At 42.2% G+C, this 487587-nt stretch overlaps 4 protein-coding genes and 1 pseudogene across 7 annotated transcripts; 2 read left to right on the forward strand and 3 right to left on the reverse strand.

Moving 5' to 3' along the window:
• Nucleotides 1-5559: 5559 nt before the first annotated feature.
• On the forward strand, nucleotides 5560-64661 carry LOC121281049 (uncharacterized protein KIAA0232-like). The gene is made up of 7 exons (XM_041193648.1): nucleotides 5560-5619; nucleotides 6218-6300; nucleotides 46858-46941; nucleotides 54169-56791; nucleotides 58675-58765; nucleotides 60721-60800; nucleotides 61774-64661. Exons 4-7 carry the CDS (start codon nucleotides 54431-54433, stop codon nucleotides 61861-61863), a joined length of 2622 nt encoding a protein of 873 aa, XP_041049582.1. The 5' UTR covers nucleotides 5560-5619; nucleotides 6218-6300; nucleotides 46858-46941; nucleotides 54169-54430; the 3' UTR covers nucleotides 61864-64661.
• Nucleotides 64662-87781: 23120 nt separating this feature from the next.
• LOC121281455 lies at nucleotides 87782-90396 on the forward strand (annotated as a pseudogene).
• Nucleotides 90397-114740: 24344 nt separating this feature from the next.
• LOC121280747 (prenylcysteine oxidase-like) lies at nucleotides 114741-165302 on the reverse strand. Its single transcript, XM_041192898.1, has 6 exons — nucleotides 164977-165302; nucleotides 158689-158895; nucleotides 150380-150554; nucleotides 148907-149118; nucleotides 130263-130403; nucleotides 114741-115529 (listed from the first exon to the last, which is right to left on the reverse strand). Exons 1-6 carry the CDS (start codon nucleotides 165065-165067, stop codon nucleotides 114871-114873), a joined length of 1485 nt encoding a protein of 494 aa, XP_041048832.1. The 5' UTR covers nucleotides 165068-165302; the 3' UTR covers nucleotides 114741-114870.
• A 24552-nt stretch (nucleotides 165303-189854) lies between these two features.
• LOC121281334 (grpE protein homolog 2, mitochondrial-like) lies at nucleotides 189855-201003 on the reverse strand. Its single transcript, XM_041194240.1, has 4 exons — nucleotides 200892-201003; nucleotides 195152-195347; nucleotides 192140-192221; nucleotides 189855-191541 (listed from the first exon to the last, which is right to left on the reverse strand). Exons 1-4 carry the CDS (start codon nucleotides 200966-200968, stop codon nucleotides 191162-191164), a joined length of 735 nt encoding a protein of 244 aa, XP_041050174.1. The 5' UTR covers nucleotides 200969-201003; the 3' UTR covers nucleotides 189855-191161.
• Nucleotides 201004-243872: 42869 nt separating this feature from the next.
• afap1l1a (actin filament associated protein 1-like 1a) lies at nucleotides 243873-475596 on the reverse strand. Of its 4 annotated transcripts, XM_041194166.1 has the most exons (22): nucleotides 451475-451555; nucleotides 450877-450958; nucleotides 446076-446189; nucleotides 354361-354489; nucleotides 350460-350543; nucleotides 331395-331489; nucleotides 329765-329876; nucleotides 322464-322562; nucleotides 315841-316052; nucleotides 307482-307661; nucleotides 301820-301903; nucleotides 297372-297465; nucleotides 287484-287633; nucleotides 276685-276896; nucleotides 274368-274513; nucleotides 273834-273915; nucleotides 263806-263917; nucleotides 254714-254878; nucleotides 252276-252329; nucleotides 250865-251055; nucleotides 248424-248540; nucleotides 243873-246414 (listed from the first exon to the last, which is right to left on the reverse strand). In XM_041194166.1, exons 4-22 carry the CDS (start codon nucleotides 354386-354388, stop codon nucleotides 246388-246390), a joined length of 2244 nt encoding a protein of 747 aa, XP_041050100.1. In that variant the 5' UTR covers nucleotides 354389-354489; nucleotides 446076-446189; nucleotides 450877-450958; nucleotides 451475-451555; the 3' UTR covers nucleotides 243873-246387. The 4 variants fall into 4 exon arrangements, with proteins under 4 accessions (XP_041050100.1, XP_041050101.1, XP_041050099.1 ...); XM_041194167.1 differs by lacking the exon at nucleotides 331395-331489 and having other exon boundaries at nucleotides 451475-451548; XM_041194165.1 differs by lacking the exons at nucleotides 446076-446189; nucleotides 450877-450958; nucleotides 451475-451555 and adding an exon at nucleotides 475462-475596.
• Between the last annotated feature and the right edge of the window lie 11991 nt (nucleotides 475597-487587).

The following is a 487587-nucleotide window of genomic DNA, read 5'->3' on the forward strand; positions in this document are numbered from 1 at the left end:
TGTCATGTTGCTACAGTAAAAATCAGATTCTTATTTTCAAGCCAATCCAGGAAGCTCCATTTCCATGTCGTTGTTCCCTGCGTGCCATAATTTAGATTGGAAAATATCAAAGGGGTGTCCTTGCACTACCAGTACTGCACAACAAATTAGATAAATTTGAAGGTGGAAATTTCCGTCCATTTGGTAAAGTTATATGAAGTCATAATGTCACAGTAAAAAGCTCTTTATTCAGTTGGCCAGACTGAGGAAGAATGAATGCTTATAAGATTTCAGGCCTTCATGACAAACAACAATTTATATAGCTTGATTATTTGAAAAACAAATAATCCTCAAACAGGTCAGCTTAGAATGACATTAGTAGAAAGCAAACCACTTTAACAAGTGCATTCTTCTGTTTAATTTCATGTATTTTTCATTGCCTTTTTGCATTGTTGCAAAGCTCGGAAAGGCGGAGCCCCATGAATGGTCAAAAGCAGGCAAGACATGTTACCCGGCACTAGTTTGATTTTTAATGGTTGAGAACATTGCAAGATGATGCATTAGAATCATTTAAAGTTAATAGTACAGTAGACCAGTAGTTCAGTAGTTGTTGTTTAAAGATCTTGACTATTTAGGTTAGCATTTGTACCACTGGATTTAGTGACTGACATACCAGTGTAAGAATGTCTATAAGGTGATTTCTGATGGGCCCAGAAAACAACTGGTCAAATATTCAGCAAGTGCATCATCAAAAGCAAGATTAAAATGTGGGACTAACAATCCCCTTTGGACTTTATAATAGGTGCACCTTGTTTATGAGAGAGATGGGCTATCTTACCTGCACCCAAAATTCACATTCCTCGAATTTGCACAATCTCGAATCTGGTCTCATTACAGTTGAATTTCACAGTCAGCACTTAGGAAACAAAATAGCTATTTTTCCAAGCTAATGCTCACTCTCGGGAAAAAAATTCACTCTCGCTTAAAAATGAGATACAAATCTGAATGCTTGAATTTAATGACCATTTATTTGCACTTTCCAAAGTAATCACTAGATGGGGCACTTTGCAGGCATAATACAATGGAGTGAGCAGAGAGGAGTGCATCTTGTTGGCTGATACTACAAAGGCACTCATGTTGAATAAATCAAAACTTGTCTCAAGGTAGGTATTGGTTATTTTAACATGTATTCATTTATTTTGCCAGAGTAGATAATGATTAACTTTATTTTTTCAACCATATATTTAAAAATGCATTTATTAGACCTTCCTGATTTTTCTCAACCTTTATTTCACAATGGTTAAGGAGATACGCTACTGGTCTCGTCAGTCACCGAGGCCCTAGATGCAACATGGTCCTCACCATACCGTTATCAGCTCATTTGCGGCAAGTTATGAAGCACAAGATTTTTGTGCAGACATATCGTTTTCATATATGTGTTTCCAGAGAGAAGCCTAACTAATCAGCTACTCCGCAAGATGCACTGCTCCATCAAGATCTGGCCCAAAGTTTCCACTATGGTTTTCCATAGAATGTAGATCTCATTTCACGGCTGTTACTAAAGATAATATATGGCTTAGGCATAGAAATGTACAGCACAGAAGGAAGCTGGGGACCTCAGGAGGAGGCCAAGATGGATCATCCACTCAGCACTTCTGGCTGAAGATGGTTGCAAATGCTTCTGTCATGTTTTTTGCACTGATGTGTTGGGGTCCCCTATCATTGAGGATGTGGATATTTGTGGAGCCTTCTCCTCCAGTGAGCTGTTTAATTGTCCACCACCATTCACGCAAGACTTCAGAGCTTAGATCTGATCCGTTGGTTAGATTATACTCTCAGGATAAGGGGTTAACCATATTGGACTGAGGTAAATAGCATAGATGCATTTAAGCAGAAGCAAATAAACACATAATGGCAAAAATGATTAGAAGAGTATTGTTGACAGGGTCATGTGAAGGGTGGGAGGGGACTGGTGTGGAGCATAAACACACACCATAGACCTGTTAGGGTAAATGGCCTGTTTTTGCATTGTATATACTTTGTAGTGTGGTAATGGAATATGCAAGTGCTTGGATTAAACAGCAGTAAGGAAGCAAAGTTCAAATCTTGCAATTATCATGTGTGGGAACGTATGGAAAATAAAACAAATTATCTAAACTCTGTGTATAATCAATCCTATTTACCTAAGTAAGACTGTTATGACAAAAGCTAAATACGATGGATGCTGGATATCTGGGAGGAAAATAGAAAATGTTGAAAATACATAGCAGGTCTGGCAGCACCTGTGGAGAGAGAGAAATAGAATTAATGGCTGGAATCTTCTCACCTTAGTTCCTACTGGAACAGTGGAGCTATTTTTGGGGCTGGAATGAGACTCTGAACAGAGTCCCAGTCTGCTGTTGTCCTTCCTCCCGCTCCCCGGGACAAACCCAAATGTCAGCCCACCTCTGGGCTCCCCAACCAATTAGGAAGGATGGATGGGGCGATACACCCATTCTGTCAGAGACAATTTCTAATTGTAGGGACCACAGCATGCTTCAGAAAATTTCATGAGCACTTGGCATTTTGAGGCTGCAGGAGCCACAGAAACTGAGAGGAAACTTGGGGAAGGGGGCCCAGGTTTCTCGTTCTTATTTGGAGGCTTGCAATAGGATCTGAGGGATTGCAGTGTGGTGAGCTCTCCCAAGGATGAGAGAGGACAACTTCTCCAACCAAACAGGCGATTGGCAAAAGAAGCAACAGCACCGTGAGGACAAGTATTTTTGTGTACTGAACGGTTGGAATCTGGAATGGAGTGCAGAAGAGGCAGATTCAATTGTGACTTTCAAACAAGAATGGGATAAAAAGGGCTATGTGAAAAGGACAGGAGATTGGGACTGGATCTTGCAGCAGAGTTGCTGTTGAAGAGGGTTGGCAAGGACATGACTGGCCGAAAGACCTGCTTCTGTGCTGCAACCATTCTATTATTCTATGACCTTTGGTCAGAGCATCAGTTGAGAAATGTTGGATATTGTTATGCAGACTTCTCAAGCCTTACTTGAGGGAAAGATATTCTTTTCATGAAATGTAACTGCGTTATCCTTCGGTGCAAAAACAAATTTGCAACTCAACTTACATAGAATATGGTTTTAGCAATACTAAACAATTAGATATTTTACCAAAAGTTTATTTATATATAGTATAATTCAATGTCAATATAACCAGTAAAATGTCTTCCACCAAATACAGCATACATATTGTACAATGCTTCATTGTTTTAGAAATGAATGAGACATTTTCAGAGATGTTTGGCTCCGAAATCTGCAAAGATTGGGGATTTGGACGCTGCAGCCTGTCTGTGTCGCTCCCACTGACCCGGCTCTGAGCCGCCCAGCAGCACAAAGCGCTACCGCCCCTCACGCGCCTCGCCCTCTGGAATGTTGACGGGCAGGGGGGAGGGGGTGGATTGGCTGCCGGAGCTCGGCCCCCATTGGCCGAGGAGCGGAGGGCATTGTGACGTGCTGCGCCGGACGATTCCCCCGCCGCGTTCCACAATCACCGGATCCGCGCGCCGCAAACGGACAGCAGCCGGAGCGAGAGAGACAGACAGACAGAGGGTGAGCCAGGGCCAGGGGGAACAATCAGCGGCCCGGCTCCGAGTCAGGCCAGCCGGCGGAGTCCGGACCGCGCTGCGCTGGGCCGGACCAGGCCAGGCCAGGCCAGTACGGCTAACGGTCTCAGGGGCCGGGAAGGTGGGGCCTCCATCCCGACTGGGCCCCGGCTCGCGACGGCAGGGGCGGGGCCGGTCTCGGGGTGGTCTGGAGGGGGAGGAGGAGGAGGAGGGGGGGGTGGTTGAAGCCGCCGCCCGGCTGGGAGTCCCGCCCTTCCCCGGTGTTGGGGGAGAGTTCGAGGCGGCGCCGGAGGCTGCTCACTCACTGCGATGACAGGCAACTTCACCCCCGCCCCTTCCCAACAACAAGAACTTTCAATCAGTTCCCGAGACAACTCCGTGGGAGAGAGCGGGGGCTTTGTCCAGTCACCAAATCCCGGGCCACCCGCCCCACCCCGCGCATCCCTCCCTCCTGCTCCCACAAAGATCCCCCTCTAGCAGACCCCCTACCCCCCGTGACACCCCTTCCACTCCCCCAGGCATATCCCCCCTTCCCGCTCTCACAGGCATATTCCACCCCCCTTCCTGCTCTCCCAGGCAGCCCCCTGGCATCCCCATCTCCAAAGACCCGCGCATTCTCTCTCTCTCCCCCCCCCCACCCGCTCCCCTAGATACCCCACCCTGCTCCTCTCCCCAGGCACACCTCCCCCCTCCCCAAGCACGACCCCCCTTTCTGCTCCCCCAGACATACACCTCCTTCCCGATCCCCCAGACGTATCCCCCTTTCTAGCTCACCCAGGCGTATCCCCTATCCCCCCCCCTTCCGGCTCCCCCAGGTGTATCCCCCCCTTCCGGCTCCCCCAGGTGTATCCCCCCCTTCCGGCTCCCCCAGGTGTATCCCCCCCTTCCGGCTCCCCTAGGTGTATCCCCCCTTTCTGGCTTCCCCAGGCGTATCTCCCCCCCCCCCCCCCTTTCCGGCTCCCCCAGGCGTATCTCTCCTATTCCCCCCCCCCCCCCCCTTTCCGGCTCCCCCAGGCGTATCGCCCCCTTCCGTCTCCCCCGGGCATATCCCCTCCTTCCGTCTCCCCCGGGCATATCCCCCCCTTCCGTCTCCCCCAAGCACATCCCCCCTTCCCACTCTCCCAAGCACATCCTCCCTTCCCGCTCTCCCAGGCATAAACCCACTTCCTGCCCCCTCTCAGTGCATCCTCTCCCTCCGCCCCCCCCTTAGCATCCCTCGGTGTTCCCTGTTCTCCGGCCCCTCACCCCTAGAGTCCTCAGTGCTCCCGTCCACCCCCAGCCTCTGGTGGTTCCGCCAACCTTACTCACCTCTCCCAGACCCCACCCAGCTCCTCAGTGGCCCCAGCCCCCCCAACATTACTGCTCCTACCCCCACCCCCAAAACAGGGCCCACAGGCCTTGGTTGCTCCCCATATGATTCTTGCAGAAGTCTAATTTTTTAAAATACTCTTTTTCATTGGGCTTCTTTATATTTCCCTGCCAGAATTTGCAAGGAAGGAAAGGACATATGTTGCTTCCCTACCCTTTCTGAAACCAGCAGCAACATCTATAGAGGATCAGTTTGACATCCCAATCAATTGTAAATGGTTGGCAGTGTGTGTAGCAAAAGTACCAATCTCATGCATATCTAGATATCTTTGTTGGAAAGATAACTGCTTTAATGCTATTTTGCAAATTACAGAAAATTATACTTGGCTTATAGTGGCTAATAACAGAATCATATTCAAAAAATATGTGGATAAACCAATAAATCATTTTGAAATTTAACAAGTTTATTTTTTAAAAACTAGTTTATTTGGAAGATAACATGCAGTTATACTGACTGGTATGACATGGTATTGAATAAATTCATGTTATGGATTTGAAAGATATTTCATCATCTTGAATTGTCAGGAACTTTGCATTGGTATTCTTGATTTTATCTCAACAGCTTTATAATTGAACTATTCATAATTAGTTTTGAAGCTGAAGAAACCTTCTGGCAGCATGAGTGGCACAATTCAGGACATGCACTTGTGTTAAGGCATGAAGTGAGTTTTCAGTATTCCTCCCTGCCACGCCCCCAGACTCAATGTTTCTTTTACCCTATTTTTGCAATTTGTTTTTTGACAAGAAAGGAAAAATTGACATTTTCCAATGCTTAACTATTACCGTGGTGCTCATAGTGGGCATGCCTGATGGTGCAAAGAAAGGAACTGATCCAAAAAGGCAGGCAAACGTATATCCAAGGAGCAGGTGAGCACCTGCCAGCGAACTTTGGGCGTGTACCTATAAGAAGGCAACTGTTCACTTTTTTTAACTTGAGCACAAACTTCACAATTTACTGTTTAAAACTGGGACCTCTAGCAATATCCTGTCATAGCAGCAGAAAGTCTACCTTTTTCTCCATTGGATGAACTATGCTTGGTCTGTTGTGGATGAAGTAATTGGGTCACTTGGATTTCAATATTTTAGGCCAATGAAATTAGATTTTAGCACATTTCATTGCAGTTTCTAAATTTTAAAAAGATGCTTTTTTGATATTAGGAATTTTGTCAGAATGTTGAAGCATTTACTTTTTAAAATCGGTTTTATTTCTTGTGTGCGACTTATATTCTTTATGCATATTTTTGTGTTCTTTCAATCAAGGAGAAAGAATTACACCTGTGTGGCTTCACGCTTCTGCCACAACAAGCAGGACATTGGGGTGTACTTTTTGGACTGGAGTTACGGTAAGTTAAGCTCAATAAGACCATACATTTAGTGTGATGCCATTAACCTGTTCTAACAGGTTGAGCATATTTTGAATAATAGTGTGATCTTTTTCTGATTATTTTCACTTTTCTAGTTATGCCACACGTAAATTAACTTTTTTTTTATTCAGGGGATGTGGGCGTCGCTGGCTAAGTCAGCATTTATTGCCCATCCCTAATTGCCTTTGAGAAGGTGGTGAGGAGCTGTCTTCTTGAACCGCTGCGACCCATGTGGTGTAGGTGCACCCACAGTGCTGTTAGGAAGGGAGTTCCAGGACTTTGACCCAGCGACAGTGAGGGAACGGCAATATATTTCCAAGCCAGGATGGTGAGTGGCTTGGAGGGGAACTCCCAGGTGGTGGTGTTCCCCCATATGGCTGCTGTCCTTGTCCTTCTGGTAATGGTCATGGGTTTGGAAAGTACTGTCTAAGGAGGCTTAGTGATTTCCTGCAGTGCATCTGTAGATGGTACACACTACTGCCACTGCATTTGGCAGTGGTGGGAGTGAATGTTTGTGGATGATGCGTCAATCAAGCGGGCTGCCTGGATGGTGTCAAGCTTGAGTGATATTGGAGCTACACTCATCCAGGTAAGTGGAGAATATTCCATCACACTCCTGACTTGTGTCTTCTAGATGGCGGACAGGCTTTGGGGAGTCAAGAGGTGATTTACTCACCACAGGATTCCTAGCCCCTGACCTGCTCCTGTAGCCGCTGTATTTATATGGCTAGTCCATTTCAATTTCTGGTCAATGGTAAGCCCCCAGGATGTTGATAGTGGGGAATTTAGTGATGGTAATGTCATTGAATGACAAGGGGCGATGGTTAGATTCTCTCTTGTTGGAGATGGAGATGGACATTGCCTGACACTTGTGTGGTGCAAATGCTATTGCCACTTGTCAGGCCAAGCCTGGATATTGTCCAGGTCCTGCTGCATTTGGACATGGACTGCTTCAGTGTCTGAGGAGTTGCAAATTACGTTGAACATTGTGCAATGATCAGCGGACATCCCCACTTCTGACCTATTGATGAAAGAAAGATCTTTGATGAAGCAGCTGAAGATGGTTATCCCCAGGACACTGCCATGAGGAATCCCTGCAGTGATGTCTTGGAATTGAGATGATTGACCTCCAACAACCACAACCATCTTCCTTTGTGCTAGATATGACTCCAACCAGCAGAGAATTTTTCCCCTGATTCCCATTGACTCCAGTTTTGCTAGAGCTTCTTGATGCCACACTCAGCGAAATGCTGGTGTCAAGGGCAGCCGCTCTCACCTCACCTCTGGAGTTCAGCTCTTTTGTCCATGTTTGGACCAAGGCTGTAATGAGGTCAGGAGCAGAGTTCTCCTGGTGGAACACAAACTGAGTGTCAGTCAGCAGGTTATTGCTAAGCAAGTGCCTCTTGATAGCACTATTGATGACCCCTCCTATCACTTTATTGACGATTGAAAGCAGACTAATGGGGTAGTAATTGGCTGCGTTGGACAGGACATAAAGGGGCAATTTTCTACATTGCCAGGTAGATGCCAGTGTTGTAGCTGTACTGGAACAGCTTGGCTAGAGCTGCAGCAAGTTCCAGAGGACCAATCTTCAGTACTATTTCCTGAATATTGTCAGGACCCATAACCTTTGCAGTACCCACTGTCTTCAGTCATTTCTTGATATCATGTGGAGTGAATCAAATTGACTGAAGACTGGCATTTGTGATGCTGGGGACCCCCAAGGTGGCCGAGGTGGATCATCCAGTTGGCATTTCCGGCTGAAGGTTGCAAATGCTTCAGCTTTATCTTTTGCACTGATGTGCTGGGCCCTCCCATCGTTGAGAATGGGGAATTTGTGGAGCCGCCTCCTTCTGTGAGTTGTTTAATTGTCCCCCACCAATCACAACTGGATGTGGCAGGACTGCAGAGCTTAGAACTGATGTTAGTTATCGAATCTCTTAGCTCTGTCTATTGCATGTTGGATTATGCTATTTGGCATGCACTCAGTCCAGTATCGTAGCTTCACCAGGTTGGAACCTCATTTTTAGGTATGCCTGGTGCTGCTGCTGGTGTGCCCTCTTGCATTCTTCACTGAACCAGGGTTAATCCCCCTGGCCTGGTGGTAATGATAGAGTTGAGGATATCCCGGGCCATGAGGTTATAGATTGTGGTTGAATACAATTCTGCTGCTGCTGATGGCCCACAGCCCCTCGTGGTTGCCCAATCATGAGTTTAGATCTGTTCAGAATCTATCCCACTTAGCACAGTGGTAGTGCCACACAACACGATGGAGGATATCCTCAATGTGAAGACAGGATTTTGATTTTGTCTCTGCAAGGACTGTGCGGTCACTCCTACCAATACTATCTTGGACAGGTGCATCTGCTACAGGTAGATTGGTGAGGATGAGGTCAAGTATGTTTTTCCCTCTTGTCAATTCTCTCAACACCTGCCGCAGAGCCAGTCAAGCAGCTATGTCCTTTAGGAGTCACCAGCTCGTTCAGTAGTGGTGCTACTGAGCCACTCTTCGCAATGGACATCGAAGACCCCCCCAACCAGAGTGCATTCTTTTCCCTAGCCACCCTCAATGCTTCCTCCAAGTGGTGTCTAACATCGAAGTGCACTGATTCATCAGCTGAGGCAGTAGATGGTAATCAGCAGGAGGTTTCCATGACCATATTTGACCTGATGCCATGAGACTTCATATGATCTGGAGTTGATGTTAAGGACTCCCAGGGCAACTCAGCCCCGACTGTATACCACTGCACTGCCACCTCTGTTGGGTAGGACCTGCAGTGGGGACAGGACATACCCAGGGATGGTGATGGTGTCTGGGATATTGTCATACTCACGGAATCATATCTTATAGACAATGTCAGGCTGTTGCTGACTAGTAGTGAGACAGTTCTCCCAATTTTGGCACACTCCCCCCCCCCCCCCCCGGCCAAAAGTAAGGAGGACTTTGCAGGGTCGACAGAGCTGAGTTTGCCGTTGTCGTGTTGATGCCAGGTGCTCTGTCCGGTTTGATATAGCTGAGTGGCTTGCTAGGCCATTTCAGAGTCAACCACTTTGCTGTGGACCTGGAGTCACATGTGGGCCAGACCAGGTAAGATTTCCTCCCCCCTAAAGGACATTAGTCAACAGCAAGACTTCCTTATTCTTGTACTCCTATCCCCTTGCAATAAAAGCTAATATGCCATTTGCTTTCATAAATGCTTGCAGATTCTGTATGCTAACTTTTGTGTTCTTGTACAAGTATACCCATGCATTGCTGAACATCAACATTTAGAAGTGCCACACGTTTTAAAAAGTACTCTTATATTCTTACTACCGAAGTGAATAACCTCGCACTTTCCCACCTGCCACCTTGTTACCCACTCACTTAACTTGTCAATATCTCTGAAACTTTTTGTCCTCCTCACAGCCTACATTCCCACCTAGCTTTGTATCATCAGAAAACTTAGGTACATTACTCTCAAAGTCACTCACCAAGCTGACTTGGAAATATATCACCATTCCTTCACTGTCGCTGGGTCAAGACCCTGGAACCTCCTCCATTACAGCACTGTAGGTGTACCTACACCACATGGACTCCAGCAGTTCAAGAAGGCAGCTCACCAACACCTTCTCAGAGGCAGTTAGGAATGGGCAATAAATGCAGGCCTAGCTGGCCAGGCATGAATAAAAAAAAGTCTTTTTGCATAAGGCATTAATATTGATTGTAAATAGCTGAGACCCAGCACTGACTCTTTCAGCACTCCACTAGTTACAGCCTGCCAACTTGAAAATGCCCCATTTATCCTTACTCTTTGCTTCCTGTGCTATGACATGTCAGGCTAACTCACCTGTAGTTCCCTGTTTTCTCTCTCCCTCTCTTGAATAATGGTGTTACATTTGCTAATTTCCAATCCACTGGGACCATTCTAGAGCCTAGTGAATTTGGAAAATTCTAACCAGTGTATCCACTATCTCTGCAGCTAGCTTTTTTAGAACCTTAGGATGTAGGCCATCAAGACCTGGAGATTTGTTGAATTTAGGACAGAGATGAGAAATTTTTTCTCTGAGGGTTGTGAGACTTTGGAATTCTCTGCGTCAGAAGGCGTTGAAGGTGGGGTCATTGAATATTTTTGAGGCAGAGGTAGATAGATACTTGTTAGGCATGGGAATCAAAGATTATCGTGGTTAGATGGGAATGTGGAAATCAAAACACAAGAAGATCTGCCATGATCTTATTAAATGGAGGAGCAGGCTCGAGGGGCTGAATCGTCTACTCCTGTTCCTTTTTCTTATGTTCTTAACATACAAACATACGAATTAGGAGCAGGAGTAGGCCACTCCGCCACTCAAGCCTGCTCTGCCATTCAATAAGATCATAGCTGATCTGAATGTAACCCCAACCCCACACTCCTGCCTACCCCCGATAACCTTTCACCCCCTTGTTAATCAAGAATTGATCTTCCTTTAAAACATTCAAAGATTCTGAGCTGAGTTTTGCCCTTGACGGGTGGGCCCGACCGACTCGGTGGCAGGCGGGCAGCTGATCGCCGCAGCCAAAACCGGCCCCGCCACTAATTAAGTGACGCCTGACGGGAAGAGCTGGGCCCTTCTTGTGCGGGCGGGGGTGGATTCCCCAACTGCGAGAGTGTGCTCTTTCGCGCATGTGCGCAAAAGGGCACAGGTCTCCCTGAGGCTAAGTGGTGCCTCAGGGAAATCGCTGAAAGGTTGTGAAAGTTTAAAAGTAAAAAAAAATAAAATCATTAACATGTCCCCCTCATGAGAAAATGGCACACGAGATGGGACATGTTAATAAAGTGCACAAAAACTTTATTAAACTTTTTTAAAGCTGAAATTAAATCTCATCCTGTCAGTGGATGAGATTTGTTTAAAAAAAAATCACTTACCCGCCTGCCCATTGGGCCTGTGCGCTGAGCCAAAGTTCGCACGGGCTCCTCAAAATCAGTGTCAGTTGCTGACTTAAGGGTCTTAACAAGGGCCTTTAATTAATGGCGGGCGTGCGTCGCGCTGCATAGCGCACCTGCCGACCGAAACATTGTGCTGACATCGGGACGCTCACGTGACGTCAGCCTGCAACGTTTTAAACGCTGATGTGTGGGCTCCGCCACCCACACATCAGCCAGAAAATTCAGCCCTCTGTTTCTACCACATTTTGAGAAGTAAGTTCCAAAGACACTCAACCCTCTGAGAGAAAAAAATTCCTCCTCATCCCTGTCTTAAATGAGCAAACCCTTATTTTTAAACAGTGACACCTAGTTCTAGATTTTCCCACAAGAGGAAACATCCTCTCCACATCTACCCTGTCAAGACCCCTCAGGATCTTAAAGGTTTCTATTAAGTCACCTCTACTCGTCTAAATTCCAGTGGCTACAAGCCTAACCTGTCCAGTCTTTCCTCATAAGACAACTCACCTGTTCCTGGTATTAGTCCAGTAAACCTTCTCTGAGCTGCTAACGCATTTACATCTTTCTTTAAATAAGGAGACCATTACTGTACACAATACTGCAGATGTGGTCCTACTAATGCCCTGTACAACTGAAGCATAACCTCCCTACTTTTGTAATCAATTTCCCTCACAATAAATGATAACATTCTAGTTGCTTTCCTAATATTCCAGATGTGGTCTCACCAATGCCCTGTACAACTGAAGCATAACCTTCCTACTTTTGCAGTCAATTCCCCTCACAATAAACGATAGCATTCTATTAACTCTAGTACCTGCATACTAACCTTTTGTGGTTCATGCACTAGGACACCCAGATTCCTCTGAATCTCAGAGCTCTGCAATCTTTCACCATTTAGATAATATGCTTCTCTTTTATTCTTCCTGCCAAAATGAATGATTTCACATTTGCCCACATTATACTCCATTTGCCAGACCTTTGCCCACTCACTTAACAAATCTATGTCACTTTGTAGCATCCTTCCATCCTCTTCACTATTTACTTTCCTACCTATCTTTGTGTCATCAGCAAATTTGGCAACCATTCCTTTGGTCCCTTCATCCAAGTCATTTATATAAATTGTAAAAAATTGAGGCCCTAGCACTGATCCCTGTGGCACACCGCTCGTCATACCCTACCAACCAGAGAAAGACCCATTTATGCCAACTCTCTGCTTCCTGTTAGCTAGCCAACCTTCTGTCGGTGCCAATACATTACCCCCTACACCATGAGCTTTTATTTTGTGCAGTAGCCTTTGATGTGGCACTTTGTTTCCCTTTTACAAAACCATGTTGGCTCTGCCTGATTGCCTTGAATTTTTCCAAGTGCCCTGCTATAACATCTTTAATAGTAGCTTCTAACATTCTCCCTATGACAGATGTTAGGCTAACTGGCCTGTAGTTTCCTGCTTTCTGTCACTCTCCCTTTTTGAATAAAGGAGTTACATTTGCTCTTTTCCAAACTAATGGAACCTTCCCTGAATCTAGGGAATTTTGGAAAATTAAAACCAATGCATCAACTATCTCTCAAGCCACTTCTTGAAAGACCTTTCAAGATCTTAGGGTGAAGTCCATCCGGACCTGGGGATTTGTCAGCCCGCAGCCCCAACAATTTGCTTAATAGCACTTCCCTGGTGATTGTAATTTTCCTGACTTCCTCCCTCCCTTCCATTTCCTGATTTACAGCTATTTTTGGGATAAGTTAGCTTATAGTAATCAAGGTGTCTGGGAGCATTGAGAAATGAGATGAGGGAAAGAAATTGTGCCTCATCCTCCATTGGATCCTTTAACAGCCCATCAAAACCCACTGTGGGCCTGAAGTAAGTTTTTAGACCTGTACATGCTTTATAAACACTAACATACAGTTGGTAAATTAGTAAAAGTTGCATCTAGCACGAGAAACCTACTGAGGCTGGGAAAAGTTTTGAGGGAGTCAGAAATGATCAAGAAAGAATGTAGTAGTTGTACGTTTTTGATGATTACCTCATAAAAATGCATAAGAAATAGGAGTAGGAATAGGCCATTCAGCCCTTTGAGCATATCCAGTCATTCAGTACCGCTGATCTTCTACCTCAACCCCACCATCCTATACTTTCTTCATATTCTTTGATTCCCTTAGTATCCAAACATCTATTGATCTGGCACAGCCCTCTGGAGTAGAGTTCCAAAGATCCACAATGCTTTGAGGGAAGACATTTCTCCTCATTTTATCCCTAGATGGCAGACCCCTTATTCTGAGACTGTGGCCCCTAGTTCCAGACCCCAGCCAAGGAAAGTATCCTCCCAGCGTCTACCCTATTAAGGCCCTTTGGAGCCTCCATAGCTTCCTTTTCAACCTAGCATCGGACCTTCCTTTCCACCACCTTCATTAGCAAATTGGGATACATTAGATTTGGTCCCTTTGCCTAAGTCATTAATATAGAATGTAAATAGCTGAGGCCCAAATACTGATCCATACCTCATGAGTTACAACTTGCCAACCCGAAAAGGACCTGATTATTTTTGCAGTCTGTTTTTTTGTCCATTAATGAATGCTCAATCCATGCTAATACATTCTCCCCAATTCCATGAGCCTTAATTTTGTGTAATAATGTCTTGTATCCAAATATACTAATTCCCTCTTATTCACCCTATTAGCTACATCTTCAAAGAACTCTAATAGACTTGTTAAACACTCCTTCCTTTTCATAAATCTGTGTTGACTCTACCTAATCAGATTATGATTTTTCAAGTGCCCTGTTAGCACAACCTTAATAATAGATTCTAGCATTTCCCTGACTATTGATGTCAGGCTAACTGGCTTATAGTTCCATTTCCCCTCTCCTTTCTTGAGTAGGGGTTATGTTTGCTACTATGGGAACCACCCTAGAATTTGGGGAATTGTAGAAGATCAAAACCAATACTTCCACTTTCTCTGCAGTTGCCTCTTTTAAAATTCTTAATTATCTTTAAAATTAAGATTCAGGTTGTCAATCTGGGGATTTCTGGACTTTTAAATCCCATTCATTTCTCCGGTACTATTTCTTTACTATAATGTCATTAAGATCTTCATTTTCACTAGATCTTTGGTTTGCCACTATTTCCAGAATTATTTTTCTGCAATGAAGACAGATACAAAATATTTGTTTTATGATTCTACCATTTCCTTGTTTCCCATTATAGCTCCTGTCTCAGCTTGAAGGGCCCCACGCTTACTTTTGCTTTTTTTACCCTTTGTGCATACCTCTAGAAGCCTTTACAATCTGTTTCTATATTTCTTGCTAGTTTACTTTCATTCTTTTTTCTCTTTCTTTATCAATTTCCTCTCCATCTTTTGCTGAATTCTATTACACCTTGATTTTCCGAGCTAAGGACCTTTCTCTGTACTGCCACTGATATGGGCACAGGAATAACTCGCATCTCACTGCCTAATGCACAAACATTGCCGGTGAAAAATGAGCCCAGGCACCTGACAACCATTAGACCTTGGGGCAAAACCTAGAATTTTTCTGATGGGAGTTGGAAAATGTTGATAATGACATTTTAAGTATTTTACATTATGCCTCATTAGTTATGTTATGAGTTATATTTTTACCTTGCTGTGACTCTTGTTAATTGTATATCAATTGTGTAATTATATGCAAGGGGAGGGTATTAATTATGATTTCACTTGAGCACCTATTAAGAGACTATGGCTAAGGGAGGAAAAAAATTCAGTTTGAGGAATTTGATTGGTTCAGTCTCTTGACTCGCCTTTGATGATTGGTGGTTTTCATGTCTTTATTGATTTTTCATTGGAAGCCTTGTTACGTGCTTTTCTTAAGTTTGATTAGTATGATGCCCAAATATTGGAATTGTGAATACAAAATTTGAGCCAGTGGGCTGAATTTAGTGGAGACCACCAGACCGGACATGATGGCAGAGGTTCTGGGAGAATTGGGCGGGAGTACCCATAGCCAATTCCCGGCATTGGGAAAACTGTCCCCAGTTTAGTTGGGGGTGCTAAGAACCTGACACAGAAATCCTGCCTGTTGGCTGTGGAACTAATTAGATTCTTAAATGAGCCACATAAAGCCAATGAACCTGAGCCTACCAGAAATTAGTGGTAGCTCAGGGATTTAACAAGATTAGCATGGGTGTCTCGTGGCTCCAGAGGCCATCCAGCAAACTCTTTGAGTTTGTCTGTGGCCTCATAAGACAGGTTCCTTATTGACAGGCACTTAGCACCCGATCACAGTATGTATAAATATGATAGCTGTCTCACAATGTATGAAATAGGTGTTTGAGGAACTATGATAAGTATATGCATAGGTAAATCTTTTCTAATATTCCTGATAGATCTCCCATAGAATTGCTAAATTAATCAGAGGATTAACTGTTTTATAACAACAGGAGGCATATGATGAAACTTCAATTTTAATTTATCCATTTTTTAGATGCTGTTTTTAATCTCTGAACAGCGAAAATTATTAAAGGGTTACTCTAGCAGCTGCCTCCAATCGGCACTTGTTTCATTTATTGGCAGATTAAACTAAAATCTAATTTTAAATCATGATTGTTTGATGCCAGAATGGCCAACACTTGTATTAACTGTCTGGAAACATACTTGGGTGCTAGGCTGGCTCAGGGAAACAGACCAGGGACATTTTCAATCATGCTGCTGATTACAATTTGTTTGTTTCTGTCTTTGTGAAAGTCTCTCCTAAATTCCTTCTCTTGTGTGCCTAGCACAGTTTGTGTATCTCTTTACATTTTGTGTGTCTTTCATCATTTGGTACTGTGTCCCTATAGAGAAATTTCTGAATGGATTTCCGTTACCTCTTGCCACACATATACACTCCAACGATAATTCCTCTTTATGCATGCCGTCATTCTCTTTGAAATGCACTGTCCTTGACGCACACGCATTCCCTTTCACCCTCTGGATCTCCTTTGCATCCTGCTTGCTTGATCTGAACACAACATAACTCCTCCTTTCTCTTTGTCCTCACCTCACCATCCTCACAAACATACAACACTTACAGATGCACATGTGCTCAACCTCCCACTTCCTCAGATGCATTCTCTAAGTTGAATTGCTTTTTTAAACTTTTCCAGTAGACTGAACACTTTCATTTGAGCTGAGCATGTCATAGGAATGATCAAATTAAAAGATAATAGTTTTTTTGGTGATATTTGATAGCAGAGTGCAACCAAAGGGTGCAATGAGGTAGCTTGATCTATCATTTGAATGATTAATTATGTTATTGCAGCTAGAAAACAAATTCATTTTGTTGGGAAAAAAGAGCACAAAAGAGAACAAGAGGCTGACTGGTATCAGTTGCTTAACACAATGCCTCAAAATCTATATAAAGAGGTAAGGAGTTTGCATTTATATAGTACTTTTCACAACCTCAGGATACCCAAAAGCACTTACTTTAAAAAGTAATTGATTGGCAGTATGGCCACATGATAGCCTAAGAAATAGGAACAGGAGCACACCACACGGCTAATCAAGCCTGCTCCGTCATTCATGCTCCGTCATTCAATATGATTGTGGCTGACCTTGGGTCTCACATCTATTTTCCCGCCTGCTCACCATATCTCTTAATTCCCTGAGACCCCAAAAATCTATCTATCCTAGTCTTGAATACATTTAATGATGGAGCATCCACAACTCTGGGGGTAGAGAATTCCAAAGTTTCACAACCCTTTGAGTGAAGTAATTTCTCCACATCTCAGTCCTAAATGTTTGGCTCCTTATCCTGAGACTGTGCCCCTGTGTTTTAGATTCCCTGACCAATTGAAACATTTCTCAGCATCCACCCTACCGACCCCCTTCAGAATTTTAGAGGGTTTCAATGAGATCACCTCTCATTCTTCTAAACTCCAGAGAGCATAAGCCCAATTTACTCAGACTCTCATCATAGGACAATTCCCTCATCCCAGGTACCAACTTAGTGAACCTTTGCTGAACCGCCTCCAATGCAAGTATATTTTCTTAAATGCAGAGACCAGAACTGCACACTACTACAGATGCAGTCTCACCAAAATCCTGTGCAACTGTAGCAAGACTTCTTTATTCTTGTACTCCAACCCCTTGCAATAAAGGCCAACAAGCCATTTATCTTCCTAATTGTTTGCTACACCTGCATGCTAACTTTCTGCATTCTTTGTATAAGTACACCAAAGCCTCTTAGAACTTCAACACTTAGAAGTTTCTCACATTTTAAAAAATATCCTACTTTTCTGTTCTTATGACCAAAGTCACTTCCCTTTATTATACTCCATCTGCCATCTTGCTGGCCAATCACCTAACCTGTCCATATCTCTTTACAGCCTATGTGTCGTCCTCACAGCTTACCTTTCCACCGAGCTTGGTATCAGCAAACTTTAGATACATTATCTGTCTCTTCATCTAATTCATTAATATGGATTGTAAATACCTGAGGTACCAGCACTGATCCTTTCAGCACTCCACTATTCACTGCTTGCCAAGTCAATAAAGCCCTGTTTATGACCACTCTCTGTTTTCTATCAATTAACCAACCCACAATCCATGCTAATATAACTACCCGCAACTCCAAAAGCTTTTATCTTAAGCTGCCACATGAAAGGTTAACAGTTATCAAATGCCTTTTGGAAATCCAGGTAAACTACATCTACTGATTTCCCCCCTATCCCTACTAGTTACATCCTCAAAAATACTCTTAAAATGGTGACATGTAAGATGCAGGAAGCACGGTAACCAGTTTATACAGATTATGTTTCTAAATAGATGAGCAGGTCACTGGTTTTATATGTTGTGAGGGGTAAATGTCCACCTTTCGAATAGTGCTGTTAGTTCTTTTTCATCCACTAGAGACTTGCCAAGATTCAACATCTCATCAAAAAGACAGCACTTCCTCAACACCACACTGAAATGTCAGCATAGATTATGTGCTCAAGTCTCTGTAGTGAGGCTTGAGCTTAACCTTCTGATTTGGAGGTGTGAGTGCAACCACTGAGTCATGGTTGGACCTTAAAAGGGTGAATGCTATTTGCAGAACTGCATGTGCCCTTGTGAGGGATGAGAGGATTAATCGATACTCGTTCTTGTTTGCAGTGACACATGGCTACAATTTTGATGCATAATTCCGGTACTGCTGTATCAATTAAGCTCCATTAATGTCTACTTTTAATAGAGCAATGAGACTCATAAGCGTGTCTTTTTTAAGCCCTACAGTTCAAAATATTTGCTTTATTTCCATTTATTCCTCCTCCAAACTGGAGCATTGGACTTAAGAAAGGATTTTTGATCTGTATCTACATGACAGTGATGAATGTCAGATATGGCCAGGCTGCATAAGGACAACACCTAAAAAGCAATGTCTACTTCACAAATCTGGCTGTTTTTTTTTTTAAAGAGTTCAATGGAAAACGGTGCTGTTAAAGGGGGGATCGAGTTCAGAGCTTTATGCTTTGACTCCCAGTAAGTATTGAGTGAAGCACAGTGTATTTCAAGCTTGATCACAATTAAATTCCCAATACAAGGAAATTGTAGCTAATGAAAATTATGGAAAATTAGAGAAAGATACTGAGGGCAGAACAAAAATAAATAAGATGCTTAAAAATAAGGGAGGGGGCAAAAGTTTGAAACAATAATCTGTTAAAATTCTTTTCCTTTCTGCATTGCTTGTAATAATCTTTGCACCTTGTGTCTAATATTTTTCTGTCACTTTTTTTCTACGAATCTATATGCCAAATGGACATGCCAATGTTGGTTTGCAACTCAGCCCAATCAAGCCATGAAGCTCTCACCATTTGCTCAATGTTTTCTAAAATATGGTTTCATATTTCATTTTCTTCAGTAACAAAGATTTCTTAATTTCAAGAACCAGGGTTTACCTAAAATAAAAATTCAAAAAAATAAATATTTAACAATACGATTTTAATTTAACCATTGAATTGTCTTTTGTGTTTTTCATATCTTCATAAAGACTATTTTTAACCTGTGCAGTAATGATATGATCTTAATTTGATAAGCACATAGGAACAAGAGCAGGTTAATTTGCCTCTTGGTGCTGATCTAACTATGATCAGTTAGATCATAGCTGATCTGAATCTCAACTTTGTTTCTCTGTCTTGCTCCATTTTCCATGAAACTCTTATCTAAGAAAAGTCAATCTCTCTCAGCCTTGAAATCTCCAATTATCCTAAGATTTGTGGGGGCAGGGGTGGTGGTGGTGGAAGAAAAGGTTTCAAATTTCTACTACCCTTTGTAGTGAGGGAATGATGGTGTGGTGGGAATGTGAAGAGGACATATTAGGGGCAAGGCAGTTGGCAATAACATCCACTAGCCTAATGGCAGTGGGGGATAACAGAATCTAATGGAATGTGCCAGAAGCACCACCTTTTCCCCTTTAATCTTTCTCTTGAGGTCCCCAGCATCACAGATGTCCGTCTACAACCAATTCGATTCACTCCATGTCACATCAAGAAATGGCTGAAGACACTGAATACAGCAAAGGTAATGGGCCCTGGCAACATTTCAACTGTAGTACTGAAAACTTGTGCTCCAGAATTAGCCGTGCCCCTAGACAAGCGGTTCCAGTACAACTGCAACACTGACATCTACCCAGCAATGTGGTAAATTGCCCAGGTATGTCATGTCTAAAAAGCAGGACAAATTACTGCCCCATCGGTACACTCTCAAGCATCAGCAGAATGATGGAAGATACTGAAGAAGTCTTGTCCATATGCAGCAAGGCCTAGACAATATTCAGGCTTGGATAAGTGGAAAATAACATTCATGCCACACATGCCCAGCAATAATCATCTCCAACAAGAGAGAATCTAACCACCTCCACTTGACACTCAACAGCATTGCCATCGCTGAATACCTATCATCAACATCTTGAGCATTAACAAGAAACTTAACTGGACTAGCAATATAAATACTGTGGCTACAAGAACAGGTCAAAAGTTGGGAATTTTGTGGTAAGTAACTGACTTCTTGACTTCCCAAAGCCTGTTCACCACCTACAAGACAGAGTGTAGTGGAATACTCTCCACTTTCCTGTATGAGTGCAACTGCAGCAACTCTCAAGAAGTCCCTCGCCATCCAGGACTAAGCAGCTCATTTGATCTGCACCCCATTCACCACAGGCTCACGGTGGCAACAGTGTGCACCATCAACAAGATGCACTGCAGCAAGTCGCCAAGGCTCCTTCAGCATCTCCCAAACCCGCAAGCTCTACCACCTTGAAGAACAATGGCAGCAGGTGCATTGGAACACCACCACCTGTGCGTTCCCCTCCAAATCACACACCTGACTTGGAAATGTATGGTTCAAAAACATGGAACACCCTCCTTACAGCATTGTAGATGTACCTACACCACATGGATTAAGTGGTTCACGAAGGTCACTCATCGCCACTTTGTCAAGTTGGTATGGGCAACAAATGCTGGCCTTGCCAGTGATAATCACATCCCATGAGCAATTTTTTTAACATATGTCAGTCAGCTCTTAAATCACCACCTTCCTTAAAATGGTCACCTGACCATTAATTCGCTGTTCTGTCATGCTGCACCTGAGGGCAGATGCTGAGACAGCCCTCATCCTCAACCTGTTTGCTACTTGCCCTTGTTTCCAATCTGTTTATGTCAAAAATGTTTCTTTGCAAATTCAACTTAAGAAAAATATAAAATTTAGTTGAGAAAACACTTGGGCATCCCTCATATTTCCTCCTTTATCCCTCTGTAGAAGCTAAAACCTCTGTCTCACAGGTGTAATTATTAACATTGATATATTCTAACTGTCAAGCAAATACAGGTGGAGAAATAAGCTTCAGAATTTAAGTTTTTCAGGAAGATAAACTCGTATTAAATAAAGAAAGGCTATCACCTCCAAGCAACTTATGGAACCGACCACTTAATCAAGTTTCAAAGTGTGTTAATTTGGTCATTCCTAAGAGATAAATGTTTTGTATCTTGGATCATATGCCAATGTGTTTATGCAATGTCAGTTGACTAAAGTGCAGTGTTTTTGTTCTAATATCTTTTTATAAACCAGTGAATTGATTTTGTGCTGTGAGTCATAGAGGGTTATCTCATTGTTGATTGACCTCTTGTGGACCGTAGGCATGCAGTCTGGGACTGTAGTTTAAATGTTATTTGGTTGCTCTTAGAAAAGTTCCACATGGTGTGGTATGAAGACATATCTCACTAATCTCTCATGCTTAAGACATTATTTCAGTGCAAAAAAGGCCTTGTTTTGTGCATTTTTTAAAAATTGAACTTGAAATTTACAGTACCTTCAGTTCCACAAACATTTCTCATCAAGCAGCAACTAAATTTGATTTGACAAAGTCAGGCTGTGTTACTTTCAGCTATTAGCATGTGGCCCTGAAAGATGAGACTAACTTTGGCAATGAAATAGAGTACGATGTATTGCTTCTGCTGTAAAATAGCACTTCATCCGACTTACTATGATCTAAACTATAAACAATTCACTAAGTTACATTTTACAATAAAAAGAAGTGGAGCTTAATGAATGTAATCATTGGGCATATGGTTAACTTGCAAGTTTTTTTTTCTTTTTTCAATTTTTCTTCCTTTATACCTCCTCACCTGTATGCTGTACCATGATTTCTGTTGGATGTACTTGCTCTCTGATATCTTGCCCAGGTAGCTACTCTTCATAATGAGCCTGGAAAGCAAATGAAGGTGAGTTGTCTGATCATCATAGCTGATTCTGATTCTGTATAATTGCTGTATTTAGTCAGGATCGCTCTCTTTCATTTGTTTGCCATATCGCAATTCATATATGAAATGAGATGTGCATAAATTAGTATTGTTACTATGCCAGCAATAGTTTAATTTTTCGTATTTATCTCGTACTGGAACAATCTCCTCGTGGCAAAATCTGTAACGTGCACTCGCTTTTTGTTCACTTAGTTTTTAATGTAACAAATTTCTAAAGCCTCAGCCGAAATGGAATTTTCAGAGCTACAAAACTGTTTTCCTATGAGCTCATCCAGTTTTATACGACTTTTCAACACCATATTTAAATATGAAGCTTTGGGTTATAGTTATGTGAGTAAGTGAGAAGGTTTTAGCAAATTTGAATTGGTTTATACATTCCTATCTGCATTTCTTCTTTATATGGGTTTTTCTCCATACAGCTCCCAACTCTTTCCAGTAATAACATTAGTTCCTTCCAGGAATTTCTCAGATTCCAATTAAAGTTAGTGAACCAAGTCACAAGGATATTGTGTTCACGAGTACAGGGAGATCAACTTCTGAAGTGTTTGTGTTGAACGCATTGCTTTAATATAAATAACAGGGTTGAAATGTTCCATCTGGATGGCGACATTGTGATGACATCCTGTCTAAAATATCTAACCTGTGGATTATCACAGGCTGAAAACAATAATATGGGTTTAGTGAAGGTGTACGCAGCTGTTAATTCAATAACATTAATTCGCAGGGAAGGGCTGGAGAGTATGGAGGGAAGGGTGTTGGTGTGATAATTGTCAAGTAAAAGCAGCAGTGAAATATCAGATTTATTTGGGGAAGAATGTTGCAATTTATATACTTTAAGAAAATCAAAATTGTTCACAAGTTAGCCGTTAAATGATTGCTATCAATTATGTCATGTGTATTTACTCCTCACTTTATAATCCTTGTCATGTACTGCCCCCGCCAAGCCTACCCTGAGTTTCTTATCAAGATATCCATCCACTTTCCTTCAGCCTCTGCAGCGAAACACTCCCCATTCCTTTTCACTGTTGCCTCCAACAGCAAATGGGACAGACTCGTGGACTCCTTTATCACTGATATTAACGCCATCCGTTCATCTCATTTCAGCCCTTCTCCCCCCCCCCCCCAAACTTTCCCTTGCCTGCCAAGCCTAATGCATGTTTTTTTCCTATTTCATGTCTTCTCCCCGCCCCCCCCCAACGCGGTCTGTCCGCAAGAAAGACCCAAACCTCCCCGTCGCTTGCCATTTCAACACTCCACCCTGCTCTCTTGCCCACATGCCTGTCCTTGGCTTGCTGCATTGTTCCATTGAAGCCCAACGCAAACTGGAGGAACAGCACCTCATCTTCCGACTAGGCACTTTACAGCCTTCCGGACTGAATATTGAATTCAACAAATTTAGATCTTGAACTCCCTCCTCCATTCCCACCCCCTTTCCATTTCTTCCCCCTTCCTTTTGTTTTTTCCAATAATTTATATAGATTTTTCTTTTCCCACCTATTTCCATTATTTTTAAATCTTGTATGCCGGGCTAGTCTTTCCACCACACCCCCAATAGAGCTGTACCTTGAGTGCCCTGCCTTCCATTCTTAATTAGCACATTCGTTTAGATAATATCACCACCTTCAACACTTCTTTGTTCCATTGTCTGTGACATCTTTTGATTATCTGCTCCTATCACTGCTTGCTTGTCACTACAACCACACCCCCCCCCCCCCCCCCCCCCCCCCCCCCCCCACTTCTCTTCTCTCCCACCCACCCACCTTAATCCAGCATATATTTCACCCCTCTTCTAACATTCAATCAGTTCTGTTGAAGGGTCATGAGGACTCGAAACGTCAACTCTTTTCTTCTTCACCGATGCTGCCAGACCTGCTGAGTTTTTCCAGGTAATTCTGTTTTTGTTCCCCATTCATTCCTCTTGCACTCTGCCCCACCCCACCCCAAATAAAATCACCTTGGAATCCTCTGACCTTGGAAAACTTGCTCCAACTGCAACCTGCCTTCCTTTGCAACATTTCATGAATATGTTGTCACCTTCCATATCCATGCCCATCTTTTCCACAACCTGATGTTTGAATCTCTCCAATCAGGTCTATCTCCCTGCGGCAGCCCGAACAACCTTGACCAAAGTCACAGATTAGACCCTTTGTGATGGTGAGTGTGGTACATTAATCCTCCTCAAGCTTTCTGCAATCTTGGCATGGTCGGCCGTATCATCCTTTTCCAGCTGTTGGGGTTTTCCCCCACTTGCTTTCACCGTTGCCCATTCCTTGTAGTCAGATATCTCCTGCAGTGACTCCTGTCCCAGGTCCTTGAGCCCACATGAATATATACTTGGCTTTCTCACAGCTGTATTTTGTCATTTGGTGACCACATCCACAGTTTTGAGATCAGCTTCCCCGTACACACAGATGACAACCAGCTCTACCTTTCCTGCAGTGCAACTGTGTTTTCAAACTGCTTGATTGAGATTCAGCCCTGGATTTCACTCAGTTTTTTTGCAGTTAACCATTGAAACCATCAACTTCGGTCTTTAACGTAAATTCCATAACTCTACCTGGCCACTGCCTCAGGCTGACCTAAACTGTTTGCAATCCTGACATGCTGTTCAACCCTCAACTGAGCCCATGTGAAACAAAATAACTGAATGCAAGATACTGAAAATGCAACAAAGTTACAGCTGAGCAGCTAATAAGGAATAGAGTGAGGGAAAAGGGAACATAAGGGGAACAGTCTGGGAAGAGTGTCCTCTGCAGTCACCGTTGCTGTGAAGCAGTTCGGGAAGAGTGTCCTCTGCAGTCACCGTCGCCATGAAGCAGTCTGAGAAGAGTGTCCTCTGCAGTCACTGTCATCGAGTGGAAAAAAAAAGCGTGACCGTAAGTTCATTGGTTGGTAAGGAACTGCTAGTTTGAACTACCTATACTAAGTTGATTTCAGATTAAAGGTGACTACTGGGGCCCAGGATCGGAGGCCTAACACTTAAAGTTCAACTCAGCAGAGAGAGCGAGTTCCAGTTGCTTTTAAAAAGTGTATTTTGAATCTCTATTCTAACTTGCTTTCAGATTAAAGTTAAATAGAAATATTTTACAGATTGATAAACTAAAGACCAATAGGAAATTTAAAAACAAACTGAAAAACTAATTAAATAAAATAAAGATGCAGGGCCAGGTGATGTGTTGTAGCTACATGATGTGGGAGCTGGTGGACCCCATTGTGGTTCCTAGTGACCACATCTGTAGCAAATGTTGGTTGCTCGAGAAACTCCGGCTCAGAATTGATGAGCTGGAGTCTGAGCTTCGGAAACATCAGGGAGGGGTGGAGTTTCCTGGGCACTATGTTTCAGGGGACAGTCACATCCCTTAGATTAACTACCTTAAATTCGGCCAATGGCCCGGGACAGGAGGGTGTGACTATGAGTGAGGCAGTTAGAGGGATCCAGGAGATAGCACTGCAGGAGCCTCAGCCCTTGCCCTTATCCAACAGGTTCGAGATTCTTGCTCCCTGTGTGGACTGTAGAGAGAATGAGCAAACTGATCATAGCGCCGTGGTACAGGGAGCCATTCAAGTGGGGGGAGAAAAGAAAAATGTAGTTGTAATCAGGGATAGTATAGTTAGGGGAATAGATACTGTTCCCTGTAGCCAGAATCGAGAGTCCCAAAGGCTGTGTTGCCTACCTGGTGCCAGGGTTAAGGATATCTCATCTGGGCTGCAGAGGAACTTGGACCGGGAGGGGAAAGATCCAGTTGTCGTGGTCCACAAAGATACCAATGATATAGGTAGAACAAAGAAAGAGGTTCTGCTGAGGGAATACGAACAGCTACGAACCAAATTAAAAAGCAGTACCAAAAAGGTAATAATCTCTGGATTACTACCTGAGCCGCAAGCTAATTGGCACATGGTCAATAAGATTAAAGAGGTAAATGCATGGCTCAAAGATTGGTGTGGAAGAAATGGGTTTGAATTCATGGGACATTGGCACCAGTACTGGCGAAAGAGGGAGCTATTCCGTTCAGACGGGCTCCACTTAAATCATGCTGAGACCATTGTCCTGGCAAATCGCATAACTAGGGTTGCAGATAGGGCTTTAAACTAAATAGTGGGGGGGAGGGTTCAGTTGCATGGAAATATAAAAAATCAAAGTTTAAGGAGAGGGTAAGAGTGCTGTTTAGTGTCGAGGCTGATTGTGACCAAAAAGTGAAAAGAAGGGCCGAGTGTGTGAACACCATATTGAACCAAAGAATCATATAAGAGTAGGGAAAATTGACAATAGGGCAAACTTTTAAAGGTTTTGTATCTGTGCGTAGCATTCGGAATAAAATTAATGAGTTAACAGCGCAAGTGGAGATAAATAAGTATGATATGGTGGCAATTACTGAGACGTGGTTACAGGGAGCACAGGTTTGGGAGTTGAATATCCAAGGATACTCAGTTTTTCAGAAGGATAGGCAGGAAGGAAAAGGAGGTGGTGCAGCTTTGTTAGTAAAGAAAGAGATCAGTGCTATAGTGAGGAATGATATAGGCACTGGAGAGCAAGACGTAGAGTCAGTCTGGGTAGAAATAAGAATTAACAAGGGAAAGAAGTCCCCAGTGGGAGTAATCTATAGGTCCCCAAACAGTAGTTCAGCAGTAGGGCACAGTATAAACCAGGAAATACTGGGAGCATGTAAAAAAGGCACAGCAATAATCATGGGCGATTTTAATATGCATATAGACTGGACTAATCAAATTGGCAAGGGTAGGCTCAAGGGAGAGTTCATAGAGTGCATTAGAGATTCTTTCTTGGAGCAATATGTTGTGGAACCAACCAGGGATCAGGCTATTCTGGATTTGGTTTTGTGTAATAAAATGGGATTAATTAATGATCTCATAGTAAAGGATCCTCTAGGGAACAGTGATCATAGCAGGCTAGAATTTGAAGTTCAGTTTGAGAGCGAGAAACTTGAGCCCCACACTAGTGTTCTGTAGTTAAAGGTAACTACATAGGCATGAGGACAGATTTGGCCCTAGTGGACTGGGCGGGAAGATTACAGAGTAGGACAGTTTGATGAACAGTGGCAGATATTTAAAAAGATATTCAATTCCTCCCAAGTAAAATATATTCCAAAGAGGAAGAAATATGGTAAGAGGGGGGGAAAGCATCCATGGCTAAGTAAGAAAGTTAAAGATAACATAAAGGCAAAAACTAAGGCATACCAAATTGCAAAGGTCAGTGGCAGGCTGGAAGATTGGGAAACTTGTAAAGATCAACAAAGGGTTGCTAAAAAGTAATAAAAAGAGCAAAGGTAAATTATGAAAGAAAACCAGCGCAAAATGTAAAAACTGATAGCAAGAGCTTCTACAAGTATATAAAGGAAAGAGAGCAGCTAAAGTGCATGTTGGTCCCTTGGAGGATGAGACTGGGGAGTTAATATTGGGGAATGCAGAAATGGCAGAGACCCTTAATCAATATTTTGCCTCAGTTTTCGTGGTGGAGGACACTAGTACCACCCCAATAGTAACAGGTAGTGCAGAGGGTTTAGAGAAGGAGGAACTTAGAACAATCACCATCACTAGAGAATAAGCACTCAGCAAACTATTGGGATTAAAGGGTGACAAGTCCCCAGGACCTGATGGCCTACATCCCAGGGTCTTAAAGGAAGTGGCAGTGGAGATAGTGGATGCATTGGCTATAATATTCCAAAATTCCCTGGATTCTGGAAAAGTTCCAGTGGATTGGAAAAATGTTAATATAACAGCCTAATTCAAAAAAGGGGGGAAGCAGAAAGTAGGAAACTATAGGCCAGTTAGTTTAACGTCTGTCGTTGGGAAATTGTTGGAATCCATTATTAAGGAAGTAGTTAAGGGGCATTTGGAAAGTCAAAATGCAATCCATCAGAATCAGCATGGTTTTATGAAGAGTAAATCATGTTTGACTAATTTGCTAGAGTTCTTTGAAGATGTGACAAGCAAAGTGGATAATGGGGATCCTGTAGATGTAGTATATCTGGACTTCCAGAAGGCCTTTGATAAGGTGCCGCACAAAAGATTAATACACAAAGATAAGATCACATGAATTTAGGGGTAATATATTAGCTTGGATAGAGGATTGGCTAACCAACAGAAAGCAGAGTGTCGGGATAAATGGTCTTTTTCTGGATGGCAAGCTATAACTTGTGGGGTGCCACAGGGTTCGGTCCTTGGGCCCCAACTATTTACAATCTATGTTAATGACTTGGATTCAGAGATAGAAGGTACTATAGCTAAATTTGCAGATGACACCAAAATAGGTGGGAAAGTAAGTTGCAATGAAGAAATAAATTTACAAATGGATATGGACGGGTTAGGTGAATGTGCCAAAATTTGGCAGATGGAGTTTATTGTGGATAAATGTGAAGTTATCCATTTTGGTCGGAAGAATAAAAAGGCGACCTCTTATTTAAATGGAGAGAAACATCAGAATGCTTCAGTGCAGAGGGATCTGGGTGTCCTCGTGCATGAATCGCTGAAAGCTGTATACGGGTACAGCAGGTAATAAGGAAGGCACATGGAATTTTGGCATTTATTGCTAAAGGAATAGAGTATAAAAATAGGGAAGTGTTGCAACTGTACAAGGCATTGTTGAGACCATGCCTGGAGTACTGTGCACAGTTTTGATCCCCTTACTTGAGGGAAGGATGTAATTGCATTGGAGGTGGTTCAGAGGAGGTTCACTAGATTGATTCCAGAGATGTGGGACTTGTCTTATGAGGAGAGATTGAGCAGTTTCGGCCTATACTCGCTAGAGTTTATAAGGATGAGAGGAGATCTAATTGAGGTATATAAGATGCTAAAGGGGATAGACAAAGTAGATATGGAGGGGATGTTTCCCCTTGTGGAGCATTCTCAAACGAGAGGCCATAGCTTTAGGCTAAGGAGCGGTAGATTTAAATCAGAGATGAGGAGGAATTACTTTTCTCAAAGAGTTGTGAATCTGTGGAATTCACTACCTCAGAGTGTAGTGGGTGCCGGGATGCTTAAGCAAGAGATAGACAGATTTTTAATTAGTAACAGGTTGAAACGTTATGGGGAGAAGGTGGGAAATTGGAGTTGAGACTGAAATGAGATCAGCCATGATTGTATTGAGTGGCAGGGCAGGCTCAAGGGGCTGAATTGCCTACTCCTGCTCCTAGTTCTTACGTTCTTAAAAGGTAAAAAAAATAGTGATACTTAAGTGACAGTTGATAATGGTGCAAAACAAAAGAAGGTAAGGTAACAAAAATTGGAAAAATAAAAGACATACAAAAATCAGCTAATGTATGAATAGTTGGAGGAGGTAGCTGAGTTGAAAATCTAGCAAAGGTGGACAGGCTCAAGTACCTCAGGAGTTGGTGGAAGTCATCACCATCTTCTAATTCTAGGATAATATTGTACCCACAAATGTATTTGTTAAATTGAAGAGCATTTTGAATTCTTTGCTGACCTGTGTTGTCTAGGCAGCTATTCTTGGAAGAAGAGTGTTTAGAATATCCTCGTGTTTTTTTTACGTTTTCTTCTCATTTGTGCATTATTTGTTTGCAATTTTTTTCTTGTACCCATCATGTATAAATACTTTGTAATTACAAAATGTCATCACTTCCCTTTTTTATAATCTGAAGGAATGGTCACAACTGGCTGAGATTCTAAGTACTAACTTGAGCCACAGTGCTTATTCTTCTGATTCAGTTAAGGTTCTTCCAACATTTTTAGCAAATTCTTGTTTTTCTCTCCATTAAAAAACCTTTTCAGAAGGTTTGCATTAAAATGATTGAAGCAGAAAAAATAATGAAACAAAACAGTTAATCCTTCAATTTGTTCAGACATGTGAAACATTGGGCAGTCATCCATCTGACTTATGCTGCAGTTTTCAAATATTAAAAGTGCCTTAATGACAGGAATATTAACTTCTATTTTCTTTAGAAAATAGTTGAGCTTAAAGTTATTGGGGAAAAAAATCCAAATTGGAGCCAAGACCCACCACAGAGAATAAGCTTGTGAAGGCATTACTGGAGGCCAGAGCAGACTGCCTGGAACAGGGAAAATCTGGAGTGTGTTTAGAAATAATGAACTTGAACTTGTGTTGTGCAATACAAATAGATGGGTGTTGATGCATTCATTTCAAATTCCCATCCACTATTTGGTGCTAGTATTAATCTGTTTAACATAAATGGGTTAACAACTCTTCTGGTAGCTTACAGCATAATTTCAAGGCCATGGTGTGTCTTGTTGACTTGCCTGAAGAGATAGAAAGGAAAAAAAATGGTGCTTCACATCTACAAAGATTAGCTCATGAGAATTCATCCTCGTTGAAATTGATTAGATGCACCAAATGCTACATGAAAATGCTTTTCCATTCCAATAGTTCCAGAACTTCTGTCTTGAAAATGCTCAGGTTTAATAAAAACAAAGGTTGCAGCAAGGAAATTGGAAAATATTCAATTGATTCAAAAAGGCACGTTCTTTTCTTGGAATTTATTGCCAAGTTTCAGAAACCGTAGTCCAGATTTGATTTATTATGGAGTGTGGCCATTTCCAACCAACTAGCTTCTTGGTCAAACTATAGGAAAGGCAAGAATCTTCAACTCTTCCCAAGAGTCTGGAGTTCTCTAACTACAAATTCTATTTTTTCTTATTCATGGCTATGTTATAATTAGGACTTCTAAAGACTAAATAATACTTATGATTCCTGTAGAGACTGATAATTTTTAAAAAGAGATGAAGGGCAAAAATACACATTTTAAGACTTTTGCTATAACAAATAAACAAAAATCAACAAGGATCAAACATTAAATAACATGCAGCTAATGCATCTTACTAACAAAAAAGGTAAGCTTTGCATTAATGCAAACAAAATATGCTTTATGAAACTCTTTCACTGTATGCTGCACCTATGCCAGATATGAAGCATTACAAGAACAGTCACTCCCAGGTTCCCTTCTCCCCACCAAGCCAGGCCAAAACTTCTTGTGTCATTCGACAATTGTTCCACTTATTCTGAATTTTCCTGGATACACCAGTAAGGCATACCTTGGCAACTTTCTGTTCCTGAAACCTTCAAGAGCCTGGCTTATTCTGTTCCCATTTGAACAGAAATTGAACTCATGCTAGCATCCTGCTTGGTTGGACAAAACCCTGTTTCCCCGTAGCAGTAGCTTCTTTGTCTCTCCGTCTCAAACAACAGCTGTCCTTTTTCTGTGTGATACCATGAAAAGGTGTTAAAACTGGCGTCCATCATTTCAATGAGTTTCTATTTTGAGTTTCATTCCTCATGACAGCAAGATCACATGGGCATGTTTCTGAGCAGAGGTGTTTATCTGGAATTCTCCGTTTACCATATGTTAAAGGGGCATGTTAAAACGTAACCATTTGTAAAGTTCTGTGATCATAACACCTACCCACTAAAAATGAAAAAAAACTACTCTAGCATTTTTTCCATAACACTATCAAAGTACAATTAGAAATGTTAACTGTGATGGGAATAGTTTTGAACTTCAAAAGGACGTAGACATGTTGGTGGAATGGGAAAACAAGTGGCAGATGAAGTTCAATGCAGAGATGTGAGAGATGGTTTGTTTTGGCAGGAAAGATATGGTGAGACAGTAAAAAATAAAGAGAGAGCCTCTAAAGCAAGTTCAGGAACAGAGAGACCTCATTGTATACATACATAGGTCATTGAAGGTGACAGGGATGTTAAGAGAGCGGTTACTAAAGCGTATAATATGTTAGGCTTTATTAATAGGGGCATTGAGTACAAGAGCATGGAAGTCATATTGAATTTTTATAAGACACTAGTTAGGTCTCATCAGGAGCACTGCGTCCATCTCTGGGCACCGTACTTAAGGAAAGATGTGAAGACACTGGAGAGAGTACAGAGGAGATTCTCAAGAATGATTCCCAGGATGAAGAATTGTAGCTATGAGGATAGATTGGAGAGCTTGGGACTGTTTTCCTTGGAGGAAAGAAGGCTGAGAGGAAACTTGGTAGAGGTATTCAAGATCCTGGGGGACATCAATAGGGTAAATAGTGAGAAACTGTTCCCACTCAACAGAAAATCAAGAACTAGAGGGCACAGATTCAACATAATTGGCAAAAGAAGTAAATGTGATGAGTAAAAATTTTTTCACCCAGAGGATGGTTGGAGTCTGGACCAAACTATGAAAGGGTGGTGGAGGCAGGTTCAATTGAGGTATTCAAAAGGGAATTGGATTGTTAGCTGAAAAGAGAGAAGAAGCAAGGTTACAGGGATAAGGCAGGGGAGTGGGACTAGGTGTGATGCTCTTTCAGAGAGCCAGTGCAGGCTTGATGGGCCAAAAGGCCTCTTGCACTGATCCAACAAATTACAACATTGTAAACATTTTAACAAACTTACTACACATGGTACAGATAAAATTCTTTCCCCTTTTGTCATGTTTAACCATTAAAAGTTTTGTCTTAGCAACATTATAAGGTTTAACCTGTAACAGCCAACCGCATGTGACAATCAAGATTGAAAGTCCAGCTTGTATGGGCTCTTGGAGTCCCAACTCTCTTGCAGACAAGAGTTTATTTCACTACTGGTTGATTCACTTTCTTTCAGTCACCTTTTTCATTTTGCAGAATCTTTTCAGCGTTTCAATGCCCTTGATTAAGAATTGCACTTTGATTTTGTATTCATCATAGAATCATAGAACGGTTAAAGCACAGAGGGAGATTCGGTCCACCATGATTCGATGGCCCTCTGAAGGAGCAATTTACCTAGTGACGCTTTTCTCTGTTGTCCTGCAATTTCTTCCTTTTCAGATAAAGTTCCCATCCCCTTTTGAAAGCCTCAATTGACCCTGCTTCAACGCACTATGGCAGTGTGTACCAAATCCTAACCACTCACTACATGGCAAAGTTTTTCATGTCACCCTTACTACTTTTGCCAATTAAATCTGTCTCCTCTGATTATTGATCCTATTGCCAATGGGAACAGCTTCTTCTTATCTACTCTGTCCAGATCTCTCATGATTTTGAATGCCTCTATCAAATTTCCTGTCCACCTTCTTCAAGGAGAACAGTCCTAACTTCTCCAACCTTTCTACGTAACTGAACTTCTTAATCCCTGGAACAATTCTCGTAAATCTTTTCTGCACCCTTTCAAATCCTTCCTAAAATGAGATATCCAGAACTGGACACGATACTGCAGTTGAGGCCAAACCAGTGTTTTACACAGGTTCAACACAACTTGCTTTTATACCCTATGCCCTGATTGATAAAGTTCAGGATGCTGTACGGTTTATTAACCATGCTCTCAACCTGTCCTGCCATTTCAATGATTTATGCACAAATGCACCCAGGTCCTTCTGTTCCTGCACCCTCTTTAAAATTGTACCCTTTAATTTATGCTTTCTCTCTGTGTTCCTTCTCCCAAAATGAGCCACTTCACACTTCTCCCCATTAAACTTCATCTGTCATTTTGTCCACCTGTTCCACCAACCTGCCCATGTCGTTTTGAAGTTTGAAGCTGTCGTCCTCATGATTCGCAGTATTTCCGAGTTTTGTATTATGCACCACTTTTGAAATTGTGTCCTGAGCACCAAGGTCTAGGTCATTAATATATATCAGGAAAGGCAAGAGCCCTAACACTGATCCTAACTCTAATATAACCCTTTCTCTAGTCTAAAAAAATGCTTGAAGACGAGTTGAAGAGGAGGAGGAGGAGATTGAACTTTATCTGAAGAAGAGTCATACGGATTCGAAACATTAACTCTGTTTCTCTCTCTACAGATGCTGCCAGACCTGCTGAGTTTTTCCAGCATTTTCTGTTTTTATTTCAGATTTTGAGCATCCGCAATATTTTGCTTTCACCAAAAAATAGTCATTCACCACTAGTCTGTGTTTCCTGTAACTCAGCCAATTTCATATCATTATTGGTATTGTCACTGTTATTCATTGAGCTCTAACCTTGCTCACAAGTCTGTTGAGTGACACTCTATTAAATACCTTTTGAAAGTTAATTTACACCACATTAACAGCATTACCCAGCTTTTTGTAATCTGCATCGGATTGTGCACAGTCTGAACCCTGGGATAGTATTTTTGATGGACCCAAAGGTTTTATAATTTCTTTGGACTGGTTAACTTTATCAAGAACAACATTGCTGATTGCTGGTAAGCCAACTGGTTTCTTTGTATTGACGACTGTGAATTGTAATTCAAGTAGAAATCCCCTGTCTTATCCTCTGCATTCAGCAATTTCCTTTGTTTTTTAAAGTCAGACACTAAATTGTCACATTTCAAAACAGACTCTCAATCACAATGTTCAATTTTTAATTCCTGATCTCAATTTACTTCTATGTCTGTGTTTTTAATGTCCAAGAAAAAAAGTTTCAACCAACCAAACATCCAAGTTGTCATGAAGGACAATTGAATTCACCTCATCCTGTTTAAATTTGGGATTAGTTTTAACTTTAAATTCCTTTCAGTTTCCTTTTCCAGGAGTTGCAGGTTTAACATTGCCTCCTTTTGTGCAAGCAGCTTATTTTTCTATCTGGTAAAATCCTTTTACCTGCTTTAAGAATGTCATTTTGAGCAGGTAAGGGAGCTTTTTACTAATTTATTATTCATTTCACAAGTAAAACAAATATTTTTGCTTTTTATCTTCCCATTAATTTCAATATTTGTCTAATTCTTTCTAGCAAGAGCAATTGACTTGTCATTTTGAAGTTTTAATTTATATACAAAATCAGATAACCTTCCTCAGCTCTGTAATGTCAGCACTAGATTCAGGTTTTCCATTCTCCTTCAAGCACACTTTTCCTTTATTTCATCATTAGTTTTGAGTATGGTAGTAGTCTGCTCTGTCCCCCTCACCTTACTCATGTTTTTCCTGCATTCATAATTCAGGCAGTTTTGACTCATCTACAGCTGCCAATGACTTTTCCTTTTTAGCCTGATTAATATTAGCAGGCTGAGTTTCTGGCTCTTTGGACACATCTTTAGTGGAATCATTAATTCTCACAGCAAGTTTACAGAAAGTCATTGACTCTTTTAAGTCACTCGGCTTTTTCTGTACAACTTCAGTTTCAACAGGCTTTCCTAAAACCACTGGAGATGACTATACCTTATCACCAGCCAAGTCATTTCCTGTTTATAAATCTACACAGTCAATAGACAAATTAGAAATATAATTAACAATTACAGGACCGGTAAATAAGCCACATTTAAAATTAACTCTCTATAAAGGAATGAGTAAACAGTTTCCATCAATATCCCATATCAATGTCAAAAACAGAATTACCTGGAAAAACTCAGCAGGTCTGGCAGCATCGGCGGAGAAGAAAAGAGTTGACGTTTCGAGTCCTCATGACCCTTCGACAGAACTTGAGTTCGAGTCCAGGAAAGAGCTGAAATATAAGCTGGTTTAAGGTGTGTGTGTGGGGGGCGGAGAGATAGAGAGACAGAGAGGTGGAGGGGGTTGGTGTGGTTGTAGCGACAAACAAGCAGTACCACACCAACCCCCTCCACCTCTCTGTCTCTCTATCTCTCCGCCCCCCACACACACACCTTAAACCAGCTTATATTTCAGCTCTTTCCTGGACTCGAACTCAAGTTCTGTCGAAGGGTCATGAGGACTCGAAACGTCAACTCTTTTCTTCTCCGCCGATGCTGCCAGACCTGCTGAGTTTTTCCAGGTAATTCTGTTTTTGTTTTGGATTTCCAGCATCCGCAGTTTTTTTGTTTTTATCCCATATCAATGTGTTATTTAGCAAACTTTCTGGAGAGAAATTCCTGTCACCTGCCAACATCAGTGATTATGCTAATATTCAATGATTTCCGAACTCACCAGACAAGAATGAAGACACTTCATATTTAAACAGAAAATTTCAATCATTTCCAGCATTCTGATTCTTTCGTAGTTTACACAGGAGAACCTACATCCTTGAAATAAGCTTTGCTCACTGGGACTGTATTTTCTAGAGGAGTACTTTGCAATTGCTGAAGTTTTGCTTTTTACTTTCCAAAATGCAGCCTTCTCGTACCCATTTTTATGAAGGGGATAACATACCGATTCTTTTCAATCAACTTTATCTTCTGGACTGTCTCTCAAGCAGGCCTTTTTCTTCCCCCAGGCCATTTTCCCGACTATAATCAGATTTCTTATCTCTCCAGTTTCCTTTGAGCCCCTAGACAAAGGCCTGTCACTAAATGCATGTGAGATAACTTGTTGTCACCTGTCAATGCTTATATTTTATGTCAATGCCCTTGTCTTAGAAACTTTATGGTCTTCCAGGTGGGACCTTATTCCCAAAGGGACAGTGTTTTTAAGTTCTTCCACCAGAATCATCTCTCTCAAGGTTTTCAAAATCTTGTTCAACCTTCATTAACCTATACCATCTATAAAACACCATATCCTTTTCTCCAGAAAATTCCACAAAATTCTGCTTCCTTAAATTTCTGCCTTTAAACCTCTGGCAGTAACTCCTGGACATTGAGAACAGCAGATTTCACTGTATCATAGTCACCAGACTGATTTATCTGGAAAAGGTGTGTACACCTCCAAAGCTTTCCCTACAAAAACACACTGCAGTAAAATAGTCCAATTTTCACTCGGCCACTGCAGCTTCGTAGCAATTTTCTGAAAAGATATAAAATGCATTTCAATTCTTTTCTCGTTGAATTTAGGCACTAAACAAATATTTCTTGCCAAATTGAAACAAGGGGTTAATTCTGAGTCATCTTCCAGTTTTATCACCACTCAGCGTAATGAAAAGCCTGTCTCTGTCAAGTTCAAATTTTCTCACTTACCTTTCTGGAATTCAAGGTTTTCCTGTACTTTTTCCCTTTCTCCTTCTGCCTGTTTTCTCTGTCTTTCTCGAATTCAAGTTTTTGCCTTCCCCATTGCTTTGCAATTCAAGTTTTGCTCTTTCTGACTCCAGTACAAGTTTTCATTTGTAATTGAAGTCTAGCTAATTCCACCTAAGTACTATTGTGATCATCCTTTCCCCCTCGAGGTTGAAGCACTGAGCCAATACTTAAACAAACTCTGCTTTTTTTGAGCCCTATGTTCAAGTTGACCCCTAATTTCTCTGCCACTGCCCTCAAATTCACCTTTGTTAACGGTTAGAAGGCATTAACAGACAAGTCTTCTCTTTCCAAAAACACCTGAGCCATAGAAGTAGTCATGCTGACTCCTCGCTGAAGACAACAAAAGTCTGAAATCTTGTTTGTTTAAATTCTAGAAAATTAGTGTACCCATTTTACAGCCTTTGGGTTTGATACTGCAAGAACCGCCAATTTGTTATGATCCCCATAGAGACTGATCTCTTTCAAAAAGAGATGAATTTCCCAGCAACTGACACAAAGAACCAAAGGACATGATTTCATGTTTTAAGACTTTTACTGTATCAAACAAACTAAAATCATCAAAGATCAAACTAACAAAAAATATAAGTTTTGCATTAACAGATGCAACTAAAATATGTCTTCCAAAACCTTTTCATTGTGCGCACTGCATTTCTGGCAGATATGCAGCATTACAGGAACAGTCCCACAGTCACTCCCAGTTCTCAAGCAGATTCACTTCTCCCCACCATGCCAGGTTGAAACCTTCAGTTTCTTCAACAATTGTTCCATTCAGCCTCAGTTTTCCCAGATACGATTATCATCAGCAAGGCAAACCTTGACAGCTCTCTGTTCCTGAAATCTTGAGTCCTATCTGTTCTGTTTAATTTCTTTTGAATGGAAACTGAACTCTCAATAAAATCTTGCTTAGTTGGTAGCACAAAACAGTCCACCATTTTCCCCACAACAGTAGCTTCTTTATGTCCCTGTCTCAAACAGCAGCTGCCCTTTTTCTGTGGGATACTGTGGAAAAAGTGTTAAAATTGACACCTGACACTTCAATGGGTCCCTGTTTGAGTTTAAAAACAGAATTACCTGGAAAAACTCAGCAGGTCTGGCAGCATCGGCGGAGAAGAAAAGAGTTGATGTTTCGACTCCTCATGACCCTTCAACAGAACTGATTTGATTACAGTTGTTGAAGGGTCATGAGGACTCGAAACGTCAACTCTTTTCTTCTCCGCCGATGCTGCCAGACCTGCTGAGTTTTTCCAGGTAATTCTGTTTTTGTTTTGGATTTCCAGCATCCGCAGTTTTTTGTTTTTATTTTTGTTTTCATCCCTGTTTGAGTTTCTCTCCCGATGGCAAGGGCATGTCTCCATGTGGAGGTGTGATCTGGAATCCTGTGTTTCACTGAGTTAAAGGTACATTTTCAAAACACAACCATCTTGTAAAGTTCAGCTTTCATGACAGTACTTTAAAATATCCTACGACAAATAAAAGAGGAAAGAGGCTGAAGGCTTTACTTCTCATAAAATGCTTTTAACTAATTAGTGTGCCTTTTACAAATTAACTATGCAATTTAATCCAGAATGAATGCCCATTAAGAAATTTGTGCCTGGATCTAATGTGCTACTTTTTTGGGGACTTAGGTTACTAGCCTGTATGGAGTTTGTGACATCAAGGAAAATTCAGCAAGTGACTTTGGACAGTACAGTGTTGTCTTTGCATGTAATGCATTTTTCCATCATTGTTCTGAATCTGCCCTGCAGTATAAACAGGATGCCTGTAGAGCACCAATAGCCTCGCTGTGGATTGGTTTCATTGCCGTTTGATTTTACAAATCAATTATTAAACAACCTATCAAAGTATCTGACTTGAGGATGAGCATGAATCACGCAAGCAGTTGCAGAAAGAGGCTTCTGAAATCCTCATTAGGCATTCAGTTTAAATAATTTGCCCAAGATCATTGTAGTGTCTACAGGCAAGAGAGGAGATGGAGTAATTTTGGTCAAGGGAAAGCTTCAACCAGGATTCTTCAGTTTTTAGAAATTTACTGCAAGTAAAATTGCCATAATATAATTTTGGCTAAAGGCTCTTCTTGGAGAAGGTGTCACCGTGTCAAAAAAAAAACCAGTGTGCAAAAAATGAATAATGCTCTCTTACTAAGATTACAGTGGAAATTAAATAAATATTTAGTATCTCATGATGCTTGTTCGACTTACACAGATTTTCTGTAGAACCTACCTCACTCTCCATAGATAGTTATAACTGAGCCATGCCAAAGGAAATCACTGTCTGAATTATGGTTAGTTGATGTAGACTTAATTCAGTTTACACTGATGTTGCTGTAGGATTAGAAGTGATGAAGTAGGGTCCGAGGTTCCAAGAACTCATTTTAAACTGTTTCCCATGCTCTCTACGTTGAGCTTTATGTGGGAAGGATTGCTTCCATAGAGTGATTCTGTTTATACTTTGTGTTCTTGCGATGTATAGGCACTTTACAATCTAGCTTGGAAATTAAAAATATCCCTCTGATTTCAGGTGAGAGCATATTTTTTTAACACATCAATTCTTTGTTGTATCTCCCCAACCAGATTTTGTTTTGTATCTACGAACATTTTAGAGTTGAACTTTATTCAGCCACTATGTCATATGGTAGCATTATGCTTTGTGTTAGCCTTGTCTTATTTCCCTGCCATGATACAGCGTCGTTTGACAGTCATTACGACAGTCATAATGTTTTTGTTTCAAACCCAAAACATCTGCATATTGTCCAGTGAAAGTATGAACTACAATCATTTATTTTGTAGTCCTGTGCAGCTGGAATAGCACTGTTGTAGTGGCAGCCATTGCAAGGGTGTATTTCTAACATAAGATGGCCGTCCACTCTGTCCTTCACATCAAAGATCAATTTTTATTATAGGAACAACTTTTCTAACACACACAATTGGCCAGTGATTATAAGTGTATTTAGGTATATGTGTTGACCACTGCTTCTTTAAATGGATATTGGCCTGGAATTTGCAGGATTTTTGATGACTAACAGTATGCCACTATTATCCCTCTGAATTTGACTGCAAATTCTGGATTTAGTGTAAGTGCTGATCAACGCAAAAATCCTGAAGTTGCAGTCTATCATTCACTGCTCCACCAAAGAACATAAAAAATAGGAGCAGGAGTAGGCCATTTGGTCCCTCAAGCCTGCCTGCCATTCAATAAGATCATGGCTGATCTGCTCCAGGCCTCAATTCCTCTTTCGTGCCAGCTCCTCCTCCCCGATATTTCAAAAATCTAACTACCTCTTTAATAAGAGGAGGTTGTGCTATGGATTGCCTCACCACCACCCACCCCCAATCTAGCAATTGACAAAATGAATTGATCTGGTGAGAGCTTCTCCTTTTCTGACCTCTTAACTGATAGAAGCCCCATAAAAAGTTGCGCGTTGTTCAATAAGGGGCCGGTTGGCATCTTTACATCTGCGTGAGTTGATGAAAATGCTGCCTCAAAGCTTTGGTGAGATCAGATGAGATCATCTGCACTTCCTTCAATGGCTGAACAAGCCGATTCTGGAAAGGAAAGATCTGTCACAAGTGCTAACGTGAAGTTGTCCTTTGCCAGAGGTACCAGAGGATCTCTGTTGACACCTTGTTTGCAGGGCTGGCGTCTGCTTATGGAGTTTCTGAAACCATATGCTATATGGTGGTAAATTCCTGCCAGCAGCTGGTGGCACCATTTACATTGATTGTGAGCCAGAGCTTTCCACTTGCAATTGATGAGAGCTTTCATGTCTCTTTTGAAAGCATCCTCAAACCACAACTTTGTTGCCTTGCTGGTCTCTTGGCATGGGCTATCTGTGAAGAGGACGTGAGGTTGCAGATGGATATAGATAGGTTGAGTGAGTGGACAATGATCTGGAAAATGGAGTTTAATGTGAGAAAACGTGAAGTTGTTCACTTTGGCAGGAAGAACAAAAAAGCGTAATATTACTTAAATGGAAAATGGCTGTATAATTCTGAGGTGAAGAGGGATCTAGGTGTTCTAGTACATGAGTTAGAAAAAGTTGGTATGCAGGTACAACAAATACTTAAAAAGGCTAATGGAATGCTAGAGAGGGAGTGAACATAAAAGTAAGTATGTAATGCTTCAGTTATACGGGGCATTGGTGAATCCATACCTTGGATACTGTGTGCAGTTTTGGTCTCCTTATTTAAGGAAGGATGTAAATGCTTTGGAGGCGGTTCAAAGGAGGTTTCCTAGATTAATACCTGGAATGAGTGAGTTGCCTTATGAGGAAAGGTTACACAGACTGGGCTTGTTTCCACTGGAGTTTAGAAGAGTGAGGGGTGATTTGATTGAAGTATAAAAGATCCTTAACAGCCTTGACAAGGTAGATGTCGAAAGGATGTTTCCTCTTGTGGGTGAATCCAGAACCGGGGGCACTGTTTTAAAATTAGGGGTTGCCCTTTTAGGACAGAGATGAGGAGAATTTTTTTCTGAGGGTTGTGCAACTTTGCAATTCTGCCTCAGAAGGCAACGGTGGAGGGGTCATTTGTATATTTTTAAGGCAGAGGTAGGTGGATTCTTGTTAGGCAAGGGAATCAAAGGTTATTAGAGGTAATGTGGATACCGAAACAAGATGATCAGCCATGATCTTGTTGAATGGCGGAGTAGACTCAAGGGGTCAAATGATCTACTCCTGTTCCTATTTCTTATGTTCTTATATCATAACTTGAAAAAAAAATTCTCCTCGTCTGTCCTATATGGGTGACCCCTTATTTTTAAACAATGGCCCCTATTTCTAGATTCTCCCAAAAGAGGAATCATCATTTCCACATCTACCCTGTCAAGACCCCTCAGGATCTTATATTTCAATCAAGTCACCTCTTATTCTTCTAAACTCCAACGGATGCCGGCCTAGCCTGTCCAACCTTTCCTCATAAGACAACTCTCCCATTCCAGGTATAAGTCTAGTAAACCTTCTCTGAACTGCTCCCAACCCATTTACATCCATTATTAAATAAGGAGACCAATACTGTACACACTACTCCAGCTGTCTCATCAATGCCCTGTATAACTGAAGCATAACCTCCCTCCTTTTGTATTTAATTCTTCTTGCAATAAATGATAACATTCTATTAGCTTTCCTAATTACTTGCTGTACCTGCATACCAACCTTTTTGCGATTCATGCACTAGAGCACCCAGATCTTTATGCACCTCAGAGCTCTGCAGTCTTTCACTGTTTAGATAATATGCTTCTTCTTTATTCTTCCTGCCAATTTGGACAATTTCATATTTTCCCACATTATACTCCATTTGCCAGATCTTTGCCCACTCACTTAACCTATCTATATCCCTTTGTAGCCTCACGTCCACTTAACTTCCTTTTCTACCTATCTTTGGATCATCAGCAAGCTTAGCAACCATACCTTTAGTCCCTTCATCAAGGTCATTTATATGAATTGTAAAAAGCTGAGGTCCCAGCACTGATTCCTGTGGCACACCACTCGTTACATCTTGCCAACCAGAAAATAACTCATTTATGCTACTCTTGTTTCCGGTTAGCTAACCAATGTCTATCCACGCAAATTACCCCTTCCACCATGAACTTTTATTTTCACAATAACCTTTGATGACCTTATCAAATGCCTTCTGGAAATCTAAGTACGCTGCATCCACCAGTTCCCCTTCATACACAGCACCTGTTACTTCAGAGAGCTCCAATCAATTGGTTAAACATAATTTCCCCCTCACAAAACCATGTTGACTCTGCCCAATTACCTCAAATTTATCTAAATGCCCTGCTATAACATTTTTAATTACAGTGTCTAACATTTTCCTTATGACAGATGTTAAGCCAACTGGCCTGTAGTTTCCTTCTTTCTGCCTCCATTTTGAATAAAGGACTTGCGTTAGCTATTTCCAATCTAATGGAACCTCCCCAGAATCTTGGGAATTTTGGAAAATTAAAACCAAAGCATCAACTATCTCCCTAGCCACTTCTTTTAAGACCCTGGGATGAAGTCTATCAGGACCAAGGGACTTGTTAGCCTGCAGCTCTGGTGATTATAATTTTCTTGAGTTTTTCCCTCTCTTCCATTTCCTGATTTACAGCTATTTCTGGCTTGTTACTTGTATCCTCTAGAGTGAAGACCGATGCAAAATACCTGTTTGGTTCATCTGTCAGCTCCTTATGTTCCATTATTGATTCCCCAGATTCCCTTTCTATTGGACCAATGCTCACTTTGTTAACCCTTTTTTTATAACTTTAGGTTGCAACCATTTTCCATTCTGTGCACATGCCCAAGCTAGCAAAGCCTTCTTTGCTTGCTTAGTACTAGCATGCTTAGCCTGTTTGCCCTAGGCAGGACTGTTTCATTGGTGGCGACACTGTCTTTCCATGTGATGCCAAGGGTGCTTCATAGACACTGGAGGTCAAAGTTATTGAGTCTGTTTTTTTGGTAGGTGTAAGTTGCCCAGGCTTCGCTGCCATACAGCAATGTGCTGAGAATTCAAGCCTTGTAGATGAGCATCTTGGTCCTGCAGGCCAGTTTGTTGTTGTTCCATGCCCATTTTGTTAGTCAGCCAAAGTTGGTGTCTGCCTTTCCAATGCGTGTGCTGAGCTCTTCGTAAAGACGCAGATTGTCTTTCACCGTGGATCCAAGGTAACAGAATTTGCTGACTGCTTCAAATGGGTGTTATTGAGTCTGATCACGGGCGGAGATACAATAAACACCCTTTTACATGACTACAGTTTTCTTGATACTGATGGTAAGGGGGAACGTGGCACAGGCGTGGAACAGGTGATTCCTGAACCTTTGAAACTGGTCTTCTGTCTGGGCAACTAATGTAACATCATGAGTATACTAAAGTTCTCTGATCAGGACATTGCCTCACTTTTGTCTTGGCTTTCACTCACTAATCCTGTGTGCAGGTATACTCCTTCCATGTTGGTAGGGAAAGTATAGGTCAGAAGGATAGAGAAAAAGATACGAAACAGAGTAGAGGCTATATCGCAGTCCTGGTTTACCCTGTTCTTGTCTCAAACCTGTCAAAAATAAGGCTGTAAAACTGAAAGCTGCCATGCATGTTATCGTAGAAGGACCATATGAAACTCTGAAGCTTGGGGGGAGGGTCAGCTGATTTTCTCTAGTATCCGGTAGAGGCCTGACCTGCTTAAGGTGTCAGATAATTTTGTGAAATCCACAAAAGCAAGTTAGAATGGTGCTTGCTGCTCTCTGCAGTCCTCTTGAAGCTGACATGGGAGAACATCATGTGTACCGTGGATCTTCCTGCTTTGAAGTCTCACTATGCCTCCACACATATTATGTTGGCTCATCGATAGAACCTTATTAGAATGACCCTGGCAATGGCCTTGCTAATGACACTGAGGTGTGATTCGCCCCAGTAGTTGCAATCCCTCGATCGCCTTTGTTCTTTTACAATGTGATGATGTTTGTGTCATGTGTATCCTGTGGGGCAGAGCCTTCTCTTCAACAGTGGTGATGGTAATGAAGATATGGTAGCAGGTGGAGCTTTCAATACTTGAGTAGCTCAGCAGAATTCCATCCTTTCCAGATGCTTTCCTTGCTGCTAGGGAGTCAATGACCTTTTCAAGATCAAGTAATGAGGGTTCTGCATCAAGCTCACGCATAACAAATAGCTACAGAAGATTATCAAGCACAGGCAAAGAGATAATCATCTCACGAGTATAGTGCTCCACCCAATGGGCCAATTGCTTGTCCTCATCAGTGAGCATTTCCCCATTTGTGGATTTCAAAGGAGGAACTTTGGTAATGGTGGGGTCAAGTGCTGTTTTGATACCATCATACATATTGCGGAGGTTACCATTGTCACTAGCAGTAATGACTTGTAACTCCGTTTTAACAGCAATCTGAGCAATAGCTGCTGCAGAACAACTGATCTGGTCCTAAAAGCAAATGCAATTTGTGGAATGTTGCTAAATGTCTTGGTGATTATTAGTTTCTAGCTTTATTTAAACTAGATTTTTTTTAAATAATTAAAAACAAATTTAAAGATTGTTCATGATATTTCAGCTTTTACCTTATCCCCATGTATATGTCCCAATCTTTATTTCACTTTTTTTAAAAAGGGGAATTAATTAATTATTCTTGTTATTTCCTGATTGGCTGCCTGAGAATCCTTTAATGTGATTGGCTGTTCAGATGGCTTGATGACATCACTGCAACTCCATTCTCACTGGGAATTCCCATTAAACTACACTACAATAAATAGCGCTTCAAGAGTTAAAGTTCTCACCACGGAGATTGCTAAATTTCTCAGTGAACTTTCTTCTTTTTTTTGCCACTGACCACAAAATCCGGGCCACTGTAAGCAAGCAGTATAGGTGCCTGAAGGGGTAGTTGACTGATCCGAGTTAAGTGGAGGGGATTGAGGGAGTAGGAACTGGATCTCATAGAAGGCATGAGTGTTTGATAGGTGGGGAGAGATGGGAGAGGAACTATAGAGAGATTGGAGCTAGAGTGGATAGGATGCTGGAAAGTGGTCTGGAGCAAAGGAAGATGGGAATGGGGGAGCAGCAAGTGTAGCTAGATGGATGGTCTCAACCTTAGATACAAAGAAATCTGAACTGTTAACACTTGTAGTTAATATGCCAAAGATGGGAGATGGGTTTGAGGGCTATTAGTTGTGGGGAAAACAATTGTGGGCTATCCTTGCCCTCCAGGATGATTTTAGAGTCATGTGAAAATTTGGCTGAGGGGAGGCATGATGATGCATATTATGGTCAAGCTGGGAACAGCAGTAGAAGCCAGGGTGGACTGAAGTGTTATTTTGAAGGGGAACCAGCTTGGATGACTTGGATGGGATTTGGTGAGAGTGAAGACGTTCAGTGTTTTTAACTACAATGGAAGCAACTGCTAGCGAGTTGGAGTGGGGGGGGGGGGGGTGGCGGTGCCACAGTTGGGCCAACATGTCTAGGCTTGAGCAGCTCCAGAAAATGGGGGCTGAAGGTCAGAAAAACAAGCAAAGCAAGAATGTGAATTCAGAAACCAGCGAAAGGCCCCCACAAAAGCAGCATGCAAGCAGTACATGTTGTGCAACTTGAGTTGTTGACTGCACTTTTTTTCGTCTATACTTGTCCCATGAAAACTTGTCGCTATCACACATTCATTAGTTGTTAGGTACAGTGAAACTCTGATCCACTTGTGTGTTACCTCAGCTACAAGTACACCATTTGAATGCCTCATGACAGATGCAGAGATGTGTATCCTCACATTTGGCACAAACACTGGGAGTTTATTTTTACTTGGGCTGAACGTGCTCATTTGACATTTAATCAGTGCACTATGTCAGCTGACTGTTGCAGTTGATTTTTTTTTAAAAAGCAACCAGAAAAGGTGTCAAGTTTGTGACACCCAAACTTCGTCAGTTTAAATATGGTAAGTAGGTATTTTCTTTTTAAGTTGGTAATAGCTTTTCTTGGCAAAAAGTTCAAAAATAATTCAGCCTTTTTTTGGGAAGTGTATTGTTAGATTTGATTTCATTTTCAAATCTAGGTCAAGTTGTTCATCTGCTTGAAAATAAGCTGAGTTGTACCAGTTCTCAAGGATTGAATTTTTTTTAATGTATATTATTGTGTTTGGCATCCTGATGACAAAAATGAGTGGCACGTTGACTCATCTGAAATGAAAATCTCTTGCAGTTGTTGAACTGAATAGCATGATTATATTTAGCTCCCAGTTAGTTGGTGCTTCCAATTTTCAAGCACCAAAGCTGTTGGTTATGGAAGATGCATATGGTAGGTGAAATGGGCATCTCAATTAAGTTAACCAAGGTAAATCACCTGGTTCTGCTTGTTAAAAATTATACACACTGTTATTCTTAATGGTTTCAATATCTATTGAGTCTCCGCTGCAGTAAACGTACCTTTCTGCATTACGAAAGCCTACAAATTTGAGTATTGTTTGGAAAGTAACATTTTTTTCTTGTGTGCTATTGTTATTTCTTCTACTCTAATACAATTAGCTTTATAATCCAAAATATTCTCAATAAGACTGGGTTAATTATTTTACAAAGAATTATTAAGTTACGAACTTTGAATTTTATCTTATAGAGGAACAAAAAAGACAGTTCCATCAAACATTGTTCAGTCAGGTGAAAACAAAGCTTTTTCGTCAGTCAAAAATCAAGGAGAAAGGTGAGTTTATGTATTTATAATCTAAACAGTTTTGATTCAATTAATGCACTTTGTAACCTAAACTTTTCTAGCTATAAGTCAACTAAAATGACATTTTAGTTTTTCATCAAGAGTATTAATATTGCTTTGACAACTTTTTCAGGCATTTTATTTTCACCTCCAGTTGAAGCAATTTTTTTTGAGGAATAACATTTTTTAAAAATCAGCCAAATGTATTAATGTTGTGAGAAATTTTCCCAAGTTTGTTTTTTTTATAGTTGTACATTCGTATTTCACAAATCATTCTGGCATATTAGTATGCTAATTCTATTCAAATTTTGGTTTGCCATTTGATAAATATATTGACTTTAACAACTTGCATTTATATAGCACCTATAATATAAAATGTTCCAAGCTGCTTCACAGGAGTATTATCAAAAACAAAATTTGACACCAAGCCACATAAGGGGCTATTAGGAAAGGTGACCCAAAGTTCAAAGTGGTAGGCTTTAAAGAGTGCCTTAAACTTTGGAATCAGAAACATTTTTTCCAAATTTGTGGATAGCACCAAATTAGGGAGCTTGACTGTAACAAATTACAAAAGCGTTAATAAACTTGCATAATTGGCGTACAATTAGTAAGTTAATTTCAAGATAGTTGAGTATAAGGTGTTCCAAATTGGTAAGAAAAATAAGGTCACATATTACTTAGAAAACAAGAATCTAAATGGGACAGTGGAGCAAAGGAGGCTCAGAGTGCAGGTAGACAAATTGTTAAAAAGTTGCAATGCGATTTAATAAGACCATGAAAAAGGAAGCTAAGCACTAGAGTTTATTTCTAATGAGATAGAATTGAAAAGTAAAGTTATGTAAAACTTGTATCAAACTTTGGTTAAACTGCATTTGGAGTACTGTGCACAATTCTGGTCACCATATTATGAGAAAGCTGTGGAGGTAGGCACAAGAAAGATACTGTTTTATTCATTCATAGGATGTGAGCAATTATGACAAGGCCAGCACTTGTTGCCTATCCTTAATTGCCCTTGAAAAGGTGATGGTGAGCCCTCTTTTTGAACCACTGCAGTCCATGTGCTGTTGGTACACCTGCAGTGCTGTTAGGAAGGCAATTCCAGGTTTTTGATCTAGTGACAGTGAAGAAAAGGTGATACGGTTCCAAATCAGGATGCTGTTGCATTAGAGGGTATCATTCAGGTGGTGGTGTTTCCGTGTGCTTCCTGCCATTATTCTGTGTCGTAGAGGTCACAGGTTTTGAAGTTGCTGTCAAAGAAGCCTTGGCAAGTTGCTGCAGTACATTTTGTTGATGGTGCACATTGCTACCACTGTGCGCCAGTTGTGAATAGGGTACAGATCAGTCAGGCTGCTGTGTCCTGGATGGCGTCAAGCTTCTTGAGTGTTGCTGGAACTGTGTGCATACAGGAAAATGGAGAGTATTCCGTCACACTCTTGATTTGTGCCTTATTGGTGGCAGACTGGCTTTTGGGAATCAGGAGGTCACAGAATTCCCAGTCTCTAACCTGCTCTTGTAGCTACTGTATTTATATTGCTGGTCCAGGTAAGTTTCTGGTCAATGGTCAGGATGCTGATGGTAGCGATTCAGTGATGTTAATGCTGTTGAATGTCATGGGGAGATGGTTGGATTCTCTCTTGTTGGAGATGGCCATTGCCTGGCACTTATATGGCTTGAATGCTACTTGCCACTTATTAGCCCAAGCCAGAATATTGTTTAGGTCTTGCTGCACACGGACACTGACTGCTTCAGTATCTGAAGAGTAGCGAATTGTATTGAGAACAGTGCAATCATTAACAAACATTCCCACTTTTGACTTTATGGTGGAGGGAGGGTCATTGATGAAACACCTGAAGGTGTTTGGGCGTACAACGCTGCCCTGAGAAATTCTTGCACCAGTGCCATGAGACTGAGATGATTGGCTTGCAGCCATCTTCCTTTGTGCTAGGTATGACTCCAACCGTTGGAGAGTGTTCCCCCTGATTCTGGTTGACTTCAATTTTGTTAAGGCTGATTGGTTTTACACACAATCAAATGCTGTTTTGATGTCAAGGTTAGTCACTGCCACCTCATCTCTGGAATGTAGCTGTTTTGACCATGCTTGGACCATAGTTGTAATGTCAGACGGCTATACTGAGGTTTGGAGCAGAGTGCCCCCAACAAAGATGATACCAGAAATGCAAGGTTATATCTACGAGGAAGAGATGAACATATTGGGAATCTTTCCCTTGAAAAGAAAAGGCTGAGGAGGTAACCTAATAAAGGTTTGTAAAATTATGAAGGATTTTGAAAGAGTAGACACAGAGGAACTGTTACGACCTGTGGGGAAGAGAAACGTCGAGGTCATCAATATAAAGTGGTCACCTAGAAATCAAATAGGGAATTCAGGAGAAACATCTTTACGAAGAGAGCATGTAGAGCTCACTCCCACAGGGATTGGTTGAAGTGAACAGTATTGATATATTTAAGGGTAGACTAGATAAGCCAGTGTGGGAGAAGGGAATAGAGGGTTATGATGATAGAGTTAGATGAGAAAGAAAGGAGTAGGCTTGAGTGCAGCATAAACACTGAAGTGGACTGGTTGAGCTGAATGACCTGTTACAGAATTCCAGAATTTTGGGCCTGAGAACATGAAGGCAAGGCTACCGATGCTGGAGTGAAGTAATTACAATTGGGGATGTGCCAGACTCGGAGTGCAGATATCTCAGAGGGTTGTCGGGTTGCAGGAAGTTACAGAGATAGGATGGGGGGCAAAGTCATGGAGGGGTTGTAAACAAGGATGGGAATTTTAAAATCAAGCTGTTGTTTAACCAGGAGCCAATGTTGTTGAACGAGTGTAAGGGTGATGGGTGAACAGGACTTAGTGTGATTAAGAACACAAGCAGCAGAGGTTTGGATGAGCTTAAGTTTGTGGAAGGTGGAAGATAGAAACATAGGACTTAGGAGGAGGACTAGGCTCTTTGTGCTTCAAACCTGCACTGGTAGGTCTGGTTGTGGCCTCAGTTCCACTTTCCTGTTTGCCTGCCCCCCCCATAACCCTTGACTCCTTTGTCTGCCAAAAATCTATCCAATTCAACCAAGAATAAATTCAACGACCCAGTCTCCACTGCTTCTTGGGGAAGAGCATTCCACAGACCAATGACCCTCCAGAGAAAAGATTTCTCCTCATCTCTGTCTTAAAAGGGAGACCTCTTATTTTTAAACTCTGTTCCCAAGTTCTAGTTTTCACCATGAGAGGAAACATTTTCACTCTATTAAGCCCCCTCAGGATTTTATGTTTCAATAAGATCTAAGATTACCTTTCGTTTTTATAAACTTCAATGGGTAAAGGCCCAACCTGTTCAATCTTTCTTCATAAGATAAGCCCATCATTCCATGAATGGGTAAAGTAAACCTTCTCTGAACTGTTTCCAATGCAATTATATTCTTGATCAAATAAGGAGACAGAACCTTTGTACAGAACTCCAGACGCTGTCTCACCAAGGTTCTGTACAGCAGAAGTAAAACTTCCCTACTTTTATATTCCAGTCCCCTTGCAATAAGCAAAAATATTCTATTTGCCTTTGTAATCACTTGCTGTACCTGCGTACTAACTTTTTGTGATTCATGTGTCAGGACACCCTGATCCCTCTGCACACAGATTTCTGCAATCTCTCCATTTAAATTGTATACTGTTTTTCCATTCTTCCTGCCAAAGTGGACAAGTTCACATTTTCCCACGTTATAGAAGGGAAGGATAAATCAGAAGTGTGCGAGAATCCTCAAGTATAGAGGTAACAAAGGCTTGTGTGAGGCTTTCAGCCACAGATGAGCTGAGGCAGGGTGATGCTGGATAGGTGGAAGCCAGTCTTATTGATGATGCATACACACGTTCAGAAGCTCATCTGTGGGTCAGATATGCCACATAATTTGTGAAAAGTCTGGTAGGGCCACACAATTGCCAGAAAGAGGGATTGAGTTGGTATCTAAAAATTTGAGTTTGTGGCAGGCACTGAATATAATGTCAGATCTTACCAAAATTTGTTAGAGGAAATTTCTAGCATGTCCTAGGCCCAACCAAATTCAGCTGTTTCATCAATGACCTTCCATCATAAGGTCAGATGTGGGGATGTTCGCTGATGACTACACAATGTTTAGCACCATTCGCGACGACTCAGATACTGAAGCAGTCCATGTCCAAATGTAACAAGACCTGGACAATATCCAGGCTTGGGCTGACAAGTGGCAAGTAACATTCGCGCACACAAGTGCCAGGTAATGACCATTTTCAACAAGAGACAATCTAACCCCTTGACATTTAATGGCAAAACCATTGCTGAATCCCCTACTATCAACATCTTGGGGGTTACCATTGACCAGAAACTGAACTGGACTCATCTTATAAATACTGTGGCTACAAGAGTAGATCAGAGACTAGGAGTCCTGTAGTGAGTAACTCACCTCCTGACTCCCCAAAGCCTGTTCACCATCTACAAGGCACAAGTAAGGAGTGTGATGGAATACACCCCACTTGCCTGGATGAGTGCAGCTCCAACAACACTCAAGAAACTTGACACAGCGCAGGTCAAAGCAGTCGGCTTAATTGGCACCCCATCCACAAACATTCACTCCCTCCATTACCATGCACAGTAGCAGCAGTGTGTACCATCTACAAGATACACTGCAGGGATTCACCAAACCTCCTTAGACAGCACCTTCCAAACCCACAGCTGCTACCATCTAGAAGGACAAAGGCAGCAGACACGTGGGAACGCCACCACCTGGAAGTTCCCCTCCAAACCACTCACCATCCTGACATGAAAATATATTGCCATTCCTCCACTATCGTTGGGCCAAAATCCTGGAACTCCCTCCCTAACAGCTCTGTGGGTGTACCTGCACCGCATAGAATGCAGCAGCCCAAGAAGGCAGCTCACCACCATATTCTCAAGGCAATTAGGGATGGGCAATAAATGCTGGCCTAGCCGGTGACACCCACATCCCATCAATGAATTTTTTTTAAATTCTGCTCATCCAGTGCTGATATTGGTCAAGCACTCTTACAATTTAAAGACAGTGGAAGTTTTAAGAAGTGCTTTGAAGGAGGAAAAAGAGGTCAAGAGGCAGAAAAGTTTAGGAAGGCAATTGGAGCTTAAGGTCTCAGCAAAGAGGCTACATCCTCCAATGGTGGAGTGATTACATAAGATTAAAGAGTAGGAGTATGTTACAAGTTAATAGCACATTTAAGTATGAGGATGGGGTCCTAAATGTAAGAGAATCTTTTGCGATTGTGTTGCTGTGTTGAGGCATTTTCCAGTTGTTTGTTTTAAAGTTGTACGGGTCTGGAGAGCGGTGCTTCATCGCAGCTGGATGCTGGCATTCGGTTTGATATGTGTCACTTTGAGTTGTGCCTTACACCTATCATTTAAGAAGAGGAAATTATATTTGGAGAGCTTCACAGTTTTGAGACTAGAGCAGATTACAGCGTATAGCCAAATAATAGTTGTCAATATTATAATGATGAATGATGGCAAATTGATTCAGGTAGTGTAAATGACAGATTGTGAATTTCACCTGAATCTTTTACCTTGTCGCCATGATCTGTGGAATGAGCATCCTCTCATCACTTGGTGAATAAAACCTGCACGATATTTATTTATCTCCCTATCCTTTCCTTTTTTTCTCACCCCTCCATGAAATTGCTGGCCATGACATTTTCATCAAATCAAAATGTGCAGCACAATATTTGCAAAGGGTGCCTTTCATTTTGGAGGTCTGTTGGCCCTTTTCGCTGCAGATTTATTTTATTTTCTAGTGAGAAAGTTGGCCAAATGGGAAATATAAGCAGGGCCTGATGAAAGTTTCCCTTCCAATGTTGTCTATCATGATGGAATGTACTTTATATTATCATTCTTGCTGACTCCTGGCATAAAATTAAGTCCACTGTGCTACAGATACAAACTGACATTTGTATTAATTTTTTTTACATCAAATCTTTGAGTATCCTCTAATTCTCAAGCATTAATCCTTTTATTTGATCACATCTTGAATTTCAGTGTGTGAAATATCACGGTGTATTGAATTATTGACTTAATGCCCTAATTATATTGATCACCATGTTGATAAGCTGAAGAATGTTGCTGCTTCCCCCTGCTCCCACAACCAAACCTGCTCCTGGCCAGGTTTCACTCTGCTGTCAGGGTGCTCCATGAGCTTGCAGTATTTTTCTGAATCTGGCTTGGCTCATGTGGCATAAATACCCATATAATTCAACAGCATCAGACTGCTGGCTTTTTGCTTCCCTCCCTAAGTCCTAAGCAGCACTTTCTATAGGTACATTGGACTTTGAATTTGATGGTTCTAATAGCATAGATAGGAATCACACTTAACACTGAGGGCATAAAGTCAATAATTCAATACATTGTGATATTTCACACACAAGTTCAAGATATGTAAACAACTTGGTATTATATTTCAACTTCAGTATATAGCATAGCTTTATACTTATGTTAACTAACTCAGTGATTCAATCTGGACCGTTTGTGGCCTTCTTGACTTGGGCTGCATTGACTGATTAAATAGGAATGGTAATAAACAGCCATTATTTGTGTATGTACCCTGAACAGTGACCACAATCAAACATAATCCTATTCTTTTCTGGCATTCATCTGTAGACTTTTAGTTGTACTTAGTGGACAGCAATCAGGAGCAGGAGCACTAGCTGATTTATTTTACATTAATCACACTTCTGACACTGGAACACTGAACTTATGACAGTACCTGCCTGCTCCACAAACATACCACAAAGACTGAGGTTAGCTAAATGAGCATTATTGGGAATCAGAGAGACAATTCTTTTTATTGCTTGCAACCACTCTATTTCTGATCTATTTCACTGCAAAATGATCTGAAAAATTATACTAAAAATTTTGCCATGCACTTTAATATTTATTTTTAGGTGTCCTAAAGCCTCTCCACAACTGACTGAGAAAATTTCTACACTGTCGCAAGGAAAAGCAGTTTGGGAAAATCTGACGTCTTCCCTAATATAAGTGCTTGTGTAGATTGTGCACTAGAATTGAACAAATCTCCAAAAAATAGAGTCTACTTTTGTCAACGTAATTAAGTCCTGGTCATTTTTCAAGAAAATATAAAGAAAATGATGCACAGTATCTTTGGTTTAGAGAAAACAAAATCAATGCAGGCACCAACTCATTCAAGTTCTATTTCCTCTGACTCCAGTGAAGCTGAAAATGACTTTTATGAAAATCCTGAGGAAATTAAAACTCCTAAAGTTCCACAAAACCAGTGCAAGAGATGGGTGGCAGAGAGAAACCAAACACCAAAGGAGAGTCAAGTTAGAGCATCTCTGTGCTCTACTGACAAACCATCATTAAGAAAAAGCACTGGCAAAGGTGGTGGGTTGAACAAGCAACGAAATAATAAAAGATGGAAGAGGTCTACAAAAGTTGGAAGTAGAAAAAATGCAGATTTGAACACTGCAATGGATTTGAAGTTTAAAGACAATAGACAGGAGTTCAAAGAAGAACCTCAGTGGTATACTGAGCCACTTTCAGACAATGTAATCTCTAATAATTTAAAAAGTAAGTTAGAAACTGCTTACAAGAGCAGTTTACCTTCATTTGATACCGACCTATTAGAAAAATTGCCAGCATCCATTAGGGATCTGTGTATTGATGACACCTGTCCTACAGATTACCTCTGGACAGGTGCATTTGTCGATGGTCACTTTGTTGATATTCCAGCATTACTTGATAAAGGAAAGTTCAGTGAGATTTTAGATTGTTCTAAAACAAATTCAGATTCGCTGGATAATCTTCAGAAATCAGTAAACCTCATCTGTGAAGGAAATATTAATCAATCTATGGTGGATTCTTGTGCTTTTGATTTGAAACAAGACAGTGGAATCCTTAACCTTATTGGAAGCAAAGATGAAGACCTAACTCAATTTGAAGGGGAATATAATGTAGTATTAGATGGACTACCTTTGAATATATGGGAGGATAGCCCAACAGCTGGCGGAGTGGAAGCCTTAAGTTCTCCACCAGGTAAATCCTACACAAATCAGCTCAGCTCTGATCAAGTCAAACATTGGTTATCATCCACTTCTGATTTGTCTTTAATTGGTAAGACAGGAGCACAACCACTTTGCAAAGATTTGTCAGATAAAGATGTTGGTTGGCAAGATCATTCAGACACCAGTGAAAAAGATTCCTATTTTTCGGTTATAAAAGATCAGAATGATATTGTATTTTCTGGTGAAACGACTAATTGGGAAAGTAATTCACAAGGTGAGAATGTTTCATTAGAACCATCTCGATCTTCTGTGTTAATTGCTACCAAAGAGGAAGACTCTGATGAAAATAAATCCAGTTTTTCAGATATGTTTAGAGAAGACTCTAATTCCTGGTCGTCTTTATGTAAATCTGGTAATTCAAACAATATTGACACAGTAACCTATCCAATTGAGCTGAGTGTAAATGTAGCTTCAGATATCCCAACTGCTTGTTCAGAAGATGACCTACTTAGTTTGCTTCCTGGCAGTGAGTATCTACAGTTGGACGAAAGTTTTTTAATTGAACTGCCAGTCACGGCTTCAAAAGAAAAATTAGACATAACAAAACAGATTCTAACAGATGGGATCAAAGCAGAAAAATGGAATCCAATTTTTGGAATTTGTCAAGAGAGCCTTTCTGAAAAGAAGGATGACTTAAATTCCAGAGTAATTGAAGAGATATGGAAAGCCACACCAGAAGAGGATAAAACAACATTTTCAGAAGATGGGATCGCCAAATGTCATAGCTGTTCTATAGGAACAGAGATATCTATGAAACAAATGGCTCCAGCAAAACTTCAGAAATGTCCTCTCCAAAAGACGGAAAATAATTTCTGGGAGGATCAACTGGGGAAATCTCAAATTTTGGATTCAGTGAACATTGATATGACAAAGCATGGAAGTGAATGGAAAATTGGTTCTGAACAGTCAGATGGTTCAGTTACAAAGTGCATTGAACACTTAATGACTCAAAGTAACAAGAAAGAGCACGAGTTTTCATCTTCAAAGAATACCCTTCTGAAAACTGCATCCACTCATAGTACATCAGAGTCCAGCAACTTTACTGTTTATCCAAAGTCTTTGATAAAGGCTGGTTTGCAACAACATGTGCATGTAGAAGGCATAGAGGAACAAAGTATAATTGATGACATTTCTATAGACCTACCTGAAGATTTGTGGGGGAATTTAACTGATTATCTAAATGACTCCACAGAGCCAAGGGAGTGCTCCTATCTCCCCTTTGAACTCAGTTTTCCTGTTCCACAAATGTGTACCAGTCCAATAGATCCTAACACTGGCGAAATGAACCAGCGGTCCAGGATTATACCAAAACTCAGTTCAGATTTAATAATTCCCCACAGTGACAAATTACTAAGTTCAAAACATCAAGGATGTATGACAATGTCAGCGCAGTCCAACATTTATCCCACCACTGGACAATTATTTACAAAAGAAGTGGTTCTTACAAGATTGGAGGACATTCCTGTTCAAAAAACAGAATGTAATTTCTGCAGTAATCAACAGGGATTATCTGAAATGACATCTGAAAACTCAAACCCTACATTAGATACAGATAAATTTGAATGCCACAGAGTTCCAGAAATCAGTGTGAAGCAAGACATGCAGATTCTTCAAGTGTCTCAACAAACCGCAGATTGTAGGGTTTGTGCTTCCAATACAAGAAAGAAAGACGAAGATGATCAACAGCCATTAGGAAAGGGCAAAGCAGATGAGGATGAGCTTGAATTATGTAAGGAAAGTTGCCCTTCCTGTCACAGACTTCCAGAGGTTTGTAAAAAAAAATTATAGGTAATTTTTTGAATTATCTAATTGAAGTTTAATGCAGTCTACTCAATTTAAAGTTATGTAATTAAAATTAACCTATTTAAATTTATTTTAGCATATATTTTGCTTTGCAATGTTATTTTCATTGTTTAGTTTGAATTATCTGGAACTTACTATATCCACAATGTACTGGTAGTTCATACAGCAGAATTGATGCACAAAAATGAAATATACAATTTAATTCGATTTTTAATTTGATTGTTAAAAATGAGGAAGACCTGTCCTAAGAAATGCAACACATTCCACTTCCATGTTGGCACCAATTACTCCCAAGTCAGATGTTTGCTAGTTGAGTGGAATGTAAGGAACTCTCTATTCTGTCCCAGTTTCAGAAGGGTACCCCTATCTCTGCGAGACGTTTTCCATTTCTTTAAATAAGTTGTCCATTTCTTTCAGTGAGCTCGGTGTCATACACTCTTGAAGACTTGCCCCCATGTTTGTGTCTCCAAACCAAACTCTGATAAATCTACACTGGAAGTTTACCCAACATTGCACAATTTGCCTATCAGAACACAGAACATAAACAGAGGTTGGCAAGGTTAAGGTTTGGAGGCAGCTTGAGCTTGCAGAAAAGGAACAGCCGTTGGCTTTAAACATTGTTTGTAGTTGAGTGGAAAGAATTCTATTTCTTGGGTCTACTCCTGCAGATTCCATTCAAGAGCCAGCCTGGCTGGCCCAGGAGTATTTTGGGGCTTATGTGCCAAAGAGTTTGACTTGCTTCTGACTTCCACTGTCAGGTGAGTCATCTTGAAACAACTTCAAGCACAAAATGACCGTTACCACCTCCAAGAGGACGGTCACTAATTTTGACAAATGTGGTTTTGTGCCCTCACTGAGTAGACAACGGTGCCAGGCACTCCTCACAACCACAGCAACTTACCATAAAGTGTGAGTCCGTTCTCCTGATTTTAGCAGAAATAATGATTCCAGCAGTTTAAGATGCTGAAAAATTCAGCAGTTTCTGCTTGCTTATGCAAATCAGTTATAATTGGCACTGAACTCTGGATATGGAAGCGTTCTTGCATGTAGCCTCCAAATAACACTGTCCAGCAGCTGTTGTCATTTCTATTTGTTGACTATATGAAGGACTGCCAACAGTGTTATGGAAAAATCTGTGCAGGGAAGCTTGTAGTTTGCCAACAGCCTCCATATTCTAGACTTCCCAAATACATTGTCAGGCTTAATTGTCATGAGCAGATTAATCCAGATCCTTATGTAAATGACTTTGGCATGGCCCCTCCAATGTACTCAGTAACGGAATTATAAGTCAAAACCTTCCCTCCCTACACTCCTTTCTCCTTTTCGCCACAAATCTAGTTTGCAGCTTGATTGTGGTTTTCACACTAGATGGAGGAAACCAGCAATACTGAATTGTTCGTCTTCACCATTTATGTTCCACATAATCTGGGCAGAATGTGTAAAAATCAAAATATCCTTTTCCCTCGTCTAGTTATCCCAAAGACAGTCCACACTTGAGTTTGGCATTCATCAGGTTTCTCAGGTACTAATAGAATCAACAATTAGGCCAGATGTCCATTATATCTTCCAAGTGTTATCTTCAAGATTCTTTTTTGAGCTGGGCAAAGTTGGTAATAGTCGAATCAGAGAATATTTCTCTTTTTAAGTTAAAGATAGATAACCATTTGAAGCATAAGATGATACGGAACTGTAGAAGAAACCAGAAAAATAGGATTAGTTATGGATTGTGAAAGGTAGCACAGATTCAATGGGCCAAATGGCCTCTTTCTGTGCTATAAATTGATATGGTTTGGAATGCATTTCATTGAGGTTCTTGATTCTAAGAAGAATAAATTTGCTCTACTCAGGCTCTCCTACCCAATGCAGAAAGCCCCAAGAATTGCCCCAAAGAGACATATTGCGTACTTCTTGACAACTGCCTTTCTTCAAAAAATACAGGTCAGTAAATTTTGCAGGTTGTTGGTCTTTTTTAAAATTAAATATGGAGGATTTGAGGGGTATAGACATGACAATTCTATTGCGCTATTAGTCTCCATTAAAGTTGCTTGTTAAAATTGTAATGATTTTAAATATTACTATTAATGGTAGACATTTGAACAATTGTAGGACCAAACCATAGCATTTCTGTTATAGTATAGGAACAGACCTCTTGTCTTATGCTGTTGTACACTTCTGAAATGACAATTTTATGTTAAACTGCAAAATGGTTTATTTTGTGTAAAGGTATACATAATATGTTTTTAAAATTTAAAAGCCATATTTCAACCAGATCAAATATATGATTTTTCACTTATAAGGAAATATGTATCATCCGGCAAAAGGAAATAAATATTTTGTCACATGGTACTTATGCACAGAGGCTTGTCAAACTTCACCTTTTAGGAAGTTGCTTCAGCATTTGTGGTTGTTACCTAGTTAATATATATTGTAAAATACAGTAAGCAACTTTGATGAAATTCAACTACATTAATCAATTAACCAAATTTGGGTAAAGTTTATTTTGGACTGGATCCTCCAATAGAAAATTGGGACCCAAAGGAAGCTGCAACAAACTTCCACTGGGTGGAGATACGCTGCCTGGACATCTGCATGGATGCCTCCGACACTGACCCTGCCATTGTAAACTTGGGCTGGATAGCCTGATGTTGCCCAGAAATGTACATCATTCTGGCTAGAACTTTTAATCACAGGGGTAAACCAAGGTGGGAGGTGATTTCTGATGGAAGCTACTTCTTGCTGAACAATGGTCACCTACCCACAGCGGTTCCAGTGCAAAAAATGGTAAAGATGCAGTTTTAATGGTGAGCAAGAGAAGTTGGCAGGTGGGAGGGAAACGGTGATGGGAGGGAAATGCAGCAAGCGGCTGGGTCATAGGAGGGAAATGCGGCAAGCGGCTGGGTCATGGGAGGGCAATGCAGAGAGCAGCTGGGCCTGGGGAGCGAAATGCGGAGAGCAGCAACGTTGGGAGGGAAACTGCAGACCTCAAATTGTGCTTAAAATAAAAAGCACTTTAAAGGGTGGATACCTGTAATGCCTTTTGTATCAAGACTGGGTCATGGTTTAAGGTCTCACCCAAAAAATGGCACCTTTGCTGTGGCAGCTCACCACTGCACTGAAGTGTCCACCTTGACCATGAGGTTAGGTGTTATAATCCCGATGGTTAGTTGGTGAAGGAAAAAACCAAAGCCAGTCTTTCCTTGGATTAGATTTATTTAGAATGAAACATTGCAGGTATGGATCTTCTGACTCTACTCTGCTCCTTTATCAGTAAGTGTCTCTTCATATGTGCTCAAGTAACCATCCAATCAATGCCTTCCACCTGTATGTACCTAACCTCAATTGATACAATTAACATCAGGGACTAGGGTGAGGTTTGAACCCATTCCTTCTAACTCGGAACACAGTGCACTACCAACTGAGCCAAGATGACATTAGCTGGCGTAATTTTTCGTTTATTACTTTGTGTCAATAGTTTCTTTCAGTGGCTTAAGTGAAGTGGTGTGGTATTATATTATAAAGACTAGGTCTCTGAATAAATCCCAAGTGTGCTAAATTAGCTGAGTTCAACAAGGGATATGAGATGCTATTTATCATGAGAGAAATACCCACAAAATTGCTATCTTCTTATTTCTGTTTGAAAACAAGTGAGTCTACATATGTGGTTCAGGCTCAACTGCAATGCTCCCCCAATACTCAGTGTACTGGTACTCGCTGCCTGAGTTCTCATCCAAAAAATAGCTACTTAAGTGAGATGCTAAAGGTTTCAATTGGACAGTTCTCATACCCATGAGACTTCATTGCAGCAATAGTTAGCATCTTCAGGAGGAAAGAGTTGGAGGGTTGAGGAAGAGAAAGCAGTACTTCTAAACTGATGTTGTTTTTCTTTAATGTAGATTCCTTATGCTGCAAAAATTCCACAATTCGGGTAACGTCCATAGATGCTCACCCCTCTGCACATGAAGAACAGCAAATGGTAAGCCTGAAGGCTTCTTAAAATATTTTTGCCTTTGAACCTGTGGCTAAAATGTAGATGCCTAGCTTGGATTATAGATCCAATTTATTTTTCAAAATATTTTATTTAGAACTTCTAAAAATGATGAATGCAAATAACATTGGTTTTGAAACCAGTCACATGGGTAAACAATAAAATTTGAACAATGAATCTCCAACAAAAAATGGGGAATTGGGTGTAGTGTTAGACATACCCTTTTATCTAAGTGTCTGTGAATTGCCTGCTCAAACTGTTCACTATAGTGCTTAATAAGTAATCACCCAGGATAATGTCAATCATCTCAGTTCCAGGGTATCACTACAGGAGAAAATTGCAGGAGTCCATGTGGTGTAAGTATACCCACAGTGCTGTGAGGGAAGGTGTTCCAGGATTTTAACACAGTGACAATGAAGGAACAGTAATATAGTTCCAGAAGGAGCTCCTCAGAGCGGTGTCCTAGGCTCAGCCACCTTCAGCTACTTCCTCATAAGGTCAGAAGTGGGGATATTCGCTGATGATTGCACAATGTTCACCATTTGGGATGACTCAGATTTTGAAGCAGTCCATGTTCAAATGCAGCAAAACCTGGGCAATATCCAGGCTTGGGCTGACAAGTGGCAAGTAACATTCACGCCTCCAAGTGCAAAGCAATGACCATCTCCAACAAGAGAGAATCTAACCATCACCCCTTGACGTTCAATGGCATTACCATAGGAAGTGTCCTGGGCAGATGTTGAACTAGAATAGGATTAGACATTCTATCGTGAAATTGCCTTGTTGTTTATACAAAAACATTAAGATGGCAGTGTGTTGAGGATTTGGCCCAGAAACAATGGGCTGAATAGCCTACTTCTGTTCTCTAAGTTTCTATGGCTTGAGAGCTTTAACCTTCTGGTTTTAGGAATGATGAAAAACTGTTTCAATGGAATGTTAATAACCTTTTATTTTCTTCCAGCTTACAAAGCCTAATGAAACAGATATTGGGCCAGAGGACCTGAGAACAGATCAAAAAATGTGCAAAAGTGTGAAGGACTGTAAAACATAGGGCTACTTTAGAAGAAACCCTGGTTGTATAAAGTTACAAATTGGTTTGCTCTTTTCCCCACCAGAAAAAAAAAGCTTCCAATAAAGTGAATGCCTTTTTGGTTCAAGAAAACTGCTTGTATTGTACAGGGTTACTTTGGTTTCTTAGAAAATCTTTAAATGATGCAGTTCTGAACAGTGTGATTATGTATCAGTGAATGAAAAACTGAGTTCACTTTGCTGCATACTGAGGCATTTTTGCTGGACTTGGTGGATCCAGATCAAATTAACAATTCAAAAAAAGGTTTCTCCCCTTTTAAGATAGAGTATGTGCTATAATTTATAAAATCTGTGTCAACTTCTTACAAAACTTCTTCAGGAGCTGAGATTCTGACACTTGTTTTATTTATTAGTGGCTGTACAGGACTTAAAAGTTTAAATTGACTTGGCACTATTAGCTATATCTATGAGAAGTAGATTCATTGAGCTTCTTGATATGGATGTTTGTGATAATTCCACAGTCCAGGAATTTGATCATTAACCCCAGCGAAAATAAATCTGATGGTTAATTATTACTTAACAGTTGCACCACAAGATGCTTCAAATGTATTTAAAAACAAACCCACAGAATATCGCATCTTTCTAAGTGCATTATAAGTGTTCTCAGTTGTGTAAAAGACATCTGTAATTACTCTGGCATGTTGTGATTATGATTTATGAATCTTTCACACTTCCTGCAAAAGCTTTCATGTTGCAATGTCACAAGTATATTATCCTTTTATATATTTCTGTAAGTACTAAATAAAGAGAAAGTGAATTAATTAAATCTTTTAGTCATTTCTAAACAAAAATTTACTTTGTATTAGTGTTTTTAAGTGTGTTGTGACATTTTGTCATTTGCTTCTAGGTTACATTTGAGTAATATTTTTATATTTGTGTTTCAGTAGCTGACAAACATTCTGTGTGACTGGATAAAAACCCTTGATAATGTTGTATCACATCTGTTTCATTTTATTGTAGCTATTTTTAAAACCTTTTTAAACATAATTAAACCGTGAGCCTAACTGTAGTTTGGATTCAGAAGTTTCACAGCACCCTACCTTTGTAATGTTGTTGATACATTGGCATTCAATGTATGACAGGAAGAGTTGGAAATTTTATTAATGGGTACCCTAAATCCCATACCCTTTATACCTGCTTTTGCATGTAATCACAGTGAGTTGCTAATAAAGTTTGTAGCATGTTCTTCACAAACTCATTATTTGGCATTAGTAATCATGCCCCACAAATATATAGTATCTTCCTATTTAATTCAAAACTTGGATCATTTTAATTTTTGAAACTGACATGGTGTGTGTGTGTGTGTCTCAAAAGACAAGTGCCCATACTTGTTTTACTTAACATACTTACAGAGGTGCTTATTTGTCTTCCATCAGGAAAGATGAGCTTCATGCTGAGGACCATTTTCGAGCATGTATAAACCTATAATTCTGTGGTTCAAGTTTATAAAAAGTTTTTTCCTCTTTTTCATTATTATACTTGAACCATATTCGGTAACAATTTCTTAGTGCCTTTTTATTAAATTTTCTTATACTTTATATTTAATCTTTAATTATTACATGTTCCTTATTGTTACTGTGTGGGGAAACTTGTGGGGGAGGAGAGCAATTTATTTTCTTTTCCTTTCCCTGCTGGTTGTGGTAATTAATGTTTGCATACAGTTCCATGAGTACTGGCACTTCAGACACACAGCAGTTCTTCATGTGTCAATATTGATAATAAGTGTCAGCTGGCCTTTTGACCATGGAGGACATTGGCGTTGAATCCAATGCTTCCCTAACCTAACATGCACTTTCCAGCTTTGGTCATTAGGTTAGAGACCTGACCTTTCCCCCCATTTCCTAGTCCTGGGGTGCTAAGTCCATTTGGAGCATCAGTACTGCTAACCTACTGAGGTCAGTACAACCCCAAGATTGAACATAGGACCTTGCTGATCTGTATGATTTGGGTAAATTCCAATTTAACAGAACTGGTATTTTCCTATAATATTTCCAGCTGTTATTTATTTACATATTGTGGCTGTGCTAAAATTAAGTAACATAGAATTTTCAATAATAAAACATGATAAACAACTTGAGTGCTTTATGAAATGACATGGTGAAAGTTGAGAGATTTGCATTTCTATTTATATTGGGTTTCATCACTAACCAATTTTCTGATTAAATTGGCTATAAGACACCTGGAGACAGGTTTTCTCAAGATTTCATTCAATGTGGATCTTAACAGACCTTGCTTTTTATCTTTAAAGGAAAATCAGGAAGTCTGAATATATCCAATTATGAGAGAACTGTGGAGAAAGAGGTTGTATATAGATCCTGGTAAATATAGCCCAAAAACAGTATAGTTGCAGAATGTTTTAGTCCATCTAGAGCTGATTCTGCATATTCTTAGCTGAGAAGAAATGCCTATAGTGTAATAGTCTTTGTAAAGCAACAGTCACTTATAAGAGTGCACGGAAAATTCCTTAATTTGTAGCTGCTTTTGAATGCTCCAACTAAAGAAATTTGTTTGCCAAAAAAAGTTATTTTCTGAATTTAGTTTTATAATTTAGTGCCACAGAGTATAATTAAAACATGCATTATGCATTAAAATAGCACAGTTATTATACATTCACAACATTGTGTGTTTGGCTTTATACCTTTATAAGGAACGTGCTGATTGTATTCTGTGGAATTTTGATTTTAAATGCATTTTTACTGGAAACTGTTTCATTGTCTAAAATTTTTGCATAACCAAATAAAATCAGTGTTAGATAATGTACAATATATCTTGTTTTTATTTGTGGCTTTTAAATAACTAAATTGGACTGCATCTTTAAAAATAGAATCTATGTGTTGGAGACCAAATTCATTTATAGTTAACATCATTCGGCATATATAGCATGTTTTTACCAATGTTCTTGAGCAGAAGTCGCAAGTAAGCCAGTACTTGTTAATGAGATTAGTCATCTCTCAATGCTCCCCCTAGTGCCAGGCCATAACCATCAGCAATTAATCCTTATTTTATATGGTTGACAACACTCGTAAACGTAATCAAAGTCTGGGAAGCATAACCTATAATTGCACAAGTTATTCATAGTTCAAATGGACATAGCATGATTATTTTCCCAGAAATGCATTAACAAAATGTTAAACTAAATTTAAGTTTTAAGATGTTACAAAAGAGTTCCAGCCTCACTAAATTCCCAACTTTTACACACACTTTATTATGCACTCCATTTACCATACACTCCATTCATGACCACTCACAAGGTTGATGCTGGGAGACTGTTTCCATTTGCTGGGGTGTCTAAACCCAGGAGTCACAGTCTCAGAATAAAAGATCACCGTTTATGACTGAGATGAGAGGATTTGTTCACCAACAGGGTTGTGAATCTTGCAAATTCTCTACCCCAGGGAACTATGCATGTTGACTTGAACATAACTAGGAAATTATTAGTCTTTTTGCCATAGGGATTGTGTATCTGGCTTTGAAGATCGCCATGATCTTATTTACTGGCTGAGCAGACACGAAGGACTGAATAGCCTACTTTTACTTTCTTAAGTGAAGTAACCTAATTGTATGAATCTTGGGTCAATCAGTGCAGAGATCTTTACTTATTTCAGATGCTGCCTGTCCCATCTCCAAATTAAGATGGCAGCACGGTGGGGGAGAATCCACCCCAACCCAACTGACTGTAATCTAGTTCCTAGTGACCTAGTAAAACCTGCGACCAGAAGCAAAAATCAACACCACCTTGGAATCCCTTTGCAGAGTTTGCTGTTTATATATTTTTTTTAAGATACCAAGAGTGAGACAGAAGCAACTTGCTGTGACTGCAACCTACCCACTGGCCATGGAGGGCAACAACCCCAACTAACATAACTAACATACAGTTAGTTACATGCAGATTATTGACCCAAGTTTCTGAGTGGAACTTTCAGCAAATGTAATATTTGACCATTGATGCCATAAACCTTATAGTTTTCATATCCTTTTAGAGTTGATATTCATTCATTGATATTCAGCTCTCAGCCACTAAAGATAAAATAACCAAAAGTCTGCAGTTTGTGATCCCAGCTAATGCATTTGGCTTGCACCAGCCAGCGCCCTTGCAGATTGAGTGGATTCTGTGAAGAGAACCTTGTTTGTAGGTGCCCTCAGTACTAAGGCACATGCATGCTCATGCTATCAGAAACTCTGGCACCCTCCATCTATCTAACATAGGGATGCTCATGTTTCCCTTCTCCCCTCCATCCTCCAAAGGTAAAGATTACATTTTGTTCCCCATCTACTGATACGTTTAGTTTGATTTTCCCCACCTCCTGGAGTCCCAGCACTTTCCTGATTTGATTTGAAATAAGACCATTAGACACAGGAGCAGAAATTAGGCTATTCAGCCCATCGAGTCTGCCCTGCCATTCAATCATAGCTGATAAGTTTCTCAACCCCATTCTCCCGCCTTCTCCCCGTAACCTTTGATCCCCTTATCAATCAAAAACCTATCTATCTCGGTCTTAAATACACTCAATGACCTGGCCTCTACAGCCTTCTGTGGCAATGAATTTCATAGATTCACCACTCTCTGACTAAAGAGGTTTCTCCTCCTCTCTGTTCTAAAAGGTCTTCCCTTTACTCTGAGGCTGTGCCCTCGGGTCCTAGTCTCTTCTACTAACGGAAACATCTTCCCCACGTCCATTCTATCCAGGCCTTTCAGTATTCTGTAAGTTTCAATCAGATCCCCCCCTCTTCCTTCTAAACTCCATCAAGTGTAGACCCAGAGTCCTCAAACGTCCCTCATATGTAAAGCCTTTCATTCCTGGGATAATTCTCGTGAACCTCCTCTGGACCTTCTCCAGGGCCAGCACATCCTTCCCGAGATACGGGGCCCAAAATTGCTCACAATATTCTAAATGTGGTCTGACCAGAGCCTTATAAAGCCTCAGCAGCACATCCCTGCTTTTATATTCTAGTTCTCTTGAAATAAGTGCCAACATTGCATTTGCCTTCCTAACTACCAACTCAACCTCCAAGTTAACCTTAAGAGAATCCTGTCTGGAGCTTTACACCAGGACCCCTATGGAAGGAGAATCATAAAAGCTTCCAGTTTAGGAGTCCAGCCCTCACAATTGCTCTCGCTGTTTTTAATGTGACTTGTCTTGTAAGGGATGGGCAAAAGTGTGGCTCCTCACTTTGCAGAGGTAATTTTCTAGATGGCGTCAGGCCAAATCTGCCAGAATGGCCAAGGAAATTGTGCTCCAAAGTCTTAAAATTTGGGGAAATTGGAATATAAACAGAAATTTAAAAGTTTCAGCTGGTCCTTCATATCTGAAGAAGGATTTAGATCAGTGGCCCACAGGGTTCTGAGTGTGACTTGAGAGACCTTTTGTTGACCCGCGGGGTTGCCAGATTCCACTGGGTTCCGTCCACATTTTTTTCCTGCTGGTATTACTAAATTGATACACGTGTAAAGCAAGGACACATGAAGCGAGATGCGTGTTGATTGCACACAACATTGATTATGAGAGCTGTGCGCTCCCTCTGCGTCTAATCAAAGCAATACATGTGAGCAACTTTTTCTGCAATGGGACACATCAAATGCAAGAAGCAGAACAGACTAATGGATGGAAACCTCAGTGCTGAATTGCAAAGCGTCTGCACATCCCTGAGTCCTAATTTAAGAAAGCTTGTGGACGACAGATCCAACCAGGAGTCGCACTGAGTATCATGTAAGTAAGGTAAGCATAAATATTTCCTTTGTTTTTACCATTTGAAGTTGACAGTTCTAATATATGAATGATTAAGCATTTTCTATAATTCATTATGAAATATTTGGCATGTATTAAATATAGTTAATCTTATTCATGGGGTCATGGTTGGTGCACATTTCTGATTTCAATCTTGCAGCCCACTGAGATGAAGGAGAGCTACTGATGCAGCCCACTCACTCGCCTAGGTTGCCCATCACTGATGTAGATTGTTATAGGCTGTGCCTTGCCCATCAGAATTGACTGATGAAGAGTCCTGCCAAAAGCTTGAAATTCCTTCTCTCTTAAACAACGACCTACTGAGCAATTGCGGTTTCCCCTGTTCCTATCATTGCTTTAAACATTTTCTATTGGATGTCTGTTCTGCATATTTGCTGAAAATAGGGGGAATGATTCTTTTACTATCTAGATTTAATGTTTTTATTTGTTTTTTTGTTCTTTGAACAACTTTAAGTTTTGCATTACAAAGATTTAGAGCAATTCCCTCTAGTTCTGTTCTGCATTGACAACAAGTACACTTCTATATGCTTTCTCATAACTTAAACTTTTATCCCTTGAGATCAACTCTTCTAACCATGTTGAAAATGCTGTCCAGTAACTCAAAGTCTGTAAAGTAGAACCTTCTAGAAAATGGTAAGGATCAACTTTCCAGTACCTGTATTATTTTAAAATGCCTTAGACTAAATTCAATGAGAACAAATCCTAGTAAACATGTTTGCACTGTAGTGAGTAAAATGAGCTGAAGGAGCTCTCCCACAAAAGATCCTGAATGTTTTGTAATTCCTCTTTTGCCCAGATGATGGAGATTGTGGACAATGTTTGCTGCTATTTAAAAATTAAAACTATTTCAAAGATCCCGTAGAAAATTGGATAAACAAATGTTTCCTTTTCAGGATACATGACTTGCAAGTAATAAAACTTGTATTTGAATTGATTAGTTATACCATAACAAAGAGGCCAAAATATTGGTAGAATCTTCTTTGTAGAAATAAATAAGGAATTGAATAATGTCAACGTGTACCTCTTAGTGATTGATTACAAATTGGCTTTCACCGATGCCAGATAACAATTCATCTGTCTCCTTGGATATGAAAGAAACAGGTTGAAATTGAGACATTGATTTGAAAGAAACATTTTTTTATTGATTTGATGCAAGATTACTTTATCTTTGATTCATTTTTCTAGTTTCTTTTCCGTCATAGTTACTGCAGTCAGAACCAGGAAGCTAGTGCTTTCGACAAGGGAAAAACAATTTTGATATACCTAACATATACCTGACATAAGTTAGATCATGTGTTGTCCTTATTCCATTACTGCCAAAATGTCTCTTAGCCTCTAACTCCTAAAGAGTTCCCTCCCCATCCCACTTCCTCCACACTTACACCCACACCCCAATCAACCATGGGACTTCAGTTGCATGTATCAATTTATTGAGCTATTAGAGGGAATTGTAGTACCCAACGATGGGTAGGGCAGAGTTGGGTAGGGGGGGCCTAAATTGGTAACTGTGAAGCCTGACCCCGACTTGCTGTGAATGCGCCTACTTCCAGTTTAGCAATGGCAGCTTAGGGGATTCTGTGTAGCTCATTCCTGAGAGGCATGTCCATGACTGTAGTATGTTAATGAGGCTCCATTCCTCAGATTTTGGCAAGCATTTAAAGTTAATATTAGCCATCTGGGTTTCCCTGCGCTCAGGAATTCAACAGCTGGAGGAAGACACAAGCAGCTGAATCCAGCTTTTTGCAGCAGTCTTGTCCAATTGGATTTCAATACCACAAGTTTGACGAGCAATCAGGTCACCTTGTCACATGATACAAAGGATACGCAAAATGGGTTTGAGGTTTTAAAGTATCACCAATCAGGAACAATACACTCACTGCCAGAGCCAAGAGGATAGCTTCAAAAGGGTTTTGCAAATCAAGCCTGTTGTTTACACTCTCAAAGGATGGTTACAATCTATTAGCTGAAGTGTTCTGTATCTGACAGTGTGCTCCAGTTTATTTTTTAAAAAAAACAAATTTCTTCAAGGGTAGTAAACTCTCTATTTTATCAGAATTGATATATAAGGAGACTTGGGAGGTAAAGGGTAGCTTCCACACTTTGAATCTTGCCACACTTACATTCTGTCGCTTGCCATTTCCGAACATAGTTTCCCAACATTTAATAGACTTTTGTCTCATGGTGAACCTGCTGTAATCTCTCCTTTTATGCCAATAGCATCCTATTGCTTGTTTCAACAGAGCTGTTAAGAATGAAGGCTGAACACATTTGGATGTTACCATAACATTCCAGTTTGCCAAAGTTGCACATTGCAACCCTCATTGGCAGCCATGCAGCACCGTCCGTCACTCACACCCATTTCAACTGTTATGCGAAAACTGCCAACTCCTAGCTAAACAAAAGCAAGTTCCTCAGTTAGCATCTATCTGACTGCAGTCCTTCTGAAGGCTAGCCCTGTTTTCACAGAACAGTGCTACAGATCTAAATTTATCGTTATTTGGAGGCACACAGAGATAACAGGAACAGAGAAGGTAACAAACTCCAGACCATTTTTCTTGTTTCATTGAGCAAGTGGCCTTTCAGCTTCTAGGTCACGAGAAATCCAACAACAGAACTATATTCTTATAAACATAGGGTGGAATTTTCCGTGCCTGCTGGCATCGGTCATGGTTGGCGGTGTAAACGGACAATATGGTGAAAAATTGGTTTCACGACATTGTGAAACCAGTTTGCAACTATCTGCTCTGCCCGTCAATGGCGGTCCACATTTCCTGCCATCAGACCATAAGACATAGGAGCAGAAATTAGGCCAATTGGCCCAACGAGTCTGCTCCGCCATTCAATCATTCTCAACCCCATTCTCCCACCTTCTCCCCGTAACCTTTGATCCCCTTACCAATCAAGGACCTATCTATCTCGGTCTTAAATTCACTCAATGACCTGTTTTCCACACCCTTCTGTGGCAATGAATTCCATAGATTCACCACTCTCTGACTAAGAAGTTTCTCCTCATCTTTGTTCTAAAAGGTCTTCCCTTTACTCTGAGGCTGTGCCCTCAGGTCCTAGTCTCTCCTACTAATGGAAACATCTTCCCCACGTCCACTGCATCCAGGCCTTTCAGTATTCTGTAAGTTTCAATCAGATCCCCCCTCATCTTTCTAAACTCCGTCGAGTGTAGACCCAGAGTCCTCAAACGTTCCTCATATGTAAAGCCATTCATTCCTGGGATAATTCTCATGAACCTCCTCTGGACCCTCTCCAGGGCCAGCACATCCTCTCTGAGATTCGGGGCCCAAAATTGCTCACAATATTCTAAATGTGGTCTGACCAGAGCCTTATAAAGCCTCAGCAGCACATCCCTGCTTTTATATTCTAGTTCTCTCGAAATAAATGCCAACATTGCATTTGCCTTCCTAACTACCGACTCAATCTGCAAGTTAACCTTAAGAGAATCCCTTTGCACTCAAGACTTCTGAATTCTCTCCCCATTTAGAAAATAGTCTATGCCTCTATTCTTCCCACCAAAGTGCATGACCTCACACTTCCCCATGTTGTATTCCATCTGCCACTCCTCTGTCCATTCTCCTAACCTGTCCAAATCCAGACGTCAGGAACCTCATTGTAATGCATCAGCATATCATTATAAATCCAACTCACAGGATTCATCCCCAAACACTGGATCATCCAAGTCATCCAACGTGTTTCACAACAGCATATATAAGGGGTGCACTTGGCTGCAGTTCGAGGGATACTCTGAAGTAAGTGCACAGTAACGTTGCGCAGCCCTCGCAAGGGTTGCCTATTGGACTTCAAGTTTGAGGCATCATGCATTCAGGCGGGGGCACAGGCAAGTCGCTTTTCCCTAGCTGGCTGACAGTGCAGTGCCAGGGCAAGGGCTGCCATGCGGTTGAGGCAGCTTGGGCGAGGGTGGGGGGGCATGGGCTGCACTGCAGTTGATGGTAGCGCACAAGCACGTGCGGGATTGGGGGGGGTGGTGGGGGGAAGTGAAGCGACCACGCATTAGGGAAACCTTGAATAAAGTGACCATTTCTCCGCAGCTGAGACAGTTCAGACACAGCCACATTGATATGCATGGAGTCGGGCCTCTAGCTTACCTGCCCACTCAAGCAATGCAGAGATATGAAAGGGGTCACCAAGTGCTCCAAAGCTTTTCATCCCTTGCTAATAAGTTAATGAGCATTCAAGAGGACTGCAGAACAGTTGGACGACTGGGCACATTGTACAATCTCCTTGCTAAATGTGGCCAAGGAACAGTCACTGATGGGGGTGCTTTCAGCCCCTTGCAACATCATCATTCCAGTTTGGACCAGTTTCCCCCACAGCTCAAGCTAACAACGCAGCCTTGCAGTGCAGGTTAGGAGAATGCCTGCACCTGAGCTGAGAGCACAGCATGCAGCCCAATCGGAGAAGGTGCCGCTTATCTTTCAGGTGGAGTGGAGCAGAGGTGGGTGTGGTTCAGACAGCCGTGCAGCGCACTAGACACTGGCCATCCAATTGGTGGCTAGTACTCTCTGGGATGCCTTAAGGGGTCTTCAGACTTAACAAAGAGAAGTTCTTAGAACACCCAAGCTAACCCAAGCACCTTTGTCTTTCATCCTGCAGGAGGAGCACATCAGGAGCATGGAGCCTGGTGACCAATCTGTATGCCTCGTGGCTTACTGAGAGCAGAGACGAAAGAGAGGAGAGCAATGGAGTCGTATGGCTAGGCAAAAAGAGCTTCAAGGAGTAGAGGCAGCTAGGGCTCCCACACACGCCGCTGAATAGCCACAGCGGCCGTCGCTGTTTGCCGTCTAGCTAGAGCCAGGGTCTATAGACGCCAACTTTCATTCCTGCAGATGACCGAGAACCAGTGTCGCCAAACTGGTCGGTCACATCTGCCAGCTATTGCAGGATTTGGTGCCATGGGGACATGGGGCATCCACTGCCAGTGGCAGTGAAAATGACCACGGCATTCAATTTTTACACAAGTGGTTCCTTTCAGGGTTCCATAGGTGGCTTCTGTGAGATATCGCAAGCCTCCACCCACAAATACATCCATGAGAGCGTCATCTTCGCGAGGGCACACAACATTGTGCATTTCACCCGAAACCAGGAAAGCCAGAATGCAAGAGCGATTGGATTTGCCCAGATCTCAGGTTTCCCACAGGTGCAGGGGGCCATCGACTGCACTCACATGGCGCTCAGACCTCCATTGCAACAAGCAGTCAACTATGTCAATCACAAGGGCTTCCATTCGATGAATGTGCAGCTGGAGTGCAACTACCACAAATGCATCCTGCACCCTCTGATTGCTGGGGACTGTTCCAAGGGTCCCAAACTGCAGCTCCCTGCTGCTGGTGTTCCTCCTTGTCCACAAGCCAGGTTGTCCAGTTGGCTGGCAGCCAGGCAAGTGGAAAATGCAAATGAGGCCCTGCCATTAAAGCCAGCAAGACCTTCAGACACCCAGTCTTGCCAGATCCTATGGTTGTTTTTGGTCTCCTCCACACCACTTCCCCTACTGATAGACCATTCTCATAAATACTTTTGGGCGGGGGGAGGCTCAAACATTTTAAAGACAATCATAAAAACTCAGCAGGTCTGACAGCATCTGCGGAGAGGAACACAGTTAATGTTTTGAGTCATACGGACTCGAAACGTTAACTGTGTTCCTCTTTGCAAATGCTGTCAGACCTGCTGAGTTTTTCCAGGTATTTTTGTTTTCGTTTTGGATTTCCAGCATCTGCAGTTTTTTACTTTTATCTTAAAACAGTCATATTTTTAGTGTCTTAAGGCTTTCAGAAACTGTACTACAATTTTTGTATTTGGACTTTTACAAGCTTTTAACAAAGTTCCATCTGAAAGATCTCTAGGCACATGGGATCAGATAAAAGACACTGAAATATTGGTGAATGGTATAATGTCAGACTAGAAGGATGTTTTAAGGAAAATCCCTGTTAGTTCTGCTCTACATAAATTACCTGAGTACCAAATGTAAATTCTACCTCATCAATTTGCTGAAGAGCACAAAATAGGCAAAGCAACTCCAAGGGGCAGGACATAAAGGCTGGGTTGAAAGATTTTCAGGGGAGTGACAATCAGTTATGCAACTAAGCAGACCGATGGCAGAATAAATAAGCAAAGAGAATGTTAATGTTGTGTTTCTTTTTCAATATAAATGTCACCATGAATATATTTAATTGCATTAACGCATGGAGATATAAAAAGGGAATAATACTACACTCATCACATTCCTTACCGGGACAATTTGAATCTAAGTCCTGCAGCATGGAAAGAAATTTGATAAAGGAGATATTCACGGTTTATAAAATATTAAATGAGATATATTCCATATAGACAGAATAACACTGGAAAATAAGTCAAGGAAGTAGAAAGAGAACGTAAATTTATATTGGTGTAATATAAATGTAATACAGGTATTAAGAAAATATTGTTATTCAACATACTAAATGTTTGGGATAATCCACAAGACAGGGTAGTGGATACAAAAATTGCCAGGATGTTCAAAGTGCAGATGTGTGCTGTTGAAGTTAGATACTGGGGGCGTTAATGTACCAGAGATGACCTTTAATAGAATGAAAAGCCTTTTCTCATTATATTTTTATGTTTGATGTGAGAATGTGAAATGTGGTTAATATCACAAAGGTATTTGTCAAGGTGTCCCAACATGATGGTTCAGCTATGGTTTAGCTAACCCTACCGTTTGATTGCCTGCAACACGCACACGTTGAGAGCTGAGAAATTACCAATTTGGAGTGTTAGCTGTAAGTTAATAAGTTTATTGCTTTATCTGTGAATCTTTAAAAAAACGTTTTGCTTGTATAAGTTTTCAGTAGACAAGAAACATCTGTTCTTTAATAAGCAACAAAATTATAGTTTAGAAACGGCCTGGGCTATTTAATTTAATTGCTTTCAGATCTAAAGTTTATCACCTGTTTATAACTATTATATAGAAATATAAAACACAAAATAATTGCATGCTGTATTAAAGGCAATGTTAGCCACGAAAGAAATGAATGTTATACAAAGGTTGCAGTAATCCTGAAAGCATTTGTCAGCACAAGACTACTGTAAATATTGGAGTTTAAAAATTGAATATCCAGTTAGTGATACATTGCTACTCCAAGACAGGGGTGAAACGATTCTGGTTTATACCAGCACTTCCCTGCATGCTGACGTCTGATTTGCAGCCATGCCATGGTTGAAAATCACAAGCAGTGAGACCATGTAATTCTCGCCAGAATGGAAAGGAAAATCAAACAAGTGATATCCCAGGCTGCATACAATCCAAAATGCTGAAGTCTTGGCTAACATTCATCCCACAACCAACCTCCCCCAAAATATTATTGGTTATTTTTTCTTATTGTTGCTTGTGACACTTGCTCCCTACAAATTGTTATATTTTAAGGAAATGTTATTTATTAAAGCAAATTGGTTCTTTCTTACCTTAGGCTTAAATGTGAATATGTAGTCCTGAAAATGTACTAATTTAGTTCAATTAATTTAAATAGTTTACATCTTTCATGTCAAGTGTTACAGTCCATTTGGGATTTCAATAAATAATGTATCAGATTTAGGTAGAAGGCCTTAACCAGCTTATTATAGTTATGTGAGTGACTGGGTCTACCTCAAAGATTAATTTGCAACTTTACACATTTGAAAGTAATGCAGATGCATACAAACATCTCAGAATATTCACTAGTAACATTTAAATTAGACTTGGCCAGAATTTGCTGTAAAAATAACAGCATGTGAATGATGCATGCATTATTATGTGCAAATTGGCCAGCATATTGTAGTGAGGAAGAGATGCTCCATCAATTATGAGTCATCTACAATTTGCTATTAGCTCTATGAAAATAGCATTTCACCCATAACCTCCCTGTGTGCTTCATGAATTTGCTGCATTTTGCACATTATTTGCCCATTAAACGCACCACAGAAAGTTAAATCTAATTACCAATGGTGTAAGAACATTTTTAACAATGTGACAAATCATAATGGCTGCCAATCAACTTCTCTAGCCCAAAACGTTGAAAAAGCAGAAGTGTGGAACCTTATTCGTTTAGGTAGTGAATTGTTGTTGGAGATTTTAATAATAGCAAATTTAATTATTGTTCATGATTTCGTATTTTTCCTTTATCTCTTTTCCTCTCTCTGAATCCAGTATTTGTTTCCCAACTCTTTCTTTCTTTTTATATACCTGATGTGACAATGAATTCACCTACTCTAATTTCTCTGTTGCTCTGACCATCCTGTTACCAGCTGCACTTCCAGCAACTTACAAGGCAAAAAATATTTTGATCTAAAGTGTGCAGGAAGATATCTAACAAGGCATACTACCAGATGCTCTGCTGCAGTAAAATCTTGGCTCATATTATTAAAATATCCAGAAGAAGGAATATCATTCGTCACCTGAGTTTGCCAGCTTGGTATGTACCAGCCAGTAAGAGGAATTGACAGCAACCAACTGGGCACTAAAGACATTATGCCTTAATATATTTTAAAACATTTACAAACATTGCATGAAGGTCTCATTTCTTTGGGGGTAGCCTTTATTCGCCATCCTATCAAAGCTGACACACCTTAAAAATTACATTACCATCATGATGTGACTTGCTGGACATACCCTGGACAAAATGTCCAAGATACTGGAAATGAATTCAGGATCAATAAAGGCCAGCCAACAATTGTTGGTAAAAGTACAAACAAAGCAATAAAGTTCTGTTGCGACCTCCAGTTATCTCTCTCTGGATGCTATTGAGCTTGGTATGTCAAGCTATTGTATTCTGTGCCCTATCAAAGGAGGGGAAAAAAAGACCAGATTGTCGATCCAGAATTAGAGAATGTTGGTTCCTGGAAACCCACCTCCTCATGCTGATCTACTTTGTATTTATTTAGAAAATACCTTGTATAGAGTATTCAAATGATATCAGCTTGGTTCTTATAAAGTAAGTGTAGGAATGCTTGGCAGCAGACATGTGCTGAAGCAAAACAAAAACAGAATTACCTGGAAAAACTCAGCAGGTCTGGCAGCATCGGCGGAGAAGAAAAGAATTGACGTTTCGAGTCCTCATGACCCTTCAACAGAACTGATTTTTCTTTACAAGGAGAGGGGTGAAATATAAGCTGGTTTGAGATTGAGGGCGGGAAGAGAAGTGGAGGGAGGGGTGTTGTTGTAGGAACAAGCAAGCAGTGATAGGAGCAGATCATCAAAAGATGTCACAGACAAAAGAACAAAACACAGAGGTGTTGGAGTTGGTGATATCTAAACGAATGTGCTAATTAAGAATGGAGGGTAGGGCATTCAAGGTATAGTTCTAGTGGGGGTGGGGGGGCATAAAAGATTTAAAACTAATGGAAATAGGTGGGAAAAGAAAAATCTATACAAGTTATTAGAAAAAAACAAAAGGAAGGGGGAAGAAACAGAAAGGGGGTGGGGATGGAGGAGGGTGCTCAAGACCTAAAGTTGTTGAATTCAATATTCAGTCCAGAAGGCTGTAAAGTGCCTAGTCGGAAGATGAGGTGCTGTTCCTCCAGTTTGCATTGGGCTTCACTGGAACAATGCAGCAGGCCAAGGACAGACATGTGGGCAAGAGAGCAGGGTGGAGTGTTAAAATGGCAAGCGACAGGGAGGTTTGGGTCATTCTAGCGGACAGACTGCAGGTGTTCTGCAAAGCGGTTGCCCAGTTTACGTTTGGTCTCTCCAATGTAGAGGAGACCACATTGAGAGCAACGAATACAGTAGACTAAGTTGGGGGAAATGCAAGTGAAATGCTGCTTTACTTGAAAGGAGTGTTTGGGCCCTTGGACGGTGAGGAGAGAGGAAGTGAAGGGGCAGGTGTTACATCTTTTGCGTGGGCATGGGGAGGTGCCATAGGTGGGGGTTAAGGAGTAGGGGGTGATGGAGGAGTGGACCAGGGTGTCCCGGAGGGAATGATCCCTGCGGAATGCCGCCGGTGGGGGGTGAAGGGAAGATGTGTTTGGTGGTGGCATCATGCTGGAGTTGGCGGAAATGGTGGAGGATGCTCCTTTGTATGCAGAGGCTGGTGGGGTGATAAGTGAGGACAAGGGGGACCCTATCATGGTTCTGGGAGAGGAAGGCGTGAGGGCGGATGTGCGGGACCTGGGCCAGACATGGTTGAGGGCTCTGTCAACCATCGTGGGTGGAAAACCTCGGTTAAGGAGGAAGGAAAACATGTCAGAGGAACTGTTTTTGAAAGTGGCATCATCAGAACAGATGCGACAGAGGCGAAGGAACTGAGAGAATGGGATGGAGTCCTTACAGGAAGTGGGGTGTGAGGAGCTGTAGTCAAGGTAGCTGTGGGAGTTGGTAGGCTTGTAATGAATATTGTCTATCACCAGAAATTGAAACAGGGAGGTCAAGGAAGGGAAGGGAAGTGTCAGAGATGAACCATGTGAAAATGATGGAGGGATGGAAATTGGAAGCAAATTTAATAAATTTTTCCAGGTCCAGATGAGAGCACGAAGCAGCACCAAAGCAGTCATCAATGTACCAGAGAAAGAGTTGTGGGAGGGGGTCTGAGTAGGACTGGAACAAGGAATGTTCCACATACCCCATAAAGAGACAGGCATAACTGGGGCCCATGCGGGTACCCATAGCCACACCTTTTATTTGGAGGGAGTGAGAGGAGTTAAAGGAGAAATTGTTCAGTGAGAGACGGAGGAGAGTAGTGGTGGATGGGGATTGTTCAGGTCTCTGTTCGAGGAAGAAGCTGAGAGCCCTCAGACCATCCTGGTGGGGGATGGAGGTGTAGAGGGATTGAGCGTTCAAGGTGAAGAGGCGGTTGGGGCCAGGGAACTGGAAATTGTTGATATGATGTAGGGTGTCTGAGAAATAGCTGATATAGGTGGGAAGAGACTGGACAAGGGGAGAGAGAATGAAGTCAAAATAGCAAGAAATGAGTTCCGTGGGGCAGGAACAGGCTGACACAATCAGTCTGCCGGGACAATCCTGTTTGTGGATTTCGGGTAGGAGGTAGAAGCGGGCAATCCGAGGTTAGGCGACTATCAGGTTGGAAGCTGTGGAGGGAAGATCTCCAGAGGAGATGAGGTCAGTGATAGTCCTAGAAATAATGGCTTGATGTCCAGTGGTGGGGTCCAGGGGAGGTAAGAGGAAGTGTCTGTGAGTTGACACTCAGCCTCTGCAAAGTAGAGGTCAGTGCACCAGACAACAACAGCACCACCCTTGTCAGCAGGTTCGATGACAATATCAGGGTTGGACCTGAGAGAACAGAGTGCAGCAAGTTCAGAGAGAGACAGGTTAGAGTGGGTAAGAGCCCACTATCAGTCCTCTATCCAGCTCTACCTGTCCCTCCCCACTTAAACCAGCTTATATTTCACCTCTTTTCTATTTTTCCTTAGTTCTGGTGAAGAGTCATACGGACTCAAAACGTTAACTGTATTCCTCTCTGCAAGTGCTGTCAGACCTGCTGAGTTTTTCCAGCTATTTTTGTTCTTGTTTCAGATTTCCAGCACCCGCAGTTTTTTGCTTTTATCTGTGGTGAAATATATACTGTTTAAGGGGGGTGGGACAGATGAAGCTGGATAGAAGGCCAGTGATTGATGGAGGCAAAGGAGAGATTGCAAAAGATACCATAAACAAAAGGTCAAGTGTTGCTGATGGCGGTGATATTGGCTAAAGGAGGTGCTAATGGGGACATTATGAGTAAAAGCAGAATGAGCAAGTGACAGATGGCCCTGGTGGGTTGGGAGAAGGGACGGTATGGGAAAAAATATCAAAATAGGCTAAAAGGTGGGGATAAAACAACGAATGGAAATAAATTTTTAAAAACAAATAATAAAAATAGGTGGGAAAAATATATATATGAAATTTTTTTGAATTATATTTGAGAAAAGCGAATCAAAAATGGGTGAGGATGGAGGAGAGAGTTCATGATCTCTCTCCTCCATCCTCACCCCATTTTGATCCCCTTTTTTCAAATATTTATTTTGTACAATTATTGTATACATTTTTTCCCAACTATTTTTAAAATTTATTTTCAATCATTGTTTTATCCCCACCTTTTAGCCTATTTTGATCTCTTTTCCCACACCGTCCCCTCCCCTCCAGGGCCACCTGTCACTTGATCATCCTGCTTTCTATCCTTTATGTCACCATTAGCGCCTCCTTTAGCCAGTATCACCACCATTAACACTCCTTTGACCTTTTGTTTATGACATCTTTTGCAATCTCTCCTTTGTTTCCACCTATTGCTGGCCTTCTGTCCAGCTTCACCTGTCCCACCCCCCCTTAAACAGTATATATTTCATCACATTTTCACTTCTCTTTAGTTGTGAAGAAGAGTCATACGGACTCAAAACATTAACTCTGTCTTTCTCTCCACAGCTGCTGTCAGACCTGCTGAGTTTTTCCAGCAATTTTTATTTCAGATTTCCAGCATCCACGATATTTTGCTTTTATAAATTACCTTCCTTGACCATCAGGTCCTGGGGTCAGACTCAAACCTGGAGTTTCTGGCTCAGAGGCAGGGATAGTACCCACTTTGCCACAAGACCTCCCATATTCTATGCTGTACATATTATGCAGTGTTATATAACTAATGGCCTGATTATATTAATGATAGTACTGTTGTATTGTAAAACAACCAGTACTTCTTTCACAGGTCTCCAATTAGAACATTCTGTTGCACTCTTTATATGTAGAATACAGTGATTGAATAAAGAGTGATGGAGTGGAGGGACTGGGGAACAAGGAAAAGTCTGGTCTGTTAGAAAAGTGAAGGATATCTGTTCGGCATGAGGTAGGAAAAAAATAAGGTGAGGTGAGGCCACAGAGAGATTTGAAAGCAAAGATGTAAATTTTGAAACACTGAAGACGAAGCAATCAAGACTTGACAGGCAGGGGAGGAGGCCAATTAAGGACAGCGGACAGACCTTCCACATGGTGTGGGGCGAGAGGAGCCAGTGAAACTTAAAGATACATGAGTTATGGAATTTTGGAACTGGATATAGACACTTAAACATTTTGAGGGTGAGTCACAGGTACTAATTTTTGCTTGAAGTTCAGATAAAGATCAGAACTGGATTGGGCTTTTTCTTCAGTGGTTTTAACACAATGTAATTGCTTGTTTGCACCTTACCCTCCAGTTTCCTAATTCTGTATTTGTAAACATAAATATAGAGTGAAGTTCAGGTGTTGGATAAAATGCTTTAAAGTAAGGATTTTATTTTGTCTCAAATACCTGAAAAAAACTATTAATAGTGAAACTCTTGACTAAGAACTTACTGTATATATATTTTTTAATTCATTCATGGGATTCTGGACGTCACTGGCTAGGCCAACATTTATTGCCCATCCCTAATTGCCCTTTTTCAGAGGACATTTAAGCGTCAACCACATTGCTGTGGGTCTGGAGTCACATGTAGGCCAGGTCAGGTAAGAACAACAGATTTCCTTCCCTAAAGGACATCAGTGAACCAGATGGGTTTTTACAACAATCGACAATGATTTCATGGTCATCATCAGACTTTTAATTCCAGATTTTTATTGAATGCAAATTTCACTATCTGCTGTGGTGGGATTTGAACCCGGATCTCCAGAGGCATTACACTGGGTCTCTGGAATGCTAGTTCAGTGACAATACCACTAAGAATATCTTATTTTGGGAAAATAGTGTGTTCTTCCTTGGGGGCTTTCCCCCTGTAATTATAAACAACCTTAGCTCGGATGTCCAAAAATCACAAAACAAAGCACAAACTTAGTCCTGATACAAACTGCATGGGCAGAATTTTATGCCTCAGGGTGGGCGTGCGCTCAACCTGATCGGGTGTAAAATTGCGCAAGAAAATGTAACCTTCAGGTTGGCGGCCATGCACGGGTATCGGAACCGCGCCCGCCATCAATTAAAAGTCCACTTAAGGCCAATTGATCCCGATTTTATGTTGTCCATGTGATTTTGCAGTTGTCACATGGGCAGATGGGCAGCCCATATTTTGCAAAACCTCATCCAAGAGCAGGATAAAAAAGGACAGCAGCATTGCCAGTGTGAGTAGTGAGGTGTTTAGGAGATAATTTGCTGCTGGTTGCTTATTTGAACTTGACAGCTTCATCTCAGTTCTGAACTTTATCCTTAGAATTTCCACACTTCATTTCAGGACTCATTGGTGTCTCCAAAGCCCCCAAGGATTTTGACCATGTGGACCCTTCCAGGTATCAGACAGCCTTCTGTTACCCTGGTAATGGGGATTGTGCTTCTTCTTAGGAGGAAGAGAAGGGCAGAAGGGAGAGGAGGCCAGATGTCCCAATGCAATTTCCAAGAGAGTGACTTATGGGAGGAGAGGCACAGACACAAGGGGCATAGGGCCAGCAAGTAGTCCAAGATGGAAGGGGCCGCAGAAGATTCCACTATCCTGCTGCCAGGGTTTACAGGCAGCGATATAGCTACCTCAAACGGTGCAATGCTGAAAGAGGCTTTGCCTCTCCAGGGAGACTGTGGCCTCCATTTGTCAGATGATTAGGCCTGAGATCAGCTCCAACTGTGTGGGTGGAAACCCCATGACAGTGGCTCTGAAGGTCACAGTGGCCCTCAACTTCTATGCCTCCAGCTCTTTCCAGGGGTCAGTGGGGGATCTTTGTGGAGTGTCCACAGTTGCAGCAAGCTGGTGACAGAAGCTCTGTTCAGACAGGGAATGACATTTATTCAATTCTGTATGGACGAGACCAGCCAGGCTTAGAGGGCCAGAAGGTTTGCAGTGAATGCTGGGTTAGCCCGCATCCAGGGTTCAATGGCCTGTACACATGTGGCCATCAAGGTACCAGTGGGTCAGCCAAGTGTCTTTGTCTTCAAGAAGGGCTTTCGCTCGACAAAATAAGGGTGTGACCACAAAACGCAGATTCCGCATTTCTATGCAAGGTACCCTGGCAACTCCCATGATGATTACATCCTGAGACACTGCCAGGTGCCAAGGCTATTCAGTGCTGCAGCCCGGCTGGATGGATGGCTGCTGGGTGCCAAGGGCAGTGAAAAGGTGGCTTATGATGCCTCTCCATCACCCAAGAACAGAGGCAGAGCAGCGTTATAATAGGAGTCATGCCTCCACAAGGATGGTGATAGAGAGGACCATAGGTCTGAAGATGCACTTCCAAAACCTGGATCGTTCAAGGAGAGACTACAATACCCCCCAGAGCGGGTGTCACTGATAGTGGTTTTATGCTGCGCTCTCCACAATCTGACACTGGCAAAGGGGGACCCACTGAAGAAAGAGGATCTTCAGGCAGCTCCACAGGCCACAGAGGATGAATCCAGTAGTGAGTCAGAAGAGGAGCACAGTGAGGAGAACATGACGGTGTGGAGGCAGACCTCTGTATCCTCCAGGGATGCCTTGATCCCAAGCTCCTTCAGCTAGGCTGCCAAAGATCTGCTTCCACCTCATGCCAGGGCTGCCACCTCCATCCAGGATGTCTGAAATGACCCTTTCATTTGAACCCAAAGTCCACTCAGAGTGCAATAAAGTTGAGCCACTCATGTCCAGCATTACATACTGGCGTACCCTGCACCAAAAAATAAAAAGATGAAGCATACTCAGGCCATTATGACAAAAACAAGATTTATGTAAAATTTATGTAAGATTTATGTAATTTTCACAATCAAAACAAATTAACATTACCATCTCTGGCGTTCATTTCCACACCAGTAAACATATAAACAAAATATTACAGAACAGAAGATCACCCATGATGAGTCCCTCTTGTGCTCATTTAGTTACATTTACAAGTGTTATGTCTTAGTGCGCCCCCCACCCCCTCACCCTCACACCGCCCTCGCTGGCAGCAGCATTGGAGACAGCCTGCTGACTCTGGTGTCTTGTCAGCTTTGATGGCCTGGATGGTCATCCTCTACCAGTGGAGCCTGTGCTAGCCCCGCCTGGGACAGAGCAGCCAGTGCCATCGCTGGCATCTCCCCAGTCATTGCAGCCTCCTCAGATGCCACAGTCACTGGCAGAGGGGCAGAGGCGCTGCTGCCATCATCCAGGGTGCCCTGAGAGGAGCTGCAGAGACAACAGGCAGCTCGTGCACCAAAGTGAGGTCACTCTGGACCTCCCTGCTCACCTTTGGTGGATGGGCACCTAGCTAGGATACTGGGTGCCTCATCCAATTCCCACACTGGCACTGACCACCTCAGGTCAGTGCCTGTGTGAGGGCTTGTAGGTTCAATTGCAATCCTAGGAGCCCCTGATTCTGTCCCTGGAGCTGCCTCTCCATGAGACTCACCACTCTCAATGGAGGAGGCAGTGCGCTCGGCCATGATGGTCAACACAGTGCTGATGCTCCGCAGGGACTCCTCCGCAACAGAAACCATGGCACACATATCCTCATGGACCTCCGCCAGATCCTCCTGCACATCCGGCTGGACATCCAGCATCTGCTGCCTAATGGATGACTCCAGAGTCTCATCATCTGTCTTCAACTCAGCATCGTCCTGGTCTCCAGCAGTCCTCTGTCTGCCAGCGCCCTGGGCACTCTCTGCCTCTGCCTGAACCTCAAGCGAGTGTGAAGTTCCCTCACTGCTGTGCACCAACATTCTTGCCAAAGATCTAATGCCCACCAAGGTGCTGGTATCTGTGTTAGTGCCTGGTTCAGAGACCAGGTGTGACGCAGGTGCATGTGAAGCCTGGCGATCCTCTGGCGTCAGGGTGGCTCTTTGGGATCCTGCGATTGAGTGCATGCTGGTGAATCTATGGGAGAACAACAACATGTCATTAGTTTAATTCATCACACTGTCACTGTGCATACCGGGTACCCTGGCGAGACAATGAAGATCTGTATCATGGTGCCATTGTTTTTCAATGATCAATGGGTACTCCAGTTTTGAGGCTCCGATTAATGAAGAGACTACACAAGAATGTTTGCACAAACTGAAACTCTCACCTCCGTGCACTGCACTCTTACCTTTGTCTGGCACCCCAGCTTCTACACGATTGGCTGAATGAGGTACATGACACCTCTCCAGCTCCAAGGCATCCTGCTCAAACCTGGTCAATATTAGGACGTTTGGCGCCCTCCACCTGTCCGTGACCTCTCAATACTGTTATGGGCCGTCTTCTCCTGGAAGGACAGAGGAGTATAGATTAGTCCACTCTCTACCTGCAGCGCCATTACAGCCTGGCCAACCCCACCTGAGGAGCACCTTGCAGGTCACATCCGAGTCGCGGCCCTCGAGCTGCAAGGCACTCAGTCCAAGCAGCCAGGGCTCACCCCCTTGGCCAACTCTGGCGTCATTGACAGTTGGCACTCAGACTCTAACACCCCTGATCTACATGGGGGGTGTGGGGGGAACAGCCAGACCTTAACAATTCTCCACAACGATCCATGCCAACATGGTACTCACCCTTCCCGAGTGCAGCAGGTTGTTGAACCTTTTGCGACACTGCACAAATGTGCGCCGCACAACATTGTGGCTGCTGACTTGTGCTGTCACCTCTTCCAAAGCTTTTTTTGTCAGGTGCGGCGGCCTCCTCCTTCCACCTCTGGGGACGAGGGTGCCCCTCCTGACAGCCACCACCTCCAAGAGCACCGCGAAGCCCTCATCCGAAAACCAGGGGGCCGAGTGCCCACCTGACCTGTCCTCCCACTTGGCATCTCCAGCCACTGTTGAGGCCACAGCTTCACTCTTCAGAATGCAGAAGATAGGTTCTTCTCTGGCAGCCTTCAAGGAGCTGCCAGTGCCGCTTTTAAACCGTCCGCCGGGTCGTCATTATACCTGGAGCCCAGCATGCCCCCTGCCCCCACCCAGCCCTTCCCGACCATTGGGAAGATGCATTTCACGCTGGGTGGGCCTCAGTTAGCCAGCCTGTGTGAAACCTTGGTCTTGGCCCGATTGCGGTAGGGGGTCTGTTTCCCGACAAGTCCTGAGCCCGCTGATGGTGCGCACCCACCAAGGATAAAATTCAGGCCCATATCTCAGTAAATATTTTAATTTGTCTATGCTTAGGGAACTATGATAGAAATCAAATATTTTCTGTGCCATGTGCAACACACCATCCAAAGCATCGATTACCATGTTTCAAAAGTGATAAAATGCTTACAGTTACTTTACCAGATTCAGAATGATTGTCTAAAGTATGGCAATAGTATCACATTTTAAAGCAGAGTTGGCTTGTTCAAGATCTAACTATGACTGCACACCTGCATTGTGAAATTAATGTTTAACATATGCTAAAGCTGTATTTCACCTTATCTTAGGAAGAGCGGCAAATGATACCTTAAAACTCTTTGTTTTGCATGTAATCAAAACACACAATCCTAATGGTGAAAAGTTATTTTGCTACCAGCAAGAAATAAAATTCTGATTCTGATGCTAGATTAATCTGTTGTGGTGCAAATTTGTCCACCTCACTATCTGAACAGTTTCAAGTGCATCTCTACCTACCTCATGCTTTCTAAACATGCTGCTATTTGCACCAGAATTGTAATGTGATACTGCCTAAAACATACCCTGATTTGAAACAAACAGAATGTGTATTCGAAGCTGTGACTGCTTTGACCAGCATATATTGTCCTATAAAACAAATTTCCAAACAGCATAATCTCGCTACACATTTATACACAAACACATATTTAAAAGTTTGAATTGATTGATTGGAAGAAGCTCTATTATCAGAACAGTAACTGGGCACAAACCAAAGAATTAGACATCACAGTCTCAAACTGATTTCACATCTTTCTTTGTTGTTTGCACTTTACTTTTCCTGCTAACGTTTAGCCTAAGCTTTTAGAAAACTTGCACGAAAGTATCACTACAGCATGGTTAAATCCAAATAAAAAGTAATGATTTTGAGTACAGAGCTGGCTGCCTGTTTGAACTTTATTAGGGCAACTGAGTTGCTGCAGCATGACAGATCCCATAAATTCTGCCACATTTAGGGTAACTTGTTGTTCATGTACTGCAATTTTGAATATAAATTGCTGGGGGTACTGAAATTGGTATTATCTGAACAGTTACAAATCAGTTGCTGCAATAAATCGCTTTTCATTTGGTCACCTTACATATGGACTGATAAGCACCAGTAATTTAGAACTATCAGCCTGAAGATAGAATTAATCTAGAAAAATAATAAGGCTACAGCCATTCTATTCTCTAGGATCCATTGAACACTTGCAGCACTTTAAACTATATATAAAGTGCCACTCTAAGACAGCCAGCTTAACTCATGGAAGCATCAGGGGTTTTCAGAAATTAATTGTTAAGAAATTGTGCCCTATTCTTATTGTCTGAACGCTGTAAACAAGGTCATCCGAGGATGTAATTTTCATTATTATCTTCAACCTGCTGAAAAAGCTGGATGAGTACATTGACTATTCTGGTCAGGGGATTTTAACAGTGGGAATACGTATTAATAAGTTACAATTTTATCTACAATAATGACTCTTTAACACTTCTCAGTAAGCCATATAAATGACATCAGTGTTGGAAAATTTGTTCATTTGGCTATGAAATGTGGCTTATTTTTCAAAAATTATCTTGATCACTCAAAAAAGCCAAATTTAGCCACCAGCCCCTGGGTGTGTTTATGAACTGGGTAGTGATGAAATAAAATGTTTCAGTACAAGAGGACGGTCCAAAATATGATTGAGGAATAGCAATTGTGGCAATACACCAGATAACATAAACTCTGGATCTCAATCCATTAATAACAGATAGAGCAGTCATTGATCCTAAATTCTTGATGGCTGCTCTGGATTGCTCATAGCCAGTTGTCCACTTGAGTGGCAGTTATAAACTGAAAGGTGTTGGTCAGAGACTATTTGCAGCCAAGCTGTCATTGTGAAACATAAATTAACAATGCACATTGAAATTAACATTTCTTCAAATTGCTCTGTCACACCTACTCAAAAATGGTGTTTCTTGGATTTCTTTTCAGCTCATTGTGTCAACAATATCCAACCTTCTTGTATCAGTAATGGTAGCAGATCCAAAAAACAAAACCAAAGCACTTAAAAGAAAGGGGAATGGCCAAGTTTATACAAGATCTCTGAATCCTATTGGGGAACCCATTGCTTTCAGCAGAAGCAACCGTAAGATTTCCCTAGACCCCGTGAACATAGTAAATTCATTTACAGATTGAGAATTTATGCTGCAAGTGCACTATGAATAAAACAGGAAAGAGATTGTTAATCAGTTAAAGAAAAACTCAGCACTGACAGGCACTAACTGTGAAGTAAATCTGCATTCCTGGATGTCTAATACAAGAAGTCTATTTCCGTGGGCCTACAGGTAGAATCAAATGTTTGGCTGCATTTTTTTTAAATGACAAAAGCGCATTCTTCTGATAACTCTGAAGATTTATTCAGTGAGTAGATGAAAAATGCAGAACAGGTCCCAGGATGAAGCCAGTCTATGGTGAGATAACTGATCAGAGCAAAAGCAGTAGTTGTGTTGCTATAATACATTTCAGGAAAAGGAAAAGAAATTAGCCAGGGTTTCTGCTGTGGATTGTAGGGTATTGATTACAGTTCGGTATGTCGGAAGAAATCTTCTTAGGCATACGCAGGTTAACTGTAAGTCTTTATTGACTCGTAGAACTATTTCCAAAAATACAGTAAAAGGTACAAATTAGGAGCTGTCTCTAGGCTTGCTGGTACATACGGTTGTGTCCAACACTAGACTGACCCTGGGTGTGAGTCATGTGCTCTCTTACATCACTGTGTGGGTGATACTGTACTCAGTCCCACATTAACCCTATATGTGCCAGACCCTTATACTACAATGCCTACTTGAAAGTGTACAACATGCTATAGGGGGCTGAACAAATGCCTGATATTCACTGTTACAGAATTAAATAGATATTACAGCACAGAAACAAGCTGTTTGATTCAATCAGTCCATGTTGGTGTTTATATCCACACAAGCTGTAATCCCAATCCTTTGCTCCCATATCCCTTTTTTCCACATTTATTCAACCATCTTCCCAACCTAATTTTAAATGTTGATATGATCTCTGCTTTAGTCTTAGTGAATTTAACAGCCTCTCAACTGTATGAATAAAAAAAACTTCCTGCTTTCTGCCCTAAATATTTTGCATTTAATTTTATATTTGTGTCCTCTTCTTCCAAACTCCTCAATGTCTAGCACCAGTCTGTTTCTATGTAGCCTGTCAATCTAACCCTATATCCAAATTGATGTACAAATTGAACATAATTAATCATAGCAGAGACCACCATGAACACTACACCCTATTTCCAACCACTTTGAAGACTGACCTTATTACTGTTGTAATTACTTTCTTTTTTTTCTCACCACATCCACCATATTTGCCACCTCAAAGAACTCCATCAGATTACTCAATCATCCTGTCTGAAATCCATGTTGGCTGCTTCGAATTATTTTCTCATTTTCTAGTAGATCTCACAAATGCCACTTGATTAGGTTCTGGACTGTAATCCAGCAAAAAAAAAAATCAATATTGACAGGAAGGTGTGGGGATGGGAGAAGAACACTTGGAGGGGAGGAATAGAACAAAAAAATCCCCAAATATAAATCTCATGAAAATGTTTCCTAAATTTTGATATGGTATTGTAATATTGCTAAAGAAATTGAATATTTGTGTAATTTCACAATGTCTGAAATGTAACTTGATTACAATTAGCACTTTTATAATAGTTGCCCTGATAATTTAGCTACTTTCAGAGAAGACTCATTGAGCCAATCACACGCACTATCACTGATCCCCACACACACACACACACACAAACACAGTAAAAGGGTGGGTTGCAGATAGAGGAATGGAGTTTTACAGTATGAAGACCACAAAAAAAATGAACATTAGTTCATGTGAGTTCCAGAGTCCAAAGTCAGCGTCCAGAGGGTGTTTCCTGAGTGATGGGGTTCAGTTAATTTGAGCTTCTGGTTGGTTAAACGATATGAACATCCTTGAAATGAACAAGGCTGCTACATGAGGGGCTTTCTGTGTTTTGACTACTTTAGACTTTAAAATCAAGCAGGCTTTGTGGAGTTGAGACTGCTTACCCAGCCTGGCTACTGGAATTCTGTCCAGTTGATGTTAAAACAGCAGTATGGCTATGAGGCTCAAAGCTGCAATATTAAAACTGTCCAAAAGGCCAAAGGCTTGAGTCATGTGGTGTGGCCTATTAATGGTTAACTGCAGCTTAACAATCAGTTTCTGTGCTCCTGGCCAGAATTCTATTGTTCCTCCTTAGGAGAGAGAGAAATTGGTTATGAGTATCTCTTCCAGCATAACAAGTTTTGATTTTTTTTGTGATAGTTCAGGATGGGGAGTCAGTTCATCTGCATTTCCACTGCTTTCATTGATTACAAGGGGTTTGTACAATGAAGTATGAAATTCCAGAAGCTGAAAAAAAGAATTATTTTGTTCTTGAAACTGCTGGGATAGCTCCCAGGCTATCAAATTCCCTGTGATCAGGTGACTTGTAGCAGCTATCTTAATTTTCTTTTTCAGCAGAAAAAGTCCCGTTTAAATAAAAAAAGCAGTAAGGAGAAATATTTGAATACACAGTGCTGGGTTTCTTTTCAGGTCGCAGGAACCCAACAGGGTGTGTCAATTCTTTTATGATGCGAGAAGGCACAACAATGTCTAGTATTTTCATCTACAGCAAATTCCCAGTGGAAAGACTGGTGTGTGAAAGTTAAAAAGCCAATAAAAAGTATGGAAGAAAAAAGAAGAAATGTATCCTGCAATATAAAGCAATGATAGAATATTGCTGTTGAAAGCACCGTATCTTTTAGGCCACTGTTTAATAAGCTGTATTGTTAAAACATGCATGTTTCTACAGGTTACTGAATCTGTGAGGGGGGTGCTGAGGGAAGAAATAATATTAGTATAGACTGAAAAGATTTGAGGTATGGATCAGTGTCAGGAATGAGGACCAAATCTGGAATTCAGACCAATCCAAGTTCACAATCAGAATTCAATTTTTCAGTGACAATGACAAAAAGCCAGGTTTTGAATTTTGTCATTACTCTGGAGATGGGAAGGAGGGTATGGATCCCAATGCTTTATTTGTCCCAGGTCTTTGCTGATCTCATGCGGGCAGCAGGGGATGCTGTATAGTAGGGAGCAATGCTGCTAGGCTAGGGAAGGGAAATACGGCAATGCCCTCAATCCTGATTGCTTTCTGGTGATTTTTGCTGATGTATGGATGTCTGAGGGGTTGAATATTCAACCTGCATCACAGAAGCCTGATCTTGTTCTTAGGCTGTTGTCACACATGCACACTTCCAGCTATCACTGTGATCAGGCGGGGGGATCCGAACTGATTTTGCACCCCTAACCTGGAGCACTGGGATTAATTGCAGCAGCACAGCTGAGATCAACTGACTCAACTCATACCAGCATCAAAACCTGATTCTACTTTTCACTGGGTAAATTCACTGAGCTCTAGAGGAGTGCAATTTTTATTGTATTAGTGATTGCAATAAAAGCGTATTGAAATTTAAACTGACAATAGTATGTCAGCCTCAAGGTCTACCATTGCAATCCTTGCCAATCTGCCTGTCAAACATGACCAGGAATAGCCCCAGCTCTCAGTTAAGTTGGGAAATTCAACAGGAGAAACTATTTTGCAGCTCAAATGGTGTACATGCGTTAGTACCACTTAATGTCAAAACACATGTGGATGTGTTTACCAATGTGTATATAGATATTCTCTTTACCTTATGGTTCATAAAATATTAATCTTATTCTTCATTGAAAAGTTGTTCATTCTCACTTGTAAATTTAAAATAAATCAAGTTCAGAAGAAAAGAAAACATTAAATATTGATAATTATTCATAATTTTCTTTATAAACTACCAGCTGATGCACAGCTTGAGTCCCTCCTAATTCAAGGTAGCCTGTGCTGACCACCTGCCAATTCCTTATCCCCCGAGTAAAACTGGCAATGTTGTGCTCTTCAGAGCAACTGTTTCCTTGCCAATGTATTTGAGCTGCAAAATAGTTTCTCCTGTTGAATTTCCCAACTTAACTGAGAGCTGGGGCTATTCCTGGTCATGTTTGACAGGCAGATTGGCAAGGATTGCAATGGTAGACCTTGAGGCTGACATAAGGAAGAGCTTTTTATGCAGTGAGTGGTTACAATCCGGAATGCACTACCTGAAAGAGTGGTGGAGGGAGATTCATTTGTGGCTTTCAAAAGGGAATTGGATAAATACCTGAAGGGAATAAAAATCAGGGCTACAAGAACGGTCTTGGGAATGCGACTCAGCAGAAAGTCAGCATGGGCTCAACAGGCCAAAAGTCCTCCTTTTCTTTAAACAATCTATAATTCTATGATTCCAGCATATGTTAAAAAGATGTACCTGACATTCATACATTCTTTTGAATCTTGATGTGTGTTTCCAAATGTCAGCAGTTTAAAAGCAGAATTGTTGAATGTTTATGTTCCTCTTATTGTTAATAAGAGACTTTAGCTAGAATCTTCAGGCCACTCGCCGATGCATAAAATGACGCACAGTGACATCGGGCATGCGTCCCGACATCATCGCGCGTCATTCAGATCTTCAGTTTGGCGGGCACGCACTGGAGTCTGCTGCACGCCTGCCGAACTGTCAAAGACTTACTAAGGCCATTTAAATTACAATTAAAGTAATTAACTGAGCTGCCCATTCAACCTTAAGGTTCATTGACATGTCCCAGCTCATGTGACACTATCACATGAGGGGATATGTCTTAAAAATCTTTTTTTTTAACATTATTAAAATTTTTGTGCCTATTGCAGGTTGCAATCCCACCCAACCCCTCCAACAGGGAGAAAACAGCACCTCCTCCCCCCAGCACTGAATTCCCTCACTTCCCAATTTCCTGTAGTTAAACACTCTGTCTTGCAGCACTCAGTTGAGCTGCACCTCCGTGATACTTAATTTCTGTGCTTTATTGCACTTAACGTGGAGTTTGAAATTGCTGCCCAATTTACTGCTAATAGTGGTGAATACTGATAGTTACCCTGATATTCTTACAGCAAATTCTGGGCTATTGCAATTAAAATAGTATATTGTTTTTAATACTTGAATGCAAAGATTAATGTCACCCAGAATGATGAATCAGTTCAGTTACCTTTCTTATTTTTTTTATTATTTGAAATACTTCCATCAACTGATTTACAAACAGGTATTTAACATTAAAGACCTAGGTCATGAAGTTGCTGCATTGTTACATTCAGGATAGTCATTTGCTACCTCCCCCTGGTGGCTATAAATAAGATAGTAAATTGTATCATCTTTCCAGATTTTGTTTTGGCGAGATGATTTTTTAATAGTTTTATCATGCTTCTGGTTAAAAATATTACCCAACTGATATTCTTGCTTTATTTCAGTCTACAGTAATGCAGCTATAAGTGGATCATCCTGAATAAACACATGATTTAAAAAATGTTTCAAATATAAAGTTCTGAAGTACAATTATCTCAGAACAAAATACAGATAAAATATTTACAATAGGTGATTACATTTCATCCATTAGGTGTTTGGAGAAAAGAAACAAAATACAAGTAAAAAGATGAAGCTGCACTTGTCATAAGTGTTTTTTTAACTCTATGAATCAGATTAGACTAAGACTTGCATTTTGAACATTATAATACTTTTAAAAATGTTTTTCCCCAATGTTAGGCATGTTTTTGCATGGGTGAAAGTAGATGCTCAACATGACTTGTCAAGTTAGCTGTAAAAAGGAAATGCTTTTTTCTGTATCATTGATCTCCAATTTGAATGGTACATTTATTAACAAACTTGGTAGTTTGTTAGTGATTTGCATTTTAAATAATCTTTGGTAATGTTCAAATTTAGTAACCAAGCCGGTCATGATATTTGGCTCGAAATCTGTTTCTTTCCAAATAAAACAATTAACTTTGTTTACGTTGCCTGGCAAAATTTAATAAATACATGTGAGGAAAAAAAATAATGTTTGTAAGTCTGAATTTGAACTAGCCTTTAAATTTCTATTTGTAAACAATCATTCCAATAGCTCCCCAGTAGCTGAGCCATGTAGACCAGAACAGACTTGGGCAAATGGTGTGTTAGCTTTTATTACAAAGAGATCAGGTATAAGGTAAAAAAAAGTCTTACTCCTAATTAAAAAAGGGCATTTTTTAAGTGTGAGGCCACACTTGGAGTACTGCAGTTTTGGTCTCCTTACCTGAGGAAAGATGTACTTGCCTCAGAGGGAGTGCAACAAAGACTCACTGGACTGGTTCCTGCGATGAGGGGATCGTCCTACGAGGAGAGATTGAGTAGACTAGAGTTAAGAAGATTGAAAGGTGATAAAATCTTAAGGGGCTTTACAGGTTAGATATTGGGAAAATGTTGCCCCTGGCTGGGGAATCTAGAATATGGGGTCACAATCTCAGAATAAGAGATCAGTCATTTCAAACTGAGAAGTGGAGAAATTTCTTCACTCAAAGTGTTGTGAATCTTTGTAAATCTCTGCCCCCAAAGAACTGTGGGTGCTTATTGAGTTTGATAGATTTTTTTGGTACTAATGGAATTAAGGGATATGGACATAGTGTGGGAAGATAGAAATAGAAAATCAGCCATGATCTTGTTTGTTTAATGGTGGAGCAGGTTTGAAGAGGCAAATGACCTGCTCCTGCTCCTATTTCCCATATTGTTCTCCTGAAGGCAGTGTCTCCCTCCCAAGGAACTGATTCTATGGGTGGCCATCACCTTTTGGTACCACACTGAATCAGCCGTTATTTGGCAGTCTATTTGATTTCGGGGACATCACAGCTGAGTTCAATCCTAATTTTTTCTCCACGTATGTACTCTTCGAATCACCACATAGTAATCAGAAGCAAGAACTCTACTTTACTGAGGCCAATTGTAGCACCCAAAACTGCACTGAGATTAGCTAACTCAGCACAGCCCAGGGATCAATGCTGGAACACTCTTGATAGGAACAGCTCAGGGATAAGAGATTTTACATCTAGACTTTTGCTTTAAGTTTTTTTTTAAAAATAACAGGTTGCAACTTGCGATATGAACTACAATTAGTCCAAGATTAAGAGCATTTAAAAACATCAGTCACGACTGGACTTAAAACCAATTACCTCATTTGAAAAAAAAAATGATTGTCACTGATGATTTCGTAAATTATTATGTGTAAGAAAATAACAGACTACAGCAAGTTGTTTCTTTGAAGTTGCTCCACTGAGAAAACCTGCTGAATAAACAATCTGAAGACAAACTCCTGTTGAAGTTGCATAATGCAGTTTGCTAATGTGGACACGCACTGGGAAAAACAAGACATAACAATCAGCTAGACACAATGTCATAGAATTAAGATAAGCCAAAATATAAGAGAAACAATCTGTGGTATTGATCAGAGCGGCAACTGTTCTACTGGGTTAAAGTTTAAGGACAAGATTTTGGAGAGCATTCAAAACATTTCAGAAATATTCTTGAACAATTTTAATCCAAAGTTATTTTATTCTTAAGGAGACCAAGTGGAGTTGCTGATACGATCTTAATTTGAAAATGAAGCTATATTTGACAAAGGAAGTGAGGTTGCAAGCTCTTATTTTACTCCCTCTTTTTGAATCTTAGAATCATTCTCTTGCAAATAATCATTACTTTCCTGAACTTAGGGCAGATTCCCTCATTGGGCATTCTTGATAAAGAATGATGATCACAGAGAACTTCATCAAAAAATTATGTACCTAGAGACTCTCATCTTCTGTAAATATAAACCAGTGGAATCAAGTATTAAAATGTTAGAGTCTATTATAAAGGATGTCATAGCAGTCAGCATGGCTTCATGAAGGGGAAATCATGCCTGACAACTTTATTAGAATTCTTTGAGGTAACAAGCAGGATAGATAAAGGGGAACCAGTAGAAGTAGTATTTGGATTTCCAAAAGGTGTTCGATAAGGTACTGCACATAAGGCTACTTAATAAGATAAGAGCCCATGGTATTAGGGGTAGTATATTAGCGTGGATAGAGCATTGGCTGACTAATAAAAGACAGAGAGTTGGGATAAGGGTGGGCATTTTCAGGATGGCAACCTGTAACTAGTGGAGTGCCACAGGGATTAGTGCTGGGGCCTCAATTATTTACAATATATATTAATGACTTAAATGAGGGAAGCGAATGTACTATGGTCAAATTTGCAGATTATACTAAAATAGGTGGGAAGGTAAGTGGTGAGGATGACACAAATACTCTAAAGAGGGATATAGACAGGTTAAGTTAGTGGGCAAAAACTTGGCAGATGGAATATAATGTGGGAAAATGTGAGGTTATGCACTTTGGCAGGAAGAAAAGAGAAGCTGAATATTATTTATATGGAGAAAACCTGTGGCACAGAGGGATTTGGGAGCCCTTGTACATGAATCCCAAAAAGCTAACATACAGGTACAACAGGTGATAGGGAAGGCAAATGGAATATTGGCCTTTATTTCAAAGGGAATGGAGTATAAAAATAGGGAAGCCTTGCTAAAACTATACAAGGCACTAGTTAGACCACACCTAGAATACTATGAACGGCTTTGGTCCCCTTATCTAAGGAAAGATATACTGGCATTGGAGGCGGCCCAGAGAAGGTTCACAAGGTTGATTCCAGGTATGGAGGGATTTTCTTATGGGGAGAGGTTAAGTAGGGTCGGCCTGTACTCACTGCAGTTTAGAAGAATGAGAGGTGATCTTGTTGAAACATAGGGCAGGATTTTTCATATGGCAGGCAGGCTTGGCAGGAGCATGTGGGGAAGGGCGCGGAGCCAATTATCGCCTATGATCGGCTCCGCATCACCATTTTACGTGGGCGGGCCAATTAAGGCCCACCCAGTGTAATACACGGCCGGTAACACTGTGCAGGCGAGGGGAGGAGGGAGGGTCAGGGCCAGCGCTCTTTTGCGCATGCATGAGAAAGAGCGCTTCAATCTCCCTGTGGCACGGAGCTGCCTCAGGAAGATTGAATTGATAATAAAATGATGAAATAAAAGGTGTAAAAATTTATTTAAACATGTCCCCTCATGTGACTGTGTCACATGAATTTGAAGTTTTCTTTAGAATTGTCTGCTGTCCACAGTATGATATAAGCAGGCAGGGTTCCCTTTAGTTGAGGAAAAGAGACAAGTAGCTTTTTTGTTGCTTCAGATGTTCCTTCTCCAGACCATTAGGGTTTTGTACCAAAGAACTTTCAAAAATCAAAGTGTTTCGGTCATGTGGCAATTGGCCATTGATACATGGTAGAAAGCCTTCATGTTAACAAAGGAGTTTCCACTCATGATAAAAATGATCAACATACTTGTCATGAAGCTATTAATGTATATAATGGGCAGAATTTTGCCCTAGGTTGGCGAGTGGGCCCCACTGGCTCGGCAGCGGGCGGGCAGCTGACCCCTGCCGCCAAAACGGGGCCCACCACCATTTTGAGTAGGTGGGCCAATTAAGGCCTGCCTAGCAGGCTGCCTGACAGGAAGCGATATGTGCTTCCTGTGCGGGGTTGGGGGAGGGATTCCCCACTGTCAAAGTATGCTCTTTCGCACATACGCACGAAAGATCACACTGCTCCCTAAGACTAAGTGCTGTCTCAGGGAGATTACTGACGGTCTAAAAACTTTAAAAATAGAAAAATAAAAAAATTATTAACATGTCCCCCTCATGTGACAATGACACACAAGATGGGATATGGTAATAAATATTACATAAACTTTATTAAAGATTTTTTAAACAGACATGAAACCTCAACCAGCCAGTGGATGAGGTTTCATGTTTTTTCTCCTTCCCACTGGGGCTCCTGGCCTGCCCATCAGCCTTAAGGTTGGATGGGTAGGGTCTTTAATTATCTTAATTATCCTGTCAATGGCCTCAATTGGTCATTGACAGATTGGCTGGCGGACAGCTGATTTCGCTGTCCGCCCACCTTCCTAAAGATTTAAATGGACTGGGATGACGTTGAGGGTTCTTCCCAACGTCATCCCGCATCATTTTCCTGTTGGCGAGTGGGCCCTGCCCCCAAATCACCAACGGGAAAATTCAGGCTAATGTTATTGGAAATTATTTTTATAAATAGAGGTTTAGTCTGTGGGTGTATCTGTGTGTGTCTTAATTGGTTTAAAGGCAGCCAGTCTAGCTGTTTGATGTATAGTTTTGAGATGTAAACAGAGGTAGAGGTACATTTGCATTTTGTTGAATACAGCATTCAGGGAGGGGAGTGAAATTTGCACCTAGCTAGAAGACACCAAGCAATGTTTATATTACTAATAAAATTGGTACTATGAAAGGGGTTTTATTGTTAGAAAGGAGTTCAAAGGGCCTGGTGATACAATGAGAATTTACATTCAAAGGGCAGGCTGGGTATAACGTGGGAGGAGGTTGTGTGTGAAAGGCAGAGGCATGTAAGATCAAAGCCTGTAAGCCTGCAACTGTCTGCAAAGGAACCAAATTGAAAAGAACCTCATTTTGATTTTGTAAGGTGAAAAATACTTTGCCTGGTGCATGGTTAAGTCTATTGGTTATTGTTGCCTTAGTAGAGATTAATTTGGGAATTTGTTAAAAAGTTATGATAATAGTAATTTGTGGCCATGTGTATGTGTTTAATTTGTTGTAAATTAATAAATGTCTTGTAGTTTGAGTTAAAACCTCTTGAGAACTGGTGGTCGTATTCCTAAATTTAGAGCTGCAACTCAAAACATACTAATTGAAAATATAGGTTATGACAGTTGTTTAAAGTTTCCCTCTGGATTTTAAATAACTTAGCCTTCAAAAACTGCTGTGTCACAACAACTGGGGGCTTTTACTGGTTTAAAATTTATAATTCCTTGATTGGTTTGGAATTGGTGAATCTTTAGGTAATTCAGGAGCTGGTGAGGTATTTTAGAAGTGGTGAGACTGCAAGATGGCTTTGGAAATTGCTAAGACTTGTCTGGGAGTGGAAGATATAACTCTGATTGGGTTGGGGAAAATAACCAAGAGTAAGTTAACAGAGTTGGCAGATAAGTTAAAATTGGGGTTACCTGAGGGTGCTAGGAAATCAGATCTAATCAAATTTTACACAGCATCTACAGTTGGAAGTGAAACCTGACACTAGTGAGTCACAGATGGAGATTGTGAGACTTCAGTTACAAAAGAACATGCTTGAATTTGAACAAGCAAAGGAACTGAAAAAGCTTGCATCAAAAGCAAAGTGCAGAGAAATGGCTTTTAAAAGGGAACAGGCAGAAAGGCAGGAGAGAAAAAAACAGGAAAGGGAATTAGAAATTGTGAAGATAGAGAAGGAGAAAAGAGAAAAAGAGAGAGAATTCCAACTGAAAATGTTGGCGGTTAAAAAAGATGTCAGTAGGTGAGGAAGGACCTATCTGCAGAGTAGAACCCAGTGGGGAGATGTTTAAATTTGTACAAGCTCTTCCAAAGTTTGAGGAAAATGATATTGAAGCATTCTTTATTTAATTTGAGAAGCTAGCTAAACAGATGAAATGGCCACAGGAAAACTGGACGTTATTATTACAGTCTAAGTTGGTGGGTAGGGCACATGAGGTATACACTTCGCTATCAAAAAAAATGTCAGTGAATTATGATGTGGTGAGAAAGGCTATTTTGAGTGCGTATGCGTTGGTTCCTGAAGCATACAGGCAGAAATTTAGGAATATGAAAAAACAGCCTGGGCAAATTTATACTGAGTTTGAAAGACTAAAACAAAGTAATTTTGACTAGTGGATACAGGTGTTAAAAATAGAGACAACCTATGCAGCTCTTAGGGAAATCATCCTTTTGGAAGAATTTAAAGATTCAATACATTCGGTAGTGAGAACTCATGTAAAGGAACAGAGGATTGATTCTGTATGACAAACAGCAGAGATAGCTGATGATTATGAGTTAGTTCATGGAGCTAAACCTTTTATCTGTCACCCTTTCAAATTGGAAAAGGATAAAAATTGGGAAGGCGAGAAGAAGGTATGTAGTCAGGGAAAAGGAGTAGCTGGAAGTTCCCAGGGAGTTTTTTCTCAGAATAAAAAGGAAGGCGCTGAAGGTATAAGTGACATTCAAAAATTTAGGTGTTGTCATTGTAATAAAGTGGGGCACACAAAGTGTTGGAACATGCAGAAAAAATCTGTAGGAATTACTGGGGTACAGAAAAGCTCTAGAAGTAAAAGTATTTTGGGTTCTGAGGATCAGGCATAGGAGAAACCAGTGGTTTGTGTACAGGTGAAACAGGGAGAATCAGTGAAAGGTAAAGAAGTTGGAATGTGTTCACAGTTTACTCAAGAGAATTCTGAGGAGCAGGTTGCAGAAATGTTTAAAGATTTTGTACGTGAAGTGAATGTCTTTCCATGTGTACAGGATGGAGCAGGAAAAGATGTTAACATTTTAAGAGACAAAGGGGCTAGTCAATCCTTAATGTTACGGGATAGTGATATTTGTTGTTCAAAGGGAGCATTGCAGGTGCATGTAATAATAAGTGGGGTTCATGGAGATGCTAAATTTATTCAATTGTAGAAGGTAAATTTAAAGAGCAAATGGAAGGCAGGTGAAGATATAGTTAGAGTGGTGGAAAAATTGCCCATTGCAGAGGTTCAATTTATTCTAGGTAGTGATATAGCTGGATCGCAAATGCATGTGATGCCTATGGAAGTTGAGCACCCTGTAGATGTGTTTTCAACAGAGGAACATCCTGGATTGTTTCCTGGTTGTAACAAGATCAAAGGCACATAGGGAAGAACAAAATAAACAAGAAGGGCAGGCAATTCAAAGGCAAGAAGAAGGTGTCAAAATCTAATTATCTGGCACTGTATTTGATAGCATTGTTCAGGAGGAAAGAATACAGGACAATTCAGCTGAAGTGTTTAACTCAAGGAGGGTTAGTGGAGTTACAGAAAAATGATTTGCAATTAAAACAGTTATATCAGAAAGCTTATTCAGAAACAGAAACAAAATGTATTCCAATATGTTATTACCTTTGGGGAGATATTTTAATGAGAAAGTGGAGGTCAGATCATGTCTCAGTTAATGAAAGATGGAGGGAGGTGCATCATATTGTTATCCCATTAGGATTTAGAAATGAGATTCTGAGGATTGCTCATGATATTCCAATGTGGGAACATTTAGAAATTAGGAAAACACAAGAAAAGATACAGAGGGTTTTTTTTTGGCCTGCATAGGATGTAATCAAATTCTGTAGAACCTGTCATACATGTCAAATAACAGGAAAACCACAAGCAGTGATTAAGCTGGTTTCTTTAATTCCAATACCAGCATTTGATGAACCTTTTACCAAGGTTATGATTGATTGTGTAGGACCCCTTCCTAAGAATAAAAATGGAAATCAGTTTTTACTGAAAATAATGGTGTGCCTACCAGGTTTCCTGAAGCAATACCTTTAAGAAATATTACAACTAAGAAGATTATGGAGAAGTTAATAAAATATTTTACAAGATATGGTTTACCTAAAGAAATACAATCAGATCAGGGGTCAAATTTCATGTCACATCTGTTTAAGGAAGTAATTTTGGGGATAAAACAGTTTAAGTCAATAGCTTATCATTCAGAGTCACAAGGAGCTTTGGAAAGATGGCATCAAACTTTAAAAACTATGGTGAGAGTATACTGTCAGGATTATCCACAGGATTGGGATACAGGAATTCCATTTTTGTTATTTGCTATTAGAGATACTCCTAATGCACCAGCTGATTTTAGCCCTTTTGAACTAGTTTATGCTCATGAGGTAAGTGGACCATTGAAATTGATCCATGAGAAATTTGTGGGTCAGAATTCAAAAACTATTCTCCTGGATTATGTATCAAATTTCTGGGAAAGATTGAACAGAGCATGTGAGTTGGCTAAGGAACATTTAAAGATTTCTCAGCAAATGATGAAAGTGGAGGCAGGTAAGAAAGTTAAAACTCGTAGCTTTGCTTCTGGAGAGAAAGTACTAGTTTTGTTACCAGTACTAGGTGATTCATTAAATGCAAGATTTAGTGGGCCTTACAGGATTGAAAAGAAATTGAATGAAGTAAATTATTTACTGAATACTCCAGATAGAAGAAAGAAGCTGAGGATGTGTCATGTAAATATGCTTTAAAAGTACTTTGATAGGGAAGAGGAACAAAAACAGGTATTAGTGATGATGGATGATGAGAAAGAGGTAGAAGTGCAGGACTCTAAAATTGATTTTCCTCTAATCAAATTAGATAATGCTTGAAAAATTAAATTAAATATTGAGTTACCTTCCAAGCAAGTGCCAATGTGATTTGGAAAAGCTATTGCAGTCACACAAACGTATTTGTGGAAATAAGTTGAAAAAGATACATTTAGCTATACATGATATCTAGGTACAAGTTTTATCTTCAAGAAGGCAACATCCTTATAGATTAAATCTGGCAAATTTATCAAGGTACAAAAAAATTTGATTTCATGCTTCAAAATGATATCTTTGAGTCTAGTTGCATAAACTGGAACAAAAACAAAAACAGAATTACCTGGAAAAACTCAGCAGGTCTGGCAACATCGGCGGAGAAGAAAAGAGTTGACGTTTCGAGTCCTCATGACCCTTCGACAGAACTTGAGTTCGAGTCCAAGAAAGAGTTGAAATATAAGCTGGTTTAAGGTGTGTGTGTGGGGGGCGGAGAGAGAGAGAGAGAGAGAGAGGTGGAGTGGGGGTGTGGTTGTAGGGACAAACAAGCAGTGATAGAAGCAGATCATCAAAAGATGTCAACAACAATAGTACAAAAGAACACATAGGTGTTAAAGTTAAAGTTGGTGATATTATCTAAACGAATGTGCTAATTAAGAATGGATGGTAGGGCACTCAAGGTATAGCTCTAGTGGGGGTGGGGAGAGCATAAAAGATGTAAAAAAAAAATTTTTTTTATATATAATGGAAATAGGTGGGAAAAGGAAAATCTATATAATTTATTGGGAAAAAAAAGGAAAGGAAGGGGGAAACAGAAAGGGGGCGGGGATGGGGGAGGGAGATCACGACCTAAAGTTGTTGAATTCAATATTCAGTCCGGATGGCTGTAAAGTGCCTAGTCGGAAGATGAGGTGTTGTTCCTCCAGTTTGCGTTGGGCTTCACTGGAACAATGCAGCAAGCCAAGGACAGACATGTGGGCAAGAGAGCAGGGTGGAGTGTTAAAATGGCAAGCAACAGGGAGGTTTGGGTCATTCTTGCGGACAGACCACAGGTGTTCTTCATATTGAATTCAACAACTTTAGGTCGTGAGGTCCCTTCCCCATCCCCACCCCCTTTCTGTTTCCCCCTTCCTTTTCTTTTTTTTCCAATAAATTATATAGATTTTCCTTTTCCCACCTATTTCCATTATATAAAAAAAAAGTTTTTTTTTTACATCTTTTATGCTCTCCCCACCCCCACTAGAGCTATACCTTGAGTGCCCTACCATCCATTCTTAATTAGCACATTCGTTTAGATAATATCACCAACTTTAACTTTAACACCTATGTGTTCTTTTGTACTATTGTTGTTGACATCTTTTGATGATCTGCTTCTATCACTGCTTGTTTGTCCCTACAACCACACCCCCACTCCACCTCTCTCTCTCTCTCTCTCTCTCCGCCCCCCACACGCACACCTTAAACCAGCTTATATTTCAACTCTTTCTTGGACTCGAACTCAAGTTCTGTTGAAGGGTCATGAGGACTCGAAACGTCAACTCTTTTCTTCTCCGCCGATGCTGTCAGACCTGCTGAGTTTTTCCAGGTAATTCTGTTTTTGTTTTTGTTTTGCATAAACTGGAGTTTGTCTATTGTACTGGATGGAACAGAAAGACTATTTTCCGGCCCCGTCACAGGCTGGAACCGCTGTGGGTGAGGTAGCGCCCCAGCCAGAAGTCTATTGACTTGCGACGGGACCAGAAGATCCCAGTGGCGGGCAGGTGCGGAAAATCCCGCCCAGTGTGTGGACAATCGAAAAGTGAATGCAGTGACAAAATCAGATTCATATCCTATACCACGATTGGGAGATTACATTGAGAAAGTGGGACAATCAAAATTTATCACAAAGATTGACTTGCTAAAAGGATAGTGGCAGGTACCATTATCTGAGAGGACAAAGGAGATATCAGCTTTTGTAAAGCGAAGTGGACAAATCAGTTTAAAGTCATGCCATTTGGTATGAAGAACGCACCTGCGCGACATTTCAAAAACTGACAAACAAAATAATTGCGGGTCTAAGCAATTGTGTTGTTTATATTAATGATCTAATGGTTTTCAATCTGATGTGGGAGGAGCATTTGCAGCATCTTGAAGAATTATTTACTTGACTACAAGAGGCTAATTAGGTGATGAACTTGGCTAAAAGTGAATTTGCAAAAGCGCAAGTTACGAATCTAGGCCATACTATTGGATATGAAGGTGGCTCTGAGAGATGTGAAAGTCAAGGCTATCATGGATTTGCCAATCCCTACAATGAAATGAGAAGTTTGGAGATTTCTGGGCATTAGTGGGTTTTACTGGGAATTTGTACCGAATTTTAGCGAGTGGTTGCTCCACTGACTGAACTATTAAAAAGGAACAAGAAGTTTCAACGGACACTGGAGTGTCAGAAGTTGTTTAATAGTTTGAAAACTGTATTAACTATGAAGCCAGTGTTGGCAGTACCCAATTATGCCAAGCAGTTTAAGCTGGCCGTTGACACAAGCGATATAGGCATTGGGGCTGTACTGTTACAAGATGATGACATTGGAATTGAAAAACCAACAGAGTATTTTTCACGGAAGCTGAATGTACAACAGAGAAGGTATTCAACGTTGAAAAAAAGACTTTGGGTTTGGTGTTAACATTGCAGCATTTTGAAATTTATGTTGCAAACAATTCACCAGAAACAATTGTTTACACAGACCATAATCCTTTGAAGTTTTTGGACAAATTTTGAGACAAAAGTACAAGACTTTTCAGGTGGAGTTTATTATTACAACCATTTAATCTATGGATTATACATAATGCTGCAAGAGAAAATCTGTTAGCAGATGTGTTATCAAGAGTTTGAAGCTTAAAGGAAAGTTGGACATTTTAAGAAAGCTGGTCACTGAACTCTAGTGATTTCTGTTGATACCAAGATTTTATGTATATTTATTTTTATGTAATGCATGCATCTGGTAATGTAATAGGATAATAAGTATAGGAGATATTGGGAGACGGGTTATGAAAATGAAGCTGTCTTTTAGAATTATGACGGTTCATTTTTTGATAGGAAGAGGGTTGTCATGAAGCTATTAATGTATATAATATTTCTGGAAATTATTTTTTTTAAATAGAGGTTTAGTCTGTGAGTGTGTCTTAGCTGGATTAAAGCCAGCTAGTCTGGGTGCTTTGATGTATAGTAATTTTGAGATGTAAACAGAGGTAGAGGTATATTTGCATTTTGTTGAATAGAGCATTCAAGAAGGGGAGTGAAATCTTGCACCTAGCTAGGAGACACCAAGCAATGTTAATATAACTAAAATTGGTACTGTGGAAGGTGTCTTATTGATGCAAAGCCACTAGGCAGCACTTATACGTTAGACAATATGAGACACTTAACATGCTAGTGCAGTGAAATCTCACAACATAATATACTTGTCTCCTGACATATAGCCTTCCTCTTGTACTATAAATTCTATGAATCCTGATTAATTTTGTAAACAGGATCTGGAGACTGTAGCAGCCAATTATCACAATGCATTCTTCCTGCAGTTAAAGACTGCGCACAGTGTCAGGGAGTGACAGGATACTGGAAGAGGATATGCAGCCATCCATCATTTGATACTACAAGAGGAGGAGGCAAAGGGTTTAATTGGCTTCTACTCTGGCCTGGCATCTGAATGGAAATGTGGTATTCTAACCGCCTCCAGTGGATTCCCAAGGACATATATTTACTGTTTCTATGTATTCCTCAGCCACTTTGCCAACTACCACTTTTCTCAGAAAAAATCCATCAAATAGTTGATTAAGACAGAACGCTGCTCAACCATTCTTAAGTTAATAAAACTGATTCTTTTCTTCCAGTTGCTACAAGCTAGGATTGAGCAAAAAATTTGGTTGAACAGTTACACCTTGGAAGTCCCTATTACCTTTGGTAACAGTAGTGACAGCAAGGCAGTCTATTTATCGGGTATCTAACAAAGATTACTATTATACGTGTTCCTGTTTTACACAGGCTCTCTTAAATCATTTGGGACACCGACCATTAGATGTGTATCACACAAAACGCAACCACAATTTGTGAGATTCTCAGACCAAATTTTAAAGAAATATGAAATGTGGTTCATATGAATAAGGGGTTTGATTTGGTCTACATAATACCGGATCGGCAACCAATAACCCTGGGGAAATCTGGCAGGTTTATTGCTGATTGCTGTCTAATGGCTACTGCGGGGAAAGCGCAAGCATGAAAATTGGGTAAGGGCAGGATCAGGCTGAACTGTGAAGGCCTTCACTCACTACCCAAACTTACCCAGGAGGGTAGGGATTTGGGTGAGGTGCTCGAGAGCTGCAGGTACCCATCGAATTATGACCCATTTCTTTCAATAGGGCAGGGTGAATAATTAGGAGGAAGTAAAATATTTAATAGATTGCGTGGGAGGACTGTTCAGTGCTTTGCTGCTTCATATGTTAAGCCATCACCACATGCAAGTTAGTAATTTAATTTAAGTTGCTGTGAATTGTCAGCTCCCCTTTGGAAGAGGCAGAACATCTGAGTTCCAGTCTGCTGACCACTGTCACAAGAATTAATTAAAGATGAGGAAGGTGCCCATTTGGTACATCTTAATTCACCTGGGCAGAAATGCCCCAATGTTCTCCTACAGTAGCAACCATTGTTTTTAAATGGTTCTAGGTTTTTCCTTCACTATTCTATCTGGGAGTTTACTGCATACACTAATCACTCTTTGTGCAAAGAACTCTCTGTCTCAGTTGTAAAATGGCCTTTTGCTAGTTGAAACTGCATCATCCTCTTCTATACCTGCATTTTGAAGTAATATTCTGGGTTTACGTTTTCCATTCCCACAGAACAAGCTTATACGCTTTCAATATGCTTTCTCGCCAGTCTGCAAAACCTTGCCGAGATTTTCTTCATAACTCACACCCCTGCGACTGGACCAACACTCCAACCACTGCTCTTAAACGTTTCTCATGTTTCTTGGCAACCAGAACTGATTGCAAGATTCAACGTACTGTCTGGCTAGAGCACTGTAGAGCTTGATCACTATCTCCTCTGACTTTGTATTCTATTGTTTTGTATGGAATTCAACAGTTGTTGATTTCTACTCTGTGCTGATTAGGCTTGTTTAGCATAAAGTCTACGTTTCTTTCAGCTTCACCTAGAATTGGTAACCCTCCTGGATTGTCCAGGTATCTCCCAGAATTGAGGGTGGTCCTGAGCACTGCTGCTCGTAACTCGAGAAAAATATCTTATTTGGCCCTTGGTGGTAATGCAGCAGCAAACCCTCCCTCCCCCCAACCCTTCACAAATAGCTGGCAGTATCGACTTAAAGGATGTGAGTTCCTATGCTAGACCCATCCATCCGTCAGAGATACACGTGGCCATGAATATAAAGTTCCAAGTTGAGGTATGAGGAAAACAGTGATAACAATTCAGCTATTTTATTCAGCAGGTCTGGCAACATCGGCGGAGAAGAAAAGAGTTGACGTTTCGAGTCCTCATGACCCTTCAACAGAACTAGGTGAATTCAGAACTTGGATTCACCTAGTTCTGTTGAAGGGTCATGAGGACTCGAAACGTCAACTCTTTTCTTCTCCGCCGATGCTGCCAGACCTGCTGAGTTTTTCCAGGTAATTATATTTTTGTTTTGGATTTCCAGCATCTGCAGTTTTTTATTTTTATTACAGCTATTTTATTAACTCATTTTGAAGACATTGAAGGAGAGAATCACACTGGATCCCAACTATTACAGGTTTGCTGCAGAGACTGTTAAGGTTCTATCTTTCTATCCCCTTCCCCCGCTCTTTCCATTGGTAGATACACCTTCCAATGTGGTTCTAAACCATATAGATTAAAGTGCCTGGATTCGATCCCTGGCCATGTTGAGTTGCCAGATCTGAGCTAGTATCTCACAGTATCTTTACAATGCAGGAGGCCGCCATTCGGTCTATCAAGTCTTCACTAGCTCTCTGAAAGAGCATTCCACCTAGTTCCATTCCCCTGCCTTATCCCCATAACCTTGCATATTCTCTTTTCAGGTAGCAATCCAATTCCCCTTTGAACACCTCAATTGAACCTGCCTCCACCACCCTTTCAGGAAGTTTGTTCCAGACTCCAAACACCCGCTGGGTGAAAACATTTTTCCCCACATCACATTTATTCCTTTTGCCAATTATTTTGAATATGTCCTCTAGTTCTTGATGTTCTCTTCAGTGGGAACAGTTTCTCACTACTTACCCTGTCCATACCCCTCGGGATCTTCAATACCTCTATTAAATCTATGCTCAGCCTTGTTTTCTTCAAGGAAAGCAGTCCCAACCTCTCCAATCTATCCTCATAGCTACAGTTCTTCATCCTGGGAATCATTCTCGTAAATCTCCCCTGTACTCTCTTCAATGCCTTCAAATCCTTCCACCAAGTATGGTTCCAGAACTGGACATAGTACTCTAGATAAGGCCCTAATGGGGGCAATAGTGATGCTACAATTGGTCTCAAAGGCTCCATTTCATCTTATCTCAATACCAAACCTTAACATGGGTTACAGCCTTGCTGCAGGCCCAGAAACTGTCAAGGCCCTTTCTTTCCGCTCACCTTCTGCATCCTCCATTGATGGTACCCCATCCCCAATACCAACTCAACCACAAGGTTAATGAGGGAAAGAAAACCAGTCTCATTTCAACCATGTGGCCAGCTTTCAACTGACTCAAGGTGGCTCTGCTTAGTGGGAAAGAATAGATTGAAAGGAAGGCTGCATTATCTCAGCCCAAGCAACACCAGGCCAACTCACTGATTTTCCCACTTTCAATTAAGTTTCAAAAATTCTAACTCCCTCTATATAACGCTTAAACACTGTGGGCAGAATATTTTTCTCATCGGACAGGCCTGGGCCCAACCTGAATGAGTGTAAAATGACGTGTGATGATGTTGGGCGAGCATCCTGATGTCATCGCATGCTTGCACGATACTTCGGTCTATGGGCACACGTAGGAGTCAGCAGCATGCCCATCGACAACTAAGAGGCCTACTAAGGCCATTAAAGTCAAAACTAAAAGTAATTTTTCACTGCCTAGACAACCTTACAATTGGCGGGTGGGCGAATGGGCCAAGCGGCCTTTGCATATTTTGCAAACACTCATCCACGGGCAGTATGAGGTTTCCATCAGTGATTTTTTTCAGAATTCAAAATTTTCAACCTAATTTCTAACATGTCCCTGATCATGTGACAGAGTCGCATGAGGGGACATGTTTTTAACATTTTAAAATTCTTTATTTTTTTATTTTAAACATCTTCAGCTTCCTGAGGCAGCTCCAGGCTGTTAATTAGCCAGCCAGTGTGAAATCACAGTCGGGGCCCGATCGCGGGCGGCAGTCCATTTTGCAGCCGCTTCCAATCGCCCCCGCAGAGCCTACCCGATGACCAGAAAATCCTGGCCAGTGAGCGGGAACTGAACATAGGAGCAATCTAAAAAGGTTTATCGAGTTAAACCCATAGAAGCCAATGTGTGCAGAGGAACTTGCTCAACCACATTGCAAATGGTCTCCCAACAGAAATCTTCTCCTGGTCTGCAATGTAAGAACTAAAGAAGTGAGAAAACTGAGTATCTAAACATATTTTTGATGTTTAAATAGAACAGGCAGCTGGTAGATGCATGTATATGTGAAGTGTTTTGTGACCTAACCCAGCTGATGCCTTTCAAGGCTGATTTAAAAAGCTATTTGTTTTAAAGAACAAGCACTTTTATTCACACAAAGCACAATGGTTTAATGTATCATGAAATATTCAAATTAAATATTAAGACTTATGTTCAGTTAAGCCTGAAATAGATAACCAGCAGAAACCTTCAAATTTGTTCTAATTATCAGTCCAAAACATTAATAAATATCAGAATTGAGTTGAAAACATAAAATACTGTTGTCCCTTCAAGAGTTGTAGAGGCTAGGCATCTGATGTCCTCAAAAATAAATGCCAGCTTAACTCCTTCAATTTCAGGTTAGCTGAACTCAGCCAGGGCAGCAATAGGTTTTCCAATTGACTTCAGCATCTTTGGTCTAAAGGAAATGTAAAAAAAACTTAGCTAGGTTTCTATTACTGATCACTGTCCTGCAATCGTTGTGGGAAAATAATGTGTGCACAGTCATCAAACGAGGACAGGATCCAATTCAGTTATGCAGGCATTAATTTAGTTTGGTAGTATTAAAACTGAATCCATTGCATTTTGCAACTTGCAATGGCTACTGTCTAAGGCCCTCCCACTATTGTACACCAAGGGGCTGGAGCCTGTGTAAAATCCCTTGGTCTCTTTGTACCAGAAAATGTTTGATATGAATTTTATATGTATCTTATAAATATGACCTGTAGATGTAATGAGACACTTTATATATTGTATTGAAAGAAATTGACCTGTTTTGCATTTTATGTAATGTTAAATTTGAACTGTTGTGTAATATATTTTTACAAATTTTATAAAATATATTTCTTTGAAAAAAAATTAAACCCATTGATGGAATATCCCCTATCATTTTCTAATGAGGCACCCTTAGTCAAAGGTACATTTCACTTCAATCGCAAAATCATTGGGAGAATAATATTAGGGTCCCAATGGTCCATAATAACTTAAAAGTATAACATTCTGACCTGCTTGAAAAGCAAATGGCATAGGAGGCAAAGGATCACCCAACAATAATAGTGAATTTGATTCACAGACTGTCACCCCCAATTCTGAATAATATCTTTGTCAGCACCCTTCATAGACTACTGAAATAGGATTGATTAAATGAATACATTTTAACAATGCATTATTCGTGCATAAAAAATCCATGTGCACACCTTCCACATATTTATATCTAAGCAATGTATTTATATTAAAAAAGATGTGTACCAAAATGTAAAATATAAACACCACTATTCAATAAAAATATCAAATGATGCTCAGTAAAGATCGCTCTTTTGTAGTAAGAACGAGAAATTATTATACTTGCTGAAATTAATTAATTACATTGGTAGCAACATTCTCCACAATCGGTGAGCTTTATTTGAATCACAGTCTTTGAATACAAGAAGTAAAGTCTTTAAAGTCAAATCCCTATTCCGCTTAGTAAAGCCAGTCTTTGAACATTCACAGACTGTTATACAATGGTGAAAAGAACAGAGCACATTTGGAGGCAGGAAGAAATATTTTGCAGTTCTTAATAGAGTTTGCAGGAGATTAAAAATATACTTTTGAGATGTTGTTCTTAGCTATCTATGTTGGCTTATTCAACAATACACTGTAGTACATAAAACAAAATCCTGGCATCAATCCCTGCTTTTCTTCTCGAGTGACCAACTATCTATTTTGATGTTCAGAAAATTGATAAAAATATTTCTGGCTCTTTCTTAGAAAAACAATGGGATTTAATGCAGAATTATCTCTCCAATTCATTAACACATAATGATAGTAAAAAATTGTCACTCTGAAGAAATGTTTACTAAAACACAAATTGCATTGTGTGGTGAAGTGTCTTCTTCCAACACTAGCAATCCTTCCATTTGCCGCAGATACATTATTTCAGTATTGGTTTTACTTTACTTAACAATAGTAGCACCGTTGTGAACGGTGTGTCAGGGTTCAAGTACTTTATAAACAAAATTAGAAACATACAATAGCAGGTTGTACTATCAAAATTCCCAGAGTAATCTGTGTAAATGTACTTGTGCACCAATGTAAAACTAATGTTTGACCATGCAAGTTTTTGGTTGAAAAGTGCTTTCAAGGTGAGAGCTTACCCTTGTGCCTTTTTAATGCATTAGTCATTTTTACTCATCAAAAAGCCTTTTTATTGCCGATTGTAGAGGTTGACCAATTTCTGCAGTTACAGTAGCCACTGTCCGTAAAATATTGATTATTTTGTGGTTCAGACATCCTGGGAAGGCATAGTGACATGTGGACAATTTCTCTCCTTACCCTACCCTTGAAAAACCCTTTATATTTGCTAATTCATTTTTCTTAAGGCTTTTTATTTTCCTTTCTTCCTTTTACAATAGTGAGATATTATTCCACACAAAGTACAAGTCCTCTATTGCCTTCTTTATGTATGAGTATCATCATGGAAGCTAATTGGCCATTGACACATCAGCCAAGGCAGATGCTGCAGTGGCTCCATATATATACATATCATTCCAATAGGAGTCAATGGAAAACGATGACTCTTTCTCTTTTATCACCCAGATACAAAATCAGGCCATCTATACCATCTCCACTGCCAACCACACTAAGATCCCAAGATAGGCAAAAATTAGGAAGGACATCTGCTCTATCCTAGATTATCCAGAAAGAAAAGTCCTTCCAGCACACCAAATGTCACACCATCCCAATTCGGGACAGCAAGGAATCCCCATTCTGGGACTGTCTTGCTCTGTATGGCTCAAGGCCACATATTATGGTATAGAATCTTTCAGAAACAAACCTGCTGCCAATGTTTAATATCCTCTCTCACCTGCTGTCCAGATTTTAAATAAAGCATCTCCCATTCCCACAAACATGGTTCAAAGCTAAGTTTATTTACATCTTACAGAAATATATTGACAAATCAGATCTGATAAAGCAATCTTATTTGCAGGATTAAGCAAAGAAGAAAAAGCTACTATTGATGTAGAATTGTAAATTTTGCTTCTTTCACATTCTACAACATTTGCTCTCATTGTAAACAGTGATGTTGCAATTACTATCTGAAATCTAAAGTTGAAGAAACACTGCAAGTGTTAACACATAGGAGGTATGATTTTACAATCTCAGGAGAGCCAAACAATGCCATAAAACCATAAGACATAGGAGCAGAAATTAGGCCATTTGACCCATCGAGTCTGCTCCACCATTCAATCATGGCTAATAAGTTTCTCAACCCCATTCTCCCGCCTTCGCCCCATAACCTTTGATCCCCTTCCCAATCAAGAACCTATCTATCTCGGCTTTAAGTACACTCAATGACCAGGCCTCCACAGCCTTCTGTGGCAATGAAATCCATAGCTTCACCACTCTGGCTAAAGAAGCTTCTCCTCATCTCTGTTCTAAAAAGGTCTTCCCTTTACTCTGAGGCTGTGCCCTCGGGTCCTAGTCTCTCCTACTAATGGAGAGATCTTCCCCACGTCCACTCTATCCAGGCCTTAATGCAATTAAGTTATAATTTTAACTGAGTAAACTGATGGAAAGAGCGGACTGACAGAACTTTAAAATAAAAAGCATTGGTCAGCACCTTAAAGATGCATCTTCACAAAATTGATAAACTGTCCAAACAGAAATGACTGCACCATTTCCTCATTTGCTTTATAACTGTGACATAAGACAAGTGCTTCAAACAATACTTGTTTTTTATTAATGATTTTTCTCCCCATTTATGGTCCCTTCATAATCTACACTTCTCCTTCAGGTGACCTTTTCTTTCTCCTCCAATGACACAAAAGATCAGGTAAAATAGGCTACCCTTCTTTCAGGGATGTACTTTACCTCCATTGGCCTGACTCATTATTTTATGTAAAATTGTACATAAAATTAGTGTGTTTGGGGGAATCCTAGGGATCAAATCTCAGTGGGGAGTGGTAGCGATATATTGGGGAGGGAAAATCCCTAGGATAGAATATTTGTCCTGATATTCTACATAGTGCAGTGGGTAACAAAGCATAGAATGGTTACAGTACAGAAAAAGGTTATTCAACCCATCATGTCCCTGACAGCTCTCTGCAAGAGCAACTCGCCTATTTTCACTCCTCACCGGTTCCCTGTAGTCCTATTTTTTCTCTTCCATTAGCTAGCCAATTCTCTTTTGAAAGCCTCGATAGAACCTGTCTCCACCACATTCTCAGGCAGTACCTTCCAGGTCCTAATCACTCGCTGCACATAAAAGCTTTTCCTCTTGTTGTCATTGCTTCTTTTGTCAATCACCTTAAATTGGTGTTCACTGGTTGTTTGTTTATAGGTTAAATGAAAAGTTTCTATAATCATCTCCACATTGACTAACAATGGCAAGAAAGTAGGCTCAAGATGATAGTCAAGAAATTTGATTTTTTTCTGAGGTAGGTAATCCCTCTATGCATGATAAAGAAGCAAAAAAACTGCAAATGCATGAAAACAAAAACAAAAATGCTGGGCATACTCAGCAGATCAGGCAGCATCCATGGAGAGAGATCGGTGCAGAGGCTGGGAATTCTGAGGTTAGTAACTCAATTCCTGAGTCCCCAAAGCCTGTTCACCACATACAAGGCACAAACCAGGAGTGGGATGGAATACTCCACTTGCCCATGGTTCCAAAAACACTCGAGAAGCTCGACACCATCCAGGACAAAGCAACCCTCTTGATTAGAGCCCCATCCAGCAATTTAAACATTTACTCCCTCCATCGTTGTGCATACACACTGATAGCAGTGTGCACCATCTACAAGATGCACAGCAGCAACTCTCCAAAGGTCCTTTCAACAACAACTTCCAAACTGGGACCTCTACCACCAAGAAGGACAAGGGCAGCAGATGCACGGGAACGCCACCAGCTACAAGTTCCCTTCTAAGCTACACACCATCCTGACTTGGAACTAAATTGTCGTTCCTTCACTGTCGCTGGATCAAAATCCTGGAACTGTCTCTAACTCCTCACCACCACCATCTCCAGGGCAGTGAGGGATGGGCAACAAATGTTGGCATTGCCATTAAACATCTCAGGAAAGAATATTAAAAAAAGGAACAGAGTTAACATATCTGTCCCCACAGCTGCTGTGTAACATGAATTTTTCCAGCATTTTCTGCTTTTATCTCTGATCATGATATCGTTCATCTAAATGTGCTTCCATCCTCCCCAAAACAATACATTTTGCATTGTGACCTTCTCCTTTTGGAATCACAAAACAGCATCTGAGACAATTTAGTTAAAAAAAAACTAGAATATTTCACAACTTTAAAATAACTAATTTTAAAGGGTTTGAAATCAGCAACAGGGTCTGTTTAATTTAATATTTCTTTAATCAGATTAAAATGATAGAAGCTGCAACAGGTGCATTCAAAGTTCAAATTCAAGTACAGTACACAATCTGTCTGTTTATTCAACATTAGGTTGTTTGTGCCCTTGCTCACTCACAGTTCAGTTTTGATTTTATGTACCAAATCTTTCTGATCAATCTTATCCAGTTGTTGGTGCCACCGATTATACCCTAACAGAGCTATATTTTTGGCAGCAATGGCACTCATTTCCATGCTACTCGCTGTCCATTCTATACCATTCAAATAGTACAGGTTGTCATGTAGAATTATGGGAGGGATTTCTTTCACTGAGGTGTATAGAGGATATGCCAGCCAATCAGTGACTTGGACAGAGTAGTATGAACGAAAGAGTGTCTTCAGTTGTTCTTTGGTGAGGGGGGATGGGGAGAAGACCTTCCATACAGCAGCCTCTTGTGTTGGCTTTCTTCTATAATTATTGGTGATATTCACTGGACAAATACTGGATGTGCTAAACATAAAAAGTTTTGGGCTGTCTGTTGTTACAATTGCTGCAAATGGAAAGAGTTTGGGATCCGGGAATCCAAAATATGAGGAATTGAGGTAACCGTGCACTATAGAAACAATCATATGTTGGTAGTGACCAGGAAAATCTGTGATTGGTGGTGTCAGATCACTGAAGGTGATGTTTGTAGTTTCCTGATGTAAAGGAGTTGCAATGACTACAATGTCATAGAAGTCATAACCACCTTCATCTTCATTTTCAAACTTCACTTGGTAGAGGGAATTATCTCCTATAGAAAGAAAATGTAAAAATTATTTATGGAAATAGTTTAAATTTTGCAAACAAATTTTTCCTGAACCAGTCTCGTAAAGGCCAAGCCTGCTTTCATTTTTTGTTTAAGCATAAAAGGTACCACTGGTAAATATCAATACGAATACCAAGAATGGAGCGAGCAAAGGTCACTCAACCCACCAATCCTGCTTGCTGCTTCTGCTGCCCTATTATCATCTTGTGCCGCTGTCTGTCAACACACAGCTAGAGACAGCCAAATGCAAATTACATGGAATCATTATTTTGACACCCTTCATTTACCTTAAATATAAAGCTGCAGTCCCAAAACATAATAATGTCATAAACCTCACAATTGTTGCAGCCTGGAGACTGGCACACTTAGGTCACTCTCCTAAGACCCCAAAGCAACTTTTCTTTGGATCCTGCTCCACTCTGGAAGGGACAAATTGGTTCCTTCCACCTTCCAGTTTTTGCTGAAGTTTGCTATTTTTAACCCCTGTGTCCTCTAACTCTACATTCTCAGTCCAATTCAAATAACCTGCATATTTCTACATATTTTTTGCTTCTCAGGGACATGACTAAGATTTTACAAAATGCCATTAATCATCCTTCTTCCAAAGAAAATGAGTTCAGCAAATCTCTCCTCTCAATGGAAGAGCCCCAAATCCCAGAATTAGCTGTGTCGCTCTCCTCTGAACCTTCTCCAAAACTGGATTTTGAAGTGAATACCCAAACTGGCATATGTAGTCTCATTAGTAATCTATACAAGGTTAGAATCAATTCTTTCAACTATTGTTAAATGTCCTCAAAAATGGAAAAGCATTGATAGAAAATCTAATCAAGTTTCATATTAACTGGATTATTTCAGCAACAGCTATTAATGATTGTTTTTTAAAGCTACTTCTTGTTTGGAAAGGATTCTTTTCCTTACACCTCCCATCTTGAAGGTTGATATGCAACAAGATTTAATTGCACAAGGATGTAGCTTGTTTATAACTGTTGCACAAATGTATCCTGGCTTTGTGACTCAGGGTATATATAGTTAGAAAGACAATATCAGTACCTCTAATATGCCAAGTGCATGATTACTGGGTTGATGTTCTGAGATTGTCTCAAAAATATTGTTTGCTCTACTGATTTTACTTTCATTTTTTTAAGGAACAGTATGATTTCATTCCAGTATTCCCCTCCTCTCATTTAGGTAAACCATAGCTTAGTCAAGAATTTCTCTCCCTAAGGAAGAAAACTTGCATTTATATTGCATCTTCTCATATTCCTCTGAAACATTCTGAAGCACTTCATCTACAGTCACTTTGAAAATTACGTGGGGCAACACGGTGACTTCACACGCAGCAGGATTCCATAAACAGCATGGCCAGGTTTCTTTTGGTGGGAACTAAAGTCGGAATGCTGGTCAGAATAATGGTAGAGCTCACTGCTGCTCTTTGAATAGTGCCATGGAAGCTTTATCATTTACCAGAAAAGGTAGTCAAGATCTTAATTTAATGTTGGGAAAGTTTCAATGGAGTAAGGCAAGGCTGGATGCCAAGAGTATTACAGGTAAAACGGATGAGTGAAGGGTGAAGATTGACACGTGGAATTGTGATATAGTAGCCATTACTGAGATGTGGTTGAGGGAAGGGCAGGATTGGCAGCTCAACATTCTGGCATATAGAATCTTCAGGTGAGATAGGGGATCGGGTAAAAGAGAAGGCATTGCATTATTAGTTAAGGAGTCTGTTAAGGAGAGATGATATCTTGGAGGGGGCATTGAATGAAGCTTTGTGGGTAGAATTTAGGAGTTAAAAAGGGGCAGCCACATTGTTAGGTGTTTATTATAGACCCCAAAATAGTCAGCAGGAAATTGAGGAACAAATATGTGCACAATTTGTGGAGGTGTGTAAAAACAACAATAGGGTAATTATATTAGATGATTTCAACTTTCCCAACGTTAATTGGGATAGACATAGTGTTAATGGCTTGGATGGAGTGGATTTCTTGAAATGTGTTTCGGAGAACTCCTTAGGTCAATATGTAGAGGTGCCAACAAGGGACGGCACAGTGCTGGACCTAATTCTGGGGAATGAAGCTAGACAGGTGGCTGAGGGTGGGGGTGCATTTTAGTGATAGCGACCACAACATGGTACAGTTTAAATTTGTTATGGACAAAGAAATAGACAAGTTGCAAAAAATTGTTTTGGATCGGGCGAGAGTGGATTTTAGTAAAATAAGGCAGGATCTGGCCAAGGTAGACTGGGAACAGCTACTTGTGGGGAAATCTACAGAGGAGCAATGGGGGGGCGTTCAAAAAGGAAATGGGGAGGGTACGGGCTCAACATGTTCCCTTTAGGGTGATGGGAAGGAGTAACAAGCCTAGAGAACCATGGATGGCCAGAGATATTCAGGTTACAGTGAGAAGGAAAAGAGAGGCTTTTAGCAGGTACAAGGGAAGCAAACCAGTGCAGGCATTAGTGGAGTACAAAAAGTGCAGGGTGGAGCTTAAGAAAGCAATTAGGAGAGCAAAGAGTGGATATGAGAAAGCTCTAACTGGTAAAAGTAGGGAAAATCCCAAGATATTCTATAAGTATATCAATGGGAAGAGGATAACCAGGGAAAGAGTACGGCCCATAAGGGACCAAGGGGGCAATCTATGAGTGGAGCCAGAGGACATCGCTAGAGTGTTAAATGAATACTTCACATCCGCATTCACCCAAGAGAATGAGGGTAAAGGTATCGAACACGGGGAGAGAGACTGCGAGGTTCTTAAGCAAATTGATATAGGGAGTGACAAGGTATTGAAGGTGTTGGCAGGCTTAAAAGTGGACAAATCTCCAGGTCTGGATGACTTGTGTCCCAGACTGCTGAGGGAGGAAAGGGAGGAGATCACAGGGGCTCTGACCCAAATTTTTAATTCCTCTCTGGCCACGGGGGAGCTGCCAGAGGACTGGAGAACAGCTAATGTGGTTCCGCTATTTAAGAAGGGTTGTGAGATAAGCCAGGGAACTACAGGCCAGTGAGTCTCACGTCAGTGGTAGGGAAACTTTTGGAGAAAATTCTGAAGGAGACAATCTATCTCCACTTGGAGAAGCAAGGTTTGATTAGGGATAGTCAGCATGGCTTTGTCAGAGGGAGGTCATGCCTAACAAATCTGATTGAATTTTTTGAGGACGTGACCAAGAGTGTAGATGAGGGTAGTGCAGTTGATGTAGTTTATATGGATTTCAGCAAAGCCTTTGACAAGGTCCCACATGGGAGACTTATAAAGAAGGCAAATGCACATGGTATAAAGGGTAATTTGATAAGGTGGATTCAAAATTGGCTTAGTTGTAGGAGATAGAGGGTGATGACAGAAGGATGCTTTAGTGACTAGAAGCCAGTGTCCAGTGGCATACCACAGGGATCTGTACTGGGTCCCGTATTATTCGTCATTTATATAAACGACATACATAAGTATGTGGGGGGAGTAGGATTAGTAAGTTTGCGGATGACACAAAGATTGGCCAGTTGATTAACAGTGAGGTTGAGTGTCTTGGGCTCCAGGAAGATATAGACGGGTTGGTGAAATGGGCAGATAAGTGGCAGATGGAATCTAACCCTGAAAAGTGTGAGGTGATACACTTTGAAAGGAGTAATTTGACAAGGAAGTATTCAATGAATGGCACGACACTAGGAAGTTCTGAGGAACAAAGGGACCTTAGCGTGTGTGTCCATAGATCTCTGAAGGCGGAGGGGCATTTTTGTGGGGTGGTGAAAAAGGCATATGGGACACTTGCCTTTATCAATCGAGGCATAGATTACAGAAGTAGGGAGGTCATGTTGGAGTTGTATAGAACCTTGGTGAGGCCACAGCTGGAGTACTGTGTGTAGTTCTGGTCACCACATTATAGGAGAGATGTGATTGCACTGGAGGGGGTGCAGAGGAGATTCACCAGGATGTTGCCTGGGGTGAAACATTTAAGTTATGAAGAGAGGCTGGATAAATGGGTTGTTTTCGTTGGAGCAGAGAAGACTGAGGGGCGATCTGATCGAGGTGTACAAGATTATGAGGGGCATGGACAGAATGGATAGGGAGCAGCTGTACCCCTTAGTTGAAGGGTCAATCACAAGGGGACATAAGTTCAAGGTAAGGGGCAGGAGGTTTAAAGGGGACGTGAGGAAAAACCATTTTACCCAGAGGGTGGGGATGGTCTGGAATGCACAGCCTGGGAGGGTGGTGGAGGCGAGTTGCCTCACATCCTTTAAAAAAGTACCTGGATGAGCACTTGGCACGTCATAACATTCAAGGCTATGGGCAAAGTGCTGGTAAATGGGATTAGGGAGGTAGGTCAGGTGTTTCTCATGTGTCAGTGCAGACTCGATGGGCCGAAGGGCCTCTTCTGCACTCTGTGATTCTGTGATTTAATATTTTGTCCAAAGATGCCATATCAACAATGCAATACTCAGTACTGTTTTAGAAATGCCAGTCTTGTTTAATTTGTTCAAGACTTGTGACCATGTGTTGAATCATAACTTCGACTCAAGAAACGAGAACATTATACGTCAGCTTGGCTGAATTGTTAAGTTTTCCTGCTGCACTATTGACAAATGCTTTTGGATCACTTCCAATTCCACCTTAAATTCATTAACGTTGAGATATTGGAGTCAATTCTAGTACCACTAACAAGGCCAGAAATATACTTTAACCTTCTAAAACAAAAATAAAAATACCTGGAAAAACTCAGCAGGTCTGGCAGCATCTGCGGAGAGGAACACAGTTAACGTTTCGAGTCTGTATGACTCTTCAACAGAACTGAGAGTCATACGGACTCGAAACGTTAACTGTGTTCCTCTCCGCAGATGCTGCCAGACCTGCTGAGTTTTTCCAGGTATTTTTATTTTTATTTTTGTTTTGGATTTCCAGCATCCGCAGTTTTTTGCTTTTACTTTAACCTACTGTTCTCTATGGTTTAGTTTTTTTTAAAAAAAAGGAAAGCTCTCTCTGTCCTCCATTTTGAGGTACACTTCACATTTCCTCACCAAAATGATGGGGTTGTGACAATAATACCTTTGGTTTTCAGCCAGTTGCTTAAAAGGTACATGAGAATGTCCCTAGATGACCCTATTATTGTGAAAGATAGGACTTCAGCTAACACCTCTTCTTGATAATGAGGCGAACATGGGGAATTTGTTGTGTGGAAATACTGAAGGTAAACCAACATTCTTCCACCCATTATGGAGATACCTTTGTACAAATGCACTGTTTTATCTCCCCACTCCATTAAGCAAGAAAATGGATAGAACCAAAAGTGTTTTAACTGATAGGGCATTTATGTAAACAGGGTGTGGAAGGGAGAAGTCTTAGAAATTAGAATCAGTCTTTGAAAACCACTCAGGTGATTTAAAAACAGCCATCAGATTTAAAATAGTTGGTCTTTAAAATATACTTTAACCTCTCTAGTCCAGAATGTGCTGAGGTTAGATCATCTGCTGCACTTCTTTTGATGGCTCAACAAATCAACTCTGGAAAGAATTGGTAAATGAATAGCCCTAAAGGAAGCTGTGGTTCACAGTACAGGCACCCTGATAGCCTCAGTGCGTAGTATGACTGAAAAGATCTGAGTCCACACTTGGGTCCATACTAGAGAGGTTGCAGTGTGTGGCCAGCAAAAATGACCATGTCCAAGCAGGTAAAACATCTGCTCTTTCCTTTTAGTTATTTATCTCGATCTCTGGAGTCCATGAATCTACTGAAAGGCTTAGCCACCCTCTCTTTGGTCCACTGTCACTATGTCACACACAAACCATAACTGAGGGGGAAGGTGGGCACTGTTGGCCAATGTTAGTCTTGACTGGTTAAGTTTTAGCAATTCTTTCGTCCTTTCACTGCACTACCCGTTCCCCTCAATGGTGAAGAACAGACACCACTGAGCACTTCCTCTAACAGCATGGCTGAGATAAGGAACTTCTAAGAATTGCAAGGGCTGGATTTTCCTCCTGTCGGGGGGAGAAGTTGAAGGGCAGGAGCACACAGGCGTGCTTCCAATCGGCGCCCCGGCGCTATTTTACATGGGCAGGCCAATTAAGGGCAAGCCAGCGTAACGTCTGTACAGAAGTACTATGCACTTCCCGTGCGGTTGGGGGTGGGGGGAGGAATCCCAAATTGAGAGAGAGCTCTTTCACGCATGCGCATGAAACAGCGCACTCATCTCCCTGAGGCTAAGTTCAGCCTCAGGGAGATCGGCTCAAAATGTAAAAAACCTAAAAATAGAAAAGTAAAATTTCCTTAACATGTCCCCTCATGTGACAATGTCACATGAGTTGGGACATGTCCATAATTTTCACAAAAACTTTATTAACGTTTTTTAAAAAGCTACATGAAACCTCATCCCAACCATGGATGAGCTTTCATGCTTTTTCTAGTTCGCGCCAGGGCTCCTGGCCTGCTCGCTAACCTTAAGGTTGGACGGGCAGGTCCTTTAATTACATAATTGACTCTGTCAATGGCCTCAATTGGCATTTTACGCGTCGGCGTGCGGCACGTAAAATCCTGCGCCAAGTGTGGGTTCAGATCCTTCCAGTCATATTGTGCAATGAGGCTATCAGGGTGCCTGTACTGTGAACCACAACTTCCTTTAGGGCTATTCATTCACCAATTCTTTCCAGAGTTGATTTGTTGAGCCATCTAAAGAAGTGCAGCAGATGATCTGACCTAGGCAAAGTTCTGAGGCTGCAGATGGAAGGATGCCACTCAATCATTCATTAGCTCCCGTGTAGACTCCACTGAGTTCCTCCAATGAATGAATGACCCACATGGACCAAGGAGGCTAGTCTCAGATTTGATTGCTTGTCTGTGATGAGTTGATGGGTTATATCTATGCTGCTGGTAGGGGATTTGTACTGAGGCCAGTTATATCTGGATTCCCACTTTGTTCTCTGCATCCAATGAATTTGTGTGGTGCACAGCATGAAACCAAGAGAGGTGTCAGTTATGATGCTTTTTGGAGTCAAGTAGCTGTCACAGCAATATCAAGACTCCTCTACGAAGGAGAGGCACTTGGGTGAGGTGCCAGAAAGTGTCTGGCGGCAGGCTTTTTTAAAAATTCATTCATGGGATGTGAGCTTCGCTGGCTGAGCCAGCATTTATTGCCCATCCCTAGTTGCCCATGAGAAGGTGGTGGTGAGCTGCCTTCTTGAACCACTGCAGTCCATGTGGTGTAGGAACACCCACAGTGCTGCTGGGACGGGAGTTCCAGGATTTTGACCCAGGTTCTAAAACCCCAAAAAGTTAACTTGTTTCCTGGTAAAAGGGTAAAACTGTAAAGGGACGAAGAAAAGAAAAGTGGCCATGGGCTAAAATTAAGTTTAAATTCCATGCTCTCCTTACACTTGTTAACAAGTCACTCCCTGAACGAGATGTTCATGCCTAAAAATAAAAAAATACATTATTTACACCTGTAGTTAACTAACCAGATGTGTTGCTCAAACTTTACTTGGAAAGTTTGATTTTTTGTTTGTAACTTTAAGAATGTCTTTATTTCCTTCATCCCCCCACTCTCTGTCCTCAAATGAACTCCCTCCATCTGTAGGACTAAAAAATTTAATCCAACTCTGGAGGTCATCAATATCAATTCGGGCTTGGCTTCTACAACATAGATGTTGGACATCCTGGAGAAATAAAGGTGAATAGTCAGTCAAACTTCTTTACATCTTGGAGCAACAGACCTTCCAACATAAACTGGATGGCTTTGATGTGTCGCAAAAAAGAAATCGGGGCTTATTTTCTGCTCCAAGTATCAGGGTATTATCCAAGAGAAATATGTGTGCAAGGGAACAAGTGGTTGGGAAGATATGAATGGTTAATTATAGCAACTTTCATTTATAAATTGCCTTTAAGAAGTAAAAAATCCCAAGGTGCTGCATAGCAGCATTATCAAACAACATTTGATACTGAGCCACATGAAAAGATACTAAAACAGATGACCAAAAGCTTGGTCAAAGAAGTATTTCTTAAGCAATATCTTAAAGGAAAAAAGAGAGTCGAGTGAGGTAATCCCAGGAATTTGGGCCTCAGCAGCTGAAGGCATGGTCAATGGAGGGGCAATTAAAATAGAGGATGTGCAAAAGGCCGCTGTTGGAGGAGCGCAGATATATCAAATTATTTGTTGGGCAGGGGGAGATGACAGAGATAGGAAGGGGTGAGGCCATGGAAGGGTCTGAATTAAAGGGTGAGAATTTTAAAAATCAAGGCATTGCAGAACCAGGAGCCAATGTAGGTCAGTGAGCACAAGGGTGGTGGGTTCACAGGACTTTAGTAGCTGGTGTAATAAAAGGCGCAGACAAATCCATTAACTATTGTATAGAAAGGCAGTGGTCAATAGGAGTACTCTCAAAGGATTCAAAAACAGTTGGGTCAGGAAGATGTGTTTGAGAGAAGTAGCTTCAAGTAAACAGTAACACAGCTGTTCATGAGAATAGATTATTTTCCTAGGTTTCAGGAACAGATACTTCATGAGGGACTTATCTATGACATGCACTTTGAAGTAGGAAAAATATCTAGGACTTGAAAGATAGAACAAGAAACCAGAAGTTATTTTCTGTATATAGCATTGCTTAAGAACCTATTCTGGATATCAATAAGAACTGTCCCTTATGGTCAACCATCAAATGACTTGAAGCTCATCATTGTGAATCATAGAAGAAAGGAGGGTAAATATTCATTACAGCTATGACTCTTTCTCCCTTTGACTGACGCCTTGTCTTATTTTGACACAGTCATTTGCAGATCAACCGGCCAAATAGGTCATGAGTGAGCCTAGCTGGAAATAACTCCAAAGATTTATCACTGAAATTGTGCCAATTGTTTTAAAAAAGAAACAGTGATGCAGTAACAATTAGCTGGCAGCAGGAGGCCTAGGCATTTGTTCTGTCGTATAGTTATTTACGATGTACTCTGGCAATATGGCAGAAGAACCACTGAGCACCAGCCTTCACTTTTCATTATTAGAGTAAAACCAAAAGGATCTATTTCAACATTAGATTCCTCAAATAAACCCTTTCCTTTCCAAGACTCTATTGATCACCACCAGCCCTGGATGAAAAAATTGATCTAAAATTGACCCATACTATTGGAAACCAGTGCTGAAATAAAGCTTTAAGCTTATTGACCTACAATGTCTAGGTGGCATCCTTCTGTGCAGGTAATAGGCAGGTCAAAGGCTCACCCAATAATGGACCTTGTGTGCCATTTACAAAAGTCAAGTGAACTGCACACACCTATCCACTGACTCAGGTGAGGAGCTGTTCAGTTTTGGGTCAACGTGTTGCCCTCAGGTGGATCTAGGAAGACGGATCGGGAAAGGTACGACTGAATCAAGAAATCAAGATGGAGAGGACCAATTTGGGGGCTAGCAATGATCTTCAGCACTCTCATGCAGGTGTGAACATGTGAAAAAGAGTAGGAGCTGGTTCAAGCATGGACCCTTGAATTTCTTTTTCTGCATTTACCATTATAGGGCTGGGAGTGTGGTTGAGAACTTCCGCCATAACAAGCTCTCATTTTATACTGTCAAATTTCTAGGCAATGGAATCTGGCAAACAAACTTCATTTTTAGCCTTTGGATCCTATGGGCAGAATTTTCTGGACGGAGGGGGGTGGTGGGGTGCAGGGAGTGGGCCCAGTCGACGCTCACGATCGGGTCCGCACTGCCATTTTACGCGGGCGGGCCAATTAAGGCCTGCCCAGCGTACTTCACTACCCCAATGCATTGCGGGAGTAGGCGGGCAGTGGCAAACAAGCTCAGTCCACCGGATCCAATGACGAACCGGTGACCTGTATAAATGAAGTCCCTGGCAGCCTCACAATGGCTGGGCGAAGGGCTCAGCAGAGGGGCAATGGAGGTTATGCAAGTCCGGAGGGTAGGCCATCGGGGCAGGCCACATCAGAGGGTAAGCCATCGGGGCAGGCCAGGCTGGAGGATGGGCCATCGGGGCAGGCCACGCTGGAGGGTAGGGCGGGGGGGGCCAGCGTGCCCCTCGTTTTTCCAATGAGTGTCATGTTGTCCTCCTCAAGGAGGTGGCAGCATGGTGGGAGGTGCTGGTTCCCCAGGACGGGAGAAGGCCCCCACACACCATCCCAACCCACCACATGATGAAACGTGCCTGTGAGAAGGTGGTGAGCTCCCATGATGTGGTGCGGTGCACTTGGATCCAGTATCACAATGCTTCAATGGCCTGTTACGCTCTGGAAGGGTGAGGACAATGCTGGCATTGGTCACTTAACCCAGCAGGTCAGCTCTCCCCACTGCTGGCCACCCCCCACTGCCCCCATCCACTCCCCGAGGCAAGTCTGAGTGTAATGGCTGCATTGAATCATTGACAGCATGTGTCCTTTGCTGGGTGAGCCAGCAGATATTGCCCAGGCCGAAGTCAGCCTCAGAGGCTGTTGAAGAGATGGGTCCTGCGCCCGCAGCATGTGTTACACTGAGACACACAAGACTGTTTTGGGCACAACCTGGAGGAGTTGCACCTAGGCGCTCCTGCAGGACATGTCCAAGTCAGGGTGATGACATGCTAGGAGGGGAGCTTCAAGGTGGCGTGGCAGCAAACCAGCTGCTGTCATCTGCATTCAACATGCTTGCACCTCCCTACTGTGGAAGGATATACCGTGTGATGCCCCTAACGTGATGTAGGCAGCATGTGCCCAAGTAGGAGTCGGGGGTTTGGGGTGGGGGGAGCAAGACTAGCATCTTTGTTTAAGTGTTCGGAAGCAGCGGGGTGAGGAGGCACTGGAGCCCTGATATGTCTCACTCTGCTTGGGGTGGGCTGTGCGCGAAGAGAGTCCATGTGGAATTTGCACAAATCAACGCTCTTCTCTCATTTTCAGGAGAAGAATGCTCATAACGTGGCAGAGCGTGCGAGGACTGGCAGCGGCCAGGCTCAGTTAGCCATTCTCAGCCGGTTTGAGCAGGAGGCTCTGGATTTAGAGAGGCGCATGCGCCCGGGTCCACTGGTGTCGGTGAGGCTGGGGTGCCATGGCCAGGTATTTATGCCCAGCAGTGAGGTCAGCATTGTTCTTCCAACAGCCATAGTTGTGCTGAATGTTAAGTGATTTAATTTTGCAACATGGCTTGACTATTGCCTATGGAAGGATGACAGCATAATGATCCGGGGGACAGGGATGCACTTGTTATTGTCTCCATGTTAACTGATCCAATGTCCTTGTTCTTCCTTTCAGCATCATCGGAGCAGAGCCGGGAGATGGAGCAGCAGGGGCCCCCTCTCACACCTGAGGGCCCTGAAGTCTCACCAGCGTCACACCACCTCTGCCAGGCAGGCACCAGCGCAGATACTAGCACCTTGGTGGGAGTTAGAACATCGGCTAGTGTCCCGGGCCACAGAGGTGAGGGCATTTCACAATCGCTGGAGGAGAGTGCCCATGGCGCCAGCAGTCAGAGGACTGCAGGGGTCCAGGCACATGCTCAGTCAGTGCCTGCTGGTGTGCCTCTGGAGCCGTCCGCTATGCAGCAGAGGCATGAAATGCGGCTGGGTGTGCGGGAGCATCTGGGGGAGATACATGAGGTTATGCTTGGCTTGGTCTCCGGGGTGGAGGAGTCTACGTGGACGATCGCCGAAGCAATGAGCCACATGTCCGAGCGCCATGCAACCTCCATGGAGAGAGTGGTGACACTCATGGAGAGGCTCCTCCAGGAGACCCATCAGGGCTTCCTGGTGATGTGCTCTGACCAGCAAGCCCTCACATCCGCATTGACATCAGCTGGTCAGTGCCAGTGTGGGAGATGGTGTGGGCACAAAGTTTCCCCGCTTGATGCCCATCCATCCATGGTGAGCAGGGAGGTCCGAAGCAACCTCACGTTGGCGCAACAGCTACTGTCGTCTCTGCGGGCACCTCTCAGGGCACTCCAGATGAGGGTGGCAGCTCCTCTGCCCCTCTCCTAGTGACCGTAGGATCCAGTGAGGCTGCAATGATTGGGGAGATGCCAGCTGTGGAACTGGCAGCTCCCTCCCAGGCGAGGCCAGCACAGGCTGCACGGGCCAGAGGACGACCGCCAAGGTCATCAAGGCCAACAGGACAGCAGAGTCAGCAGGCTGCCTCAGATGTCATTCTCAGTGGTGGGACAGCACCAAGATGTAGCACCCTGAAACGTAAACATAAGGCACCTTAGGTACACCGCAGGTTTATCACTGGTGTTTTTGTGTTGGCCCGAGCCGAGGTCTTTGCGATTTGCTTTGAATTGGAACACCCTTGTCATTTTGTTTCATTAAGTTTCTTTGCCTGTGACATTAAATTCAGACATGTGACCATGACTGAGGGTGCCTCTTTTCTTCTGCATGCATATGGTTTCCAAAAATGTAACGAGTGCTTTGTTGAACATTCAGCTTTATTAACAAGGCTTTTAGTTACTGTTCCTAACCTGGCAGATTTGGCACATAGGTATCGAGTATGGAGCTTACAGCCCAGGCTTGTCCTGGAGGTCCATCTGTGGTGTGCTGGATAAAGGTTCGTTGGATTAAAGCCTCCCAGGTGTCCCTGCCTCCCTGCAGTATTCCTGGGTCAGCATCTCCCCCCTCAGCATTTCCCTGCGCACGCTCATCCTCGGACTCACTGCTGGACTCTTCGTGTGCAGCCGCAGCCACTGTGTCAACATCTTCATTGTCCACTGTGTCCCCCCTTTCTAGCGCAAGATTATGGAGAGCACAGCATGCAACCACTGTCACGACACACGATCTGTGGGGGGTACTGGAGTGCGCCCCCTGAGCATTCCAAGCATCGGAAGCGCATCTTGAGAACACTGATGGCTCTCTCCACTACAACCCTTGTGGAGGCATGGCTCCTATTGTATCACTGCTCAGTGTCTGTTCTTGGATGGCGGAGAGGCATCATGAGCCACCTTCTGAGGGGATAGCACTTGTTGGCCAGCAGCCATTCATCTAGCCGGGCTGGAGCACTGAAGAGCCCCGGCACCTGGGAGTGTCTGAGGATGTAGGTGTCACGGGAGCTGCCTGGGTACCTTGCACATACTTGTAGAATCAGCATCCTGTGATCGCACACTATCTGCAAGTTCATGGAGTGGAAGCCCTTCCTGTTGGTGAAGGCACTGGGCTCACCTGCTGGTGTCTTGATGGCCACATGTGTGCAGTCTATTGCACCCTGGACACGGGGGAAGCCAGCAATGGCCGCGAAGCCTCTGGCTCGCTGTGTCTGGCTTGCCTGGTCCCAACAGAAGTAGATGAAGGTCAATGCATGCCTGAATAGAGCGTCTGTGACCTGCTCGACACAAGTGTGGACAGCTGACTGGGAGACACCGCAAAAGTCACCCTCTGAGCCCTGGAAGGAGCCAGGGGCATAGAAGTTGAGGGCAGCTGTGACCTTCAGAGCCACTGGCATGGGGCGTCCACCCACACAGTTAGCGGAGATCTCAGGCCCAATCATCTGACAGATATAGTTGACTGTCTCCCTAGAGAGACGGAGCCTCCTTTGGCACTGCATCTCAGTCATATTGAGGTAGCTGCTTCGCTGCCTGTATACCCTAGCAACGGATAGTGGCATCTTCTGCAGTCCCTGCCACCTTGGTCTAACTCTTGGACCTGCGCCTGCCCTCAAAAAGGTGGCTCCTTTGGAGGCTGAACATGCACTCCTGGCCTCCTCCCCCTTCTAGCCCTCCCTTCCTCCTCAGAGGAAGTGCCTCCAGTGGAGAGTTCAGTTCCCATTCCCAGGCTATGGGAAGGCTTCTAGAAACCTACAGGCCCAAAAATGATTCTTCATTGCAGAGTGCTGACTCTGAGGGTTAAGGGTCCAGACAAAGCAGCCGGTATGCATTTTTGAAGTATTGCAGATCACACAGTCAAGTTTCAATAACTTTGAAAAAGCAATACTTGACAAAGCACACTCCCAACCCCACTGAGCCCTCTTATCCCACCTGTGGGTGAGATTTATACAAATGTGTCCTACCCGCCTGCCCCGTGCAAAAATCAGCATCGATTGGTGAGTCAAGGGCCTTAAGTGGCTCGTTAATTAATGGTGGGCGCGCAGCGGAGATCATTGCGCGCCCGCCCAGTGCGATGGCGCACAGTGACGTCGGGACGCTCACCCGATGTCACCGCGTGTGACTTTACGCATGGACGTGCGGGGCCCACTCCCTGCACGCTAACAGGAAAATTCTGCCCTATGTGTTGTCCTTATCAGTGGAGTTAACCTACTCACATGTTGGCTTGATTTTTTTTAAAGATTTTAAGATATATTCTGTCAAATAAGTTAAAACAATCTGTCTGAAATTACCATTTCTAACTCTACATGGAGCATAGCTTCCATAGGGATTTTGTTTAAATGTCGAATTTCTGTAAGGCATCAATTTTGTGTACATTTTCCCTTACCTCTGCACAATGTTTGTTAAAATCCTGGTACTCCTCATCTAAAAAACATGAGGGGAAGAAAGTACCAACATTTTAAACTGTCACCTCAGGTCTTCAGGTTAAATCCATTTCATTCTAGTCAGTAAATGGAGGACACATGTAATAGTTTGTGATACATATACTGATTAGCTTGCTAAAACCCCAGTTAATACTGTAACAGCAGATCTTGTGTTGCTAATATAAAAAAGGTATAGCTGTCTGTTCTCTTGCAGTTGGGTCTTCACTGATGATTGAACAGCTGTTGGATATTTGAATGAGTATTTTCACCCAATGTCTAAGCAACCAAAATGGCTGCATGAAGTACAGGGACTTCCTTTCTTACCTGATGGGTGCAGAGAAATTGAAGTCACTGTGGCATGGATAACATGGGCTTTTGCTGAATCAAGTAACTGGGAACAAATCAGTTTATTTCCTCCTTCCACAGCCCAAAGGCCAGCCTGGACCCCAGCTATTGATACTGCTCCTGCACACAGAAGGGAAAAAGTCATTAGAGTATCCTGTTCAAATACAGTTTACCTTTCCGAAAATGGACAAAGCAATTTTACCAGACAGTCAATGAAGGAAAAATGCTGCAAGCTTTCACTCATAGTGAAAAGAATCAGAATGCCACTTTTACAAGATTCTCAACTAACCTCCAAATGCCCCAAATATTTGCAGAATAAGATGCTCTCTGCTAGATATATGAAGTCATCTACTTGAGTCCACCCTCTCTGTCTGATGAAGGTGATTCATGCTAGGCTTCCTCGCAAGTGGTTGTTGTTTGAGTGAATGTGAATAGTGAGTGTCCGTCGAACTTAATTCAACCCGCAGCCAACAACCACAAACGCACCCTTTCAACAGTAGTCACTGGGTAACATTTTGGAAGATATAAACAGCATGGGTCTTGGGATGAACAGGCATGGTTTAATCTGCAATACAGAGAACTCCATGTAATGGGAATAACTCCCTGCTCTAGTTAAATCTATTCTTCTAGGTTAGTGCATATTTTTGCAGGGGGTTGCCTAATTTTTAAAGATTTTAATCATGCTTGTTCTATTGCATCATGAAAAATCCACCAGCTGTTTCCAGCAGGATAAGCATGTATAACACTATAGACTAAATTCCAACAAGAAATTGCAAATGAAGGAACGTTATTTCCCTAAATTCGGTGTATTTTTCTCATTCAGTTTCATTCTATTTATTTGAGACTCTATGGCTTCAGGCTAAAGAGACCAGCTGGTCTTTGCCTGTCTGACATTTTCTAATGCTGGACAGCTGAAGCAAATTCTTCTTTTAAAACTCAGCAGGATGTAGGACAATTAGGTCATTCGAAAGTATTTCTCCTATTTAGGAGATCGAATTTAAATGTACCTTAAATTACTTTAATAAAACCTGCCGTTGGGAGGAATTTAATGAGGGCTGCGAGCCCGCGGAGGGAGGTGGGGGGAGGTAAAGTGGGCTCAACGTCCGCCACCAAAACTGGAGTCGCTGCCACTGGCCTGATTTCAGGGAACCCCAAGGGGAACAAGTTCCTAATTGGTAGCAGGAACCCTGCCCCTGGAGCTCCCAGTCCACATTGGGCATTTAATTGCTGCACTTCGCCGTGGGGTGGAAATCCCGTCCCCAAGAGCTAGCCAATCAGAGGCTAGCAGTGCTCCATTACCGCCAGTGCCATCAAGAGCGGCGGCTGCTGCTGGTAACAGTTATACCTTCACCAGGGATCATTGTTAGATCTCTGGAGAAGGGTAAGTGAGGGCTGGATGGGGGCCGTGGGGAGGTGACGGCTGGCAAGGTTTGGGGTGGGAGGGTTGGAGAAAAGGGGAGGAGAGTGGCTCTCTGTGGACCCTCCTTTCCAATGTCTGGTTCCCTTGATCAGGCACTGAATGGCTTTGAACGAGGGGACTCCCCACCCCGCCTCTCACTTTGTCAGTTTCCCTGCATGGCGAGTCACCTATGCACTGCTGAATACAAGCAGCCAAGGGATGAGGCACTTAAGTGAGCATTAATTTCACATTTAGGGGTCTCAAGTGACATCCAGGCAGAAAGGCTGCCTGGAAGCCTTTCTGTACCAGACTTAAATCGGGGGAGGCAGGGAGCTGGCAGGGTGCCATCCTCCTGCCCGATCAAATGGTGCTCCACCTCAGAGCTCACCTCCTGGGTTTGGGCTTGGGGTGGTGGTGGTGGTTGGGTGGGGGGGGGGGGGGGGGGTTGTTTATTTCTGCCTGCAAAGTGTGACCAATGTTGAGGAGTGCCTGCCTATAGTGAAAACCCCAATAACATATTGAAGATTAACAGTCTCAAATGGAAAAGGCTTTACTGTACTCAAGGCTCACTCCTCTTGTTCAGTTTATCCCTCAGGCACACTTAATTCCAAAGATAACTTTCAACACTCACATAATATCTCCACAACTAAAAATGGAATTAAAAGTTAGTGTTCTTTCTTTTGGACGAGAACTTAAAGTGAAATAAGTTATATAACCGTGTAGTTCTGAAGCTTTTTTTTTATATCTTACTCTGCTTTATGGATAGTAACTGGGGCGAGGTGTAAAATCAGACTCCCATCCAATTCTGTCAGTGTTCTGTCCGTCTGGTTATTTCAAAAAATGAAATATCCCATAGGTACCGAGGGTTGGATTTTACAGCGCTCCATCCGGGCCTGTTTTTGTGGGGATAGGGGCATGTGAAACACAAGGGGTGGCAAGCCCACCACCATTCCACCCCCCCACTACCAAGCTGTCCCCAGTAACACGGTAATAATTAAGGGTCAATTGACCTGTATAATATGCTGCCCATGCCATAATATCGTTGGCATGGGCAGGTAGGCAGGATTGGGAAAGCTGTTTTTTAAAAAAAGATTTTGTAAAGGTGGGAAGGAAGGATGGGGTGGCACATCATTCAAGGGGTGCCCTTTGTGCATCAGGGGCATCCCTCCCCAGAGCACGTCTCCCATCAGGATGTTCCAGCCCATTTTGTTCCTCCCTGCCTGATCTCCAAAACATGCCCTCCCACCACCCCTTGACTCCTCTCCCTGGGCTGTCCAATTCCTCCCTATCCAAAAGCCACCAACTTACCTGGGTCCAGAAAACATGGCTGCCTTCTGCATGGGCCTACTTGCAGTCCCAGCAGCACCCACTACTCAGTTTTTTGCACTGCTGGGACTGCTGGAGCTGCCAGCCAATCTGATCGGACTTCTTCCCATGGAGTGGCAGAAGTCCCGCTCTCAGCCAGCTCAGCCCACTCGCAGTGCATTATGACTCTGGGGCAGGCTTCTTTTCCATGGGGGCAATCCACAACCCACCCCCCCACCCACCCTTTCCCCATTGTAAAATCCAGCCCTAACTGTGGCAAATATAAAACAAGGATTCAGAAAAGCGTGAGGTGAAATGAAGTTGTATGCTTTTTATTAACTACAAGAAATAAGATGGACAGGTGATCTACTTGTTTGGTAGTTGCCTGATCTACCTGGAGGCCCTCCAGATAGCTCCTATTTTGACAGGACTTTGTTTTGACTGAACAATGTGAAAGAAGAGGAAGTTAATGTGGAGCCACCATTTTACATGAAAAAAAGAAACATTTACTTCCCCTGCAGAGTGTGCTGCTACTCAAATCAGAGACTAAAAGATTACTATTCCAGCCTAGCACATTCCTTCAGGGAAATGCACTTTCCATATTGTAACAGTTGTATAGTGTAGGAAACACCCTATCAAACAGCTTTTTGAATGAAAGAATGACATCAAGATCTCATGATGGAGACAGTGCTGTATTTAATGGTGCATTCTTACTGAAGTACAAGACAGTATCAGTTTCACAGGCAGTGCTGCTTGATTCACATTGTGATTTCCTGCCCACAAAACAAGCACTGATACAAGCACTAACACATATGTGCAAAGATCATGTCTGAAGCTAAAATTTAAACGTCTTTATTTACACTTTAAACATCTCCACTTCTGGTAGATTTTAAAGTGTTGCTACCACACTGGATTTATATTCAACGCTGGGAAACTGAAACAAAAACAGAAAATGTTTCAAACGCACAGTGGATCCACCATTATTTAGATGGCAAAAAAGTTAACAATTCACAGAAATCCCTTTAGTCAGAACTGGGATTGCAAAGTTACTTTTATGTTAATGTTGTTTCATTCTGGATTCTGTGAGCAGCCATGCTGAGCCTCAACAACAACTTGCATTTATAGACTGCCTTTAACATAGTGAAACATCCCAAGGCATGTCATAGATGCATAAGTCAGACAAAAACTGACAGAGAGCCAATAGGGTGATATTAAATCAGGTGATCAAGTATTTCATGAGAGGTAGATTTAAAAGGCAAGTCTTAAAGGAGGAGAGGGAGGAGATTTTAGAGCTTAGGCTCTAGATGGCTGAAAGCACAGAAGGAAATGGGGTTTCATGAGGATTCAGAGTTGCAGGATGGAGAAGTTCTTGGGAGGACTGGAATGCTGGACTAAATACAGCTCTCGTATCTCTGTGAGAAAAGTCCTGAGCAAAGATTTTTGTGGGTGTATGATTTGGTCTCTTTGACAAGTCAGTGTGAGTGGATTTAGTGTAAACTTGGGAGCCAGCTCTCAGAATCTGAACTAAATTGATGGCAGTGGAAAAGCAGCTTGCAATGCCTCCACCAGGAACCTCATATCACTTAGTGAACTCCGGAGTTAGATACAGTATGAGGGCCAATTGAAAATAAGTTGGGTTTCTTTACAGCCACGGACTCTGATTGGTTTTAGTATTACAATATTCACTGTGGCTTAACGATCCAGTATGCTTCACTGCAAACCCAGGAAAACATAGCTTCAAATCCATAGTTCTACTGCAGAAAACCTCTTTTCAATTATGTGAAACTTGTATTTTAAATGTACCCAAAGGAAGATGCAAGGTAGGTTAGTTCAAATTCAAGCCATCTGTTAAGAAGTGCACAAAAGAAAATGCTAGGGTAATTTCTACATTTTCCTAACCTTCCTCTCAGGGAACTATATGATCGTTAGCAGCATCTTGAAGATAGAACGGTCCACATGGAGAATCATGGGTGACAATAGAGACGTATCTCATTTATATGATACATATTGTATACCCTCGTTTATTTCTGAACCACTTCAAGTCTGAGAATTTAATTCTGAAGAAACATTTTAGGAGAACTAGGGATCATGAGATAGAGGGCTGAATTTTGCCATCGACGCGTAAAATGACGCGGGATGTTGTCGGAAGGAACCCCTGATGTCATCTCGCCCCATTTAAATTTTCAGGAAGGCGGGGGCACAACAAAATCATTTGTGTGCCCGCCTACCTATCAGTGGCCAATTGAGACCATTGACAGGATCATTAAAACAATTAAAAGGACCTGTCCATCCAACCTTAAGGTTGGCGGGCAGGCCAGGAGCCCCTGCGGGGAATAGAAAAAACATGAAACCTCATCCACCAGCGGGGTGAGGTTTCATGTTGGGTTTTAAAAAGTTCAGTAAAGTTTTAGTGTAAATTATGAACATGTCCCATCTCATGAGGGGTACATGTTAAGGATTTTTTTTCCTTCTATTTTTAATGTTTTTAGAACTATCAGCGATCTCCCTGAGGCAGCACTTATCCTCAGGGAGATGTGCACTCTTTCATGTGCATACTCGAAAAAGCGCACTCTCGCTTTTAGGGGATCACCCCCCCCCCCCCGCCCGCACAGGAAGCGCATAGCGCTTCCCGGCAGACGTCACGCTGGGTGGGCCTTAATTGGCTCGACCACGTAAAATGGTGGCGGGGCCCACTTCTCTGACGGGGATCAGCTTCCCGCCTGCCTGGAAGGTAGAAAATTCTGCCCAGAGACTAATATTGCAAAATGGAATCGCTTCCCCAATAACCTTCTGAGGAACAAAGGCAAAATGACTGAGGAAGGGCCCTGGTCTAGCTCCGGTCTCTGTGGGGTCTGGTGATCTCAGAGCTACAAATGGGCCCTGCTACTTGGTCTAGGGAGCGGGTCTAAAGGGGAGTGGGGAAAATAAATATCAACCAGGATTGCAGCTCCGTGTCATTATCCAATGAGCCTTACTCTAAAATGCCATGTGTGAAAAGGGCACGAGAATAGGGTTGAGCTTGCTCTGTACTGGAAGAACAGCACCTTAGAGAAGATAGTGGAAGGTGTTTATATAACTCTGCCTCCCCAGTAGTCAACAAAATTAAACTAGTGGCAAGATTCTACATAAAATGTGAAAAGTGGAAAGCACTCATTTTTTCTTAGACACTGTACACCTCACAATTCTAACTTGCTTGCTCAATCCCCCAGGCTAATTTCAAGCCCCAGTGACTCTAATTTATTTCCCCTGACAGCTACCATTGTCATTGTAAATTTAGGCTTCAGTGTTCAGTGGTGATCAAAAGTCGAAGTTTACAAAACTCCCAGTTCCTTTTCCTTCCCCACTTGAACTTTAATCTAGTAAATAAAGCTGCAGCACTTTTTCTAGGATGATAGGGAAAGCTCCACAGAGGTTCCAGAAAAAGCGTTGGCTGAACTCTGTACCTTAGGGTGTTTCACTACATTAACAACACTACATAAATACAAATTGTTGTTGTGTTGACCTTTGAATGAAATGTTATCTCTGCAGCCAGAACATGTAACAAAATTGTAATTCCCTTCTGCTAACTTTGTTCTCTTAACAATTCATGTTGCAATGTCTATTTCACTGATGTGGGCCAGAATTTTACGTCCCACAGGAAGGCACACGCTGACCAATCCGGCTGCGAAATAGCGTGGGGTGATGTCGGGCGACCATCCCAACGTCATCACACACTCGCGTCCATGCATGGCAGTCAGAAGCACACCCGCCGACAATTAAGCCCATTAAGGAGGCGACTGAAATCGATTTTTCATGGCCCATCTACTTTTACAGTTGGCAGGAGAGCCAATCGGCCAGGCGGCCTTTACATTTTTGCTCAAACTTCAATCCAGAGTGGGATGGAATCTCCATGGGGAAATAAAATAAAAAATGATATCTAGGGGCTGTATTTTAATTAGGTATGCTTTCAGCTGCTTGATTGTGCTGCATGAACATATTTTGCAACATTTTTGTTGTTTCATTTATTCTGTGGAGGTCGGCAGCTCTTTGAGGCAGCTGTCTGCCTTCAGGGAGCTCACTGGAAGCGCTCACCAGCACCCACGATGACGTCGGCCCATGCCCTCTTCCTGCCCCCACTGGCAGTGCGGAGCCTTTCTCAGTACGCCTTTTACTCTGGCTGGCCATTAATTGGCCGGCCAGTATGAAACCGCAATCAAGGGCCTGTTTCTGTCTCCTCCCGGGCTCACCGCTTGCACATGCCCGACGAACGAAAAATTAAGGCCAAAGAAAAAACGTACAAAAATAACTAATTTACAACATACAGATTAATAAGTATAAGGAGTGAGTTACAAGGTGATTGAATGCAAGGCTTCTTTCTCCATCTGACCATAATATATTTCTGCAATTTATCTTCATATAGGAATTATTAGCTGGGGAGTCAAATGGAACCAATTCACCCACTGAAACCAATTATGTCTAAAGATTCAGATGGTGTCCATACAAAAGTTTATTCAGAGGCTGCGGAATTAGGCTGCCGGGAGAAACCTTCAGACTTAGTGCTTCAATGTACTGAAATCTCTTCCACAAGCCAAACCAAACCCTGCCAAACCTCCCAGTTGGGACCCAGCCATAAATTTGCAAATAACTGCTATTGACTGTAAGATGCTGGTCAGGATACAGTTCATCCTACTCTCAGGTGATCATCATGTAAAGCACTAGCAGCAGGCACACAGATAATCAGTAATGTTAAGAACCCCAGTTCGGCTTGGTCAGCCAGTCAAGTTCAAATTTTTTTAAGGGTCAACCTTATCTGTGACCTGCAGTGTGATTGGAGGGAATTATGCTCTGATTGTTTTGTATACAGCATTGTCTATTGGAACGGAGCTTGAGGTACTGAATGAATAACACCAGGATATCCAGATGGCAACACTGAGGTTTTGTCACTTGTGACAGGGCTTCTCTTAGTAAATGTTATTAATGCAGAGTCATAAAAGGGAGAATATAAACTGTTCACATTCTGAATCTAATCTGCTGGCCAGGCTCACTGCCCGATGATATTGTTCATATTTGAAAGTTCCTTTTTTCTCTCTACTTTGTCACTGCAAGAGCCAATGTGACCTAGAATACTCCAGATTAATTGTGAACGTTCAATTCATTTATTTTTTGCATCAAAAGCAATTTGTAATTTAACCTGCACAGAGAGATTGGGATTGTTCAGAATAAGCCCAGATCATAATAGTTTTAATTCATTAGTAAAATGCTTGCTTGAAATGGGGAACTTGTCATTCACTACATACACGTACAAAGAAAGTCTCAGTTAACAAGAGGCATTAGCCTGTAAGGAAACTGTTAATTCCTAATCCTTTTTTTAAGCTTTTGCCAGTTAAGTAAGTTTCTGTTAGGGCAGTTTTAAAGAAATTTCAGAGAACTTTAGCTGATAAGTTACTGTATAGACAGAACAACCAGGGACAGACTTTGCTGATAAGAGATTGAGCAAGAGAAATTTTGTTAGTTTTAGCCTTGAAAAAGTACCTACCATAAATGTGCAAATTCAGGAAGTGTGTCAAGTTATTCTTGTTAAAGGAAGTTCAGTTAATTCAGTGAGGTAATATTTTGAAACATGCAGATGCTCACATAGCTAGAGTGAAAAAAAATCTTTAAAAAGAGGGGTATTTATAGATACTTCAGAATTCAACAAGGCTTAGCCAGCTGTTAAACTTACAAGCTTAAAGGCTTGTAACGCGGTGAGCTCTCCAGTCTTACATCGTAAAATGTGACCCTCAGTATAAGTGTAACTATTAATAGTGGTCATTATATGTATCATTCCTATGAAAACCAATAAACGCATTTGAACTCAATTTACTTGAAGAATAATTTACAACCAAAGACAGTTCCTTAACATCTGTCTCTTTCACCAAACATTTGGTCATGTGTCCTTATGTAGCTTTTCCTTATAAGGGCCATCTATAGACCAAGATCAAATGGACAAAACCCCCTTTTGTTAACAGGATGGTGTTCCACTTCTTAAGGGTGATAATGCCATCCTTCAATACTGGAAAGAAAATTTTCAACAACTCAACCTTGAATCCACAGTGGCAACGATAGTCTCTAGGCTATCCCACAGTACCATGTGGTGGAATCCATGAGTAAACCATCCTCAATGAAAGAGCTGCAACAAACAATTAAATGGATGAGAAACAACAAAGCCTGTGGTTCTAATGGTATTCTGGCACATGTATTCAAAGCTGGTGGGCTTTTGCTCACATCTAAACTCCATCCGCTCATCCTACAGATTTGGGAGGAAAAGGAATTCACCCCCACCTTCAGGAATGTGACAACTGTAAATATCAAGAAGGGAGATAAATCATGCTGGGAAAACTATCAAGGTATTTCCCTCTTGTCTATAGCCGGGAAAATCCTGACAAAGGCTCTCCTGAATCTCCTGCTTCCTGTGGATGAGGAAATTCTCCAAGAGAAACAGTATGGTGCTAGGCCTTCCAGAATGCTCTTCCCCAGTGGAGGCAGGGTCATTGAATATATTCAAGGCTGATTCAGGTATAGTTTTAATCAACAACTGAGTCAAAGGGTGAAGGGGTAGACAGGAAAAGTAAATTTGAGGCCACAATCAGGTCAGACATGATCTGATCTAATGGTGGAGCAAGCTCAAGAGGCCAAATGGCATATTCCTGCTCCTGATTTGTTTGTCATACTGAAAGGCCTGGATAGAGTGGACGTGGGGAAGATGCTTCCATTAGTAGGAAAGACTAGGACCCGAGGGCACAGCCTCAGAGTAAAGGGAAGACCTTTTAGAACAGAGATGAGGAGAAACTTCTTTAGCCAGAGAGTGGTAAATCTGTGGAATTCATTGCCACAGAAGGCTGTGCAGGCCAGGTCATTGAGCGTATTTTAAGACCGAGATGGATAGGTTCTTGATTGGTAAGGGGATCAAAGGTTATGGGGAGAAGGCGGGAGAATGGGGTTGAGAAACTTATCAGCCATGACTGAATGGCGGAGCAGACTCGATGGGCCGAATGGCCTAATTTCTGCTCCTATGTCCTATGTTTGTGTAGCGGAATCTCTGACATGGTCTTTGTTGCCAGAAATTAAATCTAAGAAAAATGCCAAGTATAATACCAGGAACTCTTCATTGCATTTATTGACTGGAACAAAGCATTTGACTCAGTAAATCACAAGGTTCTGTGGATTGTGCTCCGAAGATTTGGATGTCCTAGAAACTTCATCACAATCCTGCAACTGCTTCATGATGACATGACTACAACTGGCTTGAGTGGAGATCTGAAATAGGTGCCTTCAAAATCTGGACCAGCCAGGGTCAAGCAAGGCTCTGTGATTTCAATCTATCTGACAGTGGCGACTCATCTCAAAGTTCAACTACCCTCTAGTGTCAGTACTAAGTACCCTCTAGATGGAAAACTCTTTAACCTCAGTTGCCTCCATGTCAAAACTAAACTGACCACCGTAGATATACATGATCTACAGTTTGTGAATAACTGCAGTATTGTTACCCACTCTATATGGGATTTACAAGCCATTCTATCTTTTTTGGAATGGCAATAGCACAGGAAACCATTCAGCCCATCTTGTCTGTGCTGGCTCTCTGAAGAAGCAATTCACCTAGTGCCACTTCCCTGTCTTCTCTCCATAGCCCTGCACATTCTTCCTTTTCAGATAATAATCCAATTCACTCTTGATATCCACAATTGAACCTGCCTCCACCATACTCTCAGGCAGCACAGTCCAGGTCCTAATAACTCACTGCATGAAAAATATTTTCCTCATGTCACCATTTGCTTCTTTTGCCAATAACCAATAATCTATCTCCTCTGGTCCTCAATCCTTCCACCAACGGAAAGAAATTCTCCCCGTCGACTCCACTCAGACCCCTCATGATTTTAAATACCTCTATCAAATTTCCTCTCATCCTTCACTTCTCAAAGGAAAACAGTCCCAACTTCTCCAATCTATCTACATAACTGAAGCTCCTCATCCCTGGAACCATGCTTGTGAATCTTTTCTGCACCCTCTCTAAAACCCTTCCGAAAGTACAGTGCCCATAATTGGACGCAATACTACAGCTGAGGCCAAACCAGTGTTTTGTACAAGTTTAACGTAACTTACTTGCTTTTGTACTCTATAACCTTATTGATAAAGCCTTGGGTGCCGAATACTTTATTAACCGCTCTCTCAACTTGTCCTGCCACCTCAGTGATGTATGCATATATATATATATACCCAGTTCCCTCTGCTCCTCACCCCGCTTAATATTACACCCTTTATTTTATATCATCTCTTCACATTCTTTCCATCAAAATGAATCATTTCCCACTTCTCTGAATAAATTTCATTCCACTAACCTGTCTATGTCCTTTTTGAAGTTCTACACTATCCTCTTAATGGTTCACAATACTTCCAAGTTTCATACCACCACAAATTTTTAAGTTGCACCCTGTACATCAAGGTCTAGGCCATTAATATATATCAGGAAGAGCAGGGGGCCTAACGCTGATCCCTGGGGAACTACATTATAAACTTCCCTCCAGTCCAAACAACAACCATTCACTACTGCTCTCTGTTTCCGGTGAATCAGCCTATTTGTATCCATGTTGCTAATGTCCTTTTATTCCATGACCTCAAATTTTGCTCACAAGTCTGTTGTGTGGCACTTCATCAAATCCCTTTAAAAGTCTATGTACACCACAGCAACAGCATTACCCTCATCAACCTGCTATGTTGCCTCATCAAAGAGAAGCTCAAGCAAATAAATTAAATGCTACCTGCCCATGTAACTATTAATTTTGTCTCGAATTATTGCTTCTATAAGCTTCCCCACCACCGAGGTTAAACTAACTAGCCTGTAGTTGCTGGGCTTATCTGTACACCTTTTTTCGAACCAGATTGCAACATTTGCAATTCTTCAGTCCTCTGGCACCACCCCAGAGTCTAAGGAAGATTAGAAAATTATGGCCAGTGACTCTGCAATTTCCATTCCCACTTCCTTAGGTATTGTTGGCTGCATCTCATATAGTGTGTTATCAACTTCAAGTACAGACGATTTGTCCCACACCTCCTCCTTATCAATTCTAATCCTTCAAGTGGCTGAATTACCTCTTCTTTCACCATGACCTGTGCCGAAAATTCTTCCTTGGTAAAGACGGGAGCAAAATATTCACTTAATACCTCAACCATATGTAAATCCCCTTTTTGACCCAAATCGGCCCCTCTCATCTTACCACTGTTTTACTATTTATATGCCTACTGAAAATTTTTGGATTGCATTTGATGTTAATATGAGAAGAGATTGACAGCTATCTCTTTGCTTCTCTTATTTTCTTTTTTTAATTCCCCTCAGTAACTTCTATGTTCAACCTGGTTCTCAGTTGTATTATCCGTTGGACATCTGATATGAGTATATCTTTTTCTTCTTCATCTTAATCCTTATTTCTGTTGTCATCCAGGGACCTCTGGATTTATTTGCTTTACCTTTCCTCTTTATGGAAATATACCTTGACTACGTCCTCTTTAAAGGCAGCCCATTGTTCAGTTACAGCTTTATCTGCCAACCTGTAGATTCCAATTTATCCGGGTCAGATCCATTCTTACACCACTGAAGTTGGCTTTCCCCAATTAATTTTGCTTACCCTTGATTGCTCCTTGTTTTCCCATAGCTAACCTAAATCTCAAGATACAATGATCATTGTCCCCTAAATGTTCCCTGCTGAGAGCTGATCCACTTGGAGCACCTCATTTCCAAGAACCAGGTCTAGCGAAGCCCCCTTTCTTGTTGGACTGGGCACATACTGCTATAGAAAATTTTCCTGAACACATTCTAAGAACTCTTGCTCCTCTCTGCCCTTAACAATACTGCTACCAGAGTCTTTATTCAGTTAATTAAAGTCCCCTTTATAACTAATCTATAATTCTTGCACCTCTCTATAATATCCTTGCAAATTTATTCCTCTACATCTTTCCCAATAGTTGTAATTGCACCTTTTTTGTTCCTTAGCTCTTCAATTCTGCATACAAAAAACTTGGCCTGACCTTGAATGTTGCCGAAACAAAAACCATATATCAACACACACCTGTCCGGCTAAATATTCCACCTCCCATATATGTTGATGGAGACACTCTGGAGCAAACTGAGCACTTCCCATAGCTTGATAGCCAACCCTCTCAAAGAAATCCATCAGTTTCAAGGAGATCCAATGCCAGATCAGCTGCTCCAGCCCAGCCATCTACATACAAACTACAGCAGCAAGTGCTTTACACTAAAGATCTCCACAAATCAACAAGAGTCCAAGTGTACAGAGCAGTCGTTATCACATTTCTGTACTGCAACGAGACCTGGACTGCGTATCAGTGAACGCTAGAGAAATTCCATCAGCGATGCCTCTGCCACATCCTCTGGATTCAAAGGAAGGGCTATTGAACAAATGCTAGTGTCCTTCTTGAAGCTAGTTCCACAAGCATTCAGGCTAAACTGAAAAATCAACTTTAATGGAATGTACACCGAGTCTGGAAGGCTGAAAAGCATCTCCACCACCAGGCCATTTTCTCAGCTCTCAAATGATCAACGTTCCAGGGCGGAAAAAGACAATGCTTCAAAGACACTCTGAAGCCCTCCTTGAAGTGCAGCAGCATTGACACTAATGACAGGGAGGAGCTTACTACCAATCGTTCAGAATGGCAACAACTTGTCCATCAAGCTACATCACGCTTTGAGTCACAACGTCTTAACGAGTAGGCAGAGTGTTGCAAAGAAGGGAAGAAAAAGAAGCAAATCATGCACTCTGGATCCTACTAACTCACGGGACATCCTGCCCCATGTGCCCAAAGATCTGTGGGTCAAGAATCAGCCTGTTCAGACACATGGCAAAAACTCATGACCTTGAGTCGACATCATCCTCAAACTGAGGGACAGCTGACACAATGTAGCTCTGCTTCAACTTTTCTTTGATAATACTCCCAAAAAGTATCATGTGACTTTTAGTATTTTAAAGGTTCTAGATCAGGTTTGTCCAACATACGGCCCACGGACTACCCAGCCCGCCAGGTCTCTCTATCTGGCCCGAGAATCTCTTGTTTAAAATGTGGGCTAGTGAATTTGAAAATTCTTCAAAGAGCTGCTCCACCAATTACAGGCCGTTTCTCTCCCACGTGTACTATTGATAGGATCACCAGTGAGCCAAACAGCATCAAATGTGGGAGAGAATCAGACTCTGATTTGAGGAGCAGCTTTCTTCAGCCTCAGGCCTGAAATATGGCGTAACTGCAGCGGTGAATCTGCTAGGGACAGAGGGAGGTTTAAAAGGAGGGGGGAAAAGGTCAAAATGGCTGCCAAGTGGAGTCAGAGTGTCTGCCAGGCAGTTAGGCAGGGTGGGGGTGGTGGGTTGGGGGGGTGGAATTGAGGGTGGTGGGGGAAGAGAGAGACCGAAAGCAAGTGTGACTACTGGGCAGAGGGAACAGACTGGCTGTTTGTGGGAGTGGAAAGAAGAAACTAGCTGCTGGGGGAGGCGGAGCAAAGGGAGAGTGTGTGTGTGTGTGTGTGTGTGTGTGTGTGTCAGCATGTGAGTGTGTGAGCTCATGTGCGCATGTCTGTGAGCGAGAGAGTGTATGTCTACATGTGCGAGTGTGTGTGTCTGGGTGTGTGTGTGTGTGTTAGCGAGTGTGTGTGTGTGTATGTTAGCGAGCAAGTGTGTGTGTTAGTGAGCGAGCGTGTGTGTGTTAGTGAGCAAGCGTGTGTGTGTGAGCGAGCAAGCGTGTGTGTGTGAGCGAGCGAGCGTGTGTGTGTGAGCGAGCGAGCGTGTGTGTGAGTGAGCGAGCGTGTGTGTGTGAGCGAGCGAGCGAGCGTGTGTGTGTGAGCGAGCGTGTGTGTGTGAGCAAGCGTGTGTGTGAGCAAGCGTGTGTGTGAGCAAGCGTGCGTGTGAGCAAGCGTGCGTGTGAGCAAGCGTGTGTGTGAGCAAGCGTGTGTGTGAGCAAGCGTGTGTGTGTGAGCAAGCGTGTGTGTGTGAGCAAGCGTGTGTGTGTGAGCAAGCGTGTGTGTAAGCAAGCGTGTGTGTAAGCAAGCGTGTGTGTAAGCAAGCGTGTGTGTGTAAGCAAGCGTGTGTGTGTAAGCAAGCGTGTGTGTGTGTGTGTGTGTGAGCACAAGCGTGTGTGTGTGAGCAAGCATGTGTGTGTAAGCAAGCGTGTGTGTGTAAGCAAGCGTGTGTGTGTGTGTGTGAGCACAAGCGTGTGTGTGTGAGCAAGCATGTGTGTGTAAGCAAGCGTGTGTGTGTAAGCAAGCGTGTGTGTGTAAGCAAGCGTGTGTGTGTAAGCAAGCGTGTGTGTGTAAGCAAGCGTGTGTGTGTAAGCAAGCGTGTGTGTGACTCATGATTTTAAATTATTAATTTATTGCTTTGACATTGCTTTATTTTTGCTTAGTAAGTTGTTTCTTTTCTTCATACATCAACATTTTATTGAAATTCACGTTTAATGTTACGCCAAACCTTATTGTTTTGAAATTTGCTTATTAGCCCCTTGAGTGAGAAAAAAGGCTTGAGAAGGCTGGCCAAGCCTGTGTCAGATAAATGTAAGCTATTGTTGCAAATCTGAAATAATTACAATGCTAAAAAACCTGCTGTGTAAAAAGAATAGCTTAACTCTTATGTGTAAATCCTTTGTCAGAATGGTTCACATCTGAACAATTAAGCTATCATTTCGGCACAAAGGCTGACGGAACAGTTGCACATTTCCAACGTTTTCTGTTCCACTTGAAAGCAGCTTTTAACTCTCCAGAAAAATTGTTTTGACTCAGCCTGCCATTATGTTTATAAATAATTGTATTATTCTCATAATCTAAGAGAAAATAAAGAACTATAGCAATCAAATGCTTTGCTGTTTTCAGGATACCTGTAATCTGTAGAATAGTTATCCCCTCAAAACGTATTTGTATTCATACTTTGTAAAATTGTTAGTAATCAAAGGCCTTTGCAGGTGCAATGTGCTTGAATATTTTCTGAAGAGGAATGCAAAGTACCTGGAACTTTTTTTCTTGGAAATACAGCGGAAGACAACAAACACATCCTGCCTTTCAAACAAATTTGGATTTGACAGGTTCATATGATTTTCCTCTCCCTGAACAGACCTTCCTGCTTCTACGAGGGGGGATAAACAAAGAAAAGTGCATTACATTTTAGTGTGTTAGTATCTCAACAGAATGCATCACCATAAAATGGATATGTTTAATCAGCTCATTCCTTTCTTGACTACACTTTCCTGCTGCAGTAAAGCCCCAGCAGTCACTTTCTCCTGATGTAGTACTATGGATTATGGGAAGATTCAACCCCATAAATCACACAGGCACACACAGTAGGCCCTTTTACTGAGGCACCACAGGGGACCAAAAGGAAAAAGAGCTAAACAATAGTTGCGCGGCGCTGCTGTTACGCACCTTTTGACAGCTGGTTCTCCACCACACTGGAAGGAGTTTGGGGGGCAGGCTAGCTGTCTGCTCTGTTAATCACAGGACATACACTCATAGCCTGGGTACATCAGAGGGGTGGGAAGAGGGGGATCACTGGTTGTAAATTTTTGTTATAAAAAATCCTGCTTCCCAAGAATGCTAAAGGGAACTAAATCACGTTCATTCAAAACAAAAACAGAATTACCTGGAAAAACTCAGCAGGTCTGGCAGCATCGGCGGAGAAGAAAAGAGTTGACGTTTCGAGTCCTCATGAACTGTCGAAGGGTCATGAGGACTCGAAACGTCAACTCTTTTCTTCTCCGCCGATGCTGCCAGACCTGCTGAGTTTTTCCAGGTAATTCTGTTTTTGTTTTGGATTTCCAACATCCACAGCTTTTTGTTTTTATCTCTGATTAGTTAGTACCATTTGAAGTACTAGATAAGCTTGATTGACAGGTCAGTGTGACCCACATGTGACCCTGGAGGGCCAGACAGGCAGGCCATGAAGCATCTCTTTTGAGTTTCCTAGTTTACTGACAGATATATTACTGGGAAAACAAAGGCTGGCTAGACACAAGATCAGCCAGCCCTGACCCTTCGCATTTTGCATTTGATCTTGTGCCGGTGGCAGAACCAAAAATCTGTTAGGTTTCCCCTCAGTTCTAGCGAAGGGGCAAAAACAATGAAAAGGACTGAGAAAAACTAGAATGGATAGCACATCCTGAGAAAAAAATACACTGCTGAGTTCCTTCCCTGTTTAAAATTATACAATAGAAAAAACATGCAGTTCACAAAATAAAAAATGAGAGTACCTCCTCTGGTCCCTGCAGTTGCTCAACAATAGTTTGCCTGTTTATTCTTAAACACTTTCAGACATCTGCTTGTGTACTACGCCTAAAGCAAACCAAGTCAGAAGTATGGGACCATTAGTTTGCTAAATAAATATGCCTGTTCAATATTCCACAAGTAGTTGGTCATAGTTTACTCCAAATTATTGAATCCATATTAAAATCAGGCAAAGATAAAAGATCAAACAAAATCTGAAACTGGCAAATTTGCAGTCCATTGAACAGCATGAAGTGGTGAAAAGAAGAATCTTTCCCAGAGTTTCCAATCTTAATTATACCATGCAGGGAAGCAGAGTGGGAATGGGGTCAGCCATGAGAAGCAGGAAAAGGAAGGGAGGCTGAATTGATGCTCTGGCTAATCAATAGAAGCCATTTGCTTAGCATTGCTGGCAGAAGCCTAGGAATACCTTGCTTGTGAGCCTTTCTCAACAGAAAATAGTACATTTTAGTTTAAAAGTATTCCTTCTTAAAAAATACCATAGATGTTTCAATTGCCTCAAGTAAGCTGAACCAACAGCACAATAACATGAGCTCTATGCCACAGGAGGTACTACTGGCACTGTGACAAATTACAGTTCATGTGTACAAAGATGCAATAGTGATAGCTGTTGTAACCTTAGTTTCCTGTGAGCAATTCTAAACTTCGAAGTAATTTTACATTATAAACTTGTTTGGCATGTCTGTGCCTGCCTTACATAAACATAGATGGCAACAGTCTTCAAATTTTCTTGAACTGCAACATTTCACACCCACCAAATGTGTAGCTTTTTCTTTTTGTTTATCAAGAATAATCTATTTCCTATGTATATGCAAAAAAAGAAGCAATGTTAATAGGCACATGATGTAAAGCTGAATTCAGTCATGAGATAGACTCAAAGATCTTGATGGAACACTGTAATGTGTGTTTATTTTATTTTGGGTGGAGGGGCGCACTACATTTCATCCTTTTCTTCTTTCAATTTAACCGGTAGAAAGGAGAAACTTCAACTGCATGGACACAACTTGGAGAATGGCTCTATAAACTTAAACTATGCTGAACGCAGGAAGACCTGCTAACATTATCTTCCTGGCAGAAGGTTCTGCTGTGAACGTTAAAGAAAACAAGTGCATATCTCAAAGAGGACAAGCATGAATTGCATCTGGCTGTGTCAAACTCAGATGATAAAGAAGAAACTTATTCTTCAAAGCAGGAAAATGTTGCAGCTGATTGTTACGGGCCTAAATCCAAACCCTAAATGCAAATAAATGTATTATAGGACAGGCAAGGTACAAGAATGTTGCCAGTGCTATGCAATAAATAAATTTCATTTTATCAATATCTTCTCTGGTATTACAGGCTGTGCTGTATTTCACAGTGCAGTAGATCCCGTCATACAATTGTACCAGAGTACAAATATGGAAGCCTAACTGTGAAATGGATGCAGGTCTTTCTTCATAAGAAATCTAATATGCAGTAGCTAATGATTTATCATGCAACCAGATTTTTAAAATTAATCCAGCTAGTGGTAATTCTTTAAATGACAACAATATCCAGTGTTTATTTCCCTGTAAATGTGCATATTTTACATATAATCATTTAGTTAGAATGAATACATGTGGATTAATCAGGTGCAAAGATAAAAGAGGTACATACCAACAAATGCAGGGATGGTTACTGACTGACCATAGTTCACTCTTGTAATAGCAGCAACTATTTCATCAATGAAGCGTTGTGAGATTCCCAATTCCTGCAAGGTCTCTGCCACAGGTCGCCGTGTCATGTTAATGAAACGCTCCCCGCCCAATGACTGTAGCATTTCCTCCACTGTACTGAAAGCGTAGCCATGGGACTGGTACTTGTAGATCCTGCCCCACAATGACAACAAAGGGTTAAACATTTCTTTTAAGCACCAATCCTTTTTCACATCTTGAGAAAATTGCAACTTATTGATTGGCAGGCATTAAAGGAACTCATGTAAAAGCATTTAAAATAAATCACTACAATTTTCATTCGTCAGCTGGCAAGAGATGCCCAGCATTTTAAAAATGGACTGACAATAAGTATTTCAGTAGATGCTATCGACTTGCTTTCCTCCAACATGTTTGGCTTACAAATACCCTGCCCTGGATCATCATATCTTGACAACTGCAAAGCCAAGAATTAGCAGTACAGAATTAAAGTTAATTATATTCATGTGAAAAATACAAAAATCTCAGTTCCCTGATGGTTAATGGACTGCTCAATATGCTGCTAAGGTTTCATACCAAGAAGTTTAGCCAGTCTTAGTGACAGCAGCAGTGAGAGTATTACATAATTAACTTTGGAATCCTTGAGCAGCAACAGACAAACAAAATGAACCAAGGGTTGAACTCGCTGTCTGAGTTTCTGCCTATTGGTGGTCAAATGTGAGAGTCATGTTCCCATTTGCTATAGACTCCAAGGCTGCTGACACAAGCTTTTGCAGATGTCCAAGGAAGCAGAATAAAGTCATATTCCAAAACAGAAACATTTTACAACAGATTCCACACTGATCCAGAGCAATATTCTGCTGTAAACATGGTTTGATCACATTCCTGCACCATGGATACTTTGGTTGTCATTGTAATAGGTACCAGCCTTGGCTGTGGTAGAACTTTCACCAGACTCAAAAGATTTTGCGTTCAAGCTCCACTCCAGAGACTTAGAGTGCTGTACTGATAGAGTGCTTCACTACCCAAGCTGCCATCAGATAGGATGAACTGAGCCCCACTATGTCCTCTCAGGTCAATGTGAAAGATCCCAAAGCACTAATAGAAAAACAGGGCAGTGGTGTGCTTGTCAACATTTAGCTCTCAATCAACATCTGAAACAGATGATAGGGGCATTTAATTCACTGCAGTTTATGGGATATTGCTGTACACCAATTGGCTGCTGAGTTTCCCATATTACAATAATCTCTACATTTCAAAAGTACTTCGGGATGGCCTGAGGTCATGAAAGAAGCAACATACATAAATACATTTATAAATTTGCAGTAACAATGGAAGGGATGGATCAGGTTTCAGAGTGTCCCTTAACTGACGATTTGTAGGTTTCTGAGTAAGGGTACATTGAAACACAACATATGAATTGCACAATGTGCAGTACCTCATAAACTTCTCCACTATCTCCTCCACCCACATCTGCAGTCGCAGTAAACTAAAGCCATACCGCCACCACATTTTAAACAGATCTTGAAGGTACCAGTCAGACTCTTCAAACACAAACTGCTCCCCATTGAACAGTGCCACTTTCTCTGGAACGCCTTTTCTGTGCTTCAAACCTGGGACAGAGATAGAAAGAGGTGAATGACTAATAGACAACAAATCATTCCAGTTAGGTGTTTTTAAAATCAATCCTGTTGAACCATACAAGCTATTTTTGGACCTCCAGCAAAGTACATCTTATGATAAAAAGAATTCCTTATGGATCAGATGATTCAGGCAGTGAGTAGCTGTGAACCATACAGGCTAAAAAGATCCCTAGTTTAGTCTCAGCAAGGATGGCAGCAGAGGTTTTACACTTGGCTTCAGCATCATGGATTAGGGTTGGGAGTGGGGGGTAGACCAACCAGGATATCTGGTTCTTATTTCTATTCAGTACCCTGTTGGAAATTATGTGTGGGAAATCCAATAAAGCCTGGTGAAAGATTCACTGTCTAGGCCAACACATAATAAATTGACAGGAGCCAAAGGGGACCTGGCACCTGTAAAAATCAAACATGGGCAAGGAGCCAAGTCTTCCAGGAGAGGAAGTGGAGATGGGTGAAAAATTAATGGGGGAAAAACAAAGCATTTCTGGGGGATGGAGTGTATTATTATATTTTACAATCTTTGCTGACAACCTTTATTGGTTAGTCAAGGAAAAGTAATTTATAAAGTACTGCCTCCATCACTAAAACTCCTTAGTAAACATATCCACCAGGGTTATCACTTGATTTCAACAAAGTATTTTCTGTAAGAATCTAATAAGTGTAGAGTGATTTGAATATGAAAAAGAATAGTTCATACGAAACTAATATTGCAGGTTTATATTAAAAACACTTACACTTGAGAGACTTTGCTATTCAGTGAATATAAAACAGCACCATACAGAACTAAAATTTAAATTTCAAATGGGTTTCTTTGTACCATTGTTGCTAATAAAAACCCCACTTCCTATGCAAATGCAAATTGCTCGTCTGGTATATTGTCCTTTATATATTCACATGAATCACCACATAGACAAAACTTTTGTTCAGATAAAGTGCCTACATTCTTGTACTGTTGTAAATTCTAGCTGATGCTTTAAATCTGCAAATATAAATAGTGCAAATTCATGCAGTCCCATCAAATATCCAAATAAAACCATCGTTATCGTGACTTCAATTTAGATTTGGAATACAAGATTCACAGCAGGTTCAGTATTTCTGCTTTTACCAGTGATAAATTAAAATGTTAGGAAGTCACTTTATATGAGCTTTACCAGTGGCAGTGTTTAATAGACATTAGGAGAGACCACATTATGCTTTTTCACCCTGAGCCATGCTAACCATGGAGTAATAAACGGGGACAATTCCAAGTCGCTATCAAGTTGGGAACAATGGTGGGCACAGCAACATCCCTCCTATTTCTTTACTCATGGCATCAATTAAAATTGGAAAGGTGAGGTTTAAAATTGTTTTTAATATTTCCATATTTTAAGGATGGTGTTTATTTGGCTGTGTCCCAATTAAAGCCAATTGCTGCATGTCATGTTTGTGGATATTTTAAATCAATTTTTCCTCAAAGGAGGAGAAAAAAAGTTACTTTTAATGCTGGGTATTTAAAAACAATGTGTAGTCACACAAGTTAAAAAAGGCATCCAAAGGAAAAGGGGTTCATATGCTAATCAAAGTTGTTTCTCCCAGAGACTAAAGTTAAATAAAACAACCCACTTGTGGTTCAGTAGTACACATTTCTTTTGTGGAATTACATGAATATAAATTACATTAATTAAACTGAGCTGTTCTGACTGTATTTATTGCTCTGTACATTTCACCATACTGTGGAATAAAACAGATTCAAAGTTTACACCTGTGAAAGATACAGATATCCAGTTCAAATGATAACCCTATTGTTTGTTACGATCCTCTTAGAGACTGATAACTTTCAAAAAGAAATTTGAACTTTCAACAATAGCTGAAAGTTTTCACTTTTAAGACAATTACCATGACAAATGACTAAAAACACTATTAACTAAATACCATCTTTGTAGAACAAAAACAAAAATAAAAATACCTGGAAAAACTCAGGTCTGACAGCATCTACGGAGAGGAATACAGTTAACGTTTCGAGTCTGTATGACTCTTCAACATAACTAAGGAAAAATAGAAGAGAGGTGAAATATAAGCTGGTTTAAGGGGGGGTGGGACAGGTAGAGCTGGATAGAGGGTCAGTGATAGGTGGAGTTTGCCAAAAGATGTGACAAGGCAATAGAGAGAGGCGGAAATCTTGTCGGAGAGAAGAGCAATACTTCCTCAAGGTAGGCATTCCTTGAAGAGATGTGGCAATCAATTAAACACGAAGATAAAAGCAAAAAACTGCGGATGCTGGAAATCCAAAACAAAAACAAAAATAAAAATACCTGGAAAAACTCAGGAGGTCTGACAGTATCTGCAGAGAGGAATACAGTTATCGTTTCGAGTCCGTATGACTCTTCAACAGAACTAAGGAAAAACAGAAGAGGTGAAATATAAGCTGGTTTAAGGGGGGCTGGGACAGGTAGAGCTGGATAGAGGGCCAGTGATAACTTATACTTTCAACTGCAGAATGGAATACCACCTCCCCATCTTATTTTTATCCCAATTGAAAAAACACATTTATAGACATACTTTACATTGCCCTTTTACGCATTCAATTTTCCCAGAATCAATCCAAAGTGATTCTTAATTCCCGAGGGTTTATTCCTGTTCTTTTCTTTTCTCAGCCAGGTAACTTGCAATCTTAGAATTGTTTTTCACAGTGAGGTTTTATTTTTCCAGAACCTCTTCCTCTAGCCCAAACTAGGTGACTCTTCCAGCCTCATTTTAACTCCCAATGAATATGATCTTCTTAACCCAAGCTTGAGCTTTCACCTGCATTCCTACACAGGGAACCATAGAGACTTTTTTGGCCCCCAGCTGCTCCCTCTCTCCCTGATCCAATCAGGCTAAAAACACTGTTTGCGATATTCGGTGATATTCTAGTAACTTGATCTCTACAATGGCTTCCTCTGCATCTTTCCCCATGGCAACGTTAATCACACGGGCCTTGTATCTAGGCAGAAGTGCCAATTAGCTATCCTTGACAGCCCAATTCTCTTTAATCTCAGAACTAAATGAACAGGTTAAAGCAGAGCTGTTTACAACCCAACATTCTCAATATTTTTCTAGGACTTTAATCTCCACTGTTAACACACAGACTGCTGCCATTATCTCCAAGTGTAAATACCTTGCACCTTCTTCCCAGTAAAACAATCTGAGCCTTCCTTCAATCTCTGACAATCAAACCACCGAGGCTTAGTGTCACGTAGACTGCAGGACAGGTCACATGACCCCATTCATTTTACCCTAAATTTAACGAGATAGGCCCAAAACATCATAATCTTATAAGCCTCATAATTGTAACATATTACTCTTCTAGGTCCTGCTACCATACAAATCCATGTAGGACTTTGCAAGTCAACTCTCACTAACAAAAGCAAAATATCACAGAAGCTAGAAATCTAAGATAAAGAGAGAAAAATGCAAGAAATCCTCAGCAGGTCAGAAGAATCTGCAGGTCATGATGCTTTTGTTTGAATTGGAAAATATTAAAAGGTATTCTAGTTTTTAAGCAAGTGCAGAGGCAGGGAAAGTGGGGAGAGAATGAAAGAACAAAAGGGAAGTTTTGTGATATGCTGGAAGGCAGGAAAGAGGGTAGAAGGCAGGAGAGATTAAACGACAAAAGGGATGATGGTGAAAGGTGAAAGGGAGTGGTAACAGGACCTGTAAAGAAGCAAAAGGACAGGTCAAGAGGAACTGTGAATGGCAACAGCAGAGCCATGGCCAACAGTTGCTATATGAAAAAAATGGGAGTGGTGCTTATCTAAAATTATTGAACTCAAGTCTCACAGGTTGTAAAGTTCCTGATCAAAAAATGAGGTGCTGTTCATTGGACTTCACTGAATCAGCGTATGAGGCTAAGAACAGAGCGATCAGAGTGGCAGTGCAAAGAAAAACGAAAATGTCAAACAACTGGAAGCACTGCCCCCTTTGCACTTGCTTAAAAACTGGTACATCAGGAAGCTTTTCCAGTTCCAGCAAAAAGATCATCAATCTGAAATACAATTCGGTTTCTCTCTTCACAGACACCAGCTAACCTGCTGGCTACTTTTTTTTCCCTCTACCATACCCGTTTACTCTCTCAGAAAGAAAGTCCTCAATTTTCTCCCCAGTTAACTACTTTTCCAAGGCCACATGTCAACTAGGCAACAAACATCTGCTGTTTTCCATCCCCCTTCTCCCAGCAAACATCTGGATTCCACTTGTCCTTTTTACAGCAACACAGCTGAGATCAGCAAATGAAGTGGTGCGGGATTGCAGGAATGCACAAATCCAATGTGCTACTTTGTCCATAAATTAAAGAGAAGAGAACTGATATAATGGAGCAAAGATAGAGGACCACCAACAGGGAAGTCAGCAGCTGGGCAAACTAAAGAAAAAAGATGGAAGGGGTCTGCTTAAAGGGGGAGAGCAGCTATGATATGGATGAGAAAATCAGATACACAAGAATGTCCTGGTAATGAACTGCAGGTATTCCTCCAGTGCCCTTCTTCCTTTTGCAATACAAGGTGCCAGATCTCCCCCTCAGCATTGGGAACCATGAGTCTGGCCATTTCCAACTTTGCAATCACAACCCTGACATATCCTCCCACTCCCACAGTATTTTTGTCTCCATGAGACGTGGGCAGGCAAGCTTCAGGTCTGCTACCATGGTTGGCAGGCCTGAGGCAGTGACAGAGGTGTGTGGTTGGTGAGGCAGGCTGGTTACAAGGTTTGCCTTGGTTTTCTAGGACATTGGCCCAGTCCTCTCCATGGTTGTTGGGTCCTCTAGCCCTCATCTGCCCAACCCCCATGTCCCCTCATACTTCTATGTCCCTGATATCCCCTCCATATCCCCTTCCATTACACCCATGCATTCCCAATACCAACTCTCCTAGTATCCACATGTGCAGAACCAATAAGCCATTGGCAAGTCTTTGAAATGCTCCTGAAATTGACACAATAAGCAAAGAAGCTTTGAAAATTTCATTTGAAAAAGCTGCTCATCTTACAACCTCTTAAAGTGTCAATCAAGCACAGCCATTCATAGCATCAATGAATAAAATGTTAATCCTTTTAAAACCTCTTAATCCTCTAAAATCAACAAATAGGCATTGAAAAACCACAAAGAAAGAATAACATTCTTGCGACCTCAAACTAACAAAGTTAGCACTCACAATCTGAGCTAAGTCCATTAGCCATTCGAGCTCAGCCATGCATTTATAATGAGGCCATCTGAAAAAATAGATGACGGGCCATCTGTTCAAACTGCTTCTGTTGATACCGTTGCCAGATGGCCATGCTGTGAATGACTGGCTGAATTCCAAGACTAACTAATGGGCTCAGCCCTGTAGGCACTCTGGTTGACATAGTGGGTTAAAACACTGCCCTTTTATCAATATAATTTATGTTTGCATCCAGTCTAGTGCTGTTGGGAGAGAGTGTCCTCTTTTTGATGGCTGTATAAGTTTGAAAAGAAATGATTTGGGAATCATAACATGGTAGAATTTCACGTTCATTTTAAAGGTGGAAAACTTGGGTCTGAAACTAATGTCTTAAACATAAATGAAAGCAATTACAAACATATGGAGACAGAGTTGGCTACAATAGTCTGGGAAAACACATTAAAAGGTAAGATGGTAGGTAAGCAATGACAGACATTTAAGGGGAATTTCATAAATCTCAAAAAAGATATATTCCATTGAGAAAGAAAGGTACACCAGCTGAGGCTAACTAAGGAGTTAAGGATGGTATGAAATGGAAAGAAAATCATACAATGCTGCAAAGATTAGTGGTAGGCCAGAAGATTGGGAAAACTTTCCCAACCAGTAAAGGAGGGCTTCAAAAAAATCAACAGAGGGAGAAATTAAAATCTGAGAGTAAGCTAGAAAAAAATATAAAAACACACAGTAAGAGCTTCTACAAGTATATAAAAGAAAAAGAGCAGCTAAAGTATACACTGGTCCCTAAGAGAGCGAAACTTGGGAATTAATAATGAGAATAAAGGAAATGGCAGGGACTAACAATACATCACAGGAGACACAAAAAGCACCCCAAGAATAATAGAAAATCAAGGGGCAAAAAGGCAAAATAATCACTATCACCAGGGAAAAAGTACCTGGAAACTAATGGGATTAAAGGCTGACAAATCTCCTGGATATAATGGCCTGCATCCTAGGGTCTTAAAAGAAATGATTGCAGAGATAATGGATGCATTGGTTGTCTTCCAGAATTTCCTAGATTCTGGAAAGGTCCCAATGGATTGGAAAACCACAAATGTAACTTTTCAATTCAAGAAAGGGAGGAATCAGAAAGTTGGAAAGTGTCGGCCAGTTAGCCTAACATCTGTCATTGGGAAATTGCTAGAATGTTTTATTGAGGAGGTAGTTGAGAGGCATTTAGTGAATCATAATAAAATCTGGCAAAGTCAACATGGATTTGTGAAAGGGAAATCGTGTTTGACAAATTATTTGTGTTACTTGACAATGTAATAAACAATGTGGATAAAGGGGAGCCAGTAGATGTCGTGCATTTGATTTCCAAGGCATTTGATAAGGTGCCACAAAAAAGGTTAGTACACAAGATAAGGGCTCATTGTGTTGTGAGTGATATATGAGTCAGTCAAACCACTATGCATGCTAACAGGAAGTAAAGACTGGGGGCAAATAGATCATTTTCAACATGGCAAACCATAACTACTGGAGTGCTGCAGGGATCAATGCTGGGGCCTCAACTAGTTGCAATCTATATTCATGACTTGGATGAAGGGACCAAGTGTATTGTAGCTAAGTTTGCTTGAAATGATAAGGTAGGTAGGTGAGCAAGCTGTGAGGAGGGCATAACCTATTTATATCCCTTTGTAGACTCCTTAAGTGAGTGGACAAAAATATGGAAGATTGAGCATACTGTAGGAAAATGTGAGGCTATCCACTTTGGCAGGAAGAACAGAAAAGCAGATTAACATTTAAATCGAGAGACACACTGCAGAATGCTGCTTTTCAGAAGGATCCAGGTATCCTTGTACATGAATCACAAAAATTTAACACGCAGATACAGCAAGGAACTAGGAGCACAAACGGAATGTTGGTCTTTATTGCAAGGGGAATGGAGTATAAAAGTAGGGAAGTCTTGCTTACAACCGTTCAGGGCAGTGGTGAGACCTGGAGCACTGGGTACCATTTTGGTTTCCTTATTTAAGGAGGAAAATACTTGCACTGGAGGCAGTTCAGAGAAGTTTCACCAGGTTGATTTCTGGGATGAAGGGGCTATCTTATGATGAAAGATTGAGTCTGTACTCATTGGAGTTTAGAAAAGAGGTGATCTTATTGAAACAGTTAGAAAGGTTTTTCATCCACAAGGGTGTCAAGGGTTATGGTAGCAAGGCAGGAAAGTGGAGGTGAGGCAACAATCAGATCAGCCATGACCTTATTGAATTGCAGAGAAGGCTTGAGAGGCCAAATAGACTACTCCTGTTCCTCTTTCTTATGTTCTTATGGGAAGGTCACCCCAGGAGAAAGGTGAGAATTACACATCAACACACCTCAACATCATGGCAGCACTTGAGAGAGTATGGCAACAAGGAGCCTAGCAATAATTAAGTCACTGAAGGTCATACCTGACATCCAGGAAAATTCTCATGGTCAGCACCATGTTGCATTGTTAAGACATCACAACAAGAACCTTTAAGGCAGCATGCTCCAACCTACCCTCTTCAGCTGTTTCATCATAAACTTTCCCTCCATCATAAACTTGGCAGTGGGACTATCTACTGATGATTTCATACAATTCAACCCCATGCATTGTTCCTTTTAATAATGAAGCAGCTCATGCCAGCCTACTGCACATAAGTAGTGAATACTCCCCTGTGGTTGGCAAAAGAGCATTCCTGGAAAAAGTCTTTGGAACATAATCTAACTAAACGCGACCTGGAAGTATTGGCAGCACAGTGAGGTGAGTGATTACATATTTTATGCCCAGCATTAATTTCAAGTTACCTCAGAAAGAAAACTATTTCATATTGAATTCAGGTTTATGCAGTTCTCAGCTTTGCTACTTATTATTAAAAAAACTTTAAAACTTAAAACTTTGGCAATTAAATTAATAAACATAACATTACCTAAATGTTTGACGAAGTCTTGCATGTGAAGATTGAGTGGGTGAATGACTGAGCCGCCAATCTCATACTGCTGACCATTTACAGTAACCGTAGCTAGTCGGCCTCCAACAGTGCCCTTCTCATAGACATCAATTTTAACATTGTGACCAAACTCCCGTCTTAGGAAATAGGCAGCTGAAGATCCTCCAATTCCTGCACCTACTATAGCTGTGGAAGACAAAAAAAGTCAATTAAAGAAATTTCAGTGTACTGTAACTAGCTACTTATTTTGGTTACAGTAGTACTTTTAAATGTGTATCGAAACAAACTCACTTTACTCATTAACTGAGGATAGAGAGAGAAAAAAAAGAGTTTGGCAGTTCACCAACTTTACACACTTACCAATGATCGTAAGGTAAGGTTGCAAACAGAACTGGCTTCACTTTGGACTTGGATGAGTCAAAATAAATCAAAATCTCCAGCCAGGAATTCATCCAACATTTATACAGTTGCCATACCAACATCACCCACATACAACTAAGCTTGTCTCCATGGCAACATATCATTTTTGATATCTTTTCAAAGGCCACTGGTGCCGGGCGGCATGGCAGGCGGGGGGGGGGGGGGGGGGGGGAGACCGACAATATGGCAAGGAGGCCAAAAATCGTTTTTACGCCATTATGAAACCAGTTTGCAATCTTCCGCTCCACCCGTCAATGGTGGGCCACATTTCCCACCACCACACGTCGAGATCATCATTTTAATACATTTGCATTTGTTATGAGCCCTGCTCGCCAGAATCAACCCTCCATGTCAAATTTACCGCCCACGTCGGCGTGACCTCAGAACAGCGAGCTTCACGACTGCCTTAAAAACACATGCACCTGATGACCTGAACTTTGAGGGGAACTTGAGGGTGAATGCACGCAACCTTGCGCAGTGCTCACGAGCATCACCTGTAGGACATGAAGGAAGAGGCGCCTGCGCATTCACGTAGTGGGGGGGGGGGTGGGGGGGTGTCAGTGCTGTACCAGGGCAAGGGCTCCAGTGTAGGTCAGGCCAGGGTTGGAGGAGGGGGTAGGGGTGAGGGGCAAGGCAACACAGACTGGCTGAAGGAAATACTCAAGCACATCCCGGGGGAGTGGGTGGGGCGGGGGTGAGGGAAGCAACCACGTATTTGGAAAAGCTTGTCAAAAGTGAACATTCTTCTGCAGCTGAGACCGTTCAGCTGTAGTCCCATTGACATGCTTGGAGTTGGGCCTCTGAAGCTTTTCTACCCTCTCAAGTAACGCCAAAGCATGTAAGTGCCACCGAATATTCCAGAACTTTTCACCCTGGGGCGCGAACTGCAAATTAATGAGCGTTTTAGGGGGCAGCAGAGCAATTGGCTGACTGGGCAAGTTGTAGAATCCCCTTGTGAAAGGTGGCCATGGGGCAGTCACTGGTGGAGGCGCTCACAGCCCCTTGCAATGTCTTTATTAAGGTTTGGGCCAGTATCCATTATGGCTCAAGTTAACAACGCAGCCTTACAGTTAGGGTTAGGAGAATGCCTGCAACTGAGCTGAGAGCACAGCATGCAGTCCAGTGGCTGAAGCTGCTGCCAATTGGTCGTGGAGTGGGGTGGAGGTGGGTGGGGTTTTGGACAGCCAATGAGCACACTACACACTGACCATCCAAGTGATGGCCAGCCCTCTCCTGCATGTGTGAAAGGGCCTTCAGACTTAACCAAGACAGGTTCTTAGTACACCTATGCTAACCCACGCGTCTCTCTCTGATCCTGCAGGAGGCGGTGATGACACAGTATCACTGTCACTGGTCTAGGGTCATGCTCTGGGGACCCGGGTTCAGATGGTGAAATTTCAATTGAATAAAAATCTAGAACCAAAAGTCTGATGATGATTATGAAAGCATTGCCAGATTGTTGTACACACCCATCTGGTTCACTAATTCGGTGTCCACCGGGGAAGGAAATCTGCCGTCCTTACCTGGTCAGGTCTACATGACTCCTAAATGCCCTCTGAACAAGGACAATTAGGACAATAAATTCTGGCCTAGCCAGTGACACCCATCTTCCATGAACGAATAAATAAAAAAATCAAGGAGAAGAACATCATGATCATGGAGCCTGGTGATTTAACAGTATGCCTCATGGCTGACAGAGACCAGAGAAGAAGGAGAGAATAAGGAAGGAGTGTGGCTCGGCAAAGGAAGGAGCACCTCCCTCAAGTTGAAGGGGTGGAAGTGCCCGCTGCAGAACCAGCTGAAGATACAAAGTGAGCCATCGCTCATAGACGCCTTGCTAGACGTGGGGCCATATACGCTGTCAGTCATTTCTGCAGATGACTGAGAACCAGTGCTGCCGAAGATTGCACATGTCTAAGTAACTGGTAGGTCACATGTGCCACCTGCTGCGGGATTTGGCGCCACTAGGATATGAAGGGCATCCACTGCCATTGGCCATGAAAGTGACTGTGGCACTCAATTTTTACGCCAGTGGCTCCTTCGAGCACCCACAGGTGACCTGTGCAGGATCTTGCAAGACTCCAAGTGTATCCAGGAAGTTACGGATGCCATCTTCGTGAAGGCACAGAACATGGTGCATTTCACAAGGGATCAGAAAGCCAGGAAGCCGGAGTGCTGGGATCTGCACAGATCTCAGGTTTTTCACAGATGCAGGGTGCCATTGACTGCACTCACATGGCGCTTAGAACTCCATGGCTACAAGCAGTCAACTACGTCAACTGTAAGGGCTTCCACTCACTGAATGTTCAGCCGGTCTGCAACCACCACAAACACATCCGACAGGTGTGCGCACAATTCCCAGGGAGTGCCCTCGATTCCTACAGCCTTAGCAGGTCTCAGATCCCTGACACCTTCCAGGGTCCACAGAGACTGCAGGGTTGGCTCCTAGGGGACAAGGGCTACCCACAGAGGACATGGCTGATGACGCCTGTGCAGCAGCCTCAGGCTGCAGCAGAGTCACTGTATAACGAGGCTGATGCCACGACAGAGGGTCATCGCACATCATCATAGCATGCAGCATGCTACAAGACTGAGTGCTGCAACGTGGGGAGGACCTGGAGGAGGAGGAGGAGGACCTGGAGGAGGACGAGGACGATGATGATACGCAGTGAGGACAGTCCTGACATCCTCACCTTGTATCTGTGAATGTTTCACTCCTGTGTGGCTGATGGCAGCGTACATACCCTCAGTGCTCAGGGTCATCTCATGCAGACGCAGCGGAGGCCTTAATAGTCACTAGATTCCAGGAGGATGATGAGGACATGGAGTGAGCACACTCCATAGATCTTCACATTCATTCTGTGAATGTCTGGCTCCTCTCTGGCTGAGGGCAGCTCGCTTGCACTCTGATCAGGGTCATATCATGGAGATGCAGCCATGAAACTTTAAACGCACCTGTCCCCTTCAGGAGCACAGCATCACCAGTCACAGATATTAAAGAGATGGGGGCCAGCCCCACCTCAAAAGATGCTGAGAGCACACAGAGAGAATGTGAGAACTCTGTGATGCCTGCCCACTACATTCTGGGAGCAATGACAAGCACCGTCGAGGTGCAGGCATCAGTAATGTGTCCAGGGAATGTGAAGACCATCACTTTGCTCTGAAGGTTACACACTGCACAGGGAAGAGGCCCTGGACTGAGACACCTGCCTTTATCTTCTGCAGGAGCCAAGGTTTCACATCTGAATGACACGAACACTGTTCATCATAACAAGGGGCCATAGGCAGTGAGACAATCTTGGGAGATTATTTACAATAGTGAACATTATGCACAAGGGATCAACACCCATGCCCAGGCTGTGCAACTACATCTTCTTAACCTTCCTAACCCTGCCGCTATATCTTGGTGCTCCTGGGACATCCACAGCAGGGGTGGAGGCAGCCTGCTGACTGTGACGCCCTGTCTGTGATGACCTTGGCAGGCATCCTCTGGAGGGCCCTGGCCTGTTTTCAAGGTCCTGCTGTTTGGCAGTGTTACCCTCCTTGACCAGACACTTTCTGGAGTCACCTGGGTGGATGAGTCTGGGGTGTGCACCTGCTGATCCTCCTCCCTAGGGTGCCCGTGGGCCCCTGGCTGACTCCTTGAGGAGAAAGGGAAGCTGGAGTGAGATCAAGCTATCCCGCATCCCTCTCACGTTGACACTGTTGGGGACCAACTGTGGCGGCAGTGATGGAGTTCAGCCCACGCAGCAGTGCAGGACCAATGCCCTAGACCAAGGTCTCCATGGCGACAGCCATCCTACCAGTGTTGACTTCAGTGTTTTGACATGCCGGTGCTATCACCTCAGATTAAAGGCGGAAGGACTCCTCCATCGTGCCTTGCAATCTGAGGAGTGCAGCAGACATCCCTTCCTGATGTTCCTGTGCTTGTTTTTGCAGCCCCAGCAACTGAGGTAAGACCAAGTCCAGGGGACTCGGATTCAGATTTTTTGGCCTCCAACAATGCTCCAAGCGCTAGAAACCTGTGAGGTCCCTGCCGCTGCCTGATGTGGATCAGACAGTGCGATGTGCTCACCAGATTGTGACCTCGAGGCTACTCTAGAATTAGGTCTCCCCGAGGTGAGTGTCTCACCCACACCCCCCACCAGCGCAGTGATGGGTCTTCAATGAGGGTGTCATCAGATTCTTCTTCCAAGGTGTCTTTGGAGCTTGAGTCAGCTCATGAACCAGCTACTTCCCAGATGTGCTTCCCAGGAGGAGAGATAATTAGCACATGGCAGGGGACTGCAGAACAGGGGAACCGACTCTCAGCATAGTTGTCTGATGGTTGTTGCACTGCTGAATCCTCGTTTGGTAAAGTGCTGCCGACCTCACCATCAGCCACATGAATGGTCCAAAGCGTCGTTGGCCTGCTGGATGACTCTATTTTCAAAGTCTGTGAGGACCTTGATGTCACCGGTCTGCAATTCACCCTCTTGTTGTGCGCCAGCTTGCCCTCCATGAAGGCAGATGGAGAGAGTGTAAGCAGGATGCCTGCCAGGCCAGGTGAGAAGGCCTGGCATGTGTGGATGGTGAGTAGTGCCATGGATGGGATGAGGACATGAACCACAGGACAGATGAAGACGTGCGTGAGAGAGTGAATGGTGATGTCCCTTGAACTGGCAGTGAGTGAGATCCCTGTGGATGTGTGATGGGTTTGTGAGTGCGTGAGTTGAGGGTGATGAGAAGAGTGACTTGCCCTGATGGAACGGAGATGATCATTCATCCTCTTTCGGCACTGGGCGGCTGTCCGCTTTTGCAGGGCACTGGTGCTGACCGACACTGCCATTGCCTCCCATGCTGGATATGTCACCTCACTTGCTGGTCTTTGCCCAGACCGGGGATAGAGAACTTCACAGCGGGCCTCCACTGTGTCCAGTAAGTGCCTGAGGAAGGCATCACTAAATTTGGGGGCAGCTTGATTCCTCCCTTTGGCAGGCATAACTTTGCAGCAGCTTCCGATCCCTTAGAGATCCCTTAGCTAGCTCTGTGCGGGAACGCCATTTAAATATAGCACGTGGATTATTGAAGGCCTGAGGTGAGAGTGAGGCGGGCTGTCCTGCCACCGATCCGGTGTGCTTCCCGGGAACGCATTATTAACGAGGTGGGGCTGGGACGATACAGCGCGAAAACCCACCATTGTAGCCAGTGGGTAGAACGTTCTTTTTCCTGCCTGCTACTGCACTTTGTGCAAATCTGGGATGATTCCGCCCAAAATCTCACTTGGAAATTTCTCTGCCAGCCTTCGATTGTTTTTATATATGAGACAAAGATGATAATGCACTTTTATTACATAATCATCTGACTGCAGCAGAAATCGAAGTACAAGTGTCACAGCTGCCAGTCAGGTCTTGGGATTCATAAACTCATTCAAATTACATCAAAGAGCAGCTTTCAAAATATCATTAAATCAGAAATTTTGATCAATTCCATGTAACATATTCGCCATCCCTTATTCTTAAAAATATGATCGTATACATTATGCCAAGCCAATCTAATCTAAGTGCCGTGATGCATGTTACCCATTTTCTACATCTCTAGTACATTGATTTGGAAATAATAAGACCAGTTTTCATTTTTCTAGGATTCGTGAAAATGAATATTTTTAAAGCAAAATGCGCTTTGGTTTTTGCCAGAGGGACGTTACGTGGATACCAACAAATACCAGGTTTAGGAAATTATAACTCTCGGTATAACTAAAAATTAAAATAACGCAAAATATCATTAATACCAGCCGGAATTGGATGCAGCATTAAGCAATATGTCACAGCTTCAGCAGTAAAATCACTTCCCAAACACAAACCTTACCTATTTTTTTCGGGGGCGCCTCTTCCTGCTGGCAACGGGTGACTGCAATGCCGATTATTAACGTAAGGGTTAGGCCAGCACTACCAGCCATGTTGTACAAAGTGCAAACTCACTGACTCCAGTGCCAGTACGAAGTGAGAGAGGACGGAGTGTCCAAAACTCGGTGACAGTCAGGAGGCGCAGCAATGAGGAGGTTACCGACGGTGCAAGACTGACATTGATAGAACGTCTCAGTGGTGCAGGCAGTACCTCGAAAACCCTGGAACCGGATCACAAACCCAACACGAGCGATCCACCTCTTACAGGCTTGGGCTCCCGTCCGTCACTTATTTACTTTGTTCAAAAGACGAAGGGAAAAAAATGGAAAAGGGATTCATCTCGCCAGATGCCAGAATTGTCGGTGTTCCTTTATCTCAGGCGTACTCGGTCCAGTTCATGAACCCTCTTTGCCGGGCTTTGCAGAATCCCGCACCATTGACAAAGACATGGGACTCGCTGAGAAAGGCCTTCCCCGGGCAGGAATTCCAGCGCTTTCTTATTGAGTCATTCATTTCCAATTAATGTCCAAGGCGCCAAGTGGTTACATGACCCAACAGTTTTCAGATCGACCACCTCCCCCCTTCAGTTTTGGGGATCCGCGACAAACAAACGGGGAAAAGATTTTAATGGGCACGGGCCTTACAGAAGAGAATCACAGCGTTGCTCATGTATTTACATATTCATACAGGAAGACCAAAAACAATGATCCTGCACAACTGTCCCTTAAAATCCCTTAAATTGCATATCAAGAAGTCATAGATCTTCCTTCATAACATCTTTGAAGGAGTTTGCTCTCTCTCAATGAAGAAAGGGGGAAAAAGCAAAGACTTCAAGCCAAACCAAATTTGCACAACAGACCTCAAACAGAGCTCTTGTTCACATGTGCAAATTTAAGACTGAAACAAGAGTTTAAATCTGAAAAATGTAACTGACAAAAATGAAAAATGAGCTTAAAAATATGACAGAATAGGCAATGCAAACATTTAAAGAAATAATTCATAATTTTCATCAAATACACATTTGTTTAAGGGATTAAAAAAACATGAGAAAAGTAATCTAACTGTGGCTAACCGGAGAAGTTGAAGATAGTAGATCCCACCCCCTCAACCAGCTTATATTTCACCTCATTTCTAAATTTCCTTAGTTCTGGTGAAGAGTAATACGGACTCGAAACATTAACTGTATTCCTCTCCACACACCTGCTGAGTTTTTCCAGCTATTTTTGTTTTTGTTTCAGATTTCCAGCATCTGCAGTATTTTGCTTTTATCTTAGTGTTTAATTGACTACCACTTCTCTTCCAGGAATGCCTACCTCGAAGAAGTACTGCTCTTCTCTCCGACAGGATTTCCGCTTGTCTCTTTTGCACTGTTCACCTTCATTGCTTTCTATTTCTCTCCTGGTGTTTGACAAGGTGTTTTCTAAAACTCGCTTTCACAGCCATATTTCTTTCCTCAGTTAAAAGTAAAATACTGCGGATGCTGGAAATCTGAAACAAAAACAAAATTAGCTGGAAAAACTCAGCAGGTCTGACAGCATCTGCGGAGAGGAACACAGTTAACGTTTCGAGTCCATATGACTCATCATCAGAACTAAGGAAAACTAGAAATGAGATGAAATATAAGCTGGTTGAGAGGGGTGGGACAGGTAAAGCTGTATAGAGGGCCAGTGATAGGTGGAGGCAAAGAAGAGATTGCCAAAGATGTCATAGACAAAAGGACAAAGGGGTGTTGACGGTGGTGATATTAGCTATAGAATGTGCTTATGGTGACATTAAGGATAGAAAGCAGAGCAGGTCTCTGTCAGGTGCTCATCCTGCTTTCTAACCTTAATGTCACCCTTAGCACATTCTATAGCTAATATCACCACCGTCAACACCCCTTTGTCCTTTTATCAATGACATCTTTCCTTCCTCAGTGACTGTCTCCGTCTCGGACTTACCCCACGTGGATTCCAACTGAAGTTCTATCCCTCATGTTACATCTCCATGCTCACTTCTTTGGGCTGGAGTCCTCTCCCCATTCAACGGATCCTTTTACCCACCTCCAGTATTCTCCCTCCACCTGGACCCCTCCCTCTGGATTGTTACCTGCTCTTGATCTTTTTATTGAGAACTGTTGGCATGACATCACTTGTCTAAATTTCTCTGCTCCTCTCACCCACTCTAACCTGTCTATTTCTGAACTTGCCACACTCCATTCTCTCAGGTCCAACCCTGACTTTGTCGTCAAACCTGCTGACAAGGGTGGTGCAGAGGCTGAGTGTCAACTCGCAGACACTTCCTCCTACCTCCCTATGGACCATGACCCACCACTGAACATCAAACCATTGTTTCCAGGACTATCACTGACCTCATCTCCTCTGGAGATCTTCCCTCCACAGATTCCAATCTCATAGTCTCCCAACCTTGAATGACTTGCTTCTACCTCCTACCCAAAATCCACAAACAGGATTGTCCCGGCAGACTGATCATGTCAGCCTGTTCCTGCCCCATGGAACTCATTTCTTGCTATCTTGATTCCGTTCTCTTCCCCCTTGTCATGTCTCTTCCCACCTACATCCGTGATTTCTCTGATGTCCTACATCATATCAACAATTTCCAGTTCCCTGGCCCCAACCGCCTCCACTTCACCATGGACGCCCAATCCCTCTATACCTCCATCCCCCACCGGGATGGTCTGAGGGCTCTTCACTTCTTCCTTGAACAGAGGCCCGAACAATCCCCATCCACCACTACTCTCCTCCGTCTGGCTGAACTTGTTCTCTCACTGAACAATTTCTCCTTAGATCGTCTCACTTCCTCCAACTGAAAGGTAAGGGTACCCGCATGAGCCCCAGTTATGCCTGAGTTATGTGGAACATTCCTTGTTCCAGTCCCACTTAGGCCCCCTCCCACAAACTCTTTCTCCAGTACATCAATGGCTGCTTCGGTGCGGCTTCATGCTCCCATCTGGGCCTGGAAAAATTTATTAATTTTGCTTCCAATTTCCACCCCTCCATCATTTTCACATGGTCCATCACTGACACTTCCCTTCCCTTCCTTGACCTCCCTGTCTCAATTTCTGGTGATAGACTGTCCACCAATATTCATTACAAGCCTACCGACTCCCACACTCCATCCCCTTCCATCAGTTCCTTCGCCTCCGTCACATCTGCTCTGATTATGTCATTTTCCGAAATAGTCCCTCTGACATGTCTTCCTTCTTCCTGAACCAAGGTTTTCCACCCATGGTGGTCGACAGAGCCCTCAACCATATATGGCCCATCTCCCGCGCATCCGCCCTCACACATTCCTCTCCCTCCCAGAACCGTGATAGGGCCCCCCTTGTTCTCACTTATCACCCCACCAGCCTCCGCATTCAAAGGATCATCCTCCGCCATTTCCGCCAACCCCAGCATGATGCCACCACCAAATACATCTTCCCTTTCCCCCCCCAGTGGCATTCCACAGGGATCGTTCCCTCCAGGACACCCTGGTCCACTCGTCCATCACCCCCTACACCTCAACCCCTTCCCACACCACCTTCCCATGCAACGGCAGAAGATGTAACTCCTGCCCCTTTATTTCCCCCCTCCTCACGGTCCAAGGGCCCAAACACTCCTTCCAAGTGAAGCAGTACTTTGCTTGCACTTCCCTCAATTTAGTCTACTGCATTCGTTGCTCCCAATGCGGTCTCCTCCACATTGGAGAGACCAAACACAGACTGGGTGACCACTTTGCGGAACACCTTTGGTCTGTCCGCAAGCATGACCCAGATCTCCCTGTCACTTGCCATTTCAACACACCACACTGCTCTCATGCCCACATTTTTAAAATATATTTTTCTTTTCGCACCTATTTCCATTATTTTTAAATTTATTTCCATCCATTGTTTTATCTCCACCTTTTAGCCTATTTCAATCCCTGCCCCCCACCCACCCCCACTAGGACCATTAGTCATTTGCTCGTCCTGCTTTCTACCCTTAATGTTACCATAAGCACATTCTATAGCTAATATCACCAACGTCAACACCCCTTTGTCCTTTTGTCTATGACATCTTTGGCAATCTCTTCTTTGCCTCCACCTATCACTGGCCCTCTATCCAGTGCTACCTGTCCCAGCCCCCTCTACCAGCTTATATTTCACCACATTTCTATATTTCCTTAGTTCTGATGAAGAGTCATACGGACTCGAAACGTTAACTGTATTCCTCTCTGCAGATGCTGTCAGACTTGCTGAGTTTTTCCAGCTATTTTTGTTTTTGTTGTTGAAGTTCAAGATAGTATTTGATTAGGAAGAGGCTTATAATGTCGTCAAAAAGAGTAATAAGCCTGAGGATTGGGAACATTTTAGAATTCAGCAAAGAATGACCAAGAAATTGATAAAGAGAAAATGGAGTGAAAGTAAACTAGCACGCAAGATTGTAAAAGTGAATTTGTAGCAATGCCAACCTTCCAGTGTTGGCCTGGCATCTCCAGGAGTTGAAGATCAATCTCCAGGGCACTGCTGTGGGCAACCCTGGAGAAACATCATCGGGACCTTAAAAAAGGTTGGCTTTTTTGTCATTTTTTTCGAGCATTTCTCCTTACCAGATATAAAAGTATTGAAAATGGAAAAAAACTGTTTGGCTGACAGTCAAACATTATCCAATTGGGTAATGTGTGTTTTTGCTTTCCAATTGGCATAGGAAGGCATTACATCACAAGGATGGATGTGCTGACCGACTAATGGCTAGAATGTGCGGGCAAGTCATGTGATGAAACCTCCAATAACACATTTAATCACAGTTGGCGAATCTAGGTTTTAGGTATGTAACAAGAAAAGACATTAGTAGAAGTAAATCTGGGTCCTTTTGAAACAGAGAGAGAGTAAATTATTATGGGGAATAAGAAAATGACAGAGACATTAAACACTATTTTTGGAGAAACTTTTCCAGGCCATTGGAGGTAGGATTGGGGACAGCCAAGATGGAAAATTCCAGAAAATTCCGCCGGGTCAATTTCAATGTGATCATGCCTCAGAATCAGAAGAATCACAGAATCACAGAGTGCAGAAGAGGCTCTTCGGCCCATCGAATCTGCATCGACACCTGAGAAACACCTGACCTATCTACCAAATCCCATTTACCAGCACTTGGCCCATAGCCTTGAATGTTATGACGTGCCAAGTGCTCATCCAGGTACTTTTTAAAGGATGTGAGGTAACCTGCCTCCACCACCCTCCCAGGCAGTGTATTCCAGACCATCACCACCCTCTGGGTAAAAAAGTTTTTCCTCACATCCCCCCTCAACCTTCTGCCCCTCACCTTGAACTTATGTCCCCTTGTGACTGACCCTTCAACTAAGGGGAACAGCTGTTCCCTATCCACCCTGTCCATGCCCCTCGTAATCTTGTACACCTCGATCAGGTCGTCCCTCAGCCTTCTCTGCTCCAACGAAAATAACCCAAGTCTATCCAACCTCTCTTCATAACTTAAATGTTTCATCCCAGGCAACATCCTTTGGGCTTTTTGAGGGGCTGTGGCAAGAAACTGATTGAGCGACTTAAAAAGTCAATTAAAAGCCATTTTAAGCCTTGACTCTGTTTCCTAACAGCAGGTGGGTTGTACAGTGTGTCTGCAACTCCACAGCTTGGCGACGACAAGGGCACAACGGGAAGTCAATGCAACTGACCTGATGTCAGCACTACAAAGGGTAAAACCAGCTCTAAAATTCTTGTGTTCAAGGTGTTGTTAATGACTGCTGTTGGAGTCTTCTGAGGTAGGGTTTAACATCAACTTTATTCAAAACATAACAAAAAATAAATACATCTAGAATGAGACTTCATCCTTGCCACAAGGCTGCAGGAGAGAACCCAATCATGATAGTCATGTGATCTTACGCCACATCCCCAAGATGATGTAAACTCTCACATTTACGTACTCACATTAAACTTTTACACTAAAGCTTCCCCTAGGTATATGGCTTCATCTCTGATTCACAAAGACAACTATTGGGGCGGTTTCACCAGTTCTACCCAACTGTGTTCTCAGCTTTCTAGGAGGAGATTAAGAATTCAAGCTCTCTATGAATTCTCTCACAATCTATTGGCCAGAATGAGATTTGTCAGAGGATACCAGTTCACCACTCAGGCCATCTTCCAGGTATCCTGAAGAACTGACCAACTCTGTAGAATGTCAACTCCTTGCAGAAACTAGTGCACTCCAGTTCCTTCGCAATATACTGTTTTCAGTCCCTACAAGATAGGATGGTGGATGTGGTGTTTTGTCATGAACTTGGCCTTAATGAGCTTGATCACGAATCCACACTGACTCTCCAGGCCGGAGGTCTGGTACTTGTGGACTCTGTGGCAATTATTATAGTGCCACCTTTGACTGGAATGGTGCTCATTCTTTTCCTTCCTCACCTTGTGCAAATTTTCTACTGTGAGACATGGCACAAGTGTGTGTGGAAGTTGAATCCTCAGCTTCCACCACATTAAAAGTGTGCATGGAGCCAAACCATTCTGGAGCAGGGTAGAATGATAACTTAGCAGTTAATGTTCTTCTTTCAATAAAGCCATGACTGTCCACACTCCCCTTTCAGCCTCAACGATGCAATGACAGCTTCAGGTGTATGACCAAGTCAACATTTTACCTCTATCCACCTTGAATAGTAGTCAACCACTATCAAAAAAGTTTTCTCTCTGAGCTCAAAATGATCCATCCTAGGATGTTCCCACGATCTGGATGGAAATGAGGATGCCATTACCTGCTCCTGCCAATGGGTAGCACTGCAATTGGATATTATCTTGTCCTGTCCAGAAGACAGGAAGGAAAATATATATATCAATGGCCAGCATGTTCTGTTCGGCTTGTAAAATGACACGTGGTGACATCGGGCATGCATCCCGAAGTCACCACACGTCATTTTGACCTTCTGTTCGGTGGGTGTGCACTTGAGTCAGCTGCGCTCCCGCCGAACTGCCAAAAGCCTGTTTAAGGCCATTTACAAACCAATTAAGCAAATTGACAGGGCTGCCCATCCAACCTTAAGGTTGGCGGGCAGGCGAAGAGCCCAGGCAGCCTTCGGATTTTTCATGAAACCTCATCCACAGGCGGAATGAGGTTTCATGAAGGGTTTATTAAATTAATAAATATTTTTCAAACATTTCATAAACATGTCCCAGCTCATATGACACTGTTACATGAAGAGACATGTGTAAATGATTTTTCACTTTCTTTATATTGAAGGTTAATTTTGAACTTAAATCTCCCTGAGGCAGCTCCATGCCTCAGGGAGATTGCTGTGCTCTTTCGCACGAATGCATGAAAGAGCGCAGGTCCCAACTATCCATCTTCCCTTTGCCACCACAGGTAGCTCTGAGCGCTACCAGGCGCGCGTCATGCTGAGCGGGCCTTAATTGGTCCACTCACGTAAAATGGCAGCTTGCAGCCAATTGTAGGTGGCGACTGGCTCTGTGCCTGCTCCTGACTGGCCCATCTGACGGGGAGAAAATTCTCCCCTCTGTAAACCTGGCAACTCAATAAAATTATAATTTTTATATCAAAAATGAACAAGACTTTACCCCAGTAATGGGCAGCCTGCCATCACATGCTGCCCATCAGGGTTCTGAGTGCGACCTGTGAGACATTTTGTTGACCGTTGCCCATGCCAGATTCCACTGGTTTCCATTTGCGTAGTCTTTTTCCTACTGGTATTACTAAAGTGATACACACTTAAAGCAAGGGCACGTGAAATGAGGTGCGTGCTGATTGCACACAACATTGACTGTGAGAGCCGTGCGCTCGCTCTGCGTCCAATCAAAGTGCTGCATGCGAACAACTTTTTCTGTTATGGGACACATCAAATGCAAGAAGCAGAACAGACTAACGGATGGAAATCTCAGTGCTGAATTGCAAAGCATCTGCACATCCCTGAGTCCTAATCTAAGAAAGCTTGTGGACGACAGATCCAGCTAGAAGTCACACTGAGCACGATGTAATGTAAGCGTAAACATTTCTTTTGTTTTTACCATTTGAAGTTGCTGACAATTATATGAATGGTTAAGCATTTTCTACAACTCATTATGAAATATACATTAAATGTATTTAATCTTATTCATGGGGTCATGGTTGGGGCATATGCCCGATTTCAATCTTGTGGCCCACTGGGATGATGGAGAGCCACTCATGCGGCCTACTCACTCGCCTAGGTTGCCCATCAGTGCTTTACCCTGACTAGGCATAACTCATACCAGAGGAATTTCTATCCTACAGAAATTAGCAGGGACCTCGTTATCTTCAAAGAGGTGCTAATGCCCTCTGTAACTGCTGACAATCAAATTGCAAAGAAATGCACCAACCCCCTTTACATTTCTAATGCAGAGCTCCAGTCAATGGAGATGATATGTCTGCAAAGGACAAAAGGGACCCTAAGTCCTCTATTGAACACCTCAAGATTCCAGACCTGAGAAAATACATCCTTTGACCAAGACCCAGGAAGTGGGAGGGGTATGTCACATGACACCCCCCCCCCCTCAAAAAATGCTGGTAGAATCTGTAATATTGCCGTGTGGAACTGAACCCAGTCTACCATTTTATCATCTAACTGTAGGTAGCAGCAGAAAGAGCTCCGTCCAGGTGAAGTGCTTAGCCTTCATCTACACTGTGAACTACTGGAACATTGGAACTTCTGTATATGTGCCTTCAAGACTAATTCATCTCTACATGCCTTCTTCCATCGCGAAAGTCTTCACTTTAGAAAAGTCAGATCACCCTGCAACAGTTTTAGCCTGCTAACCTCTGAGAGAATACGGCACTTAATTTTTCATTCTGGACTCTGGACTCACATGAAACCATAACATTTATTTTTATTGTGGTCTTGCCCTGTACCCCTTTCTTTCTTTTATCCCTCTTTTGTTGTGTGAGTGCAAAAGATGGGTGGATATTGTAAAATCCCTTTCCCAATTTTTGTGTGTAAAATAAACCAACTCTCTTAATTTCCATATCATGAGTTTGCTGTGGGTTTATTAATAGAGGATTGGATCACTGCAAACTGAAGTTTTGGGGAAAACATGCCATCACTTATAAAGGGTGTAAAGAACATATCTTTTTATTTCTGTTGGTCTGTGGATTAAAATTACAATGACTGCAGTTTGAAAGACATGTCTACTGGAACAGTGTGAGGGATATATACAATGTTGTTGTTCTGGAAAAGAGTGTGCCATGAAAAACAGGATGGTGCCAAGGAGGAGTCCGGGCTAACAGGGAAATGCCTGGCAAGAATATTTTAATTGACTCCTAACCAGGTGACCAGGGTTTGTGTGTGAGCAGTGCAGCAGAATAGCTCCTAGCCTGAAAGGAAAAGGACCTAAAACCTCTCTCTCCTGTGTGTGTAAGATTCCAATAATTCTACAATAATAGCTAGCTGGTTTTTTCTCCTCATATCTCTATAACCTGCTCTCTCTCTGAAAGCCCCTGTCAAGAGGCAAAAAGGGAAAGTCAGCATTGGAGACATTGAAAGACAAGTGTTCAACCAGTGAATTAAATACTGAAAGTGTTGGAAGATCACCTCCTGTCATCAACAAAGAACTGAAAGGAATTTTGAACATATCAATCAAAATCAACCTATCGAATCCGGACTTGGTGCTATTGAACTGTTTTATCCCACCCTTAAAATCCATGTTTTTGTGTGTCTTGTATATGTGTGTATAGGGATTTAAGAAGGGATAGATTTTAAGTTATAGAGTTAGAAATTAGCAGCTCATATTTTTTTCTTTTGCCGCTGGTTAAAGACAATTTGTTCAATAAACAGTTATTCACTTATTAAGTTTACAAACCTGGTGCTCGTATTCTGTTAACCTAAATTAAACAATTAGGTGGGTTGATCAAACTTTTCACATTTGTCGTGGCTTGAGGAGCAGTGGGGCTTAATATTGCAGCGCACTATCCCGAGTGAGTTGTGACAAGGGGGGGAGATCAGAAATCAAAAACACCTTTCTGTTTATGGACGAATAGTGAGAGGAGAAATCGAGGCTGTTTAAATTAATCCCCCTCCAGTCCATAACAGAAATTGGGAGCTCAAGTCTGAGAAAACACAATTTGAATTTAGCCAGAGTCCAAAATTTTAAAAATTTAAGAATTGGATACTGAAAAAAACCAATTGGAAGCCAAAGAGCGAAAAGTCAGTGGCAGGAACTAATTTTAAGACAAGTAATTTACCACAACAAATTCCTCATCCTAACACTAAGAAAATGGCAACATTTGATGCCCAAATGTTTGTTCAACAAGATAATCTAAGCAGGGAAAGTTTGGAGACCCTGACCACAAGTGAATTGAAAGATGTAACTAGGGAGATACAGTTCAAATTGCTCAGAAAAATCAAAAGAAAGGAATTAATCTTGGCAAGGTGAAGAGCTCAATCATAACTCCGAATCCCCTCCCCTAGCCAATTTTGAGCTGGAAAAGCTTAAACTGCAGTTGGAATTTAAGGACAGAGAAAGAGAGAAAGAGAAGGGAGCTCAGCAGAGAGAAAGAATGAACTGAAGAGAGAACGGAAGACTGATGACATAGTCTGCAAACTTCTCACAAGCCCAAATAGCAACTAAGGCTTCTTTTTCAATAACTGCATACCTTTGTCCTGTTTTGATCAAAGAATGAGACAGGTGGTACACTGATCTACCTTTACCATCCCTCTGAGTCTTGGAAAATACAACCCCCAACCATGTCGAAGATGCATCTGCGACAACAAAGCGCAGGCAGTTCTGGATTATAATGAGCCAATATGTCCGGTGATATTAACATTTCCTTGATCCTTTCAAACATCTGGGCTTCTTCCCAACACCAACCTGGCCCTGGCTTAGCAGCTGACATATTGGTTCATTCACATTTGCTAAGCTGGGTAAGAACTTCCCCACTAGATTAACCATTCCCATAAACCACTGGAGCTCTATGACGTTTCAAGGAGGTGGAAATTCTTTGATTGTTTTAGTTTTTTGAGGGTCTGCACTGACCCCTGATTCATGTACAATATGCCCTAGGAATTTAATAGATGGTTGCAAGAACTTGCATTTGTTATTAAGGGTAAGTCCTGCTCCTTGTAGACATTGTAGCACTTTGTGGTGGAACCATGGATTAGGGATTCATCCATTCATGTGGCAAATTACTCCCTCCAATCCTTCCAGAATACATGTCATCATTCAGTGAAAAATCTCAGATGTAGATGTGACACCAAAAGGTAATCTGTTAAAGTAATATCTCTCAAATGGTGTAATAAAGGTTTATACAATTTGGATTTCTCGTCTAAGGGTAATTGCCAGAAGCCACAATTCACATCTAGCTTAATGAAAATCTAACTCTTTTCCTAGCTTAGCCAGATGAAATTGGATGTATTTCCCTTTCAATGGCTTTATTCATCTGTGTGAGATCTACACAGATTCTTAGTGATACATTTGATTTCAGTACTGGAACAATACTTGAACACCAACTTGTAGGTTTTGTTACAGGTGAGATTACTCCTAGTAACATTGAGTCAACTTCCTGTTTCATCTGCACCAGAAGTGGGTGAGGAACTTCCCTCAGTGTAAACAAACATACCAGGCTTTGCTTTGGGACATTAGACGATGTGATAAAGCTTTTTTCAGCTTCCCAGGCCCTTTGAAAAATTGTGGTAACTCAGCTCTAAAGTCTTTAGACTGCTCTTGGTTTTCCAATTCCTCCACTTTGTAGATCAATTGTAAATCTATTCAAGCTCTTCTATTTAAAAGTGAACAATCCTGGTTCTGGATTATGTATAAGATTTCGATGACTCTCCTCTCATTATATTGAAGTGTTGCAGTCATCTGTGCTATGACTTTAACTTGTTTGCCTTCTGGTCCATGGAGTTGTCCACTGGATGGCTGAAAAAGGTCTTGGTCCAACGATAGTTCAGTGTCAGAAAGAACCAAAACTCCAGCTTCAGTGTCCAGTTTAAAACATGTTTTATGTCCATTGACTAAAATTTCAGCACTCCAACAACTTCCCGTTGACACTTTAATCTTGCCCAGGAATGGCACCTCTAGATCATTAACATCTTCAATTTGTTGGGTTTTGCTAACCTTTGGGGCTTTTCTTTTTGTTTATGAAATATAAACTCCTTCCTCTGACATACTGCTTTAAACTAACCCATCTTCTTACAAAAATGGCACCCTGCAGCTTTGGCAGGACAATCTCCGCGTCAGTGCTGCCTTTTCCCATCATACCGTTAACAGTTGGTTGTGGCAATTGCTGAGCTCTCCCTATGCTTCCTCTGTTTCTGTACCATGCTGTTTCTATTCTGAAACTTAAACTCATTGAGTCAGTGCTTTTTTGCGAATGAGTCTCCTATTGCCTTGAAGTACTGAACGATTCTGTTTCCTAACCTCATCTTGTCTGGTCAACTGAAGGCCTTGATTAGTATTAAGGCATGCCTCAACTGCAAGAGGTCACAATTTTCTGCCAGCCTGTGTAGATCATTAATAAAGGAATTGACACATGCCCCCGGTTGCTGGGTGTGCTTATTAAACTTCGTCTGTTCAACAATGGCATTTTTCCTGAGACTGAAGTAGATATCAAATGCATTCATTGCTTTGTCATATGAAGCAGTTTCCTTGCCAATCCCTTGTCTGACTAGGATATTGTCTGCACAACCACCCATTGTGTACAGAAGTGTACAGACCTGGTCCTTGCTCAGCTTTGTAGCGAATCCCAAGGTGGTGCAGTACCTTACAAACCTTCAGCGGCAGTTCAGCCACGCTTCAGCTTGGTTTGGACCTGCAACTTGCCCGAAGTACTTTGGTAATGGCAATAACTTCTCTGTTCCATTCTCCTTTTTTAATCTGCTGCTTGTCCATGTGTTATTTGGTCACTGGCTGTTCATTTTCCCGCTGCCACCATTCAATAACTATTACTGGAGTCTTCTGAGGTACGGTTTAACATCAACTTTATTGAAACATAACAAAGAATAACTACATCTAGAATGAGATTTTTATCCTTGTCATGAGGCTGTGAGAGGATCCGATCATGATAGTCATGATACATCACTTCCCGAGATGATGTGAGCTGCCTCATTTGCACGTACACATTAACCCTTAACATTACACCAGCAAGCCTGAGATCAGTCACAGATAGAGGCTTATGCTGACAGAAGCAGTTCCTTCATCCTAAACTGAGTGATTTTGTGTGAGGTCAGCAACTTAGTGCCAATTATTTCAAGTGTCTTGGACACTTCCAAAAGGCAAATTGCCTTATCAGCTGTGATATTGCAGAGTGCCCTGAGACCTAGAGATTCAAGAGTTGGCTGGACCACTGAGGAGGAGGTGCAGAATCCTCCAGCTCAGCAGCCACACTGAGAGGGGCAGCAGCTTCTGTCTTCTCCACATTCACATGCAACTGGACGAATGCGACAAGGTAGTCACAGGGTAGCATCTAGAATGAGATAATACCCTCAGCACAGGCTCTGTAGGCCCAGGATCAGTGTTTCCAACCTCTCTGAGTAGTAGTGTTTCTGAAGTTATTGTGGCCTTGTTGACGACAGCCCTCAGTCTCTTTGCATTCGGCTCATTCCAGGGATTAGCTACAGACATATGTAGGGAATCACGATCTGTAGCACACAGCTGCATCAGTCAGGTTACGGATGTGTTGCTTGCATGACCTTCCAGTTGCATTAACTTTGAGACGGATGGTGCCAGTCAAGACCAAAAAGCTATCAGCTTTGCCTCCATTGCTGGATTTCCAAGGATCCCAAGCATTGTAGACTTTACCCATGTGGCAATTAAGGTGCCATCAAAATAGCTGGGCTTGTTTTCAATCAGAAGGGACTCTACTCCTTCAAAACACAACTGGTGTGGGACCACCACAAGAGGATATAGCAAGCGGGAGCCTTTGACAAGGTGCCACACAGAAGGCTGCTCAGTAAGATAAGAGCTCATGGTGTTAGAGGCAAGGTACTAGCATGGATAGAAGATTGGCTGTCTGGCAGGAGGCAGAGAGTGGGGATAAGGGGCTCCTTCTCAGGATGGCGGCCGGTGACTAGTGGAGTTCCGTAGGGGTCAGCGTTGGGACCACAACTTTTCACTTTATACATCAATGATCTAGATGAAGGAACTGAGGGCATCTTGGCTAAGTTTGTAGATGATACAAAGATAGGTGGAGGGACAGGTAGTATTGAGGAGGCGGGGAGGCTGCAGAAGGATTTGGACAGGTTAGGAGAATGGGCAAAGAAGTGGCAGATGGAATATAACATGGGGAAGTGTGAGGTCATGCACTTTGGTAGGAAGAATAGAGGCATAGGCTATTTTCTAAATGGGGAGAGAATTCAGAAATCTGGAGTGCAAAGGGACTTGGGAGTCCTAGTCCAGGATTCTCTTAAGGTTAACTTGCAGGTTGAGTTGGTAGTTAGGAAGGCAAATGCAATGTTGGCATTTATTTCGACAGGACTAGAATATTAAAGCAGGGATATGCTGCTGAGGCTTTATAAGGCTCTGGTCAGACCACATTTAGAATATTGTGAGCAATTTTGGGCCCCGTATCTCAGAAAGGATGTGCTGGCCCTGGAGTGGGTCCAGAGGAGGTTCATGAGAATGATCCCAGGACTGAAAGGCTTAACATATGAGGAAAGTTTGAGGACTTTGGGTTATATTCGATGGAGTTTAGAAGGATGAGGGGGGGGATCTGATTGAAACTTACAGAATACTGAAAGGCCTGGATAGATTGGACGTGGGGAAGATGTTTCTATGAGTAGGAGAGACTAGGACCCGAGGGCACAACCTCAGAGTAAAGGGAAGACCTTTTAGAACGGAGATGAGGAGAAACTTCTTTAGCCAGAGAGTGGTGAATCTATGGAATTCATTGCCACAGAAGACTGTGGAGGTCAGGTCATTGAGTGTATTTAAGACCGAGATAGATAGGTTCTTGATTGGTAGGGGGATCAAAGGTTACGGGGAGAAGGCGGGAGAATGGAGTTGAGAAACTTATCAGCCATGATTGAATGGCGGAGCAGACTCGATGGGCCGAATGGCCCAATTTCTGCTCCTATGTCTTATGGTCTTATGGGAGCTAAGTATCTAGGGAGCTGTCATGACACACTCATCCTTCAGCAGTCTTAGGTTCTACAGCTCTTCTGTCCACCAGACAGCCTCAGTGAATGGCTCCTGGGGAACAAGGGTTATCTGCTCAAGGCCTGAAAACTGACACTGAACTAGGTAGCCCACCACAGAGACACAACAGAGGTCAACCATGGAAACCTTTCTACCAGGGTCACAATAATGCAAGCCATTGGCTTGCTCAATATGGGATTCCATTGCCTTGACTGATCTGGGGAGCGGCCTTCAATATGGCCTGGCAGCAGCATCGTGGATATTAGTGGTGTGCTGTGCCACGCACAATTTGGCATTTCAGAGAGGAAGGTGGAGAGTGCCTGGCATCCTCTGAGGAAGTGGAGGAGTGGGGAAAGGCATAGGAACATCCTGAAGTGCTGTTGGTGCCTGAAGCCAAAGTTCTGCATGCCTGAGAAGCTCATGATTCTCTCATCCAGGCACACTTCAGCTGAGTTCTGTGTAAATAGCATTGCACTCGCTCCATCACGGTGCCTGTGGAAGCAAGCTCTGCCCACTGCCAACAACAAACCTGCTCGATACAAAGAGGTATCCGCCCATTATATTCTTTCGGAGCTTTACATCCTCATAAATAAGTCTCAAGCCATTCACTGGCACTTACTTGTCATGTGGAGCACAAACAAATTTTAGGAGTTGTTATAGTATTAAGTAATTATAGCCTTATGCATTTGCTTGAAATGTTTTATTTTGTTAATAAATGTTAATCTCATTTTTTTAAATCTCTAAAGGTCTTGTGGACTTATTACTTCTGAATTCAGTGCACACGTTTTGTAAAAAATACAAATTGCAAAACTGTTGTGATAGCATGACCAAGTTTCCCTTGTGTGTTTGGTCTGCCTGGCACCAGAATGCACTGGATATCTTTTATTGGATGGCAAAGAGGTTCTTCTTTCCCCCAACCAGCAGCCCCCCACCTCCTCGCCCAAGGAATGCAAAATATTTTCCATTGATATTACAAGGAATCAGATAATTGTACATGGTACTTATTTGGTAAGTGGCTAGTGAGGATACACGGGGGTATAGAGGCTATATGGGTGACCTGAGGGAGCATGTGGAGAATATATGGGGAGGCATAAAAGTGGCATGGGTGATCTGTGGGGGCCATTAAATCCACTCGGAGCTCGGATACTATGGAGAACCAAGGCCTTCTAACCAGTCAGCTCCCATACCCACACACCTCACACATCCCAGCAAACTACACTTTGAACCCAACCCCAGTGTGAAAAGGCAAAAATGGCATGTGAAGTCACACATGGAAAGATGTGCAGATTGCAAACCACAAAAGCACACAAGTAGTGTTTTCCCAAGCCCAGCGGAAGATTTGGCATTGCATAAACATCCCCACCACAGATGTGCATTTTGAAAGATTATGGCTAAAGAATCTGGAATTTCCCCTCACCTACTTCGCTTCAAACCCTGGTGTCCTCGGGATCTGTCACTCTTAATGGCATTATGTTTTCCTCAATACTGTTTTGCTTATATTAAGTTTAGTGAGTTCCAGTTTTGAGGTTTGGTAGTAATAAGTCTGGCAGAATTATTGTGGCCATTTAGTAAGTGTTTGGCCACATGGCAAGTATTGATAGTGAACCTTTAGATGAAAACCCACCATGTAATTTTATTCTTGAACTCTTAAAATGAAGTATGGCACTAATAAAGTCCATTTGTGTTTAACTGGCACTACAACCAGAATTATACGTGGGAGGCCCATCAAAGCCTGCACCAGCTTTTCAAAGACCCTTCACTCACTTTGAGGACCATGCCATTGTGCTGACTGGTGAGGATGTGGACCTAGCCAACGGCGACAGTGAGGTCAGTGGCGGACACCCACCTGAGGATCTGGCACCACATCATCCCTCCCTCAACGCAACTGTGAGTGCTCTCTCACCTGCTATTGACTCTGCTGCCATGCACTAATGATCTCCACATTCGTTCATAGGGAACTCTGTCAAGAGACCGACACCCTCAGCCAGCCATTCCCTCAGCTCCATCCACGTGCTCACCTCCAGCCAATAGGAAAACCCCTCCATTGAAGAGCTGAAAATAAGCAGCCTGGAAGACCCATCACAGCGTTTACCCACACCATCCACCAGCACAGAGACACACACCTTGGTGGGACCTAGATCTAGAGCAGGCTCGGGTTCACAATCTGGTGGTCACCGCACGAACATGTTTCTGCAGCAGGAGGAAGCAGGTTCAGTTGAACTCCCTGGCATTTGGAGGACTGCTGGAGAGGAGGCATCTGTGAGGTCCGAGCCAGAAGATGAACCTCTGGATTTGGCCTTCCAACTCATCGTGGAGAGTCAGCAGAAGATGAGGGAACATCATGCAGAGCTGTTGAAAGCCCTCAACGGAGTGGCATGCGAGTTGGAGCAGTGCATCTGTCTGTTCTCTGATGCAATGGTGCCCACACGTACACGCATGGAGGTCTCCATGGTGAGGATGGCGGACATCATAGAGAGCCTGGTTTAGCAGAATGCAGAGATGCATGCAGACCTGCACTCCATCATTGAGCCATGGGTGAATTTACTACAATCTTTAGCCAGAAGTGCCAAGCGGATGATCCACCTCGGCCTCCACCGGACTTCTCCAGTATCACAGATGATGGTTGCACAAAGTTCAGCACCATTCACGACATCTCAGATACTGAAGCAGTCCATGTCCAAATGCAGCAAGGCCTGGACAATATCCAGGCTTGGGCTGACAAGTGGCAAGTGATATTCGTGCCACACAAATGTCAGGCAATGACCATCTCCAATAAGAGAGAATCTAACCATTGCCTCTTGACATTCAGTGGCTATATCATCACTGAATCCCCCACTATCAACATCCTGGGGATTACCATTGACCAGAAACTGAACTGGACAAATACTACAAGAGCAGGTCAGAGATTAGGAATCCTGCAATGAGTAACTCACCAACCGACTCCCCAAAGCCTGTCCACCATCTATAAGGCACAAGTCAGGAGTGCATTGGAATACTCTCCACTTGCCTGAATGAATGCAGCTCCCACTATACCCAAGAAGCCTGATACCATCCAGGACAAAGCAAACCACTTGATTGGCACCACATCCACAAACATTCACTTCCTCCACCACTGATGCAGAGTGTACCATCTACAAGATGGTACCAATCTACCAATCTCCTGCACTGCAGGAATTCACCAAGGCTCCTTAGGCAGCACCTTTCGAACCCATGACCACTACCATCTAGAAGGACTAGGGCAGCAGATAGATGGGAACACCACCACCTGGAGTTCCCCTCCAAGCTACTCACCATCTTGACTAGGAAATATATTGCTGTTCCTTCATTGTCACTGGATCAAAATCCTGGGACTCCCTTCCTATCAGTATTGTGGGTGTACTGTAAGGAACATATATTTTTATTTCTGTTGGACTGTTGTAAAGAACATATCTTTTAATTTTCTGTTGGATTGTGGATAAAATTACAATGGCGGCAGGTTGAAAAATATATCCACTGGAACAGGATGAGAGACATATGCAATGTTGCAGTTCTGGAACAGAATGTGCCATGAAAGACAGGATGGTGCCAGAAAGGAGCCCTGGACCAAGGGAGCTACCTGACAACAGCATTTTAATCAGCTCCTGACCAGGTGACCAGGGTTTTATGTGAGGGCAATAGAGATGAATAGTTCCTAGCCTGAAAGGAACAAAACCTAAAACATCTCTCTCCTATGTGTGGAAGATTCCAGTAATTCCACGTAATAGCTTTTTCTTCTCATGTCTCTATAACCCACTCTTTCTCTGAAAACCCCTGTCAAGAGGCAAAAGGGAAAATCACTGTTAGAGGCATTGAAAGGTAAGTGCTCAACCAGTGAACTAAACACTGAAAGTGCTGGAAGACCACCTTGTGTCATCAACAAGAACTTAAAGGAATCAGTCAAAATCAACCCATCGAACCCTGTTCTTGGGAATTGGTGCTATTGAACTGTTTTATCCCACCCTTAAAATCCATGTTTTTGTGTGTCTTATGTGCCTTATATTTGTGGGTATAAGGATTTAAGAAGCGGTAGAGTTTAGGTTTTTGAGTCAGAAATTAGCAGTTCATATTTCTTTCTTTTGCCACTGGTTAATGATAGTTTGTTCAATAAACAGTTATCTTCTTAATACATTTACAAACTTGGTGCTCGTATTCTGTTAACCTAAATTAAACAGTTAGGTAGAATTGGGGCAATCTGGTGATTTGATCAAACTTTTTCACATCTGTCACAGCTCGGGGAACAGTGGGGCTTGATATCACAGCTCACTATCCCCAGTGAGTCGTGACAGTACCTACATCACATGGACTGCAGCGGTTCAAGAAGGCAGCTCACCACCACCTTCTCAAGGGAACTAGGGATGGACAATAAATGCTGGCCCAGCCAGTGAAGCCCACATCCCATAAATGAGTAAAAAAGTTCCTACATTGGCAATATGAGAGGGAAACAGAGCACCTCGACATCCCTCCAGGTGCTCCTTCCCCTCCAGGAGTCAGGCCGGGGCCCCTGAGGTCAGCTCCCCTGTCTTTCCCCTCCCCCACTCATACATTTCCTTTCCCCCATCACAGTTGACCCCTCCTGGCACCACCTTCCGTGACCTGCCAGCTACAACCCTTTTCCTTCAGAGATGTCCATGTGAACATGCACGGTCCCTTCCTTCCTAAAAATCCCACTCCCTTCCACATTCACTTCCGCAACATTCACTTTCCCAACCCCGGGGTCCATGTCTGTCTCTAGGTCCTCACCAACCACACTCACTGTCCCTACTATCATTATCGTCAAAACCTCACCCTCCCACTCTACCGCCTCGCTCTGCCCTTAGTCATTCTCACCCTTCCACCATGGCACGTCCGCCCTCAGTTCGCTGCCCAGGAGGCAGTCATGGACGTGTATGATCCCTCCGATGCACGTTCATCTGCACATCCCCACAAACCTTCCCTCCCCACAGACACCCACACCCTCCCCGCATTCCTTCCCTCCTCCGCCCTACGGTCCTTCCCTTCCTCAGGACACCCTCCCCCTACCTGTACTCCTCTCCCCCTGGACACCCTCCCCCTCCCCGCACTCCTCCCCTCCCTGCACTCCTTCACTCCCTATGGACACCCTCCTCCATCCTGCACTCCTCCCCTCCCCAGTCCTTCACTCCCCCTGGACAACCACCCCTTCCCCACACTCCTCCCCTTCCTGTACTCGTCCCCTCCCCCGGACACCTACCCCCTCCCCCTGCACTCCTCCGCTCCCCTGGACATCCTCCCTCATCCTGCACTCCTCCAAACACCCTCCCCCTTCCATGCTCCTGGACACCTTCCTCCTCCTGCACTTGCCCCTCCTCCCCGGACACCCTTCCCCTCCTTCCCCCTGGACACTCTCCATCCTTCTATTACCTTCATATGGTCCATCTCCGACACTTCCCTTCCCTTCCTTGACTTGTCTCCATTTCTGGTGATAAACTGTGCACCAATATTCATTATAAGCCCAGCGACTCCCACAGCTACCTCAACTACAGCTCCTCACACCCTGCCTCCTGTAAGGACTCCATCCCATTCTCTCAGTTCCTTCGCCTCCGTCGCATCTTTCCAAAATGGTACTTCTGACATGTCTTCCTTCTTCCTTAACCAAGGTTTCCCCACCCCCCGACTATGATTGACAGAGCCCTCAACCGTGTTCAACCCATCTCCTGCACCTCTGCCCTCACACCTTCCCCTCCCTCCCAGGACCATGATAGGGTCCCCCTTGGCCTCACTTATCACCCCACCAGCCTCTGCAGTCAAAGGATCATCCTCCACCATTTCTACCAATTGCAGCATGATGCCACCAGCAAACAACAAAGAACAATAACAAAGAAAAGTACAGCACAGGAACAGGCCCTTCGGCCCTCCAAGCCTGCACCGATCATATTGCCCGTCAACTAAAACATTTTGCACTTCCGGGGTCCGTATCCCTCTATTCCCATCCTATTCATGTATTTGTCAAGCTACCTCTTAAACACAACTATCGTACCTGCTTCCACCACCTCCTCTGGCAGCGAATTCCAGACACACTATCCTCTGCGTAAAAAACTTGCCCCGCACATCTCCTCTATAGTTTTCTCCTCTCACCTTAAATCTATGTCCCCTAGTAATTGACTCTTCCACCCTGGGAAAAAGCATCTGACTATCTACTCTGTCCATGCCACTCATAATTTTGTAAACTTCTATCAATTCGCCCCTCAATCTCCGTCATTCTAGTGAGAACAATCCGAGTTTCTCCAACCTCTCCTCATAGCTAATAACCTCCAGACCAGGCAGCATCCTGGTAAACCTCCTCTGCACCCTCTCCAAAGCCTCCATATCCTTCTGGTAACGTGGCGACCAGAATTGCACGCAATATTCCAAGTGTGGCCTAACCAAGGTTCTATACAGCTACAGCATGACTTCCCAGCTTTTATACTCAATACCCCTGCCAATGAAGGCGAGAATGCCATATGCCTTCCTGACTACCTTATCCACCTGCATTGCCACTTTCAGTGACCTGTGGACCTGTACACCCAGATCCCTCTGCCCGTCAGTGCACTTAAGTGTTCTGCCATTTACTGTATAATTCCTGCCTGTATTAGACCTTCCAAAATGCATTACCTCGCATTTGTCTGGATTAAACTCCATCTGCCATTTCTCCGCCCAAGTCTCCAACCAATCTATATCCCGTTGTATCCTTTGACAATCCTCTTCACCATCTGCAACTCCTCCAACCTTAGTGTCATCTGCAAACTTATTAATTAGCCCAGTTACATTTTCCTCCAAATCATTTATGTATACTACAAACAGCAAAGGTCCCAGCACTGACCCCTGCGGAACTCCATTAGTCACAGCTCTCCATTCAGAAAAGCACCCTTCTACTGCTACCCTCTGTCTTCTATGACCAAGCCAATTCTGTATCCATCTTGCCAGCTCACCTCTGATCCCGTGCGACTTTACCTTCTGTATCAGTTTGCTATGAGGGATCTTGTCAAAGGCCTTACTGAAATCCATGAATCCATGTATATAACATCCACTGCCCTTCCATCATCGATCATCTTTGTCACTTCGTCGAAAAACTCGATCAAGTTAGTGAGACACGCGTCCCCTTCACAAAACCATGCTGCCTCTTACTAATATGCCCATTTGCTTCCAAACACATCTTCCCTTCACACACCACATCCCCCAACCGGCATCAGCATTCCACGAGGATCGCTCTCTCTGGGACACCCTGGTCCACTCCTCCCTTGCCCCCAACACCTCACACGGAATCGCAGAAGGCGCAACACTTGCCTCTTTACCACCTCCATCCTCACTGTCCAAGGGCCCGAACACTCCTTTCAAGTGAAGCAGATCTTCACTTGCATCTCCTTCAATTTAGTCTATTGTATCTGCTGCTCCCAATGTGATCTCTTCTACATCGGTGTGACCAAACGTAGTCCGGGTGGCCACTTTGCAGAACTCCTCCGGTTTGTCTTCAAGCATGACCCAGACCTTCCTGGCACTTGCCACTTCAAAAGCCTATCCTGCTCGTCCTTGGCATGCTGCAATGTTCCAGTGAAGCCCAATGTAAACTGGAGGAACAGCACCACATCTTCTGATTAGGCACTTTACAGCCCTCCAAATTTAACATTGAGTTCAATGACTTCAGGCAATGAATTCTCTCCTCCATCCTCACCCCCTTTCTTCTACATTCATTTTTATTTTTTGTCACTTATGTTTTATTCATTTACACGTGCTTTTATCCCCTTTTTATTCCCCCCCCTTCACCCCAGACACCCTCCCCACATTCCTCCCGCAATCCTCCCCTCCCCCCGGACACCCTTCACCCCCCTCTCACCGCACTTCTCCGCTCAACCTGGACACTTCCCCCTCCCAGGAATCATCCCCTCCTCCCTGCATGATGTCTCTCTTGCCCCCCCGGACACCCAACGCCATATCTCCCCTCTCACCCGACACCCTCCCAGTCCCTGCATGCTTCCCTCCGACCTGTCACCCTCCCAACTCCCACTCTCCTCCCCTGACCACCCTACCCCCAGCTCCTCACACTCTTCGCCCCCAGGCACCCGTCCCCACTATGCCCCTGACCCCCTCACAACCCCTCCTGCTCCTCGCCCCCCACCCAAGACACGCCTCCTGCCCCTTCTACACCAGATGCCACCACCCCCCACAAGGAACACCCCTTCCCCTACTCTCAGACACCCTCATCTCACTGCTTTCCTCCCAATCTCACTCACTCCCCCAACCCCTCATCTCCCAGCTAATCATAGACCTTTCTCTCCCACCCCTTGACCATCATCTTTTGAGAGCATCAATCGTGACTTTCCAACATCCATGCACTGCTTCCCAGCAGAGCAATAGTCATGAGAATGCACCAGATGGCTAATGTGAGCAAGGCCCTGGCAGCTAAGTTGACTGACTTTTACACATCACACTTGTCAAGATGTGTTCTACATGAGCATGTTTTTTTCCATCACCGTGGGAGGATGAATAATGATAGTTATGTATTACAATGAGGATCCCAACATCCGATGGCAAGAAAGACAGCCTGTCATTGATGGCCAGGGCAGACAATTGTAAATTGGTTTCACACTATCATGAAACCAATCTCGCCATCAAACACATCCAATGCTCGTGGGCACAGAAAATCCTGGCCAATAAGAATTCTGATACAGCTAGTTTAAGTTGAGTGATTATCATTATTTTCCACCCCACCCTGGGAACAGCAGGGGAAAGAAATATTTTTTTATAAAAATAAATTCATTCATGGAATGTGGGTGTTGCTAGCTCAGCCAGTATTTATTGCCCATCCCTAATTGCCCTTAAGGGCAATTAAAGAGTCAACCACATTGCTGTGGGTCTGGGCTCACATGTAGGCCAGACCAGGTAAGGATGACAGATTTCCTTCCCTAATGGATATTAGTGAACCAGATGAGTTTTAATGACAATCGGCAATGGTTTCACTGTCATCATTATACTTTTAATTCCAAATTTTTAAAAAAAATTGGATTCAAATTCTACCATCTGCCATGGTGGGATTTGAACCCACTGCCATGGTGGGATTTGAACCCAGAGGCCCCCAGAGCATTACCCCTGGGTTTCCAAATTACTGGTCCAGTGACAATACCACTATGCCATCATTTTCCCCCTCTCCCCTGCACACCCCGGCTCCCCCTCCCGGAAGCTCCAACAATGATTACTCCTCAATAATGATTAACAAAGTGAAGTATCAGGAATATTATGCTCACTAAAAACTAATGATTATTTCTGGACAAGTACCCAATCTAGCAACATGACTCATCCTTTCAGTTGTACAAGCAAGTCTTGCACAATCCAAATAATGGATTGGGCAGGACAAAAACCCAAGTCGAGTTACAATTGGCAAAATGACATGTGCTCAGGGCATGAGTCCCAAGTTATAAATAATTGATCAAAGGAACAGATGACAATTTAAATCTTAAACAACCTTTCTGATCAGAAGATAAATCTAAGGTATAGCCGAATGGATTAAAATTAAATCTATATTGTAGCATTTTCAATAAAAGATCACCTTGCACCAAATTCTGCTCTTAATTTGTGGAAAAAAATCTCTTGGTGCAATGAATGTTGTGTTAAGAGATTAACTAGAAACAGTAAAAAAAAGTATCTTTTTTTCTTACTCAATATATTCAAAAAGGTAGCACAAGTCTTCAAAACAAAGTCCAAAAGGAAAGACAGGAAGCTATAAATGCAGCTTGCAGAAATAACATTAAGAATTAGACTTTTAAAGAATCTTGTGTTTATTCCAAGTAATGTTTTCTGGTCAACAATCTTTTACAAAAACCGTTCACCAGCTCTTCCATTCATTTACAATAATGCACTGATGATATAAAACTGGTTTTTGGCACTTAGATTATTAGTCTGGACAAGAGTAACAAAAAAAAATACAGGAACAAATATATTACAATTTTCACTAGTATACCTGCATTACAAAAAAATAAAATCTTGCATGTCACGGTATGTTATAAATAGATTTACAGTTTGACACTGTAATAAATAACATACTATTTTGTCCACTGAAACAATATAGGCCCATACAAAATAATTTAAAAAAACAAACTGAAGTATTTGCCAAACTAACCAGCTCAGTCTAACATTTCCTCAAAAGGTGACAGGAAGCTATATACAAGGCTCATTTCCCCAGTTTTTGATCAAGCTGCCTTCAGTTAGACCAACAGCACAGGAAGCCAACAGATTATGGAGGAAAGAGTTACATGGAGCAGAACTGATTTGACAATAGGCCCGTTGACCCCAATTTAAAAAAAATGTTTGGAGAAGCAAAAAAGTTTCTTCCACATTTCATGCAAAATTTCCAAGCAGCAACCCTGTCTTAAACAGTTCTGGAAGATCACTAAATGATTCCATGAAATCCATGTCAAAAAGCAGAAGGGCACTAAGAAGTTAAGTATTTTTCCAGTCTCAACAGCTACAGCTCCATAGAGAACCTCCAGCACGATTCTCAATCGAATACTTGTTTGAGCCTTGAATATAATGCCCACATGGTGGAACTGGCTGTTGGTTGAGTACAATCCTATCCCCACAAGGGCACTTCCAGTAGAGGTTGCTGGATAAATCGTCAGGTATGGGCATTTTCACTTTAAGGGGCATTGTGGCAAATTGTAACAACCCTATTAACACTTGGGTATCTCAGCACAGGCCAGAAATCTTTATGGCACAAATACTGACTGGGCCATAGGAGGATCACTCATCTCAATTTTATTTCATCACTCTTCATACTCAGATGAGGACAGCTAGCAGTTCTTTGGCAGTGTCAGGCAAGACAGATCTGTCTCCTTTTGAGTTCAGTACAACAGGTATATCACCTACAATAGCTTTCCTCATGTGTGAAAATGTACTTCACACATTTCCACAGTTCTTCCCCCTTTCAGCAAATTCAAATCTTAGCAGCCATTTAATGCTTGGAAATATTATATCTAAATCATAATGAAAAGGAGGTGTAAGATATCTAAACATACAAAGCATTCATAAATTATGAATTCCTAGATTATAAAGCACATTGACTGTCATGTCAAGATCCAGTTCTATCTTTCCTTAAATGTGGTTGGGCCTCAATAGCCAGCCCAACTTGTGCTGTTCTTAGAATCCTGCCATGTAGTTTATACCCCTCTTGCACAATTTTTACCACAGTACCAGGTAATGCATCCACAGATGGAACACGCAAAACAATTTCATGTTCAGCTGAGTTGTACTTGAGGCCAATGGAATTCATCTTCTCCAACCCATGCTTGGAAAATATTTTGCACAGTTTCTCATCAATCAAGCATAGGCCTTCATAGAGGTTCTTCAAAGTTGGATTGGAATTAGCAAGGTCGTCCTCTGTTACACTCTGGGATGTCTTCTCTAAGATATCTGCCACTGCTAAGACATCTTTGCAAAAACTATGAATACCTAGATGAGAGGGGGGAAAAAAAGGCTTACTAACTTGCATTTGAAAAACATGAAATATTAATTCAACTGAAGTTCCATTTCATATTTAAAATTTCCTCAAGATGCTTTGACTTGTATTCATTACATTCCCAATTGTGACAAGCTCAGATTTCCAACAAGTAATTTCTCACTCAACCCAAAAATCATGCATCAAATCCAACTGCAGGAGCACAAATCCTTTAATTAGGGTATTTACGAAAGGTTAAAGTAGTAGCTGAAAAACAACCTTAAGCTTTAGAAGTTCAAGAGTACACTAATACAATTTGTATACTAAGGGTGCTGGTGGATAATTTAACTCAACTGCAGCTGAAATCACCCAACATAGACTAAGAATCAAACCTTCAAGGCTAGTACTGCACTAAATGATTAAGTGATAAAGAAATGCAATGTTGTTGAAAAATTTGCTGGTTGCCAAGTATGATATAATGAAATTCTTCAGATTGTTTGAAATTGAATTTTTCTATTGAAAAAGTTATCCAGATTAGAGCTTTATTGCATGATGTAGTCCTTATTTGCATTCTCATCTCTGTACCCCAATTACAGTAGAAAATCTGCTCACCATATAGCCTGGCATCTTCAACACACTTTCTCATTCTTCTATTGCCATCTTCAACCCGGGCTACAACTTTCTGATAGTTCTCCTGTAAAATGAAACATGAGGTGAAATAGACACTTTTGAAAATAAATCAGAAGGATCTTTGTACAACTAAAACTGAATAATTATTTGGATTCCAGAACAATTATACTTTTATTCAGGATCTGTGTTAAGCCCATAATAAACATTACAGAATTATTTATCGAGTATATTTTAAAATTCTGCTATTATGTTAATCAATAAATTGGAAATGTGCACAATATATTCTCCAAATAATCCAAATGTAAAATCACTTTGCTGCTAAAAAAGCCCAAATAGATAAATTTATTGAACCATCAAGTGACCAGTGAGTAGCTGAATATAGAACCAAAAAGATCTGAAGTATGAGTCCTTCGCCTGTGCTGATCACAGCTAGGGTAGGGATAAATAGTCTTTGCATCCTGGGTTAAAGAGGTAAAAGGTTAGCCAGGGTGCCTGCTCCAGATCCAGCAGCTTCCTGCTGAATGTTATGCAAGTACAGTACTGGATCATTGCTTCAACCAGTTAAACAAAATGCCAATGGTTAAATTCTAGGTGCAGGTAATGACAAGTGGCCATATGGAAGAGATGCTGAGGCTGAACAGCACCTAAAAGAAAGATCAGGGAAAATATACAAAATGATTCTATCACTTGATTATCATGAGCATTTTGACAAATTTATGCTGTAGTATACAAGCTACTCATTCAAAGGTGAACTTAATTATTCAGTAAAAGATTGCAACCAATTCCCAGTTTGCCACCATTTTTCACATGAAGTTGGCTTGCTTTGTTTAGAATCAAGAGCTTGTTCTCAACAAACTCCTGACAACACACCTTCAACTTCAAGAATCAGAGCCCCTGCTCGCTCATCCACCTTGATGCTGCAAGTCACCTGCAATGAGCATTCGGATGGTCCGGTGCAGAATCCAAACTTCCGATGTTCCATACAGGCCTGAAATTTGGCTTCAGGAATACAATTATTAGAATGCAAGGTTATAATCCAGCACACTTAAATCACTTTAATAACATTTGCTCACACTAGTGTTAAAAAGCACCTATACTTTCTATATTTGGGAGCCAATAGTTAACAGGTTACACACAGTTCCAAATTAATTTTACATTTCAGTTTCTCAATATAAATTCAGACCTGCATATCAAAATTCATCACGTAGCAACTGAATGCCAATAAAGATGCATCAAAAACTATAGCAATAAAAGGGCAAGGTTTTGTGCACTTTGGCTAAGTCTGGGCCACTTCCTTTTTGGTCAAAAACAAAGGAAAATTTGTTAGATTTAAAACTAGCTTTGTGGCTGAGACAAAAGCAAAATACTGCAGATGCTGGAAATTTGAAATGAAAACAGAAAATGCTGGTAAAACTCAGGTCTGACAGCACCTGTGGAGGTAGAAACAGTTAAAAGTCCTTTGACTCTTGAGCTCTGAAGCAGAGTCATATGGATTTAAAGCTTTGATTTTTTTTGTCTCTCTACAGATGCTGCAAGACCTGCTGAGTTTTTCCAGCATTTTCGTTTTTTTATTTGCAGCTAAATTTACTGAATGCTATTATCAGTCAATCTCCTTGGCTGCTTGTATGTGTATCTGATCAAATCAAACATTACCATCCAAAGACCATCTAGGAATTCAATTTCTGTGGTAATGTTGACCAGTTCCATCCTAGCCACCCCTAATGTTGCAAATTCCAGGCTGAGAGAGAAGTATAAGACAATTATTTGTGCCGCATATTTGACCAGCTTTCCAATGCATTGCTTATTTCAGCTTCACCAGTGCCATGATAGAAGTGCTTGCTTATAACAAGCTATTTCTCAGAATCTGCTTGGAGAATGCAATGACTATAGCAACAATTTCACCATTTTCTAGGCTTGTTGGAAGAAACTGTTCTCCATCAATATATTTCTAAAGCACAGATTTTATAATTATTGCATTATTTGTCCGTACAGTCTCAGTACGATTATCAGTTTAGTGCCTAGCGACCTAGTGGAATCATCTCTTCCCACACGTGTCCATCTGCAACTGCTGGGTTACAAGTCCACACTGCAAAACAGACTACAATTTGACAATAAACTGGCAATCATTGATAATAGCCAGAATTGCTAAAATTCCACATGGAAAAACCCAAATGGATCATTCTGCGGCTATCATTTTAGAAGAGCATAGGGTTCTTTGTTTGCATTTTTGACCAGAACATCTATCCTGGAGGGCTCAGCCCTGACAGAGTAGAAGGGGGAAAAAGTTCAATTTTCTAGCACTGATGTTATTAACTTAAAAATTGCAAAATAGTAGGTGCTTATACAGGCAATGCTCAGTCACCTTTTGAGACTGGCCAGGATTTTGCAATTAGTGGTCAAGTGATAAAGAAGCTGCTTACAAAGATCTAGCAATCTCTTTGGCGTGATGCTAATTTAACTTGTTAGCAAAAGGGATATCTGGCATTCAGCAACAGTGATTGCATCGCATAGGCTAAGAATCCAAGTCACATTGAAGAATTCTCAAAAGTGGTTAAAAAAAAAGCAATTATTAATCCTTGACCCCTGATAATTTTAGAGTGAAATAAGAGATTGGTACATACATATGGGATTAAGGCAGAAGCTAAAGTATCAAACTTTAGTTTTATTGTAAAAGGCCTTGAAAGAGCATAAAAATTTAAATTCATGCCAAATCAAGTGATTTTGAAGATAGAAGATTTTTCCAACAACATACCCTTTATAGGAGCAGGGAATCAACTTCAGGAAGTGTGTTTAACTGCACACATGTTGACACCAGACTATCAGTTTCACAACTGCAATAAAAAAGGTTACTGTTGAGCCCTGCATTTTCCACCAGGTGAGCAATTTCTAAGCACTACTGAAAAGCGTGTGCACAAAGGTGACAAACATGGTAGCAAATAGAGGCTTGGCTGCAGATTCTATTTTGATCACAATCACTATCTAAGTGAGACTTGCCTGCAGGGTCTGATGTTCTTTAACTAACTCATTCATTTGGAGTTGCAGCACTTTTTGACTAGCACATGGACTAGAAGGCATCTTGTGTTGCATTGCATTTTCAGCAGTACACTTGCGAGTCTTGGCAGAACCAATTGAATCTTGATTGTCTTCAGTCTTGTGTTGGATAGGATTACCATAGACAGTCAAGAAGCCCCTAGAATTCAAACATATCATTTAACTTGACTAACTTTGAAATAATGTGCACTTATTATGCCTTTCACATCCTTAAATTTTACAGATGCTTGCACCGTTTGACCAGTCTATCAGTTTACTGCCCAACTCTGGCTTGCTGTATATTGTATATTAAGAGTGTCTAAATGAAGAACAATCAAGTTTTATGTTTAAAAATGGAATTAAAATGGTTTAACACTTAACTTCAATATCATAAAATGTACGTAGTATATATTGAAGCACTAATTTGTGAATAGAGTTAGTAGCTGGACTATACAAACCCAGACAGATTCCGATTTCATCCCAGCTGCAAATTAGCTGCAGAAGTTATAGAGGTGCTTGTTAACTCACAAAAACACCGTCAGAAAGGAGAAAATTGGCCAACATCCAATTTCTGACAAATGCCTGTGGATGGAGATTAGGTGAATAACTTCCCCACCCATCAGAAAGAATAACAAAACATACACAGGCCCTTTTATATCCTCATCATAGGCCACAGTGAAACAAAACAGTCAAACTTATCCCGTCGAAACGACTTTGTACAACTTATACCATTAAGCCCCCATTGGTTCTCCTTTCTGTTAGAGGAATCAGACAATCCATTTTTGGGGAATGCTGGCAAGGACACTAACACTACTTTTCTTCAGATAGCACCATGAACAGGAAGATGAAGCAATAGTTAACACCTGATCCTCAAGACAGTAAGCCCAGTCCCCTCAGTACTGCAAAGTCAAAGTCTAATTTGCGCTCAAGCCTGAGAATGTAGGAAAAACACAAAGTGGGCATTTTTACTCCTTGCATTGAGCTTCATAAAAGTGGAGCCTGAAGAAGTTGCTCAATGGAATTCCACACTTTTGTTACCAGAGGCAATTTTTAAAAACCTTGACATCACACTTAAAAAGAGAGAGTGTGGTGGCTCATCTTGCCGAGGATTTTTACTTAAAAAAATTCAGTATCGCTCCAGGAAAGGGAACATGCGTTATAACAGTTGAAAAACTGTTTACCTCCTCTGCTTTTAAGTAAAAAAGAACCAGGGTACTTTCACAGTCTGAGGTACTGAATTACCTTTCTGGAAAACTTAAGAAAACATACCACAGGGAGCTAATATCCTTTAATCACCCACCATTCCTACAATACCAGGGAGTTAAGGAAGGGAAAGTCATTTTAAAAACACTGCCATATTTTCCAGCAACCCATCTGTTCCCTCAAAAGCTCATTAACATTGAAAGCAGCCTCTATTCTTCAGGGTCACCAGAATACAACCAGTATTGTCCGCTGCTCAGTTTGAATAATAAATGCTAATGAAAACAACCCCAGCCTTGGCAAAGCACTAATTTCTAGGATTGCCAAATGTCTTAAGACAGCTGCATCTTCACTGATTTTGTGCATCATCTCATCTTTACTTAATGAAGATACAAACAGTTGCTGATAAATGAAAAATTGTTAAGAGCAACCCTGTATTAATTTTCACACACAAAAACAAGAATAGCTGGAAAAACTCAGCAGGTCTGGCAGCATCTGTGGAGTGGAAAACAGAGTTAATGTTTTGAGTCCATATGACTCCATCAGAACTGGAGAGAAATAGAACTGAGGTGAAATAAGCTGTTTAAGGGGGTGGAACAGGTGGAGCTGGATAGAGGGCCAGTGATAGGTGGAGGCAAAGGAGAGAATGCCAAAGATGTCAGACAAAAGGACAAAGGGGTGTTGACATTAGCTAAAGGATGGGCTAATGGTGACATTAAGGGTAGAATGAGCATGTGACAGATGGCCCTAGTGGGGGTGGGGTGGGGGGAAGGGATCAAAATAGGCTAAAAGGTGGAAATAAAAGATAGATGGAAATAAATTTTAAAATAACAGAAACAGGTGGGAAAATAAAAAAAATTAATATATATTAGAAAAAGGGGGATCGGAAAGGGGTTCGGGATGGAGGCAAGAGTTCATGATCTGAAGTTGTTGAACTCAATGTTAAGTCCAGAAGGCTGTAAAGTGCATAGCTGGAAGATGAGGTGCTGTTCCTCTAGTTTGCACTGAGCTTCACTGGAACATTGCAGCAGGCCAAGGACAGACATGTGGGCATGAGGGCAGGGTGGTGTGTTGAAATGGCAAATGACAGGGAGGTCTGGGTCTTGCTTGCGAACTGACCAAAGGTGTTCCGCAAAGCAGTCACCCAGTCTGTGTTTGGTTTCTCCAATGTAGAGGAGAGGCTGCATTGGGAACAGCGAATGCAGTAGAAGAAATTGAGGGAAGTGCAAGTGAAGTGCTGCTTCACTTGAAAGGAGCGTTTGGGAGGGGGGATTTAATTTTCATTTGAAGAAGCTATTGATCTCCAGATATAATTAACATCCTGAACTTCTTTACACTCTTGCTCAACACCTCATTGCAATGAGTTCTAGCAATTTCTGCATAGGTTCTGACTTCTCACCATAAGTCAATTAGAAACTTCTGTTCTTGTAGGGTTCATTTCAACTTCCTGCTGGCATTAGGGTGAATGCTTTTGGGAGAGCGGAGAGCAAGAGTCAGACAGGCAGAACACCCTAAAGTGGTAGACATTGCTGTAAAGACCCAATTCAGAAAAACATTGCTGCTGTTCATACTCAAAACAAGGTGGTACAGGAAAATCTGAATAGCAGAACAAAAAGACAATTAATGTTCACACCTAAAAATCAGAACTGAATTCATCTGGGATGTCCTGCATTTAAACTTAATGTCGACAACTTCAACAGTTTAAGAGTCATCTGCCAGCTGTGAATTTTAAAGCCATTAACATTACGTGCAAAACAGTACACACATCATGTCTGCCTCCCTGTAATTTTATACCACCAGATACCTTATAAAGTATTAAAAAGGCTAGATTTTGAGTTGTGACTCGACTCAAATAGCTCTCAGATTTTAATGTACTGATAAATCAGTGCCAAATTCACATCCTGGCAGTCTTACTATCAGATAAAATTTACTTAAAAGTACTACACTGATAAGCTTTCACAAGTTTATCCTGGTGAATAATTAAGTTACAGGCTAGGAACATTCTATGCAATTAGGTGAAATTAAATTAGGCTATCTCAGCATGGTGGTGGGGTGGGGGTATCTCCTTCCAACTACATGTGTGCACAACAGCTTGGTAGTGCCCTTGTCTTGAGAGTCAAAGGGTGCAATTTTAACCTCCTCCCCCACCTCCCACCTCATCTCAGCCATTTGAGTGCATAACCTAGACAAACCAGAGCACAGAATGATGCCCAATCACTTTTCTAGATAGATGCAAGAGATCCCATAGCACCACCTGTTTATAGGATATATAGGATATCATTGATATGACTGCTCCTCATCTCTGTAATCCCTCCAGCCCCACAACCCTCATATCGTTCGTCCCTCTAATTATGGCTTTGAGCATCCCGATTTTAATTCTCCACCATTGATGGCCATGCCTTCTGCCACCTAGGCTCAAATTCTGGAATGCCGTCGTCAAATTTTCTCCTTCCCAAGTTTAAGTAAAAATTTAAGAATCAAACTTTTGGCCATGTTGTCCAATTCTCCTTAACCTTGCCATCAAATTTTACTTTGTAACACCTGTCAAGTACTTTAGGAGAATTTTAATCATGCTAAAGGCATTATACAAATTGTCGTCAAATGAATTCATCTCAACTTGGCAACCTTAGTTGCATTAGTTACAAGTGTCCAAGATGCCAGGGGTGGGAGTATGAACACGTTACACACCCAACTTGCCTACTTCCAACCTTTGTGCAAAGAAGTCTATGTATTTTATTGGGATTAGCTCAGGCTTGGCTGCAATGGCTCTCAAAGATCAAGCAGCTCCAGTCATGGTCATTATCCATGGCTACATATGCAGAACAACCACTAGAACAAGATGACAGCAAAGTATTGCAAGGGAACAAATTCCCTTCAGGAGGGGATGCACAAGCATACACAAAAAGTTAAAAACTTCAAAACACTCAGATAAATGAAGAATCATATTGATGCAGCCCAAGAAACAGGAGCTGGAGTATGTCACATGGCTGGCTCATCAAGCCTGCTCTGCCATTCAATAAGATTACGGCTGATTTATCCACCTCACCTACACTTTCTCCTACTATCTCTCAATTCCCTTGATGCCCAAACAATATATATCACAGAACATCTAGATATGGGAATCTGCTTTGTACTGCCTCTCAAACTTCTGATTCCATTCAAGTATGGTTTTGAGGTTTAAGCATAATTTATCCTCTGCAAATATGGGGGGGGGGAGGGGGGGGGGGAAGTATCACCCTAATCTAGAACAGCCTAGCTTTCAAACAAAAGAACACTTGGACTATACAGAAGATTGTTTGCAAGGTCACAAAAATTGAAATAACGGTTCCCAAACAAGCAAAATGATTAATCAAGGTCTTTGGGAGATGACATTCTGTAGCTGCCGACAGAACAAAACTAGACATCAATTTGAAATGTTTCGGGGTATTCACAGAACCCGACAAGGTGCTGTTTAAAATTATTCTAAGCTAAAATCCAGAAAAAGACCCAACAACGCACGAAAAACAACACATCAACCTCCATCCAGCGCCCTCGCCTGTTTGTGACACTTGCCCCAGAAGTAGCTGCGGGAATTCTTATTCGAGTCTGAAGTCGCAAGCATCCGCCTGCTCACTCAAAGGGAATTTCGAGCTGTTGTCGGTTTGACTTAGCTTTTTTGTCTCTCGCCCCATATATTCCGCATAAATAGATACCTTAACGTAGCGAACACGTATTTAGTTCCTTCTCGGTAAATGGCATTCACAATGTTCGAACGCTAAAGGAAACTTGAATTTAGTCAAACTTTCGAAGCACATTTCGTAAAGTTACTGGAGAATAAACTATAAAATACACAATGATGCAGCAATAAAAATAAATAAATTAGGGTTAGGTTTCGTGGAAATATGGTTTCTACTTTGACTTATTGGCTTCAAAGTGTGTTTCCGGCTCAGAGGAGCCCGAAGCGCCTACGTGAGGAGCAGCACGACAGCAAAAGCAGCTGCTCCAGGATCAGTGCCAAAAACCCACTGAAGCGGCTGTGGAGTCAGCGTGGCCACGTTACACGGGCCAACATATTACTCTCACTTTAACTGGATTTGCAAAGGTTCAATTCTCAGAAACTAACACCTAGTCCCCTCCTGGCGCCTGTCAATACCATCCAGACCCAGAGCGCGCGCACACCCTCAAGCAGCCGCTACACAGCCTGCATCCGTCCAATAGAAACACCCCCCCCCACCACAAACCCTCGGGCTCTCCAACCGCCTCCCCCCTCCTCACACAAACACCTCCGACCACCCCCTCCCAACCCCCGACTCTCTAACCATACCCCCCAACCCTCCCCAAACCCCCAGGCTCTCCGAGCTCACACACACACGGCGCTTCTATAACGGTTTCCCCAGAGCCGTTCGCCCAGAGCCGGCCCAGGGAGGCAGCGGTTCACTCCGTGGTCCAGCTCCAGCCTCCACCCATTGCCAGGGCCGGGATCCGGTCCACCCTTGACCCAGCTGACTGATCCACAGAAACTCACCTCCCGCTCCTCCGCGATGCCCAGATCACCGTTTCTTTACAGCTCCGCCTCACCACACACAAACACATAGCCGCCATCTTTACTCTCAACCCAACCGCCGGCTCCTCACTTTAAAACGGCAACTGGCCCCGCCCCGGCAACAGCTCCCGCCCCCGGATACAGGCCCCGCCCCTGGCAACAAACTCCGCCCCGGCAACAGGTTCCGCCCCCGGCAACAGGTCCGCCCTCGGTAAGAGCCCTCCCCCCTCCCGGCAACAGGCCGCCCCTCCCCTGGTAGCAAGCACCCCCAGGCTCCCTACCACACCCCTCCCTCCGGAACTGGTCTTTATTCTCTCAAAAAGATGCTGAATTTTCCCAGCATTTCAGCCTTTTCACATACTCGTTTCCATGGTCCAAAGGCCCAAACATTCCTTCCAGGTGAAACAACAGCAACTCAGTTGTACTCCTTTCAATCTAGTATATAGTACTGTGCTCGAGAGAACAAGCACAGATTTGATCATCATTTTGCTGAGCACTTCTGTTCAATCCGGCTCTGACCTCCCTATCTTCAATCTCATGCACTGTTCCAATAAAGCACAATACAAAAGCTCAACAAACAGCACATCATCTTTCAGTTGGAGACTGCACTCTGGACTGAACATTGAGTTTAACAACTTATGATGATAACCAGCATTCCTTTTTTCTCAGACAGTGATTGCTCGTTACCATTCACACCTTCTGTGGATCCTTATTTTGCTTCTTGATTGTCCATTTGTAACCCACTTTTTTGCCTAGCTCCCTCATCCCTTTTGTTATTTAATCACTTCTGCCTTCCAACATATCACAGGCCTTCTGTTTTTTTCCTTCCCCACCTCATTACCCCCTACTTTTTCCTTGCATGCTTAAAAGCTTAAACTTCTAACTTCTTCCAGTTTTGAAACATTAGGTTGGATTTTCAATCCCTAGTGGGGGCAAGAATTGCTGCGGGCTTGATTTGAAAATCATCTGGAGAGTGTCACTGAAACCCGCTGTCTCTGGAACACACCACAATTTTCAAAGGGAGGGCAGGGGGGTGAAGTGGGGAATCTGCTCACCTCCAAATTGAAAATTGCCAAATCCAACAATCTGATGCACATAAGTGTCGAGTTCAATTCGAGCCGAAGTGAAAGGTATTTTTATGTTGAAAAATTTCATGTGGTGGGTATCTTGTGCTGAATCGTCCCCAGTACCTTTCATTTGGTTGTTTTACACTTTTGTGTGTGTTGACACTGTTAGCTTCTGAAATGTTGCCTCCTCTCTTCTGCAAGGAAGTGGCCCATCATGGCTGGCATCTGCTTTTGTTGTTCGCACTCTTCAGGCAGCTCCCATCTCCTGGTAATGGCTGGTGCCGCTAATTGAATGTCAAGCTCACCTCCAACCCAATTAGGGCATTTACATTTGAAGATTGTATCGCAGGAGCAATGAAGATGTGGCTCAAGATTGGGACCCAGAAATTATCCAGGCATCAGGTTCTCGACCTCAAATTAAAAATCAAGACCATAATTATTTTTCTCTCATGAATGCTGCCTGACCTACTGTGTGTTTCCAGCATTTTCTCTTTTCATTACTTAGTTCCAACATCCACAGTACTTTGCTTTTGTTCAACTAGATCACAACTGAATAGTAAGTATACCCACTCTGAACTAGGGAAGATAGTTCAGTGATGTTACACTGGAGCAGGTTGAAAGTACAGGGAGCTGACAGAGGGTAGGCTAACGACACACTTTCACTGAGCTGTTCATGACATGACAGTGATGTAAGCAAATATCAAAGGTGATAGCTGGGGAAAAGCTAATTTCTATGATTTAAAAAGGGACTTAGCACAGGTGGGGTGGATAGGTGATTGCAGAGTAAAACAGTAACAAAGCAATCATAGATGTCCAGGTTGTCGCATTGTCCACTAACCATTTTCATATTGTTGCTGTTTTTGTACGAGATTTCATGTACAGTTCCAGGCATCCACAAAACTCCCAACGCAAACTGGAGGAACACCTCATCTTCCAACTAGGCACTTTACAGCCTTCCGGACTGAATATTGAATTCAACAACTTTAGGTCTTGACCTCCCTCCTCCATCCCCACCCCTTTTCTGTTTCTTCCCCCTTCCTTTTGTTTTTTTCCAATAAATTATATAGATTTTTCTTTTTACCACCTATTTCCGTTATTTTTAAATATTTTTAAATCTTTTATGCTCCCCCCACCCCCACTAAAGCTATACCTTGAGTGCCCTACCATCCATTCTTAATTAGCATATTCATTTAGATATATATCACCAACTTCAACACCTATGCATTCTTTTGTTCTGTTGTCTGTGACATCTTTTGATGATCTGCTTCTATCACTGCTTGCTTGTCCCTACAACCACAACCCCCCTCCACTTCTCTCCCCCCACCCAACCACCCCCCCCCCCCCACACACACACACACACCTTAAACCAGCTTATATTTCACCCCTTTCCTATTTCTACTTAGTTATGTCGAAGGGTCATGAGGACTCAAAACGTTAACTCTTTTCTTCTCCGCCGATGCTGCCAGACCTGCAGAGTTTTTTCAGGTAATTCTGTTTTTGTTTCACAAAACAAAACCTGGTTTATTGACATTAGCAAACAACTCATAGACCTGCAGTTCAGTATCTTCCCAATTCCACTAATTTATTATTATTCTGTATAATAAAACCAGCTCAACTCAAGAGCAAGGTGGCTCAAGCTGAAGGCATTGCTGCCAATGGTGAAACGATTATAATTGAGGATGCACAAAAGGCCAGAATTGGATCTGTGCAGACATCTGAGTGGTTTAGGGGCTGAAGGACATTACAGAGAGAGGGAGGGGCAAGGCCATAAAGGGATTTGAAAACAAGTATGAGAAATTTAAATACAAGCAAAATACTGCATATGTTGGAAATCTGAAATAAAAACAGAAAGTGCTGGCATTATTCAGCAGGTCTGTCTGGCAGCATCTGTGGAAAGAGAAACAGAGTTAACATTTCCAGCTGAATGACTCTTCTTCAGAACAAACATATAAGAGCTGTCAGACCTGTTGAGTATTTCCAGCAACTGTTTTTATTCAAGAATTTTAAAAATTGAGGCCTTACTTAATGGGAGCTAATGCGGGTCAGTGGAGTGATGGATGAATGTGACTTGGTATAAGCTAGGAAATGTTAGATTGTATGTAAAAGATTTTGCAGTTTTATCTGTGATTCCTTGTAAAACAAGTCAATGGAAAAAAACTTGATTTGTGTTAACAATTCATGCAGTTTGTCACCGAATTTCACATTTTGAAAGGATTACCCCCACACCATCAGCAACCTATTAGTGTTTGTAAAAGCTGAATTGCTGGTGTACTGTCCATTTGAGAAGGACAAATAGTTAGGTACTTGAATCAATTGTCATGTGAAAGTTACATTGTTCTGAACAATTGTTATACCTTCATCAGGCCTTTTGAGACAAATGGGAGCCATCAATGCAGGACATACACCAGTCCTTATTGAGAAAGCCAAATCTTTATAATAAAATATTCAAAAGCAACAAATATTTAAGAGTCTGAAGGGATAAACTGTTGCAAAAGTGGTCTTTGAGGCAAGACAGATTCTAAAAAACAGAAATTTGCACCAAAACTTCTGGATTTGTTTCAACAAAATTGGGTGTGCCCATCACTGCCTAATTAGAGTCAAATCCATTACCAGTCTTCACTGGTGGCCTCATGTACTTATGGATATGGAAGGTTATGGCTGCTGAAGACAGGAATGGCTTGATTTTGATACTCCCATAGTTGAACAGCCTGCTAATGCTTATTGTTTCATCTCAAGATATGAAAATTGGCGATTCCACAAGAGATACAAGAATACCTGTGGAACAGTGCCCCAATACGAGTTACTGTATTCTTGAGCATGAGCTGAAAGGGTTTATGAGAGTTGATTTAATTTTGCATCAGCTAATTAACATTTACTATATAACCATGTGCAATGTTGTACAAGTACATTTAAATAGCAGTGACTGTTCTTAAAAGCAATGCATGGTATACAAAGTGTTTTGAATATTTCTGAGAGAAGTGAGGAGCTATGTAAATGCAAGATGTTTTTCTGTTTGTTATTGATGTCACTAAGTTCAATTTAATATTTGTAAATTTAAAAAAATCTGACCTTGCTATTGTATATTTTTATAATTTCATTGCCAGGGAACAATACTGGATTGTTCTCAAATGCACAAAGAAGCATTCTGTCCTGAAAATACTGGCAGAACACAGGTCTGCTGTAACATTAGAACTTTGATGCTAATTGGTGTCAGCATTGTGCATGATGTGGCTATAATTGTTGAAAATTGACATGCTTCTGAAAGCTGTGAACTGCCATTGCACAACATGCAAGCAAGTACAGAACAACAGGATGATAAGTAGGAACAAGGAAGTCAAGCCTACACTAAAAAGACTAAGCTGTCCTTTCTCTTTTCAGTAGCAGTACAAATGTAGCATTTTCTGTTTTTATTTTGCATTTCCAGTTTCTCTCTTCATCTGAACAAGACAATTTTGTAAAAGTTGCCAAATTGCCCTTCACAAGCCCAGTAACTCACCAGTCCACGATCAACTTGTACTGTACAAGATATTTGAATGATGTCAATTCAGTTTAATTTGGTACTGTATTTTTTCCATTCCTCCCATTTATAGGGTTGTATTGATTTTTTTCTCTGCTAACAAAAATAAGGTTGAATTTCAACAGGGGTTCTTCCAATTCTTTACTGTAATTTTGGCAGAAGATCCCAGGAAATCCCAGGGCAAGAGAATAAATGTTATTTACACCATCTCTCCAGAGTTTCTGTTGATATTCTGCTGACTAATGTTATAGGTGATGATCAAGAAAATTCCTGTGGAAGTTAATGGCAATGGTACTTGTGAATTTATTTCTCCTGCTGCTAGAAATCATGTAAATGCCAATAGCATATTAAACAGTTGTTGTAAAGGCTGAAATGATGATTGGAAGCTTACCTGATTCAATTTAACAGACTGAAAGCAAAATTCACTGCCTCAATAACCCAACAACAACAAAATAAAAATCAGAACACATTACAAAATTGTTTGTGTGCTTAATTCCTATCTAAGATACAAATGTAAAATTGGTGTATGGTCAAATAGGGCTCAGTAGTTTTCCAGTGCATCATGCAGGTGGTAATTCGTCATATTTGAAACTAGATTAGACCTTAAACATGAACATATGAAAAAGGATAGGAAAATACCAACTCTTCTGGTCAAAAAGAAAACTAATACAGATCCCTTTCCCCCTCACAAAATATAAAGAAAAATACAAATAGTAAAGCAAACAAGAATAAGGCTAACAAAAAGCTTGAGTCCTCTTCAGAACCTCCTTCCGCATGCATTTCACCTGATGACGGGGTCAAAGTTTCACCTGAAGACCAAGAACTCTTGAACCTACTCCAGTCTTCATTTAATTGCAGGACATACATTTCAGAATGTGCATGAGTGGTTGGCAAACCCAATCGCAAAATTATATGCAGGAAGTGGGTGACATTGTCAGATATATTTTGGCCCCCATTCAAACTGCAATGAGAAAAGGAAAAATTCCTGCCACCAATCTAAGAGATGGTCCCATGGACCCAGGGTAATAGGAAACAGCTCCAAAATTACTTTCTGGATTAGTGAACTGTTTGGATGCAGAACCTGCTACCTCTATATGTACAGCACCAATTTGTCTAGGGCTAACATGTAGTGTTGTTTCTAACAGGCTGGTCAGATGCAGAATGGTGCACTATAATGTTACAAAATTTTAATCCACTGAAGTCTTTGCCATGAACCTTGATGTATGTTGCCAAAGTATTTAGTGAGACAAAGCATGGCTAGGCTACAGTGTGTGAATTGATTAATGGACTCAATTTTTACCTTTGAGGCACAGCATATATGTTAACACAAAGGAGGCTTTGTATATCCACTCCATCACCAAGACTGCCAAGTTTCATTGGTAATGTAACATTGTCTGTAACATTGCTACTCTTCAAACCTGCCTTGTCCCATCTCTGCTGAAACCCTCATCCATGCCTTGTTACCTTTAGACATGACTTCCAATGCTCTTCAGACCAGTCTTACATCTTCCACCCTGCACAGGCTAGTGCCCATGCAAAACTCAGCTGCCAGTATTCTAACTTGTACTAAGTCTTGTTTACCCATTATCCTTGTGCTTGTTATAGGTCCAAATCGCTCAATTCTAACATCCTCATCTTTGTTTTCAAATCCTTCCTGGCCTTATCCCTACCTACCTCTAATCTCCTCCAGCCCTACAAGACTTCAAGATCTCTGCACTCCCCCAATCTGCCCTCTTGTGCATCCCTGAGTTTAATCACTCCACAATAGCATCTGTGCTTTCAGCTACCTTGGTCCTAAGTTCTGAATTCCCTCTTTCCTATTTTAAGATGCTCCTTAAAACCTACTACTTTGACCAAGCCTTTGGTCATCTATCATGATATGTCTTCTGTGCTTGGTATCAATATTGTTTTTGATCGATAGTGCTTTTGTTAGATGTCTTAAGGTTTTTTGCTACATTAAAGGCACTACATAAATGCAAGTTGGTGTTGTTTGCTGCTCAGTTGTGGTCCAGTTTTAAGTTAACTATCTATTCTTTCATTAAATAAATAAACATTTTTAACCTCTGCTTATGAACATTAAATTTTAATCCCTTTCCACTACTATCTCACCAAGTTTATGCGGTAAAGTGGAGTACCATGTACCTTTAAGAGAATTCAAGTGGACTAACCATGTGACAGTACTGACCAATCAATGTACAGCACAGGCTACTGGTTAACTGTAAAATATAGAGCTGGAGGTGGTTGTGGGAGCATGCAAAGATTTAGTGCTCTGCCTTCTGTTGCAATAAACAATCACAGTTTGTTCTTATGTGGGTCTCTCTCCATTATTGATAGCGAGCATCAACTAACAAGTGAATATGAAGGCGTGCAATTTGAGTTTACTGGGCTGGTGAACTCATAGACCCAACATAGTTTACAACATTAAAATAATTCTTAATTGGAGAGAATGCTATCACATCAGATGCCTCTCCCAAATGGGGTTCATAAGTGTAGATCTTGAAAACCGTTGGATTGCACATACACCTTTGTTTGGATTACACATCTTCTTGCTGTTACACTAGGAGGCAAAATTTCCACTGACAATTGGTGGAAACTCCAGAGAAACAATAAATATTTGTGCAGTTTAATTCAGATTCTTAGGGCGGAATTTTCCTATCTTGCTGGCGGGCAGGAGCAGAAAACTCTGAGTGAGGCCAAAAATCGTATTCCCGCCAGCGGGAAATCAGTTCAACCCCACGGTTGACAGGCAGGCAAAAAGGCCAAATGGCCTTTGGATTTTTTGCAAAACCTCAACCACGGGTGAGATGAGGTTTCCTTTAGTGGTTAAAAAAAACCATTTTCAAACTAATTTCTAACATGCCCCTGCTCGTGTCACATGAGGGGATATGTTATTAACATTTTTATATTCTTTATTTTTTATTTTCAAAAATCTTCAGCTCCCTGAGCAGTTCTGTGAACCAGACAGATTTTACTGCGCGTACTTGCGCGCATGCGCGACCTTCAGTGCTCGTGCTCCTCCCACTCCGACAGTGCTGAGCACTGTATGTGAAATTGCGGTCAGAGCCCGATCGTAGGCAGCAGTCAGGACTGCTCCCGGGCCTGCGCGCTGAAGGTGCCCGACCACCGGAAAATCCTGGCCTATATTTCATAAATTGCAAATTAATGGTTCAGTAAAAGACAAAAGTTGGGTTCCTCTGCTTGTTCAAGGATGTGTAGTCAACTAGTAACGTCATCAGTTGAGGAGGGTAAGGGAGGGAAACTGACAAAAGAAAAAGAAAAGTACCGATATAGATTGACATGGACAAACTTGAAACACAACAAAAACTATTTGCATTTATATAGTGCCTTTAATGTAGTCAAACACCCCAAGGCACTTCACAGGCAAGAAAGGCATAGGTGAGGCTTTTGGGAGTAGATTGAGGCAGGGCTCTAGTTGGGTAATGTTATGGAGGTGGGAATATGTGGTCTTGGTGATGTGATTGAAAGTTCACCCTGGTGTCAAATATGAGATCAAAGTTGCAAATGGTCTGATTCAACCTCAGACATTTAATTACCATGAAGAGGGATGGAGTCAGTGGCTAGGAAATGAAGTTTGTGATAGGGACTGAAGGCAATGACTTCAACCTTCCGATTGTTTAGCTGGAGGGAATTTCTGCTCATCCAGCATAAGATGTCAGAGAACTATTGTGACAAATCAGTGGAGGGGTTGGGAGAGCTGGAGATGTGATAGAGCCAGGTATCCTCAGTGTATATGTGGAACGGTCAAGGGTGGATCTTTGTGGAGTTCCAGAGGTAGTGGTACAGAAGCAGGAACAGAAGCCACTGCTGGTAATTCTCTGGCTATGACTGGATAGATAAGAATGGAACCAGTACCACTGGGTGATGGAGGAGAGGCATTGGAGGAGGATGATGTGGTCAACTAATGAATTCACAAAAACAAAGTCACCAAAACTAGTATTGTTTGGATGATGTAATGATGACTGAGCAAAATGGGCAGGGAAAGAAAAAATAATACTTATTTACATTTCAGAGTTGCTTCCTGAAAATATTTTGCAGTATTTATAATTCCTAAAGTTGAAGCTGCCCAGAGGTCTCCTAAGAGGCAGTTTCTACAACAGTTAAATTCAGTTTTAAAAAGAATGGTATGTAAAGTGTTTTGCGCACTCAGCATTGTTTTAGGCACTATTTGCATTCCAATGTTTTCCTTCTAGATAGGGCTAATCAGATCAAATCTGTATAATAAATAACCTCAACAAGAAACTTTTTCTCTTTCTCTCAAGTGCTAAGGAACGCAAGCTCCAACAACTCATCGACACCAACACCCATCTAGGACCCTCCACCCCTGCCTATCCCTCTGTCCCCACCCCATCTTCCAATCCCAACCCCAGCCATGTATTCATTATACCCCCTGACCTTCCTCTCTCCGATGCTGAACATTCAGTGCTCAGCAAAGGACTTAGTTCCATACCCTTACGCCCTCACCTCAATGAATTTCGGGCTCGGCATGATGCTGAACTCTTCTTCCGCCGTCTTCGTCTCCGGGCTCACTTCTTTGGGCAGGAGTCCTCTCCCAGTTCAACGGATCCTTTTACCCATCTCCAATATTCTCCCTCCACCTGGACCCCTCCCTCTGGATTCTTACCTTCTCTTGATCTTTTCACTGAGAACTGTCGGCGCGACATTAGTCGTCTCAATTTCTCTGCTCCTCTCACCCATTCTAACCTGTCTCTCTCTGAACTTACTGCACTCCATTCTCTCAGGTCCAACCCTGACATTGTCATCAAACCCGCTGACAAGGGTGGTGCTGTTGTTGTCTGGCGCACTGACCTCTACCTCGCGGAGGCTGAGCATCAACTCGCAGACACTTCCTCCTACCTCTCCCTGGACCATGACCCCACCACTGAACATCAAGCCATTCTTCCCAGGACTGTCACTGACCTCATCTCCTCTGGGGATCTCCCTCCCACAGCTTCCAACCTGATAGTCGCCCAACCTCGGACGGCCCGCTTCTATCTCCTACCCAAAATCCACAAACAGAACTGCCCCGGTAGACCGATCGTCTCAGCTTGCTCCTGCCCCACAGACCTCATTTCTCGTTAACTTGACTCCCTTCTCTCTCCCCTTGTCCAGTCCCTTCCCACCTACATCCGTAATTCCTCTGACACCTTACGTCACATCAACAATTTCCAGTTCCCTGGCCCCAACCGCTTCCTCTTCACCATGGACGTCCAATCCCTCTACACCTCCATCCCCCACCAGGATGGTCTGAGGGCCCTTAGCTTCTTCCTCGAACAGAGGCCCGAACAATCCCCATCCACCACTACGCTCCTCCGTCTGGCTGAACTTGTTCTCACGCTGAACAATTTCTCCTTCAATTCCTCTCACTTCCTCCAAATAAAAGGTGTGGCTATGGGTACCCGCATGGGCCCCAGCTATGCCTGTCTCTTTATGGGGTATGTGGAACATTCCTTGTTCCAGTCCTACTCTGGCCCCTTTCCACAACTCTTTCTCCGGTACATCGATGATTACTTCGGTGCCGCTTCATGCTCTCGTCGGGACTTGGAAAAATTAATTAATTTTGCTTCCAATCTCCACCCCTCCATCATTTTCACGTGGTCCATCTCTGACACTTCCCTTCCCTTCCTTGACCTCTCTGTCTCAATCTCTGGTGATAGACTGTCCACCAATATCCATTACAAACCCACCGACTCCCACAGCTATCTCGACTACAGCTCCTCACAACCCGCTTCCTGTAAGGACTCCATCCCATTCTCTCAGTTCCTTCGCCTCCGTCGCATCTGTTCCGATGATGCTACCTTCAAAAACAGTTCCTCTGACATGTCCTCCTTCTTCCTTAACCGAGGTTTTCCACCCACAGTCGTTGACAGGGCCCTCAACCGTGTCCGGCCCATCTCCTGCGCATCCGCCCTCACGCCTTCTCCTCCCTCCCAGAAACATGATAGGGTCCCCCTTGTCCTCACTTATCACCCCACCAGCCTCCGCATTCAAAGGATCATCCTCCGCCATTTCCGCCAACTCCAGCATGATCCCACCACCAAACACATCTTCCCTTCACGCCCCTTATCGGCATTCCGTAGGGATCGCTCCCTCCGGGACACCCTGGTCCACTCCTCCATCACCCACTACTCCTCAACCCCCTCCTATGGCACCACCCCATGCCCACGCAAAAGATGCAACATCTACCCCTTCACTTCCTCTCTCCTCACCGTCTAAGGACCCAAACACTCCTTTCAAGTGAAGCAGCATTTCACTTGCATTTCCCCCAACTTAGTCTACTGCATTCGTTGCTCCCAATGTGGTCTCCTCTACATTGGAGAGACCAAACCTAAACTGGGTGACCGCTTTGCAGAACACCTGCGGTCTGTCCGCAAGAATGACCCAAACCTCCCTGTCGCTTGCCATTTTAACACTCCACCCTGCTCTCTTGCCCACATGTCTGTCCTTGGCTTGCTGCATTGTTCCAGTGAAGCCCAATGCAAACTGGAGGAACAAAACCTCATCTTCCGACTAGGGACTTTACAGCCTTCCGGACTGAATATTGAATTCAACAACTTTAGGTCGTGAGCTCCCTCCCCCATCCCCACCCCCTTTCTGTTTCCCACTTACTTTTTTTTTCCCAATAAATTATATAGATTTTCCTTTTCCCACCTATTTCCATTATTTTTAAAAAAATTTTTAAAAAAAATCTTTTATGCTCTCCCCACCCCCACTAGAGCTATACCTTGAGTGCCCTACCGTCCATTCTTAATTAGCACATTCATTTAGATAATATCACCAACTTTAACTTTAACACCTATGTGTTCTTTTGTTCTATTGTTGTTGACATCTCTTGATGATCTGCTTCTATCACTGCTTGTTTGTCCCTACAACGACACCCCCACTCCACTCTCTCTCTCTCTCTCCGCCCCCCCCCACACACACCTTAAACCAGCTTATATTTCAACTCTTTCTTGGACTCGAACTCAAGTTCTGTCGAAGGGTCATGAGGACTCGAAACGTCAACTCTTTTCTTCTCTGCCGATGCTGCCAGACCTGCTGAGTTTTTCCAGGTAATTCTGTTTTTGTTTTTGTAATAAATAACCTGGTGCCTAAATCCTGATTGAAAGGAGATGCCAGTGACAGCTATTTATCTTTGTCGCATTTTAAGTTTGTCAATATTTTACATCAGAGCATATGTGGGCGCACTTCTCGGCTGTGTAGACAGACCAGCAGTTTGCTTCAGTAATTCGGAATTTCCAGTATTGCAAGACTTCTTCAGTTACCATTCCATCATAGCAATGCCAAATTTTTAATTTGCATCGTGATAGCATGTTTACATGCAAACATCTGGCAAAAGATAGGAAAAGGCAGAAACCAGGCAGACTGGCAGTTAGATCCATTTATGGGACTCAACTGCCAAGATGCTGTACTGACCCTGCAGGCATTCATCTTAACTGGTTCTTCTAAGCATGGGGAGAAGGACACCGGGAAATTGGTTGGGCCTGTTAAATGCACGCATTTATACCAACAGCACCATCAGGATTTGACTGCCAATTTAACTGTGGGCTTTCGTGGGAAATGGCTGTGGTGTTCCCAAGAGGCTAATCTCATCGGAAGATGAGTTGAATCCACAAGAGGTCCAGAGGTTTATCGCTCTTTTTTTCTTTTTTTTAATGGGACTGGGAGGAGCAGCTGAGCTTCTTGAAGCCCCATAAGGAATGTTTTGTTCTTCCCTGTCCCAGGCTCCTTTCCCTCTTGCAAAGCCCTTCAGAACCCCATCCTTATGATTTACCAGAGTGCTGAGGACTGTTCCTTTGGTTCCCAGTGATGGCCACCTGCCAACAAACCTTGTGCTCCTGCCCACTGGCCACCTGCCACTTTCCATTGGTTGTGCGTTGGTAACTGACTGGAAAAATGGTATTAAGATCGCCCAAGCCTTATGATGCCATACTCTGGATAAGATGTTGTTGCAGACCTGGCAGTCACCAAATTTCAGCCCAGAGTTAAAATGGGGGCTCAACTGATTCAACAAACCTGTCTCATCCTGACATGAGAAAACCTATATGCACCATAAGACCATAAGACATAGGAGCAGAAATTAGGCCATTCGGCCCATCGAGTCTGCTTCGCCATTCAATCATGGCTGATGAGTTTCTCAACCCCATTCTCCCACCTTCTCCCCGTAACCTTTGATCCCCTTACCAATCAAGAACCTATATATCTCGGTCTTAAGTATACTCATTGACCTGGCCTCCACAGCCTTTTGTGGCAATGAATTCCATAGATTCACCACTCTCTGGCTAAAGAAGTTTCTCCTCATCTCTGTTCTAAAAGGTCTTCCCTCTACTCTGAGGCTGTGCCCTTAGGTCCTAGTCTCTTCTACTAATGGAAACATCTTCCCCATATCCACTCTATCCAGGCCTTTCAGTATTCTGTAAGTTTCAATCAGATCACCATGAACCCATCTGACATTCGACCTTCGGGGAGAGTCAAAAACACTTAAAATCAACCTAGGGCCAATTTAGCAAAACCTCTGGGAAACTTCTCTTCAACCTTGAAAGGAGAACAAACAACCTCTAGGGCCAGAATTTTTGGCTTCGCGAGTGACGTGAGCTGAGTCAGCTGTGCGCCCGCTAAACTGTCAAAGGCCTAGTAAGGCTATTTAAATATCAATTAAAGTAATTAACTGAGCTGCCCTTCCAACCTTAAGGTTGGCCGGCAGGTGAAGAGCCCAGGCGGCCTTCACATTTTTCATGCTCACGTTCATGTTCTGGCAGCTTATATTGGAGTCTGAGAAAGTACTTCCTAAACCTAATCTAAATCTATGCATTTATAATTTGTACTGATATCCTTCAGCTTACCTTGCCTATCTTACTCAAGTAACCAATTGGCTCTAGATCAAATATAATCCCATCTGTATTTTAAGGACCTAAATCATATTCCCTTGAAGCCTTTATCAGACAAAAAGGCTTCAGTTCCCTATGCCTATCCCGATAACTGAGAACTTTTAAACCTGGTATTAATCAAGTGATCTGTCTCTAGTCTCCGCATCCTTTGCTGTGTGAAGGGTCAAAAGTGGGCAGAGTATTAGAGATGTGGCTGAACCAAGGCCTTAGAGAGGAACCCCAATTTCCAATGCTGATCAGACGAAAAAATTCACACTTGCCTTCCTCCAATTTTTCTGGGCAATTTTCTGATAGACAATCCTTCCAAACTTCTGAAGGGAATCCGCAGAGAAGCCATGTCCCCCTTTTATGGCTTTAGTTTTAGTAAAGAGTTTAAATGTCCCAAAGGTTCTTTGAAAAGCTACAGGGAAAACATAAGTGGATAAGGGGGTAGGGTGGGTAAGGGGATATTGTGGGTAAGGAAGTAAGGTGGATAAGTGGTTAGGGTGGGTAAGGGTTAGGGTAGGTGAGGTTGGGTTGGGGGGTTTGGGCGACTATCTGGAGACCAGATGATCTGAGCCATTTTGTTCAGTATCATTGAAAGACATCTGCCATATACATAAGATAAAAGCAAAAAACTGCAGATGCTGGAAATCTAAAACAAAAATAAAAATAAAAATACCTGGAAAAACTCAGCAGGTCTGGCAGCATCTGCGGAGAGGAACACAGTTGACGTTTCGAGTCATACGGACTCGAAACGTTAACTGTGTTCCTCTCCGCAGATGCTGCCAGACATGCCAAGTTTTTCCAGGTATTTTTATTTTTATTTTTGACCTGCCATATACAGCTGTATACAGACTGTTCTCCTGATGCTGTTAATCAGATCATTAACATAGAGATGATGACAAGCTATGGACCTAAAAATAGGTCTTTGTGGGACTACACTAGTGACTGGTAATCAGACAGATTTGCTCCCATTAATAATTGCCCTTTGTGAATGTAACCAATTCGTTGTGCAACCAAAAATATCTCAAAGATACGCGGGTCGAGAACAGTCCATTCAATCACATGGCAGAAATTTGTGACCCTGAGTTGATGTCACCCACCAATTGCTGATGAGGAATATTAGTATCTGCCCACCAATTCCACAAAATGAAACCTTAAGTAGCTTTTGATGTGGCACTTTCAGCATAACATGTAAACAGTAGGTAACTTGGTAAGAAAAAAAGGCACATTTCAATTAGTTCTTTCATAACCTGTACATTTATATAACAAATTTCACTGAATAAAAGATCCCCCTAAGAGTTTTGAAAAGGCGTTACCTAGCAAAAGAAGGAGATGTTAGGAGATGGGGTCTTTTAAAGGAAGAAGGGGAGTTTGAAGAGTTTAGGGGCAATAATTCCAGTGCTTGGGCAGCTAAAGGCACATCTGTCACCGCTGAATGCACAAGAGCCCCGAGACAGAGCAACAAGTATTCCTGAGCTTGTGGGGAGAAGGTTACAGAGATAGGAATCAAAGACTATCAGGGTTAAATGGCAATGTAGAAATTGAAACACAAGGAGATCAGCCATTATCTTATTGAATGGCAGAGCAGGCTTGAGGGGCCGAATGGTCTACTCCTGTTCTTATTTCTTATGTTCTTATAGATAGGGGTTATAGGGTTGCGCCCATGGAGGAATTTAAATGTAAGGATGAGAATTTTAAACATAAGACATGAGCGACTAGGAATCAACCTAAGTCAGCACAGATAGTGTGATAGGCGCATAAGGTTGATTGGGATAAGATATGAACAGCAGAGATGTGGATGAGTTGAGGTATATGGAAGGTGGAGGATGGGAAGGCTGCCAGGAAATCACTGGAGATTGAGTCTGGTGTTAAAGTATGGGTGATGATTTCAGTGGCAGATGGGTTAAGGTAGGGGAAGAGGCAGGCAATATTCTTAAGATGGAGTAGTAGAATCATAGAATTCTAATAGCATGGAATAAAAGTCCATACAGCCCATTGTGCCTGTGCCAGCTCTTTGATGGTGTTATTCTACTTCACTCCCCACCATATTCCCTCAACCGCAACACCACCGCCCCCCGTCTTTCCCCAAAATGCCACAAATGTTTTCCCTTCAAATGCTTATGCAATTCCCTTTTTAAAATTACTATTGAATCTGCTTTCACTACCCCTTTAAATCATGCCTTCCAGATCACTGATAAACATATTCTTGATCTTGTGTACATAAAACTACAGGTCTCTCAGTTCCTGCGTCCCCTTTGAAAAAGTACCATTTAATTCACATCACCTCTCCCCATTCTTCGTACCAAAATATGTCACTTCACACTTCTCTGCATTAAATTTCACCCATCATCTGTCTGCCCAGTTGTCGGTCTTTTTGATACAGAGCTATGGGGTTAAAAGCTGGGCACAGTGTTGAAATAGATGCCAAGATTGACAAGAGTCTGGTTCAGCCTGAGACAGTGCTTTGGGATTGGAATGGAGTAAATGATGATGTAAAAACAAAAAAACTGCGGATGCTGGAAATCCAAAACAAAAACAGAATTACCTGGAAAAACTCAGCAAGTCTGGCAGCATCGGCGGAGAAGAAAAGAGTTGACGTTTCGAGTCCTCATGACCCTTCGACAGACCTGCTGAGTTTTTCCAGCAATTTTTGTTTTTGTTACACATATTGCAGCATGGCCTACAGGGCTAACCAAAGAATTCACGAAAAAAATAAACTGCTTCCTATTTACCTGAACAAAAACAGAATTACCTGGAAAAACTCAGCAGGTCTGGCAGCATCGGCGGAGAAGAAAAGAGTTGACGTTTCGAGTCCTCATGACCCTTCGACAGAACTATTTACCTGGTTGGATCCATTACCCTTACCAAATCAATTCATTATCACTGCTACGGAGAATAATTTTTTTTCGGTATATTCAGTGAGGGGTGAGCTTTATTTAATTTCTTCGTACTTGACACGTTATTTTCTCATTACTAATTCATCAGCGCAGAGATGTTAGCTGTGATTTATGGCAGATTTATAAAGTGAATGGATTAGAATGGACGTTAATAAAAGTGCTAATACACATAAAGCGTAAAAGCATATGTTAATGGCAATCGTGGCTATAAACAATTAAGCCCGTGCTGAGAGGTGATAACAGTAGAGGAAACACAAACAGAAGATTCGTTTAGCATATGTTTCTGCTATCGCCGTTCCTATTGCTTCACTGTTCCAAGCTGGAAGCCAAAGAATTTGGCACGTTGATGGGATATTTTGAAGGTATGTTGATAAATGATTAGAGATACAGCATAAACTACGTGAGGTACGTGACTCGACCAGTCCACTTTTTTTCCCGTTTAAAGGGAGGGGCATGGTTTTATTTCAAAATTGTAAATATTCCATTCGTCATTGCTATAAAATCTTTTGTGTGCAAATGTTATAGGTTATGCAAAAATTTGTATATTCAATTAATAGTTGTATTCAAAATAAATATAATTGGAAGGTGAGCACTGATTCTATTTAAAATCTATAGTCTTAAAATAAAAACAGAAAACTGCTGGAAAACACTCGAGGCTTGGAAATGACAAGGATTTTGAAGCAATTGCTTAATTTTATAATCCCTGTCTCTGGAGTCCTCAGTATAAAACTTGACTCCCTCCTCCTCCCCGTTCAAACACTGTTCCTGGCTGACATTATGTATAACTGTAGGAATCAGCTTCCATAGTAAAGCTGCAAACACGCAACTCTACCTCACCATTACCTGCCTTAATGTTTCTTTTGCCTCTGTGTTGTCAAACTGTCTAATAAGTAGGATTGGATGAGGTTCAATTTGGTTCAATTAGGCAACATCAAAGGTATTGACATTAAAAAGGATATGGAGTTTGTGGTCATCAATTCCATTCCCTCCCCAACCATTCTGAACTGAACCACTTTGTTCCTAATCTCAGGGTTCTATTCTTTCTGCCCCATTTTCTCTGAATTACAAATACTGCTTATTTCTACCTCTCCCCATTTGCCTTTGTCACCTCTTTAGCAGACCTTCTATCTTCCATTATCCATAAATTTCAGCTCGTCCATCTCTTTCATCCTTGCTGACCCACATTAGCTCCTGGTCTCCCATTGTCCCAGAATTCAAATTCTCACCCTTGTGTTAAAATCACTTCATGGTCATACTCCTCTCTATTTTTCTGATTCCAGCTTTTTTGTGAATCCTGTTATACCTCACCATTGGGAGTGGTATCTTTGGCCTTTTCTGCTTCTCCACCTCCCTCTCGTAGTTTTAAGATGCTCTTTAAAGTCTACCTCTTTCATGCCTTTTGACATCCCGTTCTGACTCTGTGGCTGTTTTTTTGATTATGGCACTCTGAAGAACCTTGGTGTTTTTCTAGGTTAAAGGGGTCATAGCACATGTTGTGTAGATGTTCTCATCATCATGGTCTGATATCCCCACACAAACTGTTTTTATTCTAGCTACCTGAACTGAAATGCTTGACTCCATCAGTCTGCTTTTGGGCTTGAACAATGAGGAACACCTCTCAGGACAGAAGATATTTTAACCATTTTAAATAGTCCTTTTGAAGCCATTTTTCTCAAAAGTTCTTTTTCTTCAGAGTGATGTTTTTCTTAATTTAAGTTGAAGAGAATATATATGTCAGAGCTTCACTGCTCTGTGACAAATGAGTGATGTAGATGCCACGCATGAAATCTTGTCATCATAGGTGTGAGAACAGCTGTAGCTAATCAAATATCTGTTCAGGCTTGCAAATTATCATGCTGGGCCACAGTGCTGAAGTGAACAATGCTGGTTTTAGATTTTAGGTGACGGAATGGTTTCAGCTTTCCCTGAGGCAACATTTATATTTGTAACACCCAAAGAGAATAAATGGAACATCAGCAGGCATAGCTACCAGGTCCAAAAAGTTCAAATAAAAACTTAAAGTTAAGAGATGTTTTAAGCCCTTCTGCAGACTATCACTATATGAATCCTCTATACAAGGGAACTCAATGGTTTGAGTCTTAACCCTTTTCTATTGTCATGGCTAGTCCCACTTCATGGTTGGTTTGCTACAGCGGTGCTACAAGTAGTCAGACTTCAGATTTTCTGTTCTTCCAAAAGTGAAATGGTTAAAAAACTGACTTGTTTTCATACGGTTCCAGTCTTGGACTAACAAAGACAACAAGTCAGGCAATAGTGGTCAATGCAACCTAGTTCTTAGGAAGTAAACACTGAAAACAGTAATGCATGTTTCCATGTCTTGCACAGCTCATTCTATAATTTCCAAGTTTCCTCTCCAATTTTGTATCATCTGTGAATTTGAAAGTTACAGGTTGCTAAGCTTAATTGAAGGCTCAATTGATAAGCTTTGCTGATGAATAGGCGACTTATTATTTTGCCTGTGTTTATGTTTTATAACTGAGTTTAATTCCATCTCACGCTATTTCCGTACTTTCAGACAGTCAAATGTCCAGATACGAACGACTGATTTTAGAATAAAATTTAAAGCATCCAGGCTCCACCAAGTGGCTGTTGTGTAGAACCTTGAGCAAAATGGCAGACAGCTGCTTTTAGCCCTTTAAAACATTTCTCTTGGGTTCTTCCAATCTCTCACTGAAAAATCCCTGTGGAACTTCCACTTGTTAACATTCAGACCATGCACAGTTACACTCATATATAAGCTTTACAGGAGAGGACACTCATCCCTGTAACGTTCCTTTTTATTTAGCAATCCTGGATAAAGCCAATCCCAGCTCAAGGTCATTGCCTGCCGAGTTTGATCTACAGTGGAGAACAGGTCAGTATTGTACTGCATGCTCTAAGCTGACATGCAGCCAAAACCCATCTATGACCATGGCATTGACAGTGGTTGTGTCAAGATCAATAATGCCATTACCTTTTATGCTGCAGCTCCAGGGTAAACACTGTGGACATAAAACATCACAAGTCAATGGCTTGTATGCAGGACAAAACAAATGACCAATGTTCTATCTCTTTGAGCAAAAAACTTCATCTACTTTCTTATGGTCGCCAGACAGATGTGTAATTTTACAGATGCAGGATTCTTGAAGGTTCTGACATTGACAGGACACACTTTATTGCACAAAACTATGATGATTTCACTCTCTGAATGTTCATCTTATTTGCAAGTATAATTATTAGATTGTACAGGTCAATGCTTTTTGTTCAAGCTGCTGTCATAATGCCTTTATTTGAATTCACCACTTTTCTAAATATTTGACCCACTAAAACAAGTCTCAAGATGGCTCCTAGGTGAGAATGGCAGTCCTGCAGTATTCAAGGACACTGTTTCAACTGTTTCAAAACCATTCTTTATATCAAAAATTACTTTTTTTATTGAGTGGGCTGAAACCATCAGGATATGTTTAAAAAATCAACAATAGCATTCTCCAATTGACCTAATAAGCAGCTCTTAAGATGGCCGAACATTCACATAACTTCACCTTGCAAGTTACAAAGCCGTCAGAAAGGAGCCGGGCTGTCTGGAAGGAGCCTACCAGAGACAATTTAAATGGTCCATCTGGACCATTCACAGGCATTCAGACAGATTGTTATTCAGGTGGTTGTGGACCAAGCCATTAGACTCAAAATAATTAATAATAATATAATGGGAAATAATAATAGGGAACCAGTAAATGGCAGAGGAGTTGAATAAATACTTTGCTACAGTCTTCATGGTAGAAGACACTAATAGCATTCCATTACTAAATAATCAAGGGGCACAAGATGGGGAGGAAATAAATACAATAACTATCACAAGAGAAAAAGTACTAGGGAAACTAATGGGGCTAAAGGCCAATGAGTGCACCTGGACGTGATAGGTTGCTTCCTAGGATATTAAAGCAAGTAGCTACGGAGATAGCGTATGCACTGGCAGTAATCTTCCAAGAATCCTTAGGGCAGAATTTTCTGCTTGACGTGCAGGCGACAGGCCCCACACGTCAGCGCTTAAAACGACGCACTGTGACGTCGGGCGAGGGTCCCAAAGTCACCGCGCGCCAACACAATATTTCGCTGGGCAGGTGCGCGATGAAGTTTGACGCATGCCAGCCATTAATTAACAGGCGTATAAGGCCCTTAATTTGTCAATCGACAGCGATTTTCAGGCACCCACATGATCTTTGGGTCAGCATAGGGGTGCAACGGGCGGGTGGGTAACAGACTTTTTAATGAAACTCATCCACGGATGGGATAAAACGGCTCAGTGGGGTTGTGAATTTCTTCTGTGAAGTATTTATTGCAGAAAGTTTTTTAAACTTGCCTGTGTGATCTAAAGCAGTTCAGAATGAATTCCAGCAGCTTTCTCTGTACTTTGAACCTTCATGTCAGCACTCTGCAGTCAGGAATCTTTAATGGGCCTGCAGCTTTTTGGCGGCCTCCCTTTAGCCTGGGTATGGGTTCTGACATGTCCACTGGAGGCAGCTTCTCTGAGGAGGAAGGGAGGGCTAGAATGGGGAGGAGGCCAGGAGTGCACATTCAGCCTCCAGGGGAGCTACCTTTGGGAGTACAGGCACAGGCGCAAGGGACGCAGGACCAAGATGTAGTCCAAGCTGGAAGGAGCCGCAGAAGACGCCACTATCCTGCTGCCAGGGTATACAGGCAGCGAAGCAGCTACCTCAATATGACTGAGGTGCAGTGCCAAAGGAGGCTCTAACTCTTAAGGGAGACAGTCAACTACATTTGTCAGATGATTGGCCCTGATATCTCTCCTAACTGTGTGGGTGGACACCCCATGCCAGCGACTCTGAAGGTCACAGTTACCCTCAACCTCTATGCCTCTGGCTCCTTCCAGGGCTTGGTGGGTGATCATTGCGGTGTCTCCCAATCAGCTATCCACACGTGTCAAGCAGGTCACAGACACTCTGTTCAGACGGGCATTGACCTTCATCCACTTCCGCTGGGACCAGGCAAGTCAGGCACAGCGAGCCAGAGGCTTCGCGGCCATTGCTGGCTTCCCCCATGTCCAGGGTGCAATAGACTGTACAAATGTGGCCATCAAGGCGCCAGCAGGTGAGCCCGGAGCCTTCATCAACAGGAAGGGCTTCCACTCCATGAATGTGCAGATAGTGTGTGGTCACAGGATGCTGATTCTACAAGTTTGTACAAGATACTCAGGCAGCTCCCACGATGCCTACATCCTCAGACACTTCCAGGTGCTCTGGCTCGGCTTGAAGGCTGGCAGCTGGGTGACAAGGGCTATCCCCTCAGAAGGTGGCTCATGACGCCTCTCCGCCATCCAAGAACAGAAGCTGAGCAGCGGTACAATAGGCGTGGGTCTTCACAAGGACTGTGGTGGAGAGAGCCATCGGTATTCTCAAGATGTGCTTCCGATACCTGGACTGCTTAGGGGGCTCACTCCAGTACCCCCCAGATCGTGTGTCAGTGATAGTGGTTGCCTGCTGCGCTCTCCACAATCTGGTGCTGGAAAGGTATGCAGTGAAATCTACGCAGTGGATGATGAAGATGTTGACGCAGTGGCTGCGGCTGCACACGATGAATCCAGCACTGATTCTGAGGATGAAGAAACACAGAGGAATGTTGAGGGGCTAAACACTGGCCTGGGACTACACCACGAAGACAGGGACACCCGAGAGACTTTAATCCAACGAACCTACAGCTAGCTCCACACAAATGGATCAGCAGGACCAGCCTTGCCTGGCGCTTCCATTCTCAGCACTTAAGTGCTAAATCTGCCGGTCATCAGCTGCAACTAAGGACTTTGGACATAAACTTGAATGTTGAAACAAACACTCATGACATTTATCTTAAACGTACACATGCAGAACAAAGGAGCCACCCTCAGCCATGGTAACACATCTGGTTTTAATTTAACCATCAGAAGTTCTCCCAAATCCAAAACAAAACGTTAATCAAGCAGAAAAAAATTATAAGTACCTAATCTCTGGCCAACACAAAAGCATCAGTGAGAAACCCATGGTGTGCCAAAGGTGCCTTATGCTTACGTTTCCTGGTGCTACGTCTTGGTGCTGCCCCATTGCTCGGAGTGGCATCTGAGCCAGTCTGCTGACTCTGCTGTCCTGTTGGCCTTGATGACCTTGGCGGTCGTCCTCTGGCCTGTGGAGCCTGTGCTGGGCCAGCCTGGAAGGGATCTGCCAATTCCACAGTTGATATCTCCCCAGTCATCGCAGCCTCACCCGATGAAGTGGTCACTGGGAGAGGGGCGGAGTAGCTGGTGCCCTCATCCAGAATGCTGTGAGAGGAGCCCGCAAATACGACAGGCAGTTGCTGTGCTCCGGACCTCCCTGCTCACAGTTGATGGATGGGCAATGAGCTGGGAAGCTTGAAGCTCACACCATCTCCCACATTGGCACTGACCAGCTGTGGCCACTGGCGCTGTGAGGGCTTACAGGTCCGAGCGTAACCCCAGGATTGTTCTCCTGGAGATGCTTCTCCATGAGAGTCACCACTCTTTCCACAGAGGAAGCATGACGCTCTGCCATGAGGCTCATTGCATCAATGATGCTCCGCGTGGACTCCATCACCATGGACACCAAGCGAAGCACAGTCTCATGTATCACTCCCAGGTGCTCCCGCACACCCGGCCACATTTCCTGCAGCTGCTGTGTCACGGACAACTCCAGAGGCACATCATTATGCACTGACTGAACATGTGCTTGGCCACCTGCAGACCTCTGACTGCTGGCACCATCAGCTCCTCCAGCAATTGTGAAGTGCCCTCACTGCTGTGGCCTGGGACACTAGCCAATGTTCCAATTCCCACCGAAGTGTTAGTATCTGCACTGGTGCCTCCCTCGCAGAAATGGTGTGACGCAGGTAACCCTTGAGGGCCCTCAGATGCGAGAGGGGGCATCTGCAGTTCCTCCTGGTCGACAGGCTCTGATGATGCTGAAGTGAACAACAAGGATAGTGGATCAGTTAGCGTGCACACAGTGACACACTTCATCCCTTTCCCCCTGGCTCATTATGTGCTCAAACTTCCAGGAACTATGGACACAAATGTTGGTGGGGTGGCAAATAGAGAGGAGGATAGCCTTACATTACAGGCGGATATAGATGGGCTGGTCAGATGGGCTAATGAAAGCCAAATGGAATGGTTTGTGAAAAAGTGTAAGGTGATGCACTTGGGCAGGACAAACAAGGCACAGGAATACACAATGAATGCTAGGATTGTGGAAAGTAAGAAGGATCAGAGGGACCTTGCTGTGCATGTCGACAGGACCATTAAGAAAGCAGGATATAGGTGTTTAAGAAGGTCAATGCCATACTTGCCTTTATTAGCCAAGGAACAGAATATAGGAGCAGGGAGGTCATGTTCCAAGTGCAGAAAATGCTGCCTAGGCCACAGCTATAGTTCTGCGTGCAGTTGTGAAATGTGCTTCATGGGAGGGATGTGATTGGAGTGGAGGGAGTGCAGAGGTCATTGACCAGGCTGCTGGCTGAGCTGGAGAGTTTGACTTATGAGGAGAGATAGCATAGACTGGGGTTATTTCCCCTGGAGCAGAGGAGATTGAGTGGTGACATGATTGAGGTTTTTAAAATTATGAGGGGCATAGATAGGGTTGACAGAAAGGAACTATTCCCCTTGGCAGAGGGATGAGTAACCAGATGGCATAGATTTAAGATAAGGGGCATGAGGTTGACAGGGGATGTGATGAGCAACTTTTGCACACAGTGTGTTGGGAATGTGGAATGTACTGCCTGAAAGGGTGGTGGATGCAGAAACCCTGCAATAAGTATTTGGATGTCAGTTGCGATGCCTTGACATACAAGGCCATGGGCATAGTGCTGGGAAATGGGATTAGGAGACTTAGGAAGGTGTTTGACGCGCACATCTTTGAAGGGCTGAACATGGACTCTGCATGCGCACGCCGCACCCCAACCACAGTGGCCCATATCAGGCCTCCACTGCCGCCTCACCCTGCTACTGCTGATCACTCACACAAAGGTAGTACGCCTGCTCCCAACCCCCCCAGTGGCCATCTTGGACACATTCTGCGTCCATCACTTCAGGAAACACACGGTCTTTGCTCCCATAGCAAGGAGGCGCAATTATGTGCAGCGTCGAGGGCAGCAGATGGCTTTCGGCCACAACACCTTGAGGCTCCTCTTCCACAATATCATCACCGTGAATAGGACGTGTTGGGGTCCTGAGTATGCGCCCAGTTGCATCTCCTGCAGGTTGTCCCCAGACTAGTCACGTGCGACTAAGAGCAACACATGGTGCGGGGGAGAACTCATTTCCTCATGAATTACTCAGGCTGATCTAAGCATGGGCATTATCTGCTTGCCCAGCCAACGTACGAGAAATGCCCAATATGATTCAATGCAATCATGACAGTAAGACTTGGGGGGAGGGCCTCAAAAGCTAAGGCTACCTGCTGGGTTAAATGCTCAATGCCAACATGGTCCTCACCCTTCCAGAGCGCAACAAATAGTTGAAGCGCTTACGGCACTGGTTCCAGTTGCACCACACCATGCTACAGGAGCTCACTACCTCCGCCACCTCCTCCCAGGCATGTTTGGCCATGTTGGGGGGCCTCCTCCTCCCATCCTGGGGGATCAGCACCTCCCGCCATGCTGCCACCTCCTTGAGGAGGGCAGCAAGGCAGTCATCAGAAAAGCGAGGGGCGCATTGGCCCCCCGCTGCCCTACCCTGCCCCTTTGGCAGACCCTGAAGCCTGGTCTGCTCCTCTGCCCTTCTCTCCAGCGTGCCCTGCTCAGCCGACCCCCTGTGGTGTTACCTGGAAGTGGCCATTGTGAGCAGCCTACAGGAGGCTGCCAGGCCTTCCTTTAAACAGACTGCCGGGTCGCCATTGGGCCCAGAGGTCTGTGCACACCCGCTGCAGCCCGTACACTCCTGCTACTCACTCCCACTATTCATGGGAGTCAGCAAATACACTGAGCAGGCCTTAATTGGCCCGCCTGCGCAAAATGGGAGTGCCGATCGGGTCCATGCCCGCTCGCGGATGCTCCAGCACCACCTACCCGACAGGCAGAAAATTCTGCTCTTAAATTCTGGAAAAGTCCCAGAGGATTGGAAAACTGCCAAAGTAACACCCTTATTCAAAAAGGGAGACAGAAAATAGGTAACTATAGGCCAGTTAGCTTAACACCTATCATTAGGAAATTGTTGGAGTCTATTATGGAGCATTTAGAATTACATAATTTAATCAAACAGTATCAGCATGGCTTCATGGAGGGGAAATCATACCTGACAAATTTATCATAATTCTTTGAGGAGGTAACAAGCAGGATAGATAAAGGGGAACAAGTAGATGTAATATATTTAGATTTCCAAAAGGCGTTCGATAAGGTACCACACGTCAGGTTACTTAATAAGATAAGAGCCAATGGTGTTGGGGGTAGTATATTAGCATAGATAGTGAATTGGCTAAATAAGTTGGGATAAGAGCTGGGATAAGGGGGGCATTTTCAGGATGGCAACCTGTAACTAGTGGAGTGCTACAGGGATCAGTGCTGGGGCCACAACTATTTATGATATATATTAATGACTTAGATGAGGGAAGTGAATGTACTATCACCAAACTTGCAGATGATACAAAAATAGGTGGGAAGGTAAGTGGTGAGGATGACACAAGGGACAGGATTTTGCCATCGGCGAGCAGAGGGCGGGGCCCACTTGCCGACGTGTAAAATGATGCGGGATGACATTAGGCGGAACCACCAATGTCATCCCACCCCATTTAAATGGAAGGCAGGGGCACAGCAAAATTAGCTACAGGCCCGCTGACCTATCAATGGTAAATTGAGGCCATTGACAGGATCATTTAAACAATTAAAGGACCTGCCTGTCCAACCTTAAGGTTGGTGGGCAGGCCAGGAGCCCCGGTGGCAAATAGATAAAACATGAAACCTCATCCACTGGCGGGATGAGGTTTCATGCAGGGTTTTAAAAAGTTTAAAGTTATAGTGTAAATTATGAACAGGTCCCATCTCATGTGACATTGTCACATGAGGGGGACATGTTAGGCAATTTTTTTTTCTATTTTTAATCTTTTTCAAAGTGGAAGGGATCTCCCTGAGGCTGCACTTAGCCTCAGGGAGATGTGTGCTCTTTTGTGCGCATGCATTAAAGAGCGCAGTCTCGCTTTTGGGGAATCCCCCCGCCCATACAGGAAGTGCATAGCACTTCACACTGGATGTCACGCTAAATGGCGGTGCGGCCTGCTTCTCTGGTGGGGATCGGCTCCCCGCCCACAGGAGATTGGGTTGGGCCTGCCCTCCCGCCCGACAGGCAGAAAATTCTGCCCAAGGAGTCTACAGAGGGATATAGGTTAAGTAAGTGGGTAAAAAAGTGGCAGATGGAATATAATGTGGGAAAATGTGAGGTTATGCACTTTGGCAGGAAGAATAGAGGAGCTAAATATAACAAACGGAGAAAGGCTGCAGCACAGATATCTTGTGCATGAATCCCAAAAAGCTAACATACAAGTTCAGCAGGTAATAGGGAAGGCAAATGGAATGTTGGCCTTTATTTCAAAGGGAATGGAGTATAAAAATAGGGAAGCCTTGCTAAAACTATATAAGGCACTAGTTAGTACACATCTAGAATACTGTGAACAGTTTGGTCCCCTTATCTAAGGAAAGATATACTGGCGTTGGAGACAGTCCAGAGAAGGTTCACTTGGTTGATTCCGGTTATGGAGGGATTTTCTTATGGGGTGAGGTTGAATAGGGTGGGCCTGTACTCATTGGAGTTTAGAAGAGTGAGAGGCCACCTAATTGAAACAAATAAGATTCGGTGTTTTTTTAAGATTCTTATGGGACTTGACAGGGTAGATGCTGAGGGGTTGTTTCTCCTTGTGGGAGAGTCTGGGACCAGAGGGCATAATCTCAGAGTAAGGTGTCGCCCATTTAAATCAGAGATTAGGAGGAATTTCTCCTCTGAGGGTTGTTAATCTGTGGAGTTCTTTATCGCAGAGGGCTGTAGAGGCTGGGTCATTAAGTATATTTAAGGCTGAGATAGACAGATTTTTAATCAATAAGGGAATCGAGGGTTATGGGGAAAAAGCAGGAAAGTGGAGCTGAGGATTATCAGATCAGCCATGATCTCATTGAATGGCAGAGCAGACTTGATGGGCCAAATGGCCTACTTCTGCTCCTACCTCTTATGGTCTTCTGGTCAATCACTTTGAACAATGCACCCTGCTGTGAAGGGGGCTCCACCAGCCATGTAATCTAATTACAAAATGATCAGAAAGGAGCTGGGCCGCCTGGAAGTAACCTATCAGACACAATTTATACAAGTGTAAATGGCTCACCTGAACCATTCACAGCCATTCAGACATAATCTGTTATTCAGGTGGGGGTGGTCCAAGTACTTTGGGCAATGGACCCCAGCTGAGAAGGGGACTCCCATCAGCCATGTAACCTGAGCACTTTAAATAATGGGCCTGCAGTGAGGGTTCCCAAGCTTGCTGGGTCTAGTCAGTTTGTGCTTGTAGCTCAACTAATGAGCTTCGCTATTGGGGGAAGCTGTGACTAACTTGTCTACGCTGGGCAGCCCAAACTTTATTGCTCATGCAACAAGTCTGGTCATGTGGCGGCCAACTGCAGTGCCGTCCTCTGAAAGAACTGCAAGTACGAGGGGCACCAGACATAGGACTGCAAACAGACTAAGTGCTGCAACCTGTGCGGCGAGGCAGGTCACCTCTACAAGACTTGCCCCAAACGTTGCCTCACTTATGCACAGGCAGCCAAAGCCAATGAGGGGGAAGCAGATGAAATACTTCATATCACTACCACCAAGGACACTTGCAACCCTCCAACCACCAAGGACCCCAATGAGAACAATGAGACAAAGGAGGACATGGAGAGAGACAAGGTGGAGGAAAAGATTGAGGCAGCAGACAGCCATCAACTGCACTGCCCCTTAAACCTCCCACTCCTTAGGAGGGTGAACCAATGGAGGAGGAAGCAGCAGAAAATCAGCAGGGGGAGTGGCAGCTGGTAAAGAGAGCCAAAAGGAAGAACGGGCTAAGAAGGGACCAAGCCACTTCCCAGACAAGTGGCAAGAGGCATCTCCCATCCGACACGGATGACAAGGGCAGCTGCTCTTCAGATGAAGAAGGGCAAGGGCGGCACCTACAGAAGAAGTGGCAAAGCTCTAGGGAGTTGGAGGATGAGACACCCGAGCTCCAGAACATTGGAGACAATGAGGAGAGCAGCGCACCCCAACTTTGCCCACAACCTGAAGAGGCCAGCACACCCCAGCCCTAGGAATCTAGGAGCAGTGAAGCACTCAGCGCACCCCAGCTCCGGGAAGCCGGGAGCAGCAATGCCCCAGAGGGGGAGAGGATCGGAGAGACTTCTCCAACAGAGAACAATTCAAAACTCGTTCCTTGCACGAACCCCCAGATGCCACCTGGGCAGAACATCTCCAGTGGGGTGGTTCAGGACAGTTTCCTCAGCCCATCCAGAGTGAGACAATTTGTGAACACTATGGGTATTCAGGAGCAGACCAAAGGTTTGGAACTCTCAAAGACAACAGATTTGGTAAGCGACAAAATGCTTTAAAATGGTTGTAAAATTTGTATCCATAAATGTGCATAGTATTAAATCTACTACGCGATGTGTTGCAACCTTGGACTACCTTGCCAAGATCAAAGCTGACCTGTTATTTCTGCAGGAGTGTGCAATACCGCACCTCAGCTCTTACAGGCAATGGTCACGATGGTGGTTCCATGGGTCATCGGTCTGTTCGTGAGGAAACGACTCTCATTCCTCCGGCCTGGGTATTCTGCTGCGGGGAGGCAACTTCAACATCTCTGAGGTTAAGGAGGTGGTGGCGGGCACCTCCTCATAGCAGACGTAATGTACAAGAATGTTCCACTCCAGTTAATTAACGTGTAAGCCCTGGCACAAAAGAGCCAGCGGCTGGCAGTTTTTCAGCAGCTCCCACTCCAGGCCAGTCATTCTGGGTGGTGACTTCAACTGCATCATTGATGTGCCTGGACAATCCGATAGGGCCGACAGCAGATTGGGCGCTATGTCCAAATCCCTGATGGTAACAGTAAAGGATGCCAAGCTGCATGATGTCTTCAGCAACCCTGCAGACAGAGCGCAGTGCAGATACACCTGGTCGCAGCCAGATGGGTCCATCTGTTCCAGGATAGATTTCCTGTTTGTGTCCCGTGTGTTTGCAGTCAAATCCACCGATGTCAAGCCGGTGTTCTTCTCTGACCACTGCCTCCTACTGGCTGACTGTCACTTAGAGGAAGATCAGAGGGTTGGCAGGGGGGCATGGAAGCTGAACGTGCAACTGCTGACCCCAGAGAACATTGAGGAGCTCAAGAAGGATTACAAATGTTGGAGAACCGTGAAACCCCTCTTTGAGTCCCTGACACACTGATGGGAAGCGATCAAGGAAAACATCAAGAGGTTTTTCATCCTCAAAGGCATCCAGAAAGCTAGAAAGGAACAGAGGGAAATGTCCCGACTCCAGAAAAACATGCAGAACCTGCTCCGGCTGCAGTCGATGGGGGTCAATGTCAAGGAGGAACTCAAGAGGTGAAGAGCCAGCAAACCTCGTTCTTTGCCTCGGAGGCCTCCAGAATCATCTTCTGTTCAAGTCTGCTCCATGGAGCAGGATGAGACGTGCTCACGATTCTTCTTCCAAAAGGTACACAGAGAGAGCTCTGTGATCAGCAGCCTTAAGGAAGAAGACTGCTCAGTAAAGTCATCGCAGTCTGACATTTTAAGGATCAGCAAATCCTTTTATGCCGGACTGTATGACATGAAGCCCACAGACAGCACAGCCTCCCAGTCTTTCCTGTCCTCTATCACTGAGTTCTTAGAGGACAGTACATGGGAGAGTCTGGACAAAAGACTAACTCCTGATGAACTGACCAAGACCCTTGAGTCCTTCGAGAAGAGTAAGACTCCCGGAAGCGACGGCTTGCCGGCCGAGTTGTATTCGGCTCTGTGGGACTGGATCGACCCGGACCTGCTAGAAGTGTACGAGAGTATGCTGCTGGCTGGCAGCATGTCAGAATCCATGAGGAAAGGCATCATCACCCTCATCTACAAGCACAAGGGGGAAAGGGAGGAAATTAGAAATTGGCGACCCATTTCATTATTGAATGTGGACCAAACAATTCTGTCCAAGGTCATTGCCAATCAGGTCAAGTCTGCCCTGGCGTTGGTGATCCACCCTGACCAGACCTGCACAGTACCCGGCAGGAAGTACTCTGACAGCCTTGTGCTACTCAGGGATACGAATGCCTATGTGCAGGACGGGGGTGTGGATACCTGCCTCATCAGCCTGGATCAGGAGAAGGCCTTTGACAGAATATCGCACACCACATGGTGGATGTGCTCTCCAAAATGGGGTTTGGGGAGGGAATTCGCAACTGGATCCAACTGCTCTTCACTAACATCAGTAGCGCAGTCTCAATCAATGGGTGGGAATCAGATAGCTTTCCTATTAAATTCAGAGTCAGGCAGGGCTGCCCTCTCTCCCCTGTCCTGTTTATGTGTGGCATATAACCCTTTGCTGAGTCCATCAGGAAGGATCCGGGCATAAGAGGAGTGACGATCCCAGGCAGTGGAGGCACTCAGGTCAAAGCCTCCCTGTACATGGACGAGGTCGCCGTGCTCTGCTCGGATTTGCTGTCGGTGCGCAGACTGATCCACATCTGTGACCAGTTCGAACTGGCCTTGGGAGCCAAGGTAAATCGTGGGAAGAGCGAGGCCATGTTCTTTGGGAACTGGGCTGACCGATCCTTTGTCCCCTTCACCGTCAGAGCTGACAGCCTGAAGGTGCTGGGGATATGGTTCGGAGGGACCGAGGCATGCATTAGAAACTGGAAGGAGTGAGTGTCTATGGTGCAAAGAAAACTGGGCATGTGGGAGCGATGCTCCCTTTCCATTACAGGTAAGAACCTGATCATCAGTGGTGAGGCACTCTCGCTGTTGCTGTATGTGGCGCAGGTCTGGCCCATTCCACATTCCTGTGCGATGGCAATCACCCGAGCCATCTTTCGCTTTATCTGGAGGTCGAAAATGGATCGTGTCCACAGGGATGCGATGTACAAGCCTCTAGATGGGGGGGCAAAAACATGCCCTCATACTGATGGCCACCTTTGTGTGCGGCTGCATCAAGCTCGGTACGCAAACACCAAGTGTCACTACGTGCTGAGGTTCTACCTGTCCCCAGTGTTGCAAAGGATGGGTCTGGCCACACTGCTGCGGAATGCTCCAAGTAGTTGGACCGTGCTGTACCACCTGTCCCTCATGGAAAAATTTATCCAGAGAAACACCTTTGACCACAAGTCCATCAGGCAGTGATCGGCACATAATGTCTTAGAGGCCCTGTGGGAAAAGGAGATGGTGGATCCTGTTGGATGGTTCCCCGAGCAGACTGTCAAAGCCATTTGGCAGAATGCCTCATCGCCAGTACTTTCCAACAAGCACCAAGATGTAACTTGGCTGGTGGTGAGAAAGGCCCTCCCTGTTAGATCCTTCCAACACGCTAGAAGTCTCACCCCCTCTGCACATTGCCCTCGAGGTGGCTGTGGTGGGAAAGAGACTGTTGTTCACCTCCTTGTGGATTGTGCCTTTGCAAAGAAGGCCTGGAGAGAGATGAAGTGGTTTCTGTCGAGGTTCATCCCGAGCAGTTCTGTGATACAGGACTCTGTGCTCTATGGGCTGTTCCCAGGGACACACACCGAGACAAACATCAACTGCAGCTGGAAGATCATCAACTGGGTGAAAGACGCTCTTTGGTCTGTCCAAAACTTGTTGGTCTCCCAGTGCAAAGAGTTGTCCCCGACCAAGTGTTGCAGACTGGCACATTCTAAGGTCTAGGACTACGTGCTGAGGGATGCACTAAAGCTTGGGGCAGCCGCCACAAAGGCGCAATGGGGAAAGGCCGCTGTCTAAGACCTTTCTGCCATAGTGCACTGAGAGGCTGGGAATGTTTAGAGCCCCTCGGGTTGTACAGCTCACAATGAATGTATGCATGGAATATTAATTGTATTGAAGCACCTCAGAGCCCAACATGATGTATGTCGATAACTCCTATACCATTGTCTGATTGTCTGTACTGACCATATTGAAATGATTGTAATATTCATTGATTGTATTGAAGCACCTCGTGATCCATGTGTAAGAGTTGAATCTGATTGCACCTTTTGTGATGGCCATTTAGAAATGTTTTGTAATGTTCTTCCAGATATTTTATGAATAAAGTATTTATTTTTTAAATCACTCCACTGACCTGCATTAGCTTCCATTCCAGAGAAGGAAGATTCTGACCTTAATGTATAAGGATCAGTCTGAAGAGGGTGCAGCAAAGAACCAGTTGGGTGGAAGTGCTATTTGTGAAGCTGTAATACAGGAGATTGTCCCTTAACTTTGGAATATGCCTACTGCAGTACAGTTCTGTTAACATCTTTTGCCATGCCCTCCATAAATATTCTTTTAGCTGCAATACCATAGCGCTTCCATTTAGGTCTCAAATTTTCCATTCATAGTATCTGATTATAGCATGCTGTCAACTGTTTTAGAACGAAAGCAAAATATTGCAGATGCTAGAAATCTTAAAAAAACAGGGAAAATGCTGGAAATTTTGAACATGTCTGGCGCATCTATGGAGAGAGAAATAGAGTTAACGTTTCAGGTCTGTGGCCTTTCATCAGAACCAGGTTTAAGGACATTCTCTACATGCACATCATTTTAACAAGCAAACATGCCATGTGTGGGTGCCACCTTTTTTTTGCGGTCCTTTCCCTTGCTAATAATAGACTATATCTCTGCATGGTACCTTAGTAGTGTAAGTATTTGAAATAGCTGGTTGCTGTGTGTGCACTTGAAACTCGAACTGAAGTAGTCTTTGCATCCTTGCAGCTGATCATGAAATGGGGCAGCTCCAGGACTGCATCACTTTCACAACTGGCCTTGCATGTTTTATACAATTTATAGGCATCATCGGCATTGTCTGAAGCATCTAGCGCCGTTATACTTTGTTCTCTTTATGTGAACTAGAAGCCCATCCCAGCAGGGAAAGATAGCCTGTTCCATGGTGACAGAAATCTAGGGCATGAATTTTTGCTACCAGGGCTGGAGTGCAGAGTTGGAGCAATTCCCAGCTCTGCCAATCCGACCTTGTGGAAAGTGCCCTGGAAGGTTAGATTTTTGTTCCGGGGAGGTGGTGGGGGTGAAAATGGCAGCGACCTTGGAAGAATGCAGAGATGGGCTGGATGGAAGGCCTGCATCTGTGCACCGGTGTGGTGTGCAAGTTTAAAACTAAAACGTAAAACCGCCTTCACTCCTCCATATGCTCTTCATGCCAACCTATGTCCCCTACCCATTCTCACAGCCCTTATACCTCCCATGTCAACTCACCCAGCATCCCCCATGGGCAGACCTCAGGATCCATGTTGAGATGAGGTAAAATGAAGTTAAGTATTTATTGCAGCCTTTATTATTTTTAAAAAACACTCATTCATAAAATCCCATTCAGTACATTTATATTCTTTGAATTCCATAATACCATATGAAAACATTTAATTTAAGTGCTTAATTCCTTAAAAACAAAGATTGGAATTAATAGTTCCAGTTCAAAGAGTCTATAACTGCATACAGCTGTCAATCAAACTGTGAAATTGCAGGCACTCAACTGTGATAATGGAAGGTTGTGAGATCAGTCATGCAGCATTAATCCAGAAATGATAACCCTCAGCCTCATGTCAACAGGCACAATGATTTTTTTAACACTCCAAATAGTTTTTTCCCCCAAATATTTAAAGGGAAGGAGTTTTAAATACCTTGGCAGATTGACAGTTCTCTTGACCGTTCCAATGAATTTATGCATTTTTTGCGTACATTCATGTCTTCATTTAACAATCCCAAAGGGCACCCGACCTCCCCCAAAGGTGCCCCAGGACCATATCCAAATGGGTATCCTACCTCTCCAAAAAGGTACACCACCTTTCCAAATGACTCTGTAAAGTTTAGACCTGCTCCTATCAGGTCTAATCTGCACACGTCATGTTCCCCACACCTGGCTAATGAAAATAAAACATGACTGAAGGCAGCTGCTTTTTTATATGGGCAGCTGCCTCGGCAAAATGTGCATGCACAAACCCCAACCCGCCCCCATGAAAATGGTAGGTGCTGTGTTTTGGTGGGGGGCGGGGGGGGGGTGGGGGGAGGGCGCGTAACTTATGGATTTCAGTCTCCTGCACCACTTTTACAACAACAGAAAGGCTCTTTCTACTCGCAAAAATCCAGGCCTGGGTATCTTCTAGGAGAAGCACAGACTGTCCTGACACAACTGGGGAATGGAGGATATTCCAGCGTAGGAGTCCCTGGAGTTGTCAAACATTCCAAGGTGGGCTAGAGTGTTGTGAAATCAATCTTCATATAGCTTTACAAGAATGAAGTCAATGATTCTGTTCCTGTTTGGTTTCTAGTAATTAAATCAGAAAGATATCATAATGCCTGAACTGGCAACAATCCTCCTGCTTATCCTTTCCAGAATAAATCAGACTTTGTCCTTATATGAGGTTAGATGCTAAATATTAGGGGTTTCTCCACTAAGTGTTCTATGTTGTTGTGGACTGTTTTTTCCTGTTAGCAATGTGAGAAGTTCAGATTATCTTCCCTGCCTCTGATTGTACAAACCTTCTCTCCCTAGAAGCTCTTCTGAAATCCTTTGCCTCCCATGAGATTCCTGACACTCCCTCCCTGCAACTGATTTGTGGCCAAAGCCACTCAACCTTCACCTGCTGGTAGCTTTTGTGCATCCTTTCTGCATCCATTCTAGGCAGGAATGGATCAGTGACATTTAAATGAGGCCCAAAAGTTAAAATATCCAGGCCAAAAAATTAGGCAAGCGCATTATCTTCTGGATTAAGTTCAGCCCCGTTTTTATAGAGAAGTTTCTTGACTTCCAGTGTTGCAAATACCATGTCTGCCCTTTTAAACAGTTGCAGGCCCTTAAATCCTGCAGCACAACTTGGTTATTGCATTTTAATAGATTACCAATTGGACCCAATCACTGGTGCTTTCAATGGTTTATAGAGATAGCGCAGCTATTTTGTGATAATAAGGCTTACCTTGGAAATATATATGGGATCAGTGCACTAAAGAGTGACATGCACTAAAGTCTTCCTGCATCACCTCATTTCTGGTTGAGTTTGTGCTATTGAAAACCTTAGATTTGTACTTCTAATAGTTAGTTCTATAATATTTTAAATTACTTGCTTTGTTAGTGATACAGCCCAGTATGCTAGAGGCAGCCTCCTTTGTTACTTTTTAAATCTCTCTTTGACATCATACAGCAGCTATTGAATGTGTCCAGTAGAACATATATTTTATATTACAATACAGTATTAGATCTGTCGTTGGCTGAAGCTATGTGAACGCTAATGAATTTCTGAACTGCAACAGATTTCCCAGCTAGGAAACTTTAATCACTCTTCCCTGAACTCATTTGAACCCTAAATTTTAGAGCTGAGATTAGATCACTGTATCCATCTAAGGACAGCCCAGATCATTGTAACTCTTTCGAGTACAAACCCGTTTCCATCTCTTCCTATTCAGATGAAGTTACATTGTTTCATAGTTTGCCAATGTGAGATTTGAACTCTTGATCTTGGGGTTACAAACCCAGTACCATAACCACTTGGCTATTTAGGCCAAGCCCCAGATCATTGTACACTAACCCAATCGGTTCATGTGTGGTTAAGTAATGTGACAGCTGTATTACATCAAGAATAAAATGCATATAAACAATGTAAAGTTGCTTTTTTTAAGCAATGATGTGGTTGTGGTGACTGTTTACAGTAATGAGTGTGCATCTTATTACATTTTGATTCTGAGAATGCAATTTCAATGTGATAGAACACAGAACATAAGGGACAAGGTACAAAGCTTTATCTCTTCTAACTCTGGATTTTTTTTAAAGGTAAATACCATATTATGAAGGCTCTGAAGGATAGTGAAAAGTACAATGTGGATAATTGCTGGGTGATCTGCAGGAAAATGACAGATGATAAAGGATGTATGCAGTCCACAGAGCTAACTTTATTTGCTGTCCATTCTCTCCCAAAATTCTGTTAATTGCTGTGCTAGGGTACTTTTCTGTAGGCATGGGTTTCCCATTGGTATCTCACCTGAGTAAGAATCCTTCATCTCAAAGTCTAGAGTGAACTTTTGCAGGATGTTTGCCAACAAAGCCTGATGCTGTGGTGTACTGGCATGATCACTTTCCAGCAAGAACAATGGATTTTCTTTTCCTCATAGCTCAAGAGTACTGAGGCTGATTGTAGAATGTTTACCACTATCCCAGCCAAAATAAGCTAACTCAGTAGAGAGAAGAGAGAAAACTTGGTCTTTCATGGATAGCATGACTCAGTTGTACAGTAGGCCCTTGCCAACTGAGAAATATTGGGGAGTTGGCTTTATATTCTCTGTAGTTTGCAATACAAAGGAACAGTAATAGTAAAAGACCCATCCAGAGCAATGTCTCAATACAAATTAAAGAAACTAATCTGAAAAAGCACCATTGCATAAGGTGAGCAGTAAATTACTGATAAATAGTCACCAATAATAGAGATGTTAGCCATTAGAATAAAAATGCAGGAATAACGCAAGAATTATGTCGATGGGGAAAAAAATTTCTGCATCAATGCTTATTTTTATTTGGACCTCTTTTTTCCCTCTCTAATTCCTGATATTAGACCTATTGCAGCTATAGAGGGTGGGGCAGTTACCTGCTCCAAGGTTTCTAGCTGCATTGCTATGAATTGGCCATTAGGAGATACAGAAGTGCAGTCGAAGAACACTTTTTCTTTTGATTCTATACATGGCTACTGATACCTCCTTGCCCTTGCAGCAGGGTAAATAACTGCAAACAGGAGCAATAGTAATTTTCTCCTTGTTGATCGAATAATGAATGCAATAACCCCGCTACTGCCCAGTCAATTTACTATAAATTTGAGATTGAACCTGAGCATTGTAGTCTTCACATTTCTCCCAAAATCCCATAGCACTGCATATCATGTTTAACTGTTATAGAGGGCACCTGCCCACCTTGGAATTGTACTGCAAAGACTCCAGGAAAGAAACAAACTAGAGTGTCTTTCAATCTCAGGATGTCCCCATGTTCTTTATAGCCAATAAACTGCTTTTGAAGTTAAATCACCGTTATAATGAGAAAAATGCATCAGCTCATTTTAGCACAGCAAGTTCCTACAAACAGCAATGTTTTAGTTGATTGCTGGTTGAGGGATAAATATCAACCAGAACACAAGAGAGAACCTCTGCACCACCACCTCATCCCTTACCCAGCTTGTTTGTGCATTAGTTCTATGGGATCTCTCCTCTTTCCTGAGCAAGCCAACAGGGCCTTAGTTTAACATCTTACCTGAAAGATACCAGCTTCAACAATGCAATTCTCCCTGTATTCTGCTGAAATATCATCCTGGATTTTGTGCTCAAATTACTGGAGTGGATCTTGAACCCTCAATCTTTGAACTCAGATGCAAATGTGCTACCAGTAAACCACAGCTGACCAGGATAAGACCAAATGATTGAGAGGACAAGTAGCCACTTCCATTTTCCCATCTTAGGCTATGACGTGTAAGTTAAATGTTTTATTAAAGTATAAAAAAAAGTAATGTAATACTTCCACTGTGCCATTTCAGAGTTATTGCATCAGTAGATTTAACCATTCTTTGAGCCTCACAATGACGTTGCAACAAAATCCATGACGGACTGAAATATGGAACCACATTAGCATATTGTAAATATTGTTGTGCCACTGATGTCAATCTTGCCTCTGAATCAGCAGGTTGTGGGTTCAATACCCACTCCAGAACTTGAATACACAAGTCAAATGCAGTGCAGAATTGAGGGAGTTACACTGAGACATTAAGCCAAGGTCCCATCTGCTCTCTTGTAGATGTAAAATATCCCATATTACGGCACCATTACATTGACTACACTTTGAAACGGTGCTTCATTGCCTGTAAAGCACTTTGGGATGTTCTGTGGATGTTTAAAGGAGCTATATAAATGCAAGTTTTTCTTTTTGATGGGCGCAATATTTGCAAACTTGTAGCTTTAATGTAGAGTTCAAATTCAATTTCATTGGTTAATATACGGTCATTAAAATATTAGTTGGTCTGGAAAGATTTCTAGGGCAAAATTTTCCCCCTGTTGGGTGGGGCGGTGGGGGGAGTGCGGGAGCGGGCGTGGGCGGGTGGCCTTCCAATCGGAGCCCCCAACTGGGGGCGTGCCACCGTTTTTCGTGGGCGGGCTAATTAAGGACCGCCCAGCATGACGTCCGCACGGAAGCGCTATGCACTCCCTGTGCAGGTGGGGGGGTGGGGAAATGGCAAATGTGGAAACGTATGCACGTGAAGGAGCGCTCTGATCTCCCTGAGACTAAGTGCTGCCTCAGGGAGATCAGTTCCCAAAGGGGAAAAGCTTTTGTTCAGAAAATTTCCTTTGCCATCCATGTCCCCTCATGTGAACTTTAAGTAGAAGTGAATGTAAAATTTTAAATTCAGTTGTGAAACCTCATCTCATCCGTGGATGAGGTTTCATGCTTTTTCAGGAGGCCGCTAGCGCTTCCGGCCTGTCCGCCAACTTTAAGGTTGGACGCGCAGGTCCACTAATTGTTTTAATTGATTTTTGAATAGCCTCAATAGGCCTTTGACAGGTCGGCAGGTGCACAGCTGACTCGGCTGCGCTCCCGCTGACCTGAAAGTGCAAATGACGCGTGATGATGTCAGGAGTTCTGCCCGAGGTCATTCCACTTCGGCGAGTAGGCCCCGCTACCGCTCGCCGACGGGAAAATTCTTGCCCAAGTCTAGAAAGGTCATAAATCAACTCTGGCAGTACACTGTATTCTAACAATCAAAAATCTTCACTTGTGATGAATGCATTCACACTTCTTTCCATTTCAAGTAGATTCAGTGCTGAAAAGTAAATCAAATTGAGCTTCATAGGAATCAGGAATTGTTAAAAGTAAAAGGCTTCATGTGAACAGGCAGGATAACTAGAGTCAAAGTAACATTCCGTATTAAATATTGTGCTTATTAATCTCTCACAATTGTGATATGGACATGACAGTACAGAAGATCACTATTTGGTCCATTGTACCTGTGCCAGCTCTGTAAGAGTTAACTAATTTGTCCCACTCTGCTGCTTTTACCTCACAGCTCTGCATTTTTTTCCTTTTCAAGTAGATATCTAATTTCCTTTTGGAAGTTAATATTGAACATGTTTCTATCACCCTTTCATATGGTGCATTCCAGATCATGACAACGTGTATGTTTCTTTTGCTAATCGCCTAATGTCCTCTGGTTACTGGCTCCCCTACCAGTAGAAGGAGAAACTTTCATAATCCATCACAATGTTCAACACCTCCATTATATACCTTAAACTTAGATACAGACTGTTCCTATAGAGTCTAACCAGCGCCCTTTCCAATGATGGAATAATTAAACCTTTGGTCCGGATATTTGTGGGGTCAGGCTGACTCTGAAGACCTTTAAAAATGGCCAGCCAGACCTGATTCCTGCTTCTGTTCCTGATGCTGTTGATTTTTGCTGGCTTGGGATAAGGATGCGAGAAATGAGCCCACGTCCTGCACTCCTAACATCGCCGGTTCCATTGCTGAGGTGGGCAACTTTATACCCTCCACCCCCCCTGCCCCGCAATATTCCTGGAGTCGGGCCAGCTTTTTGAGAACTCATGTTTCATGGCCCCTCAGAGGAGTCGTAAACTATGGTCTGGATTCAGGAACCCTTTGACAAGTATATTTAAAAGGTCTTACCCATGCCCCCTCATCTATTATGCACTATGTACAGAACCAATGAGCCAAATAGTAACTGTCTTGAAATACTCATCAAAAAAAAACTCATTCAGAAATCTTTAAAAGAAAACACTGCTGTGCCACTTCAAGATTGTAAATCAGTCATTCATAGTTTCAATAACAGAAGCTTTACCTCACTTCACACCTCTTAATCTTGTCCAAAGAAAAGTACAGGCGTTGCAAAAACAGATCAAAGAAAATAACATATTATAACCTCTTAAAGATGTCAATCAAAGTTAACACTCCACTTCAGCCTGAGTAAACAGACCTCTGCTGAGTTAATCCTGAGTGACCCTTGAAGCTCAGCCAAACATTCATAATGAGGTCACCTGGAGAAATAGGCATTAGATTATCTGTTTCTGTTGCTGTAATTGCCAGATAATGCCAGAATTATTGGCTGAGTTGTATGACTCTCAGATGCATTAGTTCAGCAGGGGTCTATTTACTCTGGTTGAAGCGGAATGTTAACTTTGATTCCTCAATTTTTTTTTCAATGTCTACATTTATTTAGGCAATATTAAGAGATGTGAAGTGGGGTAAAGATTCTTAATGAAACTATGAATTGCATTAACTGATTGATACTTAGGTTGCAAGAGCAGAATTTTTTTTTTCAAATTAGGATTGTGAATGGGCGTTTTTTTCTCATGAATACTTCAAGTCTTACCATTGTTGTATGGCTTATTAGTTATGAGCATAGTACATACTAGGTGAATGGGCATGGAGCTGATATGGAAGTCATGGAGGGGCAAGCAAAGTGGATGGGTGTGAAGGGGTGTAGGCTAGAGGGCATGACAGCCTTTAATATAATTGGGGGGAAAAGTGTCAGATAACCGAGGTGGGGCAGTTCTCGCCTGCCTCTCTGGCTGCATCTGAATTACCTCCAGGGTTGGTGGGTCTGTCTTGACACTGCTCCCACCTCCCTGGAGCAAACATAATCTGTGCAAGAGCCATTTTATATGGAAATGAGTCTTCCTGCTTCGTTAGTGAAAATCTGGCCATTTGTTTTGATTTCTCAATGTCTAATTTTCATTTTGGTAAATGTATTAGTAGGAATTATATTTAACGGATGGCTCAGCACTGCATTGGCAACAAAGGCATGTGAAACTTGCCATTCACGTCATCATGGCTCCTAGCTTTTCACCCAAAATAGTCCACTGTATTTATTGTTTTCCCATATTCTTTTATATTGTACCTTTTCAAATATCAATCCAATTCCTCTTTAAATGTTCCATTGCTTCTCTCTCTAGTCACTTGTGGTAAAGTACTCCATGTTCTAGCGAGCGGAATTTGATGCCCTTGGAGGCAGGGGCCATTTAATTAGGCTAGAGGGTGCCAGGTCATGACAGCGACACCTACCTGCCGTTGCCCTGATTAAGACCAGGGCAGGAAGGCTCTTGGGTTGTCTTCTCGCACTGAGTTCACTTGAAAGGGGAAGTGGTAGCATAGTGGTATTGTCACTGGACTAATATTCCAGAGACCCAGGGTAATGCTGTGGAACTCGGGTTCTAATCCCAATATGGCAGATGGTGAAATTTGAATTCAATAAAAATCTGGAATTAAAAGTCTGATGATGACCACAAAACCATTGTCAATTGTTGTAAAAACCCATCTGGTTCACTAATGGAAATCTGCCATGCTTACCTGCTCTGGCCTACATGTGATTCCAGACACACAGCAAAGTGGTTGACTCTTAAATGCCTTCTGAACAAGGGCAATTAGGGATGGGCAATGAATTTTGGCTTAGCCAGTGATGTGTGCATCCCATGAACGAATAAAGGGGGGCTATTAATTCCTTTTCAAGGGATTCATCCTGCCTTCACGGGTATTCTACTGTAGTGGGTAGGGGAGTCACCAAGCAGGAAGCCGACTTGTCTAGTTTGCTTGGTGAACTTCCAGGGGAGGCGGGTCCCTCATTATCAGGCATCTGGCAGTGAAGGGGAGGGGTTGCTGCTGAGAACCACCCTGCCACCACCCCCTCCATTCTTTCTTCTGGCCCCCATAGCCAGTGACCCTCTTCTTACCCTCATTCACCTGAGGCCCAGATTCCATGCTGATTTTGGGCCTCCGGTGCGTGCATTGCCAACAGCTGCCACCGTTTCTGATGGTGCTGCCTGCAAGGAAGGGCTACTGCCTGCAGCTCTCAAGGGAAAGGATTTCTGCCCCCTTGGAGAAGGCCTGCTGCTGACCATTGCCCGATTTGCATTCATATGTGGGGCCTTCCCCAAAGGAGGGTGCCAGGAGCTGGCTCTCCAGCTGGCGGCGAGACCCCCCCCCCAACCACACCATCACCTGGATTAAACTCATCCAGTGAGTGGGGGAAAAATAACAGTTCTTAACTTTCCCTGACATTTTCCTATTGATAATGGTTGCTTGTTACTGATTCACTAACCAGTGGGAAAGAAATCTTCCACTGTTTACCCATGTAAACCGTTTCAAAGTTCTGATGACTTCTGTTGTTTGAGTTGTTTGTGACCCAGGAGCCATTTCAAAACATAGTCAAGTGACATGAAATTATCCGGCCAGTATTTTTCCAACAAGCAAAAGTGCAACAAAAGCAGCAGGTCCAACTCTAATCACATTATCAAGTCGTAACATTAATCTGTCATATTACATGTGGAAAAAGGGTCGCAGTCATGTTGTGCACTCAATTACAACAATCTGTGATGCAAAATTTTTATTTTTGAGGGTGGGGGTAGAAAGTATACATAATTAACATTTGGCCACATATCAAGTTAAGAAAACTGTTCATTAGTCCTTAAATATATGCGGAACCTTATCCCTTTAAAGTGCTTACAAATTAAACAGTATTTTGTTGCAAGTTTAAAAACTACTGACGATCAGATTGTACATGATTTCACAACTCAGTCAACTGGAAAGGAAATGTCAGAGCTTGGCCTAAAAATTGTCTACAGCATTAGTCCCTAAATATATACAGGTGCACATGAAAGAATTAACTATAAAATGGAATGAACAAGCAGAAAACTCTAGTTTCCTGTGAATAACATGAGGAAAGTTGAGCTTAGAGTTGGCCGGGAAAACATGGTAATTCTTTTGTTTGAAACATTAAACACAGAAATTGCAAACCCATTCTACATATTTACAAGCTACTTTTAAAATGTGCATTTTTAGAAAACATTTATTCCACACTTCTACACTGAGCTAAATATAGAAAATTAGAAATTTGTTCAGAAAATACTTTAAACATAGAACTGTTCTTTTGGAATGATTTTGTCTTGACTGGTAATATTTTGTGTTAATAGCAATTAATTGTCAAGAGTGATGAAACCTGTTATATTTTTGAAGACTGCAAGATTAACACTCCATTTCGAGCCCTATAGTTTCTCAAAATTGTAAATAAAGGCACTGAGTATGAACAGATGCAACTTGTTCAAAAACCTTTTCTCATGTTAACATTTTTAATCTGTTAAAAAGCATAATGTTGATTCAAAGTGAATCGTGAGTTATTGACTTTTGTTGACTTGTGGATATTAAGTAGAACCTCCTTTCTTTTCCATCTAGCTTTGTACAAAGTGCAGACTTTAGTCCAGTGTTAGAAAGCTCCTTGCCAAATGCTTTTTGAATGCAGTGTTGAAGTCAATGAATGGTATTGGTAGCCCCTCCCTATCTCTGTAATCTCCTCCAGCCCCACAATCCTCCAAGATACCTGCACTCATCTAATTCTGGCTTCTTGAGCAGCCTTGATTTTAATCGCTTCAGTATAGGTGGTTGTGCCTTCGGTTGCCTGGGATCTAAGCTCTGCAATTATCTACCTCGCTTTCTTCCTTTTTATGGTGCTACTTAAAAAAACCCTACCTCTCTGACCAAGTCTTTTGACCATCTCCTTACTTGGCTTGGTGTCAAATGTTGTTTTATAATACTGCTGTGGTTTTTTTTATTATATTAAAGGCACTATAAAAAGATAAGAAATTGTTTTATGACCACTACACAGTACATCATGGCATTTGTGGACTCTATGATATGGCAAGTAGTGATATTTCTAATTATTCACACTCCTACCAAGAACCAATGTTATTTTATTTTGTCATGGTATTGGCAAAATATTATTGGATCATTCCTAGTTTTCATGACCAGGCCCTGGTTGTTCTATACCAATTGAGATATGAACTCAAGCGACTGACTCTATTTTTGTTGGATTGAAGGAGTCTTAGTGGAGACATGATATTTAAAATAATAAATATTATACATACGATGGGGAAAAAGTGTGGCTTAGTGGGCACAGAACTTGATAACATAATATCCACATGCTTTGAAGGGAAATGGATATTAGAAAAATTTTACCTTATGGCATAGCAGTACTGACTACCAGGAAAAGAAGTTTAACTCTGAGTCAGGAGCTGTCAAGAATGGGATTTAAGGTTGCAGATGTTAATCAAACTGTCTGAGTTCAGAGATTTGGGAGGGGGGTGGGGTAGGTTACAAAATGAAATATCACCATGAGATAGTAATGTGTGGGCATGGATTGTGCATTGATGTTTCAATGACTTATAGTCAGTCCAAAATTTTTAAAATATTGTGGGTTTTTTTACTATTAGTTGAGCAGTCTCCTACCCCCAAAGCACTCATAGCTGAAGGAGCTCACAGTTTCTAGAGAAGAGTCACAGTATTTTTGTAATCTTGCTTAAAGCTGAAGCACACAATGCATACACTGGAAAATGTTAAAATATAGTCCAAGTAGGATCAGCCGGTGATCAGAATGAGCCATTATTATGATCAGTTATTTGTTAATTATTCCTGATTTTCTCTCCTAAAGGCATTTATTGTAGCTAACGTATAGTTATAGATAAGAATTTATACATCTTTGAGTAATGCTTGCATGTGTTGGATTTTCATTCCAGTCTTCATTATAATAGTTATTACAAGTTAAAGGAATATGAGTTTTGTGACATACTGGAGACATCTGGAACTTGTAATTTAAAGTAACTTTTGGCCTTGAAGTATAATAATAAGGTAGTTATGGCAAACTCATTACCCCACATCCTATAGCATTTTATCATCTTAACATATTCCTTCCATTTGCAACTTCTGCTTGAGCAGGAATACACTGCATCATTTTCCACATTGTGAAAACTGACAAGCTTTGATAAAGTCTGAAATGTATTACACTCTTTCCATCTTAATAAATAATCCATTGCATCAACCTTCCTCACTCCGTTTCATGTCCCTGTCTTTTTCTCCCATTCCTATAATTAAAAACAAAAAATAAATCTCTTGTTAGTTTTATTTGCCAAATTGTATTGTGAAGAAGCAGCTCCATTTCTTTTGATATGTCCTTATAGCTATTTGAAGTACATTACATTAAATAGTTTTCCGCTGCGTCATATTATTCCCACAAGGGTTTTACTTAGTCAAAGGGTCTGACTTAGTTGTCAGTATAATCACCCAGAGTTTGTGGTTTTAATGATGGGTGTTCACTTCTGAAACAGCCAGCATCTCCTGGTATCTGAACATGTGCAGTTTAAAGCAAAAATCCAGAAGTTGCTGTCAATGATTCCCTGCTCCTCCACAGGGTGTACTGTTGAAGTCCCTGGAGTTGACACTCTTTAGAAATCACTGAACTGATGAAAACTTCCTCTCTTACCCTGTAATCTTGCTATTAAGAAACCCTGAAAAAGTTACACCTTGTTAATGAGATGTAAGTGTTTTTAATGGCATACTAAATCATAGCTAACTCTCTAGCCCTGAAAAACAACTTTTATGTTTGTTAATTTTTTTCCATTATAATTCTATAATCGTAATATAATAAACAGAGTTAAATTAATATCATTTATATTTCAGCTTTTCACATGCATATCTCAGTTTTTATTTTGCTCTCTGTAAAAATTTATAAGAAGTGAAGGATAAACGGTGCATTTTCCTTCTGGAAATCCCCTTGTTTTGGTGTCAGATTCAAATTCAGGTTGGGGAAGGGGGAGATCCGCACAACAGAGATTGTGGTGAGTGTCATTGGTTTGCCACTGACTGTGAAATCTGGACCACTGAATTTGGTACTGAATCTAATAAATAGCTTCTCTATCTTTCAGCCCATGTGAGATACATCACCAAATTACTATTACCTCTTATACATCCACAAACTGGTATGATTAAAAGTGAATGTAATTTGCTTTGTACTACAACACCAACTGTCCACTGTGGACAGTTTTCCCAAACAATGAAACATTTCCTAGAATGCCATCTACTAGCAGAGCCATGTTGCCTTGAGGATCTAAAGGTTTTGAACTTTCGAACCAGATCTTGCATTGAACTAGCAAGGGAAACACTGGGGAGTGGTGGGTGTAAGGTGTGTAGGAGGGCATGGTTTCTGTGCTACGTGAAAATGTTTCCAGGGCATTTGAATTCACTGACATAAATTACTCCCAGATAAGCATCAGTATTGACCCTTAGGACAGAATTTTACAACAGCGGGATTTTACGTTCCTGCTGTTGTCAATGGGATTTATAACAGCCCGCCACATTTTACAGCCCCGTCCCCGTCGAAACACGGCCATAAAATTGTGTCCTTAGAAATAAGATAGAAACACAACGTATTGCATAAATTATTTTCCATTAAATACATACACAATAGGTAAACCCAAAATACAGTTAAAAGGCAGATTTCAGTGTTGCATCTTATATCTGTTATTACCGTAAATCGCAGCATATAAGACAATCCAATTTTTCGGTGCCAAAATACATGTTTAGGGCAATACTTGCATTAGGAGGTGGCCTCAATTTTTCATCTCCAAGATGCATGTTTTTGGTTATACTTACCTTTGTAAGTTGGCGCATGGGATCAAGCAAGTGATTTGGGCCGTGTTGCCAAGAACATGTGTGGGATTTAAGACACACCTCCACAGACCAAACTGCTCCTGGCAAGTGACAAATAAAAATGGGTCCTCCTGTACCAACAGCTGCATTTCATATGTTATGCTCGGCATATATGCTGACCACCATTTTTGGAAGGGTTATTCGAAGCTTCAAAGATAGACTTATATGCCATGATCTACAGCAGACCTGTATGTACACAAACCTTTCCAGTAACCTTCTCACACCAATGGAAAAGTGTCATATTGCTAAGTGAAACTGTCATACTACTGATAACTTGATTGTTAGTACATGACATGACTTACAGTGGCAAACTGGAGCTGAATATTATGTTAATATGACTCCTTGTTTTTTCACTAAGGATAAGATATCTAAACAAAGCTCATACCTTAGCCTTCTGTAAGACGCATCCTTTACTGGAGGATATCATGGTGGGAGCTCTCCTTCTCATTTCTGAAGCACAGTTCACAGGAATGAAATGATGTTCTGTGTAACCATTTTCAGTCTGTGGGAACACAATTCAATATTTTAATAACTGAACCACTCGACCGCACAAGTTGAGGGCAGATATTTTTAATCATAATCATGCATTCAACATTTGCTCATTAACTTCAGGAACTGTAAACTCAGACTAAAGTGTATAACGATATATGAAAAGGAACCTCTACATTATGGTTTGAATTTTACGTGCCCACCATTTTCACTGGGTTGGGGTGGGTGGCATGTAAAATATGGCAGGTGCCAACCCCACCGCTTACCCACCCACCCCCAAAACACGGTAGGTGGGCAGGCACCAAGATCAGCAGTCCGCCTGCCATATTTAAATAAATGATCGAGGGTCAAATTAGCTTGTTACCAAGCCAATTCACCTCAATAATATGCTGCCTATGTCATAATAAAGTTGGCATGGGCAGTCAGGTGGGAGTGGGCAGGCAGCTTTTAAAAAAAACTTTTTTATCTTCGTCCACATTCACAATATATTTGCAACAGTGAACTAAATATTTTCACTTTATCAGGCCCAAATACAACTCCCGTACTCAAAACCTTGCTGCTATTTGTCAACGCTTTCTGTCAAGATGGCATTTTATACTTTCTTTTTCTCCTCCCCTGATGAATCACAGTTGCCTATGGTGCTGAAAGTCTTCCATTACCACAAATCGTAGTTGTGAGACCTGACAATATGTCGGTGGGCTATATTGGAGACGTCGCAGCTAAACCCAAAGCTGTTCTTAACTGTGTTCAGACAAGGAGAGCATCCAAACCAAATCACTGTTTAGTCACTGGACTTGGGTATCTGCCTTGTTTTTCCCTTCCTTAGCCCAGCTGTTTTAACCAACTTTAATACGCCCAGTTGAAATCAGTGCAAGTTTGAGATTACATCTGGGGCCTCCTTCCATCATGTGGCTTGGTTCCATATGGGATAATGCATTTAGCAACAGAGCCATTAGGAAACATCTGATACAAGCCATTGTCTTGTAATTTACAGGGGCAACTTTTCATTTTTGTATTCCCAGCAAGAAGATTTACTTACTATGCTTAGCTTAGAAGAAATTTAGGTGCATGCTGAATCTTTCCTCATTAAACATCCATGAATGGATAGATCAGAATAAATCAATGGACATAAGGGTCATGGGTTCTTGCGGAATTTTTTCCTCTTTAACATAGGGGTGTTGAGGTCAATACTGCAACCCTGATTGGGATCAGCTTACTCAGGAAAGATTCAGCATTGGACCTGGACAGTGGTTTTATTAAATGAGCCATTAGGGCAGCCAGATGGGGCACTTTCATTCCATCATTTTGCATTAGATTGAATTCTGGTAAACAAAAACTCTCCCCTTAAAGTAAACATTTGAATTTTACATGAAAAGTTTCTGGAAATGTTCTTCCACTTACATCCAAAAAGGACTTGCATTTATATGGTACTCTTATATTTCTTACAATGCCGCCATGCACTTAACAAACAATGAGTTGCTACATAATAAGTCACTTCACTTTTATGAAATAGTTTGGGAGCTCTGCATACACCGAGATGAAAGAGGTGTCTGATAAGTTCATTCATTTTTGTTGATGCTAGTTGAAGGAGGAATGCTGGTCAGAATACCAGGAGAACTTCCCGTTCTCTTACAAATAGTGTAATAACATCTTTTACACTCAGCTGAAGAGGCAGTTTGTAGGTTAGTCTAACATGTCTTCTGACAGACCGAAAAAATGCAGTGCTTCCTGAATATTGCACTGGCATCAAATCTAGATAGTGCACTCAAGTACTAGAATGGGCCTTGAACTGACAGCCTTCAAACTGTAAAGAGAATAGGTTTCTATCAACTGAAGAAACAGAGAGTTAGGAGTGGGCCATTGATCCCCTCGAGCCTGCTCCACCATTCAACTAGATAATGGTTGATCTTCTACCTCAACACCATCTTCCTGCACTATCCCGCGTCCCTTGATGTCATTGGTATCTAGAAATCTATTGACCTCTGCTTTGAACATACTCAATGACTGACTACCCACAGCCCTCTGGGGTAGAGAATTCCAAAGATTCACCACCCTCTTACTGAAGAAATTCATCCTCATCTTGGTCTTAAATGGCCCAACTCTTATTCTGAGAGTCTGTCCCCTGGATCTGGACCCCCCAACCAGGGAAAACATCCTTCCTGCAATCTACCCTGTCAAGCCAAAGAATTTTGTACACTTCAATGAGATCACCTCTCTTTCTTCTAAGGTGACAATTACATTTAAATATGTAATACTCAGAAGACATTAAGGTTAATTGTTTCATTTTTTCACAATTTATTTCCAATTCTGTTCCAGCAATAAACATTCTTCAAGTACCTGCAGACCAGAAGAGTCTGATCTGGAGTCAATGGATAAACTAATTTCTGCTCCCCTTGCAATGGCTTTCTTCAGATTCTCCTTTACTTGTGTTAATTTGAGTTCCAACTCCACCCGCTCAGTCTCTTTATCTTTACATTTTTCTTCCACCATCCTTATTTTCTCTTCCAGAGCAATTTGAGATTTTTTACCTGTGAAAAATGTCCACATTAAGTACATTAGCCCAATCACCATGTGCATGGTGCATGTTTCTTCCCATACATACGTATGAGTATATTGCTAAGGTGTAGCTTAATCTGAAACAATTTGAATTCAACCAACAATAATTTACTTAGAAAAATCTAAATGTAACTTGGTTTGGATCAATTAAGATTGGATATACCTGACCTTTGATATAGGTTCATGTGTTGCCTTTTTTTGCTAATTTCCTCAACTCTTCTTCTGAAAGTTTTGACACCTTGTTGCAATACAGTTGTAAGGGTGTCAGTCACCCTTCACTACTACCTCACTCAACAGTCTACTAATCATGAGTCAGCATGGCAATGAAGCTTGGCAGATTATTCAATGGCATAGTCCATCATGCCAATTCTGATCATGGCCAAAAGTTATCCCTCCAACTTGTATACTCATTTTTAATAAATGTAGTTATGATTTTGTTCCTCCTAGCACGCAGAGGAAATTGCCTCTCCCCAGATATCCAAATGCAGACTTTCTCCAGTGAAAACCTGGGATCAAACTTGGCTGAATGATTCAGTTGCTCATCGGATTAATTCAGTGATGTATTGACAAAGCAGGTGTTTATTGATACATTACCATGAAAACAACATAAACAATGATCTGAAGCAGATGTGTCCCTATTCGCTGACAATCTCAATACCATGTTGGTCAGCTGAATTTCTTGCCGATAATTACACCTCTTTTATATGCCTCCCATTCGCGTAAACATATTTTTGAAGGTAGTAAACTCATTCCTTCCCCACTTCTCCCACCCACCCCATCCCACAACCTGTGATGGCATGCTCTAGGGATCTACCTTTACCACTCTTTAGTGGGTTACTAAGAAGTGAGCAACAGGGACATGACGATGATTCTCCACTCCAGTGTGCAGAGGTGCCAAACAAAATAAAAACTAGGAACGTCTTCATAATGATGGAGACTAAGAGCTTTGTGAAATAGGGTATCTAAGAGCTTTGAAATAGGGAGTCGAGCATTTGTTGCTCCATTTCATGGTAGCGTACACTGATGCTCCATTGGACTATATCACTGTGTTACCTCACTCTTTATTCACATCATATGTTTCTTTAACGGGCTCTTTTCTGCTTATATGCACTGAAATTCACTATAAGTAGGTATACATTTTTATAATTTTTTAAAACAAAAATTATTTTCTTTTTAATGTAATTTTCTTAACCTTTTCTTCTTTTTTCCAGTGATGTTGTTGCTGATACCACTGCACCTTCATCAGCTAAAACACAGAAAATAGAATTTTGTAATTAGCTTACTGCTTTGAAGTTGACACAACAAACAAGGAGCAATGTTAGGGGGCTGTGTTGCACTAGCAAAACAATAATGTAAAATAACATCGCTATGGGGCAAATTGGCAAGATTTGGGGAATTCAGAACACGGTCTTGTGTTGTATGATTCATAACATTATTGTGAGTGTGTTCAATGTGATAATTTCTAGCTTATCATGCACATTACAGCAGATCTATAATGATGGGTGTTAGATGTCCATGACTTTTTTCCATCTCTCAAGCCAATATTGTCCCTTTTAAATGCCAAGAGCTTTCAGTCACTGTAATTGTAAGGATTTCACAATTGGTTTATCATCAATATTTTCACAATAATTAAATCAGTGAAATGAGAGATTGTAATTGGAAAGGGCAATCCAAAGTAATCAAGTACATAGCTAATATATCTAAGGCACTTCCACAGATGGTTAGTTAAATACATAATATTTAGAGCTTGTAACTTATGAAACATAACAATTTTTTTCCAAATAAATTCATTTCAGAATTAGTCAAATGATTCAGTGAATCAGTTTGTGGTGCCTTCAGAAGTCTGGAGTGCTTCAAGCACTGGATTAATCATGCCAATTTGAATTAAGGGTTCAAGATGCATAAAATTTTTCCCCATCTTTGAGTTATTAAGATAACTGAAGTAAGAACAGGAAATAATGTGTGTGCATATCATCTTTGAACTTGCAACAATAAGATATGCCTTACTAAAGAGTAGATGTTAGTCAAATTAGTAACATTGCAGTAACAAAACAATAACTTGAAACTTGGTGACATCGATAAGGACCTTTTTATGGGGTGGCTATTCTCTGATGAATTAGTTTGGTTTGCCTCAAATTTCCAATTAACATGGCACTTTACAAAGAGGAGGGAGTTCTGACAATGCCCTAACTTTCTTACCTCATCAAATATCACAAACATATTTATTTAGAAAAAAAATCACACTCGTGCAGTGTTTTTCACAAAATCAGTATATGATGGAACACATTTTTTTAGCCAATGAATTATTTTTGTTACTACTGTTTGATGTTTTTGTAGACAAGCACAGCAATAAAGTTGTACACAACAAAGACATATAAATAGCAGTGAAATAATGGCCAGTTAAACTATTTTAGTTGATTGAAGAGTAAATATTGACCGGGACAGGATCTTTTTCCTGAATTGACAAATGGGGCTTGGGTTTAATCTGAAAATATAGCACCTTTCTTTAGTGATGTGGTAAAAGTGCTGTTTTCATCCACTAGATGGCAAAAGAAGCTATAGAAAAAGAAGTGAAACAGATAAGAGTCCTGATTTGTCCTTGTGCATTTAAGTTTTTACATTTTGCATAACGAGTCGCTGAAAGTGAGAGCTGATAACATTGCAGTGAGAAATACAAGACATTCAGGACCTGAGCGAACATGACAAGTAATGGTGTATCTCCTTGATTAATCAGATTGAAGGACAGTGAGACTAAGTGTCGGATAGGAAGTATAAACTAGAGTGGTTGAATTCGATACCAGAATTTACATTTGCAATGATGTTCAAACTGTTGGTGCTCTGTGTCACCTGCATAAAACTCTCAGCAACTTCTGGCAAATTGAGGAGAAAAACATGCTGTGTGCCTTAAACATCCTCATCGAGTGTTCTTTTCCCTTTTTGTCCACGTATGTGCATTTCCAATGTCAGCAATGGGAACCCTGCCTAGTTTTCCCAATTATTAATGTGGGGATATTGGGGATAATTATGATACCCTTGATATTAAACAACTTGAGATCATTTAACTGTGCACAAACAAGGAACTGAGCCTGGGTGCCTCCTGGCATCCAGTGGAATAATGTAATAATAACTGAGCATTTTGATAGCTTATCATATTTTTCCTTTCTACAGTATCAATGTGACATCTTCATGGAAAGAATTGAAAATAGCTACCAAATAAAATTTTAAATTGCTTGCAAACTTTATTTATTTTTTCTACAAAGACAAATACTAGCTCCTAAACCTCGAGTTCACTGTGGCAAAAGTGAGAATAAAAGTACTGAAGGAAAAGACTACCATCTACCCAAAGTCTAAGAACTTTGAATATTTATCCAGTAATGTATTTAACAATTGATTGGTTCCCCCGCCCACCTACAATGAGAAATGCATAACACTGCGGATGCTGGAATCTGAAACAAAAACAGAAAATGCTGGAAAAACTCAGCAGGTCTAGCAGCATCTGTGGAGAGAAACAAGAGTTAACATTTCGAGTCCATATGACTCTTCTTCAGAGCCACCTACAATAGATGTGTTACAAATCCACTATTGAGCTTCCAAGGTTACTTATTTCAACAAGTAAGATGAAGGCTGTACCTGTGCATACTTTCAGAGCATCACGGAACTCTTTCTTCTCTTTACGGAGCTGCATCAACTCTCTGCGAATTGAACTCTTCTGATTTTCAAGTGCCTCCTGTTCAGTTAGCCATCTCTTTGCATCTTCTTCTGCCCGCGTCTTCCCATATTTTGACTGATTTGCATCTGAAACACAGGATGGCATCAAGCTACAGGCAGTGAACTAAAAGCTTGTTTTCAATGAACGTATTTATATTTGGAAGTGTAATTTGATTCCCATGAGGTAAGAACATTATGCTCATGCTAGGCTTCCAGTCTCTGCTGTTACTGAACTTCAATTTCTATTGGAGAAGGGATACACATCTCCACAAAGAATTTCTGAAGGTAAGTGTATTACAAAAAAATCCCAATATGTGTAAAAAGCATGTTCCTTGTCTCTCTGCAAATAGGTAAACTCCCTGTTAAATTAATAAAGCAATCTATTCATTTAATATAGAGAGCATCCCTCATCTTCATTTTTTAGTAAATAAATTGAAGTAGAAGTCTGCTGCTAATGCAACTATTTAGAATTAAAAAAAAAACACCCCTCCAAGCCATTCCCATGAATCTTTCACTTTATTTGAGATAGGCTGACCAGCTGTAGGTGGTTAGCTTTTTGGGGATAAATGTTCTTCCGCAATCTCACACCAAAAAAAAATGTAAATGATCTTAGAAGGTCCAAATAGTGTTCATAGTGTTCATGGTGTTCATAGAAATATAAAGCTCAGATGCCTCAGTGTCACCATGGACAGCAAGGTGTAGTTGCACTATGACAAGTTTACAAAGCTAATTCCCATTATAAACGTGGACATTAAACTTGCAATGGAAAAATCTGACAAATATAAGGTTTATAATTTTTTTTGTAAGGTTGCAGTTTATATGCTCAAGACATTTAAGCAAGCAGGTGGAACTGCAATTTCAGTTAGTCACGTAATGAAATTAGACTATTTGAAATGTTAACAGACCATGGAACAGACAAATTTAGGCCTGGATTTTTGCCGAGTTGGGCCGACACAGGAGCCCTTTAAAAATTGCAGGTAAGACCCAATTCTGGGAATTCCGCCCCCATCGCCATTTCCATTTCTAGCAATTTTTGTTGGAAATACATATTTAAAAAATTGTTCTTTCAGTTTCAATAGTTAGATGCCGTATTATAAATTAGATTTGTTTTTACAGCAGTGATTCATTATAGGGCTCTGCCTGCAAAAGTAAGTGGACACGTTGATCAGCATTTTGTAAATACTGAGATGGATTAGAGTACTTTTCCCTTTAAGAAAAGTATTCTTATACATTCAGAGCTTAAGAAAATACTGTTTGGGATTTCTAGTGTAATAATCTGAAGTGATTTAAATGTCCAGAGCCCTTTTATATTATTTAAAATGAAAACCTTCAATAGCTTTCACTCAGAGGAAAAACAAAACGCCACCTGCTCCTGAATTGCTTTGATTGACAGGACAGCTTAGAAAATAAGGCTGTCTGCTTTTTCAGTTGCAGTAGAGTCCATTGTTTAGGTTTCTCAGGGTTAGGTTTGCCAGCTGAGTCCACTATGAACGTTTGGCTGAGTTTCCAAACCTAATGATCTGCTTGTCTCAGCAGGGGGGCTATGTTCACATTTTGATTGACAGTTTTAAGAAGTTCTTAAAGAATTTTGTCTTTGATGTGCTAAGTGAGTAACTATTTGTTTTTGCAACATATAGACCACTTGAGGGGATTTAATTTTGTTTGAATGACAGCTCTATGAAATTGTTGTAAGTTTATTTTTTTAATGTCCATTTCAAAGACATCTTGAGGTCTGCCCATAGTTGATACTGGGTCAGTGGCTATGGAGGGTACATGGGGATATGGGGAGCATGAGGGGACATGGAAGTGACATGGAGATATGAGGGGGCATGAGAGGATATGACGGAATATGGGGGCTACGAGAGGGACAACTGGGCTGCTGCCCCAGTAAATGGATGTGGGCGTTCCAGCCTGCTGGTCTCGCCATCTGCACATTTCTGTTTCTGCCTAATTAGGCCTGCCTCTGGAGGCAGTGGGCCTGACTCCATCCCACCCCACCTTGCTGGAACAAAAATATTGGGGGTGAGGGGTGGGGGGTGCCTTTGAAAGGAGATGGGTCTGCCATGTTGGGAAATTCCCTAACTCGGCCTTCCCATCTCATCCATTAAAATCTGGCCCTTAATCTTCACACTTGGTGAACCATTAAAAAATTGTTTGGCGGGAAATACCTAAACATTAACATTCAATTTCAGCAAGAGTCAAATGTTATACAACTAAAACTTGCAGGGTCTTAAGAATTAGAAGCAGAGGTAGGTCATTTGGTCCACTGAGCCTACTCCACCATTCAGTAATATCATGGTGATCTGACTGTGGCCTCAACTCCACTTTCTGCATTCTCTCTGTAACCCCACACCCATAACTCTTGACTTCCCTGTAGATTAAAAATCTGTCTAAGTCAGCCTTGAATATATTTCAATCACTCAGCCTCCACTGCTCCTGGGGGAAAAAATGCCCAAGAATAATGACCCTCTGACAGATAAAATTCCTCCTTATTTCAGTCTTAAATGTGAGACCCCTTATTTTTAAACTGTGTCCCCTAGTTCTAGATTCCTCCATTAGGGGAAACATCCTCTCAGCATCCACCTGGTCAAGCCACCCCCCTCAGAATCTTGTATGTTTCAATAAGATCATCTCTCACATCTTGCTCAGCTCTTCCTCATAAGACAACCCCTTCATCTCAGGAATCCACTCAGTGAACCTTCTCTGAACGGCTTCCACTGCAGGCATATCCCTCCTTAAATAAGGAGACCAAAATTGTACAAGTACTTTAGATATGGCCTCAACGATGTCCTGTACAGTTGTAGCAAGATCTTCCCCACTTTTGTATTCCCTCCCCCTGGCAGTAATGGTTACCATTCCATTTGCCTTCCTAATTACTTGCTGTACCAGCATCCTAACATTTTGTGATGCATGTACAATGACACCTAGATTCCTTAGTACCACAACATTCTGCAGTCTCTCTCCATTTAAATAATTTTCTGCTTTTCTATTCTTTATATTTATATAGCACCTTCTCAACATAATGAAATGTCCCAAGGCGCTTCACAGGAGCATTATAAAACAAAGTTTGACAATGAGCCACTTAAGGACATATTAGCTCAGATGACCAAAAGCTTGGTCAAAGACCTGGATTTTAAGAGTGTCTTAAAAGGGGAAAGTGAGGCACAGAGATGAACAGATATGTGGAGGGTATTCCAGAGCTTGGAGCCTAGGCAACTGAAGGTATGATCACTAATGGTGAAGCAACTAAATTGGGAATGCACAAGAGGCCGGAATCAGAGTAGCGCAGATATCGTGGAGGGTTGTAGGGCTGGAAGAGATTACGGTCTTAGGGAGGGATGAGGTCTTGGAGGAATTTGAAAACAAGGATAAGAATTTTAAAATCAAGACTCTCAGCCCTGAACTTTCACGTCTGAGCCAGGAGCACAGAGTCAGGATAATCCCCAGCTCCACAAACCCGATCTGGTTAGTTGGTGTGTGGGGGAAGGGGGTGGCAGTTGGGGGAGGGGGGTGGCAGTTGGGGGGGTGGTGTGGTTGTAGAAAAGTGTCCTGGATGGTCTCATTTTAGTTTTGAGGGAATGGATGTTAACAAGAGTTGCGCCTGCCATTCCCGGAAATAGTGTGGAGGATACCACAGGGGCTGCTGGGTGAGGAGGCGGGCTAATTGGTGCTTCTCAACTTTGTCCCAGCTGTGAAAATAAAAGCAATAAAACCAAAAACAGAGCTCTAGCCCTCACCACCAACTCAATCACTTGCCATTCTCTATTCATGCCAACTCATGCCACCCAGCCCCCATGGCTCTTCATATCCTCCAGATTGTCACATGCCCCTCTATCCACCTCCATGGCCTTTCATAGCACTTTTGCCAACCAATGACCCTCTACCCACCCCCTATGGCCTGCTATAGTCCTTATGCCAACTCATGCCCCCACCCACCACCCTTTTCCCTTACATCCTCCATACCAACTCACTCTGGATCCACCATGGGCAAACTTCAGTTTGTATGCTGAGATAAAATAAGATAAGGTTCTTATTGTCTATTGCAGACTTTTTTTCTAAAACAAACCTCTTGTTCATAAAAAAACCTATTGACTACAGTCCTTCAAATACGTAATCCCTTATAAAAACAAGCATTTCATTCACATGCTTAATCCTTTAAAAAACAAACATTTGTATTTATAGCCCCACATCGAAGATATGACGACTTGTAGGTATTAACTGATAGGCCTGCCACTGTGATAATAAGTTGTGAAATCAGTCATGCAGCAGAAATCCTATAATAACAACCACTCTAGATTATGCCTACACATAGAGTGAAATAGCAAGAACTGTTTTTTTTAAAACTGTATATGTTTTTTAAAATTAAAGGCCAGATTTAAATGCCTTGACAGCTCCAATGAGCTTGACAGTTTCCTGACAACTTAACAGTTCCAATGAGTTTATCCACTTTTCACACACATTCAAATCTATTTTTAATAATCCCAAAGGGCACTTAGCCTCTCACAAAGGTACCTCTGGTCCTATATAAAAGGGTACACTACCTTTCCAAAGAGGTCTGGCAGTTTCAGTCCTTCTGCTGAAAGCTTTAAAGGCCACAAGTCATGATTTGGATTTTGCAGTGATGAAAATCAGATCTGTTTGAAGGGAGCTGCACATTTACGTGTGAAGCTGCATCTGTGAACCACGGATGTGCAAACTACATCTGCCCCTGTTTTCCCCCACTCCCAGCGAAAATTGTGGGTGTTGGGTGTGGGGGCAGGGCTAATTCAGAGTCCCTATCCGTCTTTATGAAAAGTTAGGCCTCAAATGTTTCTTCATCAATTTCAAACAAATGATCAATATGACAGAATCCCATAGTATAAATCACAGCTCAGTTATTCATGCCTTTAGTACTGTCTAGTAGACTGAAATTTCTTTTTCATCTACATAGACTTTCATAATACAATGTTGTATGAGGCTATTTTATCCAAAAGGCCTTTGCAAATTGTATGCAGGCACTGTGTACACATTAGGATCTGTTGAAATGCCAGATGAGCTGCATAGACTGATATTAGATCCCAACCATTGACCCAACAGCATAGATTTTTAAAAAACATATTCCATTGTTATTGTCTCTGGACATTCGGGCTTGTTCTAGCTCCCTGACGAATATTCTGTATAATTCCATACTGCACACAACAGCTTAGAATGGCTACCAATACAACATTGCCGGTGACATTTATCTACTAAGTTTTGATAATTATTTATGAAGTGCATGGAAGGAAAATACTCTTTTGTAGAGTACTTTAACAAATTGGTTTTGTATTCTGTGCCCATTTGATGCTGTCAGCAAAGGGTAAACGAGTTCATCTCCCTTTAAAGGAGGGACTGCACTATAAAGTTGAATTTCTGGGCAAGATGCGTAGTATTTGGTGGAGCCTTACCTCTGTAGAAAGCAAGCTCACCAGCTGTGTGACCTGACACCAATGGGATACTAATGTTAACACAGGTCCTAGTATGATCTGTTTTTAATCTCAGTGACTTGTAACCATGTGACAATGGCAGTGTGGTCAAAATAAATGAATTTTACTAAGCTGTCATCTGTCCAGGACATCTGTGAGCTGAGCTCTACTGTTTGAGTGTTATCGTAAACTCTGACTTTGTCACAGTGACAGTTGGGATTGAGTGATGAGTACAAACACTATTGTGGACTCAGCATTCATGTTTACACAAGCAGCATTATTTATACTGAAGTATTTTCTCCTATTTTTGTAAGGATGTGCATTCTTTCAGCTTCAGTTCGCTCAGTTGATTCAGCTGGGGCGGGAGTATTGGGACTTTGGATCACCACTGCACTCATGCAGCCCCTTATACGTCCAAGGTGGATAAAGTGCCATACACTTTTTTATGATCTGGGGAGAATGCAGGAGACTTACACAGTGCTTGCCTTAGACATCCCTGACTGTTTCACAGTGGAAGTAAGAGTTCATCATCAGGACTAATTAGATAGCTATTTTAAAGGGTCAGTACAGGCATGATGGAATGAATGGCTTCCTTTTGTGTGATCTACAAATGGCACAATGTACTTTTAGGCCTAGGACGCTCTTCAATTTGCCGCTCAATCTCATTGCAATAAACTACAATCTGCAGAGGAACTGAAATGTCAGTAAGGCAACCACCTTGCCATGAGAACAGCTTTCCTATTTCCTGTGTGAATAATGACATTTAAATGTATGTTTAAGACCTGTCCTAAACTTAAGCAGCACACAGCAAACTGCAGCTTTATGACAGCCTGAGGTCATCAAAACTCTTTTGGTTGGAAGCCTAGTTCTATGTCTCTCTGACATGGACTTTAAGCAACTAGCACTGATGTAATTAAGATCACATATAATCTGGTTCAGATATAACCATCTGCAACATTGCTGTAAAGTGATTTTGATTACTTTCTGATTGATAGGATTTTTTCCCCGCTGTTGAACCCTCAGCCAACACACAGATAATATGTTAAATATTTGTTAAAGGGACCAATCACATAAAAATTTCTTCTGAGTTTGGGATTTTTAAATTTATTGTGAAGACCTTGCCTCCTACACTCTTTGCATTGGAAAACAACCAGCCACGTACTGTGCCATTCCAATACATTGTTATCCTTTTTTAAATGAGCTAGCTATATGCATTTAATTGCAACTTTTAAATACAAGATCTGAATATACTATACCTATATCTCTCGGACAGTACATTCAACAGAAACAATCTTGATAAAAACACACAGGCAGTTAGTTACCTTGGCTCTCTCCATGTCAGTTTTAGTGACAGCCTATTGCCTCCGTCACTCTCTGATATTCTCACTGGGGAAGGGGAAGCTTGCTGGGAAAGCGCGTTGTGGTATGTTTCGTTAATCAGAATTTTTTTAAAAATCCCCGTTGGCTTAGCTGTTATGCTAAAGTGCAACAGCCTCAGTCAGATCTGATTTTTGGCTAGTTGGATGTCCAAAACACGACTTGTGCAATTCAGATCTGGTAGGAGAAAGTCTAAAGCTGCCGGAGTTCTTTGGAGATGTAGGTATATTTTTGGATACGGGAGAGGTCAGGTGCCCTTTGGGAGATGTAAGGTGCCCTTTTGGATTATTAAAAGACACCATGAATGTGCGTAAAAATTGCACAAACTCATTGCTTGACAGATCTCTTGATAGTTCCAATCAAGGCATTTTAATCTCCTGCCCCTGGAATATTAGAAAAAAATGATCTGTAGTGTCAAATAAAATCATTGCATATTGTTTCACTTTGTCTGTTGACATTAGCCTGAGGGCTGCTAATACAGGACTAGTGCTGTATGGCTGATTTCACAACCTATCATTATCACTGTGGGATGCCTATCAGTTGTTTGATTGACAGCTCCAAGTGCTTATAAGGTATTTGAAGTGGGACAATGAATACAAATGCTTGTTGATATAAGAGATTAAATGTTTGAAGGAATTTAAATGTAGTGAATGGGTTTTATCAGTGAGAGTTTTTTTTGAAATAGCGAATTTATCATCGACACTTAGCATGGACTCTAAAATTAAATTAAGTTCTTGATGTCTGCACGTGACTGGGTAAGTTGGCATAGGTGCAAGGGCAAAGAGTGGTGGAGGGGGGATATGTGTTGGCATGAGCTGGCATAGAGGCTATAAAAGGCCATAGGGGTAGGGTAGAGGGGCATAAGTTGGCACAGGGTTATAAAGGCCCATGGGGATGGGTGAAGGAACATGGCATAGATTGGGGGATGGGTGAGGGGCATGAAATAGCATGGTTTGGCAGGGGGGATGTATGGGGTTGAGGGGGTGTGAGGGGTGAGGGCTGAAGGGTTATTTTTGTTTTATTCATTTCTTGATATCCTCGACAAAGTGCTGGAGCATTGAGGCAGGCCTTCTGCCTGGACCGGCAGCCTCCAAACTCTCTCCGGGGTTGCTCACCATGTCTCCCATTTTCACTTTCCTCCCCAGACCGAGAATTGGAACCTTGGGAGCACTTTTTCTTGGGTTGTGTTTGCGGAGCCAGGAATTGATCCGACTCTGCGCTCCAACCAGGTAGTGAAAATTCAGGCCTCTGTGTTTATGGTCAGATGTCTGGGAATATCTAAAACTTACAGATACCAAAAGTCTGTTTCTGAAATAAAAATCTGATTCTGTTCACACTTGACTTTCATCATAAACAAAGCAAACATTACAACTTAAGACATGATCCTACCTCCTGCCCAGTCTTATCCTGCTGAACTGTAAAAAAGACTGCTTTTTCGAAACAGTATTGGACATTCCACCCATTAGGAACAATCACAAAAGATCAACATTGGACCAGTAATATAACAAAATTATTAGATCACTATGTTTAAAAAAAAGTCTGATATGCTCAGTTCATTTGCATAAGCAATGTCAAAATCTTACTGTTGGGTCTTGGACCTTGTGACTGTGTAAATAACAAACAATGTATGCAAATCTATATCTTTCTCCCCACAGGACCAACATTGCAACTTAATTTTAATTGTGTGATGGCACAGCTTTAAAAAAACTTTAAAAATATTCAGCAAGTAGCAGTTGGACCTTTAAATGAGTCATGTGACTTTATCAAAAAGCTCCTCAGACTATTTAGGAAAGCTGAATAAGCTAAAATCAGTGAAGGTTCTCTGGTAAGCAGATGAAGTGGCAGCTGATTCTTATTTGGAATCGAGTGTCCTTTATTTAGTAGATAGTGTTCCCAGCCCTTCAACAAAATCTAAACTTGTGAACACAGAGTGAAGCAGAACCAGCAATCCAATTTGCTTACCTCATTATTTAATTTTAATGACTCACCATCTCTACCTGATTTGCCATGTGTGCACGAACTAAGCTGTGTCTGTCTCAACCTATAAACATGGCAGTTCCTGGGGTTGACTTCTTTAACCATTTCAGTTGCAAGATTCAGTCTACCTTTCTGCCTAGCTCCCAGATGGATGAGTGCAGCTTTCAAGATGGAGCACAAAATTGAAAAGGAATAAACTGAGAATAAAACTGCACTTACTTGAGCCGTGCCGTTTAATTTTATTTTGAGATTTAGTTTTCTGTGAGGCATCATCAGAAATGGAAGCTTGGCATTTTCCTTGAGCGGTGACAGGTTGCATCTGTTCTTCATCCTGAATAACACAAAAACAAAATTGTGAACCAAAGGTCTCTTAAAGCTACAGTTAGCGGTGCATTGCCTGATGTGGACAGATCAATAAAGCTTGATGCTTGGTCTGTGTTGAAACATTAGTAGGTCATTACAGTTGAACTAAGTGGGGTGTAAATACATTCGACATTGAAACTGGGCATGAACTATGCAGCACATAGACAAGGTGCACCAGAATGGAGAGATACAAGGATCAATCAAAGCCTATTCTCTGACCTCAACATCATCTGTGGCAAGATATGTTTACCAATTGGCCAGTCAAGACCCTTTGGGTTTTGTTCAGCTCAAATGCAAACCAAGGCAGACAAGTGAGTTCAGGGGAAAGGAAACTAATTTGGAGAGTGGGGACGAAGCAAACATGAACGGCAGCAAACATAGTGCTAATGTGAAGGCAAAAGAATATGATAAAGTAGCTGGACTTGATGGCAATGCAGGCTCCAATCACCAATTTCAGGAATAATTCATAAGATGGGGATGACTGCCTCATTTAAATATTGAAACATTCTACCATGAGTCACTATCTTCAAAAGAAGAGGAAGATGAGGCTGCATTACTGCTCTGATGCACTTGTTGAATTGTTGCCAAATTTTCTACATTGTAACAGTGGCAACACTTTAGTCACTCATTGGTTGGGAAGTATTTTGGTACATACTGAGGTAATGAAAGACGATACAGAAATGCAAGTCTTTCATTCTTTCTGATGGAAACTACCTGTATGGGGAAGCCAAGTAAATATCCATTCATTATATGCTAATATTTTACAAAATACTTACGACCTGGTCAGCCCTTGGTAAGAGCTTTATGTCCCATGGGTGGGCGCAGGCTCCACCTGATCAGGAATGAAATCACGCAAGATGACATTGGGCGAGTGTCCCGACGTCATCATGCAATTGCGCAATATTTTGCTTGGTGGGCACACGCAAAAGTCAGAAGAGCACCTGCTGACAATTAGGCTGGCAATTAAGCCCATTAACATCCCAACTGTCAGCGATTTTTCATGGCCTGTCCAACCTTACGGTTGGCGGATGGGCCAATCGGCCAGGTGGACTTTATATTTTTGATGAAACCTCATCCAAAGGCGGGATGAAATCTCCATTAGGATTTAAAATAAAAAGAAATATCTGGGGACTTTTTTTAAATGAAGCCTGCTTGCAGGTGCTGGATTGTGCTGCATGGACATTTTTGCAGCATTTTTGGGCTTCTTCTTTGCAGGTCTGCAGCTCCCTGAGGCAGTTGTCTGCCTTCACGGAGCTCCCTCGAAGAGCTCACCCACACCCGTGATGATGTCGGCACCCACCCTCTTCCTGCCCCCAGCGTCAGTGCTAAGCCTTTCTCTGGCCGTTAATTGGCCAGCCAGCTTAAGATCGTGGACGGGGACCGATCGCAGGTGGAAGCGCATTTTGCGTCTGCTTCTGGGCCCGCCGATCACACCTGCCTGACAAGCACAAAATTCAGGCCCTTGTTTAGAATATCTCACACACTAATAATATTCAAAAGTTCTACTTTTGAAGGTATGTGTAAATTTGATTTCTGCCCAGGAACATTGCTGCTCACTGTAGGTACTGCAACAGAGATACAGCCTTGCTGGTGGGCATTCCCCTTTCTAGGATATAGACCAATTGACAAGAACATTATTCTTTTTGGATGAAGGATTACAGAAGTATGGAAGCATTGTGTATTGCAGTGTGTTATCAGGTCTTTTGGGTATTACAGCATTGGGAAATCATTTAATATAGCTATAGCCTCAGGCATTTGTCTTTTGATCCCACCGGTGTCAAGCCATCACATCCTTTCTAATCTGCCACTATTAACAAAAACAAAGGCAAATCAATCTTGTGCTGGTTAGACACAACAGGGATCAGAATCACATTTGCATCTGGACGGAGAGACTTTGAAAACAGCCGCTTTTTTTGTTACATGGCATAAATTCCCACCATAAAGTCCCTCCTGCCTGGGAAATATCCCCTTGAGACAAAAGTGGGAAAAGCCTTTGTTCCTGTGAAAGTTTATGGGAGAGGCTTCTCATATCAGAGGTGGAGCTTTGATGCTCATAAATTAAATGAGGCTCACAGGAAACTGGAGGTCCACAGAGATCAAACAATCTGTTTTTTTTTTGTGCCACACCTGTCAATACCTTACATGCTCATGGTTTAAATTTGCAGCAAAAGCACAATTGTTATAGAGTGCTACACGTTTTATAGAAGAGTTATAGTGAAATATAAACATGTAAATAAAGAACTACAAATGCCAGGAATCTGAAAAAAGAAACAGAGATTGTGGAGAAGGTATGCATGGTTCATTAGCATCTGGGAAGGGCAAAGGTAGGTTAACATTTCTTGCCAAACTGCCAAAATTCTGACAAAGAATCTAATTCTGAAATACTAACCCCTTTTCCTTTCTTCAGTTACTAGCAGACCACTGGGGTCGATTTTACCCACCCTACCCATCACCCCCTCCCACACCCCCACTCCCTGTCCTGGAGGGAATGGTGTGTCGGAGAGGATAAAATCATTTGCATTAATTTACTAGGCCCGAAGTCTCACCATTCCCATCTGTGACGCTATGGAGCAAAAGTCTGGATAAGACCAGAAAACGGCATGGGGATTGTGATGCACGATGAACTGATGCCCATTTGTTGCAAATGCAGCCAGCATACCTCTTCAGCAGGGGGCACAAGTTTGTGAAAGGCCAGCCACTTAAAGCTAGCGTGCACTGCTTAAAAGGGAAGTGCATTGTGGCTGGAGCAGGTGCTGGAAGCAGCTGTGCAAGAATGTCTAATCTACAAGAAGAGTGAGTTTGGGTGCATCAGGGCAGAGAGTATGTGCTAAGGTTCTCAGGCTCAGCACTGGAAGCCTTGGTGCAGGAGGGAAAAGGACCTCCATCTACAGGGAGCAGGAATCCCTTCAGGCAGACACTGAGAAAGCAGTGGGAGCAGAAAGCCATTGCTGTCAATTTTAGCAGCTTAGCTGAGGACCTGGATAGAGTGGCAAAAAAGATTAGTGATCTCACACGAGTGATCATGGTGAGTGAATGCATCTTTAAATGCCATATCCTGGCAAATGAATCACTCAGCTCACACACTGCTCTATTCACCAGCTACACTTCACTCACGTACCAACATTCTCAAGCAACAACAACTTATTCTTCACATTCATAGCTTCACCTCATTCTACACATAGCATTGCTGCAAGCATCTCACCCATTTTTCACAGTTTGCACTCACTGCCAAATATTCAACAAGACAGGCACATCACTCAAACACATTGCATCAGATTCACTAATATACATCCCTCTCTCTGCAGGATAGGTGGCCCATAATTGCAGGCCACAGCACCATAAGACCCTGTGTGGATAAGGCCTTCTACTGAGAGTGTTTTCTTCTTCCTGCTCCTCCCTCTGCAATCAGCTTATCCTCTTCTTTGTTTTCTCAGCTCATTTTCTCTCTCATGCTGCAGGCCAAGGAGGATGGTAACCACAGCACCCATGACTGGAAGTGAGTGGTCTGATCAGAACCGTTGAAGTCAGAACAAGGCCTTTATTGCAACACCACTCTCTGTCGACATCACTAACTAATGATCCCTTTAAATACCGCTGATGTTGTCCTTCCTGTTGCTGTATGCATGTTTAGCTGCATGTGTTTAAAAGATGGCATCAACTGGAGTAGCGATGTTGGAAATAGGAGGCCCTTTCATCAAATTAGTATTATCAGCTAACAAACGTCATGACCTACCTACTCAGCATACTACTGGGAATGTGCTTGTGTAGCATAGACACTACTTTGGTACCAAAACAGTACCCACAATGCCAGAACCGCAGGTGCTATGGAGCCGAATTTTACGACATTTACCTTCACCGTGATCAGCCCAGGCTCCTGATCTAAAAGTCATGGCCTGATGATGTCATTAGTACTACAACTCCATTTTATCTTCTAGATTTGGGAGGTCTGCTTCTGAAAGCTCTGCCATTAGGGTAGCGTTGCTGAGGGTGGGGGGGTGGGTGGGGGGGGGGAGGTGGGCGGGGTAGAGAGGGCGGGAGGGAATCCATAGAGTAGCCAGAAGAGGCCCAGATAAATTTTATTTAAAAAATCACCTTTATGCAGAATCCTTTTTGGCCAGGAGGAGCAGAAATGGCTGCCCTGGCCAACCCTCCCCCTCCCCTGAATTTCTTTGACTCTGCCACACTCATCACAACCCCATTACCCCTGTCCTACTCCTCCACTCCCCCCGCAAATTTTACTATTTATTCCATCAAAGTTCTTTATAAAAAATAAAACGTAACAGTTGGTCAAGGTGGTTCCTTCCTCCAGATTGATTTGTGCTGGGCATTGGCTGCTGGTTTTTAATGGTCATTGTGTCAAGGTGCAGGATAGTGTCTGTCACAGGCTGGTGGAGGAAACATCTGTGAAAGCTTTTAGCAACAGAACACTTTCTCACTCACCAGGAAACTGATTTGAAACACTATTTCAAACTAAAGGGAAATACACTTGCCAAAATGGGTGTGACTGAGACTCGTGTTCACATTTCCTTAGAAGCTTTAGTAGGCTAGAAATTTCAGTTCAGTAGGTTTTTGGATTGAGCCACATTAACTGGCTGTAAATCATTGGTATCATAAAGTAAGAGTACAGTCTTATGTATCTCAATTGTGATTCTGAGCATGTACACAATAATCCATGCAATATCTTAATCCTTGAATATCCAGATGCTTGAACAAAACTGAAGATTGAACCAATGGCTACATCAAGTTTTAGCTTTTTATACATTTTAAGTATTTCTTAATCTAACTCCTTAAAATTTATTGTGACGTTTCAAACAATGCAGTTTCTTAATATTAATGAAGCTTGAGAGTAACAATTTCCTTTGATGAGGGAATCAAGAACATGGGGAAAAGCTAAGACATTTAGGGGGGAAATCAGGAGTAGTTTTTCATACAACAGGTAGCAGCAATCTGAAATTCTCTGGCCCAAAAGGCTGAAGATGTGAGAACAATTGGAGCGTCCAAGACTGAGTGTGACAGATTTTTGTTAGGTAAGTGTAGCAAGACCTATGGTAATAAGTAAATGGAGTTAAATTACAGATTATTATGATCTAATTAAATGGCTCAGCAGGCTTTAAGGGATGAATGGCCTACTTCTGTTCCTATGCTCCTCTACTCTTCAATGTAACATTATTCTGGTCACATGGAAAGAAAACAAAATGTTTTCTGACCTGAGTTGACCTAAACCTTTCCAGGAGTGGTCATGTGACAATTTATTCTTAGACTAAGGTCATATAGGGCACTTCAGCATGGTTAGATCAACCAGTTCAGCATGAACTGGGACCTTCTCAACTCATGGAGGTTAGCATTATATTAGATGTGTATTTTAGCTACTAAGTCTGTCAGCGGAGTGCCTGAAATATATTTTGATTTAATGACGAATCCACCTGCTCCAAGCAAGTGTTGCATCCTATTTTATTGGTTAAAGGAATATGGTGTTGGTTTAGGCTAGCAAAGTACTAATGTTAGAGAGTAAAAACATGGGGGGGGAGATAAATAATTGTCCATGCAACAGCCCTACAACTAAAACCAGATTTAAATGTAAATTTAAATTATCAGGGAAACGATACATATGACCCTGCAATTATATCAGTGCGCAAGAGTGTACTATTAGGAGGTTCAGTTATAATAGTTTTGAAAGGTTACATTTTCAAATAGCCACTCAGCCAGCAACTTGAATAAGCCACCAATTTCCAGCACAGGTACAATCTCCACTCAACTGGTGACAATAAGACTTCAGTGCAATAAAAACACACAAAAGAAACTCTATACGGAATTAATGACCTGCATATTCTGGAAGTGTAAAGGTTGGTTTGAATGAAAGTTCTATAATTTACATTCATGCAAACCATTAATTTGAAACTAATGTGAGGGGACTAAGTCCTCACCATGTATATTTTTATAAATAGATATCCTCATGGTTATTTCTAAAATTTTAAAAAACTGGGCAAAGACAATTTAAAATGGGTAAAGCTATGTCTGTCTGTGACGCTTGAGAAAAAGGAGCTACCATGGCAGTACCACAGAAACTTGCGCCTTTGAAGAGACACTAATGACCCCCCTGTGAACTGCAGAAGCCAAATTCAAGGAGAACTATACAAAGGCCATCTGCAGTTCATAAGCAAGGCTGGCCAACCAGAGCCTATTCATCTGCTAGGACAAAGGACCCTTCAACCCTCCTTTCAAGTCTTAATGGTTGGAACATTTAACTATCTTGGGGACCCAGACAAAAGGATGCACACCCTTTGTTAAAGCCAGGGTGGAGAGGTGGGAGTCATATGACATGGACTTGGCTTGTGGAACCAGTAATATTGCCTTGTGGAACTGCAAATCTCAGTCTGCCATTTTACCAACTACAAGCAGTTTCACAGAAAAGGGACTCTTCCCAGGTTGAATACCTGGCCCCATCTATACTGTTTCTACTGGAACTTCTGTACTACCACCTTCAAGACTGATTCATCTTTGCATGCCTATCTCATCATGTGAAGTCAACTCCACTGGAAAAGTGAATTATACAGTGTTGGTTTTCAACATGTCAACCTCAGTGAAGGAATACCGCATTGAATTTTGATTCTGGACTCTGGACCCATGTGAAACAATAATTCTTTTCTTTGTGATCTTTGCCCTGTAAATCCTTCTTTTCCCTACCGCCCTTTTAATGTAGGAATGCACAGGGGGCTACATTGTGACCCACCTCCTGCATTTGAGTGTGTGCAAATGAACTAAAGCTTTGAGTTCTTCCAACTCGAGTTTGCTGTCGGGTTACGAATAGAAAATTGTATCACACCAAAACTAAGTTTGGGCGGGTGGTGGGGGGGGTTGGGAAATACACCACTGCTTACAAAGGGGGAAGCAAATCAAAACATCTTTCTGTTTACAGACGGGTGGCGAGAGGAGGAATCTGGGCTGTTTAAATTAATCCCCCTCCTGTCCATAACACTAGCCTTAAAAAGAAAATATGGACTTGCAAGAGACTGCTTGTGACACCCAGCCAGTGAAGTATTTCAAAGAAAATATAATAATAAAAGAGAGAATAACTGAAGTAGACATTGATCCCTTATAGGCAGAGACAAGAAAAAGTATCATTGGGAATGAGGAGTTGACAGAGCTTTTGAACAAATAATTTGTATCTTTCTTTAGTAGATTATTTTAGGTTAATAAAAGTGAGGAACTTAAAGGGCTGAATTTTCACCGCATCTCGAATACTGTGTGCAATTTTGGTCTCCTTATTTAAGGAAGGATGTAAATGCGTTGGAGGCAGTTCAGAGAAGGTTTACTAGATTGATATCTGGAATGAGTGGGTTGTCTTATGAGGATAGATTGGACAGGCTGAGCTTGTAGCCTCTGGAGTTTATAAGAGTGAGGGGTGACTTGATTGAAGTATACAAGATCCTGAATGGTCTTGACTGGTAGGACATGGAAAGGATGTTTCCTCTTGTGGGCGAGTCCAGAACTAGGGGGCACTGTTTTAAAATTAGGGGTCACCCTTATAGGACAGAGATGAGGAGAATTTTTTTCTCTCAGAGAGTTGTGCAACTTTGAAACTCTGCCTCAGAAGGTGGTGGAGGCAGGGTCACTAAATATTTTTAAGGTAAAGTAGATTGATTCCCTTGCCCAACAAGAATCTAAGGTTATCGGGGGCAGATGGGAATGTGGAACTCGAAACACAAACAGATCAGCCATAATCTTATTGAATGGTGCAGCAGGCTTGAGAGTCTGAATGGCCTGCTTCTGCTCCTATTTCATATAAGTCAGGATGACTCAGGAGCCCTTTAAAAATGGTAGCTGGGACCCAATTCTGGGTTTCCCGATCCCATTCCCAGGGTTTCTGATTTTTGGGAGTGCCTTCTAAGGGTGTGGGCTGGTTTGGGTTGCGAGCCCAATCTGACTGGCTCCATTACAGGGATAGGCATGTCTTAGTGTTCTGCAACTTTCAAAGAGTCATGGTTCACAGCGCTTCAGAGGTGTCATGGATGAGGGCGACCCTGTGTTTGAGATGAGGTTTCTGAATAAGGTGACCTTTTAAAAGGTTAATTCAAAAGGTCTTCCTCATGCCACTGCTCCCCCCCCATGCCAAAGTATGTCGCTGAAACAACCCCTATGGCTCCACATGCCCCCATGCCAAACTCTAGGGTTCAGGTGTTTTGTAACTCTGATGGATGTCTGAGCTCTCAGCCAAGAATACATAATGAGGTTTGGTTGACAGCCCAGAAATCCATAAGCCTGTTATGAAAACACTGTTTGATTGACAGATCTGGCTCTCAGATCTATGCTGTCAATTTCATAAGATTATCTGTACAAGATGAAGAGATTTCAAGTGCTTGCAGTTTCAGCTACTGAAATGTTAAAGGGTCTGAATTATTGACACTTTTATTGGGCTGCAGTGAAAAGGCATTTTTCTTTAAAGAAAGTGGAAAGTTATCAATGAATGATTTTTTTCAAAAAGCGCATGTTTTTTTTACACTTCCTACTGTCACTATAGGGTTAATTGGCTCTATTACAGTGTAGAGAAGGTGAGTGGTCATTGAAGTGCCATAGCTTTGCATAGGGTGTTTTGGGGGCATACCTTGGCATGGTGGGCATGAGGGGCCATAAGGGGAGGGTTGGGGGCATGAGATGGCATGGGGAACGTGAGGGGTGGGGTGTGTATGGAGTGAGGACTGGAGGGCCTTTTTGTCTTTATTATAACTGGGGCAAAGCCCCACAGCACTGAGGTGGACCTTTTAAACAGCCCACCTCCGCACCCAGCAGCCCCTGTGTCTGCCTCTGAACCTTTTCCTGGGTCGGCTGGCACGACTGGCGCTCTCACCCGCCCTTTCCTTCCCACCTCCACATTGAAAATCCCATCCTTGTGGGCACTTTCTCCTGAGGCAAGCGGACCGAGCCAGGAATTTTCCCAACTCCCAGTACCTGCCTTGAGGAGCCAGCCCAAAGTAATTAATATCGGCAGAGGAAAAGTAATAGAGAAACTTCAGGGACTAAAAGACAAGAAATCCCCAGAACCTGAAGGCCCACACCGTAGGCTTCTAAAAGATGTAGCTGCAGAGATAGTAGATGCAATGGTTATGATTTTCCGACGTTCCCTATATTCTAGTGTGGTCCCAGCATATTGGAAGCTCTCAAATATAGCACTGCCAAACAAGAAAGGAAGGAGAGAGAAAACTGGGAACTACAGGACAATCAGCCTGACATCAGTCACTGGGAAAATGCTAGAATTTATATAATGTACATAGAAAATCAAGCATGAGCAGGTAGAGTCAACAAAGTTAAATGAAAGGAAAATCATATTTGATAAATTTAATATAGTGTTTTGAGGATATAATGATTAGGGTACAGGAGAACCGGCAGATGTAGTATTCTTGAAAGGTGTTTGAGAGATTGCCACACTAAAGATTAATATACAAGATAAGACCTCTTGGAGTTGGAGGTAACAAAGAAAAAAATGGCATGTTGGTCTTTAATTCAAAAGGACAGGGGTATAAGAGCAAGGAACTCTTGCTAAAATTGTATAGGGGTTTATTGCAACCACAACTAGAATACTGTTGCAGCTTTAGACCCCATATCCAAAGAAGGGTTTACTTGCCTTGGAGGCAGTACAGCGAAGGTTCACTAGACTGGTTCCGGGATAAGATGCATTTAACTGTGCATGTGTGGATGTCAAAAGTTGCTGGCTGATTCACCCCTTTATAATGATCACTGCTGTTAGCCCCACCATTATTCCTGTCACAAAATCTGATCCATAATATTAGCAATTTAAAACATCTGATAAAAATAAAACTGTTTGCACCCTTTGTCTGAATTCTGTTTAAATGTTTCTTCAGAACATTACTGACCACTGGATACCTCACCTGTACTTTCTCATATGGCACTTCATCATATGTCCTGGAATCGTACAGATAAAGTGCTGAATTATTTGAGGAGGTAGCCCACCTAGGCAATGAAACAAAATAAGTTAAGCCACTAAACATGGTCATATTCTACACTGAGAAAGAAAAGTACACCAGTTAGGTTTATTATCCACAGGCTAAGAAGGGGGAGGTTTTTGCTATCTATTTACTATCTAGTGACCTGTGCTGAAAGTGCACATCAATATTGTGCAAGCAAAGAATTGTATTAGTTCACAAGTGCCACCACATTCAAATGACTGACTAATGCTCACTGTCCAAACCCACAAATAAAGACGACCCAATTGGAAAGAAGGGGCAAAAAAGGTTAAAAATTGTGAAGATTCCTTCCCGATAGTGTTGAATGTTTTACTGTTTTAATTCCAAACTCTAGTTATGGATGGAGTAAAGATTTGAACTTTTAACATAACAAATGATAATAAGGTACTAGCGACAAAAATGAGGCTTGTTGTTCATTTTACATAATAGAGTACTTACCAGAAGGAATGTCTAACTGCATCCACTATGTTTGCTATTGTTTCCACATCCACATAGTCATAATGCAGAGCCTCTGGCTGCGTGGTCGAGCCTGTCTCAGCAAGCAGAAGTCCCAGCCACCTACCCATCTCCTCAGAGGAGCTTGTCTGTAATAGGCATAATAGAGAACTGTAAGTAATACTCTAGCATCAGTTAAAGAAGTCATAATGCAAAACAAATTCCTCAACAAGGAAGTCATTTGGAAACATTTCTTAGAAGGCTGAGAGGAGATTTGATAGAAGTATTCAAAATCATGAGGGGTCTGAACAGAGTAGATCGAGAGAAACTGTTCCCAATCATGAAAGGATCGAGAACATGAGGGCACAGATTTAATTTAACAGGGTAATTGGCAAAAGGAGTGAAGCTAAATGAGGAAAAACCTTTACAGATGGCGAGTGGTTAAGGTCTGGACTGCACTGCCTCAGAGGCAGGTCCAATTGAGGCATTCAAAAGGGAATTAGATTGTTATCCAAAAAGAAAGAATGTGCAGGGTTATTGGGAAAGGGTGAAAGAATGGCACTAGTTCAATTGTTTATTCGGAGAGCTGGTGCAGACATGATGGGCCGAATGGCCTCCGTCTGCACTGTAACAATTCTGTTATTTCTCAGCAAAATGTTTTTTGATTCATATTTATCAACTTGTGAACATGTGCCTGATGTACATTTCACTTTTATTATAACATTAATTTCCATTGGGGGTTATTTTGAAAAAGGCATAGTCCCATTTTGCTCCTATATTGAAACTATGCTGTACTGACATGTTTATGTTGCAGCCACAGAGATTAATTGAATTCACCATATAAAATAATGGATTTCTTTTGAATTAATTTTTGTCACAAAAATATTGAGAATTTAACACAGATTTACAACCGATACTAGAACTTTATATTTGACTGCAACTTTTTGTAACGTATTGTGTTTTATACACAACACACAATCAAAGGATACAAACATCAATATGGCTGCCAACATGTTGTAACATGTACTCAAAAATGATCTTTGATGATTTGGCCAGAAACCTTAATGAGATCTACTTACTTTTGTGTGATTTACTCTCTTTTTATTTCACCAATTTTTTGCTCTCCTTCCCTGAAGGCATTGGCTGCTGAGTGAGATACTTCACCCAAGTGATCGTTGTTCATATGTGAACTTTGATGGTGAGCATCAGGAGGCTATTCAATCACATATGAACCATCACAGTCAAACATCAGATTCTTCAGTTTGCATTCACTTGTTTTTTTTTCCTTTTTTGTTAAGCATTCAGGGAAGAAAAGCTAAGCTTGAAACCTGACCACACAGGAGATCTTTAAAACTGTGAAGGGGTTTGATAGGATTGAAGTAAAAAAGATGTTTCCACTTTCAGTGGAAGTCCAAAACTAGAGGTCATAAATATAAAATGACTAATAAATTCAATAAGGAATGCTGGAGAAACTTTTTAATCCAGAGCATAGTGAACATGTGGGAGTTCTACCACATGGAGTGGTTCAGGCAAATAGCATAGATGCATTTAAGGGGAAGTTAAAAAAATACATGAAAGAAGAAGGAATAGAAGCATATTTTGAAAAGGTGAGATGATGTAAGGTGGCAGAAGGCTTGCGGAGTGCATAAACACACTGCACAGACCTTTTGGGCTGAAAGGCTTGTTTCTGTGCTGTAAAACTCAATTTAGTTCTAACTCTGTTGCCCGAATCCTTCCTCAACCATCCTTCACATGGACACACTTCCAGTCAGGAAGACAATCAGGAGCAGGAACTCCTCTGTAATTTAGATAAAAACAAAAAACTGCGGATGCTGGAAATCCAAAACAAAAACAGAAATACCTCGAAAAACTCAGCATGACCGAAGGATCATGAGGACTTGAAACGTCAACTTTGTTCTTCTCCGCCGATGCTGAGTTTTTCCAGGTATTTCTGTTTTCCTCTGTAATTTATGCTGTGGTCAACTGTAGAACCCCTATCAGTTCTCTGGTTAAACTTAGCTAATGCTAAGGAGAGATAATGGTCAAAGCTGGGATCTTTTCGGGTCTGTTCACTGTTAACAGCTCATTTGCATAAACTCCTTGTGCAATTGCAAATAACTATAGAATGATCCACCATGCAATGTATTGGAATCAAAAATATTAAGGAGATCAAAGTCCAGTTGGATACTAGCCTGAGTGAGCTAGAATACTCAGGAATGAGCTTGAGGGGGCAAATGTCCTTTTTTATTCTCATGCTTAGCTTAGTTTGTTCTTTAATAAAAACAAACTGTTGTCTGATAATTCATGATAATAACTGCACCTCCAGCACACAAACATTCTGTCCATTTCGAAGCACCCGGAAAGCAAAGGGATGTTTTGGTCCGAATCCTGGTACCACCTCAGACCCCTTCAGCACAATGGAGTTCACATGTGTCCTTAGATCTGTCCTGTCCTTGTGAAAGTACAGTGTATTGCCTTTCAGTCGACACCAACGCTCTCTCCAGTAGTTGTTAACCATGACATTGAGGTAACCTAGAATGGAGTTAAGGGCATAAGGCATGACTTATACTGCAATGGACATTTTACATATAATGTAAGTTTGAGCACAATAGCATGATTATGAAGACAGAGCGATCCATTTGTCCACTTCTTGGCTTCATGTTGCAGACAGTGCCACCGTACACTGCATTTCAATCTTAATCCCATTGATCACCATTTTGCTCTAGATATTGGCAAAATTTCTAGATTTGTTGTACAGCAGAAATCTGCCTAATTCTCCCTGAAAGAATCTTAATTACCATTCTAGTAAATGACAGTCAAAAAGCCAAGTTGCTCCTGGATTTTATTTGTGGTAAGATTTCTTGATATTTTCAGGCCACGAATCAATTGTAACTAGCAAGAACGAAGGACATGATCTAGTCTCAAGCTTATGCTGATGTTGCATTGAAGCAGCCATGAGGAAGTAGAGAAGAATGGCCTGATGATGATGTTCTTCTGCCTATCCTTTCTTCCTTCACCAAAGCAAAGTGCCTTACCCTGTGTTTCCCCAGAGTGATGGAATTGAAGTTGGGTAAACACAAATAGAAACTTGCTTCTCACCAGTCTGTGGAATTGCATTTTATGCTTCCATCAAGCTGTGCTGCCAAGGTGAGGGATATTGTTGTTGGGAAAGCGTGGGTAGATGGAAAGAAATGCCCTCTCCAATCTGCCCTCAAATTTGTCTTTTCCCTAACCTCAGACGATGATCAGTAGTATGGAGTATCGCCCACACCAGCCACCTTGTGGAATCGATAAGGAAGCTGGCTAAATTTTGTTATACAACTAGTGCCTAATAGGAACTGCATTGAGACCACCCAAACTCATTTTTAAATGCAGCCCTTGCAATCATTGGCCTGGATTCAAATCAAAGTCCCAGAGGTGAAAGCCCAAGGTCTAATACTCCCGACTTCCCAGTTCCTTTTCAGACTTTTTCTGACTTAAAAGATTTGTGATGTAGAAATGGAATGGTTGCAAAAGTACCAGTGGACAAAATCCTATTGTTTAAAAACAAATGGGGCAGGATTTTCCTGTTAGCGAGCGCAGGGGCAGGGGGCTGGGTGTCCTGCTCGCTGATGCGTAACATGATGCGCAGTGACGTCGGGCGAAACTCCCAACATCACCGCGCCCCATTTAAATTTTCAGGTCGGCGGAGGCTCAGCAAAATCAGCTGTGCACCCACTGGCCTGTGAGCCAATGAAGGCCATTGACAGGGTCATTAAACTAATTAATGGACCTGCCCATCCAACCTTAAGGTTGGCGGGCAGGCCAGGAGCTCTGGTGAGAATTAGAAAAAGCATGAAACCTCATCCAAGGGTAGGGTGAGGTTTCATGTAGGTTTTAAAAATTTAATTAAAGTTTTTTTTTAAAAAATTATGGACATGTCCCAACTCATGTGACAGTGTCACATGAGGGGCCATCAGGGAGTTTTTTCCAATTTTAATATTTTTGACAGTAGAACCGATCTCCCTAAGGCAGCACTTAGCCTCAGGGAGATGAGTGCGCTCTTTCGTGTGCATGCGTGAAAGAGCACACTCTCGGGTTTAGGGATTCCCCTCACCAGCACCCCCCCCTCACCCACCCGCACGCACAGTGCTTTCATGTGGATGTCTTGCTGGGCGGGCCTTAGTTGGCTTGCCCACATAAAATGGCCTCCCCACGCCTGCACTTCAACTTTGCCCCTGATGGGGGGAAAATCCTGCCCATGGAAACCTTATACTTGGGATCCAGAGTGCAGGTCCAGGTTAAACACCTGAGCAATTTGTTTGTTTTTTTTCTGATTCCCATGAAAAGGTTTTTCAGGAAAAGAAAAGCCAGCGAAAGAAGATCACAAAGAGCTACTAAATAAAGCTGATCTATTCTGATGAGCTCCCAAAGCACAATTCGGGCAATGGGAATTAGTATTTTCTTTTCTCTTAAGATTGCTACCTCATAACTTTCGGATTGTTTTCAGTTATACAGTGAGACACAGTAATTATCCTGCTGCAAGATTTACACATCAATTTACATGTAAAACTGGGGAATTATTCCCTAATTTAATACAACTGAAAAGAGACTCATCAAATTGTAGGAAACATTGGGTTCAATTTTATTGCAGGCTTTAAGATCCTGACTAGGATCAGATGGGGGTCCCCAAGCCTACACTTGTTAATTGGCCACCTCGGGACTCACTGACTGGGCCAATAGCGTCTACATTCTGCCCACCATTCTTAATTAGACAGAAGGATGGCAGCACTGAAACCTTGGCTGCCCCACTGGGAGAGGTGGGTGCTGCTGAGGTAAGTTGGGGATTGAGAGGGCACACCAACATAGCGGCCAACATTCCCTCAGAGAGGGAAGTAAAAAATTTTAAATCAGAAGGTCCAAGCAGGCAAGCTCCTCCGGAGGACCCACTAGGGCTGTGGGCATGGCCTTCCCTGCCCGCGGTCATCTCTTTAGGCCATGGAGCCTTCAGCTCTGATTGTCCTCCAGGACAGCTGCAGAGATGCTGCCTGGGGTGGGGGGTTGCTGCCTTTGGGGATGGGGGAGGGGGTTGCTGGTCCTCCACCACAAAAATGTTATTGGGGCTGGAAAATCATCATTAAGGGAGACTTTGGTTATTTAAATTGGCTGCTTACCTCCGCAGACAGCTGATCTGTATCCGGTCTTGCCGCTGGGAGAGTTCCCTAGCAACAGGACTGTATCAAGGTGCTGTCCCGACACAGCTTTCCCCTGGCGCCCACTCCGCCTCCCAGCCTGCCACCCTAGAAATGTTAAAATCCAGCCCATGAACTCTGTCTGTTCCTTCATCTTCAGTATGTTGCTCACTTCTTTTCTGCAGCATCTGATACTCTGTATCTTGTTCTCCACTATTTCACTTAACATAAATGACAGCAGGAAGACTTGCAAACTGACCGTAATCCCATCCTCATTCGTTATCCATACATGCCCAATTTCTAGCACAGACCAATGAATAGATAAGGAGCAGCCACAAGGCTTTTTTCTTCCGCAGCCCAAGAACACAGGGGCCAGTTAAGACAGCTTTACTACCATCCCAACTAGAAACTGTTGCTCAAGCTTCAGCTAGAGGCAATGAGTTCAAAAAAAGGAACAAAGTATGAATGAGGATCTATTAAGTGAAATAGGGAAGAACACAAACAAGATACAAAGGGTTGCATACAATTATTGTGAAGGCTTATGACCACTCAAAGGAGGTACTGGTGAGAGGGCAGTAACCATGGCACTTATCGCACTATAAGTCAGGGAGCAAAATTATTGGAGGAGTTGGGGGTGGGGTGGGGGAGGGGGCAGGATAAAGTGGTGGAGAGAAAATAATCAAAAATAGTTTAATTGTTTTTGAGAAAATCTACACTAATGATTATTTTGGAATTGTCTGAGGTGCTATAACATCTGACTATGATAATTTCTACTACTCCACAGTCAACCAGCCCCTATTGTTCTGTTGAAAAGACAACCTACGTGTAGGTAGAGTTTAAAAAGAGTCACTTGTTAATGGGTTTTGTGCACACAATTATATTGTAATGCCGCAAGCTTTACTCATGAAGCACTAATCCCCAAAGTCCAGTTATATTTACCATGCCTACTTACATGTCAAATCTATCCTGACACCTTGTAAACATTAGCTGCCTTAATTATTCCCAGCATCCATGTAACATTTATTGAGATTGAAAAAGCAAAAGGGAAACATACAAGCTAACATATGGTGCAGGTGTCCCTTATAAGTGTTTGGGTGGTGAGAATTCCTGAAACTCACCAGACATACGCCCAGCAGATTAAAATTCTGACCTTTGCTGGAACCCAAACTGGAACTATACTGCACTATGATTGAGTGTTTGTTGATTTGAGAATGATTTTCCCTGGATGGGTGGTAATGGATTTAGCAGCAATTGTATCAGTCAATTGTCACCATTGCCAGAAAGTCAAATGCTTCTCTTAGAGTTTGTAGAAAATAATGAGAATCTGTTAATGTTTCCAGATTTCCGCACAATCATTGCCCCCTCCATTCCTTAATGGGAGCCTCATCTTAGTCATTATCTCTTTGTTTCTGGAATTGTTTCTCTATATTATCTTAAGATTGTGTTTTCAGTTTTCTTACCCTTCACTGCAAAATGTTTCTCCCTTCTATTCTTTGGTATTCACCTCACCAAATTGTGAACAATATTCCCTTTACAATTTTGTTGATGTGCGGGGTCCATTATTCTCAGTATCTGGTTTCTTTAAATTGTTTTGCATGGCCGGGCACATGCGTTATTTATCATAGAACAAGGCCTGCATGGTGGCTTTCAGGCTGCTGCACATCCTTGCAGCTGAGCGGGACCATTGATTGTGAAGTACTCTTAACATGGCAAGTTCTTATTGGCATCTATTCAGCCGTATTTACAGACGCTATCTATTTTCTTTGCTAGTTGCTGGGTGAATACTAAAAGCAATATGTGGTATGCCTTAGTGACCACATAGAATGTTGTATTTGTTAGCGATCCCCTTGATGGTTTAGCGAGTAAATGCATTGACTGGTTGGCATTGAGTTACATGGACCAGAAACTACCCAGGTTATGTGCTCAGCTGATCCCAGCCAGTAGAACAGCAAGGGCATTACAATGGGCCGTAACACCCCAGGCCACAGAGGGGATTCCCAAACTTGTTTACTGCTCAGTTGTGGACAGAATCAGACTGAGTAATGATGTTTCCCATGCAAAATGCTCACAGATAAACAATGGACACCTGGGGGGGATTCTGTTGGCACTTGTGGCACTCTATGTTAGCATGAATCAGTGCCTTTAGAGGAACAGATAAAGAAATTTTGGGGCTTAATTATATTTTTCAATTATATTTATGGTCTACTTTTATGATTATCAAGACTAGGAATATTGGACCAGCAAACTGGAATACACTCCCAGGTTTTTTTTTAAAGTATGGGTCAGAATAAAATAAATATTATTTTACTTTGCTGCAACAATGTACCTTAACCCTAACTTCTAAGAGCACATACACTCTTCCTCAAAACTGTACAAATGTGACAGCTCCACTTGCCACCCCAACCATCATTGGAGACCTGTAGAGCAAGAATTCAAATTCAGTGACAATTGGTGCTGAATTATGGAGAGCTTGTGCTGTTAACTTGCATGATGAGAACTGGATTTAGGCTCATGGTCTCACCTTGCCTCTGAGGCACACTCAATGCAAGGATGGGGAAGAATTAAAAACAAAAAAACTGCGGATGCTGGAAATCCAAAACAAAAACAGAATTACCTGGAAAAACTCAGAATTAAGATGGGTAAATACATTATCCAACTGGTGTATTTTAATTCTTTTCCAGAGGGTTCCTTTCCAGGGCAGCCTGATTGGGAGGGTGACTTATGTAAGAGAACCCACATCAGAAAGTTGTAGCCAAGATAAGGCCAGGTGGGTCTAGGGGTGTGGTGGGAGAGGTGATGGGGTGGGAATGGCTGGGGGGGGGATGTCGGATTGTGGGGGCAGGAGTGTGTAGATGGGAATCAACGAGTTGAGGGGTGGGGGAGGTTCCAATTGTGAGGGAGGAAAAAACAGATGGTGGTCAGGGGATCTGATCACGGGGAGACATCTGATCGCGGAGGGAGCAACAGACAGATCTTTTGGGGAATGCAGTTTACCAATAAGCTTGTTGGGCCTGGAGGAAATACTTCTGTTCCTCCTGACCCACAAGCCATACTAGAAAGGCACATATTTCATGGCTTCAGCCTTTCTCATCTGCTTTTACCTGTAGGAATTCCCTAAACCAGGGAAACCCTGCCAACCATGGTTAAAAATAGAATCACTTTTAAATTTAAGGCATGCAGCCTCATTAATATATTTAAATGATCAACCTGGTTTCTAAGAGTAGAGTGGTTGCCCGGCCTGCATCTCACTTCCATTAAAAACAGAAGTGGCCAACTTTGAGGTGGACTATGTTCCCATTTTACCTTTCTAACCATACACCTGAACCAAACTCTCATACTTTTGGGGGTCAGCATTACCTTCTGGTGTTTATAGGATTATACTGTTCATTTCACCACCCTTTATTCACTGGTTTGTATTGCAAGACTGAAGTTGTTGCTCTTACATATGACAAGCTATTAATAAATAGGAACTTTTCCCACTGTTTATCATTTTATAAATAATGACTTTGAGGATAGAATTCTATCCAAGTTTCTGACTAACAGCAAACTGGATGCAGTGGTCAATGATGCTGTCACACATTGTATTTTTGATATTTTTTTCTTGCCACAAAGGATTTAGGAATGAGTTATCTTTGAGTATTGTGTTTTAACAAAATGAACATGCACGGGTTTTAAAAGCCATAAGCTGTTTATAAGGAAGGAGAGGGCTTATACCAGGTATTGAAAATGTGTAATCAGTTCACAACAGCCAGTTTGTGGAATTTGGTGGCTCGTCATTCATGAGACAATGAGAAGCAAGTGACTCAACTCAGACTCATTAAGTCATGGCGGTCCTTATTCATTACGGGGAGAACAGTACGAGATGGTTTCTCGGCACCCACACTCTTAAGGGAAGAGCGTTACCCAAGTTTAACGATTGTTTACCTACTGTTGAATCATTTGCTAGGAATAGAGAGGCTAGGAGAAAGGACCTTTGCAGTCAATCAAGTTTTAAACAGAAAACTACAAGATAAAGGCCTGGGCCTGGAGTTGAATGTCGAGAGACAGGAAGTCAGTTTTGCAGTTAGAAGTCCCCCGGAAAGAAAGATAACACCATAACAATTTATTTGTTTTTCTTGCCTCAAGGGGCCAGAGAAGAATCTTCCGGATTTTTCTTTTGCCCTTACTGGTGGTGTTTTTTTCTGATTTCTTTTCTCTCACAGGAGATTGCATGACTGCAGGGGTGGGGCAAGGAAGAATCAAGTCGTGTTGTCCGTCATGAGCTGATCTTTTCCTACTCCTCATTTTCATGAGCTCATAAATCAGCAATAAAAAGCAGATGTTGTATAGTTTACTATTCTAATTTTTCAAGGTGAGAAATGAAAATAGAGTGTAGTTTATTTATAACTATTCATCTACATGTTCATTTGGTGTCTAAAATAAATCAGCTAATGATTCGTAAGCAGTCTTGTCTCAATAAAATGTTTTCCCATCCACCCACTGAAAGATTGGAGGTGTAAGCGACTGAACCTGCTCCCCAGGTTAAATGTATAATTAGATATCTGCCAGTATAAGTACACTTTTGAACATAAGACACTATGGCCATAGACAGAAATAAGATAATGGGGTGTGGTGGAGTTACATTATTAAATGTTTTGGCTAAGTGTTCATAGGTAATGTTGAGATATAAAATAAGGATGTAACATATATCTAAGGAAGTGATTTTGATGTTGTATTTGCGAGGCCACATCCAGAGTACTGTTTTCAATTTTGGTCACCATACAACAGGAATGATGTAGAATTATTGGAGGAAGTCCAGAGGAGCGCTAAGCAACAGATTCCTAAACCGAAAGCTCTGAGCTATGTTAATATTGTTGAGTCTGGGATTTCACTCGAATGGTACGGGGACTTTATCAGGTAATTTCTGCTGCCAAGCTCAGGATTTGAGACTAAGGGCCACCATTTAAAGTTAAAGGTATTAAAAATATAGAAAACTTCTGCAATATCTCTGAGAAGGTGGTAGCATTGTAGAACAAATTACTGAAAAATTATGATCGTTTTTAAAAAGGACTAGATAAATTTGGACTCCCACAGCTACCTTGACTACACTTCCTCACACCCTGCTTCCTTTCAGGTTCTATTCTATTCTCCCAGTTTCTCTGTCTCTGCCACATCTGTTCTGATGATGCCACCTTCCATACTGTAGATCATAGCTCTTTTCAGCCCCAAAAATCATGATTTTGCATATACTTGGTATGTAGTTTAACCTCTCCTTTACAGCCACAACATGTTACACTTGCATTAGTAGTCAGCCTCAATTTTTCACTCCACAAATGGATGTTTTATCTACCAGTCAGTACCTTATAACAGGGTGTAAGGCTTAAGCTGGCAATAAGGGCTGTGATGCAAAGATGCACCAGTTTAAGACATGTGGCGAACAATAAAGATGGGGACCTCCCACACTGGCGGTTCACTTTTATACTTGGCATATAAGTCAACTCCATTTTGGAGGGAATTTGAGACTTACAAGGTCGACTTATATGCCAACATCTACCGTATTTGTGCTTCCAACTTTTCTGCCTTTTCCCTCAAGTGAACGTTCCCCTCCACTGTGGTTGATGTCTGTCCCTTTTCTCATGATTCTTCTCTCAATCCTTCCCCTCCTTCCGAGAAGCACGTTTTGGTACAGCCTGAGCAAGCACATGGGGTGCAATACCTACCCTTTTACCTCCTCCCTTCCCACCATCCAGGGCCCAAAAACTTCTTCCAGGTGAAACAGTGATCTACACGTACTTCTTTCAATTTGCATACTGCACTATTCACTGCTCATGATGTGATCTCCTCAACTAAGGGGAAACCAAATGTAGATTGATTGATTACTTTGCGGAACACCTCCATTTAGTCAGCAAGCTTAACCTGAGTTACTTGTCACCTGCTACTTTAATTCTCTGCCCCACTTCCACACTGACCTCTCTGTCCCCAACCTCCTAATGAAACTCATCTTTCAACAAGGCACCTTATAGCCTTCCAGACTCAATGTTACATTTAACAATTTCAGATCATAAACACAGCTGTTTCCTTTTACACAGCAGCTGTTGGTAATCATTCTGCTATTGCCATTTACACCTCCTCTAGACCCATCTTTTGTTTGTTTTCTTGTTCCATTACCATCCCCTTTCACCTTGCACCACCACTTCTTTTGTTATTTAATCCCTTCTGTCTTCCAACAGATCACAGACCTTCCCATTGTTCTTTCCCCTTCCCCTGCCTCTGAATTTGCTTAAAACCTGATACATCTCTAACTTCTTCCAATTTTACTGAAAGGGCAGCAACCTGAAAATTTGTCTCTTTCCACAGATGCTGCCTGACATGGTGAATATCCCTAGGATTTTCTGTTTTTTTATATTAAATTTCCAGTATTTGCTTTTAGCTAAACATCTGTTAAGAAAGGTGATACAGGGTAATTGGTTCCAGAATCACGGTAAGAAAATTGGAAGCATTGGAAGAGTGGACTAGAATGATCAATACTCTTGCCTGAAATATCACTATGTTACAACTTCAGCAAATTTGCAAGTTGCCAACATTTTTAAAGGTGATGCGGAGGAAGACAAAGAGCTGGATTTTATGACCACAATCCAGATGGCCAATCCTCCCCCCTGCCCCACCCACTCTTGCCACACGAATATAAGATAGAATATGACGACATTGGATCGGCAATACAACATCATCATACTAATCTCAAAAATTATGGAAGTCGAGTGGGTGCGGAAATCAAAAGCCCACCCAGAATTTTGAAATGACTAATTAACAAGCTATTAAGCTTGTTAACAATCCAATCATCTACAATTTTTCATTGCCACTGCATTTTTCGGGCCTCAGATGTGAAAAAGCTTGGGAGTGTCTTACGGCAGCACAAGGGTGGAAGAAAAGGCCTACCACCAGGACCATGGCTGAATGTAGCGGCAGATTGTGCTGGTGGAGGTGGCAGTGTTTGGATGTGTTTTGAACTTTTTTTTAAAAACTTTTTGGGAATCTGCCATAAAAAACAAAGAAAGATTGAGGGAGAAGGGTGCCCTTAAATTTGTAGTGTGACTGACTTCCGGTTAAGAGCATAACCCCTCTGCTGGATGGCACCCCGGCCTGGAGTCCTGATTGGATGCAGAGCCCCCCTTCATACTGCTAATTGGCTGCCTTCCCACTGGACGACCACTAATTGGTCATCTGTGCTTGATGCGACAAGCTGAGACATTGGGGCGGGAGCAAGCAAACCACTCACTTTCTGTTCCGCCTCCCTCACCCTGCCGAAAAACATAAAATCCAGCCCAAAGTGTTCCAGAAAATCTCCAGAGGCAGTATCCAGGTGTAAGTTCAGGGAGTGCCCATGGGAATTCCCGCTGTTTACCCCAGTGGACATTTTAGGATCAGGAAGAGGTTCCCAAGGGGGAATGTCCACTTTCTAAACAAGCCAAATATTGCAGATGAAACAACCAGGTTTAGGTATGGAGGGGAGGGGAGAGGTTCCTTACCTCTTGTAGAAGCAGATGTCTGGCCCTTTCAGGCTGCTTTGTAAGGGGATTGATAATTATATAGAAAAAGATATAGATTCCTTTTAACTTCTTGGTTTCTAGCCGGCAAATCCCAAGGTGAGCCCTACTTCTATCATTGGGGCAGCTGCTCTCTGTTTTCACCAGCTGTATGAAGGATGGGTGGATCTGTTTGAGGCTGGGGCCATGGGAACTCTTAACGTAGCAAGTTCTTCCTCCTTGTAACAATGGCCTTGTTTGAGATGCAGATACTCACTCTATGCTCACTTGCTCATCTGAAAACTGGAAAGCAATGTCAGGTGGGAGTTATGGCAAGAGTGTGCAATAAGGACTGGTGATTTTAGTCGTATTATGACAGTTACAAATAGTGAATGTGCTGGAAATATTTATCAAACCAAATAACAGAAGGTAGGATCAGTACTAACCACAGCATGGAATGTCCTCTTCTGTTGAAGAAGTCTGTTCTTCGGTAGCTTGCTTCTTTTTTGCCAAACTCATGATGCGCGTAATCTTCCTCCCTGCAGCCTTGCTAACAGTGCCTTTCAGTTCAGCCAAACCACTCCTCTTCCCTTTGACTGTTTAATCATAAACAATTCAGGTGATTAAGTCACGCTGATGTATATGCCTTGCATCAAAAGAATGTTGCACTCTTGCTTGTGGAATGCTAAAGAGGATTATTTACAAGATGGAGAATAATTATTCAATAATTCATTCCCATCTCATCCTTCAGATAATGACATACATTTAAAAAACAACATGCAGACACCTTTTAAATCTATAGAAAAGTCTGGATTGTGTCAAACAAACATTATTCCTTTCAAAGAGAAATAGTAATCTGTGTATTTTATCTAGTTAATGTAAAGAATGAACAGATTGAAATGTTCAATATGGTATTTAAAATACATCAGGCATACAATAGGGAGGGGACATTGTGTTAAAGGAGATTAATAGAGTCTTGTGGTGTCTGATTTAAAATGGTTAAGAGGACAGACTGTTTTTATCATTCCTAACAGAAACATGGGGCAGAATCTGATGCCTTCCTCTGCTTTTCCACCACTGTCCCGATTAGGTCATGGTGGGAAGGCCTGTGGGCGGCTCAGGGTCAGACTTTGCCTGTCTGGGGCTGGCTGCTCCCCTGTCTCAGTAGCACCACCGGGAGCAGTGGCCGCAGCTAGGATTGCATACAGTCCCCAATGACGATCATTGATGGAGTCAGATGTGAAGGGCAGGATTTTCTGGTGCTGCGGTGGCATAATGGTGGCCAGCTTCTCATTGGTGTGATCAGGTTGTGATCTTGCACCCCCGCTGTCATAGGCAGAGCACTTTTCCAGCCATGCCATGTTGGGAATGCCATTTGAATACATTGGAATATCATGAATGCTCATTATCACACCTCCACACTGGATCAAAAGGCCACACCAGCATCTAATTAGACCGGCACGATTCACAACTGCATATACTCAACAAGCAGCTGGCCACCAGTACTTCAGTCATGACTTCGAGGTTCGTTTGCCCATCTTGCATTGCCCAGCACTCACAGAGCCTTGGACTCCACACCAGCTTCACAGGTAGCAACACACCGCTGTCTAGGGGAGGGGTTACAGAGTCTCTGTAACCCCTCCAGCAATAATGCGAGGGTAGGTTGTAATGTGTTGCAGGGCAAGGGCTTGACTTGGTGGGGGAGTGAGGCAAGACGGAGTCAAGGGAAGGGGCATAGAGGGCAAAGGCTTGACCTGAGGGAGGGGGAAGACTGAGGATGGTTACACTCAGACACATGGCTGGTGGGGAGACTGGGGAAGGTTGCACTTGAACACAACTGGGTGGGATTCAGTGTGGGGCAGCAGAAGTGTGTTGTGACACAGAGTGGTGACTGTGATGGCCAGAATTGTATTGGCTAATACGTGCCTAGATTGTAACCAAGCTCTTAAACCTGCCGTCACTCATGAATCAGCAACAGAAAGAGAACTTTTCAAGGCTGGTGCTCAATCATGTCTTTCTTTCAATGTTCCTGCAGAGCATCTCAGTTGCCAAGGCAACCTACAAGAGGCAGGAGTTGCTCTGCAGTCCTCCATAGACTCGTGGCAGCGTAGCTTCAATCTGACAAAGCGCCTCAAGGAGATCCATCTCCAGCAACAGAAAAATGCCGTATGTGTAACCTCGATGATGACATTGCTACACGAGAAGTGGACCAAGGCAGGTGAGGATGTTCAACACATGTTCAAAGGACTCAGTCCTCAGCATTACCTTAATCCCCATTACATTGAGACCCTCCACTCTTAGGGATGCGGGGCTCCAGTTAGCCTGACCTTTCAATGGACATAGAGCACCTCACGGTGACCATCCTCACACATTTGCTTGACAAGAGATGAAAAAGCTTCCTTTCCCACACCATCAATTTCCCATAATGGTCTACCCTGGCCCTTGCAACCCCAAAAATGCAGACACACCTTGGAGCCATCAAGGTTCTGTTTTGTTGATAATAAAGACCACACATCAACTGCATTACATCCTAGCTCTTAGCCCATTTCTGCACTGAACATTGCTTTCCCATCAAGCTAGCATATGAGCATTGAGACCATCCTGTACAGTTCTACCGACCACAACACACCTCCACATGGATGCAGCATCGCTGAGCTTGGCAAATGTTTACGGTGGGTGGGGTGGGGGGATGCTGCTAAGCAGAGTGAATGGGGCAGTGCTGCATCCCTTCTTTTTGATGACTGCCTCTTGGGCTCTATGCAGACAATTCCAAGGTGGAAAATGGTTAAAGCTGCAGCTTGAGCATTAGGACAAAATTGTACCTGCAACGGACAGAGCACTGGCACACTGAGGTGGGAAGGTGCGCATCCTTATCGGTCAGCTTAGCAGGTGTACACTCAGAAGTCAACAACGCGTAAGGCTGGCAGGAGCTCACACGACCTCTGAGTATGGGATTATAGATTGCAAACTCTCACAGATGACAGAGAGTACATGGAGTTCAAGGAAAGATTACCCTTCTCCACATGCATCTACATCTCTCCTTCTATGTTACACCTTCACCTTTCCAGAATGCAGACGAGACGGGGGACTACACGAGCCTCCATCTTACACAGCCAACAATGACCATCACTGGAACCTGCAATGCATGTCGACGAAATGCCTAGCACAAGCAGTTGTGACATTGAGGGCAAGGCATCACTGAAGTTGGTAATGGGCTGAGATGGCTGCACACAACATCGACCAGAGGGACATGATGCAAAATCAGCAATAAGTAGGAGGAGAGAACATGGTGCGACATCTGATCGAGCACAACACAAATCAGCATACAGAGCAGGCATCCTCAAGAGGAGGTGTGGAATGGATGTAGTTTTAATAACAGTGGTGCAAATTATATACATATGATGAAATCCCGTGCCACCATTGTGCTTTTAGTATTTCTTGATTTTCCTAACCCTACCACTACATTTTGGGGCATCCCCGACATCCACAGTGGAGGTGGAGGCAGCCTGCTGACTGCTATGCCCTGTTGTCTGTGATGACTTTGGAGGGCATCCTCTGGAGGGCCGAAACTTGGAGAGCCCTGGCCTGCTTTGGGTCTCCTGTTTTGGGGCAGGTGCACCCTCCTCGGCCTGTGGAGCTGGAGGTGATGGGGTCATAGGTACAGGGGATTGGGATCAGCTGGACAGATTCTGTGCTGTGTTCACCAGATTGTGACACCAAGCCTGCTCTAGACCTAGATCCCACCGTGGTGTGTGTCGCTGTGCTGGTGGAGGGTATGGGTGAGCGTTGTGACAGGTCTTCAATGGTGGTCTCCTCAGGATCCTTATCATAGGTGTTGAGGGGGCTGGAGAGGAGGAGTGGCTCCTGGTGTTCCTGGGATGCTTGGCGGAGGTGCCTATGAAAGACAGTAGAGATAATTAATGTATGGCAGCTGACTTGAAAACATGACAATGCACTCATGGTACCATTGTCTGAAGAATCAGCTGGTGCAGGGTCCTCTTTGTGTCTGTGCCGCTGACCTCACTGTTGCTGCACTCTCTCCATCCTGTCCTGTCCAGCCAGCTCAACAGCACACTCCTCGTAGCAAATTAGGACCTTGCGTTCAGGCATCTCCCCACCGGTCTGGGACCTCTTCTTTTTATTGTGGGTGACCTTGTCCTACATAAAGATGGAGAGAGTGTGAACTGGATGCATGCCAAGGCTAATGGTATGAAAGCCTGCCTTGCATGGTGCTGAGTGGAGCTGTGCACAGGATGAGGACATGAGGTACACAATATATGAGCCCAGATGGAGACATGAAGATTGTGTGGGAGATAATGATGTCGTGTGAGATCCCTGTGGAGTGTCACCCTGTGAACGTGTGAGGGGTTTGTGAGGGTGAGTTGAGCGAGATGAGATGATTGCCTTACCCTGCTGGAATGGATGAGATCATTCATCTCTTCCTGTGCTGGGTGGCTGACCTCCCCTGTGCAGAGTTGGCACTCACTGCAGTGCCAATCTCCTCCCAAGCCGCAGTTGTGAGGTTTGTGGACCTCCTTCTACCATAACAGGGGTAGAGCACCTCCTGGCAATCCTCAATGTCGTCTAGAGGGTGACCCAGTGAGGCGTCACCAAGCTTGGGCGCTGCAGGCTTTTTTGGTTTAGGAAACACCTCTTGCCTGCAGCAGTCCTGGTTTGCAGACACTGAGAAAGCTGTGCATGGATGTGGTCTAAATATGGTGCCCAGAGCGATGATCCACTGAGATCACAGCGGGGCAGGTGAACCAGAGGCAGCCTGCCTTCAATACGACGTGTTTCCTGTTGATGCATATTTAATGAGGCGAGAACTGGACAATTGGGTGCGAAAACGTCACTTTTCCCACCTGCCATCACACTTAATCTATGGAGGGGAAAATCCTGCCTGTAGGTCAGTGTTCGAGGGGAGTGGTGAGAGGTGGTGGTGGGGTGGGGTAATGGAATATCACTGAGGCCAGACTGGCAGGCCCCAGTGAGGAGGGATGAGGTGGGTGGGAGACCAGGATGGATAGGACAAGGGAACAGGGCATGGCTATAGGAGTCCTATAAAGGAGGCACTCCACCACCCCCAAACCTCCCAAGTATTGGTCACATGATCGACTGCTCTTGACAACCCATAATGGTTTTGAAGTTGGAAGTGATTGCTACACAATGGGAGATCGATGATGGCCATTCACGCCTATTTTGGTCAACTGGTTCCTGCAGCTCTCTTTTGTTAAATTTCAGATTTGGAGACATGAAATCTGGAAGTCTATTTACTTTGAGTTTTGGGAAAACAACAAACAAAAGCAGGTGTAAGTTCCACAGATGGGCTCGTCTGTGTAAGTCCATTCAAGAGGGAGGCCCCCAACAATGGTTCCTCTCTGCGACAAGATTTCCGTATCTCTCTTTTGCCTTGTTCACCTTCATTGCTTTCCATTTCTCTCCTGGTGTTTGACAAGGTGTTTACGAAAACCCGCTTTCACAGCCATATCTCCTTTCTCAGTGACTGTCTCCGTCTCCGAGTTACCCCACGTGGATTTCAACTGAAATTCCATCCCTCTTGTTTCGAACCCACCCAGGATTACAGGTATCTCCGGGACATAAAAGGTTTCTCAGACTGCTGTTCCCGTCACATTCTGAGATCCACACTCAGTGCCATGCGCCGCCATATGAATGCACTCGACCTCTCCCTCCAGCAGCACCGCCATACCCTTTTTCAAAGCTGCACGTGCCCCCAGTTTCATTTTATTCTTCGTCTCATCTGACGCCTCAACAAGAAACTTTTTCTCTTTCTCTCAAGTGCTAAGAAACGCAAGCTCCAACAACTCATCGATACCAACACCCATCTAGGACCCTCCACCCCTGCCTGTCCCTCCGTCCCCACCCCATCTTCCAATCCCAGCCCCGGCCGTGTATTCACTATACCCCCTGACCTTCCCCTCTCCAATGCTGAATGTTCAGTGCTCAGTAAAGGACTTAGTTTCATACCCTTACGCCCTCATCTCAATGAATTTCGGGCTCAGCACGATGCTGAACTCTTCTTCTGCCGTCTTCGTCTCTATGCTCAGTTCTTTGGGCAGGAGTCCTCTCCCCGTTCAATGGATCTTTTTACCCACCTCCAATATTCTCCCTCCACCTGGACCCCTCCCTCTGGATTCTTACCTTCTTTTGATCTTTTCATTGAGAACTGTCGGCACGACTTTAGTAGTCTCAATTTCTCTGCTCCTCTCACCCATTCTAATCTGTCTCTCTCTGAACTTACTGCACTCCGTTCTCTCAGGTCCAACCCCAACATTGTCATCAAACCCGCTGACAAGGGTGGTGCTGTTGTTGTCTGGCGCACTGACCTCTACCTCGCGAAGGCTGAGCGTCAACTCGCAGACACTTCCTCCTACCTCTCCCTGGACCATGACCCCACCACTGAACATCAAGCCATTGTTTCCAGGACTGTCACTGACCTCATCTCCTCTGGAGATCTTCCTCCCACAGCTTCCAACCTGATAGTCGCCCAACCTCGGACGGCCCGCTTCTACTTCCTACCCAAAATCCACAAATAGAACTGTCCCGGTAGACCGATCGTGTCAGCTTGCTCCTGCCCCACGGAACTCATTTCTCATTATCTTGACTCCCTTCTCTCTCCCCTTGTCCAGTCCCTTCCCACCTACATCCGTAATTCCTCTGACACCTTACGTCACATCAACAATTTCCAGTTCCCTGGCCCCAACCGCTTCCTCTTCACCATGAACGTCCAATCCCTCTACACCCCCATCCCCCACCAGGATGGTCTGAGGGCCCTTAGCTTCTTCCTGGAACAGAGGCCCAAACAATCCCCATCCACCACTACTCTCCTCCGTCTGGCTGAACTTGTTCTCACACAGAACAATTTCTCCTTCAACTCCTCTCACTTCCTCCAAATAAAAGGTGTGGCTATGGGTACCCGCATGGGCCCCAGCTATGCCTGTCTCTTTATGGGGTATGTGGAACATTCCTTGTTCCAGTCCTACTCTGGCCCCCTTCCACAACTCTTTCTCCGGTACATCGATGATTACTTTGGTGCTGCTTCATGCTCTCGTCGGGACTTGGAAAAATTTATTAATTTTGCTTCCAATCACCACTCCTCCATCATTTTCACATGGTCCATCTCTGACACTTCCCTTCCCTTCCTTGACCTCTCTGTCTCAATCTCTGTTGATAGACTGTCCATCAATATCCATTACAAGCCTACCGACTCCCACAGCTACCTCAACTACAGCTCCTCACACCCCACTTCCTGTAAGGACTCCATCCCATTCTCTCAGTTCCTTTGCCTCTGTTGCATCTGTTCTGATGATGCTACCTTCAAAAACAGTTCCTCTGACATGTCCTCCTTCTTCCTTAACCGAGGTTTTCCACCCACGGTCGTTGACAGGGCCCTCAACTGTGTCCGGCCCATCTCCTGCGCAACCACCCTCATGCCTTCTCCTCCCTCCCAGAAACATGATAGGGTCCCCCTTGTCCTCACTTATCACCCCACCAGCCTCCGCATTCAAAGGATCATCCTCCGCCATTTCCGCCAACTCCAGCATGATGCCATCACCAAACACATCTTCCCTTCACCCCACCCCGGCGGCATTCCGTAGGGATCGTTCCCTCCGGGACACCCTGGTCCACTCCTCCATCACCGCCTACTCCTCAACCCCCATCTATGGCACCTCCCCATGCCCACGTAAAAGAGGCAACACCTGCCCCTTCACTTCCTTTCTCCTCACCGTCCAAGGGCCCAAACACTCCTTTCAAGTGAAGCAGCATTTCACTTGCATTTCCCCCAACTTAGTCTACTGCATTTGTTGCTCCCAATGAGGTCTCCTCTACATTGGAGAGACCAAATGTAAACTGGGCGACCGCTTTGCAGAACACCTGCGGTCTGTCCGCAAGAATGACCCAAACCTCCCTGTTGCTTGCTATTTTAACACTCCACCCTGCTCCCTTGGCCAGCTGCATTGTTCTGGTGAAGCCCAGCGCAAACTGGAGGAACAGCACCTCATCTTCCAACTAAGCACTTTACAGCCTTCCGGACTGAATATTGAATTCAACAACTTCAGGTCTTGAACTCCCTCCTCCATCCCCAGCCCCTTTCTGTTTCTTCTCCCTTCCTTTTGTTTTTTCCAATAATTTATATAGATTTTTCTTTTCCCACCTATTTCCATTATTTTTAAATCTTTTATACCCTGCTAGCCTTTCCACCCACCCCCACTAGAGCTGTACCTTGAGTGCCCTACCATCCATTCTTAATTAGCACATTCATTTAGATAATATCACCACCTTCAACGCCTCTGTTTTTTTGTCTGTGACATCTTTTGATGATCTGCTCCTATTACTGCTTGCTTGTCCCTACAACCACACCACCCCCCCCACACTTCTCTTCCCCACCCTCCCCCACCTTAAACCAGCTTATATTTCACCCCTTTCCTAAGATTCACTCAGTTCTGTTGAAGGGTCATGAGGACTCGAAACTTCAACTCTTTTCTTCTCCGCCGATGCTGCCTGACCTGCTGAGTTTTTCCAGGTAATTCTGTTTTTGTTCCCCAACAATGGTTATTCAATCAGGATCTTTCCAGGGGTTTGAGGTAGAACTTGCAAAAGTCACCTGATTAAAATTTTGATTTTAAAAGACTGAAAATTAAATGGTTATGTTTGTCAGAAAATTTTCACGGCCCATTTAATTCTGGTGCCTTAGCAATCATAAATAGTAGTTATTTAGAAATTTTTTCCACATCATCATCATCATAATACCATTAACATTTTCTAATGACAAAGCCAAGATGTAAATCCTTCAGCAGCCTGCTTTATTTTTAACAGGCTGATAATATAAAGACAGAGGCTAAAACATATACTCAAGTCTGTGCATGACTGTGCTGAACTTTCATGTTTCTCTGAGTTTTTTTTCCACACTTTTTAATGCACTTGAAAGTTGCCGGGCCCTATTGTTCTGGTGTGGTATTACATTGATTCAATGTTCTGTCTGCCTGTTCAGGTCAATGCAGACAATCCCATAGCACTATTCAGGAGGAGTAGGGAGCTTCCCTCACCACCAAAACAAATCAACTGGCCACTCACCTCATTGCTGTTTGTAAGTCCTTGCTGCTGCGCTTGCCTACATCACAACAGTGATTGCACTTCAGATGTGCAGACCATGTGAAAGGCACAATATGAGTCAAGACCTTTATATTCATCAGAAGTTCCCTTCTTATTCTATCATTTCTAGTGTGCTGACAGAATGTTAGAAGCTTCTTTTTGCTGTTGTTATTGATGATACAGGATATTCAATTGGACCAAATTCAATGCTGTGTTCATACTGAGCTCGGAACTACATTTCCAAATCCTAATATGAAATGCAGCCAATTTTCTGTGTTGATATAATTTATTCAGAGTAGCTCACCAATGTGATGACATTATTGATTTTCTTGTGTGTGCATGTACTAATAAATGTTCAATGTCAGTACATCAACCCAACTGATGTTTGCCCATTATAACATTTGAATATTGAAGTGATACTCTATGGCTGCAACAGAAAGACCTGACGATAGCATTGAATTGGTAGAGCCTTCACCTGCATTTTTAACTGGTGTGTGTTCTTGTGCTTACATAACCGTTCACCCCTGAGGAGGTCTCCACTTGAAACTGGTGCATATCATTTGCATGATGTATAATATCCAACAAATTTTGGATCTAATCAACTTGCAAAAACCATTATAAGCAAGCAGTTAGAATTTGTATACAATTTCTCACTAATGCTTAAAATTCACTTAAAATAAATTATCACATTCATTTTCTTCATCTCTTACTGCCTTATATATTTTAAATCTAACGAAGCTTCTCTCTCTCTTTGAAATTCTGAAGTTTTTTTTCTCCTGTATATTTTATTTTATTAGACTGGAACAGAGCTTTTAGTAATCTCAATAACACTAATGATTCGAAACTGATAGGAAGTGAATCCTGTAGCTAAATAGATGAACATATATAAAGAAGGAAAATTAAAGACCAGTTGGTATCTTAGAGCCTGTCCTGGCACGGTGTAACTTCTGTACATTATCAGTTTCATCCTCCTTAATCATTAGCCTGAAAACTTCTGGGAAAGACAAAGAAATTTTAGGCCAAATTAAAAAAATCTCTAGAGATTTGTTTACAATTCCTGAAGGCAATATTTTAACTTTTATTATCAGACACATCTCACTTGCACTGGTGGCACAGTAAATAATCTTACATTGTTACTCTCAGGGTTTGCTTGAAAAAGGACTAATGGAACTGGAAACAGTGCAGTTTTAAATAATTGTTTACATTGCAATGTAGTAACTTACCATGATCCCTACTTTCTCTGCCATTAACTGGAGATCCGTTCTCCCCTGTTACTACACTCTCAGCGTCTGAAGCCTGTTTTTCATTTGATAATCTCTGTAAAAAGGCATGGAAACCAAGATTAATCTTTTGTTTTTACAATACTAGGAAGCCTTACTCTTGTTTTCCCAGACATCTGCCTAGAGGAACATAATGTGAATGGGATAGCAGCAAGAACAGCAATTCCCACAATGGAGCTGAAATTCCTGTTGTTGCTAACTTTGATAAAAATTTAGTGAGATCTCATGCTTTACACTTGTCTATTTTTTCACTAAAGCTAGTGAGGACAGACATCTTGCTTTTATTATTTGATATGCTTTGAGAGGAGTCTTCTGGATGAAATTGCTTATAGCTAATATCCAAAAATTTTACAGTTAATTCTTTCTAATCTTAAGTTTACTTTGACAGCTAACTTATGGTCTGTTTGGGGTTGCCATATGTTTCAGCATAATGCAAACACATGTGGATATAAACATTCATATTAACCTTTCTGGGAATGACATCGTGCAGCAGATAACTTTTGTTGGCAGCATTTTCCAACAATATTTCATAGTTTGCATCATGAACGGTGGTTTGGTAATTTAAGATTTAATGGAAACAGCTGCCGACTTCTTTCTTATCTTATGTGTGCTGCTTGTATATGGATGGTATTCTGATAACAATGAGAAAGATCTGGTCAAAGCTGAAGTTAAGTGTAAAAACATACATAAGAACCTTTATTGACCCTTGCTAGAAGTCATTATGTAGCACAAATCTGCTGCCAACTCGTCCAATGTAGCTTGTGAAGCAATAACAGAAGGTGATTTATTTGCTATTTAGCTAATCAGATTGGACATGTATAACAGATTCTAAATAAAAAGGAAGTGACAAAAAGATTTGTTGAAAGAAATATCAGCTCCTGCTTACATCATAACAACAAATCTTAGAAAACTTGCTGGTAGTCTAGTAGACTGATTTCATTGGAGCAAAGATTAATCATTATATCTTCAGTATACACACACACACACGTCAAGAAGTGGTAATTTAGCAGTAAAACCATTATGAAAATATAATTGGCCAACAGAGCATTCATTAAACGTGAGCAGACTCTCTCTCTATTCAATAGTAAGAATGAGAATACAGCATATTTGATTGTATATAAAAATGGTTATTTTCAGATGCTCCTATTACTTTAGCTTCCTGTGATTGTTATTATCAGTTAAATATATTTTATTATCAGTTAAATATATTTTATTATCAGTTAAATATATTTTCCCCAAACAAATGAAGTAGCTCTTCTTTGCCTCCACCTATCACTGGCCCTCTATCCAGCTCTACCAGTCCCAACCCCCTTCAACCAGTTTATATTCCACCTCATTTCTATATTTCTTAGTTCTAATGAAGAGTCATACGGACTCGAAATGTTAACTGTATTCCTCGCCGCAGATGCTGTCAGACCTGCTGAGTTTTTCCAGGTATTTTTGTTTTTGTTTCAGATTTCCAGCATCCGCAGTATCTTGCTTTTATCTAAATGAAGTAGCTCTCCCAGTTTCGCTCTCCCTGTTCCACATGTACCAGTATATCCCAATCAAAGAAGCTGAGAAAATGATCTACTCCCTGGGTTCTGCCACTATGACCTTTCACCCAATAAGTGGAATGTGAGGGATGCACTCAAATAATTTCTCTTTCTCTTTTCTGGGAAACCTGCCTGCCTCATTCGAACAGCAAAGCTGGAACTGGAACTCGACTTAGACAAAATTATGGTGGATGTACCAGAATTCCATTACTTTACATCTGTCTTGTGTGTGCCTTTCTGGTATTAGATCAAAGGTAGGTAAAGTTAAAATATTTATTTTCCCTTCATCCTAACCTTTTCCCGGAAGGTGAAAAATTACAATGTGGCAATGGATCCCAAGCTACCAGCAGCCCTCTGGTACTTTTCCCATTTGGCTATTGTTTATGCAGACACCTAAAACAGTGTCAGTGGCAATTCAAACTTAAACCAAGCCTAGCATTGTCCTTGCCTTAATTCCTCATGTATTTTTTTTATCAGGAGTGACTGGAAAACAATGAGCAGCAATACCAAGTTGATCTTTTTCTCCCTCCTGTGGACAAGGCTGAAATCAGCTACTTTAAGAAACATCTGATGCCAAAAGGGACTTTTTGGATTGCATAACTATCATGAAGCTATTAATGTATATAATGCTATTGGAAATTATTTTTAAATTGGACTTGGAGTGCAGTCTGTGTTTGCGGGTGTGTCTTTGTATGGTTTAATTGGATTAAAGCCAGATAGTCTGGGCGCTTTGATGTATAGTAGTTTGAGATGTTGATTAGATTAAACATAAGGTTAAAAGGTAAAGAGGAAATTTGCATTTGTTGAATAAGCCACTCAAAAGAAGGGAGTAAAATCTTGCACCTAGTTAGGAGAGTCCAAGCAATGTGTTTATATTACAAATAAAATTGGTGCTATGAATGGGGTTTTATTATTAGAAGAAGTGGAGTTCAAATACCTAATGATACAATGAGAATTTACATTCAAAGGGAAAGCTAGGTATAACCCAAGAGAACATATGAAATAGAAACAGGCAAAGGCCATTCGGCCCTTCAAGCCTGCCCCGCCATTCAATATGATCATGGCTGATCTGCCCCAGGCCTCAACTCCTCTTTTGTGCCAGCTCCTCAGAGCCCTCAACTCCCTGATATTTTGAAAATCTATCTACCACCTCTTTAAATACTTTCAGTGATCTAGCGTCCACAACTCTCTGGGGTGGAGAATTCCAGACATTCACTACCCTCTGAGAGAAGAAATCCCTTCGCATCTCAACTTTAAATGAGTGTCCTCTTACTCTGTAACTACATCCCCAAATTTGAGATTCCCCCACTAGTGGAAACATCTTCTCAACATCTACTCTGTCAAGCCCCCTCAGAATCTTGCAACTTTCAATAAGATCACCCCTCATTCTTCTAAACTCTAATGAATAAATATCTAACCTGTTTAGCCATTCTTGATAAGTCAACCTCTTCATCCCAGGAATCAACCTAATGAATCTCTTTTGAACTACCTCCAATGCCAGTATATCCTTTCTTAAATACGGGGACCACAGTACTCCAGGTGCGGCCTCACCATAACCCTGTACAGTAGTAACAAGTCTTCCCCCATTTTAAACTCCAACCTCCTAGCAATACAGGCCAAAATTCCGTTTAAATTCTTAATTACTTGCTGCACCTGCATGCTAACTTTTTGTGTTTCATGCACAAGAACACCCAGATCCCTCTGTGCTGCATTTTTTTGGAGTCTCTCGCAATTGAAATAATAGTCTGCCTTTTGAATTTTCCTACCAAAGTGCTTAAACTCACAATTTCCTACATTAAACTCCATTTTCCAAGTTTTTGTCCACTCATTCAACCAGTCTATATCCACTTGCAGATTCCTTATGTCCTCATCACAACATGCCTTCCCATCTATTTTTGTATCATCAGCAAATTTGGATACATTATATTTGCCCCCTCCTCCAAGTCATTAATATAGATAGTAAATAATTGAGGCCCTGGGACTGATCCTTGTGGCATTCCACTAGTTACATCTTTCCAACCTGAAAAAGACACATTAATCCCAACTCTCTGTCTTCTGTGTGTTAACCAATCCTCAATGCATGCTAATACATTACTCCCAATACCGTGAGCTCCTATCTTGTGCAATAACCTTTTATGAGAGGAGTCTTGTATGTGCAGGTCAGAGGCATGTAAGATCTAAGCAGCCTGTAAACCCTATAACTGTGTCAGCAAAGGAACCAAATTGCAAGGGACCTCATTTTGAATTTGAAGATAAAATGTGCTTTGCTTGGTGATTGTTTAAATTCTATGGGTTGTTGTTGCCTTGGCGAAGATTTACCTGGGAGTGATTAATTTGGGATTTGTTTAAAAGTTATTATGGTAGTAATTTGTGGACATGTGTATGTGTTTAATTAGTTGTTAAATCAATAAATGTTTAAGTTAGTTTTATACAAAAAAAACCCACTTGAGACTTGGTGGTCTTATTCCAGAATTCAGAGCTGTGTCTGAAACATATCAGTTGAAAATATAGATTATGACAGATGTTCAAGTTTTCCTCTGGGATTTGAACAATTCAGCCTTTACCAGCTGCTGTGTCATAACAATAACAAATATGGTACACCTACACATTGAGTCATTTGGATACTATAAAGTGATTTTTACAGTGGAGCTTTCAAAACATGTGAAGCCACTTAAATCATCTTTGCAGCAATAATCTGCCCCAAGGTTGTGTAGTTCTTCTGACATTTTTACCATCAACATGGTCCACCCTACTTTCAACCAATATTTTTGAAGTGAAATTGTTCTGAACTTCAATTGTTCATGTATTTATTAAGTATAAAATATTAATTCAAACACAAACATATCTTACATTTACCTTTTCCAGTTCTAATTTTGGTAGGAAAAGTGGTGATGTTGATCCCTCAGAACCATTGCACTGGCTGCATATGTCCCTGATTATCTAGAGAAATAAAGTAAATCACATGAAACATTGAAATTCGACAGTCCATGTTGCATCTCATCCGCTTTTTATTTCCATTGAAGTCAAATGGAAGTTTGTCTCAGACTACTACCACTGATGTTGGGACTCCCACTGGCAGTAACTCAGAGGTAAATGCAGCATAAAATCAATCTCTATTGCAGTTTAAATTAGAAGGCATACTGACATAAAGTAATGAGGAAAAATTTGGGGCACAATGAAAGCTTAGAAAGGGTAACAGAATAGAACTTTGAGAATTGTTTATGAGGAAAGAGCAAAGAAAAGGGTTTATGGTATCAAACTTCTGGATTCGGGAGAAGATAAGTCTATTATATTGGGTGAGCATTTTGATGGTAAGGGAATGGAACACTGCACTGGGGAAAGTTTAGAGTTATATATATTTGATTTAAATATGGTTTTGTATATGTTGCTTATCTATATAACTGTCATGATGAGCCTTCACTATTTTTCCTTTGGTGACCTAGGTCAGTGGTCTACCTGTGGTTAGATCTGCTGAGGTTATGTCTGGACTAGTTGTTCTGCTTCAAACATTTCTCAAAAGATCTAACACTGAAATCCATGTGTGAAACAATGCAAGGAAACTGGAGAAGGATTTCACAGAATCACAGACAGGCCTGGTGTGGGGTCAAGCTCTCTTGATGGGGAGATAAGTTCTTTCTGCCTATAATAATCCAATACGCTGATTCCCTCTGAGAAGCTATGAACAATCAGAGGAAAACCAGAGTGGAAAACTTAAAAGGATTAGATATCAGACAAAAATAGTCAGGATTAAGATCCAAACCAATAAATACAAGATTCACTCAGAAAGAATGTCTATTTTCTTTCTCAGCTTTCCTAAGCTATGATTCAATACTGACAGAAATAAAATCTTCTGGACACAATCTTTTAATTTGCTCCGGTCATCTGAAGACGTTCCATGAAAATACTAACAGATTTAGTCAGAAAGTAGCAGTACCCAGTTGCTCGTAAATTAAATGGTTATTCTTTTAAGTAGTTTTTTTGTTTCCTTTATTAAGTTTGTTAATACTATAAGGAGCTTTTTTTCAAAGAAGAGTTGTGTGGAGAATTCATTTGAATTAGTTTTAATTTGCCATCTACAGTTTCAATTAAAGGAATACAACTTCTTTAAAGAGACTCTCTTAGGGTCTTAAATACTGCAGTAACGGGCTAACAGAATCACCCCTCTACTCATATTTGCAAAACTATTTCATTTGATTTGAAAACCCTTGATTAAGATGTCACAAATAATCTTGTTACATAATACTGTGATTTAACTTATTAAAAAGGACCCTTTGGTTTTTGTTCTAAACAAGGAGCCCAGTCTTACTATTTTACAGTAATTAATATGTCCCGAGAAAGCAATTTCAAAATCCATCAGATTTTTTTTCAAATGAAGCAGCTTTGACACCTATTTTAATTACAGTATACTACTACTGTAATATGGAGGTCTTGTGGTGCAGTGGTGTTTCCCTGCTCTGAGCCAGAAACTCTGGCTTTGAGTTCAACCCCAGGATTTAATGGTCAAGGACAACGCAGCCAAACAGGTTGATTATCAACCTGCAAATCTTTCCAATACATGCCAATGGCAGTGGGTAAGAGCGGGAGAGGTTCCTGGTCAGCAGTGTGATGGAAAGAAAATTGGAGCCTGTAACCATCACTATCCATAGCTCCAAACTAAATATGCATGTAAATGTGCACGTTACTATAGCAACTTGGACTCCCTGACCTATCTGTAACATACACCACTGCTATAATATACAACAACAACAAATATTTTGTATAGAGTCTCTGGGCAGGATTTTCCAGCGGTGGGTCCCATTATGACAGGGCCGAAAAATCCTGGCCTCTGTTGTAATAAAACATCCAGGTACTTCACAGGAGCATTTTAAAATAAAATATGACACTGAGTCACTTAAGGCGATATTCGGGTCAGATGGCCAAATTGTGGTCAAAGAGGTAGGTTTAAAAGAGTGTCTTAAAGGAGGAAAGTGATGTGTGTAGGCAGAGAGGTATAGGGAGGGAATACTAGGGCCTAGGCAACTTAAGGTGCAGCCATCAATTTGAAGCAATTAAATTCAGGGATGCATGAGAGGCCAGAATTAGATGATGAAAACAAAAAAGTGCAGGTACGTTAGAGATTGTGGAGCTAGAGGAGATTACAGAGATAAGCAGGGGTGAAACCAAGGAAGGATTTCAAAACAAGGACAGGAATTTTAAAATCAAGGCGTTACTTGACTTGAAGCCAGTGTAGGTCAGCGAGCACAGAAGCGGCAGACAAATGGGACTTGGTGCAAGTTAAGACATGGATAGCAAAGTTTTGGATGACCTCAAGTGTGTAGAATGTGGGAGATCAGCCCAGGACTGCATTGGAACAGTCTAGAGATAATAAAGGCATGAATGAGAAGGGTTTCAGCAGCAGATGAGCTGAGATAGGGTTGAAGTCGGGTGATGCCATGGTGGTGGAAATGGGGGTTTTAATGATGGTGTGAATATGTGGTTGGAAGCTCATCTTGGGGTTAAGTATGACACCATGGCTGCAAACAAACTAGTTTAATCTTAGGCTGTTGCCAGGGAGAGGGAAGGAGTCAGTATCTAGGGAATGGAGTTTGGAGTGGAAATTGAAAACAATGGGCAGGATTTTGAGTTCAATGTGCGTGCGCGGTGGGCGGGCCCAGGAGTGGCCAGGAAACTGGCTGCCGCCCGCGATTAGCCCCCAACCGCAATTTCACGCTGGCTGGCCAATTAATGGCTCAGTGCTGCCGGGGTGGGAGCAGGAGGAGGGCCAGTGCTGAAGTCAGGGTGGGCATGGGGGAGCGCTCACAGATGGCTCCCTGAAGGCAGAGAGCTGCCTCAGGGAGCTGAAGAATTCAAATCCAATAATGACAGATTTTAAAATCCGGACAAAATACCCACGCATCAGAAACAGTCACCGGAAGATACACAAGATGAAAATTCTGCACAAACATTTTTATTATTTTTTAAAATTAATATCGGAAACCTTATCCTGCTCTTGGGTGAGGTATCCCCAAAAAGGTAATGGCCGCCTGGTCGATTCGTCCACCTGCCAACCGTAACATTGCTCAGGCAGTGAAAAATCACTGTTGATTAATACGTTAATGGCCTTAATAGGCCTCTTAATTGTCGACAGGCGTGCTGCTGACTCTCGTGCGTGTGTGCCTGCCGACTGAAATATCGTACCAGTGTGCAATAACGTTGGGACGCTTGCACAATGTCATCGTGTGCTATTTCATGCTCGGGCGTGTCAGGCAAAAAATTCTGCCAAATGGCTTCTGTCTTTCCAATGTGTAATTTGCACCCATTTTAATTGCAGTATTCTCCTGCTGTAATATATAGGAATTAAAATTCTCATTTGGCTGATTTCTCAAATATATTTAAACATAGAGCAGAACCATCCCAGAATTGCACTAAGTGCAGTGGCGGGTGTGTAAAACAACATTTTACGCAATGGTGGGTTCTTGTGTCATATCGTCCCCTTCCTGTCTCATTATTTATGCAGTCATGGGAAACATGCTGTTTCACTGGCAGGTTTCCTCCAATTTGCCCGCCACGCTGTCACCTCACCGTTACCTCATGCTAGGCACTGTATCTGAACTGCAGCCGCATGCACAGCTCTCAATGCTTTCAGCCCAGGACTGTTGCACAGGAGACATGGCCCCAAAAGGCAATAAGACTGCAGCCCACCGTTTTTCTGATGCATCCCTGGAGCATCTTTTGGATGCTGTGGAGGGCCGCCATGATATCCTCTACCCTTGCTCTGGCTGCAGGAGGCCCATCAGTGTCACCACTCCGGCTTGGGAGGGAGTGGCAGTGGTGGTCAGTACCAATGCTGCAAAGAAGAAATTTACCGTCCAGTGGAGAAAGAAGATGAATGATCTCATCCATGCTGCTAGGGTGAGGCAGTCACCTCATACATACTCACAAGGCCATCACACATTCACTGGCATCTCACTCACTGCCAGCTCAAGGGACATCACCACTTAGTCGTACATACCCTCACATCTCCATTTAGCCTCATCTCCTCTGGAGACTGCCTCCTCAGCCCTCACCATCTTGAGGCCACTTGCACAGATCAACATGTGTCCCCACATACACACACCCTGGAATACCCCACTTTCTCAGTGCAGCCCTCGCTCTGTTGCCTCTTCCTTTGCCTGAGGCCACTTCTCCCCCTTCCACAAGCAAGCCCTAGCCCTGCAGCCATTGAAAAGCCACTTCTGCCTTTAGGTTGGTTTGGTAAGTAGAGGTCTGCCTGTGAGCCCCCCTAAAAGTGATGTGGTGCTGCTGGCGAAGCCTGGTGCTGATGACTGCGAGTGCTCCCTGAAGCACTGTAGGCAAACAAGCCTCAAAGTTCCAAGTGAAGTGCAGCTTGCTAGGTGCATGTTGCTTGATGTTCAGTTGTGAAACATGTCAGCCTGCAATCTCCCTGACTAGCCCGGATGATCCAGCATGGGGTGGTGATTCCGGTGAGCAGGCAAGATGATGTGATGCAAATGCATTGAAATTAGGTTCCCGATGTTGGATGGTGGGAAAGGCAGCCCATCGTTGATGGGCAGAGTGGATGATGGCTAACTGCTTTCATGACAAAGTGAAACCGATTTTAGTTTTCTCGTCATATTGTTCCCCCTCCCCCACTGTCCGCCATGCCGCCCGATGCCAAGAGGGGTGGAAAATTCCAGCCATAGTTACTTGTTCTGTTCTAACCCTCTTATATCTCAAACTTTTGTGAAGAGGCTGATGTGGCTGTGGGTTAGGGCTAATGGACAATAATAAATATACTACTGTCCAACAGATTTAAATTACTGTTGCTTATATTAGTGGATTCGTGCTTAGCTTGCTTGCTTAATTCTCCTCTGCCTTCCATTTTAAGAAGTATTAACCAGTTTATTTTAAATGTATGTGTTTAAAATCTCTTGTTAAAATAGCTGACAGCAGAATACCATGTGAATATTTTCAACATTTGGCTGATAATATTGGCAACAATAATATCAATGCAATAAAGTGACATAGATTTTTTTAAATGTCCTTGTGACATTTAGTGGTGTGTTACTGCACTCAACTTTATTTTGGATTCTAAAATGATAGTCTGAGCGAATTGACACTTTGAACTTTTGAAATTAGTTAAAATGTCAGCAGTGTAAAGGACACTACTGGCGATTGAGAATTGTTCTAGTGCAGTGATCAGGGAAGTAAAGGGGATTAGGAGATGACTGCTTTAATCTCTGCACTCTGGGTCAGAAATTGTTTCAGTTATTCATTTCCAAATGAAACATCTGCAGCTCATAAAATACTGAACGTAAGAGCTGGAAGCAACCTGGTACTTGAGCCTCCAGCAGGAGTTCTGCTAACATATGATAAACTGAAATGTACTAGTAGGTTTGATGTGCTCTTATCAGCCAAAAAGATCTTGTTATGATTCAAAATCTACAGAACATGAGAGAATATTTTGCACAATGGTACTCTATAAAAAATCTTGGCATTCACGATTTGTAATGCAGATACTATAAATTGTTACCAGTACCTTTAACCATTCCTCCGCTTGCTCTTTGCTTTGTACAGCTAATACAAGTGCCTCTGTTCCTGGTTGGGAGAACCTTAGTTCATGTTTTTTGCGTCGTCCATCTTTGGGCACATAAATAACATTGCACACGTTCAGCGGTAGCTCCAAGTGAGGCTGATGGTCTTTGGAGCTCTTGTAACACTAAGAAAAGAGAAATATCCATTTGTTTTGCATTTCTTTGAGGGGAATCCTCCAATATAAAGCAACACTTTTTCTCATCACTTTCTTTAAGCTAATATTCACTAAAAAGCATGGGCTGGATTTTCACCACTGAGGTGGGAAGCTCAAGTCAGGAAATCTCCGACTCAGCAGATCCAACTCTCTGGAAACAACCCCTGCACATCCGGTTTCTATTTCAAGGTCTGGGGCATGATTGAGTCTGGTCGATCACCTCCATAGGCTGTTCGGAGGCAGCCATGGAAATGGACGAGTGTTGAGATGGGTTGATTAGAAGGCCCGCCTTAGTTCTCTGAGGCCTGGGCCAATTTGTAGAAAACGCTGTTCGGCCCTCTAGCTCTGACCCCCTCACCCGCTCCATGTACTTAATATAAGTAAAACCCCTTCATACCTCCATGCCACCCCATGCCCTCTCATACCTCCTTGCCCCCTCATATCCCCATTCCACCTCCATCCCTCTTCATACTCCAATTCCACTTCCATGCCCCACATCCATTATGTTACCTCCATAACCATTTACTCAGTCTCCACTATGGGCAGACCTCAGGAGGAATATGACAATGAAAAACATTAAACTTCTAACAATCTATGAGAGTTCTCCTCATAGAAACTTGATATTGAAAAAAAACTCTCATTCATGAAACCTAATCAAAGATTTAAAATCCCCTCAAGTAGTCAGTGTGTCGTAAAATAAAATCATAAGCCACATAAAAGACAGCTAATCCTTTAATAGTCTCTCAAAGCTGTCAATGAAAATGTAAACTCAGCTCCCCTGCTCAGATAAGTGGTTCTGGAGCTTTTGAAACCCTGCCAAGCATTCATAATCAACAAAGTCCTCCATTGGAACTCAGGGACAGACAGCTAATGCCTTTTTTCTAAGCTACACCAGAAGGCTTGTCAATCAATGCACTTCCGCAGTGGGTGTCTGCTTTATTACTCTGACAGCTGCAGCCTCATTTTCTTTCATTTGTAAAGGACTAGGGATTAACATAACTTCAGATCATGATACTTAAACAGACCTTATCTGCTCTGCGCAAGCCTTTATGCCTCCTCCATAAATCTGTGACCCCCGTACTGCGGGTTAGGGCCCATGGAACACCGAAAACGGGGTCCGTTGAACTCAGCACTAATTTCAAATGGTCCTGCTGAGTTCAGGTTTCCCGTCTGTGTGATTTATGTCTTTCCCCTTCCACTTGACAGCAAAAATGGGATTTGCCAGAAATGGGGGTGGGACTTCCACATCCAGGTCCCACCCAACATTTTTAAATGCATCTGGAGTCAGCCTAACTCTGCTCTATGTCTTGATCGAATTGGCAGCTAGTTATCTAATACAGTTGTATTTACTGACACATTCTTGCATCGCCTCATTTTTCCCAATCGGATATATTGAAAAAAAAATGTGTAGAAAGTTTTCCAGTAACGGGCTCTCATTGAAAAGAATTTCCTGCCCCTATGAACTTCAGAGTTCAATTCATACACTTTGGATTGAACTTGTAGCTAAATTACTTGTTCTGCATTAACCAGTTTGAAATACAAATGTGATTGTAAATGTGATTTTTAACATTAGGTCAAAAATTTAACCTATTGTGACCGTCATTGTTAGAGATACCCAGAAATATATATTATATATATATATATATTATACATACACACGCAAGTACTCAAAAGGCAATTTGAGTCTTCTGCATGTTTTCTGACTGATTGCTTTAATTACAATCAATAAAGCTATAATGTGAGATATGGTTCTGATTTTAAGCTTGTAATTGGGAGTATAACAGAACAAATAAGTCAGATTGCACCATGTCTTTTCAACAGAAGCCAGGGCTACAGACTAAATACAGCATTGTTCAGTAAGTGCATAAATCATTCTGTATTGTCAGAATGGAGTATACACTAGTGAAAAATGTAAACTAAAATTTCAAAACTGTCTTCAGCTTCGAGGCTGAATTAATTTAAATCTTAATTCTTGCTGTATCCAGTTTCAAATGAGGATTAAAACAAAACCTCCTTCGGCCCCACAAGCACGCTTATGATTAGATTCAAACTATGAACTGAATTAATTCTCTTATTAGAGTTTGCATTGCTTTATTATTCAGACTGAAAGCATGATTAATTTACATGTGTGGTCACCTTATATCCCATTTTTCCTCTTGCAGAACTGCAACATGCTACGTAACCTAACCCAAATGAGGGTCTTGAATTTGTGTTAGCACTGAGGTGGAATTTTTCATGCCCGCTGTTAGCGATCATGATAGGTGACGTGCATGGACAATATGGCGCGATCGGTTTCATGACACGGGAAGGTAGTTTGTGATCGTTCACTCAGCCTGCTGATGGCAGACCATGTTTCCCGCCAGTCATCAGGGAGCTCATTGTAATACATCAGCATATCATTAAAAAGCCATCCTGCCTTGCAGCCCCACCGAATCATCCACCCACGTCGGTGGGAAAGCATGCCAATGTGTTTCACAACAGCACACAGGCGACATGCACATGGCGGCCTTCACTTTGGGGGAACAGGAGGTGAGTGAACAGCATTGTTCAGCAGAGTTCGCCAGGGTCGCTTGTTGCTTTGCAGGCTTCAGGGGCACCTGGGTGAAGTGCCACCCATGGAGGCAACTGTTGTCTGGGGGGGGCAACTCGGAGGCTCCGAGGCTGCCCGCCCACACAAGCAACACGAGGGCACCAAAGAGCCAGGGCACTCCAGATCTTACCCAACTCTCCCACCCCCACCACCCAGCACAGACTGATTCCGCAACCACTTTATTGGACTGCGGAGCAGTTGGACTGCACACTTTGTGCAATCTCCTTGCCAGTGCTGGCCATGTAGCAGTCACTCCTGGAGGCGCACACAGCCCCTTACAATCTCAGCATCCCGGTTTGGACCAGTGTCCCCCATGTCGCAGGCTGACAGGGCAGCCATGCAGCGCACTCATCTGTGGCCATCCGAGGAGGGGCAGCACTTTCTGGGAAGTGTTAAGAAGCGGTTACACTGGGCCAGGAAAGATGCTAAGTACGCTCATGCTAACCATGTCTGTCTCTCTCTTTCATGCTACAGGAGGACCACATCAGGATTATGGAGCCTGGTGACCTAGCTGTATGCCTGATGGCCTACAGAGAGTGGAGAAGATGAAACAGAGAGCAACTGAGGCACCTGGCTGTGCAAAGGCAGGAGCAGCAACCTCATGAAGAAGGGGCAGCAGAGGCTCCCGCACACACTGCCCAGGAGCGACAGCGAGCCGTAGCTGGCCGGCGCCTAGTGACACCCAAGGTCTATAGACGCCGCCTGTCATTCTTGCAGATGACCAAGAACCAGTGTCGCCAACGACTGCGCATGTCTAGGGAATCTGGTCACTCATATCTGCCACTTACTTCAGGACCTGGCTCCAAGAGGACATGGAGGGCATCCACTGCCAGTGGCTGTGAAAGTGACCACGGCGCTCAATTTCTGTGCCAGTGGCTCCTTTCAGGGCTCCACAGGTGACCTCTGTGGGATATCACAATCCGCCACCCACAGATGCATCCATGAGGTCATGGATGCCATATTCTCCATGGCGCACAACTTTGTGCATTTCGTCCAGGACTGGGACAGCCAGGATGCAAGGGCCATTGGATTCTCCCGGATCTTAAGATTCCCACAGGTGCAGGGTGCGATGGACTGCACCCATGTGCCACTCAGGTCTCCATCACTACACATGGTGAACTTCATCAACTGCAAGGGCTTCCACTCACTGAACGTGTAGCTGTATGTGACCACCAGAAACACATCCTGCAGGTGTGCGCACGATTTCCAGGGGGTGCGCACGATGCCTACATCCTCAGATGTAGATCCCTGGAGTCTTCCAAGGTCCACAGAAGCTACAGGGTTGGCTCCTTGGGGACAAGGGCTACCCTCAGAGGCCATGGCTGATGACACCCATGCGGTGGCCTCAGACTGCAGCAGAGTGACGCTATAATGAGACTCATGCTGCAGCTCACAATTTCGTGGAGCAGACCATCGGAATGTTGAAGATGAGGTTCCACTACCTGCACCAGTCTGGTGGTGCTCTACAATACAGTCCGCAGAAGGTGTCATGCATTGTTGTCACCTGCTGTGCCCTTTACAACCTAGCGCTGCAACAGGGTGATGAGCTGGTTGATGAGGAGAAGGGTTGATGAGGAGAAGGAGGAGCTGCATGTCTCCTCCGATGAGGAGGACACCGGACGGGGCTGAGGCTGAGGAGGTCCTCAGAGGCGACAATGACGGGGATGAGGCTGTCGCACAGGCTGGACGAGGCAGGCATGCTCGGGGGCCTCATAGCTGCTAGATTTGTGGAGGATGATGACGACATGCAGTGAGGTGACCCAACAGATCCTCACATCGCATCTATGAATGTTTGACTCCAGTCTGGCTTATGGCTGTGCACATACCCTCTGTGATAATGTTCCTGTCATGGAGATGCAGTGGAGGCCCTAATAGTCACTCGATTGCAGGATGATGAAGACATGCAATGAGGACATTCCATAGATCTTCACATGGCCTCTGAGAATGTCTGACTCTTGTCTGGCCAAGGGCAGTTTGCTTGTGCTCCGTGATCAGGGTCGCATCATAGAGACGCAGTCACGAAACTTTAGAAGTTCTGATGCTTTGTCTGCATTCAGCACCTGAGTCCTTCAGGAGCTGGAGCACAGCATCAGTGGTCATAGATGCTGAAGAGATGGGGGCCAGCCCCACTTTAAAGGTGCTGAGAGCACGCTGGGAGAATGAGAGAACTCTGTGGCACCTGCCCACTACATTCTGGCAGCAATGACCAGCACTGCTGAGGTGCAGGCGTCAGTAATGTTTCCAGGGAGTGTGAGGCTGGACCATCACTTTGGTCTGAAGGCTGCACAGAGCATAAGGAAGAGGCCCTGGAATGAGACACCTGCCTTTATCTTGTGCAGAAAGGTTTCACATCTGAGTGACAAGAAACTGCTCATCAGAACAGGCAGGAGACATTCTTGGGAGTTTATTGACAATAGTGAACAGTATGTACAAGTGATTAGCACCCGGATCCAAGCTGTGCAACTAATTCTCCTTAACTTTCCTAACCCTACCTCCACGTCTTGGTGCTCCCCAGACATCCACGGTGGAGGCAGCCTGCTGACTGCGACACCCTGTCTGTGATGGCTGTGGTGGGCAACCTCTGGAGGGTCGAGACTTGGTGGGCCCTGGCCTGCTTTCGGGGTCCTGCTGCATGGCAGTGGCACCCTCTTTGGCCTGTGAAGCTGGAGCTGTTGAGGTTACAGGAAGAGGGAAATTGGATTGGCCAGACACTCTCAGAGTCACCTGGATGGATGGCCCCGGAGTGTGCACCTGCTGATCCTCCTCCCTATGGGTGCCCAGGGGCCCCAGGCTGTCTCCTTGAGGAGCAGGGGTAGCTGGAGTGAGATCGAGCTGCCCAGCACCTCTCTCACATACACACTGTTGGAGGCCAACTATGGCATGAGCGATGGAGTTGAGCCTGCGCAGCAATGCAGGAGTGACATCCTGAACCAAGGTCTCCATGGAGGCTGCCCCCCTACCAGTTTTGACCTCGGTGCGTTGGCATGCTGATGCTATCACCTCAGACTGAAGGCAGACAGACTCCTCCATTGTGCCTTGCAATCTGAGGAGTGCAGCGGACATCCCTCCCTGATGTTCCCGAGCTTGCCTTTGCAGCGCCAGTAACTGTGACATGAACGAGTCCACAAGCTCATCATCTGACTCGGACTCAGGGACTTTCTGGCCTCTAGAAGTCCTGAGGTGCCAGACGCCTGTGAAGTTCCTGCCACCGCCTGCTGTGAATCAGACTGTGAGATGTGCTCACCAGATTGTGATCCCGGGTCTACTCTAAAGCTATGTCCCACGAGTTGTATGTCTCTGTGCTGGTGGAGGGTGTGGGTGAGCGCTGTGATGGGACTTCAGGGAGGGTGCCTCCAGATTCCTCTCCAGAGGTATCTTTGGGGCTCAATTGCAGGCACTGGGTCATGGACTCTGTCAGGTAGATGTGCCTGCAAAAGCAAGGAGAGATAATTAGTGCATGGCAGTGGCCTGTGAAAGAGGACACATCACTCGTGGCATGGGCGTCTGAAGGATGTTGCACTGCTGAATCCTCACTTGGTAGCGCACCACCGACCTCACCGTCAGCACAGGATCGGTCCATATTGTGGCTGACCAGCTGGATGGCTCTGTTTTCAAAGTCCATGAGGACCCTGATTTCGGGCATTCTGCCACTGGTCTGTGACCTCTCTCTCTTGTGTGCCAGCTTCTCCTGCATGGAAAGAGATGGAGAAAGAGTAAGAAAGGCACCTGCCGGGCCAAATGATAAGTATATCTTGCCTGTGTGGGTGGTGAGTGGTCTCATGGACAGGATGAGGACAATGACGGTGTGTGTTAGAGAGTGAATGGTGATGTCCCTTGAACTGGCAGTGAGTGAGGGCCCTGTGGACGTGTGATGGATTTGAGAGTTGACAGTGATGAGAAGAGTGACTTACCCTGGCAGAACAGAAGAGATAATTTATCCTCTTGTGGCACTGAGTAGCTGTCCTCTTCTGAAGGGCGTTGGTGCTGACCACCGCTGCCACCGTCTCCCAAGCCGAATTGGTCATGTTGCTCCTAAGCCTGCGGCCAGAGCAGGGGTACAGGACATCCTGGTGGGCCTCCGTGGCATCCAGCAGTTGCTTGAGGACCATACTGCGGTCTTTTTTCCTTTGCTGGCCATGTCTTCCATGCAGCAATGGTGAGCTGGAAACAATAAGCACTGTGCTTGCAGCTGGACTTTAAACATGGTTCCCAGCGTGATGCGGCGAAGGCTAGCGGGTGAATGGGAGCTCGCCCGGCATAGATACAGCATGTTCCCTGTGAGTGCATAAATAATGAAGGGGGTTTGGGATGATATGGCGTGAAAATCCGTCATTTTAACCGCCTGCTACTGCACTTAGTGCAAATCTGGGAAAATTCAGTCCTGAGTCTTTGTGGGGGGGTGGGGGGGGTGTATGTGGTTGAAATTTGTCCATTAAAGGTTTGCTAACAAGGGATCTTCTAAATCTGTCGCTTAATAAGATTAACACAAGATTCTTCAAAGTTATACATTTCTTTACATTTCTTGAAATCTTGTCCATCTTGCCATCAAACTGCGGTAAGTGAGCAAATTACAGGTATGCATTCCAACCCACTTATTTTCTAGGCATATGGTACAGGTATGTGTATAAGAAACTCACCTGACCAAGCTTTCTTGACCAAGAGAAAAGCAGAAGTTTCTGCTGCAATAATTTATTTTAAAAAATCTTAAATACCATCACAAGGATGTTATGTTAATATGTTAAGATTTAATTTTGCTGAACATATATCCACAGTATAAAAATGAACACAGTTCAGCCTTAATTGGCAAAAAATGGAATTCTCACAGGGAGGGCACAAGAGTGGCTGTTATGAGAAACAGAAATATCATTATGGTGAGCAGTAAGGGGTAGGTACACTGTTGAGACAGGTTTCAGACAAACTTGTTGCAACAGAGCAAAGAGAATTTTATGTAAAATCTCAATACTTTATTTGTTACGTGGGTACAGCTCATTTCAAAATAAGGCCTATATCCATATAAAACTCGTGGGGCACTCGGCATGGTGGGTCTGTTATACTCCTGTACCAGGTAGCCTCAATCATCAACTATCAGTGCACAATGTCTCACTTGGATTTCCTCCTCAAACACAACCATGTACTTTTCCTGTAGTAATGTTAATGCAGACGTGGTAAATTGATCCATTATTATGGTTGCTAGCTTATCATCACTAACAAAATCACATGTTCATAAAGTGGATGTTTTAAAGCTATGAGTTCCTTGATATTTGTTAGCAACTCATAATTAATTAGTGAATTTTTTTTCAATTAAAAAGGACATTAGGCTTTAAAGTTTAGAAGTGAAAAGGGTCCATTCACAAGTAGTGACACACCTTATATTAATAACAAATCTCCTAAAAAGTATAGTTCACACTTTAAACTACATTTAGATTTTTTTCATGAATGACATATGGCTATTTTTATTAATTTCCAAAAATATTCCATTGTGATCTATCAGTTAATTGGTTAAAATTCTAATATTCTAAGGTTAGCCCTTCCAAGTTTAAAATTGAACAATCAATTTACCAGTAGTCTGTTTTCCTTAATGACACAGAGCTGTTTGGCCCACTGCCCAAAGCGCTTCTTCCTCAGTAGAAAGGCACAGATCCTGCAATCTTTTACCAAGTCCATGGAGGCTTCCTCTGAGGGCCACTGGTGGGTCAGCCGCTGACCTTTCCCGTCTTCCTCCTCTTCATCGTATGATTCATACGAACTACTCATCACATCCGAGTCATTATCTGTGTGAAGCAATTAGTATATTTTCAATGAAGCATTGCAATCTGCAGGAGATTCAGCAGTTCTGGTATGGTTCACAAGTCACAGCTCTAAGGGTGTTTGACATCAGTCTGTATTGTTAGTAAGCTCAATATACCTAGCCTTTAGTTCTTCTTTGTTCCTCTCCTATTTTGGACACGCACCAAACTAACTCAGATGATCATGATTCTATCCAGTGTGTCAGCATTCTACATTCTTTGCTCATTCAGCACAAGTAATGAATCAAATAGAACTGGGTTCATGATTCAACTTTCTTTGAAAGAGATGCTTATCCTAATTACGTCTGTTTATTTTCTTAATATGATTTGCTCCTTGTGCTCAGCTACATGAATAATTTTGTAACTGAAATCAGGCATTATACAATTCAAATAAAAATTGCTCTGATATCAGAAAAGGTGACTTTGAGATGCTAAGAAGACCCAAAGATGGAAATGTGCATTTGTGAACATCAACTGAAACAGGATCAGGTGTGGCTGCAATGCCCCCCATTGTCAAATTGTCTCTCAAAGTTTGCAGGTGAATAATACCCACTTGAGCAAGGTACTGACTGGTCTGTGAGCAGCATCAATACAGCCATATGCCAGTATTGAGCTTTTGCAAGAGGATGGGAAGAGGAGAAAATGAGCAAGAATTAGAAAAAAAGCCTATGCCACATGAAGAATGCCCTGTGTTTGTGCATTGTATAAAACAATCTTCTTGCACAGAGTGGGGTAGAATCCAACAGCACTGTGTGAATATAAAGTGGGTTCAGCTGCTGGCAGGAAATGTTTCAAAGTTACAGTGTCCACACCTACAATGTTAATCCATCTTTTGCAGTATCAGGTGACGATCCTGCAGTGTATTTCCAACACTTCCAGTTTTTATTTCAGTTCTTTTGTAATTTGTAGTTGTTTTAAAGTATTTATTTTACTGTATATTACAGCTGAGTGGCAAATCCTGTGTATTTTATAATGCTCACTTTTCCAGCAGCAATAAATCCTCACAATTTTCTGAAACCCTTTGAGAGAAGAGTCAGTGAACATGATATGAGTTTAGATTGAAACTACTCATCCTTCTAAATGTCATGTTGCGGGTATGGAAGCCTCTGCTGCTGACTTTTCCAATGCCATCATCAAAACGACTCTGTAATCGTGCAGCCAGAGCTGCCTCCTCATCGTATTTTGTTTTCCCAGTGGAATGCTCCACTATCTTCAAGTGTTTTGCCTAATAACCCAGCTGAGAATTGGCAACGCTGCTGAGGGCTCCTGAGTTTGAATGACATTCAAATCTAGATTGAATTGAGGCGCTTTGCAAGGTAGAACGTAGTTATCTCTGTGGTGAGCCATGAGCTTCTCATTTACAGTTTTTTAAACCATTTTTAACTCCTTATAAACTCACCACCTGACATATAGAATGAGGAATTATTTTCATCCAAATTCAAATGGTTTTCACTCATCATTCCTTTAAAGTTTTGTAAAATCATTTAAAATATTTGGCAATTTGACTGACAAAAAGAAATGAAGAAATGAGGATATGAGAGATATGTTACGGACTTCTAATTTTCTGTAAAATAACTCCTGAGATCATCAAAGTATAAATAAGTTGTGAACTTGTCACAAATTAAAATGAGTAAAATTGTTAGAAAAAGCAGACCCATCTCTGGCTAATAATAATAGAAGCAGCAGCCCAAGTTATTAAACACTCCCCTCTAAAATAAATAGGCCACATTTCCGGCTAAATCCAAATAGAGTTGGGCCAGTCAGTGTACAAATGGAGATAAAGCTGGCAAATACAGATAAGAAATACTTTCAAATAATCCAACACACTTGTTACCCTTTAAAAAGCATTTCTTCTGGCCAATGTAGAAAGACACAATGGCTCTAATATTAATTTAAGAATGTGCTATGGCGGCCTGATGGAGGTGGTCTAATGGTAGGCAGGAAATTCAGCAGCTCAGCATGTCAGCGAGTGGCCTTCTAGCTCAGCCACCACATTATCACTTTATTTCCGGTTCAATTAACAGCAGTGGGCGTCAAGTGGGGCCACATGATGTGTTCTCAACTCTAGTAGTTAAAGGTGAAATCTAAAGATCCAAGTTAAAGGAGTTTGGAATGGGAACAAAAGAGAAGCAAGGGACAGATTGGAGTTCAAATGGGCAAAGGCTGTGCCTCGTGTCAGTGATGCTTCCCTGGGGATTGTGAGAAGTGGGAGAGAGATACAGCCGAACTTTCACTCCCATGTTGGGAATGTAGATTTGGGAAAATTTCCAACCCTGCATACCCAGATCGGAAGAAGGTCCCCTGAATGGTCAAATTTTCTTTCCGATATTGGGTGCTAACTGGAGTCGGGCCCACTGATCCCCCGGAAAGAGTTTGGAGGCAGCCACAAGGGTTGCCAAGTGTGGAGGCAGCCTATTTAAAAGGCTTGCCTTGGTGCTCTGTGACTTCTAACTGATAGATCCCTATGGAATATTTTTGGAAGTTAGTCAAAATAGCAATATGTCCTTTTGGAAAAAAATCTAAATGTAGTTTAAAGTGCAAACTATACTTTTTACGGCATATGTTATTAACATGAAGTGTATCGCTACTTTTCACTTCTAAACAGTAAGCAGCCCTCAGAGCCCTCACCCTCTCACACACTCCCAATGTCCCATCCATGTCAACTTATGCCGGCCCAGGCCCCCAACCACCCCCATAGCTCTCATACCCTCCATGCCAATTTAGTGCCAACTCATGACTCTCCTCAGTCCAGTCCTCAACTACAGGCTGGCTATTTTTTTAAATTTAAAGGGCAGGCTCTTTAAATGACTGACAGCTTGGCAGTTCCAAAGACCTTTTCCATTTTTTATGCACATTTGTGTCTATTCTTAATAATCCCAAAGGGATTAATAATCTCCAAAAATGTACCTTATGTCGCCAAATAATACCAGCAGGTTTAGACCTTTCCCTCAGATGTCTAAAGCCCACGAGTTGTATTTCAGAAACCTGGGTCATGAAAATTGCTTCCATTTGAAGCCAGCTGCACTTTTAAATGTGCTACTGCCTTCGTGAATGCAGACTTGTGAAATACCCCCCCACCCCTGGTGAAAATGGTGGACGTTGGGTTCAGGGGCGGGACTTCCAGTTTACAGGCTCCAGTGTCATTTTGGTTAAGGCACAGAAACCTTCCGGATTTTTGAAAATTCAAGCCATAGTCTTCCCTATCAAGAAGAAGAAGAAAATAGAACGGAGACCAAGGCGGTATATTAGGAGGAGGTCAGCAGCAGGCATGCGGTGCCATGCTCCTGGAATCAGTGCAGCACTTTAATGATCTGACTTGCTCAAGAAAAGGTGAGTACAGTTGTGTATTCACCAAATCTGACTGTGTGCATCTTCACAACCTCTCATTCTGTTTTGTCGAGCCCAATCCTACACATTACCCCTCACACTCACTTAACTTGCTGTTGCATGCATCCTTTTCTTTCCATGCACTTGCTGAGATCCTCATCTATCTATCTATCCACCACTCACCATTATCCTTGTCATGCCTTAATTGTTACTGTGTTTCACTGGCAAGTTTCAGGAAGCTGGGGGGAAACCCCTGGGCCCAACATTAAAGTGGAAGCAACGTGACAATATTGCTTTAATTGAGAGATTAACATATGGAAATTGGCAGCATGCCTCTTCCAAGGAGGTTGTACGCAGGCAGCCTGACACGCTGAAGTCAAATGTGGAAGTTGGCAGGCTGCAGCCAGCTACCTGATGTGCTATTGTGTCCACCACTTCTTATTCCCAACCACATCCCATCCCCCGTGCTGTTTCATGTCAATATTCAGCCCCTAAATGCAGAGAAAAATATAACTGCACCTGGAAGAAGTTTGCTTGTTTAAAACTTAATTAACTTTTCTGCAGAAAGAATATGATTTTGCTCGATAAAGATTTCATTCATGATGTCTGACCTCAGCTCTCACTCTGTCCTGCTGTAATTGTGATTAAGTGAGGGGCAAAAGTAATTGCTCTTACAGCATTGCTTGAAGGCCAGGAGAGGCAGCAGTGTTTCTTCTCACTCTACCGAGCTACCTTCCTCCCTGTCATTTGTTTGCCCAGCCAGCCCCATCCCTGGTCATTAGAGTTCGCATCTGTTGACTCCCAACCCCCACTTACTATTAGAAGTTGGATTACCCCCAGCCTACATCCATCTCCAGGATCAGGTGCCCAATCATTCCCAGAGTCAGACACCTTCCCTCCCCACTGAGAACCCACTAACGCAGCAGCAGGTGGAAATAAAAAGAACATTGTGAAGTAAAAACTCCAACTATGTGTTTCCCAACTGAAATTCCTCCCCCACAACCCTACTTATGAAATGTTCCCCTGTCAAAATTGGGGTCAACCTTTTAAAAATGTTTTTAATGTTTGAGTAGATGAAAGTCCGCTTGTGGTAGTGACAATCCTCCAACCTAATAACCTGTTTTTGTTGCTGAATATTGGTTGAAGCAAACACAGATTGAGTTTTGGTGAAGACCTCCATTCTGTTTGCAACCCTGAACTCCCTGTAACTTGCCAATTCAACTCTTCACTCCACTCCCTTCTAACTTCTATTTTTTGCCTTTCTACACTGTTCCAGTGGAGCTTACCATAAGCTTGAGGAACAGTATTTTATCCTTATATTAGATGCTTAATCCCTGGCCTTGACATCAACTTTAACAACTTCAGACTTTGATGAAAATTCCCATTTTCTCTCTGACAGTCAGTTCTGGCAATGCGGGATAGGTGTACAGGTATTTCTGGGGCTGGGGAGATCGCTACTTGGAGTGGGCACTGTTAGGAGCACCACTGGTGGGGTGACAGCACTGTTGGTGTCTATCTGCTTCCTTCATTCCTTCTTCCACTAAATTCCCAGGTCACTAGAGCCTGCTCCCCCTTGTGATGTTTCACACTACTTTTTCTATACAGTCGCCTCTCTGCTTCGTATATGCCTTTTATTTCTTTGACTTCTTTCACTATAGGCCTCAGTAAAAGTACCCTGAATCATGCAATTTTCGCTTCAATGGGGACAAGATGCAGGATAGAGTCGGGTCTGCTGACCAAGGAAGCAGAGCATAGGCAGCCACAGGGGTGAACGAGCGTCCAGGTGGGTTAGTTAGAAGGCTTGCCTCAGTTCTCTAGGACTTCATCTCAATTGTTTCAGAAGCTGTTAGGACCTCCAGCCTTCATCGTCCATATACCCTTAATCCCCAAACCAGCACTTCCCCCATGGTCCCTCATACCCTTCATGTCAATTCATGCTCCCGCCATACCACATGGCCCTACATAGTCTCCATTCTACCTCCATAGCCACTCATCCAGTATCCATCATGGAAAGACCTCATCAGCCATGGGGAGCTGAAAAAAAACTTAAAATGACCTAAAAGAGCTCTTACTCATAAAAACTTGATAGAGAAAAAAATCTCATTCTTAAAACCTATTCAAAGTTTTAAAATCTCAAGTGGTTCATCTCTTATAAAATCAACCTTCTATTCAGACACCAGAAATCCTTTAACAGCCTCTTTAAACTGTCAATCAAACTGTAACTCCAGAACACCCTGGTGAGATATTTGCATAAAAGCAAAATACTGCAAATGCTCGAAATCTGAAACAAAAACAGAAAACTCTGGAAAAACTGCATAGCATCTGTGGAGAGAGAAAAACAGAGTTGACATTTTGAGTTCATATGACCCCCTTTCATTTATTATTACATTAACTCTGTTTTTCTCTCTCCACAGATGCTGTCAGACTTGCTGGGCTTTTCCAGCATTTTCTGTTTTTTGTTTCTGGTGAGATATTTGTAGCTTTTGAAACTCAACAATGATAGTACTTGGAGAAATGTCAACAAAGAACTCTACTGAAACTGCATGATCAGATCTTACAGATTTTTTCTAACCTGCAGCAGATGGTCTGTCAATCAAAGCAGACCAGCAGAGGTTTTTTTTAAATTCTAAGTGATGCTGCAGCCTGTTTTCTTTTGAAGTTTAAAGAGCAGGGATTTAAAAAACTTCAGGTCATGACAGTTTTACACACCTTATCCATCCTTCAAGAACATTTAACATCTACTCCATCAATCTATGACTCACATGCTGTGGGTTAAAGCCCTTGCAAGAGCTAAAATGGGGCCTGTTTGAACTCAGCACTGAGTTCAAGGTGCCCTGCTGAGTTCAGGTTTTCTTCCTGTGTGAATCATGCCCCTCCCCAAAATTTGAACATCAGAGATTGGGGCAGGACTTCCCTTCCGCCATTTTTAAAAACCTAACACTACGAGTTTCTTCTAAAGCATAAGATATGAATTACAACATACCATGTAATGTCTTACATGCATAATTAATAATATTGATGCCTTTTTATATAAGCGGACCATAAAATAATTAAATATTATGTAACTACATGAATGCTTATGTTCTCCCATGATCCTGGTGAGTGGGTAATTATTGTCAGCATCTTCATAATAGCCATCCTCGATAGAATTTGGTGGACTGGAACTGTCTGAAAAAAAAGGGAAAATTAGAAAAAGACCTTTTTTAAAAATCTGAAACCATGCTGATCATGTTAACTAACTGAACTAGCATACAAAAAATAGACTTGCATTTATATAGTACCTTTCACAATCTCAGAATGTTCCAAAGCCCTATACAACCAATGAAATACTTTTGAAGTGTAGAAGCTGTTATAATGTAGAAAACATGGCAGCCAAATTGTGAAAGCAAGGCCCCACAAACAGCAATAGGGGGCAGAACTTTCCCCCCGTTGGGGGGAAGTTCAGGAGTAGACACGTGGAGGCGTGCCTACGATCAGGGATGCGCTGCCATTTTACGTGGGTGGGCCAATTAAGGCCTGCTCAGTGTGACATCCGCAAGAAAGCGCTATGCGCTCCCTGTGCGGATGGGGGGATTCCCTGAGCCGAGTTAGCCCTAGCTAAGTGCTGCCTCAGGGAGATCGGCTCCACAACTAAAAAAATCTTTAAAAAATAGCAAAAAATAATTTCCTGACATGTCCCCTCATGTGACACTGTCACATGAGTTGGGACATGTCCATCACTTTTAAATTGACTTTTATTACATTTTTAAAAACTTACATGAAACCTCGTCTCGCCCGTGGATGAGGTTTCATGCTTTTTCCAATGCCCGCCAGTGCTCGGCCCACTAATTACTTTAATGACTTTGTCAATGGCCTCAATTGGCCATTGACAGGTCGGCGGGCACACAACTGATTCTGCTGAGCCCCCGCTGACCTGAAAATTTAAATGGGGTGGGGTGACATCGGGAGTTCTGCCTGACGTCATCTCCCGTCATTTGACACGTCGGCGAGCAGGCCCCGCCCCCCGCTCGCCGACCGGGAAATCCTGTCCATGAAAATCCATGATTTCCCCCTTCAAACAATTCCATTGAGTTACTGGGACATTACTCTTAAAAAATATATATAAATATGTTTTTGAGGGCCAAGTGGTTTTTAAATGAAAGTTAATTGTAAAATATTTTTAACTATTTTGCTCTCCAACAATGTTTGATTGGTGCAGTATTCTATTTTCATGTTTTTACACTTTTTTGAGTACTGTGATCCCATTTCATACAGTCCTCAAGTACATCCTTTTACTTATGCAGTTCCTAAAATATTAACAGAGCCTCATTATTCCTCACTTGTTTGCTTGAGGATTATCTTGATGCCTTATAAGTATTTTACTATTTGCCTTTCTCATAACACCTTTATTTACTGACTTAGAGTCCTCTCCCATTTCGACCACGTTTGAAATTTGGCCACTCTAATTAAGAACACAGCTATGGAGAATTTATTAAACATCTTTATATTTTACTGATTCCCTCAACATTTTTTTGAAAGCAGGCATCTCAGAATTATCTTCTTTGCCATTGGTCTCCCAGCCCCCTCTCTTAACGGGTACTTCCAAAGGTGTTGGTTGCATTCGCCTACCTTGCCTATTCAGTGATTCTTTATTGTTAGCTCAGTTTTGGTAAGCTATTCTCCACTGGGGCATCACTGTTGCACCCATTTCTTTCTTTAACTGGTATTGAAATGCACATGCTTTCCATTAGTGAATCATTGGTCAGCAATCAAGGAATCTTTTGTCTTCCTTGCTCAGGGAGGCTAAGGCCAATTGTATTTCCCCCAGCTGAGATCAGCTAATTCAGCACAGACCAGGAATCAACCTTTTTTTTTAGGAACAATTTCAGTTATCAGGATTGCTTTCTAGCTAACAGTTGAACCCAATTCATAATTTAAAGAACTTGTTAGATCTTATAAGTTTAAAGAAATTATCTTTTTTGGTGCTATTAACAATCCTAATTTGTAAAACCTTCTTGCGCCTAATAAGTATTTTTGTTTGGCTATGTGATAATTGCCTGACTTAAATAAGATGTGCTCAGTTTGCAAATGAGGTATTCGGATAATAAAAAGCAAGGACTCCACTGAATAATGGATATTGGAGTAGGTTCACACCTGACTTTACTGCAAAAACCTGGTTAGCAATTAATGAAACAAGACACAACTTCGTAGCTTAAATGGAAGGGTGGGGAGGAAGGTGGAGGTATGAAGGATCTCCCAAGGCACAGTTCACACCTCATTAGATTTTCTGTAAAGGTTGTTTTTCCTATACAGTTCATCAGTGCTACTGCATTTCAGAACCACTCCTCATCCCACTCTATAACTGAATCTAGAATTTGCAAGAAACGTTCCCTCTATTTTTTTTGGAATGTGCAGGTCATTTATTTATGTGCATAGCCCTGTGATTTGTTTTGCATGGTTGTGTACGGTAATTTAAAAGGGTCCAGCTTGTATGTGGCCTGCATAGGGACCTTTGCATTGCTGTGTGGCTGTGCAGCTTACAGGGAGCATTGCTTGTATGTCCCTGTTTCCAGCTTGGCACATTATACCAATGGAAACACAATGCAGGACAAAGCCTAAATACAGCAAAAATATTGTTGTCATGGTAACCTGCTGTTAGACCTTAGTTACATATCATGTGATTGCTGTACATTATCCTTTTAAGCCTACTTCTTATCAGCATATCATTTTAAGTGTTGGTTATTGATAAAACAATCACAATATAAAACATATGCAATATTTTAACGCAGGCAAGAATGATATAAGAAGGATGGAAGAATTTTTGCAGATGGGGAGGAATGTTCATGCCAACACACAGAGAGAAACCACTTGAGGATAGTTGAAGCATTTTCAGATCAAAATACATATGAGGCTGAATTTATTATTCCTTCCCTTCCCCCAATTCCACAAGAGCATTATAAATGAAAAATGTCATGCTTTGTTCTCTGACTTCAACACATTCATCAAAAGCCACAATGCTATGCTTCCTTTGTGATTTTTAAACAATCCCATTCCCTTACAAAATAGTATACAGTATTCCAAACTTAAAAAGCTGTAACTACAAACAAGAGATACATTAAACCATGACAGACTCATTAATTTATTCTATTTTTTCTAAAAAAATTATAGAGGTATTTCCTTAGATGTTAAACTGGCAAAGCTGGACGCAGTGGGATTTAAGATGAAAGAAATATAAATCATCTGAAGTGAGTGAATATCTTGGTGCTCCAGCCTGAGTTAGCAGATATTACAGTTCTGTCCATCATTGTCCTGAAACAACAATTTAGCCGCATACAAGGTACCCAGGAAAGATCTCATCAGATAGCTAAAAAATCTTCAAGAATATTGCAATGCAGATTTTTCCTTTGGTAAGCATATTGAAACAGATACACGTTTTTTTTCGCTCATGGGATGTGGGTGTCGCTGGCTAAGCCAGTATTTGTTGCCCAACCCTAATTGCGCTTGAGAGGTGATGGTGAGCTGCCTTCTTGAACAGCTGCAGTCCATGTATTGTAGGAACACCCACAGTGCTGTTAGGAAGGGAGTGCCAGGATTTTGACCCAGTGACAGTGAAAGAATGGTGATATATTTCCAAGTCAGGATGGTGGGTGACTTGGTGGGGAACTTGCAGCAGTGGTGTTCCCATGCATCTGCTGCCCTTGTCCTTCTAGGTGGTAGAGGTCACAGGTTTGAAAGGTGTGAATAAAATAGAGAGGGAGACTTTGGTCTTCACCTAATAATAGTTTGTAACACTTAGATTCTTAGACATCAGATTGAAAACTGCTTAATGGATTAATCACTGTAACAACACCATTAATCATATTAGCCATCATTAAAATGTAGGAGTTTGAACCTTTACAGCAAATCACAACAATCAGGGGTGAAGGGACCATGAAAGATATTTTCAAAAAAATCCAGGTAGTACTGTGTGGTCTCTTGTTGGTGATACTGCAGACTTCAAGATAATTGTCCACCCAAAAGAAATTTGCAATTGAACCTGAGTAAGTTTAGCTGTTCAACTCCTTTTCATGACTTGAATAGAAATAACAATTAGTATTGGGACCCACATCTTGGGACTGGGTATCACCTAAATTAAATATTCCAGGCAAAAAAATCTGTACAAATCTGCATGCACCTAAATGTAGGTCATTACAAACTATTTCAGCTTTCCCAGAATAAAAGGCAGCCTTGGTTGAAGGGAGGCAAATTCAAAACCAGTGAAAACCATGAACAAATGGCCAATCTCTGAAGCAGACTTTATTGGGAAATGGTGGAAGCATTTGGTATTGATTAATTCAGATGCAAAGTAACACTTTTGATCATGCAGCACTGAATTTAAGTGCCAATCTAGAATATGTACTTATTTCTTTGAAGCAGAATTTAAAATCCACATTCCTGCCTCCCAACCTTTTGACTCGGAGGGAAAACTTCTACCACTGAGCTAAGGCTGACATCATAGTTTGTTATATTTTTACAGCTCACATTGCTTTAGTCATTTTTTATTGATTTAAGAGGAAGAGAAATTACAGCATTTTAAATGGCAAATAATTTAGCTGTAAATTGTCAAAGTAAAAATTATTCTCTATGCCAGGTAAACTGATAATATAACCCCTTCCTCACCCCTTTCCCTACAACTACTGTCTTCAATTTACTAATGCTAGTATTCTTCTTGTTTTTCTGAATTTTTGTTTCTTTTCCTAAACTTCAAATATGGTGTCCCATGTGGCTTTCACTTTCCTCTGTCTTCACTCGGTTGAAATAGACTTATTGTGCAATTTCCTACTTTAAACTCATTATTTTCAGAGACCTCAAAACTGTAGAGATTCTTATATCCCTCAGTCTTTGCTTACTTATATAAGTTTTGAAAACCTCATCTTCTACCTGCCAGTACTTTATAATTTGTCTCAGCTTTTCTCTTATCATTTCAACTTTAGTCATATCCTGCTCTATTTACCTTGGCCCTTTACCTAGGCTGTTGAACTAAAAATAAGTTCTGATGAAGAGTCACACGGACTCGAAACATTAACTCTGTCTTCCTCTCCACAGATACTGTCAGACCTGCTGAGTTTTTCCAGCTTTTTTTGTTTTTGTGTAAAAAGAAGAAAAACTGTTTCCACCTTTTACTGCATTGATCTCTGACCAAACTGAAGGCAGATCTTCTAGAAATCAATTCAAAACACATTGGAAAGAATCAGATCTGGTTGGATCGGTGGTATTCACAGAAAAAATAGTGAGGGCCAATTGGGATATTGGAAAATTTTAACCTGGCCATAGGAAAGGCAAGTACCTAAGGGCTGTGAAGTGAATACCACTGTGTTAGACTGATGAGCTTAAATCACTTGAAGAACAAATTGATTAAGCTTCCAATGGACAGTGTGGCAGGGTTATAACATGTCTTGCCATGTGCTAGGCCAGTTATCAAGCAGCTGCAGTAAGACAGCCTGTCTTGCATCAAGCGATTGATTAGTTGCTCATGTTTTAATTAAGTGAACTTCATTTTTGAACTTGGAAAGTATTTACGGTTTCTATCATAAGACATTTACAAACAAATTGAGTTCCCTACACAGATATACATGGGGAATTAATTTTCTAAACAGCAACGTTTGCTGACCCTAAATTTCTATAGGGTTCTGCCAATCTCTTACTGGAGTATTCCTACGGACATTCAAGGTGATTATTTCTGATGTAAAACCATTGTCATATATAGACATTAGAGTCAAAATTGCACTGAGTAAGGAGTTATTATTTCAGGCAGTCTAATGCAATGGACACAATTTGCTTTTACATACATGCAAAATTAAAGCAAAATTAACTTCAGAGTCATAACAATCCTTGAGAGAGGAAAAGTGGAAATATTTCAGTTGTTAATTTATGGGATAAAACCTCGCTCAGCTTCAGAGAGAAGCAGCAAAGCTTCAGGGAATATTTCAGGCAGTCTAGCTAAATTTATTATCTTATATGATGACATTAAATCTACTGTTTAGTTCCACAACCTGATTAAGAAAAATCCAATATGCTGTGTGGAATCCAGATTACAGTGGTAATTATAAAAACGGCCATCTGTTTAGTACAAGATTATTTTGATGACCAGGGACATCAATGTGAAAGCAAACCCTTTGCAGAAGAGTTTTAATCAAATACAGATTGTAGGCTACTGTAGCTGCAAAATGGGGTCCTGAGAAAATGGTATTCTCTGGTTTAGTTAAGACATTGCTTACATTACAATATTTTATTAACAGCATAAATATTTAAAGGTTGAAGAGATGTAAGTGTGGACTGAAGGGGAGCTTGGTGGTTCCTGCACTTGTATCTTATGGACCTGGGATTTGTTCTGTAAACCTTCTGGAACCATGTTTCAGCTGACTGTCTGCTTTATACCCTATAGGCAGTCTTGGCTGAACAACTGCATGATGTCAGTTGCTGAATCACTAAGATTTTGGCCTTCATTTGTGGTCAAGCATATAAACTAGATTGAAAGATTGCAACATCATTAATAAAGAAAATTAACCACTATAAAATAACCATTCGCCACTCCTGACTTTGGGGTATGTACGTTTGTTTGAATCATTCTCTTAAGCTGCACAGACAATATTACAAGAATCATGACTGGGATGAATAACAATTCACAGACTCAGATTATTGCTCGAAATATTCTTTCCTCATGTTTTTTTTTTTATTCATTCAAGTGATGTGGACATCACTGGCAAGGTCAGCATTTATTATTGATCCCTAATGCCCTTAGGTAGGTAGTGGTGAGCCATCTTCTTAAATACAACTCAATACCTTGCTAGGCCATTTTAGAGGACAGTTAAGAGTCAACCACATTGTTGAGAGCCACATATACACCAAACTGGGTAAGAATGTCAGATTTCCTTCCCTAAAAGACATTAGCGAACCAGCTGGGTTTTTACAACAATTCAGTAGTTTTGTCGTCACTTTAACTGATAGAGTCTTTTAACACCAGACATTATTGAATCACTTGAATATAAATTCCACAGCTGCTGTGGTGGGATTTGAACTCATGTCCCTGGATCATTATCCTAGACCTTTGGATTGTTAGTCCAACAATATAATCATTGTGCTACCTGCAGATACGTCAATTTAATCGCACTTACAACCAGAGGTAAAGTGCACTCTTTCTATCCAAGGGAGACTTGTAAACTGAAAGGAAATGAGAGGACCATAATAATAATCCCATGCTCATCTTGCCACCTGAATTCAGCATGTCTGATGCAGAAGGTTGATACAGATGGCTTACTATTTCAATCATTTGGTAAAAAGACAAATGGCAGCTCTGTCACTTTAAAAAAAATAATTCAGGTGTTTCCTCCTCACATGAACAGGATACCTACTGCGAGAGGTGATGTACTCGGGAACTTTTCCTGGGCTTAATGGAACAGCTTCTTCATAATAATCTTCAGGTGGTGGCGTTGTGGGGAGAGGGGGTGGTGTATCAGATATGCCCTGAATAAGAGAGAAAGTTGTTTTATAAAGCAGAATCTAAGCACTTGAATTTCAGTACCACTACTGTATCCACATATGCAAGGTCCCACAAACAGTGATAACAACTAGATCATGTGTCTCACTGCCATTTGTTGAAAAAACAAAAGACTTGCATTTATATAGCACTTCTTGCAACCACCCAGATGTCTTAAAGCACTTTGAAGTGAATTAACTAAATTTTGAAGTGTAGTCAGTTTTACAATGTAGGAAACGTAACAGCTAATTTGCACTCAGCAAACTCCCACAAACAGCAATTGTGATGATGATCAGGTAATCTCTTTTTTTGGTGATTGGGGAATAAATGTTGGCCAGGACACTGGAGATAACTCTCCTGTTCTTCTCTGGAACAGTGTCATGGGATCTTTTACATCCACCCGAGCAAGTAAATGGGGCCTCACTTTAACATCCCATCCAAAAGGTGGCATCTCCTACAGTGCAATGGTCCCTCATTACTGCACTCAAATGTTAGCCTTAATTTTTGTGCTCGAATCCTGGAATGGGATTTGAACCCAGAACCTTGCAGTTCGAAGACAATATAATCATTGTGCTACCTGCAGATACGTCAATTTAATCGCACTTACAACCAAAGGTAAAGTGCACTCTTTTTATCCAAGGGAGACTTGTAAACGGAAAGGAAATGAGAGGACCATAATAATAATCCCATGCTCATCTTGCCACCTGAATTCAGCATGTCTGATGCAGAAGGTTGATACAGATGGCTTACCATTTCAATCATTTGGTAAGAAGACAAATGGCAGCTCTGTCACTTTAAAAAAAAAATTCAGGTGTTTCCTCCTAACAACTGAGCCACAGCTGACATGGGATAAACATTGACCAAGACACCAGGGAGAATTTCCCTTCATTTTTCTTGAATGGGACCATGGGATCTTTACATCCACATGAAAAGGCAGACATGGCTTCAGTTAAACATTTCGTCTAAAAGTGCTTCAAGTCTTGGTTAAATCTAACCAACACCAGCAGCCAATTAAATCACGTGGTTGACAAAATGAACAACAACTGAATCCAAAACTCAACTTAATTCCTTAACTTATTTGTTCTCCTTGTAATCTTCGCCTTGTTTTTAGGCCTTTATTCAAGGCTGTTTTTCAGTTGTGTTTTTTTTTAATTGTCAGCTATTTGGGGGCTGCATTTTGTAGGTTGGCATGTGTGTAAAACAGTGGGGAAAATTGTATTGTTGGCTCGTCAGTACATAACCATCCAGTGATAACTCAATTTTCTATTAATTCTATTGCCCAAAAAAAACCACAATTAACAAAAGAGTTAAAATCATAACAAATTTTACAGTTATTAATTGAACAAATCATTTGATTAAGTAAAAAGATTTGTTAAAGTCAACCTATCAATGATTAGAGCTATTTATTGACTTGATTTGTCAGAAATAAAATCACAACACCCACTCCTTTGCTACACTGATTATTTCTATAGAATAAATGACTGTCCCAGGTACTCAAAACTCACCAGTTTGGAATGGAGAATTTCTGGTGATGGCATATTAATCTGGTTTCCATCCTTATACTCCTCCTGTATGTCTTTAAGGTCACGTAGTTCACAATCTAAATTTGCACAAACAATATTCATACTTTACCTGTTGTGTACATAACACAAAAGGTTCATGAAGTGGTTTAGCTTAGCAATTAGTCTTTCTTGCCTTTATTTACAGACCGAGCATCACAGGAACAGTGAGATAAGAATGAGCTGATGAGCCCAAGCTCATCAGAACTGGAAATATGCATTATACCCTTCTCCTTCATTACTCCTTCATATAGCATGTTTTGTTCACAATACTCATTGACAATTAATTGTTGGTCACAAGTATTCTTTTCTGTAATACTTCATTTTGACTTGCTTGCCTACATTTTCTTCTCTTTTCATACTTAGGACTCCTGAGTCACATACTTACTTCAGAGTCTCAACATTCTGATAACCAAAGGGGAATTTGATTAGTCTTTTTTTTAAAGACAGCATTATTCACAGCAATGTTTGTAGTAATTTCAGGAAATTCTTCTTCATACATATCTGTGGATGCAGTAATCATGTAAGATATATCGTAATTTTTTTATTCGCTCATGTTGCTAGGCCAGCATTTATTGCCCAATTGCCACTGAGTCTATTTAAGAGTCAACTCAGTGTCAGCTTATTCTGCCAATGGATGTATTTATGCTGTTAAGTTTCTTTTTGTCCTTTATAGTTCAACCTGTAAAATGAATATTCTATTAATCAAAATACCTGAAAATATCGAGATAAAAACAAAAAAACTGTGGATGCTGGAAATCCAAAACAAAAAATAAAAAATACCTGGAAAAACTCAGCAGGTCTGGCAGCATTGGTAGAGAACTGTTGAAGGGTCATGAGGACTTGAAACGTCAACTGTACTCTTCTCCGCCGATGCTGCCAGACCTGCTGAGTTTTTCCAGGTATTTTTTTATTTTTGTACCTGAAAATATCTATCCATCAACATACAAACACACACTTTGAGACATTTCCATCACCTATCTACATAAAAATCCTGATTGCCTCAACTTTCCCAGGAACTAAACAGAAACAATTAGCTCTGAGCACATCTAAATCGGCTCCTTAGAAATTTTAGCCAATCATGATGTGTTCAGAGATGATGAATTAATAATGAATTTACAATGAGTTCCTGAAGAACTTGAGCCCACTAGAAAAACTACTGCTTACAAATATTTTACTGTTAGTGTCATCTCCTTTAAGCAGCCTTGAGTGCTGTGCTGAACTAGCATATGTTCCAATTCATTGTAGGAAGCAGTGTGACACATACATATAATAAAAATCTCATTAATAATTAAAACTTAATGACAAAAAAAACTTTCAATTGCCACACCCAAATCCCATCTCTTAAAATCCCTGTTGCCAGACATTGCCAACACAGCCGAGTGTAGCCTGTATAGAGTCAACAACGCTGGTATCAGTAATCATCACTAACACAAACTAGTTCCTTTGAAGTTTCATTCTAAGTTATCCCACAACCAATGGATCAGACCAAAGCACTGTAGTCCTGCCACATCCAATCATGAATTGTGATGGACAAGTAAACATGGAGGAGGAGGCTCTACAAAGTATCCCCACACCCAATGTTGGAGGAGCCCAGCATAATAATGCAAAGGACAAGGCTGAAGCAATCGTAATCATCTTCAGCCAGAAGTGCCAAGTGGATGATGTATCTAGATCTCCTCCTGAGGTCCCCAGCATTACAGGTGCCATTCTTCAGCCAACTTAATTCACTCCATGTGACATCAAGAACTGGCTGATGGCACTGGATACTGCAAAGGCAATGGGCCCTGACAACATCCCAGCAGTAGGACTAAAGACTCGTGCTCCAGAACTAGCTGCGACCCTAGCCAAGCTGATCCAGTACAGCTACAACACTGGCATTTACCTGACAATGTTGAAAATTACCCAGGTCTTGTCCACAAAAAGGACAAAGCCAATCTGGCCAATAAATACATCATCAGCAAAATGATGGAAGGTGTCATGGACAGGGCTAGCAAGTGGCACTTGTTTAGCAATATCCTGTGCACTGATGCTCAGTTTGGGTTCTGCCGGAGCAACTCAGCTCATTAACTCATTACAGCCCTAGTCCAAACATGGACGAAGAGCTGAACTCAAAAGGTGAGGTGAGAGAGTTTGCCCTTGACATCTAGACATTTGTTCAAGTGCAGCATCAAGCAGCCCTAGCAAAATTGAAGTCAATGGAAATCAGGGGGAAAATTCTCCACTGGTTGGAGTCATGCCTAGCAGAAGGGAGATGTTTGTGGCTGTTGGAGGCCAATCATCTCAGTCCCAAAGCATCACTGCAGAAGTTCCTCCGTGTAGTGTTCTAGGCCCAACCATCTTCAGCTGCTTCATTAAGGACCTTCAGTCCATCATAAGGTCAGAAGTAGGATGTTTGTTGATGAATGCACAATGTTCAATACCATTTGCAACTCCTCAAATACTGAAGCAGTCTGTGTCCATTCGCAGCATGGCCTGGACAATATTCAGGCTTGGACTGACAAATGGAAAATAACATGCACACGTGCCAGGCAATGACCATCTCCAACAAGAGAAAATCTTACCATTTCCCCATGACATTCAATGGCATTCCCTGCACTCAATCCCCCACTATCAACATCCTGGGGGTTACCAATGAGAAGAAACTAACTGCACCAGCCATACAAATACTGTGGCTATATGTGGTCAGAAGCTAGGAATTCTGTGGTGAGTAACTCACTTCCTGTCTTCCCAAAGGCTGTCCACCATCTACAAGACACAAGTCGGGAGTGTGATGAAATACTCTCCACTTGCCTGGAGGAGTGCAGCTCCAACAATACTGAAGGAGCTCGACACCACTGGGGCGAAAGTAATCCACTTAATCAATACCCCATCCACTACTTTACATATTCATTCTCTCTATCACTGGCGCACAGTGGCAGCAGTGTCTACCAACTGCAGGATGCACTGCAGCAAATCGCCAAACCTCCATCCACAGCACCTTCTAAACCCATGACCTCTTCCACCTAGAATCATAAGGGCAGAGAACAGATGAGAGACCACCATCTGCAAGTTCCTCTCAAGCTACATACCATCCTGACTTGGAACTAAATTGCCGTTGTTTCACAGAATCAAAATCCTGGAACTGCCTCCCTAATAACACTGTGGGTGTACCTTCACCAGATGGATTGCAGTGGTTCAAGGTAGTGGCTCACCATCACATTCTCAAGGGCAATTAGGAAAGGGAAAAAAATTGCTGGTCTTGCCAGCATTACCCACATCCCATCAAAGAATTAAAAAAAACACTATCTTCTTACATGACTTGGTGTCAAATTCTGCTCCTCAGGCAGAGTCAAGTGAGCTATGGAGGTGGAAATAGTCGTAGTGATGACACAAATGGATATATGGTCTGAAGTTCATCTTGGGGCCAAATATGACACTGAAGTTGCAACCAGTCTGGTTCTGTATGAGATAGTTGCCAGGAAAAGAGATGGAGTCAGTGGCTAGGGAATAGTTTTTTTTGACAGACACTGAAGGCAATGGGCGGAATTGTCCCAGATTTGCACTAAGTGCGATAGTGGACATAAAAAAAGGCGTTTTACCCACCGGCTGCAATGGCAGGCTTTTGCGCTGTATCATCCACTTCCCGCCTTATTAATTATACAGCCATAGGAAACATGCTGGATCACAGGCAGGCAGCCTCTGATTGGCCCATCATGCCATTACTTCACTGGTTCCTCACACTGGGCGCCAAATTTAAACTGCAGCTGCACACACACTTCTCAAGGCTTGTACCCCAGGAAGGCACTGGTGAAGGCATGGCCCCAAAAGCCAGGAAGAGTGCAGCACCCGATTCAGTGATGCTTCCTTGTATCCCTGGGATGCCTTCTGGACTGTGTGGCGGCCAGATGTGATGTCCCATACCCCAGCTCTGGCTGCAGGAGGCCCGTCAGTCTCACCACTCTGACTTGGGACTCAGTGGCAGAGGTGGTCAGTACCAATGCTGCACAAAAGAGGTCGGCAATCCAGTGGAGAAAGAGGATGAATAATCTCAGCTCTGCCACCAGGGTAAGGCAGCCATCTTGTCATTCTAAACTCAGACACTCACAAGCCCATCACACATTCACAGGCATCTCACTCATTGCCAGCTCAAGGGACATCACCACTCAGTCTCTCACACATCACCCACATATCCATCTAGCCTAATCTCCTCTGGAGACTGCCTCCTCAGCCCTCACCAACTTGAGGCCACTTGCACAGATCAACATGTGGCCCCACACACACCTAGGGATACCCCCCCTGCCCTTTCCCCAGTGCAGCTCTCAACCTTGTCTGAGGCCACTTCTTCTCCTTTCCCAAGCAAGCCCTTGCCCAACAGCTATTGAAAAGCCACCACTGACTTATGGCTGGTCTGGTAGGTTGGGACTTGCCCACAAATCCCCTTTAAAAGTGATGTGGTGCTGCCTGTGAAGTGTTGCGCTGATGACCACGAATGCTGCCTGAAATAAGGTAGACAAAGCTCGAAGTCCTGATCGAATTGCAGGTTGCCAGGTGCACGTCGCTTATGTACAGTTGTGAAACATGTCGGCCTGCAATCATGCCCATGTGCCTGGATGATCCAGCTTGGGAGTGGGGGGGGGAGGGGGGTGGTGATTCCAATGAGCAGGACTTATAATGAGATGCTAAAGTATTGAAATTAGATTCCCAGCATGTGGTGGCAATGGGAAACGTGGCCTGCTACCGACGGGTGGAGCGAATGATTGCAAACTGGTTTCACAATGGCGTTAAAAAACAATTTTTGGCCTTCCCACCATATTGTCTGCTTACACCCACCCACTGCCAATGGGATCAGATGATTCTGCCCACTGGTCCAATATTTAGGTTGAGGAAATTTCTGCTTATCCAGTTTTGGATGTCAGATAAGCAGTCTGATAATTTAGTCAGTAGAGAGGTGGCGGTGTAGTAGAGCAGGGTGTCAACAGTCTACATATGGAAACTGATGTATTTTTACATGATGTAGCCAAGGGGTAACATTTAAGTGAGAAATTGGAGGAAGCCAAAGATAGATCCTGGAGGAAAGCCAAAGTGCAGGCATTGGGTGTGGAAGTAGGAAGAGAGCTCATTGCAGCTGGCTCTGGCTGCGACTTGATAGATAAGAATGGAACCTGATGAGTTCAGTCCCACACAGCTGGACTCCAGAGGAGAGGTAATGGAGCAGGATATTTTGGAGAACCATGTCAAAGGCAACAGACAGGTCGAGATGGCTGAAGGAGACAGTTTATCATGGTCACTGTCTCAAAGACATGGATTTGGGAAGAGACTACAAATTCAAGGACTTGAGAGAAGAATGAAACATTTGAAAATAGGATGGTAGCTTGCAAGGGCAGAGGGTTCAAGGGCTGCTCTTTTGATGAGAGGGATGATGGCGACAGATTTTAAGGAAGATGGACAGTACCTGAGGAGAGTTAACTATTAGCATGGAGGTCAAGAAGGGAAGTTACGCAGTCATTGGAGGAGGAAGTGGCTCATGGACAAGATGAGCTGACAGAAAGCATGAGGTAAAATAGAAGAGAGTTCAGGGCTAGAGCAGGGTGAAACCTGACAGCAAATAAGGGAATCAGCAGAGCCAATTGAATCAATCTTAGTGACAAAAATGTCCATGAACTTCTCACATTTATTACTGGTGGCAAAGTTGAAAGAGACTGGTGGGAGGGGCTTACTAAAACTGTTTACAGCAGAGAAAAGATACCGGAAGTTACCTTTGCATTTTAGGATGATGCTGAGTAGTAAGCAGTTTGGCAGAAGACAATGCAACCCAATAGTGTTTTATTCGTTCTGGCCAGATCTGACAATGAATGGCAAAATCAATACCATGAATTCTCAAGTCTGCATACATTGGACTTAAGGGAGTGGAGATGAGGACCAAACCAAGGGAATGAGCAGGTTGAGAAAGAGTAATGGATTTAATGGGGCTGAGGGGATCGAAGGTGAAGGTATAGTTTAGCAAACTGGAGGCTGAAGAAATATTGTGGTGAATGGTGGGCCAAAATCTAGTTAGCTGTGGTTGCAAAAATGCAGTTGTAAGTGAAGTAGGGGAAAATTATTTACCAGGGGCAGTCACAGAAGCAAGTAGGGTTGGGATGTGAGTGGAGAGTGAGACAAATAAGTGGTTCGAGTTGGCCTTCTCTGTGATTGATATGATGAGAGTAGCGAGGCCAACAGAAGCATGCATGGTAATCATTTGAAGGGCTGAATGGTAACCTGAGTGCTTTATATGAGGCTGCATCAATCTGGAACAGAGTGCAGAGACATGTTATGTCATATTTTAACTAATTGCTTGACAAATAAAAAGAAAGCCTTGCATTTATACAGCACTCTTCATGACCACCAGACATCTTACAGCCAATGAAGTATTTGTTTGAAGTGTAGTCACTGTTATAATGTAGGAGATGCTGAATTCGCTAATTACAAACTCCCACAAATAGCAATGCAATAATGACCAGATAATCTATTTTTGTGATGTTGATGGAGGGATAAATATTGGCTTGGATACCAGAGATAACTCTCCCACTCTTATTCGAAATAGTGCCGTAGGATTTTTTATATCAACCTGAGCAGACAAATGGGGTCTTGGTTTAGCATTTTGTCCGAAAAATGGCACCTTTAACAGTACAGCAGTCCTTCAGTAATGCATTGGAGTGTCAGCCTTGATTTGTGCGTCCCTGAGATGCACTTGAACTCAGAACTTTGTGACTCAAAGGCAGAAATCCTTCCAGCTGAGTCATGGTTGACATATGGTAATTGTGAGGTGTTTTAACTTGACTGACTTCTTTCAGTCTGAAAGCCTCTTACAACTTTGGCACTAGGCCTTCTGAGTAGCTGATACAACATTTATCTAGATTATATCTTCTGTTAGGCATTCTGGTTTACACTCACATGGTGAGATATGCTTGTACGCTGAACATGGCAACCTTCCTTTTTCCCATTACTTGGAGCAGTAGCTGGACAGCTGAATTAATGAACCAGAGTTTCCTCGCTTTATACTGCACATTGGGCCAGATTTTCACACTTCAGTCCGTGTCAGAGCGGAGGCAAGTGGGATTTAAAAATGGTGGGCGGAACTCAATTTTGGGAGTTACGCCCCAATTCATATCATGTGGGATTTTTATGGCCCTGGGATAAGTGGGTAGTGAGCCTGCACATAGCAATATAATTATTGTCTACTCCATTGTGGGGGTGAGAATTTTAGAGCCCCCCCACCCCCCCACTCCGCCCAACCCATTATTTCCATGGAGTCAGCCCCATCTTGGTAGGAGATGTGCTTCACAGAACCTTAAAGGAGTCATGAACCACAGAGGAGGCCTAGTCTGGAGTGGGGAACCTATTTACAGCTAAGTTCAAAAGGTGCTGACAACTGCACATATCAGAAGGTAATGGTCTATGACAAGTTAAATATGTCTTTAACATAGTGATTAATAATAGGGAGAAGAGGTTTTAAAAAAGGTAAGTGGCCATTAAATTGACCAGCACTGTGGAAGTTTTCAGGTGCATTACAGTACTTTATCGATTGGATTAATAGCACTTCTGCATTCAACAATATTGTGATTTTTTAATTTGCTATTTCAGCCCGTGATTTAATATTTTCTTTGATTGACTGTCTAGACATCAGTTAAAGCCTTTTTAATCAATGGGGCAGATGGCCATCTGTTCCCTTGCTTAAAAGGTTGAACAGATGGTTGAGGTCTTTTAACAACATCAAGGGCCTGAATTTTTTGGTCATCGAACGTATGTGATCGGCAGGCCTGGGAGCGGATGGGAAATGGGAAACTGGCTGCGATCAGCCCTCAACCACAATTTTACACTGGCTGGCCAGTTAACGGCCAGCCAGCGTGAAACGTGCTGAATTGATCAGCGTTGCCAGGGTGGAGGTGGGAAGAGGGCGAGCATCAACACAACCAAAGGTCCAGGTAAGCACTTTGAGAGAGCTCTCTGAAGGCAGACAGCTGCCCCAGGGAGCTGCAGACCTTCACAGACAAAAGCACTGCAAAATAGGTCCATGCAGCACAATCAAGCACCTGAAAGCATACCTCATAAAAAATGAGTATCCAGATGTCTCTTTTAATTTTATTTCCCCACGTAGATTTGGATCAAGGTTTGAGCAAAAATATGAATGCCGCCTGGGAGAATGGCTGGTCCGCCAACCTTAAATGTGAACGGGTCATGTGAAATCTTTGTTGATTGCATTATTAATGGGCTCAATTGCCCACATAATAGTTAGCGGGCACATGTGGTAGTCTGTAGCATGCCTGCCGAGCGAAATATTGCACGAGTGTGTGGTGCCGTCATCTCACATTATTTCGTGTCCGTTTGGACTGGGTGCGCATCCATCCGTGGGATGTAAAATTCTGGCCCAGAGGTTTAATATTTTCAGCTCTGGAGGCTTTGTTGATACAACTGTGCAATGGAATCCCGTTATGAATGTGTGGCTGAATTGCAAATCCACTAATGGTCCGAGCTGAGCAGGGGTTGTTGACACAGCTGTCAAGTGGACTGTGAGCTTAGTTTTGATTGACACTTTATTAGTCAATAGGATTAAAGTATTTGTAATGTTTTTGAAAGATTATGTTTCTTTGACAGTTTTATGACCACTTAAGAGTACATTTTTAAGTGGAGCTTGAAAGGCTCTGTGTTTGATTGACAGTTTTATGAGCTCATAAGAGGATTAAAGTTGTTTTGAAGAGGCCCTCTTTCAAATGGCTGCTTGCTTATTTTGACAGTTCCATGAATCCCAATGTTATTGTAGGGCTTATGAATTCCGTCCATAGTGGATATTGGATTAATGGGATGGGGGGTATAGAGGGAGCTTGGGAGGTATCAGGGAACATGAAAGATATGGAGGGCATATGGGGGTATATGAAGGATACATTGGAAGATATGAGGGGGGGCGTAGGGGAATATGAAGGGGAGCGGGGGATATCGAGGGGGATTGGAGTATGGTTGGGAGATGTGGGGAGGGGTGTAGGGTGAGGGTGAGGGTTTGGGTGCCCAATAGTCACTTCCAGAGCTGGGCCAAGATCCCAGTGAACCTTCTAGCCTGCTCATCTCAACATCTGCCCACCTCCATCCCTGCCTTTGGGCTGCTTTGGGAGGCAGTGGCCCCGACTCCAACCCTTACCTTCCACCCCACCATGAAAATAGCTTGGGTGGGTAAAGCCATTCTGGAGGTGGGATTGTGACGTCGGAAAACGGTCCAACTCATGACTTCCATTGAGAGGATGAAAATCCAGGCCACTATTTCAACCGACAGACTATTTGTATTGGAGGGTTTCTTTTGGTGGCAAAAAGTCCTTTTACTTTAGAAGAGTTGCAGGACTTAAACAGCTTCAGTAGTATCAGGTATTTTGTTCCCCAATCTGCAACGACCCAGCAACTTACAGGTTTTTTTTATTCATTCACGGGATGTGGGCGTCGCTGGCAGGGCCAGCATTTATTGCCCATCCCTAGTTGCCCTTGACAAGGTGGTGGTGAGCTGCCTTCTTGAACCGCTGCAGCTCATGTGGTGTGGGTACACCCACAGTGCTGTTAGGCAGGGATGCTGTGAATTCACCTCGAGTACATAACTAGTACCAAAGAGGAAATTAAGGGTGGGCAAGAGTAGAGGCCACTACTCTCCATTGCCATTCCTGAAGTGCATGAGTCAACAACTCGATTCCTTAATCTTTCTAGCACAATATACAACTAACTACAAATAAGAGGGCCTTAGCTTATAATGTTTGATGTAATGCAGAGTATTATGTTGGTGTAATATACAGTAAACAGTAAATTTTGGAACAGTTTATGAATAACAAGTAGCAAGAGATTTTGTAGCTAGAGCAGTATTAACATTTTAATCTATAGATTACAATCTGTTGAGATTTGAATTATGCTCATTAATTAGTGGTCAATCCAATTTTAAACGTTTTACCTCAATTATTTTTCTTTCTTAAAGGAGTCTGCAATTAAAAGCTGATTCGCTGGCCTGAATTTTTGCTCAGGAGTTGGCTGTGCAGAGTCAGGAACAGTCCTGGCTCCACACAAACCTGGCTTGGGAAAAAGTGCCCTGGATGGTCTAATTTTCACTCCAGTGGGCACGTCACTCCTGGAAAGAGTTCGGAGACAGCCAGGGGAGCTATCAAGTGCAGTGGTGGCCTGTGCAAAAGGCCCGCCTCAGTGATCTGGGACTTTGTCCCAGCTGTAAAACAAAATTAAACAAAAACAGCCCTCCAGCCCCCACTCGCCCCCTCATACACTCCCCATGCCAACCAGTACAATCTTCCCCTCACCCACCCCACCATGGCGCCTGATACCCTCCATACCATACCAACCTATGCCCCTCTACCACCCCCATTGCACTTTATAGTCCTTATGCCATCATAGGCCTCTCTACCCACCCTGTGGTCCTTTATAGCTAACTATTCAAACTTAGTGCCAAATCATGCCAACCCATACCCCTACCCATCACCGTTTGCCTTACACCCCACTATGTGAACTCATCAGTATCCACCATGGACAGATCACAGGACCCATGTGAAGACAAAATAAAACAAAGTTCTAAGTGCCTATCGATGACTTCAACATTTTAAAAAAAGCTCATTAATATAAACACATCACTACATTTACATTCCTTGAAGTGCTCAATCACTTATAAAAACAAACATTTCATTCAAGTGCTTAATCCCTTATAAAAATGAGCATTTGAATTCATAGCCCCACATCAAAGACTTTATAATCACTTGGAGCTGTCAAACAAACTGTAAACTGACAGACACCTTGCTGCGATAATAATATGTTGTGAAATCAATCATGCAGCATGAATCCTACAATGATAACCCTCAAGCTCATGTCAACAGACAGTGAAATAACAAGGCTTGTAACATTAACTCTGTATCTCTCTCCACAGATGTTGCCAGACCTGAGTTTTTCCAGAATTTCCTGTTTTCTTTCAGATTTCCAGAATCCACAGCATTTTGCTTTGATCTGTTATATTAGTGAAAAAGCACAGATTTTTTAAAGCACCAGAATTGCTTTTTAAAAATATATTTAAAGGCCTGAAAATTTAAATGCCTTGATTGCTTGACAGTTCTAATGAGCTTGACAGTTCCCTTCAGTTCCAATGTGTTTATCCACATTTTAAACACATGTATGTATACTTTAACAATCGAAACAGGCACTTGACCTCTCTCAAAGTCGTGCCTAGATCCAACCAAAAGGGTACTCCACCTCTTCAAAAGAGTGCCCTACCTCTCCAAAGAACTCTTTAGACCATTTCCAAAAAGGGTTAAAGCCCACTAGTCGTATTTTAGACATACCAGTTACAAAAATTAGATGCATTTGAAGGCAGTTGCACTTTTACATGTGCAGCTGCCTGTGTGAACTACGGACATTCAAACTACAACCTGCCCCCGTGTCCCCACCAGCAAAAATGGTTGGTGCCAGATTCGGGGTGGGACTTCCAGAAATGGGTCTCCAGCATTATTTTAGCTAAGCCAGAGACACACTTTGTCTTTATAAAAACTCAGACCCTTATCTCAAGGCAAGAGCTTTGCTGAGACTGTTTTTTTTCACAAAGCTTATGTATTTAAGTGGTGGCATAGTGGTATTGTCACTGAACTAGTAAGCCGGAGACCCAGGGTAATCCCCTTTCCACCTTTTGGGGGAGTTCAGGACCAGAGGGCATAATCTCAGAGTAATGGGTCGCCCATTAAAGACAGAGACGAGGAGGAATTTCTTCTCTCAGAGGGCAGTGAATCTGTGGAATTCTTTACGGCAGAGAGTTGTAGAGGCTGGGCTATTAGGTATATTCAAGGCTGAGACAGACAGATTTTTAATCAGTAAGGGAATCAAGGGTTATGGGGAAAAGGCAGGAAAGTGGAGTCAAGGATTATCAGATCAGCCATGATCTCCTTGAATGGTGGAGCAGACTAGATAGGCCGAATGGCCTACTTCTGTTCCGACATCTTATGGTCCTATGGTAAAGCTTTGGGAATCTGGGTTCCCATCCCACCACAGCAGATAGTGGAATTTGAATTCAATAAAAATCTGGAATTTAAAGTCTGATGATGACCATGAAACCATTGTCAGTTGTCTTAAAAATCCATCTGGTTCACTAATGTCCTGGTGTGGCCTACATGTGATCCAGATCCACTGTAGTGTGGTTGACTCTTCAGTACCATCTGAAATGGCTTAGCAAACCACTCCATTGTATTAAATCGCTACAAAGTTAATAAAAAGGAATGAAACTGGATGGACCGCCCAGCATCGATCGAGGCACTGGAAACGACAAGGGTAATCCAGCCCTGTCGACCCTGCAAAGTCCTCCTTCCTAACAACGGGGGCTAGTGCCAAAATTGGGAGACTAGTCAAGCGACAGCCAGATATAGTCATCCTCACGGAATCATACCCTACAAATCATGCCCCAGACATCACCATCACCATCCCTGAGTATGCCCTGTCCCACTGCAGGACAGACCAAGCTGAAGTAGTGGCACAGTGATATACAATCAAGAGGGCATTGCTCTGGGAGTCCTCAACATCGACTCCAGCCCCTGTGCAGTCTCATGGCATCAGGTCAAACATAGGCAAGCAAACCTCCTGCTGATTACCTCGCAAGGGCGCAGAATGAAATGTGGGTGGGGGACTTCAATATCCGTCACCAAGAGTGGCTCGCTAGCACCACCGCAGACCAAGCTGGCCGAGTCCTAAAAGACATAGCTGATAGACTGGGTCTGCGGCAGGTGGTGAAGGAGCCAACAAGAGGGAAAAACATATTTGACCTCATCCTCACCAACCTGCCTGTTGCAGATGCTTCCGTTCATGACAGTATCGGTACTGCACGTTGCTGTGGAGGCGAAGTCCTGTCTTCACATTGAGGATACCCTCCATCATGCTGTGTGGTACTTACCACCTGCTAAATGGGATAGATTTCAAACAGATCCAACAACTCAAGACTGGGCCACCATGAGGCGCTGTGGGCCATCAGCAGCAGCAAAATTGTACTCAACCATAATCTGTAACCTCATGGCCCAGCATATCCCCCACTCTACCATAACCACCAAGCCTGGTTCAATAAAGAGTGCAGCAAGGCATACCAAGAGCAGCACCAGGCATCCTAAAAATGAGGTGTCAACCTGGTGAAGCTACAACACAGGACTACTTGTGTGCCAAACAGCATAAGCAGCAAGTGATAGACCAAGCTACGAGATTCCACAAACAACAGTGGTTCTAAGCTCCGTAGCCCTGCCACATCCAGTCGCGAATGGTGGTAGACAATTAAACAACTCACTGGAGGAGGAGGCTCCACAAATATCCCCATCCTCAAAGATTGGGAGTCCAGCACATTAGTGCAAAAGGTAAGGCTGAAGCATTCCCAACAAACTTCAGCCAGACGTCCTGAATGGATGATCCATCTTGGCCTCCGCCAGTCTTCAGCCAATTCGATTCACCTAACGTGATATCAAGAAATAACTGAAGGCACTGGATACTGCAAGGGCTATGAGCCCTAACAATATTCTAGCAATACTACTGAAAATTCATGCTTCAGAACTTGCCAATCCCCTAGTCAAGCTGTTCCAGTACAATCACAAAACAGGCATCTACCCAGCAATGTGCAAAATGCCCAGGTATGTGTTGTACACAAAAAGCAGGACAAATCCAGGCTAATTACCACCCCATCAGACTATTCCCCATCATCATCAGTAAAGTAATGGAAGGGGTCATCAACAGTGCTACCAAGCAGCACTTGCTTACCAATAACCTGCTCACTGATGCTCAGTTTTGGGTTCTGCCAGGGTCATTCAGCTTCTGACCTCATTACAGCCTTGGTTCAAACACAGAGGTGAGGTGAGAGTGACTGCCCTTGACCCCAAGGCAGCATTTGACCGAGTGTGGTATCAAGGAGTCCTAGCAAAACTGGAATCAATGAGAATCGGGGGAAAACTCTCCACTGGTTGGAGTCATACTTAGCATAAAGGAAGGTGGTTGTGGTTGTTGGAGGTTAATCATCTCTATTCCAGGACATCACTGCAGGAGTTTCTCAGGGTAGTGTCCTCGGCCCAACCATCTTCAGCTACTTCATCAATGACCTTCCTTCCATTTTAACGTCAGAAGTGATGATGTTTGCTGATGATTGCATAATGTTCAGCACCATTCGCGACTCCTCAAATACTGAAGCAGCCCATGCCCAAATGCAGTGAGACGTGGACAATATACAGGCTTGGCCTGACAAGTGGCAAGCAATGTTCGTGTCACACAAGTGCCAGGCAATGACCATCTCCAACAAGAGACTTTGGGACAGAGGTTAAAACAGTGAGACTTCAGGACAGAGAGGTTAAAATAGTGAGACTTCAGGACAGAGAGGTTAAAACAGTGAGACTTTGGGGGAGAGAGGTTAAAACAGCAAGACTCAAGTAGGAGTAAGGGTAAAATAAAAGCAAGGGTCCATATTTTATTTAGTTAAGATTTGTCTGGGGAGCTCAGTCCCATGATTTGCACATCCTGCTCTATGTGGGAAATCTTGGATGCTCCTGGTGGTCTGGATGACCACGTGTGCAAGAGGTGCCTCCGACTTGAGCAACTCGAGCTCCGGGCCTTGGAGCTTGAGCGGCAGCTGGAGGCTGAGAGATTCGTGGATAGCATATTTCAGGACATGGTCATGCCACAGCTTAAGTAAGTGCAAGCAGAGAGGGGATGGATGACCTCCAGACAGAGAAGGAGACCCGGCAGGTAGTGAGGGAATCCCCCGAGTGCATCTTGCTCGCAAACCATTTTTCGGCCTTGGAAAACGATGAGAGTGATGGTTCCTCTATGGAGGCCCACCAGAGCTAAGGCCATGGCACAGTGGGTGGTCCAGCTGCTTGAGGGGTGCAGGGGTGGGGGGGAGGAAAAAGTGCAGAAGGGCAATAGTGGAAGGTGATTCGTTAGTGAGGGGAGTAGACAGGCGCTTCTCGGCCATAGACATGACTCCAGGATGGTATGTTGCCTCCTGGGTGCCAGGGTCAAGGATGTCACAGAATGGCTGCAGGGTATTCTGAAGGGGGAGGGTGAACAGGCAGAGGCCATGGTTCATGTTTGGACCAACGACATAGGAAGAAAGAGAAATGAGGCCCTGCAAGCAGACTTTAGGAAGTTAGGTAGGAAATTGAAAAGCAGGACTTCAAAGGTAGTAATCTCTGGATTACACATGGTGCCACGTAGTGAGGATAGGGACAGAAGGATAGAGCAGATGAAAACGTGACTAGAGAGATGGTGCAGGAGGGAGGGCTATAGATTTCTGGGGCATTGGGACTGTTTCTTGGGGAGGTGGGACCTGTACAAGTTGGGCATGTTACATCTGAACAGGAACGGGACCAACATCCTTGCGGGGAGGTTTGCAAATGCTGTTGGGGTGGATTTCAAATAAATTGGCAGGGGGATGAGATCCTGAAATATAGTTCAGAGAGGGGAGAAACTGAGATGGAATTAGAAGTTAAAACACCAGCAAGTGAGTCTGGAGGGCAGAGGAAACACAGGCTAGATAAGAAAGTAGTGAGCAAGGCTAAATGGAATATAGTTTAATGCAAGGAGCCTGAGGAATAAGATAGATGAGCTGAGGGCACAGATGGGCACGTGGAGTATGATATCATAGCTATGACCAAGACTTGACTAAAAGGGCAGCATTGGCAGCTCAACATTCCTGTTTATGGGGCATTCAGATGAGATGGAGAAGGGGATAGAAGAGGAGGGGGCGTTCACAATATTGATCAAGGAATGAATTATAGCAGTTAGGAGGGATGATATCTTGGAAGGATCATGAAATGAGGCCAAATGGGTAGAAGTAAAAAACACAAAAGGGGGCAAACACTATTGGGTGTGTACATAGGTCCCCAAACAGTCAGGGAGAGATAGAGGATCAAATATGTAATCAAATGTCAGAGAAATGTAAGAATAATAAGGCAGTAATAGTAGGGGATTTTAACTACCCAAATATTAACTGGGACAGTTTTAGCGTACAAGGTAGAGAGGAAGCAAAATTCTTAAATTGCATCCAGAAGAACCTTTTTAGCCAATACGTAGAAAGCCCAACAAGGGAGGGGGCAGTTTTGGACCTAATATTGGGAAATGAACCTGGGCAGGTGGAAGGCATATCTGTAGGGGAGCATTTTGGAGATAATGACCATAACTCAGTTAGATTTAGAATAGTTATGGAAAAGGATAAGGTTGGGCCAGGAATAAAAGTTCTAAATTGGGGAAAGGCTAATTTTACTAAGATGAGATACGGTTTGGCCCAAGTGGACTGGGGGCAGCGACTTGCAGATAAAACTCTGTCAGAACAGTGGGAGGCATTCAAGGAGGCAATAGTGAAAGTATAGGGCAAATATGTTTCCGTAAAGACAAATGGGGGGTGAGGGACCCAGTCTGGAGAACCGTGGATGTCAAGGGACATAAAGGGTAGGATTAAGAAAAAAAGAGATGCTTATGGCAGATACCAAGGGCTCAATACGGCAGACTCCCTACAGGGGTGTAAAAATTGCAGAGGGGAACTTAAAAAGGAAACTAGGAACGCTAAGAGAGTGCATGAGAATGCATTGGTGGGTAGAATAAAGGAAAATCCAAAGGGTCTTTTTAAAAATGTATAAAGAGCAAGTGAATAACTAAGGAAGAAGTAAGGCCAGTTAGGGATCATAGAGGTAATGTGTGTGTGGACCCGGAAGACGTGGGTACAGTCCTCAATGAATACTTTCCGTCGGTCTTCACAATGGAAAAGGACGACGCAGGTATAGACATCAGGGTGGAGGACTGTGAAATATTAGAGGAAATTAACAGAGAGAGAGAAGGTACTAGCGGGTTTAGGGGCCTTACATTTGGATAAATCCATGGGCCTGGATGAGATGTATCTCAGGTTGATGAAGGAGGCAAGGGAAGAGATATCAGGGGCCCTGGCAGTAATTTTCAAATCCTCTCTGGCCACAGGTGAGGAGTCGGGGGACTAGTGGACTGTCAACATTGTTCCATTATTAAAAAAGGAGGGAAGGGATAGACCAGGAAATTACAGGCCAGTCAGTCCAAACTCAGTGGTTGGGAAGTTACAAGAAAGAATTCTGAAGGACAGAATATATCTACACTTGGAGAGACATGGATTAATCAGGGATAATTAGAATGGATTTCTTAAGGGAAGGTCATGTTTGACAAAGTTGATCAAATTTTTTGAGGAGGTAATCAGGAGTGTTGATGAGGGTAATGCATTTGATGTGGTCTACATGGACTTTAGCAAGGTTTTTGATAAGGTCCTTCATGGCAGAATGGTCAAGAAAGTAAGAGCCCATGGGATCCACGGCAAAGTGGTATGTTAGATCCAAAATTCGCTGAGAGGCAGGAAGTAGAGGGTGATGGTAGAGGGGTGTTTCTGTGACTGGAAGTCTGTTTCCAGTGGGGTTCCACAGGGCTCAGTGCTAAGGCCCTTGCTGTTTTGAGTGGGCAGGCCAATTAAGGCCCACCCAGTGTGATGCCTGGCGGGAAGCGCTATGCGTTTCCTGTGCGGGCGTGAGGGGGTTCCCCAAATGCACAAAAGAACGCACATCTCCCTGAGGCTAAGTGCTGCCTCAGGGAGATCGCTGAAAGTTGTACAAATATTAAAAATAGAGAAAAAAAAACATTAACACATATCCCTCATGTGACAATGTCACACGAGATGGGACATGTTAATAAATTTCACTAAAACTTTATTAAACCCTACATGAAACTTCATTCTGCTAGTGGATGAGGTTTCATGTTTTTTCTATTCCCCACCGGGGCTCCTGGCCTGCCGCCAACCTTAAGGTTGGACAGGCAAGTCCTTTAATTGTTTTAATGATCCTGTCAATGGCCTCAATTGGCCATTGACAGGTCAGCGGGCAGACAACTGATCTCGCTGTGCTCCCACCTTCCTGAAGATTTAAATGGGGCGGGATGCGTCATTCCCGCGTCATTTTGCGCATTGGCGAGCGGGCTCCGTCCCCTGCTCGCTGATGGCAAAATTCAGCCCAATGTGTTTGTTAGCTAAATATTATTATAGCTATTATTACTAAAAGGACTTGAAAGATTGCTAAAGTATTAAAATATTGCACAACAGGATTTTAGTTTGTTGAAATTTGAGCACTAAGACATAAAAACCACTAGACTTTCATTCAATTGAGCTTGTCTCTCTTTACTTCTCTCTGGCTAGTTCTTTCTCATTGTTCATCAACAGTAACTCAGATGTGTGCTATTATTTCAGATAACATAATTGACGCATTTATCTACTTCGCTGTTAAGGCAGGATGAAAATTGGACAGAATATCACAACTGCACTATGAAGACATCCATCTTGTGCTATGTACCGCAAAAGCAAACTTCTGTCGATGCTGATGCTGATTACACTGGAATCCACTAAAACTGAATAAATTGTCATTCATTGCCAGATTCTTAGGTAAGATTTTCTTGGCACTTTGTTGGTCAAGAATTAGTAAATGTTTGTCGAAATGTGCCTATAGTGTACCAGGACTTTTCTTCTATCAAATTTGGATACCAATAATAATGCATAAAAAATACTGCTCTTACTTGAGAGGAAGTTACTTTTACTCGCACAAGGAAGAGGTAACAAATGAGTTAAAAGGCTAATGGCTGAAACAACTATTCAACATATCTGTGACTAGACGACAGAACCACTGTTCAGACTGTTTCTATAGGTATAAAATAAACTGTTCATCAAACTCTTGTGGTTTTGACTGCGGGGAGTCAAGATCCAGTGTAATTTTTAGGTGACTTAAACACAGTTAAAACTGTGGAAAAATTAGAATAATTCAGTCCTCATCTTAAAGTAATATACTTTATTTCTATCTTTATATTTCCATTATAATGCCTTTACAAGATTCTTACAGCTTCCCACAGTGATGGTGCTACAGGGGCAGAAGCATTGAAAACGTAACCTTTTAATTGTAATAATTTACAATTAGCCTTGTAGTTACGTTTCTTTTGTTTAAGACAAAGATGTTGACATACCAAACTCATCGAACAAGGATTCCACGAAGCTTGTGCCATTCCGACAATCAGACGTGTTCATGTACATATAATTAGTCTCAGGAACTGAAGAAAGAGGCACAGTGAAATTTAATTACAACAAAGGCAGAAACCAAGTGATCAGACATTTTGAAGCTTCAAGTTCTACATTTCTAATGGTTGATAAACTGTTACAAGTAATGGTCTAAATAGAATGTGCTGTGTAGAACTCCAAATGAAAACCATATTGTGTAAAATGTTGTCACTTCTCCACTGTTTATTCTGTAGGAAGTCAAAGTCTTACTAATTACTGCTTAGCTCTGCTCAGCTAGGTAGAGAGTCATTTGATAGTAAAGCATCAGTCACATAAAGCAACCTCAAATTCCTAGTGAAAATAATTAAAACTGCTGAAACATTTGAATGGAAAAGGACTAAAGCATTTCAAGATAATGTAAACAGTGATTCAAAATTTGGACACTGAATTCACAGCTTCTCTTAATCTATACCCTTCTATTTTCAGCCATTGGAGCTTTCACACAATGATCAGCAGTTCCTCATAACAAATACCCTTTCAATGTTCTAATGCAGATTCTTCCAAATTTTCATCAGAATTCCAAAAGAAACCCATTCCAAGACAGTGACATTCAACAACAGGCTCAGGCCTATAATAGTTTAATTTAAAGTTACTAGAATGGAAACTGTTAGCTCTGTTTTTTATCCTTCTGGAAAGCGCAATAAGAAGTTTTAAATCCTTTTTCAGTGAGCCCTTGGTAATGAGCAATTGTTGACATTTCATATTCAGTGTTTTCCCGAAATATATTTAATGTATTATGACTAATATGCTATTGGAAAATCACATTTTAACTTATGGGCTGGATTTTTTAGGTCAATGTCAAAGTAATGGCACTCGTCGTTGACCTCCAAGAAAGCTGCCAACAAAGATCTAGCAATCTCTATGACACAGATTTCTGCTTTATGGATGTCACTTTTTCTAGCACCACGTCAAGGGGACGTTATCAGGCAGAATAAGCAACCAATCACAATGAAGTATTCCAACAGACAGCAAAAAAAAAATAAAAAACACTGAAAGCTTGAATTTTTAATTAAGTTTAACAGCAAAATAAATGATTGGGACATGCATATGGCGTTAAGGTAGGAGACATAATATCATATACTTGTTAAAAATTTATATTTTTTAAAATGCAGGATTTATCATAATAGAAGAATTTGAGTCATCAAATATAAAATTATGCTTTTGGAACAGGTGAGGTTGTTTTGCAGTAATTATGAACTTAGTATGCCATTAAAAATAAGTTGTAACTTTTTCACTTTTTTTCAGCAGGCTGGGGATGTGGGGAGGGGGAGGGGAATCTCAATAGTGCATCCTCAGGGGAAGTGCAGAATCACTGACAATGACTTCTGGATTTCTGCATGTAACTGCACATGTACAGATCCAGAAGTTGCTGTCAGTTTCAGAGGAGTAATGACAACGATCGCTGACAGTTTTGCTGTCATTACTGCCGCAAAATATGGGCCATTTTAATTTTTAAAAAATTAAGCATACCTTTTTTGACGTAACAAAATTTTTAAATAACTTTTTTAAAAAATGACTTTATTCTTACAATGCAACACTCAGCCAAATTACCAAAACAATCAATGATAGATATCAAATAGTATTACACAGCTCAAAAGATTCTTTACAAACACAACTCACACTCAAAGATAATAGTTGTTGGTCATACAGAACTTGAGTATTTCTGAAGAAAGAGACATAGCTAAGCTTTTTGTCTAGCACTCATCAGGACACTTCGCAAGAATACCAATATGGTGGGAAGACAACAATTTATAATGTATGCGAAAAGAGTGCTGATTGATTGGCAAGTGGTGTTGCCATGGAGAATACACCAGTGATGGTGACTGACAGTAACTGCCAAGCATTGTTTGAAATTTAAACCAGGCAGCTTGACCCTGATTGGTCAAGGCATTGCCCTAAGGAATGAGTCAGCGAATGACTGTCACTTATTTTGTTTAGTTGAAACAGGTGTAATGTGTGTACATGTTCTTTCTGTCTGCAAAAAACAGGGCTGTGTATTAATATATGTAGTTTCCATTATACACAAATACACCACACTGCAAGCCCAACTGACAATCTTAAATTGGTTGTCAGCGTAATTCTTAGCACACTGAGGACTATTCAGCAAATGTTGTCCAATTGTCCAATTAATGTTGGACACTTTGAGTTTTGCAAGCATGGGCTGATTGGTTCAGGTCTGTACCTTGTCTACTGTGAACAGTGGCTGGGACATGCTGTTTGATACAGTCCGCCAGTCTTTGGGACGTACAGCCTATATAACTAGCATCGCACAGGCACTGAACCTCATATAGCACATTACTCATGTGTGGTAGGCAGAACGTCTTTTTGGTTTGACGGCAACATCCTGTTAGTGTCCTGATGAGTGTAAGATGAAAAGCTTAGACTTGTCTCTTTTTTCAGCAATATTCAAAGATAAAATGTACAACTACATTTCTTGCTTCACAGTTTTGGATGTTTCATAGGAATTTCATGAGCTGACAATTGGGTGTTATTGAATTCCACATGCCAACATAGATTATTGTAAATCATCTGAGTGATCGCGGTTTTGTAAATGAAGCTGACTTTGAATATTTCTGAAACAAATTAAATGTAGTCAACATAGATATCACTTTAAGGGTTAGCTGAAATTCACAACAGACCTGAAGCAGCACAATGTCGTCAAATCACAGTTGCACTGCAAAACTCCAAAGCTATAAATCCATTTTGCTCATTGTGTCAGGAAATTGTTAAGACAGTAAAAATCTGCTCTAATCTCTTCTAGGAACTGAAGCAAGTGTTTTCCCTTTTTGCTCATCTCCAGATGATAAAGGCTAATTGTTCTGTTTTATATTGTGAGGCCATGGACAGCCAGATATAGTACAACTGTTGAATGAACTTATCATCATTACACGGCTACAGCTATAAGGATTCTTGATATATAACCAAATTTAATAATTGGACAGTAATGCACCATTGGCTACAAATGGCAAAATGGAATTTCAAATATTCTTATTACGAAAGAAGACACCATTTTAGGAAGGAAATGATTGAAAATGTTCAGAAGAAACACAACTACCTGAAGAGCTGCAACCTGCAGGGCTACGGACCAAGTACAGGAGGCTGAGATCAGGCTGGGTAGCCTTTTGTCGATCAGCACGGGAACATTGGGCCAAATGACTTCCTCCTGTGCTGTAGATTTCCTATGATCCTATGAACACTACCTTACAGCCTAATTAGTGAGGAATGCTAGTAAAAAGAATAGAACACTTTGTATTTTAAGCATTATGTGTAGAATTGTGCAATCTGAGGTTGCGTAAAACATAGCTAGAAGTACAATAAAGCTGCCTCTATTCTGGCCCAACAACATCCCTCAGTATGTATTGCAGAACACCCTTTAATGTACCAACTACAGGCCTCAGCCTTAGCCTTAGAAGAGCACCTCCTACTGTACAAGTGTGACATTTTTTTTTCCATTTTTTAACACCTGGATAAGCTTGACAATTAATGCCAATTCTGGAAGAGTTTGTGTTGTACAATCATGCCCATTAGGGACTAGGGATTTCAACTTTGGGAATTAACCCCAATAAAGGACACCTTCTGTTAGTCAGCCACACAGTAGCAGTAGCCGTGATGAAATTGGGATTATTATGCACCCCCTCCCCAGATGAAGGAATAAATGAGGTGGCAAGTAAGCAACTAAGTTAAGAAAAATACAACTGTGAACAAAACTTAATATTTCATAAACTAAAGCGTTGTCCCAACAAGGCTTTGTTTTAGTTAGAACTCAATGAATTGACATGGGAGTAAAGTAATTTGATTTATATCACTGACCAGAGGTTGGTTGAAGTCGCTGCAACATGCTGCTCACTGTTATCGTCTTCTCTCTGGTGGTGGCACTCAGGTACTCGTGGTCCAATAATTTCAGTAAGAGACTCAGCTCTGGGATCAGCTGCTCCACCACTAAAGAATGAAAAGGATGTTCCTCAATTATCCTGCTAGACAATTATATTTCCTAGCGTAAACTCCAGTAGTAACCTGTGCAACTGCAATTAAAATATCATTTATAATGCTCCACAGATACAGAAAGATGCCTCAATCATTTTCAAATGATGAAAAAAATGGATATGAAGGGGAGTATGCGTGAGGAAAGGAGAAGGGAATTGAGATACTGGGATAGAGAACCATAAATACAGTTGAAAAGAGAGGTTTTTGAAAGCAAGGCAGGGAGATGGAAGGTTGGAGAAAATTCAGTTACAAAATTCTAAAAGCCAACGCCGGAAGAAGCTGGTAATGGTGAGGGGGAGGGACAAAGGCATGAGGAGAAGTTCAGTGTTAGGTGAGTGGACAACAAGTGCAGAGATGGACAAAATCAACAAAAGAACATATGGAATGCTGACCCTCTGATTTCTTGATATATACACATCCAGTAAAAAGAAAAATTGTATTTAAGCCAACTGCTTTAATAATTCAATGCCTCAGATTGTTTCTACCACTATGCCTGTAACCATTAGTAGTTCCTCCTAGGCTGCTCTTTGCAGAAAATGATCTTTCAATTCACAACTTAATTTTGGAAGGCTATTTTTCAAACTTAAGTGAACATTATATAAAAATTTGACATTTTAAAAAATCCTTCATGGGATGTGGCATTGTTGTTGAAGGTACTCCCACACTGCTATTAAGGAGTTCCAGGATTTGATGAAAAAATAATGGCAATACATTTCCAAGATGGTGTGTGGCTTAGGGGAATCTCAGGTGGTGGTGTTCCCATGCATACATAGGATTACATAGGATATACTGCATGGAAACAGATCATTCAGTCCAAGCAGTCCATGCCAGTGTTTATGCTCTATTTGAGCTTCCTCCCATCTTTCCTCATCTAAATTGATCATCTTAACTCTCTATTCCCTTCTCCCCCTTAAATGCATCCAAACAACTCAATTCAAGCACTCCTTAGATAGCAAGTTTGATGTTCGCACCACTCTTTGAGTAAAGAATTTTCTTCTGGATTCCCTATTGCAATTTTTGGTAATTATTCTATATTGATGGCCTTTAGCTATGCTTTTCCCTACAGGAGGAAACAATCTCTCTGTATTCCACACCTGAAATGCTGTCTTGGTGGCTAGGGCAGTCGTTCTCATCTCACCTCTGGATTTCAGCTTTTTTGTTGTTTGGACCGAGGTTGTAAAGATGTCTCAAGCTGACTGGTCCTTGTGGAGCCCAAACTGGGCAACAATGAGCAGGTTATTGGTGACTAAGTGCCATTTGACAGCAATGTCAAATATACCTTCCATCAGTTTGCTGATAATTGAGAATAGGCTGATGAGTCAGCATTTGGCCAGATTGGATTTGTTCTTTTTTTGTGGACAGGACATGCCTGGCCAATTTTCCACTTTGTCCGGTAGATGCCAGTGCATTAGAACAGCTTGGCTAGGGAAGCATAACTAGCTCTGGAGTACTATAGCCGGGATGTTGTCAGGTCTCACAAACCATGCAGTATCCAGTGCCTTCAGCCATTTCTTGGTATCATATGAAGTGAAGCGAGTTGAAATCTGTGACAATGCAGGCAACAGAAGGAGATCCAACATGGATCGTCTGTTACTATTCAGATAGCCACGTGGTGAACGATAGAACTGGAGCCTAATCTTTACATGTACACCAGCTTCTGTTCAAGCAAGGTCTTGACTTGAAAATTCTCATTCTTGTTTTCAAGTCCCTCACCGCTCCTCTCTATCTCTGTAATATTCTCCAGCCCCACAACCCTCGAAGATATCTACACTCATCTAATTCTGACCACTTGAGGATACCCAATTTTAAAGGTGCCAGCCAGGGTGACAAACTCTGGATGAAATAAATAAGTAACTCTTTGACAAGGGGGCACTTATGAAACCTGGGAGCAGGTGCATGGGGCAGGGGTGGTGAGTGGGGGGTGAATCATGCTAGTGAGTCCTTGAGAACATGGGCAGCAGATTGTGGGGGTGCTGGTGAGTTCTTCAGAGCAATAGGGGTGTTATTGACATGGTGACAGCAGCGGTGGAGGGGGGACCCAGGCCCACTCTGGCTGCTGACTCAGACCCTACCACTCAACAACCACAGGACAGCCCCGAACGGACACCATCAACCTCACCGAGCCCTAGTGCCTGCAGTAGAAATCCAGAACAGAAGAAATCCAGGACAAAATGTTTCCTGTGAAGGTTTGACCTGGGAGGTAGAAGCCAAAATTACAGAACAGTCCTGGAAAACCCAGGATGGTCCATCACTCTGACTCCACCATTAGTGGCCTTGCCTTCAGCTGCCTAAGCCCTATGTACTAAAATTTTCTCCATAAGCCTCTCCACCATTTCACCTCACTTTCCTCCTTAAAGATACTGCTTAAAATCTACCTCTTTGACCAAGCTTTTGGTTATCTGCCCTAACATCTCCTTACGTTGTTTGGTGTCATTTTTTGTTTCATAATGTTCCTGTGAAGTACCTTGGGACCTTTTATTATTTTCAATGTTCTGTATAAATGTAAGCTGTTGTTGTATAACAATATTTTTTACAGAGGTACAGATTGCAAACATGCACCTCTAAATCCAACAACCACAGTTTCCGATTGCAACTATATATATATGAGCAGGGGTAGATCCCATTTAGTGTCCAGTATCTTAATTAAACATTCAATTAATATATAATTAAGATAAAAGCAAAAAAACTGCAGATACTGGAAATCCAAAACAAAAACAAAAATACCTGGAAAAACTCAGCAGGTCTGGCAGCATCTGCAGAGAGGAACACAGTTAATGTTTCGAGTCCGTATGACTCTTCAACAGAACTAATTATTATATAATTAACATCATCCATTGGGCACTTCTGGCTGAAGGTGATTGTAAATGCTCAGTGCTCTCTTTTGCATTCACATGCTGGGTTCTGCCACCATTGAGGAGGGGGATGTTCATGGAGCCTTCCCCTCCTGTTAATTGCTTAATTCTCCACCATCATTCATGAATGGATGAGGCAGGACTACAGATCCAATGTGTTGGTGGTGGGATTGCTTAGCTTTGCCTAAGTTTATTGTCCACTAGGAAACTTTACTGATGCCTTATGACAAGACTGACTTGAATCCAATAAACTGGTACTCTTTTGACATTGGTATTTGAGTTCAGTGTTCAACTGGCATTTATATCTTGTAGGTATAAAAATGTCCAATATAATTCACTGCACCATTTTGTTTATTACTTTTTTAAGTAATTTGGCTAAAAGTAATAAAAACAAAAAAATAAAAACAAAAAAACTGCAGATGCTGGAAATCCAAAACAAAAACAGAATTACCTGGAAAAACTCAGCAGGTCTGGCAGCATCGGCAGAGAAGAAAAGAGTTGACGTTTCGAGTCCTCATGACCCTTCGACAGAACTTGAGTTCGAGTCCAAGAAAGAATTGAAATATAAGCTGGTTTAAGGTGTGTGGGGGGGTGGGGGGGAGAGAGAGAGAGAGAGAGAGAGAGAAGTCGAGGGGGTTGGTGTGGTTGTAGGGACAAACAAGCAGTGATAGAAGCAGATCATCAAAAGATGTCACAAACAACAGAACAAAAAAACACATAGGTGTTAAAGTTGGTGATATTATCTAAACGAATGTGCTAATTAAGAATGGATGGTAGGGCACTCAAGGTATAGCTCTAGTGGGGGTGGGGAGAGCATAAAAGATTTAAAAATATTTAAAAATAATGGAAATAGGTGGGAAAAGAAAAATCTATATAATTTATTGGAAAAAAAAACAAAAGGAAGGGGGAAACAGAAAGGGGGTGGGGATGGAGGAGGGAGCTCAAGACCTAAAGTTGTTGAATTTAATATTCAGTCCGGATTCCCTTCTCTCTCCCCTTGTCCAGTCCCTTCCCACCTACACCCGTGATTCCTCTGACACCTTACGTCGCATCAACAATTTCCAGTTCCCTGGCCCCAACCGCTTCCTCTTCACCATGGACGTCCAATCCTTCTACACCTCCATCCCCCACAAGGATGGTCTGAGGGCCCTTAACTTCTTCCTCGAACAGAGGCCCGAACAATCCCCATCCACCACCACTCTCCTCTGGCTGAACTTGTTCTCACACTGAACAATTTCTCCTTCAACTCCTCACACTTCCTCCAAATAAAAGGTGTGGCTATGGGTACCCACATGGGCCCCAGCTATGCCTGTCTCTTTATGGGGTATGTGCAACATTCCTTGTTCCAGTCCTACTCCAGCCCCCTTCCACAACTCTTTCTCCGGTACATCGATGATTACTTTGGTGCTGCTTCATGCTCTCGTCGGGACTTGGAAAAATTTATTAATTTTGCTTCCAATCTCCACTCCTCCATCATTTTCACGTGGTCCATCTCTGACACTTCCCTTCCCTTCCTTGACCTCTCTGTCTCAATCTCTGGTGATAGACTGTCCACCAATATCCATTACAAACCCACCGACTCCCACAACTACCTCGTCTACAGCTCCTCACACCCCGCTTCCTGTAAGGACTCTATCCCATTCTCTCAGTTCCTTCGCCTCCGTCGCATCTGTTCCAATGATGCTACCTTCAAAAACAGTTCCTCTGACATGTCCTCCTTCTTCCTTAACCGAGGTTTTCCACCCACGGTCGTTGACAGGGCCCTCAACCATGTCCAGCCCATCTCCCGCGCATCTGCCCTCACGCCTTCTCCTCCCTCCCAGAAACATGATAGGGTCCCCCTTGTCCTCACTTATCACCCCACCAGCCTCCGCATTCAAAAGATCATCCTCCGCTATTTCCGCCAACTCCAGCATGATCCCACCACCAAAGACATCTTCCCTTCACCCCCCCTATCGGCATTCCGTAGGGATCGCTCCCTCCGGGACACCCTGGTCCACTCTTCCATCACCCCCTACTCCTCAACCCCCTCCTATGGCACCACCCCATGCCCACGCAAAAGATGCAACACCTGCCCCTTCACTTCCTCTCTCCTCACCGTCCAAGGGCCCAAACACTCCTTTCAAGTGAAGCAGCATTTCACTTGCATTTCCCCCAACTTAGTCTACTGCATTCGTTGCTCCCAATGTGGTCTCCTCTACATTAGAGAGACCAAACGTATACTGGGCGACAGCTTTGCAGAACACCTGCGGTCTGTCCGCAAGAGTGACCCAAACCACCCTGTCGCTTGCCATTTTAACACTCCACCCTGCTCTCTTGCCCACATGTCTGTCCTTGGCTTGCTGCATTGTTCCAGTGAAGTCCAACGCAAACTGGAGGAACAATACCTCATCTTCCGACTAGGCACTTTACAGCCTTCCGGACTGAATATTGAATTCAACAACTTTAGGTCTTGAGCTCCCTCCTCCATCCCCACCCCCTTTCTGTTTCCCCCTTCCTTTTGTTTTTTTTTCCAATAAATTATATAGATTTTTCTTTTCCCACCTATTTCCATTATTTTTAAATATTTTTAAATCTTTTATGCTCTCCCCACCCCCACTAGAGCTATACCTTGAATGCCCTACCATCCATTCTTAATTAGCACATTCGTTTAGATAATATCACCAACTTTAATACCTATGTGTTTTTTTGCTCTGTTGTTTGTGACATCTTTTGATGATCTGCTTCTTTCACTGCTTGTTTGACCCTACAACCACACCAACCCCCTGCACTTCTCTCTCTCTCTCTCTCTCTCTACCCCCCCCCCCCCCCCCCCCACACACACACACACACACACACACACACACACACCTTAAACCAGCTTATATTTCAACTCTTTCTTGGACTCGAACTCAAGTTCTGTCGAAGGGTCATGAGGACTCAAAACGTCAACTCTTTTCTTCTCCGCCGATGCTGCCAGACCTGCTGAGTTTTTCCAGGTAATTCTGTTTTTGTTTTGGCTCAAAGTAAACTGTTCATCAATATAATCCAGGTTTTGTCACCCAGCCAATGACAGAATGTTTCTGTGGCATTATTTCTGCAAGCTTTTCCCATCCACACAACTTTCAACCACCACAAAAACAGCCCTCCTCACCCTCCCCCCTCAGTCTCTTGGGTTTATCATACCTCACAGCTAGATCAGAGCCCAAAGCAAACTGAAGATAAACAGGACAAACAATCTGCAGGGGCTATTTTCTGTGTCAATAAATAACATTGCTCCCACAGAACATGCTCACACAGTTTCTCACCATGATTTTCCCTGAGCTGGGAGAATGCAAGACACAATGAATTACGCAAAGGCCAGTCAAAATCAAACTTATTAATGCTAGTATCATTCAACATATCATTAATTTAATAGGATTTTAAATTCTATTAAATTCATACAAAATTCCTGGAGTACATTGATAATTCAACCACATAAAAGGGCCAAGAACAATGATAGGTTTGTCATATGTATTTTTCTGCTATCTGGTGCATGAGTGGTGGTAAAGTAGAAATGCCTGTGCTGTAATACTGCTAAGATGTAGGACACAGTCATGGTACATTTCAGAGATCAGGCTGAACTCCAAAGTGCCTTTAAATCCATTGATTCTGCGATCCATATCAATGTCAACTGAGTTGAACAAAAAAAAACAGCACAACTCTTTTCAAACTGTTTGGGATATTACCTCACACAACATTTGATTAGCACGCACATACCAAAAATCTGCAACTGATGAATCATTCCATCAGGATCTTAAGAAGACCAATTTCAACAAATGTGTTTCAAATATATGACCAAGTCTCATCCAAGGCCATATTGAAAGAGACAGTTTTCTAATTATTCCAAGTTTTATAATGTAAGGCATCAAATAATGTTCTGTTTCCTTTTACTGCAACGTGTTAATGGGTCTGATTTTAACTCTGTTCAAGTGATTTTTTTTGTGCAAGTCAAAATTCTTCTCTGTTCTAATCATTTGAATTCCCTTCATTTACAAGGCTTCAGGGAAATTTTGACTTAATTATCAGTCCTGCTACATAATTGATAACCAATTAATTTTGGTGGAGTTTTGATTGCAGAGTATCAAGATTGTAGTGGCCAGTTTCACAAAGATATTACACATTATAAAGGACAGGTCAATTCAGAACTAAGAACTGCTTCATAGAAAAAAACATTGGGGGCATCAGTGCTACATCACTCTAGCCTGGCTGTATAGAATTTAAAAGTTCACAAGATTTCCACTGTTAACATTATTAGAAGATGGCTCCAAGATATTTTCGTTATTTCATTACATTAGTTTGAACACATACACAAATGAAGGTTTCTGTTTGCTTCTGTGGTGTGTAAGTATTCAAAAGACTTTTAACCTGTTGAGAACCTGTGGGGCATTCCAAGCCCAGTGCACCAATCAAAAATTAAAAATGAGACACATTGGTCCAGGTTTTCAAAGGGCTATGGGGGTCCGGACCCAGTGCTGGTGGGATTTGAAAACTGCTATCCCGCTAGTTGCCTGATGCCTCCAGGACAGAATGCAATTTTCATAGGCCTGCCAGATTTGCGGGGTGGGGGGGAGGGTGTGGGATGAGGGAGGGAATGGGAGACCTGCTTGCAGCCAATTATCAGCCCCTCAATCTCCTTAAGTTTTTTTGCGGGCTTGTCCAGTGCAAAATGCAATTTTTGAACTTTATTGCTGCAAAGCCAAACAGTCTGGTGTACTCAGTACACAGTTGTCAGGTTCGTTGCAGGGCCAAAATTTATCAGTCTTGGTTTTTTTACCTGTTTTTTTTCTGAGACCAACCTGCACCAGTGTAAGTGCTGGGCATCCCTTCCTGGCTGCTTCCAGCCCTGTTGGCACTGCTGGCCCTCCAAGAAGCTGCCTGCTCTCTTTGGCAATACAGTGGCAGTCCTGCCTCCAACATAGCTGCCTCCTGCTCTTGCTGCTGCCGCCAGGCATGCAGCTCCACCTTCTGTACCCTCTTGATGCCTTTAACTGGGTGCTGAGGATGTCTCTTGGCTGATTGGGTCATTTGAATTTAAAAAAAGCTGCTCGAGAGTGAATTAGGTGAGGTGCGGTGTTGGGACCCAAAAAGCATCTGGGTGTCGAGTTCCTGATCCCACTTTTGAAAATCTTACCCGTCAACAGTGATTGGGTGAGAATAAAATTTTTTGTGAAGGTAGGTATGTTTTACAAATTAATCAAAAAGGTTCTTAGTTGGTTTTTGATATGTATCTAGAAATGTGATACCAATATTTTTCAAAATCAGTAATGTCCTGCATGCGGGGACATGCTACAGTCAAATCTACAAGCACCAGTGTACCCAGTAAAGGGTTCTGAAGAGGAGTCATATTGGACTCAAAATGTTAACTCTGTTTTACTCTCCACAGATGCTGCGAGACGTGCTGAGTTTTTCCAGCACTTTCTATTCTTATTTCAGATCTGCAGCATCCACTGTATAATGCCTTTATACTACCAGGTCCAGTAGTTCATTTTTTTCTTAAAAGTTTACATAATTTCATTTGATAATTCTATTCAATAATTAATAGGGGGTAGAAGGGAATGTGGAGTTGAGGCCACAAACAGATCAATCATGATCTAATTGAATGGCAGAGCAGGCTCGAGGGGCTGAGTGGCCTACGCCTGCTCCTAATTCATATGTTCCTATGTACATAATTCAATACTAACAAGAAGGTCTAAAATGTTTAAAGAGGCCAGATGGATTAAGGCTACCAGACTGAAGAATATCCTTACTCTCCAGTTACACCTTTCCCAAAATCCGAGGAAGTGAATCAGTATCTCTCTGACACAGAGTCTAACGCTCAGTCTGCAGGTAGTTCCACCTATCCTAAATTACAACTTTCATTTCAGTGCTGCCATCTTCTGAATAAATGCCCTTCTGTTAGCCTTGCCTTTCCTCAAATTGACTGGAAGAGCAGTGGTGCATCCACACACAGAAGTACGATTTAAGCGTGGCTGAACACAATGCTATTCACATGACAAGTGCAAACCCACAGCGGCAAGTCCACGGAAGATGTTTTTCAGAAAAGATTTTTCTGCACATCTCCTGAGGAGGAACTTGAGGTGCTACTTCATGGATAAAAAATGGTCTGGACGTTACTAGCTATTCGGGTGTATGTTTCTCAATAACTCTATTTCTGTATCTTGTTTTATGCTGCATTATCAATGACCTTTGTCATCCCATGGGATGTTTGTATCACTTTGGGAATACTCCATGCTGTGTGCCCTTTTTAACATTCCCAATACAACCTAAGGAAGTGGGCATGCATGATAGGTAAGGCAATTTGAAATTTTCAACATTTACTATCATATTTCTTTTTGGGTTGAAAGGGAGAAAAAGATTGATGAAACAGCAGGTTAAAAAAAAACAATTCATATTTATACAATGCCTTTTACATCCGTAGGACATGCCAAAACACTTTACAGCCAATTAATTACTTTTGAGGTGTAATCACTAAGGCCCTGTTTTGACACATTCACACCTCAAATAATATATCAAACTATATTAGATTAGAAATAGGTTACTAGGCATAAATTATGGTCTGTGAACATGAGCAATCCATTTTGTGGCTTACTTTTTCCAAGTACAAACTGAGCTTGTGAGTTAAAAGTAACAGAAGTAAACCCAAAGCAGAACTGTTGAATGATTCATGCAAGTAGGGCAATAGGTTACCAGTTACACTGGAATTCAAACCTGCTTAAGGAATTAGGTCACAGTGAATTTAAGGCAATTTTAGTTAACAGGCTTCTTTCTTTATCTTGGCTGTCATGATTTATCAGAGATTTTCAGCAATCGGAGCTGACATTTAAAAGATACGCTGCCTTAACTCAAGGCAACCCAGGTGGTTCTGCCACATACGGCCACATTCTTCCTGAGGGCTGAGTGCCACATGTTTGGAGTTGTGGATAGCTTGGGCTAATTCCTCTCCAGTTAGCTTTACATTGTGTCAGTCAATCTTTATTTATTCAGAAACAACACAGCAAATACCTCAGGTTACTGAGGTAAAGTCAGTTGTTTTATCAGCTTATAATTGCACTGCTAAAGGTGATAGCCATATTTGCCAGCCTATTCAGCCAATCAATTGTGTTTGTTTAGAACTCAGTTGAAGGAAACAAGTTGTTCAGCCAGAATGAATAATCTTCTGGATTGAAATGGCCTCTTCTAAACAAATATTGCAATACTCCAGCTAGAGGTGATTTGAACTGGCTGAGTATTTTGTTGCACTCAACATCATGTCAATCACCATTTTGGGTGAAAATTATCTTAATGTCATCTATTGCCCACAGCAAAAAAAGTCACTTCCACTTCAATATACATTACCTTTAACTTAGTGATTGCTCAGTGTCACATTATCCAAGCACACAATGACTCTGGTTAACTTGCTGGTTTATACAAATAACGTTTTCATCTTTCATCATTGTGACTCAAATAAACAGTGTTAAGGAATGTGTCTCTTAGTTCCATTTTTATAAAACGGGCTGCAGTTTTTCTGCTTTATACTGTAAGAGTGCAGCTGAGGCACACAGGTCTCCCCAAGTCTGCTGCATTCTATAACAGCCAATGTCAGTAATTGAGGACAGTGCAAACTATGAAGTATGTGTCAAATTAAGCAGCTGCCTTCAGTAAAGTGAAGGTGAGAAGTTGCTCACCCACATTTTTAGAACTACAGCAGATGAAAACGGTGACAGTAATGGATGGAGGTCAGTCTCCCTGGACTAAAGTCAAAAAAGACAACATAAAAAGCAGCTTTGGCTGGTTGCTGTGTGATGCTTTAAAGCCTAAAGGCAGGTTTTTACCACTGAACTATTCAGTACACTAACCACTTTCAGCATTCATCCAGGAATGAGATTTGAGATGTGACAAAAATAAATCAAGCAAAGTAGTGCTTTGGATGTGCAAGTGGGTCATCTGATCCAATACATAATCATGTTCAGGGCTTCAATATCTTGAATATATTGTGATGTCTCTTGGAAAAATATTAGCAGAATTAAAACAAGAAAGAAATTTGGACACAAAATAAATATATTTGAGCTTCACAGTGACACTACAGAATCTCTAATCTACCACAAGAAATCAAATAATCATTCCAATCTGCTATCATGCATCTCTAAATGGCTGTTTTTTGGGTATCGACACAGCTCAGAGTAGTGAGCTACTGTTCTTGTAAACTGAACACTTATATTGACCATTGTCTAATGAGGGGTGAAAAATAATTAGATAAAGATGACAAATAAAAAAGTACAATTCCTCTAAGTGATGCATGGAGTGCCTTTAAGGGTTATCACAGAAAAGAAAAAAGAAAGATTTGCATTTCTATAGTGTCTTTCATTACCTCAGGATGTTCTAAAGTCTTTTGCTGCCAAGTATTTTTTGGAGTGAAACTATGTAGGAAACGCAGTAGCCAAATTGCAAGCAGCAAACTCTTACTGATCTGAGATAATGACCAGGTAATCTGTCTTTGTGATGTTAATAGGGGGGTATATGTTGGCCAGGATGCTGAGGTAAGTCCTCTGTCCTTCTTCAAAATAATATCATAGTGTCCAATATGTCCATGTGAGGGCAGATGGAGCCTCTGTTTAACTTTTTATCCAAAAGACAACACTTCTGACAGATTCCCTTGGTATTGCACTGGATTGTCAGCTTAGATTTTTGTGCTCAGGATCTGGAGTGAAACTTGAACTCACAACTTTTTGACTCTGAGGTAAGAGCGCTACCAACTGAGCCACCTGCTCAGAGCAAAAATCATGCACTCTTCCTTCTACCACCAGCTGAAGGAGCAGGCATGGTAACAAAAGAAACAAGATTATTCATCTCCCCCCCCCCAATGAATGAATAGTATGGTGACCAAATGCTATGTGCAACAGCTTCCCCCTGTCCAATCCATTACCAAGTGGTTGAAGGAGTGGATGACGGAAAGCATTCGCACTGCATTCCCCTCTCTAATGGCTGAAGGGGAACCTAGTGACCGAAAGCAGCCATATTACATTTCACCTCCCCATTGGCTGAAGAGGAACATGACAGCTGAAGGAACTCAATTTACCTTCCCCCAGTCCATTTTACAATCCTGCACATTTTTGGGAATTGACTCTCACACTAGTTTTTCTTAGCAAAGGAGAATACAACACATCAGCATTCACTAGTGGAGCCATGTGTTAAAAAATTGAAGGGATACTGATGAAGTGTTGCCTTCCTGGTATTCACTGGATAATCTCTGATGAACATCTAGCACTGAGACGCTTTGATGTCAGTACATCTGGGACTTACTGTGTCGGCCTGCAACCATCCCTCAGAACCTGATGAGTGCAATATTGAAGAACAGAAGACAATTGGTACTGGCAGAAAATTACTATCTGCAAACAGGGAAACAGAGAATACACAGATTCAGAAGTCAGAAATATCAAGAGTAAGGAATTGAGAGTAAAATTGAGAAAAGCAACTTGTAAACTTTAGTTGCTGGAGCAAAGAAAGGAGCAACTCGGAAGTGAAACATTTTAGCCTCAGTTACTACACTCGTATTTTACAAGTCATGGTAACATTATTGAAAAGTCAGAAAAAGCATTATCCTGCTGAACTGCTGGTCTAACATAGAGATAAAAACAAAAAAACTGCGGATGCTGGAAATCCAAAACAAAAACAGAATTACCTGGAAAAACTCAACAGGTCTGGCAGCATCGGCGGAGAAGAAAAGAGTTGACGTTTCGAGTCCTCATGACCCTTCGACAGAACTTGAGTTCGAGTCCAAGAAAGAGTTGAAATATAAGCTGGTTTAAGGTGTGTCTGTGGGGGGGCGGAGAGATAGAGAGAGAGAGAGGTGGAGGTGGGGGGGGTGTGGCTGTAGGGACAAACAAGCAATGATAGAAGCAGATCATCAAAAGATGTCAACGACAATAGTACAATAGAACACATAGGTGTTAAAGTTAAAGTTGGTGATATTATCTAAACGAATGTGCTAATTAAGAATGGATGGTAGGGCACTCAAGGTATAGCTCTAGTGGGGTTTTTTTTAAATAATGGAAATAGGTGGGAAAAGGAAAATCTTTATAATTTATTGGGAAAAAAAGGAAACAGAAAGGGGGTGGGGATGGGGGAGGGAGCTCACGACCTAAAGTTGTTGAATTCAATATTCAGTCTGGAAGGCTGTAAAGTCCCTAGTCGGAAGATGAGGTGTTGTTCCTCCAGTTTGCATTGGGCTTCACTGGAACAATGCAGCAAGCCAAGGACAGACATGTGGGCAAGAGAGCAGGGTGGAGTGTTAAAATGGCAAGCGACAGGGAGGTTTGGGTCATTCTTGTGGACAGACCGCAGGTGTTCTGCAAAGCGGTCGCCCAGTTTACGTTTGGTCTCTCCAATGTAGAGGAGACCACATTGGGAGCAACGAATGCAGTAGACTAAGTTGGGGGAAATGCAAGTGAAATGCTGCTTCACTTGAAAGGAGTGTTTGGGTCCTTGGACGGTGAGGAGAGAGGAAGTGAAGGGGCAGGTGTTGCATCTTTTGCGTGGGCATGGGGTGGTGCCATAGGAGGGGGTTGAGGAGTAGGGGGTGATGGAGGAGTGGACCAGGGTGTCCCGGAGGGAGCGATCCCTACGGAATGCCGATAAGGGGGGTGAAGGGAAGATGTGTTTGGTGGTGGCATCATGCTGGAGTTGGCGGAAATGGCTGAGGATGATCCTTTGAATGCGGAGGCTGGTGGGGTGATAGGTGAGGACAAGGGTGACCCTATCATGTTTCTAGGAGGGAGGAGAAGGCATGAGGGCGGATGCGCGGGAGATGGGCCGGACACGGTTGAGGGCCCTGTCAACGACCGTGGGTGGAAAACCTCGGTTAAGGAAGAAGGAGGACATGTCAGAGGAACTGTCTTTGAACGTAGCATCATCGGAACAGATGCGACGGAGGCGAAGGAACTGAGAGAATGGGATGGAGTCCTTACAGGAAGCGGGGTGTGAGGAGCTGTAGTCGAGATAGCTGTGGGAGTCGGTGGGTTTGTAATAGATAGACTGTCCACCAATATCCATTACAAACCCACCGACTTCCACAGCTATCTCGACTACAGCTCCTCACACCCCGCTTCCTGTAAGGACTCCATCCCATTCTCTCAGTTCCTTCGCCTCCGTCGCATCTGTTCCGATGATGCTACATTCAAAAACAGTTCCTCTGACATGTCCTCCTTCTTCCTTAAACGAGGTTTTCCACCCACGGTCGTTGACAGGGCCCTCAACCGTGTCCGGCCCATCTCCCGCGCATCCGCCCTCACGCCTTCTCCTCCCTCCCAGAAACATGATAGGGTCCCCCTTGTCCTCACTTATCACCCCACCAGCCTCCGCATTCAAAGGATCATCCTCCGCCATTTCCTCCAACTCCAGCATGATCCCACCACCAAACACATCTTCCCTTCACCCCCCTTATCAGAATTCCGTAGGGATCGCTCCCTCCGGGACACCCTGGTCCACTCTTCCATCACCCCCTACTCCTCAACCCCCTCCTATGGCACCACCCCATGCCCACGCAAAAGATGCAACACCTGCCCCTTCACTTCCTCTCTCCTCACCGTCCAAGGACCCAAACACTCCTTTCAAGTGAAGCAGCATTTCACTTGCATTTCCCCCAACTTAGTCTACTGCATTCGTTGCTCCCAATGTGGTCTCCTCTACATTAGAGAGACCAAACGTAAACTGGGCGACCGCTTTGCAGAACACCTGCGGTCTGTCCGCAAGAATGACCCAAACCTCCCTGTCGCTTGCCATTTTAACACTCCACCCTGCTCTCTTGCCCACATGTCTGTCCTTGGCTTGCTGCATTGTTCCAGTGAAGCCCAACGCAAACTGGAAGAACAACACCTCATCTTCCGACAAGGGACTTTACAGCCTTCCGGACTGAATATTGAATTCAACAACTTTAGGTCGTGAGCTCCCTCCCCCATCCCCACCCCCTTTCTGTTTCCCCCTTCCTTTTTTTTCCAATAAATTATAAAGATTTTCCTTTTCCCACCTATTTCCATTATTTAAAAAAAAATCCCACTAGAGCTATACCTTGAGTGCCCTACCATCCATTCTTAATTAGCACATTCGTTTAGATAATATCACCAACTTTAACTTTAACACCTATGTGTTCTATTGTACTATTGTCGTTGACATCTTTTGATGATCTGCTTCTATCACTGATTGTTTGTCCCTACAACCACACCCCCCCCTCCACCTCTCTCTCTCTCTATCTCTCCGCCCCCCCACACACACACCTTAAACCAGCTTATATTTCAACTCTTTCTTGGATTCGAACTCAAGTTCTGTCGAAGGGTCATGAGGACTCGAAACGTCAACTCTTTTCTTCTCCGCTGATGCTGCCAGACCTGCTGAGTTTTTCCAGGTAATTCTGTTTTTGTGCTGGTCTAACATGTTGAGTTGATGGTTGTTTCACAGCCCGGTGCTAGCAAAACTAAAAACACAGTAAAACAATGAGTGTGGATAAACACACACAATTGTTTATTGAGCCAATAAAAAATTGCTTGAATATTTATACTTTAAAGGAAAATCTTATTTCAACAGATTCATTCCTAAGCTTTGTAACTTGCTCAAATAAGATTCTAGCCTAAGCCACTCATTGGCAGTGATGTTGCAAGATGTCCCTAGCACTGCTTAGGTGTTCTAACTGCCAGCAACTTACTAATCAGGGTTGGTGTGAATTTGTGATTATAAGTTTGAAATGGTACAGATGTTCAGATTTGGTGACATGCACTTTTATTGACCAAAGTGGCATTCCTGTTTTAAAACTAGAAGCAGATTTATCAGTTTCAAAGAGAGATATAGGTTAATTGTGCACTTGGACAATAGATATATTGTCAGTACATCTTGGACTGGAAACACTTTGGGACATCTTGAGATCATTAAAGGTGCCGCATAAATGCAATTCTTTCTTTTTCTTTGTTAGGGTATAGCCATTTTGGCTGCATCACTGATGTTAAATTTGGGGGAATTACATCAGTGGGTGCAACCCGGAAGTCTGACCCAAAATTGCACCCATTCCCACTCCCATTCTGCCAATTCTAAATGAGACTCAGAGTTCCTGTGAATCTCATTAGAATATGGTCCGACATAAAATGAATGTAAATCAGCATAAACAATTGGAAGGCAGGGAAAGTACAGAACTCATATTTCCCTCCTTTAATTATGAAAATTAAAGTTTGAACTCATTCACGCATAATTTATACACAGCATGTTTAAGAACCTGCAATTTTAAAATAGCATATACTAATGCCATGAAAAGGCATTAAAAGAAACAGAAAATACAGAACAAGATGTACTTATAAAAATTAAATGAGAATTTAATTAAATTATTTTGATTCCTGTGGCTGAAAATCTGACTGCAATTTGAAGAGAGCCGCTGGACAAACACAGTGGTAAGAAACTCACGTTTGAGGGTCTGTAAACTAGTGGTGGTCATTATTATGGGCAGAATATGTTTGAGTCGAAGGATCAATGGATGGCTGTAAATGATTGAGGTGATTTAAGCATACTGTATTTACATCTTTAATTTGCTCATGCCTGAAATTCTGTGATATTTTAAGCCACGTATTTGATATATGCACCAATTGAGTGTGTATCTGCCCACAAATACATGGGAAATCCCAGAATCACATTATGTAAATCCGGTGTTAAGGCACAAATTGACTTTGAAGGAAAACAGAGTGATACTTCTCCAGGTAGTTTAAATCCTTTTTGTTCAATGTTAGGCTGCTGACTGTGGATTCAAGCTGCATTCACAACGCACTACGGTATTCAATGCACTTCACTTCAGGCTGACACTGGTTATTGTATGAATGCAGCACCTACTTTCAAGACATTCTGTTTAATAACATTACATGAAGTGGTTAGCAGCGATGTTGAATCTAGGAATGAGTTAGGAGACTCCTTAAATATTGTGCTTTACATTTTTAAAAGTATATTGTTTTGGCAGGTCACATTTCAACAGTGTCATCCCCACTTAAATCAAAAAATATGATGTAAGCAAACTCTAGATTTAAGCAAAATACAAAGATGTTGGTATATAACTTGACTTTTGAAGCCTCGGAAATTCCTTCCAAAAATGGAGGTTGACTTATATGCCACTTATAAAAGTGAACCGCCAGCGTCATGTGGGTGGTCGCCATTTTGAAGAGTCATCAGCATCCGACACAAAGAGTGGGCATGTCTTAAAATCCCATGCAACTTTGCAACACAGCTTGTATTGCCCACTTGATCCATTCCACCCAGTTATAAGTTAAGTAAAACATGCATTGTGAGGTGTAAAACAGCACTGTGGGTGTTCTCAAAACACATGGACTGCAGCAGTTCAAGCAGGTAGCTTACTACCACCTTCTCAAGGGCAATTAGGGATGGGCAATAAATGTTGACTTAGCAAGTGACACCCACATCCCATGAATGAATAAATAAAATTGAGGCCAACACTAATGCCAGTATAGCATGCTGTGGCTGAAAATGTCAGGGACAGGGGGAGGGGGGCAGTGGTTGACTTATACACCGAGTATAAAAATAATTTTTGGGGCTGGAAAAATGGGGTCGCCTTATATGCCAGGTCCCTTTGTAAGCTGTAATTTATGGCACTTATTTTAATCTAATTCTATTTCATTTCCACTGCACTAAAGGGGTAGTGATACAGAAAAATGTAGATGCTACATGTTGGTTTAATAACCAATTAATTATTAGAACTTACCATTTTCAGTAGATTTGTAAGGTGTAGTCAACATCTTTAACTCAAAATCCAACCAGCAATTCCAACCAAAGTTTTAAATCTTGAACCCTGGACTTCTCTTCGGACTGAGCACAGTTATTGCAGTCAGCACAGTTCTGTGGTTTGATGAATTCTGCTGTTGCTCTTCAAGCAGCTGTGATCCCTCCCACAGGGATCTGTCCTGCCTCAAATGCTGCACTAGCATTTATGACTAACTCGATTGGTTTCTCTGATTCTATGTTCCTCTCTATGCCTTTCATCACAGCCTCAGCTAATCACAAGGGTCCTTTATTGGCACCAGAGTGCCTGCTTGCCATTAATAAACGATTTCACTGGATCAGTGCTGTCTAATGATTTTGAAGAGACTGCAGTTGATCTTTAGTGAATTTCTAAACTATCTGAAAATTAAAATCTGCAGTTTTCCGTTAAGGCACCACAGATTTCTTAAAAGAATCCTACCCGAGCGAGCAGTGAACAACCTCTAATTTGTTTCCAATGCCACTAATAGCATATTGATGATGGGGATACAACTATTATACACACAGCAAACCCTACTGCAATTTCATTCTACACATTCCATTTTTTTCTCGAATTTTATTTCCTTTTTCATGAAGATCCTGACTTAGCTAGGGTTCATTTTTGAGTTTAAACAGCAAAATGTATTGACTATTCCATAGTGGACATCAAAACTGAGCCCATACTGATATTGCAACCGACACCTACATCCACATTTTCCAGCAGGAGTCACTGCATAGTAATCATGAGCAGAAACTCCGGCATTTATTTTCTCTGCTTGGCTCCATTAGCACTGAGGCCAGTTGGAAGATCTCTCCTGCCTTTGAAGCTGAAATCATCTTTCCTCAGTGCAGACCATCGATCAAGTCTAGACTGTTTTGGACCAGTATGCCTTTGTATTATATTTTCCACCATTGAACCATCAGAGAAACTCATTCCATATTTCCAAAGCTAAAAGTAGTTCCTCCTTCAAAATAGTCACTGGAGACCAATCATTGTTTTAACTCCCACTATGTTGTCCATGTTCCAGTAAGTCTTTGGCAGATAACTTTTTATTCTCATAATTACAGCAACACAGCATAGCAATGCATTTTTCATCCAGGAATCTATTGCATTTTATTTTGCTGCATTCTTATTCCTTAGGAAATAAACATAAAGTTCCCGCTCACTGTGATATTACAAGCACTCAATGCTCAAAAAATAGTAAAGTTGGGCTTTAGACAAGTTGACTGAACTATCTGAATTCCAATTTGTTTGCCTAACTTTTTTCCTTTATTCTTTCATGGCATGTGGGTGCCTCTGGCAAGGCCAGTATTTGTTGCCTGTCCCTTATTGCCCTTGAACTAAGCGGCTTGCCAGGCAATTGCACAGGGCAGTTAAGGGTCAACCACCTTGCTGTGGATCTGGAGTTACAAGTAGGTCAGACCAGGTAAGGATGGCAGATTAGTGAACCACATGGGCTTTTATCATAATTGATGATAGTTTCGTGATCACCAATACTGAGGCTAGTTTTCAATTCCAGACTTATTAATTGAATTTAAATACCATCAGCTGCTATGATGGGACTTGAACCTAGGTCCCCCAGAGTATTGGCCTGGGCCTCTGAAATGACATCACCACTACACTACCACCTGCCCCTTAACTGGTCAAGATATGCCCTTGATTTCAGAATAAACTCTGATTTCACCCCCCATGCCACATAAACAGAACTTGAAATGTATGACAAACTTTTCTAACTTCACTGCATTGATATAGTTATGACCAAGTGAGGAGGAGTGAACTGGCTCCCCTCCATTCAGCCTCCTCGGTTGTTCGCAAGAAAGGTTTAAGTTTCTTTTTCACGTGATATGCCTTTTCCAAATCAGTGTGCATTTAACTATTAAAGCTGTGAGTAATAAGGAGACAATCAAACAGGACTTTCTTGAGTCAAAGAAAGAGCAAATTTATTAACTACTAAACATGAGGAAAAAAAATAACAACAACGCAATGTCGCACGCACAAGTATCAGAAAAAAGGGAAGCTAGAGTCCAGTAAAAAAAAAATGTTAAGAGAATATACAGTTAAGTGTCCTCTGATTGTTCTGGACGTGTAGATTTTTAAATGTGCCAATTTGGATTAGCTGGTTTCATGTATGGAATCAGATATAGAAAATGTTGCAATTATTACAAGATCTCCATTTGCAGGTAGATTTCTGGTAAAGTTGGCATCCAAACTGAGTAATACACTTAGTCCAAAAGAGAGAGAGGGAGAGCGAGCTTTTAGCCTGTCTCTTCTGCTGAAGTCTTTCTTACAATCTCCCTGCAGTGGCTGCAACCTAGTCTGTTATACTTCACCCATTGTGTATTTCCAAGGGGTTTTGGATGAGTCTGTCTGTAGCAGCCATTCTTTCAGCATCCAGCACTTTGCAATTTAATGGCTCTTCCTTAGACAATGACAAGTTTTGATGGGTCTCTGGTTTAGAGGAAATGCTTCTCTTTTCACACTCCCCTGAAGGTGAGTTGTTTGTTTTTCACCTTCACCTTGGAAGTTGGCCTTGCATTTTTAAGTAGTTTGCTCTGTCTCATTTCAAATTGCGACATTTCCAATCAGTTGAAAATTTGAAAAATCATATTTTCAAAGTTAAAGGGGCATAGCCTCGTGACATTATCATAGTGAGTAGAGGCACTTCCCACTGTACTTACCAAGCCAACCTCAAACATCTTCCAGTTCTTATGAAAGGTTGTTAACCTAAAATATTGGGGGGGGGGGGTCAATTTAATCCCCAAATGAGGTGAATTTTAGTCAGATGGAAAATTAAAATATTCCAATCTAAAACAGGAACCCAACCCAACTCGAACCTGCCCACTTCTGTTTATAACACAGGATGAGCAGCCAATCCACTCTCAGAAAGTAGGTAGTTGCTGAAACATTTTAAGGAGGCTGAGCACCTCCATTATAAGAGGGTTTATATTTTTATCCTATGTTGGCTGAGTTTCCCATGCCTTGGGAAATTAGGCAAGTAAAGGGAGTGAGAAGGGCTGGATACATCAAATAGGTACGTGCTATTACAGTATCGCTTGTGGAACAGGAGGGCCAAGAGTATTTTCCTCCAGACACAACAAGCTAACTTGTTAACACCCCACCTTTGCCATCACTGACACCTCCCCAACCACTGACCCCTCACTCTGTGATCACTGACCCTCTCATCACCAATCCTCAATCCCTCACATGATTTCTGATTCTCTTCTGACCTCCATCTATCTCTCCCCCGATCTCTAACAACCCACCTAATTTCTCCCTAACCCTATGATATCGAACCCACTGCAATCGCCCTGGACCCTTCTAATCACGTTGTGCTATACCACACTCCAAGATCTCTACCTTGCTAAACCATCCTGCTTCTGGCCTGTGGCCTCATGTTGTCGAATTTATCCACTCAACAGGTCACCAAGTCTATTAGCAAACGGGGAATCTGTTTCAAAAGAAACACACACAATGTAACGTTCAAACTCCAGGGGATTTGAGGGCACCTCCTCCCTTTTCAAATCCCTGCCTCAATAAACATCGTGGCTATTAATTCTGTTTCTCTCTCTACAGATGCTGCCTGACCTGCTGTGTGTTTTGTTTTGTTGAAGAGAATTACATCACATTCCTGGTCTGTGCTGATTTAAGTCAGAGCAGCAGCTGAAACATTACAGCCCTGGGCAAGGGAGGGGAGAAGTCCTTCAGGATTTCCACTCCAGACTGCTATCTAGTGATCTGTATTAGAAAAGACATGTGTCTGGATTGAAAAGTCTGCCAACACTTATTATCACACATGTAAAACGTTCCCTTGGGTGAGGTAGCAGAGGAATCAGCAACCTAGCTATAGGCAGTATTTTCAAGAGGGAAAGTTAGAAATTGGGAGATGTTTCTGCATCTGTTCACAGTTTCATTTTTAAATAACAATTAAATTAGTAACTCAAGGTCCTTCAGAGTTCCATCTTGGCCAGTTGTTTGCCTTACCAATGTTAGTAACTCCTGGCCTCTATACTCGCACCAGTTATATTGTTAATTCTTAAATAGTGAATAATAAAATATTTTGCATTAAAATACATTTACACTTATTTGTCCTCATTACTTTTCAATCTCCCTGCACTATTCATTGTCAGTGAAATGATTTAAAGGTATTTGTTTAGCAATTTGTTGGTTTTGTTATTAAGGGGATATTGTTTGTAAACTCGGTAGTTTTTGGGGTAAGCTGAGTGTGCTTTTCCTTCAGTGTGGCGTTTTCAACAGCAGTTACACTGTCCTCCTGCCATTCTTTAATGTAAACCATACCAATAACAATGGAGAGCCAGTTTCATTGCCACAAGAGCAGCTGTTGGTTCTGCAGTGGAAATCATAAATCTCCAGCCTTGACTTTCTTTCAGCAGTGGCAGGAAGAAAATAGATGAAGTGAAACATGGAATTCATGAGCCTGCATTTGAATGTTACTTTTTCATTCTTCCATGGAATGTGGGCGTCACTCACAAGGCCAGCATTTGCGACCATAAGACAGAGGAGCAGAAATTAGGCCATTCGGCCCATCGAGTCTGCTCCGCCATTCAATCATGGCTGATAAATTTCTCAACCCCATTCTCCCGCCTTTTCCCTGTAACCTTTGATCCCCTTACCAATCAAGAACTTATCTATCTTGGTCTTAAATACACTCAATCACCTGGCCTCCACAACCTTCTGTGGCAATGAAATTTGTTGCCCATCCCTAAATGCTCTTGAACTGAATGACCATTACCAATATGCCATCACTTCCTCATAACTTTGCTGTATATGGGTGCCTTAAGTTCCTAGAGTTGTGTGCTGGTCACTGTGAGACTACATTCCTGTTTCAGTATTTGGGTTTTTAGGCCCTGTTGGAGGTGAGCACAGAGGTGGAAGGGTGCAGAATTTTATGCCATTGGTTGGTGTGTCAGCTCTGTCCCACCCCCAGGCCATTTCCCCAGAGGCAAGATAGAGAAGGCAGGGCTACCCACCTGCAAGTAGTGGACAGCCACTTTACAACAGCTGAAGGCCAATTAAAGCCTATCCAGTTGGCCTCCATGCCACCTGAGGGAACAGGCCAACTGCCTCCTGGTGGCAGGCCAGGGAGCCAGCGCTCCAGGCAAGTTTGAGGGCCCTCTTCACCTGTCTGGCCTCAACTGCAGCCATAGGCCCACCTGAGGAGGGGTCTCCCTCTATGATGGTGGTCCGGTTGGTGGGGGGAATTTTCAACTTAAAAGTTAAAAAAGTCGGGGTGCTTCTATCTTGAGGTGCCCTCTTTCTCTCTCACTCTCTCTCTTTCACATAGAAAGGCAAGATTTTGCTTCTTCAGTGCTGGATGACATCCTATTGGACCTCCAACTTTGAGAGCCCGGCCACCGTCTTTAAGGAAAGTCCACCCTCTGGCCACTAATTGGCCACTTTGGGAAAAAAATCACCCTAGGTGATTGTTTCCCATACAGTGCGGGTTTCTGATTGCTTTTTGACCCTGACATTGGGGTCCCGAGGCAGACAGGAAAATTCCTGGTCACTTGTTGCTCTATGACTGGGGCATTAGTCCCAATTGTCTCTTACTTTTTGTAAAGTATTCCTCAGTTATGTCTCAGTTGAAATTTGGAATTCACCTTGGGGAGAGTTGTCTTTCTTTAAGTGTGTTTTGGTTACTTCACACCTTAATTGATCTTCCAGTCATAGAACATTTCTACAAACTGTAATATTTTTGATTTTATTCGGGTTCTGTCTTGTTGCAGAATGGAGAAAATAACATTTACTCCAGGATATTTTACAGGCAGGAAAATAGTTTAGACACAGAACATTGTGATCAGATCTGACCATTCATGAACATACATACAAACATACAATTTAAGCGCAGAAGTAGGCCACTCAGCCCCTTGAGCCTGCTCCGCCATTCAATAAAATCATGGCTGATCTGAATGTAACCCCACATTCCTGCCTACCCCTTGATAACCTTTTACCCCCTTGGTAAGCAAGAATCTGTTTAGCTCTGCCTTAAAAATATTCACTCTGCTTCCACTGCCCTTTGAGGAAGAGAGTTCCAAAGGCTCTCAACTCTCAGAGAAAAAAAAATTCTCCTCACCGCTGTCTTAAATGAGTGACCCTTTATTTTTAAACAGTGACCACTAGTTCTAGATTGTCCCACATCCTCTCCACATACACCTTGTCATGACCTCTCAGGACCTTAAAGGTTTCAATTAAGTCACCTCTTACTCTTCTAAATCCCAGTGGATACAAGCCTAATCTGACCAAACATTTCTCATCAGACAACCCGCCCATTCCTGGTATAGTCTAGTAAACCTTCTCTGAACTGCTTCTAACGCACTTACATCTTTCTTTAAATAAGGAGACCAGTACTGTACACAATATTCCAATTGTGGTCTCAATTCTGTACAACTGAAGCATAACCTCCCTCCTTGTGTAATCATTTCCCCTTACAATAAATGATAACATCCTATTAGCTTTCCTAATTACCTGCTGTACCTGCATACTAACCTTTTTTGTGATTCATGCGCCAGGGCACCCAGATCCCTCTGAATCTCAGAGCTCTGCAATCTCTCACCATTTAGATAATAAGCTTCTTTTTTATTCTTCCTGCCAAAATGAACAATTTCATACTTGCCCACATTATACTCCATTTGACAGATCTTTGCCCATTCATTTAACCTATGTCACTTTGTAGCCTCCTTATGTCCTCTTCACTTTACTTTCCTACCTATCTTTGTGTCATCAGCAAATTTAGCATCCAATTCTTCGGTCCATTTATCCAAGTCATTGATATAAATTGTAAAAAGCTGAGGCCCCAGCACTGATCCCTGTGGCACACCACTCGTCACAACCTGCCAACCAAAAAAAGACCCATTTATGCCAATTCTCTGCTTCCTATTAGCTAGCTAATCTTCTAACCATGCCAATACATTACCCCCTACACCGTGAGCTTTTATTTTTCGCAATAATCTTTGATGTGGCACTGTGTCAAATGCCTTCTGGAACTCTAAGTACAGTACATCCACCCTTTTATTCACAGCACGTGACTCCTTCAAAGAACTTCAATAAATTGGTTAGACACAATTTCCCTTTTACACAACCAGGTCAACTCTGCCTGATTCCCTTGGATTTTTCTAAGTGCCTTGTTATAACATCTTTAATAATATCTTCTAACATTTTCCCTATGACAGATGTTAGGCTAACTGGCCTATAGTTTCACTACTCAAAACAATGATTATGTTTATGTTCAAATGAATAAAGAAAAATTTAAAAGAGAGGGACTGGAAGAAAGTTACCATTTAAAAAGGCGTTGCTGCAGGTAAGCACCATAAAATAACAGAAAAAGCTGAAACCATCTTAAATTTGTAACCATTATTTCAAAGAGAATTGTACGAGACTTCAACATTTCTATGAGAGTTTGCTGAGTGAAACAATATTGAATAAGATTTTAAATGAAGAGGAAAAGTAAAGCAATTATTGGAATTCAGGCAAATGTTACAGCTTATGTTATGCACTCTGGGAAATGTTAACTTTTTAGGATAAGCTGTGTGGATTTGGAAGGCAGCATTAATTTTCGTTTCAAATTAACTTCCTCTGCTGAGTATGTTTGGCTTCGTCACCTCCAGATTTCCTATAGTTCTCAGTTCCCAAGAACCACACCAGACACACCGCCACCTTTATCAGGCCCTGCCTTAGTCTGGCCCATTCTATTCAATTCTAAGGTCTCCAGGTTAATTATGGAGCCACAGGAAAAGCAATTATATACCTGTTCAGAGTGTTAATTGTTGGACTGGCAGTTTATGATTAAATGGATGGCCTTTCTAACCCTGTTGTATTGTTTTCCCTTTCTACATGGTATCTATTTCCAAGCTTTTGCTGTATAATAAACATCAATTTCCATGACCAATGTTATGTTTAACCCACTTTAGAAATTTGCACTCACACTGTAGATTTCTGGTCATAGTACTGACCCATCTAATTTCAACTTCTTATTAAGGTGGATGCAAAAGATGCCATTTCAACAGGAGGACATTGTTCCAACCAATATTTATCACTTGATCAACACCACAGAATAAATAATTGGTTATTTATTTCAGTTGGACCTAGCTGTGCAGAAATAACCACACCTCAAAAAGTAATTAATCAGTTGTGAAATGTTGTTCTAAGGAAATGAAAAGTTCTAACTAAATGTATGTTCTTTCAACGCAAACTGGTGGAACAACACCTCATCTTCCGACTAGGCACTTTACAGCCTTCCGGACTGAATATTGAATTCAACAACTTTAGGTCTTGAGCTCCCTCCCCCATCCCCACCCCCTTTCTGTTTCCCCCTTCCTTTTGTTTTTTTCCAATAAATTATATAGATTTTTCTTTTCCCACCTATTTCCATTATTTTTAAATCTTTTATGCTCTCCCCACCCCCACTAGAGCTATACCTTGAGTGCCCTACCATCCATTCTTAATTAGCACATTCGTTTAGATAATATCACCAGCTTTAACACCTATGTGTTCTTTTGTTCTACTGTTGGTGACATCTTTTGATGATCTGCTTCTATCACTGCTTGTTTGTCCCTACAACCACACCAACCCCCTCCACTTCTCTCTCTCTCTCTGCCCCCCCAACACACCTTAAACCAGCTTATATTTCAACTCTTTCTTGGACTCGAACTCAAGTTCTGTCGAAGGGTCATGAGGACTCGAAACGTCAACTCTTTTCTTCTCCGCCGATGTTGCCAGACCCACTGAGTTTTTCCAGGTAATTCTGTGTTTGTTTTGTATGTTCTTTCATTGCTTGTACACAATCCATCAAAAGCAACATTTTTTTCCAGACTTTATTGTTTTGAAGCATCAATTATTTTCACATGCAGCGAGTAATGGAAATCCGTTTTTACAGATAATGAGTGCAGATTTCAGTTTAAGAGATGTGAACGCAGTTATCAATTCCCCACACTGTTTCACATCAACAGGTCAACAATTACTCCAGATGCAGGTTATTCAGAGACTTTCAACTCCACCCACAGAAATTACTATTACACCCAATGGGCACTGGACTGACTTCAGAAAAACTGGTGAGTTTGCAAATGATGAAGATAGCTCAGAAGCATTGCACTCTGTCTGTTTAATATAACTCCACTCCATATGGTGAACATAGCACAGAAGCATTGCACTCTGTTTAATATAACTCCACTCTATTTGACCTGAAGAGATAAACATTTATGCTTTGCTCTCCTCCCCTTCACACACAAATGACAGTTTACTCCCCTGTTAGGTGGATAATAGAACATGTGCTAATAGTTAAGCAATCTTTCAAAATGTAGAAAAAATGAGATTTGCTTCAGTGGCACTGTTCCCTAATCATTTTGTTGTATCAGTCATGCAGTTACTTTTGAGGTAACTGTATAATATTCTGGAAGCAAGATTGAGTCCAAAATCACCTGAAAGCCAATCAAAAAGCATACCATTTTCATTTGATCACAGGCTCTAAATTAAAATTGGCATAAATGTGACCCATATTTTGAGTTGAATTACACGTCAGTAATAAACAATGTAACCAGCACTAATTGAAATTTCAATACTTATACCGCATCTGCCTAATACTTTTCTCTGCTCCTCCACCCTGCCCTCACCCCAATATTCTACCTTCTGTTTAATTAGCTTTCTTTTGATTACAGTTTGGTATCAATTGCACTGGAATGCATCATCAGGTAATTTATATGTAACAGAGGGAAGTTTAGTTCCAAAAACAGGTGTGTTTGGGCCAGGTCAGATGTCAAAATTTGAAAACACTCAAACACAACCCCAGCCTGCTGCTATGGTGCTCACTTATTGATAGCAGGACAGGAGAGGGCAAACAACCTGCTCTCAGAAGACAGGCTGGCTACTTAAATATTATAATACAGATGCATGCCTCAGATTTAATTTATCTACTACATTTAACCCTGGCTGGTCAGGTTTCCCAGAACCTCTCCCCCCTCTTCATTGGAGATTGCCCTCCCACCCCCTTTCCATGCTACCACAAACTCAAATGCAAGCTCCCTACTACTCCTCATCTGTGACCTCCTCTGGAGTGTTTCCCACATGACAGGGAATCAACCTAGCTTCTGGGCAGAGACCTGCTTGAAAATAAAGGACCCCTGTTGTGATATCAAAGCTCCACAAAGCAGAATGAAACTCCTTCTACCCTCCCTCCCCTCTCTCCCACTCATCACCATCCCTGCTCACAAAATCCGTACATGTAAATAAATATCAGGCCAATGTCACTGTGACAAAAATCATCCATGACACTTCTAGCTACTCATCCTCTCTAAACAAAAAAAATTACTAAAGCATTCTTGATGAAGGTCGATGAAGGTCATGGCCCTATGAAGGAATAATGGAGCATGGAATTTTTAATTTGTAGATCAGCCATTCTTAATAAAACAACATGCCTGGATTGTCAGATAGCTGCAGAAAAGTGATATCCAGTGTCACAGATAGAATTCGTTTTTCTTTTTACTACCCATGATCACTATGTTTACATGCAAGAGGTGTGTTTTCTTACTGTCAGAGCAAGCGTCCCAATTAAATAATTCCAGCACCAAGCTTTTTGTGAGTTTTAAAATAAAGAAGGTTATTAAGTATCATACATTTACCACAAATTTGATACAATGTTCCATTCACTCGCCTCTCACACACAAAGATTAGATACAGATGAAGGTTAATACACTGTTATAGTTTATAAGCATCTCAATCTCTTTTTACAATAGGACTAGAATTCCAGCTGACCTGACACTTTGTTTCACCCTGGATAAAAGGGGGCATTGAAACTCAGTGTGTTTAAGGTGGATGTGAATGGGTACTATCAATCTTTTCTTGTATTATGATGGTTTCCTTCATCCAAACTAGACTGAGTGAATCTTAAGGTGTCAAGCGGCAACACAGGATGATGGCAATCAACATACACATCACCATTTGTTTGGAAAAGGAATCAGCCTAGCTTCTGGGCAGAGAACTTACTTGAAAATAAAGGACCCCTGTTGTGATATCAAAGCTCCACAAAGCAGAACAAAACTCCTTCTATCATCTACCCTCCCTCCCCTCTCCCCCACTCATCACCATCATGTACTCCAAAGAAGAATGTGAATTCTTTGATGTTCATAACACCATAGCATTCCAACAATTCCCCAATAGCCAGCTTCATGGGTCTGCCTTTGCTTGGCTCCACTTTACTGATCTGCTCAGTTAGAGCATCTCTAGCAAAGGCTTTTCTTTCCTGCACTACGCCAGCATTTCAGGAGTCCCTCATGGATGGATTTTTGATTGCCTATTCTTGGTGATGTCTTCTGTGGATATGGGGTAAATGTACATATATACGGCACTGATACCCAACATGACCCCTCTACCATCTTTCTTGACATTTCCATTTCTTTTGTGGTGGACTTCTTGTCTGACAGCCAGTGTTGAGTCAGCCATAATTTCCTCCTGCTAACACTGGGAAGGTCAAAGTCTTTGTCTTCAACAACAACTTATATCTATATAGCACATTTAATGTAATTAAATGCCCCACTGCGCGTTCAGGGGCATTAAAAAACAAAATATGACACTCAGCCACATAAGGAGATATTCATGCAGATGATCAAAAGCTTGATCAATGTGGTAGGCTTTAAGGAGCATCTTAAAGGAGGAAAAAAAGAGCTGAAGAGGCAGAGAGGTATAGGGAGGTATTCCAAAGTTTAGGACCTAGGGAGCTGAAGGTACAGCCACCAAAAGTGAAGTAATTAAAATTGAGAATGCTTACGATGTCAGAATTAGAGAAGCACAGACATATTGGAAAGTTGGAGCTGGAGGAGAGAGAGAGGAAGGAGCAGGGGATTTGAAAACAAGGATGAGAATTTTAAAATCAAGACAATGTTTGATAGGAAGCCAGTGTAGATCAGTGAAAACGAATAATAGGTAAACAGAGCTTGGTATAAGTTATTGCAGGGGTAGCGGAGTTTTGGACGCTCCCAAGTTTTTGGAAGGTTGAATATGGGAGACCAGCCAGGAGTGTGTTGGAATATTTAAGTCTAAGGTAACAAAGGCTAGACAATTGGGATTTTGAAAGTGCAGTTGTAAATGAACTGTGTGATAGTTATCTCCAGAGCTGGATGCAGGAGGTGGAGGTCAGGCTGAGGTGTGGAAGGGGGATGGTGGTGAGCAATACAGAAATGAGCAGAGAAAGTCTTATTTGTGACTGAAACTACAGGACTAGCAAGACCACATGAGATGGCAAGGTCAAGAGAGTGGCTGTGAATATGAGTTGGGGAATTTATGTGGATGGAGAGATTTAGAGAGAAAACAATTAGTTGAGATGGAGCTTGAGAGATGGAGATTGAAATCAGCGAGAATGACCAGTCATTTGGAGCAGAGGCTGAGGGAGGAAAGCAGTGATGGTACCTTGGACAGAAAATTATCATACTTGGGAGAGTGTTGAAAATGAAGATTCAGCCAACTTTGTACTATTGCCAAGGTTATATCCCTTTCCTTGGCTACTTTCTAAAACTATATCAGACCTGCCCAACCTTGCCACCCGTTTGACCCCAAACTGAGCTTGCAATCCAATAACATCTTCCATCAAAAAAAAAACCATCAGAAGGCACACCTCTATATTGCAAAGTACATGGGATTTAGTAGGGCACCCACTGAGCACATGCCTGCAGCAGCACTCTAAAGGCAAGGCTGGAGAAATTTGAAGGAAGGAATGGTGCTGGGGTGGGGTGGGGGGAAGCATACTTTTAGGGGCCTGAGGACTTTACAGAAGGAAGAGGAATTCAGGTAATCCTGAAGGCTTATAACTGCCAAATCAATAGATTCTTAGGCCTGCTGCCAGTGATTTTATTAACATACACAGGACCTGACTGTTTTACAGCCTGTATCCTCCATCCGAGAAGGAATAATAGTTTGGACCAGTACTTTTATTTCCCAGCTTTCACTGGTGTTCCATTTTAAGGTATACAAGGCTAGTTTGGACTAGAATTTTTATTTCCCAGCTTTTATTGTTTTTTCATTCTAGGTGGGTTTACCATTGCTGAGGGCCTCATGGGTGACACGGGTGACAATAAAAATGGCTTTAGGGTCCTAGAGATATAATAGGACCCCATTTTGTATGGAATTATGAGGGACCATAGAACCATAGAAAAGTTACAGCACAGAAGGAGGCCATTTGGCCTATCTTGTCCATGCCAGCCCGAGGACACCCAGGTTCCCTTTCTAATCCCACCTTCCTGCACCTGGCCTATAACCCTGCAGCTTACAGCACTTAAGGTGCAGATCCAAGTACTTTTTCCTGCTTGTTTCCAACAGAAGTGCTGGCTACATAAGTCAAACTCTGTTCAAAAATCTATTAAGTGGTCATTAGGTGAGAAGTTGGTGGGAAGTTTATTTTTAGCTCATACAGCCTCATTCATGCTGAAAAATTGGAGGGCTGAGAGATGGGAATTGACTCCTTTGTGATGATGAGAAGCAATTTCAGATTTGCAGCAATGCTGGATCACAAGATATCAGCAGGTGAACTGAAATTAATTCTGTATTTGGTTCCGGGTTTGAGAACGCCACAAAGAAACAAAACTGAAGCTTTGGTGTGCACTGACTGCTGTATAACCAGTTTGAAGACAAAACTAATGGGGATTTTGATTTTGATGTGTGGTGCACATTGGATTGGTGATGGCAGCATTCTCACTGACCCTAACAAAATGTCTGAACCATCTTGATAATCGAGCCTCATTTAGTTCTCATAGGTGACCCGTCAGCTCGTTCCTGCGCTCTCATTTTCATTGTGCTACCACCCATTCCCACTGAAGTGGGATGAAATTTGTCTCAAGCTTTGAAAGAGCCCACATGCCTTTAAAATCTTCATTGTTATGGAAGGAATTATCAGTCAGTTTTGAGCATTTTAGCCAGATGTGAACAGAGCTTTGTGTGAGCGTGCAAGTATATGTGAAAAGCTCTGATGTGAGTGGTGCCTCTGAATGGCACCATAACTTGGTGCTTTCCACTCTGACCACAGGTACATTTATCAAACAGCCTCGGTGTAACTGCAGCATAAATGTTCCTTGTTCACATGGGGTAATTTATTAGAAATCAGTCTTCATTAGTTAAATTGTAAGTAAATCACAGCCTCTACTGCCTCCAACATTCCTTCTGCAAAACTGTTGATAACATTAGGCTACAGTTGAAAGGGTTTCATTGCCTGTCAGTGTTAATGAGAAGTAGATTCTTTCAAATGATATTTGACAGCGATTGCACTACTACCGAACCTTTATCTATGACTTCTAAAGAATATACATAGCCATTTACTAGAGTATACAATGTCCAATCTATAATGTATGTTATGTATATGCTGAAATAGCATTTCTTTGTGCATGAAGGATGTCCACCGTTTTTGCCTTTGGTGTTTAGTTGCACAAGCTATACAACAAATTAGGTGAAAATGTGATGTGTATAATTCTTCGGCATATGTGCAAAATGGAAAATGGCATGAACATTTAGGTGTTGTTCTGCCTGATGTTAAGATTTTTTCTTTGTAAAAACACTTAAGAAGCTCAAGTACTGCTTCTATCAGTTATTATCACATGAATACAGCACTGATGTCAGCATACTACTGCAGGTTTTTCTGTCTCCTTGATACGTGTTTCTCAGTATCTTGCAAGTCCTGTAGTTGAGAGGGCACTCAGCTGATGCTCTCCTCCATCCAAACTACTTTTAGCCATCCAAAACAAGATTCATGATAACAGCCCAACAATGAAAATCCTTCCAATGTTTCTCTTCCCCTTGTTTAGCACCATTAATGCCAGCTCAACACAGACATGGAACTAAACCTTGGTGGGAGGAGGGGGCCCTGAGGGGTCTAACCTTGGCAGGGTGGGAAACTGGCATGATCGACTGGCAGCCCATTTTACACCCTGGTGGTTTTATGTTCCATTAACTTTGCTGGTATTTACAGCACAAACTTTTTCTAAATTCTTGTGCCAGTGTGCTCTGTAGATATTTGTAAAAGGAGAAAGGAGTACGCAGATGCTGGTCATGGAAACAGTTGGCAGGTTTGTCCTCTGTAATCTTCCATTGAACAAAGCAGTGATGACCAAAGGAGGATCTGGAAGATTTGCACTGTCCAATACACTGCATCTATGATCAGATGGAGACCAATGAAAGAATATAATCGGTAAGGAGTAACAGTCCCTGATACTAACAATTGGGCCCAGTGTTGATGAGGGGCAATACCCTCCTTAGGAAGGATGGAACTCCAGGCATTAAGACAGCATGGGGGATGTAAGAGGAACAGGAAGGCAACATAGAGACCAAATCCTCATAAAGGATCGACTGCTGTAGACCTGGAGATGACTGAGACCCAGTGCCACAGGAGAATATAACTCTCCAGACAGATGGTGACAGACATCTATGCCTTCTTTGCTGAACACCTCGCAGCATTGGTTGCTATGTCCTGTCCATGGCTGTCAAAGTCACAGTGACCTTCAACCTCTTTGCTTCTGGCTCTTTCCCAGGATAAGCTTTGAATCTTAGTGGCATCTCAACAGAGGCACAGCACTGCATCTCCCCAATACTGATGCCTGCATTTGCCAGAGCTGGACAGCATATTTCTTCAATGACAGACACAGAGTCATAGGGTCAGTGGGCATTGGGTTTTGCCTCCATGGCTGGATTCCCTCTGGTTCAGGACATTACTGATTGCACCCATGTGGCCATCAAGGCACCGACTGACTGGCCGGTGAGATCCATCAACAGTCTCTCAACTTCCAACTGGTATGTGATCACAAGAGCTTCCTCCACATGCACGCTTAGTTTCCTGACAGCTGCCATGGCATTTTCATCTGTCAGTCTAGGCTGCCTCAAATCTTCCCTCCAACTCCCAAAGTGCATGGATGAAACCTAGGGGACAAGGGAAATCCTTTGGAAATGGCTACTGACCTCTCTAAGGGAACCCACAGAGGTGATAATAATCCATGTCATTTCTCAGCAGGACAACCACTGAGCAGGCCATTGGGCTTCTGAAAATGTGATTCTGGTGCCTGGGCCAGTTGGTTGGTGGCTTTCAATATCCTACCGCAAGGGTCTCGGTGTTGTGGTGGTCTGCTGCGCTCTTCATGACATGGTCCTTCAGAGAGGTGTGGACCTCATGGATGGTGAAACCCTGGAGGACACAGCTCATCAAAGGAAGTGCAAGAAGTGAGAGAGGAGGGGGAATTGGAGACAGAGGGAGATGACACTGAACAGAATGGTGCCCCGAAATGTGATGAGCCTCAGAGATGGCTGCTGTGCGGAGACTAAACGAGTGGCACCCTTCATCTGACCTGCTGCTGTTCCCTCTGCCACTGGCTCTAAATGGACAGGAAACCCTTCTCCATATCAATTAAAGGTTCATCCCTGTGAAAATCTGAACTTTAATCAGTTTCCCACCATAGGCTGGTTTCTGATCCAAGAACATTTCCTGTTTCCCATCTCTGTGTTGAAAATCCAACCCGTGGAAGCTGACCTGTTTTCTTAGTGTGATTGCAACCAGGGCAGCTTGTAGATATAGAAGAGGAATGGACCAACGATAGATCCATGATTGTTGAACTAATGGATTGGGTAAGTAGAGAAGCCATTCTTAGAGAGGCTCTAACTACGAACTGATAGGCAAGATTGAGATCCAACAAATGTAAGTGCACCAATCTGGCCAACAAATCAGAAGTGATGGAGGAGGAATGGTACATGGACCATTTTGAATACAGCAGAGGGGCCAAGGAGGAATAACAATGCACTACATCCACTGTCTGAGACAGATCACAGAGAATGTAACTCGTGGCTTTGGTTAGTGGGGTGCTAAAATTTAACTGTGCACTGAGTTAATGCTTACAAAAAGTCTTTTATTTTAAAAATATGTTAATTGTAAATCAGTGGATATTAGTTGTAGTGAGGTGGTGATCAGGTGTAGGATTCACATGTTCTATATAGGAGCAGAATGACTGAGAGGTTATTGGTCTGAGGTGCATGACAAGCAATTTGTGTTTCTGTAAATAAAGTTTATAAGTGCATAAAAGCCAGGTTCCAATGTTCTATCCTTCCCTGCCTGACTGAGTAGTAACAGCATGTGTGTTTGGATATCGAATTAGGGCAGAATTGGCCTTAGCTATGCTGATCTCAATTATTGAATAGCCTGCTAAATACCTGGTTGGAGCACAGAGGTGATTAATGTCACTTAGGCAAGATATTAGAGGACTACGGGTACCTAGTGCCATAACGTCGGAAATATCAGCATCTTGGAGGGAGAAAAGGGAAGACACTTATTTTGAGTCAGGAAGCTTTAAGCAATTTTTTGTATTCATTCATGGGATATGGGCATCACTGGCTGAGCCAGCATTTATTGCCCATTCCTAACTGCCCTTGAGAGAGTGGTGGTGAGCAGCCTTCTTGTACTGCTTGGTGAAGGTACACTGACAGTGCTGTTAATGAAGGAGTTCCAGGATTTTGACCCAGTGACAGTGCAGGAACGGCAATCTATTTTCAAATCAGGATGGTGAGTGGCTAGGGGAGGAACTTTCAGGTGGTGATGTTCCCATGTGTTTGCTACAGTTGTCCTTCTGGATGATAGCAGTCATAGGTTTGAAAGGTGCTGTCTAACGTAGCTTGGTGAGTTCCTACAATGCATCTTGTACATGTTACACAATGCTGCCACTGTTTGTTAGTGGTGGGGGGAGTGAATGTTTGTGGATGGGATGCCAATCAAATGGCTTGCTTTGTCCTGGATGGTGTCAAGCTTCCTGAGTGTTGCAGAATTTGCACTCATCCAGGCAAGAGGAGACTATTGCATCACACACCTGACTTGCGCCTTGTAGATGGTGGACAGGCTTTGGGGAGTCAGGAGGTGAGTTACTCGCCGCAGGATTCCTAGCCTCTGACCTGCTCTTGTAGCCATAATATTTATATGGCTAGTCCAGTTCAGTTTCTGGTCAATGGTAACCCCCAGGGCGTTGATAGTGGGGAATTCAGTGATGGCAATGCCATTGAGTGTCAAGGGATGATGGGTAAGTTCGCTCTTGTTGGAGATGGTCATTGCTTGGTATTTACATGGCACAACTGTTATTTACCACTTGTCAGCCCAAGCCTGGATATTGTCCAGGTCTTGCTGCATTTGGATATAGACTGCTTCAGTAGCTGAGGAGTTGTGAATGGTGCTGGACATTGCGCAACCATCAGTGAACATCCCCACTTCTGATCTTATGATGGGAGGTCATTGATGAAACAGCTGAAGATTGTTGAGCATAGGACACTATCCCGAGGAATTCCTGCAGTGGAACTGAGTTGTTTGACATCCAACAACGACAACCATCTTCCTATGTGTATGATTCCAACCAATAGAGAGTTCCCCCCCCGCCCCCCGATTCCCATTGACTCTAATTTTGCTAGGGATCCTTGATACCACATTCGGTCAAATGCTGCCTTGATGTCAAAGACAGTCACTCTCACCTCAAGTTCAATTGTTTTGTCCATTTTTGAACCAAGGCTGCAATAAGGTCAAGAGCTGAGCAACCCTGGCGGAACCCAAACTGAGTATCAGTGAGCAGGTTATTGCTAAGCAAATGCCGCTTGATAGCACTGTTCATGAACCCTTCCATCACTTAAATGATGATCAAGAGTAGACTGATGGGGCAGTAATTGGTCGCCCAACCTCGGACGGCCCGCTTCTATCTCCTACCCAAAATCCACAAACAGAATTGCCCCGGTAGACCGATCGTCTCAGCTTGCTCCTGCCCCACAGAACTCATTTCTCGTTATCTTGACTCCCTTCTCTCTCCCCTTGTCCAGTCCCTTCCCACCTACATCCGTGATTCCTCTGACACCTTACGTCACATCAACAATTTCCAGTTCCCTGGCCCCAACCGCTTCCTCTTCACCATGGACGTCCAATCCTTCTACACCTCCATCCCCCACCAGGATGGTCTGAGGGCCCTTAGCTTCTTCCTGGAACAGAGGCCCGAACAATCCCCATCCACCACTACTCTCCTCCATCTGGCTGAACTTGTTCTCACGCTGAACAATTTCTCCTTCAACTCCTCTCACTTCCTCCAAATAAAAGGTGTGGCTATGGGTACCCGCATGGGCCCCAGCTATGCCTGTCTCTTTATGGGGTATGTGGAGCATTCCTTGTTGCAGTCCTACTCCGGCCCCCTTCCACAATTCTTTCTCCGGTACATCAATGATTACTTTGGTGCCACTTCATGCTCTCGTCGGGACTTGGAAAAATTTATTAATTTTGCTTCCAATCTCCACCCCTCCATCATTTTCACGTGGTCCATCTCTGACACTTCCCTTCCCTTCCTTGACCTCTCTGTCTCAATCTCTGGTGATAGACTGTCCACCAATATCCATTACAAACGCACCGACTCCCACAGCTATCTCGACTACAGCTCCTCACACCCCGCTTCCTGTAAGGACTCCATCCCATTCTCTCAGTTCCTTCGCCTCCGTCGCATCTGTTCCGATGATGCTACATTCAAAAACAGTTCCTCTGACATGTCCTCCTTCTTCCTTAACCGAGGTTTTCCACCCACGGTCGTTGACAGGGCCCTCAACCGTGTCCGGCCCACCTTCCGCGCATCCGCCCTCACGCCTTCTCCTCCCTCCCAGAAACATGATAGGGTCACCCTTGTCCTCACTTATCACCCCACCAGCCTCCGCATTCAAAGGATCATCCTCCGCCATTTCCGCCAACTCCAGCATGATCCCACCACCATACACATCTTCCCTTCACCCCCCTTATCGGCATTCCGTAGGGATCGCTCCCTCCGGGACACCCTGGTCCACTCCTCCATCACCCCCTACTCCTCAACCCCCCCCCATGGCACCACCCCATGCCCACGCAAAAGATGCAACACCTGCCCCTTCACTTCCTCTCTCCTCACTGTCCAAGGACCCAAACACTCCTTTCAAGTGAAGCAGCATTTCACTTGCATTTTCCCCAACTTAGTCTACTGCATTCGTTGCTCCCAATGTGGTCTCCTCTACATTGGAGAGACCAAACGTAAACTGGGCGACCGCTTTGCAGAACACCTGCGGTCTGTCCACAAGAATGACCCAAACCTCCCTGTCGCTTGCCATTTTAACACTCCACCCTGCTCTCTTGCCCACATGTCTGTCCTTGGCTTGCTGCATTGTTCCAGTGAAGCCCAACGCAAACTGGAGGAACAACACCTCATCTTCCGACTAGGGACTTTACAGCCTTCCGGACTGAATATTGAATTCAACAACTGTAGGTCGTGAGCTCCCTCCCCCATCCCCATCCCCTTTCTGTTTCCCCCTTCCTTTTTTTTTCCAATAAATTATAAAGATTTTCCTTGTCCCACCTATTTCCATTATAAAAAAATAAAAAATAAAAAAAAACCCCCACTAGAGCTATACCTTGAGTGCCCTACCATCCATTCTTAATTAGCACATTCGTTTAGATAATATCACCAACTTTAACTTTAACACCTATGTGTTCTATTGTACTATTGTCGTTGACATCTTTTGATGATCTGCTTCTATCATTGCTTGTTTGTCCCTACAACCACACCACCCGCCCTCCACCTCTCTGTCTCTCTATCTCTCCGCCCCCAATACACACACCTTAAACCAGCTTATATTTCAACTCTTTCTTGGACTCGAACTCAAGTTCTGTCGAAGGGTCATGAGGACTCGAAACGTCAACTCTTTTCTTCTCCGCCGATGCTGCCAGACCTGCTGAGTTTTTCCAGGTAATTCTGTTTTTGTTTTGCAGTAATTGGCCAGGTTGGATTTGTCCTGCTTTTTGTGTACAGGACATACCTGGGCAATTTTCCACATTGTTAGATAGATGCCAGTGTTGTAGCTGTACTGGAACATCTTGGCTAGGTGAGCAAGTTCTAGAGCACAACTTTTCAGTACTATTGCTGGAAGATGTACTTTCTCCCTCAAGTTTCTCCAAACTAACGAAAGAAATGTATTGTTGCTAAAATCTGAGGGTTTTCTTGGCTAAACCTTTATCAAAACTCTTATCTAACTTCAGAAATTATGGAGCTAAAGTGTTGGTAACTTCCTCAGTTTGACACGCTCTCGTATATTTTAATTTATTATTGCGCTTTGGAATAATAAGGGTTACATTGTCATCTTTAAAGAGAAATGTGTCCCGTACCAAAGATCCATTTCCCTTTACAAACACCACAAGGTCAAAGTGAAATATATGTTCCAGCCTGAATTCAGTCATTGGGAAAGTTAAGATAATGAGGTGGGACCTTTACAAAAGCATTGTGAAGTTAATTCAATCCCAATAAGGTTTACTTAAAATGCTTATTTTTTCAGTGTCTCTGTCTGTTAAAACCACAAAGAAAGTAGCATTTTAAAAGTTTAGAAAATCATTTAATAGCCCATGTTGTCCGCCAATATGTGAATGGAACCATTTGGATAGGGTCTGACGACTGTTTCAAACTGTTTAGTAAAGGATTGCCAGTCAGGATGCAGCTCACAGATGGCCCTTCCTGTAAACTCTGGGTGTTGTTATTATATCTTTCTTGCCTTCTGCTTCCTTTCCTTGCTGTACTCTCATTCATTTGGCAGTAAAGCACCTAAACAGCCAACTTAAAGGAACAATATCCCTGATTCTTGTCCTGAATTCCCAAGTCATCAAAACTCATTCATAGCAAACCTTTTTAGAACTTATTTGAGAACTATAGTAGGTCAAGCGATCAATGCTGTAATAAACTACATAATAACATAATGGGAGCATGAGTATGCCGCTTTTACTTATTTGGAAACAAGTTAAAATGTGTAGAATGCATTAATGTATGAATCTCTCTTCTAATATAGGCATACCTTCAAATTCATCACTGATGTTGGATTACTTTTAATATAGAGTGATAGAGATTGAATGGATAGTTAAGCTTGTTTCCCCTGCATAGAAGCTTAGGAATAGATCAAGTCACATAGATCATTTGACTCAATCAGCAAAAATGACCTTGAGCATGAAGGAGTCGGAGTCTTCATGATGAATCAGAGTTAACGTTCCTTTTGGTGCAGTAATGAAATTTGCTATCTTGGGTGCAGACATAAAAAAGGCTAAAGAGCTGCTGGTGCCTGTGGAATTGGGTAGAAAGAAAATACTGAGTCCGAGACTTTTTCTCCTACGGGGAATGGAGGTGGTGAAAGTGGTGTCATTCTGGCACAGAGGACCAGAATTTGAGACTTAAATCAAAACTGACAGAGTTACATCAGTTCTCAAATACATACCAAGTTCCTGTACAACTGGGTGTTGCCAGAGATGCACCTAGCCCCTGAGTGCAAATGGCAAGATAATAAGGGTGATTCTATTATTTGCATCATACTGCATCTAATATCAGTTTGTGGAAATAAGGGGTAATTTACCTGCATGAGTTACAAGCCAGGGAGGGATTAAGTTCATAGGCTTTGAATGTTCAAAACTTTATCTGAAACATCAGCTTTGACTGAAGCAATTAAAAAATATATATTTTCTCAACTTGCTACCAGGAAAGTGTTCTGCAAGTTGCCTTTCAGCAGTATCATGTTGAGTTATCTATTTTCCTTTGACACTTCTGTGACAGAACCTGTGCCATATGGTTCACAATGGCCACCTCGCAATATGTTCTTATAATGCAGGAGGAAGGTGAACAAGAGGAAGAAGTATCTTCTGTATCAAATCTCTCAAGTTGCTTCTTCTTGTAAAGGTAATTACCCATGAAAACATCAACATTTTGTGACAATGCAAAAGCAAGATGGAGGCAATTCATTTTCATATGGTGATGGAATCCATATCGCATGAACCCACAAGGAACTACAGTGCAAGAGAATTTTGGATAATTTTGAACAGTAAATTAGAGCAGAAACTAACATTTCAGCAGTTTAATGAATTTGTGTTGTGTAATCAGCACAAACAATGTTTTGCATTGGATATGTCACTAGTAACGTTTCTAAGTCAACTGACATAAACCACTTGCAACTTCTCTCATTAATCAGTTTCTTCATGGGATACAAATTGTCAAAAAGCAGAGTTGTATGCCTGCATATGTGTGTTTATTCCTCTCTCTCATCGCTCCAGTTTACACATCTTCCCTCCACACTATCATGAATAATAAGTGTATACTGTTTATATAATGTGTATATTGAGGTGGATATAGAATTTAGTACTCTGTTAGGATCTCCATGGAGACTGATAACTTTTAAAAGATATTTCAATTTCCAGTGGAATTCAAAAAAGGATCACGAGAAGATTTCAAGTTAAGACTTTTACTGTAACAAACAAAATAAAAGCAAAAATAAAAATAGCTAGAAAAACTCAGCAGGTCTGACAGCATCTGTGGAGAGGAATACAGTTAATGTTTTGAGTCCGTATGACTCTTCATCAGAACTGAGGAAATATAGAAATAAGGTGAAATATAAGCTGGTTGAGGGGGGTGGGACAAGTAGAGCTGGGTAGAGGGCCAGTGATAGATGGAGGCAAAGAAGAGATTGCCAAAGATGTCATAGACAAAAGGACAAAGGATGCTGACAGTGGTGATATTAGCTAAGGAGTGTGCTAATGGTGACATTAAGGATAGAAAACAGGATGAGCAAGTGATAGATAGCCCTGGGGGGGGGGGTGGGGGGGGATCAAAATTAGGCTAAAAGGTGGAGATGAAACAATGGATGGAAATACATTTTAAAATAATTGAAATAGGTGGGAAAAGAAAAATATAATTAAAAAATTATAAATTATTGGAAAAAGGGGGTGGGGATGGAGGAGACAGTTCACGATCTGAAGTTGTTGAACTCAATGTTAAGTCCAGCAGGCTGTAAAGTGCCTAATCGGAAGATGAGGTGCGGTTTCTCCAGTTTGCGTTGAGCTTCACTGGAACATTGCAGCAGGCCAAGGACAGACATGTGGGCTTGAGAGCAGGGTGGTGTGTTGAAATGGCAAGCAACAAGGAGGTCTGGGTCACGCTTGCGGACAGACCGAAGGTGTTCCGCAAAGCAGTATCCCATTTTGCGTTTGGTCTCTCCAATGTAGAGGAGACCACATAGGGAGCAACGAATGCAGTAGATTAAATTGAGGGAGGTGCAAGTGAAGTGCTGCTTCACTTGGAAGGAGTGTTTGGGCCCTTGGACGGTTAGGAGGGGGGAAGTAAAGGGGCAGGTGTTGCACCTTCTGTGGTTGCATGGGAAGGTGCCGTGGGAGGGGGTTGAGGTGTAGGGGGTGATGGAGGAGTGGACAGGATTTCCTGGAGGGAACGATCCCTGCAAAATGCCACCGGGGGGGGTGAAGGGAAGACGGGTTTGGTGGCGGCATCGTGCTGGAGTTGGCGGAAATGGCGGAGGATGATCCGTTGAATGCAGAGGCTAGCGGGGTGTTAAGTGAGGACAAGGGGGACCCTATCATGGTTCTGGGAGGGAGAGGAAGGTGTGAGGGCGGATGTGCGGGAGATGGGCCGGACACGGTTGAGGGCCCTGTCAACCACCATGGGTGGAAAGCCTCAGTTAAGGAAGAAGGAAGACATGTCAGAGGAACTGTTTTAAAAGCAACATTGACTAACCACTATTTAGTAGGGAACTTATTCTTTAAATTAAAAAGATCCACCATGTGACTTTTAACACGACTGAAAATTCCTCCCCTGATTAAACTTTACACTGTGCATTAAGTAGACACTTCATTCTCCTGAAACCAGTTCAAAGCTATTCTCTGCTCCCAATGGCATGTTTCCATTTTCTTTTCCCAGCCAGGCAATTTCTAATCCCAGGACTTACCTTCACTGTGAGGGTTACTGTAGAGATTTCTCTTTCTAGCCAAAGTTAGGCAAATCTTCCAGTCTCATTTAAATCATTGGTCTCCTCAATCTTAGCATGAGCTCCCATCCACATTATGCATGCTGAACAGGAGAGTCAGCATTTTCTCTGATTCAGGTGCAGGGTTGGCTACCTCTCTCACAGGCTGAATTGTCTCTGTGAGTTTTAGGGACAGCTTAGAAACCCTGTAACTCGATACTATCATGGCTTTCTATGGACTCCTTCCTTCCCGAAATCCACCTCCATGACATTGCGAATCACATGGGACTTGTGTCCAGGTAGAAATGTTAATTAGCTATCCTCTAGACCTCCAACTCCATTCTAGCTTGGAATTAAACAGGCCATTTAAAATATTATGGATCATAAAACCCGACATTCCCAACATCTCACCGTAATACTTGGAGACTAACAGTCTACCCACAGTCAGCACAGATGTCCTTGCTATTGTCTACAGTGTGGCTCCAGAGTGAACCAACTGCATTCAGAGAGAAACCAAAGTGTGATATCAGAGGAAAACAGGTAGTTGATTAGTTGGCAAGTATTTTTCTCATTTATCTTTCAAAACTCAGGTAATTTTAGAAATTTTAAGGTTTTATTATAGTAGAGTTTACTAATTATAGTAAAGCGTATTAGGTTGGCTGGTGAGAATTTCCTCTTTATCTTAACTGGGGAATTTCAATTGGGGTAAGCAGAACATTTATTGAAATAATAAGAACATAAGCACAAGCATACTTTAGACATTAATTAAAAATTAATCAGCAAATGCCAGGGTAGGTGATTGCAGAATGTGGGAGCTTGTGGACACCTGTATGATCCAAAGCAAACACATCTGCAATAAGTGTCTTCAGTGGGCCATTGAGCTGGAGGCTGAGCTGCAAACATTGCAACACATTGTGGGGTGGGGAAGGGGAAGAGGAAGGAATGTTACCTGGACATCTTGTTCCTGGGAGTAGTCTCACTCCTTAGAGTCATCTGATTTGTTCCCTGGCAAATGAAGTAGGTATGAGGATTGAGAAGCTAGAAGTGGAGGAGCCTCAGCCTTTGCAATTTTTTTCCCTTTATTCTGGGATGTGGACATTGCTGACAAGGCCAATGTTTGTTGCCCATCCCTAATTGCTCTTGAACTGAGCGGCTTGCTAGGCTACTTCAGAGGGCAGTTTAGAGTAACCACATTGCTGTGCATCTGGAGCCACATGTAGGCCAGACCAGTTACAGACAGAAGATTTCCATCCATAAAAAACATTAGTGAACCAAATGGATTTTATGACAATCGATGATAGTAATAATGGTGATCATGAAACTGTGACTAACTTTACATTCCAGATTTTTTAATTCAATTTAAATTCCACTAATTGCCATGGTGGGATTTGAACCCATGTCCCCAGAGCATTGGTCTGGACCTCTGGATTACTCGTTCAGTGACATTACCACTATGCTACCATCTCCCCCATTGCCCAACAGGTCCAAGGTTCTTGCAGCCCATATGGGCAAAAGTGAGGGCCACAGGGTGGATGAGCGAACTGACCATGGCACTGTGGCACAGGAAGCTATTCAAATGGGGTGAGTTAATAGGAAATGTGCTAGTAGTGGACAGTATGTTCAGGGGGATTGACACGGTACTCTGTATCTGAGAGCATGAATACTGGAGGGTCTGTTGCTTTCATGGTACCAGGGCTTGGGGCATCTGATCTGGGCTGGACAGGAACTTGCAGTGGGAGGGGAAGGATCTAGTTGTTGTGGTCCACATAGGTACCAACGGCATGGATAGGACTAGGAAAATGGCTCTGCTTGGACAGCATGATCAGGTAGGAGCTAAATTAAAACACAGAACCTCAAAAGATAATAATCTCTGGATTATTATCTGAGCCACAAGCAAATTTGAGTTGGCTAAATAAGATTAGAGGGTTAACACATGGCTCAAAAGATTGGTGTGGGAGAACTGTGTTTCAATTCATGGGGCACTGGCGTCAGTGCTAGGGAAAGTGGGAGCTGTACCATTGGGATGGTCTTCAGCTGAGCCGCACTGGGACCAATGTTCTGACGAGTCATATAATTACAGCAGTGGAGAGGGCTTTAAACTATATAGTGGGGGGCAAAGAATTAAGTGAGAGAATATGTGATAACTGAAAATGAGGGGACAAGGAAAGGGAGCAAGTTAAGGAAATTGATAATCTGAGTATGGCAGAACAGTCTGAGATACAAATATAAGAGTGTGCCATTCTTTGCAACAAGGTAGGTGAATTGATAGCACAAATGAAAGTAAACAAGTATGATCTAATTGCCATTATGGAGTCATGGCTGCAGGGTGACAAAGGCTGGGAGCTGAATGTTCAAGAATATTCAACATTTAGGACGGTAGGCAAAAAGGAAAAGGGCGTGGGGTAGCACTGTCAATAAAGTATTTGGTCAGTGTATTAGTGAGAGAGGATCTTAGATCAAAGCATCAAGATGTAGAATCAAACTGGGTGGAGATAAGAAACAGGAAGGGGCAGCAAACATTGGTAGGAGCTGCTTATAGGCCACTAAACAGTAGTGGTAATGTAGGGCACAGAATAAATCAGGGAATTAGAGTTATATAGTAGTCATGAGCTTCAATCTACATATAGACTGGGTAAACCTAATTAGCACTAATGCTGTGGAGGACAAATCCCTGAAAAAATGCGCACAAAATGGTTTTCTTGAACAGTATGTTGAGGAACCAACTAGAGAACAGGCTATTTTATATCTAGTATTATACAATGAGAATGAGGGCTAATTAATAATCTTGTTGTAAAAGAGCCTCTAAGAAGAGTGGCCATAGCATATTACAACAGGTAGAATTTTACATAAAGTTTAAAAGTGATGTAGTGCAATCTGAAACTGGGGTCTTAAATCTAGACAAAGGAAACTATGAAGGAATGAGGCATTGGCTGTTGTAGATTGGGAAGCTACATTAAAAAGGTATAACAGTAGACAGGCAATGGTTAGCATTTAAAGAATTAGTACATGGTTTACAACAAATAACCCCATTCCACCATTTTACCTTCAATTAAAGAGACAGTGCCAAAAATATAACTATCTTATAAACTTTGCATTTGTAACAATTCAAAGAGTTGATTTTTATTTAGGAACACGCTTTACTAATAATTCTAACACCTCTGCAGATGTACCATTGAAAGCCAAGCCGAATTTCTACAATGTTGAGCATCTCAGCATAATTCCATACAGTTTAGTTGATGCAACTCTTTTAGATTATTTATTGCTAACTTCTCTGTTTGCACAGCACAGTTAATCTTTCGCTGCCCCTATCCAAATGTATATAGAAATAATGGCGGAACTGCCTGGAGGGTGGTTTAGCCTGGTGAGCAATACGTGACCTTTTGTGTTCCATGAGGAATGCAGTTAGTTCTCTGTGAGTGAGATGGATTACATTATTGATTAACAACTGATTACAAGCTGAGCAGTTAAGAATAGGCTATTTATTTTTTTGAATAAATCCACAATATGCTATAATATTCATTGTAATCAGTGAAATTTACTTAGCCGTGTTTCTATAAAAGACGACCACAAACATCATGATAATGCAATTAATTATAATCCCTCTACTGAAGTGAACAGGGAACATAAATTGCTACTAGCACTCTGGTATGAAAAAGATAAAGATTATGAGTAATCCCTTTAAATTGTATCTGTAACATTGAAGGAACCTATTTCATTGCACAGAACTTTACAATTTAATGCTGTTTATGGCAGTTACTATAGAAAATTAATTTTCCTGCACTTGTTTTCTAATCCCTTTACAGAACTAGAAGTGACCATTGACATGGGTGAGTAGGCTTCCTTATGGAAAAATGTTCAAGCAAACTGCATGTCTCTGTGGAACATACAAAAAGTTCCATAACCAATTGTTATTTTAGCACTGTGCTAAACATACATGCAAATGTTAAGTGAATATGGTTAGTACCACTCTGCATCATTCCCACAATCCTAGTTTTGTGCCAGCACAATGGATAAATGGCCAGAGCACTTTTCCTAAACTGATCATATTTTAGAGAGTGGGCTTTAATTTGCTCTGCTTGCTGAAAACTGGGTGGCATTGAAGTTAAAAATCAATCTAATGAGGACTGTTCTCCTTAGAGCATAAAAGGTTGAGAGGAGATTTGATAGAGGTGTTCAAATTATAAAAGGTCTAGACAAAGTAGATTAAAATTAAGTGGGGTTCCCTCGTTTGATCACTGTCCAGGAAATGCTGCTTGGAGGACAGGCATATGGATAATGGGCTAAGCTATGTTAGTGTTTTCGACCCATTATGAAATAGTCTGCTGACATTGGCTTACATGCATAGAAGGGTGACTTGGAAATGTGCACCAGCAAAGAGTCAACATCTTCAGGAAATGAGAAGTGAACAGGAGAAAATTAGAAGGCGAACAAAGTACATCTTTCAGCACTCCAACTTGGGAAAAGCATTAACCTTTTAAGATCATGATAGGCTATTTCTTCAGATGACCTACTACAGATTAAAAAAACATGGCAGAATTTTCAGGTCATCAGGCGGGTGTGGTGGGCAGGCCCAGGAAGCAGACTGCCACCCACGATTGGCCGCCAACCATGATTTCTGGCCAATTAACGGGAAGAGGGTGAGCGCTGAAGTCAGCGCGGGCACAGGGGAGCGCATAATGAAAGCTCCCTGAAGGCAGAGAGTTGACTCAGGGAGCTGAAGAATTTAAAACCATCAAATAAAGATTTTAAAGTGCAGGAAAAAATGTCCACACATCAGACTTACTCACCTAAACATATAGATTATAAAAATTCTGCCCAAACATTTTTAATTTTTAAAAATTAATATCAGAAACCTCATCCCGCTCTTGGATGAGATTTCTTCAAAAATCCAAAGGCTGCCTGGCCGATTTGCCCATCTGCCAACCATAACACTGGATGGGCAGCGAAAAATCCAGCTTAATTAATACATTAGTGGCCTTAATAGGCCTCTTAATTGTCGGCAGGCGCACGAGAGTGCGATGACATCGGGACGTTCGCCTGATGTCATTGTGCGCTATTTTACGCTCTGGCGTATCGGGCACACACCCGCACGCCAAGCAAAAAACCTTGCCCACAATTTAAACAGTTTGACTAAAAGATTCTATAATGAACTGATAGAATAAAAATCCTTTATGACCCAAAAGCTTTTTGATCCAATGAATAGTATCACACTTGTGCGTAATATGAAAACAACTCTCCAAAAGACCAATGAAGGACCTAAGTGCTTAACATTAAGCCTCATTCCAAAAGCTCAGAGGGTTTTGCTTATCAAGTTTTATATCATGTAAAAATTTGTAGCAAACTCATTGAGCTCTTTAATGGTATAACTGAAATGTCTGGATAAAAGTCAAGATGCTGGTATATATTGCACAATTACCAAATCTAATATGATTTGGGAATTAAACCAGCAAAGCACCACAGGCTTGATTTTACAGTCTCAATGGGAATTCTTTAATTAATTGTTGGTAAAATGTTCACAACACCTGTCTAAATTTCCAGTATCCGCTCTTCATGGGCAGGGCTCCCAACCCGACTACTGTCCGAGAAGTATAATCTCAACATACATTGGAGAAGCACACTAAACTCTTCCAACTTGTAAGCATCACTCTCAGTAGTATCCTTCCTGTGTTGTTACTGTGCTAATTCTCTGCCAAAAGAACCACAAGTTATATCTTGCAAAATCAAAGAGTTTTGTTTACTTGAGGAAACAACTGGAGCTCCACTGCTATTTTTGCACTAAGCTATTTTCCACCTTCGTGTTTGTTGGAGAAAGGCACAAACGCCTTTTACTGTCTTTGTGGTTCTGTACAACAGCTCCAGGAACACTTTTTTTTAAAAAGGTACAAAAAATATCTGCAAACAGTGACCTGTACATGTCAACAAAAACCCTTTCATTTATAAAGACAGTATTCATTTTGTTGAATGCACTCACATCATTCATGACACCAGCTGAAGATCATCAAGCCAGAAAAAAAAAGCTTTTATTATTCCTTTTCAGGTAGTTTTAAATTAACCAGACATGGCAGCATGTGATCCTGTTATTGGTTTGATATGTCACTAGCTATTATCAGTGCCATAGTGATACGCATAGGAACATAGGACTGAGGAGCAGGAGTAGGCCATTTGGCTCTTCAAGCCTGCTTCATCATTCATTAAGTTTGTGGCTTATATGGTTGCGGTCTCAGCTCCTTTTCTCAGGCTTTCTTGTCTGTCCCCTGTTATGGTGCTTGGTTATGATATTATGCTTCTTTCAAAAAACTGTTCTGAAGATCACCTTTAAAAAAAAAACCTTGGACTGAGATTAAAGACTATTCTCTAAGTGGCTCCAGGCCACCAGACAGAAGTGTGGATTTTAATCATCTTTCTCTTACCTCCCGAGGAGACCAGGATGCATTCCTCAAACATATACATTTAAAATTCAATGAGTGTTCCAAAAGAGTAAATGGATACCCATTGACTTGATGGCCTTTCCTCCAAATACAAATCAATCACTGATTGATAAGTCATTGTAAGGTTTGAACAATCTTGACCCTTTTGATCACAACAGGGGGTAAGGAGACTTTGGTTAACTATTACCTCTCGTCTTATATGGAAAGTGACTCAGTTTTCTGGTACAGGTCACATGACAATGGTGGCCATCTTGCCTTACCTGCAAAAAGCAATGAAAAGAACAGGAAAAAGGAAAATCCAGAGAACCACCATGAAGCACCTTCAAAAGCAGACAAGAGCTTGAACCCAGGGAGAGGGAGATCTTAGTGCAAAAACAGCTACTGGTCTTCTATATCTAGACAGCTAAAAGTGCCATGCTTGCAGAGCAGAAATAACGAACCTTCTCTCCTCCCTGTAACTCCTGATTCTACCTAAGCTCACCTGTTAAATCAATCTCTGGCATTTCAAAAGTAGTAGCCATTGCAGCTGCAGAGACAACTCTCCAACATCAAGACTTTCACTTCAGACAACGTAACATCTTGACTTCATAAAATATCAGGCCTTCACCAAGTATGGACTAAGCTTGATTTACATTTATAAGTCTCATTTTATCTTCATTTTTAATAAATCCTTGTGTGTTATGTGTTTGTAGCTTTATCTTTTCATTGGCAACTTCCAAAGCAACAGAGTGAAATAAACCAATCTTTTCATTTTGTTTTATTAAGTAAAAAGGCTTTGCTGCCAGGTTATTTTGAATTGAATTTTCCACTCTACTGCTAAGACAGACAGACAGACAGACACATACATATGGGCAACTTTGGGGAAATACCTTTAAAGTGTCTGTGAAACCCCCATAACCCTTAACTCCCTTGTCTATCAAAAATCCATCTAATTTAGCCTTGAATAAATTCAATGACACAGCCTCCACTGGTCTCTGGGGAAGAAAGTTCCACAGACCAATGATCCTCTGAGAGAAAAATCTCATCTGTCTTAAAAGGGAGACCTCTTATTCTTAAACCATGCCCCCTAGCTCTAGTCTCTCCCACCTTGCTGAGCAACAGAAGGATGAAGGTCTACCTGCAAGACAGGGTCTCCAAAACTCAACACAAGGCATTGTCCTGACACTGATACTTTTTTTTAAACATCTACATAAGTGACATGCCCACACATCAACATGAAAATTTAGTTACGTTGATGCTAATGCCTTAACAACTCAGGCAAAATCTTTCCAGGATCTGGTAAACTCTGACCTGTCAAAAATGGCCAAATGTTTCTACAAGTGTAGACTGCAACCAAAGCCAGCCAAGTCCATCATCTCTGCATTGCATCTTGAAAATCACACAGCACCCAAAACAGGTCAGTGTTTTTGATAAGTCAAAGGCTGGGATTTTATAGTGCCATCCGCAGTGGGACATGTCGCAGGTGGAACGGGAAGTTTGAAGAGGAAACCAAGCGTCCATTGACCTTGGGTGGGAATTTCTGGTCTCATTGCGAGTGGGTCTGGAAAATCCCAGCCAGGGTGTGGGTATGTCGCATAAGATGATGTTAAAAGGTATTAGTGCCAACACCCTAAATGTCACCTTCTGTAGAGAAAAAGTGCAGCATGAACTGACTCCCTATCTTGGGGTGACCCATGACCACTCCCTAACATATCATTACCCCCTCTGAAAGGCTGCTGAGGAGACCAAGACATGAGTGAACATCTTCGGCAAGCTCACCAGCACAAGCTCGGATGCAAAAACCACTATCCTTTTACTTCTGCTGGAGCTCTTGTTTTCTAGATAGCTGAGTACTATGCTCCTGTACAGGCCTCAAGTTGTCACACCAAATTTAGTGTCACACAACCTCAATCAGTAATGAGGATAAACGCTGGAACTCTTGAAATCAACACCCAGTTCAGTGGTTACTCGTCCTGTCAAATATCACCCCTGTCCCCATTCAACGGGACATAGCAACATGCAGAGAAATAACTCTTATCAGCAGCAACTTGGACCTTCCTGTCCATAGAAACCTTCAAGAACCCCCAACTCGCCGCTTGGTTCTACAGAATCCACTCTGGACACAAACCAAACATCTCCAACCCCATAACACTGATGAAACCTGGGAGAAAGCTTGGGCAGAAAACACCTTCTCAAATAAACACATTGTCTCTGACCAATGTCTCAACAACTAGGCTTCAATCTCCTCTGCAGTGAAACTTCCCTACTTTTATATTCCATTCCCCTTGCAATAAATGCCAACATTACATTTGCCTTCTTAATCTCTTGCTGCATCTGCATGCTAACTTCTTGTGATTTCATGTATCAGGACACCCATATCCCTCTGTACTGAGTTTTGCAATCTCTCACCATTTAAATAATATACTGCTTTTCTATTCTCCCTGCCAAAGTGAACAAGTTCACATTTTCCCACATTATACTCTATCTTCCAAATTTTACCCACTCACTTAACCCATTTATATAGCTTTGTGGATTATTTACCTCCTCCTGGCAACTTACTTTCCTAAATATCTTGGTGTCTTCAGCAAATTAAGCTACCATATATTCAGTCCCTTCACTCAAGTCATTGATATAGATTATAAATAGTTGAGGCCCTCGCACTGGTCCCTGTGGCACTCTACTAGTTACAGCTTGCCAACCCGAAAAATACCCATTTATTCCTGGCTTTCTGCTTCCTGTTAGCTAACTAATTCTTTATCCATGCTAATATGTTGCCCCCTATACCATGTGCTCTTATTTTGTGTCATAACCTTTGATGTGGCACCTTATCAAATACCTTCTGGAAATTCAAGTGTGCCATATCCACAGGTTCCCCTTTATTCACCTTGCTTGTTCCTTCCTCAAAAGAACTCCAATAAGTTAGTTAAACATGATTTCCCTTTCACAAAATCATTTTGACTCTGTCTGATTGCATTATGATTTTCTTTGTACACTGCTCTAACCTCCTTAATAATGGATTCTTGCAATTTCCTGATGACAGATGTTAGGCTAAGTGGCCTATAGTTTCCTGCTTTCTGTCTCCAAAGTTTCTTGAATAAAGGTGATACATTTGCTATTTTTCAATCCGCTGAGACTCTTTCAGAATTTAAGGAATTTTCGAAGTTTAAACCAATGCCTCTATCATCTCTGCAGCCACTTCTTTTAAGACCCCAGGAGGCAGGCAATCTGGTACTGGGGACTTGTCAGCCTTTAGGTCTAATAGTTTTCATAGCACCTTTTCCCTGGTGATGGTGATTGTTTTAAGTTCCTCCCTCCCTTTCACCTCTTGATTTTCAAGTATCTTTAGGAAGTTTTCTAAGTTTTCTGCAGTGAATACATGCACAAAATACCTGTTCAATGCTTCTGCCATTTCCTTTGTTCTCCATTATCAATTGCCCAGACTCTCTCTCCAGGGGAACAACTCTAGCTTTAATGACTGTTTCCCTATTTAAGAACATGTAGAAACTCTATCTGTTTTTATATTACTAGCTAACTTTCTCTCGTACTCTACTTTCTCCATATTTATTTATTTCTTTAGTCATTCTTTGCTGGTCCTTAAAATTTGACCAATCTTCTGACCTACCATTAATGTTTGCAGATTTGTACAGTGTTTCTTTCAATTTGATATGATCCTTAATTTCCTTAATTAGCCATGGATGATGCACCCTTCTCAAAGAGTCTTTCTTTCTCATTAGGATGAATTTTCACAGTTATTAAGTATCTCCTTAAAAAAGTCTGCCATTGCATCTCTACTGTCCTACCTTTTAACCTAGTTTCCCAGTTCACTTTTGCTAACTCTGCCTTCATACCATTTATTCAGATTCAAAACACAAATCTCACACCCACACTTCTCCCCTTCAAACTAAATAAGAAATTCTATCATGTTATTGCTGTCACATAGAGGCTCCTTTACCAATGAGGTTATTCTATCTCATTGCACAATACCAGGTCTAGAATAGCCTATTCCCTGGTTTGCCCTAGAACATATTTCTCTAAGAAATTGTCCCGAGTACACACACTGAACTAATTTTCCAGGTTACCTTTGCCAATTTGATTCACCCAATCTATATGTAGATTAAAGTCATCCAAGATTATTGCAGTATCTTTCTTATACAACTCATTTATCTTTTCCTGTATACTCTGTCTTACACTGTAACTACTGTTGGTGGTGGTGGGGTGGGGGTGGGGGGAGGACGAGGTGTGGCAGGGCCTGGCCTATAAACTACTACCACAAGTGACCTCTTACCTTTCCTATTTCTTATCTCTACCCAACCCGATTTTACATCTTGCTCTTTTGAGCCAAGGTCATCTCTCTCACTATAGTATTAACAACATCCTTAACTAGCAGGGCTACCCCACCACCTTTTCCTAGATTCCTATGTTTTTGGATTGTCAAATGCCCTTCAATATTCAGAGTCCAATCTTGGTCATCTGGCAACCATGTCTCTGTTATGGCTATCAGGTCATGCATATTTATTTATTTATGCAACAGTATTTATATTCTATAATCAATTAAGAAATACTTTTGAACAGCTTTCTCAGCAACACCAGTTAAGCTCACTAAGTGATATCTTAAGATTTTTATACCTTAAGTTTTAGCAATTTTTTCATTTATTGTAAAGGGAATAATGTCAAATATTTCAATATCAAATCTAGAAAAGTCAGAGGTTTATCTGAATATTTCATTTAAAAAACCCTACACCAACGTAAACTCCAAGTTATTTAGTGTCTGAGTGAGTCGGAACGTGAGGCCTAAACACACCCTTCTTTCCTTTTCCCTTGCTGCCCTTACCACTTCACATCTTTCCTCCAGCCCTACAATCCAGCAAGAACTTTTTGCCCTCCGCCCTCTTAGGCAACCCCCAATTTCATCTCTCCGCCATTGGTGCCCATGCCTTCAGCCACCTAGGGCCTAATCTCTGGAGTTAATAGGTGACTGATCTGAAAAAACAACTTTACACCTGGACGACAAGTTGAAAATCTATACCATTAGGAGAGATCGGGTCAGCCAACTTGTACCACTCTCATGTATCTCCTATTTATTACTTCCAAACTGACTAAGGCAGAGATCTGGAAACAGACAATATATATGTGCTCTCATCCAATGATTAGTAATAGGTATAGGGAGGGGGCAGTAGTATAAGAAAGTATACACACTGGAATCACGAGATGTAAAAATGAGAAAAAAATGGAAATTAGATCATTAGTAATGTTATTGCAGATTACAATTTGCCTCATAATATCTCTATGTAATGACAAAAAGATGTTTTCCCTTTTCAAATAGATAGCATACCTTATAGAAGCGGTAAATAAGATATCAAATCTAACTGTAAGCAACAAGGCACTTTCTTAGTGAGTCCTAATTATGCTGTTCCTTAACAAAAAGCACAGAACCAGGCCAACAATGACAATTTACTTGTGTTGAGGAACATTACACAAGAATCACTTCTAAATACTTAGGGACCTTTTAACCATGAAAAGCACTGCACATTTTTTTTTCTGCCCAATTAAAGTGGCATTCTCATCTGTGGAGTGAAGTTTTTTAAGAGTTGTAAAAGAATGCACCGTTAGCAACTGTTACAACGTTCGCTTTATGTAAACACACTCATACAGACCATTTAAAGGGAAGAGAGATTCCAGCTTGTTTTGAAGTATACATTTCACATGTTAGTAGTTGTGACATTTTTAATGTTCCATTCTTTAGTAACTGGTGGTTTGTTTCATTTACTGTGACAAATCACCTGGTCAATTTTGATGAAGCCTAAACAAACTCTAATGAATCTTCTGGGCAGTATAATGAGGGATTTATCCCAGAGCAATAAACCTTTACTGACACAAATATTTTAGTCGTGTGCTTTGTCAAAGCAGTACAACAGCAAAGAGGCACTGCCATTTAAGGTAATGGCACTTAAGCTGTCATCCTTGTGAATAAAAATAAGAGTACAGCATGAAATGGAACACTGTAAATCACATGCGAAACCAGCAGTTTGAGGATCATACAGTATTGTAATCCCATAAAAGGCAAACAAATGAATCCTTTTAGAGAGAGTGTCAATGAGTTTGTTTTTCAAGTAAAAATGTCAAATATACTGCATCTACGTCAAAACTTTAAAAAACACGTGTGGGCTGCAGTGGGGCAAATCTGCAGATTAAAGGATAAGATCACAGAAACAGCTCAAGTCCTTTAATTAAATAAGCAAGATTCCTCCATTTTTTAAGCAATTCATCGGATGTTAGAGCTGGAGAAAGAAAAAAAAGCCTTGCATTTGTATGGTGCCTTCCACAACCTCAGGAAACCCTTCAGGAAGATCCTTTACAGTCAGCAAAATGCTTTTGAAGGTTAGCCACTGTTGCAATGTAGAAAATGCAGCAGCCAATTTGTGTACAGCAAGCTCCCACAAACAACAATAAAAACAGACCATCTTTTTATATGTTATTTGAGGGATAAGTACTGACTTTGATACCAGGGAGAAGGGGATGAATGCTCTCATCCATTCTGCCAAGGTAAGTCACTCTTCTCATCACTCTCAACCCCATCACCCACCCACAGGGATCTCACACATCAAGGGACAACATCACTAACTCTCACACAGATCCTCACATCTAAGTCAGGCTCATATCCCCTGGAGCTCGCATCCTCATCCCATCCATGGCTTCACTCCCCACACAAACATTCCATACATTGCCATGCAGCCCGCTCACACACTCTCAAACTGTTTTCATGCAGGAGAAGCTGGCTCACAAAGAAGGGAGAGGTTCCAGACCAGGGGTGGAGTGGCCAACATTAGGATGCTCAATTACTTTGAGGAGCATGCCATTGCGCTGACTGGTGAGGACGTGGACCGTGCCTGAGGCAACTGTGAGGTCGGCGGCGAGAACCCACGTGAGGATCCTACACCACATCATCCCCCTCTTAATGCAACTGAGTGCTTTCTCTCCTGCTTTTGACACTGCTGCCATGCACTAATTATCTCTACTTTGGTTCACAGGGAGCTCTGCCAAGCAACTGGCACCCTCAGCCAGCCAGTCCCTCAGCTCCATCCAGGTCCTCATCTCCAGCCAAGAGGACATCTCCTCCATTGAAGAGCTGAGAATAAGCATCACGACTCGTCATAGCGTTTACCACACCCTCCACCAGTAGATACACACATCTCAGGGGGACCTAGATCTAGAGCAGGCTCAGGTTCACAATCTGGTGGTCACTGCACGGAAACGTGTCTGCAGCAGGGGGAGGCAGGTTCAGCTGAGCTCCCTGGCACTTGGAGGACTACGGGGGAAGAGGCATCTGTGAGGTCAGAGTCAGATGACTAGCCTCTGGATGCGGCCTTCCAACTCATCAGCAGAAGGCGAGGGAATATCACGCAGAGCTGTTGGAAGTCCTCAACAGAGTGGCATGTGAGTAGGAGAAGTGCGTCCACCTGCTATCTGGTGAAGTGGTGCCCACATGTGAGCATATGGAGGTTTCCATCTGGAGGATGGTTAATGCCATGGAGACCCTGGTCAAGCAGAACGTGGAGATGCACACAGACCTGCACTCCATTGCCGTAGCCATGGGTGTGCTCATGCACTGGCAGTGTGAAGGGGAAACGGAGCACATCGGAGTCCCCCCCAGGTGCTCCATCCCTCGAGGAGTCACACTGGGGCCCTGGGGCACCCAGGGGGGAGAAGCAGCAGCTGGACACTCCTGGGTCATCTACTCAGGAATCTCAGAGGCTGTCCTCTTCTTCTGAGTCACCTTTACCTGTGACCCCCTCAACCTCGTCCTTTGTGACCACAGAGGGAGCAGCTGGCCCACAGGAGGAGAGCCAAAGCAAGCCAGAGCCCTCATCGCCTGGGCTCTCCAGAGGACCCAAGCCATAGTCATCAGAAGCAACAGGGCCAACCATTGGACAGGTTGTTTCCAACCCTGCTATAGATGTCAGGGTAGCACATAAAAGAAGTGTAAGGCCTAAAAAAGTTAAAAGATTCTGATCACAAGTGATTGCATGGGTGAACACAAAATATATTCACTTTCACTGAATAATGCGCAATGGTATCTTTCAGCTTCATTGACAGGCTTTGCAAGTCCTTGCCCAGCATTCTCCCCCTTCCCCCACCAACTAGTTCAGCTGCACACAGCCAGCCTACAGGTGATTCTGAAGGGAAAAGTGTGTGTGGGACAGGGCCTTTCGGAGCCTCGTGCAAGCACTCTCCCACACACCGGAGCCTTCCTCCATCACATTCATCTCAATGTCCCCAGCATTTTAAACACTGCCTGCTGGGGTTCTCTTTCAGTTGTCCATCTGAGTTGACCTACATCCCCGCCCACCCACTGATCACGCCCCCTGTGCCCGCCCAACATGAGGCTCCTTTCTTTTTCGATTTTAGAAGCACGGTGGTCATTAAGTGTATCTTCAGCTCTTTTGTCCTTTCCCCTCCAACAGTCACCCATGTCCTTTCCCGTTACTGTTGAACCACCGACATCACCTTCCACCTACCCACCATCGCCTACCAGCCAGAGCCCTTTTCTTTCCGGGATGTCCAGGTCAACGTGCACGTTCCCGAGAATCCCAACCACATCCACATTGACATCCTCCTTCCCACCCCTAGGATCCGTGTCGGCCTCTGCATCCCCACCACCTAACCTCACCGTACCTTCTCCCACTAAAATTGCACCCTCACTCTCCCATTCTACTGTCTCCTTCTGCCTTCTTTCATTCATGCCATTCCCTCCTACCACACCCATCCTCGTTTCACTCCCCAGGCAGTCATGGACTCCACAGACCCCTCCTTTGCATATTCACCTGTACATCCCCCCCCTTACTTCTTCCTCCCACCCAGACTCCTTTCCCCCCCAGCCCCAGACTCTTTCCTCACCCCAAAGTCCTTCCCCACCACCCCTACATCCTCAGTTGCCACATAGTCCCCATTACACCCTCCTCCCCCATACTCCCTCCTGCCTTCTCATCACACTCCCTACACCATCATTCCCTCCTCCCAACCTCACGTGCCCATGATACCATATAGTTTCCCCACTCCCAACATTGCTACCCCCTCCATTCCCAGTCAAACCTAGACCCTCCTCTCCCACTCCATCGACGATCATCTGTAGCAGACCATGGCCATGACACTGATGTCCCAAAGCAACCCCAGACATCGATGGTCACCTTGCACCTTCTGTGACTGCTTTACAGTGGAGCCATGTCCATATAAATCCACCCATCATGCGATGCACATGTTCCTCCAGGATCCAATAGCTGTAGGGCTCCAGCATCTTCTGCTCCTCGGATGTCCACGATCTGAGCAAGGCCCTAACAGTAAGTGCCGACTTCTGCATGTCACACATATCAAGACATGTTCTGAGCCGGCATGTTTTCCCGCCGACGTGGGTGGTAAATTTGATGTTTGTATGATTCTGGTGAGTAGAGCTTATAATGACATACCGATGTATTAAAATGGCATCCTCGACATCCAGCAGCGGGAAAAGCAGCCCACCATTGACACGTGAGGTAGGCAATCGCAAGCTGGTTTCACAACCTGAAACCTATTTTTGGCCTTCCTGCCATATTGCCTGCTCACGCCTGCCATGATGCCCGACACCAATGGGGACGTAAAATTCCAGCCTTAGTTTCTCATCCTCAAGTACCTGTCCAACTATTCAAAAACTGTTAGATTCAACTTAGACTACCTTTTCAAATACAGCATTCCACAACCCAACAACAATCCGATGGAAAAAACTCTTCATTTTCCTGCTTAATCTATTGATATTTTTTAATCTACGACCTCTATTGACCCATTCACAAGAAGGAAGAGTTTTTCTGCATCTACTCTATCAAACTCTCTCATCTTCTTGAAAACCTTTATTGAATCACCTCTTCATCTTTTCTACTCCAAGGAGAAAAGTTCTAACTTTTCCCCTCTCCCCTCATAAATGAAGTCGGTTTTGCTAGTAACATCCTCTGAACCTGTAATAAACTCGGATTACCAAGCAGATTAATTGCAAGAAACAGTAAACTTTATTTACAGAGCTCCTGATGAGGCTTGTTCCAAGACCAAAGCTAGAAAGCTCTGCCCCTAAGATTACCGATGCTTAGGGCTAATTTGTCCACACAGACACATGATCCCCATAACAGTATGATAGATTTAGCTTACAATTATTACATTCCTCCATTTTTAATTTAGTTTTACCACTCTTATTTACAAAAATATCTTAACCCATATTATATACAGTTCATGCAATGATAAATTTAGTCTTTGAGGAGGTTTTCTGATTTGGGTAGAGCGACACAACTCTACAGCTGGAGGTTCTTCCAATGGATCGACTTGACCAGGAACAGCAGCATCAGGGACATCCTTAGACAATGCCAATTCAGGATTTTTTACTTCAGAGACATCAGGTATGTCCATTCTTTGTTGATCTGGCACCTCAGGGACCAAAGGTTTAACTTCAATTTCAGGTAGAGTAACTGGTTGTTGGAGTGTGTCTCAGCTTCTGAGATGTCCCATGTGTTTCCTAACAATCCTGTTTTCCACTTCTACTTGATATGACTAAGGTCCTGTTTCAGAGACAATTGTACCAGGAACCCAGCTTGGTCCAGTTGCAAAATTTTGTACAAAAACAGTCTCTCCCACAGTAAACTCTCAGCCTTTACTGTGAACATCATGATTCATTTTCTGACTACTCTGATTTTTCTCCACCTTCCCCTCTAAATTCGGGAATACCTGGCTCAATCTTGTACAAAGTCGGTGCTTCATTAGCAATTCAGGTGTTGAACCTGTAGTTGCATGAGGAGTTGTGCAATAGTTGAACAGGAATCTTGAAATTTGTGTTTCTGACATCCCCTTGGACAGTTTCTTCATGCCTGTTTTAAAGGTTTGTGCTGCTCTTTCTGCTAATCCATTAGATGAAGGATGATACGGTGCTGTTCTAAAGTGTTTAATCCCATTTAGGTTTACAAACTTTTGGAAAGCAGTGCCATTATCCGACACAATAACTTTTGGTAGACCATGGACACAAACATTGGTGCAGCTTTTCAATAGTTGCACACGATGTAGGTGATTTCACTTCAAACACTTTGAATGTGCGTCAATGATCACAAGAAACGTGATACCTAGAAATGGACCTCCATAGCCTATATGCAGTCTAACCCAGGTTCGACAAGGCCACTTCCATGGATGCAGAGGAGCTGAAATGGGCATCTTCTGCTTTTGCTGACACTGGAGACAGTGTTTCACCATTTTATCAGTATCACTGTTTACATGTAGCCACCAGATATAACCTTGTGTGAGTATTTTCATTTTCAAAATGCCAGGATGTGCACTATGAAGCTCTGGTTCTCTTCCTTGCAAAGGGATAACAACTCTTGCTCCGTATAACAAGATACCATCTCGACAACTCAGTTCAGATTTAGAGGCATAGAATGGTTTTAATTCTTCAGAGATTTGTGCACTTGACCATGCTTGCAAAACCTGTTCACGGGCTCTTGATAAAATTGGATCCTGGTTCGTCCAATGCTTTATCTGTCTTGCGCAAACTGGTGAGGAGTCCAGGAAATTCAATACAAATACTACCTCTTGAGGTACTGGAGCATGTGTAATGCTATCTGGCAAAGGAAGATGACTGAGGGTGTCTGCATTTGCTATATGCACATCTGGACAGTTCATGTAAGTGTACTCGTATGCCACCAAAATTAAAGCCTCTGCTAGAATTCAAAGATGGGAAATCAGTGGGATTGCCTCATCTTCACTAAACAAAGCCAACAGTGGTTTGTGATCTGACACTATGGTGAAGTGTCAACCATGCAAATATTGATGGAACTTCTTTGCTCCAAATACAGTAGATAAGCCTTCTTTTTTAATTTATGAGTAGCATTTCTCGGCTGCAGAAAGGGTTCTGGACGCATATCCCATCAGTCTTTAAGATCCGTCCTCCACCTTGTGGGGCAATATTGCCCCCACACCATAGGGAGATGCATCACAAATGAGTATCTATTCTTTCAACAGGTCATAGTGCACTAGTAGACATGACGAGTGTAAAAACTTCTTGATTTTTATTAAGGCACCGTCTTGCTGTGCCTTCCAGGACAATCTGTGGTTCTTCTTTAATAATAAGTTTAAAAGGGCTAAAGCTGTAGATGGATTAGGCAAAAATCAACCAAAATAGTTTACCGTGCCCAAAGAAGACTTGAGCTCCGTGACTTTGGTAGGAGAGGGCGCTTCCTTGATTGCCCTGACTTTCTCCCCTAAGGGAGGCAACCCTTGGGCATCCACTCAACGACCCAAATACATAATTTACTTTGCTTGGAATTCAAAGGAATGCGAGCCTCCAAAAATCTCTTCAGAGCCTCTTCTAGGTTGGCCAAATGTTCTGCTTCCATTGATCCTGTGATCAGGATATCATCCAGGTACACTATAACTTGGAGAAGTCCTTGTGGTAAGCTTTCCATGGTCCTTTGGAAAATCCCACAGCCAGATGAGACACTGAAGGGTAAGCGTGTACAAAACAAAAATACCTGGAAAAACTCAGCAGGTCTGGCAGCATCGGCGGAGAAGAACAAAGTTGACGTTTCGAGTCCTCATGACCCTTCAATAGAACTAAGTAAAAATAGGAGAGGGGTGAAATATAAGCTGGTTTATGGGGGGGGGGGGGGGGGGGTCTCCCCCCACCCCCCACCTTAAACCAGCTTATATTTCACTCCCCTCCTATTTTTACTTAGTTCTGTTGAAGGGTCATGAGGACTTGAAACGTCAACTTTGTTCTTCTCCGCCGATGCTGCCAGACCTGCTGAGTTTTTCCAGGTATTTCTGTTTTTGTTTTGGATTTCCAGCATCCGCAGTTTGTGTATATTGGTTCAGGCCCTTGTGCGTGTTTATGGTGACATACCCTCCTGGTGTGTTGTGCAGCTCTAGCTGTTGGTATGCATGGTTCATGTCCAGTTTAGTGTAGGATCTTCCTCCAGCATGTTTTGCATACAGATCTTCAATGCTTGGGATTGGTTATTTGTCTAATTTAGCAGCCTTGTGCACAGTTAATTTGTAATCTCTGAAGATGTGAACAGTTTGGTCTGGTTTCATGGCAGGGACTATGGGTGCTGCCCATTCTGAAAATTGAGCTGGCTGGATTATTCCCAACTTCTCCAAATGGCACAATTCCACATCTACCTTCTCCTTTAGAGCGTAAGGCATAGGTCTTACCTTAAAAAAAACTGGGGGGTTGCTTCAGAATCCACGTCTATTTTAGCTTGTAGGCCTTTGATTTTCCCCAGCTCATCTCGGAATACTTTTAACAACTCAGGAATTCCTCCTGTTCTGACTTGAAAAATTTCTAACTAGTTTAGTTTAATTTCTTTCAACCAATCATGGCCCAGAGTGCTAGGACCTTCTCTTGTTACAACAATCACAAGCAGCTGGGCTGTCTGTTACCTGTAGGATATAGGTATAGAGGCGATGCTTTTCACCTGTATTGCCTCTCCAGTCCATGTTTTTAGCTGAACTGTGGTTTGCTCCAAGCTCAATAGCTGGATGCCTTCTCTGATGTACTTAAAGATGTGCTCTCCCACCACTGTGGTTATTGCTCCTGTGTCAACCTCCATGACCAGCGGCTTCCCATTTCCTTGAAGGGTAAGAGTGATTGGTTTAAGTTTTCCTGGCCTTCAGATTATGTAGAGAATAGATGTCAGTATCAGCAGCTTCTGATTCATCCAAACAATGCACTTCATTCAATTTGACCTGCTGTCTGAATAACTGTCTTGATCTAGCCCTGCATTGTTTCAAAACATGCCCTTTTTTGTGAAAGTAGGGGCATCCTGCCTCTTTAAATCTGCAGGCTTCGGTACATGATTGCTCCCACATCGGTAACACTAATTTCAGAATGATTGGTGAGCCGCTTCCAGTGTTTCTTTTTGTTTTCATAGCGGTAGGGACCATGTCCTGCTTTGCAGTAGCCTCCCTGGTCTTCATGACATGCCTGGCAGCAGGTTCCCACCCTGCAGAATGGTGTCATTTTGAACACTCTGCAAAGCCTGTAGGTCCCTCTCACCACTCTCCATTTCTAGTGCTATCTCCATGGCATCTCTGAGGCTGCCCCTCAGCCGGCCACGCACGCTAACTGCACTCACCACCCCATGGCTTCATGTCAATATTAGCTTCTGAAAGCAAAAGGAGCTGAATGGCGTCATTGTTTATGCTGCAAACCAAACAAGTTCACAACATGTCATTTAAAGAATCATCAAAGTCACAGTGCTCAGTTAACGGTTTTAACTTTGCAATCGATTCATCGGGGCCCTTACTCGAGAGTTGAACTTGAATCTTTGTATGATCACTGATGGTTTTGGCTGAAAATGTCCCTTTACAAGGTTTACTGGCTCAATGAAGGATCTGGAATTTGGCACATTTGGAGCCGTCAGACTATGGAATAGGTAATATGTTTTGCTCCCGCAGACACTTAGAATTGCCTTCTGTTTGGTCTCTGTTGTTATTTTGTTTGCCACCAAAGTAGAAATCTAGGCGCTCTATGTACTGACTCCAGTCCTCAATGGATGAGTTGTATGGATCAATTCTGCTGAAGTGAAACACTGGGGAGTATACTTTTTTCTTTTCTCTCCTTAAACATCGAAATATTCACAGTTGCGAGGTGAGGTGCTGCGTTGGTGCTTTTTATCCTCATTGCCAACTGTAATAAATTTGGAGTACAGGGCAGGTTCATTGTAAGAAATAGTGAACTTTAATTACAGAGCTCCTGATGATGCTACATGCTCGCTCCGAGACCAAGGCTAGAAAGCTCCGCCCCCAAGATTACCCGCATTTCCGGCTGATTCATCTGTAGTCACACGTTCTCCATAACAGTGTGATAGTTTTAATTTAAAATTACTATAGAACCCTAAGATCTTTACATCTTTTCTCAAGTGTGGTTCCCAAAATTGTTCATAATACCTCAGCTGAAACCTAACAAGTGATTTATAAAGTTTGAACAAGATTTCTTGCTTTCTTATTCTACTAACAGAGACCATTTACAACCACATTAGTATCTCAACTGCAACAGAGCTTCTTTAAATATAGGGTTTTTAGTTACTTTCTCACCAAAGACATGAACAGAACTAAAGCTTCTCAATCTGGAAAAAGCTATATAAAGCTGCTCATGTGTAAAAAGAGACCTAGGAATACAAATACAAATTTTGTCAAGAGTCTGGTCTTGTGACTTTTTTTTATAGCTCATTTGGAAAAGTTTTTGGCAGTTTTACGTCTGACGGGCTCAATATTATTTGAAGAATAAAACTCCATTTCTTTGGAATCTGCCTATGATAATTTCAGCATCTTTGAGAACAGCTTTCTAACTACTAACCTTATTCTAGAATAAAATCCTTGTTTAGGATTCAAGTTTCATAGTAATACTATGACTGCTCCTTCCTTGAGTCTAAGCTTGTACGGTGGCATATCCAATGGAGATGGATTCTGCAGAAACTCTGGAGAGTATAGACGGTTATCATCTTTGTATACAGAATTAACGCTGATGCATTCTAATTCATCTGATAGTTTTTGAAAAGGTTTTCATCCAAATCTCATGAATCTTCACTTTTAGCACAAAGAACACCTCTCAAATAATAAGTTGTAACAAATAATTTTCCCTACCATTTTGCTACAGTTAACCAATTCCGTAATTTCATCTATCCCTATGTCACCTCTCCCATGCCATTCTACTCTTCCTTTGCAATATCGTCATGCCATCCCCATCCCACTCCTTTCATCCTTCTCATGCCACCTCCAATCCACTCTTGCCCTCCTCATCCTTCTTATCAATCCTATCCCATCCCATCCTTCATGGAAACAGTCTCTTTAGCCAGGAACCCAACTTTGTTGACGGGCTCCCTTTACCTTATGCTGCTTTTGTTTCCCACCAAATGTTGGTAGCTGCACATGCATCACACACTCCAGTCCTTCATGCACCCCATTTGCATCTGTGTGCACCAGGTAACACCCACCAAATAAACCCACCAACAGGCACCTAAAAAATGACCAATCAAAACAGCCTAGGCAGACAAAACTGAGTATTATTATTAATATAGATTCCATTATTTATAAAGCCAAGTGACCTATACATTTTTTTAAACCATCTCATTAACTTGCCCTAATTTGTAAACATGGACACCAAGCTCATTTACACATTTCAGATTTGTGCTATTCTGGGTATACTATCTTTCAATATTAATTCTCCCAAGTTGCATAATTCACACATCTCCACATTGAACTTCAATCGTCATACATCTGCCCATTTCACTATCCTGTATACATCCTGAAATCTACAACAATACTCATCACTACCCAATAATTTGCCAACTTCTGCATCATCTGCAAACTTTATAATGCTGTTCCCTACATCTTAGGTTGTTCATAAAAATTGAAGAGTAATGGACCCAAAACTGGCCTTTGGGAAACACGACTGCAAACCACCCCCCAGTCTGCAAAACATTCATCCATCACCAGCCTTTGCGTCCTATCACTGAACCAATTCCCTTCCATTCCATGGGCTTTTTATTAACAAGCCTCCTGTTTGACATTTTTTGAATGCCTTCCAAAAGCTACTGCATCACCTTGAACAATCTTCCCTGTTACTCCATCAAAGAATTCATTCCAATTAGTCAGATGCTATTTACTTTTAGCAAAGTCATGCTGGCTCTCCTTGATTAACCCTTGCCTTACCATATGAATGTTTATTTTGTCCCTGATAATGCTTTCCATAACTTCCTCTCCACTAATGTTAGCCTGACTGGTTTCCTGGATTATCCCTCTCCCCTTTCTTGAATAATTGTACTCTAAAACATTAGCAACCCTCCAGTCCTCAGGCACTACTCCTGAATCCAATCAGGAATGACCAATGCTTCTGCAATTTAGGCCTCTGCTTCTTTCGGCAGCTTACGATGGATTCCATCTGGAACCATAACTTCCCTCTCCTCTTTTATTGTATTCTTTGCATCATCCACTTTCTTTGTGAAGACAGTTTGAAAATACTCATTTAATACATTAGTCATGGTTTCTGCCTTTACAAGAAGAATGATGGTGGGCAAGATGAGGGGTAGAGGGTAAGCAGGGAGACAGGAGAAAGGGGAGAGGTTGAAAGGAAAAGGAGAGAGAAAGGAACTGAAACATGGGGGTGAAATGGGAAGAAAAGAAGCTTAGAGGAAGGGGTGTATGATGTTTCAAATTTTGTGTATATGAAGATTTGTATGTGTGGAAGTCTCACTTGTGGAGGTATCGTTCTTTGTGTGTGACGCTTTACAGTTTAGTTCATGCAAGTTCAATTTTTTTGTGTTTTTGGGAAACTTAATTTGTGTGCATGTTGGAGAGATAGCTCCTTTTTAAAATCTCATTTTTATATCTGATGCCTTTCACTTTTGGTGTTTCATTTTTGTTGACTGGAAGTAATTTCACCACAATCATGCGACCGACTCTTCTACAGCTTCAAAACGTTGGACAATCATGAGCTACTTCAGATGGCTAAGTGAATTTCCAGGAGGCCAAAAGTGCTGAACATTCAGCTAACAATTCATGCCAACTTTTTTACCATTACATTTTGTTAGGGGATTAACAAGCATTTATTATTATTTTCCTAAAGTACTTTATTCCTTCCAACATCATTTTGTCTTTCAAAGTTTTTATTAAAGGAGACCAGAGAGGAAGCAATTCCTAAAATGGCTGAGAGCAACTTGGGAGTGATAGTATAATGGGTAGAAAATATGAGGGACAGCTGTTCCCTGGTGCTCTCCCCACAGCAATGCTTTGACTCATTGGAATTGTTAAAGAAACTGTCAAGGCATTTAAGTCTCCTTTAAATATTTGAAAAAAAAACTGCCTGTAGTGTTTTTAAAAAAATCAGTGCTTGCTATTTCACTCTGTTGAGGATTTTTACAAGATTGCACTACAGTTCTGATTTCACAACTTATCTTCATCACAATGGGGTGCCTATCAGTTTGTATTTTGACAGCTCCAAGTGCATATGAAGACTTTAAAGTGGGACAGTCAACATTTTTCAGCTAAATTATTTAAGTTAAAGGAAAACAAAGATGTAGGATCTTGAGGAAGATGAGGGAGGAAATTATAGATCTACAAATTATATTTCAGGGCTTAACTAAGTGCAAAGATGTATTGGACAATGGCTAATGTGCAGCCAGATTTGAAAAGTGGTAATAATAGGCCAACTAGTTTAATATGTGGTACAAAAATTTTAGTGTCTTTTATAACATTCAGATAAAGAGAAAACAGAAATCACCAGTGCAGATTTTAAAAGAGCAGCTATGCTTGACTCACCTCATGGAATTCTTTTGAGGACATGGTTTGGGAAATACAGTGGATGCTGTGTACATGGATTTCAGGATAGCTTTTAACAGGGTATCACGCATGAGATTGCTAGGGAAGTTTAAGGGGTATGAAATTAGTGGGACGATAGCAAAGTGGATTAACAAATAACGAAAAGGAAGAAAGAGAGTAAGAATGAAGGGCATTTTTCAAAATGGTTGGAAGTGGGTTGTGGTGGCAAACCTTAGTCAGTTTTGGGGCACTTCTGTTCACTGTGTATATCAATAATCTGGATGCAGGCCGAGAGGGGGCGATGTCAACATTTGAAAATGGTACCATAAAATAGCCTGAATTTTCGCTCCCAAGTGAGGAGCGCAGAGTCAGGAGAATTTCTGGCTCTGCGAATGCGACTCCTGAAAAATATCCCCACAAGTTTCAATTTTCATTCTGGGGTAGGGTGGGGTGGGGGTAAGTGTAATGGGAGTCAGACCCACTGACCCTGGAAACAGTTCAGAGGTAACACAGCCAGCTTCCTGTGCAGAGGCCTTTGTCACATCTGCATCAAAAAGACAGCAAAAATAAACAGCTCTCTAGCCCTCACCTCCACACACTCCCCATGCCCCAACCTTGCTAACCCATGCCATCTCATGCCCCTGCACCCACTCCCTATGGCCCCTCACACTCTCCATGGCAACCTATTCCCCTACGCATGCCACATGGCCCCTCATATTCACCATGCCAACCTAGGCCCTCCAACCACCCCTAATGGCCCTTAATACCCTACATGTCATCCTCTGTCCACAACTCCTCATGGCCCTTTATACCCTCTCCGGCAACTTTGTGCCAACCTGCCAATGCATGCACCTCACCCATTACCCTTTGCTCTTACAACCTCCATGCCATCTCACCCAGACCTCAGGACCCATGCTGGGATGAAATAAAATAAGGTTCTAACTGTCTATTGATGCATTTACTATTTTTTTAAAAAACACCCATTCACTACATTTAAATTTCTTAAACCAATTAATCCCTTGTAACAACAAACATTTGTATTCATGGTCCCACTTTAAAGTCTTCATATGCACTTGGAGCTGTCAAAATACAAACTGATAGGCACCCCATTGTGATGAAGATAAGTTGTGAAATCAGAACTGTAGTGCAATCTTGTAAAAATCCTCAACAGAGTGAAATAGCAAGCACTGATTTTTTAAAAAACACTACAGGCAGTTTTTTTTCAAATATTTAAAGGAGACTTAAATGCCTTGACAGTTTCTTTAACAATTCCAATGAGTCAAAGCATTGCTGTGGGGAGAGCACCAGGGAACAGCTCTCCCCCATATTTTTATTTAATTGAAAGAGGCACAATGCCTGGACATATTCTGTTAATAGAAGACAGGGCCCTGCATATGCAAAAGTACGTGAGCCACGTTGGCAAGCTCGACAAATAATCTTACATTGTCAGTGTAATTCTGAGCACATTTGGGGTTATTCATTAAGTGCTGTCCAATTGCAGAATCACATCTAATGCTGGACACTATATTCTGAGTTTTGCAAGCATGGACTGGTTGCGTATAGTTAGTACTCTGCCTGCTGCAAACAGATAAAAGGGCATGCTGTTTGATACGATCTGCCAGTCAATGGGATGTACAGTCTACATACCTGGTATCACACTGGTACTCAAAATCATATACCTCATTACTCATTTGTGTGATAGGAAGAACATTTTTTTTGGCTTGAGGGCAGCATTCTGTTAATGGAGAATACTACTTTTGTTCCTACTGCATAGTAGCTGTGTGAAAAGGCCAGCTTTACCAATTTCTCACATTTAAGAGATACTTTACCCTTCGAGGGTAACTTGAGGTAGACTGGGCACTTTTAAGGACAGAAGGTAGTGGCTTAGGCCCATTCATGAGTTTGCACAATATACCGTGAGCCACGATCTGATCAGGGTAGCCATTATTCAACAGCAGAGCTTTGATACACCCTATATTGACATCAAACTTGCAAAATGAGCAAATGGCTTGGGTCCTATTTACAAGATTTTCATTAAGGCCAATCTTATAGCATGTGGAGCTGTAGGACTCCCAATGCGTATACTGACCAGTAATGGCAGGCTTGCAGTGCATGGTAATAGAGAGCTCATGCATAAACATGGGGGACAACAATTCCCTGGTGCATTTCCATGGCAATGTCTCGACCAATCAGAATCGGCTTGACTCTTCTGAATTTAAACCAAAGTTTGGTGAATAACCGTTTCCTGGTGCATTCCTCATGGCAACGTGTTGACCAGAGTCCACTTAGTCCACTGGCCAACCAATAAACACCCTTTTCTCATAGAGTATAAATTGTTATTCCCTTTGAAATTTAGTATTCATGCATCAGTCCTGATGATTGCAAGACAAAAAGCTTTGACAGAATGTCTCTTAATTCAGCAATACTCAAGTTCTGTACTACCAAGCAACAATATTTAAATTTGGCCAAATATCTAAAAAAAATATTGACAATTTATTGAATGTCTGAGATCCATGGAATATCTTGCCTCAACTTCAGAACCTGGAGAAAACAATACATACGCATTATTGTAAGAAATCTAAGTATGAACATATCATTCATAAATTTATGCTCACAATTTTATGTACCCATACAAACATATGTGTACCTGGTTTATAATAAACATTTCCAGTAAGAAAAAAACTGTCCCTTTGTAAGGGGAAGGGAAGTTTGATGAATGGGAATCATGGGATACTTGGCATAAAATTTAGGCTGCTGAAAGCTGAGAAAAGTTTATCAGTGAGACACAGAACCACATGAATAATCTAATCAAGAGGCAGACAAAAATCAGGGAAGAGAGTAAGTTGAGAAGATGATGTAATCAAAGAAACAGCTTGTCAAGTAAACCTCTTGTAACTGTATAAATTGACTGCTCAAACACTGTACTGGTAGAACCTCTACTTGTCAGAGTGGGGCTTTTCCTTGCATGCTTGTAATAAAGATTGCTCATTTGAACAAGGCATCCAACGCTTGAAGCATTTTTGGGTACCAGGGCAAACTCTCACCCTTTCATATGGAATAGTGTTTGAAAGCATAAACTGTATCATCAGGATCACCTCATATGAGTTTGGAATGATGATCGGAAGTCAGTGTGAAAATTGGAATATTCCATGATTAATGGGAATAATGATAATACTGATCTGTACACACCTAGACTGTGCACAGGCTTCACTTAAACATTTTTTGTAACCTGTCCAATTTAAATATTGATCAAGAGATTAAAACTACACCTAACATAAAAGCCATGAACTGCTCCAAGCAGTCACCTGTGCCATTGCTTTTGGCTCAAGAATTTTATTGGCTTGGAAGTAGCTTTGAATCAGTCAGCTCAAAGTTCAATAAAATCAAACCGAACCAAAGATGTTTTCTTGATCTCTGTTGATGTCATTTGATATCCAACAAGCACAATGGGGAGTGATAAAGCCTCTAGTGAACTTTATACTCCCGAAGGAAACTTTGGATTAAAAATGATTTACCTTTTAATACCATGCGGTATGAACATAGTACAAATTGGCAAAACTACAGAAATACCCTTTATTCTTTTGAGGAATGGGCCTTCTAGTTCTCTCCTCTTAGTATATTTAATAATAATGAGAATGTACAATAAATATTTGGCATAAACATTTTAAGGCTCTTGCAAAATAGGAGCAAGGAACTGGATGCCAACCCAATTCAATTCAAAACTTACCATGGACCACATATACTTTCCTCATTCGTTCCCAGTCACTTGTTCTATACCGGAGCATTTCAATGGATTTTGATTCAAAGCTTTTGCAATGTCCATTGTTAGTGTTTCACATCACTTGCAGTTAGGGTTGATCCTCTTGATTGAAATGAAAATTGGTAACCTCCTTTTACATTTACATTTATGTAAGCTTTACTGTATGTAAGCTTTAAAATAAGAAGCAATCATCACAGCAGTAATGGAACAATGTTAGCTGCCCGTGCACTTCCTTCCTGCTGATTTAATAGCCTTTGTGGGGTACTTAATAGTAATGTATAAAACAGCGCATGCAGAGTGGCTTTAAAGTAATTTACGATATCAATGTGTAACAACAGTGCAGGGAAATACTATTGTCTATAGGCTTAGACATACATGTATTACTTAATTATTTTGTATTTCCTAATTTAGCATTTTTGCTCTATCAACTTTTTACTGTTAGTGCTGTTTGCGCTATTGATTTGATGATGAGAGCTCTTTATTAAGGATTCTACATAGCACTCAGTAGAAAATCACAAATTTTGCTGACTTGCTAAAAGTCTGGATTTTAAATTATTCCACAACGAGTTACCTTTGATTTCATATCTACCACAAAGGATATATGAATGGACAAGGAAATAGAACGAGAGAATAAATCTCCAGTTTGGAGCTGGCACTGCCACCTGCAGCTAGGCAGAATGATACAAAAAAATTTAAGAAATAGGAGCGGAAGTAGGCCATTCAGCCCCTCGAGCCTGCTCCACCATTCAATAAGATCATGGCTGATCTGCTTGTGTTTCGAATTCCATATTCCCATCTACCCCTGATAACCTTTGATTCCCTTGCCTAACAAGAATCTATCTACTACTGCCTTAAAAATATTCAATGACACCCACCTCCACCACCTTCTGAGGCAGAGAATTCCAAAGTCACACAATCCTCAGAGAAACGATTTCTCCTCATCTCTGTCCTAAAAGGGCAACCCCTAATTTTAAAACAGTGCCCCCTAGTTCTGGACTCACCCACAAGAGAAAACATCCTTTCCATGTCCACCTTGTCAAGACCATTCAGAATCTGAAATATTTTAATCAAGTCACCCCTCGCTCTTTTAAACTCCAGTGGAAAAAAGCCCAGTCTGTCCAACGTTTCCTCATAAGACAACCTGCTCATTCCAGGCATCAATCTAGTAAACCTCCTCTGAACCACATCTAACACATCTATATCCTTCCTTAAATGAGACCAAAACTGCACACAGTATTCAAGATGTGGTGAATGCCCTGTATAACTGAAGCATAACATCCTTATATTTATGTTCAATTCCTCTCATAATAAAGGATAGCATTCCATTAGCCTTCTTAATTACTTCCTATATCTGCATACTAACTTTTTGTGGCTCATGTACTACAGCACCTAGAGCCCTCTGCACCTCAGAATTCTGCAGTTGCTCCCTATTTAAGTAATACTCTGCTTTTTTATTCCTCCTGCCAAAGAGTACAGCTTTTCCACATTATATTCCACTTGCCAGACCTATGCCCACCTTCTCAACCTATATCTGTCTGTAACCACCTTATGTTATCTTTATAACATACTTTCCTACCAATCTTTGTCATCTGCAAATTTAGCTACTATGCCATTGCTCCCCTCATCTAAGTCATTGATGTAAATTTTAAAAAGTTGAGACCTCAGCACAGACCCCTGCGGCATCCACACATCACATCCTGCCAATCAGGAAAAGACCCATTTTCTAGCCATGCTAACATGTTAACCCCTATACCATGAGCTTTTATTTTCTGCAATAACCTTTAATTTGGCACCTGATCAGATGTTTTCTGGAAATCCAAGTACAGTATACCTACAGGTTCCCCTTTATCCACAGCGCATGTTACTCCTTCAAAAAACTCCAGTAAATTGGTTAAGCATAATTTCCCTTTCACAAAACCATGTTGACTCTTCCCGATTACTTTGGAGTTTCTTTAAGTGCCCAACTAAAACCTCCTTAAATGATCAATTCTAACAACTTCCCCATGACAGACATCAAGTTAACTGGCTTACAGTCTCCCATTTTTTGCATCCCTCCCTTCTTGCATAGAGGGGCTAAATTTGCCACTTTCCAATCTGATGGAACCTTTCCAGAATCTAGGAAAATTTGGAAAATTAACACTAGTGCATCTACTACCTCATTAGCCATCTCCTTTAAAACCATAGGATGAAGTCCATCAGGACCCAGAGACCTCAGGCCACAGCTCCATCAGTTTGCTCAGTACTGCTTCTCTAGTGATTGTAATTTCACCAAGTTCCCCTCTCCCTTCCACCCCTTGATTTACAGCTATTACTGGAATGTTTTTGTATCCTCTGTAGTGAAGATAGAAGCAAAATATTTGTTCATTTCATCTGCCATTTCCTTATTATCCACTATTGACTCCCATTGTGACTCTCTAGAGGACCAACACTCACTTCATGGCTGTCTCCTTTCCTTTTTAAATACCTATAGAAACTCTTGCTATCCATTCTTACATTTCTAGCCAGTTTCCTCTCGTACTCTAATTACTTTCTCCTGATTAACCTTTAATCATTCTCTGCTGTTCTTTATATTCTGACCAATCATCTGACCTGCCATTCATCTTTGTGCAGTCATATGCTTTTTTCCTTAAGTTTGATGCTTTCCTTAACTTCTTTAGTTAACTACAGATGGTGGATCCTCCCCTTTGAAATTTTCTTTATAGTAGGAATATACTTATTCTGAATATTCTGAAATATCCCTTTAAACATATGCCCCTGCTTCTCTATTGATCCATTCCCTAGCCTAGTATCCTAGTTCACTTCAGCTAGCTCAGCTTTCCTGCCCACAAAGTTGCCTTACTTAATTTTAAAATACTAGTCTTAGACACACTTTTCTCCCTTTCAAATTGGATGTAAAATGTATTCATATTGTGGTCACTGCTACCTAGGGGTGCTTTTACTCTGAGGTCATTAATTAATCCTGTCACATTACACAATACCGAGTGTAATATATTCTGCTCTCTGGTTGTTTCCAGAATGGCTGCTCTAAGAAACTATCTCGAGAGCATTCTAAGAACTCCTCATCTAGGCTATTACTGCCAATCTGATTTTTCCAGTTTATACATAGATTAAAGTCACCCAAGTTTATTGCTGCCCCATTACACAAGCACCCAATATTTCTTCTCAAATACTTTGTCCTACACTGTGGTTACTGTTGGGGGCCTGTAGTTCACTCCCATTAGTGACTTCTTTCCCCTACTATTCCTCATCTCCATCCAAACCGGTTGTACATCCTGATCTCTGGAACCAAGATCATCTCTAACTATTGCACCAATGCCATCTTTGATTTACAATGCTACCCCTCCACTTTACCTAGCTTCCTATTCTTCTGGAATGTCATCTACCCCTCAATATTCAGGATCCAATCCTTGTTGTTTTGCAGCCACATCTCCATAATTGGTTTCAGATCATATTTATTTATTTTATTAGCCTCTAGTGCTGAAATTATAACCCTAATTTGCAACCAAAAAAAACATAATAAGCACCTTAGCAAAATGATCAATTACTATTCACATATCCTTTGTATCTTTAATGCCATTAAATTTTTTTGTTTTTTTGATTTTCTGTATTGCAGTAACTACACTTAACACCGTTTAATTATCTGTAAGGTTTAGGCACTATAAATATGCAAGTTTTTCTTTCTTTAATTGTTCCGCTGTACTGCATGACCATTAGCCAACAATCATCCACTGATATTTAAATGATTTTTAAAATTTATTTTCCTCTCCTTCTAATCCTGTTAACATGCCTGTTGGTCTCATATTTTTCAATTCTAAAGAAGGTTACAAACCTGAAATGTTTATTTTATTCCCCCCACACAGGTGCTGACTAATCTGCTGACTGTTTCCAGTCTTTTTCTGCTTTTTCCCCAGGTTTCATGCATTTGCTATGTTTTAATCAATTCAAAAACAACATGCACACACCCGTTTTCAGTAATGTGAGTTTGCAGTTTAAAGCTGTTCCTTTGAGAAGGGAAGTGGATAAGGAATTACTTGTAAGTCTGCTATTTACAAAAGCCTCTGCCCCCTCTACAGCTGGTGCTGTCCGTTCTGTGTCCTGCTTCCCAGTAAACATTCAGATATTAAATGGTTTGCATGATTCAAAGTGAATTGCAATCCCCAGCAATTGCCATGTAAGTCAATGCAGTAACTGAAAGGTATTTTATGATGTAAAGTCAATTCATTTCTGAAAATGGCATTAATCGGTTTAAATTGAGAGTTAGTTTCACCATTGATCACTGCAAAACTGAACTGAAAACAATATAATCAGCGTTTGTTCCTTTTTCTTGAACCAGACCATGTTTCAAATTACCACCTATAACATGGTTATTGAGACACATTCTGTTACATCTGCTAGAACTAAATGCAATCTTGGAGAGAATCTGTCTGCCATGTCAATACCAAGGCAACATCTCCTAGTGTGTCCAAAAACAGAAATAAAGAGGCCAATTTTCATTCCTGTTTTCAGGTGGGAATGAGGTCCTATAGCGCAGGGTTAATGACACTGCACAACTTATAACCCGGTTCCCACTGCTGATCTACTTGGCATCATTTCTATCTGGTCCTGTAAACTGGCTGCCAGAATACACTGCACACCCTCCTGCCATTGGCACATGGCACAGAAAGGCCTAACTAGTGGTCCAAAACAGGACCACTTTGGAGCTGCTCAAAAAATGGAAATAACTAAAAGCTTTCCACCATGACTTTAGTGACATCAGGAGGAGTATTAAACCTCTTCCAAACACTCCACATTCCTCTTCCAACCCCAGGCTCAATTTAGTGGAGTTTCGTTTGCCATTTCAGTTCACCATCTTACTCTCATGCTCACATTCTTGTCCTCGGTCTGCTACAATGTTCCAGTGAAACCCAAACGCAAGCTCGAGGAACAGCACCTAATCTTCGGATTAGGCACTTTACAGCCTTCTGGACTTAACATTGAGTTCAACAACTTCAGACTGCGAAGTCTGTGCTCCATTTTGAATTTTTTACCCCAAGTGCCAGTCTGTATCTTGTTCCTGTGTTTTTGCCTTCAAACAGCGCTGACCCTTTTTCTGCTACGAATGGCATTCTGCTATTTTGCTTTCAGACAATGCTGACCTTTATTCTGCTAGTAACGTATACTCTGGACCAAAGCTTTAGACTTTTAATACTATCATTACCATTTCCTTTGTCTTGTGTTCCATGACAGCTTTGTTATTTAATCTCTCCTGCCCTCTAACCTTTCCCTGACCTCCTGTTCTGTCCTTCCTCCACTTTTACAGCAGCATAAAACTCATCACATTTCTATCTCTCTCCAGCTCTGAAGATGAGGCATATTGGACTCGAAACTTAACTTTGTTTCTCTCTCCACTGATGCTGTCAGACCTGCTGAGTTTTTCCAGCCTTTTCTGTTTTTTATTAGAGGATCACCATCTTCAGGTGTGGGGGTTTACTATCAAATGTGAGACTCCTGCTAAATGCAGGAGAGTTGGTATGCCTCCCAATACTAGAGAATCCAATTCAATTCCATTGGACCAAATAAGGTCAGCTATACTGCCCAAACCATTGGCTTCAAGCATTATTGTGACCAGGACTGGTTTGACGAAAATGATGCCCAAATGTGTGACTCCTTGGAACAAAAATGAGCAGCCTTCATTTGCCTGGCAGAACCACCCAAGGTTGCAACACAGGACAGCTCAAGGCTGGCACGTAAAGGCAAATCTGGAAGATAAAGACATGTAGTGGGAAGAGAAAGCCCGAGAGATCCAATAATATGCTGATTGCATGTCATGACAAAGCTTGGTCATCTGTTGACCAAGGTCAAATGGACAAAATCCCCTTCACTCACACGATGGTGTTTCTCTTCTTACAGATGACGATGCCATCTGTCAATGCTGGAAAGAACATTTTGCACAACACCTCAACCATGAATCCATAGTGGCATCTCCTTGTGCCTTGTGGTATAATCCATGGGTGAACCACCATCGATGAGAGAGTTGTAACAAGCAATCTAACAGATGAAAAGCAAAAAAGCCTGCAGCCCCGATGATATTACAGCTGAGGTCTTCGACGATGGTGGGCTTTTGCTCAAATTAAGACTCCATGCACTCACCCTACACATTTGGGAGGAAATAGAACTCACCCTCTGACTTCAGGAATGTGGCAATTTTAACTACCTTCAAGAAGGGAGAAAAATCATGCTGTGGAAACCATAGAGGTATTTCCCTCTTGACCATAGCAGGGTAAATCCTGACGCACATTCACCTGAATCGCCTACTCCCTGTGGCTGAGGAAATCTTCCCAGAGAAATAATGTTGCTTTAGACCTTCCAGAGGAACCTTTGACATGGTCTTTGTTGCTAGACAAATCCAAGAAAAATGTCAAGAACAACACCATTTGACTCAGTAAATCACAAGGTTCTGTAGATTGTTCTCCAAAGATTTGCATGTCCGAGAAATTTCATCACAATCCTGCAACTGCTTCATGAGATGATTGCAGCCATCTTTTTCTTTATTCATTCAAGGGATGTGGGCATCACTGGCTAGGCCAGCATTTATTACCCATCCCTAAATGCCCTCGAGAAGATGATGCTGAGCTGACTTCTTGAACTGCTGCAGTCCCTGTGGTATAGGTACACCCACAGTGCTGTTAGGGAGGGAGCTCCAGCAACAGTGAAGGAACGGCTATATGTTTCCAAGTCAGCATGGTGAATGGCTTGGAATGGAAATTCCAGGTGATGGTTTGCCCATCTATCTGTCTCCCTTGTCCTTCTAGATGGTAGTGGTCATAGGTTTGAAAGGTGCTGTCTAAGGAAGCTTGGTGAGTTCCTAGGTGGTACACACCGCTGCCACTATGCATCAATGGTGGAGGGAGTGAAGGTTTGTGGATGTGTTGCCAATCAAGTGGGCTGCATCATCCTGGATGGTGTCAATCTTCTTGAGTGTTGTTGGAGCTGCACTCATCCAAACAAGTGGAGAGTATTCCATCACACTTCTGACTTGTGGATGATGGACAGGCTTTGGGGAGTCAGGAGGTGAGTTACTCGCCTCTGACCTCCTCTTGTAGCCACAGTGTTTATATAGCTAGACCAGTTCAGTTTCTGGTCAATGGTAACCATCCGCCCACCCTGTCCGGATGTTGATAGTGAGAGATCCATTCTTGGTAGTGCTATTTAATATCAAAGGGCGATGGTTAGGTCTCTCTTGTTGGAGATGGTCATTGCCTGGCACTTTGTGTGGCACAAATACAACTTGCCACTTGTCAGCCCAAGCCTGGATATTGTCCAGGTCTTGCTGCATTTGGAAATTAACTGCTCCAGTATCTGAGTTGCGAATGGTGCTGAACATTGTGCAATCATCAGCGAACATCACCTTTCTGACCTTATGATGGAAGGACGGTCATCGAGTCAGAGATAAGAAACAGGCGATTTCAAAATTCGGATTGGGGTCATGTAAGGCTGTGTGATAGCCCCCGTGCTATTTACTACCTATCTAACAGCAGCTATTCACCCCAGAGATCAAACTCCCTCTGGTGTCAGTATGAAACATCATCTAGATGGAAAGCTCATTAACCTCAGTCACCTCTGTGCCAAAAGTAAACTGACCACCATCGATCTAAGTGATCTAAAATTTGCAAATGACTGCAGTGTCATTGCCCACTCTGTACCAGATTTGCAAGCAACTCTCGATCTCATTTCTGCATACTAGAAACTCAGCCTGTCCTTAAATGTTGCCAAAACATAACTCATATCAGCCCACACCTGATCAGCCAAATATCCCACTTCTCATATATGTTTAAAGAGAGAATCTGGAATATGAGCATCCAATACCTTGGCAGTCACCTCCCTTAAAAGGCCACCATTGATAAGGAGATCCAATACCAGATCAACTGTGCCAGTTTAGCCTTCTACAAACTTCGACAGTGAGTGCCGACAACAAAGACCTCTGCAAGTCAATGAAAGTCCTAGGGCACAGAGTAGTTGTCATCAGCACACTCCTGTACTGCAGCAAGACCTGGACTGTGTATCAGAGACACATCAGCAATGCTTCTGCCACATCCTTTGGATTCATTGGGAGGTCTGTCAAACAAATATTAGCGTCTTTCTTGAAGCCAGCAAAGCATTCAGAAAAACCTCCTGTAAAATCAGCATTGATGGATTGCCCACTCTGTCTCCATAGCCAAAATCTGTCCCTCCTGCCAGGTCCTGTTCTCTCAACTCTCAAAAGGCCAACTTTCCAGGGAAGGACAAAGAAGATGCTTCAAAGACAACCTGAAACTCTCCTTGAAGCGCAACAGCATTGACCTTAATGACTGGGAGGAGTTTGCTACCAGTTGTTCAGAATGGAGACAACTTGCCCATCAAGCTTTGAGTTCAAAGTCTGTGGATTGAAAATTGCTCAGTCACATGAAGACCCATGGAAGAACCTCCCAAAACTGAGTAGATGTCACCCTCAAATCAAGTTATAGCTGATGACAACAGAGAAACCTTGGTATGAATTTAATAGGTGGTGCGTTTTCCTGTCCTGTCATTCAAAAGGTCAGCAGGGAGCTCACCCCCATTCCCGACAGCTCCGAGAAGCTTTAAGTAGTTGGAGACGGGACTCTCTCCCCAAAAGGGAGAGCTGCCGGCCATCTGATTGGTCGACAGTTCTCTGGTCCCAGCAGTGCCACTGGGTGCAGTCCTAACAAGAAGAGCCAGGAGCCGGATACAAGGTAGGTTTGGGGGTCTCTTGGTGGGGCCAGGAGAGGATGGAAAGTGAGTATTCACCCTGTCCCCGCCCACCCCACCTCCTCCCCCAAGGTGGAAGGAGACACCTTCGGGGAGGGGGTTGTGGAAGGTGGCAGAAAGTGATAATGGAGTTACTTCTAGATAAAGCTTGTAAGATAAACAGATATAAAATTCAACACTGTTATTTGCTTTTGCAGGATTTAATGAAATCATGCAGTGAATGCTAATCTACTGTTGGATCAGATCCCTGAAGTATATATTTTTGTATCATCTCATCCAGCTGTGTAAGGCAATCTCTTAAGGGAGCTGTATCTTAATTGACATAATTGACAGAAGAATTGTTAATATTGCCAGAAACCCACTAGCTTCTCCCATTTGAAAATATGTAATTAAAATGGAATATTTAAGTGCAGTAACTTGGCCATGAAGGACACAATTGCAAATGTAGGTGGGCTGAGCAGTCAACAGCTGTGCAGTCCCACCCACCTGGATGCGGATTATCCCTCCCAGGCACCAGTTATTAAGCCATGGATGTGATCCACACACTTCATCAACTCCCACATCAGCTCCAATGGGCAAAGGTAGGTTAGAGCTAGAATAAAATATTAGTAAAGCAAAACATTACCAATATGTCCAAAAAAGGCTGTGTTTTAAATTAAATATTTAACTTATTAAATTTAAAATTGAGCTTTTTTGAACTTTTTTTCTCCTTGAATTTGCACACATTAGCATTTATACTGTATTTGTTAATGTACTTTTGCACCTCATTATTTTAAGCTTGTGTCTTTATATACCAGAGCTTGTAGCTACTTTACAGACTGTTTCTGAACCTACATTGCTTTCACAGAAGCCCATTTCATCTGATCTTGATATAATTACAGATCATTTTGAAACTTACAATGCATGAACACATTCTCCTCCTGTTGAGTTTATGAATTTAAAAGTAGGGAGCTGATGTCATGAAGCAACAGGAAATCTGAGCTACTTTTGACCTTGGAGCTGTTTTTTGAATAATACAACATTCAGGGAACATCATTCACTTCTGTTCCCTCAGAGAGATCAGGGTGGGGAAACAAAGAATATACATGAAAACATCGATGTCTGGCTTAAACCCATCACAATATAACACTGTATTCATTTTAATGACATAACTGTATTTAAGGCACAGATCTCTGAATTTTTTTTTTGCTGTCATAAATTAAGATAACAGATATGAGGTTTCATGAAAAATCCTTTAGGAATATTACAGAACAGTAACAGATTGTGTTAGCTTCTCAGGCTGCAGGTTCATTAACTAACCAATTTCTTTCGCTCAACATTGGCTTTTAAGTAATTTAAGCCTACTGGAATAATTGTAATATGAGGCAGAGAGATTCTATTACAAAATAAACCTGATGTACAAGAATATATTAAAAACATTTGTCTGATTCTAAGCTTGTAATGCGATTTATCAAACTTGAAGGATTGAAAATACAAAAAGACTATAGCCAAATAGATTAATATCTGAGAAGCCTATTGCCTGGGTTTAACAAATTTCCTTAACTCAAATTAAAATATAACGGCTTGACAGTTTGCTGTAATCTAAACTGAGGACCTTTGAAAAGGATGGATAAAGTAGCTACAATATATTGATCAAACTGTGTTGCTAAACTACTGCGGAAAATGTAATTCTAGGTTGTTGCTAACTGGTTTTGGATTACACCATACCTATCACAAAAAAATGATCTTAAAGAAACATCCACAGTTCTCAAAAGCACTGCAGATTTTTGAGGTGTCTGCTTCAGTCCTGAGGTGTCAGCCGTAGCTCAGTCGGTAGCACTCTCACATCTGGGTTAGAAGGTTGTAGATTCAAGTCCCACTCCAGGTTTTGAGTACAAAAGTCAAAGCCAGTGCAGCACTGAGGGAATGCTGAGGGAGGTTGGACGTGCCATTCTTTGGATGAGGCATTAAACCAAAGCCCTGCTTGCCCTCTCAGATGGATGTAAAATATTACACAGCACTATTTCTAAGAACAGTGGTGTTACTTTCAATCAACATCACAAAGAACAAATTATCTGCTCATTATCAACTTCCTCTTTGCAGGATTTTGCTGTGTGCAAATTGGCTACTGTATTTCCTACATTGCAACAGTAACTACGCTTCCAAATGGTCTCTAGTTTTTCTCCAGTGAATACATTTCCCTTTAAAAAGTGTCATTGGTAGTGCATGCAAATAACCACCCCATCTTTAATCTCCCTTTTCTGTCCAAAGACATTGAATGTGTTGTTGCCTTTCAAATCCATGCACATCTTTCCTGCATTCCCTCCAAAATCAGGTTCCCCCACTTGAAGATTAATACGGACTGAATGTTAACTGTGTTCCTCTCCACAGATGCTGCCAGACCTGAGTTTTTCCAGGTATTTTTATTTTTGTTTTAAGTTCCCCCACTATCACTGTACCAAACAGTCAAACTGGAATAGTGAAGTCCAGGGGTAAAAAAGGCTTGAATGGGCGTTTCAACAGCAAGAAAGCTGAGATGGGGCAAAGTTGGGGGGGGGGAACGTCCAGGTGAATGTGCAAAGGAGGGGTCTGTGGAGTCAATGACTGTCTCTTGGGGAGCGAATTCAGGGTGGGCATGGTAGGAGGGAATGGTTAGTGTATCAGGGGGCAGAGGAAGCTGGTAGGATGGGAAGGTGAGGGTGCGATGGTTTCAACGAGAATGGGGGTGGAATTTTCAGGAAGGTAGAGACTGTGCACATTCAACTAGACATCCCGGAATGACAAGGGTTTGGGCTGTAGGGTAACAGTGGGGAGGTCAAAGGTTATGCCAAGGGGTCTCCGGTTATGGGGAAAAGGACATGGGTGACTGGGGGAGGGGAAATGGTGGCAGAGCTGCATGGGTGTGCAACCATTGGGTGGGCAGAGATACAAGTCAGCTCAGATGGACAGCCAAAAGGAAGCCTCAGCAGGTAGCATTGAAAATGCTCAGGACAGTGAGATGTGTGTGACGGATGAAGGCTCCATGTGCACGGGAGAGTGCTTGCACGAGGCTCCAAAAGACCCTACCACGTGCACTTCTCCCTCCAGGATCACTTGTGGTGCGGCTGTATGCAGCTGAACTGCTAGTTGGGGGGGTGGTGGTGGTGGTGGTGGTGGAGGATACAGTGGGAAGACTCACAAAGCCTATCAATGAAACTGAAAGAAAACATTCCACATATATTCACTTTCACTGAATAATTTTCAGATTATAAAATGACAAAAATGTGTTCACCTATGCAACCACTTGTGGTTAGAATTTCTTACCTTTTCTAGGCCTACCACTTCTTCTAGGTGCTGCCCTGACATCCACAGCAGGATGGTTGGCCCTGTTCCCTCTGAATTTGGTGTGCATCCTCTGGAAAACTGAGGCCTTGAGGGCCCTGGCTTGCTTTGGCTGTCCACCTGTGGGCCAGCTGCCCCCCCTGTGGTGACAGAGGATGAGGTCACAGGCAAAGAGGATTCAGAGGAAACAGGCAGCCTCTGAGATTCCTGAGTGGATGACCCAGGAGGGTTCAGTTGCCACTCCTCCTCCCTTCGGGTGCCCGAGGGCCCTGACCTGACTCCTTGAGGGGAAAGAGCACCTGGAGGGACGTCGAGGTGCCCCGTTTCCCTCTCACGTTGCCACTGTAGGAACACACCCATGGCTACCATGACAGAGTGCAGGTCTGTATGCATCCCTGCATTCTGCTGGACCAGGATTTCCATTGGGTCAGCTATCCTTCCCATGGAGACCTCCATATGTGCACATGTGAGCACCATTTCATTAGAGAGCAGGTGGTTGCATTCCTCCAACTCTGAGCGTTCCAACGGCTCTGCGTGATGTTCCCCCGCCTTCTGCTGACTCTCCTTGATGAGTTGGAAGGCCAAAACCAGAGGTTCGTCATCTGACTCGGACCCCACAGATGTCTCTTCCCCAGCAGTCCCCTGAGTGCCGGGGAGCTTGGCTGAATCTGCCTCCTCCTACTGCGGACAGACGTCCATGCGGTGACCACCAGATTGTGAACTCGAGCCTGTTCTACATCTAGGTTCCAACGAGCACGTTTCCGCTCTGGTGCAGAATGTGGGTAAGCACTGTGACGGGTCTTCCAGGCTGCTTACTTCCAGCTCTTCTATGGAGGAGGTGTCCTCTTGGCTGGAGGTGAGGACCTGGATGGATCTGAGGGACTGGCTGACTGAGGGTGTCGGTTGCTAGGCAGGGCTCCCTGTGAACCAAAGTAGAGATAATTAGTGCATGACAGCAGAGTTAAAAGCAGGAAGGAGGGCACTCACATTTGTGCTGAGAGAGGAATGATGTGGTGCAGGATTCTCTCGTGGGACCTTGCCGCCAACCTCACTGTCACCGCAGGTACAGTCCACATCCTCACCAGTCAGCACAATGGTGCACTTGTCAAAGTGAGCGGGGGACCTACTCCACCCCCGGTCTGGGATTGCCCTGCTGTTGTGAGCCAGCTTTTCCTGCACAAAAACAGATGGAGTGTGAGCAGGACCATGCCACGGCAGATGATAAGGATGCATGGAATGTTCATGTGGTGAGCGGAGCCACAGACAGGATGAGGACGCGAGCCCCAAAGGGTATGAGTCTGATGGAGATGTGAGGGTGTGTGAGAGAGTTAGTGGTGTGTCCCTGGAGGTGTGAGATTCCTGTGGTTATGTGATGGGTTTGAGAGTGGGTGATGAGGCGGCTGACTTACCCTGGCAGAATATATGAGATCATTCATCCTCGTATTGCACTGGATGGCTGAGCTCCTCTGTGCTCCATCGGCACTGACCGCCACTGCCACTACCTCCCAGGCTAGATTGGTGACTCTGGTGGACTTCCAGCAGCCAGAGTGGGGGTGAAGGACACATGCACTCGATGGTCAGACTGGCCATCCACTGCGTCCAGCAGATACCCCAAAGGGGGGTCATTAAATTTGGGGGCTGCTATCTCCTTTGCTTTCGAGGCCATCTGTCACCTCGAGTAGTCCTGGTCTATAGAAGTAGGCTACGCTCGGGTGCGCTTTAAATATGACGCCTGAACTGATGAAACGCCGAGGTCATGGTGTGACAGGGTAATCCGAGCCCTCCTACAAACGATCTGGTGCATTTCCCGTGAATACATAATTAATGAGGCGGGACACACTGGGAAGTGGACAAAATGGTGCAAACACCTGCCATTGCTGTAGCAGGCCTGAAAAACAATGTTTTTATCTGCTGGCTGCAGTTAGTGCACTTCTGGGACCATTCCGCCCCTCATCCCGAACAGTTTTCTGAGGCAGGCATGGAGTTGGTTGCTGGGGAACTGAATTTGGAGCAGGGACTGAAGACAATGGCTCAGTCTTCCCAAAATTTAATTGGAGGAAATTCTACTCATTCAGTACTGAAGATTTGATATGCAGTCTGACAATTCGGCAACAGTGAAGGAGAGGTGGTAACGAAGTAAAACTGGGTTTGTCAGCATACATGTGGAAGCTGACACTGTGCTTTCAGATGATGTCACCTGAGGGGCAGATGAGAAATAGGAGGGAGCAAGGACAGTCTCTTGCCGGGGTGGGGTGGTAGTAGTAGTAGTAGTAGTAGTAGTAGTAGAGGTATCAGAGGTAATGATGCAGGATCAGGAAGAGATGCCATTGTAAGTGATACTTTGGTTATGATTAGTTAACTAAGAATGGAACCAAATGGAAACAATCCCACCCAGGTGGATGACTGTAGAGAGTTATTAGAGGAGGATAACGTAGTCAACCATGTCAAAGGCTGCAGATAGATCAAGAAGGATGAGGACGGAAAGTTACCTTTATCACAGTCACATAGGATGCCATTTGTGACTTTGATAAGAGCATTTTCAGTACCCTGGCAGGGGTAAAAACCTGATTGGATGGATTAAAATATGAAGGGCGATTATGGCATATTTAAAAGAGAGGGACAGCACCTGAACAATATCAGCTTAACTGGTGACCAGGAGGGGAAGTTGGGTGGTTAGCAGTTAAGTGAGATTAGGATCAAGGGAGCAAGCAGGAGATGGGTCTCATGGATAAGACGAGCTCAGAGAGGGCATGAGGGGAGATGAGAGAAACTAGGAAAAGTTGCAAGTCCAGGGCTAGGAAAAGGGGGAGCATTAAAGGAAGTTTGGGCTAGGTGGGCCAGTGGAAGGGAGGAACGAGGCACAGGCAGCTTATTGGATGGTCTTGATTTTAGTGACAAAGATTTTTCCAGGGGCGATATGAGGTTGGGTTGAGGCGTGGAAAGGGGTTTGTGGGTGCTGAGTGATACAAATAAGTGATGGCCTTATTTGTAATTGACACAATCAGACTAGCAGGACCATGTAAGACAGTGAGGTGAAAGGATTGGCTGTGAATATGGGTTGGAGAGTTTACACAGAGGGAGAGATTGAAAGAGGATAAGGGTGCGGTGAACTCAGAGGAGAGAGGTGCATGGTGAGTTGAGATGGATGTTGAAATTAAGAATGAGTCTAAATTCACACTTGAAGGATGATCACATAAATGAGTTGCAAAGACAGTTGAACCTGCAATACTTCAGTAAATAACAGTCCACTGCTTCAGGATATTAGCTGGGGAGAGGGGAGGGAATTGGCAAGAAATGTGATGATAACAGTTTAGAAAATAAGAATGTTTTTCTGTGGGAAAGTTTTGAAAGAAAACAAAACTCTCAATTTTTGTTAAATGTCATATACTTTCTTGGGAAAATTCAACTTAACGTATTGGATGTATTTAAGCCCTGGATTTAACTGTCTTGCATTCCCAGAGGGAACCTTGCTTGGGTTCCTGGAAATAACTAAAACTCCTGTAGCAGACGCAGCCCAAGACTGTGCGGGACAACAGCTTGTTTCGTTCTAGACAGGCGTCTGCCCACACTTTCACCCACAAGTAACCCTGACACAGACATACTGTTCTTTGGTAGCAGGAGTGTCTCGTTACCACAATAACATGGAGTGGTTATTTTAATGGGCCTGAGTTACATTACAATGGACCCCCAAGTGAAAAAAAACCATTTTATTTGTACTATGTTACTATGAAATGGCATCATTACACCATGAGCTCAGGGATTAGTGTTATTCCTAATGAAACGAAAGGCCAAATGGAGATTCACCTGCTCAGTGATTTAACTGCTTTGATATAGGTTTGTCTTTCTACCCAAGGGTATTTGAGCTTTGATGTTAGGTTGGGTTTCGGTTTTAAGGTCATGAGGTTTACAGCCAAATCTAATTGCATTGCTGGATCTGCATTGCTTCACTTGAGCTGTTTCCAGACAAACAATGTGGCTACGTACCAACACAAATTTACCCGTAGCTCAGGATCAAACATTATAGCCTTTCTTCACTTGCATTTTATTACACAATCTGGAGAATTGTCACTGATATATACATCCATAGGGAATCAATTATACTACTGTTCATTACTTCATACCTACCAGGAAAATTTATAGGAAATTAACTTTAGAGACACCATTCACATTTATCAGTACAGTTACTGAAACGCTAACGTCACTTATCATCTGCACAGTTGTTATTCAAATTTGCTAAAAGTTATATTCCCTTAATATGCTTATATGTAAGAAGTTACAGCCAGACCTGATCCAAACCATTGCTTTTACATGGATAAATGGCCACCTGGGAAGGCACTTGAGGGTGTCTGGTGTTCACAGAACTCTATCCCAGCAAGGTGTCAATGCCATCATTAGGAAACTTGAGGAGAAAATAATGCATTACATTCCAAGCAATTTAACATTAGGTTAAACAAGCTGAGAGCAATTCATGATCGCCCTTCAGTGAAGATCATAAACCTGAGGATCGGGAGAGTTTTAGAAACCAGCAAAGGTGACCTAAAAGTTGATTTAAAAAGGGAAAAATAGAATGCAAATAAACTAGCTAGCAATACAAAAACAGATTGTGAGAGCTTTTACAAGTAAATAAAAAAGAGTAGCAGCTAAAAATGTGAACATTGATCCCTTAGAGGCAGAGACACAGGAGCAGTGTTTTACAACATTAAAAGATGTTATATAAATGCAGCATGTTGTTCTTATTATGCTCATATGTTAATAAATTAGAAGCAGTAATACAGCCCAGAATATTTACTATTAGAATACCATTCCATGAAATGCTTCTTGTGGCTTCAGATTGATTTGGACAATGAAGTGCTTGCAGTGAGAGCCAATGTTATATCCTGCTAAGGTATTTTTATATTGAAATAAAATTAAACAGGTGGCAATGGGCTATATCCTTGGTTATAACTTTTCACTGTTTAAAAAAAAAGCATGGTGATTAGTCAGTATCCAGCTAAAGCAATCTTTATTATGTTTGCTCCATACCAAGTTAACATTTCATAGGCTTCAACAGTGGAACCTTTTCCTCTTTAGGAACCTATCATTGAAAATTTATAGGCTGAATCAAGTCTCAACAGGGGCACTTAATACTTGCTGTACAACTGAGATATATTCCTTTGGACTAACAAATAGAGGGAGCAGACAGATTGAGGATATGAATTCATTCATTAGCAGTCAACTGACCAGTCTGCACAAAGTTTCTTTGATTTTGACTTTGAAATTTTGTTCGGGTTTTGGAGGGGGCCGGGTGGGGAAAAAAAACAAAGAGGTCCTCAGTTTTCCAGGACACACTTTCCACAAATATCTCGTTCAGCACCCAATAATGACCACTTTAGCTACATGACATCATTAGTTAATTATTTCAGAGAACAAAGATGCTGCATCACTGAACATTCTATCTCTAAACTCTGAACTGCCCTTCATTTATTCAGACTGTCATTGCAAGACAATAGTGAACTTGTATTTGCAGATTGCACAAATACTACTGTGTGTACAGTTTCAGCTCGTAACTATTTTGAGCTAAGAAGCCTCCATAATGCACTCTCGAGTCACTGTCAAAAGCCCTAGACATAATTGCTGCTGTTAGTATGTAGCAGTTTAGTGTGTTCTCTCATTCTCATGGATACCTATACAGGCAACACCTCTAACATTCAGTTTGTGTAAAGAGGGGGTTCTTGCCTACTAAGGATTCACCATTACTTTGCTGGGCTAGACTTTGTTCTCTGAATGGTTTACCAGGTAATCATGGGCAACACAGTTATGCTGCCAGTGGGACTCTATTTCATTTTCCTGGATAAACTTCACTTTAATATTTATTCATTATTTCATGAAATGTGGGCATCACTGGCAGCTACCATGGTGGAATTTGAACCCATGTCCCCAGGGGGTTAGCCTGGGCCTTTGGATCACTAGGCCAGTGACATTACCACTATGCCACCATCTCCCCTTAAATGATGGTAGACTATCAATTATTTGCACCCTCAACTGGGAGTTGGTCTCACTGGTTACGCTGGAGCTATTCGGCTGCAGCAGCTTTAAGAGACATGGTAAGTATTCTGAGTGAAAGAATTAGTATCAGAGGCTAGTGCTTCTTCAGGGAATCAAATTCCAAAATGGACAAACTTTTCAGTGTTGTTTGAAATCCAGCCAAGAAAGGCCAGCTTTTGAGATTGAGGGAAGGAGGGAGTCGTAATGTTGCTTCACTAGTAATCCAGAGACCCGGGCCAATGCGCCAGAAGCATGGGTTTAAATCTACCATGGTAGCTGGAAGAATTTAAATTCAACTAATAAATCTGGATTCATTACTAGTTTCATTATTAACAATATTGTAAAAACACATCTGGTTCACAAATGTGCTTTAGAGGAGATCTGCTATCCTTATCCAGTGTGGCCTATACATGACACCTGATAATCACAGCAATGTGATTGACTCTTAATGGCCTAGCAAGCCATTCAGTTCAAGGGTGGGTCTTGTACAATATTGGCCTTGCCAGCAACACTCACGTTCCAAGAATGAATTTTTAAAAAGGCTCATGAAGGCATATATATGGTGGTGGTCTTGGCACTAAGAATCCATGGCCACTAAATGTCAGAAGTTTAAAAATATTGTCATGATAGCCAAGGCAAGAACAGATACAATATGAACCACATGTTAGGAACATGTTTCGCATTTCCCTATCTGTTTTGAATATGATGTACTTTGACCATCTTCACTTGGGCTTCCCTCCTCCCACGTCCCTTCCTTCCAAGGCCAGACTCCCTTTACTTAGAACATACTGGGAAGCAGTGAAAGGTTTGATGATCTGTTTCATTCACGTACTGAAACTGTTTTCGCTCTCATTCAGCTATGCTTTCTAATACCTGGATTGTGCTCCATCTGATGGTAAGCAGGGTGCCTTCATACCTTGCTGACATATGAAAAAGGCCTGCAGCTAAAGGTAAGTATTACTTCAATCCCCCAAGGTATCTGCTGAAAAACATCAGTCAACCACCTCAGGACACCCTGCTCAAGTAGCTGCAGTCCATTGCATCCTGCATCCAGTTAAACTATGATGTTCACTGCTCTCATACTGATGTTCCAGCTTCAATGGAAAGTTGATAAGCTGTGAAGCTTTAACAAACAATGCAACCTGCAGCTGCGTTATGCATGGGGTGACAGCAACTTGGTTAATGTTGCATATGTCTATAATGTGGCTTCAATGGAAGTTATTGCAAAGAAGCTGAGTGATCTGGTGATTTTGACTGACAATGGCAATGATAGGCTCCTGGTGGACCATGTCTGGGTCAAGTAGGGGATATATCTCCTCTTAACATCTCACAGGGGACATGCAATCTACTGTCTATTGGAGAGCTTAAGATATGTTCACCTGAGTTCATAAATATAGGAGCACAGGTATCGGCAAGTGGACACCAGATGCCTCTGATGGTGTCTGATGTGCCTGTCCTCCCTGACTTTCTCCTTCTCCCTGATCATCTTCTCTTCATCCTCCAGCTATTCCTCAAAAGGGGACTCATTTGTATCATGGCTGAAGTACAAAAAATAACCACCACAGCACCAGTAATAATGTTGTAACTGTAGCAAATTGGAGACAGAAAAAAACACCCAAAAAGATCCTTCAACAGAAAGATTGGAGCACACAAATCATAAGTAGGTGATCTTTAAGAGTACCATCGACTGTCACTGAGCAACCAGAAATTACTCTTTTTAAAACAGGTGTTAATTTTTTTTGAGGTTAGTATAGATGGGAGCAGAAGAAAATCCAACATTGGACTCAGTGCATCATCTGACTCCCATGCTGGTGGGATTGTGTTGGATGCAGTGGGCTACTCACATCACAAGTGGAGGAAGTTTGAAGTGAGGAATTTTACTGGCTGGAGTTCAGCTGTCTCATTAACTCCACTGAATGTCCCAAATGTGCCACAAAACAGGTGTAAAAGGTGAGGAAACCTCAGACATGGAAAGCACCACGTAAAATAAATTTCTTTTAAGTTCTCTCTTTATCATTGCGTATGACAGACATGCTGTAAATGATTTACTTCATACTGACTTAATTAAAGCCAATTTTCAAGGGGAAAATTATAACTGAAAGTTTGGAAATATAGTTAAGATCTACCAACATGAAAGATTCCTTTATTCACAATGATCCTGTGCATTTAAAAGATTGGATCCAATTATTGCTGTGTAGACAAACAAAGTTACAAGATGCACCATACAGAGGAATCACATTCATTGAAGCAATAGATCATTCCTATCTAACTTGTTGGAATTCCTTAACTAACCAACATATCAGATGAGGGTAATCCAATTAATGCAGTAAATGACTAGATGCATTTTGGTTATATTTGCAATCTACTTACTTATTTATGGTGCAGCACAAAATCTACTTTGAATGAGCTATTTAGAGCTCTATTGTTGAAATCAGTACGCCACAAGCACCTGAACAGAGAGGCCTTAAAGCCATCCCATAATTGGGCCCCAGCCCTCATGTACATTTTTGGGTCCAATTGCTAACACTTGTGCATTCACTAACAGCTTGCTCCCCAAGAGAAATACATTTTGGGCCACTGACCTTCAGGTTAATTCAAGGCTGGTCAGATTGAACAATGGGAGGAAGGCTATCATCAGTACTGTGGAGTGGCTGATGGCGGAGGGGGTGCAGGGGAGCGCTGTAGCATTTCTCCTCCTAATGGCAACAGAAGAGGTTTTTAATTAAAAAAAAACATGAGATGAACATACTTTCCTGGAGTTTGCAGCCACAGACCTAATGTCTGGGACACTAAGAAACAGGACCCCAAATTTAGCCTGGGAGAGTAGACACAGGTTGTTCTACTTCTAAGCAGGTATGATTTGCACTCATGTTACATCTGAGAATTAGATCAACGTCTTTAAATTTCTGCCTCTAGGTTTTTTGAAACCATGAAATATGACATGTGAGCTAGCAAAATGTTTCCACTGGTCATCTGGTTGCCATTTCTCACTAGAACTACTTAGTACATCTAGGGAGAGATACCACAAGGAAAGGCTAATTCATGATGAATGAGAACTTCCCACACACTCAAAGTGTGGGGGAAACAGTTTTCAATGGATTAGAATACAATTCTTTCACTCCTGAGTTCTAAGAATGAATCCCCATGTGGCTGAGATGAAAACCTAATTTTACTTTGATGGTTGTTCAGAGTTATAAATAAAATGTGTTTGGACAATCACATGCCATTTTCCAGAGGATGATGCCATAGTACAAAAATTTCTATAATTTAACACTAACTGGGGACTCTTACTTAATAAGACCATAATTGGGAAATTAAAATGTAATGTTTCTTCAGCTAGAAGTTGACTTCTGAGCTTATGATTAAGAATATTTTTGAGGAAGCATAGAAGTAATGCTGATTTTCATCAGGACTACAATATGCAAAACCTATTATAATACTAAACACAAAATATTTTCACTGACCTTTGTGCTGGACATTAAATGTTTTGATATCAATTATGTTATTAGAGTCAGGTTTGTGTGCTGGTATCAGGCAGTAAGGTATGGATGATGCAGTGGCATAAGAACTAAAAGGGGAGATGAGGAGAAACTTATTTAAAAAAAAGAGGGAACTTATGATCTGGAATGCACTACTTGAAAGCAGATTGAATAATAGCTTTCAAAAGGGCATTGGATATATACTTTAATGGTAAAGGGCTGGCTGTTTGTAAAGAAGATGGGAAGGTCGGGTCAAGAAACTTCCCGACTTGGAAGACCCAACTCCTTCACTCGGGAAAGGTGGGAATGGGATGGAGTCGAGCCTACCATCTCAAGAGGCAGGCCTGAAGTGGCAACAGAGGTGGGCGGATGGCGAGGCCGGCAAGCTAGAATGCTCATCTTCATTTACTGAGACACCAGCTCAGTTGTAGCGATGAATGTCAGGCTCTCAAACACTCGCCACTCAACCAACCTCCATGTTGCAAACCCCATATCCCTTCATAGCCCCTGATATGCTCCATGGCCCCTCATACCACCCCCACCACAAACCCCCATGCCCTCATGTATCTTCCATAGCCACTCACATAGTATCCACTATGGACAGACATCAGGAGCTATGGCTTTGAAATGGAAATTTAAAAAGTAAAATCCTAACAATCTGATAGAGCTGTCATTCAAACACATTTTATACCAAAACCCATTTTAAAAAAATCAATTGGTCAATCTGTTTTTAATATAAACAAACATCTATTCAGAATCTGCATCGAAGACAGACAACTTTAATAACCTCTTAGGCTGTCAAACAGTCTACACAGTGCCCTGCTGAGATATGTGGTTCTTTAGGCTTTAAAATTCAGCCAAGCATTCATAATGGGCTCGGATGTCATAAAAAGCCATTGCAGCCTGCAGACAATGAAACCTACTGAAATCTCAAAAACAGCTATGGTTTTTGCTAAGCTATACCAGATGGTCTGTCAATCAATGCACTCCAGGAGCAGGTGTGTGAATTTTTTCTCCAAGTGGAAGCTACAGAGCAGTTTTCTTTTCCCATTTTAAAGGGCTGTGAACATTTACATCGCACTTCAGATCATAACACTTGAGAGTTCCCAAGCATTGTTTTCTTCAGTTGTTAGTGCATAATAGTGCTTTTCCCAATGGGAAAATACATCTCCACAATTGCAAAATGCTAATCAACTCACTTTTACAGGACAGAGCCCCAAAATCAATCACTGCAATAAAAACATGTCAAACTTACAATGCAGCTTCCAACTATTGAAATTGAAGGAACAGATTTATTTTTGTATTTCAAAGCCTATTAATGAAAAAGCAAGTAATTGTTTTTTATTTGGTTCCCAACTTAAGACTGGTGTTTTCCTGTATTTTGCAACTCATGAGGTGCTGCGAACCAAGTATTCTTCCAGAAGGGGCCTGACTGCAGCCCCACAACGGTGCTGGCAAGGGCCGGAGCACTGTGTATGGGCAGGTTACTCACACCCTTATCCTATGCCAACAGAAATTGCAGGAATCTTGGAATCAGGTCCCGTACTCTACTCTTAAAGGGCTCTCGAGTCGGTCTGACCTGGTGAAAATCTGGTCCAAAATCTGTAGGGCTATTGGGAAAGAGCAGGAATGTCAGAATAATTGGACAGCTCTTTCAAGGAGCTGGCGCAAGCACAATGGGCTCAATAGTCTTTTTCTGTGCTGTATAATTCTATGAAATCAGGAGGATTCAAGCCCCAAGTGCAAAAACACCATCTGGTTGTTTCCATATTCTGTATCCAGACTTAATTTTGCCAGAAGTTATTTTGCAGGGTTGTATCAGAAAAACCAAAGGGAAAAAAATCTAGAGTGCTATGAAGTTGTCTTCTAAATGCTTCCTTTTTGTCCTTTTAATCTGCTTTTGGAATATAGCTCTGAAAAAGACAGAGCTAAAAAGAAGTGGCTTTTCTGCTGGGGTAAGAAAAGACTGAACCATATTGAACTAAGTGAGTCTGAACTTAACTCTGTGGCTGTCTGTGAAATGAAGCAGCTTAATGATTTTTTTACCAAATGTCTTCTCACTCTTCCCTCCAAAAAATTGGAAAGGTTCACATTAGGGCACAATATACAAGAACCATAAAAGAACCAGTTCAAATTAAGTAGAAGTAGTACACCTTTAACATATGTGATTGTGTAGCTAGACACAGACAGTTTTGGAACACCTAAAACGTAAAATGCTCAAGACCACTTATGGCAGTAACTAGCACTGCTGCAGCCAAGAAAAAATCTAAGGCATGAAATGACATGATTAAGTGTTAGAAAGAAATCCTTGTATTCATATAGTGTCTTTCACTTCCTCAGTATGCTCCAATGCACTTTACAACCAATGAATCATTTCTGAAGTATAGTCAATGTTGCAATGTAGGTTAATGTAGCAGTCACAGCAAGGTCCCACTAACAACAATTGATAATGACCAGATTATCTATTTTTAGTGATGTTGTTTAATGGATAAATATTGGCCAAGACACTGGGAGAACTTTCTTGCTCTTCTTCAAAATAGTGTCCTGGGATTTTCTACGTCTGCCTTAGCTTTTTGTGGCTCTCTTTTCCTTTCCCTTTCTTTCTTCAATTGTAGAAATAGCAAAGACCTTATCACACCTTATCACCTCTTCAGGATGTCTCAAAGCACTTTACAGCCAATGAATTACTTTTCCAAGTGCAATCACTGTTGTTACGTCGGCAGCCTATTTCCACACAGTGGTTGCTCAAACAAAAATGGAGATGAAAATCAGTTGCTCTGCTCTTGGTGTTTGTCGATGGGGAATGATTGGCCAGATCACCAAGGAACCTCCCACCTCTTCTCTGGGGAATCTTTAATATATGCTTTAAAATCTTATGTAAAGAAATGAAATACACCAAAATATTTCAGCCATACACAGCAACATTATAAAGCAGTCACAGTCAAAAAGGCAAAGAACATTATTAATTAATTGTAGTAATAAATCAAATAAAAAGCACTGTGGTATGTAAAGCATTACATAAATAAATAAATAAACTGCAGCTTTAGCTTAAATGCTGCCATTTGGAATTAATCATAGTTCAAATAATAAAAACCTCTATCAAAATGATCACTCAATGGTGTCAAGATTCCAGAGACTTACATGCATACAGAATGTGTTTGTGCCTAAGAACCCACAAACTATTGTAGGGCCAATAAGCCAGTTCAGAACTGTAATACAGGTGCAACATTTGGGGATTGAGGCATTCCCATCATTTTATGGGTTCCCATGAAAAGATACCAGAAAAATAAATAGTTGGCTAATAGTTCGGGTTTAACTTCAGTAGTGGGAATACTCCATCCTATCCTGTATGTAGGATGAATTTCTGCACTTTTTCAGTTATTAGATCAGACTCAGAAACTTAGGTTATATCTTGTGTATGGCTTGAACTAATCATCTTAGTGATCTAAGGAATCAAGTAGTGTTGGCAAAGCAACTATAAGGAGGTCAATTGCCTTGCAACAGGTTTGTGGGGTTTGAGGTGAAGATCAAAAAAGGACAACTTGGGATAGAAAATATGGGCTGAGGTAACTAATAATATATTCAGAAGCTTTACCTATAACTGTTTAACTGTAACAAGTGATCATATTGCTCAGCTATTTGATTGTAAGGGATAGGAAATCACTTCTCCAATCCCTACAGCATAATTATAATGCAATTACACAATCCATATAACTCAGATATTCCATCAACCACTTTACAAATGTATTTTGTGTTTTGTCAGAGTGTAAAAATGAAGAGTCAATCAACTTATGATTGTTGATCTAATATGAAAGTAGCACTTTTATAAATATTTCTGATTGTTCAAGATGAAATCCATTTGTGAGTAAAAACAGGAATGCATCAGCCTCTGTTACCATGTTACCTGAAAATAAATTGATCCAAGGAAGAAGATTTTCCAGAAGCGATAGAGTTACAGTGCTAGGACCACCACAATTCGAGCGTGCCTGTAGAAACAGAATTTTGAAATTCTTGTGTAATATCTCAACTCCTCTTGAGAGGAGGGGGGAGCAGTCGCCAAGAGAGGATAAGTATTTAGCTGTTTTGTGAGTGCAAATTTGAGTCTGGACATTCCTGAAATTCAGATAGTCCCAAATAAACATTGTCCTCAAAAATATTAATTGTATTGTTATGGACAAGAGAGAGAGAAACTGAACTTCTTTATCCTCTCCTTGTCTGTCCATAAGCAGAGATGTGAACTATTTCTAAAAGTAGGCTGTGGTGTGTTTCTCCAAACCCTCAGCTTGTGGGGTCCAATTTAATAATCACTCGCAGCAAACTCATGTTGTGATTACTTCAAAAGGTTAGTTGATTCACACTGAACCCCAGGGTGTGGGGAGTGCAGGAGGTAGTGCTCGCAATCTCACACAAACATATATAGTAAGGGGGAAGTAGTAAAAAAGGAAGGTTCACAACTATGCGCAACAACAGTAAAAGAAACACAGAAATGAATATTAGTTCACGTGATTTTCAAAGTGCGAGAAGTCAAAGTCCAGAGGGTGTTTCCTTTGTGGCAGAGTTCAGTCCAGAAGAGTTTCTGGTTGGAGACAGCAACACGAGAGTCCTTGAAATGAAAGACAATGCAACATGATTGAGTTTCTGTGCTTAGGCTGCTTGGCAGGCAATGATCAGAGACTTTTAAAATCAAACAGGCTTCGAGAAGGTGAGAGATGGTGACCGGCTGCTTTGTCAGCCAGGATCTGCTGGAGTTCTTTCTGGTTGGTGTTAAGTCAGCAGTGTGAGCTGTGAGGCCATAAATGTAATATTAAAATGATCCAGAAAGCCAAAAACATGCGGTCATGTGACGTGATATATGAATGAGTTAATTGCAGCCTCGCAAGCAGTTTCTCAGTTTCTGGCCAAAATCCATTGCTCCCTTAGGAATGAAGTGGTGGCTGTTAACAGTTCTTCAGGTACAACAAGTTTTGATGTCACTGTCCTAGTTATTGTCCCAGCTAGGGAAGTCAGTTCATCTGTTAGTCATCTAGTTTTGTGATTATTATGTGGGTATGAGATTCCACCAGGATGAGTGCGGGGATGCAGTGGCGTAGTGGTATTATCACTGGAGCGGTAATCCAGAGACCCAGGGTAATGCTCTGGGTACCTGGGTTTGAATCCCACCACAGCAGATGGTAGAATTTGAATTAGAAAAAAAGAATCTGAAATTAAAAGTCCAACGATGACCATTAAAACAATTGTCACAAAAACCAATCTGGTTCACCAATGTCCTTTAGGAAGGAAATCTGCCATCCTCACCTGGTCTGGCCTACATGTGACTCCTGGTCGACTCTTAACTGCCCTCTGAAATGGCTGAGCAAGCCACTCAGCTGCATCAAACTGCTAAAAAGTTAATAAAAAGGAATGAAACAAGATGGACCACCCAGCATCAACCTAAGCAGTGGAAACAACAACGACAGCCCTGCAAAGTCCTCCTTACTAAAATGTGGGGGCTTGTGCCAAAATTGGGACATCTGTCTCACAGAGTAGTCAGGCAAAAGCCTAACATGTCATACTCATGGAATCATACCTTACAGATCAGACCTCAGACACCACCATCACCATCCCTGGGTATGTACTGTCCCGCCAGCAGGACAGTTCCAGCACTGTGGCAGCACAGTGGTATACAGTCAGAAGGGAGATCCTCAGAGTCCTCAACATTGATTCCAGCCTCCATGAAGTCTCATGGCATCAGGTCAAACATGGGCAAGGAAACCTCCTACTGATTACTATATCCCACCCCTGCTTAGCTGATGAATCAGTGCTCCTCCATGTTGAACACCACTTGGAGGAAGCACTGAGGGTGGTAGGGACATAAAATGGGGGACTTCAAAGTCCATCACCAAGAGTGGCTCAGTAGCACCAACACAGACTAAGCTGGCCAAGTCCAAAAGCTCATAGCTGCTAAACTGGGTCTGCAGTAGGTGGTGAGGGAACCAACAAGAGGGAAAAACATACTTGACCTCATCCTCACCAACCTGCCTGCCACAGGTGCATATGCCCATGACAGTATCAGTAGGAATGACCACTGCACAATCCTTGTGCAGACAAAATCCCATCTTCACACAGTATACCTTCCATCGTGTTGTGTGGGATAGATTTTGGATAGACTTAGCAACTCAAGACTGGACATCCATGAAGCGCTGTGGACAATCAGCAGCAGCAGAATTGTACTCAAACACAATCTGCAACCTGGCATATCCCCATGACCAGCAAGCCAGGGGAACAATCCTGGTTCAATGAAGAGTGCAGGAGGGTATGCCAGGAGCAGCACCAGGCATACCTAAAAATGAGGTGTCAACCTGGTGAAGCTACAACACAGGACTACTTGCATGCCAAACCGCATAAGTAGTAAGTGGCAGACAGAGCTAAGTGATCCCACAACCATTGGATCAGATATAAGCTCTGCAGATCTGCCACATCCAGTCGTGAATGGTGGAGGACAAATGAACAACTCACTGGAGTAGGGGGCTCCACAAATATCCCCATCCTCAATTATGAGGGAGCCCAGCACATTAATGCAAAAGATATGGCTGAAGCATTCACAACAATCTTCAGCCAGAAGTGCCGAGTGGATGATCCATCTCAGCCTCCTCTGGAGGTCCTGATCATCACAGATGCTAGTCTTCAGCCAATTCTATTCACTCCATCCGATCGAGAAACGGCAGAAGGCACTGGATACTGCAAAAGCTGTGAGCCCTGACAAGATTCCGGCAATAGTACTAAAGACTTGTACTTCAGAACTTGACACACTCCTAGCCAAGCTGTTCCAATACAGCTACAACACTAAAATCCAACCAGCAATGTGGAAAATTGCCCAGGTATGACCTGTACACAAAAGGCAGGACAAATCCAACCCGGCCAATTACCACCCCATCAATCTACTCTCAGTGCTATCAAGCGGCCCTTGCTTAGCAATAACCTGCTCACTGATGATCAGTTTGGGTTTCACCAGGGCCACTCAGCTCCTGACCCCATTACAGTCTTGGCTCAAACATGGACAAAAGAGCTGAACTCCTGAGGTGAGGTGAGAATGACTGCCCTTGATGTCAAGGCAACATTTGACCAAATGTGGCATCAAGGAGCCTTAGCAAAACTGGAGTCAATGGAAATCAGGGGGAAAACTCTCCTCTGATTGGAATCATACCTAGCACAAGGAAGATGATTGTAGTTGTTGGAGGTCAATCATCTCAGTTCCAGGACGAGTGCAGGCGTTCCTCAGGGTAGTGTCCTAGGCCCAATCACCTCCAGCTGTTTCATCAATGACCTTCCTTCCATCATAAAGTCAGAAGTGCGGATGTTCGCTGGCGATTGCACAATGTTCAGCACCATTCGCAACTCCTCATGTACTGAAGCAGTCCATGTCCAAATGCAGCAAGACCTGGACAATATCCAGGGCTGACAAGTGGCAAGTAATATTCATGCCACACAAGTGTTAGGCAATGATCATCTCCAATAAGAGGGAATCTTACCATCACCCCTTGACATTCAATGGCATTACCAGGACTGAATCCTCACTATCAACATCCTATGGTTCAGCATTGACCAGAAACTGAACTGGACTAGCCATATAAATATTTTGGCTACAAGAGCAGGTCAAAGGCTAGGAACCCTGCAGTGAGTAACTCACTTCCTGACTCCCCAAAGTCTGTCCACTATCTACAAGGCACAAGTCAGGAGTGTGATGGAATACTCTCCACTTGTCTGGATGAGTGCAGCTCCAACAACAATCAGGAAGCTCAACACCATCCAGGAATCCAACCTGCTTGACTGGCACTCCACCCACAAACATTCAATCCCTCCACCACCAACTAACAATTGCAGCAGTGTTTACCATCTACAAGGTGCACTGCAGAAACTCACCAAGGCTCTTGAGGCAGTACCTTCCAAACCCATGACCACCTCCACCTACAAGGACAAAGGCACCAGGTACAGGAGAACACCACCACCTGGAAGTTCCCCTCCAAGTCATTCACCATCCTGACTTGGAAATATATTGCCATTCCTTCACTGTTGCTGGGTCAAAATCCTGGAACTTCCTTCCCAACAGCACTGTGGGTGTACCTACACCACAGGGACTCCAGTGGTTCAAGGCGGCAGATCATCACCACCTTCTCAAGGGCAATTAGGGATGTGCAATAAATGCTGGCATAGCCTACGACGCCCACATCCCATAAATGAATAAAAACTCTTTTTGTCCTTGTAATTTCTGGCAGTAGCTCCCAGAACAAATGGGTATCTTGAGAGTCATGTGAACTGTAGCTGCCATTTTGTGGTTCAGCAGAAATCCAATTTAAAATAGCAAAAAAAAAAGGCCTGGATTTTCCGGTCCCACCAGTGGTGGGCATCATCATGGGCAGGATGGGAAAATTTGGATAATGGCCAAAAGTCAATTGAATATTGAATATTGACTATGAATAAAGTCAATAATTTATTGAAAATGAGGCACTTTGGAACATCAAGAATGTGATAAGGAAGTATATAAATGCAAAGTATTTATTTTACTCTCTCTTTCTTTTCCAATTATAACAAGTTCCACAATATCTGGTAAATATATTTAATCAAAATAACTTAAAAATTTCCCTCCAATTGCAGGATTTCCATTATTATCCACCTGAAAACAATTATTCGAGTGCATTAATGTGTCATACACAACACAAAACAAAGTTGTCTTGCTACAAAGAATGCTATAAATATTACTCAGATAAGTGTTAATGAGATTGCTTTGGCAAGTGTATATTCTAAGAAAGTTAACAGTTTTATTTTTTTAAAACATAGCTAAAAGGACTAAGGCACAAAATATAAAACTAAAATCATACAGGAAGAGGATGCTTTATTTATGGAAAATAGGAAATAACAGATTTAAAAAATAATTAAATTGCTGGATAAATTTAAATGATATGTGCAAGCAAAAGTGACATGAATTTTAATTCTGTTGGTGAATGGGTAAATGCAACAGTGTAGTACTGAGCTGTAGAGAGCAGATCATATGCTCAAATACTTGTCTGGACTGAGTCAACTGATCTGAATAACGGTAGTGGAGCCAAAAATGATAACAGCATTGAAGTGGAAAATAATGCTCAGGATTCCTGTGTCTGATCAATATCTAGTGATCTCAGTTGGAAAGCGTGCACGTACGCATGGTGTTTGTGTGTATCAAATGAGACCAGGATCAGGTTAATTGTAGCTCCTGCAGTGAATTAGCCTGTCAAATGTAACCATCTAAGTTTACACATGAAGCTGCCCGCTTGAATGAGGTGCTAGAGACTGATGCTATTCCTGGAACCATACCTTAGTATGAGTCAGCACCTTTAGGAAAACGAGAAAGAAAATTGGAAATCATGTAAACGATAGAATGCATCCAAAAGATTTATTCAACAAAACAGCAGAAAATGATTTCTCATTCATTACATTATTGGTCTACCCCTTAAGCTAACCTTATATTCAACGAATTTGCACTATGTTTTCTGTTTCTGCCATGGTTTAAACAGAAATTATTAATAACAATATGTAGAACCAGAGAATGTTACAGCACAGGACCAGGTCATTTGACTCACTAAGTCTGCACCAGTAGTTTTCTTCAGAATATATTTTTCCAAAGTATTTTGATATTCTCTGGAAAAGGTCAAAACATAGGGATATAATTGAGCTGGGTTTTGACAGTATAAGATGATATGGATATTGTAGGAAGCATTCTGAGGGGAATTAAATCATTAGCAATGTTGTAGTCATAACTATGAGTGTAGGAGCCAATTTAATTGATTAGGTGGTAATTTGGCTGCTTGAGGAGCAATTATTCAGTGTACTATTTTCTGTAATTCAGCACAAATTATTCATGAAGAGTACCATCTCAGGGATTGGACTCTACACCATCATATAACAGTCAACTGCTAAGCATTTATTTAATACTTTCATGTTCATTACCATTGTAGTGCTTATTTCCAGTTTTCTATTTCCTCTGTAACATTTATTTGCAGATCATTATTTTATTGACAAGAAAAAGTTTTTTATTTCAGCAGGCAAACTACAAATCATACCATGACTTTCATGTTATCCTTGTACAAATTGTGTGACCTACCTTATTAGTATTTTCCCACTTCTCTAAATTGAGATGTTCTTATACTGTGACTTGTCCCACCAAAAATAATTAAGATTACAGTTGCTAGAATTGGTTGCCTGTCAGGCCTGTGATTCCATTTCATTAAAGCAAACTTATAAACAGAAATATATCTGGCAAATCTTCCACATTATGCCAACTCATACCTTTCAGGCTTGACCTTAGGATAAATTGCTTAGGATAAATTGCTTAATCAAATTTCATAATCCTGTTCATACTCAGTAGCATCAAAAATCCATTGCGACATGTATTCCAATAGCTGAAACTAGAATGAAGTTTCTGCATTTTTCTCACTTTTTAAAATTATATCAATACAGCAAGGTTTTACCTCCCAATTCCATTCCCGATCAAACCAGGTTAGTTATTTTGTGGAAATTGATTTTATCATTGGTATTACCAGGACTGTTACATTGATTCTCCAGCACCAGATTGTATCTATTTTAGGTCTCTGTAACAAACAAAGGAAGTTGACTTGTATGGGTTTCGCCTTCTGAGACAGAACAACACCTGATTACATTCAGATAACCCAGTCTTGAACCAATACTCATGTCTCCCTTCTTGGTGTCACATATTGTATCCTTGCTGGATGAGGAGGTGTAATGAAGTCACTATTACTTTGCTAAATGATGCATTCTTTCTCATTGCTTATGTAAACGTGACCAGTTGTTTCTAGACCTGCAGGACAGGAAGCACTTATTTAGCACACAAACAATCTCAAGGCCTGTCCTTCACCCAGATTTTGAGAAGGGAAATTTGCGCAAGTATCTGTTGTGAGGAAGGAACTAAGTGGATGTCAATCAAAGAGAACGGATGTTTCATTAAAGAATTCTGGGGATGTTGCAGTGCTATGGATCACAGCAGGGGAAACAATTCAGTACTGCAGTCCCACCTATATCCGATGAAACTTCAGGCAATATAAGGAACTTTCCATGTCACTATACAGAAATGCTTAAAGCAGTATTCTACTAAGAATGGTCGCAGATAAGGAAATAGGAGGAAAATTCATGACTCTAGATCTAAACAGTTGGAATTCTTTGTGAATATGTTTTCTTAATCCAGACTTATCAGACAATGTGAGTAAGAAATTGCTGACACAACAATTAACTGAACCAAGTTGGAGCCATCTGGAGAAGCATGGGATACATGGAGGAATATGTTTTCCATAAAGCATAAGATAAATTAAAAAAAATCAACTCATATGGCTGTTAAAAGTCTCTATCAGATGTTGCATAGCAGCATTAAGTGGCATAAGGGCCACAATCAGATCAGCCAAGATCTTACTGAATGGTGCAGCAGGCTCGATGGGCTTAATGGCCTAGTCCTGCTCCTATTTCTTATGATCTTTGAATATGAAACTGTTAATTGCTGAAAATGACCAGAATATCACTCAGTGATATGTTCAGTGTAGACCAGTATAAACAGATTTATTCAACCTCCTCAGGCCTGCTCCATCATTCAATTAGATCAGGCTGATCTGCACCTCAACTCAGTTTTCCTGCTTTTGCTCCATATCTCTTGATACCCTTCCTGAATAAAAACATAACTATCTCAATCTTGAAAGCTTCAATTGTCCTAGCAATCATAGCCTTTGGATGAGGGTTCTAAATTTCTAATACCCTTAATACAAAAAAATGCATCCTCTCATTTATGCTTCTTAGATGCTACATACATAAGGACCACTATTCTCTTCAAACAAAAGGAAAATATTCAACCCTTCTGTCTTTTTTGAATTACCCAGAAGAATGAGGAGCCTATAGTTTCCTGTGGCTTCCCCATGGCAACCCTCGGCCAATCAGAGTTGACTTACCAACCAATCAGCATCCCTTTTCTCCTGTGGATAAATTGTTGTGATTGTTTGAAACTTGGCACTCTTGTGTTTGCCCTGAGTGCAAAATAAAAAGCTTCAGCAGCATGTCTCTCTTTTCAGCAATATCCTGAATTCTCTTCCGAATGGCCAAGCTCTAACTGTAAAATTTTGTCCCTTTGCTCTTGATTTCCCCATTAGAGGAAATAGTTTCTCTAAATAACACCTCAATCATACCCCCCTATACTCAAATGATCAAGCCGGTCTTCATAACTTAACATTCTAAACCCCAGCATCATTCTGGTGAATTTGTGCCACACCTTCTCCAAGACTAATATATCCTATCTGGGGTGCGGTGCCCAAAACTGGACACGGTACTCCAGATGGGATCAGACCATGGCTCTATGCAAATGAAGCATCACTTCCTCCCCTTTGTATTCCAACTCCCTTGAGATAAAGACCAACATTCCATTAGCCTTTTTCATTGCTTTTGTCTGTCTGCCTTCCGGCTTTTAATGACTTGTATACTTGGACTCCGAAATATCTTTATTTCTCTACAGTCCCTGGTTTCTCACTGTTCAGAAAGTACTCTTAGCTTTCTTGGGTGCATAGTAGATAATCTCACACCTGCCCACATTGAACTCCATCTTCCACTGTTTTGCCTCATCATTTAATAATTTATGTTTCTTTGTAACTTCCTGCTCCTACCTGCACTTCTTACTTTCCCTCCTAACTTAGTGTTAACTGTAAACAGAATAATTCAAATACAAAAATTGCAGGATCAGGTGCCATAATTTAACATTTTAAGTTGAACTGTTTGCTGCGAGAAGGATTACATCAAGGAAATTTTGTGTACTCATCACAATGTTCAAAATTAAGCAAAAGCCCTTAGCTCATTGCTCCGTACATGTTGGCAATGACCCAAGCCCCTTCCTGCAGCAGTCAGGCTATCTATGGAAATGATCAGAGGATTCTATCAGCCATTACGTTTAGCTCACTAAAACTTCTTTGAATTCAAATCTTTGACAAGTCAGATATACTCATTTGTGGGCATTTAGTTTGCTTTGTCCTGAAATATTTCTCTTAAGTTCTTGCCAATTTGTGGAGGCTTTGCCAAATGATTATGGGACAGCAATAAGTCATTTGACCATTCATCATTGTTGCCCTTTAACATAGGGGGGAAAGCTATTAGTGTGTTATGGCACAGCCAATGGTAAATGATGCGTTGTTCAAATCCCAGAGGGAAACTTGAAACAACTGTCATAATGTGTTTTGCAAATAATATAAATTTCTAGATGTGTGCTTTGAATTCAGTAATAACAAAGTCTTATAGGTGTTTACAAAACTAGATTAAACATTTATTGGTAAGAGAAATTATTTTAAACACATACATAGATCTACAAATTACTACTATGATAAGTTCTAAATCCTGTACTTAATCTGACCCCTAGTTACACTTTCGTGAAGGCAACAGTAAGACACATTTTAAAAGACCCAAGAAAGGTGACACACAGTACCCTGAACCAGTAGAATTCAAAGTAAGTTTTCTTAACTTCAGTTCGTGAAGAGAGCAGCTTGAGGTCTAGATGAAGACTTTTCACACTTATTAGAACTTAAAAATGCCCACCCTTACACATAACCTTCGCTCCTTTATACATATTTTTCCCTTTGAATGCAAATACCCATTGTTTCAACATGTCTTTGAACTTTACCCCCGATCATAAAAATTTTTCATAGTACTAATCTTTGGGAAAAATAAACACACTTGTTTCTGAACTCCATCTGGCTAGGTGTAATATTTCACTCTCTCTTTTGAAAACAACCTAGTCTGATTTATTTAGAAATGCAAGTGTCCTTTTACACCTTACATTCTTAACTTCCCCCATTTTACATCAAAGCCTTCAGACCAGCTGCCTTTAATCCAATTAAGTCTCACGCACAGGCACATATAGGGCAGAATTTCCCCTGCCATTGGGGGGGGGGATGTTGATGGGCGGGCACATGCGGTCGCGCTTCTGATTGGCACCCCCAATCGGAGGCATGGCGCCATTTTACGTGGGCGGGCCAACCAAGGCCCACCCAGCGTGACGTCCGCAGGGAAGCACTATGCGCTTCCTGTGCAGGCAGGGGAATGCCTAAAATTGAAAGTGTGCTTTCGTGCATGCGCATGAAAGAGCGCACTCATCTCCCTGAGGCTAAGTGCTGCCTCAGGGAGATCACCTCTGCTTTCAAAAATATTAAAAAGAGAAAAAAAAATTCCCTTACATGTCCCCTCATGTGACAATGTCACATGAGTTGGAACATGTTCATAATTTCCAAAAAAACTTTACTAAAATTTTTAAAACCCTACATGAAACCTCATCCTGCCTGTGGATGAGGTTTCATGTTTTTATACTTCCCACCTGGGCTCCTGGCCTGCCCACCAACCTTAAGGTTGGACGGGCAGGTCCACTAATTACTTTAATTGTGCTGTCAATTGCCTCAATTGGTTATTGACAGGTTGACGGGCACGCAACTGATTTTGCTGCGCCCGCACCTTCCGGAAAATTTAAATGGGGAGTTCCCCCCAACGTCACCATTCATCATTTTATGCGTTGGCGAGAGGGTCTTGCCCCCGCTCGCCGATGGTAAAATCCTGCCCATAGACACATATACCACTATTTTACAATAAATTCCAATAACATTATGAGAATTATTATATCTTCCTGACAAGTGTAAGAGGTATTTTGGCCTGAATTTTACCCTTGGTGGGCAATCGGTGGGCCTGGGAGCAGACGGGAAATGGACAGCCGACTGCAATCAACCCCCAACCACAATTTTGCACTGGCTGGCCAATTAACAGCCAGCCAGCATGAAACGAGTGCCAAAAAGCTCAGCGCTGCTGGGGTGGGGGTGGGAAGAGGGTGGGCAACGATGTCACCACGGGCACGGGTGAGCGCTGCGAGAGAGCTCCCTGAAGGCAGACAGCTGCATCAGGGAGCTGCAGACCTTCAAATAATTAAGTAAAAGGTGTAAATGCTGCAAAGAAAATGTCCATGCATCACAATCAAGCACCTGAAAGGCATACCTCATAAAAATGCTGTTGCCAGGTATTTGTTTTATTTCCTAATGGAGATTTCATCCCGCCTTGGATGAGGTTTGATGAAAAATGCAAAGGCCGCTTGGCCGAATCGCCTGTCCGCCAATCATAAGGTTGAACGGGCCATGAAAAGTCACAGACAATTGCGCTTAACTGCCCTCTTAACTATCGGCGGGTGCGCTGACTTTTACACACGCCCACAGAGTGAAAGATCAGGTGAGTGCGCGAAGACGTCAGGACACTCGCCTGAAGTCAACTTGTGTGATTTCACGCCCGATTGGGTCGGGCGCATGACTGCCCATGAGGCGTAAAGTTCTGTTCTTTCTCTCAGCCAGCTTGAGCTCTCAGTCTGAATCCATGATGAATTTGGGTGGTTGGAATAGCTATCTGGTCACACTTAGGACAACCATGTACTCATTAGTACTTCTTCTATATTTTCCACTTTGACTTTCTGCCAGCAGTACTCTTTTTAAAATATTCGATCTTAGGGATGGACAAAGCTCATATCCTAATTGCCTTTGCAAGGTGGCGGTGAGCTCCCTTCTTGAGCCGCTGCAGTCTATGAAGTCTTAGGTATACGGATAATGTTTTTTTCCCAGCTGTTTGATACCGATTGGCTTGCTATACCATTTCAGAGAACAATTAAAGAGTCAACCACATTGCTGTGGATTCGGAATCACATTTGGTAAGACCAGGTAAGGGTGGCAGATTTCCTCCCCTGAAGGACATTAGTGAACCAGATGGGTTTTTACAATCTAGTAGTTTCAAAATTAATAAGAAATAACTGTTCTGGTGGGGTTTGAACTCATATGTCTAGAGCATCAATTCAGGAGTCTGGATTACTAGTCCAGTAACACTACCACTCAGCTGCTGTCTCCCACTGCATTGCTCCCTTGTGAGGCACTGATACCTTGATTTACTGATCATTTTTGATAAAGTACTTCTGTACTCAATATCATCATCCCTATCATCTTAATCAACCACAATACATAACTGAAAATTGCGTCAAGCGACCTTAATTTGAAGTAACATTAATATTTCTCCGAGAAGTGTTATTGGTACTTTTCAATATCGTGATCATATAAGTTATATTTCTTTTTCTGCCTCTACCAATATTTTTGTTATGCCAAAATTTGTTTGACCAGAACCCAGATTGCTTATACTGCAAATTAGGGTCTCAGAATAGACGCACCGATTGCAGTCTGTTGCTATCTGTGTCATTCCTACACAATGTGAGGTTGTGCTCTAACACTGACACTGTGTTAGATCACATTATATGCACGAGTTTGTAAATATTAATTTAGCAACCCAGACTGTTGCTACCACTTTTATTTCTTCAAAAAAAAATGCACCAAAATGATATAGAATGCATGATGAGTTTCAGCAGGAGGGAATACCCAATGCCCAGCATAACGTGTCTTTTGAATATAATAACAGTACATATGATTACTCGCAACTAATAAACTTCCCTCTTGGGTAGGATATAAGTGGTTCAGCCCATGAGTGTTGCCATGGTTCCCATCAATTATAATTATTTGACAATCTAGCAGGCTTTAGCAGCATAGCAGAGGAGAATCCATTCCAGAATGATATGGCAATGACAGGAAAATCTCATCCATCAAAATGTTCCACATTAGTTTTACCTCAAACTCTTCAGTCAGGAATTTGCTTCATTAGCATTTTAAATAGGGAACTATGTGGAATTCAATGTGTGTACATTTATATTTTCTTTTGAAGGCACTAGGCACAGAGCAAGATCTTCGGTTGATGCTTCCTTGGCCTCAGGACAGGGTACATGGAGATCGATGGTTGCCCCCAGAGGTCAGCAAACTCAACCTGGATTAGGAGTCAAACCTTAGACTTTCTTGATCTATACAACTCCCTGTGTACCTGACCTGTACTGCATTTGTTCACAGAATCATCAGAGAAGTCCTCTCAGCATAGTTCTGAATATTAATTCTTCAGTGATTAGAACAATTTTGCAGTATTTATAAAGAAGTGCCTATTGATATTCACCATTCAGGCTCATGGCTAAGGAATGGATTCTTGCAAAAGATATTGGAGATGACCTGCACCCGTGAAACCATATTTAGTATGAGTTATTTACTTCAGAACAGCAATAGAGGATATTTGGAAAGAATACTGTACTGTGTTAACTCCAGACCTGGACAACATCCAGGCTTGGGCTGACAAGTGGAAAGTAACATTTGCACCACACAAGTGCCAGGCAATGACTATATCTAACAAGAGAGAATCTAACCATCGCCCCTTGACATTCAATGACATTACCATCACTGAAACCCCCACTATCAACATCCTGGAGGCTTACCATTGACCAGAAACTAAACTGGATTAGTCATATAAATACTGTGCCTACAAGAGCAGGTCAGAGGCTAGGAATCCTGCAGCGAGTAACTCATCTCCTTACTCCCCAAAGGCTGTCCACAATCTACAAGACACAAGTCAGGAGTGTGAAGGAATACTTTCCATTTGCCTGGATGAGTACCGCTGCAACAACACTCAAGAAGACTGACACCATCCAGGACAAAGCAGCCCGCTTGATTGGCACCCCATCCACAAACATTCAATCCCTCCACCATTGATGCACAGTGGCAACAGTGTTCACCATCCACAAGGTGCACTGCAAAAACTCACCAAGGCCCCTGAGGCGGCACCTTCCAAACACACAACCACTACCATCTAGTAGTACAGGGGTAGCAGATAGCTGGGAACAGCACCAAATGGAAGTTCCCCTCCAAGCCACCTACCACCCTGACTTGGAAATATATCGCCATTCCTTCACTGTCGCTGGGTCAAAATCCTGGAACTCCCTTCCTAACAGCACTATGGGTGTACCTACACCACAGGGACTGCAGTGGTTCAAGAAGGCAGCTCACTTCCACCTTCTCAAGGGCAATTAGGGATGGGCAATAAATGTTGGCCTAGCCAGCGAAGCCCACATCCCTTGAATGAATAAAATAAAAGAACCAACAGTACTCATCAAGATAACTGGGATTACCATTGCACACTTCAGAACGGAGTACAGAGGAAAAAAAATGAAAAATTCTTTCAGTGACAATTTCCTTGAAACCTGCAGAATTCTATGCAATATTTGGGAAGATGGCTTAAGAGTTAAACAAAAGTTGTTAAAAACCACTCCACATTACACCTTAATGTGGGATTTTATGGTCAGAAAATCTGCAAAATATGACTTTCACAGCAGTCTAAGCAAGGTTTTATCAGCCAGCCATTTTACTGCAACCGTGGCTGATGATGCAACAGATGGAACAGTAAGAATTACCTGCTGCAATGGAATAATATTCACAGTAAGATGTAAATCATTAATGTGGGTGCTAAAATACTACTTAAAAAACTGTAGCAAAGGGGAGAATAATACAACAATGCATTCTTCCTATAAAGAGGTGAAGCATCCCCTGACAGGTTGCAGAATGACTTCTGAAATACATCTGCTGTTTCACAATAGGTTGCAAGGGGATGTTAATATTAAGTTCCCAATGTTTGTATTGCACACCTTCACATTGTGTAACAAGTGATACAGACAATTGCAAAAAATAAAAACAGACTATTGGTGGCATTTATTAAAATGCAGTGAGGAAGTATGAAAACCATTCATTGTGAATCTTCTAATGTCTTCTTGTGTGCAGTCCACCAAACTGCACCATGTGTCTTTCTACACGTAATCCATTTCTAATAGGATAAACAACAGAGCTCAACACTGTAAGGAAGTGATAGTTCTCTATAGCCTAGTTTCAATGTTCAATTATATCCATGAACTTACAGACTGAATACCTATTCCTGACAAGGAAAAAAGGTTGTGAATTATATCTACTGAAATTAGTTTAAGTTTAAAACTTTTTGATTTCTTCTTGCATACCAATTCAAAGATAAATCATTTTATGTCACTTGCTGTGTACTGTTCTGCAGCATAGTCAGTACAACGCTGCATACATTATACCTAATCTAATAGCCATTTTTTGAATCTTCCACGCTTTATTTCATGAGTACCTGATTCAATTGAGACAGTCTTATAATAGTTGGTTGTTCAAGTTGAACATCGATCATTTTGGGAACCATTAGAAAGCAAGGACATGATTTAGTCTCCTTTCACATCACTCCATTAAGTCAGACCAAACATATCTTTCACTTCCTATCAGTAAAAGCTCTAAGAAGGGACTATCACTGTTACCCACAATATCCCATAAAAACAATGTAAAATGTCAGTAGCATCAGGTTTGAAATAATCTATAGCACTAAAAGAATTTTTAATGAACATGAAATAGTTAAGCCTCGAGATATTTTGAGACATTAAAAGTGATATATAAATGCAAGTTGTTGTTAGAAGTACCCACATTTCTGATGTTGCCATTCTTGTGCTTAACGCATTTTCCACATAAAATTACAGAAATGTCAGAATACTATTTTTCTCATTATGTGACATGAATATTTTAATTTCTATACCATTGTGTTTCTGTAAATTTATTATTACTCACACAGAAGGATATGCTGCTTTTCCTGATGACTCAGGTCAGGCAAGTGAGTGATACAGATTAAATGACCATCTGCAAAGCAAACAGGCAACCTGGCCAAGTAACTGAAATACTATTCGACTGCTATTTAATGTAAAAATAGCTCCCACCCCCCAATAAAAGTATGTACTGAAATTCTGACTGAACAGAATTACCAAAAGTGACATGTTGTGGGGTATCTACATGTCACAATGCCCCAATTCCTGGCTCTGTTCTAAAGGGAATCCTCAAGTAATTAAAATATGGAGAGGTATGCAAGTTCCACAAATCCAGACTGGAGTGGCTCATTTTTGTGAGGACTGACGGTGGGACAGACCAGGAAACGTGCAAGGTGGGGGACAAGTGACCAGGAAATAGTGAAGGGTCAGGAACTGATCTTCAACAGAGTCATGGGCGGCTGCCACAGGAGCAGAAAAAATGCCGGAAGAGACAGAGAACTGTGCAGCAGCAGGATATAAAACCTACTGCTACTTAACAGTCAAGTGGCAGCAATAAAGGAAGCTAGAAATCTGGAAGATAGTACTAGCAGCCAAAACTAAGGAAAGTGCAGCCAACTTCAGGGGAACTGACCTGGATTCCCTCCTAGTTGTGATGCACAGCAGGAGGGAGAAGTTGTTTGGAATTGAAGGCAGGAAACAAGGAGGATATCATGTGTACTTAGTGAAGGGAGTAAACGGGGAAATGAACTCCACCTCTTTGATCTCCAGCACATTGCCAGAAGCAGTTCAACAAGCACACCAGCATGGCTTAGGGAAGTCCGCCACTCCCCACACCATTCCTCTTGTAAATATGGCACTCTTTCATCAGATACCTCAATGGTTCTGTAGGTCTGTACTCTGAATCTCTGATCTGAGCTGGGAATCTCAAGGCACTGGTGTACCCAACAACAGACATTCAAAAATAAAAATAGCTGGAAAAACTCAGCAGGCCTGACAGCATCTGCGGAGAGGAATACAGTTAATGTTTCAAGTCCATATGACTCTTCATCAAAACAGACATTCAACACTGCATGAGAAAGAAATCCAGGATATTCTTGGGAGTCAAAAACAGAATTACCTGGAAAAACTCAGCAGGTCTGGCAGCATCGGCGGAGAAGAAGAGTTGACGTTTCGAGTCCTCATGACCCTTCAACAGAACTGAGTGAATCCAAGGAAGGGGTAAATATAAGCTGGTTTAAGGTGTGTGGTGTGGGGGAGGGCAAATAATAACTGTAGGTTGGTCTGGACCATCCACTGTTTGCCTGTATAATAATTTAAAAGCATAAACCGGGAAACATCAAAATCTACAGAAGAACCATCATTATTTTTATAGCATTGCTTCATCTTTTCTTCTTTTCCCAAAGCAAGTCACTGAAGGACAAGAGAGCAAATTGAAAGGAGCAGTCTACCACATCTGTCTAACCAGCCACATGCTCACCTTTGCCATCATTCATACTTTTATTTTCATTTAACAGTGCAGAGAAATACACCCAGAGGATGCAAATAGTTCCAATGAGGATTTTCACTGCGCACGGGGGTGTCACAGTTAGAGTTGAAAGTGGGATCAGGCACTGGGGGGGCAGAGGCTCCATAGAAGTGATGGAGATCTCAAGGGCCCTGCACTATGAAGAAGGAAGCCAACTGAACGTTGCATCTTAAAAGAAGCATCTATTGCAAATATTACGTGACAAGACCACTTTGAAATGATGTCCGGTATTCCAAGTTACATCTGTACTCTGCTTTTTGCTTGCGATGATGTTTTGAGGTCACTTTACAATTGGCAGCATAGTCCTCTTCATGTCTCCATAATGGCCTATTGGCTGTTTAAGCAGACCCCTCCAATTATATTATTGAAAAGATTGTGTGGTCTAATGGAAGCATAATTCTTAGTTGGTTTCTCCCTCCTTGGCATACCTTAATTCTCGGAAACAGGCCCAGCTATTCTTTGAAGGAAATCAGCACCCTCCACATGAGCCAGCAACTGGTTCCAGAAATCCACTAGTCTCTGGTACAAGATCCACCTCCTGATATGTAATCTAGATCTCACCTTCTACAACTTCGATATATGACTCTTTGTTCTTTGTAAATGATTTAAATGTTGCAAATTGTCATACTGGAACACAATCTATTCCTTCATCCTCTTATAAGTCTCAGATCAGCCCAAAGTCTATGATTCTCTGAAGTGTAGAGTCCAAAAGATTTTCGCCTAATTTGGTATCTAAGGGCTGGATATTATCAGCCTTCTGAGGATAGGCTAGGAGGGAGGAATGCTGGAAAGATGGCACAGGAAAGCAGCAGGTGGCATTTCTGTTATCTTCCTACTGCCGTGCCATTAGCCAGTGGAAGTAAAGATAGCAGAAGGCCCAGATGCTTAGAGCCCAATTGAACCATCTAACTAATTAAAAGCCACTTTCTGCTTCCACTGGCATTTTATGAATGGTGGGGGAGGGCCCTCCTTTTGGGGTACTCACTTGTCTATGAAGGGGCCCCTTGGTGATAGTGCCCATCACCTTGGCAACCATGCTGCAAGCCCTCAGCAACACTCACCTTCCTGTCTTGCCAGGGTCTGCCTTACTGATCTCAATGCCCCCACTTACCTGACTTTGAAGGTGCATGGCCATTGATGTGCCCTCACCTTGCTGCTACAGCCCCAGCAATAGCCCCCACTCCCAGTGACGCTGTTGAGACTGTTGAGCTGCTGGCCCTCTGATTGGGTGACAGCTCTTGGGGGTGGGTAGTCATCTTTAAGAGGAACAGCCCCTGGCAACAGCCACTTCATTCTATTCCACTGACAGGTTGTGCCCCCGAGTCCCACTGACGCCGAAGCAGGTTCACCCCACCACCCCACCGCAATGCACCCCCACCAGCTTTTGACCCCCTGCCACCACCATAAAATCCAACAGTGAGATTCTGTATGCTGAGAATTAGTCTAGTGTTGCTCCACTGCACTTTTTCCAAAGTCTCAATATCGCCCATCATGTGAAGAGCCCAAAACTGGGTAAAGTATGCCAAGTAGGGACTGGCCAAGGTCTTGTAACTCTTTTCTTACAAAAGAAATAAACTTGATTAACAAACCAAGGGACAAAGTAAAAGACAGCCCCTTAAAGGGAAACTGCCAAAACAAAAGACAAAATGCAAAGGAAACTTACCAACATTAAATCAAAATGTGGTTAAAGGGGTTGATAAAACACCCCAGTCCCCGCAGTGCCCGCTGAGCACGGAAGGCCTCGACAGTGCCAGCGAACACCGCATGGTCCCTCTCCAGGGACACCCGGTTGCGAACAAAGCCACAGAAGAGGGGCAGACAGTTGAGTCTGACAACCCCCTTGATTATCTGCTGCTGGACCTGTTAATGGCCAACTTGGCCAGGCCCAGGGGCAGATTCACAAGGAGATCCTCCTCCCTCCCGGCCCCACTCTGCACCGGGTGCCCATAGATCAGGAGCGTAGGGCTGAAGTGCAAACAAAACAACAGTGAAAGGTTTTTCAAGAAACTAAAAATGGGGTGCAGACTACAGCAACCAAAATACATGTGGCCCATGGACTCCACAAGGCCGCAAAAGATGTAAGCATCTTGGGAGTCCAAGAACCGGCACATCCTACAATTGTAGGTGATTGCTGCATGCAATACCCTGCACCCCAGGTCCCTGATGGAAAAGGGGAGGACACCTCCGTAGAGGGCCCCCCACTGGGGGCCTCCGCTGCCAGACACCATGTAAAAGGACCTAATTAAATGCCTTATCCTATAATCAATTGTCTCATGAATGAATCCCATCACCTTAGTCAAATTGTCTATTATTTCACTGCATTGCTCAGAAACATATGCACTAGAATGTCCAGATTGCTTTCTTTCTCCACCTTCTTTATTGCTTTTTCTTGAAGAATATACACATGTTGAGCATTCTCCCTGCTCACATGCATGAAGCTGCAATTTACCAAATGAAGCATCATTTGCCAGTCATGAGTCCAATCTGCCTACACATTACTGTTTTTATAAATTTCCTAGATTTTAAAGAGAAACAATCCCAACACTGATCCCCATAGGACCTCACTGGTGGCTGGTCTCCAAACAGATCCAAATTCACCTTTTGCCTCCATCTTTCCAGCCAGTTCCCAATCCAGCTCAATTTATTACCACTGACGTCACTTACATATTGAATAATAGATGCCATTTGTTTTCTCATTAGGCAGAAACTTTAAACGGAAGTTGATTTAGTGTTCAATCTGCGCTAGCTCTCATGTTAAACCAAAATCAACTTAAAGACAAATGGACAAAGGCAACAATTGGATAAGGTCTGATAATGAACATGGGGAATCAAAACGAGCAATTAACTTGTGCATGCTAATTGCACTGCAGGGAAACGAGCTGTCAATAATTTAAATGATAGCTGTGTGCAGCCAGCACTAAACGTACTGCTGAGTGCTTGCACACCTCAGCAAGGGATCCAGTTTGTGCAAGGCTAGCATCACTTAGCGCTAGCCTGCACTACTTACAACCAGCCTTCACCTCGTGCAGCAGGTGCTGGAACTTTTGAAGAAGTACCTCTAAGTGGAAAGAAATGATACAGCATGACGGACAGCAAAGTCCAGAATTCCCTGATGCAGCATTGGGGCCTTGAAAGGATGTACAAGGGTGATTAGTTGTCTTTTATATGGAATATTGGATTGTTTGTTGGATTAAAGCTGATTTGGAATGGTTGCTGTGTAACAGCTTTGCGGAAATTGAGATGGGCAGTGACAAAGGGAAATAAGGAATGTGACCAATGTGGATTGGGGTTTTCTAATTGTGTTCAGTGGAATCATAATCGAATGAAGTGATCACAGTAGCCCAATAGGAAGGGGAGATGTATTGGTTGCCTCCACCCTTCTTCTGCTACTTCACCTCCTCAGCTGCTTGCTATATTCCGAGTGGCAAGGGCCTTGCTCTCATGATGGTTATGCAGGACACAGCAGACATATCAAACTGGGACACATGCTTCAGAGAGCACGGGACCAGTCCAGGCTACAGATACATTGGTTGAACACACCAATGGTCTGCTCTGTGATGTTTTATGTGACAGCATAGCTCTCGTTATACTGATCAATTGGTTAGATTACGTAGCAGAACCAGACATTAAGCAGATAGCCTGCTTCACCCAGTTCTGGTTTGGCGTGGTGGCTCAGATACTGAAAGAAATGCAGTCTGGCGTGGCAAAAATATATCATGAATTCTGCCAGAATTATCAACATTCACCTATATGATGTGCTGAGTAAGGTTGCATACCAACTGCAATTTAATGGAGTAGAACCCTTTGCGATTGCATCAGATTTCAGCATTTAGATGCAGTTCCCACAAAGCCAGGTGTGTGCAGTTGAAGGGAAGCCTGCTATCCTGGCAAAGTAATATGCACATTTTGCTTGTTTCTCTCTGGTCAGGAGAAGATAATAAATTTCCTTCCCTAATGCTGCAGTGGATGGCAAACTGGGAGATGTTACAGATGTTGCCTGCTCCAGCTTAGAAGGATCCCAACCCAAAGAAAATCAGGGCCACAGTCACTTTCACAGCCGCTGGCAGCACCAACCTTGCCCTGCTCTGAGGTTGCAGATCTGCCTGCAAGATGTGACAGATTTCCATGAGAAAGACAAATTCCAAGGGGTGGAACCCATCGTCTGTGGGTAGCTAAAAAAGTTAAAGATAGTATCAAACTTACAGAAAAAGTATATCATTGAGCAAAGATTGGTCGCAGGTCATACAAATATAAGAATTAGGCACAGGAGTAGGCCACTTAGCCCTGCGAGCTTGCTCCACCATTTAATAAGTTAATGGCTGATCTTATTGTTACCTACCACCAATAACCTTTCACACCCTTGCTTTTCAAGAATCTACCTCTACCTTAAAAAATATTCAAAGACTCTGCTTCCACTGCCTTTTGAGGAAGAGTCCCAAAGACTCACGACTCTCAGAGAAAAAAAATCCTCATCTCCATCTTAAATAAGCGACCCCTTATTTTCAAATAGCAGCCATTAGTTCTAGATTCTCCCACAAAAGTAAATATCCTCTTCGCAACCACACTGTGGTTGTTAAGACCCCTCAGGATCATAAAGACTTCAATCAAGTCGCATCTTACTTTTCTCAACTCCAGGTCAGAAGATTGGACAGAATATAAAAACAGCAAAGAATGATTAGGCGATTAATACGGAGGGAAAATTAGAGTATGAGAGAAAGCTAGCTGAAATAACATGACAGATGGTAAGAGTTTCTACCAATATTCAGAAAATATAAGCTAACAAAGTGAGCATTGGTCCTATAGAAACTGAGTCTGGGGAATTAATGGAAAATAAGAAGATGGCAGATGAAATCAACAGGTATTTTGCCTCAGTCGTCACTCTGGAGGATAAAAGTAACATCCCAGAAATAGCTGTAAATCAGGAAACAGAAGAGAGGGAAAAACTCAAGAAAATTATAATCACCAGGGAAGTGAGTTCTGCGCAATTGTTGGACCTGCGGGCTGACAAGTCCCTGAGTCCTGATTGAAACATAAAAGATCCTGAGGGGTCTTGACAGGGTAATGAGGAAAGGATGTTGCCTCTTATGGGAGAATATAGAACTAGGGGGTTACTGTTTATAAATAAGGGGTCATCCATTTAAGACAGAGATGAAGAGAAATTTTTTTCTCAGAGGGTAGTGAATCTTTGGAACTCTAGTCCTGAAAAGGTAGTGGAGGCAAAATCTTTGAATATCTTTAAGGCAGAGGTAGATCAATTCTTGATAAGCAAAGGAATGAAAGGTTATCGGGTGTAGGTGGGAATGTGGAGTTGAGGTTACAATCAGATCAACCATGATCTTTTTGAATGGTGAAGCAGTCTCGCGTGGCCTGCTCCTGCTCCTAATTCCTATGTTCCTAATTTGTACGTACCTCCTTTGTAAAACAGAATTGACTCGCATGTTTCTCTCACCTCAATCTGAGCCGAAAGATCCTGGGTAGACAAAGCTCTTTGACAAGAGCCCAGCTCCCCTTTCTCCCCCCTTCTTTTAGCAGCTTGTCCTCCTCATTGCTGCCTCTGCTCCATTACCCTTTCATGCTGCAGGTCAAGGAGGATAATAACTACAACACCCATGACTGGGAGTAAGTGGCCCGGCCAGAACCCTTGAAGTCAAAACCAAGACCTTTGCTTGATAGCGCCAGCAGAAATTAATCAGCAACTGACCTGAAAGTGGCTGATGATCCTTTTAAATGGCACTGATGAGGGGTCCACCCTGCTGCTGAACACATGTTCAGCTTGCGTGTTTGAGAAAGGGTAAGGGCTGGAGCACTATTCTGAAAATGGCAACGCTGGGTCATCGCAATATGCCTATGCTGCATAATTCCAGCACATGCTCCTAATAACCATGCTACTAACCTCCCCAAAATGGCATCCAGTGTAGGATACACTGGGACGTGTGTGTGAATGGTGCAGACAACATTTTGGAACAAAAAGGTACCCATGGTGCCTAAATAGGGGCATTACAGATCCATTTTTTTTTCAGTCAATCTCTGCAGAGGTTCCCTTAATCCCATGCTGTAAATTTGGCAGAAAGGGGAACACTGGAAGGAAGAAATAAACAGCTGTTTAGGTTATTTCTTCAGGGTTTCTGCCTGTAATCATCTTCCAAAGTTACAATGGGGGATAGGGAAATTCTACTCCAGAGTTCTTCCGCACCTTGTAAGAGATCACCCTCAATAGAAACACACCTAAATTACATGTGAAGCTCAACATAACCTTGTAATTGGGGACCCCTGGCTATTGGCTGTAGTTCTCTTTAACGGACATTTCAATCAAGGATGCTCTTCACTTCTCAAACGTCTCACACTTAAAGCCGTACACACAAATGTTCCCAAGCCTTTGAGTGGAATGTTCTAAATGCTATGAGAAAATGTACAAGCTCACTGCTGCCACAATAATATTAAGAATTAACTGCTGAGTGGGTGAGCAAAACTCTAAGAATAAGTCGAAGTGCAAATACACCGAGCTCCCTTGTTGTTGCACCTGGGTGTTAGGCGAGTTAGCTCGGTGGTTGAGGGATTGGCTCATTTGCATGCCAAAGCTAAGAGATAACAGTATCCGGTCATCCGCTGCAAAATAACCACAATGATATCCCACTTGTACTTTGCGTTTGCCAGGGTTTAAGCATTTTGCTACCGTAACAAAGCCTCTGTGTCATTTCAAGAAGTTACGCAAAAAATACCCTATGCCTAACATTTCGAGTCACAGGAGAGGAAATATGACTTTTTTTCTGTAACTGAATCAAAACAGCAATATATGTAGGATGATCACAATGCATTGACGAGCTGTGCTAAATGACTTCACCAACTCGCTCCACTGCCAAAGTTAAAAACTAATATGAACTTTTACAGTAACCCAGTAAAAGGGTCAGAAATGTATTTTCTTGGGGGGGGGGGGGGGGGGGGGGGGGTTTGATTTGATTGGGCCGGAATCAGAAACAAAAAGAACACTACACCCAGCGAGGGGGCGGGAAGACAGCTATTCTGGAAACAGCGCTAATCATTTGCCTTAAAGTAAACTTTGGAGAGGAGAGAGAGAAAAAGAACAAATAAATCCCTGCTAAGGAGTAGTATTTAAAAAAAAAAGAACCCGGGGTCCTGCCAGACTGAAGGTAAACTGTATTTTCCAACATATACAAGTCCAGGTACACCAGTTCAGGCACTGGGGTGGGGATGTGGAATTAAGGTTGAATATCCCCATCACTTCTAACTTCTATTTAACTTCTAACATATTCTGTTTAAAGATCCAATCCAATTCCTGCCATTAAATTGCTACAAAATAATTATATGTAAGTTCCTGCACATTTGCTACATTTTTTGCATAGGAATTAAATAACCTTTTAAAGCTAGTTATAACCTTGTGATACGGAGCCTCAAAGTACTGAACACTTAAAACTCAAACTTACCACTGGTTTTCTCCATGGTTAATCAAGGATCACTGCTGGAAGTAAACGAAGCCGGCGGAGTTACAAGAACATGGTAAAGAACAACACTGACACTGATCTAGGGACACCCAGTTCCTCAGTGTCTCAGGCAAGTATAAGCATCCTCCTGAAGTTCCTTTCAACTTCGCTCTCCCAGGGTAAGCCCATTCTGGGTCCTAGCGCCCCCTAACACAAGTTACACAGTTATGGGGAATTAATATTCCATGACTTTAGATTCGGTGACCGACACAAAGTTTCAATCATATTATTCCGCTTCAGCACAAAAAAATAAAAAGGATAAGTAAAACATGTTTTATATAATACAAAATGGTATGACCCCCAGCTTTAAAATCTGAAAACTACGTGAAACCTTGTAATCTTTGACTGCAGAAAAGTTGCCAGTTTTACTGTCAATGTCCTGTTCCATTCACTAGAAGCTGGAATAAAAGCTAGGGCAATAAGATTTTTTTCAAAAAGAAACAATTTGTATGATTTGATCTGGTCTGATTGAAAAATGAACTGTAACCTTTGTTTTTCTTATGTCAACTAGTTAACTGGCTTCTCCCTTTTGTGGTTCAATATTATTCAGTTGATGTTTTAATTGTTTTTGAAGAAGAAACCTAGCTGAGGCTCAAATCTATTCATCCCAGTTTTACCAATAGCTTTGCTTAATGAACAGGGTGGCACTGGAGGCATTCTCTTTGTGACCAAGTTGGTGATTTCACCTCCAACCTTCCATTCCCTTATAGGAAGTGACTTTTGGTGCAGTTGAGTGACGTGCTGCTAGCAACTCTGTAAAACATGGTGAGGTTGTGCAAGGGTGAGTTGTGAAGTGCATGTTTGCAGGCTGTTTAATTATTGAGAGCTTGACTGCAAAGACCTCATCTGTCCAAATTTTTATTTCCCACAATAAGGTGTTGGATGGAAGTTAAGAGAAGGCATTCTGGCTGATTTTTTTTACCCCCAGCAGGGCATGGGGGTGCGTAAACCAGCAGGAGTGATACAATCGCTGCCGTGACTTCAATTTAAATAATTCACAGCAAACAGACATCAGGGCTCAGTCCAATCCTCTATGACACAGTTACTTCTTAATGAGTTAAGGGGCTAAATAAATTTGATTACCATGCAGTTTAGTTGATCATAAAGGGATGGCGTCAATATATAGTGGGAACATTAGCAAGACCACTTGGCTGGATGAGTGCAGCTCCAATGACACTCAAAAAAAGACACCATCCAGGAAAAAGCAGCCCGCTTCATTGATTCCCCACCCCCAAACATTCACTCCCTCCCCTGCTGCACAGTAGCAGCATTTTGCACTATCTACAAGATGCACTGCAGAAACTCACCAAGGCTCCTTATGCAGCACCTTCCAAACCCATGACCACTGCCATCTAGAAGGACAAGGGCAGCAGCTATATGGGAACACCACCACCTGAATATTCTCCTGCAAGCCACTTACCATCCTAACTTGGAAATATAATCACCATTCTGTCACTGTCACTGGGTCAAAATCCTGGACCTCCCTCCCTAACAGCACTGTGGGTGTATTTACACCACATGGACTGCAGCAGTTTAAGAAGGCAGCTCACCAACACCTTCACAAGGGCAATTAGGGATGGGCAATAAATGCTGGCCTAGCCAGCGATGCTCATACCTCATGAATGAATAAAAAAACAAAAACACTTTGTTAGCCACTGCAGCTACGTGCAGATGGAACACTGTAAATCCATTTCATATGGCTTTCATAGTTTTTCTTACATTTATTAAAAAGTAAAACATTATAAATGCTGAACATAATTATTAATAGTAAAATATCACCATTTCTGTCATTACATTACCAGCTGTGTGTAACTATAGTGAAGAATTCCAGTTGAATCCTATTTATGAAAACAGTAGCAAGATTGACATCAGACCCTTAACTTTTATGCAATAGCTTCTCCCAGGCTGCAGCAGGTGCCATCAGCAATATTCCACAACTTGAAATCCACTGTTATGTCAGGAATGTTACCAAGGTTCTTCACACCTGGAGGAACAGGTTTGCACATTCATGAGCAGAGCACAGCAGGATGAGACAGCACTGGGTGATGTTTGAATTCACTGCTTCAATAATGTGCAATGTGTTACATGGATGCTGTCAGACCTGCTGAGTTTTTCCAGGTAATTCTGTTTTTGTTTTGTGTTACATAGACACGACCCAGAATGGCTTACCTGCTCCCCATTCCCACTTGGCACTTTCTGAATAGAAAGGGGTTCCATTCCCTTGACATCCATTATTTTTGTGACCACAGGCAGTGCATCATGCAGATCTGTTCCTGACTTCTAGGCAGCAATCACGGCTCATTCATCCTGTGCTAGTCCTCTGTGCTGCTTTATTTCAACCAGGAAGTCAGATTAAAGCTTGGAAATTAGGCAACTTTACCATTGGCATTACCATCGCTGAGTCCATCATCAACATGGGGGTTACCATTGATGAGAAGCTTAACTGGCCCAATCATACAAATACTGTGGCTACAAGAGCAGGTCAGAGGCTGGGAAGCCTGCAGCGAGTATGTCACCTTCGGAGTTCCCAAAGTCCGTCCACCAGCTACAACATGCAAATCAAGAGTGTGATGGAATACTCTCCACTTACCTGGATGAGTGCAGCTCCAGCAAAACTGAAGAAGATTGACACTATCGAAGGCAAAGCAGCCCACCTGATCGGCACCTCATCCAGCACCTTAAGCATTCACTCGCTCCACCACCAATGCACAGTGGCAGCAGTGCGTACCATAGATAAGATGAACTGCAGCAACTTACCAAGGCTCTTTTGACAAAATCTTCCAAACCCATGTTCCCTACCATCTAGAAGGACAAGGGCAGCAGACGCATGGGAACACCACCACATGGAAATTCCCCTCCAAGCCACACACTACCCTGACTTGGAACTATATCACCACTCCTTCACTGTCACTGGGTCTAAATCCTGGAACTCCTTCCTGAACAGCACTTTGGTTATACCTACATCACATGGACTGCAGCAGTTCAAGATGGCAGCTCACCACCACCTTCTTGAGGGTAATTAGGGATGGGCAATAAATGCTGAGCTTGCCAGGGAGACCCACATCCCAAGAATTAATAAAAATAATAGAAAAATAGGATGGGCAATTACTACTTAATGTTCGTCCATATCATTATGTTGTTGTGGGAGGCTGGCACATTCATCCCTGGCTCAGCTTCATGGAGGAGCAGCCAAATTTCCTATGCCCTCAATTGGTGATCTGCTAGCAGTGCTCATTGAATGCGGGTAGCTTACTGTTGTTAAGCACATAAAACCTGGCCCTGAAAATATTTCTGGTGACCTGTTAGTGCCCTTGGGCAGGTACCCAACGAGCACATCATTTGCATGGCAGTAGAAAAGCAACCCTATCATGTCATCTACAAATCACAGTGGATGTTGAGGTTTATAGATTCTTGAAAGATCTGACCAACATTCTTTGGATGCCACTTTTGCAATTTGTAGTGGGGGAGATTGAACCTTTGGCTATAAGGTTTATAGTCAGGCAACATAACTATAATTAGCAAGTTCTGCTGGATGACATGGTATGGACACTGGACCTTGGTCAAGATTTAACTTTAGTAGATAAATAACCTGATCTCCAATTATGTTATCTTGACAGTTGTTTTCAAACTATTGGCAACAAAATAATAATTCCTTTCGTTACAGAGGCCTGAATTTTGCGATGGAAATGAGAGTGAAGCTGTCAGCTTTCCCCATTATCACTACACTGAAACCGACAGTAGCTTCTTGAGCCTATACATGGATAAAATAACATGGAAATCCAAAAGATTCTGTCAGTGATTCTAGGGCGCACAGAAAAGGCACTCCCCCCATTCCTCCAAGACTGCACTCGTGGAAATTAATTGCATTATAAGAACTCCCACTCTTATGTTGCTAGTCTGGCTGTAAAAGCCATTGAATAAGTTACGCCTTGGTGAAGGCAGTGTAACTGGGTTTTTAACACTTCTCTAACTTCAACATGACTGCTAAATAATAACCCTGAAAAATTAATTTCATATTTGTGGAATGTCAAATTCCGCCATAATTATAAAAATCCAGTTCTTTTAAAATATATTTTTTCTGTCTTCAAAAAGTTAAAAAGAAAATGTGCTACTATGTGATGCAATTTGATTCATTGCATGTGGTATCAAGAAATGGCTGAGGGCACTGGATACAGCAAAGGATATGGGCCCTGATAACATCTCAGCAGTAGTACTGAAGACCAGCTGTGCCCCTAGCTAAGCTGTTCCAGTACAGTTACAACACTGGCATCTATCCAACAATGTGGAATGTTTCCTAGTTATATCCTGTCACAGAAAACAGGATAAATGCAACCCAATAGATTACTGTCCCATCAGTCTACTCTTGATCAGCAGCAAAGTGATGGAGGGTGTCATCGACAGTGCTTTCAAGTGGTACTTACACAGCAATAAACTGCCCACCAGAGCTCATTTCCAGTTCTGCCAGGGTGCCTCAGCTCCTGACTCCATTACAGTCTTGGTCCAAACAAGGGCAAAAGAGCTGAAATCAGGTGAATGAGGTGGGAGAGACTGTCCTGGACATCATGGCCACAGTTGACTGAGTGTGGCATCAAGGAACCCTAGAAAAACTGAAGCCAATGGGAATCAGCAGGAAAACTCCCCACTGGTTGGAGTCATACCTCACACAAAGAAAGATGGTTGCTATTGTTTGAGGCCAATCATCTTATAGCCCAGATCAGTGCTGCAGGAGTTCCTCAGGGTAGAGTCCAAACCTTGGGTTGCTTCCATCCATCATAAGGTCAGAAGTGGGGATGTTCACTGATGATTGCACAGTGTTCAGCTCCATTCACGACTCCTCAGATACTGAAGCAGTCCATATCCATATGCAGCAAGACCTGAACAACATTCAGACAAGTAACATTTACACCACACAAGTACCAGGCAATGAACATCTCCAACAAGAGAGAATTGAACCATCTCACTATGACATTCAATGACATCACCATCACTGAATCCTCCACCATCCACATCCTGGGTGTTACCATTGACCAGAAACTGAACTGGACCAGCCATATAAATACTGTGGCTACAACAGCAGGGCAGAGACAAGGAATCCTGCGGTGAGTAACTCACCTCCTGACTCCCCAAAGCCTGTCCACTATCAACAGTGTGATGGAATACTCTTCACTTGCCTGGATGAGCACAGCATCAACTATACTCAAGGAGCTTGACACTATCAAGGACAAAGCAGCCTACTTGATCAACATCCACCACCTTAAACATTCACTTCCTCCACCACTGATGCACAGTAGCAACAGTGTGTACCATCAACAAGAATGCACTTCAACACTCAACAAAGCTCCTTCGACAGTACCTTCCAAACAAGTAACCTCTGCCACTTAGAAAGACAAGGGCGGCAGATGCATGGGAACACTGTTGAATGCAAACTCTCCTCCAAGTCACACACCATCCTGACTTTGAACTATATCATCATTCCCTCAATGTCACTAGGTCAAGATCCTGGAATTCCCTTCCTAACAGCACAGTGTGTGTTCCTACAACACATGGACTGCATCAGTTTAAGAAGATGGTTCACCGCCTTTCATGGGCAATAAGGATGGGTAACAAATGCTGGCATAGCCAGCAATGCTCACATCCCAGGAAAAGCATTAAAAAAATCATAACCAATTATGTCACTGAAAAGTTACAGTGCTTTTACCTTCCTGTTTTGCTGGCTGTGAGAATAATTCAATGTGATTGGCTGCTTACCTGCTTGTTGACATCCCTACTGCTGCACATCAAAACCCTTGACAGGATGCATTATTTAAATTACCATTGGAAAGGAGAAAACCACTCCACAGAGATAGTTAGATTGTAGCTTTCTTCGAGGTCAGCTGCTAGCATCTTTGTTTCATGAGCCTGGATTTTCTGGTAACCAATGTGTCCTTCATATCAACATGTGTCTCACATTCTAATTTTTCAAATGCAGTGACTGTTGTTATGCTGGTAAGTACACCAACCATTCTGAGCCACCTACATTCCGGGCTGGAGCCTATGTTGAATGTTTATTCAATCTGTTGTTTTTTTACTGGTATTGGTTAAGGAAGAAATGTTGACGTTGTTTGATTCTGGCAAGAATTAATCCATTCTGTTTGATTCCTGCAAAAGAAAACTCCATATCCCTCAGCTGATGAGTTTAGCTTCTGATTCCCTTTGCTTCCTGGATATCCATTCAAGTTGAATCCAAGGCTATGCAGTGTGAGCATTGTTCTGAACCATAGCTGAGTCTCAGATCCCACATTCAACCCATCACCAAATCTGCCTGACTCCAATCTCCAAACTATCATTTGTCTCAGTTTCAGTGTAACAGGGTAAAGTAGGGACTATCTTTCGGATCTCTGTCACCACTGGACACAATTTTCCTTATGCAGTCCCTACCAGCTTTCTGAACCACCAAGCATATAAGTACTAATCCAAATAAAATCCCACTGATCTCTTTATCAACCTCCATTGTCTCCCCATCCCTCAGTGTATTAATTTCAAATTTTTCTTTCCTGTCTGCAAATTCCTCATGGTCTCTCTTTTCCTACTGCTGCAACTTCCCACGGCCCTATGTCATTACTTTCATGCTCCAACTCTGAACACTGCACATTCTCCTACTTTAACATGATTGGTAGCCACCTTGCCTCTCACTCTGGAACTTTCTCCTGAAGCCCTCCAACTTACCACATCTTCCCACCTTTAAAAGTTTTGTTAAAATTTGCCTCAGTGTCTTTGGTCACTTGCACTCATTTCTCCAAACCCCTGCCAAATCTGCTGCAGAATGGACAATGTTCTGTGTCCCAAGTATTTCACATTTGTTTTTTTTCAATGTTATATTCAGTCACTGTTCTTTAGTGAAAGGCAAATTGCTGAAAAAAGAGACATGTCTAAATTTTTTGTCTTGCACTCATCAGGACACTTCGCAAGAATACCAATATAAGGGGAAGACAACGGTTTATACTGTATGTGAAGAGAGTGCTGATTGGTTGGCAAGTTGCATTGCCATGGAGAATGCACCAGTGATGATGACCGAAAGTTATCTGCCAAACATTGTTGGAAATTTAAACCAGGCAGCTTGACCTTGAATGGTCAAGGCATTGCCCTGAGGGTTGATTCAACTATTCACTGACATCAGCACTCACTTCACATACAGTATAAATTGTTGTTTTCTCCTTATATTGGTATTCTTGCAACGTGTCCTGATGAGTGCAAAACGAAAAGCTTAGACATGTCTCTCTTTTCAGCAATACTCAAGTTCTGTACTACCAAATGACTATTTGAAAGGGAAATATGATATAGTTATTATGATAAGCCTTTTAACCAGACAGGATTGATGCCATTTTTCTTACACAGCTGAAAATCACCACTATCTGTGAGAAGACTGCAGGTTCATAGTTCAGTACTTGCCATAATCTACATCCTGTTAGGATTATTAGATTACGCATCCTTTTCCAGTTACCATGCCCGAAGATGGCATTGGTAAGCCATGGACTTCCAATGGATCAGTCCATGGTAATGCTTTGAAAAGAACTGCAATGGTTTGCCTTTGCCTTCAGCAGTATGGCTGACCAGGAAATTCTCTCACTCTTACAACCTGCTATTAGGCGTATTGGAAGGACTTGCATACTGGTAATCAACCTATTTGGCCATGTTATGAATGCACCTTCCATGGCCATCAAGTCCGTAAGTGGGACTTGAACCCAGAGCTTCTGGCCTCGAGGTAGAGACACTAACACTGCATCACAAGACCTCTAGGTTATGCATCCCACCTTTGTAAACAATTTTACTCAAGTAACGTTAATCTTCCTTTTCATTTGAACCATTTTCATTAAGAATATGTCTCATTTTGAACCTTTGCAAGGTTCAGCTGAATAAGCATTGCCCATCTGCTCTAAACACAACAGGTGTATTAAACTACGTTCTTTGCACTCTGCATGAAACGTTGAGCTGCTTTTTTTTGTGCTATTCACCAATCATATTTTACTCAAACAAAAGCCCTGCATAATTTTGAATACCTCTTTTAGGTTTCCCCTTAACTGTCTCCACTCTAAGAAAAATAATCACAGTTTCTCCAATCTCTCCACATAACCCCATATCAATGGTGTCATCCTGGTAAACCTCTTCTGTGTGCTCTTGGCTTCTTTCTTAAAGTGTAGTGTCTAGAATTTTTCTCATCCCTTGAATTTAGAAGCTTGTATAAATTAGAAAGAAAGTGTTTCAGTATTCAAGAAGAATTCAATTTCTTACTCTAGAAGACAGTGACAACAGAATTCTGAAATCAAATGTTTCATTTGCTTGATTTTTTTAAACATTGAGATCAGGAGGAAGCAAGAGATTTATAATTCCTCAAGTAAATTGAAGATATTTTTGCAATTATATGAGATGGGCAATGACAAGTTAAGGCATCATTTAGTTCTGTAATTGGCCAGTAATAAAAATAATCAGGAGCTGAATGAGAACATTCGCTTAAATAGATGGGCAAGAATGGGCTAAGTGAATGGGCAAGAACATGGTAGGTGGAATATAATGTGAATAAGTGTGAAGTTATTCACTTTGGTAGAAAAATCAGAAAGGCAGAGTATTTATTAAATGGTGAGAAGTTGGGAAGTGTTGATGTCCAAAGGGACCTGGATATCCTTGTCGATGAGTCATGAAAGCTAGCAGGCAGCTGCAGCAAGTAATTAGGAAGGCAAATAGTATGTTGACCTTCATCGCAAAAGGATTTGAGTAGAATAAAGATGTCTTGCTGCAATTATATAGTGCCTTGGTGAAACTGCACCTGGAATATTGTACAGTTTTGGTCACCTTATCTAAAGAAGGACATACTTACCATAGAGGGAGTGCAGCGCAGGTCCGCCAGACTAATCCCTGGGATGGCAAGATTGCCTAATGAGGAAAGATTGAGGAAACTGGGCCTGTATTCTCTAGAGTTTTGAAGAATGAGGGATGATCTCATTGAAGCTTACAAAATTCTTACAAAGCATGACAGGATAGATGTAGATAGATGTTTCTCCTGGCTGGTGAATCTAGAACCAGAGGGTAAGCCATTTAAAACTGAGGTGAGGAGGAATTTCTTCACTGAGCTGGTGGTGAATCTTTGGAATTCTCTACTGTGGGAAGGTCAGTCATTGAGCATGCTCAAGACAGAAAGCGATAGATTTCTGGATACTAATAACGTCAAGGGATATGGGGATAGCGCGGGAAATTGGCGTTGAGATAGCTGATCAACCATGATCTAACTGAATGGTGGAGCAGGTTCAACAGGCCAAATGGCCTACTCATGCTCCTATGTTCCTAAAAATATTATTGTTGTTCCTCCCCAAATGCATCACTTCATACTTATCCACATTAATTTTCATTAGACACCTGTCCACTTTGTCAATTTGAAAGTCATTATATAATATTAACTGCACTACTTTTATCAGCCCTCTCTGTTACTTCATCATAGAAATCATGTCAGTAAGACACAATTTACTGATGACAGATCCATGCTAGCTGTCCCTTATGAACCCATGATGCAAAGCTGGATGGGAGGGTGAGCTGTGAGGAGGATGCAGAGATGCTTTAGTGGATTTGGACAAGCTGTGTGAATGGGCAAATACATGGCAGATGCAGTACAATGTGGATAAATGTGAGGTTATCCACTTTGGTAGCAAAAATAGGAAGGCAGATTATTATCTGAATGGCTATAAATTGAGAGAGGGGAACATGCAATGAAACCTGGGTGTCCCCGTACACCAGTCGCTGAAGGTAAGCATGCAAGTGCTGCAGGTGGTAAAGAAGGCAAATGGTATGTTGGCATTCATAGCGAGAGGATTCAAGTACAGGAGCAGGGCTGTCTTGCAGCAATTATACAGGGCCTTGGTGAGACCACACCTAGAATATTGTGTGCAGTTTTGGTCTCCTTATTTGAGAAAGGATGTTTTTGCTATAGACTGAGTGCAGTGAAGGTTTACCAGACTGATTCCTGGGATGGCGGGACTGACAAATGAGGAGAGATTGAGTCGGTTAGGATTATATTTGCTGGTGTTCAGAAGAATGAGGGGGGATCTCATAGAAACCTATAAAATTCTAACAGGAATAGACAGGGTAGATGCAGGAAAGGTGTTCCCAATGGTGGGGGAGTCCATAACCAGGGGTCACAGTCTGAGGATATGGGGTAGACCATTTAGGACTGAGCTGAGGAGAAATGTCTTCACCCAGAGAATGGTGAGCCTGTAGAATTCGCTACCACAGAAAGTGGTTGAGGCCAAAACATTCTATGTTTTCAAGAAGGAGTTAGATATAGCTCTTAGAGTGAAAGGGATCAGGGGATAGGGGGAGAAAGCGAGAGCAGGCTATTGAGTTGGATGATCAGCCATGATCATAATGAATGATGGTGCAGGCTCTAAGGACCAAATGATATACTCCAGCTCCTATTTTCTATGTTTCTATGTTTCTAACCCATGCTTCCTTTCGTGGGAATTAATTTTGCCCTTGATGATGGTCTCTTAACAGTATTTCCACCATTGGCATAGACTGATTGACCCGTAGTTAACAAGATTATCCACTTTCCCTTTTTTGAACAGGGGTGTAGTATTTGAAATCCTCCAAGTCTCTGGCATCACTCCAATATCCAAGTAGGATTGAAAGATTACGTTCAGAAGCATCTTCTATCTCTACCCTTGCTTCCCTTAACAATCTAGGATGCATTTCATCTGGACTGGGTGATTTGTTAACTGAGTGATGCCAACTTATTTAGTGTGTTTTTCTATCTATTTTTATTCTATCCAATATCTCTACTCCACATGACCCCCTCCACCACCATGTCTACTGTAACATTAACTTCATTACTTGTGAAGACAGATATATCCACTACATCAGTCATGTCTCGTCAAGAACATTCCTTTGTTATATCACTAATTGGACTTGACTTTTCTTTAACTGTCCTTTTACTGAATAAATATTCATAAAAGATGTTTGTGTTTCCTTTTATGTTATCATCTAATCTTTCCTTAAACTCTCTTTTTGGCCTGGTTTTTGATTGTATTCTGTATCTGACATTTGTCATAAACCTCTTTGTTTCTGTTTTATTTTAATCTCTATTTCTTCGCATCTAGGAAGCTCTAGTTTTGAATGGCCTTTATTTCCTCCCTGTAGGAATGTGCTTGGTTTGTATTCAAATTATCTCCACCTTGCCACTGCCAATTTAATGGTTTTTTTTGGCCAACCTTCTTTTCCAGTCCAGTTATTCTTCTCAAATCAGTTGGTTTTTCACCATTGCTTTTCTTTGTCCCTTGCTGCAATTACTTTAGACCTAATTATATTACGGTCACTATTACCCAGAAGTTCCTCACTGAAACACACTTCATTTGCTCCAATTCATTGTGTAGAACTAGATCCAGCATTGCTTCCTTCCTCCTTGGTCTGTCTCCTTTACACATTTTGTGGATTCTTCACCCATCTTGTCCTTTACATGGTTTTTTCCCAAGGCTATATTAGGGTAATTGAAGCCCCAAAATTATGGCTCTATTGCTTTTACCTTTGTCTGAAACTTGCGTACAAATTTGCTCCTCTAGCTCCTTCTTGCCACTTGCGGGTCGGTAGTAACCACTAGCAATGTAACAGCTGCTTTTCTGTTCTGTAACTCGACGCAAATAGATTCAGTCTTTGAGCCCTCAAAAGTATTGTCCATGTGTAGAGCTGTGGTATTATGCTTGATTAATACTGCCACCCACTGCCACCCCCAACCCCATGCACGTTCTTTATTTGCTTTCCGCTCCTTCTGGAATATTTTGTAACCAGAAATATTTAGTTACCATTTCTGTTCATGTGTAAGCCAGGTCTCCATTATGTTCACTATATCATAATTACATAACAACTTCTGCCTGCAGCTTATCCTCCTTACTTGTAACACTCCTCATTTTAACATTGATGAAATGCATTTCATCACCATGTTAGGCTGCTTTGTTTTTTTCTTCCAACTAATTTCTGTTCTTTCTACACTATTCTTTATTCTTTTGCTGTTTGTCATTCTTTGTTTTCTCTGCATCTTGTCTCTCCTCTCTG

The sequence above is a fragment of the Carcharodon carcharias genome, chromosome 8 (genome assembly GCF_017639515.1).
Source record: "Carcharodon carcharias isolate sCarCar2 chromosome 8, sCarCar2.pri, whole genome shotgun sequence".
Classification (NCBI taxonomy): domain Eukaryota; kingdom Metazoa; phylum Chordata; class Chondrichthyes; order Lamniformes; family Lamnidae; genus Carcharodon; species Carcharodon carcharias.

Excerpts from the sequence above, each read along its gene's own strand:
- afap1l1a (XM_041194164.1), bottom strand. The coding sequence starts at position 372,160 with ATGTTGACTACACCTTACAAATCTACTGAAAATG. Across the intron at positions 350,544-354,360 it reads GCGACTTCAACCAACCTCTG|TTCCTGAGACTAATTATATG; the intron begins GTCAGTGATATA and ends CTCTTTCTTCAG. Across the intron at positions 246,415-248,423 it reads GCGTCTTACAGAAGGCTAAG|GAATGGGAGAAAAAGACAGG; the intron begins GTATGAGCTTTG and ends TTTTAATTATAG.
- LOC121281334 (XM_041194240.1), bottom strand. The coding sequence starts at position 200,968 with ATGGCGGCTATGTGTTTGTGTGTGGTGAGGCGGAGCTGTAAAGAAACG. Across the intron at positions 195,348-200,891 it reads GCATCGCGGAGGAGCGGGAG|GGGCTTCTTGACTGTCTATG; the intron begins GTGAGTTTCTGT and ends TTTGAATTCTAG. Across the intron at positions 191,542-192,139 it reads TGAAGATGCCAGGCTATATG|GTATTCATAGTTTTTGCAAA; the intron begins GTGAGCAGATTT and ends CCTCTCATCTAG.
- LOC121280747 (XM_041192898.1), bottom strand. The coding sequence starts at position 165,067 with ATGGCTGGTAGTGCTGGCCTAACCCTTACGTTAATAATCGGCATTGCA. Across the intron at positions 150,555-158,688 it reads AGACTTCGTCAAACATTTAG|GTTTGAAGCACAGAAAAGGC; the intron begins GTAATGTTATGT and ends TCTCTGTCCCAG. Across the intron at positions 130,404-148,906 it reads AACCATCCCTGCATTTGTTG|GAGCAGTATCAATAGCTGGG; the intron begins GTATGTACCTCT and ends TTCTGTGTGCAG.
- LOC121281049 (XM_041193648.1), top strand. The coding sequence starts at position 54,431 with ATGGATTTGAAGTTTAAAGACAATAGACAGGAGTTCAAAGAAGAACCT. Across the intron at positions 58,766-60,720 it reads CCTTTCTTCAAAAAATACAG|ATTCCTTATGCTGCAAAAAT; the intron begins GTCAGTAAATTT and ends TCTTTAATGTAG. Across the intron at positions 60,801-61,773 it reads CACATGAAGAACAGCAAATG|CTTACAAAGCCTAATGAAAC; the intron begins GTAAGCCTGAAG and ends ATTTTCTTCCAG.